General features: G+C 46.1%; 23 protein-coding genes, 1 long non-coding RNA gene and 4 pseudogenes across 62 annotated transcripts; 15 read left to right on the top strand and 13 right to left on the bottom strand.

The window, feature by feature from the left end:
* Window positions 1-93,418: 93,418 nt before the first annotated feature.
* On the bottom strand, window positions 93,419-100,725 carry LOC308627506. The gene is made up of 3 exons (XR_014017409.1): window positions 98,942-100,725; window positions 94,290-94,681; window positions 93,419-93,545 (listed from the first exon to the last, which is right to left on the bottom strand). It is a non-coding gene; the product is annotated as an uncharacterized lncRNA (long non-coding RNA).
* Window positions 100,726-102,235: 1,510 nt separating this feature from the next.
* SEMA4F (ssemaphorin 4F) lies at window positions 102,236-127,067 on the bottom strand. Of its 6 annotated transcripts, XM_081254649.1 has the most exons (15): window positions 126,861-126,933; window positions 125,195-125,249; window positions 124,463-124,614; window positions 123,774-123,833; window positions 123,469-123,567; window positions 118,734-118,827; window positions 108,826-108,945; window positions 108,568-108,719; window positions 107,857-108,035; window positions 107,479-107,626; window positions 107,129-107,351; window positions 106,879-106,988; window positions 106,608-106,768; window positions 105,424-105,482; window positions 102,236-105,186 (listed from the first exon to the last, which is right to left on the bottom strand). In XM_081254649.1, exons 3-15 carry the CDS (start codon window positions 124,532-124,534, stop codon window positions 104,576-104,578), a joined length of 2,088 nt encoding a protein of 695 aa, XP_081110775.1. In that variant the 5' UTR covers window positions 124,535-124,614; window positions 125,195-125,249; window positions 126,861-126,933; the 3' UTR covers window positions 102,236-104,575. The 6 variants fall into 6 exon arrangements, with proteins under 6 accessions (XP_081110775.1, XP_081110771.1, XP_081110770.1 ...); XM_081254645.1 differs by lacking the exon at window positions 125,195-125,249 and having other exon boundaries at window positions 107,860-108,035; window positions 126,861-127,067; XM_081254644.1 differs by lacking the exon at window positions 125,195-125,249 and having other exon boundaries at window positions 126,861-127,067.
* M1AP (meiosis 1 associated protein) lies at window positions 125,595-220,603 on the top strand. Of its 4 annotated transcripts, XM_081254653.1 has the most exons (10): window positions 140,918-141,178; window positions 145,516-145,807; window positions 164,606-164,791; window positions 165,727-165,895; window positions 195,801-195,974; window positions 199,770-199,932; window positions 200,878-201,019; window positions 216,623-216,829; window positions 217,939-218,079; window positions 219,413-220,603. In XM_081254653.1, the coding sequence occupies exons 1-10, from the start codon at window positions 141,099-141,101 to the stop codon at window positions 219,602-219,604; spliced, it is 1,746 nt and encodes a 581-aa protein (XP_081110779.1). In that variant the 5' UTR covers window positions 140,918-141,098; the 3' UTR covers window positions 219,605-220,603. The 4 variants fall into 4 exon arrangements, with proteins under 4 accessions (XP_081110776.1, XP_081110778.1, XP_081110779.1 ...); XM_081254650.1 differs by lacking the exons at window positions 140,918-141,178; window positions 217,939-218,079; window positions 219,413-220,603 and adding an exon at window positions 125,595-126,493 and having other exon boundaries at window positions 216,623-217,122; XM_081254652.1 differs by lacking the exons at window positions 140,918-141,178; window positions 217,939-218,079; window positions 219,413-220,603 and adding an exon at window positions 140,532-140,577 and having other exon boundaries at window positions 216,623-217,122.
* LOC308628002 (polyadenylate-binding protein 2-like) lies at window positions 214,806-215,436 on the top strand (annotated as a pseudogene). The gene has a single exon. The product of its transcript is annotated as a polyadenylate-binding protein 2-like (transcript).
* A 78-nt stretch (window positions 220,604-220,681) lies between the features above and the next one.
* On the bottom strand, window positions 220,682-223,806 carry DOK1 (docking protein 1). 2 transcript variants are annotated; one of them, XM_081254654.1, is made up of 5 exons: window positions 223,420-223,806; window positions 222,770-223,069; window positions 222,508-222,601; window positions 222,154-222,338; window positions 220,682-221,920 (listed from the first exon to the last, which is right to left on the bottom strand). In XM_081254654.1, the coding sequence occupies exons 1-5, from the start codon at window positions 223,477-223,479 to the stop codon at window positions 221,108-221,110; spliced, it is 1,452 nt and encodes a 483-aa protein (XP_081110780.1). In that variant the 5' UTR covers window positions 223,480-223,806; the 3' UTR covers window positions 220,682-221,107. The 2 variants fall into 2 exon arrangements, with proteins under 2 accessions (XP_081110780.1, XP_081110781.1); XM_081254655.1 differs by lacking the exon at window positions 223,420-223,806 and having other exon boundaries at window positions 222,508-222,597; window positions 222,770-222,906.
* Window positions 223,807-224,277: 471 nt separating this feature from the next.
* On the top strand, window positions 224,278-241,878 carry LOXL3 (lysyl oxidase like 3). 2 transcript variants are annotated; one of them, XM_081255027.1, is made up of 15 exons: window positions 224,278-224,408; window positions 225,821-226,151; window positions 227,882-228,045; window positions 228,700-228,914; window positions 236,165-236,224; window positions 238,437-238,653; window positions 238,873-239,053; window positions 239,188-239,342; window positions 239,573-239,740; window positions 239,866-240,028; window positions 240,273-240,516; window positions 240,610-240,725; window positions 240,806-240,942; window positions 241,050-241,161; window positions 241,323-241,878. In XM_081255027.1, exons 2-15 carry the CDS (start codon window positions 225,833-225,835, stop codon window positions 241,394-241,396), a joined length of 2,325 nt encoding a protein of 774 aa, XP_081111153.1. In that variant the 5' UTR covers window positions 224,278-224,408; window positions 225,821-225,832; the 3' UTR covers window positions 241,397-241,878. The 2 variants fall into 2 exon arrangements, with proteins under 2 accessions (XP_081111153.1, XP_081111154.1); XM_081255028.1 differs by lacking the exon at window positions 236,165-236,224.
* HTRA2 (HtrA serine peptidase 2) lies at window positions 241,816-245,156 on the bottom strand. Its single transcript, XM_081255029.1, has 8 exons — window positions 244,506-245,156; window positions 244,184-244,388; window positions 243,900-244,094; window positions 243,630-243,662; window positions 243,293-243,398; window positions 243,080-243,149; window positions 242,297-242,392; window positions 241,816-242,189 (listed from the first exon to the last, which is right to left on the bottom strand). The coding sequence occupies exons 1-8, from the start codon at window positions 245,009-245,011 to the stop codon at window positions 242,024-242,026; spliced, it is 1,377 nt and encodes a 458-aa protein (XP_081111155.1). The 5' UTR covers window positions 245,012-245,156; the 3' UTR covers window positions 241,816-242,023.
* Window positions 245,157-245,286: 130 nt separating this feature from the next.
* Window positions 245,287-248,319, top strand: AUP1 (AUP1 lipid droplet regulating VLDL assembly factor). 2 transcript variants are annotated; one of them, XM_081255030.1, is made up of 12 exons: window positions 245,287-245,442; window positions 245,524-245,661; window positions 245,741-245,891; window positions 246,092-246,276; window positions 246,536-246,608; window positions 246,700-246,773; window positions 247,002-247,068; window positions 247,164-247,266; window positions 247,401-247,520; window positions 247,635-247,750; window positions 247,938-248,056; window positions 248,142-248,319. In XM_081255030.1, the coding sequence occupies exons 1-12, from the start codon at window positions 245,393-245,395 to the stop codon at window positions 248,176-248,178; spliced, it is 1,233 nt and encodes a 410-aa protein (XP_081111156.1). In that variant the 5' UTR covers window positions 245,287-245,392; the 3' UTR covers window positions 248,179-248,319. The 2 variants fall into 2 exon arrangements, with proteins under 2 accessions (XP_081111156.1, XP_081111157.1); XM_081255031.1 differs by lacking the exon at window positions 248,142-248,319 and having other exon boundaries at window positions 247,876-247,963.
* Window positions 248,320-249,468: 1,149 nt separating this feature from the next.
* Window positions 249,469-255,962, top strand: DQX1 (DEAQ-box RNA dependent ATPase 1). Its single transcript, XM_081255032.1, has 11 exons — window positions 249,469-249,726; window positions 249,987-250,180; window positions 250,596-250,980; window positions 251,330-251,563; window positions 251,655-251,753; window positions 251,824-251,998; window positions 252,076-252,267; window positions 254,082-254,201; window positions 254,377-254,567; window positions 255,105-255,295; window positions 255,511-255,962. The coding sequence occupies exons 1-11, from the start codon at window positions 249,490-249,492 to the stop codon at window positions 255,665-255,667; spliced, it is 2,175 nt and encodes a 724-aa protein (XP_081111158.1). The 5' UTR covers window positions 249,469-249,489; the 3' UTR covers window positions 255,668-255,962.
* A 1,682-nt stretch (window positions 255,963-257,644) lies between these two features.
* On the bottom strand, window positions 257,645-259,047 carry TLX2 (T cell leukemia homeobox 2; the record flags this gene model as incomplete). The annotated part of the gene is made up of 3 exons (XM_081254298.1): window positions 257,645-257,861; window positions 257,964-258,201; window positions 258,648-259,047. 3 exons carry the CDS (start codon window positions 259,045-259,047, stop codon window positions 257,645-257,647), a joined length of 855 nt encoding a protein of 284 aa, XP_081110424.1.
* A 5,439-nt stretch (window positions 259,048-264,486) lies between these two features.
* PCGF1 (polycomb group ring finger 1) lies at window positions 264,487-267,198 on the top strand. 3 transcript variants are annotated; one of them, XM_081254424.1, is made up of 9 exons: window positions 264,881-265,044; window positions 265,464-265,569; window positions 265,727-265,879; window positions 266,034-266,105; window positions 266,231-266,336; window positions 266,519-266,552; window positions 266,651-266,737; window positions 266,869-266,949; window positions 267,053-267,198. In XM_081254424.1, the coding sequence occupies exons 1-9, from the start codon at window positions 264,952-264,954 to the stop codon at window positions 267,098-267,100; spliced, it is 780 nt and encodes a 259-aa protein (XP_081110550.1). In that variant the 5' UTR covers window positions 264,881-264,951; the 3' UTR covers window positions 267,101-267,198. The 3 variants fall into 3 exon arrangements, with proteins under 3 accessions (XP_081110549.1, XP_081110550.1, XP_081110551.1); XM_081254425.1 differs by lacking the exon at window positions 264,881-265,044 and adding an exon at window positions 265,190-265,360; XM_081254423.1 differs by lacking the exon at window positions 267,053-267,198 and having other exon boundaries at window positions 264,487-265,044; window positions 266,869-267,045.
* Window positions 267,199-272,878: 5,680 nt separating this feature from the next.
* LBX2 (ladybird homeobox 2) lies at window positions 272,879-274,508 on the top strand (the record flags this gene model as incomplete). The annotated part of the gene is made up of 2 exons (XM_081253673.1): window positions 272,879-273,083; window positions 274,123-274,508. 2 exons carry the CDS (start codon window positions 272,879-272,881, stop codon window positions 274,506-274,508), a joined length of 591 nt encoding a protein of 196 aa, XP_081109799.1.
* A 2,894-nt stretch (window positions 274,509-277,402) lies between these two features.
* On the bottom strand, window positions 277,403-285,148 carry TTC31 (tetratricopeptide repeat domain 31). The gene is given in 13 exon segments (XM_081254587.1): window positions 277,403-277,933; window positions 279,064-279,210; window positions 279,213-279,255; window positions 279,470-279,611; window positions 279,683-279,862; window positions 280,073-280,299; window positions 280,303-280,440; window positions 280,548-280,986; window positions 281,203-281,306; window positions 281,446-281,674; window positions 281,789-281,898; window positions 284,691-284,863; window positions 284,934-285,148. Coding segments are annotated over 13 exon segments (2,400 nt in total). The 5' UTR covers window positions 285,055-285,148; the 3' UTR covers window positions 277,403-277,586.
* On the top strand, window positions 285,128-291,327 carry CCDC142 (coiled-coil domain containing 142). The gene is made up of 8 exons (XM_081254202.1): window positions 285,128-286,291; window positions 286,577-286,663; window positions 286,743-286,892; window positions 287,030-287,346; window positions 290,058-290,172; window positions 290,389-290,566; window positions 290,691-290,890; window positions 291,051-291,327. Exons 1-8 carry the CDS (start codon window positions 285,229-285,231, stop codon window positions 291,305-291,307), a joined length of 2,367 nt encoding a protein of 788 aa, XP_081110328.1. The 5' UTR covers window positions 285,128-285,228; the 3' UTR covers window positions 291,308-291,327.
* Window positions 291,328-292,336: 1,009 nt separating this feature from the next.
* On the top strand, window positions 292,337-295,385 carry MRPL53 (mitochondrial ribosomal protein L53). Its single transcript, XM_081254203.1, has 3 exons — window positions 292,337-292,439; window positions 292,539-292,651; window positions 292,744-295,385. The coding sequence occupies exons 1-3, from the start codon at window positions 292,348-292,350 to the stop codon at window positions 292,875-292,877; spliced, it is 339 nt and encodes a 112-aa protein (XP_081110329.1). The 5' UTR covers window positions 292,337-292,347; the 3' UTR covers window positions 292,878-295,385.
* Window positions 295,386-296,682: 1,297 nt separating this feature from the next.
* Window positions 296,683-300,411, top strand: MOGS (mannosyl-oligosaccharide glucosidase). Its single transcript, XM_081254322.1, has 4 exons — window positions 296,683-297,158; window positions 297,346-297,572; window positions 298,062-298,258; window positions 298,464-300,411. The coding sequence occupies exons 1-4, from the start codon at window positions 296,807-296,809 to the stop codon at window positions 300,205-300,207; spliced, it is 2,520 nt and encodes an 839-aa protein (XP_081110448.1). The 5' UTR covers window positions 296,683-296,806; the 3' UTR covers window positions 300,208-300,411.
* Window positions 300,412-300,565: 154 nt separating this feature from the next.
* Window positions 300,566-303,140, bottom strand: WBP1 (WW domain binding protein 1). The gene is made up of 4 exons (XM_081254323.1): window positions 302,791-303,140; window positions 301,711-301,813; window positions 301,415-301,591; window positions 300,566-301,242 (listed from the first exon to the last, which is right to left on the bottom strand). The coding sequence occupies exons 1-4, from the start codon at window positions 302,857-302,859 to the stop codon at window positions 300,857-300,859; spliced, it is 735 nt and encodes a 244-aa protein (XP_081110449.1). The 5' UTR covers window positions 302,860-303,140; the 3' UTR covers window positions 300,566-300,856.
* A 373-nt stretch (window positions 303,141-303,513) lies between these two features.
* INO80B (INO80 complex subunit B) lies at window positions 303,514-306,300 on the bottom strand. Its single transcript, XM_081254011.1, has 5 exons — window positions 306,194-306,300; window positions 305,770-305,962; window positions 305,435-305,553; window positions 305,094-305,263; window positions 303,514-304,134 (listed from the first exon to the last, which is right to left on the bottom strand). The coding sequence occupies exons 1-5, from the start codon at window positions 306,249-306,251 to the stop codon at window positions 303,604-303,606; spliced, it is 1,071 nt and encodes a 356-aa protein (XP_081110137.1). The 5' UTR covers window positions 306,252-306,300; the 3' UTR covers window positions 303,514-303,603.
* Window positions 306,301-315,909: 9,609 nt separating this feature from the next.
* On the top strand, window positions 315,910-330,655 carry RTKN (rhotekin). 8 transcript variants are annotated; one of them, XM_081253689.1, is made up of 13 exons: window positions 316,216-316,234; window positions 317,847-318,273; window positions 323,992-324,191; window positions 325,993-326,054; window positions 326,152-326,205; window positions 326,303-326,420; window positions 326,649-326,858; window positions 327,562-327,656; window positions 327,761-327,867; window positions 328,111-328,239; window positions 328,980-329,148; window positions 329,316-329,420; window positions 329,963-330,655. In XM_081253689.1, exons 2-13 carry the CDS (start codon window positions 318,202-318,204, stop codon window positions 330,295-330,297), a joined length of 1,656 nt encoding a protein of 551 aa, XP_081109815.1. In that variant the 5' UTR covers window positions 316,216-316,234; window positions 317,847-318,201; the 3' UTR covers window positions 330,298-330,655. The 8 variants fall into 8 exon arrangements, with proteins under 8 accessions (XP_081109820.1, XP_081109815.1, XP_081109821.1 ...); XM_081253695.1 differs by having other exon boundaries at window positions 317,847-317,995; XM_081253690.1 differs by lacking the exon at window positions 316,216-316,234 and adding an exon at window positions 317,297-317,314.
* A 128-nt stretch (window positions 330,656-330,783) lies between these two features.
* Window positions 330,784-334,428, bottom strand: WDR54 (WD repeat domain 54). Of its 4 annotated transcripts, none has more exons than XM_081254426.1 (11): window positions 334,370-334,428; window positions 333,790-334,078; window positions 333,560-333,622; window positions 333,151-333,217; window positions 333,011-333,064; window positions 332,556-332,683; window positions 332,102-332,128; window positions 331,574-331,674; window positions 331,312-331,474; window positions 331,046-331,120; window positions 330,784-330,972 (listed from the first exon to the last, which is right to left on the bottom strand). In XM_081254426.1, the coding sequence occupies exons 2-11, from the start codon at window positions 334,009-334,011 to the stop codon at window positions 330,841-330,843; spliced, it is 1,032 nt and encodes a 343-aa protein (XP_081110552.1). In that variant the 5' UTR covers window positions 334,012-334,078; window positions 334,370-334,428; the 3' UTR covers window positions 330,784-330,840. The 4 variants fall into 4 exon arrangements, with proteins under 4 accessions (XP_081110552.1, XP_081110555.1, XP_081110553.1 ...); XM_081254429.1 differs by having other exon boundaries at window positions 330,784-330,988; XM_081254427.1 differs by having other exon boundaries at window positions 333,790-334,012; window positions 334,370-334,419.
* A 151-nt stretch (window positions 334,429-334,579) lies between these two features.
* On the top strand, window positions 334,580-339,809 carry LOC308627722 (uncharacterized protein C2orf81 homolog). Its single transcript, XM_081254076.1, is given in 4 exon segments — window positions 334,580-334,642; window positions 337,702-337,923; window positions 338,010-338,351; window positions 338,354-339,809. Coding segments are annotated over 4 exon segments (1,899 nt in total). The 5' UTR covers window positions 334,580-334,624; the 3' UTR covers window positions 339,671-339,809.
* Window positions 339,810-340,476: 667 nt separating this feature from the next.
* On the top strand, window positions 340,477-345,746 carry LOC308628232 (retinol dehydrogenase 12-like; the record flags this gene model as incomplete). The annotated part of the gene is made up of 6 exons (XM_081255021.1): window positions 340,477-340,654; window positions 340,836-341,075; window positions 341,369-341,458; window positions 343,963-344,151; window positions 344,642-344,748; window positions 344,824-345,746. The coding sequence occupies 6 exons, from the start codon at window positions 340,477-340,479 to the stop codon at window positions 345,010-345,012; spliced, it is 993 nt and encodes a 330-aa protein (XP_081111147.1). The 3' UTR covers window positions 345,013-345,746.
* Window positions 345,747-356,161: 10,415 nt separating this feature from the next.
* Window positions 356,162-358,605, bottom strand: LOC308628031 (annotated as a pseudogene). Its single transcript has 3 exons — window positions 358,583-358,605; window positions 358,148-358,438; window positions 356,162-356,801 (listed from the first exon to the last, which is right to left on the bottom strand). The product of its transcript is annotated as an uncharacterized misc_RNA (transcript).
* Window positions 357,950-387,999, top strand: DCTN1 (dynactin subunit 1). 11 transcript variants are annotated; one of them, XM_081254213.1, is made up of 31 exons: window positions 357,950-358,107; window positions 370,869-371,114; window positions 371,398-371,476; window positions 371,676-371,710; window positions 374,747-374,764; window positions 376,154-376,174; window positions 377,431-377,622; window positions 377,970-378,167; window positions 378,318-378,522; window positions 378,599-378,677; window positions 378,792-378,951; window positions 379,063-379,167; window positions 379,349-379,540; window positions 379,630-379,746; window positions 379,993-380,145; window positions 380,739-380,899; window positions 381,005-381,173; window positions 381,441-381,509; window positions 381,745-381,807; window positions 381,919-382,068; window positions 382,230-382,391; window positions 382,479-382,610; window positions 382,843-382,968; window positions 383,209-383,351; window positions 383,624-383,790; window positions 385,508-385,522; window positions 385,715-385,848; window positions 385,963-386,155; window positions 386,398-386,477; window positions 387,024-387,113; window positions 387,522-387,999. In XM_081254213.1, the coding sequence occupies exons 2-31, from the start codon at window positions 370,887-370,889 to the stop codon at window positions 387,657-387,659; spliced, it is 3,774 nt and encodes a 1,257-aa protein (XP_081110339.1). In that variant the 5' UTR covers window positions 357,950-358,107; window positions 370,869-370,886; the 3' UTR covers window positions 387,660-387,999. The 11 variants fall into 11 exon arrangements, with proteins under 11 accessions (XP_081110339.1, XP_081110331.1, XP_081110340.1 ...); XM_081254205.1 differs by lacking the exon at window positions 357,950-358,107 and adding an exon at window positions 358,193-358,215; XM_081254214.1 differs by lacking the exon at window positions 357,950-358,107 and adding an exon at window positions 358,491-358,513.
* An 8,849-nt stretch (window positions 388,000-396,848) lies between these two features.
* On the bottom strand, window positions 396,849-397,634 carry LOC308628032 (adaptin ear-binding coat-associated protein 1-like; annotated as a pseudogene). Its single transcript has 2 exons — window positions 397,604-397,634; window positions 396,849-397,482 (listed from the first exon to the last, which is right to left on the bottom strand). The product of its transcript is annotated as an adaptin ear-binding coat-associated protein 1-like (transcript).
* Window positions 397,635-421,702: 24,068 nt separating this feature from the next.
* LOC308627755 (chromobox protein homolog 1-like) lies at window positions 421,703-422,874 on the bottom strand (annotated as a pseudogene). Its single transcript has 2 exons — window positions 422,529-422,874; window positions 421,703-422,044 (listed from the first exon to the last, which is right to left on the bottom strand). The product of its transcript is annotated as a chromobox protein homolog 1-like (transcript).
* Window positions 422,875-440,478: 17,604 nt separating this feature from the next.
* On the top strand, window positions 440,479-535,626 carry SLC4A5 (solute carrier family 4 member 5). Of its 2 annotated transcripts, XM_081254325.1 has the most exons (26): window positions 440,479-440,620; window positions 445,659-445,829; window positions 459,581-459,710; window positions 490,060-490,220; window positions 491,099-491,254; window positions 491,957-492,052; window positions 494,457-494,512; window positions 497,801-497,958; window positions 498,393-498,480; window positions 499,675-499,829; window positions 500,196-500,384; window positions 502,043-502,217; window positions 504,060-504,193; window positions 504,881-505,152; window positions 509,416-509,474; window positions 511,282-511,482; window positions 514,962-515,075; window positions 516,500-516,661; window positions 517,476-517,654; window positions 518,946-519,018; window positions 527,026-527,094; window positions 527,573-527,746; window positions 530,019-530,168; window positions 533,014-533,081; window positions 535,034-535,219; window positions 535,305-535,626. In XM_081254325.1, the coding sequence occupies exons 1-25, from the start codon at window positions 440,542-440,544 to the stop codon at window positions 535,197-535,199; spliced, it is 3,435 nt and encodes a 1,144-aa protein (XP_081110451.1). In that variant the 5' UTR covers window positions 440,479-440,541; the 3' UTR covers window positions 535,200-535,219; window positions 535,305-535,626. The 2 variants fall into 2 exon arrangements, with proteins under 2 accessions (XP_081110451.1, XP_081110450.1); XM_081254324.1 differs by having other exon boundaries at window positions 535,034-535,626.
* A 2,392-nt stretch (window positions 535,627-538,018) lies between these two features.
* MTHFD2 (methylenetetrahydrofolate dehydrogenase (NADP+ dependent) 2, methenyltetrahydrofolate cyclohydrolase) lies at window positions 538,019-561,376 on the bottom strand. The gene is made up of 8 exons (XM_081254326.1): window positions 561,240-561,376; window positions 546,616-546,800; window positions 545,067-545,189; window positions 544,290-544,442; window positions 543,764-543,871; window positions 542,825-542,917; window positions 540,465-540,590; window positions 538,019-539,278 (listed from the first exon to the last, which is right to left on the bottom strand). The coding sequence occupies exons 1-8, from the start codon at window positions 561,338-561,340 to the stop codon at window positions 539,115-539,117; spliced, it is 1,053 nt and encodes a 350-aa protein (XP_081110452.1). The 5' UTR covers window positions 561,341-561,376; the 3' UTR covers window positions 538,019-539,114.
* Between the last annotated feature and the right edge of the window lie 6,900 nt (window positions 561,377-568,276).

Genomic DNA, 568,276 nt, shown 5'->3' on the forward strand with positions numbered 1-568,276 from the left:
GTCCCTCTACTTGTAGTTCATTTCTTTTCATTTTCATTTTTTTAATTCTTCAACCCTGATAGCTGCACCTTTTTCCTCCCCAACACTTATCATAGACGAACGCTCTAGTATGTTTGCTATAGGTCATTAAACATGCATGCATTCAACCTTGTAAGATGAGTTGTGTATGCTTATGTTTTTAAACTATATAAATGATGTGCAATTTACAAAGACAAAAACATGAGACCTTCCTATGAGGTCTTGTTGTGGGCTTCCTCTGATGAGGTGGCTGAGATTCATGACCCCCTTATTTATATAGCAAGAGAATGTGCCACTTATTTTTTGAACCAACCCAAGAGAGTCTCTATTTCTTGCAACCAAAATAACTCAAGGAACACACTACATCATAGGGTGGTTGTGAGCTCAGCTGAGAGCAAGATGTGGTGTCTAGACATCCCCGGCCCGTTGCTCCTAAAGTGTCAGACCCTCTTGTGTTGTAGCTGGCAAAGGACTGGATGATGAGTGATTTAGGCCAGGATTAAGAGTTCAGTCTCCATATGGCCCAGTTAGCTTTGCTAGATACCAACAGCACCCCTAACGCTAACCTAAAATACTGTTGTAACCCCTTTGACATAATGATAGAAGTTAAAGAGTTTAAATCATGATTAGACAGACCAGAGACAGACCCAGAGACAGACCCAGAGACATATAGGGGTTTAGTATATGCTAAAAGTGGTTTTTCAAGTCAGTGAAGAAAAGATGGATTAACTAATAAATAGTGTTGGAGCATCAGGGTGATGATCGGTGAAGAAAAATTAATTTGGATTATTATCTTACTGCTTACAACAAAATAAATTCCAGATGAAACAAAGATTTACATGTTAAAAAATTAATTATTAGAAAAAATCATGGGAAAATTTTTGCAGTAACCTCCAATTAAAGCTTTTCTAAGCATCACACAAAAACCCAGATTCCTGGGCTTCCCTGGTGGCACAGTGGTTGAGAGTCCGCCTGCCGATGCAGGGGACACGGGTTCGTGCCCCGGTCCGGGAAGATCCCACATGCCGCGGAGCGGCTGGGCCCGTGAGCCATGGCCGCTGAGTCTGCGCGTCCGGGGCCTGTGCTCCGCAACAGGAGAGGCCACAACAGTGAGAGGCCCTCAAAAAAAAAAAAAAAAAAACCCAGATTCCTTAAAAGAAAGATGAATTTAGCTACATTAAAAAAATTTTATCAAAACAAACCTACCATAAACAACCTTCCTTAAAATATAATTACTTACAATTCAATAAGAAAAAGACCATTATCCTATTTGAAAAAATGGGCAAGAATATGAAGAGATCATAGAAAAGCAAATATAAATGCTCTAAACATATGAAAATATACTTGAGTTCACTTATAATAGGAAAAATGCAAATTAGAGTTACAATAGTGATACACTTTTTCAGCTCACATATTGACAACTTTGAAAGATTTTAGAAACTACACTGACAAAAATGTATGGGAATAGACACTCCTGTAAGTTACTCCAGACAGCAATTTGACAATATATCAGATTAAAAATAAACATACCTTTTGACTTCTAGGAATATATTCACAGATATACCTGAATATGTGTGAAATTACACATCATTTTATTAATGCAAATTATAAATTTGCCTAAATAATGGAATACTATATGCAGCTATAAAAAGTTGTAAAGCTTTTGGATTATTGAAGCAGAACATGTTCAAAGGAAAGAGAAGGCTGCAGAACAATGTAAGAGTGGGAGGAGGGGAAGGAGAGTGAAAATATATGCATGTTTGTAACTACATAGAAGATCTCCAGAAGGTTATGCAAGAAAGTTACAGCGGGGAAGTGGGGGCAGTGTGGGCAGGGGAGAGAGACAACATTTCATGTTTACCTTTTCATACCTGCTGAATTTTATAGCATGTGCATCATTATAAAATATAATGAAATTTTAAACAATTAATAAATATATCTAAGGCAGTTTTTTCCAGCAGAACTCTGGTGTCCATTAAGTTATGCTTCTAATTTCTATTGACTGTAGATACAAACAAACAAAAAAGGAAGTAGAAAGAGACTCTAGAGAGGGTCTGTTTTTATTCTGGGGTTTGGTTTCTCTAGGCATTTAGTGATGAAGTTATGCCTGCTTTCTTAAACCACAAGAGCATGAGGAACAGCTCTCCCTCCCTCATGAGAGACAGCTACAGTGTAGCCTCAGAGAGTGGGTGTCAGGTCACAAAGCTAACCTACTGGTGGTGAGAGCGAGTGCTTGCTGGTGGGGGCAGGCAGGAGGTGGAGGCTCTCTAGCCAAGGCAGTTGGCAAGCCCAGAGGGAAGGACGCAAGCACCATGTTGATTCAGCAGTCACCCCCAAGGCAAGGGCCAGAATGTCGGAGACCCCTCTGCAATGCAGGGCCCAAAAAGAGAGGGCAGCCTTCTGGGCGTGGAGAATGGAGCACCAAAAAGATAAATAAGTAGCAGAGGCAGAACACAGCAGCTTGAAGGGGCAAAGAATATCAGGGTATGGAATGGGGGTGTAAGAGGAGGGAGAAAGGCAGAGGTTCAGCCTGGCTGAGGCAGAGAATACCCATCTCTCTTCATTTTGTGTCTGGTGAACATCTCAAGAGATAAGGCCTAGAACTGTGCAGGCTGAGTTCGCATTCAGGGTAATAATAGTGTGTTGATATTTATTCCCACTTAGAGAACGATCAGCACACAGTTCTAAGAGCTTTGACAGATGGGACTCTCAGAGAAGCACCCAGCATGTCACGCCCTCATGCTTCAAGTTCTCTCAGTATTGGTGCCATGTTGCTGCTTAATTCATCTTTACTCAGCCTGTAAGACCCTGTTCCCTTGCCCTGTAGGCTTTCATTCATTCATCCATTTATTCAACAGGAATTTATTGAGTACCTGTTATACCAAGCACTGTATTAAACTCGGACAGACAGTGGTTAACATAAGAAATATGCTTTTTACCTTCATGGAGCTTACGGCATTTTCAAGACAGTTAAAAAGTAAAAACCCAAATAAATATATAATACAAATTATGATACAAGCTAGGAGGGGAGAGTGTGGTGCTCTGAGAGTGTGAAGCCAGCAGCCCATTTTGAATTGTGTGATCAGGAAAGAGGGCTGCCTTGATACGGAGCCTCAGTGGACACTACATGATGTGCATGGTATCCCAGATGCCAGCCAGGCAGAGTGGGGCCAAAAAGCCTTCCAGGGGAGGGAAGAGTATGCTCAAAGGCAACAGAATAGGAAACAGTTTGGCAAGGACAAGTCACTGTGGGAAGTACATGAAGGAAGGGGTGTGAGATGAGGCTCAGATTCATGGAGAAGCTAGAGGGCTACGAGAGGAACTTTATGTTCTAGAGGGTACTAAACAGGTGAGCGACACAATTCACTGTCTAAATAGTTTAAAGCCACTCTGACTACTGTCTGGAGCATGGATTGGAAGAGAGTAGGTAACCAGTAAGAGGCCCTTGAGTCAGCCAGCAAAAGATGAAGGATGCAGCAAGGGGTGATGGCTGCAGAGGGGAAGAACAGTGCGGAGTCAAGACATGTTTGGAGATAGAACCACCAACATTCGCTGGTAGATTGGATGGGAGAGGTGAAGAATGACTCCAGGTTTCTGGCTTAAGCAAATGGATAGCACCATTTTTTGAGGGGAATATGGGGAAGAATGGACTCAGCAGGTAGATCCAGGGTACCATCTTGGACATGCTAAGTTGAAATGCTTGTGTTAATCTAAGTGGAGATGACAAGTAGACAGCTGGTTCTATGACTTTTTTCATATCAGAGATCTGGCTGGAGATAAAACATGGGAGTTGTCCCGCATAAGACTGTATTTACAGTCATGGGAAAGGATGAGATCCCCTAGTGATGGAGTGTGGACAAAGAAGCTTTAGTTTCTAACGTGTTTGAAATTTTTGTCTCCCATTCATTAGCAATCATGCCACATAAACTTTTTCCGAAGCACCTAGGAGCAAGTCTCTACCTTTGTATTAGCAGTATGGACAGGTGAAACTAATTTCTTTTCTTACCAGCAGATGTTTGACCAACTCAGTGTTTATGATGTCCTAGACTGAGAATCCTTGATTTATTCTCTACTTCTTTACCTCTGATTCTGGGTCTATTCACACTTTGATTAAAAGGTCTTTTAATCAGTTAGGGCATAATAATATTACTCTATAAGATTTCAAGGATGGGTTAGAAACAGAGGTGAGATACTAGAGAATCTGTTTGTATGGGTTTCAGTGGATCCAGAAGTTGGATGACCAGCAGGCCTCAAGGAGAACTCAAACACTGCAGCTTTGCTTACCAGGGGTCTGCCAATGTCTCTCTGTGGATCTAAAATTTATTTTTTTTAAACTTATTTATTTTTTTGGATCTAACATTTATATTCCTCAATAAGGAGTATTTGGTTGCACTTGTTTGGCCCATTCAATATAGGTCCCTTTTACTGAGCTAAGTTTTTCTTCAAGCCACCTCACAATGGGTTGAGCTCCATGATGTTCAGTCTCTACCTAGTTGCCTTTGGTATGGATAACAATCCCTGATTCAGTAAGTCATTGTCCTGGAAACAAGCTTAGTCTCATTCAATGTACAGGCCTGGGTCACTGCAACAGATGCAGCTTCCACTTCAGCCCTCTAGCCTCAGAAGAGGCAGAGGATACACCCTCCTTGAGAACATTGGCCTGAAGGAACTACAGTTCCTAGTCCCACCTTTAGGGCTGTTGCTATAACTCATCCTCATGTGAAGGTGTCAGAAGGTGAATCTCCAACCCAGTGAGAATATAAAGTAAGTAGACTGGTGGCTTAGAAGGACTTCCCAGGGGTGGAAGCTTACTCTCTTCAACTACCTCATAAAATCTTTCACCAGGGTGTATTACTGCTCTATTTTACAACACTTATCTGCAAAGATCTATATGCATTTTATTTCTCTCAAACTTCAGAAAATTCTTTCGGAGAGTTTTTGAACATTCCTTATACACCTCTTAATTATAAGTTCAGGATGTGGGTCCAAATAAATAAAATTGATCAAGTTTTACAAAATTTCAAGCTAGAAAGGGACCTGAGAGATTTGAGGTAAAAAGAATCAAAGTAGCTTGAAGACCTGATCAGTGAAGGATCATTAAACTGTGTATAGACAAGTGGAACTTCCCTTTAAGGGAGAACTTCAGGTACATAATGGTCAGATCTTTGAGACATTTTAAAGAATGCCAGTGTAATAGAAGATTTGACATTTTAGGTCAACTGGAAAATTCACCTGTGTATTATAGGTCCAATGGGAGAAAGAGGTAGGAAGTGAAGGAAATTAATCACCCCATTGGCTCATCATTATTAGAGCCTTGCCACGTTAAGGGACAATTCTCCAGAGTTCTCTGGCATTTCTGCATATCTTGGGATCAGCGCTCTGCCTGCCTTTTTTCCAGACTATGTTTTCAGGAATATCTATACAGCAAACCACCTTGAAGACAGAGATGGTGTCTTCCTCCAGAGTATGAGACAAATTTGTTTACTGTCCAGTATGATAAAGATAGTGTCTCCCTAAAGGGAACCCTCGTACACTGTTAGTGGGAATGTAAATTGGTGCAGCCACTATGAAAAACAGTATGGAGGTTCCTTAAAAAAAACTAAAAATAGAGCTACCATTTGATCCAGCAATCCCACTATTGGGTGTACATCTGGAAAAAAAGGAAAACTCTAATTTGAAAAGATACGTGCACCCCAATGTTCATGGAAACACTATTTACAGTAGCCAAGACATGGAAACAGCCCAAGTGACCATCAACAGAAAATTGACTTAAGATGTGGTATACACACACACACACACACACACACACACGTGTGTGTGTATACATATATACACACACACACATATATATATACACACAAATATATACATGTATATATATACACAAATATATACATATACATATATATATATATATATATATATAATGGAATATTACCCAGTCTTAAAAAAGAATGAAGTATTGCCATTTGCAGCAACATGGATGGACCTAGAGAAGTAAGTGAAGTACTTCACTTAGGGAAGTAAACCAGACAGAGAAAGACAAATGATATCACTTATATGTGGGATCTAAAAATATACAAATGAATCTATATACAAAACAGAAACAGGCTCACAGACACAGAAAACAACTTATGGCTACCAAAGGGGAGAGGGAGGGAGGGACAAATTAGGAATACGGGATTAACAGATACAAACTACTATACATAAAATAGATAAGCAACAAGGATTTACTGTATAGTACAGGGATTATATTCAATATCTTGCAATAACATATAACAGAATAATCTGAAAAAAATAACTGACTCACTTTGCTATGCACCTGAAAATAACACAACATTATAAATCAACTATACTTCTATAAAAATTTTTTTAATTTAAAAAATAAAAAAGATAGTGTCTCCCTTCAGGACAAAGTTCAGGTAGGCTTACTATCCATCATAAAAGATCTGAGTTCCCTAAAATTGGGGTTCCTCTCTTAAAATGTAACCCACTACATGTGCAGGCATTACTTGGCTCTTTCATGTCACCCTGTAGAAATTGGGGTTTGATGAAACAATGCAAAAATGGTGTTACTCTAGCTACTACTATTGCTGTGAGTAATAAGCTGTCCTTTGTCTCTGGCCCAGGAATCTTGTGTCTTCTGCCAGCATCCATGAGGCAGTCTTGTAGCTTTCAAGTCAGATAAAATCTCAAACCCTTCACAATTCTTGACTGTTTGGCACCTGTGAAGGTAATTTTAGCACAGGACTTAACAGCAGTGTTAAGGATATCAAGAACCATGTTGGATCTTTCAAATAAAACTTCCCTGGCACCCAAATGGAGGAGTTCTTTTATTTCTTCAGACTGTCAGACTGCATGAACAAATACATAGTACTGCATTTTTCATGAGACTCTAAATTCGAAAGCTTCTTTCAGAAGTTCTTCCAAAAAGTCTCAGCACTGAATGAAGTTTGAGGGACAAGAAATAATGATCATCTGTAACAGTGGTCACACAACTGGACCAGATGTTTTTAAGTTCTCCTCACTGATGGTAGCCAAGATCCTCACCCCTCCACCACACCAAGAGCTCTCCTTCCTCCCTCCTGACTAAAGCTGGACTCTGCTTCCTCACCACTTCTTCTGCTTTTCTCTCTAAAATTCTTCAAATCCACCTGCTTCTTTCATCTCTGCTGCCTCCTCCAAAATCCGGACTCTCATCTCTTTCTAAGCTTCCTCTCAGCTTTCACCCTCTCCCCTTCCAACCCAGATCTTACATGGCCATCAGAGTTTACAACTTCCTCGGATCCACATCACATTCATCAGGGGCTTTCAAACCAGGAAAACCTGATAGACAGCTGCTTGTATCTGTCTGATATATTGGACTTCTGTTAAGATTATTTTGAGGAAAAAAAAAAAAAGAGTTCCACTGCTTTAAAACTTTTTGAAAAATGCTAGCCTGAAAGATAAACTTCAAGCCTTTAGCTTATCATTCAAAGCCTTTCATAATATTGCCATGTCTCCTAACCCTCCCTCCACCTTCAGAAGCCCTACGCTTTAGTAATTGTGTCTACATCCATATCACCTAAAGTTGTTTGGGTTTGGGTGTTTTCTTTTTGTTTTTTGTTTTTTTTACCACCCTGCTGCTTTGATCAAGCCTCATTGCACATGGTGTCAAGTCCAAACCACTTAAGTTCGTAATCATCACTCTCCCTGTCCTACTCTCCTCCCTGGCACAAACTCTCCCCTCTGGCAAGCTTGGTCTCTTCTTAGTGGAAAATGGGCTCCTATGAGCCTCCTTTGAACCTTTGTTTACATTATGGCTGCACCTTTTCTCTCTGCTGTCCTTCCCTTCCACCTAGGAGTGCCCCTCCTCCACCGCCCCCAATACAAGATACGTATAACTACAGTGGCCAAAGCCACCTCTGATCACTCCAGCCCATGGAGAACCCATAGTGGGGGGTTTGTGTGTGTGTGTGTCCCCAACCTATGCTTTAACTCCATAGAGGTAGAAACATTTCAACGCACCCCACACTGCATCCTCTCTCCCCCAACCCTCATACACATACTTGTATCTGGCAATAGCAGATTCCCAGTAAACAGATGTTGTTTCTTGGAACTCAAGAATCTTTCCTTCTGCTTTCCCCACCTTTCCACTCGAGTAACACAAATTCCTGATGCACCACATTATCTCTGATTCTTGACTCAAGCTATGTGCTCCCTTATCGCCCTACTTCCCAACTTGAAATGCCCTGTCCTCTTCTACCTTCAGTACCTACCCAATCCCTACTTATTCTCCAAGATGCAGTTCAGTCACCACCATTTTATCTAGCCCAAGTTCTGTGTCATCCTATATGACAACTTCAACTATGAGGTTGATTCATTCTATGTCTGGATTCAAAGTTTCATGATCTTATCATTGACTTAATAGATCCATATCAAATTTTGTATCCTACTAACAGATATTACCTCTAATACATTTTTCATCATAGCACTTATCACCTTGTATCACAAATGTCTGCTTCTGTGTCTGCCTCACGCTAAGAGATGATAAATTCCTTTGGGAGAAAAGGACTGTGTTTTTTATCCATCTTTGTGTTTTCATCACACAGCATATTCTATGTGTTCAACAAATATTTGTTAAATGAAAATGTGTGTTTTTGCAGCTACTTAGCTGTGATACTTAGCTTTATGTGTCAATTTGATTAGGCTCTGGTGCTCTGATGTTTGGTCAAACTATCTTTTAAATGTAATTACATTTAAATCAGTAGACTTTGAGTAAAGCAGATTACTCTCCATAGTCATCCAATTAATTGAAGTCCTTAAGAGAAAAATACTGACATACCCCAGAGGAAGAAGGAATTCTGCCTCTCTGGAGAACCCTAATACATCAATTGTGGTTATAAAAGTGAAGGTAACAGTTAGCTAGGATGGTCCAAAGTTGGCAATTGGCAAGGCAGTTGGAGCAAAAGGACAAAGGAAAGGGAATTGAAAGTTTGGGCATAAGAGTGACTGAAATAATGGGTTGTGGAAGCTTAAGCTGGGTGGGAAGGACAAAGGAGTCAACCAGAAGAGGCTCAATGGATGGTGAGAAAATCGAAGGATGACAAGACCAGAGATCTCAATGAGACTGAAGAAACAGGTGTGTAGACACAGGTCTAAAAGTCAGAGAAGCGTGCCATCTGAGGTGCTAAATGGGTACAAGATTTCTGAGATGGTACTGGTTCTGATCATGACACCATCCAGATGTGGTTCATAGAAATGGACAAGTGAAGAAAAGTGTAGAACCTTCTATTAGTAAGGGTTCTACAGAGAAACAGGACCTATAGGATGTGTGTGGATAAAGAGAGGAGTTTATTTTAAGGAACTGGTTTATGTGATTGGGGGGACTGGCAAATTTGAAATCTGCAGGACAGACCAGCAGGCTGGAGGCTCAGGGAAGGGTTTATGTTACATTCCATATACCTTATATTCCATAAACGTCATTTCAAAATTTTACTATTATAAGAAGTATTGAAATAAACATACTTGTATAAAATAGGGTCAATTTTTCTAAGTATTCCATGTATGTACAACTTTATACCTTAAGAAAACACACTGTCTTTTTCCAAAACATATATCTCTGAACTGTGGATCAAACAAATGAGTGTTGAAATTGCACAGCATGATGCCAAGTGGAGAGGAACCATATGGGCCATGATCTTAAATCTATAAAGCTTTTTTTCTTCCATGTTTTCTCTCTTGACTTGCCATGATGTTGGGGTTTTTTAAATTTATTTATTTTATTTATTTATTTTTGGCTGCATTGGGTCTTCCTTGCTGTACATGGGCTTTCTCAGGTTGCGGTGAGAGGAGGTTACTCTTTGTTGTGGTTCACGGTCTTCTCAATGCGGTGGCTTCTCTTGTTGTGGAGCACAGGCTCTAGGCAACCGGGCTTCAGTAGTTGTGGCACACGGGCTTAGTTGCTCTGCAGCACGTGGGATCTTCCCAGACCAGGGCTAGAACCCGTGTCCCCTGCATTGGTGGGCAGATTCTTAACCACTGCACCACCAGGGAAGCCCTACCATGATGTTTTTCTTTTTCTTTTTTAAAATTATTATTTATTTTATTTTATTTTATTTTATTTATTTATGGCTGCATTGAGTCTTCATTGCTGTGCGCAGGCTTTCTCTAGTTGTGGTGAGCAGGAGCTACTCTTCCTTGCCGTGTGCAGGCTTCTCATTTTGGTGGCTTCTCTTGTTGTGGAGCAAAGGCTTTAGGCACTTTAGGCACGTGGGCTTCAGTAGTTGTGTCACGTGGGCTCAGTAGTTGTGGCTCATGGGCTCTAGAATGCAGGCTCAGTAGTTGTGGCGCATGGGCTTAGTTGCACCGCAACATGTGGGATCTTCGCAGACCAGGGCTCAAACCCATGTCTCCTGCATTGACAGGCAGATTCTTAACCACTGCACCACCAGGGAAGTCCCCATGATGTTTTTCATTTGCTATTTAATGTCATTCTGAGTACAGAAAAAATTAAAAATTTAAATTATTAGTATGAAGTATACTGTTCATCTTTATGTGGAATGCCAGTTTTATATGCAAATGCAAGAGCATTTAAATCATATAACTCATATGCAGAATCACTAAAGTCACAGAATCTGTATTTTTTAATGGGTACATGCTACAAAGTGAGTATTTCTTTTTTTTTTTTTTTTTTTTTTTTTGCGGTACGCGGGCCTCTCACTGTCGTGGCCTCTCCCGTTGCGGAGCACAGGCTCCGGACGCGCAGGCTCAGCGACCATGGCCCACGGGCCCAGACGCTCCGCGGCACGCGGGATCTTCCCGGACAGGGGCACGAACCCGCGTCTCCTGCATTGGCAGGCGGACTCTCAACCACTGCGCCACCAGGGAAGCCCGAGTATTTCATTTTTATCAGAACAAAACTAACTCACCTGTTTTAACTTCACTTCTTAATGTATACAATTCTACCTACCTTAGGCTTACTGATGAGTAAGGAAGGACTGAAAGGAGAAGGAACGTTGCTTTCTATATGTCATCATTTTCAGAGTAAGCGGTTGGCTGATGCAGTAAGAAAGGATATGACATGTTCCTCAACTGTTTCTGTTTCTTAAAATGCCTTCTTTTCTGCATGTGAAGCAAGTCCTAGTTGAAATGGAAAATGTGGCTTCTGGGGCTATAAAATAGAATTCTGTGCCCATCAGGCATCCTGAATGCCATATGGATGGGCAGCAAGGACTAGCAGACACATGTTGTAAGTATCTCCTCTGTTCATGTTCATCCTCCATTGTCTCATTGGACTTCACTTACTAAACACAAGTTCAAAGATAAAATTATTAAGAATTTCGAGATGGCAACAGCAGATCATTCAGCCAAGTGTGGGGCCCTTCTGAGCATGGAGCCCTGATGTAGCTACACAGGTCACATGCCCATGAACCATCAATGTCAGTGATGGGACAAAGTGACACGGTTCTCAAAAGACTGGTTTCTGAAGAACAAAGGAGACAGCAGAGGAGCGATGTGATGGGAAAGACTTTCGAGAGCAGTGATAACCTTTGCTTCCTGCTAAATATCCCAGGAATGCTGGAAAATACGATATATTCTCTGTTTATAGGATACAAAAATTTAATATAGATCTATGAAAGAAATCATGAGATCAGGAAATTTTGAATCCAGATATAGGTGGATTGACCTCATGGTTACAATGGCCCAAGATGGCACAGAACTTGAGCTGGGCAAAAACACAATAATCTGGGACACTAGAACCTCAAGGACTAGGAAGAAGAGCCACAGGGCACACTGGCAAGACAGGCGGGTACTGTCCCAAAGGAGAAAGGGTTTTAGAAGAAGGAGAAGGAAAATGTTTCAGGAAGAGCAAAAAAATGCTAGAAGAATTCTGACAACCCGCCCCCCACTCCCTACATGGTAACTGATGAATGAACAGCCCAGTGCTTCCCAGAGAGAACCAGATTTCCAAAAGGCAGGGGAAGGTTGTGTTTGTTCGTTTTTGTTTATTTTAAAGAGATTCAGGCTACAAGGAGGTTTCTGGGAAGACCTTAAAGATGGCTGAGGAATAAGATGTGGAGATCACCTTCCTCCCCACAAATACATCAGCAATACATCTACATGTGAAACAACTCCTACAGAACACCTACTTAATGCTGACAGAAGACTGCAGACTTCCCAAAAGCCATGTGGCTGACAGGGTCTTGGTGCTCCGGCTGGGTGTCAGGCCTGTGCCTCTGAGGTGAGGGACCCGAGTTCAGGACATTGACCCACAAAAGAACTCCCAGCTCCACGTATTATCAGATGGTGAAAGCTCTCCCAGAGTTCTCCATCTCAACGCTAATACCCAGCTCCACGCAACAACCAGCAACCTAGAGTGCTTGACACCCCATGCCAAACAACTAGCAAGGCAGGAACACAACCCCAACCATTAGAAGAGAGGCTGCCTAATAGCATAATAAGGCCACACTCCGAAAACACACCACCAGACATGGTCCTGCCCACCAGAAAGACAAGACCCAGCCTCATCCACCAGAACTCAGGCACCAGTTCCCTCCACCAGGAAGCCTACACAACCTACTGAACCAACCTTAGCCACTGGGGACAGACACCAAAAACAACGGGAACTACAAACCTGCATCCTGTAAAAAGGAGACACCAAACACAGTAAGTTAAGCAAAAGGAGAAGACAGAGAAACACATAGTAAATGAAGGATCAAGGTAAAAACCCACCAGACCAAAAAAATGAAGAGGAAATAGGCAGTTTACCTGAAAAAGAATTCAGAGTAATGATTGTAAAGATGATCCAAAATCTTGGAAATAGAATGGAGAAAATACAAGAAACGTTTAACAAGGAACTAGAAGAACAAAAGAGCAAACAAACAAAGATGAACAACACGGTGAATGAAATTAAAAATTCTCTAGAAGGAATCAATAGCAGAATAACTGAGGCAGAAGAACGGATAAGTGACCTGGAAGGTAAAATAGCGGAAATAACTAATGCAGAGCAGAATAAAGAAAAAAGAATGAAAAGAATTGAGGACAGTCTCAGAGACCTCTGGGACAACATTAAACGCACCAACATTCAAATTATAGGGGTTCCAGAAGAAGAAGAGAAAAAGAAAGGGACTGAGAAAATATTTGAAGAGATTATAGTTGAACACTTCCCAAATATGGAAAAGGAAAGAGTCAGTCAAGTCCAGGAAGTGCAGAGAGTCCCATACAGGATAAATCCAAGGAGAATCATGCAAAGACACATATTAATCAAACTATGAACAATTAAATACAAAGAAAAGATATTAAAAACAGCAAGGGAAAAACAACAAATGACATACAAGGGGATCCCCATAAGGTTAACAGCTGATTCGCAGCAGAAACTCTACAAGCCAGAAGGGAGTGGCACAATATATTTAAAGTGATGAAAGGGAAAAAGCTACAATCAAGATTACTCTACCGAGCAAGGATCTCATTCAGATTTGATGGAGAAATGAAACCTTTACAGGCAAGCAAAAGCTAAGAGAATTCAGCACCACTAAACCAGCTCTACAACAAATGCTAAGGGAGCTGGGCAAAAACACAATAATCCTTTAGCTCTAAAACAAATGCTAAAGGAACTTTTCTAAGTGAGAAACACAAGAGAAGAAAAGGACCTACAAAAACAAACCCAAAACAATTAAGAAAATGGTAATAGGAACATACGTATTGATAACTACCTTAAATATAAATAGATTAAATGCTCCAATCAAAAGACATAGACTGGCTGAATGCATACAAAAACAAGACCCATATATATGCTTTCTACAAGAGACCCACTTCAGAACTAGGGACACATACAGACTGAAAGTGAGGGGATGGAAAAAGATATTCCATGCAAATTGAAATCAAAAGAAAGCTGGGGTAACAATTCTCATATAAGACAGAATAGACTTTAAAATAAAGACTATCACAAGAGACAAAGAAGGACACTACATAATTATCAAAGGATCAACCCAAAAAGAAGATATAACAATTGTAAATATACATGCACTCAACATAGGAGCACCTCAATACATAAGGCAAATGCTAACAAACATAAAAGGGAAAATCAACAGTAACACAATCATAGTTGGGGACATTTTAACACCTCACTTTCAGCAGTAGACAGATCATCCAAAATAAAAATAAATAAGGAAACACAAGCTTTAAATGATACATTAGACAAGATGGACTTAATTGATATATATAAGACATTCCATCCAAAAACAAGAGAATACGCTTTCTTCTCAAGTGCTCATGGAACATTCTCCAGGATAGATCATATCTTGGGTCACAAATCAAGCCTTGGCAAATTTAAGAAAATTGAAATCGTATCAAGTATCTTTTCAGATCACAACACTATGACACTAGATATCAATTACAGAAAAAATCTGTAAAAAATACAAACACAAGGAGGCTAAACAATACACTACTAAATAACCAAGAGATCACTGAAGAAATCAAAAAGGAAATCAAAAAACACTTAGAAACAAACAACAATGAAAACACAATGACCCAAAATCTATGGGATGCAGCAAAAGGAGTTCTAAGAGGGAAGTTTATAGCAATACAATCCTACCTCAAGAAACAAGAAACAGGGCTTCCCTGGTGGCACAGTGGTTGAGAGTCCACCTGCCAATGCAGGGGACACGGGTTCGTGCCCCGGTCCAGGAAGATCCCACAGGCCGCAGAGCGGCTGGGTCCGTGAGCCATGGCCGCTGAGCCTGCACATCTGGAGCCTGTGCTCTGCAACAGGAGAGGCCACAGCAGTGAGAGGCCCGCATACCACAAAAAAAAAAAAAAAGAAACATCTCAAATAAGCAACCTAACCTTACAACTAAAGCAATTAGAGAAAGAACAAAAAAACCCCAAAGTTAGCAGAAGGAAAGAAATAAAGATCAGCTCAGAAATAAATGAAAAAGAAATGAAGAAAACAATAGCAAACATCAACACAACTGAAAGCTGGTTCTTTGAGAAGATAAACAAAATTGATAAACTATTAGCCTGACTCATCAAGAAAAAAAAGAGAGAAGACTCAGACCAATAGAATTAGAAATGAAAAAGGAGAAGTAACAACTGACACTACAGAAATACAAAGGATCATGAGAGATTACTACAAGCAACTATATGCCAATAAAATGGATAACCTGGAAGAAATGGGCAAATCCTTAAAAAAGCACAACGTTCTGAGACTGAACCAGGAAGAAATAGAAAATATAAACGGACCAATCACAAGCACTGAAATTGAGACTGTGATTTAAAATCTTCCAACAAACAAGATCCCAGGACCAGATGACTTCAAGGAGAATTCCATCAAATATTTAGAGAAGAGCTAACACCTATCCTTCTCAAACTCTTCCAAAATATAGCAGAGGAAGAATACTCCCAAACTCATTCTACGAGGCCACCATCACCCTGATACTAAAACCAGACAAAGATGTCACAAATAAAGAAAACTATAGGCCAATTTCACTGATGAACATAGATGCAAAAATCCTCAACAAAATACTAGCAAACAGAATCCAACAGCACATTAAAAGGGTCATACACCATGATCAAATGGGGTTTATCCCAGGAATGCAAGGATTCTTCAATATACACAAATCTATCAATGTGATAAACTGTATTAACAAATTGAAGGAGAAAAACCATATGGTCACCTCAATAGATGCAGAAAAAGCTTTTGACAAAATTCAACACCCATTTATGATAAAAATCCTCCAGAAGGTAAGCATAGAGGGAACTTACCTCAACATAATAAAGGCCATATATGACAAACCCACAGCCAACCTCATTCTCAATGGTGGAAAACTGAAACCATTTCCCCTAAGATCAGGATCAAGAAAAGGTTGTCCACTTTCACCACTATTATTCAACATAGTTTTGGAAGTTTTAGCCACAGCAATCAGAGAAGAAAAAGAAATGAAAGGAATCCAAATTGGAAAAGAAGAAGTAAAGCTGTCACTGTTTGCAGAGGACATGATACTATACATAGAGAATCCTAAAGATGCTACCAGAAAACGACTAGAGCTAATCAATGGATTTGGCAAAGTAGCAGGATACAAAATTAATGCACAGAAATCTCTGGCATTCCTATACACTAATGATGAAAAATCTGAAAGAGAAATTCAGGAAACATTCCCATCTACCACTGCAACAAAAAGAATGAAATACCTAGGAATAAACCTAACTAAGGAGACAAAAGACCTGCATGCAGAAAACTATAAGACAGTGATGAAAGAAATTAAAGATAATACAAACAGATGAAGAGATATATCGTGTTCTTGGATTGGAAGAATCAACATTGTGAAAATGACTATACTACCCAAAGCAATCTACAGATTAAATGCAATCCCTATCAAACTACCACTGGCATTTTTCACAGAACTAGAACAAAAAGTTTCACAGTTTGATGGAAACAGAAATAGCAAAAGTTTGTATGGGAACACCGAATAGCCAAAGCAATCTTGAGAAAGAATAATGGAGCTGGAGGAATCAGGCTCCCAGACTTCAGAATATACAAGAAAGCTACAGTAATAAAGACAGTATGGTACTGGCACAAAAACATAAGTACACATCAATTGAACACGATAGAAAGCCCAGAGATAAACCCACGCACCTATGGTCACCTTATTTTGTATAAAGGAGGCAAGACTATACAGTGGAGAAAAGACAGCCTCTTCAATAAGTGGTGTGGGAAAACTGGACAGCTACATGTTAAAGAATGAAATTAAAACACTCCCTAGCACTGTATACAAAAATAAACTCAAAATGGATTAAAAACCCAAATGTGAGACCAGACACCATCAAACTCTTAGAGGAAAACATAAGCAGAACACTCTATGACATAAATCACAGCAAGATCCTTTTTGACCCACCTCCTAGAGAAATGGAAATAAAAACAGAAATAAACAATTGGGGCCTAATGATACTTAAAAGCTTTTGCACAGCAAAGAAAAACATAAACAAGATGAAAAGCCAACCCTCAGAATGGGTGAAAATATTTTCAAATGAAGCAAGTGACAAAGGATTAATCTCCAAAATTTATAAGCAGCTCGTTCAGCTCAATAGCAAAAGAACAAACAACCCAATCCAAAAATGGGCAGAAGACCTAAATAGACATTTCTCCAAAGAAGATATACAGATTGCCAACAAACACCTGAAAGGATGCTGAACATCACTAATCATTAGAGAAATGCAAATCAAAACTGCAATGAGGTATCACCTCACACCAGTTAGAATGGCCATCATCAAAAAATCTACAAACAATAAATGCTGTTGAGGGTGTGAAGAAAAGGGAACCCTCTTGCACAGCTGGTGGGAATGTAAATTGATACAGCCATTATGGAGAACAGTATGGAGGTTCCTTAAAAAAACTAAAAATAGAACTACCGTATGACCCAGCAATCCCACTACTGGGCATATACCCTGAGAAAACCATAATTCAAAAAGAGACGTGTACCACAACGTTCACTGCAGCTCTATTTACAATAGCCAGGACATGGAAGCAACTTAAGTGTCCATCAACATATGAATGAATAAAGAAGATGTGGCAAATATGTATAATGGAATATTACTCAGTCATAAAAAGGAATGAAATAGAGTTATTTGTAGTGAGGTGGATGGACATAGAGTCTGTCATACAGAGTGAAGTAAGTCAGAAAGAGATAAACAAATACCGTATGCTAACACATATATATGGAATCTAAAGAAAAAAAATGGTTCTGAAGAACCTAGTGTCAGGAAGGGAATAAAGATGCAGAGGTAGAGAATGGACTTGAGGACCCAGGGAGGAGGAAGAGTAAGCTGGGACGAAGTGAGCGAGTGGCATGGACACATGTACACTACCAAATGTAAAATAGATAGCTAGTGGGAAACACCCACATAGCACAGGGAGATCAGCTCTGTGCTTAGTGACCACCTAGAGGGGTGGGATAGGGAAGGTGGGAGGGAGACGCAAGTGGGAGGAAATATGGGGATATATGTATATGTATAGCGATTCACTTTGTTATACAGCAGAAACTAACACACAATTGTAAAGCAACTATGCTCCAATAAAGATGTTTAAAAAAAATTTTTAATAAATAAATAAAATAAGGAGGTTTGTTTATGATAACCAATGGTTCCAGAGACATATTGCAATGAAACTTGAATTCTGAGTGTAAAAGACATTTGAAGCTAGGTGGGAGTAGCGGGGCTGAAGTCCAGAAGGAAGTCTTATCTTTCTAAAGTTATTATCTTTCTAAAATTCAACTGCTAATCGTTTTGCATGGCTCCCAAACTCCTCTCAAGGCGGTCTCCCATCTTTCGCTCAAGCCCTTAGTGCTTAGCACTGACCACCAATATAACAAGATATTCATCAATGTTAGCTCTAGGTAGCAGAAGCATGGATGATTTTATTCTTCTTCTTTTTAGTGTCCCTGTAGTGAGTTGCGTAATGTCCCCTCCCCCCGCCAATTCCTCCAATCCATGTCCAGTCAGAACCCCAGAATGTGACCTTATTTGTAAAAAGAATAATTAGTAAAGGATCTCAAGATGAAATAATCCTGGATTTAGGGTGGGTCCTAACTCCAATGCTTCGTGTCCTTATAAGAAAGGAAAAGACAAAGATACAGAGTAGAAGGTAATGTGAAGAGGGAGGTGAAGACTGGATTGATGCATCTACAGGCCAAAGAATGCCTGGGATTGCTGGCAACCAGGAAACCAGGAAAAGCTAGGAGAGGCATCAGCTTTCCCCCTCAGAGACTCCAGAAGGTATCAACCTGCCAAGAACTTGACCTTTGGACTTCTGGCCTCCTGAACTATGAAAGAAGAAACTTCTGTGGCTTTAGGCCACCCAATTTGTGATAATTTGTTACAGCAGCCCTAGGAAACTAATACAGTCCCATATTTCAATTTTTTTGTATTGATTATATATTACTATATCCTTTAACTTAAATCAAAGTTTTATGGCTCTACTTTTGCCTATCTTTTAAATATTATATTCTTGTCTGTCTTTCTAGCCTCCCCTCCTACGCCTCTTCATCTCAGAGCTTCCTCTTACTCTTTTCTTACAATGGACCATCTTGCAGTTTCACTATATGCCATGTCTTTACATATTCTGTCCCACAGGACCAGCTTCATGGACACATGACCAGGGCAGTCATACAGGGCTCCAAATTAGAGGGCTCTCTGGGTGGTTGCTGTCTTGAAATTCTTAATAATTATGTCTTTGAATTTGTAAGTGAAGTCCAATGGGGTAATGGAGCATGCACAAAGGCTCAGAGCCTCGGCTCCTGTGTGATCCCCCTTCCACCGCCGACGTGGGATGAGTTTTTGGCCATCTGCTCCTTGCCCTGGAGCCCACTGTCCCCCTTCCCACTTCATAACAACTGCTGCCCTCTGCCTGTGTGACAACTGGGTCATTGCCCAGGTCATTGCCTCCATTGTCCTCCAGCCCCAGGGCAATGAGTGCCTGAGTGAGGAGGGTCAAGGTGAGGTGTGCCTCCTGGAGGAGGTGGTGGTGACCATCCCTGCCCTGATCTGGCAGTGCTCTGGTGATGATTTTTGGCAGGTGACTCAGTAACGACCCCTTTCCCACCCCTGACACAGGTTCTCAGCATGTCCCTGCACAGAGGTTGAAGTCTCTTGGGGGAAACCCATCAGACCTGAGTTGGGGCAGTGAGCCCGTGGGAAGGGGAGAATGATTTCTCAGCCCTCTGGCCAGGCTTCACTTTGCAATGGGCCCTACAAACCATACAGCCGACCCTGCTGTTTCCTCTTACTGGGGTGCCCTTCACCCCTTCTCTCCCTGTTTAACACAAAATAATAATAACCATAGTAGTAACTATTATTTACTGAACTCTTCACTATATAGTAAACACTTTAGACTGTAAGGAAGATAAGACCTACAGGGGTGGTTGTATTTCTAAGTAGGGTTTCAGAGTAAAGTAAATGCAGGTAAAGCAGAGACGGTTTCCAGGTGAGGGATCTGAGAGTCCGAGGTGCTGGAGCTGGTGGCCGTGAGGGACGCACCCCTGACCTCCTTGTTCTGTGGGGAGGCCCGGGTGGGAGGCGCTGTCCTTGGATAATGGGAACAAGCAGGGAGCAACTGCAGAGTCTTGAGAACCAGCAAGGAGCACACTGTAACACCCTAGAACCAGATGACCCAGTGCCTTCTGAGGACCTCTTTTGGGTTACTTCCAGATCTTTTTTTTTTTTTTTTTTTAATTTATGGCCGCATTGGGTCTTTGTTGCTGCGCATGGGCTTTCTCTGGTTGCAGCGAGTGGGAGTGCATGAGCTTCTCATTGGGTGGCTTTTCTTGTTGCAGAGCACAAGCCCTAGGCGTGCGGGCTTCAGTAGTTGTGGCACATGGGCCCTAGAGCATGCGTGCTTCAGTAGTTGTGGTACATGGGCTCAGTAGTTGTTGTGCATGGGTTTAGTTGCTCCATGGCTTGTGGGATCTTCCCGGACCAGGGATCGAACCCATGTGCCTTGCACTGGCAGGTAGATTCTTAACCACTGCGCCACCAGGGAAGTCCCAGATCTTTTTTAACCCAAAGTGAGAAGCAACTAAATTTGAGCAAGCACTGTGAAGTTTGTCCCTCCCAGATGCTTCTCTGACTGTAAATAAAATCCCAACTAATCACTCAACTGCAAGACCTCATCTCACTGCCATTATGTCAGAGAAGAGGACCTATCTAGGGCTTAAAGAACCAACCCAGGGAACCCCACACAAACGGTGGGCTAATAGATGATTGAGGCAACTGGTTCTTTTTTGCCAGCTCACCAGGAGCAAGGAGCACTGTCCCAGCTTAGGCATGCTTTAAAGCAGTGGTTTTCAGGTTTCAACATGCAGGCTAATTAAAACAGAGCTGGGCTCTAGCCCCAGAGTTTCAGCTGCAATACATCTGGGATGGGGCCTAAGAATTTGCATTTCTAACAAGTTTCCAGGCAAGGGCAGTGCTGCTGGTCTAAGGACCACATTTTGAGGGCCACAGCTTTAAACCCAGAGCAGAGTAGGCTAATGGCCTTTGAAAAGAGGACTCCACAAGCACAGTCCCCAGCACGGCTGTCATCAAGCTCCCATCCCATCTCCTCCCACAAATATTCCAACTTCCAAACGCACCTGACCTCCTGTAGTTATCCAAAACCTCCCCACTATTTCACATGCCTATGCCTTTGTTTTCTTAAATGCGGAACCATATAAAAATAAAATAAGAATCAGCTCTAATTCTGCTACCCAAGAGATAACTGACACTGACATTCGGCTGTGCCTGGTTAGAAAGAATTGAGTGAGTTGCCAGCAAGTTACTTTGGAGCAAAGATTGCAAATAAATCTTTCAAGTGCTGGCTTTTAAATGCTCAGGTGTAAAGCAGCAGCATCCTTGCCTCAGGAAAGGTGGTATAAGACATTCTTTCATGTCACAAGGATTGCTCTTCTAATGAAGGTTTGCCAGTTTTTGAAATAATATCTCCTTGTGTAGCATTTTACAAAACGCATTGGAATATGTTGTCTTATTTGGGTTAACCGTTTGCTGAAAGAGGGTTTGTGACTTGTTCAAGGTTTAGTAAACATAAGTCAAGACAGAAATCCTTATCTCTGGGCTCCGGGCTCTGCTCTTCCCACGTGGTGAGGTTTTCTACCAAGGTCTCATAGTTGTGACTATGTTGTGGCATGTTGTCCACTTCCTGAGGTGGTCTTCTGACAATTATAGTTACATTGTTTGCCACTTCTAGCAGCTTTTTCTCTTATAGAGGTGTACCCTCCCCAACTCTGTCCCCCACTGTCCCCAGCCAAATGCCCTGGGACAGAAACTGTAGGGAGCTCAAAACCATCATCTCCTGGTCATTCTCTCCTGGTCACCTCTGTACCCTGTTGCCAGGCCCCCTCTCCCCACCGCCCCATTTTTCCCCTCACTCTGATTGGTGGTCACAAAGGGAATATTCAGAATTAAACTCTTGGATGGTGAGGGGTAGTGGGAAATTATGGAAACCATCTGACCCAGGAGACCCTGGAGCTGGAAGCCTGGAAGCTGTCCACTTACTCACTGGGTAAACTGGGACAAGAAACTTTTTTCTTTGTAAAAGGTGGATGATAATAGGATGTAACAGTGAGGAACTGAGGAACAGATTTAAGCAACTTTCATTAACAGCTGATGAAAACAATGATAAGGTCCCTAAAGCTCAAGGAGAAGGGATGAGCCTCTGATGGGGGAGAGGCTTTGGAGTCACAGGGAAAAAGTGGTCGAGAAGGTAGCTGGAGCCAAAGATAATGTTTATCAACAGGCTCTTAGCTCTCCCAATGTAGTTTGGGCACAGATTATCTAAGGGTATTAAAATCTCATAGGTTGCCTTCCCCGTTCTACTTGCACTTATATACTTGCTCCCTCCCCCTCAGCCTCCTTCCTACAAACAGACAGATACTCTCCCTCTCTCTCTCTCTCTCTCTCTCTCACACACACACACACACACACACACACACACACACAGAGATAGCACCTCCTGTGTGCACACATACATTACTGCTAAAGACCCTTCTTTTAAACTAGTGGTTTTCAAACTTTAATATGCATTAAAATCACTTCCCTGCTCTTCAGCTACATCGTGGAAAAAGACATTGTCACAGCTGCCTGTGAGTGATCCTGATGTCTCCTCCACTGACAAGGACAGCTGGGGGTTCAGTGCTCCACCATTGTGGTAGAGTGACCTGTATAGAAGTAGCCATCAGGACTCAAGGCACAGGGACTGTGTCTATCCCGAGTCATAGCTTAGATATCCTCTCCCCATGTCCAGGTAGTATGGAGTCTTATTGTTCTAAATCAGCTTTACAAGGTATGATTCACACACATTTAAATTTACCAATTTTAAATGTATAATTTAATGAATTTTGACAAATATATACAGTCATGTAAGGACCACCACAATTATATGGTATTATATATCACCTCTCCAAAATTCACCCGGGCAACTGGTGTGCCCCCAGCAACCACCAGTCTATTTATATCCCTATAGTTTTGCCTTTTCAAAAAGTCATGGAACATGCAGTATATAGCCTTTGTTTTCTGGTTTCTTTCCATAGCATAATGCTTTTGAGAGTCATCCATTTTCTTGCTTATATTGATAGTTCATTCCTTTTCATTTCTGAGTAGTATTCCATTGTGTGGATGTGACACAGTTTGTTCATCTGCTCACCAGTCGAGAGACATTGGGTTGTTTCCAGCTTGAGATAGTACGAATAAAGCTGCTATAAATATTCCCACACAGGTCTTTCAGTAAAACATTTTTATTTCTCTTGGTTTAATACTTAAGAGTAAGATTGCTGGGTCATATGGTAAGAGTATGTTTAAACCTTCTAAAAATCTACAAAACTGTTGTCCCAAGTGGCTGTATCATTTTGCATTCCCACCAGCAGTGTATGAGGTGTCTATTGCTCTGAATTCCTGTAAACACTTGGTATTGTCAGGTTTTTTAAAGCCACTCTAGTAGGTAGGTACATAGTGATGGCTCATTATGGCTTTAATTTGCATGTTCTTAGTTACTAATGATGTTGATCATCATTTTGTGTGATTATTTGTCATCTGTACCTCATCTAATGTGAAGTATCTGTTCAAATCTTTTGCCCATGTCTTACTTAGGTGGTTTATGTATTCTGGATACAAGCCTCTATCAGGTATGTGTTTTACAAATTGTTCCTCCCAGTCTGTGGCTTTTCTTTTCCTTTTTTAAACAGTGTTTTTTAAAGAGCAAAGATTGTTTTAAGTGTTCATTCTTGGGATGTAGGTGAGGTTACTTCAGGAAGATCCTGCCAACTACTTTTCTGACACAACTTCCTTTTCTGGCAAGAATCATGAACTGAGGCATCAGGAGGAGAGTCTGCATCTGGATTTCAGGAAGACATTTTAAATTTGTATCAGTTTGCTAGGTCTGCCACAACTCAATACTATAGACTAGGTGGCTTAACAACAATTTATTTCTGAAAGTTCTGGAAGGTGGAAGTCCAAGATCAAGGTGTTGGCAGGGTTGGTTTCTCCTGAGGCCTCTCTCCTTGGGTTGCAGGTGGCTACCTTCTCACTGTGTCTTCACATGGTCTTTTCTCTGTGTGCATAGATCCCTGGTGTCTATTCATTTGTTCAAATTTCCTCTTCTTATAAAGACAGCAGTCAGAATGGATTAAGGCCCACCCTAACAGGCTCATTTTAACTTAATCACCCTTTTAAAGGTCCTATATTCAAATATGGCCACATTCTGAGGTACTAGGGGTTAGGGCTTCAACACAGGAATTTTAGGGGCCAAAATTCAGCCCATAACAGAATTATATGCTCGCTTATGTGGGACCAGCCAACAAGGCCCTTAGAATTTAAAGACTCACTCTGATATACTAACTAATTTTCATTTCCATTCTTGCCCCCACAAAACTATTTTCAAAACAGCAGCCATAATTACTCTTAAAATATATGTCAAGTTTTGTCACTTCTCTAATGGCTTCCTGTAGTAGGGTGAATAGCGGGCCCCCAAAGATGTCACATCCTAATTCCCAGAACCTGCAAATATATTACCTTACATGGTAAAAGGGATGTTGTAGATGTACTTCAGTTCATAATCTTGAGATGGATAGAAGTCTTGGATTATCCAGGTGGACCCAATGTAATCACAAGTGTTATAAGAAGGAGGCAGGAGTGTCAGAGTCAGAGAAGGATAAGACGACAATAGAAGCAAAGTTTGGAGTGATGTGGCCATGAGCCAAGGAATGCCACCCCAAAGTTTCTTTTTTTCTTCTTCTTTCTTTCTTTCTTTTTTTTTTTTTTTTCCAGCTGTGCTGCGCTGCTTCAGGATCTTAGTACCCTGACCAGGGATTGAACCCGGGCCCCGCAGTGGAAACAAAGAGTCCTAACCACTAGACTGCCAGGGAATTCCCACCCCCAAGTTTCTGATTCAGTAAGTGTGAGCAGGACCTTTGGTTCTGCATTGTTAACAACCTCCCAGTAATATAGATGCTGCCAATCCCAAAACCACACTGTAAGTAACAAGTGTCTAGAACAGGAAGCTAGAGGTTACAGAGTGCCAGGGTCCTAAATCCCACTTTACTGTTACTACCTGACATCAGCCTGTTGCCAATTCAGGTCATCTTTCATCTCTCTCCCTCCAGAATTTGTTCACTCTGACCCGACTTAGATTTCTGCTTGAATTTTCCCTGATATGGCCTGAATAGACCAGGAGGGCATCGAGTAGTAATGATCAGGTCCTGCTTTTGTCCTAGCTGAGCTGGGCCCCAGATGTTCTGAGCACTGGATCTCTGCCACCAGCCTCTTTTACACCCTCAGCTACACTCCTAATTCATCCCTTTCTCCCTTCCTTCTTTTCTTCCCTCCCCTACCCACTGCTTTTTAGTCACTGGAGTCCTGCATTCACCATATACATGGATTTGCCCATCAGGCTCTCCCTCTGAGTCCATGGCTAGTTCAAGTCCAAAAAACAAGCAAAGTTCACTGGTTTCAAACAGCAGCAGTGGTCTCCACCACAGCCCCACTAAAGAACCAGGAGGCTGGAGAAAGGCTGATGGGACAGTGCCTTCCCAGTGCCCAACATAAACAGAATCTTGAAGGTTCTGGGGTAGAAGAAGCAAGGAGTAGATGGAAGCACGCCCAAGGAGAGAACTGAATAAAGAGTTTGTGATGGGAACCAGTGGTATAAGAAGGTTATAGGAGAAATGAAGGGATCGTATACAGCAGAGGATTTGAAAGCTGTTAGAACACTACTTAGCACCACACACAAAAATAAACTCCAAATGGATTAAAGACATAAATATAAGACCAGACACTATAAAACTCTTAGAGGAAAACATAGGAAAAACACTCTTTGGCATAAACCACACTAAGTTCTTTTTTAACCCACCTCCTAGAGTAATGGAAATAAAAACAAAAATAAACAAATGGGACTTAAGTAAACTTAAAAGCTTTTGCACAGCAAAGGAAACCATAAACAAGACAAAAAGACAACCCTCAGAACTGGAGAAAATATTTGCAAATGAAACAACAGACAAAGCATTAATCTCCAAAATATACAAACAGTTCATGGAGCTCAGTATCACAAGAACAAACAATCCAGTTAAAAAATGGGCAGAACTAAATAGACATTTCACCAAGGAAGACATACAGATGGTCAAGAGGCACATGAAAAATGCTCAACATCACTAATTATTAGAGAAATTCAAATCAAAACTACAATGAGGTAACACCTCACACTGGTCAGAATGGCCATTGTCAAAAAATCTAGAAACAGTAAATGCTGGAAAGGGTGTGGTGAAAAGGTAACCCTCCTGCACTGCTGGTGGGAATGTGAATTGGTACAGCCACTGTGGAGAACAGTATGAAGGTTCCTTAAAAAACTAAAAATAGAACTACCATATGACCCAGCAATCCCACTACTGGGCATATACCCTGAGAAAACCATAATTCAAAAAGAGACGTGTACCACAATGTTCACTGCAGCTCTATTTACAATAACCAGGACATGGAACCAACCTAAATGTCCATCGACAGATGAATGGATAAAGAAGATGTGGCACATATATACAATGGAATATTACTCAGCCATAAAAAGAAATGAAATTGAGTTATTTGTAGTAAGGCGGATGGACCTAGAGACTGTCATATAGAGTGAAGTAAGTCAGAAAGAGAAAAACAAATACCATATGCTTACGGATATATACAGAATCTGAAAAAAAATGGTACTGATGAACCTAGTTGCAGGGCAGGAATAAAGAGGTAGACATAGAGAATGGACTTGAGGACATGAGGGTGGGAGGGGGAAGCTGGGGCGAAAGTGTAGCATCGACATATACACACTACCGAATGTAAATATTTGGCTGATGGAAAGCAGCAGCATAGCACAGGAAGATAACCTAGAGAGGTAGGATAGGGAGGATGGGAGGGAGGCTCAAGAGGGAGGGGATATGGGGACATGTGTATGCATATGGCTGAATTGCTTTGTTGTGAAACAGAAACTAACACAGTATTGTGAAGCAATTATACTCCAATAAAGATCTGTTTAAAAAAAAAGAAAAGAAAGGTATTATCAACTAAAAAAGACTAGCAATCTAGATCTCTAAATCTTGCCAGTTACAAATGATCTTGTGAGGGACACCAAATGTTCAGGGCCAAGAATAGAGATTATCTATTCCAGACCCATTCCTGATATCTTCTTATCTTGACCTCTCCAACTGCTTGGTTCAGAGAGGCAGCCCTCTCTCTTGAATTCCTGCACAGCTGACATGCACAAGATTCAGGTCTTATTACAGAATTTACACTGGCTGCCCTTTGACATTTGTGGTTTGGTGATTGTAGCCTTTAATTCTGCACAATCTTATTTTATATCCATTGTTTGTTTTTTCAGGTAGAGTGTAAAGTTTTTGAAGGTTGGACCACCTATTACATGGTGGTCCAAATAGCAAATACTAATTTAGAAACTGAGCTGACTTTTGAACCTAATAATAGCAATGATAATGACAAAGCTAACTTATCTCGTTAATGCTTACAGCAGCAAATGAATCCTTTAATGAGATTTAAGCTATGAAAACTTAATGTTAGAATAGGAAAATTGAAGTGTTTATGGATGAACTGTAAACATGCCTGTGATATGCTTTAAAATACAGAAAGAAAGAAAAGAAAGAAAGAAAAGAAAGAAAGAAAGAAAGAAAGAAAGAAAGAAAGAAAGAAAGAAAGAAAAGAAAGGGAGAAAGAGAAAGAAAGGAAAGTTAGAGGGCTAAATAAACAAGAACAGCAAAAGTTGATGGTTGTTAAAGCTGGGTCCTGGATTCAAAGGGGGTTCATTGTTCAATTCTATCCACTTTTTAAGTGTATTTTTAAATTTTCACAATAAAAAGTTCAATAAGAGAAAGTTCAGAATGTAATAAATCCTGCAGACAAGCAAGAACTCTTTGAAATTGACCACCTATCCTCCTTTTGGAGGTTAAAGAGAATTATTTAAATGTCCCACATCCACATATATATAGATTTGCCTTTTAGCACAACCTCTAGTCCAGCTCAGTGGTTCTTTTTTGGGAGGGGCGGGAGGTGGTAACATATATATAACATAAAATATATCATTTTTGAGTGTACAATTCAGGAGCATTCATTACATCTACAAGGTTGTACCACCATCATTAATGGCTCTTAAGTGTTAAATGTCAGTGTGCAAACAAATTCCTAAGCAGAGTAGGATATGCTTATCCTGAACATTGGACTTCATGGGCAGATGCAGGTCATTGAAGGGAATTTTGACAATAGGAAAGTTTTACTTTTTTTTTTTTTTTTTTTTTTTTTTTTTTGCGGTACGCGGGCCTCTCACTGTTGTGGCCTCTCCCGCCGCGGAGCACAGGCTCCGGACGCGCAGGCCCAGCGGCCATGGCCCACGGGCCCAGCCGCTCCGCGGCATATGGGATCCCCCCGGACCGGGGCACGAACCCGTATCCCCTGCATTGGCAGGCGGACTCTCAACCACTGCGCCACCAGGGAGGCCCAGGAAAGTTTTACTTTAAGCACCAAAGTCACTCACACTCCCCCCCAAGAGACTCCACTCCTCCCCCAGAGTGTCTAGCTCTAAGCTGAGGCCTTGAGCTCACCTCCCCCCAACACACACACACACACACACACACACACACACACACACACACACTCACCTCTCACAATTAGAAGAAGGTCCTGAAGTGGAAATTGCATTATTCATTTTGCCTACTAGGATCTGCCCTCCTGGGGCTTGTCCCCTCTGGGCCCTCCCTCTCAGCAAGTTCAGTCTCAGCCCACATCGCCACTAAAACAACAGCCTCCCCATCCCTGTATAGGAAGTCCTTGGTTCATAAAGCCCCTGCTTTTTACTTCATTTGGCAGCGTCTGGCTTTGGAGCTGGCTGAGGTGTAAGCCACGCACAACTTGTAGCCACAACGTGCACATCTGTCAGTCCATCAGAGCCAGTGGGAGACTCTAAAACAGCACCCGTCCCTGGACCTACTGAAGCCAAATCTCCAGAGGTCAGAGGAATGTTTAAAAGCCAAAGTTTGGTGAGCCGGGGGAAGAGTGCGGCAAGATGAGCTTCGATTTAGTTAGGGGCTGGATCACTCAGGGTCTTGAAGGCCATGTTAAAGAGTCTGGGTTGTATTCTGCTCTAATTTCCTCTTTAATGAGCTACAAGGGAGGGAGATATTCTATACTATAAGCTTGCATAGCTTTAATGCAAGCCACTCTGCAAATGCCCATTGTTATACAGTAGTAATAATAATAGCAATAATAATGACAAAGCTAACTAACAATTTGTTGTTTGTTTCAGCCATGAGGCTAAGTGCATTCTCCATCACACTGTAGAGCCTGTGTTCAGAAACAGATTCAGTTTTCAGGCTTCATTGATTATATCTTGGCCTTGGAGACTGCAGCCAGAAAATAGTAAAGGTCAGGGGCTCTGAGCAGTATTCGTGTATTTGAAACCTGTAATTTAGAGCCACCTCCAGGGCTAGGGTTGGTAGGAACAACCTGGCAGATCAGAGAATAGTTTTTAAACTAATAAGTTAATTAAGTTAATTCTGGCACATTTTAGCAGCAATCCCGTATCCTTACATGAAACCACTTTGGGATATGTAGCTAAATGCCCTCCTAATACTGAGAACTGAAAGGGATGTATTGAAGGCAGCTATTTTTGTCTATGCTGCTGATCGACTGTCATCTTTTACCAAGAGAGGACTTAGCCTAATTCCTAATCACTGTCAGAAAGCCTGACCAAAGACAAATCTCTAGAATCAACATTGTCATTTATATTCACACCTGCAACATTTAGTTGGCTCATTTTCAACAATTTTATTCACTAAGTTCTATCATTTAGTCACACAGTGGTTCTCAACTCATGGCAGTTTTGCCCCCCAGGGACACTTGGCAATGTCCAGGGACATTTTTGGTTGTCACAACCAAGGAAGCATGGCAAAGGATGCCATTGGCATCCAGTGTGTAGAAGCCAGGGAAGCTACTAATACCCTATAATGCACAGGTCACCCCCCACAACAAAGAAGTATCTGGCCCAGAAAGTAAAGAATGCCAAAGCTGAGAATCCTTAAGTTACCTGGAAATACATTTTAAGATAACTGTATTTTGGAAGGTTCAACAGGAGATTATATCACTTAATCTTATAAGTTCCCTGAGTTCTTTGTTGATGATTTTTTATGGCCATATTGGATCATTGTTACAACTCTTTGAAGCTTTTCCAGACAAAATATGTTATAGTCATGTTTTTGTGTGAAGAATGTTGAGACTTCCACCACCTACATATTAGAGTTTGTATTGAGCACACCCAGAGTGGTTTTCAGAGGGAAGTCTTGGCTCTCCATGTACTTCAGGCATGTGGTGTGGTCAGGAGCTTTAACTTTCATAGAAGAATGTCCTCTTTACACTCAGCTTGGTTCACAGAACCATGCTTAATCAGCATCACTATCAACCCTCAAGTTCTTGTCCAAGAATGTCACTGTAGCAGGGCAGCTAGCAACCCGGCAGATATACACTCTCTTCCACAGGGGAGCATCATTACCAGACATGGCCAGCTACTGTCTTTCTCAGCATTCCCGCCACCCAACCCTTTGCATCTAAACATGGCCCAGTTGTATGTGCCACTTCTGGGCTGATATGGTTGAGAAGCAGACCCACCGTCACCTTGTCTCCCCCCGTCTGCTGACTGGGAGCGGAGCCAGAAGGTAGATGGAGCCCAGGTTGCTGAGTCACCCATTGGAGGAAAGCTGCCCACCCATTAGGAACACCTGACATAAGCAGAAATACATTCATGGTAAGCCACTGAGATTTTGAGGTTTGTCTGTAACAGTAGCTAATGTTACCCAAACCCTTCACCTCCTGATTTCTTAATCAGTTATAAAAATTACTCATTATGGAGGAACATCTGAAGCAGAGGTCAGCAAACCATGGCACATGGACCAAATCAGCCTGTTGCCTGTTTTTGAATAGCTACAGTCCACAAGCTAAGAATGGTTTTTACACATTTAAATGGTTGGAGAAAACAAAACCTCCAAAAAACATTTTGTGACATATGGAAATTATAAGAAATGCAAATTTTAGTATCCCAAAATAAAGTCTTATTAGAACTCAGCCACACTCATTTGTTTACAGATTCTCTATGGCTGCCTTTACCCTATGACAGTATTGAGCAGTTGTAATAGAGACCTAATGGCCCTAAAGTCTAAACTATTTACTATCTGGCCCTTTACAGAAAAAGTTTGTCAGCCCCTGGCTTGAAGGATATGCAAACCGCCTATTCGTCTAGATATAATGCTTAGAAGTTGTCTTCTGCCTCTATTCTGGCAGGAGAGTCTGGATGGGACCAAGAGAGCCTGGAGTTCATGAGGGTCTACTTTGCTTTAACCCCTCTTAGTACAGCTTTCATTGAATAGTTCCAAGGCATATTACAGGACTATTTCTGAGAACCCCAGGAGATACTTCTCTTAGATCTTGGGACCAGGAAAATCTGTGCCACTTCCTTTGTGACAGTCCATGTCTGTGTTCATGCCTGATGTCCTGTTCAGTCTCCCAGTTTCCCTGGACAAAGCACCACCCTAGTCATGCCCTAGAACCCTGAGGCTGAGTCCACATGACCACTGATGGAGTCATGGAATATATACCTACCTGTCTAGTTTTTACCTGCTTATCAGGATATTCATCTCTTCCAAGCTCTTTGGACTTTCTGGATACTGATTGACCTCCAATCTGAACTTCTCATCACCAACTCTGAGATTTTTCCTGCCAGGGCCACCTTCTTTTCCTCACTGTATCCAATGTGCTGGTCATGGCCAGCCTTGTTCTGCTCCATACTTCTGCCAATAAATGCCATTTTATGTCTGTATAAAACTGAGCTTTGAAGAATGCCCATACTTAGAGGCGGAGAAGGGCAAGAAGATATTTGGGTTCAGCCTGGGTTGAGAACCCCTCTAGGTCCTATAACACCTTCATAGCCCTCATGACATCATATTATATTTGATCCTGTCCTTCATTGTCTCGCCAGTGCCCAGCACAGAGCCTAGGTGCACATATGCATTCAATCAATATTTGCTGAATAAATAAATGAAAAAGGTCTTTCCCTTAGGAAAGACTCAGAGGGAACTGACTTACTAAAGTGAAGGAAAGAAAGTTTCAAGAAGGTATTAGGAGTTCTATTCTTTGCCCCTCACCTCTTGCAGCACTGGTGTGGCAGTTGGTGGATGACAGTCACCCAGGAGAGGCTGGATGAGCGCCCATCCATTTCTGATGCTAAAGTACACACTTGAAGCTATGCCTTCCTAAGGGGGTTTCAGTGATGGTCATTTTTTCTTGTACTAAGAGACACTACAGAATGAGGTAATTGGCATCACTGCCATAAAGGCCTGGGACCAGTCAGCTAACATTCTCTTAGTATACTCTCTGCAATTATCTGAGTATCCTTGACATTTACCTCTGTGATTCAAAGTCCTGGTTGTGACTGTTCTCAAGGTGTCTCTATCTCAAGTGTATCAACAGACTCTGCAAGTGATTTGAATTTGCATTCATCTTAATACAGATTCCCAGGGCCCACCCCAGACATATTTAATAGGAATTCCTGGAGTTGAGCCTAGAAATCTGCATTTCTTAATAAAGATTCTCAGACGGGTCTGGTAACACACTTTGGAGTCCTTGCTCTCCAGTCCTCTCATTTTCCAAATGAGCAAACAGCCAGGAAGGATGGAAATGACTTAACATTGTCACACTAGGCCAGGATTAGGGCCAGAATGCAGGCCTCCTGACTCCAGCTCCAGTGCTCTCTCAACTAGACTGTTCTGCCTTAGAGGCCCCAGACCCTTGTGCCTGGCTTCTGGGAAACTGAGCGAGGCTTAATCATAGCAATCCTGCTCTGCCTGGTCTTGCTCCTAAATGCCATGCAGCCTGTGGCGGCAGGGAGAGGGGCGGGCAGTTGGTGTGATGTGACGTGATCAGCTCTGAGGGGCTCCTCCAGCCACAGTGGCAGAGCTGTAAGCCTGGTGCGAGCCACTGCCCCGCTGGTGTGCTGGGAGCACCGCCACGGCCCCCGCCCCGCAGCCGTCTTCCTACCCAGGCTCCACTCACCCTCTCCCCATACCACTTGCCGACAGCTCCTCCTCAATTGTGTAGCTTCCCAGAGATGAGAAAAAGGAGGAAAGACAGCTGTGCACGTGTCTCCCTGGAATAAATGGCTACAAAGAAAGGAACCTAGAGGTTGCGAGAGGAAAGGCTGCCCCGGCAGTTCCCATAGCAACGCCTCCACTCTGCCCTAGCAGCTCCGTGCTGCCTGGCACGTGCACTTTGCCGGGTCCCTAGAGGGCACTGCTGTCTCTCACTCGCTGATGGTTCAGGGGTGAGTTTCTAAGAATGGTATTCAAATAATCCACAGAATAACATCTAAAGGCATTTGTGGGCCCTTGCACCATCTGGAGCACGTGTCTGCAGGCCACCTCGGCAGTGGCCAGGATTTGGGCACCTCTGCCTTTCGACGCCTACCACAGGGCTGGCACGCAGCAGCTGCTTAAAGACTGTTGGATGAATGGCTGAACAAACGAGAGTTTCTCCGAGGCCACAGTCAGCTCTTCTGCTCGTGGAGGTGAGAGAAAACCAGAGGCTGGAAGAGAGGAAGCTTGGCCCCCTGCAGTTACGGAAGACACATATTGATCTCCAAATCCCTTCTAAGAGCCTCCCCTCTTCACTCCTCACAAACTGAGTGCTTGCTGGCCCCTCCGAGCTGCAAGCCACCTACACCAAGGAGCCAGTACCAAAGTGCCTCCCCGTCACAGGGGCGAATGCTCCCCTCCCTCTGCAGAACCCTCCTCCCATACCACCCCCCCGCAAACACACACACACACACTTTGGGAGAGAGGTAGGCAGCAGTGCATCATTAAAGAGGGAATATTAAGTACAGTGATGAAAATGTTTTTAGCAAAGACGAGGGGATGCCTAGAATCCTCCCAATCATTTGTCACTGTAATCATAGCCTGGAGCATATTTAAAAACATAGATCTTCAATATCTTTGGATTTCATATTTGTTTTTTCCTTTTTAATTTTTATTCTTTTTTTAACAAATTTTTTGGCCGCATTGGGTCTTCATTGCTGCGCGCAGTCTTTCTCTAGTTGCGGCAAGCGGGGACTACTCTTCATTGCAGTTCGCAGGCTTCTTGTTGCGGTTGCGTCTCTTGTTGTGGAGCACTGGCTCTAGGCGTGCGGGCTTCAGTAGTTGTGGCACGGGGGCTCAATAGGTGTGCCTCGCAGGCTCTAGAGTGCAGGCTCAGTAGTTGTGGTGCCTGGGCTTAGTTGCTCCGCCACATGTGGGATCTTCCCGGACCAAGGCTCGAACCCGTGTCTCCTGCCTTGGCAGGGGGATTCTTAACCACTGCGACACCAGGGAAGTTCCGGTTTTCACATTTGAAAATAGCAAACAACTCTGGTGAACAAATTAGGTAAATAAGCTGGATAATGCCAGCTTATTTTAATGTGATAAAAGACTCCTTACAACAGGAATAAAGACACAGACCTACTAGAAAATGGACTTGAGGATATGGGGAGGGGGAAGGGTAAGCTGGGACGAAGAGAGAGAGTGGCATGGACATATCTACACTACCAAACGTAAAATAGATAACTAGTGGGAAGCAACCACATAGCACAGGGAGATCAGCTCGGTGCTTTGTGACCACCTAGAGGGGTGGGTTAGGGAGGGTTGGAGGGAGGGAGACGCAAGAGGGAAGAGATATGGGGACATGTGTATATGTATAACTGACTCACTTTGTTATAAAGCAGAAACTAACACACCATTGCAAAGCAATTAGACTCCAATAAGATGTTAAAGAAAAAGACTCCTTACAGCTTTAATAAAGTGAAAGACTTGGATTTTATTTGTTTTTACTTTTGCAATTTCAATGAATAATTCAGAAAACATTCCGTGGGTGTGTCTCATGATTAGGCACCCTATCAGACCCTGGGGACCCTGAAAAGTGGTCCTGGGATGGGATGGGGCTCCCTGCCCTGAGGGTAAAAAGTGGTCCCAGCCCACTGGGGAGACAAACAGGACAAACAACTCACTCGCTCCCCACCTGGCCTCAGACCTCATCCACTCTGACACGTCATATCTGCCCAGCCCCTTACTCTTCACCCTCTGCTGGCCCTGTGCCCCAGTGACCCAGGCTGCTGAAAACTGCTGGAGAAAACTCAGCCTCACAGACTGCCATCACTGAAGGTCTATGAGGCCCTCAAAGCTGTCCAGTATTACTTTCTGAGTCTCCTCAATGCTTCCTCGCTTTACAAGCTGCTTTAAATTTTAACCACTCTCCTCATGCCCCTGGGCCACCAGCTCCTCCCTCAGCAGCAGAAGATAACTTATCTCATATTTTCCAGGGAAAATAGAGACTTGGAGTCTGGAGCTCCTTCAAGCTCACCCCCACGCACCCAGTTTCATCCCAGTTTCATCTGTTTAGGGACCAATCCTCCCCTTATCTCACCCAAGTCAGGGGAGGAGGTGTGTCTGCTCCTGCCCAAAGCTAAGGCCTCCTGCCTAATCCTGAGTTCACTCCCCAGATACCTGGCTCTGGAGCCTTTCCTTTCTACTGATGGTATCCCTGCATCACATGAACATACCCAGGTCTTCCCCAGCTGTTTAAAAACAGGCAGACAATGACAAATCCTAGACCCTTTGTCATTTTAGATGCTACTTTATATTGCTCTTTCCCTCCCCCAGTGAAGCTTTATTTAAAGAAAAAAAGTTAAATATTCATAGGGGTATTTTTTAATCAATATTTTAAAAAGCACACAATGTCTTCTTTATGTCCCAGTCCTCTTTCCAGAGGCTACTATTTTTTTTAACCATTTTCTTACATACATAGAATTATGTCTATCTTTACCCTCTCTCGTGCTGTTTTCACATAATGACAAATCATTCCATATTAGCATGTAAAGATCTACCTTATTTTTCTAACATCCCACAGAGTACTCCAAAGTACACAAAATAGACTTACCAAAATTTATTTGACAAGTCTTCTATTGATAGGTGTTTGGATTTATCTTTTGCTATTTCAAATAATATTGCAGTTAATAACTTTATACTTATGTCATTTTGTATATGAATATTTTTGTAATATAAATTCCTAGATGTGAAATTATGGGATCAAATTTTATGCACATTGGGGATTTCAATAGATGTTGCCAAATAGGCCCACCATAGAAAATGTACAAATTTATACTCTCACCAGCAAGGAATAAGAATGACTGTTTCCTAAGGTCCTTACGCACAATTGAGTTATCCAACATTTTTGTCTTTCTCAGTCTAAGTGAAAATGATATTTTAGTGTAGTTTTAATTTTATTTTCTCTTACAATTAGTGAGAATGGTCTTTTTTCGTGTGTTTAAGAATCTTTTGTATTTTCTTTTCTGTAAACTGTCTGTTGTGCCTATGATGACTTCTTCTCTTTTTTTATAAATTTATTTTATTTATTTCGGCTGCATTGGGTGTTAGTTGCTTGCGTGTGGGCTTTCTATAGTTGCGGTGAGCTAGGGCTACTCTTCATTGTGCGGGCGTCTCATTGCGGTGGCTTCTCTTGTTGCGGAGCATGGGCTCTAGGCGCGCGGGCTTCAGTAGTTGTGGTCCACGGGCTCTAGAGCACAGGCTCAGTAGTTGTGGCACACGGGCTTAGTTGCTCCACGGCATGTGGGATTTTCCCAGACCAGGGCTCGAACCCATGCCCCCAGCATTGGCAGGCAGATTATTAACCACTGTGCCACCAGGGAAGTCCTATGATTTTTTTTTCTAATGCAATTTTTTATTGTGTAAATGTTTATGCAACCTGAAATTTATCATTTCAACTATGTTTAAGTGTACAGTTCAATAGCGTTAAGTGCATTCACGTTGCTGTGCAACTGTCCTCACTATTCATCTCCAGAACTTTGCATCTTACCAAACTGAAACTCCATACCCATTAAACAGTAACTCCTCACTACTGAATTTATCACTTTTTCTTTTGAACTTTTGAGTTTTATATAATACATAGAAAAGCTTTCTCTTTTCCCAGAGTTTTTTTTTAATCTACAGTTTTTCTTTTGGTCAATGCTTCTCAGCCCTGGCTGCATACCAATTACCAGGGGAGCTTTAAAAATATGAATGCCTAGGCCTTACCTCTAGACCGGTACTGGTCCTTGGCCCGTTAGGAACAGGGCTGCACAGCAGGAAGTGAGCGGCAGGCCAGCGAGTGAAGCTTCATCTGTATTTACAGCCGCTCCCCATCGCTTGCATTACCACCTGAGCTCCACCTCGTCAGATCAGCAGGGGCATTAGATTCTCATAGGAGCTCAAACCCTACTGTGAACTGCACATGCGAGGGATCTAGGTTGCACGCTCCTCCTGAGAATCTAATGCCTGATGATCTGAGGTGGAGCTGAGGCAGTGATGTTAGCGCTGGGGAGTGGCTGCAAATACAGATCATCATTAGCAGAGAGGTTTGAGCATAATAACAGTGAGCATAATAAATCAATTGCTTGCAGACTCATATCAAAACCCTATCAGTGAGTGGCAAGTGACAATTAAGCTGCATCTGGTGGAAGGCTTTATAGTGGCAAGTGAGTTGATGTACTTCAGCTGTACAGCTGTATCTGATGACAGGCTTTAAGTCAGAATCCGACACTTATTTTAGTCTGCTCATGGCCCACCCATTATGTTATTTACCACTTCCATCTGCCCCTCTTTCCTGCACTGCACACTTGAATCAGTCAGTTTTGGTAAGCCCACAAGCTAACCCTATAGCCAAAATAAGTAAAAAACAAACGTCAGTGGAGAGCTTCTGTGAAAAGGGGGAAAGACACAACGATGAGACCGCAGAAGACTCTAAGACTGCCAACAACAAAAAAGCTGCATTTAAAAGAAAATACCGGGCTTCCCTAGTGGCACAATGGTTGAGAGTCCGCCTGCCGATGCAGGGGACACGGGTTCGTGCCCCGGTCCGGGAAGATCCCACATGCCGCGGAGCGGCTGGGCCCATGAGCCATGGCCGCTGAGCCTGCGCGTCCGGAGCCTGTGCTCCACAACGGGAGAGGCCACAACAGTGAGAGGCCCTCATACCACAAGAAAAAGAGAGAAAGAAAAAAAAAAAAAAGAAAATACCAAGAGTCTTACTTAAATTATGGGTTCCTTTGCAACAGGTGATTCATATTCTCCAAGACCGCTTTGTAGAATATGTGGCGACTGGCTATCCAACGAAGCCGTGAAACCTTCGAAACTGCTTTGCCACATGGAGCCCAAGCACCCTGCATTAAAAGACAAGCCTTTGGAGTTTTACAAAAGAAAAAAATGTGAACATGAAGAACAGAAGCAATTATTGAGGGCCACCACTTCATCAAATACATCTGCACTGAGAGCATCATTCTCAGTGCCCAACCACATTGCTAGAGCTAAGAAGCTCTTTACTACTGTGAAGAGTTGACCCTGCCTGCTGCTAAGGACACTTGTCATGAACTTTTAGGAGAGGCTGCAGTTCAAAATGTAGCATGTGTTCCTCTTTTGTCTAGCGCCATAACTAACTAGACGAATTGATGAAATAGCAGAGGATACTGAGGCACAATTTTTAGAGACGATTATTGTGTCACCGTGGTACAGAATCCAGGTTGACAAGTCTACCAATGTTGACAACAAGGCAACAATGCTTGTTTTTGTGTGATATATTTTTCAGGAGGACGTGCATGAGAATATGGTACGTGCACTTTTGTTGTCAACCAACACCACAGCTGCAGAACTATTCAAGTCTTTGAATGATTACATATCAGGAAGCCTGAATTGTTCATTTTGTGTCGGTATATGCACGGACTGAGTGGCTGCCGTGACTGGATGGCTTTCTGGTTTCACTATTCTGGTCAAAGAGGTCGCTTCTGAATGTAGGTCTACGCACTGTGTCATCCATGGAGAAATGCTGGCTAGCCGAAAAATGTCACCTGAACTTAACAACGTTTTGCAGGATGTGATTAAAATTATCAACAACATTAAAGTACACGCCCTTAACTCACGTCTGTTCACGCAGCTCTGTGAGGAGATGGACGCAGAACACACACATCTTCTCTCATACACGGAAGTGAGGTGGCTTTCTAAAGGCAGATCACTGGCCTGAGTTTCTGCGTTATGAGAGCCGCTCTAGAGATTTCTTTTAGAAAAACAGTCACCACTGGCAGCACATTTCAGTGACACACAGTGGGTCATAAAACTTGCTTCCTTGTGTGACGTGTTCCACCTGCTCAAGGAACTCAACCTGTCACTTCAGGGGAGAACGACAACTGTGTTCAAGTCGGCAGATAAAGTGGTTGCATTCAAAGCCAAACTGGAATTATGGGGGTGATGGGTTAATATTGGGATTTTTGGCATGTTTCAAACATGAACAGAGATTCTGAAAGGGACTGAGCCAGGGCCTTCTTTCTCCCAGCTGGTGCACGATCACCTATCTCAGCTTTCAAAAGAGTTTGGGCATTACTTCCCAACCACAAAAGACCCCTGAACTGGGAAGGAATGGATCCGCGACCCCTTCATGAGTAAACCAGGTGAATCGACTTTGTCCCTGCTAGAAGAGGATCAACTGCTTGAGATCGCAAGTGACGGTGGCCTTAGAAGTGTGTTTGAGACAACTTCAAATCTCCATAGGTTCTGGAGTAAAGTCAAGGGGGAATATCCTGAGATTGCCACAAAAGCACTGAAAAGCCTGCTTCCATTTCCAACATCCTATCCTTGTGAAGCAGTGTTTTCTGTAGTGACAGCAACCAAAAAGAGATCACGGAGGAGACTGGACATAAGCAACACACTTCGAGTGTCACTGTCTCCCATCATCCCCAGATGGGGCCATCTAGTTGCAGGAAAACAAGCTCAGGGCTCCCACTGATTCTGCATTACGGTGAGTTGCATAATTATTTCATTATATATTACAATGTAATAATAATAGAAATAAAGTGCACAATAAATGTAATGCACTTGAATCATCCCAAAACCATCCCCACCCCAGTCTGTGGAAAAATTGTCTTCCATGCAACCTGTCCCTGGTGCCAGAAAGGTTGGAGACCCCTGCTGTATAATATATCCTTGTAGCGTATTTTATGCCCGATAGTTTGTATCTCTTACTTCCCTACCCCTTTCTTGCTCCTCCCGCACACTTCTCTCCGCTGGTGACCACAATTTGTTCTCTGTGTCGTGAGTCTGCTTCTTTTTTGTTGTATTCACCAGTTTGTTGTATTTTTAAGATCGCACCTATTAGTGATATCATACAGTATTTTTCTTTCTTTGTCTGACTTACTTCATTTAGCATAATGCCTTCCAAGTTCATCCATTTTGCAAATGGCAAAATTGTGTACATTTTTTATGGTAATTCTTAAATTCCTGAGTTGGTTCTAAAGTTCAGTCAGCATTGAGAACTACTGTTTTTGCATGTTTACAACTTCATCTACTATATTTAAATCTTTGGTTCATATGGAATTTATACTAAGGTAAAGTGTAATGTGAAAGCCAACCTAGTTTTTTTCTAGATGGTTATTCAGTTATTCCAATACCATTTAATAAATGTGGACTATCAAAACTTCAGAACTTCAGAAGAAAGAGAAATTCCTGCCTCTGCCACTTAGTATTTGGTTGATTTGGGGCAAGTGAAACTCTTTATGCCTCACTTTCTTCAGCTGTAAAATGGGGATAATAATACCTCATAGAGTTGCTTTGAAGATTTAAAAAGTTCATAACTTTAAAGCACTTAGAACAGACTCTGGGCCTTAGTGAATTACCATATTAATATGGTACTATTAACATTGCTATTATTTGTTTCAATTCAACAAATGAATACATGGAGAGCCAACACAAATATAATGTAGTGTTACATAATCATTACAAATTATACCTTAAAAGAGTTTAGTTTAAGTGAAAAGAGGTTATAAAATTAACTTATCTAGCTAAAAATACATATACATTAAGTTCTGCAAAGAAATACAGCAACATATTAGCCATGGTTATGTTACCTGAAAACTGGATTCCCCTCTAAGCCAAAGATCAGGAGAATTTATTACTTGCAGCAAATAAGGAGAACACCAGGATATTCCCAAAGCAGCATCTCCCTGCACAGCAAATTTGGGGAAGTTTTTTTGTTTGTTTGTTTGTTTGTTTTTAATTTCTTTTTTTTCCTTTGGGGGAAGTTTATGGGGACATACATATTCATGAAGGGGCTTGGGCGGGGCAGAGTCTAAGCTTTAGCTGATGGAAGTCACAAGGGTCAGAGAAGGTCAACATCATCCTCCCTTAGGTTCCAGTTGCTCTGGTGGTTGAGTACTTCAGGCTAATCTTTATCATTGAAACAGAACTGGGAGTCTTTACACCTGATATATTATCTTTGCTATTGTTACTTCTCTTGCCATAACAGTTTCTGTGTTCTTTTGTTCCCTTAAGATCTTTAATTACTGAGACCTGTTCAAGGGCAAGCATTGTGGCCAGGCTTAGATCACAAAATGGCTTAGGCCAAAAGTGGCTTCTCTTACGTCAAGAAAGCTATGACTGGTTCTCTTTCTCTGGGAAACCCCTACCTTATCTGTTTACAGTTATATTTGAGTGAGAGGAGATCATGAATTCTTTTTATTTTCTTCCTTAGTCTTTCTTATATTTCTCAGACTGCCTACAATGAGCAGGTATTGCTTATATGGGGGGAGCAGGGGAAGGTTTTAAAGATTGATAAGAAAGGTCTGTCGATCTGGATTCCATCCTTCAGCACATATGCTGCCCTGCCCAATGCAGTTCAAAGGGCCTATTCTCTATATTGCACCCACGTCATGGAGAGCTTCCTGGGAGGTTGTGGCCCAGCATCAGGACTCTGCCTCCAGACTGGTATGAATGGCATATTCTGGGCTATTCTAACCCAGCTAGTTGCCCTTGCATCCAGCCCGCATTGTGCTTTATCAACTAGGTCATAAAAGACTTCATCAAAAACCTCCATTTGTTCAATCAACAGATATGGATTGAGTCTCTATTCTGCTCCAGGCCTAGTGTATATTTCCTTAATAGATGAGCCTAGAAACAATATTAAAGAAAGAAAAAGTTCAGACTGACATATTCTGTTTTTAAAAATCTCAAGCTGAGCGCCAGTGATTGTCACTTTCCCATAAGTCTCATGAACTTTTATTATTATTGTTGTTATTATTGTTATTACTATGATTATGATTATGATAAATAATGTAGCCTAGAATCTTCTCTGGGACTGAAGCCAAACACAGCCAGTGGTAGATGAGCGAGACGTGTTCCCTCCCTTGGCCATGCAAATGACTTTTATTTAGCTCTTTTCTTCTAGGCCTCTGTCATTGCCCTTAAATGGCTCAAAGAGCACCACTGGAGCCATTCCTCTATCCTGAAAACCTTCCAGGAACTGGGATATAATTTATTTGCACCCAGAGTCTAGAACTCAGCGAAACCAGCAAAATCCTGGAAACGCTTACTTTATCGCGGCATTAGTGTCGCAGAAGCCCAAGGGGACTCCAGAGACTTTTAAAGTGCTAGAGAAAATTTCTCCAGTTTCACTCAAATTCTTTGCAAGCTTCCCAACACCACTGAAAATACTTATTTTTAAAATAAAACCTAAAAATAAAAGCAGATCTGTTCTTTCCTAATGCATAAAAGATTGCTCTAAACTGATAGATGATAAATCAACACTTCAAAGAGCTGAATGGTGATTAATTGAATGGATGGCAAATGAATAAATGAGTGAGTACTCTATAGTAACACAGAGTAGGTCTATCTAACACAAACTCCATATGATAGGTGCCAACAATGGGAAAGTACTTTCCACTTTCAAATTTAGAAGGGAATTAGATATCTGAACCAAAGTTCTTTTTTAAAGTGCTAGATCCCTGCTCAGGGAACCAGATCCCACATGCATGCCACAACTAAGAGTTTGCATGCCACAACTAAGAAGTCCACGTGCTTCAACTAAGGAGTTGGCGAGCTGCAACTAAGGAGCCCGCGACCCGCATCTAAGACCTGGTGCAACCAGCTAAATAATAAATAAATATTTAAAAATTAATAAATAAATAAACTTAAAATGAAGTGTTACAGAAACATTTAAAATAATGCTGTCTTCAATATGGTGTCTCAGTGCAGCAAGTAGAAAATTTTTCTAGGGGTTCGTTATTTTTGGCAGCATCTATTTTACATATATAACCCAGGACTTCTGAGAGCTTAGATAACAAGAGCTTCTTAAGCAAGTGATTCTAGAAGTTTGATCTCTAACAGGGGTTCTCAAATTTTAGCATGCCTCGGAATCCTCTGGAAGTCTTGTTAAAATACAGAGTAAGTTGGGTCCCTACCCCAGACTTTCTGACTAAGCAGGTCTGGGATGAAAAAAAAAAATCTAGAGGCTAAGGAAAAGAAAGAAAAGGGTGAGAGACACTCTTGTTGGAGGACTTGATTCTTCTGTCTCTAGCTGCAGAAAGAGCAAAGGGGGAAAGCGTGACAATGACAGCTAACACTTGTGAGCAAGGCCACTGTGCTCTACTTGCCTATGCATCGACTCAGTTATTCTTCCATCAATCTGAGGACATGTGTATCATTGTCATTGTCAACATCATCGTCATCATCATCTGCCTTTAACAGATGAGGAAACTGATGCACAAACTAGTGTTTGGAAAAGACAGATTTTAGACCCAAAAGTTTCAACTTCCATTTACCATGCTTAACCCCACATTACAAACCTTTCTGAGGAATGTCTGACCACTTGGCCATCCTTCACTAGAGTAGATCTTGGATAGTATCTTTCCCCCACACCCTCTCATATAAATGTCTTATGGATAGTTACAGGGTCACTGATAAATTGAGCCCTCCTGTCACTCACCACAGGCAGTGAGGTTGGAGACCCTGACCCCATGAGCACAGGACAATTCAGAGAAAAACACTCCTAGGCTGAGTGAAACTTCTTGGCAGACTGAGGACAAGGTCATATAATCAACAAACATTTACTACAGGCCTCATTGCCACAGGCATTTTACGTACATTATCTCTAAGACCCAACACCTTCCAAGGTAAGTTTTTATCATTTTCCCCATTTCATAGATGAAGAAAATGTAGCTCTGAAAGAGTTAAGTTCATTTAAAGCATTATCATGCCTTGGGCATGTAGTCAGTGGACTGAGGCCTTTATTTCAGGTGCTCGCTGGGCTTCCTAGGTCCTACTAAGGCCCAACACTCATTTACGGCTGTGGCTTCAAATCTGAGGTTCTAGGAATCCCTAGGGAATCTGCTGGGGGTACAGTGGAAGAAGGGAGTGTAGGGAACAAAGGAGGAAATTAGCTTCAAAGAAAACTCTCTTTTGAAGAGAGTTTCATTAATTTTTTGTTTGTTTTATTTTCAATTTGAAAATTACTGACTTGCAGCATTGTTTCTATGAGGGAAAATGTGCTTCAAGTTCCAGACTACACGCTTAGGACACAACGTGCTCCTACTGCAGGTAACAGAATGACATAACCAATGAGCCAGTGTCACAATGCTGCAAGAGGCAGTAAAAGAGAACCTGGCCTCTCAACCCAGATGTCAAAAGCATTCTAAGCTCAAGAGTAGCTAAAGTTATGGCTCCTTTCCTCCTCTTTTAACTCAACACATTTATTCATTCACCAATGATTTATCCAGCCCCCAATATAAGCCAGCAACAAAGGCCAGCATTGAAGGTACCAAGATGAATGAACTCTGGACCCAGCCTTCCATGAGTGGTTAGCCTCCTGGGGGAGATAGATGGGGAATACATGAGCTCTCCCAAGTGGGGCAAGAGTGCAAAGAGACAAAGGGTGTTTCCAAGTGGAATGGTCAAGATTCACAGGGAAGGTAAATCTGGATTGACATTTAAAAGGGACAGCAGCATGTGGGCCCTGGGTTCCAGAGGGTGGGGGAGGGGGGTGGATCAGGGGAGTAAGAGGAAAAAGACAGCATACTCTATAGTCTCTTATTTCATGCAAACACCCACCTGGGCGAGCACCTGTGGATGCTGTTCCCAGTCAGCCCTGAGGTGTGCTCACCCCTCCTCTTGCCATGGTCAGTCTCCAAAAACTGGTTGCCCAATCACGTGGCCATGAGTCAGGGCCCTGCCAGGCTGAGCAGGACATGGGTATGGGTGGGAGCGGGGAGACTTGCACAACCCTGAACCACTGAGGTCACCGGAGAAAGCCCAGCCACGAGAGGAGACCCAGAGTGACGCCTCTAAAGCCTTGGAGAGGGGGGACACTGGGCAACAGGATTTCTGGCTTCTCACCTGGGTTGGACCTCTTATGTGGCCTGTCACTTCCCAGACCAGAGCATTAACAGGGATAAAGAGTTTTTTCTGTCTACCCCTGTGGGTAAAGGGAGGGCCTAGGAGCTGTTAGAGCCAACACCCCTGACATCCCCAAGCTTGACTTTCTGTTCCAGTGACTGGCCCTGGGCACTCCTGAGTTGGAGACTGGGGTCATCACATCTCAGGGGGGTTCCCCCCAGCCTCTGGCAGGGTGGAATGGGGCACCCTTCTGAAGACCACTGCCCTTGGGTTCCTCGGCCAGCTTGGGTCTGAGGGGAGGAAGATGAGGAATGTTGGGTCTCCAATCCAGTTCTGCTCAATGTTGGGGGCTTAAGAGGCAGCCCAAGCTTGTGACAAGTTTGGGGTACAAAACCTCAGTCCCCCATAACCATCTGCTGAGTGAAGGCAGGGAGCCAGGCTAACAGGAATAAAAGCGTATACTACTGGAGATGGTACAGAAAGCAGAAAGTTGGAAACAGAGGAACCTACCACTTCTCATATCTAGAGCTTGTCACCTCTGAGCTAAAGTCAACAAAGAAACTGCAGTGCAGTGATTCCAAGGGGACATGGCTTTAAGAGGGTACGGGGGGGGGGCGTTTGTGATTCTCAGTAGGAGGAGGGGAGAATTTTTACATTCCCTCCAACCACCACCACACCCACCTGCAGAAATTCTGAAACATCTTCCAGGTAAGAATGGCTACAGTATTGGCAGCCAAAAAGGTTCAGTAACTATTGACTGAGCACCTCCTGTGTGTTGATGCCATGTGTGGATTCCTCAGGGCACTGGGAAGACACAGGTAAAGAACCACTGCTCCACTGGATCATCACTCTGGACTTGTCTGAGCGTGACACTTTATTTACTCATAGGACAGTCCAGGAGGGAAGGTCTGAACCAGCGGAACTTCACCATTGGGGTGGGATGGGTACTGCAGGAAATGACCCTCAGACCCAACTTGATCCCACATGCTCAGCCAGGCAGGCGAGGTTGGGTGTCACTGTCTTGGGTAGTCTCCAGCTCTGGTGGAAGCAGACTGTGAATTGTGTGAGACAAAGCAGGGGTTAACCTCACAGGTGGGCGGATACACGCAATATCAACAGAGCCACATTTGGAAGTCTGGTCAGACAGGTTATACACAGTCACGAATCTGTGGCTGAGCTTCGGATTTAGGAGAATTTTTCAGTCTTGGGGCTGGGTAACTGGAAGGTATAGGCAGGGAGGCAGGAGTCCTAGGAGGTTACCAGAAAAGGAACCCAGGAACAGAGGACAAAGGTGAGGAAAATGGGGTTACGACCTTGGATCTCGGGAGCTGGCCCTGGATCTCCTTGTCTTGCATCAGATGGGAGAAGGCAGGAGATGGGGAGTCATAAGAGAATATGTATGGGGTGAGCCTTTCAGGGAGGGAACCCATGGGCCCAGAGAAGGAGGAGAATTGGAAGCTGGAGATAGGGGTTGAGCCCCTGGGCGGCAAAGGAATCTGTCATCTGTCTTTTTAAGGTACACAACCAGGACCCCCTCTAGACCACATGGGGTCCTCATATGAACTGAAAATGATGCCTCTCTGGGAAGACCAGTTGGGTAGACACATCAGAGGCACTCAGATGGCACCTTTGCATGAAGAGAAAAACACGGCTCCCTCCTCCAGGTGCAGCCCACAACGGGACTCACAACTTGTGAACAAAACATGAGTTGGATTTCAGTGCCCACTTACTCCCTTGGTCGGCATCTGTGTGCAGTCCACCAGCTGCATGGCTTGTAAGTGGATGCCTTGGGAACTGCTTAGGGAGAGGGCGGCGAGCCCTCCAGTTCTCCCTGGCACTGGTTGAGCTTGGACCTCCCAACAGAGCAGTGTCTGTAGGTGGGCTTACCTCCGTGGTGGGAGGAGGGAATGTTGAAATTAACTAGTCTGTGCCTTTGAAAACAGGCTCCACACCTCAGCTACAACCCTGCTGGGTCTCCTCTGATTGATTCCTTTTCCACGCCATGTTGGAATGTCAAGAATCAGGGCTAATGACACTCCCTCCCTATCTAGAGGCCACAGAGTCATAGCTGGAGAGAGACTGACAAGCTGGTGGCCTCAGTCACAGGCTGATGGCTTGACTCCTGACCTGCAAGTTATAGTAATTACTAGTAACAACTAACATTTATAGAGCATGTTGCAATTTACCAAGTGCTTTCTCACACATGATCTCATTTGCTCCCTGTGAGGCCGGGATGACTGGCAGGCCTCTCACGAATGAGAAGACAGACATGGAGAAGCCTGAGGTGGCTAGGGCAGATGGGAACAGGGTGGGTGGGAGGATGCTCTCTGGGGTCTGACCGCCAGGGCTCCCATCCCAGCTCTGCTATTTTCTGGACACAGAGCAAGTTGCTTCACCTTTTTGTGCCTCAGTTTCTCCATGCGTGAGAGGGGGATATTAGTAGCTACATCACGCAGGAGGTGGTTGTGGCAGTTAAAATATTTAGAGCAGTGTCTGGCATGGAACAAGTGATCCCAGCATAGAGGGCCTGCATTCATAGTCATCTCTAGAAAATAAGATGCACCAATATGTACAAAATCTCACATCTTTCAGCAGCTCATTTGTGGTACAACTAATACTGGGTCAGATTGCTGTCACGTTTGGGAAATTTATTTGCCCATAAGTTTGTTGATCATGACTTAACTCCCATACAGATGGACACAGTGGGCTGAGTACTTGGGTAAGGCGCCCACAAATGCAGGTGACAGGGAAGAGGGAAGCACGTGGAGCAGGCCCTGGGCTGGGCTGGACTGAACAGTGTGGCCCCCTTTTGCATTGGGCAAAAGGTGGCCAAGTAGGAACACAGGGTTAATGCCCCTTCGCATCTTTCAACAGAAGCCCAGAACACTGACTTTTGATGTGAAATTTCCCGATTTTCAATTTTAGCAACTATTCTGAATTTCTTTAAAACACTGTGTGGGCCAGACCAGAGCCAGCTGCAGGCGCCCCACGTGTGCTGGCTCTCCAGGCCGTCCTCTCTGCCTGCGGGCCCTGGAGCCTTCAGCGCTGCTCACCACACACTTCTCTCCAGGCCTGGCCTTGCCTGTCCCCTTGACGGACACCGCCTATGTGTTTTGCTCCTTGAGGCCCGTAGGTGGGTAAAATGTCTGCCGTGAAAGCAACAGGGGTTCTGCCTCAAGTTGCGTAAAGATTCATTACTCCATTACCATGTAATATGAAAAAAACTGTGCTATGTAAAATGAGCTGAAATGCACTTCCAAATTCAGAAGAGCAATGGAAAATGTTAATGAAGCTCCACACATACGTAAGATACTGTGTGCTCACAGTAATGTTTTAATAATCCTCATCTCAGAGGACAGTTCAACACCACATGAAAAACCCTCACTGAAGAAAGCAACCACAAAGTCATCTCCGCCAACCTCTCATATAAGATGGAGAAACTAGGAGGAACCTGCCTAAGATCCCAGAGCTGGCTCCCAGCCTCTCAGCACCGACGTGCCGCTCCCCCTGTGCTCACTAAGCCTACTCTTCCAGGTGTAATGCTCAATTCCTGCTTCCCAGGGCCTGTGATCCCCCTCCTCAGGGGACTTCCACATACAGGTCACCCCAAGAATGTTTACTGGGAGCCTTCTTCATAGGCAGGGTAGCCCTTGTAGGGCGCCTTACGTGGTCATACAAGGACCTTCGTGTGTTCCTCTACTTTTCTGAGAGGGGCATAAAGCGTGCAGGAAGCTACCTGGGCTCAGGGTGGGGCAGATCGCATATGACAACTCATGAGCCAAGTGACTGTGAAGCATTTGGCCTCACTGACCCTCTTATTTCCTCTCTCTGGATATGCATGGACACCACTTCCACTTAGTATTGGTATAATTATTATGAGATTCCCCCAGGGGAACCACAAGGTCCCTGAATACAAGAGAGAGTTACACACAGAGAGACACACCGAGCACACACAAGCACAAATGTGCATGCACTGCCGAGTGCCCACAGTCAGAGGGCTGCTGAGGAGGTGGCCCTTGAGAACCCACCCCTGGCCCCCAAGCCAGACATTAGGTCACTCAGGCTTTCCTGGCACCAAGGGCCAGCAAATGCCTTGCGTGGCTGGGTCTGGTGGCCCCTGTACCTGGCTGACCACTGGCACTGGGTTGCCTTCTCCTTGACTTCTGAATCCATTCGGCAATCCCAGGGCACACTGAGACCAGACTGTTTTAGCAGTGAATTACAGAGGCAGTGTTCTCAGCAAGACTAAGGCAACAGGATTAGAACTGAACAGCGCCCATACTCACACTTGAGCAGATAAAGTCACTTGAGCTAGTAGTGTCTACATTTGAAGAGACTGATATTCAGGGTAGAAAAGATTTTCCAGAGAAGAACAGCCAGGTACTGATGAAGAGCAAAGGTTGAGAGACTACATGGGCAAGGAGAGAAGAGCCTGTGACCCAGGCAAGAGGAATCAGGGGCTTATTCTAAATTCTATCATTGAGATCCTAATTAGCTTAAGAAAACAGCTTAGTCTTCTTGGTTATTGTCTTCTCCACTTATAAAAGGGGTAAAATACCTAGTTGTCAACATGTAGTAAATGCACACATGCCAAGCGCTGCGTTAAGCACTTTTCGTGTGTGTCTCATTTAATCTTCACAATAAAGTAGGTTCCATCATCATTCCCATTGTCCAGAAGCAGAAACTTAAGCTTATGGAAGTTTATTTACTACCAAAAAGGAGTGATAAATTATCACAGGAGTAGCAGGGAGAGGCTTCACAGAAGAGGTGATGTTGGAACTGTCTTAAATAATGAGTAGATGTTTGTTGAGTGGGCAACGTGAGGAAGAGGAGACCACAGTATATTCTATTTTTTATGGAATAAAGTTTTATTCCATAAAAAAAGAACCTTTACAGAGATTTATTAATTTGTTAAAATGTTTTGCCCAAAGTCTTTCATTTTGTAATACATGATTAAGAAAACATAAAATCTCTTTTTAAATAATTCACCATTTGAAGTAAATGGAAATAAAGCAGAGAGTTGAAATTTACTTCACAATGTAGTTTCCAGAAGGTTATTTGTCAAGTTTCATTCTACTATGTTGTATTTGTTTTGTGATTTTAAACAGCAGATGGTCCAGGGAGAATTTGAGCCCTGGTAAGGAAAGATACGCACATACTCTGTGTTATGGTCCATACATAGAAATGCTCATCCTCAGAGACAGTTTTATTTTTTGTTTGCATATGTTCAGCTTTATTAGATACTTACAAACAATTTACCAAAATAATTGTACCAATTTACACTTCTATCAGCAGTTTAGGAGAATTCACTTTGCTCCATATTCTCACTAGGCTTGATTTGGAACTTTCCATCTTCTTTTTCACCATTTTCGTGGGTGTGCAGTGGTACATGTGGCTATAATTTACATTTCCTTGATGATTAATGAAGTTTAGTATGGTTGGTTTAGGGTTGCTTTTTGTTTTCTGTTTGTTGAGCACAGTATATTCTAAGCAGAGGAATCAGCTTGGACCAAGGCCCAGAGATAGTAAATAAGCTGGAAAAGCAAACTGGTGTCCAAGTATGAAAGGCTAAGCTAAGGAGTTGGGCATCAATGGGTCATCAAGGACTTTCTGAGGTGAAAAGTAACATAATCAGATTTGTTGGGTGGACTAATTACCTTATAGTGCCTTTTGGTTAACGTGTTGCATTCTTCATTTATTAGGGCTACAATTTACCCTTCCCCACCACTTCCATCTCATTCCCTTTTTTGCTAGTCTAGGGAGTGTATATTTCTGTAACATGTTTAAATCCTTTTTGGAAGAAGACAGGCACTCAGTACCTGCCTACTTACAAATATATGTGTAGGTACACATATAGGTGGTGTCCATGCCGGGGAAGAGAGGCTGGCCGGAGAGACAGAGAAGGAGGTGATTGTTTCTGAGGCATAGAAGGAGCAGTAAAGAGACTGGTCTCAGAAGCCAAGAGGAGAGAGAGCTGGAAGAAGCAGCAGCTGGCTGGCATGTCACATGTTGCCAAGAGATTAAATGGGATGAGGCTAAAAAAAGGTCTTGGGATTGAGTGACGAGAAGGTCACGGGGGACCGTGAGGGCAGCTCACTGTACTGTTGAGCCGGACACAAATGGAAGATGAAGACGTGAAGGCAGCAAGGAGAGACTCATGCATTCGAGAAATCTGAAAGAGGGAAGGCAGAGACACAGTGATGGTTAAGTGAGGGAGGAGACTCCTATGTGCTTCTTTGTTTGGTTTCTTATAGTTTGTAGGGAGTGGATGAAGAAGGTGAGCTTCAGACAGGGGAAGGGACACAAGGAGAAATAAACCCAGAGGTAAAATGAATCTTTGACCACAAAGATGTCAGGCAATGGAGATGGGGAGAAAGCTAAAATCCAAGCTACAGCCTTCCCTTGAAATGACAGCTGAGGTTGAAATGTGCAATCTGATTGGAAGCATCTAAGAAGAAATACTGTTGAGGTCATTGCCCCAGCTGCACCATTCTGGCCCCTACTCCTCTCCATCCACACACACATGCTTACTCACTTCTTGTCCCCAGGGACAGTCACTTCTTGGGGCCTCCTGAGGCTCCTGGTGGGGTTGGAGCTACCTTGGGTGGTCCGGGAGGGAAGGTGGACCACACAGGTGAGAGGGAGGGAGGGAGGCAAGGAGAGCAGCAGAGCAGCAAACCAGGGCTAGGCGACGCAGGCTCAAGGCTCAGGGATTTCACATTCTAGTTCCAGCTTTGCTTTCAGGGCTGGGTTCCGTTCATTGATGGGCAATTCCTCTTCCGCCTGTTGCACAGTAATGCTTTTATTTCCATTCCAAAGATGAACTCAAAGAAGCTTGTATCCAAAAGAAGGATAAAAAAATTAGTGTTGAACATGATGGGAGAGATCTGGGGCTGCCAGCATATATGTACTGCCACCTGTTCCCGGGTACTTATGTAATCATAGTGCAACACTGAGTCACAGCCACCAGCAGAGCTGAAACACGAGTCAGTCTGTACAACCCCTCAGCCTGAAGCATAGCAGGGGCGTATTTCTTTTTGTTTTTTGGGGTTTTTTAAGATTTTTAGAAATTTCATGTAATGTCTGAAACATTTATATTAACATATTTCCATACAAATAACCCAAAGTAATAGTTGTAGTAATAGTTGTTTTTGTTTGTTTATATTGAAGGTTCTTATTAGTCATCCACTTTATACACATCAGTGTATACATGTCAATCCCAATCGCCCAATTCAGCACACCACCATCCCCAACCCACTGCGGTTTTCTCCCCTTGGTGTCCATACATTTGTTCTCTACATCTGTGTCTCAACTTCTGCCCTGCAAACTAGTTCATCTGTACCATTTTTCTAGGTTCCACATATATCCGTTAATATATGATATTTGTTTTTCTCTTTCTGACTTACTTCACTCTGTAGGACAGTCTCTAGATACATCCACGTCTCAACAAATGACACAATTTCGTTCCTTTTTATGGCTGAGTAATATTCCATTGTATATACGTACCACAACTTCTTTATCCATTCATCTGTCAATGGGCATTTAGGTTGCTTCCATGACCTGACTATTGTAAATAGTGCTGCAATGAACATTGGGGTGCATGTGTAGTTCTGAATTATGGTTTTCTCTGGGTATATGCCCAGTAGTGGGATTGCTTGGTTGTATGGTAGTTCTATTTTTAGTTTTTTAAGGAACCACCGTACTGTTCTCCAGAGTGGCTGTATCAATTTACATTCCCACCAACAGTACAAGAGGGCTCCCACCAACAGTACAAGAGGGTTCCCTTTTCTCCACACGCTCTCCAGGGTTTGTTGTTTGTAGATTTTCTGATGATGCCCATTCTAACCGGTGTGAGGTGATACCTCATTGTAGTTTTGACTTGCATTTCTCTAATAATTAGTGATGCTGAGCAGCTTTTCATGTGCCTCTTGGCCATCTGTATGTCTTCTTTGGAGAAATGTATATTTAGATCTTCTGCCCATTGTTGGATTGGGTTGTTCGTTTCTTTAATATTGAGCTGCATGTGCTGTTTATATGCGCTGTTTATATACTTTGGAGATTAATCCTTTGTCCATTGATCCATTTGTAAATATTTTCCCCCAGTCCGAGGGTTGTCTTTTCGTCTTTTTTATGGTTTCCTTTGCTGTGCAAAAGCTTTGAAGTTTCATTGGGTCCCATTTGTTTATTTTTGTTTTTATTTCCATTACTCTAGGAGGTGGATCAAAAAAGATCTTGCTGTGATTTATGTCAAAGAGTGTTCTTCCTATGTTTTCCTCTAAGAGTTTTATAGTGTCCAGTCTTACATTTAGGTCTCAAATCCATTTTGAGTTTATTTTTGTGTATGGTGTTAGGCAGTGTACTAATTTCATTCTTTGACATGTAGCTGTCCAGTTTTCCCAGCACCACTTATTGAAGAGACTCTCTTTTCTCCATTGTGTACCTTTGCCTCTTTTGTCATAGATTAGTTGACCATAGGTGCGTGGGTTTATCTCTGGGCTTTCTACCTTGTTCCATTGATCTATGTTTCTGTTTTTCTGCCAGTACCATATTGTCTTGATTACTGTGCCTTTGTAGTATAGTCTGAAGTCAGGGAGTCTGATTCCTCCAGCTCCGTTTTTTTCCCTCAAGACTGCTTTGGCTTTTCGGGGTCTTTTGTGTCTCCATACAAATTTTAAGATGATTTGTTCTAGTTCCATAAAAACTGCCATTGATAATTTGATAGGGATTGCATTGAATCTGTAGATTTCTTTGGGTAGTATAGTCATTTTCACGATGTTGATTCTTCCAATCCAAGAACACGATATATCTCTCCATCTGTTGGTATCATCTTTAATTTCTTTCATCAGTGTCTTATAGTTTCCTGCATACAGGTCTTCTGTCTCCCTAGGTAGGTTTATTCCTAGGTATTTTATTCTTTTTGTTGCAATGGTAAATGGGAGTTTTTCCATAATTTCTCTTTCAGATTTTTCATCATTAGTGTATAGGAATGGAAGAGATTTCTGTGCATTAAGTTTGTATCCTACAAATTTACCAAATTCATTGATTAGCTCTATTAGTTTTCTGGTGGTATTTTGAGGATTCTCTATATATAGTATCATGTCATCTGCAAACAGTGACAGCTTTACTTCTTCTTTTCCAATTTGTATTCCTTTTATTTCTTTTTCTCCTCTGATTGCCATGGCTAGGACTTCCAAAACTATGTTGAATAATAGTGGTGAGAGTGGACATCCTTGTCTCGCTCCTGATTTTAGAGGAAATGCTTTCAGTTTTTCACCATTGAGAATGATGTTTGCTGTGGGTTTCTTGTATATGACTTTTATTATATTGAGGTAGGTTCCCTTTATGCCCACTTTCTGGAGAGTTTTTATCATAAATTGGTGCTGAATTTTGTCAAAAGTTTCTTCTGCATCTATTGAGATGATCATATAGATTTATTCTTCAATTTGTTAATATGGTGTATCACATTGATTGATTTGCATATATTGAAGAATCCTTATGTCCCTGGGATAAATCCCACTTGATCATGGTGTATGATCCTTTTAATGTGTTGGTGAATTCTGTTTGCTACTATTTTGTTGAGGATTTTTGCATCTATATTCATCAGTGGTATTGGTCTGTAATTTTCTTTTATTGCAGTATCTTTGTCTGGTTTTGGTATCAGGGTGATAGTGGCCTCATAGAATGAGTTTGGGAGTGTTCCTCTCTCTGCAATTTTTTACAAGAGTTTGAGAAGAATGGGTGTTAGCTCTTCTCTAAATATTTGATAGAATTCATCTGTGAAGCTATCTGGTCCTAGACTTTTGTTTGTTGGAAGATTTTTAATCACAGTTTCAATTTCATTACTTGGGATTGGTCTGCTCATATTTTCTGTTTCTTCCTGGTTCAGTCTTGGAAGGTTATACCTTTCTAAGAATTTGTCCATTTCTTCTAGGTTGTCCATTTTATTGGCATAGAGTTGCTTGTAGTAGTCTTTTAGGATGCTTTGTATTTCTGTGGTGTCTGTTGTAACTTCTCCTTTTTCATTTCTAATTTTATTGATTTGAGTCCTCTCCCTCTTTTTCGTGATGAGTCTGGCTAATGGCTTATCAATTTTGTTTATCTTCTCAAGGAACCAGCTTTTAGTTTTATTGATCTTTGTTATTGTTTTCTTTGTTTCTATTTCACTTATGTCTGCTCTGATCTTCAGGATTTCTTTCCTTCTGCTAACTTTGGGTTTTGTTTGTTCTTCTTCCTCTAGTTCCTTTAGGTGTAAGGTTAGATTGTTTACTTGAGATTTTTCTTGTTTCCTGAGGTAGGCTTGTATAGCTATAATCTTCCCTCTTAGAACTGCTTTTGCTGCATCCCATAGGTTTTGGATCATCGTGTTTTCATTGTCATTTGTCTCTAGGTATTTTTTGATTTCCTCTTTGATTCTTCAGTGATCTCTTGGTTATTTGGTAACATATTGTTTAGCTTCCATGTGTTTGTGTTGTTTACATTTTTTTCCTGTAATTCATTTCTAATCTCATAGCGTTGTTGTCAGAAAAGATGCTTGATATGATTTCAATTTTCTTAAATTTACTGAGGCTTCATTTGTGACCCAAGATGTGATCTATCCTGGAGAATGTTCAGTGTGCACTTGAGAAGAAAGTGTAATCTGCTGTTTTTGGATGGAATGTCCTATAAATATCAATTAAATCTACCTGGTCTATTGTGTCATTTAAAGCTTCTGTTTCCTTATTTATTTTCATTTTGGATGATCTGTGCATTGGTGTAAGTGAGGTGTTAAAGTCCCCCACTATTAATGTGTTACTGTCGATTTCCTCTTTTATAGCTGTTAACGGTTGCCTTATGTATTGAGGTGCTCCTATGTTAGGTGCATTTATAATTGTTATATCTTCTTCTTGGTTTGATCCCTTGATCGTTATGTAGTGTCCTTCCTTGTCTCTTGTAACATTCTTTATTTTAAAGTCTATTTTATCTGATATGAGTATAGCTACTCCAGCTTTCTTTTGATTTCCATTTGCATGGAATATCTTTTTCCATCCCCTCACTTTCAGTCTGTACGTCTCCCTAGGTCTGAAGTGGGTCTCTTGTAGACAGCATATACATGGGTCTTGTTTTTGTATCTATTCAGCAAACCTGTGTCTTTTGGTTGGGGCATTTAATCCATTCATGTTTAAGGTAATTATCGATATGTATGTTCCTATGACCATTTTCTTAATTGTTTTGGGTTTGTTTTTGTAGGTCCTTTTCTTCTCTTGTGTTTCCCACTTAGAGAAGTTCCTTTAGCATTTCTTGTAGGGCTGGTTTGGTGGTGCTGAATTCTCTTAGCTTTTGCTTGTCTGTAAAGCTTTTGATTTCTCCATCGAATCTGGATAAGATCCTTGCCGGGTAGAATAATCTTGGTTGTAGGTTTTTCCCTTTCATCACTTTAAGCATATCATGCCACTCCCTTCTGGCTTGTAGAGTTTCTGCTGATAAATCAGCTGTTACCCTTATGGGAGTTCCCTTGTATGTTATTTGTCGTTTTCCCTTGCTGCTTTCAATAATTTTTCTTTGTCTTTAATTTTTGCCAATTTGATTCCTATGTGTCTCGGCGTGTTCCTCCTTGGGTTTATCCTGTATGGGACTCGCTGCACTTCCTGGACTTGGGTGGCTATTTCCTTTCCCATGTTAGGGAAGTTTTCGACTATAATCTCCTCAAATATTTTCTCTGATCCTTTCTCTCTCTCTTCTCTTTCTGGGACCCCTATAATGGGAATGTTGTTGCATTTAATGTTGTCCCAGAGGTCTCTTAGGCTGTCTTCATTTCTTTTTTCTTTTTTCTTTAGTCTGTTCCACAGCAGTGAATTCCACCATTTTTTCTTCCAGGTCACTTATCTGTTCTTCTGCCTCAGTTATTCTGTTATTGATTCCTTCTAGTATAGTTTTCATTTCAATTATTGTATTGTTCATCTCTTTTTGTTGTCCTTTAATTCTTCTTGGTCTTTGTTAAACATTTCTTGCATCTTCTCGATCTTCGCCTCCATTGTTTTTCCAAGGTCCTGGATCATCTTCACTATCATTATTCTGAATTCTTTTTCTGGAAGGTTGCCTATATCCACTTCATTTAGTTGTTTTTCTGGGGCTTTATCTTGTTCCTTCATCTGGCTTATAGCCCTCTGCCTTTTCATTTTGTCTATGTTTCTGTGAATGTGGTTTTTGTTCCACAGGCTTCAGGATTGTAGTTCTTCTTGCTTCTGCTGTCTGCCCTCAGGTGCATGAGGCTATCTCCAGGGTGTATTTCTTTACCTTTCTGTTGCCATGGCCTAGCACAGGAGAGGCCTGTCCTTGGGTAGACAGCAACTCAAGATGCTCACGTCCAGTGCATTGGGCAAGGACCCATGACCTGCAAAATACTTCTCTGAGACAGTGGTAAAAGGCCTTTTACTCCACGTCATAAATACGTCCGGGAGAGGTAACACATGGAATCCCAGCAGTTTAAAGTTGAGCGAACTGTAGACCTGTCTAGTCAAATCTTTCCCCTTAACAGATTAAGACATTGCGGTCCAGTGTCAGTGTGCAGTAAGAGATTAGCCACCACTCAAGGCTACACAGTGAGATCGTAACAGACTGGAGACTTGAACCTGGGTTGCCTGATAGCGAGCCCATGACACTGTAGATACACTAATTTAGTGAGGATATCGCCCTTTTGTATCTCAGGCTGGGAGACAATTGCTTCCCGCCTCACTGTTGTCCCTGTGTGCCTGCTTTCCTCATACAGCCCTAGCGAGGATGACCCCAAAGTGTTTTCCCTTAATCCCAAGTTCTGCTTAAAATCCTCACAGCTAGTTTTTTTTTTTTTTAACATCTTTATTGGAGTATAATTGCTTTACAATGGTGTGTTAGTTTCTGCTTTATAACAAAGTGAATCAGTTATACATATACATATGTTCCCATATCTCTTCCTTCTTGCGTCTCCCTCCCTCCCACCCTCCCTAACCCACCCCTCTAGGTGGTCACAAACCACCGAGCTGATCTCCCTGTGCTATGCGGCTGCTTCCCACTAGCTATCTATTTTACTTTTGGTAGTGTATATATGTCCATGCCACTCTCTCACTTTGTCACAGCTTACCCTTCCCCCTTCCCATATCCTCAAGTCCATTCTCTAGTAGGTCTGTGTCTTTATTCCTGTCTTACCCTTAGGTTCTTCATGATGTTTTTTTTCACAGCTAGTTTTTAAATGGATAGTATTTGGATTTCAGGTGGAATCTCCAACTCTGGAGCCTCTCTGTCTGTCTGGATGTAGTTCTGTCTCAGACACTCCTAGCTTAGTGACTTTGGGCATGTTATGTAACTTATTTGAATCTCAGTAGCCTCATCTGTGAAAGGGGGATAAAAACAACAGAATTGTTGTGAAATCACTGAAATAATTTATGAAAAGTGCCTAGCACAGAATAAGTGCTCACCAAATGATAGCTACTAGTTAAATGGCAGAAACACTGCTGCCTTCACAAAGAATGAGGAGTTCCAGCCGGGACCACCCAGGGAATGTTGACTTCATGCTGACACTAAATCCTCATGAAAATCTCTGTCCAGAGCCTTTCTGTAAAGTCCTCAAGTCTCCACCAGCAATATAAGCACCGTGTGACCTGGATTCTTTCCAGGTCCCTGCTCTAAAGTTGCTGAAGTCCAAATGTAAGAACATCTAAATTGCCACACCCCTCCTGGTTTTCTCTGGCAGAGGCAGCAAGGGATTGTTTGCAGGAGAATGGGTTGTCTTCTCAGCATCCTTCAAAAAAGGTTAAGATGCCACCCACCTGCCCCCGATGTTTGTCCTGCTCTCACTTAATAACCAATTGATTCTGTCATCAGAGTTATCTAAATAAATTATTGCCAGAACATCTTTTGTTTTTCATAATTTTAACTGTTTAAAGCACATATTTTAGGGGAAGGGGACCGTAAATATTAACAGAAGTGAGAGAGGCATCTGATTGGGGACAGCAGGCAGAGCAGAAGGTGGGGTGAGGAGGTGGTAAAGCTCTCTGCCTAGTGAGTAACACAGACAAGAAGATATAGGAGGTCAAGAAAGGGGAGGTAACAGTAAGACAGAGTCATATGGAGACGTTAAAGAAAAGGTGGGACTTGAGAAGGACTAGAGCAGGTTGGAGAAGTAGGCTGGGAGGGAGAACCTCCTCAGGTGGTATAACATGAAGATATATTAGGGCAGGATTGTGAGCACTTTTCGAGCCCGGTAAATAGACAAAGGATTCTAGAGGATTGTGAGGTTGGAGAGTAAACTTCAGTCAGATTGTGAAGAATTTGAATCTCTTCTCTAAATCAGTCAATCTGATGATTAAAATTATCTGGAGATCTTTTTAAAAATGCCAGATCTTATAAATCAGAATGTTAGAGAGTCGATCCCAAGAACTTGTATTTCTTTAAACTTGCCACATGACTCTGCCAAACTGGAAAGTTTTGGAACCACTTTCTTAGGCAATGGACCATGGATAGTCTCTAATCAGGAATCACGATAAAAGTGAGAATTCTAGAAAGCTGAATTGGACAACCGTATGCAAGGTGGGCAGGAGTTGAGGGACAGGAGACAAGGAATCATGAGAAACAATTTCAGTACCCCAGGCAGTGGGTCATGAGGACCTACAGGAGGGAGGTGGCTAGGGAGAGAGAAAAAAGGGAGTGTTCCAATCCACCTATTATGGTTTGAATTGTGCCCCCCCACCAATTCACAAGTTGATGTCCTAAGCCCTGGTACCTCAGAATGTGACCTCATTTGGAAAAGCATCATTGCAGATGTAATTAGTTAAGTTAGGACAAGGTTATTAGGATGGGTCCTAATCTGATGTGACTGGTGTCTTTATAAAAAGGGGAAATTTGGTCACTGGTACAGACACACATATAGGGAAGACGGCGTGAAGAGAAATAGGGAAAAGATGGCCATCAACAGACCAAGGAGAGAGGCCTAGAACAGATTCTTCCCTCACAGCCCTCATAAGGAACCAATCCTGTCAACACCTTGATCTTGGGTTTTTAGCCTCCAAAACTGTGAGACAATAAATTTCTGTTTAAGCCACCCAACTTGTACTTGGTTATGGCAACTCTAGCAAAGTAAAATACACCATCTTTTTGGAACCATGTTCCTGAATTCAAGTTACTTCTTCACTTTTTTATGAGGAATGATTCCCCAAAGCCACCTCCTGAGAGGACTAGAAGCAATGGTCGCATGTGTAGGATGCTCTTCTACCTGAGGAGTGAGTAGAGGTGGCTTTTCTGGGTCATTGGTCAGTTGTTCCCAGAACCCACCTGAAAAGTCAAAGAACCAAACTTAGTGATTGAAAATTGCTGGGCAGAAATGCCCATTCTCCCCACCTGAGGAAGTAATCAGTGCCAAGAATCTCAGACAGTGGGTAAAGCCACAGAGGAGATGGGAGACTCATCTTTGTGGAGCCATTAACACTCACTGGTGGCTCATCCAGAAAGAACAGAGATGCAAAGGTGGAACAACCTACAAAAGAAGGTAAACCCTGGCTCTGTAATTTTATGACCTGGCCTTTCCTGAAATAACTGTACCCCTTGGCTAGATGAAGAATTTCCAAGAACTCTATATATCAAGGTCAGTGGCATGATGACCAGGGACAGGCAAGTCTACCACAGAGATCTTGGCCTCCAGCCATTCAGTGCTGCCCTTGCTAACATCGTTGGCCCCCTCGGCCCTTTTACCTGCCAATGCTCTCAACACCAACCCATACTCCAGGTCACTGGCCACCTGCTCACTCTAGAGCTGCCAAGTTTTGCTAGAGAAAGTATCACAACTATTCCACAGGATCTGCTAAGTATTACCACTCCCCAACCACATCTGGGCCCTCCCTGCTTTCACAGTTTTCCACCTGAAATTGGCTTCCTGTTGCTTCTTTCTCAGCCCCTGCAAAGAACTTTCTAGGTTCCACAAGTCTCCAGTTTATCCCCATGTCTCTCAGTTTCATCTGAGAATGTCATTTTCATTCTCCTGTGAAGTAAAAATCTTCAGGTATATGCTATCTCAATTCTGTTTCTCTCCTAGAATTTCTCTCTGTCCACAACCATCTTCTCCTAAATTTCTCCTATTTCAGAGGAAGAGAGGATTTTATTTCCTTGTCCAGGCAAACCCTTCTCTGCTCTAGATCCTATCCCTCATTTTAACATCAATTATCTGATTTATTAAAAAATACTTCTATTACAGAAAAGTCAGACAAATACAAATGATCTGATTTACTTTTTGTGTCTTCAAACTCTTCAGGCTTTCTTGCCTGCAAGCTCAGGTCTCCTCAAGCCTGAAAAACAAAATTTTAAAATTTTGTTTCATAATCTTGCTACCCCCTTGAGCTACTTCCTAATTTCTTTACATTTTTTAATGGCCAGATGTTGCCAGTGAGCTCTTTCCTTTCTTCCCTTTATTTAACTCCCTATAATCTAGCTTCAATCTCTATTTCTCCACTGAAAATGCCTCTTTCGATGTTTTAACTTTGTTATTTTGAAAGAAATTCAGGCTTAAGAAAAAGTTGCAAAAATTGTGAAAAATGTTTCCATACACACTTTAACCATCTTCTCCAAATGTAACATTTTATATAAACATAGTCCACTTATCAAAACCAAGAAATTAGTGTTGAGGTAATTAACAAACAACAGACTTTATTAAAATTTCACCATTGTTTCACCAACATCTAATTCCATCCTTTTAAGAAAGCTTTTTACTAAAGCCACCTTAAAGAACATTTTTTTAACTTCCTAAGTTCTGAATATAAAAGTTAGGAGTGGTGAGTAGAAAACTTGGAAAAATGTGGAAAGATATAAAGAAGAAAATACAAACCACCCAGATAAAACTATTAATTTACATGGTATACAAGGGACAGAAGGACACAGTAAATGCTACCACCATGGGGATATCATCAGCAAACTCCATACTGTAGATTTCTTCAAGAAAAACAAAATTCAAAGAACAATAGAAGAAGTGAAGGGGGAACCTGTAGTTTAAAAAAGATTTATGAGCTAGAGTAAGCAGTGGCAATGTGTGAACTATGGATCCCAATTTAAATAAACGAAAAAAAATTTTATAAGACAATTGAGAAACTGTGAACTCTGAATATTTGGTAATCTAAGGAATTATTGGTGGTTTCTAAGTATGATAATGTTTTTGTTTATGTTTGAAGAACATGTATTTTAGAGATACCTGTTGAAATATTTATAGATGATATGACTGCTTCAAAGTAATGGAGTGGGAGAAGCATGTGGGGGTACAGGTGAAACACATTGGCCATGTACTAATAATTGTTGAAGCTGAGTGATGGGTGAATCAGGTTCATTAAAGTATTTTCTCTACTTTTGTGAATGTTTGGAAATTTTCCATCATTAACTTTTTTTTTAGAAAAGAAGATTAATCTATACAACATCCAAAAAGTCATTAAAAATTAATTTTGGGACTTCCCCGGAGGTCCAGTGGTTAAGACTCTGCCTTCCAATGCAGGAGGCACGGGTTCAATCCCTGGTCGGGGAACTAAGATCCTACATGCCGTGGGGTGCAGCCAAAAACTTAAAAAAAAAAATTAAAGAAATTATACTCCAATAAAGATGTTAATAAAAATAAATAAAAATAAAAATATCAGCAACTGGCAAAAAAATGAATTTCAATTTTTGCTTCAGTTTTTCAAATAAACTACACAAGGAATCACATTGTTTAAGACATGGCAAACATCAGCACAAAAATCTGAAGACCTCTATGTCTCCTCCAAGTCTCACTAACTCAAGCCATGTCTCTCTTCTCTGACTCACTCTCAAGCTCTTTGCCCTACCTGGACTCACCTGCCTTCGTCACCACCCTTTCACTCTTGCCTCTTCTTGCCCTCTTCCTGATCTTCACTGATCCTTCATGCAAGTAGCTCCAAGCCCTTCCCAATACCAAGCAATCCAGTCTTTTGAACTCCTTCCAATTCTCAGCTCTGCCTACAACCCTGCTTAGCTCAACAAGAGCAGAAGAGCCTGGCAGAAAACAGAGCAAAACACTCCAGTATATGTTAATATTCTGTTCATGTAAAAAAGGTATAAAGACTAAATGAATTTAGGATCATGTTATATATAGTTTGTGGCCTTTCTCTCAATCATTTTATTTATTTATTTATTGTTTAACATTATATTATAAGCACTTTGCCAAATCCTTTAATATTCTTAGAAAACCTGGGTTTTTTCATGTCCACAGAATATTCCACCATATGCATGTGCCATAATGTATTTATCTCTTTCTCTAGTGTTAGACAGAGTGACCCACTTAGTTGCCAAAGCACTCAATCCTCTTTCTCTCTCTTTTTTTTTTTTTTTTTTTGCGGTACGCAGGTCTCTCACTGTTGTGTTCTCTCCCGTTGCGGAGCACAGGCTCCGGACGCACAGGCCCAGCAGCCACGGCTCACGGGCCCAGCCTCTCCGCGGCACATGGGATCCTCCCAGACCGGGGCACGAACCCACGCCCCCCGCATCAGCAGGCGGACTCCCAACCACTGCGCCACCAGGGAAGCCCTCCTCTTTCTCTTTGATTTTCCACAGTACATGACACTATTGACCGTCCTTCTGCCTTATAAATTTCCTCCATTGGCTTTTTAATGTCCCCTCAGTCTCCCTTCTCCCTGATGCCCTACTTCTGTGACTTGTTTTCCTCCAGTTCCTCCCAAAGGTTCTATCTAGGTACCCTCTTGGCCCCCTCTTTTCCTCTCTTTCCTCTCTCTCCATGAGCGGGCTCTTTCTTGGCTTTACTGTGAAGGATTCCCAAATCTATACCCTCAGCCCTAACCTCATTCCAGTGTTCCAGACCAGCACCTCCCCTGTCTATTGTGCATGACCACCGAAATATAGTCCAGTATAGTCTCACCAACTCCACTGACCAACCTAAGGGAGCCACCTTTAAGTAGCTCCTCTTGCCTCCTTGTGCTTGTCCATGTTGCTGCCACCTCCTCAGGACTCAGCTTGATGCCTTGGAGTCACTGTCCACTCTTTCCTTAACTCTGCACTTCACCAAGTGACCAAGCCTTACAGAAATCTACTTCTGAAATATCTCCCACAACAATTTCTTATGTCCCATTCTCACTGCTTCACTCTATGTTTGAATTTTCATCCCCTACTTGCATGCACCCCCCTACATGGTCTTTCTTCTTCTGTTTCTGTTCTCTCCAGTCTATCTCATCTCCAACCACCATACTAATCTTCCTAAATGTTGGCTTTAATTGGGTGGCTTACCTGTTCAATAATCTTCAGCAGCTCCACATTACTTACCAAATTGAGTTTTGACATTTAAGGCTCAATTTAATATGACCTGCCAAATAACATCCCCAATCTTATTTCTCACTTCCTCCCACATATATCTTGGAGGGGGAATAGTATGGCTCCAGAGTCAGAGTCCAACCTAGTAGTGCTTTGGCCTTGGGTAAATTATCTGAGCCTCTGCTTTCCCATCTATAAAATGAGAATATTAGCTGTACCTACCTCATGTGTTGTTGTGAGGATAGGATGAGATAAAATACATAAAGCATAAAACCAGGTATTGTTACTATTGTGACATCACTGCAATCAAACTGAATCTCTTGGTTTCCCCATGCAAGTTTTAGGATTTATTTCCCATCCCCCTACTCTTGCTCATAATGTTCCTTCTGCCTGCAGCTTTTACCCACCATCTTCACCTTCTGAAATCCTATACTCAGAGACCCTGCTCTTTCTCTGAATTTTTCCTCAACCACCAGCCACAAAAGCTCTCTCCTTGCCCCTCTCGACTTTGCTTCCAACACTTCTAAGGCATTTACACTGCTTTCTGGTGAGCTCTATGAATGCTTTATCTTCCCACAAATCAAGACAGGACCATGTCTTCCTAATATTTAATACCCTCTACACAGCCCAGCACAGGGTCTGGCACAGAGCTGAAACTCAGGAAATTTTAATCAAAAGATTAAGTGGATGATAGTTCCTATTTCTCAACATTAAAGTTTCATCTTGATACCTGTCTATTAAACAAATATTTATTAAGCATCCTATTGATCTTATTAATACATCTTATTAAGACTAGGATTCATGAATATGGTTCTTGCCTTCTCAAAACTTACAGCCTACTTCGGAAGATAATGCTTTCAGAAGGAAAACTGAGAATGAGCTGGAGGAATATTCAACAATGTGTTTAATCAACTATAATCAAATTTCATAGCACATAATCCAGACAGTTTCCTGGGTTGTCAAGCTAGGGAGGAGTTTTTGGAGGAGTTAGAAGGTGAGGAAGGGAGGGACAAAGAAATCTTCACTAGAAGGTTGAGCTCATGAAAGGCAGATGAATTTAGGCAGGGAAAGTAGAAGGAGGAGTAATTTTACAGCAGAATAATCATTATACCTGCTTTCATGGGGAGAAGGGGGAGATAAGCTAATTAGAATGTGCTACCTACTAAGTTAATGATTCTTTGCACTGGACTATATCAGTAGATGACAATGGATGCCAGCTACACTGTTCACATAATTATCACATAATTATCATAACTATAAACACCAGGGATTAACATTTACCTGTCAGAAGTCCATGTGAGTGATGGGTATCTCCCAAACCTGTAGCTGAATAAAAGCAACTGCAATTTCTGGAAAGTCAGCTTTGATTATGGAAGTTTCTTAGTTTTATGCCTTTTCTATTTTGAAGCTCTAAGTTGCTATTCAGATGAATAAGGTCACCCATATTTCATCGAAGAGAAGTTTTGCCAGTAAGTCACTTTCCTCTCGGCCACATACATATGGCCGTAAGGAAGGCTTGAGCCGATTTCGAGTTAGGAGATGCAACGTGAGGAATCCTAGAAAGAAAACTACTGCCCCCAAAGTTCTCCCCCGAAAGCCTGTCCACACGCCTGAAATGGCACTATTATATATCATGCAGTTGTATCCACTTCCTTTCTTACAAACGTAAGTACTCCTGAGGAAGGCCACATTTAATCTCCAGTCTTTTGGGTTTGAATGTGATTAGCATTCATTTGAGGGGAGGAGAGAAGGCATAGAAAGGGACGGAGCATGAGTCCCTGCCAGGAAAAGTGGGGGACAAAATAACTGGTCTGATCTAAAGGGAAAAGCCTCCTGTCCCGAGACTGCTGAGCGAGGACCAATCCCTCCGCTTCTGCGGGCTCCTCCAGTAAGCGGGAAGGCAGCGCAGTGGAGCCCGCAGGCGCCCAGCCCTCGGACGTGCGGAGCTGCAGGCCTCGCCCGTGCCCTGGGGGGAGAGCACGTGGGAGGGCGGCTGACCCGCCCCATCCGCGGTGGCAGGGGATGCATTTCTGTCAGGTCTTAGGAAATGCGAGGGGCCGGCCCTGGCGCTGCAGTTTGGCCGCGAAGGGACTGAGATCCACGCAGGATATTGCTCAGGGGACCGCCCCGCACTGGGCCCACAAGGCCTGCTCATGGGGAGTTTCAAGTTCAGCTAGACTGGAGGGGTTTGAATGAATGACGTGTTTTATCCGAAGTCGGAGTTCATGGGTCTTATTTCTGTATCTAACCCCGTTCTTATCTTCTGTTCCCCATTTTCTCTCTCAGGGACTCAACAGCCCCGAGCGTCCTCACCAGACAGCGATCGGTGCTCGTGCTGCCACCTTCAGGTGAAAGGAGAAATTGAGCGCACTGTGGTTGGGTGACCCGTGACTGGAAGGAGGATTTCAGGACAGGATAGACTATATTCCAGATTACTGGAATTACTATATTACCAGAATTACTGAATCACTGCCGTTTAAATATATTAATTCTAAAGAGCACAACAATTGACAAAAGACTTGGTCTAGCCTCCACAGGTCCTCTGGAGGTTTCCCTTTGGTTTGTCTTTCCATTTTGTGGATTTGGAAGGGGATTGATGATATATATTTGCACAAATGCAGTTTAGTGCTATAAAACAAACGTTCACCACCAAAGCATGTAATTGATCCACACGGGTCAGAACTGGTGTGTTACCAGTGCCACCTCCCTGATGTCACTGTGATTTCCATCACGGTTGCCTCTGCCCTATGCCTAAATTGCTCAGGGTGGTCCCTGTGACATACCAGTGGTCATCATCTGGGTCGCTCACAGCCCAGTGGGTTACCTCATTACCCTGTATTCTGTGCCACAGTGACTCTTTCTGCAGGCATTCCAATACCATGATTTTGAAAGTGAATGATTATTTTTAAAATAATTTTAGAACAATTCCATCAGAGTGATGGTTAAGAGTATAGACCCTGAGATTGAGCTGCCTGGTTTAAATCCTGACTCAAACTTTTTAACTTTGTGGCCTTGAGAAAGTCACTTATTCTCTCTATGCCTTACTTTCCTCGTCTACTAAATGGAAGTGATAATACAGTTCCCATAGGACTGTTGTGCATTTTAGGTGAGATAATGCACATGAGTGCATGCAGTGTAAAAAAGAGGATGTGCTCTGAGCTCAAAGCACCCATGTGTGTATTCAGGCTTTGATACTTGCTAGTTTGGGGGATATGAGATGAGTTACTTCACTTCTCTGTGCCTTGGGTTTATCATCTATAAAATGGATATAAGAGCATTATCTCACAGGTTATTTATGAAAATTAAATGAAATAGGTCTACTATGCTTAGACACAGTAAGTACTCAAATATTACTCTTTTAAACCTGAACTAGATTTTGCTATATTCAGCATTTTGTTGCTTGGAAGATTCTGGTTTTTAAACTCCTGTTTGTTCATCATTTTACAGTTATCTTGAGTACAATTGTATGAAATCCTTCCATTGCCTTGGGAGGTAGATGTCCTCATCCCCATTTTATAGATGAATAAACTGAGGCTCAGGGTGGTTTAGTGACTTACCCTATGTCATACAGCAAGTAGACCAGAATGCACACCCACCTCTTCTCTCCCCAAGACCAGGGCTCTTCTTACTATATCGCTGTTGCCTTTATAATTCTTTTAAATGTGATGAGTACACATTTTACAACCTTTTGTCAAAAATCTATGCAGCACCTGCAATTTTTCAAGTTTTAGCAACTTCCTAAAACCAGACCTCCAAATTTCAAGGGAATAGAGAGAAATACACTTAGAGCCTTTTCTTCTTCGTAACAAAACTTTTCTTCATGACTTATTAATAATTGAGCCCGAGCCCCTCACACTCCTCTTTGAAATGCTCCCCCACAGACTGAAATTACTTCTTTCTTCCTCTTTATTCCCTGCAGACAGAGAGCTCTGTGAAACTCAAGACTGAACATGTCAGTTCTCTAAAAGTTCTTTCAATTTCTTTTCTGTAGAAAAGAAATTCAGAGAAGAAACACTTTTTACTGAAAGGAGTCAGGAAACAAGATGACATTTCTTTAAACTCTTGATAGCAGGTCCATCCCAATCTATAGGGAAAGAGATTAAGGATAGATTTGATCATTTGGGCCAAATATCTCATTGAAGATCTTTCTTTCCTGATTAGTAATAGCAATAATAACAACTAACATTTATCAAATGTCAACCATGAGCAGACACTAAACTAAGCATGTTACACACATGACCTCCATTCAAGTTCTGCAGTAACCATACATACGGGTGCTTTAGTCATCCTCATTTTACTGATAAAGAAGCAATCTGAGAAAGAACTTGGGTTTGCCAGCATCACACGACTAGTAAGTAAAGTAGCAGAATTGGGACTTGAACCCAGGTCTGTCTAACACTGAGAGAGGAGGCCCTCCCCCTGCCTAGCCTGCCCCCCAGGAGTGGCAGGGCAGCTGCTGCTGGCCTTGCGCAGGGAGGGTGCCTGATGCAGAGCAACAGATGGGGTGAATGAGTGCACACTTCCTACCCTAACCATCTTGATTCCTTCTCTTTGCTTTATTTTCCACCCCAAGCGGCCAGGGTTTATACAAGGGTCATCTTCTTTGGCTCCTTCCCTGACTGTGCCTGGCATTCCTGGCCCTGTCTCGGGCCCCAGATAGCTCTCTCCCCTGGTTCCTGGCAGCAGGGGAAGGGGAAATATCCAGTGTCAGAGATCAGCAAAACCCTTCACGTGACAGATGGCCACTCGCCTTCCCAATGAACTGCACCCACGCCTCCAGCGAGCGGTTTCGATTACGTCAGCTAGCTGAGACCTTGTCTGTCCCTCTGCAAGTCCCAAGTGCCCAGTTCCCAGGGAGCAGTTGCTCCTGGCCTACTGGCCAAACATTTCTACTCGGTTCATGCAGTCCTGAACCTCCCCATTCTCTTCCCATGTCCCTGTTTGTCCCTACCCATCAGAATCTCCCAGGGCCAGATATTTTTATGACTGAGGGGCACAGCCAATTTGTTTCTGGGATTTGATTTCTGAATATTCATCAGCTCCAGTAATTTTAAGAATAACTGCACAGGTAGCCCCAGACAATTCGTGGCTTCTGTTCCCAAGATATTTTTTTAACTTTTCAAAGGTTGTTTAGAGTTCCAAGCTCATTTTCCTGTCATATCTGGTTCTAGTCATTAGGTCCTGTGGCAGACTCTAGAAACCAACTATCACATACTGAACATCTGTAGTGGAAGACAATGGAAAACCGAACACCTCTACGCCACTTGAGGAAGGAGGGAAAGTAGGTGAAGATTCTTAAAGGCCATTCTGAGCAACTTCAGTCGCATAGAACAAGAGCTTCCCAACTCCCAGATGCAGAGGGACATGGAGAGACCTTGTTAAAAGGCAGATTCCAGGGTGCCTCCCCCAGAGATTCTGATTCCTCAGGTCTGATATGGAGCCCAGAACTTTCAGGGTCAACAGGAGCTCTTCCAATGCAGGAGGTCCATGGATAACACTCAGAGAAAGGCTGCCTGAGGGACAAAGAACACCTGAGAGAGGGAGCTTTCATCCTTCAGGGAGGAGGACTCATGGAGCATGGATAGAGAGAAGGGTTTCCTGAGGAAAGTGTTCAGAAGGGTGGACAAGCAGAAAGGAGGAGAGGGGGGGAGTGTGGTACAGATGAGAATGAGGTCGGACACCCCCAGAGGCCACATCCTGAAGGGACCTAAAATTTAGGCTCTTTATACAACTCATAAATCCCACATTTCTAGAGACAGTTAGCAAGCTCTCTTAAACAAGCACAAGATTGGAAATGCACTGTTAATTCTTCTTAGAATTATTTTTATTCTATTGAACCAAAATCTATCTATTTCCGATCTAATTTTCCATTTGTTTGTTTTTTATATCTTTTTTTTTTTTTTTTTGGTCATGCCGTGCGGCATGCGGGATCTTAGTTCTCCAACCAGGGATCAAACCTGTGCCCCCTGCAGTGGAAGCACGGAGTCCTAACCACTGGACTGCCAGGGAATTCACAGGTTCTTTTTTATATCTTCTGTTTCTTTGCTGAGGCATTCTATTTTTCATTTGTTTTACTCATGTTTATAACTGCTTATTGAAGAATTTTTATAACAGCTTCTTCAAAATCACGATGTTGGCATCTGCTGATTGTCATTTCTCATTCAAGTTGAGATTTTCCTAGTCTCTTGACATGGTGAGTGATTTCCTATTATATCCTGGATATTCGGGGACTTGTAAGACTCTAGATCTTATTTAAATGTTCTGTTTAACAGGCTACTTCTGACACTAGGCCATCAGGGAAAGAGAGTTGCCGCCTCATTACGGAGAGGGAGGAAGGAAGTCCACGTTCTCCACCTGGCCTTCACTGACACCCCAGTGTGGGAGGCGCATCTTGTTACTGTTGGGGGTGGGGGCGATGAGAATTCCACCTCCCTGCATGGCCTTCACAGACATCATGGCAGGGGTCATTATGGGGGACACCACCCCTGCTGGGAAGAGATGGGATTCCTCACTGCAGCTAGATGAGGGTAGAAGTTTAGATTCTTCCTACTTGGCCTTTGCCGACAGGCATGGGGCCACCGTTTTTTATATGTGTCATATTTTTCTGTTTCTTTGCATACTTGGTAATTTTGGATTGGATACTAGACATTATAAGCTTCACCTTGTTGGTTGTTAGATATTTTTGTATTCCTATAAATATTCTTGAGCTTAGTTCCAGGATACATTTATTTGGAAATAGTTTGATCCTTTCGGGTTGTGATATTTTAGGGGAGTCCTGAGAAGTGCTCAGTCTAAGGCTACTTGCTCCCCACGACTGAAGCAAGGCCGTTCCGTGTCCACTACCTAGTGCTCCGTGTACGCCACTCAATTCTCTATGAATCATTCCCAATCTGGCTGAGAATGGGCACCATTCCCTGCCCTGCATGAGCACTAAATGCTGTTACTTGTAATTCTCTCAGGTATTTTCTTCACATGCATATGCTGATCACTATTCAGCTGAATTCTTGAGAAGAGCTCTCTGCAGATCTCCAGAGTTCTCTCTTTTGCAGCTCTCTCCTCTCCAATACTCTGCTCTGCAAACTCTAGTCGCTTTGGTCTCTGTTTCTTCAACTCAAAGAGTTTGCCAGGCTCCACTTGGGTGCCCCTCCCTGTGCTGTAGCCTGGAAACTCCTTCAAGGCAGTGAGCTGGAACAGTTGTAGGCCTCACCTCATTTGCTTCTCACATTCTCCCTGTCCTTCATTGCCTGATGTCCAAGTCCTGAAAACCATTGTTCCACATATTTTTTACTTTTCTTTTGTTTTTTTACTTTTGTTGTTGTTGTTTCGGGAAGGCGGGTAAATCTGGACCGGTTATTCCATCTTGGCCAGATCAGAAGTCTTCTAGAGAAATTTTCAACTTTTTATTTCAAAAAAATTCAGACTTTCATAAAAGTTGTGAGAATAGTACAATGAGTGCTTAAGTACACTTTTACTTAGATCCATCAATTGCTAATATTTTGCCTCATTTATTTTACTCTCTCTGGATAGATAGATATATACATGCATGCATACATCATTTTTTTTCCTGAACCCTTTGAGAATAGGTTGCAGATATCATGCCCCTTAACCCCTAATATTTCAGCATCTATCTTCTAAGAACAAGGACATTCTCTTATATACCACAATACAATTTTCTAAATAGGAAAGTTTAACACTGATAACAAACTATTATAAAATATATAGTCTGCATTCAAATTTGCCCAGTCCTTTGTAACAACTTTTTTCCAATCCAGAATTCAATCCAGGATCATGAATTGTATTTATTTTTCAAAGACATATTTAAAAATATAACCCAAATGAATCCCTACTTGACCCAATGCCTGGTAGTAGAAGAGGTGAGATGCCAGACTTGCCCTGCTAGGCCTGGCCTAGGATTCTGCCCCCAAAGTCCAGTCCCTTTCCCCAGTCTCTACCTCTGCCTTCTGCTCCTCTCCTTTTTCTTCCTATCTAGTGCTTCCAGTCCTGGGGGCTTCCAGGTGGTAGAAAAGAGGGAGTCATATACCAGGGACCACGCCTGGCCACTGCCTCTAGAAACCTCTACCTGGTCCCTGCAGACTAGATGTCTTCCCTGCTCATCTGGCTCTTTGATGAGTGTGAAGTGGAAACCCTCAAAGTACTCAATGGGCATAAAGGCTAATCAAAGGGAAATGAAGAGATTTCAAACAAATAGACAAACCCAGGAGTGAAAATCAATGAGACAAAATCTGCCCTGATAGAAAATAAATGATACAAAGGGATCAACCATGAAATATAGTCAGCAAACCTCATCCAGACAACCTTAGACCAGTACTGCTTGTGTCAGAAGCCTCCCCTTGTCTAGTCCAGACTCTCCATCTGCTCCTACCTGGCCCTCATTGCCATTGCACCCATATGCTTTGGCCTTGTGGAAAGGTCTTTGTCCCAGTTGTTGATTACTGAAATCTGACACCAAGTCCACACCAGATCTCCCTCCCTGATCACAGCAGTCAGAAGGACTCCTCTCTCTGCATCTGCATGGCCCTCTGTTGTGTCACGCTTGTGCCACTGATCTGGGTCTGCCTAGACCTTGGGTTCCAAGCCCCTTCCAGACTTCAGGCTTCTATGGTGTCATGGAAAATTTTTAAATGTGTGTATATAACAATATGTACTTTGGAGTCAGACTTGTTTCAAATCCCAACAAATGTATGATCTTGGGCTGGTTTCTAACTTTCTGTGAACCTCAGTTATAAGCTGAGACCATCACATCTCATGAAATTATGGTGAAAAGTAAATGAAATAAATTATGCAAAGGCCTTAGTTCAGTGTCTGGCACATTTAAAATTTTCATCAAATGTGAGTTTTCTTCCTTTTACTCACTCTGGAATCCCCAAAGCCTAAAATGTGTTGCCAGTAATTTTTATGCAAATTATATGACACTCATTTTTTATGCTTATAATTATATGACACTCATTCACACTCATTCAGAAAATATAGAAAACATAGGTCAATCAGAAAATATACGGAAGCAAAAAGAAAATAGAAAATTTTCTGTAATTTTCAAATCCAAAGATACTAGTATATAAATTGGTATATGTCTTTTGAAGCTTTAAAAAGATATAAGTAGTCATCATAACACACTGTACATGTTGCTTTCTAATCTGCTTTTTAATATGATAACATGTGACAAACATCTTTCATTGTTCATAAATAGATTTATACAACATTATCCATAATGACTACAGAGTGATCTCGTACAAGGATGTCTCAACTTAGCCAATCCCCTACTCTTGAACATTTAGGTCATTTGCATTTTTTTCACTATATCTAAGCAATTGCTGTAATGAACAAGCTTGTAAATCTTTGCTCTCATTGTCAATTAAATTCCTTGGAGTGAAATTGCTAAGATCAAGAGTATGTGAAAATATTAATACTTTCAATACACATTGCCAAATTACTCTCCAGAAAGATTATATCAATTTATATTCCTCACCTACTCAAGGTATATAGTCATTCTTTCCTTGTCTTTGACAAAGAGAAAATGGCACCGAATTGATATTTTAATTTCTGTTAAAAAATATGTCACTTGTGGGCTTCCCTGGTGGCACAGTGGTTGAGAGTCCGCCTGCCAATGCAGGGGACGCGGGTTCGTGCCCCGGTCCGGGAAGATCCCACATGCCGCGGAACGGCTAGGCCCGTGAGCCATGGCCACTGAGCCTGCACGTCCGGAGCCCGTGCTCCGCAACAGGAGAGGCCACAACAGTGAGAGGCCTGCGTACCCCCCCCAAAAAAAATTGTCACTTGTGATTGAATGTTGAACTGAATGAATGTACTTCTCCTTTCATACTGACCCTCAAACTAAATTCACCCACACATTTGCAAGCTTTGCTCATCTAGGCTGAGTGCTCATGAAGAGAAAATGATCATAATTTGAATGAAGCAAATTGAAGAACCAGAGGATAAAACAACAAGGAAATCCAACAAGGAAATCCAGGGATTTCCCTGGTAGTCCAGTGGGTAAGACTCCATGCTCCCAGTGCAGGCAGCCTGGGTTCTATCCCTGGTCGGGGAACTAGATCCCACATGCATGCCACAACTAAGAGTCCGCATGCCACAACTAAAGATCCCACGTGCTGCGACTGAGGATCCCACATGCCACAACAAGGATCCCGCGTGCCACAACTGAGACCTGGATCAGCCAAAATAAATGGATAAATAAATATTTTTTTAAAAAAAAGAACAAGGACATCTGCAGTGTTGGGAGGAACTGAAGAGAAGAGAATCTTGTCCTTCAGGAATGAAGGTAAGGCCTGTGGGCTGGGTTTGAAGAAGGAGAGAGGATGGGATGGGACAAACCTGGCGACCACTGTAAAGGCAGTTGGGGCTCTGCTACTTGGGAGCATTGCTGGAAATGTCAGTTAAGTGTGAATCCAGCCCACATTAGTAGACAAGTTATAATTTTTATTCACTTATGCCAGCTCATTATATAATATTTGTCCCTTAACAATCATTTTCTCTCATCCTCAATTGGCTAAGTAATAATAATAAAATAACTAACATTTGTTGAGCATTTTCCACATGCCAGGTGCTATATTCTACTTTCATTATCTAATTTGACTGTTACAATGATCCCATGAAGTTTGTGCTATCATGATACCCATTTTACAGATAAGGAAGCTGATGCTTAGAGAGATGGAGAGACTTGCTCAAGGCTACAGAGCTAGTAATAGAGGGGGCCAGGATGAGAACACAGGCATGTCTTTCGTTAAAGCTTAAGTTTTTAATCACGACATTCTACAAGGGCCCCCAGCAAATGAGTTGTACTAGATATTGGTTCAAGGTGAAGGTCAAACAGCCATGAAAAAATAAAGGTTAGGACTCCAATGGCAGAGAGACCTTCAAGATGGTGGAGGAGTAAGACGTGGAGATCACCTTCCTCCCCACAAATACATCTGAAATACATCTACATGTGGAACAACTCCTACAGAACACCTACTGAACACTGGCAGAAGACCTCAGACCTCCCAAAACGCAAGAAACTCCCCACGTACCTGGGTCGGGCAAAAGAAGACAGAATAAACAGAGATAAAAGGATAGGGCTGGGACCTGCACCAGTGGGAGGGAGCCGTGAAGGAGGAAAGGTTTCCACACACTAGGAGCCCCTTCGCGGGCGGAGACTGCGGGTGGCGGAGGGGGAAAGCTTCGGAGCCGCGGAGGAGAGCGCAGCCACAGGGGTGCGGAGGGCAAAGCGGAGAGATTCCCGCACAGAGGATCGGTGCCCACCAGCACTCACCAGCCCGAGAGGCTTGTCTGCTCCCCCGCCGGGGCGGGCGGGGCCGGGAGCTGAGGCTCGGGCTCCAGAGGTCAGATCCCAGGGAGAGGACTGGGGTTGACTCCGTGAACACAGCCTGAAGGGGACTAGTGTGCCATAGCTAGCCGGCAGGGAATCCAGGGAAAAGTCTGGAACTGTCTAAGAGGCAAGAGACCATTGTTTCAGGGTGTGTGAGGAGAGGGGATCCAGAGCAGCGACTAAATGAGCTCCAGAGAAGGGTGCAAGCCACAGCTATCAGCGCGGACACCAGAGACAGGCATGAAACACTAAGGCTGCTGCTGCAGCCTCCAAGAAGCCTGTGTGCAAGCGCAGGTCACTATCCACACCTCCCCTCCCGGGAGCCTGTGCAGCCCGCCACTGCCAGGGTCCTGCGATCCAGGGACAACTTCCCCAGGAGAAAACACGGCTGGCTTCAGGCTGTTGCATTGTCACACTGGCCTCTGCCTCCATAGGCTCCCCCACATTCCATACCCTGCCGCCCCCTCGGCCTGAGTGAGCTGGAGCCCCCTGATCAGCTGCTCCTTTAACCACGTCCTGTCTTGACGGGGAACAGATGGCCTCAGGCAACCTACGCACAGAGGCGGGGCCAAATCCAAAGCTGAACCCCAGGAGCTGTGCAAACAAAGAAGAGAAAGGGAAATCTCTCCCAGCAGCCTCAGGAGCAGCAGATTAAATCTCCACAATCAACTTGATGTACCTGCATCTCTGGAATACCTGAATAGACAACGAATCATCCCAAAATTCAGGCGGTGGACTTTGGGATCAACTGTAGACTTCGGGTTTACTTTCTGCATCTAATTTGTTTCTGGTTTTCTGTTTATCTTAGTTTAGTATTTAGAGTTTATTATCACTGGTAGATTTGTTTATTGATTTGGTTGCTCTCTTCCTTTTTCTTATTATATATATGATATATATTTTTTCCTTTTTCTCCTTTTGTGAATGGGTATGTGTATGCTTCTCTGTGCAATTTTGTCTGTATAGCTTTGCTTTTACCATTTGTCCTAGGGTTCTGTCTGTCCATTTTCTTTTTTTTTTTTGCGGTACGCAGGCCTCTCACCGCTATGGTCTCTCCCGTTGCGGAGCACAGGCTCCGGAGGCGCAGGCTCAGCGGCCATGGCTCATGGGCCCAGCTGCTCCGCTGCATGTGGGATCTTCCCGGACCGGGGCACGAACCCATGTCCCCTGCATCGGCAGGCGGACTCTCAACCACTGCGCCACCAGGGAAGGCCCCCCCCCCCCGCTTGGCTTTTCATGCTACAAAGGTTTGGAATCACTTCAAGACAGAGTTTGGTTCCTACTGAGTCCAAAGCCTGGCCTTAACATAAATGTTATGTTCTCCCTCCAGCCGATTCTGACCAGCCACATGGGGATCCACTGAAGCCACTGTGATGGTTTTCTGTTCCTGTTAGTGTCTTCTCATCACAGCATCTTCCTGGAAAAGTCCAAGATTAGCATTTCATTTCAACGCATTGCAACACAAGCTGCTTCCTAGCAACTAATGGGAGGGTTGAGAGGGTGAAAGGAAAACTTGCTTCACTATTTCCCAGCTAAATTCCACTTCTTTCATGAGACTTTTCCAGACCACTCCTTCCAACAAGTCCTTGGGCTGCATCCCTCCCCTGCTCTCCAGCTCTCTAGGCTTCTAGAACATTGCTTGTCTCCATTAGTCATTTATATAATGCCTTGTTTGTTTCATCACCAATTGACATGTGAATGCTGCCTGGTTTCCTTAACCAGATTGGGAGGGCTGGAACTATATTTTAAGATATTTTTATATCTTCCACCAGCTCAGAACATGGTGCTATGCACCTTCCCTGATCACCTTATTTAAAACTTCAAATGAATCACGCCTCCCTTCCAACCTGGAATATAACTTATTTATTTTGTTTAATATCTGACCCCAATTCGAAGGTAAACTCCAGAAAGACAGGGATTTTTGTCTGTTTTGTTCACTGATTTTTTCCTCAGCATTTAGAACAGTGCCCCATAGTAAACATTCAATAAATGTGTGTTGGATTAATGGATGAATTAAGGGATAAATAATGCAAAAAACTATGAAGTGAAATACCAATATTTATGGGAAGATGATCTTTTTTCCATTTCAGCTCTTCAGTGAGTATTTTATGTGTTGCTCTTTATGAATTTCAGGAGGATTTCTTTAGGCTCTCTTATATATTTCATTTATTTCTAGCTCAGGAAATCCTAAGAATAACCACCAGTACTTAACTGAGTTTTCACTATGCACCAGTAACTATATATATTCTCATTTAATCAACACTTCTCTTCCTTAGGTTGATATTGTTAAAATTAATCACTTTACTGATGAGAATCTGAATCTTCTAGAAGGCAAATAACTTGCCTGGTCTCACAGCTAGTAAGTGGTGAAGTCAGGACTTGAACCCAGCCCATTGTGGTTGATCACTGTTTTGCTTTCCTGCCTTAACAGAATTCAAACTTCCAGGATGACCCTTGAGCTTCCTTCCCTAAGATGGCCAGCCCAGCCCAGTCTTCTCATCCAGGATGAGAGACCAAATTTTTGGGATGCTCAGGAAGGGGTGAAAGCCAGCTACCACCCAAGAGAACTAAAGTAGGGTAAGTTTGTGATAGGAAACACAACTGAAGAAAAAAAAAAAAAAACAGTTCATGATCACCAAGATTTCTTCATTAGATGCTGATGAGCAATTTTAGCTGCTCCATAAACATTAACTGAGGTGGAGATGACTATAGATAAAGTGGGTTTCAGGCAGAGGAAGGAGTTAAGTTTTGGTCATCTTGAACTTGAGATACCTTTTCAGTTCTCAAGAGCAGATGTTGCATAAACAGTTACATACACAAGTTTGAAATTCAAGCATTAGAGATATGAATTAGGGAGCCAACTATATCATGGAACTTTGTCTAAAGCAAATGCCTCAGGGCTGTCAAACTTGCTTCTTAACTGTCAGAGTCCCAGTCCTGAAGATTCTTTGCTCCCTGCTGCTGCATTACAAAGTTCAAGTTTGCCATATTTCACTTCTCATTAGAGTCCCACTGGGACTCTAGTGTGTGTGTGTGTGTGTGTGTGTGTGTGTGTGTGTGTGTGTGTTCAATTGCAATTGTTCAAGGACTGAAATGGTTAACCCCTAGAGATTGCCTCTGAGACTCCCTTTTCCCTGGGCTTCCATGGTTGAACAAGGCACTTGTAAATGAACACATGTTAAAACCATAATCCAGGCCTGGGATCCAACTTGTCTCTTTTCAGTGACTTTGCATACCTCTGATATGAAGCACAGGCGCCATAGTGTGATTTGAGGACCTTCTAATTTCCTTTCTTCTCATATTCTGGGCATAACCTGTATCACCCCCACTAACTACTCAGTCAAAATGCATCCCACCCCTTCCCCCTGCCATGAAGATGGAGATTACAGAGAATGAGGGGCAAGGGGGCTCAAGGAGCATGGCCAGAGCTCAGAGCTGTTGGCTTGAGGTATCTGAAAAGTACTGACAGAGGGAGGAATAAAAAGAATTTTTAGCAACATTGAGAAACCAGCTGAAGTTGGAAATCATAAATTTGTTCTGGAATCAGTCAGCCTGGTTGTGGAATTTTCTCTAGCTGAACTCCAGCAGAGAAAACAAATAGTAGGATACTTTCAGGGCTGGGGAATGGCCTGACAGGTGCACAGGGAAAGCAAGCGGTGGGTTGTTGATGAGAATGTAGCTGAAACAATTGCCAGTGCGTCCCAGGCTGGAGAAAGGAGGAAGGTAAAGCTGGAAGGAACGGATGCCCAGAGTGTCACAGCTAGACAGGCTGTGGGTGAACCTGTGACGAGCTCAAAGGGATGAAGCATGGGGGACCAGGAAAGACAAGTTGAGGACAGAGGAAACTAATGCAAGTGACACTCCATTGCCCAGTCTGGCTCAGTAAACTCCGCGGCCCCATCTCCTCTCACAAGCAAGGCAGCAGAAATCCTACACAATCCCCTGTGGCCATGCCATACCCTCCCCATCAGAGATCCCCAGATATCAGGGCTAAGTGAAGCCTTAGCCTCCCAGGAACAACTCAGCCCCTCCAGCTGAATCTCTCCAGTGTCACCTTTTATTATGACACTGGGGTATCTCACAGCATCAAAAGCATAGCTGAAGAATTAAGTTTAAGGAAAACAGCAACCAGGAAAGCCTGGGCCTCAAGGACTAGAACCAGGGACTCAAAACTATTTAGACCCTTCTCTCTTTAGATTCTTTCTCTCCTTTGCTCTGCAAGTTATCTTCATTCTTTCTCACTGAAGAAACTTAAGAGCTTGGGCTCTGGAACCAGCTACCTGATATTCTAACCCTAATGCTGTTCATCCATTTCCCAGCTGAATGACCTTAAGCAAGTTACTTGCCCTCCACGTGCCTCAGTTTCCTCATGGAGATAATAATAGTGCCTACCTCATAGTGTTGCTTGAGGAGTAAATAATTTAACACTCTTAAAGCCCTTGGAAGAGGCCCTGACCCTCCAGGTTCTTTCTCATCCAAGAGAAGGGTTTGGACACCAAGGAGTTAATCAGATATTTGCCTTCAAGATTGAAGGTAATAAACCGGGGTCCCATTCAAGCCAATAGTGGGATCCACAGGGATCCAATCTTGTGGATGGGGTGGAGGGGCATCAGGAGCTGTGGTGCTACTCAGAGCCAGGCAGGAGACATACCATTTTGTTAGGAGCAGGGCAATATATTCCAAACCTTGGTAATTACTCTCAGATTCCCTACTCCACCATTGCTCCCTTTGATCATCAGTAGATGACCATACCTACTATGCCAAGTCCCCTATATTCAGATTTATCTGCTTTGAAACCCAACGCCATTGTCTTTCCTCCATCTCTGTGAATGAGGTGTCCATTCCTATCCAAGAAGAATCCCTCCTAATGTCTTTTAATATCCCCACAGTCTTCCTCAGGACCGTTGTTCCATCAGCCATCCTCTGTCTCCCCACCCCCCACATATCTTCCATCTCTCACTCTCTCCCAGCCCCTTCCCATTAGCAATGAAACAAGCTCAGGTCTGTCCCACTCTAAAAATAAATAGATTTTCCTAGACTCCCCCTTCCTTAGATCTCCACTTCCCCTCCCAGCCTAGCATCTCAAAAAGTCATCTCCACTCACTTGACTCTACTTCCTCCCCTCCCATTCTCAATTCTGTTTTCTAGCTCTCACTTCTCCTAAGAAACTGACATCTCCCCCAACTACGAAAAGCCTGGGCCTCTCTGCTACATTAGGCATCATTGTTACCCCTACTTTAAACTTTCTCTTCCCTGGGTTTCTATAGTACACTCTCTCTGGTCATTCCCCTGCCTCTCCAACCACTCTTTCTCCATGTCCTTCATGTGTTCTTCCCTCCTTGTCCACCCATCCTTGAACAATCCATTCTCTCTTCATCTCACAGCCTCCCTGAGTGAGCTTATCTATTCTCAAAGTTTCAATCACCCCTTACACAAGCTAATGATTCTCAAATCTATATCCATTAACTTAGTTCTTTCGCCTAAATGTCAGATTATCCATCCAAAAGCCACTGCAGCATCTTCACTTGGGGGTCCTCTGAAACATTACATACTCAGTATGTGGGTTTAGGGGACAGTTCCTAAAACTACATCATATGGAAAATAGTTGAAGACACTAGAGGTGTCTAATCCACAGAGGTGACTCAGATAGATTACAGTGATAAACTGGTCCATGGTGGTCAACTGGGAAAGGAACTGGAGATATTCTGTATGGACCCCAAGGGGTAAGATTCAGACTAGTGATTGGAAAATTGGAGAAGATAGATTTCAGCTAAACCTAAAGAAGACCTTTGGAAGTCAGTGACTCAAATGTGGACTTCGCTACCTTACAAGGTTGTAGGAACTTGGTTACTAACAGCATTCAAGCACCAGGCTTTAAATTCCTTCCAACTCCAGGAATCTATAATTTTGTGAGAAAGCAAAACAGCTTATGAAGATTTGACCAAATGAAGTAAAACCTGGTAACACTGGTGCTGGTGCCAATTGGGCATTGGCTTGCTGGCTGGATTCTCTAATCACCTGAAATGGAAATAATAGTAGGGACGTTTTAGGATAGCTGAAGAGACAAAAGAATTTGGATAAACTCTCAAGGGCGGAAGGACTGATAGTCAAAGAAAACTCACCATGGCGTGACTTTCTTGGAGGTTTTTGTGCTTAGTTATATTTTTATGGAACCACTCAGTGGATTGAGATTTTGCATTACCCATATTGCAGAGGGACCTTTGAGCTAAAGTTCTGTTTCAACAAACCTAACCACACATTGCTTGAAGCAGAAGCCTTTGAATCTGGGTGGAACACGATGGCCTGACAACCAGGCTGGAGAGGACTTTTGTCCCTGAGTCTACAGACATCTCCGCCTTCTGAGTAGAGGACAGAAGGCTTGAATTACTGTCTGAAAAAGAATGGTTCCCACTTACAGCCAGCTCCATGTACCTTCATGTGACAAGATACCCCAGCTCGAGGGCAGTTCCCTCCCTGCCCATCCCTGGGCCATCCTGTTCCATAACATGTATTGTACTTGTGCTTTCCTGTTTCCTGGGCTTCTACAACCTCTGCCTCCCTTCTGCCTCTTTAAACCCTTTTACTATGAATAGATTTCACTGACTTCCATCTGGCTTTTCATACCTGGATTGTCCAGCTCAACCTGATGCCTTCAGATTGATAATTTGACTGGATTCTTTCCCATAGTACCTCCCATAAGCCCTATATTTTAGAGGGTTCTGCTCTGGCAAGGAACCTATGGGCCCAAAGGGATGTGCTCACCTGGAGTCTTAACCTCCCTCTAGGCCATCCTCCAGGTAACTGAGACGATGGAATTCCCTGTCCATACAGCCCCAAGCCTGCTTCTAGGGCCTGCACAGGCCTCCTCCTTGGGTCTGGAGGGTGGATCTTACTGCCTGTGTTTGAACTTCTAGGCCTGAGGGGGTGGCTGAGGCCAGTGCACAGGGCTCCTTGGGAATCAGGGGTGGAGCCAGGGCAAGGATGAGAAGGGGCAGTTGGAGGCTGACATCTTCCTCTTGTACTCTTGCCCTGGGCCCTGTATATCCTAGAGGTGCCAGGTATGGAGGCGGAGTAGGCCCAGTCCCTGGTCCCAAGGAACACCAAGGATGCAAGCAAACTAGGTTTCAATGTAGTACTTGAACTAAAGAGTGTTTCTTTCTTCTCTCTTAAGCCTGGAGCCTAGAGCCATCCTTCAACGTGCTACCCTCTGCTCCCTCTGCATGACCTGCATCTCCTCAGCAGGAGACAGCCCCAGCTCAAAATGCCCCCATCTCAAATCCAAGACCTCAATCTTACATCTGAGCCCCACCCTAGGAGAGGAGCAGGCAGTAAGAGAGTGCTATCTCACCCCTGTGTCCCTCAGTTTCTTCATCTGTCAAGTGGAAATTGTAATAACTACTCCTCACATCCCACAAGGTCACTTTGAGGATAAAATTAGAATTGCTCACATGATTGCCCAACATCCAAGGTTATTCTGAGCAAAGGCCTCTCAAAGAGAAGTACAGGGAAGAGCTTATTTGGGGCAAGAAACACTGACACTCACGAGACTACATATTATGTATTAGCTATGCCAAGTTTTTAAGTCTAAGCTGGTTCCAACTTAGGAACTTAGGTTATCCAATATGTCTCAGGACTAATGCCCCTCAATTGATGTCAACTGCTACTTACTCAAAAGATGAAACAAAATTCTATATTAGTTCAAGCAGAATATAACTTGGGAAGACAGATCTCCAGCAAGGACCAACTCTGGCTGTGGGGAAACAGGCATATTTCTACTCTGCTAATTGGAACGCAAAATGGTGCAGGCCTCATGGAAGGCAGTTTGGCAATCTATCAAAACTACACATGCAGTTATCCTTTGACCTCGTAAACCCACTTCTGGGAATTATTCTACAGATACACCTACATTCCTACAAGATGACATATGTACAAAATTATTTATGGCAGCACAGGTTGTAAAAGCAAAAGATTAGAAATAACCTAAGGGTCCATAAATAGAGACTAGTTAAATATAATATGGTACATCCTTACAGTTCAATATCTTAAACAAGGGAGCTTTCTATGCATTGCTGTGGAAAGATCTCCTTGACACATTGTGTTAGAAAGAGTGGGAAATAAGAAAGCATTTTAATATTTTTAGATTTGCTTGTATTTTCACAAAGAGACACTAGAAGGATGCATAAGAAATTAATAAAAGAGTTGAGAGGGAGGCTTTTCAATGTACATCTTTTCATAATTTTTCATTTCTAAATGATGTGAATATTTTAACTTTGCAAAACAGAAATTAATAAAGGGGAAAAAACCCTCTAGAAAGCAAAGGACAAAGAGTACTGGACTAAGCAGCAGAAGATCAGATTTGATTCTGGCTGGGCCTCTGGCCGCCCTGAATTTTCTCAGCTGAAAGACAAGACGGGGTGGCCCTGTCTGCTCTCTGTCCTTCCAGCCCCACTGTTCCATAAATAAGATCCTTTCCTGGATCATGCCCCGTTTTTTATGATGGCTACCTTCTGTGCCCTTCCACTTGTACAGACAATTGCAAGTTAACTGAGTACGTTTAGCACCATTTTCCAGAGAATTCCAGAATCTTACAATCCATATTTGGTTATTCCTCATTCTTGGATTATATTTGTCAGTTGTCCATGTCTCTCTGCTTCTCTCTTAAGCTTTATTCAGAGGCTTTTAAATTTGCACTTTAACTTGGATTAATCCTTCTAGAAAGCAATTTGGTGAATATAGCATCCTGTTTCTCGGGTAATTACCCTCTATACCAGGGGTCCCCAACCCCAGGGTCGTGGACCAGTACTGGCCCACGGCCTGTTAGGAACCGGGCCGCACAGCAGGAGGTGAGCAGTGGGCTGGCGGGCAAAGTTTTACCTGCCGCTCGCCATCTCTCCCACTTCACTCGCGTTGCCACCTGAACCATCTCCCCACACACCCCCACCCCCAGTCCGTGGAAAAACTGTCTTCCATGAAACCAGTCCCTGGTGCCAAAAGGGTTGGGGACCACTGCTCTATATGACAAAGTCCAGTTCTGTTTTGTTCATTCATTTGGAGTTACTTCTGTTAAGGGTTACGGGAATGAGGAAGGAGGAGCTGGACAGGGGAGTGCGGGGTACCCAGGGGCTCTCGGAGCTGCATGCAGGACACAGCACCAACGTGAGCTGAGCGCTGTGCTAGGGAGATGCCCTGCACGAGGCTCAGGGAGAGGGGCGAGGCTATAGGCTGATGGAGGAGCGGCACTCTGTGAATGTAAGGCCTCAGCTCCAAAATTGGTTCTGGGCCCAGCTACAGAGGAGGCGGCTCCACTGTCCCAGCTGGACAACTGCCTAATGTTGGTGTAGACAGTGTTGGTATAACCCACTGAGATGCCCAGAGAGCCCAGCACCACAATTTTCTTTTTTTTTTTTTCCTTTAAAAATCATTTTTGAGGGGCTTCCCTGGTGGCGCAGTGGTTGAGAGTCCGCCTGCCGATGCAGGGCACACGGGTTCATGCCCCGGTCTGGGAAGAGCCCACATGCCGCAGAGCGGCTAGGCCCGGGAGCCATGGCTGCTGAGCCTGTGCGTCCGGAGCCTGTGCTCCGCAACGGGAGAGGCCACAACAGTGAGAGGCCCGCGTACCGAAAAAAAAAAAAATCATTTTTGACCAGAAACTTTAAATTTTTAAATTTTAAAAATCCTGATTACCTTCCTCCGAACACAATTCTTTTGATTTCTCCATGTTTGCTTCCCAACCCTGATCATAAGAACTTAATTTTCCAGAAGTGGAATAATTATGTAGGTAAGTTTCTGCTGTTTTCGTTTAACTTTACTCTGTTAGCCTGTGGCCTCAAAGTCTTCACAATGTGATTATTTTAATGACTAAATGATATTCCACTGCATAGATACACTATGGTTTGGTTAACCACTTCCCTGTTATGGTGGAGCTCCTTGTACATTTAGACTCCCCATCCATAGAACATGTTCCTTAGAATAAATTCTCAGGAAGAGGAAACTAGGTTAAAGGATATGAACGTGTTGGACATTTTCACTACTTCCTTTTTTCCCCTTCCTTGACTTTATCCTATCTCCGGCCAAGGAGTTTACTAATACAATCAGGCAGATTATCTGTTTATGTTTGTTGCCAGGATTTGAAGGTGAGGTATTGTTTGTTTTGTTTGTTGGTTTTGCGGTATGTGGCCCTCTCACTGTCGTGGCCTCTCCCGTTGCGGAGCACAGGTTCCGGACGTGCAGGCTCAGCGGCCATGGCTCACGGGTCCAGCTGCTCTGTGGCATGTGGGATCTTCCCGGACCGGGTCATGAACCTGCGTCCCCTGCATCGGCAGGCGGACTCTCAACCACTGCGCCACCAGAGAAGCCCGAGGTATTGTTTTTTTATGTATTTGAATAAGCTTTTTTAAACCTGGGGTTTAAGTTACTGAAACCATTATTTTTATTTTAAAAGTAATGCTTGCTCATTGTAAAACTTTGAATGTCTTTTATAAATTTTTGTATAATCTATCATATTGACCCATATAATCTTTTTTTTAAATTTTTATTGGCGTATAGTTGATTCACAATGTTGTATTAGTTTCAGGTGTACAGCAAAGTGAATCAATTATACATATAGATATAGCCACTCTTTTTTAGATTCTTTTCCCATATAGGTCATTACAGAGTAGTGAGAAGAGTTCCCTGTGTTATACAGTAGGTGCTTATTAGTTACCTATTTGATATATACTAGTGTGTATATGACCCATATAATCTTATTGTATTCTTAAACTCTTTCTAAAATTCTCCACTGTTATGTATCATTCTTTCATTTTTTTCTGTAGCATCAATTCCTATACGGCTATTCCTCCACAATAGAAATGAATACTCTAGTCTTTGCTAGCTTTTCCATGACTTGAGTTAGATTTTTTCATAAGCTTATAGACCTGGAGTTGACATTGGTGTGTGGTGTGAGGGTCCCAAAAAGGAGCAGATCGGTCTGATTGCATATATTTTGTAACATACACAGTCTCACTCCTAGAAAGTCAGTTTGACAATATTACATGGTAGAGTAGTTTAAGGTTAACCAGTCAACCTACTTACATATTGCTTTTCAAGACTGGACTTAAATTTGTCCAGAAATGTCTTGATTTACGCTTCAATATTTCCTACAGCACCTAGCCTTATGCCTTCCCACATGGTAAATGGTCCATAAACATTTGTTAATTTGACCTGATTCAACAACAACAAAAAAATAGAGCTAGCAGCACAGAGCTGTTATCTAAAAGAATAATCCAGGCACTTCCCTGGTGGTCCAGTGGCTAAGACTCCATGCTTCCGATGCAGGGGGCCCGGGTTCGATCCCTAGTCAGGGAACTAGATCCCACATGCCACAACTAAGAAGTCTGCATGCCGAAATTAAGACCCAATGCAGTCAAATAAATAGTAAAAAAAATTTTAAATAAATAAATAAAATAATAATCCAGAAGCTGAAGGGTACTGTTTTTAATTACCAGGACATATCCCCACCAGTCAGCCTTTCCCAGCGGAACATGGGCATGGGCAAGGTTAACAGGGCATGACTGAGGAGCAGACACACTTGGCTTCAAATCCTGCCTCTACAACTTCCCAGCTGGGGGCTTTGAGCAAACTGAGCTCTGCTTTCATTTGTAAAAAAGGCACAGAAGAGCTCCTGGTATGGCTGAAAGAAGGACTAGAAATAAGCCTGGCTCTGGAAAGGTGCTCAGTGAATGTTAATGATTACCACCTTCCTTACCTCCGTCGTGTCTTAGAAAATCTAAGTGCTGAAGGATGTGCACAGCTATGGGAAAGCTTGAGTATCAAGCAAGAAATGTGAAAGGTTTCCAACAACCACTTCCCCTCACCTCCACCTCGCCCCACACACACATATACATGCGAGAGTTCCAGCCCCAACTGTCTTTGCTAGGACTGTTTTATCAAACCTAGAATAGACTGTTGCCAAGTTATCTAAACTCTGTTTAACTGAGTCAGATTTTATTGATCTAGTTATCTATCACTAAAAGGCTGAATGCTTCCCAACTCATTCTAACACACACACAGCAGTCTGTGAAAAGAGTGGGTTTTGCACAGGGCTTGAAGCATGCTGCCTTTTTGTGAGATTTCCAAGAGCAGCCACTTCCCCTTCCCAGGTTGCAAAATCACTAACACAGGATTCATTCCAAGAAACCAAGGCAGACTCAGCACCAGGACATTTGCAGGCTAAAGGGGAAAATCTGTACCATCATCTTAATGGATGCTAGAAAGGTGTTTGACCCAATTCAACATCCATCCTGATTCTCTTAAAAGAAAAATACAAAGCCCTGTTAGTGTTTGAGATATAGAAGGAAGACTCCCTTAATACTATAAGTGTATTAGAAACCAACAGGAAGCATGAAAAAACAGTGGTGAAATCTTAAAGGCACTGCGACTGGGCTTCCCTCGTGGCGCAGTGGTTGAGAGTCCGCCTGCCGATGCAGGGGACACGGGTTCGTGCCCCGGTCTGGGATGATCCCACATGCCGCGGAGTGGCTGGGCCCGTGAGCCATGGCCGCTGAGCCTAAGCTTCCGGAGCCTGTGCTCCACAACGGGAGAGGCCACAACAGTGAGAGGCCCACATACAGCAAAAAAAAAAAAAAAAAAAAAAAAAAAAGGCACTGCTATTAAAATTAGGTTCAGGTCAAGAATGAGCTGTATCTGAGCTTGTTCTGGAAGTTCTAGTCAATATGCTGAAATAAGAAAAAGAAAAACAAATTTATCATTATCCTCAGATGATATGATGTTGTTACTCAATAGAGGACTCATTAAAACAAGAAATATCAGGCAAAAGAATCTTATGCAGCTATCAAAAATAATGATGTAGAACTACATATGTTATTGTGGAAAAGTGTCCCAGATATAGTATCTAGTGGAAGAAACAGGCTACAAAATACTATTGATTTAATTTAAATATATATTTATATACTTATGTTGAATATGTGTGTGTGTGTGTGTGTGTGTATAAAGAGAAGTCTGGAAGGAAATTCACCAAAATATATTTAGAGATTATATCTCTGGCCTGTGGGGTTCCAGGTGATTCTTCTTTTTTATACTTTTCTGTATTTTCTGAATGTTTTATAATAAGCATATTTATATAATGGGGAAAAAACCAATAAATCTCCTTTTCTTCTTTTCCCCACAAACATGTGCCCATTGGGCATGCATATAAAACTAATTTCAAGATCATTAGGGTGAGCTGTTTTTATCCTAAAGTGATTAGTGTTTGTGACCTAAGGCCACTTCCCAGCTCACCCTCACCTCCCTGAAAAACTAGATTGGTCTGTTCTGTCTGGTCTCTTCCCCTCGGAAGGAGAGCCCCCGATCCATGAGTTCCAGAAAGGCCTAGTCCTGGGCCTGATTCCCCAGGTGACTATGGCCCCTGGTATCAGCACCTACACATAGTCCTAGCCCCATCCTAGCTCTTTGCAAAGAATTCCCGACCCTCTAAGTCTGCTCATCTTGCCCAAAGTTGACAGTGCTCTTCCCTGCAGTCATCCAGCAGAAGTCTTTGCCTCCTCAGTAGGTGGATTTGGAAATCATTCTGGCAATCTCAATATCTCCATATACCAGGCTCTTTGCCCCACTTCTGGGCTGAAGGTCATGGGCAGAGCATGCCAGGTCCAGTAACTTCATCCCAGGTTTCTTGGGTACCTTAAATGTTCCTCAACTGTGCCCCAGCCTTGTACCTCAGATAGCTGGTTGGGTCCATTCTGCTACCTCATTCCTACTGGCCACAATTTTGTGTCTGAACCCTGCATCTGCCATTGGCCACCTCATCATACATAGATACATTGCCTGGCATAGGTTGCTGCTATATGTGGTGCATCTGGTCCTCTTCCCAAGTCTCCACTCTGTGCCCTGGAGGTTGTACGAAGGCCCCTACTGGGTCTCAATGCCTGCTAGAAAGAGGACTGGATTTGCCAACTCCCTGTTTCAACTTGAGTCATAATCTAGCAGCCCCTCCCTTGAGCCTCTTCTTTTACCTCATACTCACCCCACACTCCACCAGCTTTCCTCTTGATCCAGAACCCACCATGCCATCAGAGGTGGTCAGGCCAGCTCTATAAGGCTGGACATCCTCACCCCAGTCTGGAGCATACCCTTCAAATTGTTACAACACTGGAGTGAATGACCAAGTCCCAGGGTGCCTCAGTAGACTGACATCAAGACTGGTGTTGATTATCTTGGGATTTTGAAAAAGATTGACATAGTCAATCCTCATCTCTCCAGACCAGCTCCCTATCAGTCTGAACCAGGAAGTAACATACAAATGCCTTCAAATAGATTTGCTTTGAACTTGGTTAACTTTACTTTATAGTCATTTCTACCTAGCTTGGGTATTTGATTTCTAACTCCATAAATTTGAGCAAAAGCGACTAGAAAAGGGGAAAGCAGCAACTACAAGGCAGGCATCAGGAAGTGATAACTGGATAATGATCACATGTAAGGGTTGGAAAAATGTGAAACCTCAGAAGGAAGAAGCAAAAAACCCTATGAATCTGGTATTACCACAAAGCACAATAACGGATGTTTATAACATAACTCCTAGTCACACACAAACATGAATCACATTCAGCATGCTCCCCAAGGATGCCTAGGTGTTTGCAAAGAACTCTCAGACTTCTGAAAGCTGCCCACCTGCCCAAATTTCAGGGCTCCTCTTTGCAGTGCATCCATCAGGAGCTTTTGCACAACCACCCTGCACAAGCAACATGGGTCAATTTTCATCATTCGGATGGCAGTTTTAAGAAACTTATTCAAATCTATTTTTTACTGTTGATACATTTATATACTGATACACTTAAGGCAAATATAGTGTTGTTTTGCTGTATATGTGCAAGTTTCTAGAACTAGCCAATGGAGGGGAAAGAAAGCTGAACCAATGAACTGTTAATGACTTCAGTTTTCTGGTTAACTTTACTTTCCTCATCTGTACAATGGAGTATGTAATACCTGCCTGAAGTACTTCACAAGATTACTGTGAAGATAGGATAGGTACGTGAAAATTCTATCTATGGAAAGGAATATGGAGTGTGCTTTACTGTAGTAATTTATCTTATCGAGATTGAGTCATGGATTAAAATGACAAGAGGAAGGAAAATTACAAGTACATAATACTCAAAGTTAGAGATTAGGTATATCTGGCAGACAGATAATTGGTTTAGAATTGGGCACTGCTCCGAGAGGACTTCATTAGCAATACGCAGTTCCCTGGGAAATAGCGACACCTACTGTACCCTGCCTGGTACTGCAACTGACCTGGAATACCGGAAGCCTTCAAACTTTAGTCATGACGTGTATAATTTTAGTCAGGCACAAGATACCATTGCAAAAATAAACATTTTTCATAACAGCACTATTTACAATAGCCAAGATATGGAAGCAACCCAAGCGTCCATCAACAAGTGAATGGATAAAGAAGATGTGGAGTACACACACACACACACACACACACACACACACAGAATATTACTCAACCATAAAAAAGAACGAAATAATGCCATTTGAAGCAACATGGATGGACCTAGAGATTATCATACTAAGTGAAGCAAGTCATATCGATAGAGACAAATATCATATGATATCAGTTACATGTGGAATCTAAAAAATGATATAAATGAACTTAATTGCAAAACAGAAATAGACTCACAGACATAGGAAACAAACTTATGGTTATCAAAGGGGATAGCGGGTAGAGAGGGATAAATTAGGAATTTGGTATTAACATATACATACTGCTATATATAAAATAGATAAACAACAAGGACCATAAACAACAAGGGACCCATATTCAATATCCTGTAATAAACTATAATGGAAAAGAATCCAAATATATATATACATGTATGTATACGTATAACGGAGTCACTTTGCTGTATACCTGAAACTAACACAACATTGTAAATTAAATATACTTCAATTTTTTTTAATTATTTAAAAATTTTTAAATGACCATATAGTATTTTCTGTGGAAAAATCACAATTTTCTTCCATTCAAAAGTAACTTCTATAATTTTTCACTCAAATGCAATACGTATTAATTGTAGAAATTTTAAAGAATAAAGATAGTCCAATAGCACCATTATCAACACTTAATACTTCATTTGGAGCCACTGCCATCACATCGTCATCATTCTCTCCTCATTCTTCTCCTTCTTCTTTCCTTTCTCCCCTTCCCCCCTCCAAAAACAATAGTAAATCAAAAGTAAAATCCCTCACCAGGTTACCACTGCCAACAGCTTGGTGTGTATTATTCCATACATTTTTGTGACAATGGAAGTAAGTATCTATTACAGACAATAATGGACTGAACTGATTGTCATTGATCCCCAGCCAAAGACCACCACGAACGCAGCTGTATCTAGGTTTATCATTCTACAGTGAGGGAGAATGCACAGCACAGGGAACTGTGGGGTGTTTCAGTAAGAGACTGTTAGGAAGAACTTACAGCATTCACGCTTGTGCTAAGTGGCTTGCAGGAGGGTTTAAGGAAGCAGGGCTTTGCTCTAGATTGGGTGTGGCCAGGAAACAGCATAATTCTATGCTTGGGTACCTTTATAAATCTCAGCCAGAAGGAGAGATGACTGGAGCTAGGCTAAAGCTGGTGAAGAACAGGTAAAGAAGTAGCAGTCACTTCTATTAGCAGGGACAGGTAGATGCTTGGTCATATTTGTGGTTTGCACAATATTCCAGTTTTGTCTGTGTGCAGACACGATTACAGAGTGGTCTTGTTTTTGTCCCATCCATCACATTGCTGAGTGGCCTTACTTGATGTTGGTGTTCTATGAAACAGGAGAACTCCAGGTCCCCACAGTGATGTCAGGCCAGCTCCTGGCTGTCAGGGGCTGCTCCTCTCTTCCTTATGGCTTTCTCTTTGTTTTAACTTAACAATGTTGTGGACCTTTTTTCAAGTCAATATTGGGTCTAATTTAACCAAATTTCTCTTATTGAAGAATCGGATTTTTCTAACATTTTAGGCAGATAAAATACTAAAATGAAAACCTTTAGAAATATGTCTTTGCACACTTATGCCATTATTTCCTAAAAATAATCAATATCCAAAAGTGTAATTATTAGGTCAAACGATACATACATTTTTATGTTTTTAAAAGATATTGCCAGGGCTTCCCTGGTGGCGCAGTGGTTGAGAGTCCGCCTGCCGATGCAGGGGACACGGGTTCGTGCCCCGGTCCGGGAAGATCCCACATGCCGTGGAGCGGCTGGGCCCGTGAGCCATGGCCGCTGAGCCTGCGCGTCCGGAGCCTGTGCTCCACAACGGGAGAGGCCACAACAGTGAGAGGCTTGCGTACCGCAAAAAAAAAAAAAAAAAAAAAGATATTGCCAGAATGCCTTCCATAGAATCTGTACTAATTTCACATCCAACAATAGGATAGGAGAATGCCCAATTCCCCACAAACCCTTGTCAGCGCAAAGTATCATCCACCTTTTTTTAAATCTTTGCTAGTTTCGCAGACAGAAAAACATCTTGTTTTTATTAAAGTTTTATTATGTAAAACTGGATACACAAAAAAGACCATATAAGGCATATATATGTCTAGACTGTCTCAGTATCTTCAGGGGAGTCCACTTAGAGGTACAAAGTTTTTGTTGGTGTCTCAAGTCTGTTTGTCTAGCTGCCAGTTAAGAAGAGATGTAACAGGAGATTAGCTCAAGATAGTGGAGTAGAAGGACGTGAGTTCACCCCCTTCTTACGAAAACACCAAAATCACAACTAACTGCTGAACAACCACTGACAAAAATACGCTGGAACGTACAAAAAAAGATACCCTACATCCAAAGACAGAGAAGAAGCCACTGGGCTTCCCTGGTGGCGCAGTGGTTGAGAGCCCACCTGCCGATGCAGGGGACACGAGTTCATGCCCCGGTCTGGTAAGATCCCACATGCTGCGGAGCGGCTAGGCCCGTGAGCCATGGCCGCTGAGCCTGCATGTTCGGAGCCTGTGCTCCACAACAGGAGAGGCCACAACAGTGAGAGGCCCATGTACCGCAAAAAAAAAAAAGAAGAAGAAGCCACAACGAGCCCGGTAGGCGGGGCACAATCGTGAATCGTGATAAGATCGAATCCCATACCCACCAGGTGGGCAACACACAAACTGGAAAACAATTATACCACAGAAGTTCTCCCATAGGAGTGAAAGTTCTGAGCCCCACGTCATGCTTCCCTGCCTGGGGGTCTGGCAACAGAAGGAGGAGTCCCCAGAGAATCTGGCTTTGAAGGCCAACGGGGTTTGATTGCAGGACTTCCAAAGGACTGGGAGAAAGAGAAACTCCACTCTTGGATGGCACACAAAGTCTCAGGCACACCAGGACCCAGGGGTAAAAAGCAGTGACCTCATAAGAGACAGGGCCAGACCTACCTGCTAGTATGGGAGGGTCTCCTGCAGAGATGGGGAGCAGCTGTGCCTCACTGCGGGGACAAAGACACAGGCAGAAGCAGTTCTGGGAAGTACTCATTGGCGTGAGTCCTCCCAGAGACTGCCATTAGCCCCACCAAACAGCCTGTAGGCTCCAACGCTGGTATGCCTCAGGCCAAACAACCAACAGGGCAGGAACACAGCCCCACCCATCAGTAGAAAAGTGGCTTAAAATCTCCCCGAGAACAGCCCTGCCCACCAGAGGGACAAGTCCCAGCTCCACCCACTACTGAGAAGGAACCAGACCCTCCCATCAGGAAGCCTGCACAAACCTCTTAAGACAGCCTCATCCATCAGAGGGCAGACAGCAGAAGCAAGAATGACAATCCTGCAGCCTGCAGAACAAAAATCACAATCACAGAAAGTCAGTCAAAATGAGAAGGCAGAGGAATTTGCCCCAGATGAAGGAACGCGATGAAACCCCAGAATAACAACTACGTGAAGCGGAGCTAGCCAACCTACCAGAAAGAGTTCAGAATAATGATAGTGAACATGATCCAAGATCTCAGAAAAAGAATGGAGGCAAGGATCAAGAAGATGCAAGAAATGTTTAACAAAGACCTAGGAGAACTAAAGAACAAACAGAGATGAACAATACAATAACTGAAAGGAAAAATACACTAGAAGGAATCAATAGCAGAAGAAGTGAGGCAGAAGAACGGATAAGTGAGCTGGAAGACAGAATGGTGGAAATCACCACTACAGAACAGAATAAAGAAAAAAGAAGAAATGAAGACAGTCTAAGAGACTTCTGGGGCAGCATTAAATGCACCAACATTTGCATTATAGGGGTCCCAGAAGAAGAAGAAGAAGAGAGAGAGAAAGGACCTGAGAAAATATTTGAAGAGATAATAGCTGAAAACTTCCCCAATGTGGGAAAGAAAAGTCCAGGAAGTGCAGAGAATCCCAGGCAGGAGAAATCCAAGGAGGAGCACACCAAGACACATAGTAATCAAACTGACAAAAATTAAAGACAAAGAAAAAATATTAAAAGCAACAATGGAAAAATGACAAATAATATACAAGGGAACTCCCAAAATGTTGTCAGCTTATTTCTCAGCAGAACCTCTACAGGCCAGCAGGGAGCAGCACAGTATATTTAAAGTGATGAAAGGGAAGAACCTACAACAAAGAATACTCTACACAGCAAGGATCTCATTCAGATTCGACAGAGAAATCAAAAGCTTTACAGAGAAGCAAAAGCTAAGAGAATTCAGCACCACCAGAGCAGCTTTGCAACAAACCCTAAAGGAACTTCTCTAGGCAGGAAAGAGACCAGCAACTTAAAACAACCTTGTACATATATAGACTGCTATAACAAAACCTCATGGGAACAGCAAACCCCAAAACTACAATACACACACACACACAAAAAGAAAAAGCAACCCAAACACAACACTAAAGATGGTCATCAAACTACAAGAGAAGAGAACAAGAGAGGAAGGGAGGAAAAAAGACCTACGAAAACAAACCCAAAACAATTAACAAAATGGCAATAGGAACATACATATCAATAATTACCTTAAAAGTAAATGGATTAAATGCTCCAACCAAAAGACACAGACTGAATGGATACAAAAACAAGACCTGTATATATGCTGTCTACAAGAGACCCACTTCAGACCTAGGGATACATACAGACTGAAAGTGAGGGGATGGAAAAAGGTATTCCACACAAATGGAAATCAAAAGAAAGCTGGAGTAGCAATTCTCATATCAGACAAAATAGACTTTAAAATAAAGACTGTTATAAGAGACAAAGAAGGACACTATATAATGATCAAGGGATCAATCCAAGAAGAAGATATGACAATTGTAAATATATATGCACCCAACATAGGAGCACCTCAATATATAAGGCAAATACTAAGAGCCATAAAGGGAGAAATCGACAGCTACACGATAATAATGGGGCACTTTAACACCCCACTTTCATCAATGGACAGATCATCCAGAAGGAAAATCAATAAGGAAACACACGCCTTAAATGACACATCAGACCAGATGTAATTTTCTTTTTTTGTAGTATATTTGTCTGGTTTTGGTATCAGGGTAATGGTGGCCTCATAGAATGAGTTTGGGAGTTTTCCTTCCTCTGCAATTTTTTGGAACAGTTTCAGAAGGATAGGTGTTAACTCTTCTCTAAATGTTTGATAGAATTGGCCTGTGAAGCCATCTGGTCCTGGACTTTTGTTTGTTGGGGGTTTTTAAATCACAGTTAAAATTTCAGGCCAACATCACTGGTGGACATACACACAAAAATCCTCAACAAAATACTAGCAATCCAAATCCAACAATACATTAAAAGGATCATATACTATGATCAAGTGAGATTTATCCCAGGGATGCAAGGATTTTTCAATATCCGTAAATCAATCAGTGTGATACACTACATCAACAAATTGAAGAATAAAAACCATATGATCACCTCAATAGATGCAGGAAAAGCTTTTGACAAAATTCAACACCACTTATGATAAAAACTCTCCAGAAAGTGGGCATAGAGAGAACATACCTCAACATAATAAAGGCCACATATGACAAACCTACAGCTAACATTATACTCAACAGTGAAAAGCTGAAAGCATTTCCTCTAAAACCAGGATCAAGACAAGGATGTCTACTCTTGCCACTTTTATTCAACATAGTTTTGAAAGTCCTAGCTATGGAAATCAGAGAAGAGAAAGAAATAAAAGGAATCCAAATTGGAAAATAAGAAGTTAAACTGTCACTGTTTGCAGATGACATGATACTATACGTAGAAAATCCTAAAGACACTACCAGAAAACTACTAGAGCTCATCAGTGAATTCGGTAAGGTTGCAGGTCACAAAATTAATACACAGAAATCTGTCGCATTTCTATACACTAAAAATGAAAGATCAAAAAGAGAAATTCAAGAAACAATCTCATTTACCATTGCATTAAAAAGAATAAAATACCTAGGAATAAACCTACCTAAGGAGACAAAAGACCTGCCTGTACTCCAAAAACTATAAGACGCTGATGAAAGAAATCAAAGATGACACACACAGATGGAAAGATACACCATGTTCTTGGATTGGAAGAAACAATAATGTCAAAATGATTATACTACCCAAGGCAATCTACAGATTCAATGCAATCCCTATCAAATTACCCATGGCATTTTTCACAGAACGAGAACAAAAAATCTTAAAATTTCCATGGAGACAGAAAAGACCCCAAATAGCCAAAGAAATCTTGAGAAAGCAAAATGGAGCTAGAGGAATTAGGCTCCCTGACTTCAGACTATACTACAAAGCTACAGTCATCAAAAGAGTATGGTAGTGGCACAAAGACAGAAATACAGCTCGATGGAACAGGATAGAAAGCCGAGAAATAAGCCCACACACCTACGGTCAATTAATCTATGACAAAGGAGGCAAGACTATACAATGGAGGAAAGACAGCCTCTTCAATAAGTGGTGCTGGGAAAACTGGACAGCTACATGTAGAAAATGAAATTAGAGCACTCCTTAACACCACACACAAAAATAAACTGAAAATGGATTAAAGACCTAAATGTAAGACCGGACACTATAAAACTCTTAGAGGAAAACACAGGCAGAACAGTCTCTGACATACATCGCAGTAAGATCTTTTTTGACCCACCTCCTAGAGAAATGGAAATAAAAACCAAAACAAACAAATGGGGCCTAATGAAACTCCAAAGCTTTTGCACAGCAAAGGAAACCATGAACAAGACGAAAAGACCACCCTCAGGACGGGAGAAAATATTTGCCAACAATGTGACAGAGAAGGGATGCGTCTCCAACATTTACAAAGAGCTCATGCAGCTCAGAATCGAGCAAACACACAACCCGATCCAAACACGGGCAGGAGACCTGCAGATGGCCAAGAGGCACATGAAAAGCTGCTCGATGTAGCTAATCAGAGACATGCAACTCCAAGCTACCATGAGGCATCACCTCACACCAGTCAGAACGGCCATCACCAAAAAGTCTGCAAACAGTAAACGCTGGGGAGGGTGTGGAGAAACGGGAACCCTCCTGCACTGCTGGTGGGAGTGTGAATTGGTGCAGCCACTGTGGAGAACAGTATGCAGGTTCCTTAAAAAGACTACAAATAGAGCTACCATATGACCCAGCAATCCCCCTCCTGGACATATATCTGGAGAAAACCATGCTCCAAAAGGATACATGCACCCAATGTTCACTGCAGCTCCGTTTACAATAGCGAAGACATGGAAGCAACCTAAACGTCCATCCACAGAGGAGTGGATACAGAAGATGTGGCACATATATACAAGAGAATAGTACTCAGCCATTAAAAAGAATGAAATAATGCCACTTGCAGCAACAGGGATGGACCTAGAGATTGTCATACTGAGTGAAGTAAGCCAGACAAAGACAAATATCGTATGATATCGCTTATACGTGGAATCTAAAAAAATGATACAAATGAACTTATTTACAAAACAGAAACAGACTCACAGACTTAGAGAACAAACTTATGGTTAGTAGGGGTGACTGGTGGGGGGAGGGATAGTTAGGGAGTTTGGGATTGACATATACACACTGCTATGTTTAAAACGGATAGCCAACAAGGACCTACTGTATAGCACAGGGAACTCTGCTCAACACTGTGTAACAACCTAAATGGGAAAAGAATTTGAAAAAGAATAGACACATGTATATGTGTAACTGAATCAGTTTGCTGTATACTTGAAACTAACACATTGTTAATCAACTATACTCCGATATAAAATAAAAAGTTTTAAAAAAAGAGAGATGTAAGATGAATGAGGTGTCCATAGGTTGCTTGGGATTGGGACATACCTTCACAATAGTGCTTTTCATAGTGTATATCTGCCTCCCCACTGAATTAAGAGCTTCAAAGGGGCAGAGACTGTGTCTTATTCATTTTTTCCAATTTTTAAAGTTGTGGTAAAATCACATAAAACTTTCCATCCTAACCATTTTTAAGTGTACAGTTCAGAGGTATTAAATACTTTCATAATATTGTACAACCATCACCACCATCCATCTCCAGACCTCTTTCCACCTTGTAAAACTGAAGCCCTATACGCATTAAACAATAACCCCCATTCCTCTGAGCCCCAGCCCGTGGCCACCACCATTCTACTTGCTATCTCTGTGAATCTGATTACTCTAAGTACCTCATATAAGTGGAATCATACAGTATTTTTGTGACTGGTTTATTTCACTTATCATAATGTCCTCAAGATTCATCCATGTTGTAGTATATGTCAGAACTTCCTTCCTTTCTAAGTAGTATAAGAAACATGTTGCTTTAAACCACTAAGAATATGGGGTTGTATGTTATTGTGTCATAACAAAGCCTGTCCTGACTAGTACAGCAATAAATACCCAAAAGAATAAGAACTTATCTAGCAACTGTTCCAAGGACAGCTTTGTCATAAACCTTTGTAGTGGTAGCATGTGGACACCTTGGTTTGTCAACTAGGAGCAGGTTCACGCTCCCTTCTTTCTAAGGATGTTTACTTGGGAATTACAAGGTGCTCACGATACAATGAGCTATAGTATTATGACGAGACCACAGACAAATTGCCAAAATCCAGGAAATCTGAGAGGTGATGGGTTTTGAGTCTGATAAAAAATTAATTTGGTGGATATGTATGCAGACAAGCTACACTAGGGGGAATAGCTCCTGCAAAGGGCTGGAAGAAGGCCCTCATCCTCATTTCAGACAACTAGTGGTCACTCAGCTCTCATCTGTCTACAGTCCGTTCTGCTCTCTCAATCTATAGGACAGTTCATAATGCAGGCACTCTGGACTCAGCTAGTTTTAGAAATGCTCGTATTAGTTATAGTGCTCATGGATTTTTCTCCACAACTTATAGGTACAAAAAATATTACTTTATTTCTATAAATCAAATTAACCTGGTTCTGAACTCCCAGGCACTTCAGGGGGAAAATATTCTATCTCAGCCATCTTGGGGATGGTCACCCTCCTCCCTAGAACTGAACAAGAATTCAGGGGACTTGTGTGGCTCCCAGCAAAGGGAAGAAGAGCCTCTGGTTCCTGGTTGCTGCCGAGCAGCTCATCATCCGACCTCACACAAAGGATAGGCAGATCCATCCTTCCACACCAAAGCATGGGGACACCTCCCCATAACCCTCAAGGCCTGTCTCCAGCATCCACACCTTCTATCCCACCAGAGCGCTGGAGAAGCTGCATGGAAGCAGGACACAGTTCTACATCACTTAAAGGACAAAACATCCATCTCCATCCTCACCTCAGGGAAGGGTCACTTCTGCTTCCTCACTTCTTATAAAGGAAGGAATAGCTTACCTACCACACACAATTTGGCGTATCTTGAAAGGAGAGCGTCAAGAGCGTGTGCCAAGTCTGTGCACTCGTGGGCTCGCAGGAGAGAATTTCAGTGAATCCACCTGAGGCTGATTAGAACCCCTTACCTGACAGATGTGAAGTACGCCTACAAAGGCCTGAAGGCTGAACTTTTCCCATGAGTTCTCTTCCTCAGCCTCTGATCAGAGAGGTCTGATCAGCCTTCGCGACACATAACCTTCAGAGAGTCCCTGGAGTGAACCTCAGCCCTGGGAGGACTGTACTCCCAGCGTCTCAACCCAAAGGACTTGCTTGAAGCTGAGGGCGTGATGTTGGTCTTTGGATCCAGCGTCAGTTGATAACTTCTCCTGTCTCAACCATGGCTCCAGCTGCAGGTGGTGAAAGCCTTTAGCCTGTGGTTCAGCACTGCCAAGCCCTGGAGTCCATGAGATGGGTGCCATACCCACCTGCAGGCAGCAGATTCATCCGTAGCCCTAAACCCTAGGCCCAGTGTGTCTAGGGAAAAGCTAGTCCCATGGACTGGGAACCCTTGGAAAAAAGAGAGGAAGACAGTTCCTGGCTTGCATTTATTTCTCCACAGGACCTGAAGCGGCCCTCTGAAACTGACCCCTCATCTTGGCTCTTCCAAACACCCCTGACTCCACCTAACATCCTCAGGGAGCTAGGTCATTCTCTCTGTCGCTTGCCCCTCCCTACCTCAACCAGGACCTGGTATTTTACATCATTCCAGATGGACCTCTCTGGGACCACACCTTCTCTCTACTGGTCATACAAATTGCCATGTCACAGCAAGGTCTGTCCCTGGGACCCATCAGACAGAATTTTAAAATTGTAGAAATATCTCTTACTGCTTTGATTGCTAGTTTTTCCTCCAGTTGGTGAAAATGATCTTTAAAAATTCCAACCTTGGCTCTACTACAACCAAAAAGGCAAGTTCAATCCCCGCACCTGTGAGATAGGATCTCTGTGCAGTTGACCAAGAACAGTCTGTTGTAGCCATGACCGCCCCCCTCTGACAGGGGCAGAGTAGCCAGGAGGGACAAGGCCCTGCCAATACCTAAAGGAGCCCTCTCCTGCCATCACTTGTGGGGCTACTGGGGAAAGGTAGGGAGCCAGGAGGCTCCTGGGAAAAGATGTGAGTCTGCCTCCTGTTGGGTTAGGGCCAGCGGTATGCTGGAGTTCACTTGGTTCATGAGAGTGAACAGGGAGCATCTCTTTCTGGCTCTACTTTCAGTAAGGTCACGTGGGTAGCAGCAGGCCACTGGTTAGGGGTGACAAGCTGAGAGTCACAGTGTATGGACCAGGGACCAGAACCAAAAACAGAGGGGAATTTCAGAGTGAAGGCCAGAAAGTGGGCAGTCTTTAGAGTTAGCAGGTAAACACAAACCCAAGCCCCATCCCCAACCCTCTCCCTGGCTGCTTTTATGCGCAAAAGCCAGTCGGGTCTCTGGTTGCCAGAACCCTCACAATTCTACCTGCAGGAACCCTGCACCCTTCTTCATCTCCCTTAGCACTGGATCCTCCCCCATCCCACACCCCCACAGTCCAAAGATAATGCAATCAGTTATTCACACTGTCTCTTTGGGAGCTGGTTCCACATTTCCACGCTGTCACTCACTCCTGGGGCTTGAACTGTCCACAGCCTAAGCCGCAGCTCTCCTCCCTTCAGGCCTGTTTCCATCCTTCCTCAGTTTTCCTACATTCCTCCTCCCATCTTCCTCCACCCAGAGCCACTACCCAAGGACCAAATGCCCCCAATCCACTGTGATCTGGTTCCCCCTCCTTGGGAAACTCTTCTCCCCTCTTCACAGAGATCCCAGGTCCTACTGAAATCTCCCATTTCCCTTCATTCCTCGAAATGCAACTAATCCATAACCTCAAGAGAGCAGAGTGAGTGAGGATAAACCACAGAATGCAGAGCCCCCCTCCATTCCCACATAGGAAGACCAGTAAGGTCGCCAAGACATCTGAAGGTTACGAAAATGACAGCCCCTGCCTCCCAAAACCTAGACACTGGCAGCCAAGATCTCACCAGAGATGCCCCAGGACAGGATGTCTGTGTGAGGCAATGACTCTCCTCCCACCAAATGAGGCTTAAAGTGACTGCACGTGTCATGCTTACCAGATGGTTAAGCTATATATGATTATGGCAGAAGAGGCCAATTTTTACAATAACAACCTCTACTGGTATAGAGAGTGCTTTATTGTTTACGTGTTCTCTCATTTAATCCCTGCAGCAACCCTGAGGTAGGTATTATTATCCCCACTTTGCAGATGAGTAAGCCATAGTTCCAAGGTTAGATTACTTGCTGAGGAACATACACTTATTAATGGCAAAACCATTGAGAAGTCAAAACCCAAGGGGACTCTTGAGTAGTTCACAGGCTGCTGCCAAGGAAAGTAGAGCTGAAAACTTCAACTGGGAAAGGCCGGACCATTCACTGGAGCTCAAGGGAGCCCCTCAGCAGGGATGCATGAGGCACATTCACAGGCCAAGACAGGAACTGAGCAGGAGACGCCTAGGGCCTCTGAGGGTTGTGAAGCAGGAAGAGGTCTTTACATTTGGTGAGAGTTGACAGTGTCTCCAAATACGCACAGAGCCCACCTTCCAGGAAATGGAGCAACAAGAAGGTATCCAGCGGCTGCCAGTCCAGGGTCCGGCCAAAGGGCAGGAAGAGCTGCCGCTGCCTGGCACCACCTCAGCTTGGCCAAATGTGGTGACCTCGGGGCAGCGGTCCTTGAACTTTGTTAAGGCTTGAAAATCTAATGAGAGTCACAAACCAAGCCCCACCACCACCACAAAAATACAGACACACATACACAGACAGCATCTTGCATGTGATTTCAGGGAGGCCATGGACCCCAGGTGAACTCCTGCTTTAGAGCAACGGTATCAACCTGAGTAAAGTCATAAAGTCACTGATACAAACCTATCTTGGTGCGGCTTGTATTTCCAATGATTGTTCCACTTTTTTCATCCCCTGATATTTAGAATGTCGTGAAGCTTTAATAGAAGCCAAGGAAAGGGTTCTAGCCAGAGAAAGAGCAGCTGTGCATGGCAGTGGTGGCAGCCAGGAGGCAAAACCAAAGAGAAAGATGGGGTCAGATGTACCATTGCCTTTCCCACCCAGAAGGTCACTTTGGGAGTTTTTCTCTACTCAACAGAAGGGCTGTGAGAGGTGATGGACACAGGGAAGTGGTTTTCTCCTTTTAGAAAGGAGAGCCATTCCCTCACTGGCTACAGGGTCTAAAGTCCTGTAGGTATCGCCCTCATTCCAACCTGACCCTCTCAACCTCCCACGAATACACCAGAGCACCGGCCTAGTCATCCATGCACATGTGTTCAGGTCACCTATGAACATCCATGTATTTACACATGCTCTTGCATGGAAGGAGGAAAACTGGGATGGGGTGGATCTCAGGGCAGAGATGCATGTTGCAGGTTAGGAATCATGCACTCTCCACAGAGAATCGGATAAACTGGGAGAACCAGCAAAAGGAGTCAGTGCACATTAGCCCCCTAGCACTTGCACGGCTCCTCCTTCGGGCCAGGGCCCAACCGGAAAGCAAAGTCACAGCGATGTCCTGGGGCCTAGCCCCAAACTAATGGGCCCAAGACAGTGGGCTGAAGGGGTCATAGGGGTTGAGAGGGCAGGGGCAGGAAAAGCCCTGATTCACTGCAAGAGCAATTCTGATCTCTTATGGGAATCGGGCAAAGCCCTGGCCCTGAGCCCATCCAGGCCCAGAAAAGGCAGACAGGGAATTCGAAGTGATCATTCAAAAGCCAAAGAAAACTCAGAGGCCATGACGATCTTCCATGACCATCGACCCCCAGCGTCCCAATGGTCATTCCATCCAGTGGTCACTCATGCACTAGTGGTTATTTGCCCAGCCCTAGATGGATGTTTCATCACACGTGGCTAGAGGAGCCCCAGTTAACCGAATGTGGGGTGGGCTCGGGCAAGGATCAAGCAGAAAGGGTGGAGGGAAGCCACCAAAGCCACTGCCCCTCTTGGCCAGGGCCAGGGGCAGCCGCTCATCTTCAGGAGAGGGAGAGGGAGGGTCCTGGCTGTAGCTTGTGGTCCCAGATGGTAGCACCCCCAGGTCCAAGCCCACCTTGTCCCTAGCCAGAAGTTCCCTCTGTCGTTGTCGCTGCTGACGCCGCCCAATCAGGAGGAGGGTCAGGGATGCTGCAAAAACTCCCAGGAAGAAGCCTGCCAGTCCAGCCCCCACTATGTGAGCCCGGCTTGGAGCACCCCGCTGGCTGCCCCATACCAAGCTGTAAGCAGCTACCACACGAGCTGCCCCACCTTCCTGACATTCACAGGCATAAGCACCCATGGCCCCTGGGGATATCACCACTTCTAGCCCATCCCGCCGGGGGGTGAGTGCAGTCACTCCGCTGGGCTGGTGCCACACACAGGATGCCCAGGCTGAGCTCGGGGAACATGGTAAGACCACATGTGCAGCTGTAGCCACAGGAACTTCAACCACCACTGGGTGTTCTGCAGAGACAGCAAAAGCACAAAAGGTGGTGAGGCTGTAGGTTGGAGGTGTTAGAGAGAAATGTGGGGTGATACAAGATATGAGAAGGGGCCATGGTACACCAAGCTAAAAAGGGGATTCCCAAAGAGAGTAAGGCTGCCATAACTTCCAGGATACAAGTTTTAAACTAAGTCCAAAAACATAACTTTCTAGGCCCTTTACATCCACTCTACCCACATTCCCTAAACCATACAGACCTCCAGGCTCTTTAGGACACAAAGAAGAGACATCCGCTGACTCTATGTCTTGAACCAGCCTGTAAAGAAGAGAATACTTGATAAATCCAGTGTCAACACCCCCTCTACCCCTCCTCAGTACTGAACATTCACTCGCCAATTGCACCTCCCATCGTCTCATAAATCACCTCTAGAATTATCAGTCAACATTCTCTTCATCACTAAATTTTTCCCCAATATTTCTTATACTCATGACATTTGCCATGTCAAATTCTACAAATATTTCTAGCAGACTACAGAGAATTAAATTTGCACTAGGTCTGTCAGAAAGATGTTTGGTGGGGTACTTTGAAAGAAACACAGGAACCTTCTAAGAAGTATAGCTGGTGGTCCACAACCACAAGATTTCTCTGGAAATCTCTGTTAAAAGATTTCTCTGTTAAGAGAAAGAGAAAACTTCTTTTCTATCAAAGCTAATCAAAATTCTGTGAGGGTCAGTGAGATGACTTTCTGTTTCACAAAATACCTCAGCTAAAGATACATCTGTGGTTGTCACCAGCACTCCGTTGGTACTGAATACAATGAGAATGAAATCACCTAGAGAGTGCAGGAAAGTGTAAAGAGAAGGACTGAACCCTGAGGAATATCAACATTCAGAAGCTGGATGGAAAAGGAACCAGCAAGGGAGACAGACTGGAGAGTGAGGTAGGGAGAAAAACCAGGAGAATGCAGAGCCATAGAAGGCAACGGGATAGAGTTTTTCAAGGAACGGAGGAGGGGAGTTGTCAACTGTGAAAACACTTCTAAGAGCACTTGTAAAATGAAAACTGAGGGACTTCCCTGGCAGTCCAGTGGTTAAGACTCCACGCTTCCAATGCAGGGGGTGCGGGTTCGATCCCTGGTCGGGGAACTAAGATCCCACATGCCGTGTGGTGCGGCCAAAAAAAAAAAAAAAATGAAAATGAAAACTGAGAAGCGTATGGCAACATGGAAATCAACCACACAGTCAGGGCAGGTCCAGCAGGGAGGCAGGGACACTGATGAGGACAGAGAGGTGGCTAGTACGGACTGACAGATGGACACACAGGTGACACTAAGAAACACAGAGGGCGGGGGCAGCGCTAACCCATGAGAAACAGACACAGACATATGGATAGGCCAGAGCCTGGGGACATCAGGCAAGGAGCCAGTGCCATCACCCTCACCCTTCATGCTCTCCAGTGTGGGCCACACATGCAGCTAGCCGAACGCTCCAGGCACAGACAGGGTCTCGGGCCAGAACGCACTCTGAGCAGCTCTGTAGACGGCCACAGTTGGTTGTGTTTACTTGTGTCACCTCAGTACGGGAGCCAACCAGGAGCCAGCTCTACAGAAAGGGAGGAAGAGAAACACGCTGTATCTCCCAGACTTCAATGTCACAGATTGGCTCTGGACTCAGATATCTCCCCACCAGACTCGCCAAAATCTACAACTCACTTGATACAATTTCATATTCTCAACTGGCTGTGGCTCTGGGAATAAGGCCAGATCCTCAAGAACACTGAGCTGGGCTCCAATTTGCACTGCTCGGTGGAGGTGTCCATCCTCTAGGAAGCAAGCAAGGGGCAAGACATAATAACATAACTGTACCTGTGCCTGGGACTCTGACCCCTGTATGCATGGGACCCTCTCTATGGTGACAACCTGTGTGCACTGGACGGGCAACTTGCTTGGCTATTAAACATACCTGTCCCCAGATAGAGCACATCATATTCTTTCCCTGAGAGGCTGGGCACCCTGTGGGCCACAACTCTGAGGTAGGTTGTATCTGTAGTGACCAGCAGGGGCTGGCCATCAGCTGGAAACACTGGCCTGTCCATGAGTGGGTGGTCCCGGATGAAGGTGAGCACACGGTCAGGCAGGAAGAGTGACGAGCCAAACTGTTGGAGCTTCATGTTGTTGGTGATGCACTAAAGGAAACACAGGATGAGTGACAAAGCTTCCCAGGGGCCAGGAAGTGTCTGTGATGCCTAGCTGGGCTTTTGTCCTAACGGAGCAATTCAGGTGTGAGGTGAAGAACTGCCCCAGCCCCCTCACCTTTCCAGGTCTGGGCTGGGGTACATCACTGTCCACAACAGGCAATCCCCTGTTGCAGTCATGTTTAAGCTCTCTGAAGGGACCATTCAGCACTGTCCGAATGTCTTGTGGTTGGAAGGAACAGACAGCAGAGATGGCAGCCCCTTCCCTGGAAGAGTCACAGGTTGGAGCGGGATATTTAGAGGGAACTAGGGGAGGCAGCTCATCCCGTCACATGAGATGACCCGTGAGAAACGCACAGGGAGCCATGCGGCCTGCTTCACGGCAGGAGGAGCAGGGCTCCACGGAGAGCCCACCCCCTCTGGAGGAGACCACACTGACCTGCACCAACCCCAGGTATCTCCCACCCTGCAACTCTCCACATCAGGACCCCCTCACCACTGGGAGGAAAAGATGCCATAAAAGATGGGCGTCCCCGCTCCATGCTCAGGTCGAAGAATGACCATGTCCTGCAGGACACTGGAGGCCCGGCCATGCTCAGGCCCTGGACACAGCAGGTCAGCCTTCAGAAAGGTCGTCCACCTCTGCTGGAGGGTCTTCCGGCCCCCAAGGTCCCCCTGGGGTGACAAGCACATAGGAAGTTCTCTTTAGAAGACCAACATTAGGGGACGACTGTGGAGACCAATACAAGTTTCCCCCAGACACAGACAGATAGGGAGACAGATGCATAGAAATGCAAGGACAGAGATACAGAGTAACTGACAAGGCCCATGAGGTGTGGGGTGGGCAGGCTCACAACAGTGATGTTTGTTGTGTTTATAAAGTTCTGCACTACATGCTCTCCATAAGTTACCTTGTTTAGTCCTCAAATCGACACCGCCAGAGTCACACAGGCAGTAAGCAGTGTAGCAGGGACTTGAACCCAGGTCTGTCGACAGTTCCTGCCTTTAACCTCTACACTACAGTGTCACACGGGATAATAAGCTGGTAAAAGAGGCCAGAGCCCTTTCGCCACATTCCTCAAGCTCCCAGAAAAGTAGTCACTGCCCATCAAAAAAGGAGAAAGAGGAGAAACACAGAGACCAGAGGAAAAGACAGGAGGACAGGCAGAGTAGAAAACAAGACAGACAGCTGGGATCAGGGTCTTACCGCACACACACGGGCCACCCTCGGGACCTTAACGTGTTCGTATGAATCAAAAGCTCCGGAAATCTCCGTGAAGAAGAAGTAGATTTCATCGTCTCCGTCTTCATCCCCCCACTCGGCTGGGCTCAAGGCCACTGCTGCAACAAAGGCTGGGGCTGGGGAGACCCGAGGCCTCAGATCCCACAGATGTAGCCTGGGGCCACCCAGCCTCCACCCACTCTGTCCCCAGAGCAGCACCACCCCCCTCTGCCCTCTCCCCACCGTTAAGCCAGGATGGCAAAGTCTCTGTCCGAATCCAGTCCTCAGCACGACCCACAGCCCGGGAGATAATCGGCTCCGTCCCCAGGTAGTTTTTCACAGTGGCGACGTAGAGGATGCCCCCTGCAGGGCGACAGGGAGGAGGTGGACTGTCAGACTCACTGAGGAAGCTTTCAGAAAGGGTCACAGGCAGAGCAGGGAGCAAAGCAGGGGCAAGAACCCTCAGGGGCTGAGCACACATTAAGTGCCAGGCAATGCGAAGCACGACAGGCATTACCTCACTTAAAATAAACAGAAATAAAGTGCTCCGGGGCAGTAACAGGAACCAGTGTTACGGAAAAACTGCTGGAATGTTCATGTATATGAAGGAAGAATAGAAGCTATCCCTGTGGAAAGCAAGATTTTTTTTGTTGGTCTGTTTCTTGCTGTTGTCGTTTTTAAGGACTTTTCTACCCTATAATTACATGGTAACTTTCCAGGAAGAGGTTTGCTTTGCAGCATGTTCCCATCTTACTTAACTTCTCCCACTATGGTAAATGTCTGAGGGCACTACTGTTCTTTCTGAGTATTAGGGGGTGTATACTGCCCTGGAACAAGTCACAACTTCAGGGTATACTAGCATCATTTAGGGAATTGATCAAAATGCAGATTCCTGGGCCTCGGGCCCAGCAATTCTCACTCAGTAGGGTTGGGGGTTGGCCCAAGAACTACGTTTCAAACAAGCAGTCAGAGTTACTCTGATGTGGGTGATTCAAGAGCTCACTTTGAGAAACACCAACGTAGGGGATTTCTGGATATTTCACAGCCAGCCAGAGGAAACAACGAGGAATCAGATCCTCCCTCCTGGCTCCGTGGAGGTGCACAGGTGCTCTAGGGATGGTGGGGATGGAGAAGAGAGGAATCAGAGGCGTTCTGGGAAGGCAGGCGAGGTGCAGTTCTGCGGGCTGGATGCGAAAGAACTATAACCACGCTGAGCAACACCGCCGAGGGCTCGCACACGAGTGGAGACAATGGCTCGGGGAACAAGGAGGTCACAAACCCCCGGGGGAGTCCTGAGTATCACAGGGACTCTGGAGAGAACAGAGGAGAACAGGGAAGCATTCCCTCACCACCTACTACGTAAGAGGCACTGCGCTGGGTGCTAAGCACATCGCCGTCCCCCCCCAAGAGTTCCCATTTGAGTCCAGAAGACAAACGTAATCAGATACCAGAGGCGTGGACTCGCAGACGTGTGTAGGAGCCCAGAGGAGGACCCAGCCACATCTAACCGGGGGAGCAGCAACTCAGAGGTCACATCGCAGCTGGCTCTGAAGAACGAGCAATCTGCCAGGTAGAAGGACTTCGGGGGGAAGACAGGCAAGTGGGGAAGGGGGGAGCCATGTTCAGGCATGTGGGGCACTCCCCATGGCTGGCACTCCAGCGGGGCACAGGGGCTGCTGGGCAAGTGAGCAGAGATGAGTTAGAGGGGCAGAGACAGGCACCCAATTGTGATGAATCTGCTCTTCCACGCCAGGAAAATGTGGACTTCATCCTAAAGGTGAGGGCAAAACTGCAGAGATTTTCTTGAGGAGGCATGACATAATTCGTTTTGTTTTTTAGGAAGAAAATGCTAGTTAAAAGGGCCTTCACACAGTCCTGGCAGGACTAAGGCACTGGTAGAGGAAAGAAAGGGGCGGGATGTGGGAGAGATTTCTGGGGTAGAGCCCGTTAACGAGATTTGAACATCAGTTGAATATGAGACGTGAAAGAATGGAGTAAAATAATGTCTCTAAGGTTTCCGCTTATAAGATGGATAATAGAAGATTATGATATTATGAACCAAGCAAAGAAATGACATAAGGCTCATAAAGGAGGTGGCTGGAGAGGAGGTGAGTTCAGTTGTTGGACCCACTAAAGTTGACGCGCCTTTGGGGCATCTGGTTGGAATCAATCGAACAGAAGCGTGTGGACAATAGGACCACAGTCAGGCAACCTAGGAGTCATACTTAAGTTACCACAGGAATGTGAAAGCCAGGGAGAAAAGGAAAGCGAGAGAGAGCCCTGGGGCACCATCATTTGAAGGCAACTCAGAAAAGCACTGACTCAGAAGAGTCAGAGAGGCTGGAGAAGCAAGGAGTGCTGGAGAAGCTGGGGTGCTGGAGGCTGGTGCCCAGAAACCCCAGCAAGAGCCGCAGGGTCGTGTGCACTGAGGGAAGCAGCAGAGGGCAGGGCCACCTTGAGGGAAGCACTGCGTCCTGGGCTCAGAGATGCTCCTGTGAAGCTGCATGTCTCAGGCACTGAAATGATGACCACTAACACTTAAAAACACTTAATGCAGAGCAAGAAAAGGGTCGGGAGCCCTCTGAGGGCAACAGTAAAGAATTAGAAAGCCCCGTCCTTACTGGGTGGGAGGGAAGACTATACTATCACTCGAGTTTGTGAAAAGAATCCAAGCACTTTGGAGTCAGGAAGGTTTTGGTTTGAACTCTGAATATTTAGTAGTAGTACGATCTTAGGCAATTACCCTTCCTAAGCCTCAGGTTCCTCAAATGTAGAATGGGGATAATACCACCTTCCACCCAGAGCAGTGCTGAGGGTTAAATGAGATAAAAAGTGAGCCCCAGGTAGGGTCTGGCGCACGGCTGGCATTCAATATGTGTTAGGTGCAGCTGCTTAGGAACCTCAGGGGGGCATATGCTTGATTTGTTGCCATAAGGTAGGGGGGCCACAACTATAAAATGGCATCCCATTCCCTTCCAGAGTATTTCATGAGGGAGAAAATCAGATTTGGGGCAAAGGTTCTGGCAGCTAATGGAGCAGCAAATAAGCCAATCCTCAGTAGTTCCAGGGGGAAAAACATGACACAGAAGTCAGAACTGGAATAAAAATTTTCCTAAAAGCATCATACACAAAACACTCTAAAACCGAAACTATTGACAGAAGCTGTGTCATGGATACCCTGAGAATGGGGGAGATGTGGTGGAAGAGACAGTTATGAATATTTTGGAAGCATGACTTGATGTGTTTGAGGGGGAACACTCATAAATATTCTGGAAACGGTAAAGGACCGCAGACAACAATGCAAGGACCCAGTGGTGGAAGGAGGTCAAGTCCCAAACTTTCTAAGGGGTTAAATGGGGGCAGTCAGCAACTCTGGAGCCTAGGATTGCTGAAGAGCACACTCACCCAGCGGAGAGAGCAGAGGGTCACAAAGGGATAGCAGGAGGGATCGGACACTTTGGGAGGGAGCAGCAGGGCTTCAGGTGTTCCACGAGTACTAAGGGGCTCACAACACAATCTTCACACACACACAGAGGAAAAGGAACAACAGCCATCACAGTCACAAGGGCAGAAGTCCACGGGAGGACACAAGATCACCACATGCCCTGAATTTTCCAGAACAGTCAATTTCAAATATTCTGTTGCACTGTTCATACAATAAAATATCCCTGTATGTGCAGTTGTTTGGCAAGTTATTACTGACTAGATCAAGCTAGCAAACATGAAAACGTACATCTGCTATTGGCAAAAGATGATACGCCAAAGAGAGCGATGCCCACGGTGTTGAGTTTAGTGAACAAGGTGGTTAGAAAAAAACACATGGCATAATTCAACCCTATTTTTAAAAAATATATATATATGTCTGTAGGCACAGGAAAGATTGGAGGAGCTACAACTGGACAGTGTTACTGATGTTTGTTTCTGACTAATGAAATTACAAGTAATTTTTATTTTCTCCTCTCTACTTTACTGTATTCACTGAACGTTTTTTGTAGTTAGCACCTTTTACTTTTATAATCCCCAAAATTAAGATACTGTCATCTTGGAAATATGAAGAAAAACAAGATTGAAAGCCACAAAGATGAAGAATCACAGCCAAAGAAAAATGACAATTATGTGCAGAAATAGATCCCTACTTGCTCAGATGTAAAGCCTGTGAACATAGACCTCCCAGATATGTTAGCAACCCAACACTGACAGACGATATAAGCCATGGCAGTGAATATTTCACTACACCCTGAAGGGGTTCAAATTTTCACTCTGGTATCAAAATGCTCACTTTTAAAGAAGGTTTATAATAGGAATTATCCCTCATTATCTTTAAAAAGAGGGTTTTAAACATGCCCTGGCCTGCCTTCTTCCACTCTCTTTTCTTCTCATGGTCAGAGCTTTGCAGGATAGACAGCTCCTGACCTAATATTCTCTATTTCCTTATCTAAGGTTTATGCCAGCTGGATACTTTTTTTCTTTTTTTTTTTGAACAGCCTATTATCAGGACATAATTACAGATCATTGGAGATGCAGTGTTTACTATACCTTTTCCTCTCCTGGCATATAGGATTTCTGTAACTGTCTTGTTTCGAAATGTGAATGCTGTCTTGGGGTACACACTCACGGATTTAAGAGATAAGCTTGACCCCAAAATGCTGTCAGCACCCAGTGCACCTGGAACACATACAGGGCTCCTTGGCAGACGCAGTAATCACAAGATGCAGTGAGACCAAAAGGAGACAAGAAAAACACAAGATGGCTTCCCAAAGAGAAAGCAAAGGCTCCCTTCTTCTGCTCTTCTTTATAAGAGCCCTATTTATTATTGAATGTGATAGGGAGGACCAAAGATGACGAATCACTGCCTCTAGCTTGGGTACCTTGGTGGGTAATGGCACTATGCACTCAGAGAAGGGGACACTGGTGGAGGAGAAGGTTTCGGGGAGGTGAGTGACGATGATGAGCTCAGTTTGGGACATGCTGACTTTGAGATTCCTGTGGGATATCTAAGTGGAGATGTCTGGAAGGCAGATGGATATGTGGTCTGTAGCTCCAGATAATGTATGGGAGGCATCACAATCTAGTAGAAGCAGAATCCATGGGGCTAGTTTGGGGAGATCTGGAAGGCATCAGATTGGGAGACATCAGAATGCAGTGGAAACAGAATCCACGGGGCTGGCTGAGATCACAATTACCAAGAATGCAAGAGAAGAGGATCTTAGGTGGAAGTCTCAGGAATACTTAAAGGATGAGCGGAAGACAAAGATGCTGCAAAGAAGACTGAGAAGGAATTGCGGATGTTCTTAGGCTAATGTGAACATTACTGTCAAAACATTTGCATTTTTCCAAATTGGAATAGTGCAAATAGAGACACTGAGATCATTTTTGTTAATTTTATCTCAGTGGAGTACAGATAAATGTCAAATTTGAAGACAAGATATCTGAGACCTTTTCCTAAAGAAATACAAGTACCAATAAACACATGAAAAGCTGTTCGACCTCACTAATAGAAATGTAAATCAAAAACATCAAATTGGACTCTGGAGAAAGTCCCTGTTTTATGTTTATTAACTATATTTTTGGGGCTAACTGGCTGTAATGAAACAGACCCTCTCATCACTGCTGGTAAGACTCACTGGAGAGAAATTTGGCCAAATCCATCAAGTACTATAAAAATCTTTTATATCCTTTGGCCCAGCAATCCTACTTTTTGGATTGACTCATACGATTAATTAGATTCATGTAAAGGATTTACATAAAAATTTATGTAAAAGGATTCCTTATGCAGCATTATTTATAAAAGCAATAATTTATTTTAAAATCTGAATGCATAATTATATGGGAATAATTAAATAAGTGTGCTACATTCATATGATGAAAAAGTATACAATCACTAAAAATCAAGTTTTGAATAATTAAACAAATTCTATGATGAGAAAATGTTCAGTATACAATAAGTGAAATATGCATGACAATTCCAATTTATTATAAATGTGCACATGCACACACACACACACACACACACACAGAGTATGAGAAAATACTCCGAAATAATAATAGTGGTTACCTGGTGATGACTGAATTACAATAAACTTTTCACTTTCTTCTTTGGACATTTCTATATTTTCTCAATTTTCCACAATGCAAATTGCAATTTTTATAATTTAAAATAAGAAATACTCCTGCCATTATATTCTAATATTTTCATTACTAAAAGCTCTTTTCTTTCAAAATATGTCTATTATCCTTAAGGACATTTGTATAGCTCCTAACTGGGAATTTTGGTTCTAATTCTTAAATAATATTGCCACTATCTTCTATACTGCTATTTTCAAAACAAAGGGCCAGTAGGACACAATGGATCAACATTAAAAGTTCCAACTAGGGCTTCCCTGGTGACGCAGTGGTTGAGAGTCCACCTGCCGATGCAGGGGACACGGGTTTGTACCCCGGTCCGGGAAGATCCCACATGCTGCGGAGCGGCTGGGCCCGTGAGCCATGGCCGCTAAGCCTGGGCGTCCAGAGCCTGTGCTCCACAACGGGAGAGGCCACAACAGTGAGAGGCCCGCGTACTGCAAAAAAAAATACTAATAATAAGTTCCAACTAAATATTGGCATTATGTCAGACCAAGAAAAAATTTAAATTATAGCCCTATAAAGAACTTCAGAGGAAAACTTATAATATTGATATTGACTATGACTTGGACCTGAGACAGAAAAAGCCATGGAGGTACTAGGTCTTGAGCTAGCCATTCTAAACTGTTAGAAAGTGATTTCTGACACCTCCATCAATTATCAGCTGAAAGGCAACACTAAATTTCATTACCTGGGGGAAAAAAAGACTTAACCTGTTTGAAAATGTTCTTTGTTATACAATTATCTTATCTATGAAATTTGCATTCTTAAACTACATGCTGTGTTCCACTTGCTGAGTAGAACACAGAGAAATTACACACAGATGGTTAAATGTACTTAAAGATGCTGCTTGAAACAAAGTATTTTAATTATTTCAGATTGTTGCAATTGAGAAGTCATTTTGTTGATAAACAACTATGTAGAATCAAGAGACATTCATAACTGCTAAACCTATGAAATCTTTCTTAATGAACTTAATGACTGGCTCAGCGTTTTGCCAAGGATGCTTGATATAAAGCTAAGAAAAATAAACTATTGACTAAACTTTTATTCAAATATGTATGTGCATAAACAAGGTCTCACTGACTTCAACTGTAGATGAATGATAAAAATGACAACTCAAATATCGTATTTACTCGATATATACTTTATGTTCATTTTCAAAAACTTTTGTTATTTCATTACGTTTCAGAAAAGGTAAATCATTAACTGAATGACTAAGAGTGACTTTTTAATATATAAATTTATTTATTTTTTATTTATTTTTGGCTGCATTGGGTCTTCGTTGCTGCGTGAGGGCTTTTTCTAGTTGCGGCAAGCGGGGGCTGCTCTTCGTTGTGGTGTGTGGGCTTCTTATTGCGGTGGCTTCTCTTGTTGAGGAGCACAGGCTCTAAGTGCACAGGCTTCAGCAGTTGTGGATCGTGGGCTCTAGGGCTCAGTAGTTGTGGCGCACAGGCTTAGTTGCTCCGCAGCATGTGGGATCTTCCCAGACCAGGGCTTGAACCCACGTCCCCTGCATTGGCAGGCAGATTCTTGACCACTGCGCCACCAGGGAAGCCCAAGAGTGATTTAATTTATGCAGCTTTTAAGACTTTTCCTACAAATAAAATCGTGCATAAGAAAAGAGTTTAGCGTCCAGTGGTTGAGGCTTTGTCTTCCAATGCAGGGGGTGCGGTTCGATCCCTGGTCAGGGAGCTAGGATCCCACATGCCTCGTGGCCAAAAGGCCAAAGCATAAGACTGAAAGCAATACTGTAACAAATTCAATAAAGACTTAGAAATGGTCCATAACAACAACAACAAATTTTAAGGTTAGATCTTATATCCCAATTTTTGTATTTCATAAAATATTGTGCAATATTTAAATTAAAATTGTCCAATATTTTATAATAAGGTTTGCAGCAACTTTAGTGAAGGAAGAAAAAAACAGTGTGATAAATGATGCTAAGTCAACTGATTGGTTAGTTGGGAAAAATCAATTTTGACTGCCTTCTCATGCCATTTGTCAAAATAAGTTTCAAATAAATCAGAGTTAAAATGTTTGGGAAAAAATATTTAAGAAGGAAAATTTTATCTGCTCTCTAACTGAAGAAGGATTTAGCTTAAAAAATATAATCACAAAGGAAAAGGTGTAGATTGGAATACTAATATCCTACCTGATAATTGGCCCAAGAACATAAGCAGAGGATTGACCAAAGCAGAAATAAAAATAAGTACTAAAACATGAAAAATGTTCAACTTCACTAATATTCAAAAAAATACAAATTAAAACAAGGTGCTGGGACTTCCCTGGTGATCCACTGGTTAAGAATCCGCCTTCCAATGCAGGGGAAGCGGGTTCGATCCCTGGTCGGGGAATGAAGATCCCACGTGCCACGGGGCAACTAAGCCCGCGCGCTGCAACTACTGAGTCCATGCACTGTAGAGCCTGTGTGTCACAAGTAGAGAGAAGCCTGCAGCCACAATGAAGAGCCTGCATGACACAACTAAGACCTGACACAGCCAAATAAATAAATATTTTTTAAAAGGTGCTATTTTTAGCCTTGAATTAGCACACACACACACAAAAATGTTTAATGACAACAAAACAGTGTGGTGAAATTTATGTGAAAAAACTCTCATCTACTGCTGATTTAGGGTGTAAATTGGTATACCCTTTCTAAAAACTCAATTAGCAACAGATAATGAGCTGTAAAATATTCGCATACTTTAATATAATAATCCATTTCCAGGAGTCTTAAGGAGACAATCTAAAATGAGGATAAAAATTTATGTGCAAAAATGTTCATTACAGTATTAGAGACAATAGCAAAAACTTTGAAGTGAACTAAATAAATGAAAATAAATTTACATAGATAATTTGGAATTCTTTAATTAAATTATGATATGCTCACAGGTTGAGTAGCATAATGTCATTAACATTTTTCTTCACAAAGAATTTTTAAATTATATAGAAATGCCTATGGTATAAAGTCACATGACAATATTCAAAATTATATCCATGTAGCATGACATTTAGAAGTTTCATAAAACACACACTCATAAAATTTCTGTTCACCTGCTTGTTTTATACTCTCATGAGAAAAATCGTTGGGCTCTCACTGAATTTGGAGGGTGCATGTGGAGTAAAATACAGGCTAACCTAAAATCCAGGCTATGTCACACACGAACAGTTCACTTTGTGGCTACCAAGAATTAGTCAATCATTCTCCAGAGAAGATTTAGGCATAATCTGTGATAGAACCATTGAACACTTGAGCAACTCTATATGTATATATAGTTTGTTTGAAGGAAGTAACAGAAGGAATTTCTTTAATAGTCATTACTGATTTTTCTGAGCAACAAAGGACTGGCCAGCCAAATATATGTGCATGAGTATATAGGCATGTGGACACACACATTAAAAAGGCTACAAGGAAATATCCTAAAATACAGCAGTGGTTTTCAGAGTAGGAATACTCTAAAACTGTGCTAATATGGTAGTCACTAGGTAAGAATGGCTCTTTATATTTAACTTAAAATTACATGAAATTCAATATTCTCCCCTTCAGTCGCACTAGTCACATTTCAAGGGCTCAATAGCCACATGTAACCAGTGGCTACCGTATTACACAGTGAAGATACAGAACAATTCCACCATCACACAAAGTTCTTTTGGACTGTGCTGTTCTAAAAGATTTCTTCTGTTCTTCTTTATACTTTTTGCCAATTTATTATAATATGCATTGTAGTAGATTCCTCTTACAAACAGGGAAAAATGACTAAAAGAGATGAGGCTAACAGAGGAAACGTTCACAGTGTACTGTGAACAGTGACGTATTCTCTGGAGAAAAGCAAGAGAAATGATACTCTGTGGGTAAAAGCAGGAGAACACAAGCACTCTGGGAAGAATAGGAAAGGCCAGAAAGAGATGTGGGAATAATAGACATTCTGATGAAAGAAAAGAAAGGACGCAGAACTTCCAACAGCAGGGCGGGGAAGGAGGCAATTACAGCAAGAAGTCACAGGTTCTTATCTCTCCCCACTCACCAGCCATTACAGCTGCTGACCGCTGAGCTGGCTCAAAAGGACATTTCCCCCGGCCACTCTCAGGTCTTTCAACCTGCTGGAAACTGGACACATCCTACAGACCAGAAGGGGGCAATTGGTTTAGAGGTCATGGGGAAGTTCGTGGTGAGAATTACAAAGATGGTCAGATGAAGAAAAAACCCAATTCCCATTCATCTCCCATTCCCCCACTACCATCCCCATATTCCCAGTCTGCTATTCCTGATTCCACCACCCATTCCTGCATTTCCTCCCTCTGCCATCCCTCTTTTCACCAGTTTATTCCTCTTCCCTCAATTCCCCTAGTACCCAACACCCACATGCTCTGATGAAGGAACACCTAGGATGGCACTGGAAGACACCAAGAGCTGAAAGGCAGATCTCTCCTCTGAAATGCTGCTGAACTGCCAGCTTTGCAACTGGCTGGAGAATGTGCTACAGGATGAGGAGGACCAGGGAAGAAAGCAGGCCTCCTGAGGGCTGGAGCACTTAGGAGGGGTAAAGAAAAGTACAGGCTGATATAGGACCATCTGAAGCCCAGGGATCTAGAGAGAAGGGCCATCCTTCACCTAATCCCACCCCATGAATAAAAGACTGAACCAGAGTCAAGGATACACAGAAGGAGGGAAGGGAATCTACAAAGTCAGTGAAGACCTGAAGCTGAGGTCAGAATCTGAGAATTTGGCAAGTGTCTTCCTCATCCAGGGACTCCAGAGAGACTAACCCAGGGTGCAGGGGTGGGCAAGAGGTGTAAGAGTCCCACAGAGCCAGCCAGACATTACCTTAGCTGAGCATCCAGCACTAAGAGAGGCTTCAAGATCACATCTAAAAATGAAAATCACAGATGATTTCAACCTGGACTGACAGGGAAGTTAACTATGGCCAGTTAGGAATCAGTTATAACATGAAGTACCAGGCATGACGTCTCTAGTTCACAAACTAGGATGGACATATGGTGCTGCTGGAGCCTTATTGCTGTGATGGTAATTGGAGAAACAACACAGATCTACGTCCCCTGAGCATAAGTGTACCACTGGCCCGTTCTGACTGCTCGCTTATTTGCTGTAGTTGGCAAACAGGGTTTCATTTTACTGAGAGAGCCTTGAAGAAGGCCTGTTAAAATGAGATGTGATCTGATGTCCCCTCAAAGGGAACACTGGGTCAAGAATCTTCCAGAATGGAGGACCCCACAGAAACACAATCATCTGCCCTGTATGGTGGTGGGCACATTGTGGCCAGAGGAAAAAGATGACGGTTCAGTGAGAGATTACCAAGATGTTTGGGCACTCTGAACGTGGGGTTATTACCTGCTGCTGTGGCCTGTTTTATCGCCTCCTTTTTTCCACACTGCCTCGCCTTGCCCCCAATTTACTCTCTATACCCACCCCACATTAATATTCGTAGACTATTAGTCACTGACTTAATAAATGTTTGAGCCACAGAATGACAAAAATGGCTCACCATTGCCTCTTTATCCCAAACTACTACTTCTTCTAACCAAACCTGGATCACCTGTTATTCCTAGAAAACAAATTATGCCTGAAACTATTCCGTTACACTTCACCAAGGACTTATAAAGGATGAGCCTTTTCTCAGTTCGCATTCTCTTTGATCTTTTTGCACCATTGGATACTTTTGATTCACTCCCCTCCTTGAAATAGTCTACTTCTTGACTCTTGAAATTCTACCCTCCTGGAGCCCCTCCTCCCATCTGTTGGTTCTCTATCTCCTTTGGTTTCCAGCCTCTAACCATGTAACCTTAGTCTTTTTCACATATACTTTAAAGATCTCATTAATTTTCACATTTCTGCCCAGACTTTCTATGCAAATCATTCCCCAAACTCTCTAAAGCCTGATGTCTTCCAAACTCTAGTCCATGTTTGCACTTGACTGCTGGACTTCCTTTCCTCACAGAGATGATCTACTAAAACTGAACATGTTGAAACTCGTCCTCTTCCAGTTTCCCCAGATGGCATCATCACGTTATCTAGGTTTATAGCCTTTGAGCAAGGGAGCCGATTAACTACATAGGTTATGATTACTGTACGGTCAAAGTGACATTTAATTAGGGTCTGAAAGGATAAGACCACACACCACATTATCTGAATGTTGAGATTCTTCATTATATCATCATTGTGTCAGCACAATCCTATCAGCATGAGTTGTAGTGAAGGCAAGTCCCTCAAGTTGAAAGCCAGAGCTACGTAGGCAGGCTCTCACTGAGCTGTGGGGTTAGAAGCCATCCTTTGACTTTGGCCAAGAAGACTGCAAGGCATATAAAGGACCTTTCCTAAGAGGTTGGGGTGAGGGGTAGGGGGAGACGGTCCTTGTTAACATGAAACAAATCAAATGTCACAAGAAACTGAAGCCAGCTAAGGTCTTCTTCCAGGGTGCAGGCTGGACTAGAGGGACAAGGTAGCAGAGCAGAGCCAGACAAACCTGGGTTTGAATCTCAGCTCGGCCTCGGCCAGCTATATATCTCAGACGTTTACCTAACGTTTCAGAACTTCTGTTTCATTCATGTAAATTGGAAATAAATACTATCATGATGTGTCATCACTATCATAATAAATAAATATCATGATATGGTGATAAGAATTAAACTCAATTGTGAATGTAAAGTATCAAGCACCAAGCCTGCGACAGAGTAGACACTCAATTGAATGGAAACTCTTCTCGTTGTTGTTGTTGCTGTTGGTATAAGTCTGACATTTTTTCTGTTAACTGCTGGAGCTCCCTCAGAAAAACGAATTAAAATATTTTCCCCCAGTGTCTGATGAGCTGTCACTGAAGGACAACACTCCCCGTTGTTGGAACTGGGAGGTCCTGTGCTTAGACTTCCTTTTGTGAGAACCTTCATTTCTCTGAGCAATCAACTCTGAGCAAGTTGTTATATCTGGATCAGCTAGTCAAAGTTCTCAGATTGTTACACACAGTCTCAAAGGCATCAGTCTGGGACATGAGAAGCTCAGCACTAAGGATAAGGCGAGGACTTGCTCAAGCAGATGGGGATTGCCAGGTAGCAGGATAAGACAAAGGCAGAAAAGAACATTCAGGAAGTCCAGAGAGCAGTCTCAGGATGCTGAAAGGGTTAACACAGTTGTTAGCTGTACCTTATATTCTCCTACAAACAAGCCTTGATCAAAGGATGGTCCTTCATTTCATGAGCCTGCAAGATAGGAGGGTTCAGAAAAAGAGCTAAAAGTCGTAGGAGTGCAGTACACAGGCCCCTGGCTTCGTTCTTGTTTGCTGATATTCCTCAAAAATGGGTAGGGGTCCAAGTCACACCATTCCTGACAGGTACGTCCAGAACATTTTCTGTCTAGATGCTTATCTAACAACCATTAGGGTCCCACCTCAGAGAGCCAAAGAAGAATAGAAGGCCCTGGGGAACTAACTTGGAGTAATCACATCGTCTGTAAACCATGGCTCTGGTATTCACACCCATGGGCTCCCTGATCCTATGTATACTAGGAAAGGACAAACATGTCAATATGCTACTTCTGTGAGCTTTGTGAGAACTGTAGGGAAACTAGGCCCTCAGCATTAGCTGAAGGGATATAGAGATTTTCAACACCACCCTGAACTGGGAAACCTTCCCAGGATGAGGGAGCTAGTCACACCTCAAAAGGGAGTCTATCACCAGCATTATGAAAATAACTCAACATAAACGCAACTAACTCCAAGGAGAGCCCAGAGGGACTGACTAAGGCAATCAAGCATATACAATTATAGCATTCTTAAGTCAGAAATATAAGGATGATGTTTAACAAAGAGGTTTGGAGCTACACACTGACTAGATCCATGCGGCAAGGACTACTGCAGGCTGCAGAAGGATCACGTCAAGATCTACCATTAAGGATCAGGGTCAGGAAAGGGAGTTGTTGCACTCCCTCCTACCCCTAGAAGAAAGGGATAAAAAGTGTCCAGTGATATGAAGGACATGTGACTCATCCCAGGGCCTGGTCACACATGTGTGCAGCCAGAGGAACAGTAATTGACTACTGGATAACTGATGAGAAAAGGTGAGGAGTCAAAACATTAACACCCTTCCTAAGATGTCACCAATCCCAGGGACTTTTGAGGTCATGACCACCCTAGATGTGATTAGGAGTATCCATGTCCCAAGCCTGCCTGGGTGTGAGGTTGGAGATGTCCAGGGCTTTAGCAGCAATGAACAGGACCAAGAAGAAAACATGGCCGACAGAGTGCCCACCTTGAAGGCAAGACCCAGAGCATGGGGCCAACAGGTACGACCTTAGCGCGCAGGGACCTCAGAGGCTGTGAGAGCAAAGCCCACACAGGATGCTGACAGCGGAGGTGGGGAAGGTGGTAGAAGACAATCACATGCCACGGGAGGAAGAAACAGGTATGGACAGTGCTGATTAAGAAATGGACCCAGGCTCCCTGGACAAAGCATACACAGGACAAGGAAAACATGAGCTGCTGGCCTCTGAAGTTCCTCCCCGCAGGCCAGCTGGCATCCTCACTTCCTTCACCATCCCACTGCGTCCCTCTGTTCACTTTGTATTCCTTACCTTCTACAGACAACCTCCCTCCCCCGCCCTTTCATACCCTCCTTCAGTAGACAAAGCCTCTACCCTATGAGGACATCCCTCACCCCAATGCTTATCACGCACAAGGGTTGCCTTAGGCATGACCCCTGTCACAGCCGCTCACAGAAGACCCCTCCCGTCCTTCCACCCCCGTCACTCACAATAACCCCGCACTTCGGATCAAAAGCGAAGGTGCCACAAATGAGGAGGTGAGAGGCATTGGCAATGGTGAGAATCTGGACAAAATTGTGACATTCTTCCTAAGGGTCAGAGATGGTTAGAGAGAATCAGAAGCAGCAGGTACAAGGAAAAGTACTGTTAGGACAGTTATATGCAGCTCTGGGTATGTTGTTAGAGTCCCTGCCTGGGCCCATTGGGATGGGAGCATTGCAGGGGACTGACACAGAGTCAGGGCTGGGCCAAGGCCTCAACTGACATTCAGGCCACGGCCCGGATGTATACCTACCTCCTTCTTGCCTTTCTTCCTACAGTTCTGTCTGTGGGCCTCTGGCACCATCCAGTCAATCTAAGAAAGGAAGAGTGACCATTTCTCTCAGATTCTCACCCAAATTCCTTCCAAGTCAGGCTAGGTGACACAGTTCTACAACCTCCATCCATTTGGAAACTTCAGAGACAACCCCCCCGACCACAGAGCACTGTTTTTCATACTGGAGGTCGCTACCCATTAATGAGTAATGAAATCAATTGTGAAATCTCAACCAACATTATTTTTAATGAAATAGAATATATCAGAATGTATCACATATAGGAGAGTAGATATTGTTTCAAGAAAGTTTCCTTTCAGTACATACTTGGCGTACTATGTCAAAACGTACCATATATTTCTTACTCAGGGGTGGTCAAAAAAGTTTGAAAGTTATTGCCCTAGAGTCATGTGATTTTAATGATTCCACTGCCACCTGAACCCTGGTCACTGTGGCCTCCTCCCCATAATCATGAACCTCCCTCAGAGCCTCCCCAGTCACCATGACCCACCCCCATCACCCTCAGCTGAGACAGTGAGGTTGACGATCTACCCTTATTCCTTTTCACCAACATTCCCCCCCACCACAACACCCCCCTTCATATGCCATAAAACCAAGGATCTAATCACATGCTCTAGAATCTGAGGTCCTCCCCACTCTCATCTCTCACCCTGCGAGGTCTCTCCCCTGAAAAGGGCAGGGATAAAGCGAAGATGGTGTCCCGGGCGCCGACATAAAGCATATGGGAAGCAGGATCCACAAGGAGAACGGAGTAATTGTATGTCTGAGGGATGGCGAACCGGGTGAGATAGGAGTCAGCCTCTGGCAGGAAGAGAGGGTGAAAGTGAAAAGTGATATCAGCCATCATTTCATAAGGGTTGGGTCCACAAGGGCAAAGCCAAAGGGGCCCATTTTTGTTTTCTTCCAAGTACCATTTATTTAGCAGCCTTAAGGGCAAAAACAAAGCCTTGACAGGCCAACCATTTAACTTCCCCAGGGAAAGATAACTGATAAGGCCGAGTATTTAGCACACAATAAAGCATGATTTTTCTATAAAAATAGAACACTTCATTAAAATAGCATAAATATTAAGTCTATTTAATAGTTATTTCTATTCATAGCAACATGATACATAATTTGAAAACACCTGTAAAAGGTACAAGTACTTTTCTCTCTAAATTTCCTTTTTTTTTAAATCACTACTTAATAGTAACTCCTTTTTCCTTAGAAGGGAAATGTCTCACTCTTCTCACCGACACATCCGGAGATCACCTCCTCTCTCTCCCACCACCCTTGATCTCACCCTAATTCTACCCGAAGAGGTAAGAGAGTTGAGGGAGCAAGAAGAGTACGTGCTTTGGAAATGGACCAGCCCAGGTTTAAACGTGGCTCCTCCACTTACCAGACGTACGATCTTGAGTTAGTTACTTGCCCTCTCTGAGCACCGCTTTCCTCATCTGTAAACACCACCATCCAGGGTTGTTGAGAATTAAATGAGATAACATATGTGGAAGCATCTGACACATACTACGTATTTCACAGATGGTTCCTTTCTTCCATCTTTAAGCATGTGCTCTGTTTGGGCCAAATCTTAACCCAAATCAGCATTCAAAATTCTGATCTATTTAGAGATTGTAACAAATAAGTTAGGATGAATTTTTACCTTCCTAGCTCAGTCTCTGGCTCTGGGGACCTGAATGAATACAGCTCTGTCTACCTGCTTCCTCTGCTCAGCTACCTTCAGGACTAGTAGAATGACCATGCATTCTTAGATGTGCTGATGTATGGAGCCCCACCCACCCAATCCTCCCACACCCATACTCATGTCTGTGCTGTATCCTGACTACTATCCCATGCTTAGTATAAGCCCCGGATCACCCAACCACCCTTCCTATCCCCACCGCTGCCTCGCCTTGTCATATAGACCTCTCTGGACTCCTGGATATGAACCCAGACTGGCAACCTCAACCCCATGTTGTGGCTATTGCTCCAACACAAACTGAAACCCAGGCTCTGACCACAGCTCTGTCTTCTGGATTCATAGCATCCCTATATGTCACCGGTCTGAAATGACAGAAGGCATTTAGAAGACTCTAAGTTACTATTACCCGGTTGTGAGTTTTTCCCCACAGGATGTACTCTCGGCTTCACTGGTTCTGTCTGCCCAAGGTGCCAGCGCTCACCGCCCACTGAGGAAAACACACGGTTCATAGCTACACTCATGGCCGCCTCAACAAAGAGCCTTTGAAGTGTGAGTCACTCCAATGATCACTTTTAACCTTGTGGCTTCCCCTGGCTTCTTTCACATCGTTTGAAAGGAGCCTCCCTCCTCCTTTTTTCCTTCTGAAGACTTTGAAAATCATTTAAACAGAATTTTAAATCAACTCATTGCACCGTTTCCCAGCTGCTCAATATAGGAAATGGGTAGAGGGAACGTTGAGGAGGTTAGGAGGGTTACGGGGGATCGGAACATGGGAGCTGGTGTCAGACACGAGAGGACTGTACGTGGGTTAGGGAAATTCGGGCTGTGAACGGGGCAAGAGGCCCGGAGGAGGTTAGAGCTGATGAGAACCAAATGGATTTGAGAAGTGGGCGGATGGAAATGCCGAGCTGGTAATCGGAAGGATGGGTGCTTGGAGTCGTATGCAAGACCCATGGGTCTGAGAGCAGGACGGGCGTCAGGCTGGCGTGACGGACACAGGTGCGTGTGAGGGAAGAGCGGAGTGAGGGAGAGGAGACTTCGAAATAGAGGGTTTGCGACAGCCCCCATTCCCCTCCCTGGGCCTCAGGGTCCGCGTCTGCACGGTGAGGGGCGGTTGCCTTTATAAGGGGCCGCGGCAGCCTCCTGGGCTGGTCGTAGTAGCCGAGTCGCCCGGCTCGCTGGAGCAGCACCAAGTGGGGGTCCCGCCCGCAACCGGCCGGGGCTTGGGCGGCGCGGGACGCAGCGGGCTGAGCTGTGGGGGCCCGGGTGCGGCTTCCCGGGTGGGGAGGGCAGGTGGGTTCGGGTACCTGCAGGCGGGGTCTGGGCGCGGCGCGAAGGAATGAGGGCGAGGGCGCACGCGCCTTACCGGAGATCGGAAGCGAGATCCTGGGCACCGAAGGGGGGACGCGGCCACACACCGGGCCGCTCAGCACCTCCAGCAGCAGCAGCAGCAGGGGTAAGGGCGAGGCCGGGGACGGCCCCGGGCGCGGGCGGGGCCGCGCAGCAGAGGCCGGCATTTTTGCCACCGCCCGGCCGCCGGGGTGTGGCGCGCCCCGCAGCCTCGTCAGAGCCTCGGCGCCGCCAGCTTCGGCCCCACTCTGCTCTCGGTGCGGCTGCGCCTGCGGCGGCGGGTTAGAGCACAACCTGGCTCCGCCCCTTCAAGAAGGAACCAATGATGGGGCTGATTTTCTCCTCAGCCGTAGGGGTTGCGTGGAGGTCGGACTAAGGAGAGAAAAAGCCCAGGCCAGAGAGAGAGGGAGCTAGACCCAGGGGTAGGCGGGGCGTTCTGCCTCGAAAATGGGCTGCACGTGTCACTCCCGGACCCCGAGCCACAGGTTTGCAAAGGTCGCTCCAAAAACTCCAATTTGCATGTCTTGGCTATTGTAGACAGTGCTATGAACATTGGGGTGCATTATCTTTTCAAGTTAGAGTTTTTTTCTGGATCTATACCCAAGAGTGTGATTGCAGGATCATATATGGTAGGTGTATTTTTAGATTTTTAAGGAACCTCCATACTATTCTCTATAGTGGCTGCACCAACTTACATTCTAACCAACAGTGCAAGACGGTTCTCTTTTCTCCAAACTCTCTCCAGCATTTATTGTTTGTGGATTTTTTGATGATGGCCATTCTGACTGGTGTGAGGTGATACCTCATTGTAGTTATTTGCATTTCTCTAATAATTAGTGGTGTTGAGCATCTTGTCACGTGCCTGTTGGCCATCTGTATGTCTTCTTTGGAGAAATGTCTGTTTAGGTCTTCTGCCCATTTTTTTATTGGGTGTTTTCTTGATATTGAACTGCTTGTATATTTGGGAAATTAAGCCCTTGTCGCTTGCATTGTTAGCAAACATTTTCTCCTATTCCGTAGATTGTCTCTTCATTTTGTTTATGGTCTCCTTCACTGTGCAAAAGCTTATAAGTATGATTAGACTTTAGTGGGGTCTTCAAGGAATCAAGTCATACTCCCCCATGTATGGAACAGTCCTTGGCACATTTTCCAATGAATGCTACTTCAGATGGATAAAACAACTTATAGAGAGACATAGAGACATTTATTGTAACTAGGAGCAATGGATGGTGTGGAGTTAGTAAGCATATTGTTGGAGGTGGTGTCAGTTATAATAGACCTTGTAACCAAAAAGGAAACACAAACAGTTTTTAAGTCAAAGGATGGCATGACCAAATATATTTTTTAAAAGATATTTCCAACATAAGTGTCTAATCTGGAGATTAGAGACAAGAATATAAATTTGGACTATGTATGAAAGAAGACCTGTTGAGAAGCTATCCTTTATACTGAAACACAGGAAGTCTGTTGGACATTAGATTACAATACCTGGGACACCTGTGTTAAATATTTCTGGTTTTACAATGAGGAGCAGTTGAGGGGAGAAAAGTGGTTATGAGACTAGAACATAAGCAAGTAACTCTTTTCCTATTGGTTCTAACCTATCCTGGACCACTCATGGGTAAGCTGACCTCCTCTTCCCCAACCTGCAACTCAAACAAATAACTTGAGAGGAGTAAAGAAACAATAATCAAGACGGAAACAGGAGAAAGTGCTTGCCCAGTTCTGGTTTGGCCCTAGCATTATCTTTTCCTCTCCTGTGGGCTAATTCAGAGAAGAATTCTCATTCAACCAGATAGAGTTGAAGAGCCAGACCAGACAACTGGTGAGGACCATGAGGCTCCTATCCCTACTGGATTTTGTCAGAGGTACTATAGGAATCAACAGCAAGTAAATGAAAATTAGTGTGAGTAGAGGAGGGGCAGATCCTCTTGGAATGTAGAGTCTGAAGAAAGACTTAAAAGAGCTTTCTGAGGGCAGACTCTAACTCCCATGAAGGCAAGGACCATTGTTTGTGTGTCCACTATATCCCAGTCCTAGCACAGTGCCTGACACATAGTGCCCTCAACAGATATTTATTGAATAACAGAGTGACTGACTTATACTAGGGGAGTGGCAAAGATGGTGGAGTAGGAAGACCCTGAGCTCACCTTCTCCCCTGGGCACACCAAGATTACAGCTATTTACAGAGCAACTATTGATGAGAAAGACCAGAAGACTAGTGGAAAAGCTGTTCTACAGCTAAAGATATAAAGAAGGAACCACAAAAAGACATGTAGAAGGGGCGGAGATGCAGTATAGTCAAGACCCATATTCCTGGGCAGGTGACCCACAAACAGGAGGATAATTACAATAGCAGAGGTTCTCAGATCCTGCCCAAGTAGCAAGTGGTCCAAGCCCCGCATCAGGCTCACCAGCCCGGGGGTCCTACACTGGGAAGATGAGCCCCCAAAACATTTGGCTTTGAAGGCTAGCAGGGCTTACTTTCAGGAGAGCCAGAGGGCTGTGGGAAATAGAGACTCTATTCTTAAAGGATGCACACAAAATCTCACGTGCTCTGGGACCCAGGGCAGAAGCAGTAACTTGAAAGTATGCTGGGACTTCCCTGGTGGCACAGTGGTTAAGAATCCGCCTGCCAATGCAGGGGACACAGGTTCGAGGCCTGGTCTGGGAAGATCCCACATGCCATGGAACAACGAAGCCCATGCACTGAAACTACTGAGCCTGCGCTCTAGAGCCTGCATGCCACAACTACTGAAGTGCTCATGCCTAGAACCCGTGCTCTGCAACAAAGAGTAGCCCCTGCTCGCTACAACTAAAGAAAGCCCACACACAGCAATGAAGACCCAATGCAGCCATAAATAAATAAATAAATAAATAAATTTTTTTAAAAAAGAAAGTATCCTGAGTCAGACCCACCTGCTGATCTTGGAGAGCCTCCCTGAGATGCTGGAGGCAACTGGAGACATAGACACTGGCAGCAGCCACTTTGGGGAGCTCATTCTACCATGTGGACACTGGTGCTGGCAAGTGCCATTTTGGAATCTGCCCTCCAATTTATTAGCACCAAGATCCTGCCCCACACACCAGCCTTTTGGCACCAGTACTAGGTTGTGTCAGGCCAAGCAATTAGCCAGGTGGAGACACAGCCCTACCCACCAGCAGGCCTGCTGCCTTAAGACCCTTTGAGCCTGCAGCCACCCCTGGACACGGTTCTGTCCACTAGAGGGCCCAGGACCAGGCCCTGAACACAAGTGTGCAGGCACTAGCCCCAGAACCCCCCAAGGACCTGCAGCCAGAGACCCTGGGACATGGCTCTGTCTATCAGTAGGCTGCCACTAGCCCGACAGCCAGCCTCACCCACCAGTGGGTAGGCACCAACCCCAGGACCCCTTGGCCTTGGCCCTGCGCACCAGTGGGCTGATACCAATTCCAGGACCCAAAGCCCTGAACGCAGAGACCCCAGGACCTGGCTCCACCCACCACAGTGCAGGAACTCAGCCTCTCAGCCTGCCATATCAGGACCCAGCCCATGCACCAGTAGGCAGGCACCAGCCCCAGGACTCTGAACTCGAGCCCTGCCCATCAGCAGCCCAACACCAGCTCTGGGACCCCCCCCCCCACAGGGCCCTGCAGTCAGAGACCCAGGAAACTGGTTCCACCAACCAGTGACCCAGCACTAGACCTGGGACCCCCTGAGGCCCAGCCCCACCCACCAGCATGCCGACACTAGATCCAGGAACCCCCCCCTCCCAGCCCTGCAACCACCCACTCTAGAACCTGGCCTCACCCACCAGTGGCCAGCAGCCTCTGCACAATGCAAGCCTGGCAACCAACTAGAGTGGGGGCCAGCCACACCTACCAGAATGCCCACAATAGTCTGCCCAACAGAAGGACCCATGAAGCACAAATAGGGGGCAACCCAGAGCATAACTCTGGTGACCAGAGGGCAGTTGCAGCTGGGATGCATAGCATGTCTCTACAAAAAGTCACTTCTCCAATGTTGGGAAATATAACCAACCTACCACATACACAGAAATAAAGACAGCAACCTAGGCAGAATGAGGTGACAGAGGAATATGTTCCAAACAAAGGAACAAGATAAAACCCCAGAAGAGGAACTAAGTGAAGTGAAGACAGACAATCTACCCAATAAATAGTTCAAGGTAATGATCATAAAGATGTTCAAAGAACTCAGGAAAGGATTGAATGAACGGAATGAGAAGTTAAAAGTTTTAAACAAAGGGTTAGCAAATATAAAGAACAACCAAATATACATGAAGAATACAATAACTGAATGAAAAATACACTAGAAGTAATCAACAGTAGATTAGGTGATACAGAAGAATGGATCAGTGAGCTGGAAGACAGAGTAGTAGAAATCACTGAGGCTGAACAGAAAAAAAGAATAAAAATAAGCCAGGACAGTTTTAGAGACATCTAAGACAACAACAAGGATAGTAACATTCACATTATAGGGGTCTCAGAAGGAGAAGAGAGGGAGAAAAGGGCAGATAACATATCCGAAGACCTAATAGCTGAAAATTTCCCTTCCTGGGAAAGGAAACAGACATCTAGGTCCAGGAAGCACAAAGAATCCCAAACAGGATCAGCTCAGAGAGGATCACACCAAGAAGCATTGTAATTAAAATGGCAAAAATTAAAGATAAACAGAGAATATTAAAAGCAGCAAGGGAGGGACTTACCTTGTGGTCCAGTTGTTAAGACTTTGCCTTCCAATGCAGGGGATGTGGGTTCAATCCCTGGTTGGGGAGCTAGATCCCAAGTGCCTTGGGGCCAAAAAACCAAAACACAGAAGCAATGTTGTAACAAATTCAATAAATACTTTAAAAATGGTCCACATCAAAAAAAGTCTTTAAAAAAAAAGCAGCAAGGGAAAAGTACCAAGTTACATATGAGGGAACACCCATAAGGGTATCAGTTTATGTCACTGTTTGCAGACGACATGATAATATACATAGTGAATCCTAAAGATACTACCAGAAAACTACTAGAGCTAATCAATGAATTTGGTAATAGCAGGATACAAAATTAATGCACAGAAATCTCTTGCATTCCTATACACTAATAATGAATAATCTGAAAGAGAAATTCATGAAACACTCCCATTTACCACTGCAACAAAAAGAAGAAAATACCTAGGAATAAGCCTACCTAAGGAGACAGAAGACCTGTATGCAAAAAATGATAAGGCACTGATGAAAGAAATTAAAGATGATACAAACAGATGGAGAGATATACCATGTTCTTGGATTGGAAGAATCAACATTGTGAAAATGACTATACTAGCCAAAGCAATCTACAGATTCAATGCAATCCCTATCAAACGACCAAGGTCATTTTTCACACAACTAGAACAAAAAATTTCACAATTTGTATGGAAACACAAAAGGCCCCGAATAGCCGAAGCTATCTTGAGAAAGAAAAACAGAGCTGGAGGAATCAGGCTCCCAGACTTCAGACTATACTACACAGCTACAGTAATCAAGACAGTATGGTACTAGCACAAAAACAGAAATACAGATCAATGGTACAGGATAGAAAGCCCAGAGATAAACCCACACCCATATGGTTGCCTTATTTTTGATAAAGGAGGCAAGAATATACAATGGAGAAAAGACAGCCTCTTCAGTAAGTGGTGCTGGGAAAACTGGACAGCTACATATAAAAGAATGAAATTAGAACACTCCCTAACACCATACACAAAAATAAACTCAAAATGGATTAAAGACTTAAATGTAAGGCCAGACACTATAAAACTCTTAGAGGAAAACATAGTCAGAACACTCTATGACATAAATCACAGCAAGATCCTTTTTGACCCACCTCCTAGAGAAATGGAAATAAAAACAAAGATAAACAAATGGGACCTAATGAAACTTCAAAGCTTTTGCACAGCAAAGGAAACCATAAACAAGACCAAAAGACAGCCCTCAGAATGGGAGAAAATATTTGCAAATGAAGCGACTGACAAAGGATTAATATCCAAAATTTACAAGTAGCTCATGCAGCTCAATATAAAAAAAAAAACCCAATCCAAAAATGGACAGAAGACTTAAATAGACATTTCTCCAAAGAAGATATACAGATTGCCAACAAACACATGAAAGGATGCGCAACATTGCTAATCATTAGAGAAATGCAAATCAAAAGTACAATGAGGTATCACCTCACACCAGTCAGAATGGCCATCATCAAAAAAACCTACAACAATAAATGCTGGAGAGGGTGTGGAGAAAAGGGAAACCTCTTGCACTGTTGGTGGGAATGTAAATTGATACAGCCACTCTGGAGAACAGTATGGAGTTTCCTTAAAAAACTAAAAATAGAACTACCATACAACCCAGAAATCCCACTACTGGGCATATACCCTGAGAAAACCATAATTCAAAAAGAGTCATGTACCACAATGTCCATTGCAGGTCTATTTAATATAGCCAGGACATGGAAGCAACCTAAGTGTCCACTGACAGATGAATAGATAAAGAAGATGTGCCACATATATACAATGGAATATTACTCAGCCATATAAAGAAATGAAATTGAGTTATTTGTAGTGAGGTGGATGGACCTAGAGTCTGTCATACATAGTGAAGTAAGTCAGAAAGAGAAAGACAAATACCATATTCTAACACATATATATGGAATCTAAAAGAAAAAAAAATGGTCCTGAAGAACCTACGGGCAGGATAGGAATAAAGACGCAGACATAGAGAATGGACTTGAGGACATGGGGAAGGGGGAGGGTAAGCTGGGACAAAGTGAGAGAGGGGCATGATCATATATACACTACCAAATGTAAAATAGATAGCTAGTGGGAAGCAGCCACATAGCACAGGGAGATCAGCTCGGTGCTTTGTGACCACCTAGAGGGGTGGGATATGGAGGGTAGGAGGGAAATGCAAGAGAGAGGAGATATGGGTATATATGTATATGTATTGCTGATTCACTTTGTTATAAAGCAGAAACTAACACAACATTGTAAAGCAATTATACTCCAATAAAGATTTTTTTTAAAAAACTAAAAATGTGTTAGACAATTTATATACATCTTTAATAGTAAAACATGGGGAAAAATATTTTTTTAGAAAAATGTTTTAAATGAGTTTGTATTATATGAAGAGGGGAAATGGCAATTTTCAAATACCTTTTCCATTTGAAAGTCCTATTTCTTCATTTTCTTCTTTTTGGCCTATTGTTTAAAAATAATTTTCATATACAGAATTCTTAAATTTTGGTCTCCTAAGTGAAAATTTTCAAAGAACCAAGTTGTTTGGCCTCTACCTTAATAAAATTCTTTACTGGTCAAAAAAAAGTTTGGGGAGGGTATCAGCTGATTTTTCAACAGAAACTCTGCAGGCGAAAAGGGAGTGGCATGATATATTTAAAGTGATGAAAGAGGAAAACCTACAGCCAAGAATACTCTACCCAAAAAGGCTTTCATTTAGATTCAATGGAGAGATCAAAAGTTTTACCGACAAGCAAAAGCTAAACAGTTCAGCACCACGAAACCAGCTTTATAAGAAATGCTAAAGGAACTTCTCTAAGAGAAAAAGAAAAGGCCACAAATAGAAACTTGAAAGTTATGAAAGGAAAAATCTCATTGATAAAGGCATATATACAGTAAAGGTAGTAAATCAGTCACATATAAAGCTAGTAGGAAGGTTAAATGACAAAAATAGTAAAGTCATCTATATCCACAATAAGTAGTTAAGGGATACATGAAACAAAAAGATGTAAAATATGATATCAAAAACTGTAAAACATGGAGGGAGAAGTAAAAATGCAGGGTTGTTAAAATGTGTTTGACCTTAAGAGATCAGCAACTTAAAATGATTTTATATATATATATATGTGTGTGTGTGTGTGTGTGTGTGTGTGTGAGTATACACACACACACACACACACACACACACAGTAACCACAAACCAAAACCCTATAATAGACGCACACCTGGAAAGAAGAAAAAAATCCAAACACAACACTAAAGATAGTTATCAAATCACAAGAGAACAAAAGAAGAAGAAAGGAACTAATAAGAACTACAAAAACAATGAACAAAATGGCAATAAATACATACTTATCAGTAATTACCTTAAATGTAAATGAACTAAATGCTCCAATCAACAAACACAGTGCCTGAATGGATACAAAAACAAGACCCATATATATGCTGCCTACAAAACACTCACTTTAGATCTAAAGACACACAGAGACTGAAAGTAAGGAGACAGGAAAATGTATTCCATGAAAATGGAAATTAAAGGGAAGCCAGGGTAGTGCTCACTTTGGCAGCACATATACTAAAATTAGAACAATACAGAGAAGATTAACATGGCCCCTGTGCAAGGATGACACACAAATTCATGAAGTGTTCCATATCTTTCTGGGAATTGGGGGTTGGTAGATGCAAACTATTACATTTAGAATGGATAAACAACAAGGTTCTACTGTATAGCACAGGGAACTATATCCAATCTCCTGGGTAAACCATAATGGAAAAGAATATTTTAAAAAGAATATATATATGTCTATAACTGAGTCACTTTGCTGTACAGCAGAGATTGGCATAACACTGTAAATCAAATATACTTCAATAAAAAAAAAGAAAGAAAGTCAGGATAGCAATACTTATTTCAAACAAAACCAACTTTAAAACAGATTGTAACAAGAGACAAGAAAGACATTACATAATCATCAAGGGATCAATCCAAGAAGATATAAAAATTGTAAATATATATCCACCCAACATAGGAGAACCTAAATCCATAAAGCAAACATTAACAGACATAAAGGGAGAAATTGACAGTAACACAATAATAGTAGGGGACTTTAACGCCTCAGTTACATAAATGGACAGATCATCCAGACCCCCCAAAAAAAAATCAATAAGGAAACACTGGCCTTAAGTGACACATTATATCAGATGCACTTAATTGATATATATAGAGCATTCCATCCAAAAGCAGCAAAATACACATTCTTTTCAAGTACACAGGGAACATTCTCCAGGGTATATCACATGCTAAGACACAAAACAAACCTCAGTAAATTTAAGAAAATTGAAATCATATCAAGCGTCTTTTCTGACCACAACTCTATGAGACAAGAAAAAAATGCAAACACATGAAAGCTAAACAATATGCTACAAAACAATCAATGGATCACTGAAGAAATTTTTTTTAAAACTTGGAGACAAATGTAAATAAAAGCACAACAATACAAAATCTATGAGATGCAGCAAAAGCAGTTCCAAGTGGGAAGTTTACAGTGATACAAACTTACCTCAGGAAACAAAAAAAGCTCAAACAAACAACCTAACCTAACACCTAAAGGAGCTAGAAAAAGAAGTATAAACAAAGACCAAAGTTAATAGAAGGAAATCATAAAGATAGAGCAGAAATAAATGCAATAGAAACTAAAAAAAAAAAAGAAAAAAATTAGTGAAACTAAGATCTGGCTCTTTGAAAAGATAAACAAAATTGGTAAACATTTAGCCAGACTTGTCAAGAAAAAAAGAGAGAAGGCCCAAATCAATAAAATCTGAAATGAAAAAGGAGAAGGTATAACTGACACCACATAAACACAAAGAATCATAAGCAATTACAACAAACAATTATACACCAATAAAATGGACAACCTAGAAGAAATGGACAAATTCCTAGAAATGTACAATCTCCCAAGAGTAAACCAGGAAGAAATAGAAAATATGAACAGGCTAATTACCAGTAATGAAATTGAATCAGTAACAAAACAACTACCCCCCAAAATAAGTCCAGGACCAAATGGCTTCACAGGAGAATTCTACCAAACATTTAGAGAAGAGTTAACACCTATCCTTCTCAAACTAGTCGAAAAAATTGCAGAGGAAGAAATGCTTCCAAACTCATTCTACAAAGCAGGCATCACACTGATACCAAAACTAGACAAAGATATCACACAAAAAAGAGAAAATTACAGGCCAATATCACTGATGAACATAGATTCAAAAATCCTCAATGAAATAATAGGAAACTGAATTCAGCAATACTGTAAAAGGATCATACACCATGATCAAGTGGGATTTTTCCAGGGATGCAAGGATAACTCAATACTCACAACTTAATCAATGTGATACACCAAATTCATAACTTGAAGAATAAAAATCATATGATAACCTCAATATATGCAGAAAAAGTTTGACAAAAGTAAACATCTATTCATGATAAAAAAACTCTCATTGAAAAATAATAAATTAATTAATTAAGAAAATAAATAAAATAAACTGAAAAACAAATTATAAAAAAACTCTGATCAAAGTGCATATAAAGGGAACATATCTCAACATAATAAAGGCCACACATGATAAGCCCACAACTAACATCATTCTCAATTGTGATAAGATGAAAGCGTTTGCTCTAAGATCAGGAACAAGACAAGGATGTCCACTTTTGCCACTTTTATTCAACATAGTATTGGAAACGTTAGCAATAGCAATCAGGCAAGAAAAGGAAATTAAAGTAATCCAAATTGGAAAGGAAGAAGTAAAACTGTCACTGTTTGCAGATAACATGCTGCTATATATAGAACATCCTCAAGATGCCAACAAAAAACTACTAGAGCTCATCACTGTTGCACTAAAGTTTCAGGATACAAGATTAATATACAGAAATCAGTTGCATGTCCGTACACTAAGAACAAACTACTGTATCAGAAAGATTAAGAAAAAAATCACATTTACAACTACATCAAAAAGGATAAAATACCTAGGAATAAATCTAACTAAGGAAGTAAAAGACCTGTACTTGGAAAACTATTATACAGTGATGAAAGAAATTGAAGACTACACAAACAGATGGAAAGATATACCATGTTCACGGATTGGAAGAATTAATATTGTTAAAATGACCACACTACCCAAGGCAAGCTACAGATTCAATGCAATCCCTACCAATATAATTCTAAAATTTGTCTGGAAGCACAGAAGACCCTGAAGAGCCAAAACAATCTTGAGAAAAAAGAGCAAAGCTGGAGATATCATGATCCCTGATTTCAAACTATACTACAAAGCTACAGTCATCAAAACAGTATGGTACTGGCAGAAAAACAATCTCATAGGTCAATGGAACAGAATAGAGAGCCCAGAAATGAAGTCATACTTATATGGGCAATTAATCTATGACAAAGAAAGCAAGAATATACGATGGGGAAAAGACAGTCTCTTCAACAAATGGTGCTGGGAAAACTGGATAGCTACATGCAAAAGAATCACACTGGATTACTTTCTCACACCATGCACAAAAGTAATTTCAAAATAGATCAAAGACTTAACTGTAAGATATGAAACCATAAAACTTCTAGAAGAAAACACAGGCAGTATGCTCTTTGACATCAATCTCAGAAATTTTTTTGTATATGTCTCCTCAGGCAAGGGAAACAAAAGCAAAAATAAACAAATGGGACTACAGCAAACTGAAAACCTTTTACAGTAAACTGAGAAGCTTTTGTAGAGCAAAGAAAAGTATTAACAAAACAGAAAGGGCACCTACTAAATGGGAGATATTTGGAAATGATATATCTGATAAGGGAAAAATATTCAAAATATACAAATCAATATCAAAAAAACAGTCCAGCTAAAAAATGGGCAGAGAAAAAAAATAGCAGAGGACCTAAATAGACATTCTTCCAAAGAAGACTTACATATGGGCAACAGGCACATGAAAAGATGCTCAAGATTATTAATATTGGGCTTCCCTGGTGGTGCAGTGGTTAAGAATCCGCCTGCCAATGCAGGAGACACGGGTTGGAGCCCAGGTCCAGGAAGATCCCACATGCCGCAGAGCAACTAAGCCCGTGCACCACAACTATTGAGCCTGTGCTCTAAAACCTTCGAGCCACAGCTACTGAAGCCCATGCACCTAGATCCCATGCTCTGCAACTAGAGAAGCCACCACAATGAGAAGCCCACACACCACAACAAAGAGTAGTTCCCGCTCACCACAACTAGAGAAAGCCCGCACACAGCAACGAAGACCCAATGCAGCCAAAAATAAATAAATAAATAAATAAAATTGTTAAAAAGATTATTAATATCAGGGATATGCAAATCGGAATCACAACGAGATGTCACCTGACACCTATCAATATGGCTATTATCAAAAAGACAACAAATAACAAGTGTTGGCAAGGATGTGGAGAAAAGAGAACCTCTATACACTGTTGGTGGGAATGTAAATTGGTGCAGGCACTATGGAAAACAGTATGGAGATTCCTCAACAAGTAAAAAATAAAACTACCATACAATCCAGCAATTCCACTCCTGAGTATTTGTCTGAAGAAAATGAAAACACTAAGTAGAAAAGATATATGCATCTCTATGTTCATTGTAGCATTATTTACAATAGCCAAGATATGGCAGCAACCCAAGAGCCCATCAATAGATGAATGGATAAAGAAGATGCCATATATAGATATAGATAGATAGATAGATATAGATATATATACACACACATATATACAATGGAATATTACTCAGCCATAAAAAGGAATGAAACCTTGCCACTTGCAACAACATGGATGCACCTAGAGTGTATTAGGCTAAGTGAAATATTGTCAGACAGAGAATTACAAATATTTTATGATTTCACTTATATGTGGAACCTAAAAAACAAAACCAATGAACAACCAACCATAACACAACAGAAACAGAGTTATAGATACAGAGAACAAACAGGTGGTTGCCAGAGGTGAGGGGGGTGGGGGGGACATGGAAAGAAATTGGTGAGGAAGAGTAACAGGTACAAACTTCCAGTTGCAAAATAAATGAGTTACAAGTATGAAATGCACAGTGTGGGGAATACTCAATAACTATGTAATACCTTTCTACAGTGAGAGATGGTAACTAGATGTATTGTGGTGTTCAGTTTGAAATGTATAGAAATACCAAATCACTATGTTGTGTAACAGGAACTAACATAGTGTTGAAGGTCAATTATACTTCCAAAACACAGAAACACACTCATAGAGAAGAGCTCAGATTAGTGGTTACCAGAGCTGAAGGCAGGTGGGGGTGGGCAGTGGTGGATAAAGGCAGTCAAAAGGTACAAACTTCCAGTTATAAGATAAATAAGTGCTAGGGATGTAATGTACAATATAAATAACACTGCTGTATGTTATATATGAAAGTTGTTAAGAGAGTAAATCCTAAGAGCTCTCATCACAAGAAAAAATGTTTTTATGTCTTTAATTTCACATCTATGTGAGATGATGGATGTTCAGTAAACTTACTGTGGTAAAACTTTCATGGTGTATATAAGTCAAAGCTTTATGCTGTGCACCTTAAACGTATACAGTACTGTATGTCAATTATATTTCAATAAAGTTGGAAGAAAAAAAAGTGACTGCCTGAATGAGTGAAGGAATGATGTGGAAGAGACAGGTTCAGCCCAGGAACATGACGGGGGCACCACTGGAATGCCTCATGGGGCAGGGGTAGCTTGACGGAATGTCAGGTTTAGCATAATATTCTCAACAGAAATCCAAAACTCTACCTTAGCACCAAGGAAGGGTTGTTCCCCTGGCGCCCAGGCCTTGAAGAAAGCGGGCCTGAGGTGCAGCCTGAGGCGGCGCCCGCAATGAGCCGCCCGGCCTGAGGGGGGCGCCCTCGCACTGCAGACGGACGTGGAGAGCCAGAAGGGCCACGTAGCCGCGTCTTTGCCTTCGCGAAGGAAGGGGTAGGAGCAGGGCTGAGGGCCGCAGGCGGGGAGGACGGCCGCGGGCAGCGCCTCGCAGGAAGGACTCGGGCCGGCCCTCAAGCGGCTGCTGGCGGGGAGGGTGCTGGCGAGCAGACACGGGCAGCTGCCGGGGAGGCCTGACGGCCGGAGGCCCGGGTTCGCCGCGTCGGAGCGCGCCCTCCGCAAGCGGTTCTGAGGACCGGAGCCGAGTCTCCTCCGCCGACTCTGCCGGGCCTGGGGGCTGGGTGGCCGATCCGTCAGGCGGCGTAGGCGGCGTGCTGAGGGCGCACGACGCTTTGGGCGGGGGGGGGGGGGCATGAAGTAGATTAACTTGTAAAGACAAAAGAAAACAGTGAAACCTTAGGGCTGAAGAAAGGGGGTTTTGTTTTCTGTTTTTCCTTACGTGAGGGGGGCGGAAATGAAATTGGAGCGCCCACGAAAATCTGTTCTGCTCTTCCACAGCAAGAGGCCAGCTGCCTTTGTGGAGCTGAAGGGCGCGCCAGGGGCTACGAGGGTGGACGATGGGAGGGGGTGGCCGGCTAGGGCATGGCATGAGGATGGAGAGTTGGGAAGGAGACACATGCAGAATTCCGGAGCCAGGGTAGGGATTTCAGATTTTGTTCCAAGTGTAATTGGAAGCCATTGAAGGGTTTTGGTAAGGGAGTGACTTGAGGGCTTTTGATGGTTCAAGGCCGAGATTTAACCAGTTTGCAGGGGGACACCAATAAGTGGGCGTTCTTGTCAAAAGCGGAGAGCATAGGATCACAAGTAGTCAGGTGCTGCTTGGGACTATGCCCAGACACATCAGGTGCATTAATTGACCATGTTTGACAGTATAAGGAAGAGAGCTGCCTTTTACCCATTTAAAGAACAGTGTTGGAATTGCACACAGTGTGGGATCTAAAAATGACTGTGGAAGCTGAAACCATTCAAAGTGATCCTAATAATCAATGGGAACAATTACATTTGTTCCGGGATCTCAGAATTGTTGTCAAAACATTAGAAATTCTCTTACTGTCAGTTATAAATGTACAGAGAATTGAAAAATAATAAAACTAGAATCTGTTTAGCACACTGTCATTGAAAACATTAGAAACATTGAGAAAGTTTTTTTCTTTGTAAAAAAACGTATCAGGAATAGTTTGAATAGTGCTTGTGCTTGTCTTCTTCTCAAGCATCTCAAGCAAGCATCTCTTATACGCCTTACCAAAATGCTATATTCCTTTCTAAGTTTGGACGAGCTGCCAACATTTTATCCTTTGCACTTTCAATTTTGTAAAATATCTCCAAGAGTTCCTTTTATATGAAGTTTTTTGCCAATGGCACTTTTTCTGAGACATCTTCATGCTTTTTGTCATAACCACTTTCCTCAGTTATGTTAAGCTCACCTCACTAAATTCCTCTCTCTGCCTGTCTAGAGTCTATTCAACAACGGCATTGTCAATATTCTCACACTCAGCTCTTTCTTCTGTTCATTTATGTTCAACTCTCACTTTCAGCCTTACCACTTATTGTTTCTTGGCTACACTTTCATCTTTTTTGGCCAATTCCCTCTTTCAATTATCTGTTTTTGTAAGATGTCAATGTGTTTATCACTAGGAAACAAGGAAGTAAAACTACCCTCTGCTGTCTGTACTTAACCTGAATAAGAGATCTGCAGTGACCAGTCACCAACAGAATTTGAAAGAAGTAACATAATTGATCACTGATCATGATGTGTATCTGTTATTTATGTAGTGATTTGTGGGCTAAAGAGCTAGCTGTGGTTTTTACTTTTATGTAATTATAGTTAATATTCCATGGTAACTGAAATTAGAACCATGTTGATGGGGTATTGACTTTAATTAAGTAAATTGTAGTAACCGAGATTTGTGTATATTGGAACCATGCAAAATAAGAAGTGCCTATACTCTAAAATGACAAGAGTTTCAGATGTGAGGGAAGGTGGACAGGGGACATAGAAGCTCATTCTGCATCAAATAAGGCCTTTGTCTGGGTGCTTGTTTGTCTGTGAATCTGTCTGTGTGTCAGCCTGAAATTCAGCATTGCATTGGTCTCAGGTACTTGATTTAAAAGTATAGTTAAGAGATACTTACGATATGTACCTTCTTGGTAAATATATTACTCATTGATTTGAATTTCTAGTTCAAGGTTACTCTCAATAGATTAGCATATTCATTTATTTATTTGTTCAGCAGTACAGAGCACACAACTGGAACTCAATAAAAAATTGTTGAATGAACAAATGCTGACTTCCTCTATCCAAAAAGGAAAGTTTGAAGGGGAATAACTTCACAGATACATTTTGAGAAAAACATCTATCTATGCACTCTTGGATCACTTATAAAAATCCTAAATTCCAAAGTGTTTCTGAAAATTATCATAAATATTGACATCTTTCTCTTAGACCCAGGGGAAATCAAAGACGCTTTTATTTTCCCTGCATTCTTTAGCTAAAACACAATAGTACAGAATCATTTCAGTTCCCAGAGGTGGAGACATATTTTTTTTAATCTAAAAAATATATTCTTTTATGATTGTCCTAATGTTCTTTTTGAAATATTTTTATTATTAAATATAACGATTTAGAGAAAATTTCATAAGATATGAATATATACTTTAATAATTATAAAGTGGACACCCATGTAACCACAATAAAGGTCAAGAAATAGAACATTGCCAACACTCCAGAACCTCCCCTTTTGTCCCTTCTAATAAAGCCCTCCTTCCTTTCTAGAGAAAATCACTACCTAAATTTTTGTGGTAATCATTTCCTTGTTTTTTAAAAATAGTTTTAGCATAATGTACACATTCCTAAACAATATATTTTTGCTTGTCTTTAAAACCTATGTAGATGGAATCATACTATATGTATTCTTTGTGTCTTGCTCTTTTATTCAGTATTATGTTCCTTAGAGCCATCCATGTCGTTGCTCGTAACTCTAGTCCATTCATTTTCATTGTTGTGTGAATATAGCAGAATTTATCTATTCTAATATTGATTGAAATTTGTGTTGTTTGCAATCTGGGGTAATTGTGAATAAGACTATTATGAATAGTCTTTTTGCTGCTATGATCTGACTTCGTTCATGTATCCTGGTGCATGTCGTTATTCACAGATTAATGATTGTAAACAAAAAGGATCTACAGATAAATTATTATAACTAGTAAGAGAGTGCAGCAGTGTTGTGAAATACAAAATCATTATACAAAAATCAATTTTATTTCTATATATTAGCAACAAAACAAAAAATGGAATTTAAGAAGATGTCATTATAAATTAACATTTAAAAAAACAGATCTCTAAGAATAAAATTTTAAAAAGATGAGACCTTTGGGGAAAAGTATGAAATTATAAAGTCTGTAGATTCTTTTAGATTTTCTATATAAACAATCAGTCATATCATCTGCAAATAATGACAGTTTTATTTCTTCCATTGCAATGCCTTTTATTTATTTGTCTTGCCTTATTGCTACCTTCACTACTGTGTTGAATAGAAGTGATGATAGCAGTCTCCTTGTCTTGGATGGAAAACTTTCAGCCTCACCATTAAGAATGATATTTGCTCTAGATTTCTGTAAACATATTTTATCAGATTATTCCTATCGTCTATTCCTAGTTTACTAAGACTGATTCTTTATCATGTATGAATTGTTTTTCTGCATCTATTGAGATGATCATATAATTTTTCTCATTTAATATTTTAACATGATGAATTACAGTGACTTTTTCTAATGCTATGTCAATCTTATGTTCTTGAGATAAACCCAACTTGGTCATGATGTGACATTCCTTTTATATATTGCTGTTTTTCAATTTGCTTATATTTTGCTTAGGATTTTTACATCTAAGTTCATGGATGAGATTGTTCTATAATAATTTTTCTTAAAAAATTATTTGATTTTAGTATCAAAGGTTATGCTAACCTAGTAAAATTAAATGAGTAGTGTTCCTCTCCTATTCTCTGCAAGAATTTGTTTAAGACTGAAATTCTTGGTCTTTGAGAGTAATATGGAACTCATCAGTGGAATCATGTGGCCCTGTAGTCTACTTGTAGGAACATATTTGACTACCAATTAAATTTTTTCAGTGGTTATAGATTATTCAGGTTTTTAAAGTTTCTTTTTGATTTAGTATTGGTTAAATATGGTTTTCTAGGAATTTGTCCATTTTATTAAACTTACTGGTATAAAGTTGTTCATTATATCCTCTTGTAACCTTTTCCATGTTTGAGGGTTTATAATGATGTTCCCTTCTCGTTCCTGATGTTTGTTCCAAGTTCTCATTTGTTCTCCTTTCCAAATCTGAGCCCTGGGGATAAGTGTAAGTAGCAAGTAAAGAAAGAAGGCAAAGATGTTGGAGGTAGAGAAAACAGCAAGAGCAAATGCACTGAAGTGAATGGTATATTTGGTTTTATTTCAGTAAAAAACTTGAGGCAAACAAAGCCTCTAATAAGGCTGAAGTTCAAGTCATAAAGGGTCTTGAGTGGGTTTTGAAGGGGAAAATGTGGTTATATTTTCATTTTTAAGAATTACTATGTACCAAATAAACACTTTGCTAACCTTTGATAAATAGAGTTGACAAGACAGGTTCTCTGTCCTTGGAAAGCTCACAATACATTATGAGAGGCAATCATAGAAACAAATTATAATATAGTACAATGCCAATCAAGAAACAAAGTCATGAGGGCAGATAGCTTACTTTGAGACTGAAGTTTGACTTTTTGATTAGTTCCACTCAACATCTCTAAGCATTCTCAGCCTTACATTATAGGCAAACATTTAGATCCCTTGGCAGCTGTTAAGATGGGATAGCCTAGAGAAGCTTGAGTTAGTACCTAGTTTGCCTCTTTTCTGGACTTAGTCCCCTAGACCTGTGTTCATTGTTTCAACTTTCAGTTTTATGAAAGCCAATGATTTCTCTTTTCTTCCCTATAGGTGTAGAGAATATCTAAGTGGTGGCTACAGTTCCACTCCTGGTCTGGCTGCCATGTATCATGGACAAACTACTAGTAAAGGGCCGTCTAATTCCACGCAGATTTACCAGCAACCTCCAAGGCTTCTCATTGTGCATATCGCTCTACCATCCTGGGCTGACCTCTGCTCCAACCTCTGTGAGGCTCTGCAGAATTTTTTCTGTCTAGCCTGCAGCTTGATGGGCCCCAGCCGCATGTCCCTCTTCAGCTTATACGTTGTACAAAATCAGCACGAGTGCATCCTCCCCTTTGTGGTGAGTATATCTATATTTGTTCATTTTATCCTGAAAGCAGATGTGAGGTTTCTGGAGCAGAGATCACAGTTTTATTCTTACAGTAATAACTGTGCCCATTCCCCATACCCAATACCCCACAGGCAACAGAAAGAGCCCGATGTCATCCTACACATGGGGGATTTGTACTGCAGAAGAGGAACCCCAAAATTATTAATATGGGAGTATATATAGGCCACATCTTACCCCCCACCTCCACTCCTGAGAGAGAGAGAGAGAAAATTTGGCATTTACAGTCCTTTGGAATGTAAGCAACAGACCTCTTTCATCCCTCTTTGAAATGTAGACACAGGGAAGTAAATCTCTAAATTTCTTTTGAGGTCTCTGGCTACTCTATCTCCCTTTAAGTTTCTAAGACTTGTCCTTTAACCCAGGTTCCAGGTTTTTTTGCTCAGAAAGCCCCAACTGTGCAGAAATATGAAAATATTTTTTCTCTATACTTCCATATAGGACTTAGGTGAAACTCCCCCTAGGGTTTCAGAAGGCAAAGGCTGGGCTAAGGGCAATGTTTTTACAAAGCTCTCTCACACGTAGACAACTATCTCTTTTCCTCCTCAAACAAATTCAGATCTTCACTTTCTCCCCTTTACAAAGTTCAGAATCTCAGGGGTGGGAAAGACTTCAGAGGTTCTAGTAAATCCTCTTCCTAAGGCAGCCATGCTGTTGGGATAGTCAGAAAAGACCTCATGGAGAGCCAGGACTTTGATTCCTACCTGGTGTGAATAAGACCTCCTCCCACATAGTGTCCATGGAAGCCATGTGGGAGCCTGGACTCCCTCCAACCCATCCAACATTAACAAGGTTTCTATCTCTCCCCCTCCCTATTGAGGTGGTGTCAGAGGAGGCCATGTGGGAAGTGGCAGTGAGGCATCTTTTTATCTCCAAGGCAGGATGGTGTCAGTGAAGGCCTAGTGGGAAGCCAGGACTTTTAGGACATCTTTCCTAGTGGAAAGCTTAATGGTAATGAAGCTTACCTACCCCCAGCATGTCAGTGGGGGGGTATATGAGGAAGATGAACTTCCACCCCCACCCAGAGGTAACAAGGCACCCTCCCTTCTGGGATGTAGTTAGAGGCCAAATAGAGTCACACCCCAACCTGACAGTAATTATGTGGAAACCTCACTTCCCCCATTGGTGCAGTGTCAAAATAGGCCTACTAAAGCAGAAGACTTAAACAAGATCCAGAGTCTTACAGCATAATACCCCAAATGTCCAGAATACAAAAACAAAAAAACAAAAAAAAAACACTCATGATTATCAAGAACCAGGAAAATCCCAACTTGAATGAGAAGACAACAGACACCAATACTGAGATGACACAGGTGTTAGAATTATCTGAAAATGCTTTTGAAGCAGCCATAATAAAAATATTCCAACAAGCAGTTATGAACGTGCTTGCACAAATGGAAAAATATAAAGTCTCACCAAAGAAATAGAAGTATAAAGAAAAACCAAATAGAAATTTTAGGCTGAAAAATGCAATACCCATAATTTTAAAAACAAAAATCTACTATGGATGGGCAAAATGGAGAGGACAGAGGAACTTGAAAACAGAATAGAAATTACCCAATCTCAGCAACAGAGAGAAAAGAGACTTGAAAAAAAAAATTAGCAAAGCCACAGGGATCTGTGAGACTATAACAAAGAGCTAACATTTATGTCATCACGGTCCAAGAAGAAAGGGACAGGAGGGTGGAGCTGGACAAATATTTAAAGAAATAATCACTGAAAGATTTCCAAATTTGGCAAAAGTTATAAACCTAAAGATTCAAGAGGCTGGTGGAGCCCCAAACAGAATAAACATAAAGAAATCCATTCTAAGACACATCATAATCAAAATTCTAAAAACTAAAGACAAAGAAAGACTCTTGAGAGTGGGACACTGACACCTTACCTATAAGGGAGAAACAATAAAGTAATGATAGATTCTTTTCATTAGAAACCATGAAGGCCAGAGGAAGTGTCACATTTTTCAAATGCTGAAAGAAAAGAACTGTTAACCTAGAACTCTGTATCCAGTGAAAATATCCTTAAGGAATGAATCAGAAATCAAGATATTCTCAGATGAAGGAAAACTAAGAGAATTCGTCACCAACAGACCTACCTTAACAGAATGGCTAAAGGAAGTTCTTGAATCAGAAAGGAAATTATAAAAGAAAGACTCTAGGAATATCCAGAATGAAGGAAGAAGAGTGGAAAGAATAAAATATGAATAAAGATAATAGACTTTCTCTAGAGTCTTCTAAATTATATTTGACAATTGAGGCAAAAATTATAACATTGTCTGATATGGTTGTTAGTGCTAGTGTATTTAGAGGAACTATTTAGGATAATTACATTATAAATGGGAGGATAAAAGGACTTAAAGAAAATTAAGGTTTTTACACTTCATTCAAAAAGGTAAAATATTGACACCAGTATACTGTGATAAGGATGTATATGTATAATGCAATACTTAAAACAACCACTTAAAAATCTATATAAAGAGATACACTCAGAAACACTATAGATAAATCAAAATGAAATTCTAAGAAAATATTCAATTAACCCACAGGAAGATAGGTAAAAGAAAACAGAGAAATGAAAAACTGAGGGAACAAACAGAAAGCAACAAATAAATCAACAGGCTGACATACCAATAATTACATTAAATGTAAATTGTTTTATGGGCTTCCCTGGTGGCACCTATCCCTGGTCTAGGAAGATCCCACATGCCACGGAGCAACTAAGTCCATGCACCACAATACTGAGCCTGTGCTCTAGAGCCCGCGAGCCACAACTACTGAGCCTGCGTGCTGCAACTACTGAAGCCCATGCACCTGGAGCCCATGCTGTGCAACAAGAGAAGCCACCACAGTAAGAAGCCCATGCACTGCGACGAAGAGTAGCCCCCACTCGCCGCAACTAGAGAAAGCCCACATGCAGCAACGAAGACCCAAAACAGCTATAAATAAATAAGTAAAATAAATAAATTTATTTTTAAAATGTAAATGGTTTTAATACACCAATTAAAAGAAAGAGGGAATTCCCTGTGGTCCAGTGGTTAGGACTCTGTGCTCCCACTGACAGGGGCCCAGGTTCAATCCCTGGTTGGGGAAATAAGATCCCACAAGTTGCACGGTGTGGCAATAAATAAATAAAAGAGATTGGTGGAGGTGGGGGCATGACCCAACTATATCCTATCTACAGGAAACTAACTTCAAACACAATAAAAGTAGGTTGAAAGTAAAAGGATGGAAAAAGATATACCATGATAACAATCAAAACGTTATTAATATATCAAATTATGTAGACATAATGATAAAAAGAGTCACAGAACAAGAACAAATAGTCCTAAAATTTATATGGAATCCCAAAGACCTAGAATTGCCGAAGCAATCCTGAAGCAAAAGAACAAAGCTGGAGGCATAACCACCGCCCCCCCCACTCCCTCCAGACTTCAGACAATACTACAAAGCTACAGTAATCAAAACAGCCTGGGAACTTCCCTGGCGGTCCAGTGGTTAAGACTCCACACTCCCACAGTAGGGGACACGGGTTCAATCCCTGGCCAGGGAACTAAGATCCTGCATGCCGTGTGGTGCAGCCACAAAAAAAAAAAAAAAAAAAAAAAAAAACCTGTGATATTGGCACAAAAACAGACATACGGGTCAATGGAACAGAATAGAGAGCCGAGGAATAAGCCCACACACCTACAGTCAATTAATCTTCAACAAAGGAAGCAAGAATATACGATGGAGAAGACAGTCTCTTCAGCAAGTGGTACTGGAAAAGCTGGACAGCAACATGTAAATCAGTGAAGTTAGAGCACTCCCTTATGCCATACATAAAAATAAACTCAAAATGGCTTAAAGACTTAAATATAAAGCATGACAGCATAAAACTCCTAGAAAAGAACATAGGCAAAATATTCTCTGACCTAAATTGTAGCCATCTTTTCTTAGGTCATTCTCCCAAGGCAAAAGAAATAAAAGCAAATATAAACAAATGGGACCTAATCAAACTAAGAAACATAAACAAAATGAAAAGACAACCTACAGAATGGGAGAAACTATTTGCAAATGATGTGACCAACAAGGGCTTAATTTCCAAAATATACAAACATCTCATACAGTTCAATATTAAAAATAAATAAATAAATTTTAAAAATGGGCAGAAGACCTAAATAGACATTTCTCCAAAGAAGGCATACAGATGGCCAACAGGCACATGAAAAGATGCTCAACACTGCTAATTATTAGAGAAATGCAAATAACTGCAATGAGGTATCACCTCACACCAGTCAGAATGGCCATCAAAAAAAGTCTACAAGTAATAAATGCTGGAGAGGTTGTGGAGAAAAGGGAACCTCCTGCACTGTTGGTGGGAATGTAAATTGGTGCAGCCACTATAGAGAATAGTATGGGGGTTCCTTAAAAAACTAAAAATAGAGTTACCATTTGATCCAGCTATCCCATTCCTGGGCATATATATCTGGAGGAAACCCTAATTTGAAAAGATACATGCACCCCAGTGTTCATAGCAGCACTGTTTACAATAGCCAAGACATGGAAGCAACCTAAGTGTCCATCGACAGATGAATGGATAAAGAAGATGTGGTATATATATACAATTTTACTCAGCCATAAAAAAGAATGAAATAATGCCATTTGCAGCAACATGGAGGGACCTAGAGATGATCATTCTAAGTGAAGTAAGTCAGACAAAGACAAATACCGTATGATACCACTTACGTGTGGAATCTAAACAAATGATACAAAATGAATTTGCAAAACAGAAACAGACCCACAGACAGAGAACACAAACTTATGGTTACCAAAGGGGGAAAGGGAGGAGGGATAAATTAGAGGAGTTTGGGATTAACAGATACACACTACTATATATACAATAGATAAACAAAAAGGGCCTACTGTATAGCACAGGGAATTATATTCAATATCTTGTAATAACCTATAATGGAAAAGAATATGAAAAAGAATATATATGTGTGTGTATACATATATATGTATCTGAATCACTTTGCTGTACACCTGAAACTAACACAACAGTATCTGAATCACTTTGCTGTACACCTGAAACTAACACAATGTTGTATATCAAGTATAATTTTTTAAAAAATTTTTCCAAAAGAAAAAAAAAGAGTCAATCCAACAAAAGATAGCAATCTTAAATGTGTACCCACTAAACAACAGAGCTGCAAATGTCTGTTAACTGGTCAATGGATAAACACAATGTATAACTCTCACTCCATAAAACTGGAGTTTTCTGCAAGTACACCGAGGACAGAGTGAAGGTGATAGTGATGTTTACCACCACACAGCAAGTGTGTTCCTCTGTTGTGCCATCTTCCTCGTGCATGTCTGTCCCATGACCACATTTGGCTGTGATATCTATCTTCTGTCAGGCAATAGGGGTAAAGAAAAGTTGAGAGTGATCTGGAAGGGCAAATGAAGATATTCAGCATAGGAGGCTTTTTGGGAGATGAGCTCATGTCCCAAACAAAGGCAAAAGGATTTCATTACCTTCTTCAATTCACTATGTTCTATGCCTCTGGTACTCCCCAGTACATCTGGCCTTAGATGAATCCCTGATCCCTTATCCACTCCATTAGGAAAGACAGACAGTTCTAGACTAAAAACAGCCTCTGGTAACTCAGGAAAAATTGCAAGCCAAAATTTCCATCCAAACGAACAGTAAGTTCAACCACGGTCAAAAGCTCAAGAAAATCACTGAAACAATGCCATTACCTTATGTATAGAACAGTCCAATCTTTGTTTAAAGAAAAAAATGTTACCTTAAATCCATTTTCTCTGACCTATATAAGTATCTGACGTTTTCCATCTGCAGAGTTAGCTCAAAATGTAAGTGGAGGAAGACAGCAGGTAGGAAATCTTGCCTAAGTTGAACACCTCAATTTATCTCCTCATATTTAATTTATGAGTATAATAAAATAATTCTGAACTTTTTATGAGAAATCTTGACAAAGGAATTATAATTAAAATGTTAGAATTCCTTTTATATCTACTGTGCCCTTAATATAAATAAATTTGACCAAAATGATTAATCTCTCAAAGCAGAGTTTCAGAAGAATTCCATTACTGTGAAGATTTTACCAATTCTTTTACCTTTTCATGAGAACAAAGAAGTTACTTAAATCATATATGATCTACAATGGTATTTGAGGACCAGTAGTGGTCTAATTTGCCTATTACATTTATTTTCTTATCCTTACTTTCTGATCTTCAATAGAATCATTTAAAACCGGCAAATAATAAGAATATATTATATTGAATAGTGTTCAGGTAAACTCCAATAAAGATAATAAACTGTAATTGAGTGCTTCAGGAGGGTGGGGAGAGTAAGAAAAGGAAATATACAAATTTTATTATTGTATAGTGGAGATTTTCATCTCTCATTAATGGATATTGTTAAAGAAATAACTTAGAGGAATTATATAAACATGGAATTATAAAGATAACCCCTAAAACAAATACAAACCTTTCTAATTATGACAAGGGAAACATATATAGGGCAAACAAAGTTACACAGTATAGTGATTTTTCAAAAGCTATGAAAACAGTGTATACCTTAAAATAATATAACTAAAAATAACTAAACTTACCTATTAAAGTACTTTAAAAACAGATTTGATTGAAGAACAAAATTCTACTGTATTCAAGAGACTACAACAAAGTGATTCAGAAAGGTTGAAAATAAAAGGAAGGACAAAGGTATACTAGGCAAGTGCACCCCTGTAATAAAAAAACAAAAAACATGATTTTAATATCAGACATCATTGAATTTAGAGCAAAAAGCACTAAACACGACTAAGAATGGCACTTGAATGCTAGGACACAAAGCAGAGAAGAGTAGAGCATTATCAAGAGGAGCATAAGAAATATATTCAGTAAGAGAGCTTGTTGGAGGGAGAGTCTATTGAAAGTATATCAGTTTTGAATACCAGTGTACCAAATAACATAGTATCAAAAATTTTTAAAGAAATGTAATGATATGTATGAAAGAAGTCTGCACCTTCCTGAAGTGCTCATGGAATAGTCACAAAAGTTGACCATAGGTTAAGCCACAAATAAACTCCAAAACTTTGATGAATTCCAAAAAGTACAAGTAGATCAGTCAACATTCTCTGAATACAATGCAATAAAACTAGAAATAAATAGCAAATACAGAACCAAAAGTCACTACCTCCTGGAAATTTTTAAGCTATTTAATAGCTTTTGAATCAAAGAGGAAATTAGGCAAAAATTGCAGTATATCTAGAAAATAATAATGAAGCACTGCATATCAGAACCTATGTGATAAAAAAAAGTTAATGCTGAGAAAAATTCATATCTTTAAAATATAAATTTCATTATTTTAAATTATATTAGTAAACCAGGAAAACTGAAAATAAATGAAGCAAGCAACTCAAGAAGAAAAGAAAAAACAAGCTTAAGGAAAGCTAAAGGAAGGAAATAATAAAAATAAAAACAAACAGTAGTGAATATGAAAATAGAAAATGGTAGAACAAATGAATAAATCCAAATTTGTTCTTTGGGGAAAAAATAGGAAATAGATCAGCCATTAGTTAACTTAGTTTTTGGAAAAGACCAGGGGGAGAAGGCACATATACCCAAAATAAGATAAGGAGAAAGTAACCACACTTACGTGAAATGCATAATTCTCCATGAAAATATAATTACCGAAAGTGAATTCAGAAGTGATAGAAACCTGCCATTTCCCATAAAAGGAATAGGGAAAGTTACGAAAGAAGTACCCTCCCCCAAAATAAAGTACTGGAACCAAATGGTTTTGCAGGGGAATAATTCCAAACTTTTAAGGAACAGATTGTTAAAGTTTTTTAACCATTTTATACCACAGAAAGAAAAAAAATCCTTCCAAATTCTTTTTGTGAAGATAATGTAATATTGATCCTAAAATCCAGCAAACATTACACAGAAAGAAAAACTACAGACCAGTCTCACTTATGACTATCTATTAAACATCCCAAATAAAGTATTAGCAATAGGATCCAGCTCATATTAAAAAATCATCTACAGGAATGCAGAAATGGTGCAGTATTGAAATATATTAATATAGTTTACTATGTTACTATATCTAAGAAAAATATGATCGTGTTTATTTCCATACATAGTTTAAAAATGGTGTTTAATAAAGTGCAACATCCAATCTTCTTTTTAAAAACCTTAAAAAATTAGGAACAGGTGGCTATTCCCATAGTGTATGTCTGTGACAACTCAAAAACCAGATCTTACTTAATGAAAAGACACTGAATATATTCCTGTGTAAGACAAGTAAGTTTACTATCATCACTGTTATCTAACAGTATTTTAGAGATTTTCACTAATATAATTGCACACATAAAAAAGAAGTTAGAATATAGAAACAAGGAAAGGAGGGACTTCCCTGGCGGTCCAGTGGTTAAAAACACTCTGCGCTTCTGCTGCAGGGGGGCGCGGATTTGATCTGGGAACTAAGATCCCACATGCCCTAAGGCATGGCCAAAAAAAAAAAGAAATAAGGAAGAAAAAGATAAAATGATCGTTATTTGCAGATTAATGGTAATATATCTAGAAAACCCAAAAGAATCAACTAGAAAATTACTTAAAACAACAAAAGAATTCATGACAATGGTCAGGTACAAATATTAATACAGATATAAGTACGCTTTAGGGCTTCCCTGGTGGTGCAGTGGTTAAGAATCCGCCTGCCAATTCAGGGGACAAGGGTTCGAGCCCTGGTCCGGGAAGATCCCACATGCCGCGGAGCAACTAAGCCTGTGCACCACAACTACTGAGCCTGTGCTCTGGAGCCCGTGAGCCACAACTACTGAGCCCACATGCCACAACTACTGAAGCTCGTGTGCCTAGAGCACATGCTCTGCAACATGAGAAGCCACTGCAATAAGAAGACCGTGCACCACAACGAAGAGTAGCCCCGCATGCCGCAACTAGAGAAAGACCACGCAGCTACGAAGACCAAGCACAGCCAAAAATAAATAAATAAATAAATAAATAAATAAATAAATAAATAAATAAATAAAATTTATTTAAAAAAATAATAATAATAAGTACCCTTTATATTATTCCAGGACAACAAACCAGAAGTTAAAATGGCAGAAAAGTTCTCATCACAATAATAAAAATGATCAAATAAATGCTTATGAATGAAAATAATAATAAATTCGCAAGATTTATATGAATTAAAATGCTATTGAGAAACACAAAAGAAGACTTGAACAAATGAAAAGTCTTTAGTTCTTGGGAGGACTCAGACCAGAAAGATGTCAGTTATCTCTAAATTAATCTATAAATGTAATCCAATTCCCAGTAAAATTTCTAACAGAAGAACTAGGCATCTTGATAATAAAGTTAAAATTAGAAACAAAAAACAAACAAGGATAGCTAGAGACTCTTCCTCTCAAATATTAAACATATTCACAGTGTGATACTGGAAATTGAAAAAACAGAGCAATAGAATACAATTTAAAGTCCAGAAATAGACCCAAATACATGGGGGGATTTAGTGTATAATAATGATGCTATTTAACATTAGTTGGAAAAATTATTCAACAAACTAGATAGCCATGTGGGAAGAAATTAGGTTAGAGTCATACACACAGCTTACACCAGTATAAATTCCAAAAAAAAATTTTTTTTAATAAATTTATTTATTTATTTATTTATTTATTTATGGCTGCGTTGGGTCTTCGTTGCTGCGCGCCGGCTTTCTCTAGTTGCAGAGAGTGGGGGCTACTCTTTGTTGCAGTGCACAGTCTTCTCATTGTGGTGGCTTCTCGTTGCGGAGCATGGGCTCTAGGTGTGCAGGCTTCAGTAGTTGTGGCTCGCGGGCCCTAGAGTGCAGGCTCAGTAGTTGCAGATGGATCAAAGATTTAAATGTAAAAATTGAAAATACCTAAGTACTAGAACAGACTGTATCGGTCTGGGTCCAATCAGGAAACGGAAACCACAGTGATTTAAACAAGGAAAAAGTATATAGAGTATTTTAACATAGTTTAACATATTAAACTATGATAATATAGCAATTATAAGATATAAGAGAGCTTTTTGTGGTACCCTAGGGCTGAGGGAGAGATCTCAAAGAAGGACAAACTTGGAAAGGGGACCCCTTTCCCAAGGCTGGGGTTTAGACCCAGCTGGAGAATATATGGTTGCAGCTCACTGGATGCAAAGAAGTTCACTGGTTTGCTCAAACCAGAGCTGATCCATGGCTACTGGGAAAGCAGGAAGCAACCCTCCAGGTGTAGGCACAGTGGCTGATGCGTAGGCATGCAGAGAGTGGAGAAGCCAATGTGGGCAGGAGGCCTGGAGTAAGCAGTGTCCGTGTTGGAAGAACAGCAGCATTTGGAGGACCACAGGAGACAAAACTTCTGAGGGGAGGGACAGGTGAGCAAAGGGAATCAGGCATCAGTGCAGGCAGGAGGCCTGAAGCATGCAGTGTCCGTGCTGAGTGGACAGCTGACAGGTGATCAGGTTAGGGCTGAGAAGTTCCCAATGTCTTAGTCAGCTCGGGCTGTGACTGGCTGGTTTAAACAATAGACATTTATTTTCTCAAGGTTTAGAAGGCTGAAAGTCCAAGATTAGGGTGCCAGCCTGGTCAGGCTCTGGTGAGAGTCCTCTTCCATCTTGCAGACAGCGGCTTTCTCGCTATGTGCTCACATGGCCTTTCCTCAGTGCATGTACATGAAGAGAGAGCTCTGGTGTCTATTCCTCTTCTAAGAGCATCAGTCCCATCATGGAGGCCCCACTCTCATGACCTCATCTAAAGCTAATAACGTCTCAGAGGCCTTGCCTCTAAATACCATCACACTGGGAGTTAGGGCTTCAATTTATGAATTTTAAGGGGACACAAACATTCAGTCCATAACACCAAGGGCCTACAAGTTCTGGGCATGTGGGTGGAGTACTACCAGGTAACTTCATACCCCACTGGTTTCAGCAGGAGTGCACCTTCCTCCTGCAATGTCCCTCCAGTACACTCTACTCAGAAAACTTAACATCACGATTACTGTAAAGGAGAAAGGCTTAAAGTAGAATTCTGTCTATTATTGCAGAGATATACTGAAGGGTGAATTTTTAGCTGAGAGGCAATAAGTCAACAATTAACATACAGACCATGGGGGAAATATAGCAGTAAGAAAGGCCTTTCTAATCATAACACAAAACCCAAAATTCCGAAAATAAAAGATTAATAAATTCAGCTGATAAATATAGAAAATAGAAAATATACACTTGGCCAAAAAAAAATACTGTGTGTAAAATCTAAAGACAACTGACAATATGAGGAAAAATATTTGCTTCTGTATCACATAGGGTTAATTTCCCTAACCACGTAAAGATTTCCTTAAAATCAATAAAGATGGGCTTCCCTGGTGGCGCAGTGGTTGAGAGTCCGCCTGCCGATGCAGGGGACACGGGTTCGTGCCCCGGTCCGGGAGGATCCCACATGCCGCGGAGCGGCTGGGCCCGTGAGCCATGGCTGCTGTGCCTGCGCGTCCGCAGCCTGTGCTCCGCAACGGGAGAGGCCACAGCAATGAGAGGCCTGCGTACTGGAAAAAAAAAAAAAAATCAATAAAGATAATAACGAACAATCAATAGAAAATGAGAAATTATATACACAGTTTTCATTAAAGGAAATACACATGATGCTGAAACATTGAATATGTTCAGTCTCACTTATAAAAGAAATGCAAGTTAAAACTACATTGAGATGCTATTTTTCACTTATTTGGCTGGCAAAGATTTTTTTTTTAAGTTTAATGACATACTGTTTATGAGAATATAAAGAAGCAGACACCCTTATATGCCATTTATGGGCATATATTTTAACACAATTTCTGTAGTGGGCAATTTGGTATCACAATTTACATACCCTTTAACCTAGCAAGTCTGTTTTTAATAGGTTTTGTTTTGTTTTGGCTGCACTGGGTCTTCGTTGCTGCACGTGGGCTTCTCAAGTTGTGGCACATGGACTCTAGAGTGCATGGGCTTAGTTGCAGTGTGTGGGATCTTAGTTCCCCAACCAGGGATCGAACCCGGGCCCCCTGCATTGGGAGCACAGAGTCTTAACCACTGGACCACCAGGGAAGTCTCACAAGTCTGTTTTTAGAAACTTATCCTACAGGTATGTTTTCATATGTGCAAAAATGATTTGAGTATAAGATTATTCATTTCAGCATTGTTTGCAGTAGCAAAAGATTGGAAACAACCTAATGTTAATTAATAGGGAATTGGTTAAAGTTATGGTCCATCCATTAATGGAATACTATGTAGCCATAAAAATTAAAACACTCTTTATATATTGAATGTAACGATTACCCAAATTTACTCTGCAACAAAATCAAGATACGAAAGAGTATCATAATCTCTTCTATTTTGGTAAGAAGAAAGATCAAGTTTATCATTTATATTTTCTTCCATGTAAAGAAATATCTCTGGAAAGATACCCAATAAGCTAGTAATATTGACTGCCTCCAGTAAAGTACTGGTTAGCTAAAGAACAAGAGTAGGAAGATGACTTTTTCTACATATTTTTTGTAACCTTTGAATCTTGAATGCTTGTTGAATGCGAGAAGAAAAATTGCAACAAAATTTTGGAAACTATTACACATGTGAAAAGTGATAATTGACTTAGCAGTCCCATGAGAGCTAAATCTTAAGCCAGTAGTGGGAGACCCAAGGAAGAAAGCATTTTAAACCACCAAGTTCTCCAAAGCCTTAGGAATTGGTAAAATCCAGTACTTCTGGAGGTAAGAATGAAGGTAGGGATAAAAGTAGAAAGATGTTGAACATCTGTTTAAAAAGCAGTTTGACGTTTAGATGCTCTCTTCTACTCCAAAAGCAACAAACTTATTCGTCACCTTAGATGGGGCATCGCAACATGCCCCATACCAATGGACCCCTAGGAATTTCACTGAGGTAGAAGGCCCCTGAATTTTAGTCGAATTTATTTCCTACCCTCTGGCGTACAAATGTCTTACCAATAAGTTAGAGTAGGTGCTACTTCTTGCTCACTAGGTCCACTCAGCATAATGTCATTAATGTAATGGGCCAGTGTGATAGCTTGTGGAAGGGAATGGCAGTCAAAAATCCCTGTGAACTAAATTATGACATAGGGCTGGAGAATTGATATACCCCTTAGGTAGGACAGTGAAGGTGTATTGCTGGCCTTGTCAGCTGAAAGCAAAGTGCTTCTGTGGGACCTTATAGACAGGAGTGGAGAGAAGGCATTTGCCAGATCAATAGCTGCATACCAGGTACCAGGAGATGTGTTAATTTGCTCAAGCAATGAAACCACATCTAGTACAGCAACTGCCGTTGGAGTCACCACCTGGTTAAGTTTATGATAATCCACTATCATTCTCCAAGACCCGTCTGTCTTCTGTACAGGCCATATTGGCAAGTTGAATGGAGATATGCTAGAAATCACCATGCCGGCGTCTTTCAAGTCCTTGATGGTGGCACTAATTTCTGCAATTCCTCCAGAAATTCAGTATTACTTTTATTATTTTCCTAAGTAGAGGCAGTTCTAGAGGCTTCCACTTGGCCTTTCCCACCATAATTGCCCTCACTCCACAGGTCAGGGAACTAATGAGGGGATTCTGCCAGATGTTAGGTATGTCTATTCCAATTATGCTTTCTAAAACTGAGGAAGTAGCCACAGGTTGCATTTGGGGACCCACTGGACCTGATATAAAATTTCGTTGACCACCTGACCTCCACAAGACCCTACTCTGACTAGTGGGCAACAATGATGTTTGGGATCTCCTAGAATTAGTGTCAGTTCATAGCCAGTGTCCAGTAGACCCTGAAATGTCTGATTATCCCCTTTACTTCAGTGTACAGTTACCCTGGTAATGTTCAAATCTTTCTGGTCCTTTTTTGATAGTTTTTTAATTCTCTGTTCATGGTGTTGAATCCCTCTTTTATTTCTTTAAACATCTTAAAGGTACTTAAATATATTTGATAATTCTAATATCTGAAGTTGTTGGTATTCTAATTCTCCTGTTGTTTCTGCAGACTCTCTCTCATGATGTTTGTTTCCTCACTGATTTTGTAATTTTGGATTATGAGCTTACCTTAAGCTAATCTTAATGTGTGAGAATTCTGTGAGGCCTGAGTTTAGGGTGTATACTTCTAGAAAGGATTTATGTTTGCTTGTGTCAGGTGCCCTGAGGTGCTATCAACCCAGGACCACTTTAAGTTATGTTTTAAACTTAGGGTTTCCTAGACCCTGCAGATAAAGACAAATTCCAAACCCACATGAGGGGAGATATGGGGTTTCTAGGTCCCAGCAGTGATTTCTTTCTCATTGCTACTCAGAGCTCACATAAGTCAACAAGTTTCATTGTCACCTCCCTTGACCAGCGAGTAGATTCTTTCTAGCCCACCTTTTCACTGAGAAAATAACCTTTTGAATGATCTTAACTTTGAGCCAGGATGGCAGTTCCAACTCTTCTCCTTATGAGGGCCTAAGCCCTTGTCTCCTTCTCCTTTACAACACAAAGCCCTAGGTTCCCAAGATCAAGAAGTAAAGCCAAGGCTTTTATACCTATCTCACACTGTAGTTTCCTGTTGTCCCCACTTTGGTACCAGGGGATTTCCCTTAATTTCTTATGAATTCAACTATGCATATAAAAGATATTTGTGTTTTATCTAGTATGTATACTGTTAGGTGGTGGAAGAGTGTGTTTCAGATATCTAGTTTATTTATTTGTAGGTGCTTTTTACATATTAAGAATATTAATGCCATGCTAATCATATACATTGCAAATATTTACCCAGTTTGTTTTTTGTCTTTAACTTTATTCACATTCTCCTTTACTTAACAGAAAATTTTAATTTTTATGTGGTCAGATCTCTTCATTTTTCCCTTTATGGTTTCCTACCTTTGTTGTCATGTTTCCAAAGGCCTTCCCTACCAGAAGATAGTGTCCTTTTTTTCCTACTAGTTTCCTAGTTTATTTTTTCAATAAATTTCTCATTACTGAATAATTTTAGATTCATCAAAAAGTTGCAAAGGCGGGCTTCCCTGGTGGCGCAGTGGTTGAGAGTCCGCCTGCCGATGCAGGGGACACGGGTTCGTGCCCCGGTCTGGGAGGATCCCACATGCCGCGGAGCGGTTGGGCCCGTGAGCCATGGCCGTTGGGCCTGCGCGTCCGGAGCCTGTGCTCCGCAACGGGAGAGGCCACAACAGTGAGAGGCCCGCATACAGCAAAAAAAAAAAAAAAAAAAAAAAAGTTGCAAAGGCAGTACAGAGAATGCCTATATTTTCTAACTTATATTTTTCTTCCCCCTGAAATTTATTATATCTGCATCCATTTACCATTTATTCAAAAATAATTTGTTTAATAAAACTGTGTTCCAGGTACTGTTCTAGGCCCTCCAGACCTGGCAATGAAGAGATAGATCAGATTCCTCCTTTAGTATATTATTATATTGAGCTTATATTCTAGTGAGATAGACAGACAATAACTTGTCAACATACTTTGGAAAATGTCATTCTAGTGTGACTCTTATCCCTTTCTATTCTGAGGCTATTTATCTCACTTGTTTGTAAAGTTAGTAGAAAGTGGGAATTATGTCTTTTTTTAGGTACCTAGTACATCATAAGCACATAATAATAAATGTTTTTTTAAATGGATGACTGAATGGACCTATGTCATTTACATAGATACTATTTTTTTCTACTTATTTTTGTCAGTTGTAGAATAGGGCCATTAAGCCAATACAAACCCCTTCTGTTTAATCAGCAATGTTTTAAGTGCTTTTAGGGTTTGATAGTGATAAAAAATAATAACCACAGCTAACACTGAGTACATACTGTGTGACGTGAACTAAGTCATTTAATAGTTAGTCTGTAAGATAAGTATTTCCATTGTCCCCAATTTCTAATTGAATACATTTTAGCTTAAGGACTCATAGTCAATAAGAGGAAGAGATAGGTTTGGAACTCAAGTCTATTTGGATCTAAAACCTGAACCAAGACTAGGACTTCTTTAACTAAAGTGCCCACTACTCTTCAACAAACATCCTCTACTCTTGTCAGGCACATTTCCTCTTCCTCTCTGACACATTATATTCACTTTCAACCTCCATAGATGCTTGTATTGAACTTCCAGCCTCTCTACCAATCCCCCAACACACACACATAAACACTTAAAATATTGTATTCATTTTACAAATCTCACCCTTTCAATTCTCAGCCCAATCTCACCCCCTTTCCAACAACACTTACCTTTCTTTTTCTAAATCTCTAAAGTATCAATAGTCTATAACAGTCTCTTTCAACTGGGATACACATACCACTAGGGCTATAAGACTTCCCAGAGTACACAGGAATATATAATTTTAAAGAATTGATATATAGATCCTCAATTTCCACTAGTATTCTTTTCTAAAATTTCTCTGACTAATTATGCCTATGATGAGGGTGTCAGGCTACTTTGTCATTCCCACCATCCCTTTCACAATTACCCTTCTTCCACTTCACAAAGAAAATCCAAAATAAAAAGGAAGAGGTGAGAGGTACAAATCTTTCACCCACTGTGAATTTTACTGTGATGAATTGCCATGTGGTTTTAAAACTTGCAGGGGCACCAAACAAGGAATAATTCAAAATATTGGCATCAATGTAAGAAAGTAAATGACTTATGATTGGGTTAAAAATCTTTTGCAACCAGGTGATTTCCAATTTTAACAAAATTTAAGGAAGACTAAATTGAGGGACTTCCCTGGCAGTCCAGTGGTTAAGACTTCACCTTCCAATGCAGGGGGTGCAGGTTCGATCCCTGGTCGGGGAACTAAGATCCCACATGCCTCCTGGCCAAAAAGCAAAACAAAAAAAAACAGAACCAATATTGTAACAAATTCAATGAAGACTTTAAAAAATGGTCCACATCAAAAAAAATCTTTAAAAAAAAGACTAAACTGAGTAGCAGCTGATAGATCATTAAAATAATTTTATTAGTATTTATATCCCTATATAATTTTTGGCATATAGCTCAGAATTAATTTGACAATTTGATTGACATCTATGTTTATCAGGACGATGGTTCTCAACACTAGAAATCTCCTAGAAAATAGGAATAGGATTAATACTGAATGTTGGTGCCATTCAATCAGTAATTTATTTATTCACACATACCTTAACTAATTGAAAAAAGAACGTAACATGTTCATGCCATTAAGAGATGCATTTGTAATTAAAGTTTATGCTTAATGCCAATAATTATCAAAATAGGTAATATATATGTTGTTTGATCAATTGTAAATGAACAATAATTTTAATAATAGCTCAGTCTAGATTATTAATTAGAGCCTATAGTCATAGGAAATTTTAAAATCTTACAACATGTAAATATTTTTGACACAGAGAAGTATGATAAGGTGATCAATAAAAAGCTGCCAATCAAAAAATTCTATTACATTATGATAAAACTCTATGAGAAAGTGAAATGGAAATATGAATTCAAGGAGAAAAATGGGTAGTATTAATTTCCATCTGTTAAAAAGAAAGAAGAGCTTGCTCATGTACTTTTTAAATTGAATAATGCAAGTATCAAACCCCTATGATATTTAGATTCTATTGGATTATGTTTTAAAGAGTAGTGGTATAGTTTTATTTTGAAATATTGATATTTAAATATGCTGGAAGTTATATCCTTAACAACTACGTACTTACTTAAAATCTAGATGTCAACTTAAAAACGTATAAAGGAGTATATCATTTTTCATATTCTTTTAGGGAGTACATGAAAAGAAATGCTCAAAGGCTACTAGTCTGTACTTGAGTAGGTTTCTTATCTTCCTATCTAGATTACAAGTTCTCTTTGTGTAAGAGTTATATACTATTTCTTGTGTTTTTCCCAGAGATTCAGGGAGAGGAGCATGTAAGCAAAGTAACATGCTCATGAATTTTATGTGCATTTTGCAAATATTGCTCAATTCTGCTCTTTGATCAGGAGAGTTTCCTTACCCCAAATATAATTCCTCCTCACCCCACCCCCACCTGGTATGGATGCTTGGAATTCCTTCAAATAGTGTCACAAATTTTAATTCCACATTTATTCAAAATGCATATATTCTTAGGAGACGTAACATCCATCTAGAGTCAGATTAGATTAGATTACTTCCTGAGAACAAGTTTTTGTGAAGGAAAGTGAGGAGAGCCAGGAGATTTACGTGTTGACTCCTTGACCTGACTGCAGACTAAGCCAAGCATCTCTGCTTAAAGTGATCCTGAGGGGCAGATTAGGTAGGACCTTATCAGTTCTAAAATGATCAAAATCCTCATTTATGATAAAACATCACTCTTGAATAGAGAAGCTCGCTGTGCCTAGACTGACTGAGAAATGAAGATAATGTCTAACAGTGACGCTGCTAGGCCTCCAATTTGCAGACCACCCCAAAGTAAAACTAAGCAGTCACAACTGAACCTTCCTTTGGGTGAGTGAATGAGTTAAAACACGTTCTTTCCTGTTTCTAGTAATTCCACATAATCAAAGTCCTTTGGCTGCAGATTTTCCTTCCTCTGGTCTAGGGAAGATGTTAGTGCAGTGCCTAGAACATAATAGGCATTCCATAGATCTTGGTCAAATAAACAGATTTTCAGGTAGGGAAAAGTACTCTTGAGGAGTAATTGATAATGAGATTAGACTGCCAGTTAATCTGAAACCTAAGTCACTGAAGATTTTCATCTTTGATTCATTTTTCTCTGCAGCAAGTGAAAGGGAACTTTGCTAGGCTGCAGGCCTGCATCTCAGAACTCCGCATATTGCAAAGAGAAGGTTGTTTCAGACCACAAGCCACTTCCCTGCAGCTGGCAATAAAGGATGGGCTCCAGCAGTTCAAACAGTACAGTGGACACATGACCACAAGTGCAGCTCTGGCCTACACTTCCCTGGAGGTAAAAGATGGCTTAGGACACTAAGTCATCTTCCCATTTCAGTCCATCTAGATCCTTCATTGTTTGTCATCCTTCTGTTGTTCTCTGTTTCATTCACATTGAAAGTCATGACTAGGTACTCCATTGGGTACATGAGTGACTGTGAGTTAAAACACATTCAGTCTCTAGTAACATCAGGCATCAGACAAATGAGTTTAAAAATAATTATGCTTTCATCTGCATGCTTATTCATCAATTAAAAATGTCTAAGTACAAAAGAGAATTGCATGTATTTAATACTTGCCTTCCAGAGTTTCAAGTTCAACCCAGATTCAGATTGAGCAAGGAGAGAAATCTACATGGAAGTACCACTGTGAGAAAAGAGCATATAAGCTCTCCGATCTTTAGTACACATTTAATGAGTGGAATTTAAGGATTCTATTTCCTTTGTATCCTCAAGAAATCAAAGCACTTTGAGCACGAGGGATACTGCCAATGATTCAAGCAATCTTAAAAACTGAAACACAGTGGGAGACTTCCCTGGCAGTCCAGTGGTTGAGACTCCGCGCTCCCAATGCAGGGTGTGCGGGTTCAATCCCTTAGTGGGGAACCCTAGTTGGGGAACTAAGATCCCACATGCTGCACGCAGTATGACCAAAAGAAAAACAAAAACTAAAACTAAAACACAGGGATGGCTTCTCATTGGTCACTTTCTGGGGTAGGTTCAGCCTGTTTGGAAGGGTCCTGTGATGATCTGTCCCACCAGACCTCTCCCACCAGAATCTGTCAAATGAAATTTGATTTACAAATTACATATAAATCTTTTTCTTTGCCCTAAAGACAATAGCCACTACCACAGATTTCTGTGGTGTTTAATCCTTCAGATCTAACCTGTTACATTCTAACCTCTGTACCTCAGGGAAGGTAGACACGTTGATTCTTCTATTTATTTCCAGATTACTGTTCTGACTTCACAGCCTGGAAAAGAGGTGGTCAAACAATTGGAGGAAGGATTGAAAGATACAGACATAGTCAGGGTCAGGAGGCTTCAGGTGGTTGAGATCACAAAGGGAGTCCTAGAATGTACGGACTCAGCATCCCCTGTTGAAGAGGCCAGCAACGACGGTAAGAATTAAAAGAAAAGGTTAAAAGAATGGTAAGATTTTAATAAGTAGTATTTTACAGATCAGGAAGATTATTTTCCATGGTCTTTTTTTTTGTAAAAAGATTTTTTTGATGTGGACCATTTTTAAAGTCTTTATTGAATTTGTTACAATATTGCTTCTGTTTTATGTTTCGGTTTTATGACTGCGAGGCATGTGGAATCTTAGCTCCCTGACCAGGGATCGAACCACCTGCTTTACAAAGGGAAGTCTTAACCACTGGACCACCAGGGAAGCCTCTTCCATGGTCTTTTTATGTTCTTAAATGAAATGAAGCCAGCAGATTTCACTGTGGTTCAGACAGGTGTTTCTAGGTGTTAGAGTTTAATTTTTTAATCATATTTTTAATTTTAGAAACAATATATGTTAATGTAAAACCTGAAATATAGGTATAGAAAGTAAAAATTCCTTCCTCCTCAAGAGATTGGGGTATCCCTCTTAATGCTCCATTAGATAGATAGATAGACAGATAGATAGATAGATAGATAATAGGAAGAAATATTTTATATTTCAATGGGATCATGACATACATAATATTCTGTAATCCTCTTTGCATGTTGTACAGCTATCTATGTTAGTATCTATAGACATGCCTCATTTTTTACTGGATACATGATTTTTTTTACTTTGTGGTTGGACCATAGTTTGTTTAATTGCTTATTAATAAATAATTTGGTTTATTACATTTTGCTATTATAACCAATGCTGTATGAAGAGACTTATATGCACGCCTGGCTTCATTGGCCTATGACCAGTGCGGTCACACAAGGCCCTGCGTTCATAAAGCCCCTATGCTTAGGATTTAATGCTTTAGGGTTGCGGTCTTGAAATTCTTAATCAGTGTTTTGTAAGTGAAGTTTGATGGAACAATGGAACATGTGCCAGGGGATTATAGTCTCGGTTCATATGTGCCCTGCCTACCTCCCACCTCCCCAGGATGGGTTTTGAGTCACTAGCTTCCCAGCCCTGATGTCCCCAGCCCGCCTGCCCCAACCCAGTGACTACTGGCACTCAGATCCCTGCTAATAAATCCCACATAAGTCGCCAGTAATTGTACACTTCCTAGAAGAGAAAATATTCAAACTGAGTCTTAAAGGACAAATAGGAATTAACCAAGCAGAGGAAGAGGAAAGGGGGACTCAAAAAGGAGACCCAGGGACATGAGAAAGCAAGATAAAGCAACTTTCAGAGATGAGCCCATGGTTCCTTATGTCTGGAGCCTGTCAGGCAGACAGGAGTAAGGCTCTAAAGGCAGGCAAGGGTTAGATCAAGAAAGGCCATATATGCCCTAAACCCATTCTAAGACATTTGGATTTCATGCTAAAGCAATGGAAATTTATGAGAAGATTTTTGTCAGGAGATCAAGTAGATACTCTCAGATTACAGCATTTAAAAGGTTTTTAACTGGTTTTAATTTATCCAACACTCAAGTTACAGTTCACCCTCTGTCAGTTCTTTCTGGTTATATTGGTCTTCTCCAAGGTTATACACACCTGGAGGTGTCCACTGTTCTGATACCATTGATCTCTTCCTGGTTCCACATAAATGACCTCACTCTTCCCTTCACGCCCTAATTAGGTTAGGGGGTTGGTAACTAAGGATGTGTTTCCCATCAAATTCTGACACATGTGGATCCTTCCAGCATCATGGACCATTGACATTGCTCTGGTTGGGGCGGGAGGGTGACTAGCCTTGCTGTGTGGTGTATGAGCTCTCAGCCATACACACCCTCTGCTTTTCTCAAGCCAGCCTCCTCACTGACTGTCCTCCTATCTCCATCCCTCCACTTGTAGTCATCTTTTCCTCTGAATTCCTCCCCTTATCCTCTTCCAACCGAATCCCCCCCATCCTTTAAGGCCTAATTCAGGCTCATGACTACTGAATTCATTTTCACTCCTTAGAACAACCACATAGCCTGTGGTCTACACAACACAATTTAGCATTTAATTATATACCACATAGAATTGTTTACCATTGCTTTATTTATTTTTAACATCTTTATTGGAGTATAATTGCTTTACAATGGTGTATTAGTTTCTGCTGTATAACAAAGTGAATCAGCTATATGTATACATCTATGTATACATATATACATACACTCGGAGTTGTAAGCAATGTTGAATCTTTAATAAAATGTTTTTCTTTAATTTAGAAAAGCTTATTTAGTTATGTTAAGGCTTATAAGAATGGTCTTAGATTGTATTATCCATCCTGTAACCCCATAGGAATTGTTTTAAAATTTACTCAAGTAAATGCTTGCTTTAAAGAACCATTTCTTACCCTTGCAAGTGTGGAAATAAGTCATCTGTATACACTTGAAAAGAAATTTAGCTGAAATATCCTGCCTAGCTGTCTCTGTGGTAGCTTTTGTCCAGTTATTTTTTAATTTTTTATTACAAGTAAACATTCCCTATACAGAAGTATAATATAAACAGTTTAAAATGACCCAAAATTCTACCCTCCAGAGATAATTGCTATCAGCAGTGTAGGACACATTCTACTGGATTGCTTTCCTTACACATATAGGGACATGAACATACATGTAATGTTATTAGGGTTTTTGATATCATCCACTTTTACAAAAATGGAAATATATAATACCCACTGATCTGCATTTTTTTATTTAGCTATTTATCCAATAATTTTTTCATATTGGCATATAGAGATCTAACCCATTCCTTTTAGTAGCTGTGAGGTATTCTAGTGTATAAATTCATCACCATTTATTTAACCATCCAACTGAATTTTTATTTGAACTCTGTGACCTTGAACAAGTTACTTAAACTCTTCATCCCACAATTTTCTCATTTGTAAAATAAGGCTAATAATAGTAGCTATCCTATAGGGTTTTTGCAAGGATTAAATATAACTTGCATGTAAAGTACTTAAAACAGTACCTGGCACATGTGAGCAATGCATAAATGTTTTCTGTTGATATTAATAGTAGTAGTAAGAGTTTGTGAGAGGTGGTGTCCTCGCACAAACTTTTCTTTTTTTTTTTTTTGCATTACGCGGGCCTCTCACTACTGTGGCCTCTCCCGTTGCGGAGCACAGGCTCCGGACGCATAGGCTTAACGGCCATGGCTCACGGGCCAAGCCGCTCCGCGGCCTGTGGGTTCTTCCCGGACCGGGGCACGAACCCGTGTCCCCTGCATCGGCAGGTGGACTCTCAACCACTGCGCCACCAGAGAAGCCCTCACACAAACTTTTTACTGAGAAAATTTATATATGCCTTTTTATTGAGAAAATTTCAGGTTCTAATATTTTTTTTTGAAAAGAAGATGTGACTATAGAATAATTTTTAATTCAAAATCATTCACAATTCCACTACCCCATTACACTGATTTTGTTTTTGCACATTACCTCTCAGTTGTCCACAATCATTTTTAGGTTTCAGAGTTATAATTTATGTATGTAATTTTTTTGTAATTACTATGTTGTACACCTGAAACTAATATAACATTGTAAATCAACTGTACTTCAATAAAAAAGAAAGAAATGTATAAATATAATTTACCACATCAACAGATAAAGGTAAAAATTATGTTATCTTAATAGATACAGAAAAACATATGATAAAATTAACATCCATTCATTATTTAAGAAAAAAATCTTGGTAAACTAGGGATAGAAAATAACTTCTGTAACTTGACAAAATGTTTCTATCAAAAATCTACAATACGGTTCTTACTGGTGAAAGATTACCTTCAGGCCTTTACATGCAGCACCATATGAGCAAGTGAAACTAGACTAAGCACAAAGGAAAAAAAAAAAAAAAAAAAAGGAGAGTGGCCAAGATGGCAGAGTAGAAAGACCCTGAGCTCACCTCCTCTTGCAAGCACACCAGAATCACAACTATCTGTAGAATAGCCATCAATGAAAAAGACCAGAACCTACCAGAAAAGATTTTCTACGACTAAAGACATAAAGAAGGGACCACAACAAGATTGGTAGGAGGGGCAGACTCACAATATAATCAAGTCCCACACGCCCTGGGTGGGCAACCCTCAAAACAGAGAATAATTATATTGTAGAGGTTCTCCCACAGGAATGAGAGTTCTGAGTCCCATATTGGGCTCCCCAGCCCAGGGTCCTGCACCAGAAAGATGAGCCCCAGAGCATTTGGCTTTGCAGGCTTAATTTCAGGAATCCCAAAGGTCTGGGGGAAATAGAGACTTCATTCTTAAAGGACACACAAAAAATCTTGCACACACTGGGACCCAGGGCAAAAGCAGTAATTTGATAGAAGCCTGGGCCAGACCTAGCTGCTTGTCTTGGAGAGTCTCCCAGAGAGATGGGGGGCAGCTGCAGCTCACCCTGGGGACATAGGCACTGGCAGCAGCCATATTTGGGAGCTTTCTATCATATGGACACTGGTGCAGGCAGGCACCATCATGGGATCTTCCCTCTAGCTCATTAGCACCAAGACCTGGCCCCACCCAACAACCTGTAGGCACCAATGCTGGGACACCTCAGACCAAACAACTAACTGAGCAGAGACATAGCCCCACCCATCAGCAGACAGGCTGCCTAAAGACTACCTGAGCCCACAGCCACCTCCAGATATGCCTTTAGACACAACCCTGCCCACCAGAAGGCCAAGACCCAGCTCCCGCCCTGCCCTCTGGGAAGCTTGCAGTAACCTCTAGACCAGCCTCACCCACCAGGGGCCAGACACTAAATGAGAAAACCACAATCCTGCAGCCTGCAGACCCAGCCCACTGACAACAGGCCAGACCCTACCCTAGGATCAGCTGGGCCCCAGCCCTGCCTACTAGCAGGTCAACACAAGCTTTGTGACACCCCAGACCCCATACCCAACTGTGACAGGAATTGCCCTCCGCCCCCCCACCCCCCAGCAATCTGATACCAGCTCTGGGATCCCTGGGCCTTACAGCTAGACTCCAGGACCTGGATCTGCCTGCCAATAGACTTGCACTAGCCCCAGGACCTGGCTTCACCCACCAGTGGGCAGGCAACAGACCTAGAGTCTTCTGGACCCTGACTCTGTCCACCAGTGAGCCAGCACTAGCCCCGGGGCCACGTGAGGTTCTATAATTAGCCACCCTGTGACCAGGACCCACTAATCAGCAACTAGTAGCATCCACACAAGGCAGGGCCTGGCAACCAACCTGGCTAGGGGCCAACAAAGCCTACCAGACTGCCCACATAACCCACCACAACAGAAGCACCCACACGGCCCTCGTGGGGGGAACCTCTAGAGCATATAACTTGGGTGACAAGAGGAATGTGTGCTGAGGGGATGCATAGGACATCTCCTACAGAAGGCCACTTCTCCAAGGTCAAGAAAAGTAACCTAACATATACATAGAAATACAAATAGCAACTTAGACAAAATGAGGCAACAGAGGAACATGTTCCAGACAAAGGGACAAGATAAAACCCCAGAAGAACTAAGTGAAGTGAAGATAGGCAATCTACCCAAGAGAGTTCAGAGTAATGATTGTAAAGATGATCAGAGAAGAATGGATGTACAAGTGAGAAGTTAGAAGTTTTTAACAAAGAGTTAGAAAATATAAAGAACAACCAAACAGAGATGAAGAATACAATAACTGAAATGAAAAATACACTAGAAGGAATCAACAGTAAACTAAATGCTACAGAGGAACGAACCAGTGATCTGGAAGACAGGGTAGTGGAAATCACTGCCGCTGAACAGAAAAAAGAAAAAAATGAAAAGAAATGAGGACAGTTTGAGAGACCTCTGGGACAAAATCAAGTGCACTAATATTCCCATTATAGGGGTCTCAGAAGGAGAAGAGAGAGAAAGGGGCGGAGAACATATTTGAAAACATAATAGCTGAAAACTTCCCTAACCTGGGAAAGGAACAGTCACCCAAGTCCAGGAAGTGCAGAGAGTCCCATACAGGATTAACCCAAAGAGGAACACACCAAGACACATTGTAATTAAAATGACAAAAATTAAAGATAAAGAGAGAATATTAAAAAGCAGCAAGGGAAAGGCAACAAATACCATACAAGGAAACTCCCATAAGGCTATCAGCTGATTTTTCAGCAGAAACTCTTCAGGTCAGAAGGGAGTGGCACAATATATTTAAAGTGGTGAAAGGGAATAACCTATAACCAAGAATACCCAGAAAGATTGCCTTCAAAAATCAGGAATAATACATGGATGCCCCATCTCCACTTTGATTCAACATAGTTTTCCTAGCCTAGTAAGATAAGAAAAATACTAAACGGTATGAAGATTGAAAAGAAAGAAACAAAACTGTTTTTATTTGAAACATATTTAATTGACTACATTAATAACCAAATTAGTAAGAGTTTAACAAGTTGGCTGGATATAAGATAAACATACAAAAGTCAATAGCATTTCCTCGAAATTGAGTTATCTGTAGTGAGGTGGATGGACCTAGAGTCTGTCACACAGAGTGAAGTAAGTCATAAAGAGAAAAACAAACACTGTATGCTAACGCATATATATGGAATCTAGAAAACAAACAAAAAAATGGTTCTGAAGAACCTAAGGGCAGGACAGGAATAAAGACACAGATGTAGAGAATGGACTTGAGGATGTGGGGAGGGGGAAGAGTAAGCTGGGACGAAGTGAGAGAGTGGCATGGACATATATACACTACCAAACGTAAAACAGATAGCTAGTGGGAAGCAACCACATAGCACAGGGAGATCAGCTCCATGCTTTGTGACCACCTTGAGGGGTGGGATGGGGAGTGTGGGAGGGAGACACAAGAGGGAGGGGATATATGTATACGTATAACTGATTCACTTTGTTATACAGCAGAAACTAACACAACATTGTAAAGCAATTATACTCCAATAAATATGTTTTTTTAAAAGTCAATAGCATTTCTATAATTAGAAACAAACTCTTAGAAACTTCAATTTTTAAAGAAATACCTTTTACAATAATAAAAAAGTAAAGTATTTAGAAATAAATTTTAACAAAAGATGCATAGAATAGTTATTGGGAATAGTTTAAAGCTTTACTGATGCACCTTAAAGAAGATATAATTAAGTGGAGCATGTTAATGGATAGAAACATTCAATATCATAAGGATTCAGTTCTCCCCAAATTGATCTATCAATGTAATTCCAATCAAAATGCTATCAGTTTTTTAATGAACCTGACAAGCTGATCTTAATACATATATTAGATGCTAAGATATATATTAAGGCTAAAGGTTTGCCTTGCCTGATATTAAGATGATGAAAGGGCTATTATAATTAAGACAGTGTTGTATTGACACAGGGAAAGGCAAATTGTCCAGTCTAGAACAGATGAGAGAGCCCAGAAACAGACAGCCACATTATATGAAAACTTGATATGTGGCTGAGTTGACATGGCAAAGCAATAGGAAAGGATGGATCTAGTCATTAAATCATACTGGAACTATCAGTATTCTGTATGGGAAAAATGAAATTTGATCCCTTCTGCATGCCATTTACAATACTATATTTTAAATGTATTAAAGATTTAAATATGAAAGTTAAAACTTTAAAACTTTTGCAGGAAAATATAGAAGAAAATTTTATCACCAAAGGTAAGAAGGAGGAGGAATAAAGTTTGCTAACCATAAAGTAAAAGATTGATAAGTATGGTTACTTCAAAATTAAGAATGTCTGTCCATCAGAGACACCATGAAGAAAGTGATGACAAATCATAACTATATTTACAACTTATATGACCAATAATGAGTTGGTATCCAGAATAAGGAATGCCTGAAACTCAATATTTTTAAAAAAGACAATCTAATTTTTAAATAAACAAAAACTCTGAACAGGTATTTCACAAAAGAGGAAATCTCAAAATAAACATAAGAAAAATTCTCACCCTCATTAGTAATCAGGGAAACACAAAACAATGATATCCCATTTTATGCCCACTAGTTTGCAAAAAATTAAGAAGTCTCACCATAGTGTTGGCAATAGCAGAGCATGGAAACTCTTATAGACTGACAGAAAGAATGTAATTTGGTTCACAACTTGTCATTTTGTTGTAAAGTAACAGTCACAATACCCTACAACCTAGCAGTTCCATTCCTAGGAGAATGTCTCTAGAAAAACTTTTACAAATGTGCACTTGGAGACATGTACAAGAATGTGAATATTGACATTATTTAAAAGGCCAGAAATTAGACTACTCAAATGTCCATTGAATGAGGCATGAATAAGTATTACAAGGTTTATTCACAAAGTGGAAATGAGTGAACCATAGCTACCTACAACAATGTAGATAAATCTTTTCAATATTGAGAAAAAAAGCAGATAACCAAGGATATAGACAATAAGATATCTCTTTATAAGTTGAATAAAGGCTTCATGAGTGTTCATTTTGCTGTTATGCTTCATAGCTTAAATATATGTTGCATGTGTTCATTTGCATATAAAAAATTTATAATGGCTTTCCAAAGAATGACTAAGTAATACATATGACAAAACTAAAACGGCCACTGTGATCAATGCATTTTGGCATCCTGAGGGCATCTGTCCAGGTTGACAGCAGTCGGTACTCATTGGGTATGTACGTCTTTCAACCATTTACAAATCATCTTAATGACGCTGTCAACCAGCCTCCATTTCTCAGCCTTGGTACACAAGGATATCAGGTTCCCTTTCTAAGTGCTCACAAACCATCTGTTTAATATTTCCTCCTAGCCTTTGCTAGGGATTGATGTCAAGCTCTTTTGGAAAGGTACTTTATCCATATGTGTTCTCAGGAAACACCAAATGTTAACAACCCAAACATAGAAGATAAAGATTCATTGCTTCCTAAAGGGTTTCAGAAAAAAAAATTTTTTTTCTACGATTCATGCTTCAGTACAGTTGTCAGGCTCCACTTATTGATTTTTTCTCGTTTCAGTGTCTTCAAAAATAGACCAGAAAATGCAGCTATTCATTGAGTTTGTCTTCAAAAACTACATTAAAGTCATTTCCCTGTGGCTTTAAGACTAAATTAGGACCACTGTTTTATTTACCACCTAAATACTTTTAACACAGAGAGACGTTTATTAACAGAAACCGTGGTCTCAGAAAAATGGCAAAAATTGAATTGAAGAATTTTTTTAGAGTTCCATAGAAAATCTAAAGTTATTTGAATATTAGGTCCTTTAAATTTTTTCCTCACCTCTTTTGAGGAATAATTTGCATACTGTAAGTTGCATCCAAAGTATACAATTCAATGAGTTTTGACAGTTGTATATGCCCATCACCACAATCAAGATACAGAACACTTCCATCAATCCCAAAAGATTCCTCTTGCCCCTTTACACTCAATCCCTCTCTCCATCCTTGGCATACACCACTGATGTTTTTTGTCTGTAGATTAGTTTGTATTTTATATAAATGGGATCATATAAATGGTATATACTTCTTTTGTGTCTGGCTTTTTTCATTTAGATTTTGAGATTCATCCATGTTGTTTATATCAACAAGTAGTTGTTAGCTTCTTTTTATTTCTGAGTAGTAGTATATTGTATGACTATGCCACATATTGTTTAACCATTCTGCTGTTAATGGATGTTTCCGTTGTGTCTAGTTTTTGACTGTAGTGTCTAAAGTTCCTACAAATATCTGTACACAAATCTCTGTATGGACATATGTTTTTATTTTTCATGGGCCTTACTGTGTTTATGGTTAATCTTCTTCCATCCACTTATTTTCAACGCATTTGTGTCTTTATACTTAAAGTGTATCTCTTATAGACAGCATAAAATTGGGTCTTGCTTTTTATCCATTATGCTATTCTCTGCTTTTTTTTGGAGTATATACTCCAATAACATTTACCATAAGTATTGATGTGGTTGGATTTAGGTCAGTCATTTTATTTTTTGTTTGTCCTCTCTGATTTTTCTTCATCTTTTCCCTGCTTTCCTGCTTTCTTTGGATTATTAAACATTTTCAGAATTCTATTTTATCTATTGTCGTTAGCTAATTTTCTTGCATTACTTTTAGTGGTTTCTATAGGGATTACATTATGCATTCTTAACTTTTCAAAGTCTACTTAGAGTCAATATAGTAAACTTCACATAAAATGTAGAAACCTCAAGATTACAGTACTTCACATAAAATATAGAAACCTTGTAGGGATTAAAATATATTTTTAAACTTGTTTATAGCCTACTTGTTTATAGCCTATTAACATAGTACCATGTCATGGAAAATATACAAACTTTGCAACTATGTAGGTCCATTTATCCCCTACACACACACACACACACACACACACACACACACACATTGTCTTTCTGTTGTAGTTGTTGTGTGTATTACATCCACATTATAAACTTCACAAGGCAATATTATAAATTTTTGCTTTAAACAATCATGTGTATTTTAAAGAAACTAAGAGAAAAATAGTTTTTATATTTACTCTTTCCAGTGTTCTTCATTCATTCCTAAAGATCCAGCTTTCCCTTGGGTATCATTTCCTTCAGCTCAAAGAACTTTAGTATTTCTTGTAGTTTGGTCCTGGTAACGACAAATTCTCTTAGCTGTTATTTTCTGAAAATGTATATTTCACTTTCATTCTTGAAGGAGGTTTTTCTTATATATAGACTTATGGGTTGACAGGATTCTCTTCTTTCAGCACATTAAAGATGTTGCTCCACTGTCTTCTGGCCTTCCATGGTTGCTCAATAAAAGTCACAGTCCTTAAATCACTTTCCCCTTTATGTAAAGGATCGTTTTTCTGGCTGCTTTCAAGAATTTTCTCTTTATGTTTGTTTTTAAGCAGGTTTACAATGCTGTGACTAGGCACAGATTTCTTGTTTGGGTTCACTGAGCTTCTTTAATCTGTAAATTTATATCCTTAACCCAATTTGGGAAATTTGCTGCCATTATTTCTTCAAATTTTTTTCTGTCTCATTCCCTCTCTTCACTCCTCTGGGACTCAAATTACCACATGTTAAACCTTTTAAAATTGTTCCACAGTTCCCCAAGGCTCTGTGGTATTCTGCTTGTTTGTTTTTTCCAAACTTTTTTCTCTCTCTTCTTCAGATCAGATGATCTCTATTGACCTACCTTTAAATTCACTGACTCTCATCTCTCATCTCCAGTCTGCTGTTAAGCTCACGTGGTGAATTTTTTGTTCCGGTGTTGTACTTTTTAGTTCTAAAATTTCCATTTGGTACTTTTTAATATTTTCTATTTCTCTGTTGATATTTCCTATCTTTTCATTCATTATGAACATATTTTCCATTGCTTATGACCATAATTTTAATTATGCTGCTTTAAAGTCCTTGTCTGTTAACTATAACATCTTTGTCATCTTGGGGTTTGCATCTGTGGACTGTATTTTTCCTCTGAAATTGGGCCATATTTTCTGACTCTGTATGCCAAAAACATTTGGATTGTATTTTCTGAATATTATGTTGTATAGACTCTGGAATCTATTGTATTACTCTGAAAAGTATTTGTTTTAGCAGACAATTAACTTTGTTAGACTCAAACTGCAACATTTCATGGCCTGTAGTAGGCCCCTCACTCAAATCTCAGTTCCATTCTTTAAGCCTAAACTATGAACTGCTTTCAGTTTGTCCCACCTAGATTCAGCTAGTTGCCTGGACTGAGTTTAAATACATAATTTAAGGCTCTCTGGCTCTGGCTTTCTCCTTCCTTGGATTTATTCCTCGCTCTTCAGGGGCTCTGGTTGCCCCAGGCTGCCTCCCCTGGTAATGCCAGTGAAAGACAGAGGGCTTTCTGTTGAAGCTTTTGTTGTCCCCACACTGCTGTGATCGAGGCTACCCTCAGGGCAAAGGTGAAAAAAATGGGGAACTCATTCCCTGCTGGTCACTTACTCCAAGTTTCAACTCCTCTCACAAACCTATCTTTGTTCAGTCTCAAGAGCCCTCGGGTAATTATTTTGTTTTGTTTTGTTTTGTTTTTTAATACTATCCAGAGTTTGTCTGTTATTTACAGGAAGATCAGTTTGTTAGGTACTGGAACCTAACCAGATTGGAAGGCCCTATTCACTCTTGATCAGTTTCGTTCTTTCTTTTTACCTCTTCTTCCGTCTTCTGTTCAGGTTAATAAGGTCAAGTTTTTCATCATTTCTCTCTGTGTCTTTAGGAGATTATGACTTAAAAGAAGTTCTTCTGATTAAATCCCAACTCTTCATTTCTCCTCTTCTTTCCCCCTCATCTCCTGACACTCAGAAACAAACACACCCCTGCTTTACTTGGCAGATGACTTATATTGCTCCCCACCCAACCTTAGGACAATCTGGCTGCTTCTCTATCTGAAATCATGCCTATCATATACCTAGCACTAGAGCACTAGTTAGCACAATACAAATATTGATTGTGGCCAAAAACAGACACAAGTACATATATAAATTTAGTGTAGAATGAAGGTGATGAATCACTAGAGCAAAGATGATTCAAAAATGGTCTGGGTCAAGTGGTTAGCCATCTAGAAAATATTCTAAATGGACCAGGGATATAAATGTAAAGAATGATATTTTTAAAGTAGTTAAAGAAAACCTTGGTGAATTTTTTTATAATCTCAGCATAGAGAACGGTTTTCTACCTATGACTCAAAATCCAGGTGCAATAATTTATTTAACTACAAAAAATTCATTATGTAAAAATAAAAATCTTAGGCATGGCAAAGATCACCATAAACAAAGTCAAAAGACACCTGAAAAACTAGGAGAAAGTGTTTGCAATTTATATCTCAGGGGGAAAAAAGACAAATATCTCTAATATATAAAGAATACTTAAAAATCAAGGGGAGAGGGCTTCCCTGGTGGCAAAGTGGTTGAGAGTCTGCCTGCCGATGCGGGGGACACGGGTTCGTGCCCCAGTCTGGGAAGATCCCACATGCCACAGAGCTGGGCTGGGCCCATGAGCCATGGCCACTGAGCCTGCGCATCCGGAGCCTGTGCTCCACAACGGGAGAGGCCACAACAGTGAGAGGGTCACGTACCACAAAAAAAAAAAAAAAAAAAAAACAAGGGGAGAGACGGGAGGAACCCCCAAGCAAACTGGTAGGACGTGAGGGAACTGAAGGGGGAGGATAAGTGGAGGCTGGACAGGATCGGCACCCCTGAGGTCGGGGAGATCAGGAGAGGCAGGCGGGAGGGGCCCTCCGGGGGGAGCAGGAGAAGAGCTGAGGGCGTTTGCCCCGCCCACTTGGGCCGGGGCAGCCTGCTGAGCTCCCAGGCCAGTCCCCTGCCCTCCAAGGCTCCCCCCTCCTGCCAGCCACATTGGTCCTGGGGGCATAGGAAGGAGGCCCAGGGGAGAACAGGAGAGGCAGGTGGGAGGAGCAGGAGAGGAAAGGAGGACATTTGCCCTGCCCACTCGAGCCCACGAAGCCTGCTGGGCTCCCAGGTGAGGTCCCCTGCCCTCTGAGACCAGGTGTCCCAGGGGGGCATGCCTGGGGCCCTTCTGTTCAGCTGAGCCTAAGCCCCACCCCCACAGCCCCCAGGGCCTTTTCTAGCCCTGAGGGTCCTAAGCATAGGCCCTGGCTGCTGCCCAAACCTCATCCTTGCTTAGGCTCCGCCCTCCACAGCCAAGGCCTTTCCCCCCACTTTTTTTTTCTTTTCCCTCCTCCTCTTTTTTACTATTGCAGCACTGTTGTACCTTCCGGTTGTTGTTTTCATCTATATTTTTATTTTTATATTATTACTAACATCTGTTAGTTTCCCAGTCTAATTTTATTTTTTACTTTGTTATTCTTTTTTTTTTCTTTTTGCTGCCCCACATGGCTTATGGGATCTTGGTTCACGAGCCAGGGGTCAGGCCGAAGCTCCTGCAGTGGGAGCTCCAAGTCCAAACCACTGGACTAACAGAGAACCTCAGACCCCACGGAATATTCATCAGAGTGAGATCTCATGGAGGTCCGCATCTCACCAGCCTACAAACTCCAGTTTTGGAAGTCTCAGGCCAAACAACCAGTAAGACAGGAACACAATCCCACTCATAAAAAAAAAAAAAAAATGAGACAGCAAAAAAATATGTCACAGATGAAGGAGCAAGGTAAAAACCTACAAGACTAAATAAATGAAGAGAAAATAGGCAATCTACCTGAAAAAGAATTCAGAGTAATGATAGTAAAGATGATCCAGAATCTTGGTAATAGAATGGAGGCATGGATTGAGAAAATACAAGAAATGTTTAACAAAGATCTGGAAGAACTAAAGAACAAACAAACAGAGATGAATAACACAATAACTGAAATGAAAAATACACTAGAAGGAATCAATAACAGAATAACTGAGGCAGAAGAATGAATAAGTGAGCTGGAAAACAAAATGGTTGAAATAACTGCCTAAGAGCAGAATAAAGAAAAAAGAATGAAAAGAATTGAAGACAATCTCAGAGACCTCTGGGACAACACTAAATGCACCAACATTCGAATTACAGGGGTCCCAGAAGAAGAAGAGAAAAAAAGTCTGAGAAAATATTTGAAGAGATTATAGTCAAAAATTTCCCAAACATGGGAAAGGAAATAGTCACCCAAGTCCAAGAAGCACAGAGAGTCCCATACAGGATACACCCTAGGAAAAACACAACAAGACACATATTAATCAAACTAACAAAAATTAAATTCAAAGAAAAAATATTAAAAGCAGCAAGGGAAAAACAAAGAGTACAAAAGAATCCACAAAGGTTATCAGCTGATTTCTCAGCAGAAACTCTGTAGGCCAGAAGAGAGTGGCAGGATATACTTAAAGTGATGAAAGAGAAAAACCTACAACCAAGATTACTCTATCCAGCAAGGATCTCATTCAGATCTGACGGAGAACTCAAAAGCTTTTCAGAAAAGCAAAAGCTAAGAGAATTCAGCACTGCCAAACCAGCTTTACAACAAATGCTAAAGGAACTTCTCTAGGTGGGAAACACAAGAGAAGGAAAAGACCCACAAAAACAAACCCAAAACAATTAAGAAAATGGTAGTAGGAACATACATATCGATAATAACCTTGAATTTAAATGGATTAAATGTCCCAACCAGAAGACACAGACTGGCTGAATGGGTCCAAAAATAAGACCCATATATATGTGGTCTACAGGAGACCCACTTCAGACCTAGGGACACATACAGACTGAAAGTCAAGGGATGGAAAAAGATATTCCATGCAAATGGAAATCAAAAGAAAGCTAGAGTAGCAATTCTCGTATCAGATAAAATATACTTTAAAATAAAAACTGTTAAAAGAGATAAGGAGGGACACTACATAATGATCAAGGGATCAATCCAAGAAGAAGATATAACATTGTAAATGTTTATGCACCCAACATAGGAGCACCTCAATACGTAAGGCAAATGCTAACAACCATGAATGGAGAAATTGACAGTAACACAATAATAGTAGGGGACTTTAACACCCCACTTACACCAATGGACAGATCACCCAAACAGAAAATAAATAAGGAAACACAAGTCTTAAATGACACAATAGACCAGATAGATTTAATTGATATTTATAGAACATTCCACCTGAATGTGGCAGAATACACTTTCTTCTCAAGTGCACACGGAACATTCTCCAGGATAGATCACATCTTGGGTCACAAATCAAGCCTTGGAAAAATTTTTAAAATTGAAATTGGGGCTTCCCTGGTGGCATAGTTGTTGAGAGTCTGCCTGCCGATGCAGGGGACAGGGGTTCATTCCCCGGTCCGGGAAGATCCCACATGCCGTGGAGCGGCCGGGCCTGTGAGCCATGGCCATTGAGCCTGCACGTCTGGAGCCTGTGCTCCGCAATGGGAGAGGCCACAACAGTGAGAGGCCCACATTCCGCAAAAAAAAAAAAAAAAAAAATTGAAATCATATCAAGCATATTTTCTGACCACAATGCTATAAGATTGGAAATCAATTACAGGAAAAAAACTGTAAAAACCACAAATACATGGAAGCTAAACAGTGAACTACTAAATAACAAAGAGATCACTGAAGAAATCAAAGAGGAAATAAAAAAATACATAGAAACAAATGACAATGAAAACACGATGACCCAAAACCTATGGGACACAGCAAAAGCAGTTCTAAGAGGGAATTTTATAGCAATTCAATCTCACCCCAAGAAAAATCTCAAACAATCTGACCCTACACTCAAAACAAATAGAGAAAGAAGAACAAAGAAAACCCAAAGTCGGTAGAAGGAAAGAAATCATAAAGATCAGAGCAGATATAAATAGAAATGAAGAAAACAATAGCAAAGATCAATAAAACTAAAAGCTTGTTCTTTGAGAAGATAAACAAAATTGATAAACCCTTAGCCAGACTCATCAAGAAAAAAAGTGAGAGGACTCAAATCAATAAAATTAGAAATGAAAAAAGAGAAATCACAACTGACACCACAGAAATACAAAGGATTATAAGTGACTACTACAAACAACTATATGCCAATAAAATGGACAACTACAAAGAAATGGACAAATTCTTGGAAAGGTACAATTTTCCAAGACTGAACCAGGAAGAATTAGAAAATATAAACAGACCTATCACAAGTAATGAAATTGAAACTGTAATTAAAAATCTTCCAACAAACAAAAGTCCAGGACCAGATGGCTTCACAGGCAAATTCTATCAAACATTTAGAGAAGAGCTAACACCAATCCTTCTCAAACTCTTCCAAAAAATTGCAGAGGGAGAAACACTCCCAAATTCATTCTACAAAGCCACCATTACCCTGATACCAAAATCAGAAAAAGACATCACAAAAAAAGAAAATTATACACCAATATCACTGATGAACACAGATGCAAAAATCCTGAACAAAATACTAGCAGACAGAATCCAACAACACATTAAAAGGATCATACACCATGATCAAGTGGGATTTATCCCAGGGATGTAAGGATTCTTCAGTATACGCAAATCAATCAATGTGATACACCACATTAACAAATTAAGGAATAAGAACCATATGATCATCTCAATAGACGTAGAAAAAACTTTTGACAAAATTCAACACCCATTTATGATAAAAACTCTCCAGAAAATGGGCATAGAGGGAACCTACCTCAACATAATAAAGGCCATATATGACAAACCCACAGCAGACATCATACTGAATGGTAAAAAACTGAAAGCATTTCCACTAAGGTCAGGAACAAGACAAGGATATCCACTCTTGCCACTCTTATTCAACATAGTTTTGGAAGTCCTAGCACGGCAATCAGAGAAGAAAAAGGAATACAAATTGGAAAAGAAGAAGTAAAACTGTCACTGTTTGCAGATGGCATGATACTATACATAGAAAATCCTAAAGATGCCACCAGAAAACTACTAGAACTAATCAATGAATTTGGTAAAGTTGCAGGATACAAAATTAATGCACAGAAATCTCTTGCATTCCTATACACTAACAATGAAAAATCAGAAAGAGAAATTAAGGAAACAATCACATTTACCATTGCAACTAAAAGAATAAAATACCTAGGAATAAACCTGCCTAAAGAGGTGAAAGACTTGTACTCAGAAAACTATAAAACACTGATGAAAGAAATCAAAGATGACATAAACAGATGGAGAAATATACCATGTTCTTGGATTGGAAGAATAAATATTGTGAAAAAGACTATACTACCCAAAGCAATCTACAGATTCAATGCAATCCCTATCAAACTACCAATGGCATTCTTCACAGAATTAGAACAAAAAATTTTACAATTCATATGGAAACACAAAAGACCCCGAATAGCCAAACAATCTTGAGAAAGAAAAACAGAGCTGGAGGAATCAGGCTCCCGACTTCAAACTATACCACAAAGCTACAGTAATCAAGACAGTATGGTACTGGCACAAAAACAGAAATACAGATCAATGGTACAGGATAGAATGCCCAGAGATAAACCCACACACATATCACCTAATTTACAACAAAGGAGGCAAGAACATACAATGGAGAAAAGACGGCCTCTTCAATAAGTGGTGCTGGGAAAACTGGACAGCTACATGTAAATGAATGAAATTAGAACACTACCTAATACCATACACAAAAATAAACTCCAAATGGATTAAAGTCCTAAATATAAGACCAGACACTATAAAACTCTTAGAGGAAAACATAGGAAAAACACTCTTTGACATAAACCACAGCAAGATCCTTTTTCACCCACCTCCTAGAGTAATGGAAATTAAAAGAAAAATAATCAAAATGGGACTTAATTAAACTTAAAACCTTTTGCACAGCAAAGGAAAGAATAAACGAGTCAAAAAGACAACCCTCAGAATGGGAGAAAATATTTGCAAATGAAACAACGAACAAAGGATTAATCTCCAAAATATACAAACATCACATGGAGCTCAATATCAAAAAAAAGCAAACAATCCAATTAAAAATTGGGTGGGGCTTCCCTGGTGGCTCAGTGGTTGAGAGTCCGCCTGCTGATGCAGGGGATACGGGTTCGTGCCCCGGTCCGGGAAGATCCCACATGCCGCAGAGCAACTGGGCCTGTGAGCCATGGCCGCTGAGCCTGTGTATCCAGAGCCTGTGCTCCGCAACGGGAGAGGCCACAACAGTGAGAGGCCCGCATACCACAAAAAAAAAAAAAAAAAAAAAAATTGGGTGGAAGACCTAAATAGACATTTCACCAAGAAAGACATACAGATAGCTAATAGGCACATGAAAATATGCTCAACATTACTAGTTATTAGAGAAATGCAAATCAAAACTACAATGAGGTATCACCTCACACTGGTCAGAATGGCCATTATCAAAAAATCTAGAAACAGTAAATGCTGGAAAGGGTGTGGTGAAAAGGGAACCCTCCTGCTAACGTATATATATATATGGAATCTAAAAAAAAAAGAAAAAGAAAAAAAAATGGTACTGATGAACCTAGTTCCAGGGCAGGAATAAAGACATAGGCATAGAGAATGGACTTGAGGACACGGGGTGGGAGGGGGAAGCTGGGGCGAAGTGAGAGAGTGGCATGGACATATATACACGACCGAATGTAAAATAGTTAGCTAGTGGGAAGCAGCAGCATAGCACAGGGAGATCAGCTCCGTGCTTTGCAATGACCTAGAGGGGTGGGATAGGGAGGATGGGAGGGAGGCTCAAGAGGGAGGGGATATTGGGACATATGTATGCATATGGCTCATTCACTTTGGTGTACAACAGAAACTAACACAGTATTGTGAAGCAGTTATACTCCAATAAAGATCTATTTTTTTTAAATCAAGGGGGGAAAAAAGACCAAAAACCCTATAGAAAAATGGACAAAAGACATAAACAGATAATTCAAAAAATATTTTTAAATGGTCCTTAAACATATAAAAATATGCTCAACTTCACTCATAATTAGAAAAATGAAAACTAAGACTACACCAACATGCCATCTCCCACCTTTAGATCAACAAAAGTTAAAAAGTATGACAACACATTCTGTTGGTGAGGCTACGTTTCCATTCATTGCCGGTAGAACGCACAGTGGTACAACACATTTGGAGGTGAATTTGGCAGTATCTAACAAAACTACTTAGGCATTTACTTTTGACTCACCATTCCCACTTCTAAGAATCCAATACCCTGAAGATATACCTCTAACAATATAAAAATGCAAACATATATACAGGATTACAAAGCTATTATACAGTCTTTCTAGATTTTTACTTTTGTTGTTTAGGATATATTTTAGGGCTTTCTTCAGTTTCTGTGCCTTTTTTTAAAAAAAATATTTCCTTACTCTGCCTAACTCCCCAGTAAGTCTTATATTCTTTCTTGGTTCCTCCTACTTTTGTTTTCACCTCAGAGTAGATCTCTCAGCTCGCTTGGGCATTAAAGAGGCAAAATTCCTTGGTCTAGTTCTCAGGGCCTCACCAACAGATTTAATGCCTTCCTAGCCCCACTTCCTCCTTTTCCTAAATAACCATTTCCCTACTCTCCTTCCCCACCTCAGTGCCTATCAAAACACTTCTTCCCAGTCCACTTTTCTAATTTGCATTGCAATCTACATTAAATGCTTTTTGTTTATAGAATATGTAAATTAGTTGTGCAGGAAAAGAAGGCTTTTAAAATACCTTCTATGTCTAGTGTTTCCCAGGTCAAACTATGCTTTAGATTTTGGTAAATCTCAATCAGTAGTGATCAAACCCTTTTGAAGGTGGGTTGCATTTTTTCCTCAGTAAAATGAAAATAGAGCTAATTGAGACCCATAGATAAAATATTTTTTCTTACACCTTGAATCATATACTTTATTTAAGAGAAAAATGTCACCAAAAAAGGAAGAAAGAAAGAAATGGCACTGGCATTTAGTAACTAAAACGTTCGTGTGTAGACAGCTGGGAGGGAGCTTTCTAATCTTTCATCCATTATAGTTGCATGATGCTTTAAAGTCTACAAAGTGCTTTCAGGTGTCATCATTTCCTACTCAAATGAACACTAAGCCTAGGTATTATTATCATTCCCACTTTACAGATGAAGAAATTGAACTTAGAGAGATGAAGTGACTGGTCTAAGGTCACAGAGCAAGTTAGGAGCAGAATGGCTAAGATTAGTTTCTTCTGTGCAGTGCAGCATTTACTGAGCTCCTGTTGTATTCCAGACACTGTGCTAGTGCTGAGGGTGCAGAGGTGGATAAGGTGCTACATCTGGTATCCACGGGCATAGAGACACCCTTCCATAACCAGGACCCTCTTTACTGCACCTGCAGGATCTCCTTTCTATTTGCGCTAGCCAGGGCAGGGCAAGTCAGGCATCTCAAAGCAGGATTGGATGGGAATTCCCTGGTGGTCCAGTGGTTAGGACTCTGCACTTCCACTGCAGGGGGCCTGGGTTGAATCACTGGTCAGGCACTAAGAAGCCATGCAGCTCGGCCAAACAAAAAAAAAAGCAAGATTGGATGGCAGGGAATATTGTCGACTCCTTGTCACAGGGTGTTGCTCCCACGGCTCCAGATGTGTGGGGATGCAGTGCAGCTTCTCCCTTAGAGAAGTCCCTACCACCAATCACAGGCTCCTTCACCCTTAGAAACACACAGGCCTGAGAAAAAGCAATTCTGAGAAGATTACTTTCCCAGCCAAAGCAATTGCTCTGGAAACATTTTCTTTCCTGATTCATCTTCTTACTAAGGGCTGAAATATTTGGAATTAGGTTAGGACATGTCTCAGAGCTAGAGGTGCCCACAGGTCCCTATTTTGTCTCTAATAATGTAAATCATCCATTGTGAATCATTAGTATTTCATTCTTTAGTTAACAGTCAATACTTTTTTTTTTTAGCCCACCTTAGGCTGCACCAGCTTGACCCTCCATCATAAAACTCTCTGGGTAGCTGACTAAGGCTGGAAAAGAGGCATGTCCACTACAAGCTGAGGGATCTCTGCTTGTGTTCTGCTCTTGGGACTCCCAGATTCCTCTCCCGTCTTTCCACCACTGCCCACTACCACCACAGAACAGGAAAGCGTGTGTGGGAGGCCTGGGCTGAGATGTGGGCATCCCACACAAGCTAATAGTTCGGCACACCTTCAAACAAATATTTTTAAAATATTAATTCGACAATTGTTTAGGAGCCAAAGGCTACAAAGAGGAAGAGAAAGGAAAGGAGTGCTGGTTCCGTTCTGCTCAGTCTTGCACACTTCCCTCAGCAGAGCCAAAGCCTTGCAGTAATGGAGCCCACCCTTCTTAGAAATAGGTGTAGTGACTACCTGTTGTTACACGAGTGTGTTCCTTTGTGGGGGTCTCACCCTTCACCCCAGCAGTTTGTGCCAGTCCTCACTTCCTCCCTTCTGCTTTAGCCTTCTTGCTATTCCTCCAATATACCAAGCTCATTCTCACTTCAAGACCTTTGACCTTGCTGATTCCTTTATAAGGAACAGTCTTTCCACAGATGTTTTCATGATTCAGTCCTTCACTTGGTTCAAGTCTCTGCTCAACTATTACCTTCTTAGAGCATACTTCTTCCCTGGCCAGCCAAGATAAAGGTTCACACACACACACACACACACACACACACACACTTATCCTGATTTATTTTTCTTCATAGTTACCTATTATTATCTGTAATTGTTTTCTGTTTTATTTATTTTCTGTTCTCCCACTAGAATGGTAAACCATGAAAGCAGAGAATTTGTCTTTTTCTTTGTTGACACCAAGCAGCGCCTAGCTCATAGAAGGCACTAAATAAATAATTATTTGAATGACAAACTAAATGAATGAATAAGTGAATGAATGCATGAATGGCCACAGTACTCTCCCTGGGAGAGTATAGTTCTGGGAAATAAATTTTCTCTATCTCATTACACTTGTACTAATGTTTTAACCCCTCTTATAGACTGGGGCCCTAGGAAGGTGATCACCACTTGGTCAGTCCTGTGCTCACTTCTCTGCAGAGGACACGCTGCCTTAACCCCCACTACCCCTGCCACCTCCTTTCAGAGGGCTTCTCCTTTTTCCCAGGGTCCAATCATTACCACCACAAATGAGGCATATGAGCTCAGAAAGACAAGCTAGACTGCCCCTAACATTTTGAGCTGCCAGAGACTATCCCCTTGCAGTTATTGATTTTAAGACAGTGGTTGAATGACTCTGCACAGTTGTTCCTGAGCACACTCTGTCTGCTCTGATTACTTGTCCTAGTTGTTACCATCCTGAAGCCACTCCTGTGCTCACAGAGTAGACAGCAGTGATTGTAAGCTGGCCCAGGAAGGCTACGGTGCCAATTGATTATGTAGTTTCTGTAGTGGTGCTTGACATTTGGGGGTCACAGAGCTCTTCTGAGAACCTGATAAAAGCTAAGGTCCTATCCCCCTCCTCCACCCCTCCAAAATACACCTATACACATATAGACAAAATTGTATATAACTTCAGGGGTTCCCAGAACCCCTGAAGCCCATCCATAACACTCAAGGGCGGGTGACATGATGGTCATTTAGAAAGAAATAGGTTTGGCCTATAGGTCAGGGCCTTTGTGGGACTGGGGAGGATGTGCAGGACTGGCCAGGAGCATCGTTTTCCTGGGCTTCTACTTTAGACATTCTATGTCAAGAGAGAAATATAGCCACTATATATGTAAGTATGTGTTAAAGTGTTAAATTCTCCTATTTTAAACACATTTCAATGTTGTAACACTATTTTAGGGTTGACTTCGAGAAGGATTGCTGCAGGCATCACCTTACTACCTTTAGGCTTTCTTAGACTTTCCCATTATTGTGCCTCTTCCAGAAAAGCTTAGCTCAGTGAAGGATGTCACTGCTTATGGCCACAGGGAGGCAGGGTAAGTCCAGAAGCTGAATGTGAATGCCGGCTGCAGCTAGACTGCAACAGGCTCGGCCTTCCTCTCTTGTCAGGGACACCCAGACACTCAGAGCCGCCACCTTCACTCCAGTGACCTTTCTAGGTCATAGCAGTGTGACCAGTCCCTGCTAGCCAGTCAATATGGAAGCTGTTCTTCAACATCTGAGAAGTCTCCTTCCCATTCCCCAGGTTTAGTACATTTAGTTATATTTGTGAGGAACACAGGACCGGGGGTTGATGTTCTGACGTATGTTGGTGGCAGGGAGAAAGTCACCGAGATAAGTGATTGGAAAAAAAAGAATTTTAAAAAAGGAAAGCACATTCTTTTCCTGTAAGAGCAAATCATTTTGTTGATGAGAGAAAAGGAAGAAAATGCCATTTGTTAGACCTACTGCATGCCATTCATGCAGGTAATCATCTCACTTCTTATGCCTCCTATAACTACGAAATAAGTTGCGCTATCCTAACTTTGCCCAAAGTCACATAGCTAACAACTTTCAAGCCACAATTCAAACCCTGGTCTTTCCACTACATTCCACCACCTTTCATAAACTCAAAAAAAGTTAAGGAAACCTTCAGGAGAAGGTTCAGGAGAAACAAAGTAACAAGTATAATTAGTATTGCCCGTATGGAGTCCACAGATACCCAGGAGGTACTGATTAGAACCAATAGGGAGGATATAATTAAGCATAACTTCTTGGACAAAGTCAGTTCTGAGCTGGAACCTGGAGGAGCTGCGGGCCATGGATTGACAAGAGTAACAAAAGCACTAAGGAAGGAAGTCACGTGGCAGGGAGACTAGCTCAGTTGAAGCAGAAGAGTTACAGGAAAAAGTAATGAGAGCTGAGGAGGAGGGAGCAGTTGTTTAACTCAACAGGCATTTGCTAATCTTCAGCTCTCTGCAAGCTGCTGAGCTGGGGGATGGGGGGGTGGGGGTGTTGATAGGTTCTCAACAGGTAGAGAAGAGGAGGAATGTATTGATATGAGCCATACAGAGTAAGGGAAGAATGGGGGTATTTGAGGAATAATGAGTAGTAACAAGTGGTACAGAATGAGTGGAGGGAATGAAGATGACAGCAGGAAGGCAGTATGTGCTCTTTAGGAAAGGAAGGGTCTGACGAAACTATGTCTTAGAAAAATTAACTGGTAGTAAGAAGTACCAGAGGAGAAAGAATGGAGTTTGATGGGACAGCTAAGAGGCTACTACCATAATCCAGGCACAAGGAAATGACTGCCTGGACCAGTGACAGAGAATACGGAAAAGAAGTTCTCTCTCCAAAGTGTTCTGGTTTACACATTAGTCTTTAGCTTGGATAATGTGACTTTCTGAGAAGGTCCCCTCAAATCTGAAGCATAGCACCTCTATGGCGATTACCTGAGAACTTTTTCAAAGGAAGAAGCTCTGCTCTGTGGTTCTTCCAAGAACCTGTAGGTTAAGAAGTTGGAAAGAACTCTCATACCATATACAAAAATAAACTCAAAATGGATTAAAGGCTTAAATGTAAGACCTGAGACCGTAAAACTTCCAGAAGAAAATATAGGCAGTAAGCTCTTTGGCATCAATCTTAGCAATATTTTTTTTTGAATATGTCTCCTCAGGCAAGGGAAACAAAGCAAAAATAACCAAACGGGACTACGACAAACTGAAAAGCTTTTGCACAGTGAAGGGAACTATCGACAAAATGAAAAGCCAGCCCACTGAATGGGAGAAGATATTTGCAAACGATATATCTGAAAAAGGGTTAATATCCAAAATATACAATGAACCTATACAACTCAACATCAAAAAACGAACAACCCGGGGCTTCCCTGGTGGCGCAGTGGTTAAGAATCCGTCTGCCAATGCAGGGGACACGGGCTCGAGCCCTGGTCCGGGAAGATCCCACGTGCCATAGAGCAACTAACCACGTGCACCAAAACTGAGCCTGCACTCCAGAGCCTGCGAGCCACAACTACTGAAGCCCATGCGCCTAGAGCCCATGCTCCGCAACAAGAGAAGCCACCTAGGTGAGAAGCCCATGCACCGCAACGAAGAGTAGCCCCCGCTCGCCACAACTAGAGAAAGCCCGTGCACAGCACTGAAGACCCAACACAGCCAAAAATAAATAAATTAAATAAATAAAATTTTTTAAAAAATGAACAACCCAATTTAAAAATGGGTAAGGAACCTAGATAGACATTTTTCCAAAGAAGACAGACAGAAGGTCAACAGGCACATGAAAAGCTGCTCAACATCACTAATCATCAGAGAAATGCAAATCAACATCACAATCACTTCACACCTGTCAGAAGGCTATTACCAAAAAGACAGCAAATAATAAATGTTGACAAGGATGTGGCAAAAAGGGAACCCTCATGCACTGTTAGTGGGAATGTAAATTGGTGCAGCTACTATGGAAAACAGTATGGAGTTTCCTCAAAAAATTAAAAATAGAACTACCATATGATCTATCAGTTCCACTCCTGAGTGCTTATTCAAAGAAAAAACACTAATTTGAAAAGATATATGCACCCCTATGTTCATTGTAGCACTATTTACAGTAGCCTAGATATGGAAGAAACCTAAGTGCCCATGCATAGATGAATGGATAAAGAAGATGTGGTATATATACACAATGGAATATTACTCAGCCATAGGAAAAAAAAGAATGATATCTTGCCATTTGCAGCAACATGGATGAACCTAGAGGGTATTATTCTAAGTGAAATAAGTCAGACAGAGAAAGACAAATACTGTCAGATTTCACTTATATGTGGAATCTAAAAAACAAAACAAATGAACAAACATAACTAAACAGAAACAGAGTCATAGATACAGAGAACAAACAGGTGGCTGCTAGAGGGGAGGAGAGTAGGGAGAGCAGAGCCATAGCTGAGGGAGGGTAAGAGGTACAGACTTTCAATTACAAAATAAATGAGTCACAGGTATGAGATGTACAGTGTGGGGAATATAGGCAATAATTACGTAATATCTTTGTATGATGACAGATGGTGACTAGACTTACCATGATGTTCATTTGGGGATGTATAGAAATATCAAATCACTATGTTGTGTAGCAGTACCTGACATAGGGTTGTAAGTCAATTTCACTTCAAAAACCAACAAACTCATAGAAAAAGAGATCAGGTTTGTGGTTACCAGAGGCAGGGAGTGGGGGAGGGTGAATTGAATTAAGGTGGTCAAAAGGTACAAAATTCCACTTATAAGATAAATAAGTACTAGGGATGTAAGGTACAACATAATAAATATAATTAACACTGCTGTACATTATATATGGAAGCTGTTATAGAGTAAATCCTAAGAGTTCTCATTACAAGAAAACAATTTTTTGTATTTCTTTAATTTTATATCTATGAGATGATAGATGTTCACTAAACTTATCGTGCTAATCATTTCATGATGTGCATAAGCCAAGTCATTATACTGTACACTTTAATCTTACACAGTGCTATATGTCGATGATATCTCAGTAAAACTGGAAGAGAAAAAAGAAGTTGGAACGAACTTTAGCAACATTGATGGAGTGTCTGCAGGGAAGACTGGCATTTTCCTTCACAGAGGCAACATGTTTCAGGCCTGGTTCTTCAGCTTTACAGAATCAGAAAGTTGATTTTATCAACATCCTCTCAGAGACAGAGTCATCTTATCAAGCTCAAGACTAAAGTATTAGCCAGAATATTTTAGAGGAAGAACCATAACCACTGTAATCACCAAGAAGAGCAGAAACTTGACAAACACATCCTGCCATCAGGATGCCTCACAGAGCCAGCACGCGGTCTCCTCTGAGCCATGCTTGGATGATGGCTACCAGCATCTGCCGCTGTTGCTCCTGTCCTCTGTGCTCCATTTCTGGCCAACCCTCTCCCCTTCTAATGGACACATTCATTCTTTGGATAAGCCAGTACCATCCATAGGCTCTAGCCAAATCTTGCTCTGGTCTGTAAGCCATTCTCCTTTTTTTTAATTTATTTATTCTTTATATGGTTTTTTTTAATTTATTTAATTTATTTTTGGCTGCGTTGGGTCTTCGTTGCTGTGCTCGGGCTTTCTCTCCAGTTGTGGCAAGCTGGGACTACTCCTCCTTGCAGTACGTGGGCTTTAGGCACGTGGGCTTCAGTAGTTGTGGCTCACGGGCCCAGTTGCTCCACAGCATGTGGGATCTTCCCAGACCAGGGCGCAAACCCATGTTCCCAGCATTGGCAGGCAGATTCTTAACCACTGTGCTACCAGGGAAATCCCCATTCTCCTTTTGTAAGGTGACTGTTTTTCATAGACCTCATCACTCTGTGTTGATTTTATTGTTTAATTATTTGAGGAAACACCTATTGTTCTTATTCCCAGAGTCTCAGCTTTGCTGTTGTCCCCATGTACTGCCCATGGTAGGAATTTCTAATCTTCACCACTTTCCCTGGGGAGAAAAAAAACACTTATTTGTCTTATCCAAAATTCTGTTGTTTGAACTTGAAGCAATATTATCCTCTCTACTTTTTAAGATCCTTTGTTCAATTTCATTTATTTAGTTCTATATCTGCCTCCTTATGCTTTTTTTGGGGGGGCCTCTCACTGTTGTGGCCTCTCCCGTTGTGGAGCACAGGCTCCGGATGCGCAGGCTCCGGACTCACAGGCTCAGCGGCCATGGCTCACGGGCCCAGCTGCTCCGCTGCATGTGGGATCTTTCCGGACCGGGGCACGAACCCGCGTCCCCTGCATCTGCAGGCGGACTCTCAACCACTGCGCCACCAGGGAAGCCCTGCCTCCTTATGCTTTAATAACCATTTTGCCTCTCTGAAGAGAAGCTGTTCAGTCATGTCCATACTTCTTACCCAAGTTGAAGTCCAGGCTCAGAAAAATTACTTCTTGTTTTGCCTATGACACAGTAAGTTTCATATTATTAAAAAGAACGTTTCTCTTCACTCATGAGGAACGTTTCTTTGACAATGACTTCATATTTATCACTGTAGTACCTGAAAACATAGTAGAGCAGACGAGATTTTAAGGAGAAATGGTCAAGAATAATGTTGCTTTATAAACTCCTTAAGGCAAAGAACATCATATACCTTTGTATATTATTTCATCTTCTAGGTAGTACATAATTAATATTATTGCTTGATGCAATGAATGAAATAGCTAGTAAGCTAATGAACCCTCATAACTATCCACAGAAGATGGTAGAGGTTTTTTTTTTTTTAAGTGAAAGCGAGTTTATTTAGAGAGATACACATTCCATAGGCAGAATGTGGTCCGTCACAGAGGGCGAGAGCAGCCGATGGTACAGTTTTAATTATACTGGTCAAAGAGAAATGCATTTGGTGTCCCTTTTCAGCCACAGAATAAGTCGATAAATATAATATGAAGTCACTTAAGTCTCACCACACTTTCCCTGCTTGGGTGCCAATACGTTGGACTGAAGCCCTTTGTTTCCTGTGGAGAGTCTACCACCTCTGCAGTCTTGTCCTCAGGAATGTCGTTCTAGAAATAAACCAGCTTTCTCCTTGGGGTCCATGAGTCATACATAGAAGTTAATTCATTGGAGCAACTGGCTTTTCTTAGGCCCTTTGTAAAAGTATTTCAGAGAGTCCCTCATGGTGAGGCAAAAAAAAGTCAGGTTCCTCTTCAGTTTCTTTCCAGCTCTTGTCTCATTTCCTATCTCAGTGCTTCCTCCATCACCTTATACTTGGTTTTTACTGACAAACTTTACCTCCAGACCTAGATCCCAATTCCTGAGCTAGTGTTGCCTAAAGAAGGAAGTAGACCATCAAAGCCTCATTACCCCACCTACCTAGTCTCATTCATTCAGATTTGGAGTCAAATCACTCCACCAGACCATCCCTGTCTTCTTGGCTGCTAATCACACTTGTGAGATATAGTATGTCAATGGCAAACTTGTATAATCTGTGTCAGAAGGTGGAACTCAGGAATTCATCTTTTTTTCTTTTGGTCTTTTTTAAATTTATTTTTTTTATAACAGAGATAATAACTGAATACATTTTCACTGTGAAACAACAACATAAAACTGAAGTCCCCCTTGTTAACTAAGTATTTAACTTGCATTGGTATATTATTTTTGGCTGTTCTTGTATTCTAGAGTTTTTAAAAATATTCAATATAAGAAATACATGAATACAATAAAATACAAACAGTATAGAAGTATGAATAATAAAAAGTGAATGTATCTCAGAACTCTGCCCCATTTCCTGTCCACTATTAACAGTTTGATAATAGCCTTCCAGAACTTTGTAAGAAGCATTTCCATACATATGTATGCATTTAGGCTAATAGTTTTATTTTTATATAAATGGGTCCATACCATACATCTGTTCTAGAACTTCCTTTATTCACTTACTATCTCCTAGCTTTCCATGTCAGTACATTTAGCTTTACTTTGTTAACAGCTGTATAATACTCCACAGTCTGTGCCATAATTTATTTAAACGTTCTCCTATTGATGGGCATTTGAATTGCTTCCTGTTTGGGTTTTTGATTATTTGTTATCACACAGTGCTGTACTGAACATCTTTGCATATGTTTCTTTGTGTACTGTCCAAGAACGTCTCTAGGCTACATTTCTAGAGGTGGAATTGATGGATCCAAAAATGGGTTCATTTAATATTTTATATTTTTCAAAATTTGTAATAAAAGAATTAAACACTTTAACCACTGTTTCCCTTTCTTCTGCAGAGACTTCTATCCTGGGAACTGATATTGACCTTCAGACTATAGACAATGATATTGTCAGCATGGAGATTTTCTTCAAAGCCTGGCTGCATAACAGTGGAACAGACCAAGAACATGTCCACCTTCTTCTTCCTTCACGGAGTTTCAGCAACATTTCCAGAGCCAGAGATAATCCAAGTACACACCCCCCAAAAGACATATTATATAGATAATAATTATCCTAGTCTAGGATTAGGACTCTAGATTGGAAAGTCATCAGAATACAGAGTAGCTGAGGTTTAGGGATTGGAGGAGGCTTGGATGAGGCTCTCCATGTAAACATGAGGAGTAAGAAAAGAATTTCTAAAAAGTAACCATCACAGTTAGAAAATTGAGCCTGATTAAGCCCAGGCAGCAAGGGCCAGTTAGTTTCAGTGTAAAGACTTAAACACCTCAATAATAGGGCATCAGCTACACTACATAAGAGCACAATGAATCATATGTTTTCTCAAGTTTTCATTTTTGATGCAGCAGATATTATTGACATTATAATTTCAGGTAAGCTGGTACCTTGACAATATCAATAGGGCCTGTGAGGAGAGGAAAAGAACCAAAATTAAATGATTAAATAGAGGTCTTCTCAATAGGGAGACACCAAACTGAGGGGAACTAAAGCAACTACAGAGGCAAGCCCCAGGGAGTACAACTAGTGGCCCTAGACCATGTTCACAAAGTATGTTCTGGCAATTGTGGAAACCAAGAGGTCAAACCAGTGTTCCAGGCATGTCAGCAAGGTCCTGGATATTGTTCTGGCTGGCAGTGTTACTTAATTCAGGTCCCACTAGATGGTAGGGATAAAGCCGTTTCTAGTCTCCATCCCCTTTGAAACTTGGCCTAGGACCGGGGTGGCAGGGCCTGCAAATGGACCCATCAGTATAGTCAGCCACAGCTCCAAAGGGAACAGACTAAATTTTGTCTTCCCCTTTAGGGGTGGGAGCTCAATGAGAAAAATGGGTACAGACTTCCTGGGGAAGGGGAGGACACACGTTGGTCCTTTCTTTCTGGGGATAGCCACTGGGTTCTTAATCTCCCTACCCCTCCCGCACATTTCAATCTAGGGCCTGGGATGCCTTTAACAACTTACCTTGATTTTACTGTCTTTCTTTTGTGTGTAAAATTTTCTTCCCAAGACCTCCATTCCCCGCACTTTGTCCCAGACTAACAGTACCAATTGCTCACTTCTTATCTATTTTCCCCAAGCACTATGTTAACTCCTTTCATTGCATTGTCCCCTTTCACCTTCATAGCAACAACATGGTGCAGGTACTATTATCATATGTCATTGAATCTAAGATGCTGTCCATTATAAGATACACCATTATGTTATATACCACTGAGAAAGAAAAACAATGCCAATTAAATGTGACACATTGCTTTTTCATCACTTAGAAATATTATTTTATTCTTACTAAGAGAGTTCTTTTAGATTAGAATAGTAAGTAAGGGTTAAGAGTACCTGTCTGATCGATGGTGATTGCAAGACATATATAGATATGTATAACTGATTCATTTAGTTATAAAGCAGAAACTAATAATAAAAGAAAGACATATATAGAGCTGTTAGTGAGAAAAAATGTGTCTTAAAATGAATAAATATAATATTATCCCTGTTTTACAGATGAGAAAACTGAGACAGAGAAATTAAACATTTCTGCACAGAAAATTAATAGTCAAGCCAGAATTTGAAGCCAGGCAACTCCATATCCCATTGTTAACCCTTAGGATTAGAAATCTATGTTTTATACATTTGACTACTCTCAGCCTAGAGGACATTCGTCAAACTCGGGTCTATCACTTCCAGAGCTTGGGCCCTTACCTACTATGCAACCTGCCTCATGCTGGGCACATCTCTTATTAGGAGGGCTGGGGCCATCCAAAGCCAGGAGCTCCTACAACCAGCCTTCCTTCTACTGTTGCATGGCATTTGCCCATGGTAGTGTTGAGAATTTCTCTGCTTTGCCCTCCCTTGTTCCATGGCTTTCAGCACCAGGGTCAGAGCCAGAATGTTTATCTCCATCTGCAATTATTTTTTGGAAACCACAGGTCTTCAGGATGGGTGGTAGAACTTAGATCCAGACTCTTCTGCTGAGGATGTCTTCACTGGAATCCAGATGCTCAGGCATAAGTTGGAATGAGGTCCAGAGAAAGTAGGCCTCCTCTGGGGTGGGTGTGACCCACATGAGAGTTTAAACAAGCACAATAAAAACCATATCGTAGTTATCCATTATTTACAAAACTGGTGCATTGCCCCATATGTAGATTTCTGGAAATGTGGTTCCCCACAAAAAAATAAAACAAGACAAAAACACTGAGCTCTCCTACTATAGAATCTTTTGAGGACTGCTCCTCAGATGTTCACTTTGACTGCTCCTTACAAGGTTCTCCACCCAACACCACCAGCTTCTATAGCTGCCCCGGGCCCTTCACCCACTCTCTAGGTGCTTCCCTCAGAGGCCTCTTTCTCACAGTGCATAATCTACCTCAGCTGAGTGTCTTTTCCCATATCTTGGGTTTGGGGGTCTGCCACCTCTGCACTCGAGTCTGAGTGGTGAGAAGCATACCTGGTTCTAGACCCTAGCCCTGGTAAAACATTTTTCCCAGCTTTGGAACATTGCTGAGACTACAAGTCCAGTAGTTCTCATCCCTGGCTACAGTAAGAATCACATGAGGAACTTTTTAAAATACCAATATCAGCTCCATCCCCAGAGATCCCAATTTCATTGGTGTGAGGTAGGGGCCAGACATCATTTGCAAGTTCACTAGGTGATTCTTACTGCAACCAGAGTTGAGAACCTAAGCCAGATAAGCACAGCCATCTAGTCCTAAAGCTCCGGGACCCAACAATGGAGCAGTCAGGCACAGAGGAAACGAGGGGAAGCTGGAGTCCTAGGCAAAGTCCCTCCTACACTTCCTGGGCTCTAGGACACACCTGGCCAAGAGCTGTCTCACCCAGAACTGATGTCTAGGTCTGATTGCTAGGCCCAGGAGGGCCAGCTAGATCTGACATGTATTCTGGCATCCTATTTTTTCTACATTATTTCTACTTTCATTTTTACCTCATGTTGCAGTTACTACAGTCATTTCATAAATCACTGACATCAACTACTAGCCTTCTCACGAGTACGCAGCACTCATATATTCATAGTTTGTTAACAGTTTTTAAACCTGATATACATTTTATTTAAAACCTTCATAATATCAAGGATTCAAATCTAGTGCAACAGAACATTGTACACTGTGACATGTGAATGTACCTGCTGGAGCAAAAGCTTAACACAGAAGCAGATGAATAACCCGTACACAGTTAGTTGAGGGCCCCCCAGAACTGTTGTCTGGTGCCGCAATCATGTTCCAAGGCCCAAAGATTCTATTCACTTGGGGAATTAAAAAATAAACTATTTCAGGAACTTATTCCTCTCCCTCCCTCGAATGTCCCTAGAAGAGCTCACAGAGAAGCAGTAGCTGTCAGCTGACTGCCTGACTTCTGCTTTCCTGTTCTTCCTTCATCTGACCTGCAGTCTTGCCAAAGCTTAGCCACAGGGAAGCAGGAGGGGCCAAGTTTCCTTCTGTGATCGCCAAAAGGCCCTGCATATTTCAGTGTTAGCCGCCTCCTCCGCAGAGGACACACGTTCCTCTCAGACTCGATCTCAAGCCAGAAATCTCACTACGAGACAACTGCTCAGCCAGCCCAGAAGTAAAATAAGAAAAAAATCATGCCACACCCAGAAAATAAGCGACCTGTTGTGTAGAGCAACACTGTTCCAGACGTGCTCTCCCTTCCCAATGTACTTTCCTCTGTCCAGTCCCTGGCCTCCTCCCAGCCCTTACTTGCTGGGTGGAAGTGGAATTGGGTGGCAGATGTTCTCTCTTAATCGTATAACCTGAAGTAACTTGTGACAAACAATCCCTCTCCCAATGCCGTTTTTACTGTAGTGTGCCTGAAATGTGATCTCCAAGAGCGACTTCTCAGCCCGTCCCTGCTCCCTGGAACAGCTGATGGCTCCTTGAGAATGGATGACCCCAAAGGAGACTTCAGTACCCTCTACCAGATGGTTTCCCAATCATCAGCGTCTTGTTACAAGCTCCGGGTGATCAAGTATGGCTCAAGAGAACCTCTCCCAACCATGCAAATATTTATTCTTATTGGTTCCACAGCTAGGAAGAACAGAGGTAAAGGGCATCCCCAAGTGTGAGGCAGCAGGGAGTCAGTTCCAAAGCAGCAACTACAGGTATGGACATGAAGGAGTAAGGTCAGGCTGCTTAGTATGTGGAGATGAATGAGGAGACTGTGGAAGATGTGCCTCAGTAGGGTATTCTGAAGTCTGGATGAGGACTGGAAATCCAGATAGTCTCTGAGAATGCAGAGGGGAAAAAAAGAGCAGCAGAATGATGTTTATCCATTCAGTAAATGTTTATTGAATACCATCGTGACAGAGATCTGACCTTCAAGGAGCAAGTGACACATAGGGTCTACCCCACCTTCCCATTTCTTTAAGTACTAGAATTCCTGTTTCCAGAAGGATCGGTTCCAGGGTGGAATTAGCAATGATGGCAAAGACCATGTTTACTGCTTCCCAGTTCCTGTCACAGTACCATGTGCAGTTATCTGAGTAAGCTTGTCCATGGATCTGCGACCATGGATGCTGCTGGGGACCTTCTTAAATGCACCCTCTTCTTACATGTCTTCTGTCAGCACCTTGCCCCGGAAGAACTAGGCCTGGGATGCAGATGTTTAGCAACTATTGCATGATGTGGTCGCTGCAGCAGGAATGAATGGGACAGAATGAGCTCAGGAGAGGGAATATCCAGCAGAGTCTTGAGGCCTCGTGAGGGCCGCTCCATTCATTGATTAACAGGCTTTGAGCCTCTGCTGTGTGCCACATACCCTGATAGGTGCTAGCCTTACTAAGGTGAATAATTCACAGGCCCTAACCTAAAGGATTTCACAATAGGGTCTTATACTTAAGCTAAATTTAAGTGGATCTGCGTCGAGGCTCTGGATATCTCTGAGGAGACTTTCACTGCCATTGTCTCTTCCCAGGGCTCTAAAATCCACTGGGGTCTGTGAGTCACTGACATATGGACTCCCCTTCATCCTCAGACCCACAAGCTGTTGGCAGCTGGAATGGGATGAGCTGGAAACAAATCAGCAGCATTTCCATGCTTTGTGTCACAGCCTACTGGTGAGTACCCATGTCACCCAGTGAAGAAGAGGAAGAGTGTTAAAGTACCCAACACAGAGAAGCAGCTAATTAATCCTGCCCTGATCCCAAACCTGTCCCAGTCTTCCAGAGGACAGGGAAAAACTGGACCTACTCTGAAATGTGGATTAAATATGACTTGCCTTTGTTGGTTTCACGCTATAGAGAATAATTCCTGAATTCAGTTATATGACACTAAACTTGAAAATCCCTGATTTTGTACATTTAAATGGCAACAGGGAATTTTCCTTAAGTAACTATATTTGAAACCCTATTTTCTTCCTGTCACTGTGCTGGACATTATGGTTTATTTCAATGAAGAGCACTTAGTCTGTGCCAGACATTGTGCTAAGCCCTAGATATTCAGTCTATTATGATAGACATTATCTATGGTCTCAAGAAACTTTCTAATGGAAGAGACAGAATTAAATATGTATATTCTTAACTGTGAGAAGTTTATGAGGGAAAATAAGAGGTTGCTGTAAGAGAGCCTCTCTGTGAAAGTGACAGTTAAACAGATCTGCCACATGAATGGGAATTAGCTAGGTGAAGGGTGGCAGGAAGAGCATTCCAGGTGCAGGGAAAGGCATGTGCAAAGGCCCAAAGGCCGGAAAGAGCTGATCCTCAAGTCAAGCGTGGAATGACCACTGTGACTGAAACAAAAAGAGCAAGGACCAAGAGAGGCAAAAGGGGAGCAGCCAAACGTGAGCAGGGGTCAAATCATACAAAGATTTGTAGTCCACAAACGACCTGGGACTTTACGTACAAAAAGAAATCATTAGAAATGACATCATCTATTTAAGTTTTTAAACAATTAATTGTGCCAAAATTTGGAAATGAACTTTCAGAAGAAAAATGAAAACAAGAAAATGAGGTAGGAGGGCACTGCAGTAGTCTAGGCAAGAGATGATTGTGGCTTGGACTTGGATGTCGGAAGTCAAGATGAGAAAAGTAAACCAATTAAAGAAGTATTTTAGAGAAAGAGAGCACGTGAAGGATTGGATGTAGGGAGTGAGGAATAGCGAAGTATCAAATAACTGCCTGGTTTCTGATTTACCATTTCCTGAAAGGAAAAAACTAAAAGAGCATATACATGAAACAGTAATACAACACCAAGAAAGCAAAATAAAACAATTGTAAATACAATTCAAGGACGTGTATAACTGCTAAGTGGATATAGAATAACAGTTTGACCCAGTAGGATATGAGAGATCAAGACAGCACAGTAATGTGTCCCTTTCACTGTCAGAAGCAGACTTCTTTTTTCCTGTTTCAAAGCCCACACTCCCTTTGAGGTCCACCCACTGAGTTCCTGTTTCCTATCTGAAGAACACCCATCTCCTGTCTTTGCAGAGCAGAGACAACAGATACCTCCTAACTGTTAAAGCCCAAGAGCTCCATTTACTATATTCTACCCAGTTCCTCAGGATCTTGGAGCTATACTCAGGAGAAATTGCTCTCATGGGGCTTCAGTACCTTCTTATAGCACATGATATTTTAAACAGACAGTTGCATTTTAATACACTGCTAGAGGGAGTGTAAATTTTCTGGAAAGTGGTACCCTTCAACACTTCAATTCCACTACTGGGAATATAGCCCAAGAAAACAATGAGAAAAGGAAGCAAAGATATAGGTACCAGCATGTTTATCTCAGTGTTATTTACAATGGTAAGAAACTGGAAACAACTTAAATGTCCTAAATAGAGGAATGGTTAAATTGAAATAGGGGAAAAGTTAGAGGAACAATAATTCAGCCAAACAATGAACCATAATAGTTTACAGTATGTACTATAAACTATTATGGCAATATATTATGTAGCCATAATAGTTTATAGTAAGGATGGGAAAGAGTATTCTCTTCCATCCTGGCTTATATTATATGAGATCAGAGTCTCTGTGCCTCTGAACCTGGGGTTTGAGAATCTGTATTTATTTATTTATTCAACAAAAATTTATTGAGCACTACATGCCAGGTACAGCTGTAGGGGCCAAAGAGACCTCTTCTTTATCACTCCTCTCCCTTGGAAACTCACAAGTATGTGGTTGACCCATGTCTAATAAGATACCCATTTTCAGTAGCACTTACTAAGAGCTAGTCACTTAACCAAGTGCTTTGCATACTTTACCTCATTTAATTCTCACAATAATTCTGTGAGATAGATTGTTGTCCCCATTTTTACAGATGGAGAAGACTGAAGTCTAAAGAGATCAAAGGTCTTACAGTCTAAAGTCTTACCAAAGGTCACACAGCCACTGAAGTGGCCAAGTCAGAATGTAGTTGAATGTAGTTCTGTTGACTATATATCTCATACTTTTAACTCCTTGGCTAAATTCCTACTCCAGGTGTAGCCAGATAAACACAGATCACAACACTGAGGCTACTTCTTCTCCCTTCACTTAGCACCCCAAGCTTCTGTACATCGCTGGACTTGAATTCACTTAAACTAGTACTAGGTACTTGTAGTAGCTCCTTACCCATCTTGTGCTTCTTGTGTTTCACCTCAACCAGATCAAAGACCACTCTCCTTTCCTAGAAAAGGAAGAAGCAAAACTGTGTTTGAATGGCTCTTCCTTCTTGCTTCTCACTTGACATCTCCAAGCAGCAAAAAGCCTGAAAGGTGGTGTGTTATGGAGGGAAGAATTCTTCACAAGCTTCAGCTCATTCATTCAACAACAAATATTTTTGGAGTCCCTACTATGTGACCAGACTTATTTAGCGTTTTAACCTTCCAGATCCTATTTTTACAAGTTTTCAGCACGTCTTTAAGTCCATCCTTGGTTTTATATTCTTTCTTACACCTCTTTCACATGTTCTTTGAAAATCTGATGTAATCAGTTGACTCTTGACTTCTGTTTCTCATTGTCCTGTTTCCCCTCCAGCTAACCTCTCATTCTAACTTCTGTCTTTCTGTTAATAGCAGCACCACCACTGTCTACTCACCCAGGCTTGTAACCTCAGTCACTTTCAGCCTTCTCTCCCTTTACACCCACTTCATGACTAAGTCGTATCAAATTTTTTCTCATAAGTTGTAACTGTCCTTGCCTTCCCATTCCTGCTGCTTGTTCTCACCAAGACTTCTTCAGTAAACTCCTAATTAGCTTCCCTACCTCCAATCTCTCCCTCTTCTAATTTGCCCTGTTCATTAGACCAGATTAATCTTCTTGAAGCATTCCCCTAACTATCACATGTTGTTCACCCAATGACTTAAGTCTTGCCTGCTCTAACCCCATAGCATCTACTGTATGTATTTTTTCTGCCCTTTCCTTTAATTTATATTTCCCTCATTTTCCCTCTTTCCTTTAATATTGCAATAATCTCTTAAGTTTTCTGAATGCTTTTAGTGTTTCTCCTTCCCAATCCATTTTCCAATCTGCCACCAGATTAATATTCTTGAAACACAGCAATGGTCCTGCCACTCTTCAGCTTAAATCTCTTTTGTGGCTTACTATTAATCCTACTTAAAGTGTATATTCCTAAGCCAGGTATTCAAACTCCATCCTTGTCTCCCATTATTCCCCTTCCTGTACATACAGTGCAACCAAATTAATATACAAACTTTAACTTGCCCTACCTTTGAACTTTTTTCGTGTTGTCCCTTCTCCTATCTCCATCTGTTCAAATCCTACCTCATTCTGAAGGACCCAGCTCAAATGGTGCTTCTGCAATGAGGCCTTTCTGGATGCCTGTATTTATCACTAGACCTTCGTGTGTTCTATTTCTTTTTGGAGACAAGCATATTTCAATTAGTTTTTAAATATATGATCCTATGATTTTGGTTAAAGTCTATGATATAAATTTGCCTACCCAGAATCCAGGAAAACGTGGTTGCCTTTTCCTGAAGTTTCTACCACTTCCCCATTTTACCAACTAATTCCTCAGGCTTAGTCAAATTTAGGTTTAGAGTAGAAATTCTCCCTTTGTTATCTCTCTTTGCTGGGAGTCAAGGCCAGGCAGTTTTCTAATCTGTTGTGGTAAAGTGTAATTCGTATTGTCTGTGAAAAGCATGGGCTTTGGGCTCGTATGGTCCTAGATTCCTGACAGCTTCATTATTTCCCAATTGGGTGAAGTCAGGCCATAAACTTAACCTCTCTAAGCCTCAGTGTATTTATCTATTTGTAACCCTAACAAATCTAGTGGTCCCATGTGGTTTTGTCTCTATATAAATGGCATGTAAAGAAGCACTACCCAGAGGACAAAAAGTAATTTTAAAATTAACTTATGTGTGCTTTCAAAGAACGCCAAAGAGGAAATAGTTCATTACCCACAATGACATGTTTCAAATTTTCTTCCTCTACCCCTCAATCATATCTAACCTGGAGATGTTCCAAGAGCCTTTCACACACACGCACACCCAAAAACTAAAACTCTGTCTGTATCCCCAGTCCCTGTTCCTCTATCTTCTTCCTCTCTCAGATATATATATATATATATTCTATAGATTAACTTAGCCTCTCTGACATAATCCCCTCCCTCTTAGGTCCTATCTCTCTCCACCTATTTAAACTATCCAGGAATAGAACCCACACAGCTTCTCCTTCCATGAGTAGAAGTGGAGTGGGAGAGAAGGAAAAAAGGGAGAAGGTGCATGACAAACATATTAGTAACCCTTGTCCCTTTCACATGTAAAACAGATACACCTCACGTGAAATATACCTGGTCTTTAAGATGATTAAGTCATACTACATGTGTAAAGCACGTAGCATACATCTGGCATATGATTTGTACATAATGGTTGGTTAGTAGTTCTACAAATTCCATTTGTTTATTTTTTATGGATTCTAATTCTCTGGAGAAATTCTCCGTATTTTCACCTATTTTCGTGAACAAGCTAATCACAGTTATTTTAAGGTACTTTGCTAACCTCAGCACTTGGATCACCTGTCGCCTTGTTGCTGTTGTCTCTTTCTTCATTTGGTTTTCAGACATGTGGTCCTGTCTTTTGGTAAACCCGGTAATATTTTGATGAAAGATACTCATTGTGTCTAAATAAATTGTAGAGGCTCCAGTTGGTGTTGGCCTCTTCTGAGAGGGTTCATCCTGCCCTGCACTAAGCAGATAGCGTGTTGGCAAATCATCCTTTTCCACTCAGGAGCTATGCTGAGTCAAGGTTGGACTGCAGTCCTGCTAAGTCTCAATCTACCCTGGTTTGCTCCTTGCCCTCTAGGATTTACCACTGAAAACCTGGTCTGTAATGTGTATCCCCTCCCCTTGGACGATCCCAACTCTAATCACTCCTTCCCAAGTCTGCTAAGATGCTCTACTTCTAGAGGCTTTCTTTCTCCTTGGGTGTTTTTGTCTGCTCCATGCAGCCCCAGTATTTGGCAAATGTGCTGAGTGAGAAGTTGGCTTGAGCACCCATCTTACCCCTTCCAAGTCTCCACCAGAAAGTTCTGGTAGTTTCTCTGTTCCCTTACAAGTGCCTCAGGAGGTACAAATCCTAGATTCTCAGCTCCCACCCCCACTCCCTCCAACTCAGAATAGACATATGCCCTCAGGATAAAAGCAATTGCAATACCTCCCTCACCTCTCTGAATTCTTCCTTCTCCAGAGACGGAGCCACCGCTCACTTTTATTGTCTCAGCATCTTCTCACTGCCTTCAGACAAATGGTTTCTGTATATTTTTCAGCTTTGCTAGTTATACTAGGCAGGAAAGCCAGTCTGCCTCTGGCCATTCCAACCCACTCAGATTGTAGAGGTTGATGGTTATTAAATGTTCATTTATTCCCTTTTGCATCCTTTATCTGGCTAGACAGCCTATAATACATTTTTCTGGTTTACCCTCAGTTAGTTGGCTGGTTCCACCATGTTCTCATTTTCAGGTTCCTGGTTTTTCTTACAAGTATGTATAAGCATAGCTTCTGGCAAAAATGGGTGGTTTGCATTTTTATGATCTTATCTAATCTTGGCTCTATTATCACCCTACCCTTATTTTTCCTTTGCCTAATACCCCTAATTGTTTATTTTATATTTTTTGTTGTTGCCTTTTTCTAAACTTGGATAACTACTTTGTGGAATGTGGTAGGGAATTATATATATATTTTTTCCAAGTATTTACTAGATGTATTTTTTCATCACCAGGAAAACATCATTTCAATTACGAAATCCTACTACATAGTCCCAGTTATGTAGCTAGTGACTCACTTTTCACATCCTCATTTCTCTTACAAAGTCATGTCTGTCTGAACTAGGAAAAGAAATGAAAATACCACGTAGATCTTTCAGTTTCATAGTTAAAATGTCAGAGTTTCTGGAGACACGTTCCAGAGTTTTACGGGCCATGTCTGCCCTAATTGGCCACAGGAGTGACAGGATTCAAGCCAAGGTATGCCCAGCAGGAGTCTAATTACATAGGCAATGACCTGGTTGGGCTGTAAATGGGTGGGGAAATGGAAATTTCTTGGTTATATTAGGCGAAGAGTCAAGCAAGAATCCAAGCTGAGTGGGGTGATGGCAGGTCAGGAGCCATTTTTTTTTTTTTTTTTTTTTTTTTGCGGTACGCGGGCCTCTCACTGTTGTGGCCTCTCCCGTTGCGGAGCACAGGCTCCGGACGCGCAGGCTCAGCGGCCATGGGTCACGGGCCCAGCCGCTCCGCGGCATGTGGGATCTTCCCGGACCGGGGCACGAACCCGTGTCCCCTGCATCGGCAGGCGGACTCTCAACCACTGCACCACCAGGGAAGCCCCCAGGAGCCATTTTTTTAAAATAAATGTATTTATTTATTTATGACTGCATTGGGTCTTAGTTACTGCATGCGGGCTTTCTCTAGTTGTGGCAAGCGGGGGCTACTCTTCGTTGCGGTGCACAGGCTTATCATTGCAGTTGCTTCTCTTTGCAGTTGCTTCTCTTGTTGCGGAGCACAGGCTCTAGGCGTGTGGGCTTCAGTAGTTGCAGCATGCAGGCTCAGTAGTTGTGGCTCACAGGCTCTAGAGCACAGGCTCAGTAGTTGTGGAGTACAGGCTTAGTTGCTCTGCAGCATGTGTTATCTTCCTGGACCAGGGGTTGTACCCGTGTCCCCTGCATTGGCAGGCAGATTCTTAACCACTGCGCCACCAGGGAAGTCCCAGGAGCTATTTTTTTAAAAATGATCAGAATGAAGTTAGCGTATACAGCCTCCAGGGGATACAGAGAGGGGCTAGAATAGCAGGATAGCACTACGTCAGTGAGCTTCTTGTGACCCAGCTTGTCTGTTTCTCTTGCTTCATCTTTCACCATGCCCCTTCTATCCTCCACTCCAGCCACACTAATAAATTACTAAATGTCCCCCAAAGATGCTAAACTGCTTCACACAGCCACACCCTTTTTCATGCTGAGCCCTTCCCCTTGCCTCTATGAACCTGACAAATTTTTAATTTTTTCCCAGATTCTGCTTAAATACTTTCAATCTGAAGCTTTTCCTGCCCCCCACCATAACCTGCACCCACTCATCCTTTTTGACCCTTCCCCACCCATGTACCTATTGCCACATCTATTTTGAACTTCACAGAACTGATAAACGGTAGGAATATGCACCTTAGCTCTCTGATGTGAGAAATGTCACATTATTATATTTTTCTAAATCAAATTTTAAAAATATTAGTCCCCAAGTGCTAGGATGCTGACACACTCAATATCTTTATGAGTGCCTCTCCCCCTCCCTACGGTCATCCTCATAATCCTAGGGGGGCTAACAGTCCAGAAAATGTGGAAAATGTCCCTTTGGTCTTCAATACACCTCCAGTATTGTTGAATAGAAGTGACAAGGGCAGACATCTTTGTCTTGCTCCTAATCTTAGGGGCAAGGCACCCAGTCTTTCACCACTACTTATGATGTTAGCTGTAGGTTTTTTGTAGAGGCCTTTGTTAGGGTGAAGAAGTTCCATCCTGTTGAATGTTTTTATCATGAATTTTATCAAATGCTCTTTCTGCATCTATTGAGATGATTATGTAGTTTCGTCCATTAGTCTATTACCATGATATATTATTACATTGTTTGACTTTTGGATATGAAGCTAACCTTGTATTCCTAGAATAAATCCCTCTTGTTATGTATAATCCTTTTTATATATTACTGGATTTGGTTGGCTGGTATGTTGTTGAGGATTTTTGCATCTATATTCATAAGGGATATTTGTCTGTAATTTTCTTGTGATGTCTTTTTCTAGTTTTAGTATCAGGGTAATACTAGCCTTACAGATGAGTTGCAAAGTGTTCCTTCATCTTCTGTTTTTTTGGAAGAATTTCTAAAGGATTAATGTTATGTCTTTAAAGGTTTGGTACAATTCACCAGTGGAGCCACCTGGGCCTTGACTTTTTTGTGGAAAATTTTCTGATTGCTAATTCTATATCTTTACTTGTTATAGGTTGTACAAAAAAGTTAATATAGCAGACCTGAAATTCCTTTCCTTAGAAAGTCCTGCTTGCAAGATTGACCCTTGGCTGGCATCTGGGAACTTGGATTTAGGGAATGTTTCCACCATCTCCTAAATAATAAGAGTGGCTTACTGTGCCTAAGCTGTGCAAAAGTATATGCTGACATCTGCTTTTCTTCTAGGAGTCTAGAATTTTGGTATGTGCTAGGTACAGAGTGCCTATGTGACCAGCCTCCAAAAAAATGTTGGACGCTGACTCTCTAATGACTTCTCCTGGTAGGCAACATTTTACACATGTTGTCACAATTCAACACTAGAGGAATTAAGTACATTCTGTGTGACTCCATAGGTAGAGGACTCTTAAAAGCTTGCACCTTGTTTCCTCTGGACTTCATCCCATGAGATTTTCTCCATGCTGATTTTCCTTTGTATTCTCTGGATGTAATAAGTAATATTTATGAGTATGACTATATGCTAAGTCCTGTGAGTCTTCTTAGTGAATCACTGAACCTGGGAGTGGTCTTGGGGACCCCGACACAGATTTATTCAGATTTTCTATTTCCTTTTTTTTTTTTTTTTGCGGTACATGGGCCTCTCACTGTTGTGGCCTCTCCCATTGTGGAGCACAGGCTCCGGATGCGCAGGCTCAGCAGCCATGGCTCACGGGCCCAGCCGCTCCGCGGCATGCGGGATCTTCCTGGACCAGGGCACGAACCCGTGTCCCCTGCATCGGCAGGTGAACTCTCAACCACTGTGCCACCAGGGAAGCCCTCTATTTCCTTTTGAGTCAATCTCAGCAGTTTGTGTCTTTCTAGGAATCTGTCCTTTTCATCTAGGTTATCTAATTTGTTGTCATATAATTGTTTACAATATTCTCTTGTAATCCTTTTCATTTCTGTAAGGTGAGTAGTGATTCCACCTCTTTTTTTTTTATTTTAGTAACTTAGATATTTTCTCTTTTTTCCATTGATCAATCTAGCTAACAGGTTTTTTGTTTGTTTGTTTGTTTGTTTTTGTTTTGTTTTGTTTGATCTTTTCAAAGAATCAACTTTGGTTCCATGATTTTCTCTATTGTTTTTATATTCTCTATTTCATTTCTTTCTACTCCCGTATTTTTTAATTTCCTTCCTTCTACTTGCTTTAGGTTTGGTTTGGTCTTCTCTTTCTAGTTTCTTAAGGTGGAAGGTTAAGTTATTGATTTGAGATCTTTCTTCTTTTTACTTTAATAGAGGAGTTTTCAGCTATAAATGTCCCTCTAAGCACTGCTTTAGCTGTATTTCATAAGTTTTGGTATGTTGTGTTTTTACTTAAACTCATATCAAATTATTTTCTAATTTCCCTGGTGATTTCTTCTTTGATTCACTGATTACTTAGGAGTATGTTATTTAATTTTCACATACTTATGAATTTCCCAAATTTCTTTTCATTATTGATTTCTAATTGCATTCCACCATGGTCAGAGAAGATACTTTGGATGATATGATTTTTTTTTAAGTTCTTCAGATACAATCCAATATCTTTTTTTAAAATTTTATTTATTTATTTAGTTTTGGCTGTGTTGGGTCTTCATTGTGGTATGCGGGCTTCTCATTGAGGTGGCTTCTCTTGGTGCGGAGCTCGGGCTCTAGGCGCACGAGCTCAGTTAGTTGTGGCAGGTGGGCTCAGTAGTTGTGGCTCAGGGGCTTAGTTGCTCCACAGCATGTGGGATCTTCCCAAACCAGGGCTCGAACCCATGTCCCCTGCATTGGCAGGTGGATTCCCAACCACTGCAGCACCAGGGAAGCCCTGGATGATTTTAATCTTTTAAAATGTATTGTAGTTTGTTTTATGGCCTATTCTGGAGAATGTTCCATGTTCACTTGAGAAGAATGTATAATCTGCTGTTTGGGGGTTTGAAACCTCTTTTACCATCTTCCCCCGGTCTCCTTTTTGGAAGCCAGTGTGAGAGTAGCCGAGTAGTGGATACTGTATCTTCTTTTTCTTCCCCTCCTGGGTCCTGCCTTCTGGAGTCAGAGAATAAGCAAATAATGCCAAATTAACAACCTCTTGCTGATGTCCTTCCAGATTCCCAAAACCCCCAGGTATGCATGGCTTTTCTGTAACTAGCTGTGACTTCTCTTCCTAGATGCATCGTGACAATAAAATGTTTCTCTTCCCACAAGCACTACAAAATGAGTGCTCCTGCTCTCCCCTACTCTCAGGAACACTCCCACTCAGGAGTTGGTCAACGCTTCTTTAATGGTTGGATTTGGTCCCACATCATCGTACTGATGGCAAACCAAGGGAGCGCTGGTTTGGTGAGATTAGAGCTTTTACCTGATATAATAAACCCCCATCTGCCTGCCCTTCTGACAGTGCCATTAAAATTGTCCCTTCTACTCCTGTTTCCCCATATACCCAGAAGTGAGTAACCACATCCTCTTCCTTTTCTTTGAAATCTGTAAAGGATCCATTTGTCTGTAACTAACAGAAAACCAATCCAACTCTACTTTGAGTAATTAAGAGTTTATTTTTCTCATGTAACAAGAAGTGCAGGGACAGACAATTCTGGGGCTGACGCAGTTGATCAACACCATCAAGGACCCAGACTTTTTCCATCTTCCCACTGCAGCATCCACAGCAGGTGTACTTTTCATCCTTATGCCTGCTGCCTCATGGCCACAAGATGGCTGCTGCACCTTAAGACCAAGTCTTGTCCTAGGGAGGAAGAAGGGGTAGGGTGTGGAGGCAAAAAGCCTGCCAGAGTATTACAGAGCTTTTCCAGAAGCCCCACCCAGCAACTTCTGCTGATGTCTCATTATGTAAGTATAGGTCACATATCACCCCACACCAGTCACTGAAAGACTGAAAAATGGGTAAAGACAAGGGAGAGGGCAAGGGAGAGAGGAGCAGTGGCCGGGAAACCAACAATGGCTGCCACGCCTTCCTTCACAGCTTTAGTAGTTAGAAGTGGGAGAGGATGACTTTAATCAGGCTGAGCTTGGAGTATGACATTGCATTCAATTCTGTCCCTGTCACACCTGTTCTAATAAGAATCTATCCCCACTTCCTAAAATCTAAACTTCCTGGCACCTTCTGTAGCAAAGTCCCTAAGCACAACATAAATATAGACACATTTTCACCTGCCTTCTGGTAAATTCAGCATCCAACTCATGCTCCTTTTTTTAGAATTAGCAAAAACATATTCTAAAGTACTCAGCAGTCATCCACAGTCATTAAGCATTGTTCAATTTGAGGACTCCAAAGGTTAGTCTTCTGGGACATCACCATGCCACTCTCTTTTCTCAGCCCAGATACCTGGTTTGTCAGTTAACCATTTCCATCACAGGTACAATGTCTGTACAAACAAGTCAACCCATGACCTGGTTCAAGCTTGGGTCCTGGACTTCAAGTAATCACTGTCCAGGAAGAGGTTAGAAATTCAAAGTCAAAATAGAAGACTTAAAGTTCAATTTCCCTATCTCTCACTTTCTCAGGAAAGTGAAAATGCAGATAAATTAATATCTTTATCAAACTCTAATAAGTACATTTGCCTGTCTTCCTTCCAGAGCCTTCCATCAACCTCTCTGTAAATCAGCCCAGAAGTTTTAAAGCATTCTGTAAAATCCTTTCAAATCAGCCTCTTCCCAGTCCTCTGATAGTTCACACATCAGGAGTTACTTTTGAAAGACCTCACATATTTCTGCATACAGTTCTCTAACAGAATCTTAGCTATTGTCTCAAAGTCAATAGACTCAAATTCTAAAGATCATAATTTTTTTGTGTGCCACATTCAAAGTTTCTTAGTAATCCTAGGGTGTAGTGGTTTTGAATTTATTTCATAACTCTGAGGTGCAAGAAATGTCATATTGCCATAGTTTTAGCCCCCAGGGACTTGCCACCGTGGCAAGATATTCTATTCTCCATGGAGTCTTGGAAAGGTAACCAATTGCCCCAGTTTGCCCAGGACTGAAGTGTTTTCTGGGACACAGGACTTTCAGTGCTAAAGATGGGCAAACTGAAACAGTTGGTCATCCTAAATCTTGGACAAACATTAGTTTACAAACCTTCTGCTTACTATATTACAAGCTCTAAGAGGGCAACGAACATGTCTAATGAATTTCTATATACCCATGCCTAGTGCTTGGGACATAATAGGCATTCAATAAATTCTTAAAAAATAAACAAACTAATCTACAAACAAATTCATGAAACAGCATGAAAAAAAGAAGATTAAAATAATGATAATAATTCAAAGCCTGAGCCACATTGGAAGTTACTTGAGCCAAATGAAATGGAGTGCCCTGCAATTTCCTAATATCCCTTCCAGAGAACATCCCTTCCAGGCTTAAAAAGGCCATGTCCATATACCCTGAGAAAACCATAATTCAAAAAGAGTCATGTACCACAATGTTCATTGCAGCTCTATTTACAATAGCCAGGACATGGAAGCCACCTAAGTGTCCATCGACAGATGGATGGATAAAGAAGATGTGGCACATATATACAATGGAATGTTACTCAACCATAAAAAGAAATGAAATTGAGTTATTAGTAGTGAGGTGGGTGGACCTAGAGACTGTCATACAGAGTGAAGTAAGTCAGAAAGAGAAAAACAAATACTGTATGCTAACACATATATATGGAATCTAAAAAAAAAAAAAAAAAAAAGGTTCTGAAGAACCCAAGGGCAGGATAGGAATAAAGACACAGATGTAGAGAATGGACCTGAGGACACAGGGAGGGGGAAGGGTAAGCTGGGACAAAGTGAGAGAGTGGCATGGACATATATACGCTACCAAATGTAAAACAGATAGCTAGTGGGAAGCAGCCGCATAGCACAGGGAGATCAGCTCGGTGCTTTGCGTCCACCTAGAGGGGTGGGATAGGGAGGGTGGGAGGGAGACACAAGAGGGAGGGGATATGGGGATATATGTATGTGTATAGCTGATTCACTTTGTTATACAGCAGAAACTAACACACCATTGTAAAGCAATTATACTCCAATAAAGATGTTTAAAAAAAAAGGCCATGTCCTCAGAGCAGGAGCAAATTCTCCCCATGCACACATACACCATGATTTCCATATCATTTATTTCCAGTCTGATGGACTTGGGAGGCATCAGGTAGACTTTCCATACATTTTGTATCTGTTCTTCAGGAAGACAGCACATCTCCAGATATAAGCAAAATGTTAAGAAAGCATGAACTTCTGAAGGCACCTACCACCTGCCTGACTTACCAGACCCCCTCAGAGTTCTGTGCTGTACAGAATGATGACACTGCTTTAAACTGTGTAGAACTGGGTGAGAGGAGGGCGAGCAAGCGGGCCAGCGACCGACTGGCCGGTGGGGTGGGGTTGCGGAGAATAACGTGATACAGCCTCGACCACCAGAAGGGGCCCAGCAGGGTTGATGTGTTGTCCTAGAGAAGGAACTGGAAGCAATCAAAGCTTGAGTCGGGAGATGGAAGAAGAAGCTGAGAAGCTAAAGGAGCTGCAGAATGAAGTACAGAAGCAAATGAATATGAGTCCACCTCCAGCAATGCCGGCCCACTGACCGTGTCCCTTGAGGAGAAGATGGAGGCCGACGCCCGTTCCACCTATGCTGGCAAAGTGGACTGTGGTGCAACCGCGGAAGAGCTGGAGGCACACTTTCATGGCTGCGGTTCAGTCAACCACGTTACCATCCTCTGTGACAAATTTAGTGGCCATCCCAAAGAGTTTGCATATATAGGGTTCTCAGACAAACAGTCAGCGAGGGCTTCCCTGGCCTTAGATGACTCCCTATTTAGAGGAAGACAAATCAAGGTGATCCCAAAGCGAGCCAACAGACCAGGCATCAGCACAGCAGACCAGGGTCTCCCACAAGTCCGATTCCGAGCCCGGACCCCCGACTACAACAGTTCCCCCTCTTAATTCTACAGTGGTTTTAACAGCAGGCCCTGGGGTCATGTCTACAGGGGCTGGGCTAGAGAGACATCATGGTATTCCCCTTACTTTAAAAAAGTGTGTAGTGGCGGGGGGGGGGGGAAGAGGAAAGAAGGGAGACAAAAGAATTTTTTTTTTTAAAGAAAAACAGGAAAAAAGACGTTTCTAGAACTCCAGCCCCACCCCCCCACCCCAGCACATTTGCTCTGGGGTATAATTCTAATGCCACAGCAGGTTTTTACTGCTTCACTGTGTCACTTTCCACTTGTCTTCCACAAGACACTGATAATTCCTCTATCCCCTTAAAATCTTTTTTCTCCTTTTTGCCTTTCCTCTTGTATTATTTCTTCCAACTTTTCATATATGTTAGAGTGGGTAGAGCTAGTGTGCTTTCTTTCATCTTATGTAGCAAGGAGACTGTTATGTACCTGTTATGATGATCACCTCAAGGAAGAGAACACAATTTAAAGATTTAAAGATGATTGTAACAGTCCCGACTCCGTGGTTCCTGGAGTTGTGGTTTTCCTTGAAAAACTACCACAGAAAATTGTCTCATTTCCATGCCTGGTTTAAAACGGTACATGCAGAACATCTGCTAATATGTCTGCTTGTCTCTTCTTCTTACCCATATGCTAACTTATTTAATCTCCATGGCAGATGACAAAGTGTCACCCCTCTGTTCTGCAGTACCCTTCACTCAAAGAGTTGCCACCCCCAGAATTTTGACCCTTCTTTTTGTCCTGTGATGGCGTGAGTTGATATCAAGGGCCCTGTCCCCACCCACCTCCTTGTACCAAAGCTTTCCTCTCCCTGATCTCTCCTCCTCCTCTCTCTTCCCAGGTGACTTTGACCACCTTTTTTTTAAGCCCTCTCTGGACATTCCAGGGACATTCCCCAATCAGCCCACTCTAACCCCAGTTGTGCATCACAAGCAAAATTATCACCCTCAAAATGAGACCTGAATTTTCACAGCATCCCACAGAAGTCTCTGTTTTAAGGCTCTGTTTTTAAGGATTTCAGTTCTTGAAACTCCACATTTATCATTGAGTAATATATTAGCCCCCTGTAAGGTGAACACCTACTTCATCTCTGAACTTGTCTCTGCATTGATAACCCTTTGTGTATGTCCCTAATCAGGGGAAAAGAGTAGTACCTTGGGGCACTGGTGATTCAGGCAGAAAGTCCCTCCCTCCCCAGGGCCAGGGTGAAATGGCTCAGCCCGCCCTGACACCCCCAGAGGAACTTGGGGAAGCCTCAATTGGGACTAATCCTCCAAACACGCCAAAGACTGAAGATGAACCAGCGTTTATGTATGTCTTTGTTTCAGAAAAGAGAATGGCTGCTATTGGCCAAAGGGGAGCCCCTGAGCCAAGGACACAGACTGAGAGAGCCCGCCAGCACCTTCTACGTGATCCTGCCGTCTCGCTCTCCCACTCTGCTGGTGAAGGCAGTGGCCACTCGGGAACTGATGCTGCCCAGCCCTTTCCCCCTGCTACCTGAGGACGTGCCTGATGACAGCTGTAAGACTGTGGAGGCAAGTGAGCCCAGATCTCATGGGATAGATAGAGCGGAGAAAAGAGAATAGAGTTCAAGAAAGGGATGAGGGAAAGGAGTGAGCCCCTGAAGGAAAGGACAGGGGAGCGGAGGCAGAGGTGGTTCCAAGGGTGTGGCAAGAGGAGCAGAGAAGAAAGCAAGGAACCGAGGCCAGACAGAAGGACGTAAGCAAGCGTCTGCGAGCCGGTGTATTCCCACGGGGCTTGCTCTGCAATGTGTGTATGCATGTGTGTGTACCTGTGTTTGTGTGCATCTATTTCTGAGAAAGAGAGGAAAAGGCAGCCAATGTAGGCACCGAGAATAGGAAGAGCTTTAAAATAAGACTCTGATGCAAAGGAGGGAACAGCTCTGAAGGCCACTTTCTCCTCCCCCTCCTCTCATCTTGGATCTGGATTCTGGATTTCCTGTCAGCCTCCCCAGGCTGAGGCGGGGGGGTGGGGGTGGGGCTCTGGGTACAGAGAACTGGAACCACATCGTTGCTGCTAGGTTGCTGACTTACGTGCAGAGAGCACAGAGCCTGGGATTGTACTCTTGGCTTGGCGGCCACGGGGATGCAGAGAGGTGGGCACAAGTGGCCATGGCTCACTCAGTGTCTCACTTCAGGGCCAGTGGTTCCTGGCACAGGATGCTGTGGCCGGAAAACCTGACTGCTCAGGAATGCTCTGCTGGTATGTCCTCTGGTTATACTTACCTCAGAGGCCGCCGAGAACTCCGTGTACTTGCTGTGCAGACTGTGAGCACCGCAGCCGGGACACACCCTCCCTCACAGCTTCGCACACTGGATCCCCTGTAACCTTCATAGCTCTCTGGCCCCCTCAGAATCCTGTGACATTGTTCTCAGGGCCAGAGTGTTCAGTGTCCCTAACCACTCAGTGGCTGCTACTTCTGGTACCCCTGCCTGACGCTTACCTCACAAGCACTCGGACCTGGGACAGAACCCCCTGCAGGACACGCATCTATTCCACATCTTTCAGTGAAGCCCTGGGTCATCATACCTCCTCCAGCTTCTCACACTCAGGTCTCTGCCTGACACCTCGGGTTCTATGGCCTCAAGACCCCCAGCTGAGGCTCCTCCTCTCTCTTCCTCAGAGCATGCTGGATGACCTGGAGCTAGAACCCACCTACAACCCCCTGCAGGTTCGCAGCCACCTGTACTCACACCTGAGCAGCACCTTTGCCAAGCCTCAGGGCCCGCTCCACCCAAGGTGGGAGAGCCGGGCTCTGAGAAAGGTACTTCCCTCCCTGCGCTTTACGCCCAGAATCCCAGAGTCCTCTTCCCCTGTGCCCAGCTCCCCCCATCCAAGGGAGGAGCCTCCCTGGATCTCCTGTGGCAGAAAGGTGGCATACAGGGGAGGAAGAAAAACAGCAGGCTTTTGCCCTAGACAAAGAAAATTACACCCCTACCCAGGAAGGAGGCTTTGGTTTTGCTTGGGCATTTACATATAATGTTTAGGTATCTTAATTGCAGTGTTTGTGATAAATCATTAGTCATTTAACAGACCATTGTCCCACTAAGCAAACTGGCTGCACTGGAACTACAACCACAAGCCTCTGTGGAAAGAAAAGGCTTAAGGGAAGGTGGGAAAAGAAATGCCCAAGGGAAGGGAAATGAGCATTTACTGAGCAGCAGGCACTTGCCAGGTTCTGTGACACGTGCTCTCACACCTATTCTTCTCATTTAATCCTCACAGCTTCCCCGCAAGGTAAGTGTTCTGCTTATTTTACAGATGAGTAAAGGGAGGCTGGTCAAGGTTAGGAGCTTAGAGACAGGGCTCTAGTGACAAGCAGAGAGAGAAGAGTAATTGAAGGGGGGATTTATCTTTTTGTTTTTTTAAGATTTATTTTATTATTTATTTATTTTTGGCTGTGTTGGGTCTTAGTTGTGGCATGCGGGATCTTCACTGAGGCACCGTGGGATCTTTCATTGTGGCGGGCAGGCTTCTCTCTAGTTGTGGCCTGTGGGTTTTCTCTCTCTAGTTGTGGCGCGTGGGCTCTGGAGAACGTGGGCTCTGTAGTTTGCAGCACACAGGCTCTCTGGTTGAGGAGTGCAAGCTCAGTAACTGTGGCACGCGGGCTTAGTTGCCCTGCGGCATGTGGGATCTTAGTTCCCTGACCAGGGATTGAACCTGTGTCCCCTGCATTCTAAGGCGGATTCTTTACCGCTGGACCACCAGGAGAGTCCCAGGGGGTGTTTATTTTTATGAAACCCATGTTCTATAGTATTTGGGCTTCCTTTTGTGCCCTTATTCATCTTTTCCTTGTTTCTCAATATCAGAGCCTATAGGGAAACCCCTGCTTTGTCTTACCTGAAGTTACAAAAGAAAGACGTTTCCAAAGTACAGTCAGTCTAGAGGTGGGAACAGAACCGACCACAAGTTAGCTGGTGGACGAGCAAACAGAGGAGGACACTTAGCCAGGAGACAGGCACTGTGGAGGCTGGAGCCTAGGGGACTCCACTGCCCTGGGCCTTGAGGCTGTCACTCACAGGACACATGAAGGAGTCAGGACAGAAGATGGGGAACTGTCTGGTCTTCACAGAAAGCTCTTCTCGCTTTCTTTGCAGGCTGGGCCACTGCAAACAAATCGAGCTCGAGCCACAGTGGCCCCTTTGCCTATGACTCCCGCCCCTGGCAGAGCCCCCAAGATGCCAGCAGCCAGCAAAGCTTCCTCGGATGTCTTCTTTCAGCCTTCCATGGAGGAGGAGGAGGAGGAGGAGGAGGAGGAGGCAGACGAGGAGTATCCCTCAGGGCCCTAAGTCACCAGCACCACAGCCCAGCTGCCCTGTGCAAGCACACCCACGCCAAGGCGCACACAATGGCTTTCTGCGGACAGACCGGCCTCCTACCCACGTGAGCCCCTGCGAGCCCCAGGCGGCTGATGGGAAACGAGCCTCCCCTCCTCTGTCTCCATGCTGCCACTGCCCCACGCTTCAGGCTGGGAAGAGACACTGAACTTCGCCCAGCAGGGACTCATTTTTCTTTTGGATCGCTTGATACTGTTCACACAAATGAAGATTAAAGAACCAGTAAGGCTCCACCATTGTCAGGAGCATTCCCAGGCCCGACTTTCTCCTTGTAGCTCTGTGTAAGTAGGTGAAATCAGGTCACCATCAGGAAACTGAACCTCAGGAGACAAGGATGCGGTTTTCAGAGCTCATGAAAAACAAGTAGCATTGAAATCGGAACCGCATTCCAAAGCCCAGGCCCCTCCCACTACACCCACCACACTGCAATTCCCTTCAGCCTCCAAACAGATACGTGGTTGATGCTTGGTACCTACATGCAAAGTGTGCGCACGCGCGTGCGTGTGCTTGTGTGTGTGTGTGTGTGTGTGTGTGTCAGTGTGTGAGACAAGGGGGAGGGAAGGCATCCTAGAGCTGAGGACAGGGGAGAGGGTGGTGAGAAAAAGACCTATTCCCCTCTCCTCACACCTGCCCATCAGCTTTCTCCATCCACAGAATAATAACCACCATTTATACAATGCTTACTCTGCACTTGAAATCACATTAAGTACTTGAGAAATGTAACTCCTTTCATAAAAACCCTGTGAGGTTGTACGTGTAATTAAGCTTCCCCATTTTGCACAGGGGCAGTGGGGGAAAGTGAGGGTTACAGATGTTACACACAGAGTCACAGAGATAGGGTCAAGCCCAGGTGGGCCTGACTGGACCACCCAGGCTCTGAACGACCACACTGCTTCACCCCCCTGCCCGAGGCCCTTTCCTCCTTCAGTGGCCCCCAACAGCTTCCTGCTTCTCCTCCCGATTCCCTCCACAGCTACCCAGCACAGCCTGCCACTCTGTCCTCTGTGACTACTCACACACGTAGACCTCTTAAACCCAAACTGACTTTAATGAGGATACAACTTAAAAAAAAATCTCTCTCTCTGGCAAAGAACAACGCAGGGGGAAGGATCAAGACACAGCCCAGTGCCTCCCTATAGCCTCCATACAGGCCCCTCACACTGTACCTAGTCTGACCAAACACCCCTTTCTATAGCACTGCTCCAGCAGCTAGCCCTTCCTTTGGTGGGGATGACTTAGAGGCGCTGGCCTCCCCCAGATCCAACCCCTGAGCCCCTGCCAACTGTCCCACTTCCATGACCTCTTGGGACAGATCATCCTTCCCTTGACTCCCCGTGTACCCTGGTCTCTACACGCAGACCCGTCTGGTTCCTGCTGGTTCTAACAGGTTTCTTTGCTCCCCAGTGCCGCCTCCCCATGGTCCTCCTATCAGCAACCCCAGCCTTGCCCTTCTTCTCAGGTGGAGCCCTCTGACTTGGCCCCAGTCCTGTCAGTCCCTGCTCCAGAGAGCCCACAGTCCCAGCTACCTGAGGCCCCACTCTTCTGGACCTGGCTGTACAGGGCAGTGTCTGAGCTATGGCCTTTGCTGCCACTGCCAGCCGCAGCACCGGATTCAGAGAAGGCCAGGCCCTGGGGCTTGGGAGCTGGGAAAGGCTTTGTGCTCCGCGGGGGTGGCACGGCGTAGTCATCAGTAGCAGGGTTGTAGGGGAGCTCATAGCCCTCCTCCTTCACCCGAGCCTGGCACCACCAGGCATCCTTGGGCTCCTGAGGCAGATCATAAAGGCCCCGGAGAGCAGCTGGGGCCAGGCCCTCAGGTTCATCATAGATGGGGTCTTCTTTGGGGTCTGTCAACTTGGCCTTTATCAGCTGCTGCTGCACATGCTCACACAAGTCCCAATAGAGAGGTTTCTTTAACTGTAACCCCTCCCCCGCCTGAGCAGGGGTGCTGTCCAGGGGGTCTGAGTATACGGAATCTTGGGAAGGGCCTGGAAGAACGCGCAGGGAGTCTAAGGGTTCAGCATACAGGGCTGGAGGGCTGCCCGCGAGCTCCTGGGGGCCCCGGGGGGGAGCCACCTTCCCTTCTGCCATTTCTCCGTCATGGGAATCAGCTCTAGGGACATCCTGCCCCTGGCTGGCCTTCCCCTGGGCCTTCTGTCGGTGGATAGCAGTCTCAACTGCCTGAAAGATGTCATTTCCCTGTGCCGTCTGGAAGGTGAAGGTTCCAGGGCCAGAGGGGCAGCGGCGGCCAGCCTCAAAAGAGAACATGACCTGAAGAGGGAGTGGAGGGAAACGCATCATCAGGGGCATCAGAGGAGGTGAGTCACGGGGCTGAACTAGTTAGGGGACCAACAAAGAAGAGACCACCTGGGAAGGGAGGCGGGGCCATGGGCTAGGCAAGAAAGGGTCATCCAAAAGGCAGAGTTTCCCACCTCCCGGGTCCTGCCCCACCCCTCCCACAGCTGCCCAACCCAGGGAGCCAGTCCTTCCTAACAGCACTGCACCTTGTCTCGGCCATAGCGACGCAACAGAGTGTAAGGCCAGGAAAGGAGTGGTTCCTGTATCTGACTCTGGGCCCCCACGCCCAGGAGAGTCAGCCTCTCAGCCTCCACTCTCAGCATATAGGAGCCATGCAGGCCACAACGCTCAGCGGCTTCAGTCCTTTGCACGGTTACCCAGAACTGGGATCCTGGAAGGAATACACAGTTAGACTGGCACCTGGCCAGGACTGGGGTGGGGGGAGGGAGCAGGTTGTCCAAGCATACACTTGAAAGCCAGCTCTCAGGAGCATTCTACTTCCCCTTGTAGGACACCCTTTCTTTCCACGCCATCCCTGCTGGGGCTTTTCAGGCATCTACCTTCCCAGGCGGGGCTATACAGTGAATTCTCCAGCATCTCCAGGGCAGAAAGCTTGGGTGGGTTCTCGGCAGGCGCCAGGGCCCAGCTGCCTTTCTGGGGTAAAGAGAAAGAGTATGAAGGAGACTGTAATTCCCTCACCGCGGTTCCCAGGGTCCGAGCCAGCCCAGTTCCTCTGCCGCTGTAACTGCGCCCACCCCGCATGGACTCTTGGGCCCAGTGCAGCTCGCCCCAGCCCCTCACCGGCAGCCCCGGCCCCCTCACCGGAAAGGCGTTTCGGCACAGCGTTTGCACCCAGGCGGCGCTGGACGGCGCGTCGGCCGCCAGCAGGTGGGAACGCTGTGCGGTGTCCAGGCGGAAAGCTGCGGCGCCAGGCTCAGGGGGGCTCTCCACGGCCACGGGGGCCACGCTCACACACTCAGCCAGACGGATCACCTTGCAGTCCAGGCGGCGCGAGCTTCCTCGGCCCCCTCCAGAGCTCGACCCCTTGTGGTCAAAGAACTCGAGCCGCGCGACACCGTGGGGGCTGGCCGGGTAGAGCACCGCCCAGGTCTTCCTCCACCTCTGGGGAAAGAGCGGAGAGACACTGGGGAGGGAGCCGGCAAACACCGGCGGCCCGGGCCCCGACGGGGAGGGAAGGACCTGCGCGGGCCAATTTCCGGTCGGAGGCTTCCCGACGGCAGGCGAAGCTTCCCAAGGAGGATGCCGCTCCGTCTCCCCCAGGGCCAGAGAGGCGAACCCGGAGGCCGGCGGACGCTTCTTCCGAGTGTGTGCAAAGCAATTTAGCCGGAAATTCACAAGGCTCTCCGGCTCGGGGCGCCGCGCTCCAACCCGCTGCCGGTCCCCTCCCTCCATCTAGGCTCAGCTGCCCACCCCTAGCTCTGATGGGGTTCGGCAGCCCCTACCCACACTACCTTGGTACCGAAACGCTGGCTCTGCAAAAACAGCGGCCCTTCCATCACGGCCCCGTCCATGGCCCCCGGCGGTTCCTTCCGCCCTTCCTGGCCCAGTGGGCCGGAGGCGGGGCGAGGCGGGGAGGAGGGCGGGGCGGGGCGGGGCGGGGCTCGCGCGGGAGGCGTTCCCGACCCCCCCAACCTGCCCGGACCGCGAAAGGGGAGGAAGAAGACAAGCCAGAAGGAAGGGGAGGGGGTACCCAGATAAGCTGGCTGGTGCACCACCTCCGCCCCCCACCCCAACCCTGGGTCGCGCACAAGTGGCTCCACCGAAGGAAACCTCGTGGTTTCGGTCAGAGGACTCCGGCGCCTAGGCTTGGGGGCTGCGTACTGCGTCAGATGCTCAAAGTGACATCAGAGTGAAAGCCGTGACATCATCTCGAAAATGCCGACGGGCACCCTGGGGCATTGGAGGGACCTTACGTGCCCTCGCGGCTTCAATTCCCCAGACCCGCCCCGCCCCCTGCTCGGCCGGAGTTGGGCTATTTAAGATCCGCGGAGCAGGGGACGTGGGGGAAGGGCTAGGGACTGAAGACTGTCCGGAGCTCGGAGCCGAGTCGCTGCACGGGACGCAGCCCGGGACGGTCTGCGGCCCCGTGGCCTCTTCTGTGTCCAGCTCTCTGGCCGCAGCTACCCTGCTCCCAACCCGCGAGAAAAGAAAATTTTATTAAGCAGGCTGGGAGGCGGGGAGGGGGGCGGGAGGGGGGTGGAGCGGCGACTGCGGCCTGCTGCAAAGAGGAGGGGAGGAGGAGAGGAGGGAACTGGCCTGGGAGGGGTCGTGGGAGGAGGCGGAGTGTGGGAGGGCTCCAGGGGACGTGGGAGGAACGAAAGGGGTGGGGGAGAAAGGGGGGGCAGTCTCCCCTGGACAAGCACTTTTTTTGTAAGTCCTAGGACTGAACTCCAGGACCAGGACTCTTCTCCCAGCCGCTGCGGCCCCCGCTCAGCCACAGGTAGGGGGAGTCACGCTGCCCGTGGGAGGAAGGAGAGTTGTGGATGGAGGATGGTGGGGGGACCTGGGAAAAGGGGTGAATGTGGGATAGAGTCAAAGGGAAGTCAGGCTACTGAGGGCTTTATTATTGTCAAAGAAGAGTGAAACACAAGAGGAGTGGAGAAATGAAGCAGATATGGGGGGGTTGGGGCTGCAGGGTGTTCCAAATAGGGCAGCCGGGAGGGCCCTAAGGCTGGGGGTTCCTCTGTGAGGCCCTCTCCCTGGGTCCCCAAGCCAAAATGTCCCCAAACAAAGCTGCCCTGTTGGGTTGTTTGAGTTGGGGGAAGCATGTAGGGGGGGTGAGGGGGGAGCTCGCTGTAGAGGGGCTGTTCTCCGCCCCAGACAGAGGGAAGGCCTTGGCGGAGAAGCCGATTGGTGCTCTCGTCTCCGCTTGCCCGGGACAGAGATGGCGGTGTTGGCAGGAGGCTTGGAAAACCTCACCCCATCCCCCCTCCACCTTGGGGCCTGGCCCTCCTGGGCCCCTTTGACCCTGCAGGGCATGTAGGATGTGCAAGAGTTCTCCAGGGCATTCTGGTTCTCTGCCTTCTCTGCCTGGAATCTGCCCAGAGAGGACTCTCGGCTTGGCTCCCGTCCAGGGGCCCTGAGATCCGAGGGTCTCCTAAGCCCCTCCTTGCCTGCCTCTGTCCACCGTCAGTAGCCATCTGTCCTCTGTCTGACTGGCTGAACAGGATCATCTGGGTCCCTCCTGCCTCTGCTCCTTGGCCCTTGTCAGTTCCCCTCCTCCTCACCTACTGCCTGCCTTTCTCAGTTGCCCCCCAGTTCTGTGTGCCAGGCTCTCTCCGGATCCCTCTCTATCCATCCTCAACATTGTCTCTCTCTCTACTGTCTCTGTTTGGTCCCCTTTCATTCCCACAGTTTCCCTTCCTCTCACATTCTCTCTGTCTGGGTCTCCCTCTCCGTGTCTCTTGCTCAGTCTCTTCCTCTTTATCTGGACCATTCTCTGATCTTGGTCTCTAACCTCTGTCTTTTGATCACTGGGTCTCCTTGACCCGTGAGTTGGGGTATGGAGGTGATGATATAGCAGAACTGGGGAAAGGACATTGTGAGACATAACAACTAATAGTGAGAGTTTCATTCTTCACAAAAGGGAGGGAGAGCCTCTCTCTCCCTCCCCCGTCCCCCAGTCTGGGTCTCTCAGTCTGTGTGCCTCTTTGACTCTGTGTTTCTGCTCTTATTTAGCATGTGTTCCTTTCTCACTGTCTCTCTTAGTCCGTGGGTCCCTCTCTTTCTCTCGCGCTGTCTCTCTGTCTCTGGTCTTAACCAGTGTCTCTTTTCCTCTCGTGACCTCACTCTCAGACCTGGGCCTGGCTCAGTTTCAGCTTCTCTCACATATTCTCTCTCTGGGGCACCCAGGCCTTCCTTGCCATGCGACCTGTCAGTGTCTGGCAGTGGAGCCTGTGGGGGCTGCTGCTGTGCCTGCTGTGCAGCTCGTGCCTGGGATCTCCATCTCCATCCCCATCCACGGCCCCTGAGAAGAGGGCTGGGAGCCAGGGGCTACGGTTCCGGCTGGCCGGCTTCCCCAGGAAGCCGTTCGAGGGCCGCGTGGAGATCCAGCGGGCTGGCGAATGGGGCACCATCTGCGATGACGACTTCACACTGCAGGCTGCCCATGTCCTATGCCGGGAGCTGGGCTTCACAGAGGCCACAGGCTGGACCCACAGTGCCAAATACGGCCCTGGAACAGGTGAGCAATGCTCCAGGCACAGCCTAGGTATTGCCAAAGTGCAACCTAAATGTAGGGAGAGGGAACACCAGGATGGCACAGCCATAGGGACACAGAATACCAAGAAAAGCCAGTGTCAAGTACACCCATGGGGGACAAACCAACCAGCAGTCCCTTCTCAGAGCTGTGTGAACTTAGGCTGGTCAGTGCCTTCTCTGAGCCTCAGATGCCCCATGTGCAAAATGACTAGGTGAACTCACATAAGTTCCTTTCTGCTGCAAAAGTATGATTCTACAAAGCCACGTGCAAAGACAGCCCTGACACAGGTGAGCCCTGTATGATTAAAGTACAACTGGTTTCGTGGGAAGCTGAAAGCAGGTAAATGATGTCTGGATGTCCCAAAGCCAGAAGGAATCGCAGATACTGCAGCCAACAGAATCAGATTATAGACCAGAGCTGAAACCAACAAGCTGGAACTTACCAAAGACAAGTATAAACTCTAGGACAAGTATGAATGTGGGTAGTAGGGGATCAGGAACAATTCTGAGACCTGGGGGCGCTTACACTGTATGAGCTCATAGTGAGACTGATAGACAGAAACTGGTGCAGTCTGCAGCTAATCCCCCAGTTTCCACTAGCTAGATCACTTCTGGAATGAAGTGTCACTTTAGATGCCACATTTCCAGAGAGAAAATGGAAGTACTGGGAATTCCCTGGTGGTCCAGGATTAGGACTCCGCGCTTTCACCGCCAAGGGTGCAGGTTCAATCCCTGGTCAGGGAACTAAGATCCTAAAAATGGAAGTACATTCAGAGGAGAGCTGGCCAGATGTGAAAGATTGGAAGCCAAGTTTCAAGGAATAGCTGAAGAAGCCAGGGATATTTGGTATGAAAGGAAAAAGCTTTGGATAACACTTACATGATGGTTGTCTTCAAATGTGAGGACAGTCATTTGGCTGAGGGATTTTTCTGGATGGCATCAAAGGATTGAATCAGACCTGGAGGGGGGGAAGTCATAAAAGAGTCTCAAGGACTTTGTGAGGGTTCCAACAGCCTGCTGGGGCAGGAGGTAGGTATCCCAGCAGAAGCCGGGTAAGTCCTGTCAGGATATGCATGAGGGGTCCCTGCACATTAGCTGGGACCAACCTTTGAGGGGCCACCCAATTCTGAGAGAAAGTCGGTGATATTCATTTCAGTTTGGTCCAGGCAGAGAGAAGAACGCAGGGCAACGTGGCAACGCAGATGGGGTGCACATGGGAAAATGTAAGGCTGAGGTGAAAGGATTTTACATTTCCAAATCTCACAAATGGCTCAAATCCCTAAGCCCCCATGTATTGGCTGTGGTCTTAGTCAAGTTACTTAACTTCTCTGAACTCCAATTTCTTTATACAAAATGGTGATAATACCTTCTGGCAGCTCTAAGGATGCTCACATATGTACATACCTTGGCAGATTGCCTCACGTACAGTAGGTACTTGATTAATTGTAGCTGTCATTGAATGGGTAAGGACTGATCAGAACTTCAGTGTTGACTCTTGGTTTTCTTATTCGCCCTACCAAATTCTTGGGTATCCCCAGATCACTATCAACCCTCCACCACCCCTATGCTCCCTTTCCTATTCCTTTCCGGGGTCCCCTGTCCCTTCCCCACCCATTACCTTACCAGGTATGAGGCTTCCACGCTCATTCTCACCAACATCCCCATACTACCTCTCCAAGCCCCTCTGTCGCCTTATCTCCCGCTCCTCCACAGGCCGCATCTGGCTGGACAACCTGAGCTGCAGTGGGACTGAGTGGAGTGTGACTGAATGTGCCTCCCGGGGCTGGGGGAACAGTGACTGTACCCACGATGAGGATGCCGGGGTCATCTGCAAGGACGAGCGCCTCCCCGGCTTCTCGGATTCCAATGTCATTGAGGTCTGTAGTTCATAAACACACACACACACACCCCACCCAGGGTGGCGAGACACAGAGGGCTGTGGAGTGGTTATATGCACAGATACTAGAAGGTAGAGGATGCCATATGCCCAAGGGGGTAATTTGGGTTGGTGGGGGACTTGTGGGGGGGGCACAAAATGATAGGGCTCCGAGACACTGTATAGTCCAGGCTTGTTTTCGCATTAGCATTCAGGTTGCTAAGCCTGGCATGAGCCTCTCCAGCTTCACCCCTGGTCCTCAGGGCACTGTACTCCCCTCACCTCACATGTTCCTCCTCTCCTGGGACGTCTCCTTCTTACTTTCTCCTCCTCCTTCAATGCCACTTCCTCTGTGAAGCGCTCCCTCAGGCTCCAGGCAGAGTTAGATGCTCCCTCCCCAGCTCCTTCTGGACCCTTAGTCATTTCTCAGAGCGTAGCATGTCCTTGCACGCATGTCCTTGCACTCCGGTGGCTGCAGGAGAGTCAACACACCCACACACCCCAGTCAGTACCTCGTGGAGCGCAGTCCGGCCTCTCAGCCCCGTCTCGCCCTTGGGTTTACAGCAAGCACACTCAGTCAGGGTTCCTTGAGGGTGGCCGGACATCTGGAAGGTGTCACTGGGATTCCTTCCTCTACTTGTGGTCCCATCCCCAGGTAGAGCATCACCTGCAAGTGGAAGAGGTACGACTTCGACCAGCCGTTGGGCGGGGCAGGCGGCCCCTGCCCGTGACCGAGGGACTGGTCGAAGTCAGGCTTCCAGGCGGCTGGTCGCAAGTGTGTGACAAAGGATGGAGCGCCCACAACAGCCACGTGGTCTGCGGGATGCTGGGCTTCCCTAGCGAAAAGAGGGTCAACGTGGCCTTCTACAGGTGAAGGGACGAGGGCGCTTGTTAGGAATGGTGTTGAGAGACCCCCGAGGGGGCTGGGGCACTGGGGAAATGTGCAGGCCTCTGCTGAACGGGAGAGTTGAGAAAGCTTGCGGGACCATGAAGCGGTCCCCGAGGCGAGGCTGCCACGGGACCGGCGAGGCTGAGCGGCCCGAGCCGGCGCGGGGTGAGCGGCGGCTGTGGCGTCGGGGCCCGTGACGCCATCGGTCGGCAGGCGGCGTCTCCGCGACCCGGGGGCGAGCGCCGGGTCTCGCGAGGCCATGCCCAGCGGCCCGCAGGCCCGCGGGCCGTGGCGGTTACGGTGCCGGCGCTGGCGCGGCCCGGGAGCCCGCGGGTCCGAGTTAGGGGGTGGGGGCGCGGCCATGCCCTGCAGAGGCGGAACCGGGGCGGGGCCGGACGCCGGGAGTCTGACGGTGACAGGCCCGGAGCATCCCCGGGGCGGCGGGTCCCCGCCAGAGCGCCAATCCCTGAAGGCCGGAGGGCGCCGGGAGAGGCTGGGCCCCTCCCTGGGTCCCGGCGGCCCACGAGGCGTCTGTGAGCGCGCGAGCCCTCAGGGCTCCTAGGCAAGTTTTCCCGAATATGCTTCGGCCCAGAAGCCCGGCCCGCTTCACCTGCTCTGGAGCCCTGGTGTACGCGCCGGCCTCTGGGAAACGGATCACGCTGGTGACCGGCTCTGTGCTTAACAGCGTCTCGCTTCCCTGGAGCATCTAATTTGGCATTTTGAGAAACTTAGAAAGCTCTCTGTAATTTAAATGATTGTTTTCTTCATCTCTTCCTTAGATCAGTTTTGCAGCAAGACCTCTTAACATCTGGGTGACCTTCCACTGGGCACACTACTTCAGATGTGGTCTGATCAGGGCAGGGTACAGCAGCAATGCTCACTTTTAATTAAAGCATGTGTAGATCTTGCACTGCCTTTCTGCTGAGGCCGCGTCCCACCGCTCATGTCGACCCTGTAATCACCTAAATGGGGTCTTCCCTCATCCTTGATAGAGCAGCTAAATCTGTTGAGTTTACCCTATTAGTTTATACATCATTTAAAAACCATTGAAAAGCCATGATGATCCCATGAGATTATCTTGAATCTTGACATTATTTTCCACTTGTCATCCCTCCCTGCCTCCTCTGTTCAACAGATATGAAAGCTATGCTGCCTGACTTCATCAAAGTGACTGTTAAAATTGTTGAAACCTTTAAAACCAAAGTCGAATTCTTCTTATGAATCCTCCAGCAGATTTACATCAAACCTTTAATCATTAGTTGTAACATGTTTTTTCAGCCAGTTGGGAACAAACTGAACACTACAATGATGTAGCCAACATTATACCATCTTATCTATAATGAAATCATGGGAGATTTTGTTAGTCTTTGCTAAAATCCAGCTATACTATGTTCACAGCCATTCTGCAGCCTTCCAATTTAGTAATCTTACCAAGAAAGGAAATCATGGTGGTTTGACTGAGCTAATTTTTACTGAAATCCTTTTAGATTTCTAAGGATCACCATATTTTTTCCTCAGTGTTCACAAACTTTCTATTTAATAACTTATTCTAGGATATTAATTATCTGTAGATTGAGGAATTCTCTTCCTTCTTTTCAAGAACCAGTACCTTATCCAACCTCCAGTCTTTTCCATACTTGCTCAAATTTTCTTTGCCTTGGCTCTGAGACACATCTTTCAGCCCCAAGGAGTATACTTTATCTGGCATAGAGACTCATACGGTTTAAAACGTCTATGTGCTGTGCTCCTTTGTTATTATCTACCTTGGGGCTATATTTCTTTCCCTGTGCTCGTTCTTTACCTTTCCTAATCCAAGCACCAGGTTCTGAAAGATTAGTATGATTTAAGTAGCAGGTATTTCAGGTGAAGAGGGTAGCATGAACAAAAGTGTAGAGAGTCATTCATTCAACATTTATTTAATGAGTGCCTACTGTGTGCCAGGGACTGTTGTAGATACTAGGGATTCAATAATGAACAAAACAGACAAAAATCCCTCATCTCATGGACTAGGGAAGAACCAGAAAACAAGTAAAATTACAAAATGTAAGGATGGCAAAGGGCATAATAGATAAAAATAAAGCAGGGAAAGGGTTAGGAAGTGGGACTGGGATTGCAGTTTTAAATAGGTCAGAGGAGGCATCATTTGAGAAAATATTTAAAGGAGGCGAAGGCACAAGCTATGCAAAAACCTAGATGAGCATCTCCAGGAGGAAGCATCATAAATGAGAAGATCCTGGGGAGTGTGGTGGTGTGTATCATGATGTGGGGGATGGGGGAATCTTGTCATGCTCCAGGAGACCCCTGGGGCTGGAGCTGAGTGAACAAGGGAGAAAATGATAGGACATGTGATGCAGGAGGAGATAGGGAAAGAATGGGGAGCCAGATCATGTAGGGCCATTTGAGAGTCTTTGGTTTCCACTGTGTGTGAGAGAAGGTTTGGGGCAGAGGTGTGACATCTGACTTCCACTTTTTAGGTATTATTTGGGCTGCTTTGTTAAGAATTGACTGTAAGGGATGTGGCAGAATCAAGCGTCAGGGAGATAAGGCCAAGATAAGGCAAAGTGCAAAGAGGGGACTTCCCTGGCAGTCCAGTGGTTAAGACTCCATGCTCCCAATGCAGGGGGTACGGGTTCGATCCCTGGTCAGGAAACTAAGATCCCGCGTGCTGTATGGCGTGGCGCGGCTTGGCCAAAAACAAAAAACAAAAAACAAAAATGCAAACATGGAGGTGAGGTAGAAAGAAAAGCAGGTGAGTGTGGAGGCCTAGAAGCCAAGTAAAGTGCTTCAAGGAAGAGTGATCACGTGTGTCAGTGCCGCTGATGGGTCTAAAAACATGAGGACTGAGAAATGAATACTGGATTTAGCAACACGGAAGTTATTGCTGACCCTGACAAAGATGAAAATGAATAGGATATTTTGAAAGACAGTTGACAAGAGTAGAAGATTTATACTGAGAAATAGTGGAAGAAAGATCCGAATGGATAGAGTACGGCTAGAAAATGGAACACTCTTAATGCCAGAGTGGAGAGTTTCACCTTTATCTTATGGAAAATTAAAAAATAAAAGTACTTGTACGGGACAGTGACAAAATAAGGCCAATGATTTTAAAAGTTTGATAGTAGTGAATTGGAAGAGGAAGTTCTGGATGCAGTAAGGTTAGTCAGGAGTTATAAAAATGAAGCTGACTAGGAGGACGACAACGAGGAGAGAGGGGAATGAATAGATGTAGGATGACTGATAGAATAGAGAAAATAAGAGAATAACTAAAAAATGATGCTGAAGCTGCTCAAGAGACGGATGGTATCCATCAGGCATCTCTGGGCTTCCAGTTAATATGAACTAACTTTAGACGTGGGCCATCCCGGGGAATTTTGAGGCCCAGGAATTGTCCCCACGTATATACAGCCTCAAGTAAGTTTTGGAAATCAGGGATATTTTTGTACATATTGGGATCTCTTACTGAGTCTGGGATATGAAGGCTGGCGAAGGAAATATACTTAGTACAGTGGTCATTCTTAGTGGGGAAAGAGATTACAGGGGTCCTGGGAGATTCTGTGATGAGGATATGGTATAGATATTCCTTCACAGGTCAAGTCGGACAGAGGGAGAATCCTCATAGGTAATGCAATTATAAAGGCTAGGCAAGACAGTTATAAACAACTCTACCTTCCTTAGAGAAAGAAGATGCATCTGCTAGCTTTTAGAGGAAGTCAGTAAGATTTAGAGAATAAGAAAATCAGGATGTGATATATTTATCATTTTTAAACTTGGTTTGGTAGTTCTACTCTAGAACATGTGAAAGTTGTAGAATTTTAGAAGAGGAAAACAAGGTACAGATAATTGAACCCTTTACTGCCCTTTTTCAGACAAAGAAGTTGAGGTTCTAAGAGCTTAAGTGCTGTTTAAGAAGTCACTCTTCTAGTTCATTTCAGTTTGATAGATATTTATTGAACTCCTGCTATTTGCCAAGAACTGGGAAAGGTGCTCAGAATACAGAGGTGGTGAGAGAGTTAGTTAGGCACCAAATCATAGAAGACCTTATAGGCTATGTTAAGGGTTTGGATCTTTATGATAAAAGTAATGGGAAATCATTGAAGTTTTTTAATGGAGAGGGCTGTGAGAGGACATGATCAGGTTTGTGACTCCGAGAGCTTACTTTTGACTGCATTTCTGAGAATGGTTTAGAGAAGAGCAAGAGCCAATGGATTAGAGAGTCGTTTAGGACAGAATACTGACAGGACTTGGTTACGGATTGACTTTGGGAGCCAAAGAAAAGAGAAGAGTCAAGGTTGACTCCTAGGTTTCCGGCGTAGATTTTGCTGGAAGAATTATGTTTATTTTTTAGACCCACATTAAATGTTAGATAACTTTGAGATATCTAAGTAGGAACATCAAGAAGGCAATGGAATATACAAGATTAGGTGTGAACGAGAACATATAAAGAGAGGATGTGGAGTGAGAAGAATGCCTTGGAGCATTATTATCTTAATGCCTTAGAGCTCTAAAAATTTAAATGACTATATAGAGGAGGAGCCTGCGAAGAAGACCAAGAGCGAGCAACCAGAATTAGGACTCAAACGAGGCCAGTAGTGTTGTGACAGCCAAGGAGGGAAAGAGAGAACAGCAGTGTCAGATGCTACCAAGAGTCAATGGGATGAAGACTAAAAAAGAAGAAAACAAAATCGTCTGGATTTATTATCGCAGAGTGATGGGTGGGGAAAACCAGAAGGGTGGGTTAAGGAGTGGGTGGGAGGAAAGATGGTGAGTGTTGACAACCACTGAAAAGCTTTTCTACAAAGAGGGAGAAGGATGTGGGGTGGAGGGTGTGTGTGTGTGTGTACGTGAGGCGGGGGGAGCTGAACATGTTGAAAAGGATTCAATTGGGAAGGAGAGAAAGGAACGGAGGGGAAGGAATTCAGAAACTCTTGGGGGCAGGGGCCTTAGAGAAGAGAGACAGTTGGAATGAGAAAAGGATGTGCAGATGCAGGTAGCTTTTTATGTTTGATGGTTGAAGGAACAAATGATAGGGAAAACAAGCACATTTGTGAATGAAGAAATATAAATCAAGACAAATACCAGTACTCGTCCTAAACAAGTACCAGGTCCTTCATGTAACCTGTATTTGCCTTATAATGTATATTATTATATCTACCATAGAATAGATAATATAAAGACCTTATATAGTCCTTAAATAACTTAGAGAAGAAGTACTTCTAAATTTCTAGGTAATACTACATTTTTCTGAACACAACGCTGGAGATCAGAATGATCTCTCTGGGTTACTGGTGAAAGAAAGTGCCAAGTATATTTCATTTCAGACATGTTTGAGAAAAACACATCTGGAGAAAAAGTTTCACACACTATATATATGATGAAAGGTTCTAAACTCTTAGTAGCGTCTCAGGAAAGGGACCCGAGAGTTATTGTAGACTCTTTGCTAGGAATGTTGGACATATTGAACGTTTTGGCAAAAAGACCAACTAAGTACATCCTCAGTAAGAAGCCAGGGCAGGAGGTACCAAGCAGATTCAGCCCTGTTAAAATCTGTTTATTAAAATCCTAGCACATCTGCACATAGTATACCACATCCAAAGGTGACTCCTCCAGAGAAACAGCAGAGCAGGAACATGTTCAAAGAGATGATAACTAACAGGATAACAGGGAATTCCATAAATTTTGTAAGGACAGACAAGACCTGCATTCATTATACATAGTTGGACAGGACAAAGGGGGCAAAGTGAAAGTCTTTGAAATCAAAGGGAGAATGAGTGGAGAAACAGATCTAGTTTCCATGCATTAGACTTAAGGCAACTTCTTGAAGAATAAAATAGGTCAAATATTTAGGCCCATCAAGAAGAAATAAGGTTTTAGAACTTAATCCCTGGAAGTAAGTTTGGGAAATGAGCTCAGTTTGTGAATGACTAAAGCATATGGGATTTAACTAAAGCAGGAAGGGTTCTGTCATCCTAAGCAGCCTGGCCTCATGCTCCCCAGTCAGACCGTTAATGTCCCTTACTATCCAGTCTTGGTCCTTGGTCCTTGGTCCTGCTTCACTGACCTCAGGCCTGGACATGCCAGAAGCCAGAGAGCATCCAAGAAAAAAATCCATAGCTTCTCTAAGGTGTGACCAGGCCAGTTCTCTCTCCTTGCCTAGTCACTCTGGCAATCCTAACAATCTAACACCTTTCTACTTACACCCGTTCCCCTAGCCCTCCCCCCAGGTTTAGATCAGCCCTAATATCAACCCAAGAGTCCTTATTCCCTGTCTGCCTTAACCTAATTTCTGTGGGTCCTGGTATAGGGTCTTTATCAGCCCCGAGTCCATGTCCTTCACTGCTGCTCACCTGTCTGGTTATGTGCTCATGAGGCCAAACAGCTGTGAAGGGTTGAACTTTGGAGGTACCTGATGTTATATGGTCCTGCCACCAGGAGCCCTCTAACTGTTGGAAAAGCAATCTTGCCCCGGGTCCCAGTTGCACTAGCTTTTCCCACTTAGTTCTAGACTGATCCTGACTCTGCTGTTGTCTTATCCTCACAGAAAGTTGAGGAAGCGAGCGGCCAAAGCCTCGGCCCGACGCTCCAAGCCCCTTGGAAGGTAATGGGGCAAGAGCCCCGGGACCTCCTGCTCATCCCTGTGACCCCAGGAGGTGGATGGATGGAAGGCAGCCTATCCATGTCCATCCCAGAACCCAAGCTGATGAATCAGGGATACGCCTGGAAAATGGCCATTGCAGCGGGGAGGGGAGGGGAGGCAGGCATGGGGATGGGCAAGCTTTGATCTTAGGAAGCACAAGGAGGAGACAGTGCAGGAATGGCTGAGGAAACGCCTCTGCATCTTTGTACCTCCCCCAGATAGCTTGGACTCCAACCTCAGGCTCCTGCACGCTTCCTCCCCTGCCCCAACTCCTAACCTCCCTTGATTCATCTGCGTTCCCATTCTCTCTTCCCCCTTTCCCAGTCCTCTTATCTCCTCTCCCCTCACCACCTGGGGTGACATAACTAGTTTTCTCATAACGGTTGCTGAATCCAGAGAGCAGCATGTATTCCAAAAGTAGTTCAGTGGTACGTGCAGCAGTATATGTGGAGAACCTGACTGCCTTTGCTTTGCCCCTCCCCGTGCTCTGCATGAAGGGTCCTTCCTAGAAACAGAAAATCATCATCATCATCATCCTTTACTCCTCCCTGGCAACGTACCTGACCACTACCTCCACTAACTTCTTTCTTTTTTCAGACCAATCATCAAGCTTAAAGCCAAACCCAAACCCCGAGTGGGCAGGGGGCCCATCAAGAGGTAAATAAAGTTCAGGCTAAGTGCAGAGGAGAGGGAGTGCCGCGTGACAAGGCAGGGGCGTCGGGCTGTGGTCAGGAAGGGGTCCGAGAGAAGCCTCCACCGAGAGGTGGACGAGCAGCAGCAACTGTTACAAGCCACCTTCCAGATGAGTCACTGAGACGTAAAATAAGACTGGCCCTTATGCGGTTCTCTGAGGAATTATGCTTGTCACAGGATTTTTGAAAATCTCAGTAGAAGTTCACCCACTGACTACCCTTGTTCCACATGCGTATTTACCTTCCCCCAGCAGGTTTCGGTAGACACTCGGGCACTCCTGTCCTTCAGATGCCACGCTTGCCTCGCCCCCAGGAAGTTAAGTTTGCCTAAGGGATCCGTGTTCCCATACTACCTTTATTTAATTGTTAAAGATAAGTGCTACCAGCTTAGAAGTGAGACTGAGGATCCCCTCTGGAAACTTTATCAGGGATGGAGTCACATGAAAGTCCTGATCTCTGGCCCAGTTTACACAGTTAGGCTCCCAGTTCCATCATTTTCCTCCTGGGTTCCTTCAGGACCCCAGGGAATGGAACGCTTCCAATCCCAATGATTGTGTCTCACTTGGTTTCTAAAGGCAGTTTGTGCATGAACAGTCTCTCTGATGGCTCCTCCAGCAGTAGTTGAGGTATAGAGAATTCATCCCTTTCTATTGTCTCCTCTCCTCACAGCATTTCGAGATCACCCAGTGGGCCCTGGTACCCCTCATTCCCCAGCTCCTCCCTCTGGCGCCTTCAAAGGGGCTTGGAATTTGGGGGTGTTCTCGTAGTGCCCTTCCAGCTTAGGGTCATCTTGCCCAACATGGCCATACTCTGGCCTTCCCTGACCCCCACATTAAAATGCACGCTGGTGTTTTTATTTTGTTAGTTATGGGGGAAAAAGGAGGAGAGAGTTTAGAAGAGAGATGTCTTTTTCCTCTGATGGCCTCGTTGACTTTTATTTTCAGCCAGACAGGACTTTGGGAGAACACCTGGTCTCTTTGAATCTACTTATCTTGAGCTCGCAAAGGTATTCTGTAAAGTCTCCAGGCTTCCTTTGTCTGATTTGTTTATAACTTGTCCATCTCTCTGTGTCTTCCCAGCCAATGGCTTCAAATCGTCATATTCCTTCCTTCCTCTGACATCAAGCAATGGAGCACATTACTGCAACAATTCACGGCCAAACCAGCCTCACAGGCCCACTCCACCAGCACCAGGCCTCATCTGGTTCCTTTCCTCTCTGGGTTCAAACCAGCTGTTCTGGGAAGAAAGTACTTCTCTCATCACATGGCTCACTGCCGTATCTCATTCCGTTGGTGTCAATAAGCAGGTCTCCTCATTCTCTCTAGCAACTCTCTGCTATGTTTCCAAGTTTTAACATCTCTAATTTAGTCCCATTTTCCCACTTGAGTGGCTATGGAACATTCTTTCTGTTTCATTTAAACTGCAGAAGCATGGACTACCTCATTAAAGACTCATACAGTTCAGCTCAGGTCTGGGGATGTCTTCACCCTTCTGTGGTTCGTATTCACTCTCCTTCTGTGGTCACGTGGCCCCTCTTTGTCTGTCTTGCACTTGTACATCTTCGTTCCTGTATATACCAGCTCCAGTCTTTTCTGTGTTCACCATCTGTCTGTTCTTGCGTAACTGCCCATCATCCTCTGGCCTGGAGACCCCTCTGGCCTCTAAGAAGCCACGTAGACCCAAGACGTACTCACTCCTTTGCATCCTGACTCATTTAGTTATTTCAGTCACAACGTAACAGGAGGATCTGCTCACTCTGGCTATTGAGGCTTCCTGTTTGTGTCAGCTGCTCCCTCCTCCCCATCTCTTCCGGCTGGGCAGTCCTGGCTTCCTATTGTCTTTGCACAGTGGCATCAGCCTCAGCCTCCGTTAGGGCCAGCACCCTGAAACCCTACAGAACAGGGTTTCTGTCAGGCAAGTCAAGACGAGCCTTTCTTCCCATAGGGTTCTTCTGCTGCAGAAGGTCCCCAAGGACCAGCCCCCGTCCAGGTAATCTAGGCTCTTTCAGCCTAGACACTCGCCATTCCCTTTGTCTCTCTGTCTCTGTGTTTTTGCAGAGAAGAGGGGAAGCAGAGGGGCTAATGCGGCCGTGGGTGGAGGCACGGATGGGGGGAGGGGTGTGGGCAAAGGCGCAGGAGCACTGCTTTACCCGACTGCTCCCACTCCTGTCCCCCCAGGCTGCTGGCCCAGCGGCAGCAACACTCCTTTGGTCTGCATGGGGTGGCGTGCGTGGGCACGGAGGCCCACCTCTCTCTCTGCTCCTTGGAGTTCTATCGTGCCAATGACACCACCAGGTGCCCTGGGGGGGCCCCCGCGGTGGTGAGCTGTGTGCCAAGCCCTCTCTACGCAGCGTCCAGTGGCCAGAAGAAGCAACAGTCGAAGCCTCAGGGGGAGGTGTGTGAGACAGTGACTATGTCCTTCCCCACCCCAGGCGGAGAAGCCCCTAGCCTGGCCACCCCCTGATTAAGCACAGCCTCGACTTTTGAGGCCAGAGAGGAACCTCCTACCTCCCATGCTCCCTCCCACCAGAATCTCATTCATCTCCCAGGTCTACTCAGCCCTCTCTGCGCTGATGTTTCCATTCAAGGCTGGGCACCTCTCTCTCCTTTACAGGCCCGAGTGCGATTAAAGGGTGGAGCCCACCCAGGAGAGGGCCGGGTAGAAGTCCTGAAGGCTGGCACGTGGGGCACAGTCTGTGACCGCAAGTGGGACCTGCAGGCAGCCAGCGTGGTGTGTCGGGAGCTGGGCTTCGGGAGTGCTCGAGAGGCTCTGAGCGGTGCCCGCATGGGGCAGGGTGAGGGGGGTGCAGGTGGGAGGGAGAGGGAAGGAGGAGGTGCACACTCCTGGGGGAGGGTACATTGCTTAGGAAGGAGACCCCTGGACAGATAAGGAAGTTAGGACCTCCTGATCTCTGCCCTCTGACCCTAGGCATGGGTGCCATCCACTTGAGTGAAGTTCGATGCTCTGGCCGGGAGCCCTCCCTCTGGAAGTGCCCCCACAGGAACATCACAGCTGAGGACTGCTCCCATAGCCAGGATGCTGGGGTCCGATGCAACCTGCCCTACACTGGGGTGGAGACCAAGGTCAGTCATTTCCACCTTGATTCAGGTATCTCACATCCTATCCAGTTCTGGTCATGATCTGCAGTCTGATGCCCACTGCCCCATGCCCCTGCCATCCTGCAGCTCCCACCTGATGCCACCACTTGCTAGCCCTTTAAGTGCCTCTGAATCACCATTCAGCCCTAGGCCTGCTAGACTCCCACTACTCCACCCCCAGAAGCTTCCCCAGAACTTCCGTTGTGTCACTACAGATCCGACTCAGTGGGGGCCGCAGCCGACATGAAGGGCGAGTCGAGGTGCAAACAGGAGGACCTGGGTCTCCTCGCTGGGGCCTCATCTGCGGGGATGACTGGGGGACACTGGAGGCCATGGTTGCCTGCAGGCAACTCGGACTGGGCTATGCCAACCATGGCCTGCAGGTGAGTGGGAAGGAGAGGAACCAAGGCTGTTGCCTCCAAAGGCTGTGTTTAGGGCAGAGGACCGTCAGCCCCTTGGCCTGGGAGGCTGGACGGTGCCCTCACCAAACACGTCTGTATGTCCCCAGGAGACCTGGTACTGGGACTCAGGGAATGTAACGGAGGTGGTGATGAGCGGCGTGCACTGCACGGGGACTGAGCTGTCCCTGGACCAATGTGCTCACCATGGCACCCATGTCGCCTGCAAGAGGACAGGAAGCCACTTCACTGCTGGAGTCATTTGTTCTGAGAGTGAGCGAAGGGTCTGGTGACTCAAGCCAGGGGAGGGAGGCTCTGGGCCACCCCTTTGCAGGGAGAGAGAGGGCTGCGGTCTGGAGGGGTCCGCCTTCCCTGCGGAAAACCAGTCTCACCTGACTTTCTGGGGGTGGGGGGAAGGGGATGCGGGGCGGGGGGTGGGGCGGAGAACGGACGCACTCCCGTCTGTCCCTGCCCCTCAGCAGCGAGTTCTAACCCCCTCCTTCCCTCCTTGGTGCAGCCGCGTCAGACCTGCTGCTGCACTCGGCACTGGTGCAGGAGACCGCGTACATTGAGGACAGGCCCCTGCACATGCTGTACTGCGCTGCCGAAGAGAACTGCCTGGCCAGCTCGGCCCGCTCAGCCAACTGGCCTTACGGCCACCGGCGTCTGCTCCGATTCTCCTCCCAGATCCACAACCTGGGACGCGCTGACTTCAGGCCCAAAGCTGGGCGCCACTCCTGGGTGTGGCATGAGTGTCATGGGTGAGAGGGTCAAGTAGAAGGGGCAAGGCCACTGGGGACGGGGCAAGCCTGCTGTGGGCAGGGAAGGAAACAGGGGTCCCCTTGTCCCCACAGGCATTATCACAGTATGGACATCTTCACTCACTATGATATCCTGACCCCCAACGGCACCAAGGTGGCTGAGGGCCACAAAGCTAGTTTCTGTCTAGAAGACACCGAGTGTCAGGAGGGTGAGTTGGGGCCTAGAGTAGACGACAGTTTCCTCATCCCCACAGCCTTGCCTCACACTGACATGTGCTCATCTCTTCAGATGTCTCCAAGAGGTATGAGTGTGCCAACTTCGGAGAGCAGGGCATTACTGTGGGCTGCTGGGATCTCTACCGGCATGACATTGACTGCCAGTGGATCGACATCACAGATGTGAAGCCAGGAAACTACATTCTGCAGGTGCTGGGATCTAAGATTTCCAGCTATTGAGTGGGAGGAGTGCTTATTAAAGACACATGTGGATTTGAGGACTGCAGCTGGTTAAGCTGGCATTTTCCCACTCACAGGTGGTCATCAACCCCAATTTTGAAGTAGCAGAAAGTGACTTCACCAACAATGCAATGAAATGTAACTGCAAATATGATGGACATCGCATCTGGGTGCACAACTGCCACATTGGTATTTGGTGGGAAGAGAAGGCAGAAAGACTGGGGGATGGGAGGGAAAGGCCTCCATTCTCGTCTCCCTATAGGTTGTTTCTATGTCTTCCCACCCACTTCTGCCCACCCGTCCCCACAACGGGTCTATCTTCCTGCCCAAACCGCCTGTTCACCTTGCAGGTGATGCCTTCAGTGAAGAGGCCAACAGGAGGTTCGAACGCTACCCTGGCCAGACCAGCAACCAGATCATCTAAGGTGCCACCACCCTCCTCTGCAGACCACAACTGGCCCCTAATGGCAGGGGTCTGAGGCTGCCATTACCTCAGGAGCTTACCAAGGAATCCTTGACGTCAGCAGGCCCACAGCGCTCATCCACTGTGCACTGTGGGTGTAGAACTGTCAAGCAGAAGTTACTGCCCTCCTTCTTACGCCAGCTGTCTGGATCTGTGGCCAGGCATGGGGAATTTTGCTCCCAGGCCCAGCACGAAACTAAGCACGCCACAAAGAGGCGCACCTGATTGACTGCCCAGAAAAAAAGACAGCAACAGCTCGTTTTCTTGAATAGGGAGGTCAGAATGGTCAACTCCAGTAACTCCTCTCAGTTCAGGGAGATACGGCTTTACCTCTAGCCTTTTTGTGGGGGCGAAAGAGCAGTGCGCCACCCTTCCCCTCATTTTTGAGTATAACATGTTGCTAGGTATAATTTTATTTTATATAAAAAGTGTTTTTGTGATTCCTCAGGGCCCAGGGATTGGTGCTGGTAGTTGGAGGGACCTGCCCCCAACTGGTTCATTTGATCCTCCACCCAGGTGCCACGAGAACCCAAGCCAGGAAAGCAAGGTAGAAATCAGAGCAGGAGCCTCCTACTCTTGCTGATCCATTCATTCTGTGACTTCAGGGGTCACATATAAGGTCAATGTTTCCGGTCCCCGCCGGATCCGCACTGCCAGCTGGGATTGGGTTCGAACGGCTTCATAAATATCTTCAGCATTTTGTACCAGCCGCTCCCCAATGGCCAAGATCACATCACCAGGCCGTAGACCAGCCCTATGGCAAAAAGTGGACAGAGAGATAAAGGAGGGAAGAGATGGCCCAGTTCAAGGGCACATAAACACCTCACCCGTCTCCACCTCCCAGTGCAGTCTCTCCCTCACCGGTGTGCAGGGGAGTCCAGGATGACTTTATGGATGAGCACACCATGCTGAACGTCAGGAAAGCCTGGTTCTCGAAGCTGCAGTTCTGCAAGGATGCTGCAAGGACACAGATCCCTTTGGTAACCACACCACGGCACGCTCCCCAGTCTGGGCTCGCCTCAAATCTCCCATCAACACACTGATAAGTTAGGGATCGGGCACGCACTGGATCCTCTGGAGACAAAAACAATTCACTTCCTGCCTTCTAGCAGCTAGGAAGTGAGACGTGTACATAAAAGGTGACTAATTCCAAATGACACAGTATTAAATCAGTAGCACTAATGTCATTCTAAAATCCTAAGAGAAGCTATAAGGAGGTGGTCTAACTTTAGCTGAACCTAGAAGGATCGGTCTGATATTTCTATAAAATGAGAACAACATAAACAAAAACATGGGATTAGGAAATCAGGTTGGACGGAACAGAATATACTCATAGGGAAGCCATGTCTGGAAGGTTGAGTTGAAGACATGGAAAATGGGCCCTAAACACCAGGCTAATGGATTGGAGGTTGTAAATCAAAGCAATAACTGGATGAAATCAATCAGGTGGGAGGTATGCAAAGTGGAGTGGGGTGAGAAGGTCAAGATAATGAGAAAGGACAGCTCTTCTGATAGTTCCAAGTATGAGGCAACTCAGATAAAGACAGAATTGAGAATGAAGCTCAACAGAAGTGCCAGGTGTGAAGTGAAGTGCCAGGTGCCCATCACTGGTTACACTGATGGCCCTACCCCTATAGCTCATACCTGGGAGTCAGGGTTAGCATCATCACTCCAATGTAGCGGCGCTGGGACCCACTGCTTCCAAACCAGGAATCTGTGACAGAGGGACAAATGAGCCCCACCCAGCTCCATCCTTCCTTCCCCCTCCTGCTCCTCCTAACAGACCCCTCTCCAACAAGCCCCCACCTCCACCCCCCACTACTTAAAGGAAACCCTTTACCCCCAAGCCAGGCTTACTCTTCTTTTCTCCACGATGCAGAAACTCTCGAAGGCGATCAGCAGGGATGGCAAAGGAGATTCCAGCTGTGACCTTCATGGTATTCACCCCAATCACCTCCCCATCCTGTTGGGACACAGCCCACTATTCTCTAGCCCAAACAAATAGTAGGAGATGGGGGTACCTGAGCAAGAGTAGCAGGGAGTGTTGGGGAGTCGGGGAGATCTGGTTGGATTCCAGGAGACAGCCAACAAGAAACTGCCCAGAAACTTGACCAAACATCACTGAATTAGGGAAAACCCACCCCTTCCCACACTGACCTGGGGCAGGGATTCTCGGAAAGGATGTCCCACTCACCAGGTTAACCAGGGGACCGCCAGAGTTTCCAAACTGCAGGACAAGGAGAAAATATGGAAGAGATCCAGGGACTCTATGCCTGGGGGCAAAACCAGGATGGAGGCACTTTCTCCAAATTCTTTCCTTTACCAGCCCACGGAGTGGGCACGGTTTTTGCCACCCAACCTCTGTGTGCAGGCGAATCCACCATCTATCACGGTTGGTTCTTGCACCACACACCTCTACCCCTCCCCCAACCTAGTCTGTCATTTCTCTCGTATCAGGACGCACATCAATAGCTGCATCAGTCTGGATGTATTCCACATTGGTTTGGGGAAGGCCCAGGTCTCTGGCTGGACGCTGAGCAGAGCTGACAATGCCGGATGTGATCGTGTTCTGCAGTGCAAAGGGACTTCCCATGGCAACAACAAACTCCCCTTGCCGGACATCGGCTGAACGTCCCAGGGGCAGCGTGGGGAGAGGCTCCTAAGGGAGAATGGGTACAAGAGACCTGTCATCCGGAGATGTAAGCAAATTCAGAGCCCCAGCCAGACATGGCCTGCCCAGACCCCCACCTTGGTCTGAATCCTCAGCGTGGCGATATCTGCCACGGGGTCCACAGCTGTGACCACGGCCTCATACGTATCGCCGCTAGGCAGCCTGACACGGACTCGGCGCCGATCAGCCACCACATGAGCGTTGGTAACGATGAGCCCGTCGGCAGCCACCACGAATCCTGAGCCATTCGAGATAGGGACTTCGCGGCCCGAAAAAGGGTGCCTGGGATGAGGCGGGGGAGGGGGTTGGGGAAGCACGGATGTGAGGAGGCTCGGACCCCTCCTTCTCGCCCGCCCTCTACCCGCGGCTTCGGTTTCTCCGGGTCTACCCCACCGTTACCGGCCCAAGATCTCGATATAAACCACGGCAGGGGCCGTCTTCTCCACCACGTCCGCGATGAAGTTGTACTGGCTCCGGGGAGAGGGAGGCGGCGAGCCAACGACCGAGGCGAGGACGGCCGGGGGACCCCGACCCCCGCCCCACAACAACAAGAGCACTGCCCCCCCAGCGCCCAGCGCCACCGCCAGCCACAGGCGCGGACGGGTTCCAGGGGTCCCTGAGTCTTCCCGGATCCGGGGATCTGGGGTCCCCTGGATCAGCCGTGCTCGGGGATCCGAAGTCCCCGACGTCAGATATGTTCGTGGTTCAGGGACTCCCACAGACAACCGGGCCCCGAAACTGGGGGTCCCATAAGTCACTCGGGCCCGAGGGTCAGGAGTTCCTGACGTCAGCAAGGCCCGGAGGTCAGGGGTCAACAGGGGTCCCTTTCCCCAGCGACCCCCCACCAAAGCCCGCCATCCCCGGAGGCTCCAGACTGCACCCTGCCCCGCCCTCAGTGCAGCCATCAGCTCCGCCTCGGACGCCTCGTCGCCCGCCCTGCACAGAGGAGGCGCCCTGGACGCGAGCGGGCGGACAGCGGGACGCGGAGCACGCCGGTACCTGAAGTCTCCAGAAGCGCACGCCGGAACCAGGGATTCCGGAAGGCCGACTCCGCCCCCGCCCCGCGAATGCCGGGAATTGTGGTCCCAGTGGGACGCGAGTTATGAGGTGGCCTAAGGGCCCGCGAGGCATGCTGGGACCGCTAGCCCTTCCGGGGCGCCTCAGGATTTCGGGTCCCGGCACCCTGGGCGGATGCCCGAAGACTCCGCCTTCCCAAGAGCCCCTGCGGCGGGGTGCGAAGATGGCGGCGGCGGCGGCGGCGGCCCGGAACCCCTAAAGCGGCGGCAATGGAGCCTCCCCCGTCGCCGGGGCCGGAGCGGCTCTTTGATTCGCACCGGTAAGAGCCCCGGAGGGAAGAGACCGGCTCCCGCGACCACTTGGCCTTCGGCACCCGATCACCCCGCCTCTCGCCCCCCAGGCTCCCGGGTGACGGCTTCCTGCTTCTCGCGCTGCTGCTCTACGCTCCAGTCGGGTTCTGCCTCCTCGTCCTGCGCGTCTTTCTTGGGATCCACGTCTTCCTGGTCAGCTGCGCGCTGCCAGACAGCGTCCTTCGCAGGTTCCGACCCGGGCGCTCGGGGAGGGTCGGGGCCGGGCCTGGCCGGAGGCCGCGCAGTCACCACTGCTGGCGTTCCCAGGTTCGTGGTGCGGACCATGTGTGCAGTGCTGGGGCTCGTGGCCCGGCAGGAGGACTCCGGACTCCGAGATCACCGCGTCAGGGTCCTCATTTCCAACCACGTGACACCTTTCGACCACAACATAGTCAACCTGCTCACCAGCTGTAGCACCGTGAGTTAGGGACGAAGCCGAGAGTGCCACGGGGCGGTTCCCTGGGGCCCAGCTCAAGGCTCCCCTCTCCATGTCCGGGTTTCCTTTGGGGACCACAAGATACTGACCCTTACCGCTGACCCCGCTGTTCTACCCATTTGTCAGTTTTTCTCATTTCCCAACATTCTTTTCTTCTTGCTTTCTCTCCTTCCCATTCCCAGCCTCTACTCAATAGTCCCCCCAGCTTTGTGTGCTGGTCTCGGGGCTTCATGGAGATGGATGGGCGGGGGGAGTTGGTGGAGTCACTCAAGAGATTCTGTGCTTCAACGAGGCTTCCCCCCACCCCTCTGCTGCTATTCCCCGAGGAAGAGGCCACCAATGGCCGGGAGGGGCTCCTGCGCTTCAGGTGGGTGAGCACAGTTATCTGTCTCCAACTGTGTAGGTGGTCAGGCCTGGGAGCCCTTGGGTTTTCACAGCCTTTTCCAGCCCTGCCCCCTCCCTTCCTAGTTCATTTACTTTCTGTCCACTTTTAGTTCTTTCCCCTGAATCCCTTTATTCCCCATAGTTCTACTTGTACAGTTTGACAGTTACCCATTTTTAAGTCGGGTATGAGCTGCTGACTGGGTTGGCTGGGATCCCATCCTACTACCTCTTTCCTCTTCTAGTTCCTGGCCATTTTCTATCCAGGATGTGGTACAGCCTCTTACCCTGCGAGTCCAGAGACCTCTAGTTTCTGTGGTGAGTGTGTTCAACAGGGAAGCTCTGGGTTTGGAGGGGAAGTTTCCCACTCCTGGCCCTGGCTTAGACCTCACTCATGCCCTCCCCTCAGACGGTGTCAGATGCCTCCTGGGTCTCAGAACTGCTGTGGTCACTTTTCGTCCCTTTCACGGTGTATCAAGTAAGGTATTAACTGTCCTTACTTTTTGGTGGCTGGGAGAAACTCGTCTCAAGGTCAAGGAAGTAGCTGCCTCTGCCCTGTCCATTTGCAGATCTTTTAATATCAGGGTCCTACCACAGAGGCAATATAAAGTATTTACTGTCTCCCCTATCCTCACCACCACTGTTCCAGGAAAAGAGGTATCAGAGTGGAGAGTGGGTGCCCCCAACATGGTCCTGGGTTGTCTTTTGCAGGTGGCTTCGTCCTGTTCATCGACAGCTGGGGGAGGGGAGTGAGGAGTTCTCCCTCCGTGTACAACAGGTGGTAGGGGACACAGGCAGGGGGGAGGTGGGTCCTTTCCTTATGGGGAAGGAGAGGAAGGCTTAGGAAACTTCCAATCTTCCAATTCTCCCTAGCTGGTGGCCAAAGAGTTGGGCCAGACAGGGACACAGCTCACTCCAGCAGACAAAGCAGAGCACATGAAGCGACAGAGACACCCCAGATTGCGCCCCCAGTCAGGTGTGTGGTCTCCGGACACAGCGCTCTTTAGCTTTGTTTCCGCCTGTTGTGCTCTCTTCCTTAACGCCTGTACTAGCCAGCCTCTCCGTCCTCCTAGTTCTCCCCTCACCTTATTTCGGGTTTCTTTTTTGCAGCCCAGTCTTCCTTCCCTCCCTCCCCTGGCCCTCCTCCTGATGTGCAGTTGGCAACTCTGGCCCAGAGAGTGAAGGAGGTTTTGCCCCATGTGCCACTGGGTGTCATCCAGAGAGACCTGGGTATGAGAAAGGGTAGCCTCACGTAAGGAGACAGGCATAGAGAGGGAGAGTGGGTGGCGAAGGGAGAAGGTGAACAGGGAAGCACACTCCTGTCCTCTCTTCCCTCCTGCCCAGCCAGGACTGGCTGTGTAGACTTGACTATCACTAATCTGCTTGAGGGAGCTGTAACTTTCATGCCTGAAGACATCACGGAGAGGACCCAGGCCCTTCCCACAGCCTCCACGCCCAAGGTGAGACCCGGGAAATGGGCAGGTCCGAGACCTGGGGTGGGATGGGACAGGCTGCATACCCCCTGTCCCTGCCGTCTGTGTTGTTGATCCTGAGACCCTGGCACAGTGCCTCTCTTGCAAAGTAGGCGTTCGATGCGCGTTTAATGATGATGACTTCGCAAGCCCTCTGACACTGTGATCACCTCAGTTCCCCAGCTCTGGCCCGGCGACCCCTCAGCCCACAGCCCTAACATTTGCCAAGTCCTCCTGGGCCCGGCAGGAGAGTCTGCAGGAGCGCAAGCAGGCGCTGTATGAATACGCAAGAAGGTGAGGGGCTTAGAGAACAGCGGGTAGGGAGGGGCAGATTGTATACGGCAAAGCCCATGCAATGTCTTCTCCTTACGTCCCACAGGAGATTCACAGAGAGGCTGGCCCAGGAGGCTGACTGAGTACAGGATGGCACCCAGAGCCGCAGGACGGAGACTGGGGGCAGCCCTCACCCAACTCACAACAGGCCGGATGGGTGGGTGGTAAAAAGGGAGGGATGGGGCTCCCCCCAATATCACATTAAATTCAGGGTTTTCACTCAAGGTCTCTGTTGCCTCTCTGGGTCTCAGAAGGCCCATAGCAAGTTCCCTTTCCCTTGGTTGTAGGGATCAGGGATGAGGGCTTCCTTGTGGGTTTGTGGGGGTCAGAATGGAGCTGTGTGCAGTCACCCCCTCACGTCAAGAGGTGCGTGATATTAAGGACATGTAACTGAGCTGAAGGCCCAGAAGCAGCTGGACCCTAGCTTGGGTGTTCAGCCCAGGTATGTGAGGAAAAAGCTGCAAAACTGCAAGTCCCAGGATGCCTTCCACTAAGGAGCACTGTACACAAAGTCTGCAGAGTGCACACATGCTCAGTGTGGTGGCTTGAGCCTATTTTCCATAGGGCACTGACCAGATTAAATGAGGTGGAGCACACGGCCCCACCCCAAAACAGTCTTCAGGACTGTTGAGGCACACCCCAGGGTGGAGCCGGAATTTACCTTTGTACTTCACAGCAGCTCAGGGTTATTGGTGACTTGCTGTGTGGGTCTGGAACTGGCTGCCATCCTGACACGTCTCAGAGCTGCAAGCAGGTTTGAATCCAGGATCCTTGTGGCCCTGCTCCCTGATTCTTCCCCCGCTCCTCCTCTGATTCTTCCCCCGCTCCTCCTCTGATTCTTCATTCTGTTCCCTTGGGGACCTTCCCACAGATTACCATGTCTCATAGAATTCCTGCTGCCCCTGAGGACCCCTGTGTTAGTCAAAGGATTTTTACTATCTGACTACAGGGTAATAGTCCACTTTTTTTTTTTTTTTTTTTTTTTTTTTTTGCGGTACGCGGGCCTCTCACTGTTGTGGCCTCTCCCGTTGCGGAGCACAGGCTCCGGACGCACAGGCTCAGCGGCCATGGCTCACAGGCCCAGCCGCTCCGCGGCATGTGGTATCTTCCCGGACCGGGGCACGAACCCGTGTCCCCTGCATCGGCAGACGGACTCTCAACCACTGCGCCACCAGGGAAGCCCAATAGTCCACTTTGGATAGTCCCTTACTTGGAGACTCAACTCTCCACTGTTTCCTGGCAGGCAAGAAATACTGGGAAGGGTGGACCCCAGGGCATTATCACTTGAGGGTACAGGTTAGGGATCAGGGCTGAGGTGGGCAGATGGTGTCAGTCACCAAATACGAGGCCTTGATGTCTGCCCTGCCTTCTGTAGGTCCTGCTAGACAGCCACCATGGCCTCTCAGGTTCTCGGGCTGGAAGAAGAGTCTGGCCCAAACCCTGGGGATTCTGAACTGGCTGTGAACCCCTTTGACGGGCTCCCTTTCTCTTCCCGCTACTACGAGCTGCTTGAGCAGCGCCGATCCTTGCCTATCTGGGCTGCTCGCTTTATCTTCTTGGAACAGTTGGAGAGTAGCCCCAGTGGAGTGGTGCTGGTGTCTGGAGAGCCTGGCTCTGGCAAGAGCACCCAGGTTGGGGAAGGTTCTGGGAGTGGACAAACGGGGCGGCTAGGGAACTGGCTCTTCCCGGGACAAGGTGTGGGGGGGGGGGGGGCGGAGCTGTGTGGAGTAATAAGGGAGGTGGGTAAAAGGAGACAAGCTGGCCCCAGGGTAGCTGGTGAAGGACCAGGGGACTCCCCAAATAAGAGATTAAACTGGCCACAGCTCCCCCAGCACTTTTGACTGGAGTTCTGTATCTCGCTGACTGATTGTCCTTCCCTACCCTACCCCAGATCCCACAGTGGTGTGCAGAGTTTGTGCTGGCCAGGGGTTTCCAGAAGGGCCGGGTAACTGTGACTCAGCCCTACCCTCTGGCAGCCCTGAGCTTGGCCCTGCAAGTTGCTGATGAAATGGACCTGACCCTGGGTCATGAGGTTGGATACAGCATCCCCCAAGAGGACTGCACTGGGCCTGACACCCTGCTCAGGTGTGGCCCCCTGCAGGCCTGACCCCAGATCTCCTTCCCCTCATCTAGTAGAAACAAGCCTAGTCTTCTGATATCTCACCATTCCCTCCCTCAGCCTAGCTCACCCTTTAAATCATGCATGATGCAACTGCTGAATTCAGCCCTTTAACCCCAGCCAGGGACCTCAGACATTCAACCTCACCCTCATCATGAAAGTCTCACTTTCGTAACTGGAGTACAGCTTGTGAACAGTGTCACCAGTGACCAGTGGGGTTGTGGGTCACAGGTAAAGGTCCATGGGCTCAGGAAGTCAGTCACAGGGTCTTTTTCTGATCTTTACTATCAGAATCTAGGCCCCCTGGGGAGAAGCTCCTCTGGACTTCCGGGGCTGGTCAGTGTCTACACTGACTCCTCTGCCCACTACCAATGTCAACAGGTTCTGCTGGGACAGGCTGCTTCTGCAGGAGATGGCCTCGACCCGGGGCACTGGAGCGTGGGGTGTGCTGGTGCTGGATGAGGCTCAGGAGCGGTCAGTGGCCTCAGATTTGCTCCAGGGGCTCCTGCGAGATGCCAGGCTGGGAAACCTGCCAGGGGACCCCAGAGTGGTTGTAGTTACTGACCCAGCCCTCGAACCTAAGCTCCAGGCCTTCTGGGACAATCCTCCTACTGTACATGTACTTGGAGAGACTGGCAGGTGTCCCACTCCCGTCTACAGGGACACTGTCCCTGCTGATAGAGTGGAAGCTGCCTGCCAAGCTGTGCTTGAGTTGTGTCGGAAGGAGGCTCCAGGGGACGTGCTCGTGTACCTGCCCAGTGAGGAGGTAACACCGGGGACGCCAAAGGCGGAACTCGCGTCCCATGTCCGTCCCTTCCTGTCCCGGGGGGTGTGAGCAATGCTTGTTAGGAACAGTGGAGTTCTAGTACTTACTCTCCATTGGAGTCCTGAGGAGAAACTCGGGGGTTTCGGGGTGAAAAGGTCTACCACACTCTCTTTGATTCCATACGATGCGGGGGCTTGTGGTTCAGTGAGCTCCTGAAATGATAACACCCCAACTTTCTGAGCATGTGCCTGTTTTCAGAGTGAAGGGCCATAGTGTTTCCTCAGCGTTTCAAAGGGGTCTGTGACCCACACAGGTGAGAACTGCCCTAATACCCCACCCCTCTCCTCAGGAGATTTCCCTGTGCTGTGCGTCCTTGTCCAGGGACGGGGGGTCCTTGGAGAACCACGGGCCTCCACCACGGGTGCTGCCCCTCCACCCGGGCTGTGGACAGGCTGCTCAGGCTGTGTATGAGGACGTAGAATCGGGGGCCCGAAAGGTTGTGGTCACTCACTGGCTGGCCGACTTCTCCTTCTCCCTCCCTTCCGTCCGACATGTCATTGACTCAGGACTGGAGCTTCGAAGTGTGAGTGAAAGAGAGGTGAGGGGACGTGGGGGCTAAAGATAGAAATAGCCCTCTCTCATGTGTCTTGGCCTTGGTTGGGGGGCGGTGACAGGTTTACAGTCCTCAGGTCCGAGCAGAATCCCAAGTGTTGAGACCGATCAGCAAGTGTCAGGCAGAGGCCAGACGACTGCGGGCAGCAGGGATCCTGCCAGGTAAGAGCCTTTGCCCTCAATGAGCACAGACATGAGCCCTGAGAAGTCTGCAGTGGTCTTCTTTCCCAGGTCCTTCTCCCCTCAGGATCCTGCCTCTGCCTGTACCCTAAGTCCTTCCTAGAACTAGAGGCTCCCCTGCTGCCCCAGCCCAGGGTGTGTGAGGAGAATCTGAGCCCCCTGATATTACTACTAAAGAGGAGACAGATTGCAGAGCCAGGGGAGTGTCACTTCCTGGACCGGCCTGGTGAGCTCCCCTCCTGCCCAAGTCCTGCTGTCCAGGCTCTGAGACCCCCTGCCCTGTAAGCCTTGTTCCCTCTCCAGCTCCAGAAGCACTGATGCAGGCCCTGGAAGATTTAGACTATCTGGCAGCCCTGGATGATAATGGGGACCTGTCAGACCTGGGAGTCATCCTATCCGAATTTCCCCTGGCCCCTGATCTGGCCAAAGCCCTGCTGGCCTCGTGCGAGTTTGACTGTGTGGATGAGATGCTCACCCTGGCCGCCATGCTCACTGGTATAAATCGCTCTTCTCTCTGGCTCTTACGGCCACTTCAGCCTTCCCTCTGGTGTTCTGGTGCTCCTAAAGCCAGCCCGTCCCCCTTTGCTCTGGTTCCCAGCGCTCCCAGGGCCCGAGGAGCTAGGCTTCATCACTTCTCCCCCTCCGATCTCGCTGTTGTCTCTCGCCCCTCAATATGTTTAAATCTCTCCTACCTTGTGTTACTAAAACTGCACCCCTCTTCCTCAGCCCTACACTCGCCTTCGGCTACACAGAATAATCTCTCTCCTGTTCAGTCTAGGGTATTCCTCGCCCGCTGCATTCCAGCTTCAGGCCCACCACAACACTGACACAGCCTTCAGCTCACCAGTGGCCTCCTAGAGACCTAATGCAATGAACACGTTTGACACTTGAGCACACCAACCCTTCCCACCTGAAAAGGGCCCCTCCCTGCGCCTCTGTGGCCCCTCTGGCCGCTCCCTAATCTCGCACTTGAGCTCTTCCTCCTCCGCTCCTCCGCGGTTACCTCAGGCTTCTGTCCTTGCCTCTTGTCTGCCCGTTCCCTGAACTCTCTGAGCAAGTTCATTCACCCCCATCGTCTGAAATGCCGCAATATCATTCTTCTGAATCTTGGATTTATTTATACATCTAACTCCTGATGGACGTTTCTATCAGAATTGTCCATAATACTTCAACCCAGAACTGAACTCAAGCGCTTTTGTTGTCGTTGTTTTTGTTGAGCCTGAGCACTTTTTCTTTTAAATAAATTGATTTTACTTATTTATTTATTGGCTGTGTCAGGTCTTGGTTGCTGCGCGCGGGCTTCGTCACGGTGCGTGGGCTTCTCATTGCGGTGGCTTCTCGTTGCGGAGCATGGGCTCTAGGCGTGCGGGCTTCAGTAGTTGTGGCACGCGGGCTCAGTAGTTGTGGCTCACAGGCTCCAGAGCGCAGGCTTAGTAGCTGTGGCGCACGGGCTTAGCTGCTCCGTGGCATGTGGGATCTTCCCAGACCAGGGCTTGAACCCATGTCTCCTGCATTGGCAGGCGGATTCTTAACCACTGCGCCACCAGGGAAGCCCAAGCCTGAGCACTTTTTTAAGCTACCCCCTCACCACCACCACCACCACCACCACAAAATCATACAATCATCTCTGCAGCTCCACTATCATCCTTCTAGACTAAACTTTCTCCAGGTTTTTTCATTTTTATTTTTCACTTTTCCTAATTTTTAAACAAGTTACCTGTTCGGCTCCACACTCACAGTCAGTGCCAGCGTTACCTCATCACTACTCAGCTGGATTCCTTTCGTAGCCTCCTAACTAACCATGTGAACTCCTTCCAAACACGTGGACTCTTAAAAACTCGTCTTCATCAGCTATTCTCCACCTTCCACACAGAGTGTAAACTCGTTTGCACAGCACATCCGGCCTCTCGTAACCTAGCCCACACCGACCTCTCCAGCTTACTCCCCTGCCACCCCCCGCCACACGCCGTCCCCCCCACTCGTATACTAGGTGCTTACAGTTCTCCGACATGCGATTCCCGTGGTCTAGAATACCCACTCCGCCCCTTCTCCACGGAACTGATTCCTACTCAGACTTCAGGTACTGGCCTGCACACCGATTGGACTTAGCAAGTTTGCCTACTTGTCGGTCTCTCCCAAGCTTGTTGAGGGCAGGGACTGCTTCTCGTTTATTTATCTTCAATGTCTAATAAACTGCATCGCCTCTAGAAGTCTTTTGAATAAAGTTCCCAAAGTGACACTTCTCCCTCATCAGTGCACTGCTGTCCTTCCTCATTCCCCAAAATGAACTTCCTCTCTTCTGCCTCCAGCTGCCCCTGGGTTTACTCGTCCTCCGCTCTGTGCAGAAGAAGCTGCCCTGCGTCGGGCACTAGAACACGTGGATGGTGATCACAGCTCTCTGATCCAGGTGTATGAAGCCTTTATACAGAGTGAGTGGTCCAATCTGCATCCTCTTACAGAATCCAGATTTTCCAAAGAGAGGAAGTGGTGTACAACCAGCTGACAGATCTCTATTCCCAAGGAAAGGAAGCCCTTTGGCCAAGGGTTGGGTTCTTCTGGGGGTCTCAAGGGCTTTAGCTATAGCTGGTCCCTTTCTATTCCTAGGTGGAGCAGACAAGGCTTGGTGCCAGGCTCGGGGTCTAAACTGGGCAGCATTGTGCCAAGCCCATAAACTTCGGGGAGAACTCCTAGAACTCATGCAACGGATTGAACTTCCCTTGTCTCAACCAGCCTTTGGCTCTGAGCAGAATCGCAGAGACCTTCAGAAAGCACTGGTGTCAGGATACTTCCTGAAGGTTAGGGGAAAGAGTTGGGGTGAGGGTCATAAAAGGAGCAGAAAGTAGAGGAAGCAAAGATTGGTGTATGTCACCTCTGAAATTGGGGTCCAGGTGGCCATACAAAGGATTCTTTAGAACCAGGAGAAACTTTTCCTTTGAGGTTTTGGATACAAGGGGCTATGGAGATGCCATACAGTGTGGTAGTATGGTAGGGCTATAACACCTAGAGGTATGCTCTACCGGTACACGGGCCTCTCACTGTTGTGGCCTCTCCCGTTGCGGAGCACAGGCTCCGGACGCGCAGGCTCAGCGGCCATGGCTCACGGGCCCAGCCGCTCCGCGGCACGTGGGATCTTCCCGGACCGGGGCACGAACCCGTGTCCCCTGCATCGGCAGGCGGACTCTCAACCACTGCGCCACCAGGGAAGCCCTATGCTTTACTTTTAATACTCTCACCACCCTTGCTAATAATTCTTTCTCAACCCCCTTTTCTTTCTTCTACTGACTGACACTTCACTCTCACTTATTCCTTCAATATCTTTGTCTTTCCGTGAGGTGGCCCGAGACACAGATGGAACTGGAAATTACCTGCTCCTAACCCATAAGCATGTGGCCCAGCTCTCCCCATACTGCTGCTACAGAAGCCGCAGGGCTCCTGCCAGACCACCACCCTGGGTGCTTTACCACAATTTCTCCATTTCCAAAGACAACTGCCTTTCCATTGTTTCTGAGATTCAACCACAGATGTGAGTTCCCTGACAGCCCTCTTACACTACCCATTCCTCTTCCTGGGGCCAAAATTAAAGCTAGGGATTTAGAGACCCTAAGAAGAGGAGGGGGTCTTAGTGGTTTGTAGTAATATATGATGTGAGGAGACAGGGTTTGTGGGAGGGGTAGTAAGAAGTTTCACAACTTATAAAAGAGGATACAGAAATCATCTAATTATGACTGTCTCTGTCAGGCTGGTGGAATTGGCCCCTCCATACTTCCTGAGTAACCTGCCCCCTAGTGAGAGCAGAGACTTCCTGAACCAGCTGAGGGAAGAAATGGCAGATTCTTCAACAGGGAGTGAATCTTCCTCCACCCAAGAGCTTGGAGTTGCCTGTGTCCTGCAGTGACCTGCCTGCGGAGTGAAGCTGAGCTCATCTCATCATATTAGACCTTCCCTCAGGCTAGCACCTAGGCAGCCAGCCAGATTTAGAAGCCCAAAGTTAAGGGTCAAATACTGGAACCTGAGTCCCAAGAAATGGTGGGCTGGGAGTGGAGCGAATTGGGTAAGGCACAGTCTAAACAGAGTAGGACCCTTTCCTTAGCTTTCTTCTATTTATTGAAGAGGAACTAACATGCCTTTCATATACCCAACTTATGCCAAACCCATCCTTGTGTTCCCTTTTGGTCTATAAAAGTTTTTATATGGTGTCTAATTTGAGTTTGGTTCTGCGGCAGCATTTGCAATATCCATGAGTTAGAGATGAGTTAGTATGAAAGAATCAGAGTCAACTCCAACAGTGATATCCTCTTGCCGGGTTCCCACCTCTAGTCAAGACTTGTACTGTGACTAACCTAGCTGTCTCTAACATGGAACATGAGTAGTTTGGCTACAGTTGGCCTCTAACCCTGCCTAAAGCTTACCTCCCTCTATCACACTGCTCTGGCCTCCAGGGGAGAAAGAAAGGCGGTGCTGTAAGAATCCGACAAAGTCTTCCCTTTTGTTCTCATACCACTTAAATCCTGCTCCTTCTTAAACCTCAAGGCTACTGCAGCCAAACCCACACTCTTAACTTTCCATCAATAAGCTTCCCAGCAGCCCCTAGCCCACTCACAAGTCTTTCCAACAACTTCAGGGACATCATGCTTTTCTCTTTCCAGCTGGTACTACGTTCCCTTTTCTTCCTTTGGACTATTAATTTTGATATCCTCAATCATCTTGCACATTGTAAATGTATTTATAGAAATTGATGGAAAGGAACCTTTAATCCTTAGAACTTTGCTTTTCGCCTCAGAGTTTCCTCCCTTGGAGATTCTGTCTGTTCTCATCATTCCATCTATTTCCTACCTCTGTGTGGATGTCTACTGACCTCCCCCAAAAGGCATTTTTCCAGAATTTATTCTCTCTAGGTCTAGCATTTAGTTTTGCCTGCAGAGTTAATCTTGGTTCTATCTTCCCAATTTCCCTTCCATCATCCACAACACCATTGATTTCTTGAGCCTTTACATTTCCAACCTGGGAATTATCTTTGATTATTTTTAGGCCTATCACTTCCTAATTATTTGCCAAATTCTGCTCACCCGAACTCCATTGGGCCCATTAACTTCGTCCATTGCTTCCTCCTCTTCCCTCTCTGTCCCCGAGGGACACCAGAGCCAGATTTTCTCTTCCAGCGAGTGTGTAAGTATCCGTCTCGCCTGCCACCCACTTGTGAGGCTCAAGTGAGAGGATGTAGTCAGCAGGTTAAACACACAGACAACATGGGGCTCAAAGTCCTTAGCGATTATTTTACAGTTGAAGGATGAGACGCCCAGCGTAGATAACCCTCTGGCTCCCGTCGCGGTCAGTCGGACTCGCTTTCCAGCACCTCCTCCATTACTCCTCTGTCGTTGACGTCTTCCTTCCTTCCTTCACACCTTTGCTACAGACCCAGCCCGTGCCGGCTGCAGCCTCCTGATTCCAGCCAGGTCTGTAAACCTACTCCAGCCACACAGAACCCCAGCTCTAACACACCCACGGAAGAATCCGGAGTCCCTCAAGAGAGCAGCCATTGGCCAGCCCGCCCCCCTCCCCGCACCACATTGGCTATCCTACTGCAGGTCCCGCCCCCTCAGCGCCTCGGGTTCCAGCCGCGGTGCAACTGTCTAAGTGAAAAATGGCGGGAAAGGTCACGATTAAGCGCGCAGGTCAACAGCACAACGCTGGCCTGGGAGCCGGCAGTGGCCGAGGAGCCCTCGACGATAGCCTCAAGGCCACCTCCTCCTCGCACGCTCCACTGCTACGGAACCACGGGGTGGGCGGCCGTGCGCTCCAAGGCCCCGGGCCCGGGGCTCCACGCGGCGCCTCGGTCCGGAAAAGAGCGCTCGGCCGGTCGGGCAGGCGTCGCTCACACCACTGAGGCGAGCCCGGACACGGAAGCCACCTTGTTGTCCTCGGCCCAGGGCTGCAGGTTCTGCAGCGCGAAGAGCGACGAGTTGTGCAGGCAGAGCGGGTCCGGGGGCAGCGGCGGCCGTAGCGGCCGCGGTAGTGCGTCCTGCTGGAGGTGCAGAAGCAGTCGGCCCGCACGGTGCCGCTCTGCCTCGCGCTCCTCGGCCGTCTGGCGCCTGGGCGGGCGGAGACGCGGGGTCAGCGAGGCCGGCCCTCGCCCGCCCCACGCCTCACCGCCACTTGGCCCGGCCCGGTCCCTCGCCCGCCCCGCGCCTCACCGCCACTTGGTGCGCCGGTTCTGGAACCACGTCTTGACCTGCGCGTCGGTCATGCGCAGGGCCTTGGCCAGCGCCGCCCTCTCGGCCGAGGCCAGGTACTTCTGGCGCAGGAAGCGCCGCTCCAGCTCCAGCACCTGCGAGCGGGAGAAGGATGTGCGCGGCTTCTTCCGCTTTGGGGGGGTCCGGTTTTGGTAGGGGTGACCTATACGGCGCGTCCCGGAGAAGGGCGAGAGCGCCGCTACAGGGAGGAAGAAAGAGCAAGGCAGGGTTTTCGGGGCGGCCCGAGGTGTCACTGAGAAGGGAGCGCGGCTGCCGATGCTGCAGAGCTCCCGCGCCCGGTCCCTGCGGTGCCCCAAGCTCGACCCCGCACCAGTAGAGGCTTCTAGACAAGAAAAGGCCTCGGAAATGGCCCTCCCACTCGGGTGAGGGAGAGGCGTCCCCCGTAGCTTCACCCTGCCCTTCCCGCGGTGTGGACAGTGAACTGCAGAGGAGGGCGCGGGCATCGACGGCAGCTACCTCCCCAGCGCCTCTCAGCAGCGGGACCAAGAGATACAATTGAGGGAGGATCCCCTGGGATTAGGGGCGGAGGGTACGAAAGGGGACCTTGAGTTGGAGCAGAAGGAGCAAAGATGAGGAAACCGGGTCAGTGTGGGGCATGACGCTGGAGGGATGGGGCAACCTCACCAGTGAGCCGGTCCTTGGCATAGCGGCGGCCGCTGTCCATCCAAGGGAAGGTGAGTCCCGCTAGGCTCCCGGCGCCGCCCAAACCCGAGGGTCCAGGAACAGCAGGCGCGCCTGCCGCGGGCGGCTGCACTGGCAGCGGGCGGTGCGCCGGGACGCGGATCACACCGCCCGGGCCCACACCAGAGCTGCCTGGTAGCGGGGCCAGCGAGCCCGCGGGGCCGTAGCTTGAGGCTCCGTGAAATCCACCCGAGAACGCCACACTCTCCCCATGGCCCTGGCCCGCTCGACCCGGGCCTAGGCCGCTCCCGGGGGGTTCCGGGCAGCTCAGGATCTGATCGATTCCGAAGCTGATTGGCTCGTGGTGCGGGAGGCTGTGCGAGGCCAGCACCGCCGGCTCCATGGGTCCGGGTCGGGGAGGACCGCAGGAGGCTTGGCAGTTGGGGAGCGCGCCCCAAACAGCTCTGGGAGCCCAGCAGCGGAGCGTTTGGGGCGGTGGCCTCAGGGGCCTGCGGGGCTGGCCATGGAGAGGCGCCGGGCCCCCCAGGACATCTTCATCCCTGTGTACGGGGAGTAACCGCGCCCGTGCCGGCCTCTGCCGGGCGTCGGCGCAGGGACTCGCATCCCGGGGGAGCACGACCGACTGGGGCCCCAGGAGCGCCCCTGCTGACTCTGAAGAGCAGATGGACGCTGGACTGCCGGGGCCTCTGCCCGCCCGAGTCCGGGGTGGAGAGGGCTGGCCGGCTCGGGCTGGGGCAGTGACTGACAGATCAGCCTCGGGTGGGCAGTGGGGGCTGGGGGTAGGGCAGGGGCGGGGCCGGGCCTGTTAAAGGGGAAGAGACGCCTGTTTGCTCTGAGCGCGGGGAAGACTGGCCGGCGGGAATGGTGGGGGTGTTGGAGGGGGGAAGGCGGCGAGGGTGTTATGAACTTGCACGGGAGGGGCCGGTGCTTGGGCCGCTGCGCGCTGAGTCAGCCGAGATGCGCAAGGCAACTCCATCCTCGCTGGCCTCCGCCTTTGGGGTTTCCTCGGCCTCGCCGGCTTCCTGGCAGGTGCCTCCTCCCACAGCCCCTACTCTTCGCCTCCCGATGGGTCCTGCCTGACGACTCCCGAATTCGTTGTGGCCCCCGCCTAAATGCTCTCGAAGACCAGATCTCGTTGTGGCTTTCTGGCTGAGCTGGGAAGCGGCTGGGGAACGGGGCCGGCGAGTCGGAGGCCCGGGAAGAGGACAGGTGTGGGAAGGCGGTGGCAGGGTGTCCGGTGGGCTAGGGCGGGGAACAACTACTCTGGGCCAGTGATCCTGGTGCTCCTCCCGGCCTCTCCCATAGGGGCCCTAGCTGCATTCGGGAGCGCCCGTAATGGGTGCCCAGTGTTGCTTAGAATTTTGATTTCCTGAAATCGGTGTAAAGCGGACCCGTGGTTCCACCCGAGCTAACTCAGGTCGGTGGGGACTTGGGGCTGGCGTTCTGCCCCCGACAGGGAACCACCAACGCGGGACTGTGCGCCTCCACTCTGCGCCTAGGAAGTCTATTCTCACACACTCCCGCCCACCCCACCCCCCAAAGGCGGGAGGACGAAATCGCCACAGGCGACACTTGGGACCTCACAGAAGTCTTCGGAGGATCCTAACCGCCTCATTTCGCATAGCTGCTTCACTCCACCCAAGCCCAGGAAACTGTGCCTGGAGCGTGTCAGAGAAGGGAGGTGGGGAAAGACAGAAGCCGCTCGGTGACCTTGTGACCTCTTGCCGAGGACCCAGGAGCTGGGAGCGTGTGAACTCTGCATCCTTCCCCGGGATGGGACCCGGGGCCGGCCGGGCCCCTGGGCCTTAGACCCGCCCCTGCCGCCACCCAGCCCGGTGCAGGCCGCCATAATCGGGTTAGCTGGGTCGGAATTACATTACCTTCCCCGGCCCGCCCCGGACCCCGGGGTTGGGGGGGCTGGTTCCTGGCGCCTCTGAGCCGGTGAGACTGGGCGCCTGGAGGGGGATGTTCTTACCGTCCCTCGGAGGGTGGGCACCGACGAGCAGCTTGGCCTGCCTCGGCACGTGGTGGCCAAAGTACCCCGCCCCACTGTGCCTGCCCTAACCCCTCCACTGCAGCCCACTCCGGTGCTCCCCTGCAGGCTGCCAGTTACCCGTGTGAGCCGAAATGCCTTCTAAGTCTAGTAGGTGGGTCTCCCTGGGAGCGCGGATCTTCCAGTTGATCCTCCAGGATCTCCTGGGGAAAACTCTGCCCCTCCTTTCTCCCTAGCAGATGGGCTGGCAGCCTGGCGCCTAGGGCAGGGTAAGGGGTCTTTTCTCTCCAGGGAACCAGGAATGATATTTGGGCATCTGGGCAGGAAGATAAGGAAGAGAAAAAGGGAGTAGGCTTTCTCCTCACACAAAGCCACCAGCCCCTCAGTGTTCTCAGAAAACCTCAATCTGAAGGGGGTGAACGATGGGGGAGGGAGGCAGTGGGCATCAATAATATGTGACATCCTCCCCCAGTCTTGTCCACCTCCATCATCCATTTCTCCAGCTATTCCCCAACTCTGCCAACAATCCCTTCTGAAAGGGTTGCCAGGGCTGGGGGGTGGGGTGGGGTACTGCTACTTTGGCAGCTGTTTTTGTCTTGGTGAAGGAGACAGACATCACCACCTCCCCTAAGCCTTCTCAGAACTCCAAGCATCTTTTCTCAGCAGTAGAGGGGTTGGGGCTCCTATAGAGCATGAAACCTCTACTGTTCAGGCAAACCCTTCAGAGATAGCAACGGGCTGGATTTCCCTGGATGAGAACACAGAGCCTAGGGAGACGGTAAAGTAAATAAAGTCTCTCAAGGGGACTGGCCTGCAGGTTAGGAGTTTGTCAGTCCCCTTTCCCACTCCAGGGGTGGGCCTCAGGAGACAGTGAGCACTAGTGTGTCTCCAATCAAGCAGAATAAATCCTTCTTGAATGAATCAATGAGTGAATCAATGCAAGTGAAAAAGGTAGCATCGTGCAGACCTGTATACCTGCTTACTCTACATCCTGGATTTTTTTTTTTTACATCCTGCCTTTTGAGGTCAGCACAGATGGCACGGCCACCCAGAGATTACCCAACTGATCCCTGGAGGAGACTGGTCACAAACCTGGTAGTATATACACATCTTCTGAGGATTAAAAAAAAAAAAAAATTTCAGTGCTCGGCTTCAAGAACCAACGGCATCGAATTCTGTCAGCCACAGTCCTAGGAATTTCTCGGCTTGCCTCCACCTTGCTAGTTCCCTGATTCTCTAGCAGGATGGTTCCTGCTAGTTTCTGTTGAAGAGAGGTTCTGGAGTCAGCACCCCCGCCTCTCATACACACTTCCTTGGGTCCATCTCACCATATTTTACATGCGTGTGACTGCCCAACTCTTCAAGTGTTCAGGCCTTCAAACCTGCAGCTTCAAAGGGAGAGGCCACATTCCCAGCCCATCCTCCTGCATCTTGTCTTCCGTCCTGCTGTTGGTGCCATGTCCCCACTCCTGTATCATCATTTTTCTTACCAATTTAGTCCTTCCTACCCCCAACTGTCTTAGGTCTCTACTATCTGGACAAAGTCTTTGCCCAACTCCTCAAGAGAAAGTATGTGTTTCTTTTCCCCTTTTACTGCCCATACCCATTGCCTCCATTTCCCCATTATTTATTCTTTTAACCCACCGCAAGCTGGCTTCACTACATGGACCCTTTCTCAGAAAGCTCCCGTGTCCAGTGTCTGTTATCCAGGACTTCTCTGACATGTTTTACTTTGTTGACCATCAACTATTTCTTGAAATGTCCATTCTTTTGGCTTCCATAATATCATATTATTCTACATCTTTGGAACATTCACAGTCACTGCTTATGTTTTTCCTCCACTGACTTTTCTTCTTCCACCAAAGACTGTGAGCATTCTTCAGAGCTCAGACTTCAGCTTTGCCCATCTCTACCTCTGCTCAGGTTTCATCCATTCCAATAGTTCCATCTATTACAGCTACCCAGAAAACTCTGAGACCTCAGTCCCTGGTTCTGACACTTGCTGTGTTCCACCCCACCATTCTAGTTTTCCGGCAAGCTCCACCTGCTTTCACTCTAGCCACCTTAAGTCCAACAGGCTGGAGGAAATTCTTCCCCTCAAGCTCCTTATCCACTTCCTCCTATTATTCTTTTCTTTGAAGTGTTTCATACACAGTCCTTCCTTTCCATTTCCACAGATAAAAGCCTAGTCTAGGCCATCATCACCACCACGTACATTCACGTGTTCATCCAGAAAATTTTGATCCTGGCACTGGAAATATAGTTGTAAATACAACAAAAATTCCTGCCATTGAGCAGCTTACATTCTAGTGGGGAAGACAGGTGAAAAGGGAAATATATACAATAAACTTAATAATAACAATGCTAAGAAGAAAAATAAAGCAAGGAAGGCGGAAGAAGAAGTGTAAGAGTGGGGGATTATGATTTATCTAGATTGATCACAGAAGACCTCATGGAGTAAAGACCCGAAGGAAGGAAAGGGCCGTTTGGATAGCTGAGCATTTCAAGCTGGGGAGACAAGAGTACATCCTGGTGTATCTGTGGAACAAACAGTGAGGGGGTCCAGTGTGTCTGGAGAGACTGAGGGACTGAGGAAGACCATGCAAGGCCTTGAAGGCCATTGTAAGACTTGTACTTTTATTCTAATTGAAAAGAGAAGCTATTGGAAGGTTTTAAACAGAAAAGTAAGAAACCTCATTTTAAAATTTTATTTTAAGCAACTTTCTTAAGGCAAAACTGACATACAATAAATTGTACATATTTAAAGTGTACAATTTGATACACTGACATATGTATACACACATGAAACCATCAACACAATCAAGATAACAAACATCAACTCAAAAAAACTTTCCATGTATTCTTTTTTATTCATGTTTTACCGGAATCACTGTGAGCTGCTCTGTTTAGAATAGGCTAAAGAGGGGTAAAGGTAAAAGCAAGGAAAGCAGGCAAAAAGCCACTGCAATCATCCAGAGAAGAGATAATGGCATCTTGGAACAGAGAGGTAAGCAGTGGCTGTAGCGAAAAGTAGTTGATTAAAATATCACTAATCTCATAACTCCTTACCGCTAATTCACTCTGAAGATAAATGAACAAATACGTTTCTTTCATAGGATAACTCCCTCTCTTCCAAAACGTCTTTTAGCTCCCTATTGCCCTCAGGCTAAAGTCCCAACCCCACAAGGCTCTGCTTCTTCTATCACTACTCTCAGGTCTACACCTGGGCCTCAGTCCAGTCCCTCTCCGTTCACTCCCCTCCCCTTTGCCTTTCTTTTCTATTTCCACCACACTCCTTTCCCCACCCCCACCCCCAGTCTCTAACTTGTGCCCACACAAAGACCCAATTCCTCCAGAAAGTCTTTCGGGGTCTCCACTGGTATCTCTCCCTTCTTGAGTCTCCGATTGCACCTGATGTTAATATTCCACAGTAATTTTATCTTTATTTTTTTTTAAATCCCACTTTTTAAAAAGTACCTAGGGACGTCGGTGTACCAGCTCTAGGGCCCCTGCGTCCTCCCCAAGTACGGAACTGGGCCTGTGCTACCGCAGGAGTTCGCTGCCTCAGCGTGTCCGTGTGTGGTAGTGTCCTAGCCGTCCTCCCCTCCTTCTTGGGCATCTGCTCTGCATTAGTCTGTCCCAGGCCTCCGCAGGCGCCGATGATTGAATCATCATCATTAACCAGGGCCTGCTCCCCCATCCTCGGCGGCAGGGGGGAGTGTGGGGGCGGGGGTACGATCACTACCACGTCCCTGGGGGTCCCTCCTTCCCTTCCACCCTCTACGAGATTCCGCAAAGCTCCGAGAAACCCCCGCTGTGGAGCCGGGACAAGGCCCACCATCGGGATGAAGCTCCGTAATGCGGACGAGTCAGCCGCGGAGGGCGACACAAGTAGAGGGCCCTGGAGGGGCTTCTTTAGCAGGGACATCATCACAGGAGATCGACGACCCTGAGCGGTGGCGGGAGGAGACGGCCGGGCCTTTGGGAGTTGAAGGCGGCCGTCTTTTGCAGGCTCCAAAAGTTAGTCCCGAGGTCGTGTAGGGTCTATTATGATGATTACTACAGGAGCTCAAAGAGATAGGACCCCTTCCCAGGCACCCCCCGACTCCCTAATTACAGATTGAGGAGGGGGAGGGGCCAGTGGGGCTCAGGTGAGCACACGGGGAGAAAGGGACATGGGCGGGGCCTTACAGAGGGTCAGCGAATCCGAAAAGACCTAAGCCTTCGTTGCGAGGCGACAAGTCCCGCCCCGCAGGCGGCACCGGAAGTGGCCGGCCGGGATCAGCCTTTAAGATGGCGTCTCCTCAGGGGGGCCAGATTGCGATCGCGATGAGGCTTCGGAACCAGCTCCAGTCAGTGTACAAGATGGACCCGCTACGGAACGAGGTGCAAGGGCGGCAAGGTTACCACTGTGGTCGGCTAGCGGTGCGAACTGCGGCCGGCTACAGGACGGGCGGTGGCTGGCCGGGCGCCAGTGCGCCTGCGCAGAGACAGGGTGCCCAATGCGCCTGCGCGGTTGCGGTCGGGTTGCCAAACTCCAGGCTAGGACGCCTGCGCATTGTGCCGCTCCCGCTTTGTAGTCTCCCTTGGGAAAGGAAGGTGGGGCGAGTTGGCTTGGAGGGAGACCCCGCTGTGCGCGGAGCCCTCTGCTGGGCGGAGGGAGAGTGTCAATCCCCGGGAGCTAATCGGCTGACGGCGCAGGGTGCGGTGTTGGCCTTGGGGTCTGATGAGAGGCGACTTCCAAGTTGTGAAGGCACATGGGTTGGGGTTGGGAGAGTGGTCGTTGACGGAGGGTGTGTCCGCAGGAGGAGGTCCGAGTAAAGATCAAAGACTTGAATGAGCACATCGTCTGTTGCCTGTGCGCAGGGTACTTCGTGGATGCCACCACCATAACAGAGTGTCTTCATACGTGTGAGTGCCCAGGACCCTGGCTGTTTCTTCCAGGCCCCACTTCCCACTAAGCCGGCTGCCAGCCTCTAGGCTGCTTGCCCCAACCACCCAGGCGACCCACCCAGCCCGTGAACCCGATTTCCAGAGGGCCCGAGAGTTTGCTTTTCTCTTCTTGCAGTCTGCAAGAGTTGTATTGTGAAGTACCTCCAAACCAGCAAGTACTGCCCCATGTGCAACATCAAGATCCACGAGACGCAGCCACTGCTCAACCTCAAACTGGACCGGGTCATGCAGGACATCGTGTACAAGCTAGTGCCAGGCTTGCAAGACAGTGAGTAACCAACCTGACTTTGAGGGGCCTCTAGAGGACTGATGCTGGGTGACAGCTTGAGATGACAAGGGCTTTGGGAAAGAGGTTGACAGCTAGAGGGACAAAGAATGAGGGAGGGCTTATATTTGACTTCCTGTACGCCACTCCCTTCTAGGTGAAGAGAAACGGATCCGAGAATTCTACCAGTCCCGAGGCTTGGACCGGGTCACCCAGCCCAGCGGGGAAGGTATGTCTCTTGGTAGCAGGAGGGTAAGGGAAAACCCCCAGAGCGTTCCTCCTGCCCAGCTTTGCTCCCCGGGGAAAAGGCGTCTGGAACCTGTGCCACTCTCCTCATCACTCTGTCTTTCTCAGAGCCAGCCCTGAGCAACCTTGGCCTCCCCTTCAGCAGCTTCGACCACTCAAAAGCCCACTACTATCGCTATGATGAGCAGCTGAGCCTATGCCTGGAGCGGCTGAGGTGAAGGACAGGTCATGGGCTGTCTGAAGTGACAGTGACAATGACCCAGAGGCAGGGAGGGGCTCAGGGAGGGGGCGAGCAGTAAGGGAGTGTCTGTTCACTTGAAGAGAGTGTATCATGGCTCTGGGCAGGGGACGGGGGGAAAGACAGAGCTCCCTAACCCGTGTCTGCTTCCCCCCCAGTTCTGGCAAAGACAAGAATAAAAGCGTCCTGCAGGTGAGAGGGGCTGAGGGGAGGGCCTCTTTAAGGAGACTCACCTCCCCATGGCCCTTCCCTCACACACCTGTTCTCTTCCTTGCCCTCCCCACCCCCAGAACAAATATGTCCGATGTTCTGTTAGAGCTGAAGTTCGCCATCTCCGGAGGGTTCTCTGTCACCGCTTGATGCTAAATCCCCAGCATGTGAGTATGCCATAGTAAGCTTTTTTGGGGGGGTGGCTAAGAAAGGAGGAACAGGGTATAGGGTAGACCAGGGTAGTTCTTGACCTGTGCAAGAGGATAGTTCTTAAAACCGTGCCCCATCTCCCTCCTAGGTGCAGCTCCTTTTTGACAATGAAGTTCTCCCTGATCACATGACCATGAAGCAGATATGGCTCTCCCGCTGGTTCGGCAAGGTGAGCCAGTGCCCAGGCAGCCTCCAGGGCGGGGGCAGGCCGAGGGGGCCTCTTGGGTAAGAATGTTCCCACTGACCACTTCTTCCCTTGGTTCTCTCCTCAGCCATCCCCTTTGCTCTTACAATACAGTGTGAAAGAGAAGAGGAGGTAGGGGCCAAGCCCCCACCTGTCCCTCGGCCCTTCCCGCCCCAGATATTTATGTGAAATTAACCTTGGCTTTATTTTTTGAAATAAAAACTTTAAAAAAAAGCATCTTTTTCCCTTTTTTCCTGCCACACACTCATGCTTTGTCCTGTGTCCTGCTTCCCTCTTGAGTTTCATCAGGAAGGAGGGCCTCTCTATGTTGGTGTTCCCTCAGTGAATTGCCAGAGGAAAGCCGTAGAGGACCCTACATAGGTAAAACTCTGAAGGTGACCTAAGTGAAGCCAGGCCATTCATAGTAGCTCTTTTTGGTGAAGGGACGGGGAGCTCTCACCGTCCTTGAATGTTGCCACATGTAATGCAGGCCTGAGTTGGAGGTATCCTCATTCAGTAGTGGTGAGAATGGGGCTAGGGTTTGACAGTGGCCACTGCAGGACTGAAGAAGAGTGACATTTGAAAGAAAATACAAAGAATTGCACTATGGGAGGAGCCTTAAAAAAATCGGGATGCAAGAACACATGGGGATAGCCACAGCTGGAAACCTCGCTGTCCACAGGAGATTCAGTGGGCCTTCAGGTACCTGGGCTAGGTGAAGCCAGGGTGTGGAGAGGGTAGTTGAAAAGAGGGAACTGGTGCTCAGAAGAGGCACCTTTTAGGAACAAGAGGGAAGCAACAAGGCGAGGACTCCACTGAATAATTCAGCAAGCATTCCTTGTCTGTTTGAGCCAGACAGTAACAGAGGAGGGAACTGGAGGCCAAAGCAAGGAGTTCCTGAAGGAAGCTAATGGGCTGCTGTGGAGTCTGAGACAAACTGGATGGCATAGGCAGCATAAATGTTAAACCTGATTTTAAAGCTTAAATCTGGCGCTGGCCAGTCTGACTCCATGAATTCAAGGGGCCTATTGGGTATAGCTTGTGAGGGCTGAAGGTGCCTGAGCTTCCCCAGATGGAGATTGGGTGGCAGAGGGCCCAGGGGAGGGCCATAGTGAAGGTGGCCTGAACTGGCTAAAAGAGCCAGAGCCTCAGGAGCAAAAACCTGAGCTTGCTCCCAGGGCACAGTAGGCGTGGGCTTCCCTCCCCATGGATGAAGCTTGTAGGCCAAGAGGAAGGCACATGTGGAGACACTGCAGACAGCAAGGCAGAGCCCTTGGTGAACTCTGGGCACGCAGCAGGGACCAGCGTAGGGACACTGCAGGGCCACCGGCCCAGGCCCAGTGCCTTCCTGGCACCACCTCCAAGGTTCCCGAGCCTCACATGTTTCAGGCCTCAGGCCTGGAACGCGCCCCCCCCCCCACCGCCCCCACCAGCTGTCCTTGAAAGCCTCAGTGTCACCTCCTCCAGAAAACCTTCCCTCAGCCAGAATCAGGGCTTTCTTCAGTGTCTTTGGCCTGCCTCTATATCAGCATATCTCTGGAGGGTTTTGATGAATTATATCTATCCCAGGATTCCCCATTCTCTTCACCCTGAATTTAAGCTGGGGTACTCCCAGGCCCACTCAAGTACGCAGCACTTAGACTGTTATCAAGGCATTTGTGTGTGAAAGGGCATTTCCGGGGGCGGGGGCGCGCGGTAGTGGAGGTAAGGAGAAAGGAAACGCCCCTGCAGAGCAGTCCAGTAGGGGCTTGGCGGCAGCTTGACATCTAGCAGGCCCGGTCAGAAGATAAGGCTGCTGGAGACGGGAGACCTGAGAACCGAGCCTCGGGATGAGGCCTTTGATGACACATGCCTTGCGGCCAAGAAGCAGCGGAAGGTGCTCAGGCCTGGATCTGGGTTGGAGCGGCTCCCCGCCTCGCCCCCAGCTCAGTGGAGCCTTTTTCTGTGTGTCTGTCAGCCGGGGTGGCAGTGGTGGCGGTAGCTGCCGTGCGTCTGCCGAAGTGGCCGATGCAGACCAGCTGCGGGCGACCGCGCCGTTCTCCCTCCATCTGTGGGTCCATTACTTCCTTCCCTGGCCTGCCCCACGCAGATCCTGACCCTCGGGGTCACTCGGGTCTCGATCTGCGCCACAGCGGGCAAATCAAGCCCACGGTTCTCTTGGGCTTGGCGACCTAGAACGCCCGCGCTGCGCTCCGAGAAGCGGCCGCAGGGCCTTCCCAGCACGCAGCCCTCCCTCCGGCGCGCGGGACCTCGCGGGGCGCCCGGGTGGAGGCGTCGGTCCTCACCTGCAGGGCCAAGCTCGCCCTTGCCCCCGATGCCCTTTCTCACCAAACCCCTTTCATGGTCCACACTCACCTGAGGGAGGGGCACCACGATTTGCCCTGGCCTTTGGCACGGAGGAGGACCGTCTCTCTCAGCCTGGCCGGTCTCTCCCAGGACTTGGGGGTGGGCGGGGGTGAGGAGAGAGGGAAAAGGGACTTCCCTGCAACAAGGAGGCCCAAGGGGTACACCAGTGTAGGGGTGTGGGGGAGTGTCTGAGCGTCCCGCCGCTCCCCCACCCCAGCCTGCACACCCCTGCTTGGCGGCAATTGCGCAGGGCTTTTTGTGAACCAGCGTAAAGACCTGAAAGAACTCACAGACCTGAGGCCCTGGAGGTGAGGAAACTAAAATTTATGTCTGAATCGGTTATATCTGCACTAATGTTCTCTGAAAGAGAAAACCATCCCAGAAATGTGTGAGATGTCTGGGTCCCCACCGCAGCTCCTCTGCCTGGAGTTTCTTCCCGAAAATGCCCACTTCCCTCTCACTCTGGTTAAGGCATTTCCCCTGGTGGGGGCGGGGGGAGGACAAGCACACCTCTTGGGACTGTCCGCGGCCGTCCACCAACCCAAGGAGGTTATTCTGGGGATTCCGCCCCCCTTTACACTCACAGAATTCAGAGAAATGCGTGGGGTGCAAAGTCCAGGGGACTAAAGGTCATTTATTGAGCAGATATGGATGCCAAGAAGAGGGGTACATCTGGGGCAGGCCTGGGTAGAGGGGCCTGGGGCAAGCTGAGAGGCTGAGGAGGGCAAGGCGGGTCAGAGGTGCAGCGTCAGGGAATGAGAAATAAGATGGGGGCGCTGAGGAAAGGGAATTGTGAAAGAGGGTGTTGCGGGTGGCTGAGAAGGCACCCTTAAGTGGGAATGGAGGTGCCTTCTGGAGGGAAAGTGAGAAAGGGGATCTCTGCTAGAGGAGCGAGCAGAGGACCCCCAAGTGTCTGCAGGGACGATGGGGAGAGTCTGTTGCAGAAGCGGGGGTGGCAGGCAGCAATGTAGGCTCACGTCGTTGGATGGCCCTGGGGAGGACCCAAGGCACAGAGGGCTGGACCACGGGGGTGGGAGGTATGGTGGGAAGAGGTGCACTGGAGAGCAGCAGCGCTGCCAAGCTGGGGCCGGGGGAAGCCTGTGAGACAGCTAAGCGCCCCCCTCCTCAGCCCAGAACCCGGGTTTAATCTCTTCATCTCCCTCATTAATCATTCCCTTCCTCCTACCCCCCTCGGAGGATCTGGTTTCTCCCCAGCTCAGGTTCCAGGGGCTTTGCTGGGAAAAGTCCCCTCCTGTGGCCCCACAATTGTCTGGACAAGTCCCTGGCTGCTGAGATGACCTTAGCTGGGCTCTGCTGTAAGTGGCCTCTTCCATTTACTGGTCTCTCCTTCCCTCTCCTCCCCCAAACCCACATCTGGGGACTGCCCAACCCCATTGTCCAACCCCGTTCCTAAGCCCGGTTGCAAGGGGGGAAATGTTGGAGAGACAGAGGGGAGGAAAGCAAAGGCCCTTCAGGAGAGCCCCACACCGACACACAGGAGTAATGACAGCAGAAGAGATGACATAAAAGCTACGTAAGGAGCTGCATGAGTGAAGGCTGGAGGGTCTGTTTGGTGACAGGCCTGGGACACAGGCTAGGCAGTTCCTGCAGCCTCCTGAGACCTTCTTTAACTGCAGATTAAGTGAACCCCCCAGGATGGTTCAGGGGGCTGAGGCCTCCAGCTAAGAGGGTCTCTCCTGGCCCTCCTCCACCTGCCACCATTAATAACCAATGAACAAGGTCCTGGCATCTCAGCTTTCCACTGTCTGCTCTCTGATCCAACAGTGGCCCACTGGGCTGAGTTTATTGCTTAGGCTGCCTTGAAGGTACTATGTGAGTGTCTGTGTGAGTCTTAGGGGATGGGGGGGTGCCTTGGGAGGGAGCCCTTTACCAAGAACACCCTTTGTTGGGTGTGGGCTATGTCACTGCCTCAGGTTACGTGAGGTTCCCTGACCCCCGTTATCAAAGTGTTTTCCTGTCCTTGTCAAGGGTCTTTGACCCAGGTGTCTTGGATCTCCCAAGCTCTGTTCAGGGCACCCCAACTGCAGGCTTCACTTGCCCCAGAGAACAGACAGGTGGACTCAGAGGATCACTGCACAAATGGTGGGAGGTACAGAAGTCTACAGAGAAGGTGACATAATGGACAATCCAGGAGGGACTGGTCCACTTCCTCATGGCACTGTTCGAAAAAAATAGAAGAAATCACAGCAGCGAGTCCCTTAGGAGTGGTGAGTTCCTCAGGAGTGGTGGGGCTTCTCTGCCTCTGGGATGTGATACGTGAACAAAACCCTTGCCCTGTTGGGCCTCCACTGGTGAGCAGCGCTGTCCCAGAGCTGTCTTCTTCCTACAAAGGAGGGCTGTGGTATAAGCCCAGGACTAGCTGTGGGAGAGAAGTGAGAAAGACAGAACCCAGATAAAACAGGAATGAATATCCCAGGTCTTAGAATTTGCCCCTGGGTTGGCAGGGGTTCTGTCCCCGGATCTGGTTGAGTCGATGAAGTCTGCGCTTCAAGTCACTCTCCTATAGCGAGTGACCCTGATGCTCCTGGGCAGTGACCAGCGGCCGCCTCCACTGTTGTAGACGCTGCTGGGTGGTTTCTGGGCCTCTCCAGGCTGAAGGACCTCTACTCCAACGACAGCAGCTTAATGAGAAGACAAAGACAGACAGATCGACGGATAGATGGGAAGAGTAACCAGGAAGCCCAGGCTTCACTGGCAAAGACCCCCCCTGGGCGGTAACACTAGCTCTGGTTTGCTGGGTCCTCTCTCCTGAGGCCCAGGTCTCCGGCCCCTTCTCCATGTGTTTTGACTTCCTCAGGGCCTCTGAGCCCCAGCGGGACAGCCTCGGGTCCAGCCAGAGAGCCGGCAGAGTCCCCTCACCTGCACTTGCTTCCCCACGGCATCCCCAGCATTCCCGGTTACAGTCGCTCCGCCCGGCCAGGTCCTTCCAAGTTGCGAGTCCCCCAGCCCCCAGCACCGCGCTAATAACTTCCAGCCGCCCGACCTCTTTAAGAGCGTTCCGCAGGGATGCGGCGGAACGAGGGGCCAGGTCAGGAGACAGAGGTCCCTACTGGGTGAGGCTGCGTATCCTGCCACTGCCAGCTGTGCTCTCCCTTTTCGGAATTTTGCGACTCCCCAGCCGCTGGGGCCAGGGAAAGCAATTTTATTGCCGACGAGTTTATGAGCCAGAGCTGCGGCTAGGCGGGGAGTCTGTGGTATACAGAATCTGGGGGGCCGCCCAGGAAGGGTCCAGCCCGAGTGTGCACTGCGCCGCGTCCGGCAGCGCAGAGCAGCCCTGCGGCCCGGCCTGGCGGGTTGTTCCTCCGGTTTCTCTCCACACCTCCCCACCCTGTAGAAATACCGCTGCCGGGACGTCTACCAGCTCCAGACCCACCGCCGACCCGGCCGGGTTGGGGGGTGGGGGCGCAGGAGGAGGGGCACTCGAGGCTCGGGCCCAGCGCGGGGGGCGGGTCCGAGGCTGGGGGCCCAGATCGGGAGCCGCGCTGGGGCCCAGGCAGCTGCGGAGCCGAGCGCGGCGGGCGGCGGGACCGCCACAGCCCGGCTGGCCATGAGCTCGGGATCCGAGCCCCGGACACCCCGGACACCCTTCGGCATCGCAGACATCCTAGGCCCGCACATGGTTCCCCGAGGACCCTCTGCGTCGCAGCTTCCAGAGTCGAACCAAGGTCCCACGTCGCCGCTGTGCGCGCTGGAGGAGCTGACCAGTAAAGCTTTCCGCGTACTGGACGGGCACGCTCCGCAGCCCCCTGAAGGTACAGCGCCGGCGAGGCCGCTCACTGTGACTTGGCCTTCTCCCCATTTCTTTCCTCCAGGTTCCCGGTCTCGAACCTTCGTTCACCCTGGCCGCTACCCTAATCCGCACCCTGCCCTCAGCCCACGTGCCGGGCCTTGCCTCTCCCTCCTCTCCCTCCTCTCCCCTCCCCTCCGTCAGTTCCCAGGCTCCGCGCCCGCTCCTGGAGGCTGCCAGCGCCGAGGGGAAGGGCCAGTCTGTCGAGAACTGCGCGGGGCAATCGCGACAGAGAAAGGCCAGAGCGGAGACAAAGGGCCTGGCCCGGAGGCTGCAGATGAGCGCGCCAGGGCACGGGCGGCGCAGGAAGCGCGGGCAGGCGAGGCTCGGCCTCTCCGGTGACCGAGCTCCGCTCCAAGCCGCTCTCCTCTCGAGAGGGCGCAAGGAGCAGAAGTTCCTCGGAGCCTCTGGGGCCGCGGGACTCTGGACTCTGCCTCTCCTCACCCTTTGCACCCCCACTCTCTCCCTTCTGGGCTCGAGGTGGGGGCGCCCGTGTCACCCAAACAGAATAAGCCGAGAGTGCCCGACACCCACGAGTCTAAAGAAGGGCACGGTGCAGGCTCTCTTACACTCGCCATTCCGGCTGGCTGCCCCTACTCTGACCATGGTCGGCCGCTGCCTCTGGTGCTGGCCCAGACCTGCAAGCCCGCTCCACCAGGGGCTCCGGAAGGCCTCAAAGGCCCCGCCCTAGACCGCCTGACCGTGCACCAGTTCTCGGGCTTGTCCCGCCCTCCTCCCACTCCCCAGTCCCCGCAAGATACCCTCAGCCTCCTGCCTCCAGTACCCCAGTGGCCGGTTCCACTTTGTGCCCCACCCCCGGGCTGAAATACCACCCTCCCCCCTCGCAAAGTTCGGGAAGGGGCGGCGGTTCTGGCTCCCGTCCGTCTTTTCGCTCCGCACCAACGCCCCCCTCGCTGGCTTGACCCCACCCCCGCTTTTCCTCCCGGACCGAAGCCTGATTCCCGCAAGCTGGAAGAAGGCTGACCCCCGCCCTGTCCCCGCAGGCCGCGCGGACCCAGGCGCGCTGGGCCCTGGCCGGGCCGGCCGCAGGCGGCGGAAGTCACGCACGGCGTTCACCGCGCAGCAGGTGCTGGAGCTGGAGCGGCGCTTTGTCTTCCAGAAGTACCTGGCACCGTCCGAGCGCGACGGGCTGGCGGCGAGGCTCGGCTTGGCCAACGCGCAGGTCGTCACGTGGTTCCAGAACCGGCGAGCCAAGCTCAAGCGCGACGTGGAGGAGCTGCGCGCCGACCTGGCCTCGCTGCGCTCGCTGTCCCCCGAAATCCAGTGCCGCCCCGCGCTGCCTGACGGCGCCCCAGGCCTCTGCCCTGGCCCCGCCCGGCCTGACTCTGGGTCCCAATTGTCAGATGAAGAGATACAGGTGGAAGATTGAAGGCAAAGCCATCTCCAGGGCTCTGGGGCCCAGGACTCCGCGCCTCCGCGTCCTGTCTGGGCTCCGGGGTAAAGGGAGGGGTGTCGACCCGGGCCCCTTCGGCTCACAGTCCAGACGCCCACCTTTCCCAGTTGTTGAGAATAAAGTTGAGACTCCGCCGCAGCACGCCTCAATCCTGGCGCTCCCAGCAGTAAGAGCAAAATCTGCTGATTATTGCGAAGATTCCGTGCTTGGCACCGTGCCGAGCGCTTTAAATCCGATGTTTCCTTTAACCCTCACGCAACCCTATAAGGTAGGTGATATAATTTTGCCCATTTTATAAAAGAACAACCCCTAGGTCAGGATGTGGACCCAGGCATCCAACCAGCCTTCAGAGCTGGTGCTTGTCAGCTTTATGCTCTGGAGACTGCGGGATGAGGGAAGAGCACGGGACTCTGGTAGCTGCGGGCGCGTACGCCTCCTCTCCTGGCCGCCTTAGTTCCAGGTCTCCACCCGGCGTTTGATCAGCTGCCACCTGGGAGACCTTGCACCTAACTAACAGACTGGCCCCAGAGTGACAGCGTCCTGCCTGACTCTCCTTTTTCCCCACCCTGAGGTCATTTGTTAATAGAGTCCTGACCCCCCTCCTCGCCCCCACAGAGAGAATCCTACGCTGAGACACAGGCAAAGTGATGAGCTCTGGGAGAGGGGACATACCCCTCTCCATCCCACCCCACACTTGGGCGGAAAATGTCACCACCAGGATGATGGTGGTGGCGGGAGGGTGGGAAGGATTGGTCCTACTTGCTGCGGCAGAGCTTAGAGTAGCCGCTTGCAGGGTAGAGAGCCCAGCCCACCGCCTCCAGCAGACATTTCTGAGATTCATTTCTAACGCTGGTAATTAATCATCCTCCTGCATGTGATGGGGAGGGAAAAGGAACACTCCCCGTGATGCAGGTCTTCCCCCACGCCCGGTCATCCCTGTTCATCTTTAGGAGTCCCTCCTCAGCAGTCCTTCCTCCCTCCTCAGACCTTCCCATGCTCAGGTGCCACAATCCCACTCTCAGGATGCCCTGGGAATAATCCAGCCAGCGCTGGGGGTGGGGGAGGGGTGTGTGTCAGCTAAGGCCTCAGCTGCAGGTAGAAGTCCCAGAAAAGGATATTTCAGGGAAGTGAACAAGGCTGGAAGGCAGAAAGGAACCTGGCATTTTCAGACACAGTTCCAAATGCTTTGCATGGATTAATCTTTACAATAAATCCCATGAGATGAGACTTCAATTTCATTTTAAGGATAAGGAGAATGAAATCACAGAAGCCCATGATCATGTCATGAAGCTTGTAAGTGGGGGCTGGCACTACTAACCGAAAGAAGTGTTCACAGAGCAGAGAGAGGGAAGCGCCCAAGGTAGGAATTTAGGCGTTGTACTGTAGACAGAGCATGTCATGGCTCTTGGAGGCTTTAGGGGGGAGGTATAAGAGCAGTGTTTAGGGCACGCTCATCGGCTGCATGTGCAGGGTGCCTGGCACAGACCTGATGAAGGAGTGTAGCTCTGGCCACTGCAAAAAGTAAGAGCAGAGAGAATTCAGGGCCAGACTTGGAGTGGGGAGGAAGGTTGTTATGAAACAGGAATCAGTGTAATTTCTCCAGTGACCAAAGACTGGAGGAGTCAAAGACAACCTGGAAACCCTGGGCAACTGGAAGGAAAATGACATCATTGACAGGAACAGATAATGACTACTAGTACAGAGCTAAGAACCTGTCACCTATTATATACAAAAAGTATTCTTTGCACCTGTGTTGCCTCTACAGTACACATATACGACATGCACGTACCTCCCCTGGTTCCTGTTCAGGGCTCCATCTGTATTCCCTTCATCCCCTCCAAAGACTACCTCTCTGGAACCTTTAGATGGGGGTGACCAATTCATTCCTGTTCGCCCAGGGCTTTCCCAGTTTTACCACTGAAAGCTCTTGGAAATCCCTCAGTCCCAGGAAAACCAGGATGTTTGGTCATTCTGCTTTCCAGCCCTGGGGACTCAGAACTCAGGCTGCTGGGTCAGAACCCTACCAGTTAGCAGTGTGAGTGTGGGACAAAGTGGAGGCAAGGTGTCAGGAGTCCTATGGCTCTTGGGAAAGATTCAAGTCCAGGACAGTCTAAGAGGTACTGGGGCGGGGACATTTCTTTGAGGGGCTGGAAGAGCAAGGAGCAGCTCAGCCTGAAAGCAAAGATGCCATACAGTAGTGGTGGGTGGCCCTTCTTTGAGGGGCCAGGAGCCCTAGTGGAGTCCCCAAAGCATGTAAGTCCCACCTTCCTAGCCCCAGTCCAGAACAAGGGCCACATGAGCAGGCCTGCTATGGAGGCACTGTGATATAATCACCCCTTAAACAAACACAACTACCTCTCCCGAACCCCACCCCCCTGCCAGCCAGGCATGAGCAAAGAACTCCCAGGGCACATAATTCTAGTCAGGAAGGCAGGATTCAGGCAAGTTACCTGGCTCTGAGCCGTAAGCCGCTGCTACTTGGGGCTTCCTAAATTCCAGCCCAGCGCTACCACCTCTGATAATCAAGGCTTGGATAAACGAAACTCAAACCTGTCCCACCAAAATGGCCTCCTGGATGGGTGTCTCCTCCGCCAGGCCCTAGAGCTGAGCTTCCCAAACGTCAGGTGCCTCAGGATCACCGGGAGGGCTTATTGAAACACGAGCCGTTGGGCCCACTCTGTCAGTTTCTGATTTAGAAGAGGGGGCCTGAGGATGTGTATTTGTAAAAAATTCCCAGGTGACACTGATGCTGGGGGCCCAGGGACCACGCTTTGAGAACCACAGTCCCACAAACTCTGTACTTTGTGAAATAAGCAGCAATTCACTCACACGCCTCTTCCCAGTGTTGGAATCGTGAATACGTAGGACAATTGCAGATAAAAATCAGTTTATTTCACACCCACTGTGTACCAGGCTTTCGGCAGGTAGGTTCTCACACTTTCAGGCCTCACAACAGCCCTGTGAGGTAGGGATTGCCCACGTTTTACAGATGAGGAAACTGAAGCACAGGTGTTAAGAAATCTGACCCAACTAGTAATGGCAGACTTCAATCTGTCATACAGTATTTAAGGGGCCTGAAACCGTAAACAGCAAAAGAATTTGGGACAGCCTTAAATAAAGAGGTGCTTCAGCATCTCCTATCTCTAGGTGCAAATGGTGTTGAATAAGACCCATAAGGCAGCAAGAGTCATTCATCCTGATGAATGGTTCCTCTAGGAAAGGCGTTCTGGAGGCCTGAAGGTCCCCTGCAGATCCACATTTAAATGAGCTGAGAGCCCCAGGCAGAGCTAGGGAGGAACCAGCCAGGAGTAGCTGCCAGGATCTTCGAGGAGAAGCCAGAAGGAGGTCATGATTCTTATGCAGAAAGTAGAGGATTTTAGCCTTCTTCAGGGGCAGTGACCCTGGGTGGAAAAAATTAAGTCAATTCACATGGGGGAAAGGCTGGTTACAATGCCCAGTGCTGGAGTGGAGAAAGACCATGACCAAAGTAGCAGAAGCCTGGGTACCTGCTAAGGCCCCATCAGTGGGAGAGTCAGCAGTGCAGGTACCTGGAGATGTATGGGCTCTGCCAGCTCCAGGCAGGAGCTGGTAAGCTGGTAAATACAAACCCTTGGTGAATCTTCTAGCAGTGGGAGGAGGTGAGCATCAGACCATTGGGCAAAGGAGAGGTCAGAATATGCATGGAAGGGTGGACAGGAAACAGGGCATGAGGAGCTCAGGCTTGAGAAAACAGGGCAAGAACTGGGATTAGGAAGACGTGAGCATCTGTCAAGCTGAAGGGCGAGACTTGGGCCTTATTCATTACCGTGACCCCATCCTGAGCACAGAGCTCTGGCCGGTGAGTGAGTCCCCCAGGGCCAAGAAGCAGGGCAAGCCTCAAATGCCCCCACTGCCAGGTCTGTTATAGTCTGAAAACCTGAACTTTTGTACAGATCCCTTCTTGAGCCTTGGGGGATTTTATTTTTCCTTACTGCTCCCAGAAGAAGCCATCTGCTTAAGAACCAAAGAAAGCCTATTTCAGAGGATGTAGGGCTCCTTTCTCTCATCAGAAGGTCTCTGTGGCAAGAGGCATGACTGCCAGGGATGTTCCCAACCATGCACACATGGCCTTGCCTTATTAGGGACAGGTCCTCCTTCATCTGGTGTGAGGTAGGTGCTGGGGCCCAAGTCCCAGCATGCCCCAGCCCTCTGAGGAGTCCTGGAAATGGAGAGGACAGGGTCTTCTGCTCTGAGTATGGGGGAGGGACCAGCTGGAGTGGCTCAGGTGATGTGGGGGATAACGCAAGCGTGGAGACAGAAGGCCAGGGGCCCTCGGAGCAGCGCTTCCAGGGCAACTGAGGGGGAGGAGGCCTGAAGGCCCCAGCTCAACATGGGGCAATGCACAGGGGAGTCCAGTTGACAGGGGCAGCCCAGGGCTTCCTCCTCGCTGGTCCTGCTGAGAAAGAAGAGGGAGGGGCACCTGCTACTCCTTCCAGCAGCGCTGCCTGTGCGCCCCTCATCCCATGCATTCCTGCCCATCCCCCTTACTTGCCTGAGGCAGAAAGCAGCACCACTTGGTGTTGCAGTCCCAGCCAGTTCTCTCTGTTTCCCCCGCAGCATGAGAGTGGGTCTGGTCCCCTCAGCAGAGCGAGCTGTAGAAGGCAGGGGTGGGGCCCGCAGGCTGCGTCAGGCTGGGATCGCCTCTCAGCGTCTCTTGGAACACGGCAGCTGCCTCTTTGAAACGCTTCGGTCCCAGAGGAACGAGAAAGAGGAAAGTTTAGGTGTCAGTGGGGTCAGGGAACTGAAAACTGCCCCCTTTCCCAAACTGGCTCCAGTTCCCAGTACCACTAACGTTGTGACATTGTGGTAGTAGCTTAACTAGAAAATGTCAGTGTAGACCTGATCCCCACCCGATCCCACTCAAATTCCTCTTCTGCTTCCAACCTCAGACCCATTACCTGCAGTCCCATCAAGCCTTTGCCCAGGTGGAAGAGGCCCCGGGGCCAGCCAGGCCGCAAAGTAAGGGCTACCTGGGCATCAGCCAGGGCCCACACCGGCTGACCTGGCCGTTCACGGCAGAATGAGCGATTTCCAGATAACCTGATAAAGACAAAGTGGCCACAAGTCCAGGTTCTCCCTCGGCGCCCGGCCTTGCCCTGACGTCCCAGCACAGGGGCCAACCCCCCACCTCCCGGTGGTCCCGGGGGTCGAGCTTCGAGGCCTGGGTGAAGAGGACCACGGTCTTGTGATGGAAACCATTTTGGGCAAAGCTGGTACCAAACTCTGGGGAGGAGAGAGGGTAGGAAGGTTCAGATGGGGCTACCGCAGGGAGGGATGGGTGAGGAAGGGGAGAGAAAGAATCTCACTCTTGGCCCTGCTGTACGGCAGCTGCCAGCAACCCTAGAGATGCCTGGGAATGGGAAGCAAAGTCAAGCAGGACTCAAGGCCTCAGCCTTCCCCAATCCATCTCCTTTGTTTAAACAGTTTGTATCAGGCAACTCATGTAATCCTCGTGACAGGTCTGCAAGATGGCATCAGCCCTACCTTCTTGCAGAGGAAGCTACCCCGGGTCAGGGTGACAGTGATGGAGCTTGATCCCAGGTCTCTTAAGCCTAGGGCCAGAGAACTCCTTCTGCTGGTCACTGCCCTCTACCCTTAGACTGCGTAACTTCCCAGAGCCCTCTGGCGCCCCTCCCACTGGTTCCAGCTGAGCTTCTTCTGCCCTCCTTCTCACCTCTGCACTATGACTCTGCCTGGGGCTCTCTTCTTTTGGAGTGCTTCCTTCCCCCTAACTCACCTTCTCTTGGGGACCCAAGCTCCTGCCTTGGGGCTCCTGACTCAGTCCCTTTTCTCTGCAGCCACTGGGGGGCCAATCCCCAACCTTGCACAAAGCCAGAGACACAAAAGTACTAGATAGATCCAGTGAGTCCTGTGAGCAGAAAGGCAAGTTAAGGAGGCGCAGGGCTGAGGCATGTCCTAGAGAAGTGGGGGGAGGGGGTGGGCAGGGACCACAGAGGGAAGGAAGGGGGCCCTGACCTCTCCCAGGCGACACTGTCCCTGAGCTGGGCTCCCAGAGCTGGACGGGGGGCTCCCATCCCCATCTGCAGTGCCTCGGCCTGGAGGGGAGGTGAACAGGTGCAGTGCTGGGATCGCCTGCCTCTCCAGCCCCCACCTCCTGGTACCTGGTGCTCTTAGTACCTGCCTGTGGACATTCGCGTTGGACTCCCCGCCATCCTGCTCCAACGCTCCCTTCGCTTCCGATCCTTTTGTCATGACGCTGTAATGACAGTGACACGGAAGAGGAAGATGTAGTTTGAGCACTATACTTAAACACCCCCCCACACACACACCATTTGTATCCTGAGACCAATTCTTCACGTGGACAATATATATTACATGCCATGGTACCGTACTAGGAGCTTTGCATACACTATCACATTTAACCCTTGCAGCTCTATGAGGTAGGTTTTGTTGTCATCCTCATTTTACAGGTGAAAAAGCAGATAAGACAGTCACCAGGCAGAGGGCTCATAGTAAGGAGGCAGATTCCAGCCCAGACAGCATAGTGTGACTCCAGAACCACTGCACCAAATGGCCTCCAGGAGACCCTCCAGTCCCTGAGCCCCGAGGGACCCCCTGGCCACCTAGAGTTCTCCCCTCTTCCCTCCCCCAAGTCCCTCTGGGCCCCCACTCCTTCTGCCCTCCAGCTGCCTTCTCTTTGAGTCGTTTCTTCTCTGCTTTCTGTTTCATGCGCTCCTGCTCAGACACCAGCTCCTCAGCCAGACGGCTGGCTTCCTGGAGGAGGAAGGGCACGTGGCAGGAAAAGAGAAAGAAAGTGAAAGGGAGGTGAGCAGTATGAACGAATCTTGAAAGATCCAGATTAGGAGAGAATACAGACATGGGAATCTGGGGACTGGGAGAACCAGAGTCTCACCTGTTCCGACAGCAGGAGCCTCTGCGGCATGGCCACCTGAAGCAGGTTGTCTGAGTCACTGAGGCAGGATGCTGCGGCAGAAGGGCTTTGAGGGCAGGGCTCAGACCCTCGCGGAGGGTATAGGAAGGACTCTTGGAGACCACGGTAGGCGCCCAGGCTCTCAGCCTCCTTGGCCTTGTCATCCTGTCCAGTAGTTTCCCCCTCATAACAGAAATGGTCCGGAGGGAGTCTGTCAGGAGGGAGAAAGAGAAGAGAAAGAAAGAACATGAGAGAGAGGAGCATCTGAAAGCCAGCTCCCACCCCCCAGGGTACCAGCCTTAATCCCTGGGCCCGGCCCCTGCACTCCCCACCGCGGTGCCACAGCCACAGCCGCCTGCCGCTCCCACCCACACGGATCCGACGCAGGCCCTGGGGATCATTCTCCACAAGCCGTCGGAAAAAATCCACTATGTCTTGGGAGGGGGCGGGGAGGGGAGATTAGGTTGGTGTTGTGGGGAACTCTGGGAGACAGCAAGGAGCTTGGCTGGGTTGACCGCTCCACCACGGCAACCACTAACCAGCCACCCAACCTGGAAAACCTTACTGGCCGACCTCTCCCTGCTCAGCACCTCAAAACACGCTGCTCCCGACTTTCACGTGTATCACCTGCCTTCACTAACTCTCCTGCCTTCCCAAGAGCTGAGGGTGGCATTCAGTCCAGGCTTCTCTGACACCCTGCCATTAGGTCAGCCACACGGATGCCCCTGACATGGAGCCCTCTTACCTGCTCTTCCAGCCGTGTCCCCTGCCATATCCTTGAATATGAACACCCCCATATAATCCACCCTGGAGCTACCTCAACGCCTAAATGAGTGCCACAGTTCCTGGCTGGCCTCTCCCCTGCACTTTATCTGTTTCTCCCCCAAACCAAGCTCTCAGCAATTACTCCCCTACTCAGAATTTTCCAGTAATCCCCTACTGCCAGGGCCACAGGCAGGACTGAGTCTAGCCTGGGATTCGGAGCCTTCCAAAAAGCTCCCTGGCTGACCTTTCCAGTCTTCCCTTGAAAGCCTCTCCTACTTAGCTGCCGTCCTCCCTCTGCCACCAGGCTCCTTCCAGCCTTGGGGTCTTCCCCCAGCTGTCCTCAAATCCCTCCTGGCTCTGAGCTTCTCTCTCACCACAAGAGTTCAAATTCCATCTCCCCACAAAGCCTTCCCAGACCCTTTCATTTCCAGTTATCTCTGCCCTCACTCAACCAAGGTGCATTAACATAGCCTATGTTATATAATTTAAAACCTTCTTATTCATTGCTTTTTATTGCTCTCTTAATTAGCCAGGGAGCATAGAACCGGAGGGAACACTGTGCTGGAGCACAGCTGCTTGCATCTTCGTTCTGGCTCTGCCACTACTGGGCTGTTTGATCCTGGACAAGTCATTTAACCTTTCTGGACCTCAGCTTCCTCATTCACAAAATGAGGCAAGATCTTCACGGCTTGGCCTGTACATTCTGTGGTTCTAATGAGGATTGTTTCCCTAGTTAGTGTAAAACCATCTTTAAAAACAAACAAAGAAAGGACTGCCTTGACCTTCTCTCTCTCCCCAAAACACAGTCTATACTACTCTCTTAATTCACTACCTGGCCACACATGATCTGGCCACCAAATCTCTTCATGAAATCATCTCCTACCCTCTCGCCCTCCTCCAACTGCAGTGGTCTCCTCTGAAGTTCCTACGATACGCCAAGGGTGCTCCCATTTCAGGGCTTTTGTGTTTGTTATTTCCTCTGCCTAGAATGCTCTTCCCCCAGTGAGTGGCTCACTCCTTCACCCCTTCAGATCCCTGCTTAAATCTTCTGCGGGAGGACTTCTCTGACCACTCCCTTCAAAAAGCAAAACCTCTCAGTTCCAGTCAGTGTTCCCTATCCTCCTCCTGGCTTTACTTTTCTCTGCACTTCTCATATTTGACATACTATATCGTTTATTTGTTGACTGGCTGCCCCCACTAGACACTGCTAATTCACTGACTATAGGGATTTGTGTCTGTTTGGTTTACTGCTTTCTTCCCAGTGCCTAAAACAGTGTTCAGTACATAGTTGGTGCTCAGTAAGTGTGTGCTGAATGAGCAAAGGCAGACAGGTGGGTGAGGAGGCTACTGTGATAGAGACGCAGCCGGGAGCTGTGCCGGAAGAACATTGTGTGATCCAGCGAGTCTGCACTTTGTCCTGTTAGTGGTGGAAGTGGATCTAATCTGGGAAGCGAAATGCTCAGATGAAATTGCACTGGGGAAAGAGATGAGTCTAGGGGTGAAATGTTTAGTTGGCAGGTCATTAGAACTGTTCAGGCCAGAAAGAATGAGTTCTTGAACTAAGGTAGTGGCAGCAGAAGTAGGAATGGAAATAATGGATTTGACAGAAGAGACACTTCAGAAGTAGATTTGGTGACTGGCTACACAGGTGAGGTAAAGAGAAGGGGAGGAACGTGTAGAATGATTCTCAGACTTCTGAATTACGCAACTGGATGGAAGTTTGTGTTATTAACCAAGATCAAGATGAGACGAAAAGCAAAGAATCTGCAAAGATGATGAATTAACTTCTGGACTTGTTGAGTTGGTGGTAGCGGTTGGAAGTATAGCTTTTCAGTGCTCCCAAATCTGATCCTCTCTCTCCCTCTATAACCCAACCACCTCCTTCAGGACATCCAAACCCCTGTGCCAGACCAGGACTTTCAAACCGCTTGCTGCCCTCTTGCTCGCCTCTTCTCTCAAACCCATAACGAAGGTCTCACTTCAGTGACGTTCTCTTAACGCTTCCTTGCTTTAGTGTCTTTGCTCACACTGTTCCCTCTGTTCGTAATTTCTTTCCCCAAGCAACTCCTACCCGCTCCCCAATCCTCAGCTAAGAGACCCTCGTCTGCCCGATCCTGCCCACGTCAAGCATTTATCGCCGTTGAGTCGTCCCCGCCCCCTCCACTTGCGTTGCGTTTCTTGGCAGTAGGGCCCACAGTTACGCCTCTCCAAAGCCCTGGCGGAGCCCCGCGCGGCGGCGGGCCGGGGCAGGGCTCAACACACAAGGTTGAAAAGAGGCGTGACCGTAAAGGGAACGGGCCGAAGAGCAGCTAAGAGTTATGTTTTGCTTTGCTTTTTTGGCCGCGCCGCGAGGCTTGCGGGATCTTGGTTCCCAAACCAGGTACTGATCCCTGGCCTTGGCAGTGAAAGCGCGGAGTCCTAACCCCTGGATCACCAAGAAATTCTCAAGGAGTCCTTTTTACCTCGTCGCCGTAGTCCTCAGGACCGAATTCCTTGCAGAGTTTGGGGAAAGCAGCGACGCCCAGCGGGCATCCGGGCCGCAGAGGACAGTCTATAGGAAAGGAAGGCGGCGGCGCGTCCGGGGGCCTCGGGGTAGGTGAGCTGGAGCCCTCTGCCCATCGCGCACAAAATCCTGCTGAAAACAGGTCTAATTGGGGCTGCCCCAGTCCTCCTGGGCCCCCTCCGGTCTTGTCTCACCTGCTCGCCTAGCTTGACCAGCCCCACAGTCTTCGGAATCGGCTCCATCCCCGTCAACAGTGACCCGAAAGTGAAAGTCTGGCATTCGACACCGGCCGAAGGGCCGAGCAGGACAGAGTAGGCAGCCATCTTTGTTGGGGGCAGAAGCCTCCGCTTACGGAGCGCGCGAGAGTGCACGACGGTCCCGGCGGCTCCCGGGCCAGAGATGACGGCTCCGGGGACGGGGCGGAGCCGCGGCTGTGGCAGGCGTTGGGCAGTACGGGGAGGTGGGAATCGTTAGCCTCGTTCCGGACAAGCTGCCCCATGGCCCAAGCGTCTCGCTCTGGTGGCCTTCTGCCTCCGCTGGCTACCGTGCCGCCGTTACGGGCGCAGCCCGGGGGCGCTGAGGAGGAGCAGTGGCAGAAAAAGCGGGCAGGCGCTCTCCGCCGGGACGTTCGGGGCTGGCTGCGGCTGCCGGTTGCCCGAAGCATCCCCTGCCTGGACCCACGGCCCGGCGGAGCCCCGAGAGGGCAGCCGTGGTGGGCGGTGGCGGCGGACGCAGGAGAGCACCGTGAGGCTGGCGCTGTGGACTGGGGGCGGGAGCCGGCAGCTGGCGGCCCGACCCCTCCAGCGCTGCAGCGCCTCCGGGCGGTGTTGCTGCGGCTGCACCACGAGCGGCAGGAGCTCCTCCACGCCCAGGACTGCGCCCGCCACCTACAGGCGACCGTGCGCCTCCTGAGGATCCTGAGCCCCGGCGCTCCATACCCTGGCCACTTGCCTCAGCTGTGCCGCGACCTGCTGGGGCACCCTTCCGGAGGCGCGGTCCTGCGAAGCGGCCTTCAGAAGACACCCGAGCCGCTACTCCTGGCACGATCCGTCGGGCTAGCCGCCCAGCGCCTGGATGCTACTATCGAGATGCAGCTTCGGGCTCTGGGCCAGGCGCCCGCCAGCCCGGGCCTATCGTCCCAAATCGCCGACCTGCTGCTGGTACTTCCCGCCTACCACCAGCTTCGGGGAAAAGCCTTGAGCTACGTTGCAGGGGCAGCGCGCCCTTATCCCCCGGCCCGTGTGCTCCGCCTCCTGACGGGGGAGCGGGGTTGCCAGGTGGCAGGTTGGCTGGATGAGGCGCTCAGGGGGTCTGACTTGAGGGACCAGCTCCGCAGGCGGTGCCAAGAGGAGTGGGAGCTGCTGCCAGGGCTACTGGGCCTGATGGGGGGCGTGACGGGTTCAGCCAGCAGTGGACTGGGGCTTGGAGGGGCTGGGGCCCTGTGGAGCCAGTACTGGGCCATGCTGTGGGCAGCCTGTGCTCAGAGTCTGGACCTAAGTCTAGGACCCTGGAGGGACCCCAGGGCAGCGGCACAACAGCTGAGTCAGGCACTGGGTCAGGGTGAGTGATGGGCCTGGGTGGGTGTTCGGGAAGGCCGGGATCTCTTCTGTATTCACCTCACTCACTTGCCACGTGACTACAAAAACAGGCTCTTTAGAATGAACATACCCCACCCCACCCCCGGGGATTCAGGCCATAGCTTCTGGGCTTTCAAGGCAAAGTCTTGCTTTCCATGCCAGCCTTGAGTCTTGGGGGAAGCCTCCCCTCTTCCCCCATCATTGAGTGGGGGCAGGGTTGGGCAAAAGAGGGACCCTGTTTTCAGGCTCCAGTCATTTCTCCCACTAGCATCACTGCCTCAGGAGTGTAAGAAGGAGCTGGCTTCTTTGTGTCACAACCTAATTCATCAGTCTCTTATCTGGAGCTGGGATCAAGGTGAGAAGGAAGGGGCAATGGCAGTGACACAAGCCCCAGACTGCTCCTTCCTTATCCCACCATACCCCCTCATCTTCAGGCTTCTGCCAGGCCTTGGCATCTGCTAGTGGAAGTCAGAGCAGCCTTCCCTCGTCCTCTCGTACCGCCGAACTTCTGCAACAGCTCTTCCCTCCTCTCCTGGATGCCCTTCGAGAACCCAGGTCACGACTGCCCCTCTGCCGGCCTCCAGGTGAGACGAGGTATGGGGGACGGGGGAATAGGAGAACAGCTGAGGGTATCTCCTGTACTCCTTACTCGGTTCTGAAGCCTGCCTCCTCCCAAAGGTGTTCCGTGGCCCTTCACATACGCTGACCCTCCTCTCCCCAGGTCCTGCCCCCCTTGCCCTGGGGCTCTGTACCCTGCAGACCACATTGCTCTGGTTTTGGGGCAGAACTCAGCAGCATCTGGCAGCGTGGGCCCCAGGTTCCTTCCTGCTCCTGGTCCAGAAGGATTTACCTGTGAGTAGCTGGGGAATGGGCAGGGGAGCATCCTGGGCTGGGCTCGGATCTCACTCCCTGTTTCTGCCAAAGCCTCTGTTATATGAGGCAGAAGCTTTGTCTAGCCTGGCCTCAGAGGAAAGCTTGGCCCTGGAGGTGGAGCAGCAGCTGGGCCTGGAGATCCAGAAGCTGACTGCACAGATCCAGGTAAGGAGAGCAGGCGACCTGACAGGGGCCAGCTTTGGGGTCGGTGGGGAGGTTGTGGTGGTGGTAGATTCAGTGCCTTGGAATCGCCGCTCAATTTGTCTTTTCTTGCTCTTCACTTCTTGTCCTCTCTTCATTGTGGAAAATTTCAGAACAATACAAAAGTAGAGAGAAGAGTATAATGGACCCCCATCTTCCTACCACTGAGGCTTTAATACTCATCAACTCATGGTCAATTTTACCTCACGTATATATCCCGCCCCCAACTCCCATGTCAGGCTCTCATGCTGTGATGTTAACAGCCACTGATGATTGATGATCATTGTCTGTATCCCTTATTTCATTAGAGGGTGCAAGGTGGTGACATCCCAATTCTATCATTCCTTCTTCATTATTAGTTGGATTACTCTTATCAAGTGAAACTTGCCCTCATAAATTACTTGGTTACTTTGAGGTATAATTTGTAGAGAAAAAGCAAGATAAATGATTGACTTTTCCTTTTATTTACTAGTTTTTGATACGTTTCTCCTGTTTTCTAAAAGTATAATTTGTATTTTTATTAAAACTGAAATAAAATATTATTTTAGAAGGCTTCTAATGAAAACATAGCACTTTAACTGCCCCTCCCCAACTTCGAGTTCTGATCCTTGTTCCACAGTGGTAACTTTCATGCACGCTTGGCTGTTTCTTCTAATATTTTCTTATTTTCTTCTACATTTATGAATTAAACTATTATACGTCTAACTTTCCCCCATTTTACACAGTACCGGTTCCTACCACGGACGATGTCTCTCTGCTTTGTGTTCTCTTCCTGCCCACATGTCTGCTCTTTGCTCTGGACAGGGGCGTGGCTGTGGAGGTCAGGCCCTGTCCCCCTGCTCCTGTTCTCTCTGCCTTCCACAGCGCCTTGGGGCTGTGGACCCCCCACCCGCCCAGGTTAGCCCTGATCCACCATCTGCATCTGCCTGTTGGGCATTTATACCTCAAATTAGTGGTGCCTCTTTCAACTCAACGTGTCCCAGGACAGGCTTTTCATGAGTGACGGTTGTGGGAGCTCTGGGCAGGGAAGGCCTTGGTGGACACATGGTAACAGAAGCTCCTTACAGGGTCTATGGCTCAAGCTGGTGGCTGGGCAGCCTCAGAGGAGCAGCAGGGGTTACTGGATGTGGGTAGTTCATAGCTCGTTGGGGGAGTACTGGCGAGAGGGTCTGACCAAAGCAGAAGCTGTGTGTGTGTGTGTGTGTGTGTGTGTGTGTGCGTGCGTGCATACACTTGCCCTCGCATGTGCATCTCCAGGGTGGGGGTGGAGGATTGTGCAGCAGTAGGTTGTCATCAAGTTGTGGAGGGCACTGAACACCCGCCCACAGATTCTGGACTTTATCTCATAAGTGATAGGGAGCCGTTGTAAGAGCAGGAGGGGAACAGTGAAGACGGTGATAGAGTCTGATCCAGCTACAGTGGTCAGGATAGAAGGGAGGTGGGGAGACATAATATGAGAAGGGTCCAGCTCCTGGTAGTTGCCGTGAGAACAGAGCAAAAGGGGCAGGGACAGTGTGCTCATCATGTGCACCAAACACTGTCCAAAGCAGTTTCATGCCTCGCTTCTCTGCCTGGTGACTGCGCTACTGGGCATCTGCTCTGGGCATTCTACCACATACAGCACTGGGATGAAAAAGAAGAATCAGATGTGAGTTTTCTCCTCAGCAGGACTGTAACGTCCCACAGAAAAAACTGTCCCATAGTGTGACCCTGTATTTTCCGAGTGTTGAGTGCAGAATTTCCTAACAAATGTCAGTTGACAAAAGGGTAATTTCTTTGTTATATATAAGGAAGAAGCGGGTTCTGGTGTTTGGGATAAGAGAAGAAGAGTTTAGATTTAGACTTGGTGGGAGAGAGCCCAGGTATCAGGAGCCACATGGGCTCTCTCCCACCAAGACCGGCCCCCGCCAGGTCCTTTCCTCTTCAGGTTCTCAGGCATACAGTCACCTTTTCCTTAGACCTGCCACTACACAGCCCTCTTCTTGGGTTCTTCTCTTAGATGGGCTGTAGAGACCCCTCCTTTTTGCTGTCTTCTCCCCCTCCAAAAACAAAACCTATCAAACCAAAGAAACCAAACCAGCACACGGGCCCTTTCTTGCTTTGTGGGTTACAATGCTCTGGAGAAATGGAAGTGGCTATAAAGAATATTCAGTGTGAGGACATTTCAAAGGTTCCTGAATCTTAGAAAGTTATATTCATTGCTCCTGGTCTACACACAGTTCTTGCCTTCCTTTTATAGATGACAGACAGAAGATCGTACAATTCCCTTTTCTTTCTTCAGCCTCTGCCTGTCTGCAGATCATGCAGACCTCTCTCTGGAATCTGCTTTTGAACACTGGTGGTGGTGAGGGTGTCTCCCTTTTTTTTTTTTTCCTATTAACGTTCCTATGGAACAAAATTAACATGGAGGATTTCCATCCTCTGAACCAAGCTGAGGAGAGGAGGGTAATCTTAGGGCAACTGTCCATAATCTTTTCTCGGTCCAGACCTCTTGGAAAATCCAATAAAAGCTATAGTATCTCTCCTCAGAAAATGCCCAAGCCCATACGATTATGCATACAATTCTGTTCTGGGGCTTTATGGATGCCAGGTTAAACACCTCAGATTTAGAAGAGCATATAACTTGACAAGTGCCTCAGAGATAAGCCCCTTTTACTTTCTCCTTATCCCCACAGCTCCTGCCTGAAGAGTCACTAAGTCTCTTTTTTCAAGAATGTCACAAACGAGCCACACAGGACTTCGAACTCCACATGCCACGGGGTCGGTACTGGCGGCATCGCCTCTGTCCTGGTAAGTCCTCATCACAGCGTTCCCTTTCAGGGCTTCTCAGGGGGTAACAGTGCCCTGGCCCCTCCAAACCCGGGCTCCACTCCTCTGTCTCCATCCTGTCCTCACCTTCTGTGTCCCCTCACCCTGAAATCCTACCCTCTTCCCCCAAATGCTCCATTAGGGGCTTGATGGATCTCCCTAGCCTCATATCCTGTCCTTTCTCTTCTCTCACTCCAGAACTTCCCAGCATTCCTAGTGACTATGCTGGGTTGGTGGTCCGCAGGGTACTGGAGCCTGTGTTGCAAGGACTGCAAGGACTGCCACACCAAGCCCAGGCCCCTGCCCTCAGCCAGGCGCTGACTGCCATCCTGGGTGCCTGGCTTGACCACATCCTCACCCACAGGATCCGGTTCAGGTGGGGAGAAAAGGAGGCCATGGCAGGGGGATGAATGGAACTGAAAAAAGGGAGGGGATGGGTGGGGCGGAGCCGTTCCGAGAGGCGGGAGGGTCGGGTGGCCACACTGTACCTTGGCCTTCAGCCTGCAGGGGGCGCTGCAGCTCAGACAGGACTTCGGAGTGGTCAGGGAGCTGCTGGAGGAGGAGCAGTGGGGCCTGTCCCCAGAACTTCGCCAGACTCTGTTCACGCTCAGCATCTTCCAGCGGCTGGACGGGGCCCTGCTGTGTCTGTTGCAGCAGCCCCTGCCCAAGACTCAAGTCCACAGGGGGCCTCCCTGTTGCTGTGAGTCACTCTCCCTCCCCAACTCGTGGCTCTCTTTGCCCCCAGCTCATAACTTTATGTGCCGCATCCCCCATCCTCATCACTGATCTGGCTTCTGCGTGTGCCCCCCTCCCCCCCCCACACACCGCCAGCCACCTGCCTTCCACTCCTGCCTTACCAGGTGCATGTAATGAGGTCCAGACCACGGAATCGCCCAGCAGCAGCCTCAACAGCCTGGAGAGCTTGGAGCCCCCTCTTCGACCTGGAGCACTCCCAGCCCAGACGGCTCAGCCGCTAAGCGCACTGTGGGGAGAAGGACCTAGCCCTGAGGCTTCCCTGGCAGGAAGTCAGCAGGCCTGGCTTGCCCTGAGGCAGCACCGGCCTCCCCGCAGGCACTTCCCGTTTCTTTCCTGCCTGAGGACCAGTTCTGGATCCTAAGGACCCTCATCAGAGCCCGTCAGAACCCCCTCTCTCTGTCTGAAAAAGCCCAGACATTTAGAAACGCATATTAAAAAAGCCTAATTGGGAGCTTGGAAGAAAGCATACCTGAGAACCACAAGCTACACAGAGCCTGGACTTAGAAACCTGGCGGTCCGCATCCTTGGGAGGCTTGGGCTTAGTTCCCCGTCAGTGAAGACATCTCAGAGCTAGACACTAGCAGTAAGGGGCTAGATGCTGGGAGTAAGGCTTTAGGGTTGGATCCCAGGGGAACGGGAAAGAGAAAAAGCAACAGAAAGCAGGGAGCCTAGATGCCGCTTCCTCTTAAGCCCCAGGAGCCACAGGCCAAACACTGGAAGTCCGGGACACTACTACAAAGTCAATTCCTCAGGAACCACGGAGGTGGAATAGGAATTTCTACACCTAAACCAGTCCCACGGCGTATGCTATATAATAGTACCCTGCACTCCCCTCCCCATCACTATTTTTAGTCATTTAAGACTCAAATGGGGCTGTAGGACCTTCACGTGTAAGCTTCGCTACTCCAGAGTTCCACGTGTTTAATCTTGAACTACCCGAGTGGAGTTTACCCCCTGGTAGGTTTATAATCCCTGACGTGGTGGTGCCCTCGCCTTGGAAGGGACCAGCACTTAAGACGGTGTTAACGTAGATCTGGCACAGCAGGGTACAGAGGAGTGAAGGCTGCAAAAGACGTGGTATCGGAGCCAGGTGCAAACGGCTTTTGCACTATTTATTGTCTTCACCGTGGTGAAGGGGGCTTTTAATGACAGGTAGTGTTTGCTGACCGCGTACTTCGGGCGCCCCATACCCTGTGCCGAAATCATCTGGCTCCCTCCTGGCCTTCCTCCTCTTCTCGGCTGGGGAGCCCAGGGCGGCGGCCTGGCGACCAGCACCACCGACCGTGGCACAGAAGCCGCACGAGGCGGAGGTCGGGGGACTGCGGAAGCGCGTAGCAGTCCACAGCGTCTCGCACTAGCGACACTTCCGCCCGCACGAGTCCTTCCGGGGTGGGGGTCACCATGGCAGCGGCCTTGGCTCGGCTCGGACTCCGCTCTGTCAAGCAGGTTCGGGTTCAATTCTGCCCTTTCGAGAAGAACGTGGAGTCGACAAGGTACGAGGGGGAAGGAGTGCGGACGCGGAGGGGCGCGCCTTCCTCCCGCCGGGGGTCTAGCCCCCTCTGCCGGGCGCTCACGCCGTTTTCTCACCGCAGGACCTTCCTCCAGGCTGTGAGCAGCGAGAAAGTTCGCAGCACCAACCTCAACTGCTCGGTGATAGCGGACGTGAGACACGACGGCTCCGAGCCCTGCGTGGACGTGCTGTTCGGTGGGTCTGGTTGGGAGTCGGGAGGGAGTCGCTAGCCCTCGGCGCCGGCCCCGCCGTCCTCCCGGTGCCTGACTCGTTGGTTTCTTCCCCAGGAGACGGGCATCGCCTGATGATGCGCGGCGCGCACCTCACCGCCCAGGAAATGCTCACCGCCTTCGCCTCCCACATCCAGGCCAGGGGTGCGGCGGGGAGCGGGGACAAGCCGGGCGCCAGTACCGGGCGCTGACAGCGCGGAAGAGACCAACAAGCAGGTTTCACCTAAGACTGCTAAGGACACACCTAAGAAGAGCTTGACTTAATTACTCAAATCACTACCTAGAAGACCACAGAGCGCAAAAGAGAAAAGAAAGAGCCCCGTGACCACAAATCCAACCGGTGTTTCTGGGACGAGACAAGATGGGGAGGGGTCTGGACAAATTTGAATTTATTTCACTTTCTTACCATCACTCCACGCTTAACCCTTTGAATTTGGCTTCTTCCAGCACGACTCAAGGTGCCTCTTACTCTCATTAGAAGGGCTGTTTTCTCAGTCCTCATTTTCCCATTTCAGTAGCACCTGCCACGCTTAATTCCCTCCCTTGTGTAACTTCTTTTCCGCTCAGGTCCGTTTTCTTCTTTTAACCATAAAGACATACTACGCTCCTTCTCTCTCTTCTCTCTTTTATTTGTGGGGCATCTCATATTCTGTCATGACTTGAACTACCCTCTTGGGTTAAACCCTACATTTTTGTTTGGCTCCAGTCTCAAATTCTGTGCTATGGTCAGGGTACTTACTACCAATTTTCTCCAAATCCCACCAACACTCTTTGTCTAACCCTAACCCGGTAATCTTACATACTCTCTAAAGTTGACCCTTGAACAACGCAGGTTTGAGCTGCAGAGGTCGTCTTACATGCCTGCTTTTCAAATAAATACATAGTACAAGTACTACACGATCCGTGGTTGTTTGAATCTGCGGTTGTGGAACTGTGGGTGCTGACTGTAAAGTTATCCCCCGTTCTCAACTCCGTGGAGCGGTTGGGCCCCGAACTCCCATCCCCACCCCCACTGTTTAAGGGTCAGCTGTACTTGCCTCCTCCCCTGACTTCCTCTTCCTTTAAAAGGCACATCACCTGCTCCGCCTCTTGAGCTGGAAACCGCAGCATTATCTCTGGTTCTGCTCGCTCCCTGCAGATCCAGTCAGTAAGTGCATGATATTCTGTCTTAAACCAAAGCTCCTGAAATGTTCTCTACATTTCCATTCACTCTCCTGTGTTATTGTTGCATTCTCCCACCTGGTCTCCTTTTTGCTAACCGTTTTTGCTGCTGCTTACTTTATCTTTCCAAATCATTGGTTTTATTGTCACAACTTGTTTCAGAGAACAGTACCTAAAGTACTTTTTAGGCACCCTGCCTAAAGTGTTCTTGGTTTTTTTTGTTGTTGGTGGTGGTGGGTTTTTTTGCGGTACGCGGGCCTCTCACCGTTGTGGCCTCTCCCGTTGCGGAGCACAGGCTCCGGACGTGCAGGCTCAGCGGCCATGGCTTACGGGCCCAGCCGCTCCACGGCATGCGGGATCTTCCCGGACCGGGGCACGAACCCGTGTCCCCTGCATCGGCAGGCGGACTCTCAACCACTGCGCCACCAGGGAAGCCCTAAAGTGTTTTTCATACGAGGTTACCACCCATTAATGTGGATCATGAAGTCATTTTAGGGGGTTAAATCAGCCTTTAAAAAACAAAGTAAAATAGAATAAAAAGTATCAGTAGATGGCACATGGACTGGGAAGTATTCTTAAGAAACGTAAGTTTTAAGCACATAATCATGAATGTAGATACAGGTATTATATAAAGTATGTGTATGTGTGTCTATCTGCATGTACTTGGTTGCAGTATAGAATTACTTCTTACCGCAGGTTGTAGGAAAAAATGCTTGATAACCACTGGTTTAGAGAAAAACTTCAGAATGTTCAGCTAGGCAATCAAGAATCTCTGGACACTGGCTGCTGTGTACTTCGCCAAATATATTTCCTCCTACCCCATTACTACTTCTCTCTTAAAACGGTGATATCTTCAAAGGACTGGTTTTCCCCCCTCTCCCTTAAAAGAAAGAAAACTATCAGGAGACAGTATAGTGTAGTAAAAAGCCAGAAAGCCTGGGATTGATAATCCTAGCTTTTCCCTTAAGTACCTATGTAACTTTGGACACATTACTTAGTCTCTCAGTGCCTGTTTCTTCATTCGTAAAATGGGGATAATAGTACCTACCTCATAGAACTGTTGAGAGATTAAATGAATTGATATCTGGGACTTCCCTGGTGGTCCAGTGGTTAAGACTCTGCTTTTCCACTGCACGGGGCACGGGTTCAGTACCTGGTCAGAGAACTAAGATCCCTGCATGCAGCGTGGCCAAAGATCAATCAATCAATAAATAAATTGATATCTGTAAACTGCCTAGAATATTGAGTGAGCATAGCATAGTATCTAAGAGGCCGTATGTTATAGGCCTCTTCAGTGACGAAAGGATACAACCTAGATTTGAGTTCTTCAGGTCCATGGTTAACTGGCTATTATCCTTGGCCAGATTAACTACTCTCATCTGTAAAAACAGGGATGGTTCAAACACTGCTGTAAACACGGATTGAGTGCTGGCACTGTGCTTATAGATTGTGAACTTGAGGTTGGGGCTGTTTTCTCTGTGTCCCCCGCACCTTGCATAGTGCCTGATACAGAGTGTGCAATAAACTTTTGTTGAATTTACCAATATTTAGCATCAACCTTGTGACTTCAACTGATTAGTACTGAGATACAAAGATGAATGGTGAAACTCACGTGTGTGTACTAAGTGCTACAATATATTGAATAGGTGTGGACCAGGTGCAGTGAGAGCAAGAAAGGACCGACCATTGGGTTCGGTCAGAAGGTGATTGTTAAATGAGTAAAAAGTCTACCAGTGGAGGGTGGGGCCAGAAGTCAGAATATAGTGAAAGACGAAGTGGGTGTGCAGCATAAAGTAGTAGTTTTATATAATTAGAGTTTGGATGGGAGGTGTGATAATAGCTAGAATAGCACAAGTGTGTGGAGTAGGGTTTTTTTAGAGGATGATAGAGATTTGTACTTTATGAAAACACCTTTTATGCTGAGCTGTTGGAGAGAAGTAACTGAATCTAAGTTGCATTTTTTTTTTTTTTTTTTTGTGGTACGCGGGCCTCTCACTGTTGTGGCCTCTCCCGTTGCGGAGCACAGGCTCCGGACGCGCAGGCTCAGCGGCCATGGCTCACGGGCCCAGCCGCTCCGCGGCATGTGGGATCTTCCCGGACCGGGGCACGAACCCGCGTCCCCTGCATCGGCAGGCGGACTCAACCACTGCGCCACCAGGGAAGCCCTAAGTTGCATTTCTGAACCATCATCAAATGTAATCTTGGCTCTTCTAGGACAGCATCAGGTGCAGATGCTACCTCTTTCCTACAGCCTTCCCTGACCTGGACATAAGCAATCTTTCCCCTAAGCGCCTTTGCTTCCTGGGTTGTAGAAAAGGAAAAAAAAAAAGTACAGCCACCACCATTATGGTCCTTTTAGGGTTTATCTAGATAAGGAATCCTAGACTGAGTGGAAGTATGACATCTAAAATCACAGATCCTCTTGGATCCACTCCATTTCACTAGGAAAGAAGGCATAGGTGTGGACGATATGATTCAGATACACCTGGGTTCCAAGGTAGCTGCTTCCTGGCTCTGTAGCCAGGGCCAAGTTACTTGAACTTTCTAGGCCACGGTTCTCAGGCACCTGATTGGGGCAATATGGGGAGCGGTTAAATGTAAAACACTTAGGACAGCGTCTCATGCTCTTAATATATAGTAGTTATTAAAGAAAAAGACAAATGTGATTGGTTTTTCCTACTAGCCTGTCAACTGCGTGAGAACGCGAAATAAACGCCGATCCAGTGGACGCGGCCCAGAGGGCCAACCCCAGGGACCAGCCCTACTTCACGCCGCGCTGTGATGCTCTGGGGCTTAACCGGACGTGGAGGGGCGGGACTTCCGGCGGAAGCGGAGGGGGAGGCACGGGCCAGTGGGTGCGGCTGACACATCAGTGGTGTTCCAGGTGCTGCGCGCGAGCAGGGACCCGGGCTCTGTTGCCATCTCTCCGGGTCCCCGCGACGCCGACTTCCGTGCAAGGATGGCTCGGGGCGAGCGGCGGCGCCGCGGAGCGCCGGCAGACGGAGCGCGGACCGCTGAGAGGGCGGCTCGGGGTGGCCCCGCGCGACGGGAAGGCCGGGGCGGCCGGGCCCGGGGCGCGGCGGCGGGAGCCGCTCTGGCCGTCGTGGTCCTGTCTCTGGCCCTGGGCCTGTCGGGTTGCTGGCTGCTGGCTTGGCACCGTGCGCGGCGGGCTGTCACGCTGCACTCCGCGCCCCCGGCGCTGCCTCCCGACTCTTCCAGCCCCGCCGTGGCCCCGGACCTCTTCTGGGGCACCTACCGCCCTCACGTTTACTTCGGCATGAAGACCCGCAGTCCGCAGCCCCTCCTCACCGGTAACCTGGACGCGGGGCGGGCAGGCAGGCGGGCACTTAATCTGGGCGCCCCAGCTTCGCGCCAGATCAAGGGTGGTGAGGAGTGGATCAGGAGAGTTATTAAGAGGGATGACCCTGAAGTTCTCGGCGACCCAGAGGGACAGGTCCCCTGCTCTCTCTTTGACTTACCTGGCCATTCTACCCCCAGGACTGATGTGGGCGCAGCAAGGCACCACCCCGGGGACCCCTAAGCTCAGGCACACGTGTGAGCAGGGAGACGGCGTGGGTCCCTATGGCTGGGAGTTCCACGACGGTCTCTCCTTCGGGCGGCAACACATCCAGGATGGGGCCATAAGGCTCACCACTGAGTTCGTCAAGAGGCCTGGGGGTCAACACGGAGGGAACTGGAGCTGGAGAGTGACTGTAGAGCCTCAGGTCAGGGCCCTCAGGACACCCTTCCCCTAGCCCAGACTTCCTCCACCCTTCCTTTGCTGCGTGCAAATGCAGGATAAAGTGGGGTTAAGAGCAGGGACTCTGAGCCTGGCTGCCTGGTTTGAATCTGCTGCCTGCCTTAAACACTTGCCTGTATGACCATCTCTTTTTTACTATCTCTAAGCCTTGGTGTTCTTGTCTGTAAAATGGAAATTAAAAAGTACCTAACTCAGAATTGTAAGAATTAAAGGAAATAATATGTAGAGTTCTTAGCATAGTACATGGGACAAAAGTCCTATTATTTCCCAGAGAACCCTGTGCAGAGCTCTTTATCTCATCCCACTGGTGCTTACTTTCAGCGACCCTCAGCACTGCTAGATGTGTGGTGTTCACTACGTTGCTCTCACCTGGTGTCCCTTTCCCTAAGGCTGGTTCTCAGGGGAGAGGCTGCTGACCTAACGCTGTGCTTTTATGTCCTCATTGGTCTCCCAGGCCTCAGGTACCTCTGCTCTCCCTTTGGTGTCCTTGTTCTTCTATGTGGTAACAGATGGCACAGAAGTCCTAGTGCCAGAGGTTGGGGCTAAGGGGCAGTTGAAGTTCATCAGTGGACACACCAGTGAACTTGGTGACTTCCGCTTTACACTTATGCCACCAACCAGTCCAGGAGATGCAGCCCCCAAGTATGGCAGGTAACTGGGGGAAGAGCGTGTGGGGTGGTGGTATGGATGCTGACTTAGCCTGAGTTCCATCTCCCCCATTCTACCCTCTTTTCACCATGTTCCCTGCATTGCCAAGACTCTCCCATCCTGACTCCTGACCACCTCATGTTTTCGCTTTAGAATCCCCACCACTTCCTCCTGAGTAATATTTCCTGTTTATCTTTTTCCTTTCAAGCTACAATGTCTTCTGGTCCTCCAACCCAGGACTTCCCTTGCTGACGGAGATGGTGAAGAGCCGCCTAAATAACTGGTTTCAGCATCGGCCCCCAGGGGCTCCCCCTGAACGCTACCTCGGCTTGCCAGGATCTCTGAAGTGGGAGGACAGAGGCCCAAGTGGGCAAGGACAGGGACAAGGGCAGTTTTTGGTACAACAGGTGACACTGAAAGTCCCCTTTTCTGTGGAGTTGGTGTTTGAATCAGGCAGTGCCCAGGCAGGAGGAAGCCAAGCCCTAGAGCAGCTGGCAGGCAGTCTGCTGACCCAGGCCCTGGAAAGCCATGCTGAAGCCTTTAGAGCGCGCTTTGAGAAGACCTTCCGGCTGCAGGAGAAGGGCCTGAGCCCTGAGGAGCAGGCTTTGGGTCAGGTTGCCCTCAGTGGGCTTCTTGGTGGTGTTGGCTACTTCTATGGACAGGGTCTGGTGTTGCCAGACATGGAGGTTGAGGGGTCTAAGCAGAAGGTGGACCCAGTCCTCTTTCCACCTGTCCCTCTTTTCACAGCAGTGCCCTCCCGGTCATTCTTCCCTCGAGGTTTCCTGTGGGACGAGGGCTTTCACCAGCTGGTGATCCAGCGGTGGGATCCCCGGCTCACCCGGGAGGCCATAGGCCACTGGCTGGGGCTGCTAAATGCTGACGGCTGGATTGGGCGGGAGCAGGTGCTGGGGGATGAGGCCCGAGCCCGGGTGCCCTCAGAGTTCCTGGTGCAACGGACAGCCCACGCCAACCCGCCAACTCTGCTTTTGCCTGTAGCCCACATGCTAGAGGGTGGTGACCCTGCCGACTATGCCTTCCTCCGCAGGGCCTTCCCCCGCCTGCGTGCCTGGTTCTCCTGGCTTCATCAGAGCCAGGCAGGGCCAGTGCCACTATCTTACCGCTGGCGGGGCCGGGACCCAGCCTTGCCAACCCTCCTGAACCCCAAGACGCTGCCTTCAGGGTTGGATGACTATCCCCGGGCTTCACACCCTTCACCCGCTGAGCGGCACCTGGACCTGCGGTGCTGGGTGGCACTGGGTGCCCGTGTGCTGATGCGGCTAGCGGAGCGGCTGGGAGCGGCTGAGGCAGCTGCAGAGCTGGGCCCACTGGCTGCCTCCCTGGAAGCAGAGGACAGCCTGGATGAGCTGCATTGGGCCCCAGAGCTAGGAGTCTTCGCAGACTTTGGGAATCACACAAAAGCAGTGCAGCTGAAGCCTAGACCCCCTCAGGGGCTGGTGCGAGTGGTGGGCCGGCCCAACCCTCGCTTACAGTATGTGGATGCCTTGGGCTATGTCAGTCTTTTCCCCTTCCTGCTGAGGCTGCTGGACCCCAACTCATCCCGCCTTGGACCCCTGCTGGATGTTCTAGCTGATAGCCGCCAGCTCTGGAGCCCCTTTGGTTTGCGCTCCCTTGCAGCAACCAGCCCCTTTTACAGCCAGCGCAATTCAGAGCATGATCCTCCCTACTGGCGAGGTGCTGTGTGGCTCAATGTCAACTACCTGGCACTGGGGGCTCTTCACTACTATGGGCACCTGGAGGGTCCCTACCAGGCCAGCGCTGCCAAGCTCCACAGAGACCTCCGTTCCAACCTGGTGAGCAATGTGTGGCGGCAGTATCAGGCCACGGGCTTCCTGTGGGAGCAGTACAGTGACCAGGACGGGCGAGGCATGGGCTGCCGCCCTTTCCAGGGCTGGACCAGCCTAGTCCTACTGGCCATGGCTGAAGACTATTGAAGGGGGAACTTGGGAGGGGAGCCAGGCCCCTGATGCCACTCTGGAGCCGAGGGACAAGGTCTCTCACTTCTGCCCCCAGCCCTCAGGTACCCGTGCTTCAAACCCTCCTCAGCTCATCTCAGGTGTCTCCTTGCTGACATCCCACATAGCCCTGGAGTGAATGTGAATTCAGAGTCTATTTTTCTAAATAAATGGGAAAACCATGCCAAACTCTATTGCTTTTGCCAACTTTGCCTCACCAAGAGGTCTTAGCTCGGTCCAGGCCTTAGGGCTGCCTGCTGTCCTTCAGAGGAGGTGGAAAAAGTGGCCATTGACTGTTCCCTCCAATCAAGAGCAATGCAGTAAGTTGAGCACCAGTCCACCCAAATCCACAAGCAGCTGGTTCACATCTCTTTAATGAGATCAGAGGCTCCTGTGTATGTCTTAGGAGATGGAGCTACCACAGTCCCCCAAACACTGCCTTTCTCCTCAGGACTCCAGCCCTTTCAGACCGATTCTAGGAGGGCAGGGAGAGGCCGAGGAGAACTCGGGGAGTTGGGAGCAGGGCTGTTTCTGGTGGGCGAGTAAGCCACCCACCCTCCCCAAACTGCTTATGGGACGTCCCCTTCATTGGAAGCCAGCCCCACAGGAGAGACCTGGGGCACAGGACTTAGGGGCCGTGCACAGGGGACTGGCCCTCCGCGTCTGGTGGGGCGGCACCAGCCCTAGCCTCCTTGACCGGCTCCCCCTCACCGGAGTCAGGACAAGGGGAGAGCTCAATACCTGAGTCCCCCGTCAGGCGGCGACAGCGGCGGAAGGGGGGTGTGGGGGCAGGGCTCACCCCTGGCCCAGGCTCACCCTCCCGATGAGGGGGGTTGCCCTGGTGGGAGGAAACGTCTGCCGCATCTGTTCCCTCTTGGTGGGCCGAGGAGCAGCAGGTGCACTCGCTGGAGGCAGGCGAGGGGCAGCCTGAGGCTGCGGCGTAAGGAGGCGGCGGCGTGCCTGGGCGGTGAACCACGTCCTCATAGGCTGGGGGTTTGAAGGTGCTGAGGAGGCCTGCAGGAGAGAATGGCATGGTTGGTGGAAGGCAACAAGGGGTGGGGCGGTGGTCTCTTTCCTATTAGCAAAAAGTGTGCTTTGAAATGTTTGAAAAGGGAGTGTGGGATGAATCGGGGTCCTGTTGTGGGAGGGACCACTGGTAGTGAGCCCAGAGCCTCAAGTCACTCACGAAGATCAAGCAGTGAACCGGGAGGGACAGGGCCAGCTCCATGGCATGCCCCGTGGTAGGCCAACAAGTTGATCTCACGCTGCCGCTGCTGTTGCTGCAGCCGGAGTTTAGCTCGTCGATGGCGGAAGGCGCAACAGCAGCTAAAGAGAATGAGGACAGTCCAGAGCAGCCAGAACCCTGCAGGAAGTGAGGAGGGAGAGTCTTAGATACCTCCCAGGCAGAGAAGGGTCCTTGAAGGCGGAGGTCCAAAGGCAGGTGGGCAGAAGGACCCCAGAAGAGCCCTCTTGAAGACTCACACCAGAGCTCATAGTAGTAGGTGCAGCAGCCCGTCTCCCCGCAGCAGTGACCACTCTCACAGAGGTAAGGCTGGTTGTTCACTCCTGGGCACAGCTCTCGAAGCTGGGAGCAAGGAGGCACTTAGAACCAAGGGGGGTTCCAGCCCAAGGCACTGTCGATCCCCAGCCCCTGCATACACATACACAATCCCACCCTGTGAACCAAGTTTAGCTCACAGAAATCTGTGGGAGAGGGAAGAGTGATGCTGAGAGGAGTGTTCAAATATCTGAAGGGCTGCCAGCATGGAAGAGGGTTTGGAATCGCAAGAACCAGTCTAGAGACCAAGATTAAGATGCAAGGTGTGGACGTACAAAGAGGCAGATCTCAGCTCTGCATATAAGAGACTGCTCTCATACTCAGGTCTGGCTCCCCAGGCTGTTTTCTGTTAAGGGAGTATTTTGGCAGAAGCCAGAAGACAGTCTGAGCTATCTCAAAGTCTCAGACAATGGGTAGGGAGTTCAAGGTAATTTCCAAAGCTGTTTTCATCATCATTCCCCATGGTCTGCCAATCCCCACTCCCAAGCTGGATCTTTCCACCCCTGGGTCTCAGGCTTCCTAGGGTAGAGGAGGGTCAGTGTGAGACCCAGAGCAGGGCTCCCAACCAGATGGGATTGCTGCGGATGCTAAAGGATGGCATCCAAGGCGCGAGTCTGGGTTCCAGCTCTTCTCCAAATTGCTCCCTCAAGAGAAGACGCTGCCAGACTCGGTTGTGATAATAGGCACATAGAAAAACATCACAAATAACAGTTGCAAAACAGAGGGAGCCTCCCTGGGGCCTCGCTATGCCTCTGGTCACTGGAGAGCCACTGCAAGCTTCCACTGCAGCCACGGGATGGGGGCCTATGAAGCTGCAGGCAAAAGTCAACTGCATCTACAGTACATTACAAAGTTTAGACAAAGAGTGCAAGGAACATATCTAGGAACTTTGCAGTACCTTTGTCTCCGTGAGTTCCTCCCCCACCCCTCAAAAGGCAGGGACAAGGAAAGGGGAACGAGAAATAAATGGCTGTCGTGATAGGCTTTTGGAGCTGTTGGGATACCTGCTGTTGCGGCACCCGAAGTGCCCCCCAGTCCTCCTCGCTGCCGTTCCCGCCGCTGGCCCGAGCCATGCCTCCGCCTACAGCCCCCTGAAGACCACAGTCTCCTCTACCGCCAGCCACCCCGCCCCTGCCACCTCTGCCGCCACCGCCATGGTCCCTGCCCGGCCCATCTTCGCTGCCTCCACCATCACTTCGCGACCGGACCTTCCATCCAGCCAGAGCTCTGCCAACTAGCACCCAGGTTGTTCCGTCCCACCAATCCACATCACCCTCCGACAGATGGGCCAATAGGAAAGATCACAGGCTTCTCCCTGTGACCAATCTACAGCAGCGCCTCCGCCACTCTCCCAGACAACAAGAGCTTGCCCAGACAAAGAGTGGGGTAAGGTTCGACCCATGGCCCTGACTGACAGCGACAACAGCCAATACGGACAACAGAACAGGCTTTGCGTTACCAACCAATGAACGGCCGTCCAGAACAGCAAAGTTCCCGCTGATTGGCTTGAGCCCTATTTTCCAGATGACGCCAAACGCTTAACCACGCCAGGTAATCCCCCTGCAAGAGGCAGGGTCACGAATGTCGGCTGGAGTCTGGGCGCGGGCTGGCTACTGTTCTTGGGCGCGGTGGACGTTTCCCTGGCGTCGACGCAAGCTCCGGTGGGGGCAAGATGTGTGTACGCGGCACTGGCCTACCCATACCCCGTTACCCCAATTCTGTACGAGTCAAGGCACTGGATGAAATTTAATAGGGTGGGGAAGACACTGAAACCCGGGCCAGAGCAGACGGCACGGAGTCCAGATTGGGTGAGGGCCTCAGGAAGCCAGGAGTGGGGACCCGGGGCCCTCGGGCCCACGCAGCCGCATCTGCAGGTTGACGCGGTAGCACCGCAGGCTGCAGAGCGCCTGGCCTGTGCGGGAGCAGGCATAGCGGCGCGGGTGGGGACAGCCGGGGACGGAGCACCGCGGGACAGGGGCAGGCGGGGACGGCCGCTGCGACACAGGCGCGGGGGCGGGGACGCCAGCCGGGAAGGAGAGGGTGGAGCCCTGTGCCCCGCTGCTGTAGCGCACCATGGGGGCCGGGGCCGCGGCCCGCCCTCCCCGCCTCTCGCCCCGCGCGGCCCCTCGGCCTCCCCGCCCGCTGGGCGCCACGGTCTTGGTGAGGCGCTCGATAGTCTGGTTCTTGTGCTCCTCCGCCCGCCGAGCCGCCTGCAGCCGCCTCTTCCGTGCCCGCTCCTCACGCTTCAACAGCATCTCCTCGGTGAGAGCGGGGGCCGGGCAGCCCCCAGCCACAGGTAGTGACAGAATCGGGGAAGGCTGACTTCGAGCCTTCTGCAGCAGAGCTCGCTAGGGAGAGACGGGAGAGACGTCAAAAGAGAGAAGTGAGGTCTGCCTGAACGGGGGAGGGGGAACAGGGGACATGGAAAGCAGGGTCTTGAGGAGAACAGGCCTGGGAGAAGGGGTGAAATGAGCACCCTCTCCAGGAGCCCTTAATACTGCCTCCTCTCAGGTCTCCAGACTTCCAGCTTTGGATCCTTGACTCTCAAGGGGAAAAGTATTGGTAATGTTACCTTCCTGCCTTGTGTACCGAAACTCTGTACCAGCTCTCTGGAGGCTTTTCTGTTGTTGTTTTAAATCTTTTAATCTCAATGGACAGCATCAACTGGATAACTGCTCAAGCCAAAAACTAACGGCTATCTTTGATTCCTCTCCTTCCCCCAACAAGTGTCTGTTTCCTAAATATATCCAGAATCCATCTGATTTTCTCCATCTCTACCATTTCACCTTGGTTCAAGCCAACACCATCTCTGACCTACTTCAACAGCTTCCTACCTGGTCTTGCGTCTATCCCTTACCACCACTAAGAGACCAAAGAAATCTACTGAAATATAAATCAAATACATCACTTCTCTGTAAACAACCCTTTTGGGGTAGTCACACTTATTCTTCTCCTTGACCATGATTAGGCATGTTCCGCTCTCAGGGTCTTTGCCCCTGCTGGTCTCTCTGCCGGGAAAGCTCCTCTGGTATTGTAAATGTTACCTCTTTAGAGAGGTCTTTCCAGACTACCCTAACTAATGTTGTTTCTTTTCTACTTCTTTCTATTTCATCACCCTATTTTTGTTATAAACCTTACGGTTTTTCGAGATTATTTATTTACTGCACAAGAATACCAGCTCCATAAGAACAGAAACCTTGTCTGTCTTTTCTCCACTGCTGATAGCCCTGCTGCCTAGCACAGTTCTTGGGACGTGGAAAGTTCTCAATATAAATTTGGCAAGCAAGTAAAGAACGAACTAACTCACCTGTCGAGCAGTGAGCAGCCGTTCATTGATCTCCTTCTTGAGATCTCCGTTGTCATCCAGCTCCCCCTTCTCCAAGGCATCCAGCCACCTTTGTTCTTCCTCTTCCTCCTGACCCCCTAAGGCCCCGGACAAGTCTCGCAGTGGGGAGGGGGACAGATTACTGTCTTCATCTGGAAAGGAAAGTTGGGAGAGCTAAAAGTGGAATTGTTCAGATGGGGAACCCTAATTTGGCCAAGTTAATACTGGGACATGCAAAATTCTCACCTTCCTCAGAACGAACCCTCTTCCCTTAACCAGGTATAATGAGAAACCCAGTTTCCCCACCTCCAGACCCTTCTCACCCAGCCAGGCACGGTACTGCTCAAGGGGGACTCCTTCCACGGGTTCCTCTTCATTGTCCACAACCATAAGGGGAGAGGGTGAGCGAGGACCCTCAGGGATCACAGTGAAGGTAGGAACACTGCAGAGAAGCAACCACTCTGTAAGCTGAGCAACTGTCTCCTCCTGCTCAGTACATCCAGCCTTCCCTCACCCTCTTGGGTTCTTGCTGCATTAACCTGGGCCCTGAAGTCACAGCGTCCATTCTCTGACTTCTGAAAAGCGCAGCCAGCTTCTGCTTCTATCTCTACCTGCTCCTGAAGTCCCCCAAGTAAAACCTCGGCTCTCTTGGCCTCACCTTTTGGTGCCCAGGACCTGCCCGCCCAACTTGATTTTGAGTTTGAGCTGGGGCTTGGCAGGAGACGGCTGCGTGGGCCCAGCCTCCTCTTCCTGGTAGTGTTTCTTCTTGTGTTTCTTCTTGTGCTTCTTGTGCTTTTTCTTGTGCACTCCGTGGCCGTGGGCACCCGCCAAACTCAACTCCAGGGCTTCCCCTGCAGAAGGAGAGCCTGTCAACGGTGTACATCAGGAGCGGCTCAGGGAAATCCCAGAAGAACCCAATACCCCTGAGGGGTCCTACTCTTCCCGCGGTATTCGCTGTTACCATAACAACAGCCCCGCCTTTGTCTTTCCCACCTGTGGCGAAGTACCCAGGAAGCTCGTAGGAGCAAGAAAGGGACTCCTTTTCTGCGAAGGCCTAAGTTGCTTTATCGATCCGCGCTTACCCGGCTCAGGGGCCTCCATAGCCCCAGAGGTGCTCCCGCGCCGCCACAGCTTACTCATGGGGTCCTGCAAGGAAAAGGGACTGAAAATAATCGGAACACAAGCAGACATACCTTTTCCGCCCCACGGAACAACTTATCCCAGCAAATAACCGGGTACTTCCGGTGCGTAGCAACCATGCTTGTGCGGGGCAAGCTTTGCAGTTTAAAAATCCTCCGGAAGAAACAATGCTCCTTCCAACAAGGGTTCCGGGCTCTTTGAGACCGGGAGCGGTCCGAGGGCCACGGCTTTCTGCTGGCTCCGCATCCACACAATCGAGATCAGAACTCAGCGCGGGCGATTCAATTATTACTACACTCAAGCATGATGAACGTATATTGCAGACCAAATTTGGGGCTAGGCTATGAGAATACAAAGATGAATATGAACACTTCTCTCTGCCTTTGAGGAGCTTACAGTTTGGTGGAGTACGTAAGAAACTGTATTGCCGGCAAAATGGCAGAAGGGCTTAACAGCACAAGTGCCCTACCAGCAGGGCAAATGATATTTAAGCCTAAATTCTATATCACTAGAGAAATGGATAAATGAATTATGGTGCATCTATCCAATCTGGAACACAAAAGCTAAGAGCTGATAAGTAATTGATAAGATTGACATGGAATTTATATCCAAGTGGGTAATAGCATTGGAAACAATCTAAGTGTGCCTCTAAAGAAAAACCAAACTAATTTGGTACAGGGATTTGATACATCCATACAGTGGGAAGCTATGCTGCCGTTAAAAGAAATGAGGCCCCAGAAGGCTACCCAAGAAACTGGTGACATCAATTCCAATGGATAGTTGGGAGAACGAGGGTGAAGGGAGACTTATTCTTCATAATATACCCTTTTGTGCCTATTGTACTTTGTCTAAAACATGTATGTTTTACCTAATTTTAAAAAAAGGAACCAGGTAGATCTGTATGTGCTCACATATGAAATAAGAAAGGCAGGTTTCAAGATGAGGTGATCCCATTTATTTTTTAGGTTTTAAAAATTAATTAATTGGTTTATTTTTGGCTGCACTGGGTCTTCGTTGCTGCCCAAGGGCTTTCCCTAGTTGCGGAGCATGGACTCTAGGCACACGGGCTTCAGTAGTTGTGGCATGCAGGCTCAGTAGTTGTGGCGCCCCAGCTTAGTTGCTCTGAAGCATGTGGGATCTTCTGGGACCAGGAGTCAGACCTGTGTCCCCTGTATTGGAAGGCGGATTCTTAACCACTGCGCCACCAAGGAAGTCCTGTGGTGATCCCATTTAAAAAGGTATAATATGCTACTACATTCACAGAAAAAACATTAAGGAATGTATACCGTTAACGGTGATTATCTTTGGAAGCTGGGGTTGGGGAACTTTCACTATCTAGATCTGTAGTGAATTTCCTTTCCTTTCCTTTCCTTTCCTTTTCTCTCTCTCTCTCTCTCTCTCTCTCTCTTTCTTTTTCATTTAAAAATATTGCTTAGTATTTTTTGTAATGAATTTTCTTACAGCCTATATATCACATTTATAATTAGAAAAAAGCCCTGTATATAATATATATGGGATACATGTCTGAACAAGGTAGCAATAGTGAACATAGTAAGGGAAGAACTGATTCAAGAGACATTTCATTGATGAAATTTAAAGGAATTGATGAACAATTACATATGAGAATTCAGGAAGAAGTCAATGTAGTATAGTGATTAAGATTAAGAGAATGAACTTTGGAGTCAGAGAAGCCTATTATCAAATTCCAGTTTACTGGCTATGTAACCTTAGGTTCACAGTTATTTAAGCTCTCTGAACCTCATATTCCAGCTCTGTAAAATGGAATGAAGTAGTGTCTCCTGTATAGGATTCTTTCAAGGAATAAAGCAAATCAAGAATGCAAAGTACCTAGGGTAGTATCTGGCACATAGTAGATGTTCAAAAAACAAACGGCAACAATAATAAATGACTTCTAGGGACTTCTTTGGTAGTCCAGCGGGTAAGACTCTGCCCTCCCAATGCAAGGGGCCCGGGTTCGATCCCTGGTCAGGGAACTAGATCCCACATGCAGCAACTAGGAGTTCACATGCCGCAACTAAGGTCCAGCACAGCCAAATAAATAAATAAATAAATATTTTTTTAAAAAAAGAGTCCACATGCCACAACTAGGACCCAGCTCAGCTAAAATAAATAAACAAACAAACAAATAAATAAATTAATAAATAAAAATTTTAAAATGACTTTTATATTTCTAGCCCAAGTATTAGAGAGAACGTAGTGTTTTGTTTTTTGTTTTTTTTTTAATAAATTTATTTATTTATTTTTGGCTGCGTTGGTTCTTTGTTGCTGTGCACGGGCTTTCTCTAGTTGCGGTGAGCGGCGGCTACTCTTTGTTGTGGTGCGCGGGCTTCTCATTGTGGTGGCTTCTCTTGTTGCGGAGCACGGGCTCTAGGCACGCGGGCTTCAGTAGTTGTGGCACACAGGCTCAGTAGTTGTGGCTCGTGCACCATGGCATGTGGGATCTTCCCGGACCAGGGCTCAAACCCGTGTCCCCTGCGTTGGCAGGCAGATTCTTAACCACTGCACCACCAGGGAAGTCCCCATAGTGTTTTAAGTAAAGATTAGAACATAGGAAGAGAAGCAAGTAAGAAGAATATCATTTAGTGTTACCCAAGGTGAATTTAAAGTGCATGTGGGAAATCAGAACTACAATGAGGTATCACCTCACACCTGTCAGAATGGCCATCATCAAAAAATCTACAAACAGTAAATGCTGGAAGGGGTGTGGAGAAAAGGGAACCCTCTTTCACAATTGGTGGCAATGTAAATTGGTACAGCCACTATGGAGAACAATATGGAGGTTCCTTAAAAAACTAAAAATAGAGCTACGATATGATCCAGCAATCTTACTCCTGGGCGTATATCTGGAGAAAACCAGAATTTGAAAGGATGCATGCACCCTGATACTCATTGCAGCACTATTTACAATAGCCAGGATATGAGAGCAACCTAAATGTCCATCGACAGAAGAATGGATAAAGAAGATGTGGTACATATATACAATGGAATATTGCTCATCCATAAAAAGGAATGAAACAATGCCATTTGCAGAGATGTGGATGGACCTAGAGATTATCACACAGAGTGAGGTAAGTCAGAAAGAGAAAAACAAATATCGTATAACATTGCTTATATGTGGAATCTAGAAAAAATAATACAGATGAACTTTGCAAAGCAGAAATAGAGTCACAGATGTAGAGAACAAACTTATGGTTACCAAGGGGGAAAGGGGGGGTGGGATAAATTAGGAGATTGGGATTGACATATATACACTACTATGTGTAAAATACATAAATAATGAGAACCTACTGTATAGCACAGGGAACTCTATTCAGTGCTCTGTGGTGACCTAAATGGGAAGAAAGTCTAAAAAAGAGTGGATATATATATATATATATATATATATATATGTATAACCGATTCACTTTGCTGCACAGCAGCAACTAACACAACATGGTAAAGCAACTATACTCTAATAAAAACTAATAAAAATAAAATAAAATAAAGTGCATGTGGGAATGCCCAGATGGAGATGGAATACTGAAGGAGAAGCCAATGCAGAAGGTATGATTTGGGGCATCATCATCAGCATAAAAATGGAGGTCCCCCTCAAGGGATGGGAATAGATGAGACATTCCAGAATGATCAAGCAGATGAAGAGGAAAGGACCAGGAACAAACCCAAGTGGACACCAGTCCTGAACAGGCAGGCAGAGGGGCAGGCAGGGTTGGGAAGAGATCAAAAGAGGCAATAAAGGTACCCAAGGGCAGAGATGATCAGCAGACGAAGGCTATGATGAACTGTGTACAGTTCTGCGAAGGCTAGGTTGAGCTCCAAGCAGAGTATGCGTTCTAGCAGGGAGTGAAGGCAACGGTTCTCTATCACCAGGAGTTAAAGTGAGGGATCACCTGCAGTTAGTATTTGTCAAACATATTAGAGTTTATAACCTGCTTTTCATATCCCTTCCGTCCCTTGATCCCCATGGCAACTCCATATGGAAGAGGCTACTGTTGCCTCATGAGGAAACTGAGGCTTAGAGAGGTTAAGTGATTTGGCCAAAGCCACACAGTTAGGGAGTGGCAGAGCCAGCATCAAACAGAGACTTCCTGACACTAGACCCAGTGGTGTTTCCTCAACATCCTGATGCCCAGCAGGGAGGCAGTGGTGACAGTAAGTAAGTAGCCATGGGCTTCATTTTTTTTTTTTTTTTTTGCCGTACGCGGGTCTCTCACTGTCTTGGTCTCTCCCGTTGCGGAGCACAGGCTCCGGACGCGCAGGCTCAGCGGCCATGGCTCACGGGCCCAGCCGCTCCGCGGCACATGGGATCTTCCCGGACCGGGGCACGAACCCGTGTCCCCTGCATCGGCAGGCGGACTCTCAACCACTGCGCCACCAGGGAAGCCCCATTATTTTGTTTTGTTTTTAGTTTTGCTTTGTTTAGTGTCAGAGAGGTTTGAGCAGGTTTGTAACCTGAAAGGAAGAATTTTGTCCTTCTGAAACAGTTCTTAGCTTATTTTTTAAATATAATTTTTGAGGAAATAATTTCAAACTTACAGAAAAGTTGCAAGAAGAGTACATAGAGCTCTCTTAGCTCCTTAAATCAGAGTCTACAATTACTAACATTTACTATTTCCTCCCCTTCCTCTCCATTATCATTATTCCTATTCTGATCATTCTGAGAGCAAGTTGCAGACATGATGCCACTTCACCCCTAAAGAGTTCACTGCGTATTTCCTCAAAAACAAGTACACGGGCTTCCCGGGTGGCGCAGTGGTTGAGAGTCCGCCTGCCGATGCAGGGGGCGCGGGTTCGTGCCCCGGTCCGGGAAGATCCCACATGCCGCGGAGCGGCTGGGCCCGTGAGCCGTGGCCGCTGAGCTTGCGTGTCCGGAGCCTGTGCTCCGCAACGGGAGTGGCCACAACAGTGAGAGGCCCGCGTACCGCAAAAAAAAACAAAAACAAAACAAAACAAAAAACAAGTACACAATTCTATAACCTTTGTGCAACCCTCCCAATCAGGAAATTAACACTAATACAATACTATCATCCTATCCACAGATCCCATTCAAATTTCACCCACTTCCCAATGTCTCCCTTTCCTTTCTAGGCCAGGATTCAAATCCAGGATCATGCATTACATTTCCTCATCATATCTCTTTGATTTGCTTTAATCTGCTAGAACACTTCCTCACTCTTTCCCTAACCTTTGTGACCTTTACAATTTTAAAAAGTATAGGCCCTTCGGGGCTTCCCTGGTGGCGCAGTGGTTAAGAGTCCGCCTGCCGATGCAGGGGACACGGGTTCGTGCCCCGGTCCGGGAAGATCCCACATGCCGCGGAGAGGCTAGACCTGTGAGCCATGGCCACTGAGCCTGCGCGTCCGGAGCCTGTGCTCCGCAACGGGAGAGGCCACAGCAGTGAGAGGCCCGGGTACCGCAAAAAAAAACAAGTATAGGCCTTTGATTCTGTAGTATGTCACTCAACCTGGATCCATCTGGGTTTTCTCCAAGTCAAGACTCTTAAGTTCTTGGCAGGAGTACTACTCAAAAAGTATTATGCTGTGTTCTTCTCACTGTATCACATCAGGGGGCACATGACGTCAGCTTATCCCACCACTGATGATGCTAACCTTGATCACCTGCTCAAGGTGGTGTCTGCCAGTTTGCTCCAGCGTAAAGTCACCATTTCTTTTTTCTAATTTGTTTTTTAATTTTTTAATGTGGCCATGTTGTGTGGCTTTCAGGATCTTAGTTCCCCAACCAGGGATCAAACTCAGGCCCCAGCAATGAAAGCGCCAAGTCCTAACCACTAGACAAAATCACCATTTTCAACTTTGTAGTTAATGAGTATTTTCTGGAGAAATACTCTGAAACTACTCTGATATCCTGTCCCCTATATGAAACTTCCACCCACCAGGCATAATAGCCATTGATGAATATTGTATGAATCAGTTCTACCTTAATAATTGCCAAGTGGTATTCTACTCCCGTTATTCCATCTACACGTGTTAGTTGGCATTCTGTGGTGAAGTGGACCTTTCTTTTCTCCTTACATTCAGTTTCATATGTATTTATTTGTATCGGTATAGATGCCTGTTTCATTCAATGAGTTGTAGTCTATTATTTATTTTGATGCTTAAATTTGTCCTAGATTTGGTCAGTGGGCATTTCTTTAAGATGACTTCTGTGTCCTTCTGACACATCTCCATCATTCCTTTAGCACTTTTTTACTTCCCAGCACTACAAAATGTTTCGGGTTCACCTTGTATTCTCCCTGGATAAGGGGTGGGAACCCTTGGGAGACCAAGCATTAGGGACATATGGCTGAGGTTATGCTGAGGCCACACCAAAGTCTCACCACAGGAACCTGCTGATGAGGATTTCCCTGCTAGCAGACCCAACCACTCCTCATGAATTATCCCTGTGTCTTGTTCTCACTCTTTCAAGATTCAAAGTCCAGTTGGTAGCATTCCAGTTGGTTGCCTTAGGCCAACTGCCTACCCCTGGACTGTGAAGAAGTGGGAGGAAGGATGAATGTCCTTCTCCAGCTGCCCAAAAGAGGGTAGAGCCTCAGCCTACCAGAGTTGTCCACAGTAGGGGTCTGTGTAGCAATAGAAAGATAATTTGAATACTGGGTGGCTAATAAGCCCTTCCCAAATATCTACTTCATAGTTGGGGAGATGGAGATACAGATGTAAGAAAAGGAAAAATTTGGAAATATTATGCAGTGAACAAGTGGTATGTGGGTAAATACTTAACGAAATCTCCCCAGGGGAAACAAAGTAGCCCTGGTTTACAGTGTTCGCCTGTTTCTGTTGTGTAAAACTCCCACCATGGCCAATTTTATTACTGAGCACAGAGTTGGCAAGACACGTAGTAGCACACCATGACATAGCATTTCAACCATACGGACACTATAGATGTAAACAACCTCAAGGGATAATGGGAAAATGCAGTAAAATAATTAGGAAGTGATGAATTTTGAGTTTTATCACCTTTGCTTTAATATAATTTATTTAGTTGCGAGTTTTTATGATTCAATTATTAATTAAAGCTGTGTTTAACAGCTGGAATGCACAATTCCAGAAAATTCAGCAGTTGTCTCTCACGAGCCAATATAAGGCGTCAGCATGCCATGGCGCCAGGCTGTGTCTCAGTGTTTTTCTCTGATGGTGGGGAAAGTGTGCTTTTGTTCATTTATTCTTTACTTTGTATTATTTTTTAAGTGGTAGAATAAGGATTGTTTTAAAAAACTGTATGTGTGTTTTCAAATAAGAATTTAATTAAAAAATAATAACTCCACAGAAACTTTGGCCTTTGTTTCTCTACCATTGGTTGAGAACAGTGTAAGCTGGCTTCCCAAACTCCAGTCACAGCCTCCTCCAAATGATTTATGCAAATGGATGCCAGACTATGATCTCTAAAATATAACTTTGGTTGTGTCATTCCTTTCCCAAAATCTTCAGTCACATCGAGTGCAAATTCTCTGGCAAGATTTGAGCTCTATCTACTTCCTTTCCAAATGCCTTCCATTCCTCCAGCTCTTGTCAGGGGTTTTTAAACCCTTCTTTAGGGCCCATGTCCCACAGCTGTGTGTGTGTGTGTGTGTGTGTGTGTGTGTGTGTGTGTGTGTGTGTGTGTCCGCGTGCAGCTGAGGGCCTCTGGAGAGGACAAGATGTGGGGCTCCAGCCCCTGCTTTTATCACAGCAGCTCTGATTATATTTCACACGTTGCAGGTGAGATTTCATTTGGAGAAAAAAGCATTCCGCTGCTAAAAGCCAAACATTTGAAATGAACAGTTTTAGTCCAACAGCATGGCTCATCCCAGTCAAGCACTCTCAAATCTGTATGCTTTCTTTAGGCATCTCATTTGTTCACTTACTTCAAGTGATGGTTTATTGAGTACTTCCTATGTGCCAGGCACTGAGCATAAAGCAGTGGACAAGACAGACTCTCCCTCCCTGGGGAGCTTACAGTTTAGAGGAGTGACAATAGATATTTGAAGAAATTCAGAAACAATGCCTTTCCTTTCCCCTCACTCCTCTTTGAGGTTTATCTCAGAGGCCACGGATTTATAAAATCTTTTGATCTTCCTTTCCTACGACAGAAGAACTCCCTTCTCCATGTACACTTTTGTATGTCAAGGATGTTTGTTGCTTTTCCTGTCCAGCGTCCATTCCCTCACCTTCTGGTGGTAGTACCTGGAACAGTCTTTCAGAAAACACATCTCCCTCCCCCATCTCTCTCCCAGCTCACTGGGTTCCATTTGGTTTCCAGGAGTGGGAAGTGACCTAGGCCTGGCCAACTGGCAAAAAAAATCCTCCTTAGCCACAGTGATTGGTTCAGGTCTGGCCACCCCTCTGCCTACAGTGATTGGTTTGAGATGGATAAATCATCCCAAATGGCCCATAGTGAATCCCAGACATGTGTAGGAGCTTCAGGGAACAGATGCTCCCTTTTCTGCTGAATTTAAGTCTGAAAATATGATAGACCCAGAATTTTTGGCAACAATCTTGTTATGCTGTGGAGAGTGAAGCTAACATGGAGGAAACTAGAGCCAGATGAAGGAGAGGGACGGAATCCTTGTGATGCTGAATGCCTGGGTCAAGCCACAACTAAAGCCTGACCCCTGGACATTATTGTTCCTTAAGTCATAAATTTCCCCTTTTGCCAAAGTAATTTTAAGTCAGGTTTTCTAAAAGAATGTTGAGCATTTTGTCATAGCAGAGCAGTTCTAACCTGGGCTCTCTAAAACTATAAGCTGGTATTTCTCTGGCTCTGGCTGTGAAGGAGCCCCACTGTCTCGCGCGTTCTCCCCAGTAAGTTCATAAGTCCCCAGAAAACTCCTCGTGTGTGGTCAGCAAGCTAATCCTCTGCCATTTCCTTCTGTCCCGGAGGCTGGGGGTGGCCCCTTTTTCTGCAGAAGCTGTGAGTCCTAACCCTGTTTCAGCCACCCAGCAAAACAGCTGAGAGCCCATTTGAGGTCACAGATATCCTCACCCTCTTAAGGCACTTAAAGTCTGGGTCCAGGGAGCTGAGGTCGCTGGTGCCCCATCCAAGGGCACAAAGGTGCTGCACCTGATCATTTTTCTTCACAGTTGCACTTACAGGGTGCTTGTCTTGTGCCAGGAACTATGCTGGGCATTTTACACTCATTCTCATATGTAATCCTCATAGCGACCCGAGGAGTGGAGGTAATTACTGTATCCCCATTGCACAAGTAAGAAAACTGAAGCTCAGAAAGTTCAGTGACTAAGCCAAGGATCCACGGTTAGTAAGTAACAGAACAGGGTTACCAGACACGTGAATTGCGGCCACTAGGGACGGAGGGGAGCTTTAGTGGGACATTTGGGACAGTAGGAAGTTGAAACAGTCGCCTCAGAAGCTGCTTAGAGGTGAGGTTGGGCGCCATCCCAAGGCCGGGCTGTGTGCCTCTCGGCGATCCCTGGGCCTCGGGATTTTCCGCGCGCAGGGAGTCTGGCTAGCCGAGTGGTGGCGGCAGGGGGGCGGGGCTTCTCTGGGCTCGGCCCTTGCTCAGGTGAGGCGCTGGCTACCCGGGCAGGAAGGGACGACGCGCCCCCTCAGTGCTCGCGAGGTGTAGGCTGCCCCGGCTGTCGGGCCAGGCCTGCTTGGGGGCCGGGACTGGCCCGGCGGGCAGGGCCTTTGGCGGGGGCGGGGGGCTGGAGTGGAGGGAGAGCGTGCCGCGCCCTGCCCGGCCCAGGTGTCGTCTCCGGGGGCGGAGTTTGGGAACCGGGCCGTGGGAGATTCCCGGCCGGACTAGCTGGCGGCAGTCGAGGGACAGAAGCCTACGAGACAAGGCCGGGCCGGGCGGCGCGGGGCGTGCAGAGGGCAGGCAAAGGCGTGGGACCGCCAGCATGTTCTCCCGAAACCACCGGAGCCGGGTCACCGTGGCCAGGGGCTCCGCCCTGGAGATGGAGTTCAAACGCGGCCGCTTCCGACTCAGCCTCTTCTGCGACCCACCGGAGGTGAGAGACCCGCGTCCCTGCCTTCCCCTCCCCGGGCTCCCGCAGCCCGGGCCGCCTGGGCCTCCCGCCCCGCCCGCGCGCGCCGAGGGGCGGAGACGCCGCGGGTCTGGTACAAAGTAGTGGTTGTTGACTTAAAAAGTCAGGCGCGGACCGTCTGCACGTTAATCGGACCGTGCCACCCCAGACGTTACCTGGCCCAGTTGGAATGACTTGCCTCCGCCTGGAAAAACCTCAGGTTGGCTTCAATTTAAGGGGCCCTAGGCTCGATTCCCAAAATGTGCCTTACCCCGGTCCTTGCCGGCATCCCGGGGCAAAGGGCGGTGTGCGCCCAGGCGGGCTCTAACAGGCTCCTTCCGCGCCCCACAGCCTGTCTCAGCCGTCTGGGACAGCCTGCACCATCAATCCTGACTTCTCCGCCAGGTCTGCCCCCTTCGCTGAAACCCTCCCCAGCTGCTCCGCTGTGGCTGGGACAGTCGGGAGTGAGGGGGCTCCTTATGAAAGACTTGGGATTATTTCCCAACTTTCAGCCTCCTTCCCTGGGGCCTAAGAGGAGTCCAGCCTCTACAGTTGGCTCCTCGGCCCACCACTCCACACGTTCCTCAGGCCTGAGCCTTACCTGTAACTCCCTAAAGAGGCTCAGGAGGGTCTGAACGATGTCGGGCTGAGCTAGGACTGAGAGGGCGAGTAGCCACAGCAGAGGCTATCTCCAGGGTCAGCGCTCCTTCCCTGCTTGGCCTGGAAAGGGTTAAGTGAGAGGGCCTTCCTCACCCCTCCCTGCCGGGATTCCAGGCCTGGCTTCTGCACTTTACCCTACAGCCTGCCCAGAACAAAGGCTCTTTCACACCGGTGACCCAGCGTCCCGGGCCTTCGCTGACTTAGAAGCTAGTGGGCCTCGGGGAGAGGACCTCTGTCGAGTCCAGCATAAGCAACGCCGCGTGGGGCCAGTGTGGGGGAGTGAGGGGCGAGGCCCAGGGACCCGGAGGAGGGGCCTGTGAGCTGGGGCCGCCCCCGGGATAAGCCCGGCCTTTCGGGGGCCGTAGCGGAGGAGCCGGGGCGGAGCCGCTGGGACCCGGCGGAGCGGTGTGTGACTCCGTGGGCCTGGGGTGGAGGGGGGTGGCAAAGCTGCAGCTGGCTGGGAATCGGGGCTGGTTTCCTGTCTGGAAGGGAAGGGGCCCGCAGAGGGGAGCGGGGGCCGCAGCAGCTAGGCACACCCCCGCCTTTCTCCCTCCGTCTCCTCCCTTCTGCTGGAAAAGCGAGGTAACTGTGAACCCAGGGTGGGGCGGGCTGGATGGGGGCCCCAAGCTGGAAGAGGTGGCCCTGGGGGTTGGGCCGCATTTACCCCTGTGTCCCACTCCCTGGGCTCACTCACTCAGGTCCTCACCGTTATCCTTCTTCTTCCTCAGACTAAGCCAGAACCCCTTTCAGAAAGCAACCTCCTGACAAAGCCCACGACTCTGTAGAACCTGCATGCAGTGTCCCCTCCCTGCCCCCTTCCAGTTGTGCCTCCCCTCACACCCTACCGCACACAGACTCTCTGTCCACCAGGCCAGGGATGTGGGCGGGGGCGGGGGAGGGGCCAGAGTGGGAATGAAAGAGCCTTTTTCTTCCACAGCTGGGAGAACAGCTGCCACCAAAGCAAGACTGGACACTCTGTGCCCAGAGTCCCCTCTGCAGCTGGCCTCCTCTCCGGGGACCCTGCTCATCCTCACCTCGCTTTCCTTTCCCTCCATGCCTGGCTCCCATCAGGGCCCTGGAACAGCGGTAGGCAAGGGAAGTTTGTCACAGCAGCCAGAGGGGTCTAACGGGAGCGCAAGAGGGAGAGGGGCTGCCTCTGCCCTCTGTCCAAGGACTGCCCACCTCTTTCAAGACCAGGGGAGCAGCGGGAGGAATTGTGGGGCAGCGTGGTGCTTGCTCGCCCCACCCTTCTGAGGGGTCAACAAGGGAAGGGGCACCTGGGGGGCACAGAGATGCAGGACAGATTGCACATCCTGGAGGACCTGAATATGCTCTACATCCGGCAGATGGCGCTCAGCCTGGAGGTAACGCCCCCACCCCTGGAGTGCACCTCCTCCACAGCGTCCCGGCCCATCTCTGCTCTGCCCTTTCCTGCTGGGGCCGAGCGGGGAGAGCGGAGCCCGCTCCAAGTGGGGAGACGGACAGGTGGTTCTGTAAGCCCTTCGTTGGGTGCTACGTGTGGCCCCAGGTTCAGTTCTGCCAATTAGAGTACTGTGTTGGCAACAGGGTCTTCACACCTGTTTCTGGAAGCTCTGTGGTTTGGTGTGGCTGTGTGTTCTGGGGCTGAGGGCTCCTTTTAGGTATGGGAAGAGGAGGGGGGTTCAATGTGAGAGGTCTGCAGGAAGGAGATGGCCTTACCAGAGACGGGGAAGGGGACTCTAGGGCAGGATTCTGTGGCCCCGAAGATGGCAGGGAGCTGTTTATTCTTTTTTTTTAAATAGATTTATTTTATTTTTAAAAAATTAGTTAATTAATTAATTAATTAATTTTTGGCTGCATTGGGTCTTCGTTGCTGCTCGCTGTCTTTCTCTAATTGCGGCGAGTTGGGGGTTACTCAGCATTGCAGTGCACAGGATTTTCTCATTGCTGTGGCTTCTCTTGCTGTGGAGCACAGGCTCTAGGCACGCAGGCTTCAGTAGCTGTGGCACGCAGGCTCCAGAGCACAGGCTCAGTAGTTGTGGCACACGGGCTTAGTTGCTCTGTGGCATGTGGGATCTTCCCAGACCAGGGGTTGAACCCGTGTCCCCTGCATTGGCAGGAGGATTCTTAACTACTGTGCCAACTGGGAAGTCCTTTTTTTTTTTTTTTTTTTTTTTAGTTTTTGGCCGCACCCCACAGCATGTGCGATCTTAGTTCCCCGACCAGGGATCGAACCCACACCTCCTGCATTGGAAGGCAGAGTCTTAACCACTGGACTGCCGGGGATGTCCCTCATCTATTTATTCTTAATCACATTTATTGAACACCTACTATATGTCAGCTTCTTTCTAGATCTTGGGATACCTCAGTGAACAAAACAGGAAAGGTCCATTCTACTGGGGGAACAGACAAGAAGCGTGCAAACAAATAATCTCACATAGTGAAATTATGATGAAAACGGGGGGGGGTGTAATAAAAATCGGGTGGGGGGGCAGCATTAGATGTAGGAGTCAGGGAAGGCCTCTGTGAGCTCTTTGAGCTGTGACCAGAAGGATATGAAGATATGTAAAGATGGGTGGGAGGGCTTTCCAGACAGAGGGCACAGTAAGGGCAAAAGGCTCTTAAATGAGGATGATGGTGATATGTTTGCGGAAGAAGGAGAGCCAGTGGGGCTGGAACATCATAGCTGGGGTCGAGCTGATGGGGGGAGCCAGATTATTCAGGGCTTTGTAGGCCATGACAAGGCATTTAGATTTTACTCTAAGTGTGATGTTGGCTCATGGAAGGGTTTTAAGCAGGGGGACAACTTATCTAATGTTTTACAATGATGGCTGTTGTGTTTGAAAGGAATAGGCTAGGCAGGGGTGCAGGGTGGGAGGGAGAAGGATTGGCCAGACGAATAGCAGAAGACCACCAGCTAGGAGGTCGTTATAGCCTTAGGGGAGTGAACCTGGTGGTATGGATTAAATGCTCATGGTGGAGATAGGGAGACGGGGGTGGATTTCAGATGATGGTGGTAGATCTGACAGGGCTTGCTGACGTACTGGACATGTGGGTGCAGCCAAGAGAGGGCTCCAGGATGATCCTCAGGTGTGTGGCTAAGGAACTGGGCGATGTGGTCATTTACTGAGGTGGGGAAGAGAGAGGCAGCTGTGGAAGTGACCACCTGAACCAGGCAGGGGGTCGCTGCTAAGCGAGGTCAGGGGCAGGACAGTGGCGAGTCCAGCTCAGGAGGGGAGTTTACTGCACAGGTGTCTGTACCTCAGCCGGGTCCCCACTCCCTACATCATGGCAGACATTACGGGTCAATCATGGCAGTCTTCACCAACAAATCCACGCGTGGCCTCACAGTCTTTCTCAGCTCAACCTTGGCATAAATTATGCAGGTTGTGTCCTTCATAAGGGCACTGCATAGTGGCGGTGTGAGGAGGGGACACCTTTATCTAATTTGTTTGCCTGGAGAGGATCATCTTTTTCTAAAATGGAGAAAGGTGCCCAAGGCTCCCATCGGGACTCTGACACTACATGTTGCCCTGTCCTGGCATATGAGATAAAACCTATTTGCCATCCCCAGTCCTCTGCACTGACCATGTTACTAGTTACCTGTGGCTATTTAAGTTTAAAATTTAGTTAATTAAAATGAAATAAAATTAAAAATTTAGTTCCTTAATTACTCGAGCCACATTTCATGTGCTAGATGGCTACTGAACATTTCCATCATTGCAGAAGATCTCATTGGCCATGGCTGGTCTAGGTATTTAAATGTTCGAATTCTGCGTACCTCCCCCTCCATGTAATTTTTCTTCATAGGAGCTCTGCCCAAGCTCTGGGGACGAGGAGGGGGCTTAGATTTCCCTTTGGTCATCTCTCATTCAGTCTTGGGTTGGTTGAGGGTGCTGTGTTCTTTCTCCAGGAAGCTCAGCAGTTCCCCAACCCCCATACCATTGATGTTTCAGGGATTAGCAAGAGAGGTAGTCCTGGAAGTGTAAATTCAAGAAGACTTTCTGGAGGAGGCAACTTAAGCTGAAATTAAAGAGAAGGTGGGAGGGCTGGGCCCAGGTAGGGGTTAGACTTTCCCATTTAATCCTCAAACAGTAGGAGGTGGAATTACCACGCCCTCCCACCCCCAGTTTACAAACAGAGGCTCCAGAGGTTAAGTTCTCATGGCTAGTCAAGTTCCTAAGCCAGGATTTGAACTTAGCCCTGGTGGAGACTCTAAAGGGAACATAAGGTGATGAGAAGCGGAGAGGGAAGTCAGAGACAGAAGGGAGTGGGAGGAACTGGAAAGGCTGTCCAGAGAGCGCCTACTGTGTGCTGTCCCTGATGTCCTACTGTGTGCTGGGGCTTCTGCCCATGACTCCTCCTCCTTCAGCCCCTTGCGCCCTGAGCGGAGTCCAGTTTAGGGTTCTTTCCCAGGGGAGTCTGGTGAAAGTACTGCCGGCTTGGGAAAAGAGGGTGTGTGGGTGGGGAGGGGGGCGACTTGGAGCTATACCTGAGGTACGGAAATGGGGGTGAAGCTCCGGGATCCAGAGCCTGCGTCAGGATTCCCGAGATGCCCGGCCTGAAGGGTGGGAGATTTCTGTGGCACTCTCCACCGAGGGCCGTGGGAGAATGGATTCGGACCCGAGTGCATGGGGGGAGAGTGGTAGCCAGGGTGTCTGCACCCCCAGTCCGACTCATCCAGGCTGGATACAGCGACTTCTCTGCAGCCCCAGTTATTCCGATGTATACACTATCCCCCTCCCGCATGCACCCGGGCCAGGAGTCACCTTGGAAGGCAACTGCAACCCGGAGGGGCCCCCTGGCTTCCGGCAGCTCCGGAGCCTGGAGCCCTTTCTAGAGTGAGGCCGGTGCTCCCGGAGATACCGTCCCTCCGCGACTAGGTCTCTGTGGTTAGCACCACCCGGAGCCTAACCGGGCCAAGCGCACAGAGGGACTGAGGGACCGCCTGCGTTCCGGAGCCCCTCGGCCGCTCTCGCGGCAGCTGGTAGATGATGTCATCGGCGCTCGCTGCGGGCGGGGCGGCTCCCCGGACCGGGCCCAATGCCCGCGTTGCGCCGCACGTGCAATGGACAGGGCTAGGGAAGAATCCGTGCGTGCTGGAGCCGGGACCAAAAGGCTAGTCAGGAGGGGGCCTGCGGACGCTGCTAGGCCCCACCCCCCTCACCTGTTTGGGGGTGTTTGTGGTAGAAGCTAGATGCAGAATGGGGTGGGGGTTGGCAAGCAGCAAACCGTAGCAGAGGCGGGACCCTGGTGCAGGCAGTCATGGTGGGGGTGGGGGCAGCTGTGTAGTCTGAGAGGGCTTCCTGGTGGAGGCGGCGTAGGTACCCGGTTGGCCTATTTCTGAAGGGTCAGGAAGGGAAATGTGGATAGTGAGGGTGATGAGATGAGGTGAGACGTGATGAAAGTCTGTCCCAGCCCAAGTAGGGAAGGAAGAATCAGCAGGGAGGCTGGACAAGGCAATTCCCGGAAGCAGGAATTTAGGGTGTTGAGGTCTTGGAGACTTGAAGCCTGGAGTCATCAGGAAAGAAGCAAGGGCACAGAGTGTGGAAAAGAGCTGGTGTGAGGGAGGAGAGCCGGTGTGAGGAGGAGAGCCGGTGTGAGGGAGAGCCGGGTTTCGGTTCTGTGCAGCCACATTCACCCTGCTCTTCCAGTCCTGTCACTCCACTTGGCTTGCCTTCCGCTTTGTACGCTGTAACAGGGCTAGTCTTCCACCTCTTCTCTGAAGCCTTCCCCATCACCTCAGCCAGAGGCAAATAGCGTCTGTTTCCTGTGAGCGTGTTTGTCCCATGACATGGCACTTATGGAGCAGCCATTAATGTCTGCACCTCTCACCTCCCAGCTGGATTTCAAATATGGAGCTTTAGACAGCACAGGGATGCTCCGGTGTTATTGGGTGAAAGCTACTGGGCTGAAGTAGCATCATTAAAATAAGCACCCGCCCCCACGCATACCGTACGCTGTGCACTGGGCATTGTGCTCAGTGCCTACTCACTCCTGACCTGCTCCACCTGTCTTCCCATCCCCATTCCTTGCCTCTGGCCTTACCTCTGAGACTCAGAGGGCCAGCAGGTGGCAGGTTCCCAAAGTTGGGGTGTATACTGCATTCTCTGCAGCATGGATGAACACTGTAGGCGGTACGCTCCTTCTCCACTGACCCCTTGCCAACTAAATGTCCTCTCTCATCACTTGAGTCTTTGGGGTAAGCCAGGATGGCCTTTACTATCTGTGGCCATTCCCTTTAGGTGGCAGTTCTCAGCCTGGGCCGCACCTCAGAGTCACTTGGGGAATTTTCCAAAAAATGCACATGCCCCACTCTTAGAGATTCTTATTCTGCTACTCTGAGGTGGGGTCTCGTGATTTATTATTATTTTTTAACTCAGAAGATTTAATTTTTTAAAAGGTAACACAATTTCCAATAGGACAGTAGTAAAGGAGCATATATATAAAGTATCATAAATTGATTTTCCATTCCTGGCTCCCAGCCCCACAGCCACTACTATTTTATGCATGTCTATGGATATGTATATGCATATATATATATATATGGTGCACAAATGGTAGCATGCTGTAATACTGTTCTTTCTTTTCTCACTTCATATATTTTGAAGATTGCTTCATTTTTGCACACATGTCTACCTTACTCTTTTATGTCTGCAATAGTCCATATTCCATGGTATAGATGTGCTATAACTTATTTAACCAATGCCCTATTGAAGGACTTTTAATCTTGGTGTTTTAGAATGATGCTGCAATGAATATGGCTCTGCCCACAAGTGTAACTATATCTGTAGGATAAACTCCTAGATGTTGGATAGCTGGATCAGAGGATATGTGAATTTGTAGTTTTTACAGATTTTTCCAAGTTGCGCTCAAAAGAGGCTGAAAAAAAGTATACTCCCAGAGGGAGTAGAAATTTTAACAAGGTCTCTCTGGTTACATGTGGGCTGCTGAGGTTGAGACTCAACCCTTGCCCTTTAGTTGCCTGAAACATAAGTTTCTTGTCAGTTTCTTGTGGACCACAGTCCACTTGGGAATGAAGGGTGCTTCAACCCGTCCCCCAACTGACATTTCCTTCTCATCCTTATCCCCACTCCGGCTAGGACACAGAGTTGCAAAGAAAGCTAGACCATGAGATCCGGATGAGGGAAGGGGCCTGCAAGCTGCTGGCGGCCTGCTCCCAGCGAGAGCAGGCTCTGGAGGCCACCAAGAGCCTGCTGGTGTGCAACAGCCGCATCCTCAGCTACATGGGCGAGCTGCAGCGGCGCAAGGAGGCACAGGTGCTGAGCAAGACAGGCCGGCGGTGAGCAAGGGGGAAGCAAGGCTTTATGGGAGTAGTGGCGCAGTGTGTGTGTTTATGGAGTATGGAGTATGGAGCACCCTGAAGATGACTTCCTGGTGAAGACTTACCAGGGTCCTAGAAGACACCTTGGTGTTTTACCACCGCAGTGTGCTGCCCAGAGGTGCACTAGTGAGTTGTAAGACACTGGCTCAGGAAAGCCAGCGTATCTGGTGAAAGGCTGGCAGTCTGAGGAGTAGTAATGCAAAAGTGCTAATTTGCTAAGCCCTGCCTGTGATCTGATGAGTCTGGCTGGCTGGCTTCTGGAAAGCTAATTTTCTCATAGCTGGTTCACCAAATGGCCAATTTGCTAAATGACCAATTTACTGTAACTGACAATAGTTCCTTGTACCTGGGGTTTGCCTCATTAGAGTCAGGGATTGGGAAAAGAAATAATAATAAAAAAAAATTTAAGGGAAAGCCTTAAATTTACCTTAAATTAAGCCTTAAATTACCCATTCACGTAAATTAGATTGTGCACTAAAAGGACTCAACCCTTGGATGTGAAACACAGCGTACGCTGGCATTAGACTCTGCTGATCTGACAAATCTGTAGTGAAATGGTTGAGGCGATGTTCTGGTAAAACTACAATGTGGGCAAAAATATTTGGCAAATTGATCATTCTGAGAACTGACCATTTTTGGTGAACTGGTCATTTGGAAAGTTGGCTTCTGGCAAAGTAACCTGCTTGATCCCGCAAGGCTGAGTGGGGAGGAGGTCCAGGCCCCTCACCGACATAGTGTCATCCCAGCTCATCCATGAAGGCTGCCACAAGGAGAGGCTGCCAGGAGGCCTCCAGAGTGCACCCATGAAGACACCAGGGGAAGGCTGCTCCGTAAAGTTAAACGAAGAGCAAGCAGGCATGGGGACACCTTCTACTGTGAGTTTGCTGTCTCTTAAGAGGCGGCCATTGACAGGCTCTGCCCTGCCCAAGTCCCCACACAGCCCACACAGTGTGATCTGAGGTGCACCCCAAGTCCCTGGCAGCTAAGCACATTGCCATCAATGCCACATCATCTAGTTTAAGGCTAAGCCACTAATTTCATTATAATGAATTATAAATTAGTATGGATAAGCTGGCCATCACCTTAGGAGAGGGACACATGCTCGGTGAGTCCTAATGATGGGCGGGGAGGGGAGCAAGGCCGGACGTCCCCCCTGCGGTGGGGGGACTGGGGAACTTGGGGCACTGGGAAGGTTCAGCGCATCTAGCCAGAGGGGTAGAGGAGAAGTCAAAGCTGAGGGGCGGAGGGAGAGAGATTTGCAGTAAATGGAACACAAGTGTTCCCTACTTGGGTTCCTGAGTTTCTGACTGATCCAGTACCCTCCTTTACTGCAGTGATGAGATGGTGGAGACAAGCAGCCTCCTTTGTTGTTAAACAGAAAGCCTGCAAACTCCTCCAAGCCTGGGGGTTGATGGAGAAGAGTCCTTAAAAGGGAGTCTTTCCCTGTGGGCGCCTGTGTCCTCAAGCCCCACTTCTCCCTGGCAGGAGTCTGGGGAGGTGGTCAGGAAGGGTGCTTGCGCGGGGGGCGGCCTGAGCTTGTACTGTGTGTGTGAGCTAAGAGCCTCTAACGTTCCCAAGCCCAGCAACCTCCTGGGTTCAACTGACAACTCTCCCTAACAGTCCTTCAGCCCTGCCATGTCAGCCTGGCTGGGACCTGGCAGCTGGGTCCTGGGCCAGGGGGGTCCTAGAGCCCTTGGGAACCAGAGCCAGGGGGAATAGTGTCAAGAGGCCGGGCTAGGACGTTGTGATTTGCCCACAGGCCTTCTGACAGTGGGCCGCCCGCCGAGCGCTCCCCCTGCCGCGGCCAGGTCTGCATTTCCGGTAAGAAGCACCACTACCCCCGCTGTTGGCATTCTCGGCCCAATGATGGGATCTCCTGCTCCATCGCAACATCTGTTCCTACCCCTCTGCCCCTCAGATCTCCGGATTCCACTCATGTGGAAGGACACAGAATATTTCAAGAACAAAGGCGGTGAGTTCCACACACGTGGGACAGATTTAAGGGAGTGACCCTGAGATTGGAGGTCCCTGTGGGGCACGTCTTTACCAGTTTTGCTCTCTGTCCCCAGACCTGCACCGCTGGGCTGTGTTCTTGCTGCTGCAGATAGGGGAACACATTCAGGACACGGAGATGGTCCTGGTGGACAGGACCCTCACAGACATCTCCTTCCAGAACAACGTGCTCTTGTGAGTACGAGTACCTCATCCCTGTGGCTCCCTCCTTTCTCTACTCTGCTCGAATCCTCGAATGCGGTAGCCACAGGGGAGGGGAGGAAGAGGAGAGGGAGGAAGGGAGACGGGCCTTCCCTGTGGAGCTGTCCTGTACTTGCATGGCATCCCTCCTCCGCCACAGCGCCGCTCCCTGGACTTCCCCAGACCACCCTCCTGTCCTCCCTTCCTCCCATATTCCTACAGTGCCGAGGTAGGGCCAGACTTTGAACTGCGGCTGGAGCTGTATGGGGCCTGCGTGGAAGAGGAGGCGGCCCTGGCTGGAGCCCCCAAAAGGCTTGCCACCAAACTCAGCAGCTCCCTGGGCCGCTCCTCGGGGAGGCGTGTGCGGGCATCGCTGGAGACAGCTGGGGGCTCAGGGAGCAGTCCCATCTTGCTCCCCACCCCGGCTGTTGGGTAAGGCCCTGTATTCCCCCACTGCCCTCAGCTGGCCACAGGTGACCTCTGAGCTGTGTTGAGCATGCAGAACCTACTGTGCACTGCTGCCGGGACATGCAGACAGATATGAATAAGCGGTGGTCACATAGCTGGGAGGCACTCTGGCCTGTACCTCGGGGCTTGTACCCCGAGCCAACTGAGAAGACCAATAGGAATGCAGGAAGAGCTAGGCTCTGGGGCCATCACTTTTTGGCAGCAGCAAATACATCTCATGTGGATAGAACAGAGTGCCCCTGGTTGAAGCAGGGTGGCCTGGGTCCTGTGGTGCTGCCTACAGGCGCCTGGAGGCACCTAGTGGAACCACTGGGTCTCTGAGCAGCAGTTTGAAAACCTTCCAGGTAATGAAGAGAATGCTCATTTTGGAGACAGACATAGATTCAAATTCCAACTCTACCGCCTAAGCTATATTTATGGGCAGATATCTTAACCTCTTTAAGCCTCAGGCTGCCTCAGGGCTGTTGTGGGACCACAGTGGGATAACATATTTAAAGCACAGGCCCCGGCACTTAGCAGGAGTGCAGTACATGTCCCAACCCCTGTGGGGGAGGCAGGCTAGTTTTCTGCGGGGCAGCCTGAACAATGCGGCAGACCTGCTCAGCTTACAGCCCCTGCCGTCCGACGCGCCCCTCACGCGGCTGCCGCCCACTTCTCTGTCCCGCAGTGGTCCCCGTTACCGCCTCCTGGCTCACACCACGCTCACCCTGGCAGCAGTGCAAGACGGGTTCCGCACACACGACCTGACCCTCACCAGTCACGGTGAGTATGTGTGTACGTGGGGGACGCTGGGTGGTGAGAAGAGGGGCCGTTGGCTGGCCCCCTTCACACTCCCCACCCTCACCCTGCACCTCCTCCTCCCCCAGAGGAGAACCCCGCCTGGCTGCCCCTTTATGGTAGCGTGTGTTGCCGTCTGGTGGCTCAGCCTTTCTGCATGACCCAGCCTACTGCAAGTGGTGTCCTCAGGGTGCAGGTGAGGGGCCCTGAGGAGTGGAAGGGAACAGGGAGAGGGCAGAGGGGAGCCAGATGACCCAGGAACCAGAGAACTATTGAAAAAGCGAGATCTGGGTGGAGGAAGGAGGAGCGTGGCAAGGCGAGGGGAGGGTCAGACAGGAGGGCGGAGGGCGGGCAGAAAGGAGCAGGTTCTCTGTGGGGGGCTGGGAGGAAGGGTGTTGGGGGTGTGATTCCCCTAGGAAACCTTGAGTCATTTATGCAGCAAGCTGGGGAGCTGCAGGACTGGGTGCGAGTGCATGGAGTCTTGAAAGGCACAAACCTCTTCTGTTACCGGCAACCTGAAGACACAGACACTGCGGAGGAGCCGCTGTTTACTATCGCGATCAACAAGGTGATGAATCCCTGGTGGTGAAGCCACCCAGGCGGCAGGGCTCGGGAGCCTCCCCATCAGGCCCCGGGAGGGTGGGCACAGACCTCAAGGAGATCAAAGCTAGCCTCCTGTTCCAAACAGCACCACACCCAGCTTCAGGGCCAGGGTTGTTGGGACCATATTCTCCCCAGCCAGCATCACTGGAAAATGATCGTCCCTTCTACTCACCAACCTTAGCCCCTGCCAAGCCTCAGAGAAGGTTCTAGAGCCAGTTTAGGCCTTTTCATCCTCCTTCCACCTTTCCCCTCAGACTCGATCTGCATCTCCCTCACCGTTCCCTGGTTTTCTCTCCCAACCCATGTCCAAGGACCCTCTTTGTTTCCTAGCCCTTTTGCTAGCATTCCTGCCGACTTTCATAAAAGTACTGAGGGACCTCCGGCCTCGGCGCTCCTGCTCCCGCCTGCCTCCTTGCCTGTAGGGACCTCCGGCCTCGGCGCTCCTGCTCCCGCCTGCCTCGCGCAGCCCCTCCTTCCCCATATCCGTCTGCTCCTCTTTTCCTGACTAAGGACGACCTGTCTCATCCCCTTCCTTTCCTGCTCTTTCTTTCCGCTCTGGTCAGTAGGAGGCAAATGAGAGGGCTTCGTGAAAGCCCCACAGGCTCCTCCTTCTAGGGCAGGGATGACCAAGCCTGCCTGATGTCACTGCTGACTTCTGTGACCAAGGTGAAGGTGGTGGAAGCAGATCCTGTCTTTCTCCTACAGGAGACTCGAGTCCGGGCAGGGGAGCGGGACCAGGCAGTGGGCCGGCCCTTCACCCTGAGCATCAGTAACCAGCATGCGGAGGATGAGGTGACACACACCCTTCAGGCAGAGAGTCGGGGAGCCCTGCAGAGCTGGATGGAAGCTCTGTGGCAGCTTTTCTTTGACATGAGTAAGAGGAGGGGGCTGGATTGAACCTTCGGGAGGGACTGTGGATCGTTACTTTTACCAAAGGCCTCTATTTCAAGAACGTGTGTCAAGGGATGTAGCAGGGGAGAGGGTAGCCTGGCCCTCTCACAGTCCTCCCCCTACCCACCCCAACCAACGCCCTCCCTGCAGGCCAGTGGAAGCAGTGCTGCGATGAAATAATGAAAATTGAAACCCCTGCTCCTCGGAAACCACCCCAAGTACTGGCCAAGCAGGGGTCCTTGTACCATGAGATGGGTGAGTGAAAGTGCACTGTGGGATCCTGATGGGAATTTGGGTTGGCGGCTTCAAGGGAACCAGATAATGGAGACGGAGAGAAAGCACACTTTGGGCTAAGGCAGAGCTCCCTTCTCCAACCCTTCCTAAAACCACCTCCACCGAAGTTCACAACAAAACCCATAGAACCAGATTCATTTCATGGATTTTTTTTTCCCGTAATTTCTTTTTTCCTGTTTCCCTTTCTGCATGCGGATTCCTGTCTCTTCCGGACCCTTCACTTGCCGGCACTGCTTTCATTTTCCTCCTCTTTCTTGGCTTCTTCACCTGCTTCTGTCCACCCTCCTCTCCCTGTCCACCCTGTCGCCCCATATCCCAGTCTTGTCAGAACCTGTGACTCCGGGGGGCCCGAGGGAGGGGCTGCTCCTGCAGGATAACGCGATCTCAGCTGAGATCCAGGCTTCGCTTTCCTCCTACAGTGACAGGCGATGCTCAGGGCTGAGTAGGTCTGGGGCCCAAGCTCTGACTAGCCCCCTCCCCTCAATCCCTTCCCGGTGCCACAGCTATTGAGCCGCTGGATGACATCGCAGCGGTGACAGACATCCTGGCCCAGCGGGAGGGCACGAGGCTGGAGACGCCCCCACCCTGGCTAGCAGTGTTTACAGACCAGCCTGCCCTGCCTGACCCCTGCTTGCCTGCTTCAGTGGCCCCAACCCCAGCCCAGACCCATTCCCTGCCCCGGGGGAGACCCCGAACGTTCTCCCTGGATGCTGCCCCCCCAGACCACTCCCCTGGGGCTCCTCACTCGGTTGCCCCTCTACCCCCGAAGCGGTCCCCACAGTCCAGAGGCCTCTGCAGCAAAGGCCCACCCCACACTTGGCTCCAGTCCCCAGTGTGAGACGGTGTGCTGGCACAGGATCTGGTCAGAAGAGCAGATGATCTGTGTGCCGCTGGGCTCTGGATTCGGCGCTGTTTGTAGCAGGTTGGCCAGCTTGGCCTCCCCGTCCCCTGCTGGACCGGGGACAGGCTGGGGCGGGGGAGCAGAAGCCCCTTTTAAGCTGTGGTTGCCATGGTGCTGAGGGACTCATTCCCAGGGCTGGCTGGGACCCCCTAAACCCTTCCTGGGAGAAAACTGGAACCAACCCTGCCCCTACCTCCCTGCACTAACCAGCTTTGAGGATGGCACTGAAGAGCCCTGGGAGGGAACGCGCCTCCCTTGTGACTCCCACATGGACCATTAAAGTTATTTAACATCAGCCTTCACCTGGTTCTTGAGGACAGGTTGCCTCTTGGCTTGGTCTGGACCTGCCACATCCCCTCACCCCTGGAGCTTAGTTCACTAGTTGTGAAGTATGACTATGATACTGAGTAATCAGACAAGGGCTGGGTGGAGGCGGGCACTTTATAAATACCACAGGGGAAACGGAGGGCTGCTTTTCTCTCACATGCCGCCGAATCTCAGGATCTCAGCGAGGTCATAGCCAGTCACAGCAAAGGAGCTGCCCGAGGGATCACAGAACCGGGCACCACACACCTGGGTGTCGGGTACACACTCTCCATGACAGTGCTCCACCTGGGGGCGAGGAGAGCTGCTCAGGGCCCGCCGCATGCTTGGGTCCTCATCCCACTCCCCTTACAAGACACACCTCAAGGTAGCCACCCTCTGGGCTTCTGCTTAGCTTCCAGATGTGTACAAAGGTGTCCTCAGCCGCAGAGAGTAGCTATAAAAAAAAAGCCAGGGAGGACCAGTGGGAGTCAGAACGTGCTGACAGGGGACTGGTATAGGCTGTAGAGCCCAGTCCTGGTGCCTGAGGAGGGCGCGACACTGAGTGGCAGAGAGAAGCCCGTGGAGCTCCTCTCAACATCCCAGCACCAGGAACAAGGGTGTGTACGGACGGAGGAGGAGACTGACCTTGCCCACCTCAGGAGCCAGATCCAGGGCACAGATGGCCCGGGCGTGGGCGTCGATCTGGACGTGTAGAGTTCCTGTACTGGCTTCATACAGACGCAGTTGCCCGTCCCCATAGCCTGCTGCTATGGTCCCCTGCCACAGCTGCACAGAAGGGCACGGGACCCTGCAAGGGTGATACCCTACTTTGATTTCCCAGACCCAAGCCTACTCCCCACCCGGAAGCTACCTCAGGAAGGCCTCAGCCCGCTTCCGCCTCGCCTACCCGAATCCTGGAATTCGGGTCACTAATTTGAATTCGGGCCCTGACCGCCAGACACACAGCAAGCCCGAGTCATCTGCTGTTACCACGTCGGCCACGCAGTCCTGAGGGGAGAGGCAGGGTCAGCCCTGCCCTTCCTCCCCCGCTGGGCCCTGTATACAGGGCAGCAGGGGAAGGGAGGCAGGATTTGCACCTTGGCCTCTCCAGGGAAAGGGCAGGATGTGAAGCCATCACCGGCCGCACGGGTCCCCTGGAGGCATAAAATGCTTTCCTTGTATTCTTTATAGTCTTACTCCCTACCCTGACCCCAACACACACGCCATGGGTTAGGGTATATAATTGTCCTCGTTGGACGGATGATGAAACTGAGGCCATAGTGTTAGGACCTTCTGGAGGTCTTGCAGTGAGCCAGTCACAGTCATGACTAGACTCTGGGCCTCTTGACAACCCCTAAACCCAGGCAGCCAACATAGCCCATGGGCCCAGCTCTGTGCCGGGCGCAGTGTAACATAGGAATCAGAAGATACATACCCTGTTTTCAAGAGGTTTACAATCCAGCTGGGGAGACAAGAGTTGTCTGAGGGCAGTATCAATTCAGGGCTCAGCTAAGGGAGATCAGTGGGAGCTGGAACAGGGGGAAGGCTTCCTGGAGAGGGCAGCACTGGAGGTGGGCCTGAACTTGCCCAAGTTCAGAGAAGGAAGCCACACATGTCAGAGCTGGAAAGTATCTCAGAACCATCTGTCCCAACTCTTCCATTCTCCCCAGTATCGTAAAGTGGGAGTGAACTATTAAATGCCACGTAAATGTAAAGTATCTCAGGCTTCATCACTGGAGCTGAGGTTGCTAAAGCCTAGGAAAGGGCAGCAATTTGCCCAAAGTCATCTGGCTGCTTAGTGGCAGAGCCACGGCTGGAACCCAGGTCCCCTGCCTCCCAAGGTGGGGAGGCCCCCGGATTCACTGGAACAGTAGGGGGAATCCACTCACCTGTCCCTGGGCAGGCTCGCTGGCAATGTCTGTGACTGGTGCCTGGTGCCCAGCCAGCTCTTCACTCAGTACAACGTTGGGACCCTTGGCTGGGATGTCAAAAACCAGTACCCGGCCTGACCACATTCCTGCAGAAGCAGTGCTCCACTGATGGCTTCCTGATCCTCCCAGATCTCCACCACACTCAGCACTCCCTCCCTCCATCCCAGAAAGCTTAGTAACAAACCCACCTCTCACTGCTCCCCCAGCCCCACCCCTACATTCACTACCCTTTTCCTGTCCCACCCCGCCCCTATGAACCCCGCCATGGCTTTTTGGAGTCTCTCAGACCCCCGTTCACCCCCACCCTTCCCTCTAACACTCCACAATTTCCTCAGACCTTTGGCATCCTCCTGGCCAAAGGCTACACCCCCATACCTCAGCACCCCCCAGTGCCCTGCCCTTGGCCCCCTCACCCACACAGATGAAGTGGCCACTGGCAGCAATTCCTCGGGCGAACACAGCCTGCACTGAGAGGGGAAAATGATTAGAAATAGCATCTCCCGTAGCCCCAGCAAACACTCCCTACCCCCAAGGCACTCAGTCCTGCAGGTACCTAGAGAGGCATCTCCAGCATCCAGTGCATGCCAGTAGACCATGACGGAGCCATCAGACTCATACATCTGGAAGGCCAAGGCAAGGACGGGGTCATGACGCAGCTGACCTTCGCTGAGCTCTGTGCTGACTCCTCCACATACTCATGTTAGCCTCAGCCCACCTAATCCTCAAAACCACCCCGGGAGGTAGGCGCTACTTTTATCTCCATTTAACAGAGGAGGACACTGGGCTCTGAGAAGTTAACTAAATTGCCCAAGGTCATACAACTGATAAAAGGGAAGATATCGGAGATGGCACCTGAGAACTGGAAAACAAGGAAGGAAGATGAGAAATAAGGAAGGTCTAGGGGCCTTGGAGAGAAGCTGAGAAGACCCTAGTGGGGGAGGGCAGGAAGGTCCTCTTCTTACTTGTATTCCTCGATGTGACGTGAGTACCAGCAATACTCGGAAAGGGAGGACACACCAGTGCACCTAGAGGGAGATGAATCAGAGTAGGAAGAAGTGGTCAGAGCAGGGGAATGAGGACTCAACAGTGTGGAAATCCAGATGGTTAGGGAAGGCCTATTCCTTGAGGTTTGGAGAGGAAGGACTGGTTTAGGGTTGGGCTCGGCAACACCACTGCTAACTCCGCGCCTCACCTGGGTGATAAGTGGGGGGCTCACTCCAGCGCCCTCCTTAGCTTGGAGCTGGCGCTGGGCCAAGGGCACACCCTCGGGAGCAGCGCTGAGAAGCTGCGCGCTGGGTCCATGGACCACTCCAAAATGTGTGAGGCTGCGGACGGGCAGCTGCAGCACGCTGAGGTTGTTGCACAGGGCGGCGGCTGAGCCTCGAAGGGGGATGGAGCGCTGCCGGCGGAACATCCTTGGGGAGAGACGTCCGGATCACAGGCGCGCGGAAGACAGACGACAGCGGAGATACCTGTGGGGGCTGGGAGGTGGGAGTGGGTGCTGTCTCGAGGCACTGGGAGAGACCCCTGCGACTGGGCAGTGATGGTGATGGGGGATCCCATGGCGTGGGAAGGGTATTGTGGAGCAGGCGAGGGGAACCCTAGGGCTGAGGCATGAGGCGACAGGGGTTCCCAGAGGAGGAATTGCGCTGGCCCAGGACTCAGTGGCCCCCAAGAGCCCGAGCCAAGGCGGGATGAAGCAGGGTGGCCCCCAGGCCCTTCCTCCCTCGCCCTGGCTCCCCGAAGCCCCCGGACCAGGTCAGAGTTCACACCAGCAGCTTGCCGGACACGAGAAGCGTTCCGTCCCTCCGAATCCGCCGCTCCCATAGAGACGACGCACGTACGCACGGCCGTTGGGCGGGGCGAGCAACCCAAACGCGCAGCGCGCAGCGCTGCTGCCCGGTCAACTGTAGGCGGGGCGAGCCCGCCTGCGGCGTGGTTGCCGAGGCGACCGATAGGCGGCAGCAGCAGCGGCGGCGGGACGGGAAAGCAGCTGGATCCCCGGGGCTGGAGCTACAGCTGCGGCGATGGCGCACGAAGGCCCGGTGAGCTTTAGCGCAGCTGAGGGTGACCCAGAGCGGGGATAGACCGTTAAGATCGGTGTCCGGAACCGTGGGCCAGCTCTGTGCCACCCGGCGCCCGCCCTCCATGCGGGCGTTCAAGATGACCAAGGAAGCCATGTCGGTTCACTAGGGCAGAACATCTACACCTGCACCACGCCCACTCACAAGCACTGTCACACTTGGAACCTGAGGGAAAGGGGTTAAATGGGTGGGGGCAGAGCTCAAGAACAAGAAGTGACTTTGGAAACAGTTAATGCATGTATAATACTGTTTCTTATACTGAGGTACCCATTTGAATGGATAAACCAGAACTAGTCAGGCATTGGGGAGAGGTGTTGCTAGATATGACGCATTTCGAGAATTTCAGGAGGAAGAAATGGATTAAACAATAACTCTGAGGCTGCACTTGAAAGTCAATTGTTTAAAAGGTAGGAAACTTTAAAATAAACAGATTTGAAGAGAATTCGTGCGACAATCTGGCCCCCCTGCTCCGGCCACGTATAGGTACAGCCATTATCACGGGTGTCACGTGAGACGCTGGGTGGGGAAGTCTAAGGAACCAACTCTCCTCTCCCAGCCCTACCTGCTCTGCTCTGGCCAAGCCTGGACTGGGCCGTGGGCCATTCCCTGGGCTTGCCAACGGGACTGTTCTCTCTAGCAGACAGAGGAAATGAGACTTAAGGGATTTTGAGTTCAGCGTGAGGTTTAGGAAACACCAGAGTTGGGGGAGAATGAACTTGGGGGAACACCATGTATGAGGCAATAAGGGTGGGGATGGGGAGGCAAAGGTTTGGGAAGATTACGTTGGGAGGTAAATTTTAGAAGGAATCAGGTTCGGGGAGACTGTTGTGGGGAAATGAGAAAGCTCCCAAGAATCTACTACTAAATTCCTATGTCCTTAATATGGATTTGGGGGGGACTGGATTTTTCTTTTTCAGTGGATTTTCTTGATTATAAAAGGACACAAAGTCACTGTAGAGAACTTATAAAATCGAGAAGAGTGTAGGAAAGAAACACATCCAGTGTTACAATTTCTGTGCTTTCCTTTTCTTCAACACATTGGTTTACATATCTGAGATCATACTTGATGTGTAATTTTGTATCCTGTTTCTTTCGGTTAACATTACATCATGGGACTTCCCTGGTGGCGCAGTGGTTGAGAATCCGCCTGCCAGTGCAGGGGACATGGGTTTGAGCCCTGGTCTGGGAAGATCCCACATGCCGCGGAGCAACTAAGCCCGTGTGCCACAACTACCGAGGTTGCGCTCTAGAGCCACAAGCTACAACTACTGAGCCCGTGTGCCACAGCTACTGAGCCCGCGTGCTGCAACTACTGAAGCTCACGCCCCTAGAGCCCACGCTCCACAATAAGAGAAGCCACCGCAATGAGAGCACATGCACCACCACAAAGAGTAGCCCCCACTCGCCGCAAATAGAGAAAGCCCGTGCACAGCAACAAAGACCCAATGTAGCCAAAAATAAATAAATATATTTTAAAAAATTACATCATAAGTATTTTCTTATGCTATTGTAAATTCTTCCTAAAGACTGCCTTTAATCATTGCATAATAGTCCATCATACAGGTAGCACACAATTAGCCACCTATTCTCTTTTTGTTAGATGTATGTTTTCAATGTTCTGCTATTATAAATGACATCACAGGGACTATTTTAGAGAATATGTTTTTATTTTCATTTCAGAATATGCCTTTGTGTGTGTTCATAAAACTGGAATTGGTACTTTTGAAGGTTGGACAGCTTTTCAAAAGTTTATTAGTCATCAGCAGTTCCAGTTTTGTGAAATATTATGTCCTTTGCTTATTATCCTTGGAGGTCTTATGATTTTTTAAAAATTTTATGCATTTTTAATGTATTTGGGGATATTTATCCTTTTTTAAAATTTGTTGCTCATTTTTTGTTTAGGAAGCAGGATAAAGTCAAACTCTGGAGTCAGACAGACCGGCATATGAAATATGACTCCACTACTTCCTTGCTCTGTTGTCCTGGGCAAATTCTGTAAAATGGGGATAAAAATAGTATGTAGTCTAAAAAATGTAGGAATTGAATCCATGTATGTGACTGATATACTTTAAGTGCCAGTAAATGAAAACTACTATTATCACCTTCTAATTAGGAATGTTTTTTAAAATAAGCAGAGGATAATTTGACATATATATGTATATATATATATATATATATATATATATATATATATATATACACACACACATAGACTTATCTACCCATTTCTTTATTATTTCTTACATTACTTTTATGCTTAGGCAGCTGTTTCTCACCCAGAGATTATATGACAGTTTAAACTATCTTCCCCTACATTTTAAAATTAATTTTATTTATTTTTGGCTGTGTTGGGTCTTCACTGCTGCGTGTGGGCTCTTCTCTAGTTGCAGCGAGCAGGGGCTACTCTTCGTTGTGGTGCGTGGGCTTCTCATTGTGGTGGCTTCTCTTGTTGCAGGGCATGGGCTCTAGGCGTATGGGCCTCAGTAGTTGCAGCACATGGGCTCAGTAGTTGCAGCGTGTGGGCTCTAGTTGTGGCTCGTGGGATTAGTTGCTCCTCAGCATGGGGGATATTCCCCACGTGGGATGGAATCCATGTCCCCTGTATTGGCTGGTGGATTCTTAACCACTGCACCACCAGGGAAGTCCTGTTGACTTTTCTGTCTCAAGTTATTGAACTTGCAAGAGTTTTGAACACTTTGAACTAGTGCAAATAGCAAGGACTGTGCAGTTCGAGCTATATATAGCCTGGGTTCACTGTGTAATCGCAAGCAAGTGGAGGTAAACTGCTGCCAGGTTTCAGTTTCTTTGTCTGTAAAATGGGCTTAGTGAGCTGTTACGAAAATTAAATTAGCTAGGTCACACACCTGAAAAGCATCTGTCACATAGTAGTCTCTTAGTAAATTATCCCTCTCTAAAGGCTTTCTTTCCTACTAGACAACTTGAGGAAGCTTCCTCCTAGCCCATAACTGCTTCTCCACTCCTCGGTTTCCCGCCCTGATTGCCCTGTTCCTTTCCCACAGAGGCAGGTCCGAGACCGCGGGGTGACCCGATCCAAGGCGGAAAAGGCGCGGCCGCCTACGGTTCCGGTGCCGCAGGTGGACGTCGTGCCTGGGCGGCTCACTGAGGCCGAGTGGATGGCGCTCACGGCTCTCGAAGAAGGCGAGGAAGTGGTGGGGGACATCTTGGCTGATCTGCTGGCCCGAGTCATGGACTCTGCCTTTAAAGTCTACCTGACCCAACAGGTGGGCCTGGATCCTTGTTCTCCAGACCCACCTCCCCTCTCCCTGACCCCTCCCTGCTGGGCTGAGACCCTTTCTCGCCTCTGCAGTGCATTCCATTCACCATCAGCCAGGCACGGGCAGCCATGCTGCAGATCACCGGGTGGCGCTTCCTGGCCAGGGACGAGGGAGAATCTGCAGTGGCAGAGGACCCCACATGGGGCGAGGACGAGGAACCCTTGCCTTGCACGACGGACGCCTGGGCTCAGGGATCCGTGCCCGTGCTGCACGCGCTGACCTCGGTGGGGCTGGAGGAGACCTTCCAAGGCGAAGTAAGCTCAACCCCCAGCTACCTCCCAGCTGTCACCGCCGCCCCCGCCGCGTCTTCGATCTCCTCAGGGCCTCACGGGACTGCTCCAACCTCCTCTCTACCCTTTCTGACGTCTCCCCACTCACCCCTCACGTCCACCTTGGTGCATTTCCCCAGGACCAAGAGAACGTGGACCAGATCCCTTTAGGAAGATTGTGGATGGATACAGGCTCTCAGGAGCGGATGGACTCTTGGGAGCGTCCTCCTGAACTGAGAGTCACCCCGGGCCCCCTACCCACCCCGGTCCTGTTTCAGGAGACAGGGCCCAGGGGTCCTTTAGAGAAACTGGACGACCAGGCGAGGGGCCACCTGTTTGCAGTCGGATCCTTGAACGCGAGCAGCCAACCGTCGGGAGAGATGGCGCCCGCCGTCAGTCCGCACCCTTCTCTGGAGCTGTCCTTGGTAGCCAGCCCTCAGGCCTCTGTCGAGAGGGCACAGCCCCTCAGCTCTCAGTTCTCGCTCGAGGACCTCTACTATTCCCCGCCGCAGCCGCAAGCGGCTGGAGACCGGCCGGAGCTCAAGGAGGAGAAGGTGCCCCGCACCCCCTCGGTCGTGTCGGTGTCCGGCCCCTCTGCGGGCGGCCCCACCACGCTCAGCCCCTCCGGGGGGTTCCAGCCGCGGCAGCCCGGGCGCGCCGATGCGCGGCCCAGCGCGCTGCACTACAGAATGGGCCGCAAGGCGGCGATGGCGCGCCTGGACCCAGCGCGGCGGCCGCGCCGCTGGGTGCGCCCTCTGGCGGAGGTTCTGGTCCCAGACTCCGAGGCGTGCCCCCTGGAAGCCTACCGCGGGCGCCAGCGGGGCGAGGAGACCGAGGCCCCAGCCGGACCGCAAGCCTCCGCCCCCAGCGTCCGCGTCTCCCCGTCAGTGTTCTTCCCTATCCCGCCTGGCGTTCCTTTCCGAGCCTTGGGCCCCGGCCCCAGCCTCCAATTCCCTGCTCTAAGTTTAGGCCTACCGTCGCCAGGTTTTGGTTCAAAGGGGCCCTTCGCCAGTCCCGGGCTCCGTTTTCTCGCCACACACCCGGCGCGCCCCGACGTGGCCCGCAGCCCCAGCCCCAGACTATGGCCGGGTGCCAAGTGGCCCAGCGGCTGGGAGGGGGGGGCCGAGTTGCTGGGTGAGCTGTGGGCTGGCCGCACCCGCGTACCTCTTCAGGGCCTGGACCCTGGGGACAGGGAGAGCCAGGATCCTCACAAGTGGCTTCATCCCGCGCCCCGAGTTCTCGAGGCCACGTCCCAGGTGATGTGGAAGCCCGTGTTGCTGCCGGAAGCACTGAAGCTGGCTCCTGGTGTGAGCATGTTGAACCCAGCCCCCCAGGTGCTGCTCAGCTCTGCTGACCCTCGAAAGGAGGACAAAGAAGGTGGCACCTCTCCTCCATCCACACAGGCGCCCCAAAGCCCCGGGTGACCGTGGCACAGCTAATGAAGAGCTCAACCCCCCAAATGTGTTCGCTCCCCTCCAAGCACCTGCCCCATTCTGAGCCCTGAACCTCAGGCAGTGTGAAACCCACCTTCCTTCTGTCTGCTTGCCAGAAATAAACACCTGAGTTGCCTTAAGTATTGGCCTGATGTCTGTCAGTTTCTTCCAAGTGTGTGCTGTGGTGAACTGGAGTGGTCTAGAAGAATACAGAACACTGGCTCCAGGGAGTAATCCCATTACACCCTTAGGAGACCCTGCTTTAGGGCCAAGGTGGCTCCCCAGCAGAGGCATTCTGGAGAACCATCCCCATCCCCACGAAGGAGCAGACATAAGGGTTCCAAGTGGAGTCTGCCTCAGTTTGGAGAACTTATAAGAGTCTCCTTCCAGTAGGGAAAGAAGGGGATGGCCCCACTTAAGCGCAGAGTGACCTGAGACATGAGGAGTTTAATTTCCAGTCCCTGGAGCCCTGTCAGTTCATCTTAGAGTGCAAATCCAAGTTTCACTTGGAGACACATTTGAGCCTATGCAGGGTTTAGGGAAACCTGGACTCTCTTGATCTTTGACTTGGACCAGCAATGGGGTGAGGCAATCAGATAGCCAGGGAAAACAGTTAAAGGAGGAATTCACTCTCCGTTTCAAACGGGATGCTCAAGCACACCCACGAGTGAGTGCCTCCTTAAATTTTGCGCCTTATGCTCCACACCAACCTCGTGCCTAGTCCTATTCAGCTTTGACTAGTCCCTCCCCGCCCTCCCATGGGCAGCACTTCCAGCGGCAGACCAGACTTCTCTGCTATGTCACTGTGGTCTCTACTCAGCAGCCCAGGCTGGGGTCCTGGCTCTGTGTTCCTCATTCTGGTCCTCCTGCTTAGACTAAGTGTGCAGGCCTGGCATAAGTTGTATCCTTGGGACCTCCGACGCTGCTCCACGGATTTGACTGGGAAGATAGCAGTGGTGACTGGGGCCAACAGTGGTGAGTTCTCCTCCTGCCCTGCCACTTCGCTAAGGGCCTCAGCCTCCAACAGCCCCAACAGGGAGGGCAGGGCGGAGGACCAGCACCCACTGTCAGAACACTTGTCTCCCCCTGCACCCCCCCCCACATTGCCCTTTAGTCACTCGCCAGACTGGCATACTCTGAAGCTGCCGTCCCACAGGCATCGGGAAGGCCGTGTCCCAGGAGCTGGCCCGCCGCGGGGCACGTGTGATCCTGGCCTGCCGTAGCCGAGTGCGTGGACAGCGAGCCCTGGCCGAGATACAAGCAGCGTCAAAGAGCAACCGCCTCCTGCTTGGTGAGGTGGACCTGAGCTCTATGAACTCCATCCGAAGCTTTGCTCAGTGGCTTCTGCAGGAGTATCCTAAGATACATCTACTGGTTAACAACGCTGCAGTCTGTGGTATGTGCCTTGATTGCTTCCCCTAAGCACATTTCAGGAACCTCCTTTCTAGCTCAGGGACCCCAAAACAGGCATCCTCCAAGCCTAACCTGTACATACCATGGAAACGCTATAATTCAGACACTATCCTAAGAAGCCTACCTTAAGTTATAGCCTCAGACTTCATTGCCCCCATCTCAACACATCCATGCTCCTGTGGCATTTCTACTGAACCCAATATGTCCTCCGCAGACTTTGTCTCCCTCAGGGTCCTCACTCCATCACCCACCACCTATATTTTCATCTCCTCCCAGGATTCCCCACCACTCTTACCCCAGAGGGCCTTGATCTCACCTTTGCCACCAACTACACTGGGCCCTTTCTGCTCACAAATCTGCTCCAAGGTAAGGAAGGATGGGTGCTTACCTTCTGTGCCACCTCCACTTTTCCATTCCCCTGGCATTTTTGTGCTTACTGTCTCCCTTGGTCATCTCCTTTCCCTTGGCACCCAGATGCTTGCTGAGCAATGACCCAGTATATTTTTGCTGTACACAGCAGGGAACCCACCTGGCAACAGTCAGGATTAGGAGGCTGGTAATGGAATCAGTCATCCCCAAATACAACCAGCAAGAGGATGTAAGATCTACATCCCACCTCTCTTTCCCCCAACTCTGAGTTCTAGCCAGACTACTAGTAGAGTCAGTCATCTCAACAAAAGCTTCTTGAGGGTGGCATTAGGCCACGAGAATTAAGGAGGTTTGTATTCTTCCTAGGGAGGGGAGGGACTGGGTGACAGGCACATTCTCCCTAACATTTTCTTTGGCTTGTCTAATAGCCTCTTTAAAAGAAAATTAATTTTTCGGTCAGGTAATACATGTCCAAAGTACAAAAGGGTATGCAGTAGAAAAAAAAAAAAAAGACAGATAGAAAGAAAGAAAAAGTCTCCTCCTCTCCTGGAAAATCAGCTACCCAGTCCCCTCCGGGGGGGCAACTACTATTGCCAGGTCTCATGTGCCCTTTAGGGGGTGATTAAATTAGCCCCAACTGGAAAGTGGACAAGAAGCAAGGCCAAAGCCTATGCATTTGTAAGTATAAATATTTCCCCCCTTTCCAAAAATTATAACATGCTACAACACCCTGTCTGTACCTTGCTTAGTAACAGTCTCTTACACTGCCTCTCTCCCATCTTCCCTCCTCTAATATATTCTCCCTTCTGCCACTTCTAAGAAATCACCTTTCATCATGTCACTTTCTTGCTTCAAATCCTTTGAAGGAACTCTGTACTTTATATAATAAACTAAGCTGCTTCTCTCCACTTAGAAGACCCTCTGCAGGCTGAGAGTCTCACCTTTGCCTTTCCCAAACCCACACCCTGTCTCCAGCCAGACAATCTGTATCTCTTGGGCCACACTCTGTTTTTTAATTCTGGCTGTGCTTTTGCACATGTACTTCCCTCTATCTGGAATATCCTTTCCCATCTCGTTAGCCTGTCTAACTTAATTCAGCTGCCAACACACAGCACAGATATCACTCGTGCTGTGGGTCCTGCCCTGACACCTCTGCCTCCCCCAGCCGTCCCCATTTACAGGACTCCCTTAGCCCCTGTACGCATCTCTGTTCCCACACTGATGCTGCTGCATGAAGATCAGTCTCCAACTAGGTTGTGAGCCCCTTTGGTCTTCATGTCACTACGTCTGCAAGTTTGGAGTTTGCTGTCCTCTTTAAGAATAATCTTCTCTCCAACAAATTTTGGCTAAATACCTCCTGCTCTAGTTTGCATTTGTGATTCTTCATTTAAATGGAGGGCTCAAAATAGTTTTAGCATTTTGAAACAATAAGTAAACTCATATGTGACAACTACAATTTTTTTTCAATAATTTTATTTAGTTATTTATTTTGGCTGCATTGGGTCTTCGTTGCTACGCACAGGCTTTCTCTAGTTGTGGTGAGAGGGGGCTACTCTTCGTTGCAATGCATGGTCTTCTCAGTGCGGTGGCTTCTCTTTGTTGTGGAGCACTGGCTCTAGGTGCGCGGGCTTCAGTAGTTGTGGCACACAGACTCAGTAGTTGTGGCTCACGGGCTCTAGAGCACAGGCTCAGTAGTTGTGGCGCATGGGCTTAGTTGCTCCGCAGCATGTGGGATCTTCCTCGACCAGGGCTCAAACGCGTGTCCCCTGCATTGGCAGGCGGATTCTTAACCACTGCGCCACCAGGGAAGTCCTACAACTTTTGATACTTTATATAATCCAGACTTATTTTCGGATAGTTAGGAACTCTTTTTTATTTTAAGATTTACTTGTACCTGTTCTATTGATAGTAATTTTACTTTCACTCTTTTGGAAGATAGTTAAAATTAAAAACAAAACAACACACCTTCCCAACTATTTCTGCACACATTTCTTTTCCCCTAAACCTAGCACCCATATGTCCTTAGCACCTAGCGTGGTGTCTGCCGTAATACAGGGGCCTAGTGGATATCTGTGGAATGAATAAGTAGAAGAATGAATGTATGAATGTGTGAAAGACAGTTTTCACAGCAATGTCCAGCCTCTCCTTCCCCTTCTTAGCCATCAGCAAGATAGAAATATAAACAAGGATTAATTAAATTAGCTCCAGCTGTCAAGTGAAAGAAAAGGCAAAACTCCACTTTTACTTTAGGCAAAAAGAAAAAACCCACTAAAATAAAACAAGAGGAAGAGCATTAGGAAAGCAGCTAATAAAAATGAAGTCTCAGTTCACATTACGCTGTGCCTCGCCTGGGCGCCTGCATGGGGACCCACTGACTCTCTCCTGAAAGCCTGGGATGGTCCCTGTCCTCCTGGAGTCTCATGGAGAAGCAGGTTGGGCAGTGGGCATGGGAATTTACTCTAGGACTTGGATTGAAGGTGTGTGGTCCTCTCTCTACCCAGGGGCCCTTCGACGGGCAGGGTCAGCCCGGGTAGTGAATGTGTCTTCCTTCCGGCAAGCACATGGGTACATTGATGAGGAACATCTGATAGGGGCTGGTAGACCTTTGGCCTTCAACCAGAACTATGACTGCAGCAAACTTCTTTTGGCCTCATTCACTGGGAAGCTTGCCCAGAGACTGCAAGGCACAGGTAACTGCCTCTGACACCCCCTCCTCCTCCACTCCCAACACTACCTCGCAACACTTCCCATCTCGTTCCACTATATTCTGGCCATATAACACGCCCAACAGCCCCCAAGCCAGCTGTTAGCATCCTCCAGTTACCATCTGTGCACGCTGTGTTTCTCTCAACCCCATCTTCATATCTCCTTTCGTCCTTTTCCAACTCTCCCATCACCTACGACTTCCCTCTCCTCCAACATCATCCATCATGTTCCCCCGCAAGATCACCCAACACTTTCAAATACTTATGTCTCCTTACTGGCTCAGGTATCACCGTTCATGTAAGGTACTAAACGCTGACTTCCCTGGCACCACCCCCAGGTCTCTTGTCACCTCTGCCCGACAGATCTGGAAGGACCCCCCTCCCCTCACTGCACATTGCAGGACCACACTTGACCCTTTCTTCCCACCATCCTCCTCTCACTTCCCTTTGTACTACACGTGTCTCGCCCTCTCAGGTGTGACTGTGAACTCTGTGGACCCAGGTGTTGTATCCACGAAGATCATGAGGCACTTCTCTTGGCCGTATCTCGTCCTCTTCTGGCTCCTCAGCTTCTTCTTTAAGGTGGGTAGTGGACGGTGGGCCAGGGCTCTGCTGCTGAGGGCCCTTTGCTCCTTGTCTTCCCCCGTGTCTCTACAGGATAGCAAACAAGGTGCAATCCCAGTCCTCTACCTGTGCTTGGCAAAGGAGCTGGATGGCATTTCTGGAAAACATTTTAACAGTTCCTGTGTGATAACTCTTCCCCCTGAAGCTGCTCGGGATTGTCATGTGGCCCAAAGCCTCTGGAATACCTCAGTCCGACTAACAAACCTAGACAAGGTGGACTGAACTTCTGTGACTCCTGCCCTAACTAGCCACCCTCTCCTTGACTCCCAGCCCTCACTCTGATTATGCCTTCTGTTTGCTGGCTCCAAGGATCAATCTCTTTGTCCAGTATAGTGACCACTTCCTCTTTCTGTTGGTTCAGGGGCGTGAGAACTCAGATCAGCCAGAGGACAGTTTCAGCTTCTACTTTACTGCTAGTACTTTGATAGAAGTATTCATGTCTTGGGCACTAGGATCTCCAAACCTACCGATCCCATGTTGTGGTGATGGGGAGTAAGACTCCTTTCGGTGGGTATTAGATGTACCAGTAAGAGGGGAAACTTCTACCTGTACCTCCTGGTTCCTGGCCTTGGGGGAGACGGTACCACATAGTGTCCTCTGGATTAAGGCATATGCCACATCCTGTAGGACAGCATCCCAACTTCATAGGGTGTTGTCTCCCAGCTGGTACTGTAACTGAGCCTACAGCTAACCATTCCACCTTTCTATCAACCAGCTGCTCCTGGGTGCTGAGTCATGCAATAAGGTCAGTGAATTCTGAGAGTGAGAGTGCATTGCTTCTTTTAAATCTACATAAAGTTTGGAATCAGCTTTTCAAATTTCACATACACAAACCTTGTTGGGATTGCTCTACATCTACTTGGGGGATTGAAGTTTTTATGATAATGAGTCCTAAACATGAGCAAAGTGTACTTTTGTCTATTTAAATCTTCTTAATATCTTTATAAAATTTTGAATAATTTTACCCATAAAGATCTTGCACAAGATTTATTATATTTAATTCCAGATACCTTACTTTTTATGCTATTGCAAATGGTATTTTAAAATTTGTGTATTAATCATACATCAAGCAACTTTATTAAGTTATCTAATTCTGACAAGTTATCTGTAGACTTTTGGTTTTTCCACATAGAAAATCACACCATCTGGGAACAATAACATTTATTTCTTCTCTTTCAACTATTATAAATTTTATTTCTTTTCTTAGACCCTAATTGATTTTCTAGTATTAAACCAAACTTGCATTTAAACCAACTTTGTCAGAGAGTTAATTTTGTATACATGGCTAAATTTAGTATACTCATGTTTTTGCTTGGAACTGTTTATTCATAAATGAGATTGGCCTGTACTGTACTTTTCCTTATTTATATTGCCATTGTCTGGTTTTGCTGTCATGGATAGATTCATTTTATAAAATAAATTGGGAATTTGTGTTAGTCTAGGGACATTATACGAGAAACAGATGCCAATTAATCGAGGATTAAAGGTACAAGAAACTCGCTAGGGCAAATGGCTGTGAGAGAAAGTGGGGAAGAAGCAGCGAGATCCACCGGACTGTGATACAAGTCTGACCCTGAATAAAGGAGAGGAGGTTGGTTGGGAGCATCTTAGAGTGCAGTGGGATGATTTTTCCTTTATTTTGGCTGCGCTGTGCACAGGATCTTACTACTCCAACCAGGAATCAAACCTGCAGCCCCTACAGTGGAAGTGTGGAGTCTTAACCACTGGACACAGGGAAGTCCCGAGTTTTCCATTTTTAAACTCCCTCTCTAATATACAATCTACTTCTGTTCTTTAGTGGTTAGTCTAAAATTTTTAACCTGTATATATATATATATATTTTTTTTTGGCTGTGCTGGGTTTTTGTTGCAGCACATGGGCTTCTCTAGTTGTAGAGCACAGACTCTGTGGTTGCAGCGTGCGGGCTTAGTTGCCCTGTGTCGCGTGGGATCTTAGTTCCCCAACCAAGGATCGAACCCGTGTCTCCTGCATTGGAAAGCGGATTCTTAACCACTGGACTACCAGGGAAGTCCCTTAACCTGCATATTTATTTATTTTATTTTATTTTATTTTATTGGCCGTGCCACATGTGGGAGCCTGGGGTCTTAACCACTGGACCACCAAGGAAGTCCCTGCATATTTATTTAACAGCTTTAATCAATATCTTTATTCTTCTTTCAAACAATACATAGAGCTTAGAGTTCTTTAACATTACTCATTCTCTTTGAATTCATATGCTTTTGTAACCCAATAATTTAATTATATTGTTATTTCATTAATTTCACAAATCAGATATTTTGTTATTTTAAATAGTTGATATTTGTATGGATTTATGTTTAGTATGTAAATGTGTTCAGTTTAGTATTTTCTTTGTTTTAGTATTTTAGTATTTCCATATGTTTTAGTATTTTCGTATTTCCATATGTTTAGTATTTTCTTTGCTCACTCTTCTTTCTTGTGTCTCAGATCTTCCATCTGGGATTATTTTCCTTCTACCCTGAAGTACGTCCTTTAGAAGTTCCTTTCACGAGGATTTGTGGTAGACAGAATTCTAAGATGGCTCCCAAGATCCCTACCCACTTGTGTACACATTCTCTATAATCTCTTCCCCCTGGGTGTGAGCAGATCTCATGAACATGATAGAATTTTACTTCTGTGATTATGTTATATATTGGGTTAATGGGATTTGCTGATGTAATTAAAGTCTATAACCATTTGGCTTTGTGTGCACGTGACTGAACAATATTTATTCGTCTACCATACTTTTCTTCACATCTTTAAATTACATCTTTCTACATTTGAGTTCCTCAAAGCTTTCCACGGTCTGTGTCATTCATTAATTTTTTCATTAAATGATCTTAAATTTAATGAATTTAATTTATTAAATGAATAAATTAATGGAGTGTCAACTGATCTAGGCATTGTTCTACAGTGATGAGTAAAACAGATAAACATCCATGAATTCAAGAAGTGTATATTCTAGTGGAGTAAGAGAGATAAAAAACAAAAATATATGGTAAAATTACATAACACTCATATGAGTGCTATGGACACAAGTGAAGCAAGAAAGGAAAGAAGGAGTGCCATGATAAGGGGCCCAGTTTGAAATTTTAGATAGGTTGGCGAGTTAAAGACTCAAGTAACCGATTGGCTTTGAGATAATCAAAGGGGAGGTTATTTTGGGTGGATCTGGCCTAATCAGGCGAGCCCTTTAAAAGGGTTCAGGCCTTCTTAGCAGTCAGAGAGATTCTCCTGTTTATCATGAAGAAGCAAACTGCCACGTTGTGGAGAAGGCCACATGGACTCTAGTAGTTGAGGCTTCGGTTCTACAGTTGAAAGGAGCTGAATTTTGCCAATAACCAGTGAGCTTAGAAGAGGACCTGGAGCTCAGATGCGATTGCAGCCCTGGGTGACACCTTGATTTTGGCCTGGTGAGATCCTGAGCAGAGGACCCAGCTAATCTGTACCCAGACTCGTTACCCATAGAAGCTGTGAGATAATACATGTTTTCTTTTAAGCCAATGAGTTCGTAATAATTTTGTTATGCAGCAGTGGACTACTAATACAGGATTTAGTGATAGCAAACTTCTTCAGTGTTGTTTGAAATGTCTTTATTGTACCTTCACTGTTTTTAAACTTCAGTAGAAGTACAGTTGATTTAAAATGTTTCAGGTGTAAAGCAAAGTGATTCAGTTACATATATATATATATAATTTTTAAAATTCTTTACCATTATAGATTATTATAAGGTGTTGAATATATTTTCCTGTGCTATACAGTAGGTCCTTATTGTTTATCTATTTAATTACAATTTTTTTATCTTATATTGGGGTAAAGTTGATTTACAATGTTGTGTTAGTTTCAGGTGTACAACAAAGTGATTCAGCTCTACATATGCATATATCCATTCTTTTTCAGATTCTTTTCCCATAACATTTATTACAGAATATTGAGTAGAGTTCCCTGTGCTATACAGTAGGTCTTGCTTGATTATCTATTTTATATACAGTAGTGTGTATACGTTAATCCCAAACTCCTACTTTATCCCTCCCCCCAACCTTTCCCCTTTGGTAACCATAAATTTCTTTTTGAAGTCTGTGAGTCTGTTTCTGTTCTGTAAATAAGTTCATTTGTATCATTTTTTTTAGATTCCACATATAAGTGATATCATATGATATTTGTCGTCCTCTGTCTGACTTACTTCACTTAGTATGATAATCTCTGCATCCATCCAGGTTGGTGTGAATGGCATTATTTCATCCTTTTTATGGCTGGGTAATATTCTGTGGTATATATATATATACCACATTTTCTTTATCCGTTAATCTGTCAATGGACACTTAGGTTGCTTCCATGTCTTGCCTACTGTAAATAGTGCTGCAGTGAACATTGGAGTGCATGTACCTTTTCAAATTAGAGTTTTCATCTTTTCCAGATATATGCCCAGGAGTGGGACTGCTGGATATGGTAACTCTGTTTTCAGTTCTTTAAGAAACCTCCATACTGTTCTCCGTAGTGGCTACACCAGTTTACATTCCCACCAACAGTGTAGGGGGTTCCCTTTTCTCCACACCTTCCACAGCATTTATTTTTTAATTTTTTATTTTTTTGACACACCGTGTGGCTTGTGGGATCTTAGTTCCTCAGCCAGGGATCGAACCCATGCCCCCTGCAGTGGAAGTGTGGAGTCCTAACCACTGGACTGCCAGGGACTTCCCCCCAGCATTTATTATTTGTAGACATTTTGATGATGGCCGTTCTGACTGGTGTGAGGTGATACCTCACTCTAGTCTTGATTTGCATTTCTCTAATAATTAGTGATATTGTGTATCTCTTCATATGCCTGTTGGCTATGTCTTCTTTGGAGAAATGTCTACTTAGGTCTTCTGCCCATTTTTTGATTGGGTTGTTTGGTTTTTTTGATATTGAGCCATATAAGCTGTTTGTATATTTTGGGAATTAATCCATTGTTTGCAAATATTGTCTCCCATTCTGTAGGTTGTCTTTTAGTTTTGTTCACGGTTTCCTTTGCTGTGCAAAAGCTTTTAAGTTTAATTAGGTCCCATTTGTTTACTTTTGCTTTTGTTTCCATTACCAGTTACTAGGAGATATATCCAAAAAAATATTGCTTCAGTTTATGTGAAAGAGTGTTCTGCCTATGTTTCCCTCTAGGAGTTTTATAGTATCCAGTCTTACACCTGGGGTTTTGTTTTGTTTTGTTTTTGTTTTGCCACACCACTTGCAGGATCTCAGTTCCCCAACCATGGATCATCAAACCCAGGTCCACGGCAATGAAAGCCCGGAATCCTAACCACTAGGCCACTAGGGAACTCCCTACATTTACGTCTTTAATCCATTTTGAGTTTGTTTTGTATATGGTGTTAGAGAATGTTGTAATTTCATTCTTTTACATGTAGCTGTCCAGGTTTCAATATTCAATATCTTGTATTAACCTATAACAGAAAAGAATCCGAAAAAGAATATGTATATATGTATATATACATATATACATATATCTGAATCACTTTGCTGTACACCAGAAACTAATACAACGCTGTAAATCAACTATACTTCAAGTAAAAAAAAAAAAAACAAGTTTCAGAATAGTGTGTACACGAAGATGCTGTTTGCATCTAAAATGCTTACATTTTCAGAGACTAGCTCTGGAACCACAAACCAAAACCACTGGCATCGAGTTGCTTTGGTTAGGGATCTTGGGGATGGGATGAATGGACTATGTACTTATGTTTTTTAAAATGTGCTTATTTACAATAACCAAAAGCTAGAAACAACCCAAATGTCCATTACGGGTGAATGGCTAAACAAAATGTGGTATATACATACAATGGAATGTTATTCAGCTTTAAAAAGGAAAGAAATGATGATACATGATGATACATGGTACAACACGAATGAATTTTGAAGACATAAGCCAGACACAAAAGAACAAATATTGTATGATTCTATTTATATGAGGTACTTAGAATAGTCAGATTCATAGAGACAGAAAGTAGAATGATTGTTACCAGGGACTAGGGTGAGGGGAGAAAAGGGGGTTAGTGTTTAAAGGATACAGAGTTTCCATATGGGAAGATGAGAAAATTCTGGAGATGGATACTGGTGATGGTTGCACAATAATGTAAATATACTTAGTGTCACTGAACAGTACACTTAAAAATGGTTAAAATGGTAAATTTTATGTTATGCTATGTATGTTTTACCACAATAAAAAATGTGTCTACACAGTGCCTTTAAAAGCCTTTAAATTGGTTTTCCCTGGTGGCACAGTGGTTAAAAATCCGCCTGCCAATGCAGGGGACACAGGTTCAAGCCCTGGTCTGGGAAGATCCCACATGCCGCGGAGCAACTAAGCCCGTGCGCCACAACTACGCAGCCTGTGCTCTAGAGCCCGTGAGCCACAACTACTGAGCCCGCGAGCTGCAACTACTGAAGCCCACACGCCTAGAGCCTGTGCTCCGCAACAAGAGAAGCCACCGCAATGAGAAGCCCGTGCACCGCAACAAAGAGTAGCCCCCACTCACCGCAACTAGAGAAAGCCCGCGCACAGCAACGAAGACCCAACACAGCCATAAATAAATAAATAAATAAATAAATAAATAAATAAATAAATAAATAAATAGTGAACTGGGACATACCTTTGATGTTGGTACATCTCAAATTCCATTTTCCCCTCACCTTTCCCCAAATAACCAGTTAAGGAATTTAGCGTTTTTCTATGTATGGGAAGATGCAAGACTCTGGGCTCACTGAAATCATCCCTTTGATCTGCACTACACCTATCTGTAGCCTGTATCCTGTATTTTCACATCCTGAGTGTCCTCAGGGCTCACCATAGGGAGTGGCTGCAGTCTGATGGCTGCCAAATGGCAGGTATTCTTCTCCTTCCTGAGTTTCCTCAGGGTTCACTAGCTCAAGTTGGAGGGCTGCAATCGCCGATGGCTGAACCTCTCCTCTTGGTCAGGAATCTGACCAATATTTGGGAGACATTTCTCTATCAAATTTTGTCCCACGGTGCAGGGAGGCTCATCCCAGGTCAGGCAAAGATTCTTGATATGCCATTCCAGGTGCTAATTTTTGGATTAGGCCCTACTGATAATTAAAGATTCTCTGGATCCTCTAATTATGATCCAGGAGACATTTTCCCTTGTTGCTTCTTCCCATACCCAGAATCATATTATTACAATTATTTTATGTTATAAAAGTGATCTATTTTCTTAAGACGTTTAGCCATAGAAGTTTTGTTTGGAGGCCTGGTTACACACTGGGTACTGCAAGAGACAACAATCTTATAAAATAGGATATAAGTAATGCAGCTAGTAGCATTGACAAACACATAGTGCTGCAGGGAGAAACAAAGCACAAACAATTTGGAAATAAAGAACAAATTCAAACAATGATTAACATAATATCAAGTCCACAGGAGAGCCAGCTGGAGACAAAAAATTCTGGCAGGATCACATAGAGAGAAAAAGATAAATGTTTCGTCTTTGTTTACAAAGGCATACTTTATCAACTTGTTGTAGGTCATCGCATAAGAGAAAAGGTTTTTCTGAAAAACAAAGATTAAAGTCAGTATATTTCCCAAAGTCATAAATCATATTTATCATTTTTTCAGTCTCATGTAATTAATTCCCATTGATCTGGATGAAATAATCAGGTTTCCCATTAGTTTTGTCATATGTTACCCAGTCCAGTGATATTATCTAAAGGCTATCAGAAACTTATATTTCTTAAAAAGTTCCTTTTTATCAGTCTTCTTGAAAATCTTCATTTTGTAAAAGCATCAGGACAAAACTTAAAATAGCATGGTTAAAGATTTGAGTACAAGGTGATTAGCAGGAAACTTGGATATAACATCTTAGGATAACTAGTATTACGATTGATAACATATCAGGACATAGCAGATGTTAGGGATTCCATATAAATTTTGGAATATCTATAAAAATGACATTTATCCATACACCATAACCTAAGGTTCATCTCCAATCACTTGACAATGTTTTTGAAGTAATTTAACATACCAAATAAAATTAGTTTCACATCTCTCTCTGAGATGTCTCAGAGATGTTCTTTTGAAGTATCTCAGAGTCACTTGGAGGCTAAAAAGCTTTATTCAGATTTTGATATTTAGGAAGTTTGTTAAAAATATCAAAAAGGTTTTAAAACACAACAGGATCATAGGTCACTGAGAAACAGTACTTATTCATTCAACCAAAGTCACAAAACGATTAAAAGAAAACAAATACGGATTACCTAATGGCACAGAAACTTATATAATCTGTTATCAAAAGGAGCACTTCTAACAGAGAGAGAGAGATCAAATTCCAGTCTTGTATTAGCTTACTTAACGAAATCCACTTAGGTAACTTCAATCGAAATTTAGTTAATCCTGGCCATGTATAAAACTTTCTCAGTAAAATGTAATTCCATTCCTCATACCTTCTTAACTGAAAACACACATTCTACCATGCTGAAATGTTTTATTATTTTCAGTAGCTTTAATTATATATTTAAGTTAGAATCCCCGACTCTTAAAAACCTTAATTTCCAGTGACAACCAAGAGGCAAGTAATAGTTACCAAAATCTGGAGAAACTATTTTAGATGATTTTTAAGACATAATTATTCTTATAGCTTACCTAAAAGATCTTATTTCATTTATATTTACTTTAATTTAATCATATCAAGTTATTTTTCTTGCTGACAAACTTGCAACAGATGTAACAAGATTTCATTTAACTTTTATTAAACCTAGGTGCAGTGAAAGTACTATACATAATGCTGATGGCTCTAACGACATGTCTGTATTAATTAGATCAACAAACTTAAACATTAATACCAGGTATTAATTTCATACTAAATATTTCCCAGTTCACGTGAACCTGAAATTCATTTAGCTTAATTTCTCTTGTATTTAGAATTGTTTGGTTTGTAAGCACTTACTTTTCTTTATGCCAGTTAAATAGGGCTCATTTACAGGTTAACCTCAGCAGTGTTATCCAAAGACAAAAACACATACAAACACAAAAACAGAGAGACATCATAGTTCTCATTTCAAAAGTTCAGCCCTGAGTCAGGTACAGCAATGTAAAACCCATCGGTTTACAAAAGAGGTTGCATTAAAGTTGGGTTTCTGGCAGACGGAACAAATCAAGCTCACTTGTCTAGCTGGCTAAACCCTTTCTACTAATATTTATGGAAAACAAGTCAAGTTCTAAATTACTGTACCCTCTTTTTCAAAATTTGCACTTTAAGAAGATGGCAGAGATAAGGGTTTTTGAGAAAACCAGACAGGACATTTGTATATAGGCAAGATACAGGCAAGTTTCTCCTAGGATGAGTTTGTTTCCCCTTTGTTTAATATTTACAAGCCTCTTAAGATCACCCGTATTTATTAGAAAATCTATCAACTTGTTCCCCACTGTCAATGTTACCTGGGGCTCCTGTGGGGAAATCAGAATTGCAAGCCTCAAATCCAAGGGAGTGTCCTGGCCTCTTACAAGATATTGGGACAAGGGAAATTGCCCTGCTGCAGAAGTGGCTCCCAGTCCAAATTGGGTGCCCTGTCGGGTCTTAGATGGTGATACTAAACCAGGTCCCTGTGTCCCGGGTGTTACCATAGAAACTTCTGTTTGATCCCCTTGGGTAGGGGAAACAGGAGGCAGTGAATATGTTGGTGGCATGGTGGGGGGGCAGTTGGAACAACTGCTGGTTCAGCCTGCTTGGCCACTGGGGGAGCTGGATAGGCTGGACGGGGGTTTAAGTTTTGAAATAACATGTCCCCACTCTCATTCTTTTCTCTTCCCTTACAGAACAGGTTTTCCCTTGGGTTTTCTTTCAGACTGCTGCACCATAAGGTGGCAGCCCTGACTCCTTTTCCTCCTGATGCAATAGCATAAATGCTCCTACATATAGAATCTCATCTCTTTTCCCTGCTCTTTTGCAGAACATTTCTAGCTGCGAGATTGTATAATAATTGAGTGAGCCATTCAGGGGCCATTGTTCTTCTGATCCTAACATATATTGGGTCCACACCCTATTACAATAGTACATGACGTCTTTCTTAGTCATAGGCTCATGGCTATGTTTTGCCCATTTATATAATATATTCCCCAAACAGATGGATAGATGGAGTATTTTCCACTTTTAAAAGTTTGGTGACACCAAGACACAGAAGATGCCAACAAATTCCAACATAAAAGGCACAAATTCCAGCATCGATGCACACAAAACCAAGACAAAACCAATGAACTAGTTCCCAGATCGGGTAGACTTACCCTACAAAACCAATGAACTAGTTCCCAGGGAACCAGTTCCCAGAATCGGGCAGAGTCCAACAACAATTCCCCCCTCCAGCAGGGTACCCCAACCAGATTGGCTTGTCCTGTAAAGGAAAAGCCCAGATGGAGGGGGGAATATGTTCCTGGCGTGCACGCCGGAGCGACTTACCCTCCAAATCGAATCGAGTCCATTGACTCGTAGCACCAAATTGAAGTTTGTCGGTTCCTTGCTTCAATTGCCAAGTGCTGGGATAGCCAGTGCCGCTTCAGGGAGTTTTGAAGGGAAGATCCTCAGGACAAACGGTCCTGGCAGCTGCTAGGCCCTTGCCTCAATATTCCCTGACCAGGGCTGGCTAGACACGAGCAAGGCTCCTGGTTGGCTCGCTAAATTTGTTGCCGAGTCCAAGCTCGCTCGGCTCTCCGCACGACAGGCCAATGAATCGGAGATGAGGTGTTGAGGTAAGGAATACGACTTTATCCGAGAAGATGGCAGACTAGTGTCTCTGATAAACCATCTTATCTGGGTCTGGATGCCAGTTTCTTTTATAGAATCAGAGAGGGAGAGGCGGTGAGGAAGTAAAGTAAAAGGGCCATCGGTCTTGCAAAACAGCTCCTGGAATGACCAGCCTCAGTGAGGGGATGTGTTAGTTTCTTTTTTCGTGCAGCCATTCACAGGTGGGCAGGGTGTCCTGAGGCAGGCCATTATGTACGATTATAGTAACAAAAGCAACGAAAATCAAAGGTTAAAGTCAAAGAAACAGATCCAATGTGGAGTCCGATTTAGCTCTTACCTGTCACACACTTAAAAAATGAGATGAAGTGGGATTCCCTCCTTTTTTTTTTTTTTTTTTTTGTAAGAGCATTTGTGTTTAAACTTCTTTGGTGTTCTTTTATTAATTAATTTATTTATTTTTGCTGTGTTGGGTCTTCGTTTCTGTGCGAGGGCTTTCTCTAGTTGTGGCAAGCGGGGGCCACTCTTCATTGCGGTGCGCGGGCCTCTCACTATCGCGGCCTCTCCTGTTGCGGTGCACAGGCTCCAGACGCGCAGGCTCAGTAGCTGTGGCTCAGGGTCCTAGCTGCTCCGTGGCATATGGGATCCTCCCAGACCAGGGCTCGAACCTGTGTCCCCTGCATTAGCGGGCAGACTCTCAACCACTGCGCCACCAGGGAAGCCCCTGCCTCCTTTTTAAAAATGTTTTTAGAGCTACTTAAAAACTTGCATTTACACAATAGTTGATAAAAATATTCCTCTGGATTGTACAAGAAGGGAGACAGGGACCACTGATAGGACCGGGTGTTTGATATTAATCAGACTTGGCTTCTTTCTTTCCTGCTTCATCAGAGGCTGGCCTCTCCTCATTTTTATTTTCTCTGTTTTCTGCAGGTAAGCCTTCTTTAGTCTCTTGGTGAGCCACTTAGCCTGTTTTCCCTTTGCTCCCTTTTCCCCTTTGTTTGCACTTTTTTTGCCTGAAGATTTATCCTTTCCTTCCACCTTTTTGGCTTCGTTTCCACTTTTGCAGAAGTTGTTTTAGCCAACAACATCGCTGGTCTCCTCTTGGGTTCCTCCTTCTCCGCCCCCTCGGCAGAGCTGACCTTCCTCTTGGGCACCTTGGCAGCGGGGCGGGCGCGTGCTGGGTGCCTGCGGGCCACAGCATGCCACGAATCTTCGTGAAGCTGGGTTGCCTGGCCATGATGCCAAAATCTTGGTTTTCTGTGCACCAATGCCAAAAAGAAATACGGAGACGGAGTTTTGGAGGAAGGAGGAAAGTAGCTTTATTCTTTGCTAGGCAAAAGGGGGAACACAGCAGGCTAGAGCGAGCCTCAAGACCTGTCCCCCCCCTACCCCCACAGAGAAAGGTTTTTATAGCTTGGGGCTCGTGGTCTGGGGTAGGTGATAAGGCTCAAAGTAATTAAGGTCTTGCATTTCTTTTCTTCTGCAAATTCATGGCCAAAGCTGGCGTCGGGCAGCTCAGCAACCGGGTCTGGTGCCCCTGAAGTTATCAGCTGTGACCTTCTTTCTGAAATGAAGTGCTGCAAGGGTGTGTAGGAGACTTTGCTAAGGACAAGCCTAGCTACACGTGTTTATGAGTAGTAACAGCTAAAGAATAACCAAGATTGTTTAACACTTTCAGGCCTGGTTATGCTGTTTCCCCAACCTGTTCATTGTTTACTTTTTTTCCTTGTTTATCCAAAAAGAAAAGTCTCATTTCTATTTTTACTGCAACAAATACCCCACTGCTAGTTCATTCCCTCCACATCAATGAAGGAAGGGAAATGGGCCTTGCATTCTGGTCTGGCTGAGGATAAACTTCAGTTTTGCTCCATTTGACAAGCACCAGCTGTCCAGTCCAGGGGCCCATCTATCTCCTACTTCAGCCGCTGCCACTCCTACCACCCGTGTTTTCTTTTTCTTTTAACTAAGGAATGCCAAAGTCCATTACGTAAATTTGCATAAGGGCATGAGAATGCCTGAATCCCCATAGGATGGATAATACTGAAAGGCAGCAAACTTTAATTTTTTCCTCAAGCTACCTGACGAAAGATGGTTTACTAGTATTGTTTTAATTAACAGCTTAGCACTCAAAAGCGTAGCCACCCTCTGGGGGAGCCCTGTGCCCAACGCAGAGGAATCCTCGGGCTCCTCTCTGGGCTGTCTACCCTCTGCCTGCAGAGGTCGCTGGCCACCGCTCGCCTCTCTCCTGTGGGCCTAATCGGCTTCCCGTGCACAGTGCGCACGCGCAGATTTCGCTCCAGGTGTCCAGCTTTGTGCCTGATTGAACTCTTCTCGGCCGCGCTCAGCGCGCGGTGTTTAACCCGGACTGGTCTTCGGGGAAGAGTAGCGTGTTCCCCCGACCCAGAGCGCCTCTGGGCCTCAGCGGCTAGAGGGCCTGGGACGGGCCTACAGGGGTCGGGCGGCACGGCGGGCAGCCCATGAGGGCGGGGCGGGCCCCTGCTAGGGCTTGGGCGTCGGTCGTCGGTAGGGCCCGGAGCCGGGCGCGGAGCCCCTGACAGGACAGGTACGGAGGCGGCGACCCTGGAAACTGCCTCCTCCCCCACCGTGTTCGCGAGGCTCCTGGCTGTGCTCTGGGGGCTCGGCGCTCGCCTAGGGCGCGGCCGGGAGCCGGGTGTGCGGGGCGGGGCGGGGGTCGGCAGGGGCGGGCCGCGGCGGGGGTGGGCGCCCCCCGGGTCTGGGCTGGTCCGACCCCCCTGAGCTCTTCATCCTGCCGGTGTGGTGTTCTCCCGGGGTCGAGTGATGGCGTCTCCGAATTCCTCCAGAACTGCAAGGGTTCCCGTCCTTTCCTGGGAGCATCCGAGGCACACCTGAACCCACTCCGAGCTACAGGTTTCCTGTGGGGCACACGGTGGAGAAGTTGTGTCAAACAGAAAAACAAACAAACAAACAAAAAACCAAGCGGACTCAAGGTGGGGGCCTGGATGTGCGGTTGGTGTCAGTCTCCCATTCCTGGCGTCCGCCTTAACTGGCAGGCTCACCCTGGAGCAGTCATCTTGCGCATCCCCGCAGCTAAATCACACGGATGACGAACTCCGCTGTTTTTAAGAGGCGGTGATTTAGAAACGTACCCTCACTTATTACAGTGTGGAGAGCAGCACGCCCGTCGCGACCACTTACTAATCCAGCATGCGTAAGGTGCTGAGAGTCAGGGAGCTCTGCGGCGGAGATGGAAGTTCTTTAGCTAATGGATGGGCGAAGCCCAAGGCCCGGGGGTGTTAGCGATAGTAGTTAAGGATAACTTTTTTTCAAAGACGTTTTGTGCTCAAATATGTTCAGAAACTTCATGGTTAAAGTTTTCTCTCCTACAGAATATTTTGGAACTTTTAAGTATGCTCCTGATATTTTTATCACGAATTTCCTACTGGAAGTGTAGTATGGAGAGTTTCCCAAATCTGAATGGAAAATACCGTTTTTCTTGGGTGTTACCTCCGTGTAACATATGAAACAGTTTGGGAAATGGAGTTCCAGAATTAGAAACTCAAGGTTTGGAAGGGGCAGTGTAGGTCAGTGCTTTTTGAACTTTAATGCTACATACACAAACTCTGTTAAAGTACAGATTTCGGTTAGTTCTGTATTTTTAACAAGTTCCCGGGTGATGCCGATGCTGCCGGTCCATGGACCACACACACTTCGAGGAGCAAGGGTTTTCACTGGATTGAAAGACACCATGTTCTTCTGTTGCCTGCTCTCCAGAGCAAGCTGTGCTGCCTTGAATGATCACTTCCCCTGTCCAGACCTACAAAATAGGAGACTGGACTAGAAGATCTCTCAGGTTTCCTTCAGACCTAAAATGTTGTGATTCTACTCCAGTTACCCTTGTGATAGTTGAATTACATCTAAAATATCCTTGCCCTATGGCCAGTTTGAGCTTGAACATTTCTAGTAATGGGGAATTTACTGCATGTAAGGCATCCCATTTCATCGTGGGATAGCTCAATAAGGAAGTTTTTCATAGTGCTAAAACACATCTCTATAATTTCCATCCTGTTGGTCCTAGGTTATCTCTTAGAATCAAACAGAAAAAAAAGTATAATCCCTCTTTAAAAGATGACTCTTGGGAATTCCCTGGCAGTCCAGTGGTTAGGACTTGGTGCTTTCACTGCCAGGCCCTGGGTTCAATCCCTGGTCAGGGAACTCAGATCCCACAAGCTGCGTGGCATGGTGGAAAAAAAAAAAGAAAAAAAGACTCTTAAAGTGTGTGATGACAGTGTTTCTACCAAGTTTTCCCCAAACTGAATTACCCTTTATTCTTCCAGGACATTGTTTCAAATCTGTCTCTTCAATGTAGTCCTTCTGTGTGGAGTGTAGTGGGGTTGTAGCTGGACTTTGAAGGATGGGCGGGGCTTGCAAAACTAGGGGAAGCGTCCTAAGCAGCTGACAGTGGTCCAGAGATGACACTGCGTACGTCAGATCCAGAGTTGTTTGATTCTGGAGAATCAGAAGAAATTTCATAAGAAATGGTATGTCAGTGAAAGGTTTTGGGCAAAGCAGTGTTTTAGAGTGTGTAGTTGTCTTACTGTGGTGTATAATGTGGTTGGAAATGGGGAAGCAGAGAGGCAGGGAGCCAGATATGCTTCACATATCAGTACAGAGGGCTTAGGTTGATGATAATAGTAATGCCTTCTATTTACGTATAACATTTAACAGATGACAGAACCTTTCACAGACAACCTTTCCTGTGAGGTAGGCAGAGCAGCTGTTACCCAGTTTTAGAGATGAGGCACCAAAGAGAGTAAATGATTTGCCTTGATTCTCAAAGCTGTTACATGGCAAACCAAAGCGATGGCAGTGGTAATGGAAGAGAAAGGAAGAATGCAGGAGGCAATACTGAGGAAGAATTGATAAGTTGGGCCTGGATGCACATGAGGGTACAAAGGAAAAGAAGTTGTCAGGGAGGAGTCGGAATAGTTGGGAAAATCATAACACACGATCGACAACTGCCATAGGTTGTACTTGCTCAGATGTGTCATCGTCAGTGGCTGTTTGGAGTGTTAGGTCGGGAGGGATTGTGTCAGAGGATTCCTAGGTTGTTTAGCCTGTCCGTTGGTACTGGGTGGTGTGTGGGCCTTGGGTTAGCTGTCCTATACCAAGGGAATTGAGAACTGGATCCTCAGTGTCCCCTGAGAAGGTAGATGCTGAGCAATTGACTGATTCAAATCTATCTTAGGGTCCTTGCCCTCCAGGAGTCTCTGAATTTTGTTTTATATAATTTTTCTTTTGAAGTTCCAGCTAATATTAGTTGTACTTGGCTGATGGACAAATTGGCTAGCCAGTCTGACCTCCCCAAGCTCCCACATATCCACTGAGGGTTTCACTGAAGCAGAGACTGGACCCTTGTCACTCCCGAAGCCACGCTAAAGCTATTTTCCCAGAAGATCTGCACTTCCCCTAGAGCCTAGAGGTGTCTCCCTCTCCCTCTCTCCCTCTCCCTCTCCCTCTCTCCCTCTCCCTCCCCCTCCCTCCCCCTCCCTCCCCCTCCCTCTCCCTCCCCCTCCCCCTCCCCCTCTCCCTCTCTCTCGTCCTTTTACCCTGGAAGCATATGAGGTTGAAATTTAGTATCACTACCAAATTCCATTGGACCTGGAGCTGTCCCTGCACTTTTACTTTCTTAGGCTCCTATCTGGTGAGCAAAGAGCTACATACATCTCTTGGGGTGTATGTGCGCCTGACTGTTGTACTTCCCCCATGGTGTCTCTGGGAAACGTGTCAGAACCAACTTATATCCCTAGAGCCTGGTGTTGGTATAGGCTTCTATTCAACATTGAGTGTCTTCTGTGTTCAGTGCTTAGGATACTGAGATGATTAAAAATTCTGTGCCCTGGAGGAATTCACGATGGGATAAGGGAGATATTGTAAGTGAAATGCGATCTTGTAATAGAGTTATTTCCACAGTGTTGTGTGAGGGCAGAGGAGGGAATGGCTAGCTCCACATGGAGACATCAGGGGAACATTCAGGAAAGAGGTGACAAGTAGAGTCTTGAAGACGAAGAGAGAGACTTGGTGACGTTTGCAACATTTGCAGAGGCGTAAGATAGATAGATCCAAGTGGCTGGAATCTAAGAGAACTTTGGGATCAAAGGAGAGGTGATTGATGAGATTAGATTCATAATGAGGCCAGGCTTTTAATGGCCTGTAGTTTTGTTCTAAGATTCAATTTTGTGGGAGGAAAGCCACTGGAGGTTTTTAGGCAGGGAGGTGATGTGGTTATATTTTGGAAAGCTAATTGTGGAAATAGACTGAAAGGGGAGAATCTGGATCCAGGACATCAGGAGACTCTTGTAGTAACGTGGGCTTGGCTTCAGGCTGAATTAAGTGTTAGTGGGGATGGGAAGGAGGGGATAGATTGGAGATTGTAGAGACAGAGTTCACCTGACGTAATGACTAAGTAATTGGTTGTTGAGAACAAGAGAGAGAGGGAGTTGTTGAGGATGACTCAGTTTTCTATTTTGGATTGATGGTGGTACCAGTAGTAAAGGGGGAGTATAGACGAGGAACATTTGCTGGGGGAAGCTTCCGTGTGTTTTGGGTCATGTTGAATTTGGGCGTCTGTGGCGCTTAGCAGATAGGTGGAAATGTGGGTCTGGAGTTCAGAAGAGAGTCTGTGTCTAGGGGTGGTAGACGTAAGTGGTAGTTGATGCTGTTGGAATGGATGAGCCTAGCCATGCTTGTAGAAGACCGAAGATAACAGAGGAGATGACAGGGATTGGTGGGCAAGGTGAGAGAGAATGTCGTCCAGGGAGCTGCAGAGGAAAACGTTGCAGGAAGAGAATCAGCAGCCTCTGTTGCTACAGCGAGGTCAAGTAGGAGGAGCTTGGAAAGTGTACTTTGAGACTGGGCAGGTAGGAGATTGTGGTCACCAGGGCTCTTTTATTTTTTTAGTGTGAGCGGCTGGATGGGAGCCAGGTGGGTTGAAGAGTGGATGGGAAGTGAGGATAGGGAGGATGCACTCACTTTGGGTAGTTTGGGAAGGAAGATGGTGGCAGCTTGTGGAGGAGTAGCAGAGACTAGAGACAGATTTGATGTGTAAGAGCCCGTAGAGAGGTTGCATTTGAAGGCACAAGGGAAATGATGATTGCACAGGAGGGTGGAGGGCTGTCTCTGAGAAGGAGACATCATTTCTTTTGAAGAGGAATGACAGAAGAAAGGAAAAGGATGTAGGAAGAAAGAGGCAATGATGGACACAGCTAAACTTGCAAAGGAATTCTTATCTAATGGGTTCAATTTCCTTTCTCAGCAAGGTTATCCGCTGAGGGGTGGGGGTCCTGGTGTGGGCTCGGATAGGAGCAGGGACTGGACAGTGGTAAGGGAAACCTGAAACTGTCCAGAGGGGAAGGGAAAGGCAGCAGAGTTGAGATGCGCTCCCAGAACATGGAGTGCCCTCCGAGCTTGAGTCCTTCACTGGAGGCCTCTCTTTCCTCTTCTTCATAATAATTATGGCTGACTTTTATTGAGTGCTTCATACCAGGCACTCTTCTAAGTGCTTTTCGGGCATTCTCACGTGATTCTGACAACAGCCCTGTTAGAAAGGTATTGTTAGTATCTATGTTTTACAGAAGGAGAAATTGAGGCATGGAGTATTACTTAGACACTTAGTACAACTTATATCTGATGAATCTCTTACCTCTGCAGAAATGGCATTCCTTCCTTGAAGCATCAGAGAAAGGCAGAAATTTAATCCCAACTCCCAGTTTCTGGTCCTTGAGGGGCTGGAGTTTAGGGCTGCTAAGGAGGGCCAGTCTGTGGGTATGATAGCGGCCTGGGTGAGCAGGGTGGTGGGGTCAGTGTTGCTGCTGTATTTTTACAACTACATACAGAATTCTGAAATCCTGGTGTGATTTCCCAGCAACCTGACTAGAAAGACAAGTGACTGATAATGATTTGTTAGGTACTGCAGGCTGAGACCATGTCAATTGAGATGGTGAATAAGAAAAGAGATCTTGTCTCAGTCAGCCAGGAAAAGAATTTTTACTGCCAGTTATGGGACTAGGCAGACCTATGACCTTACGTAATCGCATAGATTATTAACACTCACCTTTGTTTTCCCCGTTGGTGGGATAGATAGAATTTGTAGGTCAGGGGCGCACCTGACTTGAGTGAAAGGGGAGAGTGATGAGATGGCATGGGTGGAAGAGAAATGGACTTACCTTTTCCTGCTGCAGCCACTGGAGCATCATTTCTGTGTCCTTCCTCTTGATGTTGCCATGGATACGCCTTTGCGTCGTGACTTGAGGAGACTGATTCCCATTATGATCAGATGATGACGTGGGTTTAAAAAGAGAAAGGACAGAATGCTCTGCTTTTGGGGAGTGGCCGGTGAGCTGCCCAAAAGGCAGAGCCCAGCACAGCCGAGGTGGCTGTGGCTTTGTTGGCTGCTTTGGCTTTTGCTGAAGTTGTGAAATGGTGCATCTCTCTCTTTAGAGCGCAGGCTCAGGGTTCCCTGTCTGCAGGGTCCTAGTGCCAGGGACTTGCTGGTTGATCATGGGGAGAAAGCAGCAGGAACTTCGAGTAGGCTCTTAAGTGGGACTGCTGCTAGCTCTGGGAGGGTTGCAATTCTGTTTCTTTTCAAAGAACATTGATTGATTGATTGATTGATTGGCTGCTTTGGGTCTTTGTTGCTGCCCGTGGGCTTTCTCTAGTTGCAGCGAGTGGGGGCTACTGTTCCGTTGTGCGGGCTTCTCATTGCGGTGGCTTCTCTCGTTGCGGAGCACAGGCTCTAGATGTGCAGGCTTCAGTAGTTGTGGCAACGGGCTTAGTTGCTCCACAGCATGTGGGATCTTCCTAGACCAGGGATCAAACCTGTGTCCCCTGCGTTGGCAGGTGGATTCTTAACCACTGCACCACCAGGGAACTCCCAGCTTGCAATTCTTGAGTACCAGGCTGCACTCAAGTGCTTGTTGCCTTCCTGCAGAAGTGCCTTCATTGAGGATAAGTGAGGCATATTGTGTAGCTTTCCTTCCTGGCTCTTGGACGTCTGGGCCCTTTGGAGGTGGGCCTGGTAGTCACTGGGTATTCCTAGGGGAGGGGGATATCCTGGGAGGGGGTAGACCTGTATTCAGTTTGAGAGTGGGCTACAGAAATTTCTGGGGATAATGAAGAGCTGGAGAGGTAAAAACAAATTCTATTTAGGGTCTAGGTCCTATCTGTGTGAGATCTGCAAGGCAGATACTGGAGTAGGACCTAGGAACACAAGGCTCTGTTTATCTTCTTTCTGGGTTCCTGTGCATATCTGGAATCCGGCCTTCCAAGCTTCCAGTAGCTGAGCTTCTATTCCCCTCTCCTTTCCTGACTCCTGAGGGACTTATATCCACACATATCCCTCCCCTTCTAGTGCTTTTGGAGATGTACAGCTTCACCTTAGTTATAAGAAAATCTGTATCTTGCTGATTACCTTTATGTTTCATTTTATCTCTTTGCAACCAAATCGAAATACCCCATGCCTAATGCAGTTCAGTTCAAGTGTGTGGACCCTGCTGTCAGACTGCCTGGATTTCAAACCTCTACAAGTGGGATCAGAGAAAGCAAACAGTTGGGTTAGCCCAGGATCAAGGTTTGGTGAGGTGAGACAAGAGGAGGTCAGGGGCATAAAGGCTGCTGGGGTACCAGTAAAAGCAAGGTCGACATGGTGCAGGCTGGGTGCCAAGGAGGCTTTTCCTCCTGAATTCCTAACAATCCACTTCTTTTCCTGTCATTTCTGAATGTTCTCTAAGACCACTGGTGATCTATTATCAGACACAGATTTCTTTCCCTCCTCTCTTTGCATTTTCCTAGACTTTTTATTAGGATTTAATATCATTGGGGAGGAAAATGGATTAGAAATCAGGGAGTATTTGTCTTCTGGCTGAGGTAGCATGTACCTCAGAGCTGTCCTGTGTGACATGGGGTGAGGCCCAATGGTGCTGTTGAAGGACCACCTACCTGTACAGCTGGTCAGATGTGCCCCACTTCCTACTCACATGGGCCCCGCTGGCTATGAGACTTAGGTGAGTTGTTGGACTTCTGAGACTCAATTCTGTCACCTGTAGAATGGAGATCGTGGAATCCGTGTTGTCTGCATCACAGGTTCGTTTTGGAAGGAGATCGTGAAGTACACGTGTTAGTGGTCACAGTTAAATTGGCCTCTGAGAAGGCCCTGTGACTTATTTTCTCTCTCTTAACATGTTCAGTTTCCCGTCCCAATTCTGTTGTTATCAGTCATCACTCTCCCATTATTCCTGCTTGAAAACTCCCAAGTTTATTCATTCCTTTACTTATCCATGCATTCATTCATCCCCCCATTTATTCATGCTAGGTTTGAGTTCCTACCGTGTGCAGTTGTCATTGATGTACCCTCTCGGTAATGATGAAGACAATATCTACAATTTGTTGAACACACATTCTGTGCTCAGCACTGTACCAAATGCTTTACTTCAGTCTTATTTAATCCTCACAACATCCCTGTGAGGTAGGTATTATTTCCCCCTTTTTTCAGTTGAGGTAACCAGGGCTCTGAAAATATCTTACCTCATACACATGAGGAAATAGGAGAACCAAAGCTGTACCCAGGTCTGTCCATCTCCAGAGCCCATACAGGCCTGCTGCTTCTTTCCCCATGTCTGATCTCTCATAGGACCTTCTCGGAGCTTTCTTGTACTGTCTCTGAATTGGTCCATTTCCTCTTCCCTCTCTTTTTCTCTCATGAGCCTGGCTCAGACCCCCTCACCCCTTGCTCATTACTGCCGTAGCCTCCTTGCTGTGTTCCCTGTCTTTATCACGTTGCTCCTGCCTGCACTCCATTCTGCTGTCTGCCACCTGTTTGATCTTCCTAAAATAGTTTGCATTATGCCAGTTTCCTGCTCAGGAAGAGACTGGCTTCCTGTTGTTATTGGATCCAATTCATCTATCTCTACATGATGTTAAATTCCCTGACTATCCATATTTACCTTCTAATACATCTCAAGATCAGTGTCAATTCATTCAATAAATATTTGACTTCATGAGCTAAGATGGGATCATAAAGAGGAAAAGCTGAGGAGTCTGCTTTAAAAGGCTTGTAGTTTGATAGGAGAACTCATCAGAATTCACTAGTTCAGCCAAGCTAGTCATCTTTAACTTTCCCAGTCAAGCAAAATTATTTCTGTCTCTACTCATACTGTACTCACAAATTACAATGTTTGTAGGCTTTTCCTCTCCACATATCCAAACGAAAACCTCATGATTCAAGGGATGATCAAGTATCCCTTTTCTTTTTAGCTACCTTTTTCCTCTCCGTAATTCCTTATAATATTTGTCGTCTAGACATTTTAGTTTAATACCCACACAGCTTCTGCATTTGTTTGCAGAGCACGTTTATGTGCTTTATCTTATTTGAGCATTAATGTAGCTATGGCAGGTGATCGTCCCATGTTATAGAAAAAACAGCATCTAAGAAGTGAGGTGACTATAGACACTTGTGTGGCTGGTGAGCTGTGATGTTCCTGGATGTGCGCCCTTTTGAGTCTTTGAAGGTTGTGTGGTCCAGAGGAAGAGCACGGCTTTGGAAGCCTAGAAATATGTGTGGTATCAGTGAGGAGAGTAAAAAGTGCAGAGGGTTCTGGTTCAGGCTTGGGTTCCAGTTACGGCTCCACTCCTTGTCTTCTGTGTGACTTCAGGGAAGTCGCTCAGTTCTCTAAGCCCTGTTTCCTTGTCAGCATTGTTCCTGGCTTGCCTCTTATGGGGTTCTTTTGATGTCCAAATATGATGATAACTAAGTTATTAGCTAACTTTGTTGAGTACTTACTAAATACCAGGCAATGTCCTAAGTGTTTTACATGGATTATCTCAGCTAATCCTCACAACAGCTCTCAGAGATGTTCTTTGTTCCCAGTTGATAGATGAGGAAGTTGAGGCACAGAGATGTGAAGTAACTGGACCAAGTTTATGTAGCTACCAAGTGGTGAAGCCAGGGATTAAATGTAAGCAGCCTGAGTCTAGAACCGGTATTCTTAACCATGGTACTATACAGTTGTTTTTCAAGGTGTTGTGTAGACTGTAAAGTGTTCCGAACGTGCCGAAGTCCAGGCTGCAAGGAGCTGCATGGCCCTGCCCACCTGTGTAATGGTGAATAGGGAAGGGAGGGGGCAACGTGGAGGTTTTGCAGAGGAGGAGAGAAATGGTTTCCTGGGGGGTCTGGCCAGGACTGGAGATGTGGAGAGGTGTTTGGGGGCCACACATCTGGCTGTTGGCTGTCATTCTCCTATTAGGCTATCTGGCCTGCCTCAGAAAGAGGGTGGAATGGAGGAAGACCCTGTGCAGCCAGTGAAGCCCAGTGCAGACAAGACAGGTATCCCTCGGCCCAGGGTATCTACATCCACACTGTACCCGGTAGAGCCGTAGATCAGACCCCAGGACAACCTTGTTAGCTACTTAGGGGCGGGGACTGTTGCTTTCTAGCCCATGAGATGGATAAATGAATGAAGTGGTTACATAGCCCTCTTGAGACCTCTCACTAGAATGCATAATCTTATGAAATTAAACGTTTTAAATTATAAAAGTAATGTGGTTATTAAAGAAATTTTGTGAAAAATAGAACACAAACCATCTCCTTGTTTCTCTTAAGGAGATGCCTAGGAGGCAAGGCCAAGAGTACAGGGCACAGGTGGCTGAGGTGGACTGGGCACCGCCCCCACGTGTAGGGGGCAAGGGGGACTCTCTGTTCCTGACCACCACCCTCACTCATCCGTTTGAACCTGATACTCTTAGGGTTCAGAGCCTGGCCCTTTATAACAACTAGAAGGGAGGAAGAATGACCATGGCCACCTTTGCCAGTGCTGAGGGAGCTGGGGTACTTGACTTGCTTTGCTCTGTGTGTGTGTGTGTGTGTGTGTGTGTGTGTGTGTGTGTGTGTGTGTGAAGTTGCCTCCAGTGCGGCCGTTCCTTTGCTGTGTAGTGGGCAGGGGGCCTGGCTGCTCCGGCCCAGGGTGAGAGTGCAATGCAGACCCTGATCGCGTGGGTTTGGACCTGACTCCAGAGTTTAGAAAGGGCAGGGAGGAGGGAGGGCACCAGACAGGGGGACGAGAGACCCTCACTTTGGCTGTGGGAATGTGTCACCTGATGCTGTGGGTCTGCTGAGGCCTCACGTCCTGGGGCTGGGAGGGGTGACAGTGACGGTGAGGGGGTGCAGGTTAGGAGGGTCAGCAGGGCTGTGCGCTCCGCCGTAGGGCGGCGCGCTCTAGAGGTGAGTGTGGAGGGTCTTCGGCCTGGGCCTCGTCCCTTACACGCTGTCCCTCTTGACTGGCCCAGGGGAAGCAAGGGGGCACTAGGACCCAGAGGCTAGCTCGATTCCTGACAAGTCTAGAGCAGCACTAGCGCAGAGTGAGACTCATCAGCTGGCAAGCAGGCTTCGGTGTCTCTGGGTTCAGGAATCCTCCAGCAGCAGAGGGGACTTGCTCCTCAGCGCCCATCTCTGTCCCCAGCCCTACCCCAGTAGGCCACCCAGGGAGGTCCATGGACTGGGGAGGGCCACGCTCGCTGGCTTCTGTGTTTGTCCATGAGGGCCTGGAGCCCTGACCCTCCTGCCTAGGTTTCTGCCTTTTCTCTCTGTCTTTGGCCAGCTGGGGGAGGGGTACAGGCTGGCTGAGCAACATGGCCCAGAGCAAGAGGCACGTGTACAGCCGGGTAAGTGGTCCTGACCTGGGATGGCCACGGGAGGGCTTCTGGAGAAGGCCTTGGGTGGCCGTGGACGTTGCTGTGGGGGGTGGGGAGGCAGGCGGGAGCTAGGCTGGGGCCACTCGCGGCCCTGGCCGTGTGGGACTGCACAGGCTTCCCTTCCCAGAGTTGGGCCCTCTCTGGGTACTGGTGAGGCCTGACCTTTGACTCCAAGTGGACCTCAGGCCAGAGGTTCCTGAGGGGGCCAGACTATCCTGGGGATTACGGATGGGGTTGGTGGGTTGGAATGGCCTTTCAGTGAAGTCTTTCTTTAGAGCTGCTTTGTTGTTTGTCACTTGCTTTCTTGCTCTTCTGACTGAGATTGAATCTGTAGCCACTGTTGTGTCCACCTGATTCTGAGAGGCTTATAGGGTTAGGAGGTTGGAGAGCGTCTCTGAGTTTGGGGCCCTGATGTCACTGCCAGTTCCTTTTATTGTCAGGTCCGTGAGAGCCACTCGGTGTCCCAGGTATGATTTGGCCTCTCGGAGCCCCTGGGAACGGTATCCTCAGCTTCTTGGAGGAGCTCTTTGGGGAAGAGAGTTAGGGAGTCCCTGGCTCTGGCAGAGCTCTCTTAGGAAGCCAAGTGGGGGCGTCAGAGGGGCCCTGTGGAGTCCTCCAGGCCATGCTCTCACTACCTCAGCTTCCTTCTCTGGTTGTTGCAAGGCCCCTGGTTCATAGAGCTGCTGTTGCTAAGAGTGGCTTAGGTGTGATTTTCTTCTAAGCCGTGGGCCTATCTGGAGCCTAATTTCATGTTGTCCTGTCATCACGGGTACGTCAGAAGACGAGAGCTTCCCAAGGACAATGTTTCGTCTGTTCCCTTGCCTTGTCCATTATCACCATGGATAGGGTGATAAGCCATCCATTTGAACCACTGGGCAGAGTCTGGGGGACAGATGGGGGACAGATCTGAGGTACCCGATTTACCTGGCCTTTATTTTTCTGTTTATAGCGACATAGCATGAGTGAAGGATCTCCAGAACTTGTGGGTAGAGCGTTGATAGAACAGGGCTCAGGCCAGGAAGAAGGGAGTAAATCGTTGGATGGGCTTGGTGAGGCATCTAGGAGTGTGCTGGGGGGGGAGTCAGGTCAGGAAGGAGTGGTAGTGACTGAAGGGCCGGAAGGAGGGCAGGCAGCAGTAGGGAGGGAACAGGATTCTGTGGGGTCACTCGCTGACTCACCTGTCTTCCCAGCTCAGGCTTTTGAGTCAGGCACTGTGTTGTGGGGAGCCTGGTCTAAACTGAGTTATTTGTTTGAGCTTCATTCCCCTCCTAGGGGGCACTGCTCCTTGAGAAAGCAGCTGTGTGGGGTGACATTCACAGATCTAGCAATGAATTCTGATTTATTAAATTTAAGTATAATCTCTTAAAAATTCTGGCAGATTCCAGAGGTGTTTGGAGAAGTTTTAGAACACAGACAGTACTGACATTTTTTCAAAAGGGAATTTGGTGGCGGGGGGGACACTTTACCTTGAGAATGGGGTTCAGGTAAGTGACTTTTGATCCTTTTTCAGGCCAGGATCCTGATTGGGGCCTTTCTTATATTTTAGGATGACACCGTTGACCTGAGGCTTTTTAACTATGTATGTTTGCATGTGTCTTTCAGACTCCCAGCGGCAGCAGAATGAGTGCGGAGACAAGTGCCCGGCCTCTGCGAGTGGGCTCCCGCGTGGAGGTGATTGGGAAAGGCTACCGTGGCACTGTGGCCTATGTTGGAGCCACGCTGTTTGCCACTGGCAAGTGGGTAGGTGTGATCCTGGATGAAGCAAAGGGCAAGAATGATGGGACTGTGCAAGGCAGGAAGTACTTCACGTGTGACGACGGGCACGGCATCTTCGTGCGCCAGTCCCAGGTACGCACCTCCTGCTGCTGTGTGTGTGTGTGTGTGTGTGTGTGTGTGTGTGTGTGCGTGCGTGCGTGCTCTGTTGCGTGTGCGGCTGCTGTGTTGGTGCTCCTTTTTCCTGGGCATGACCATAAGTCTCTGGTTGGTAGAGTGGGAGGTAATGGGGGAGGGACGATTAAGAGCTGTACTTAAGGAAGCTGCCCTGTACCCCAGGCTTGCTTAAGGCCTGGGGAGGGGCCCATATTACATCCAGCCTTGATCTAGCTATATTGAATCTATTCTGTGTCCTCAGATCCAGGTTTTTGAAGATGGAGCAGATACTACTTCCCCAGAGACACCTGATTCTTCTGCCTCAAAGGTCCTCAGAAGAGGTAACAACCACCCTCTTAAGTTGCCTCCTCACATCCAGGAGTCCCCAGGACTTCTCCCCAGAACAAGGGGCCACAGTGGATCCTGAGAGTTTCCATCACCACCATATTCCCTTGTTATATCTTGCCTAACCTGCCGTGCTGTTCTCTGCCTCTACCCCTCTACACAAACACACACTTTGTTTCTGTTTGCATCCTACAGAGGGAACTGACTCAAATGCAAAGACCAGCAAACTGGTAAGTGGTTACGGGTGGGGGTGGGAGTAGTAGAGGGAAGAGGGAAAGGAGAAAGAGAGGAGGGAGACTCAATACCAGGCAGGTAGAAGCAATAGATGAGTAAATTGAGTTAGCCTTCCAGTCTCCATCCGCCCTGAGAAGGAAGCTTTCTGGGTATGCATTGCTGCTTTAGGTGTAAGGGTGGTATCAGGGAAAAAGCTATTAAGGCCCAGAAGTTCTGGATCAATTGGAACAGAGGCTGGGGGTGAAAGGGAGGACAGGTCTGACCCCAGTAGTGTTGTTGCCAACTTCCTACCTTTTGGTATCCAAGGCTGCCAACATCTGATGGCTGTAGGGTAGGGGTAAGGTAAGAACTGGAGAGAGAAGGTGCTTTCTTCTTCACAAGTGGGTGGAGAGGAGCTGGACCCTCTGCCCCCTGTTTCAGGCTGTATGCAGAGGGCCTGCTGGAGCCTCCCTCCGCTGCGCTGCGCAGGGTGTGTGAGGTGGGGCTCCAGATTCTCCAGCTCCTCTGGGTCAGGGTGTGGACCTCCTGGAAGCTGATCCTTAAGGGAGCCCTCGTCTCACTTACCCTGGATTTGACAGTGACCTGGCTCCCCCCATACCTGGGTATGCCTGAGTTGGTCTTAATAGCTACACCCAAGATATCTGGCCAGCTAGCGCACTGTGGTGTTTAACTCTGTTCTCTAACTCTGCCCTTTCCTACTCCTCATGCAGCGGGGCCTGAAGCCTAAGAAGGTGGTGTGTTTACTATTTGTGCCTGGGTGGGTTAGGGCCATGAGCCCCCTCCCCAGCTGTCCTGCATGTCCTTGGGCTGCATGCATGTGTGTGTGACCTTGGGGCTGGGATGGCCAGAGGACATGGCAGCCTTGGCTTTCAGAGTTCCTTTGAGGGGTGCAAGGACATCAGGATCAGGTAGTACTCATTAGGGATGATCCTCACCCCTTCCCACACTCCTGCCCGTCGCCTCAGGACGTCTAGTCAGAGACTCCAAGCATTTGACTGTAAACAGTAGCAGCATGGAATAGAGCATTTACTGGGTTACGGTGGATTCTCACTTAGCTTCAGCTTGGGGGGCAGTGGGAGGAGAGACTGGGGGTCTGGAGGTGAGGAAAGTACCAAGTGAGGTGGTTAGGTAAGGGGGTGGGAGGTCAGGGAACAGAGCACAGGAAGAACAGTCCTGAGTTGAAAAGCCTGTGTCGTTGCTGTCTCGGTGGGTGCTGCCATGGATGCCCACCCTCACTGTGCTCTGTCAGTCTTTCACTGCCTCTTCCTTCCTCTGGTGGTGTGCCTGAGGCCCACCTCCCACACCTCCCACACCCCTGAAACTCTTTTAGTCTTAAGTTGCTGTCATGACCACTTCCTCACACCAGCCCACGCCTTGGGGCTATGCCCAAGCTGTCTCCGACCTGCATGTGCCTGTCAGACCTGTATGTGCTGTGCTGTTTGTACGATTCTGTGATTTCCTTGTCACCAGCCTGTTTCAGGCCCTTGTGACCTTGCATGGAGAGCTACTAGATTGGGGCAGTGGAGGGGAGAGTAAAACATCTTTTTTTTGACTTCTGGTTGGTGGTGGGTCCTCACTTTGGAGTTTTGCCTTGGAAGAGACAACATGATGGTACTTGCTTTGGGGTCCTGGCTTGGGAGGGAATGGGGATATAAAAAGGAAAATAATTCTCAAAAGGATGCCGGACCCATTCCAGACACTTGGCTTCTTCCCTTGATTATTGGCTCCAGGTTGGGGTTCCCATCTCCCATCAGACCCCTGAATAGAGAAGAGGATGCACCTGCAGTCTGATATCTGTGGAGGAGCTCTGGCTGCAGTCTGACTTGACCCTGAGAAGGGACCTGAGCCGCGCCCAAATCTTGGGGATTTGGCGGCTGCCTAGGGCAATGTGGCAGAGCCTAGCCTGGCTGCCTGTGCTGGGATATGGCACCTTCTTGGCTCATGACACAGCGTGTCAGTCAAGTAGTCAAGTCCTCCCTGGGCCTCCGTCTCCAGTGCTTCTGTCACAGGACGTCACTTAGCCCGGGGAACAGGGAGCGAACACCAGAACAAAAGACGGAGCTTGGAGGAGGGGGGTGGAGGAGAGAACCCAGATGTCTCTGCAAGGTGCCCAGTCCTTTCTGGAAGCCCTTTAGAGACGGGTTTTCACATGACTACAACAAGGGTAGAGTTGGGCGAGGAGCCAAACACTGTCATGAGAGCTGCTGCAGCCCAGATGGAATGTTCCCCAGGTTCCTTAGTGTGTGCCCTGCAGAGCTGATGCAGCGGGAGTGCCGTGGGTACATGTGCCTGATGAGCCACCGTAAGGGTATTGTCCATGTGTTTGATACAGCAGTAGAGTTGATGGGGTTGTGGACAGAGGGGAGTGTGAGTGTGAGAGAGGCCTGATGAAGCGGTGAGGCCCTGTGTCCCTGTGCAGTGACACCCTGGTCCCAGAGGGGTCGTCCCAGAAACGGGATGGCCCCTAGCCCAATTTCTTGGAGCAAATTCTTGGGGCTGGGGGAGAGGGAAGGAGAGGGAGGAGCCAGAACCCGTTCTTTGGGGGAGGAAGCAGGGCGGGCTCAGCAGAGGACTTTGTCCAATCGTGAGGAGGAGGACGGGCCGTCAGAGCCTGGTGGTTGCTAGGTGACTGAGGAGCTGTGTCTCCACCCCTAGCGGAGCAGGGGAGGGTGGGTGCATGACGTCAGGTGGAGCTGCTGCCGCGGCCACTGAGGCTGCCATCAGCCTGAGCTGGCGAACTAGGCCGGGTACCTCTCCGGTGCCTGCCGGAGCCCGGCTGTCCCCACTGCGCCCCTGTGGGGGCTTCTGCATCTGAGCTGCAGCCATTTGCCAGCTGGGAAGCTGCTGGCCTGGGAAGCTGAGGCTGCATTGTTGGGATTTGATGCACTAATCTCCTGTCTCCGCCGCCTTTCCCTCTGTTCGGTCTCTTCCCCCCCACCTCCGTCTGTCCTTCCTCGGTGTTTGTCCGTCTTCCTCTGTCCTTCCTTCTCTCCTCTCCTGGCTTTCTTTGGTTTTCTGCAATGATGAGACAGGCACCGACAGCCCGAAAGGTACTCTTGCTTGCTCTGGGCCTGCTGCTGGGTTGCCAGCGTGATGGTGGCAGCGGGCTGCTGGGGTGGGGGTGGGGGCTGAGTGACTTCGTCTGTCTCCCTGGGTGGGGGAAGAGGATGGTGATGAAGGCGGGGGGCGGGGAGAGGTGTGTGTCGCTGCCATGCCCCACACCCTGGGCATTTGCTCCCTGGCCTGCCTGCTTTTGCCTTTGAATCTGTGTTCTGGGCCTCGCACCCAGTGGCCTCACAGGCTTGGGCTTCAGGCAGCTCTTGCTGCAAACTGGCTCCGGATGCATTTCCTATGCGAGAATCTTGGGAAGCAGGTCCAGATGTCTTTGTGCCTCTAGCAGGCCTACCTCACCCAACCTTTGCTAGAATGACTCTTGGTTGTAATCCCAGCATCCCTGGCCCACTGGGGTTTGTGTCAGGGGTCTTTCCCTAGAATAGTTTTTGATGCACAGCTATGGAGGCTTAGCCCAGGGTAGCAGAGGTGGGCGTTGGTCTCCTTGGGAGGCCTAGAAGCAGGGCCCAGGCCACATCGTGCCTTTGCCAGGCCGTGAGACGCCGGGTGTCAGGAACGTTATTTGGAGGTGAGGTTGATCATCTTCGGCACCTCGCAGTACCCTGAGGGGTTTCTGGGTTTGGTTTAGGGCAGCAGTGTCCCTGTGCTGCTTCCCACCCTCGCCCCTTCCCTTGCAGCTGGGTGGGGTTGCTTTGCTGAGCTCTGGGCTTCTGGCTCATGCAGTATTCACGGGCCTGACACCTGAGCCCTCTGCCCTGGGGCAGGGAATCGCTACCGGAACTGGTCCGGGGAAGGGGGTGGGGGTGGGGTATACAGTAGCGCTGTTCTGCCTTGGGGGCCTGATCTCCCTCTGCTGGGTTCATATCGCTCACTTCGGGCTCCTATCATCATTCTTGTCACATGGTATTTCTAGGGAGTCCTGTGTGGAGTCTAGCACGTGAGGGAAGGGGCTGACCTGGAAAGTCCTTGGGAGTGGTGGGTGGGCGGGGCTCTGGGCTGGAGCGGGAGAGGTTGTTGCAGAAGGAGTGGTCTCCTCCACCAGCTGCCGAGTTTGGTCTCCTGTGGTTCAGCCTAGGAGACAGGGACTTCCAGGATTTCCAGGGTGTCTGAAGGGGTGAGGTCTGCAAGGGCAGGACAAAAGTGGGAGAGGGAACCAACGGGAAATAGGAGTCCTGAGTTCCTGGAATGGGAACGAGGTGGTTCACTGGATGAAGGGGACGGGGTGGGGATGGGGGAGGAGTGGTGGGACCGCTAACCGCAGCCTCGGTTCTGTTGCTTCTGCTCTCATTGCTGTCCCTTTTGCTGTCTTTCTGTCATTATCCTTTCTTTCCTGACTACTCCTCCTCTGGCTCCTGTTGCCTGTCCAGACTACAACCCGGCGGCCCAAGGTGAGGAAAAACAGGCCTCTGTACAAGCTACTGCTGAGTGTACACACACTCAGTTTAGGCATGTGCATGTATGTGGGCATGTGTATGAGCAAGTGTACGTTGGTCACGGTGTATCCTGGGTTCTCTTAAGGGGAGTGAGGGGACTGAGGGTAATGACAGGCCCCTCCGGGGAAAGTGACTTCCGGCTCTTTGGAGGGTGTCAGCCAGTAGCTTCAGTGCAGAAGAGAAACTAGAGTAATTGTAGTTAATCAAGGTAGGCTTTCTTGAAGAAGGGCACTTAGACCAGGTGTGTGTGTGTGTGTGTTGTGTGTGTGTGTGTGTGTGTGTGTGTGTTGGGGGAGGGGCGGGAATTGGAGGAAAGGTGAAAAAGAACTTGGCAGTGTAAATGTCAGGAGATAAGGAGGTGGGTGTATCTGTGAAAGGCTTTGAGCATGTAGTCTCTGAGTGTCAGCCCATCGGGAGAGCTTCAGGGCTCAGCCCTGCAGGGAGGAGCACTGGGCAGGCCTGTGCTCCAGGGCCTCAGCTCCACAGGGGCCTGGGTAGTGTCATCTGATTAGAGCCCCTCTGTCTTGGAGGGCGGGAGGTGTCAGATGGGTTGGCTGTACTGACCTTGTTTCAGAGGGGAGCCAAGGATTACAACTTTCACCCTGGCTCTTTTACCTGCAGGGTCCCCTGAAGTAGATCAAGGGAAGGAGAATCAGCTTGATTTAAAGAGCTGGGGGGCCTAGTGCCCCCACTTTTAGCCCAGCCTTCTCTGGGAACATGAAAGTTAGAGATCAATCTGTTCTTTTTCTCTGGGAGTGACACTGAGGCACTTTCTCCCTCTTGGGGAGGAAGACACAGGCCCAGAGCAACAATGGGATTGGGAGTATTAAGAAATTGCTAGAATGATCACAAGTGGGTCACAAAAGGAATGGTCTGGGGAGTCAGGGATTCTGCTCTGAAGGGTTAGTGCCAGAGCTTGGAGGAATGTGGGGTCGGTGCCAAGGGAGGAGCATTGTAATCTCATGTCTTTTTCCATCCCTTCCTCCCCGGCCATCCTCTCACCCCCGCTCTGCCCCGGTCCTTTGTCACTGCCTCTGACTGTGTCACCTCCTTCTGCCCATCACTGTTTCTCTGTCCGCATTGTGCTTTGATACTCTCTGCCGTGTTCCTTCTCTGTGACTTCCCTCACCGCATTCTCATATTGTCTTACTCTCTTTCACCACCCCTGTCCCCTACACTTTTTCTGGTCTGCCCCTATCCTGTCTGAATAGCCCACCCGCCCAGCCAGCACTGGGGTAGCTGGGGCCAGTAGTTCCCTGGGCCCCTCTGGCTCAGCATCAGCAGGTGAGCTGAGCAGCAGTGAGCCCAGCACCCCAGCTCAGACTCCGCTGGCGGCACCCATCATCCCTACGCCAGCCCTCACCTCTCCTGGAGCAGCCCCACCGCTTCCTTCCCCGTCTAAGGTAAGGTCTGGGGTTGGAGTGAAGAAGATCCAAGACACGAAAGGGCCTATGACCCCTGGCAGGGTCTTCGAAGTTTCCCAGGGTTGGGGGAGACCCAGCACTTGGATTAGAAGAGTGGGGGACCCAGCATACAGGTGTCGCATCACTGACTAAGCTGCCTTGTACTCTCTGCCCTTCCACACTTTCCCCTTATGTATCAGGCTCTTCTCAGATGTTTGTGTGCCACTTGCTTTGGCCCTGGGCCTGGAATGATGTCTGCACACATTCCTGTCCTCTCCACTCCAGCTCAGTCTTGATGGGGAAAACGGGGGAGGCTGTGCACAGACTGAAGGGTCTCTCCTTTGCAGGAGGAGGAGGGGCTGAGGGCCCAAGTGCGGGACCTGGAGGAGAAACTGGAGACCCTGCGACTGAAACGTGCAGAAGACAAGGCAAAGCTAAAAGAGCTGGAGAAACACAAGATTCAGCTGGAGCAGGTGCAGGAATGGAAAAGCAAAATGCAGGAGCAGCAGGCAGACCTGCAACGGCGCCTCAAGGAGGCTCGGAAGGTGGGACTTGGGATGAAGAGGGTGTCTGGGGAGGCACGGGACCCAAGGAAGTGTACTGGAAGCTGAAACTGGAGCCTGGAGTGTCCTGTGAGAAAGGGTGCATAAGGCAGCTCTGTGCTTGTACCCCAACCGACCTCCACTCCTCTTCAGGAAGCCAAGGAGGCCCTAGAGGCAAAGGAACGCTACATGGAGGAGATGGCTGACACTGCCGATGCCATCGAGATGGCCACTTTGGATAAGGAGATGGCCGAAGAGCGGGCTGAGTCCCTACAGCAAGAGGTGGAGGCGCTGAAGGAACGTGTGGACGAGCTCACCACTGACTTGGAGATCCTCAAGGCTGAGATTGAAGAGAAGGGTAAGGGGCCAGGAGCTGCTGGGGGCCAAATGGTGGGGTTGGAACTTTGTCTGAAAGTATTAATGGTTTTCCCCAGGCTCAGATGGCGCTGCGTCCAGTTATCAGCTCAAGCAGCTTGAGGAGCAGAACGCCCGCCTAAAGGATGCCCTAGTGAGGTAGGGTCCTCTCGCGGCGCGGCTCCCTCTCCTGTCTCCAGATGTGTTAGAGCGCCCACCACCCGCTGACTCCGACGCACGCACTCTCTCTTCTCTCTCCCCATTTTCCCACAGAATGCGGGATCTTTCTTCCTCCGAGAAGCAGGAGCACGTGAAACTCCAGAAGCTCATGGAAAAGAAGAACCAAGAGCTGGAGGTTGTGAGGCAACAGCGGGAGCGTCTGCAGGAGGAGCTGAGCCAGGCAGAGAGCACCATTGATGAGCTCAAGGAGCAGGTCTGGGGAGCCCAGCGCCTTGCCCAGAGCACCTCCACTGACTCGCTTTTTGGTGCCTTCTGTTTCTAGGCACCTTTCAGCCCTTCTCCTTGTTCCCTCTCTGTAACGCAGGTGGATGCTGCTCTGGGTGCTGAGGAGATGGTGGAGATGCTGACAGACCGGAACCTGAATCTGGAAGAGAAAGTGCGGGAATTGAGAGAAACCGTGGGGGACTTGGTAAGAGAAGAGCAGACTCTGACTCATGACCCTGATGGAGGGTATTTGGAAGGGACTTGCTGAGAGAAGGGCTGACATGTGACCCCTGACCTTTGAGTAGGAGGCGTGGTGAGTGAACCCACCCTGGCCTGCTCCCCTGACTCTGCCTTTCCTTTGCCTCAACTCCCCTGTGGCCTCCCAGGAAGCCATGAATGAAATGAACGATGAGCTGCAGGAGAACGCCCGTGAGACAGAACTGGAGCTGCGGGAGCAGCTGGATATGGCGGGTGCTCGGGTGCGAGAGGCCCAGAAGCGTGTGGAGGCGGCCCAGGAGACGGTGGCAGACTATCAGCAAACCATCAAGAAGTATCGCCAGCTGACCGCCCACCTGCAGGTGCCTGCACACCCGCTACTCTCTGCCCACCATCTCCCCGGGGCTCCCTGAGGACCCAGCTGTGCCTCACTGTCCGTCCCTGTTCCCAGGATGTGAACCGGGAACTGACAAACCAGCAGGAAGCCAGTGTGGAGAGGCAGCAGCAGCCGCCCCCTGAGACCTTCGACTTCAAGATCAAGTTTGCTGAGACTAAGGCCCACGCCAAGGTCCGCAAAGTGGGTGGGTCGCACGGGGCTGAGCGCTGGGGACCCCAGCCTGGGTGTGGCGGTGGGCTGATCTGGTGTGGGGTGCTGGGCTTCAGCTTCCCGGATGGGGGGGTGCTTTGTGTGGTGGTTTGGAAGACTTCTGGCCTGGGCCTGTCCTAGAAGCGGGGGACGTGGGGGAGCGTGGCATGGTGGTTATGAGGCTCTCTGCAGCCGGGCTGAGAGCCCACCTCCCTGTCTACCTCACAGGCAATTGAGATGGAACTGAGGCAGATGGAGGTGGCACAGGCCAACCGGCACATGTCCCTGCTGACAGCCTTCATGCCTGACAGCTTCCTTCGGCCAGGCGGGGACCATGACTGCGTCCTGGTGCTGCTGCTCATGCCTCGTCTCATTTGCAAGGTATGATCTATCAATCACGTGCCCAACAGGAATCTGCTGAACTTGCTGTGAACCAGGCATTGAGGAGGCCAAGTGAAGAGAGCAGTCACTCTCCCTGCTCACAGGGTTTATGATGCAGTGGAGGAACACGGTCCACAGCGCCACAGATGGATGTGTGTTACAGATGGCGTGTTCTGAAGGGGAGGTGGCGTTTTTGAGAGCACGGTCAGAGAGCTGATTCAGACGGAGGGGTGTCACTGAGGGCGTGACATTTGAGGCGAGACTTAGAAGATGACCAGGAGTTCGTGGGGAGGTAGTTGTCAGGGTAGCCTTCTAGGTAGAGGGGCAGCAGGAGCAGCAGCTTTAAGGCGGGAAAGAGCTTGGTCCCGCCGGTCCTGCCACCCTTCCATGCCCACGTCCCAAATCTTCATAACCACCAGTGATCACATCATTACCCTGTCCCCATGTGATAGTCCCTGCCCACCTAAGAGCTGTTTCTGCTTTCTCCCCATGTATCCATGCCCCCTGCATAGTTGCTCAGCTCGCTATATTCCTGAGTCTGCGTTCTCCATCCTCTGCTCTGAGCCCCAGCTCTCTGGTGCTTCTCCCCACAGGCGGAGCTAATCCGGAAGCAGGCCCAGGAGAAATTTGAACTAAGTGAGAACTGTTCAGAGCGGCCAGGACTTCGAGGAGCTGTGGGGGAGCAGCTCAGCTTTGCTGCTGGGCTGGTGTATTCGCTGAGTTTGCTGCAGGCCACACTCCACCGTTATGAGCAGTAAGTAACCCCTGACCTCTACTCCAGGGCCACGGGTCCCAGATTGGCTGGAACTGAGATTGCCTGGTAGACCCTGGCCTCACAGGGCCCTTCTCTGGTCTCTAGTGCCCTCTCTCAGTGCAGCGTGGACATGTATAAGAAGGTGGGCAGCCTCTACCCTGAGATGAGTGCCCACGAACGCTCCTTGGATTTTCTCATTGAGCTGCTGCACAAGGATCAGCTGGATGAGACTGTCAACGTAGAGCCTCTCACCAAAGCCATCAAGTACTACCAGGTCTGGGGCGAGAATTCAGCCTTGGCACAGGAGGGAGGGAGGGTTTTTTCTGCTGGAGGCTGTTGCCAGTGTAGCCAAGGTTGTATGTCCCAGGCCGATGGCTTGAGGCTCGTAGATGGGCTCACCTTAGGATGCGGCTCCTTGAGGGTTTTGGATGCTCTCATACCTCTGGAGTCCTGTGATGACAGGGTCGAACTGCAGTTTGGGAAGAATTCTCCCTTCTTCCGAGGCCTGAAGACTGTCTGTTTCTTTGCCGTCCCTCCTCAGCACCTGTACAGCATCCACCTCTCTGAACAACCGGAGGACAGTACCATACAGCTGGCTGACCACATTAAGGTGAGGTGTCTGGGCCAGCGGTTGAACCCCTTACAGAGATCAGAAACGGAAGACAGCAGATCACACCTCAAGGGGTGTCACATAAGACTGGAACAGGGTCACTAAGGGCAGATCAGGGAAGCCAGAGGACCCACTTACGGATGGGGGCCAGCCGAGGGCGGAGACTTCTTAGAGATGGCGATGGGGCGAAGGGCTCCTGTCGGGGGCTGACAACCACCTGCTTCTGTCCTCACAGTTCACGCAGAGTGCCCTGGACTGCATGAGTGTGGAGGTGGGCCGGCTGCGGGCCTTCCTGCAGGTGAGGGCACAGCTAGGTCCATTGGAGCTCCTCTTCCTTTTGCGTCCCCACCTCCTCGCCCCAGCCCTAGTGCTGACTTGCCTCTCCATCTGTTTCCTATTCCCTGAGTAGGGTGGGCAGGAGGCTTCAGATATTGCCCTCCTGCTCCGGGACCTGGAAACTTCGTGCAGTGATATCCGCCAGTTCTGCAAGAAGATCCGGAGGCGAATGCCAGGGACAGATGCTCCTGGGATCCCAGCTGCACTGGCCTTTGGACCACAGGTTTGGGCTGTGAGGGGGGGTGGGAAGGAAGCCAAGTAGAACCAGGAGGGGCCCGGCACGTCAGGATCTGGATGTGGTCGGGGGACAAGAATGGTCCTGAGGTAGCTGGGAGCTGTGGTGCTGGGCCCAGAGTGGGCTCCTGACTCTGGCCTGTTGCACAGGTATCCGACACACTCCTAGACTGCAGGAAACACCTGACGTGGGTGGTGGCTGTGCTGCAGGAGGTGGCCGCTGCTGCTGCCCAGCTCATTGCCCCGCTGGCAGAGAATGAAGGCCTGCCTGTGGCTGCCCTGGAGGAGCTGGCTTCCAAAGCAGGCGAGCAGGTGGGCTGGGAAGGCTGGGCAGAAGGTGGTAATGGGGCAGTCAGGTGACCAGTGTGGGGTTTTCACTACTGCCCTTGGCACCTGCAGATCTACGGAACCCCCTCCAGCAGCCCCTATGAGTGTCTCCGCCAGTCATGCAACATCTTGATCAGTACCATGAACAAGTTGGCCACAGCCATGCAGGAGGGAGAGTATGATGCAGAACGGCCCCCCAGCAAGGTGGGTGGGGTCGCTCCTTGGAGAGGGGCTCCAGGGGCCTGAAGGAGCAGGACTTGGAGAGCTGCTGGTAATTGTGGGAGGGGGGCTGGGCGGCAGCAGGAAGGAGTCTGGGGAGCACCATCCTGCCTAGAAGGCAAGGAGAAGATTTTCCCTTTGGCTGCATCTCTGAAAGGAGTGCCTTGACGACCTCCTCTCCCTATCCCTGCCCTCTGTCCCCTGTCCCTGCCCTTAGCCTCCCCCAGTTGAGCTGCGGGCTGCAGCCCTCCGTGCAGAGATCACAGATGCTGAAGGCCTGGGCTTGAAGCTTGAAGATCGAGAGACAGTTATTAAGGAGTTGAAGAAGTCACTCAAGATCAAGGTGAGGATAGGGAAGGCTCTGGATCTGGGGGGCCAGGAGATAGCATGGGGCACAGGGAAGCAGTGAGTGTTGGTGATCATACCGGAGGGGGGCTGGGGGTTGAGTGGGGACAAGTGGCAGCTGTGATCAGTGCGAGTTCTCATGGGCCCTCACGAAGCTTTCTATCTCGTGGTCTATCCCAGGTCTCTGGGGGGCCATGGGAGGGGGTAAGGGCACTAGACGCTCTCTGCCCTCGTCCAGGGGGAAGAGCTCAGTGAGGCCAACGTGCGGCTGAGCCTCCTGGAGAAGAAGCTGGACAGTGCAGCCAAGGATGCAGATGAGCGCATCGAGAAGGTCCAGACTCGGCTGGAGGAGACCCAGGCGCTGCTGCGGAAGAAGGAGAAGTCAGGCAGCTTCCCAGGCCCCTGCTCGCTCCACCCCTCCCTCCTGCCAGCAGCTCCCTGCCGCCTAGCCCGGGGCCTCTTGTAGTGAGACTCCCCAGGGGGACAGACACGCTCCTCCTTCCCAACTGACATCCCCGTCATCTCGTCCCAACCTGAGCCTCTTTTGCCCCTGGCTCCTCAGCAGTAGGGCTACTCCAAGGACCAGTTAGGACTGAGAAGGGGGGCTGGGGCCACGGGGAAGGGACCCTGTCCAAGCCCAGATTCTTTCACAGAGATTTCGAGGAGACGATGGATGCACTTCAGGCTGACATCGACCAGCTGGAGGCAGAGAAAGCAGAGTTAAAGCAGCGATTGAACAGCCAGTCCAAGCGCACGATCGAGGGGCTCCGGGCTCCCCCTCCCTCGGGTATTGCTACCCTGGTGTCTGGCATTGCCGGTGGTGAGTGCAGTAGGACAGGCAGCACTAGCCCAGAGGAGGTCAGATGGCCCCCCTCCTGCCCTTGGCTTCAGTTTGACCTCTGCCCCCCCTTTTACCCCTGGATATTCGACCAGGAACATGCTTGCCCAGTTTCACTCTGTGGCAACTTTTTTTTTTTTTAATGAATTTATTTATTTATTTCTGGCTGCATTGGGTCTCCCATGCTGCGCGCGGGCTTCTCATAGCGGTGGCTTCTCTTGTGGAGCACGGGCTCTAGGCACGTGGGCTTCAGTAGTTGTGGCTCCTGGGCTCTAGAGCACAGGCTCAGTAGTTGTGGCGCGTGGGCTTAGTTGTTCCGTGGCATGTGGGATCCTCTTGGACCAGGGCTCAAACCTGTGTCCCCTGCACTGGCAGGTGGATTCTTAACCACTGCGCCACCAAGGAAGCCCTCTGGCAACTTTCACCAAGTTTTTACTTCTCCTTGAAGATATGTGCAGAGTTCTGACCAAGGTGGGGCAGTGGGGCCTTACCCAGTTGTTGGTGAAGCTCAGAATTACAGTGCCAGTTGGACTCTAGTAGATGTCCCTGCTGGGTCTGCAGTCTGGCTCTTCTGTCCCAGCCCTGTATTCCAGAGGGTCCGCAGCCTGCAGCGGGCTGCGCTAACTGCTGTGGTGTCCACAGCAGGGGATGGTGCTTGCCCTTGATTACTCCTCTGCTTGGGCACTGCATTTTTTCTTCCCCACTGAGTTCACGTGGCTTCACCCTATAGAGTGGTTGTCTCTTCCATTGCTGAATTCTCCTAGTTTCACTTGGGGCTTGTGTTCTGACCTTTGCCTGGTCTCTTAGTGTGGTCAGGGCTCCTTACCTGGAGTTTTTCTGGCTTCCAGGCCTAGTCTCCTTAGTTTCCTGACCAAGGAGGCGGCCACCACCATGTTAGTTCTCATCTACCATGTAGTTTGGTTTTTGTTCTCTCTTCAGTTTCTTCCTTACCCTTCTCACCTCCAGAAGACAAACTCCTTGTAATGGAATTAAACCCTCGGGATCTCTAGATCTCCCCTGCTGCGCTTGCCTCGTCAGCCGGCCTCACCTAGGGTCTTGTCGTCATCAAAGGCCCCGTCACTGGTGCCGCTTGACCCTGAAAATGACCGAGCGTCTTCTTGACTTTAGACTCTTGTGGTGCAGACGGCTCCATGTTCCTTGGGAGGGGAGTCTCCAGAGTTACAGCATTGCATTGTTTTAGCATAGGCTCTTTAAACAAATATTGGTTCTTAGTTCATGAAACTTCACACCAAAAAAAGGGTGACTTTTGTCTCAGCACTGGCGCACCTGAGGAACATGGGAATGTGTCTACATCCTCCACTTAAGTTTTGCTGCTGGGGAGCACTAAGGGTGCAGACATAGCAGGGTTTCAGGAGCGTTCCGTCTGCCCTTCTGGGAGCTGGGGTCCGAGGCAGGGAGGCAGGAACGGCCTCAAGCGCTGCCCCCCGCGCGCACTCCCGCTGCCACTCTTGCTCACGTGTTGCACCCTGTATCGTGGCCTGGCTCCCCTTTTCTGTCTTTCTCACATATTTGCTCTTTCCCCAAAAGTAGTGGCAGGGTCTTGTTAGAGAAGGTCTGGTGATTAGGAAAGCAGTCTTCCTGCATGCCCAGGATTCCTGTGGCATGTCCCCGTCACTCCCAGATCATCTAATTCCTCTCTCCTCTTTTCCTGCTCCCCCATGGGCTATCCTGAGCACAGAAGAACAGCAGCGAGGTAGAGACCCATCCTGGTGGGGGGTTAACAGGGCTGGTGGGAATTGGGGCTGGGGGAGCAGGGTGAGACTACCCCCTTGGGAGCAAGCAAGACTGGAGGTAGGAGGGGATAAGGAAAGGGGATGAGTAGGGGTGGAGCCCATCGTCAGCCTCCTGCACCTGGGGCTTGTGACATTTGTTATGGTGCCCATAGCAGGTGCCCCTGGGCAGGCTCCGGGATCTGTGCCAGGCCCCGGGCTGGTGAAGGACTCACCACTGCTGCTTCAGCAGATCTCTGCCATGAGGCTGCACATCTCCCAGCTCCAGCATGAGAACAGCATCCTCAAGGTGAGGAGGTCGCAGGGAGGATGGGTAGAGGTGGAGTGTCACTGCCTCGTTGATGACACATGGCAGGGCCTTCTCTCACTTGTTACCACGACCCTTCCTCCCCCTTCCCCGCAGGGAGCCCAGATGAAGGCATCCTTAGCAGCCCTGCCCCCTCTGCACGTGGCAAAGCCCTCTCTCCTACCCCGTGAGGGCCCTGGCAGTGACCTAGCTGCCGGGGTGCTGTATCGTAAGACTAACCAGCTGCTGGAGACGTTGAATCAGCTGAGCGCACACACCCACGTCGTGGACATCACCCGCACCAGCCCTGGTACGGACCAGCCAAGTCCTGAGATGAAAAGCACACCCCTTCCCCATACCCCAGGCAATTCCCACGCCCGAGAGGCTCTTCCTAGCACTGCACTTTGGCCTCAGTGTTTAATTTGCTTGATTCACCTAATCTCTTACATGTCTACTCCATGAGCCGGTCCAGTATCCGCACTAATGACCCTTAATCCAGTACAGCTGCCTGCCTGGGCCTTGGTGGACCTCACTAGCCTTCTCTCCCCACAGCTGCCAAGAGCCCATCGGCCCAGCTCCTGGAGCAAGTGGCTCAGCTCAAGTCCCTAAGCGACACCATCGAGAAGCTCAAGGTTAGTTTAGACCCTGCCCTTTCTCACCCGACAGTGCCCACTTCAGAGCATTCCGTGGTGGAGCCCCTAGCATGGTCATTTCCACAAGGACTCCCAGGGTTCCTGGGGGCCCAGCCCTGTGCTAGGTGACACACTGGGGAGGGGATGGAACGGGAGGCGGGATTCCTGCCTTGGGAGCCTGCCCTCACTCCCAAACAGATTCTCATCAACAGAAAACAGATTCTTATCAACAGAATGGGTTGAGCTAGGATCCTCTTTAGAGTGTGTGGTTTCAGGCACAGCTTCTGTCAGAGCTGATATCACTGCAGAGTAGAATGGTTGGAAATGGCCTCCTAGAAGCCATAGAATCTGAGTTGAGTCTTAAAAGGGTGAGTATCTGTAAAGTAAGGCTGTTGGGTAGGGATGGGATTGGAGCTGAGAGCAGAAGTATTAGATAAAGAGGGTTGGTCCCTGCTTCTGTGGTGTTAGTGTCCTTCCTGTGGAACCAGGGAGGTACTGGGCTAGCCTGTGGGCGTCCCCTAAGTGAATCCTTTTCCCCTCTGCCAGGATGAGGTCCTTAAGGAGACTGTGTCTCAGCGCCCTGGAGCCACGGTCCCCACTGACTTTGCCACCTTCCCTTCATCAGCCTTCCTCAGGGTAAGAGGGAGCGGGGGAGGGTGATGGGCAGTATGGAGGGCTCAGGTGGGTCCTTCCCCTCTCCTCCAGAATTTGAAGAGGCTTCTAGGGTCTCAGGTCCAACAACTGAACATCCTGAGAAATCTGGCCAAGTCTTACTTGCAAGTATCTTAAGAGCGCTTGCATTGCTTCCTGAAATTCCAGTATTTTAGCAGTTAAACATCTTCTTTGACTTTTGACATCAGAAGGGGCTCAAAACTCCCTTGTCAGGCTGTACACCTCAATTCTGATTTGGAAAATGTGGTCATTACAGCCTAGCGGCCTCAAAGCCTCAGCCACCCAGGGTCTCGGTGCTCGGGGACCCTGTCCGTGGCTCACAGCTCAAGTGGGCCCCTGACCCGGGGGCCTCTTCCCCTTCCCAACTCCCAGGCCAAGGAGGAGCAGCAGGACGACACTGTATACATGGGCAAAGTGACCTTCTCGTGTGCTGCTGGCCTTGGACAGCGACACCGGCTGGTGCTCACCCAGGAGCAGCTGCACCAGCTCCATGGTCGCCTCATCTCCTAAGTGCTCCTTCCCTCGCTGTCTTCTACACTCAGCCCTCCTGGTGCCACTCTGCCTGATGCATAGCCGCCGGGTAGCCCCCAGGTAGAGCCGCCTGTGTAAAGCTGTTCCTGCCCCTTTCAGCTTCACTCCCACCTGTCGGTGCCCTGCCCCTGCCCCTTGACCTGGTTCCCCTATTTCCATTCCCTGACCTCTGCTGGAACTTGCTGTTCAATTGCTCCCTCCTTCCTGAGGAGCCCCAGGGGCCGTGGTGGGTAGGTAGGCTGAGACCCCACCACCAAAGGTCAAGTGAGGTCTCCCTGACTGAGGACTTCACCCCTTGATTAAAGTCACTTCTGCTTCAGTGTTCTCTGTGTGGTGTTGGGAGTGGGACTTGGGCCATTTGGCTCAGAGCAGGAGCGGAGAAGGGATGCTGAGGAGGCTTTGGCTGGGTCATATTTGAAGGTCTCCCTCTGTAGTGACCAGTAGAATGCTGTGTTCCTCAAATTTGTGTGCAGTAAGTTTCTCGAAGCAAGGGGAAAAGGGCTAGACCACGGGCTCAGCTCCTGAGTTCATTGATGGAATTAGGAGGCCAGGAGTATGTAGTCTCTGCCAGCAGGCCTGCCTCTGCTTTCTGGATCTTCCACTGCTCTTCAGGCCAGCGTTTGGAGCTGGGCTAATGGTATGATCATCACCCCAGCCAACTTCCTGATGCACTGGCACAGTCTCCCCATAAGATCTGGGGCCTCTCGGGGAACATTTACTAAGCAAGGGAAGACCAAAGCAACAGACCGGTAAGAAAAGATAGAAGTTGCGAAAGCTGCTCCCAAGTCCCACTACAAATTAGTATCACCTGGGGAGCTCCTTTGAAAAAAATTTGCACATTTCTGGGCCTTGGCCCACCCCTACTGAAATCACTTCTAGATTTGGGGCCCGTTAGGCCAATGAGCAGTGTCCTGGCATTTTAGAGCTTAACCCCAGTTTAGTTCAGTTGGCTGACTCCTTGATACTGTGTCTCTCTCTCTCTCTCTTTTTTTTTTTTTTTTTTGTCTGCGCCGTTTACCCGCGCCCCTTGCGGTGGAAGTGTGGCATCCTAACCACTGGACTGCCAGGGAATTCCCTTGATACTCTCTTTTATTCCCTCCTTGGGGAAATCCTACGCAGGCTGCCAGAGGTCTCTGATCCAATTGGAGGGAGAGACCCCTAGTGCTTAGGAGCAGCTCCAGCTAGGTCAGGTCCTCTGCTTGCGGGAAAGGAGCAAACAGGACAAGGAGGTTCCAGGTGGGGAGCCCAGGGCACACGTTAGCGCTGGGCGCATTCCCAACGGGTGCACCCTCTGGGAAGGTCAGTGGATTGTGGTGTTTTGATACCTGCTCTGCACTTTAGCCTTTTTCACCTGGGGTTCCAAGAGAAAATGATTTGTGTGACTTTCCTCCATACTCTCAAGGATTACACATAGCTGATACCATTCTAGATGCATAGGATACAATTCTTTATATACTTAAGGGATACCTTAGGGTATTAGGGCTTAATTCTTCCAGAATTGGTTGAGGAGGGTGGCTGTGTCTTGATATCAGACAGTCTTTACCTCACCTCTCCAAATTGGCCTCTAGTGCTGAGGAAGTTGCAGACCACACTGTTCTTTCCCTGGGATTGGATTGTGTTCCTGTCCTTTCTGCCTAAGCTGCTGACCTCCCTTCCCATTGGTGGTTAAGGTACCAAGGGCCGAGACTGGGCAACTCCCGGGGGAACGAGAAGAGGACAGGGCTTTCTTGTTCTGTTCTTGCCTTGGTAGTGGTTTCTCACCATTACCGCTTTCCGAATACCATACTTATTTATTCAATTGCCCGTTGGTATCTATCTCAAAGTCAGCATGTCTAAAACGGAAAGCATCTTTTCCACGTCCTGTATATGACAAGCCACAAACCAGGGTATCTGATGGCTTCTCCACTCTCCTTAGCTAATTTAGTTACCCAGTCTTGTTCAGTTTTTCCTTCATTACTGTCTCTCACACCTGTTCACTTTTTTCCACTCCCTCCACTGCTAACTTTGTGTATAATTTCTTGCTCTGGGTATTTCAGCAGTTGTTGAAATGGTCATCCTACCTCTGTTGCCTCTCTCACCCAATTCTCATGGATGCCTGAGAGACCTTTCCAAAATGCACACTGGGCTGTGTCATTCTCTGTTTAAATTCTGAAATGGTTCTTTCAAGTAGAATTTAAAAGTTAAACAAAATCCTGAAATGGTTCCTCCAAGTGTCTAGAATTTAAAATTGAAATTCACTAGAATGGTGCATGAGGCCATCCATGATTTGGATCCTGCCCACCTCTCCAGCCTCTCTTGTGCCTTATGGTCTAGGCTTAGTGAACCCCTGCAGTTTCTTTGCCACCATGTGATTGCTCAGGCCTCTTCCCACTGCCAAGAATTCCAGTTACCTCCTTCCTTCCTTTCTACCTCTCTGCCCCCACCCCACCCCACCCCATCTTAGCCGACAGCCTGTTCATTTATTAAGACAGTTCTGGCACCGCTACCTTTGGAAATCTCCAATCCTCTTCTGGAGCAGCAAAGAGTATGAACCTTTTTTTTTTTCAGGTGTGCTTGGATTTAGTTGCTTTGTGACCTTGGCGAGGTTTCTAATTTCTGGTCTGCTTTCTCAACTGCAAAATAGGCATAATGATACCTTACGGGGCTGTGGTAAAGGCTAAATGAGAGAACGCATGCAAGCCTGGCCCACAGCAGCCTTTCTTCTCTTCTTCAGTACATGCCCTTGTGGCATCGCTTTATACCAGTAAGTGTCTCTTTCCATTGTAATTGTGAGTTCACCCATCTGTCTCCTTCTGTAGCCAGACTGAGAGTTCATCTCTGCCTCCCCCAAAACACAGGAGAAGGGCACACGTTTGGGGAGCAGCACTATGAGTTTCATTTTAGAAATGAGTTTGAGGTGCCTGTGAGAATGTCCAAGTGGACATGTCCATTGGCAGTTGGAACCAACCGGGTATACAGCTCAGCAGAGAAGTCTGGATTGGAGATCAACTTCGGGGAATGAGTTGGGAGTGTGTCAGTGGTGGTTGAAGACATGATTGGGATGAGGTGTATTAATTCAGGTTACTTAGAAAACTGAACCTGAGGCACAGCTGCAGTGCTAGTGCTTTATTGGTAGATACAATCCCCAAGCAGTGAGGGTGAGGAAAGCTAGGCAGGAAAAGAGAAGAAAACACAAGGTTTGTTTTCATGCGTGGGCCACTGCTTCACAAATACACCACCGGCCACTTGTCCACGTGAGACGTCTCTGGATAGACTCTACAGAAATGCTAGTTTGGCTTGATGGGGGGATGGAGACGGCAGATTCACCTCCTCTCTCTCCTGTCTGCTGTCCTTTGTTGCTCCAAGTGTGCCCTGTTGGGTGTTTGCTCCGCTTCACTTGCTGGGACTGTGTTAGTTGACCACCAGAAAAGCCAGATCCCACACCCTGCAGCTGGGCACATCATACAAGTCCTGAAGGGTGAGGTGCACAGACGGGCACTGGCCTATAGGACTTGGTCAGGACGGAATAAGCGGCTGGAGGCCTGGGAATCGGGTGAGCCTGCAGGTCACCTGAGGAGAGGGTGTAGGGCAGGAGGAGGGCGGAGCCCTGGGCGGTTCTCAGAGGCAAAGGACCCACAGCAGAGCCCGGCAGAGACCCCCGGAGGAGGGGCCACAGGGCCGAGGAGGAGAGAGAGGTGGGGGAGGCAGTCGAGAGTGCCTTGTATTGCTCAGTGGTCAAAGGGGCTTGAGTTCAGAAAGAAAGTGGCATGATTCTGAGATGCCTGCCGAGCTGGTCAGAGCTCCCTCTGCTGGTGGAATAGAGGGAAAAGAAACTGGGTCGTGGTGGCGAGAAGTGGGAGAGGGCAGCACGTGTGCACCACTGTTCCCCGATAGTCAGTGGTGGAAGCTGGGTGGCCCGGGCATGGCAGATGGCTGACGCAGGCCTCATTGCCTGTAGATGATGATGGGGGCTGCTCGTGGAGCCCAGGAGATTCCTGGAAACGGACAGGATGTGGTGGGGAGGGAGGCCTAGTGAGGCACTATGTGTACCAAGGATGGTGCATAGCATGGGAACAGTCTCCTTTGATCCATCTACACCCAGAACTGCCAGTTGTGATACAAGAACACAGTCTCAATTTTGTCTCCTATGAGCCCCTCTCTTTTTGGGGTTCTTGGGCAGATTTCCAGGGTCAACATCACCTTCCCCAACCTGGAGACAACTTTGTGAAGTAAGTATAAGGCTTATATCCCAGCCCTTACACTTATAAGCTGTATGAACTTAAGGGAAGTGGCTTAACTTCTCAACCTCAGTTTCTGTGTCTATAATGTGAGGCTAATAGCACCTTCCTCAGGTGGTACTTTTTCCTCAGGTAATCTTCAGGGAAAGGTTAAATGAGAAAGCATGTTTGACACAGGTACTCAATAAGAAATGATACTGGGGGAGGAGGGTATTGAACAAATGAAAAGGAAATAAAATGCAAGCAGCCACATTCCCAAGATGTACACTGGGGACACAAATCATACTTTGGCTCCAAAGGACAGGCAGTCCTCAGTGCCCCAGTTTCTGGCTTGTTTTCATGGGTGGTTACCATCCTATTTTTCTACCATCCAGGCACTGTTTCCTCCTACTGTTAGCAGGCCAAGGCTGAGGAGGAGTCAAATGTTCGTGGCACTCCTACCTCAGCCCAGTTTGAATTTACCTTCGTGGTTCCCATTTTCTGTGCTGTCGCGGAGTGGGAAGAGGAGTGGGTGCAACACAGAGACCGAGTCTCTGCTGGCTAATCCCAGGAAATGTGCAAGGCCCCAGAGCCAATTCTGCCCTACTCAGCCTTGGAGCTGAAGGTGAGCCAGGAGCCTGTGTGGTCTACCACTCCACGTGCCCGACTGGGGAAGCTTCATAGCACCAAGTACCTTGAACCCTGTCAGGGAGGCCCAGAACACCTAGAGAACTTGGAATCTGAGGGTGAGCAGCCTCTCCTGCCTCCCTGTGGCTGTTAAACTCCATGTAGCCCTCTCCTCCTCTATGTATATCGAGAAGCATGTCCATTCACCCAGGCTTCCTTCGTCTCTACCACATGTGACAACGGAAACAGGCAGTGCTGCTCCCAGGGACAGACAGCCTCTGTTGCTGAGGTACTCGGGGTAGCCTGGGATGTTTGGCCTCCATTTCTCTCCAGAAGGCTGGGGAGTTCGGGGGTGAGACCTGGACTCATCTCGCTCAAATAACTGGTGTCAGAGTAAATATGTGTCTGTCACCCTGTGTTTTGTTACTTCTTATTGTGGGAAATTTTAACATACAAATGAAGAGAGTAGAGTGTAGTGAATCTCCATGTGCCCATATTCATTGTTTCATGATCCACCGTGTTTCCTCTGTGTAGCTCTTCTTCACTTCCCTCTACCCCCAGATTATTTTGAAGCAAGTCCCAGACATCATTTCATCCAAAAGTATTTTAGTAGCCCTAAAAGAGCACTTAAGAAAACTACAATACCATTATGGCACCTAAAAAAAAATTCATCAAATATCCCGTGTTCAAATTTCCCTGATTGTCTTATAAATGTTTTGTGTTATAGTGTGTGTATTCGGGTAAGGTTCAAGAAAAAGATATATACTACAAATAGTTGTCTTTTGAGTTCCATATTCTAAATTACCATTAGTGCACCAATACAACATATACTTTATATGCATATATCTTAAACTTCATTTTCAGTGTGTCAGCAATTCAAATATAGCTTATGTTATCCTGAGAATACAAAGAACACAACGTGGAGGAAGACTGAGAACAGGGGTTCCCAGTACGTAGTCACTAGTGATTGTAGAGATTTTCCTTTTAGTGTTTCTTTGTAAAACACGAATTTAAAGATGTCCTGCCATGGCTCTGCAAGAATAGATTTGCCAGAGGGGGAGTACAATGAAAAAAAAAATGGACCCAGAGTCGTTAGGAGATAAAAGATGGAAGTCGAGGAGAGAGAATATATTTTGAAACTAAATATAAGGATTTCCTTCATTCAGAATGTAAGCATCTGTCTTAGCTTGGGCTGCTATAACAAAACACCATAAACTGGGTCACTTATCAACAACCAAAATTGATTTCTCAGTTCTGGAGGCTGGAAGTCTGAGATCAGGGTGTCAGCACAGTCAGCTTCTGGAGAGAGTGCCCTTTTGGTTGCAGGCAGCTGACTCCTTCATATCCTCACATGGCAGAAAGAGAATAAGCTAGTTCTCTGGCCTATTATGAGGATATTAATCCCATTCGTGAGGGCTCCACCTTTCTGACCTAATTACCTCCCAAAGCTTTTACTTGGAAAAATACATCACATTGGGGATTAGATTTCAGCATATGAATTTTGGGGGACACAGACATTCAGTCCATAATAGCATCCAAATTGATGTTGAGGAAAGAAATTATATCCTCTTGCTTTTGCCTCAGATTACCCATTAATATACCAAATATATAGTGCCCGTCACCCGAGAAGGAGCATTCTCCTCCCAGCATTGTATATGGAAAGGCTGGGCAGTAGGAAAAGAAAGTGATGGGAGGGCAATTTGCTTCTGAGATACTCTAGGTGATGGGTATCAAACCCTTCACTTTGGGAAGTCTTTCAAGTAGCTGAAGCAGTGACTCTCCAACTTTACAGATGACGGTAGGTGTAACAAATTTTTACTGAAGATTTGAAAGGATTGAAAAAATGTTTATGGAAAGGGGTCAGATAGATACCCAGGCAGTAAGGGAACGTGTGTATTGAACAAGACTTATGTGCTTTCAACCTCTGCTCCACAGGTCAGGTTCAAAATTCTAAACCCTTTGACTTTAAATATGGGGCAAATACCAAGTAAAGCTTTTCTTCAAATGCAGCAACTGGGTGGAGCTATAAGAAAATAAACACTTCCATAGAATGTAACTTAGAACAGCCCTTTGAACTTCCTTCATTCAAGCCACACCAAACTGGCCAAAGATGTTGCACTTTTCAACAAACGGAATAGTGGAGGTGCCACAGACAACCCTTTTATCACAGGAAGAGACATGTAAACGCGCAAGAGAGTGATGGAGCTGCAGTCAGCACTGGATGCAGTGAGGAAGAGTATAGCACAGTGACCAGAAAAGATGACTTTCTCCATCCCTATCCCTGTCGAAATTCTGGATTTATACACACTGAGGCCAGTCTATCCCTTTTCAGAGAATTGGCTTAGTGGAGAAGGAAGTGACAAGATTTCTTTGTCCCCTGAAATTGCTAAATAGGACTTTACAAAGAGGCACATGAGGGTCATGAGATGACTCTGAAATAAGTTGAGGAACTTGAAAGGTGAATTTTACAGACGTTAGAGGTCACTTCTCCCTGGCTTGCTGAGCCCTTCAGAGTCAGCCATGAGTGTGGTATGACCCACTATTCCCATCTTGTTAATCTTGGCTGCACAACAACAAAGGGAATGGCATAAACCAGCTTCCCCGTGAAATGGGGAGGCTAAGAGAAAGATTGCCCAGTAATTTTAGTTCTGAGGGAGGGAGGTATTTCCAACTTCTCAAAGATTTGTGCCCCCAGGAGAATTTGTTTTCTGTTTAATTTTTCATATTTTATTCCTGCTATTAATAGGTTAAGAAAGTAGAACTTCCCCAAGTACTGATTGATAGATAATATTTATAAGCAGCACACAAAATGTTCAGTTTCACAAATAATAACATTCATTGATCCCTTTAAATGCAATTTCAAAATCTATGTATCCTGAACGGCAGTAAGTTGAGCAAGTGATTTCTATAGCTATATTTGATTTTAGTCAAGGACACTTTTCCACAATGAACAAATGCTAACAAATATTAATAAAACACTATGCCAAATGCTTATTGGGCTGTCAGCTTTTTAAGCAATGCCGTTCCAGCTACTACTGAAAGCATCTATTTTAGAAGCTTTAATCTGATCTGGGAAAATGGGTTCTCCTCCAACTTGACAAATAGTATGTATAAGCCCCAAAGCTTTTAAATTAAAAGAAGCCTTCCAACCCTGAAGCATTCATGTGAAACTTAGTTTCTCAAAAAAAAAAAAAAAATCACTCGCTATCTGAAGAAAATATTAAAACAAGTTATCTTTTGAGACAGATAAACATTCTTACAAAAGAGAAACACAAGTTAATTCACTATCCTTAATAATCTGTTAGATTTCTGTTGTCTAGAAATGAGAATACATGAAACACATTTTCACTTATCATAGGGTCCAAGGTGACATTTATATTTCACATATTAAATAGTCATAGCATAGCTTACAATGGCACAAAGACACGTAATACTTAATTCAGATAATCAAAAGTCAGAAGGAGCTACATGGTTTGCAAGATACTTTAGCCTTTGTGTGGTCATTAAAACCCAATAAGTAATTTGAGTATGGTATTATAAAGGCAGGCAATTAAAATCTCAAATATCACTCTAAAATCAAAGACATGAAAATCTTGTGTTTCTTTATCTTTTATTTACATGGTTAGGTATCAGGACCTTACTGTAGAGAATATTGTTACCATTTATGGTTGCCCCCGAAAATAATGAAGCTTCAGAAATTTAAAATTATAAAAGAAGCTTCAGTTCTTCATTCATAATAAGCAAGACTTTAACCTCAGCAAACTTCCTGGGATCCTTTCAAATGAAGAAGATATCTGGGACTTCCCTCGTGGTCCAGTGGGTAAGACTCCGCTGCTCCCAATGCAGGGGGCCCGGATTCAATCCCTGATCAGGGAACTAGATCCCGCATGCATGCCGCAACTAAGAGTCCACATGCTGCAACTAAGAGTCCGCAGGCCACAACTAAAGATCCCACACGTGGCAATGAAGATCCCACATGCCTCAACTAAGACCCGGAGCAGCCTAAATAAATAAATAAATATTTTTAAAAAAGATATCTTCAATTTGTACTTGACCTTGTCTTCCAATTGATGTTCCCTTGACTCATTTCAGTGATGAACTCTATGACAAAGTCTTCAGGAATATCCACTGGCTTAGTATAAGGATTCTAATCATCCCCAAACCCATACATCATTCTTGTAATTCTTTAGAAAAATGTTTCTTTTACCAGGTCTACCTTCCGCACCTCCTCCTCTTTCTTCATTTTCTTCCTCAAAGGTGGGGTTTTCTTCCCTATCTTCTCAAGGACATTTTTATTCTTCAAGTATGTCCTTGATGTCCTGCCGGTGCTATTTCAGACTTGGATTCAGTTGGATGGCTGGGGTGCCAGGTTTGGAACAGAGCTGGGTGCAGTGCCAAGGTCTCCCCAAGTCATTACTCAATGACTGGAGCTGGTGTCACGACAGCAGCAGGAGAATCCCACCCTAAAGGGAAATCTGCATCACTGCTTCCATGGTTGGATTTGGATGGTGGTGGGGTGACATGATTGCTGATGTCAGTCTTGGAGGATGGAGGGAGAATAGTGACTTTGCTTCTAGGTGGGGTTGGGAGTAAACTTAGGCCTCCAGTCTCTGTAGTCCCGGGAAACGTCATCTTTTGGTCATAATGTTCCCATTATTTAACTTGATGATCTGTCCTACCTTGAAGCCCATATTCAACTTGGGATGAGCAGCCATTTCCTGAGATTCTTAGGATATCTCAGATAGCTGCTTTACCCACCTGAAGTGATTTTTGCAAAGGGATATTAAAGTCAAAGACATCACCCTGATCTATGAAGCAAATGCCAATGAAAGCACTATGTACAGTGTCATCCTGGAGCTAGATTGCAAAATAGAACCTGGAATCTGTCACTGTCTCCTCAGCCAGGATATTGTTCTACTGGTGCCTGAGCAAAGAGTTCCCCTGATATTTTATACTCGAGTTGATATAGGCAGTCTTTCCTTTTAAAGTGAACAGTCTAAGCAGACTGACCTGAATTCCAGCCTGTAGCCACCATTGGAGGCCTGGGGCAGAATCTGGTAGACATTGACATCCAGCTTCATGTGCAGGATGGGCTTGTACTTTGGGCCACTGTCTTGGCCCTGCTCTCCATGCCTATTGTTTCCTTTAATCCCTAGATTCTTTTTTGCTTGCTTTTTCCTTATAATTTATTTGTTGAAGGAACAATTTCTCTGAGTCTGTGTTTTTAATGCATCCTCATGGTGTTAATAGGTTCCTCTACCTTTCATATTTCCTATAAATTATTAGTTAGATTTAGAGCAGTGATTCTCCAAGTATGGCCCCCTGGCCAACATTAGCATCACCTGGAGACTTGTAGGAGATGCTAAATCCCACCTACCCAGAGAGGCTGGCCGTCAAGGTCACCATCTTGGTGAGGCCTAGCATCCCATTTTTGTGAGGTCACCCACTGAAGTAGAAAGGAGTGGGAAGGGGTGAAAGGGGTGGGCAAGGTAGTGGCTGGTCTACCACTAGGTAGGTATTTCTAGGCTGTTTTTCTAACAATGACAATTTTGATTTTTTTTTTTTTTTGCATAATGTCAGAGCAAATGGAATGGAATGGTGGGCTTATGGTTAAACAGTTAATTTAGCTGATTTAATGTACTTTGAAAACTATATGATTACTGGTTCAATGTTCCCTGTCTTTCTTGGAGAAGTGAGGGGACAAGTATTCACTCTCCCTCAATGCTTATGCCATCAAATCTTGACACTTTCTAGAAGACAAGGTAGCTCAGATATGGCAGACCCTCCTCTGGAGTTTTAGGTCACCTTTGTACTTGGCAGCCAGGGGCACCTGGTTTTGAAAGATCCTTGGCTGGATCCTTCATCTGCAGCAACAGCTTGTCAATTTCCTATAGAGAGCAAAAGCCAGTCCTGTTTTGTCAGGAGCGATCCTTCTGATCTTAGTGGAAAGGGTCAGCCCAGGACTGGCCATCCTGGCAGGCAATCAGTACCTACTTAAACAGTTGAGGAAGGACCAATAGGTGGAACTGCACTTTAATGAACTCAACCTGCCTACTAAGTTGTAAAGTCAAACTTTGTTTTCCAAAGCCCCAGTGAACAGTATCTAAGAAAAATTACTTTAAACCCATCTTGATACTCCTTTGTAAAAAAAAACAAAAACAAAGGATAAGCTGTATGCATTAAACACTCATAGACTTGAACCCCAAAGGAGAATGGATTTTACTGTATATAAATTTTATTTTATTTTATTATTTCTAACATATGCTATTTTATTTACTTATTATTGAAGTATAGTCCATTTACAATATTAGTTTCAAGTGTACAACATGATTCAATACTTTTATAGATTATTCTCCATTTAACGTGCATACATTTTTAAAAGTTAGTTTATTATTATTATTTTTTTAAATCTATTTTATTTTTGGCTGTGTTGAGTCTTCGTTACTGTGCGCGGGCTTTCTCTAGTTGGGGCGATTGGGGGCTATTCTTTGTTGCTGTGCGTGGGCTCATTGCGGTGGCTTCCCTTGTTGAGGAGCATGAGCTCTAGGAACGCGGGCTTCAGTAGTTGTGGTGCACGGGCTCAGTAGTTGTGGCTCACAGGCTCTAGAGCGCAGGCTCAGTAGTTGTGGTGCACGAGCTTAGTTGCTTTGCAACATGTGGGATCTTCCCAGACCAGGGCTCGAATCCACGTCCCTTGCATTGGCCGGCGGATTCTTAACCACTGCGCCACCAGGGAAGCCCTAAAGTTAATTTAAAAAGAAAAGGAGCACTTAGGTTAACAGAATGATAAAACATGACCACAGCTTGTTAAAGAGAATTTTCCTACATATTAATACAATGATATTGGAAATTCAGTTTTCAGTGGAAAAATATCCTAACTTTCTATTTTGGAAGTAGGTAGTTGGGCTCCTGTTTTACATGAAGATACGTCTGAAAAAGAAACATACCCACTGACCTAGGGTCAGTGGGGGGACAGAGTGAAGAAGGGTGCTGAGACTGGAACATACTTACGCATTCTACTCTTGATAGGCATTTGGGTTGCCTCCATGTTTGAGCACCTACAAACAATGCTATGTAAACATCCTTGTTCATGTGCCCTGGTACACACATACTCAAGTGAAATTGCTTGGTCATTCAGTATGTGTATTTTCATCTTTATTAAACATTGCCCCATTGTTTTTGCAGAGTGCCTGTATTGGTTTACACCCTCAGCAGCAGGGTGAGTTCCCTTGGTTGGATTCAAGTGCACCCCCTTTGGGAGTGAGGGGAGATAAGTCTTGGAAAAAATGAGGAAGCCAGGCAGGGGAGGGCTTTGGGTGCCAATCCAAGGCGTTCAGACTTTATTTGACTCTCCTGTGAATCCACTATTGATTTTGGAACAGGGAACAAAATACAAAAATGAGGTTTTAGGAAGATGAGTCTTTAAAGCTCTCAACTGGTTTGTGTTTCGGCAGAGAGTGGTGATGGTGGTGGAGTTGGCTTAGGCCAGCAGCAGGATGCAAGTTCACAGGAGAGAGGAGAAAATTTGTGGGGAGAAGATAAAAGAGGGGAACTGAGCAAATGCCAGGGGGCAGAGACCCAGAGTGTCCCAGATCTACCAACTTTGTCTTTAATGTAATTAGACTATGGCACACTGCTACAACGCCTCTGGAAGACACTGTGGTGTTATTTAGCAAAGATGAAGATGCACATACCCAATGACCAAGAAGTCCCCCAAATTTACCGAAACAAACAGGCAAACAAAATCACCCCAAAAGAAGGGATTTCAAGAAGGAAAGAATTGCCAACAATGTCAAATGTACAGAGAGATCCATCAAGAAAAGACCTGAAAAGCATCCACAGGCTTTTGCAATTAGGAGTCTGATGATGAGCTTTGCTAGAGAAATGTTTGTGGCACCATGGGGACAGCAGTCAGAACACAGTGGCTTGAGAGGAGAGTAGGTAGTAGCAAAAGGAGACAGAGTATAGAATATGCTCTCAGGATGGTTGGATGAGCACAGACTCAGCACACGGAAACATTTAGTATGTGAGAAAGGTAGTATTTTGAACCAGTGGGTACAGGGTACAAAGTTTGACAAATGGTGATGTAACACTTGGGAAAAATAATAAAGTTAAATCCTTATCTTATAGCATATACCAAATTAAAGTCCAGAAAAAACAAAACCAGAAAAGAACTAGAAGAAAACATAGGTGTACATAAACTTGGGGATAGTTAAAGCATTTCTGAGATTGACAACAAACCTAGAAACCTTAAAGAAAAATATGGATAAATTTGACTTCCTTAAAATTCACACACACACACACACACGAACTAAACACTTCTGTAAGGAAAAGAAGAAAAAGACCATAAACAAGAATGAATGACAAATGACAAACAGAAAAATATTTACAATATATGGTAAAGAATTCCTATAAATAAATAAGGAAAGGGAAATACACCAATATAAACATGGATATGAATGTCAATTCACAAAAAAATGCAGTTGCGTTAGGGCTGGACAGAGAGAGGCACAGGCAGTGCTCCGGCCATCTCTCAGTGGACACTGGACACGAGGAGGAAAGCACTTTGCTGCCAGCGCAGTTCCCTTCCTATGTCCTCCATCATCAGGAAGGAGCCTCAGCCTGCAAACCTGTTCCCTTTGTGCACCCTGGAGGGAAAGCTACCTATCCCATATCTTCTCGTTCCCTCCCCAATCCAGGATAAAGCTCACCCTCAAATACCTCTATGATGTCAAAAACAAAAACAAAAATTAGAAGCTAAAATAATCTGAAGTAAATGTCCACATGGTTTAGACAAAACCTGGGTGTGTAGAAACCAAAGGGTTTCACTTGAATGCTTGACAGTAATGTCCCCATTGGTCTTCCCACCTGTGCTACAGTCTACTCTGATGCCAATTACTCCATTCTTGTACAAAGTCCCATTCCACATTCCTTTGAGTTAGACACATTTGCTGATGTTTATTCCTCTCTCTAGAATGACGCAGCCTATCTTACAGGCCCAAACCTTTTTCTCCCCAAATTTGCCCTGTGCCAGGGAAACCACGTCCATGTTCCCAGGATATACTGTGTTCTTCCACCTCTCAGTTCTTCATTTATGTGGCTCCTTGCCTCTGCCTCAAATGCTCTTAGAAGGCAAGAAATGACCATTTGTGGAACGAATTAATTCTCCAAACACACGTAGTTTCTCTTTTACTGAATGCCTTCCTCCCCTTGTGCTTCTTTAGGGGCCTCACACTCTTCTGCTTGTGAATTTGTCTAATCTCTGGCCTGCTGCAAACTCCCTGAGGCAAAAGTCTGTATCTCTTCTGGCTTAGGCTGTCCTGGTCTGCCTGAGCCTGAGGGGTTTCCTTGGTCACTGGACTTTTCAGTGCTTAAACCAGGAAAGTCTCAGGCAAACTGGGATGAGTTGGTCATTGTAGTCTTGCTAGTCTTTCATTCCTTGGATTGTGAAGAGCACTAGGATGTACGGGTAATGCGATGGCTCAGCCATGGCCTCCAGATCATTTTCCACTGTCTCCTGCAGGCAGGACTATGTCCAAGAGTGTGGCTTTTCCATTGAGGGAAAACTCCACATGATCTAGGAATAAAGTAAGACTTTAAACCAGGAGATAAATTTCCTACGTGAAAGGGAAGTAAACCCTGAAATACAGGTCTGAAGACACAGAAAATCCACAGAAGGGCCTGTGGAATAGAGGAGTGGGGTTCATTTTTCAATGGAGCTTCCAGCCCCTCCTCTTCCTCCTATTTCTATGAGTCCATGGGCAAGTATTGTATTCTCTGAACCTGAGTTTCTATGTCTACAAGGTTGGGGATGAAAATGCTGTCCTGGCAGAACCATTGAGGAAGTTAAATAAGGGGAGGTATGTGTAGTACCAAGCCCAGTGCTTGGTTCCTGGAGATGCCGAAACTGCCAGAGACTTCCCAGCATGCTTCCTGCCTCCTCCCTGCACTGGTGCCTGGCCTCCCACTCCCACTTGCTGCTTTTCTTTTCACTTCCCATTCACTGTCTCTCCTTTCTCTCCTCTCTCCAAACTTCCTATTTTCCACTTATTGCTCCCTCATCTTATGTTTCCTACTTATGAAGAAGGAAGTAATAAAATGAGGGCAAAAATCAGCATAAAACCTAGAAAAATCAGAAAGTATGCAACATTTTTCTTGCAGGGTTTGGTTTGTTCTTTGGTCTTCCTTTTCTGTATCCTTCTCTGAAAAGCCAGGAATTGGGGTTTGCAGAGCTGGAGCGGCAGTGGGATGTGGAACATTCTCCTTAGTCTCAGGCTTCTGGAGAGAAGAGGCAAAAGGTCTGACATCCTTCCCGAGGATCGCCTATTTTAAGAAGCTGATTCTCCTTGAGTAAATGCCTCGGCTGGCCCTGTTGTGCTTGGACAAGCTAAACCAGCAAATAATAAGCCTCCCTAGGACATGCTGATTAGATAAGCCAATGAGAATCGTGGAAGACACAGATAGTAGATTAAAAAACATAAAATGAATGTTACTTTTACAGTGTCTATGAATAGACAAAGACCTTTTGATTCTAAAATAGATGGTTGGTGAAGCAATAGTGGAGGGGCTATCTTAATAGCAAAGGTGGAAAAAGAAGTGACGGGTGGGTTCCAAAGGCAAGGCCCACCTTAAAGAGATTGGATTCAAGGACCCAGGAGCAACAGGCCGCTGCACTGGGGGTGAGTAGAGTGAATTTTAAATATATGGAGTTACCGCTTGGTTGTATGTTTTGGTTTGGGGATGTGAGTGAGAGAACTGAGTAGTATAGGTACGAATCCCCAGCCCACCGAGGGTCATGTGAGAACATTATTGCTTTTTGCTAAAGGTCTGTGCAAGACTTAGAGAGCAAAGATAAGAGACAATCTAATTGTTTAAATTAATCTATAACTATTACAACACGGTAACGGACAAGTAAGAGAATGACCAGTTTGTCCTATAGTAGTGTTGCTTTTCTGTGCTCCCATCTCTGCCTTCAGAGAAGGGATCATGCATGCGTGTGTGCATCTGTGCAGCGTCAGAGTTCTACAGTGAGGGGCTGAGAATAGTTATATTCTCTGCATGGAGGTCTAACTACCCCTCTTAAATCCATGCTTTTCAGCCATGGAAGTCACAGAGGTTGGTCCTGTGCCAACTTCATGCTTCTTCCAGTTCAGTAATGATTATTTATAGCATCTTTTTGGAGGCTCCTAAAAATCCAGGAAACATGGGACTTGTACAAAAATCCCCACTTCAGCTAAGCTTTCAGGCCTGAGGGAGGCGCCCTTTTATGAAGGACCCGCTTCTGGGGCTCTTGAGGGAGTAAGAGGGAGGGATGCATGAGAGGTTGGTGGGGGGGCGAGTCCACATCTGTCTCCCTAGATGGAGCAGGCTGCATAGTTCTTGTGTATCAGGACCCCTGGAGATCAGATGGCTTTCTAAAGAAAGTGTCACCCAGCCCTTGATGAAATTCTGACTCAGAAACCCAGAGCCCTTGGCTCTGTGGGCTTTTGTCCCTGAGAAAGTGTGTTTTACTGTCTCTCTAAGCAGACATCCTGGAATTTGGAACTGAGCTGTAAGCTCATGACCTGTGGGATTACCTAAGGAGTTCCCTAAAGACCCACCAACTATGGTCTTTCTCCCTCTCACCCCCCCAACTTATTTTGGATGGACCAGTCTAAGAAGAGACATCTTTCCCCATCAATTGCAGGCATTCAGTAAGTGGTTTATTGCTTGACTGAATGCTTGCCCACTCTCCTTTCAGCCAAGTTCATTTTCCCAGAGAGGCAGTAATCAAGTACTTAAACTTAGTAATGGAGCCACTCAAACATCCCTTTTACCTCCCAACAAGGGTGGAGGCCATGCCAGAAAAGGAGTTAACTTCAGCATGAGTGATGTCATGGCAAGGATCACACAGTAGACTGTGTTCTCCAATGTTATCACTCCCCAAACCAGAATCAACTGGTCTTGGGTTTCCTTTTCTCAACCTTCATTGTAGAAAAGATTGCTCCTTGAGCTACTTGAGATATACTTCCCTATCTAAAGAATTGGTCTCTGTGCTTCTATTGATTTATTATCTCAAAAGTACATGATTGGGATGATTTTATATAACCTTGAGGACAGGAGCCCTTTAAGGTTCTCTTAATAAAAAATGAATTCAGCTTGGTTTGAGGCCTAATAAGGCACTGCAATACTCACTTCTGGTATAACAGGTTGTAAACTAGGTCTGACTCACCCTCCTCTTGTGTTTTAGCCTTCCTCTCCTTAATCCAGTACAAGAACAGCCCTAACAGAGAAATAGAAAATGACCATCCACACCTCCTTCATCTCTGCCTCTTTTGTTTTTTTTTTTTTTGCTGTATGCGGGCCTCTCACTGTTGTGGCCTCTCCCGTTGAGGAGCACAGGCTCCGGACACGCAGGCTCAGCGGCCATGGCTCACGGGTACAGCCGCTTCGTGGCATGTGGGATCCTCCCGGACCGGGGCACGAACCCATGTCCCCTGCATCGGCAGGCGGACTCTCAACCACTGTGCCACCAGGGAAGCCCTCATCTCTGCCTCTTTTACTTTAAGTCTGGGCAACCTGCAACGTCATTTTATTTTATTTTATTTTTTTAACATCTTTATCGGAGTATAGTTGCTTCACAATGGTGTGTTAGTTTCTGCTGTATAACAAAGTGAATCAGTTATACATATACATATGTTCCCATATCTCTTCCCTCTTGCATCTCCCACCCTCCCACCCTCCCTATCGCACCCCTCCAGGTGGTCACAAAGCACCGAGCTGATCTCCCTCTGCTATGCGGCTGCTTCCCACTAGCTATCTACCTTACGTTTGGTAGTGTATATATGTCCATGCCACTCTCTCACTTTGTCCCAGCTTACCCTTCCTCCTCCCCATATCCTCAAGTCCATTCTCTAGTAGGTCTGCATCTTTAGTCCCATCTTGCCCCTAGGTTCTTCATGACCATTTTTTTAGATTCCATATATATGTGTTAGCATACGGTATTTGTTTTTCTCTTTCTGACTTACTTCACTCTTTATGACAGACACTAGGTCCATCCACCTCACTACAAATAGCTCAATTTCGTTTCTTTTTATGGCTGAGTAATATTCCGTTGTATATATGTGCCACATCTTCTTTATCCATTCATCTGTTGATGGACACTTAGGTTGCTTCCATGTCCTGGCTATTGTAAATAGAGCTGCAATGAACATTTTGGTACATGACTCTTTTTGAATTATGGTTTTCTCAGGGTATATGCCCAGTAGTGGGATTGCTGGGTCATATGGTAGTTCTATTTGTAGTTTTTTAAGGAACCTCCATACTGTTCTCCATAGTGGCTGTATCAATTTACATTCCCACCAGCAGTGCAAGAGTGTTCCCTTTTCTCCACACTCTCTCCAGCATTTATTGTTTGTAGATTTTTTGATGATGGCCATTCTGACTGGTATGAGAGCAGCATCATTTTATATCAGACTTCCTAGAACACAAGCCCTCTTTTTAGGAAGAGTCATTTCAACTCAACCAGGCCTTGTTGCTCACCTGCTCTGCGCTAGGTACTGTATAAGCACACTAATGGCCCGGTGCTGCTTCCCATGGGGTAAGCCCTCTTGGTCAGCAGCCATTTCAGTGCCCACTGTGTACATACAAGGCACTTTGCTAGACTGTGGGGGCAGTATGAGGATAAATAGCACATGGGACCTGCCTTCAGGGAACTTACAATCTAGGGGGAGATGCAAGATACATGCATTTCAATTAACAACTGAAAATAATACTGTGTAACGATTCCATTGAATAAGCATGACTCATCACATCAGATAAAGTCAGAAAGTAACCTGATTTCTGCCTCTTGTTGCTTTTTTTTTAATTAATTAATTTTTGGCTGTGTTGGGTCTTCATTGCAGCACGTGGGCTTTCTCTAGTTACAGCGAGAGGGGGCTACTCTTCGTTGCAGTGTGCGGGCTTCTCATTGCGGAAGCTTCTCTCGTTGTGGAGCACGGACTCTAGGCACGCGGGTTTCAGGAGTTGCGGCACGTGGGCTCAGTAGTTGTGACGCACGGGCTTAATTGTTCTGTGGCATGTGGGATCTTCCCAGACCAGGGATCGAACCCGTGTCCCCTGCATTGGCAGGCGGATTCTCAACCCCTGTGCCACCAGGGAAGCCCCTCTTGTTGCTTTTTAAAATTCATTCTGTAGGTCTAGATCTTGCTCTGCCACTGGATGAAATTTAGACAAGTCACATGATTGTTTTGGTCACCCTTGGTCTCAGTCTTATTTCAGTCATGATAACGTCCATCCCAATAATACCCCAAACTTCAGTTTCAACTTAAACCTGAGGCCTCTTCCCAGTCCCAGCTTGGTGTTGTTGAGGAAGGGAAGCCTATGGTAGTCGGTGGTCTGGATGGGGAGTCTCTGCTCTTCCTCACTTATTTAGCTACCAGGGGTCTGCAACCCCTTCAGTGTTGTTGCCTGGGGGAGGAGAAGAGGCAAGAGGAGAGGAAATTCTCTCTACACATGTGTGATCTCCGGCCTCACCAGGCTCCTCAGAGGAAAGTGGTGGTTCTTTTACACATCCCTGGTCTGGCCCCTTTGTAATTCCCCTCAAAGACCAAGCTTTCCCAGCCCCCTCAAAATCTACCCCCAACATTCCTCATGGAGAAAGTCTATGTGGTCTGGCAGGAATTTCCTCTACTTTTGCCCCACCCGCCACCTCTTCCCTTCCATTTTCCTCCCTGTCTTGGATGAAGCTGCCCTCCTCCCATGGTCCTGGCTCAGCCTGTCACCTCTGCTCTGTACCATGAATCCCCCAAGAGCCAGTCAGCAGAACAGGAGAAACTGGCATGGAAAAATGCCAGGATTTGGAGACCGAGTCCTTTTTTCGATAGGACCCTTCTTTGTTGTGGCTCATTCGATACAGCTCCTCATAATTAATCTCTGCATTTAACATAACTCCGATCAAAATTTTTAAAATGACTATTTTTATTATTAAAATTATTTAATTGTTTTTTGTGATAAAATGTACATAATATAAACTTTACCATTTTAACCATTTTTGAGTGTACAATTCAGTGGCATTAAGTAAATTCACTCTTTTTTTTTTTTTTTTTTGCGTTACACGGGCCTCTCACTGCTGTGGCCTCTCCCGTTGCGGAGCACAGGCTCCGGACGCGCAGGCTCAGCGGCCATGGCTCACGGGCCCAGCCGCTCCATGGCATGTGGGATCTTCCCGGACCGGGGCACGAACCCGTGTCCCCTGCATCGGCAGGCGGACTCTCAACCATTGCGGCACCAGGGAAACCCTAAGTAAATCCACTTTGTTGCACAATCATTACCACCATCCATCTCCAGAACTTTCTCATCATCTCCGGCAGAAACTCTGTGCCCATTAAACACTAACTCCCCATTTCTCCTTCCTTCTAGCCTCAGGTAATCACTATTCTGCTTTCTGTTTCTATGAATTTGGCTATTCTAGGTATCTCATATAAGTGGAATCATACAAGTATTTGTCCTTTTGTGACTGGCTTATTTCACTTAACTTAATGTCTTCAAGTTTCATCCATGTTTCAGCATGTGTCAGACTCTCCTTCCTTTTTAAGGCTGAATAGTATTCCATTGTATGGATAAGCCACACTTTGTTTATACATTCACCTATCAATAAACATTTGGGTTGTCTCCACCTTTTGGTCACTGTGAATAATGCTGCTACAAACAATGGCATACAAGTATCTATTTGAGTCCCTACTTTCAACTTTTTGGACATATACCCCAATTTGTTTAATTGTTTTTGACTAGAGAATACATCCCTATGATGGACAATATAAAAGGTACAAGAGGTTATACAGTAGCCCTTGAGCTCCTGCCTCTCACTTTCCCTCCCAGGAATCATCACTGTTACCAGTTTCTTGTGACTTCATCCCTGGAGAGACTGTGCACCTATAGGCACACCCCACACACAAATGGGGACAAACCACAAGCATTCTTCTACACTTTGTTTTTTTTCCATTTAAAACATTTCTAAAAGATCATTCCATAGCACTGTTTAAAGACTATCCTCATTGTATTTAAAATCTTTGTGATTTTTCAATGTAAGACAAAACTTATTTTATCAGTCCCCTATTGATAGACAGTCATGTTGTTTCCAATGTTTTGCTGTCATGAACAATGCTGTAATAATAACAGCCGGCATTTACTGAGCACTTACTATGTGCCAGGCTCTCTTTAACATCCTTTCCATGCGTTATATCATTTAATTCCCCTGATAACCCTCTGACATAAGTACAGGAAGGTGAGTAACTGCCTCAAACCACATATGTGTCTTTGTCCACAGGTCGGAGTGTATATGTAAGATAACTTTCTACACAGGAATAGCTGCTACCCAAAGGTATGTGCATTTTCAGGTTTTATGTATATTGCCGAAGTGGTGCCGTAGAGCCTGTACCCATCTGCCATCTGTCCAACTGCTGTGTGGACGAGGACCCATTTCTTTCCACTCTTGCTGTTGTGAAACCTTTTGATATTTGCCAATCTGAAGGTGAAAAATGATGTTTCATTGTGGCTCTAATTTGCCTATTTTTCTTTTTTTTAAGTGAGTAAGGTTGAGCATCTTTTCAAATGTTTAAAGGCAAATTGTTTTACTGGTGGGGCTTTAAAAACTTGATAAAATGATTCCACTGTTGACCTAGAAGCCTGGAGTCCTTTATATTTTAATTTTATTTATGTATTTTTGAAAAGGTAATATAGTAAAACGATTCAAAATTCAATAGGAGCAAAAAGGTATAGAGTAGCCAGTCCTGCTTCCATGTCTCTTGTTAGTTGCCCAATTCCTATCCCCAAATGCAATGAGGTTCCATTTCTCCCACCTGCTCCTGTGGTCATAACTCAGACCATGCCATTACCCTGCGCTACTCCGTGTCTGAAATATTAAGTTCAAACATCCCGCTCTGACCCCCACCACTGTCCTCTCAACTCCACACAGCACCTGACCTTCAACCTCACCACAACTCCTCTCATCATGTAACACGTGTCCCTTCCTTTCTTGTCCGGGTGAGATTCTCAGCCCCTCCAGAGCTTCATTGTTCCTCAGCCTCCAGCCACCCCTGCCTGGAAATCCTTACTTTCTATTTCATAACACCTCACTCAGAGTTGGTCAGTCCATGGGATCACTCATTTAAAAATCTTGAGCAGAGTAACCATATAACTTACTGCCCAGACTGCATCTCTTTTGAGAATGAAAGAGGGCACTGCTGATAATGAAGCCAAGACAACAGGGCACCTGGAGATTGTCCAAGGCAACCCGGGTTGCAAGTTCAACCCCAGTATTAAGGGACAATCACATTTGATTTCAGAGCAGAGATAAATGTGCTGAGTCCAACAAACAATTAGATTTCTGCCTTTGTCTGCTGTCCAGACTTCTCCTCTTAGTGTAATTTTTGAAATAGTGCATTTCCTCAACACTATTTTCTTAAAAAATATCTATCCTTTGGAATACCAGTTTTGGTCCCTGCACTCAAGGTTGTAAGAAACATGAGTTTCTAAAACTCTTCATCTATATTTTGAACCCTCATTTTTATTTTATTTTATTTTTTATTAGTTTCTGCTTTATAACAAAGTGAATCAGTTATACATATACATCTGTTCCCATATCCCTTCCCTCTGCATCTCTCTCCTTCCCACCCTCCCTATCGCACCCCTCCAGGCGGTCACAAAGCACCGAGCTGATCTCCCTGTGCTATGCGGCTGCTTCCCACTAGCTATCTACCTTACGTTTGGTAGTGTATATATGTCCATGCCTCTCTCTGGCTTTGTCACAGCTTACCCTTCCCCCTCCCCATATCCTCAAGTCCATTCTCTAGTAGGTCTGCATCTTTAGTCCCATCTTGCCCCTAGGTTCTTCATGACCATTTTTTTAGATTCCATATATATGTGTTAGCATACGGTATTTGTTTTTCTCTTTCTGACTTACTTCACTCTTTATGACAGACACTAGGTCCATCCACCTCACTACAAATAACTCAATTTTGCTTCTTTTTATGGCTGAGTAATATTCCATTGTATATATGTACCACATCTTCTTTATCCATTCATCTGTTGATGGACACTTAGGTTGCTTCCATGTCCTGGCTATTGTAAATAGAGCTGCAATGAACATTTTGGTACGTGACTCTTTTTGAATTATGGTTTTCTCAGGGTATATGCCCAGTAGTGGGATTGCTGGGTCATATGGTAGTTCTATTTGTAGTTTTTTAAGGAACCTCCATACTGTTCTCCATAGTGGCTGTACCAATTCACATTCCCACCAGCAGTGCAAGAGTGTTCCCTTTTCTCCACACCCTCTCCAGCATTTATTGTTTCTAGGTTTTTTGATGATGGCCATTCTGACTGGTGTGAGATGATATCTCATCGTAGTTTTGATTTGCATTTCTCTAATGATTAATGATGTTGAGCATTCTTTCATGTGTTTGTTGGCAGTCTGTATATCTTCTTTGGAGAAATGTCTAAACCCTCATTTTAAAAAGGTGCTGACATTTAATCCCTGTCTGTTCTGAGTGTCCCTCGTGGTTTCCATTTTGGGATCGGAGTGGGGTGCACTGCAGGGTTCTAGACTCTTAGGGACCTACATAGGTCTCTACACTTGATGTCATTTGTTCTTGTTCCATATAGTCCTTGTTCATTGGTGCCTGCAGGTCACTGTGGAGCTCAGAGTCCCCTCCATGTTTCCATGCAGCCTTGAATGAGGGGTAGGGAACAGCCTTTCTCATGAACATCCTCTCCTACACTTCAGTCTGGGTTAGCCAGGAGTCTTGTCTCTTCCTCTAAGGGAAGAGGCTCATTTTGTCTCTGCTTTCTGCTTTCATACACACTCCCTGAGGCAAAACATGGAATAGTCTGACTATTTCGGGGAAAGAAAAGGAGGCAAAGAAAATATCAGGCTGGAGGAGGCATTGGCTCATCTGAGGAGTGGCTTTACAGGGTGTCTCAGGTTGGCCCAGGTGGCCAGAGCATTGTCCCCTGGCTCAGGAAGTACAGCCTGGGGGAGGGGAGGGGTGGCCTTTCTCTTGGGATCTGAGAGATGAATTCCTAGGTACCCACAGTTCTTCTGTGGTCTCAATGATTTCCAATCATGTTTGCCAAATCATGGCTCCACTGGGGGTTTTGTCAAGGGCCGAACTTAAGTAAGGGGGCTGCCATCCAGTAAAGCCTCATTCTTCTCTAGGAAATACATCATCCGCAGAGTCCCTAACATGGTTAGCTTTCACCAGTGTCCAACCAGGACCTCCAGAGGGCAACAGAGAGCAGGTGCAGAGGAGAGAAAAGGACTCTGGTTGAGAGCCTGCAGGGGGATCTTGGCTCCTGGAGTAACAAAGTAACAATGACTGCTTCATTCCTGCAAGCTGCCAGGAATGCCACTCCCCACTCCTCAGAATACACAGGTCGTGAGCTTCCTGAGAGTATAATAATTATAATAATATTCATAGTTAATACTAATTATTTCCTGTGGCCCAGACATTGATCTAAGTTTTTTTTTTTAATTACTTTTATTTATTTATTTTTGCCTGCGTTCGGTCTTCGTTGCTGCGTGCGGGCTTTCTCTCATTGCGGTGAGTGGGGGCTACACTTCGTTGCGGTGAGTGGGCTTCCCATTGTGGTGGCTTCTCTTGTTGCTGAGCACGGGCTCTAGGAGCACGGGCTTCAGTAGTCGTGGCTCGTGGGCTCTAGCGTGTGGGCTCAGTAGATGTGGCACACGGGCTTAGTTGCTCTGCAGCATGTGGAATCTTCCTGGACCAGGGCTCGAACCCCTGTCTGTTGCATTGGCAGGTGGATTCTTAACCACTGCGCCACCTGGGAAGACCTGACCTAAGGTTTTATATACATTGATTCAATCAGTTCTCATAACAACCCTTGAGGCAGATATAATTCTTATTCTCATTTTTCAGCTGAGGAATATGAAGGAGAAAAAAACGATAGGTAAGTTGCCCAAGATCCCACAGTTAGTGGAGCCAGGACTTGAACCCAACCATTTATGAGCCTCTATTCTAGACATCAGGGATAAATCCATGAACAAGACAAAATCCCTGCCATATTAAAGGATCAGACAATAAATGAATAAACAAACAAACACAAAATATGATTTTGGGTAGAAATGTCATATAGACAAGGAAGGCAGAATTAAGGACTAGAGAGGGGCATTTTAGATGGGCTGGTCAGGGAGACCCCTCTTGGGTAGATGGCATTTGGTCAGAGAGCTGAATACACAAGGGAGCAAGTCATGCTGAAGGTTAGGGGAACAGTAAGTGCAAAGGTTCCGAGTAGGAATGAGCTTGGGGTGTTAGAGGAACAGCAGGACATGCAGTGTGGCTAGTGGAGAGTGAGCTAAGGTCTCTGATGTTGCTGGCCACAGGCCACAGCAGTGATCAGGGGGTAGATGGAGATGTGCAAGGCCAGGACCCAGCCACTGCCTAACCTGAGCCTGGCCTTTTGGGTATCTCAGCTTCCCTTTAAGATACCATCTTGTTTTTTTTTCCCTCCTGTGCAGACTTGACACCATCACAGTATGTTCCCTCCTTGACCCTGGATACAGTTCAAAAGCAGCTAAAGTTGACAAGAATCTGGGGCAGCCAGTCTTGTACCACCTGCCAAAGCTTGGCACAAACAATCTGAGAGCCAAATAATATACATACTGGAGTGAGTCTTGCCCAGCTCATGGAGAATTTCTTACAGATAAAAGTTCTAGATAGGCCTGCTGGGACCTTGAAATGTGTCCTTATTCCCACCAACACAAGGACCTGAACCTTGCAGACCTCTCCAGGGTGGGAGGCTTGTTCTCTCTTCATACTATGCCCCCATGCCAGGACCCTGTGTCAAACCTGCTTAAACCCTGCCATACGTTAAACTCAGGTGGAGTTCAGATGGTATCTGGCCAGGAGATGGAAGGGATCTGTCCCTGTGAGTAGCCACCTCTCTCCACCAGGTCTCTAAAGGAGATGGAAGCACAGAGGTGAGAAACTGCGAATTACTAAGAATCTTTGCCCCTCCTTCTTCCTTGTAGAGCCCAGACCAAGATGGGCCCATGTGGAATGCTCTTTTGGCCTGGGTTAGAGACAGCCTAGAGCCTAGACCAGAGGGGGCTGAGCTGTCTGATCCAGGACTTCTCGAACTCAGCACCATCGCCAGTTGGGGCCGGCTAATTCTTTCTTGTGGGGGGTGTCTCATGTAGGATGTTAGCAGCACCCATGGCCTCTACCCGCTAGAGGCCAGAAATACTCTCCTCTCAGTGTGACAACCAAAAATGTCTCCAGATATTGCCAAATGTCCCCTGGGTGGGGGACACCTCTGACTGAGAACCACTGGGTCCAACTTTTCCCTTTCCCCTAAGTGTGGATCTCCGCTGTTACCACTCTGGTGATAAGGAAGGACTGAAAGCCTCCCATTTATCCCAGAGCTTAAAGCCAGCTGGGTGAACCAGTGTCCTTGGAAGTAACATGGAGAGAGGCCAGCGGGAAGGGGGAGGAGGGAAAGGGGACGGGTAGATCTTCTCTTAACGGTTTTTGGCTCACAAAACCCAATCATGGGGAAGGGCAGGGATAGTGTTGGCCACAGGCATCAGGGGGCTAGGCCTCCCTCCCCCTCCCCATCCTGTCTGTCTGTCTGTCTCTCCCTCTCACACATACCCACCCCCCCCACACTCACCCACACACACACCCACACCCACACCCACACACACACACTCACCCACACACACACCCCTCTGCCACTCTGTGTATTGGCTTTGTTCTCTCCCCCTGAAGACAGGCTTTCTTCAGAGATGAAAGGGAATTCAGTGCTGGAGGAGAAGGTTGATGGGTGGGCTGATCTAGAACAAGAGATGGCAGGGCAGGAGCCAGAGGTTATGGGTATCACTGATGGAGAAGTGAAGGGATCCATCATGGGGTCCAGACCAGAGCAGGGAGTAAATGCAGCCACGAGGGGCTGGTGGAGAGGGGAGGAGAGGAAGATGTTTGAAGGTTTGAGGTCTTCTTTGTATTGAGAGGCAGGAAGGAGGAGAGTCAGAGATTAAGAAGTTGTTTGCTAAGCGTTTGTTTTTTTTTCCAGAGAAATAGACTCATAGAATCACAGGATGTTAGACCTTGAAGGAAACTTAGAGACCGTTTAGTCCAATCAACTCCATGCTGGTTCTCTCATTAATTCACCAACACTGGAATTTGAGAGTGATCCTTGTTCCCAGTCTTTCTCTCTATGCTTGGAATCAAATGAGACATAAGATACAGGGGTCAAACCACTAGAGATTAAAATAACTTCATAACAGATAAAGCTGATTGGAGGGTTTGGTTTAGAAAGTACAACCACAATCAGGCTTCCTAACTCTTTCTCCAAGAACCAAACTTATCTTTCCAGCACTGAAAGACTCCGTACCTGCAGGACAAGAACCTGCCCTGGGACATTTACTGAGAAGAGAGGAGGAGAGGAGGGCAGCTTGGGCCTTCTCTGGTGCAGGCAGTTCTCAGAAGGAGCTGAGTCATGGCACGTGCCCATTTTATTCTCCCAAATCCATCAAGCACATGAGCCACTGCTCATCCACTAAGCAGCAGTAAGTAAGAGAGGTGAGAGGAGAGTACTTTTCTCAAAGCTTCAGGAAGGACAGAAGCTCCTACTTTGTAGGGAAGAGTAAAGTGCTTGGAGGGAGAAAGATGAGTTCCCCTACACAAGCCACCATTTATTAAGTGCCAGTTCTGCTTCAAGGATACTGAAGCCCAAAGAGGTGAAGTATGTTCTCAAGGTCACACAGCTTTGGGGACTCCCAGATTCCTAATGCCAAGCCTTCGCCATTTCACACTTCTAATCACAGAAAGTCAGATTCATCCAGGGTCATCAGCATAATAGTAAAAATAATCTCCTACTCTGTCCTTTAGGAGGTCTTCTCACCCGTTCCTCCATCACCACCACTGCCTCCACCGCCTCCATCTACATCTTTTCCACCTCCGTCTATATGTCCACCACCTCCATCTATATGTCCAACACCTCCTTTTATGTCCAGCTATCATATTGCCGCTTCTACCACTTCCACCTCTACCATTTCCTCCGTTCTTATTAACACCTCCCCCATTGTTTTAGCAGGCAGCCAGCACAAACCATTTGGGTGGAGTGGCAGATGTGAACTAGAAGTTTACCCATACAGCTCTGGTCTCCAGAAGTCTTCAAGATCTTTGAGATCAAAGATCTCCCCAGCTCATGACATCCTCTGATCCCAAAAAGATCATCTTGGAATATTTTATGAAGATTGTGATAGAGATACATAAACATAAGTACACATGTCTATACAAAAACTCATTGACCACAAGTACAAATTGCTGTAATTTCTAAGCCATGCCCTAATCTGATAGCTGCAGATTTAGGTACCTGAAGTGTGACAAGATCCATTTAACTGGCATCTCAGCAGTCCTCAAAGCTCTAATGACCTAACGGTTGAAGATATTCAAGTGAGCTGTAACATTGGGGCCAGCCAGTCCTGGCCACTCCAGTATGCATTCAAACCCAGGCCTCTGCAGGCTCCTAGAATTGCTGCTAACTGACTATAAAATGGGTGGCCCTGGGGCAGGACTGGATCATCTCTAAGGTCCCTTTGACCTTTACCTCTAAGAGTCCTCTAAGACAGAATTCAAAAGGATCTGGGATAAAAACCATGCAGGGAGATAAACCAGCATTTCAGAATCCAGGCTGAAACAACACTGCCATGTAAAATCACCAAGTTAAAATCTAAGAAGAAACTTAAAGATGTCTGCCTATGATCCTGGGCAGCTCTGTTCAGACCCTGCACAACCCTGGTCTGTCAGCCAACCAGGCATCAGTCCCTCACCCTGCAGGAGTGTCCCTTCCCCCATCCTGGTCACATGGCTGGCCGCCACTGAGCCCACAAGTCAATCTCCAATGCCCCAAATACTGTTCAGCCTGGAAATCACAGAGCGTCCTTCTCACCACCCAAGAGCAGCAGAACGAGTGGCTCCGGCCTCCCTGAGATTTGGATTGTGGTTTCCAACACTTAGAGCTTGAAGGTAAGTTTGCAGCTTGGAGCTTCAGAGATAGTAGACAGAGCTAGGCAGATAAGGGAAAATGTGCTTTACAGTATGAGCACAGAGTATTTAAGAGTGAGCTTTACACACAGAGAGAAGGAGAATAGCATGAAAGCTGAGTAAATCCTCCAAATGAGCCTTGAATATTTGCCTTTCCTTAAAAAAATTATAGTGTGTCATCTTGGTGCCTTGAGTTCATTGGTTTGGAACTCACACCAAATGGGCAGAAATGACAGGAGACTCATTCTCTCTGACGCCCTGGTGAGTTCTTTTTTGTCGTCCTCTGATGGAACTGAGACTCCTTCTTCCAGGCAAATAAGCTTCTATTGTCTTTGCCAAAGTTACAAGGCTGACTGAAGTATTTATGAAGTACGCAAAAGCCCTGAGACTTGGCTCTTCCCCAGAAAACTATGGGAAGATAGATGATATCTGTTAATGTAACATCTCAGAATTGAAACTGAATAATGGCTAGCCTCCTTTTATTAGACCTTTCTGTTGTCAGGTTTTGGATATGGTACCTCGTTTTGTTACTGAAAGTTTGCTTAGGGATATTTTGTTTGCTTGTTTTTCTTTCCTCTCCTGGGGCAAGCATGTTAGGGGTCTGCTAAGCCCAGAGGCAATGGATAAACTATCGGTTGTGAAGGTGGCCTTTCTCTGGCTTCTAGCTTAGCTTTTTTAAAGCCCAGTATGACCCCATGTCATTCTTGTCAATTCAGTTCACAAAATAAACCCAGAGGAGCCCTTGGGGAGGTCCTTTTCTCAAATACTTTGGGCTATGAGAAGAGTTCACTGGATACCATGTTGGGCTAGTCCCGTGTTCTTAGATAGTATAATAAGGTCAAATGGCTTAAAAGATGGGGTGGGAGGAAAAGCTCCCAAAAGGCTGACTTTTGATGAATGTGGCACGACGTCTTTTCTAGTTTTCCCCAGAGATATGAATGTCTAACCTGCAGGAGTTTTTACCATTGTTTGCCCTTCTTCCCTAGTAAACTATTTTGTTCTCCTTGTTGGCAGTGTCCAGTGCAAATATCTGGAACAAAGTGAACTTGTTGGACTGAATTGATGTGCCCTTGTGGAAGGGAGGTCGGGGTGGGGGGAGTGTTTAAATGGCAGGTGATTCAATTACCAGGGTTTTGATGGTCAAAACACACTGTCTGCCCATAAGACTGGCTGTATCACCACCTCCTTGCTGCAGTGGACACGAAGCCTACTTGTTCAGGAGCCCTGAGTGTTCACTGGTGTGGCACTCTGGTCCTTAGCCTTACAGGCTTAAGGCATTGATTTTTGTCAGTAGGGTTTGGATTCGCAGGGTTACCAGATGTGATTTTGCACTGGTGGCAGGGGCAGTAAAGTGGAATGGGGCCCTTAAGTGACTTGGGACAGAAGAGAATTTGGTCTGATCCCTCACTGTAAAGCCATGCTCATCCCCAAGACACCCTATGATCTAAAGATGGATGGGGGGATAATGGTGAGCTAGTTGGGCAGTGGAGGGGCTGGTATGGGTAAAACTGCCATTGCAAGTTCCTTCATTTGCTACGTGCTGGGGCTGCTGTGTTCTAATGCAGTTCCTTTGGCAACATATTGAGTGGATAGCTGTCCTGGTTATTACTCTTTGGATGCAAGTAACTCAAATCAACTGAAGCCAGCTGAAGAGAAAGTGGGGTTTAGTATAAGGCCATGGGGAGGGCTTATGGCTGGGACCTAAGGCAGGGTCTGGAATCCAGAAGTGGAAGGCTTCCTCCAGACCTCCTCTGTCTCTTGTTTCTTTGCTCTTCTTCCTTCGTCCTTCCCTCTCTCCCTCCCTGTCTTCCTTCCTTCCTTGGGTCCCAGAATCAGAGAATCCAGTATGACTCTTGGCTCCACCATGCCTGGCTCTGTGACTCAGGAAAAATTACTTAATTTTCTGAATCTCCATTTCCACATCTATAATGTGGAGATCAAAATTATGCACCTCCCTGGGGCTTCCCTGGTGGCGCAGTGGTTGAGAGTCCGCCTGCCGATGCAGGGGACACGGGTTCGTGCCCCTATCCCGGAAGATCCCACATGCCGCGCAGCGGCTGGGCCCGCGAGCCATGGCCGCGGAGCCTGTGTGTCCGGAGCCTGTGCTCCGCAACGGGAGAGGCCACAGCAGTGAGAGGCCCGCGTACAGCAAAAAACAACAACAACAACAAAAAAAAACAAAAAAAAAAATTATGCACCTCCCTGAATTTTAGTCAGGATTAAATGAGATTATGAAACAAATATTTGACAGCCAATTAATATATATTATATGAAATGGTGGAGATAGAGCTTCTGTTTCAAAGTTTAGGTCATGATTGGGAATTTTTATGATGGGCCATGTAGCTGCCAATCAGAGCAGTAATTAATCTAAACACTTTCCATATGGTCAACACTCTGCTTGAGTTGTTTTAAATGGATGGCTTCCTTTGAAGATGAATCTGGGGGCAGCCTGGGTTCCTCTACTTCTGCATACTCCTGGAAGGGAGCTTTTCTCAAATTGTGAGGACGTGGGACCCAGCACAGAGGAGGTGAGGAGGGAACGGTCTCAGCTAGTGCAGAATTGGAAGTTATGCGTCTACCTGAATACGAGCTACATTATAGCTCCATACTTCTGTAGCCCCGGAGAGTTTTCATCTCTACTTACATCCGTATTGTCATTTTGTATTCATTTTTGCTTGGTTTCCAATCTGAAAAATCCATAGAACTTCAAACATGAAAAAACACATTTTTAAAACATGTTGGAAAACTCTTACTTCATTTGTATTATTCAGGAACTATTGACTCCAAGTGTCAGAAACCCAACTCAAACATGAGAAAAAGTAAAGTGAATTTATCAGCTCAACACAACTGAGAAGGCCAGTCGGAATTAACTGACTCAGGGAGTTACAGTGTTATCAGAACTGTTTCTCTACTTGCTTTGGATGCATCCTTCCACAGGGCAGGCGAGATAGTAGCCCCCAAGCTTATAAGCTTCACAATGCCAGAACCGGAGCAAGAGCCAGAACAAGGCAATGTTTTTGGATGGTTCAAGTGGAAATGTCCTGGGAAGAATTCTGATTGGTCCAGCTCTGGCCATGGGGTCATCTCTGAATCAATCTCTGACTGGGGACTAGGGAATGTTTTATTGGCCAGCCTAGGTCACATGGCCTTTCCCTTTTGTGGTTGGAGGTGGTCTTTGTGAGAAAGAGGATTTGTTACTCAGCTTCTCTTTACTCCTCATGCTATGCCTGAGGGGGTAATTTTCAAAAAATCACCAACCTATTGGAGGTAGCAGTGTGTTCTCACTAAGCTTACCCGTTCACAATGCCCAGTTTGAATGAAAAGATGTGATATTGTTATGTATGTAAACCTCATGTGAAGCAAACTCCATGTATGGTGATTCAATTTATTAGAAAATATACATTAGGAGCTATTTCCTTAAAACCATGGTTCTCAAAGTGTGGTCCCTGGATCAGCAGCAGCAGCATCAAGTGGAAGCTTGCTGGGAATGCAGACTCTCAGGCTCCACCCCGGATCTGCTGACTTAGAAACTCTGGGGTAGGGCTGAGCAATCCAGGTTTTAATCAGCCCCACAGATGACTCTGATGCCCACTTAAGTTTGAGAACCACCGTCTTAAATGTTCTTTTTTTGTAGGTCTCCTGAATATCATGATTCAGTTTGAACAAACAGATTTAACCAGGGATTTTCAGGGAATACAATTATCACATAAAGTGAGAGCACATATTAAATTATTTGTGTTAAAATGTTTAAAGTAAAAATGATATATAATCATAATTTTAAAATCAAGTAACACATGTAAGAGCTTATAATAAAAAGCAACAGAACTCCATCTCAGCTTTCTGCACACCCCACAGTTCTAATTCCCAAAGACAGTCACTTGGAATTTTTTTTTTTGGATTATAAATCTATAGTTTTATTAAGACAAAAACTGACAGTGTTGGTATGAAGCTTAACACTTAAACAAAATTTTCACAGAAACCTAACACATGCCTAAAAATGTTTTACAATGGAGTTCTAGATGCAGGTCTAGATGATGTCAGAACTGATGGATCTCATGACTCAAGACAGAGTTTTGGGTTTTGGTTAATTCTTAGAATTAAAAAAAACTTGTTTTGTTTTAAAGTGAGCCACTGCCCCAGTATGAAATTTTAATCTTCTCCTGAGACCAGGGCTTCTGAAATCATTCAGCTCTTGAAGTGATTCAGTGAACTTGTGCTGTCAGTGACTGAACCCTGCCACCAATGGTTTCAGAGTTCAAAAAACAGAGGCTCCAAGAGTTTTCCACCCTAAGAGCACCAGCCCTTGCCTTTCCCTACTCTCCCACCTCCTATACTACCCTCTGCCCTTCCCCAAATACTTCAGCCAGTGGCTTGGGTGGAGAAGCTGATATTTATAACTTCATAATTGGAAAAGAAAGGGTCTTCTTGTCAATTTCAAGAATTATCACCTCTTTATCAGGTGATATGACCTGCCTGCATATACACTCCAATAAGACTTTTCCTCCTCAACCAGTTTCCATCCCACAGACGACAGCTTTGGTAACTTCTTAACTGGCTTAGTCCTTTGTTGGGAATAGCGTTAAGCTCAGGCAGGGAACACCTTGGCTTCTAAGTTTCAGGCATTCACAGCTTTTGAACAGTCTCTCACAGTCCTCATTTAGGTTGCCAATGACATTTTTTGAAAGGAAGAAATATTCTGCACACGGAACCAAATCATCGTTAGCTGTTCTTTCCTTTGTTTCACCACTTCCCCCATCAGGCCCCAAATTTTAACAAAAATGATCCTAACCCATCTCCCTTCTTTCCCACCCCATCCCTCCCACCCCAAATAATACACCAGTAATAGCCAAAATCTACATACATGCTATGCTGTAAAAATGCAGAGTTAACACTATTGGGAAGAAGGCTGTGGGTTGTGGAGATGCTCTTTGAAGATCTATAATATCTTCTGCTCTCCCACATCCCATTCTTCAAGTTTTGTCCTTTATAGAAAGTCCTTTGCTTTTCTCAGCAAAGTTCAGAATGGGTTGCCTTGAAACACCGACCCTCCTTCCCCTCCACCAGAATGGGTGTGCAAACTATACAGCATGGAATGGCTTTAAAGCACTTGGGCTGCTGTAGGGCATGGAAACTATACTGGCTCTTCAACGGACATCTTCTCAAGCCCCCTCTACGGTGTCAAGACAAGTAGAACTCCTCCTTTCCCCACCTGAAACCCACAGTCAGATGTGACAGGGGCTGGTACTCAGGAGAGTTCATTCTTGTCATCTTTTTTGTCATCATCCTCCGAGGGGTAGGAATGCCTCGTCAGCCTTTCCTCATAGGAGGATATGACAACCTGTGGGCATGTTGACATTGGCTCCCTTGGCAGGGACCAGGTCAGCCTCATCAGAGTTTTTCCACTTCATCAGGAACATGAGTTCTCCACTGGAGTCTATAGCTCCAATAATCCACTCGGGTTCCAAACCCCGAGCAAAGCCTTGTGGCTTTTCTGACTCTTTTTTTTTTTTCTTTTTTCATTCCAATTTTAATGAAATATAATTGATATACAGCACTGTGTAAATTTAAGGTGTACAGCATGATCTGACTTACATATATCATGAAATGATGACCACAATAAGTTCAGTGAACATCTATTATCTCATATAGATACAACATTAAAGAAAAAAAAATTTTTTCCGTGTTGAGAACTCCCAGGATCCACTCTGTTAACAACTTTCATATATAATGTACAGCAGTGTTAACTATATTTATCATGTTGTACAATACATTCCTAGTACTTATTTTCTTATAATTGGAAGTTTCTAACTTTAGATTATATTCATCCAATTTCCCTTCCCCTCCCTGCTTCTAGTAACCACAAAGGTGACCTCTTTTTCTATGAGTCTGTTTGCTTGTTTATTTTTGAAGTACAATTAATCTGATACTCAATTATAAGTATAAGATTAGTTCCTGGTGCACAAAATAGTGATTCAATAGACTCTTCTTTCTTCTTCTTGGTTTGCTCTCCTCCCCCTTATCTTCCGAATCCGAATCAGCTTTGCGCTTGCCTCCCTCTGATTTATCTGTCTCGTGTGCCGTTTTCTGTGACTGCAGGAACTCGGCGATGAGGTCGGGGCGATCCAGGTTTTCTTCCGGCTGCCGTGTGCTGTCCTCATCTGGGAGCCCCTTCCACTTTAGGAGGAACTCCACTGGGCCCTTCACCACTCGACGGTGGAGAACTTTTTCCACCACATATTCTTCTTCCTCTTCTTCTAGCACCTCCTCCACTTTCTTCTTGGTTTGTCTTTTCCCCATGGTGCCCGCCAGCTTTCTGGTATAAAGGGTGACGCTGCTCAGAGCAGTGCCCGCGAACCCGAGAGGAATCAGTGCCGCGCTACTCGTGCGTCTTGTCCAGCCGGCCAGGCGAGTGGGGACCAGAAAAGCAACAATCCGGTTGCCCGCGGTCGAACCCCTCACTGAAGCGGCGTTCCGCAGGTGCCGGCCAACCGCCCTTCCCTCGGCCAAACAAAAGAGCCTGGCACTCTGCACTGCCGCCACCAGCATCTGGAATTATTTTTTTAAATTGAGGTAGAGGACTTCCTTGGTGGAGCAGTGGTTAAGAATCTGCCTGCTAATGCAGGGGACATGGGTTCGAGCCCTGGTTTGGGAAGATCCCACATGCCGCGGAGCAACTAAGCCTGTGCGGCACAATTACTGAGCCTGCACTCTAGAGCCGGCGAGCCACAACTACTGAGCCCGCGTGTCACAGTTTCTAAAGCCTGCGTGCCTAGAGCCCATGCTCCACAACAAGAGAAGCCACCTCAATGAGAAGCCCGAGCACTGCAATGAGGAGTAGCCCCTGCTCGCCGCAACTAGAGAAAGCCCGCGTGCCGCAACGAAGACCCAACACAGCCAAAGATAAAGGAAATAAATAAAATTTTAAAAATTGAGGTAGAGTTGATTTATAATGTTATATTAATTTCAGGTGTACCACATAGTGATTTGATAGTTCTAAAGATTATACTCCATTTAAAAAATTTTTTTAAATAGATCTATTTATTTATTTACTTTGGCTGTGTTGGGTCTTTGTTGTTGCTCACGGGCTTTCTCTAGTTGCGGCGAGTGGGGGCTACTCTTCATTGTGGTGCACAGGCTTCTCACTGTGGTGGCTTCTCTTGTTGTGGAGCACGGGCTCTAGGCATGCGGGCTTCAGTAGTTGTGGCTTGCAGGCTCTAGAGCACAGGCTCAGTAGTTGTGGCGCAAGGGCTTTGTTTCTCCACGGCATGTGAGATCTTCCTGGCCCAGGGCTCAAACCCGTGTCCCCTGCATTGGCAGGCGGATTCTTAACCACTGTGCCATCAGGGAAGCCCACTCCATTTAAAGTTATTATAAACTATTGTGTATATTCCCTATGCTGTACATTACATCCTTGTATCTTATTTATTTTATAACAAGTTATTTTTACCTCTTAATTCTCTTCCTCGATCTTGCCCCTCCCCCACCCTTCTCTCCACTGGTAACCACTAGTTTGTTCTCTGTATCTATGAGTCTATTTCTGTTTTATATTCACTGGTTTGTTTTATTTCTTAGATTCCACATATAAAGAGAGAACATACAGTATTTGTTTTTGTCTGACTTACTTCAGTAAATATAATACCCTCCAGGTAATTCCATGTTATTGCAAATGGCAAATTTTCATTCTTTTTTATGGCTGAATAATATTCCATTGTGTGTGCGCACGCACGCGCGTGTGTGTACACGCGTGTGTGTGTATTGCATCTTTTTTATCCATTTGCCTGTTGAAGGACACATGGGTTGCTTCCATATCTTGGCTATCATAAATACTGCTGCTATGAACACTGGGGCGCATGTATCATTTTGGATTAATGTTTTTGTTTTCTGCAGATATACACCCAGGAGTGGAACTTCTGGATCATATGGCAGTTTTATTTTTAATTGTTTTAGGAAACTTCAGACTGCACCAATAGTGGCTGCACAAATTTACATTCCCACCAACAGTGCACTAGAGTTCCCTTTTCTCAGCATCCTTGCCAACATTTATTACTTGTTGTCTTTTCGACAACAGCCATTCTGACGGGTGTGAGGTCATATCTCCTTGTGGTTTGATTTGCATTTTCCTGATGCTTAGTGATATCAAGCACATCCTCACATACTGATTGGCCATCTGTATATTTTCTTTGGAAAAATGTCTACTCATATCCTCTGCTCATTCTGTAATTGGGTGGTTTGTGTGTTTGATATTGACTTGTATGAGCTCTTATATATTGTGGATATTAACTCCTTATCAGACATATCACTTGCAAATATCTTCTCCTATTCAGTAGGGGTCCTCTGTGGTTCCATACGAGGTTTAGGATTAGTTGTTCTAGTTCTGTGAAAAATGTCATGAGTATTATGATAGGGATTGCATTAAATCTATAGGTTGCTTTGGGTAGTATGGACATTTTAACAATATTAATTTTTCCAATCCATGAACAGGGTTATCTTTCCATTTATTTGTATCATATTCAATTTCCTTCATCAATGTCTTACAGTTTTCAGAGTACAGGTCTTTCACCTCCTTGGTTAAGTTTATTCCTAGGTATTTTTTTCTTTTTGATGCAATTGTAAATGGGATTTTCTTTCTTTCTCCTTCTGATATTATTAGTGTATAGAAAAACAACAGATCTGTATACTAATCTTGTATCCTTCAACTTTACTGAATTTATTTATTAGTTCTAATAGTTTTTTTGGTGGAGACTTTAGGTTTTTCTATACATAGTATCATGTCATCTGCAAATAGTGACAGTTTTACTTCTTCCCTTCCAGTTTGGATGCCTTTTATTTCTTTTTCTTGCCTGATTGCTGGGGCTAGGATTTCTAATACTATGTTAAATAGAAATGGTGAGAGTGGGCATCCTTGTCTTGTTCCTCATTTTAGAGGAAAAGCTTTTGGTTTTTCATCATTGAGTATGATATTAGCTGTGGGTTTGTCATAAGTGGTTTTTATTATATTGTGATCTATTCCCTTTGTTGAGAGTTTTGTCATGAATGGGTGTTGAATTTTATCAAATGCTTTTTCTGCATCTATGGAGATGATCATGTGATTTTTATCATTCTTTTTGTTAATGTGGTGTATCACATTGATTGATTTGTGGATGTTGAGCCATTCTTATATCCATGCAATAAATCCCACTTGATCATGGTGCATGATCATTTTTATATATTGTTGAATTCAATTTGCTAATATTATGTTGAGGATTTTTGAATCTATATTCATTAGGAATATTGGTTTTTTTGTAGTATTTTTGTCTGATTTTGGTATCAGGGTAATTTTGGCCTCAGAATGAATTTAGGAGTATTCCTTCCTCTTCAATTTTTTGTAATAGTTTGAGAAGGATACATATTAACTCTTTATATGTTTGGTAGAATTCCCCTCTGAAGCCATCCAGTCCTGGACTTTTGTTTCTTGGGAGTTTTTTTTTGTTGTTGTTGTTGTTTTGTTTTGTTTTTTGTGGTACGTGGGCCTCTCACTGTTGTGGTCTCTCCCGTTGTGGAGCACAGGCTCCGGATGCGCAGGCTCAGCGGCCATGGCTCATGGGTCTAGCTGCTCCGCGGCATGTGGGATCTTCCCAGACCCAGGCACGAACCCGTGTCCCTTGCATCGGCAGGTGGACTCTCAACCACTGTGCCACCAGGGAAGCCCTCTCGTGAGTTTTTTGATTACTGATTCCACTTCTTTTTTTTGGCCATGCCACGCAGCATGTGTGATTTTAGTTCCCTGACCAGGGATCGAATCCATGCCCCCTGCAACATAAGCACAGAGCCCTAACCACTGGACTGCCAGGGAATACCCACTGAGTCCATTTCAATACTAGTAACCAGTCTATTCAGACTATCTATTTCTTCCTGATTCAGTCTTGGAAGATTGTATGTTTCTAGTATTTTATTCATTTCTTCTAGGTTGTCCAGTTTGTTGACATTTAACTGTCCCTAGTACTCTCTTATGATTGTATTTCTGTGATATTGGTTGTAATTTCTTGTCTTTTATTTCTTATTTGGTTTCTGTCTCTCTTTTTTCTTAATGAGGCTGGCTAAAAGGCTCATCAATTTTGTTTATCTTTTCACAAAACCAGCTCTTGGTTTCATTGATTCTTTCTTTCTTTCTTTCTCTCTTTCTTTCTTTCTTCTTTTGGGGGTGGGTCTCTATTTTATTTATTTTCTTTCTGATCTTTATTATTTTCTTCCTTCTTCTGACTTGGGGCTCTGTTTGTTCTTCTTTTTCTAATCTCTTTTGATGGTAGGTTAAGTTGTTTGAGATCTTTCTTGTTTCTTGAGGTATGCCTGTATCACTATAAGCTTCCCTCTTAGAACTGCTTTTGCTGCATCCCATAAATTTCAGAAAGTTGTGTTTTTTATTTTCATTTATTACAAGGCATTTTCTGATTTCCCCTTTGATTTCTCTTTTGATCCATTGGGGTTTTAATAGCATGCTGTTTAGTCTCCATGTGTTTGTGTTTTTCCCATTTTTCTTCCTGTAATTGATTTCTAGTTTCATACTGTTGTGGTCAGAAAATATTCTTCATATAATTTCTATCCTTTTATTTTTTAAAATTGGAATATAATTGCTTTACAATATTGTGTTAGTTTCTGCTGTACAATGAAGTGAATCAGCTATATGTGTACATATATCTCCTCCATATTGGACCTCCCTCCCACCCAGCTCCATCCCACCCATCTAGGTTATCACAGGGCACCAAGCTGAGCCCCCTGTGCTATACAGCAGGTTCTTACTAGCTATCTATTTTACACATGGTGGTGTATATCTGTCAATTTAAATCTCCCAATTCATCCCACACCCCCTTCCCCAATGTGTCCACACACCCATTCTCTAGGTCTGCGTCTCTATTCCTGCCCTGAAAATAGGTTCATCTGTACCATTTTTCTAGATTCCACATATATGTGTTAATATACGATATTTGTTTTTCTCTTTCTGACTTACTTCACTCTGTATGACAGACTCTAGGCCCATCCACATCTCTACAAATGACCCAATTTCATTCCTTTTTATGGATGAGTAATATTCCATAGTATATATGTACCACACCTTCTTTATCCATTCATCTGTTGATGGACATTTAGGTTGTTTCCATGACCTGGCTAATGTAAATAGTGCTGCAATGAACATTGGGGTATATGTGTCTTTTTGAATTATGGTTTTCTCAGGGTATATGTACAGTAATGGGATTGCTGGGCCATATGGTAATTCTATTTTTAGTTTTTTAAGGAACCTCCATACTGTTCTCCAGAGTGGCTGTATCAAGTTACATTCCCACCAACACTGAAAAAGGGTTCCCTTTTCTCCACACCCTCTCTAGAATTTATTGTTTGTAGATTTTTTGATGATGGCCATTCTGACAGGTGTGAGGTGATACCTCATTGTAGTTTTTTTTTTTTTTTTCTTTTTGCGGTATGCGGGCCTCTCACTGTTGTGGCCTCTCCCGTTGTGGAGCACAGGCTCCGGACGCGCAGGCCCAGAGGCCATGGCTCACGGGCCCAGCCGCTCCGCGGCATATGGGATCCTCCCAAACCGGGGCACGAACCCGTATCCCCTGCATCGGCAGGCGGACTCTCAACCACTGCGCCACCAGGGAGGCCCTCATTGTAGTTTTGATTTGCATTTCTCTAATAATTAGTGATGCTGAGCATCTTTTCATGTGTTTGTTTGCCATCTGTATGTCTTCTTTGGAGAAATGTCTGTTTAGGTCTTCCACCCATTTTTTGATTGGACTGTTTGTTTTTTTGATGTTGAGGTGCATGAGATGTTTGTATATTTTGGAGATTAATCCTTTGTCAGTTGCTTCACTTGAAAATATTTTCTCCCATTCTGAGGGTTGTCTTTTCATCTTGTTTATGGTTTACTTTGCTGTGAAAAAGCTTTTAAGTTTAATTAGATCCCATTCATATATTTTTGTTTTTATTTTCATTACTCTAGGAGGTGGCTCAAAAGAGATCTTGCTGTAATTTATATCAGACCATTTCTCCTATGTTTTCCTCTAAGAATTTTATAGCTTCTGGTCTTACATTTAGATCTTTAATTCATTTTGAGTTTATTTTTGTGTATGGTGTTAAGGAGTGTTCTAATTTCATTCTTTTACATGTAGCTGTCTAGTTTTCCCAGCACCACTTAATGAAGAGACTGTCTTTTCTGCACCGTATATTCTTGTCTCCTTTGTCATAGGTTAGGTGACCATAGGTGTGTGGATTTATCTCTGGGATTTCTATCCTATACCATTGATCTATATTTATTTTTTTGTGCCAGTACCATACTGCCTTGATGACTGTAGCTTTGTAATATAGTCTGAAGCCAGGGAGCCTGATTTCTCCAGCTCCATTTTTCTTTCTCAAGATTGCTTTGACTATTCAGGGTCTTCTGTGTTTCCATACAAACTGTAAAATTTTTTCTTCTAATTCTGTGAAAAATGCCATTGGTAATTTGATAGGGATTGCACTGAATCTGTAGATTGCTTTGGGTAGCATAGTCATTTTCACAATACTGATTCTTCCAGTCCAAGAACATGGTATATCTCTTCATCTGTTTGTGTCATCTTTGATTTCTTTCATCAGTGTTTTAGTTTTCTGAGTACAGGTTTTTGCCTTCTTAGGTACGTTTATTCCTAGGTATTTTATTCTTTTTGTTGCAGTGGTAAATGGGATTGTTTCTTTAGTTTCTCTTTCTGATCTTTTGTTGTTAGTATATAGGAATGCAAGAGATTTCTGTGCTTTAATCTATCCTTTTAAATTTGCTGAGATATGTTTTGTGATCTAGTATGTGATCTATCCAGGAGAACGTTTCATGTGCACTTGAAAAGAATGTTTATTCTGCTCTTTTGGGATGGAATGTCCTGTAGATATCTATTAAGTGCAACTGGTCTAATGTGTCATTTAAGGCCACTGTTTCCTTATTGATTTTCTGTCTGGATGATCTGTTCATTGATGTAATGTGTGGTAAAGTTCCTACTATTATTGTATCACTGTCAATTTCTCCCTTTATGTCTGCTCATATTTGCTTTATATATTTAGTTCTCCTATATTAGGTGCATATATTTACAAATGTTATATCCTCTTCTTGTATGGATCCCTTTATCTTTATATAATGCTATTCTTTGTCTTTTATCATAGACTTTTTTTTAGGGTCTACTTTGTCTGACATAAGTATTTCTACCCCAGCTCTCTTTTCATTACTGTTTGCATGGAATATCTTTTTCCATCCCCTCACTTTCAGTCTGTGTGTGTCTTTAGCTTTGAGGTGAGTCTCTTGTAGGCAGCATATAGATGGGTCTTTCTTTTTAAATCCAATCAACTACCCTACGTCTTTTGATTGAAGCTTTTAGTCCATTGACATTTAAAGTAGTTATTAATAGGTGTGTATTTATTGCCATTTTGTTACTTGTTTTCTGGTTGTTTTTGTAGTTCTTCTCCATTCTTTTCTTCTTCTTTTAGTCTTATCCCTTGTGGTTTAACGATTTTCTTTGGTGTTATGTTTGTGTTCCTTTCTCTCTAGTTTTTATCTATTATAGGTTTTTTTCTATTATAGGTTTTTGATTTGTGGTTACCATGGGGTTCATATATGTTGACCTATAACTATATCTACTTGTTTTAACCTGGTAATCATTTCACTTTAAACACACTCTAAAAGATCTACATTTTTCTACTCCCCCACCATGTTTTGTGTTTTGGGTGTCATATTTTACATCTTCATGTCTATGCCTTAACTGTTTATTATGGTTATAGTTGATTTTTACAATTTTTGTCTTTTAACCTTCATGGTAGGTTATTTAAATTATTGATCCTCAGCCTTTACTGTATAGTTGCCTTTACCAGTGGGATTTTTCCCTTCCTGTAATTTCTTATTTCTTGTTGTAGCCTTTTCTTTTCTACTTGGAAAAGACTCTTTAACATATCTTTTAAGGTCAGTTTAGTATTGATGAACTCTTTTAGTTTTTGCTTGTCTGATAAGCTCTTTATCTTCCTTCAATTCTGAATGATAACCTTGCTGGGTAGAGTGTCCTAGGTTGTAGGGTTTTTTTCCTTTCAGAACTTAAACTATATCATGCCACTCCCTTCTGGCCTGTAAACTTTCTGTTGAAAATCAGCTGATAGCCTTCTGGGGTTTCTCTTGTATGCGACTCCTTTTTTTCTTGTGGACTTTAGAAGCCCCTCTTTAAATTTTTGCCATTTTAATGATAATATGTCTTGGTGTGGGTCTATTTGGGTTTATCTTCTTTGGGACTCTCTGTGATTCTGTACCTGGGTATCTGTTTCCTTCCTCAGGTTCAGGAAGTTTTCAGCCATAATTTCATGAAAACATGTTCTACCTTTTTCTCTTTCTCTTCTTCTGGGACCCCTAAAACATGAATATTAGTATGCTCAATGCTGTTCCAGAGGTCCTTTAAACTATTCTCATTTTTAAAAATTTGTTTTCCTTTTTGCTCCTCTGATTGGGTGATTTCCATTATTTTATCTTCCAGATCACTTTTATGTGTTTTTCTATATCACCTAATCAGCTATTAATTCCCTTTAGTGGCTTTTTCATTTCAGTTATTGCATTCTTCAGCTCTCCCTGTTTCTTTTATTTATTTATTTATTTATTTATTTATTTATTTATTTATTTATTTATTTATTTTATTATTTTTTTTGCGGTATGTGGGCCTCTCACTATTGTGGCCTCTCCCGTTGTGGAGCACAGGCTCCGGACGCGCAGGCTCAACAGCCATGGCTCATGGGCCCAGCCGCTCCGCGGCATGTGGGATCTTCCCAGACCAGGGCACGAACCCGTGTCCCCTGCATCGGCAGGCAGACTCTCAACCACTTCGCCACCAGGGAAGCCCTCCCTGGTTCTTTTTTATATTTTCTAGTTCTTTGTTAAAATGCTCACTGTGTTCATCTATTTTTTCCCCAGTTCATTTAGCATTTTTATTCTTATTGTTTTGAACTCTTTATCAGTAAATTATTTAGTTCTGTTTCATTAGGGTTTTTTCCTGTTTTTTTTTCTTATTCTTTCATTTGAAACATAATCTCCTGTCTTCTGATATTATTTATCTTTCTCTGTCTTTATGAAATTAGGTGAACAGTTACTTATCCTGGTCTTGAAGGCATGCCCTTGTGTAGGAGCTCCCTGTGCAGCCTGTGTGTGCCCAGTGGCTTTGGTGGGAGAACTGGATCTGAAGTAAGCATGGGCAGTATCTTCCCAGGGTGTGCTGGCAACCACAGCCTTGGTGGGAGGTAGGGATGGAGTTGGAGGGGCTAGAGCCAGAGTCTGGTTGAAGCCATGGCTTATCCTATGCTCAAGCAGGAACCCTGAGGGAGTTGTTTATCTCATGTGTGGTGGCCTTTACTGAAGGCATGCCTGGGATCTGAGGGCTTGGGGCTGCACTTCTGTGCTGGTTTCATTCTTTCCCCAGTGTGCACACCTTGGTTATAGGCTGGGTTGGGGCTGGTGGGGTTGGTGCCACACCACAGGGATGGCCCTGCACCCTCTCAAGTGTGCACAGAGATGTGTGCCTCAGCAATAGTTGTCTCTGCCCTGGAGCTAGCTTCACCCCTTCCAGGTGTGCAGATCCTGAGCAGATTGCTTCTCCTCCCTTCCTACCAGACTCCATGTGGATCTTTCTTTACAACTGTGTTGTAGAAGAGCTGTTTTGCTAGTCCACAGGTCAAGTTCAGTGAGATTCACTCTATATATAGTTGCAGGGTTTTTTTGTTTTGTTTTTGGCTGCACTGTGCAGCATGCAGGATCTTAGTCCCCCGACCAGGGATCGAACCTGTGCTTCCTGCAGTGGAAGCATGGAGTCTAACCACTGGACCATTAGGGAAGTCCCTATATAGTTGTAGTTTTTTTTCCCCCCAACTGAGGAAACATTTTAATGTAATAAAGATTCTGAAGGCTGTTCATTTGTTCATTTGTTTGTTCATAAAGTTAGTAAATGTTTCTTTTTTTTCTTGAATTTTATTTTATGTATTTTTTTATACAGCAGGTTCTTATTAGTTATCCATTTTATACATAATAGTGTATATATGTCAATCCCAATCTCCTAATTCATCACACCACCACCACCCCCTGCCACTTTCCCCCCTTAGTGTCCATATGTTTGTTCTCTACATCTGTGTCTCTATTTCTTAGTTGTAGTTTTGATGTGTTCATGGGAGGAGGTGAGCCCAGTGTCTTCCTGCCTGCCATCTTGATCTCTCACTTAGAATTCTTTTAGGTTTTTTTGTTGGTTACCTATACCCTGCTAAAATAATAATAATAATAATAATAGTAATAATAATAATAATAAATCTCCTGCTAGTTATCAAAGTTAGATATCAGTCACCTACAGATGACTATTTAACTATCATACACAATACCCATCTCCTCTTCTTTATACTTCCAATGTAGATATATCATTGCTGTTTTTAGTTAAAAGTCAGTGTTTATGCTCTTATGATTATGTATATACCATAATCACATTTTATTTCTTACAGTTTTAATTTTCCCTGGTGTTTCTAATTGCCTTTCTTTTTCTTTGCACTTTCTTTTTTTTAATTTTTCATTTTTAAATTTTATTTATTTATTTTTTGGCTGCTTTGGGTCTTCATTGCCGTGCGCAGGCTTTCTATAGTTGCAGCGAGTGGGGGTTACTCTTTGTGCGGTGTGTGGGCTTCTCATTGTGGTGGTTTCTCTTGTTGTGAAGCACAGGCTCTAGGCATGTGGGCTTCAGTAGTTGTGGCATGCGGGCTCAGTAGTGTGGCTTGCAGGCTCTAGAGTGCAGGCTCAGTAGTTGTGGCACACGGGCTTAGTTGCTCTGTGGCATGTGGGATCTTCCTGGACAAGGGATTGAACCTGTGTCCCTTGTATTGGCAGGTGGATTCTTAACCACTGCGCCACCAGGGATGTTCCTCTTTGCACTTTCTGTCTTTATCACTTCCTTAAGTTGTTCCAAATTCTCAAGGAGTGTATAAAGTCTCCTGAATTTCATCTTTTCCTTGGTGGTTCCTTCTGAAACCTCGTTTTTAGCTATTTTGAGGACTGACTGCTCTCTAGGGCTATATCACAGTTGTTGTCCAGGGACCTTCCTTCATTATTCTTCTGTTTCAAACCCTCTCTCCTGGATCCCATTGTCTTCCCCTTCTTTGTTAATGGAGGTAATATATATTATACATACATAACTTCCTAAGAAGATATGAGAGAGAAGTGAAATTATGTGTTGCATATCCTAAACTGTCTTCTACCCTCACTCTTGACTGGTGGTTTGGCTGAATAGAGAATGCTAGGCTGGAAGCTATTCTCCCACAGCTTTTTGAAGGCATTGGTCCAGCATCTTCTCTTGTCTACGTTCCTAAAGAGCAGTCTTCTGAGAGTCTGATTTTTGTTCATTTATAGGTGACCTGCTCCTGTTTCTTTAAAAGTTTTTAGGATTTTTCTTTTCTTCACACTTAATATTCTAAAATTTCATAATGACATATCAAAGTGTGAGGATTTTTCTTCTCAATCATTCTTTGTGTAGACTACTCAGTTGGCCCATTTCATTTGAGACTAGTATGTCATAGTGTTAGGGAATTATCTTATTTATTTAAAAAATTAAAATTTTAATAATAAAATATTTCAAGCCTGTAGAATGATAGTTATATGTCATTGTCCAGAATTAGCAGATGTTAACATTTTATCATATTTGCTTCATATCTATATCTATCAAAAATATCAAAGATACAGCTGAAACATCACCATTAAACCTTACCTGTCCCCAGAAGTAACCTGAAGTTAGTGTGTCTCATTCTCCTGCATGATTTTATGCTTCTATTACTTATAAATGTAGCAATAACTAACATTGGCAGTGTTTTGTGCATTTTAAAGTTTTATATAAATAATGCCATTTTGTTTGTATCTTTTTACAAGTTGCTTTTTTTATTGATTATGTTACTGAGATTTCTACACGTGATACATAGAGATCTAGTTCATTCATTTAAACTCACTGTAGCTTTCCATTATGTATCAGTTAGAAAGACCTTCAGCTAAACGCAACAGAAAACTTGGCTAGTAGTTTAAATATACTAGGTAGAGTTTTTCTTTTCACATAACAGGAAGACCAGAGATAAACGGTCTAGAGCTCAGTGACTTTATCAGGAGCCCAAGTTTATTCTAGCCTCTTCTGCTTTGTCCTTAGCCTGCGCCTGTGGTTTTCATACCTGTCACATCATTGTTGCAAGATGACTGCTTCATCTAGAAGTCTCATGCCCAGAGTCTGTGCAGGAAAAAGGGGAAGGTAGAGGGCAAAACATGCATTCTAACTGTGTCTGTCACTTTTTATTAGGAAGATAAAAGTTTTCCTGGAAACCCTACTCAGTAAACTTCCATTAAATCTCATTGGCTCGGTAGGGTAGGGTCACATGACTACTCCTAAGATCGTTTACTGGCCAAGGGCCATAAGATTACAATGAATGGTTTAGTCAGATCACAATTTATGTCTGGGGTTGGGGAAGGTATGTATGACCATCAAGGGCCCTGTGTCTCTACCTGAGCAAAATGGGGTTCTACAAACAGGCAAGGAGAGGAAGGAACGAATGTTGGAAAGTGTAGCAGACACTTCTAGATGAGCGCCCAGTGCCCATTCTCCCTGTTCCTTACTAGCAGACCCCAATCTTATTTGCCCAGACTCTTAATTCAGGTGTGGTCTTTTTTTTCTTTAAATTATTTATTTATTTTTGGCTGCGTTGAGTCTTCGCCGCCGTGCGCGGGCCCTCCCCAGTTGTGGCGAGCGGGGGCCACTCCTCGTCGCGGCGCGTGGACTTCCCATTGTGGTGGCCTCTCCCGTTGTGGAGCACGGGCTCCAGGCGCGCGGGCCTCAGCAGCCGCGGCACACAGGCTCAGCAGCCGTGGCTCGTGGGCTGTAGAGCGCAGGCTCAGCAGCTGTAGGGCACGGGCCCAGTTGCTCCACGGCACGTGGGATCCTCCCGGACCAGTGATCGAACCCGTGTCCCCCGCACCGGCAGGCGGACTCTCAACCTCTGCACCACCAGTGAAGTCCCTCAGGTGTGGTCTTGAGTAACAGAAAAGTTAACTATAAGTTTAGTGGTTTAATTTTTCACCATTAAAAGAAGTCCAAGTGTGCGCTGTCCAGTGCTGGTAGAGTAGTTCACTGAAGATGTTAAGGACACAGGCTCCTTCTCCCATGTATCCATAGTTAGCATATGGACTTCACTCCCATGATGACAAGATGGCTGCTGCGCTTCCAGGCATCATGTTCCAGGCTCTAGATATAAGGATGAAATATAATTTGCCAGATATAATACGGTTTACCAGATAAAATACAGTTTGCCCAGTTAAATTTGAATTTCAGACGAACAGTGAATAGTTTTTTAGTATAAGTATGTCTCAAATAGTGCATAGGGGGACTTCCCTGGTGGTGTGGTGGTTAAGAATCTGCCTGCCAATGCAGGGGACACGGGTTCGAGCCTTGGTCGGGGAAGATCCCACATGCCACAGAGCAACTAAACCCATGCACCACAACTACTGAAGCCCGCACGCCTAGAGCCCATGCTCTACGACAAGAGAAGCCACCGCAATGAGCATCCTGCTCACCACAACAAAGAGTAGCCCGCCATCGCTGCAACTAGAGAAAGCCTGCGTGCAGCAACAAAGACCCAATGCAGCCATAAATAAATAAATAAATAAATAAATAGAGCATAGGGTATACTTATACTAAAAATTATTTACTGTGTATGTGAAGTTCATATTTAACCTGGAGAAACTGTATTTTTGTTTGCTAAATCTAGCAACTCTATTCAGGGAGGGAGGGAGAAGAAGGAAAAATGAAGGGGGTTTCTTTTGGAGAGGCTTTATCCAGGAAGGGAATCTTTCTCCAGGTTCTTTCCCCTATATCTCTTTAGAGAGGGATTGCTGAAGGGCATTTGGGGGAAATGGTTATTTTCAGTTGGCCACATTGCTGCCCTGAATAAAATAAGAACAGAAGAGGGGACAGACATCAGGCAGGTAGCTAGCAGTGTCCTCCACACGTGCCTCCATGCACACAGCCCCACTTTGTTTCCCCATCATCCCCAAATAGTTATATCCAGTGGGGACATTCAAAATATTTCACAACCAATATGGCACCAACACTAATCAATCAGAATGAATGCCCAACTGTTAAGAATGGATACCAGCCACAAACAGAAGCCATACTGGTGCATATTGGAAAACCAACTTTGCTTATATCATAATTTTTGGTAAAATTAACATTTATTTTTATTTATTATGACTGTATAAATTTTCTCACAGCTGACTTGCATAGTGTACCATGATTACTTTTCCTTTCTACAATTCTTCTTTATTCTTGGTAGAATCTCGGTACCCTCTTGAAATAGTCAAATTCATCCAGATAATTGATCAGTTCTAGGCTCTCCTTGGAGACATCCTGTCCAGAGCCTGATCTAAGAGGCACTGTTGCTCCCTGGACTGCTGCACAGCTCCCCTTCTAGGACCTACCTGTGCCAATCTCTTGTGGTGAATCCCATTTCCCAGATGCCATATTCCTTTCTTTGATGTTCCTTCATCTTACTTCAATCACTTCCTGAGAAAAATTTTGAGACATTTCATGTCTGAAAACCCTTATTCTACTCTCACATTTGATTGATAGCTTAATTAGCACTGAAATTCTAGGTTGGAAATAATTTTTCCTCAGTTTTGAAGGCATGAATCCCTTGTCTTATAGCTTCCACTGTGGCTATTCAGAAATCAATGCCAGTTTTCATGGTGGATTCTCTGTAGGTGAATTATATTCTTATTATGGAAGCTTTTAAGGTCTTCTCTTTATATGTAATATTCTAAAACTTCATGGTGATGTGAGTTGGAGTGGATTTTTTGTATGTATGTATGTAATTTTGGCTGTGTTTGGTCTTCTTTGTTGCTGCGCATGGGCTTTCTCTAGTTGTAGAGAGTGGGGGCTACTCTATTGCAGTGCACGGGCTTATTGTGGTGGCTTCTCTTTGTTGCAGAGCACAGGCTCTAGGCGCATGGACTTCAGTAGTTGTGGCTCACGGGCTCTAGAGTGCAAGCTCAGTAGTTGTAGCTCACCGGCTCTAGAGCACAGGCTCAGTAGTTGTGGCTCATGGGCTTAGTTGCTCCATGGCATGTGGGATCTTCCCCGACCAAGGCTCCAACCTGTGTCCCCTGCATTGGCAGGAGGATTCTTAACCACTGAGCCACCAGGGAAGTCCTGGAGTGGATTTTTTAAAAAAATTATTTTTCTGAGCTCTCAGCAGCCCCTTTCAATCAGGAGATTCAAATCCTTCAGTTCTGGGAAGTGTTCTTATGTCATTTTCTTAATAATTTCCTCTCTACCATTTTTCCTGATTTCTCTTTCAGAAACTCCTACTACTTTGATTTTGGAACCCGTGGATTGATCCCCTGATTCCTTGTCTTTTTCCTAAAATTTTTCTTTGTATTTGTGCTCTATTATCTGATGTATTTTTTCAACTTCATGTTCCAACTCTTGTATTGAAATTTTTTCTCTAACGTCTCTTTAATTTCCAAGAGTTCTTTCTTATTCTTTAAAAGTTCCAGGTTTATAGCATTCTGCTTTTCTTTTTTTGTCATGGATACAATGTTTTTTTTCTAGTCCACTTGAAGATGTTAATTATATGGTTTTTAAGTGGTTCTTTGGCTGCTTGCAGTGCTCCTGTTTTCTTGGACTTTGTCTTTTCCTGTTTGCTTTGGTCTGTGTCATTCTGGTGATTCTGCTGGCCATCATAATTTGGAGTGGAGCTGCTAAACAGCTCTTTGACAGCCTGGACTTCTTGAACGATAGACTCAAGGTGGGCAATTGGGTGGAGCCTTAACCATGTTGTTAGAGATCTCCAAAATGTCAGAATCTTTAAGTCCTCCAGTCTCCTGCCTGGAGTGTGTAAGCTTCATTACTGTTCTAGGAGAGGGCTGAGTGGCTCACTATCTTTAATTAAATCCTTTTTTCCCCCAGTGAAATGACATCTTCTTGCTCTCAACTATCCAAGGGCCATCTGAGTTAACTTTTCCATCTTCTGGGATAGGGGAGCCATTCTAGGAGACTGAACCTAGGAGCGAGATCTGAGGGTTTAACTTAGTCCTTATGAAGATTTTCAACCAACTCTCCTGTTTTTGGCCCCATCCTCTATCCTGGTGTTCAGGTGTAAAGGCTACCTCCAACTCCCTTTTCTCTACTTTTGAGCACAATTTTGTATAAGTTGGAGACTATATATACTTGAAGGTTCAGATGAAACATTAAAAAGAAAAACTCTATGCTTCTGGTGTTTATTTTTCTTTTCATTACAGAAAATTTTCAAACTTAATAAAAATAGAAAAAATAATATGATGATCCTTTTGTCCCTACAAAGCAGCTTCAATAATTATCAATGTATGACTGGTTGTGATGACTTTCCCGTAACCATTTCAGTTATTGGTTAATTCGGAGTTTCTAATTCTTTAAAGTTATTTGATCATTTCTATTACTTTTCTAATCAACTATCTGTTTATTAGCCTTGTGACTAAGAGCTATAGTTCCAGAAACAGGCAGTCTGGGTCTGAATTGCTGTTCCCCCCTTTGAGCAGTCAGTTATGCCTTCTGTACCTCAGTTTCATCATCTGTAAACTGGGAACAACAATGTTACTTATAGCGAAGATTCAAGTAAGTCATACATGCAGAGCAGAGCATTTAAAATAATGCCTGGCACATTGCAACAGTAGCTGTTATTATTATCTAAGTTAAAACGTATTGGCGTGAATTTTCTCATGGCATTCACTTATAATTTTTAAATTCTCTACTATATTTTTAGTTACATCCCTTTTTCATTCCAAATGTTGTTTATGTATGAATATCCTCTTTTCTTGTTGATTAGTCTTGCATAGTTTGCCTCTTTTAATAATCTTTTCAAATAATTGCCTTTAGATTTATTAACCATCTCTATGCTCAGTTGTTTTCTACTTCATTATTTGTTGCTTTCATCTTTTATATTTATGTTCTTCTACTTTCTTTTCTCTCGTTTTTTTCTAGGTTCTTTAGTTAAATGCTTATCACATTTATTTTCCTTCTACTTTCCTCTCTCCCTCCCTCTTTCTTTCCTTTCTCCCTTTTTTCTCAAAGTATATTGTATCCCACAAGTTTCAAGTTGTAATTCAAGTCTAAATATGTAATAAGTTCCACTGTGATTTCCTGTTAAGCCCATCATTAGAAATGATTTTTAGTTTCCAAATATATGTATATATAATATATTTATTATACACACATATATAAATATATATTTATATATTTATTTTTATATAGTCATTCCTTGGTATCTGTGGGGGATTTGTTCCAGGACTGCCCACTCCATACCAAAATCTGCGATGCTTAAATCCCTTATATGAAATGGCATAGTATTTGCGTATAAACCAAGGTACCTCTTCCTGTATGCTTTAAATCATCTCTAGATTACTTATAATACCTAACAATGTAAATACTATGTAAAAAGTTGTAAATACAATGTAATGTTATGTAAATGGTTGTTGGTGTGTGGCAGATTCAAGTTTTTCTTTTTGGAACTTTCTGGAATATTTTTTTAAAATATTTTTGGTTCATGGTTGGTGGAATTCATGGATGCAGAACCAACAGATAATCTGTATAGTTTGGGGGCTTTTTTGTTTTTAGTTTTTTTTACTGTAAAAGTATGATACAGATTCGTTAAAATTTACTAATGCTTTCCTGAAACCTAGTATATGTGCTTTGTAAACGTTCCATTTGTACTTGAAAAAGAAGTGTGTTCTCTTATATATATATATATATATCTCCCCAACATATATATATTTGAGCTTCCTCAATTTGTTTATATGTTCTTTTGTCTTAATTTTTTTCATCTGCGCAAAGGTCTTCTGCTATGAGTATGAATTTGACCATTTCTCCTTGAAATTTTACCTTTTTGTGTCATATACATTTTGAGGCTGTGTTCATCTTTTACTTTATAGTTATGAAGGTGGAGGAGGAAAAGGCTGGGATAGGGAAGCTGGACCCCACTAACTACAGGAGGCGATGTCAGGATCAGGAAGGTAAGGTCACCTTGAGAGCTTGATGCAAATTCTTGGAGGTTCTGGGAATTCCTTGGATATCCTTATAACAGCCCTTCCAGCTGGGGAAACTAGAGAGTTGGTCCCTTTCCCTGACCCATCCACAGTGTCTCCTCTAGATCTGGTGGGACCAGCCTTAACCATGTCTTAAAGGGACCATGTGGTCAGGTTGGAGGCAGGTAACTGGTACTAGGATTACGGCATAGCTTCTCCAACACAAAGTTAAACTCACTTATTTTACAAGCTCTACAAATCATACTAAATGCCAAATATCAACTTTTTATAGATTCTAAAAATGGCAGCTCAGGTAAAACCAGTGAAAGAGGATATTGAGTGGGGATATTTTTTTTTTGCTCCAGAATTGCTCACTCAGAGACCCTAAGTATCCTACATGCTACAGAAAAGCAGCCACAGAGTTTATGAAGAGGCACTACCCCAGCCCTTTTGGAGGGAGACAGTAATCTTCCTGTCCAGCTGGATGCTTCCTGAGCTGAGGAACGTGTAGAGTCACTCTGGGGCTGTTGATGAAGAAGAATGCAGTGAGGAGCTGGCACTGTCCTGAGTCAAACTACAAGATTTTTCACAGTGAGAAGAGAGGTCCTGCAGAGCAAAGAAACAACCTGGGGGTGGGCTAGTGATTCCCTACAATTCACCAGCTAAACAGCCACACTCTGATGGTTAGAGTGGAGAAAATGAGACAAGTTAGATCCAGGGCAGAAAGAAAATATTTCCCTGACAACCATCCCCTGATTTTTTTTAAAAAGGGTGCTCTTTGTTTGTATAACCCCTCACAATTCTCAAAATCATGTCCCCATTCACCATTCCATTCTATCTTCTCAAGAACCATGCCTAGCCAGTAGAGAAAGAATTTTTACTCCTGCACTATCGGTGAGAACACTGAGTCCCAGAGAGGCAGATGTTCATGGCCATACAGCAGGTGAAGAACAAGCCAGGGAGCACCCAGGGCAGCTAACTCTTGGTAGAGGCCTTTCTGATACATCTGCTGCTTCTCATTTCCATTCCTGGCCTCAAGGGTGGAGAATAGGAACTCATCATTGAAAGAAACAAATATGCTAAACCTTTAGAGTAGAACTACTTATCTCTAAATATTGGTGACCATGGCTTACCTCAAATTACAGCTTGCTCAGGCTCAGTGTAGGAGAGAGAAAGAAGGAGATGCACCAGTCATTCTGATACTGGTTCACTAGGAAGTGAGGCTGTGCTTCATAAAGATATCTACCTCCAATTTCTCATTACACCCGTGAGAGATTGAGGGTCCAGAAGAGCAAGCAGTAGGATAAGGTGGGGGTGAGCTGGGGTTCTAAAGAGATTTGGACACTGACATCCATGTAACCTTACTCTCCAGTGCTTAGTAATGCACCAGCCAGCGTAGACTAACACAGAATCTGCTCACCAGAGTGGACATTCAACATGTCTCTAAAAGGCCTAGACATGCTTCTTCAAGGTTCAGCTTCATGTGGTTTCAGTGTGATATGTGCAGTCAGTGATGCCGAGGCCTCTAGTACATCAGTTTCAGGAGTTTGAGCCAACAGGCAGCCCTCTCCTCCAAGGGAAAACAAACAAACAAAAACAAAACAACCCCCCCAAAAAAAACCCTCACAAAGTTAGTGTAGATCTTGATGTAAGAACGTAAAGTCCAATTTCCCACTCTGCCACAGACTCTCAAATTTTAGCTGCTATTCTTGTGCTTCAGAAATAGTCATAATGATCAATAGCTATTGACCAGCCCTAGGGAAAATTTTTTTACCACAAATCAATCCATGTGATACACCACATTAATGAAATGAAGAATAAAAATTATATGATCATCTCAATAGATGCAGGAAAAGCATTTGACAAAATTCAACATCCATTCATGATTAAAAAAAACCAAACACTCAACAAACTGGCTATAGAGGGAATGTTCCTCAATATAATAAAGGCCATATATGACAAGCCCATAGCTAACATCATACTCAATGATGAAAAGCTGAAAGCTCTTCTCTAAGATCAGGAGCAAAACAAAGATGCCCACTCTTGCCACTTTTATTCAAAATAGTACTGGAAGTCCTAGCCAGAGCAATTAGGCAAGAAAAAGAAATAAAAGGCAAGAAGAAGAAATTTTTAAATTGGAAAGGGAAAAGTAAAACTGTCTCTATTTGCAGATGGCATGATATTATAAATAGAAAATGATAAAAAATTCCACCAAAAAACTGTTAGAACTAAAAAAATTTTTTTAATTAAAATTTCAGGATACAAAATCAATATACAAAAACCAGTTGCATTTCTATACACTAACAATGAACTTTCAGAAAGAGAAGTTAAGAGAACAATTCCATTTACAATTGTATCAGAAAGAATGAAATACCTAGAAAAAAATTTAACTGAGGAGATTAAAGAACTGTGCACTGAAAACTGAAAGACACTGATGGAAGAAATTGAAGACAACACAAACGCATGGAAAGATATTCCATGTTCATGGACTGGAAGAATTAATGTTGTTAAAATGTCCATATTAGCCAAAACAATCTACAGACTCAATGGAATCGCAATCAAAATTTCAATGATGTTTTTTTCACAGAAATATAAAACACAATCCAGAAATTCATTTGAAACCACAAAGGACTCTGAATAACCAAAGCAATCTTGAGAAAGAAGAACACAGCTTGAAGATCACACTTCCTGATTTCAAACTATATTACAAACTACTGTATTCAAAACAGTATAGTATTGGCATAAAAACAGACATAGAGATCAGTGGAACAGAATAGAGAGCCTAGAAATAAACCCACACATATACAGTCAATTAATTTATAACAAAGGAGCCAAAATGTACAATGGGGAAAGGATAGTTTCTTCAATAAATGATATTGGGAAAACTTGACAGCCACATGCAAAAGAATGAAACTAGACCCCTATCTTACACCATACAGAAAAATCAACTCAAAATGGATTGAAGACTTGCACGTAGGACCTGAAACCATGAAACTCTTAGAAGAAAACACAAGGGGTAAGCTCCTTGACATCAGTCTTGGCAATTATTTTTTTTAATTTGACATCAAAAGCAAAGGCAACAACAACAACAAAAAAGTTGAACTACATCAAGCTAAAAAGCTTCTGCACAGCAAAGGAAATTATCAACAAAATGAAAAGGTAACCTACAGAATAGGAGAAAATATTTGCAAATCACATATCTGATAAGAGGTTAATACCCAAAATATATAAAGAATTCATACAATTCAATAGAAAAACAAAACAAAACAGAAATACAATTTTAAAATGGAAGAGAAACTGAATAGAAAATTTTCCAAAAAAAACATACAAATGGATAACAGGCACTTGAAAATGTGCTCAACATCATTAAATCATCAGGGAAATTCCAATTAAAACCACAATGAGATATCACTTCACAACTGTTAGAATGGCTATCTTCTAAGACAAGGGATAACAAATGCTGGCAAGGATGTGGAGAAAAGGAAACCATTGTGCACTGTTGGTGGGAATGCAAATTGGTGCAGACACTGTGGAAAACAGTATGGAGAGTCCTCAAAAATTAGTAACAGAACTACTGTATGATCCAGCAATTCCACTTTTGGGTATATACCCAAAAGAAATGAAATCATTATCTTGAAAATATATCTGTACTCTCATGTTCATTGCAGCATTATTTATAATAGTCAAGACATGGGAACAACCTAAGTGTCCATCAGTGGTTGAATGGTTAAAGAAAATGTGATATACATATGAATATTATTCAGTCATAAAAAAGAAAGAAATCTTGTCATTTGCAACATGAATGGACCTTGAAGACATTATGCTAAGTGTCTTAGACAGAGAGACAAATACTGTATGATCTCACTTATACATGGAATCTAAAAATCCAAACTCATGGAAACAGGGAATAGGTTGGATGTTACCAGAGGCTGGGGGTGGGAGGTGAGGAATTGGGTGAAGGTGGTCAAAAGGCACAAACTTTCAGTTATAAGATAAATTAGTCATGGGGATGTGATGTACTGTATGGTGACTGTAGTTAACAATAGTGTATTGTATGCTTGAAAGTTGCTAAGAGACTAAATCTTGAAAGTTCTCATCACAAGAAAAAAATTTGTAACTATGTGTGGTGATGGATGTTAACTGAACTTATTGTGGTAGTCATTTTGCAGATATACATATATCAAATCATTATGTTGTACACCTTAAATTAATACAATATTATATGTCAATCACAACCCAAGTTAAAAAAATAATAGGGGAAACTGGAGGTGGCATATGGTAGGGTACATGGAACTTCATGTATTATCTGCTCAATTATTCTGTACATCTAAAATTGTACTAAAAAGACTATTAATTATTTTTAAAATTGTTGACCAACTCAAGACAATACGGATGAGAAACTGGTGGCAGAATGTCCTTCCTGAGGTCTGAGGGAATTCTAGCTGCCTCTTTGTGCACAGAGTTAGTGGGGGATTTACATAGCAGCCGGGCTTCTTAGTGGAATTCTGAATTAGGGTTCTTGGTAGCTCTAGTTCTTGAAAATTCTAGTTTACAAAACCAGCTTTGAGAAATCCTTAATAACTCACTTCTCTGATGAGTAGTAGTTCACATAGTCCTTGGTTGTTAGTAAAAATGGCCCTTGATGGAAATGCATATGGCTTTCCCATAACAATTGAAGCTGGGGCTTGGCATTTTGAACTAACTCTGTGACCCACCGAGGGCCTCTCTCCTGGACCATGTGTCATAAACCATATGTGTTTATTGCTGCTCTGGACTAGCAAGAATGGGGAGATGGGAGTTCTGCTCATTCTGACAGAATTCTAACTATAGGGCCAAGGGTCTCCCTTCCAGCAACTGGGGAGTTGGTTCAGAATTGGAATTCTATCAAGCCCAGTGGCCCCGTCCAGGAATCCTATGTCTTCTGATCTTCTTCAGTGGCCTCAGCTCTTTGTAACTGGAAAATATTAAGGAGAAATGCCAATTTTCAGTAACTCTACCTACCCTCTCTTTTATTCTGTGCCCACAGACTGCCGTTCCATCCACATTGGACTTTCAGTCCCCAGTTACCCTCCCAGGAAAAGAGACCCGAAGGGACATCTTTCAGACCTGCAAAAGGTCCGCTGGGGCTTGCGGCCAGAGAAGCCGCAGCAGGGTCTGGCCAGTGCCAGCAGCACTGTGGATCATGTCATCAGGACACGTGAGTTCTTCAGGGGACCATTCTGGGGAGCCATCTGCTGGGTGGTCCAGATGGGGCAGGGCAGGGCAGGGCAGGGGGATTCTCTGGAGGATGTGAGGACCGCCCCATGTTGCTCAGGCCTCTCAGTCCCCTCTGCTCTGCTGCCATGGCAGACCAGCCTCTCTGCTCAGGGACGCCTTTAGTCAGGCTGAGCCCCTGTCCCTCTCTGGTCACTTTGAGACCTGCTCTGATCCATTCTGCCTTGATTTCACAGTTTAATTGTCAGAATTATTTCCTGTTTCCAAATTCCTAGGGGCCACACAGCCGTTGCCCGAAGAGCCAATAACAAACATGAGTGTCTGGCGTGAGGTGTTGTGCTCAGTAAACTGAATTCCTTATTGCATTCCCTCCACTCTCGCTCTTCACCTGAGCTTGAAGGAATGGTCTGGAATTGTCTGGGCACCCTGCTCCTCAGCTTGCAGAATCCTGGAGGCTTTCTCCCGGGTCAGCAGAGCCCCCGAGGCCTTCCTCTGCTGTGGAGGAAATCAGCTCTGGGCTGGTTAAAAATCAGTCTTCTGTTCTTTCCCGCGGAAAGAAAAGTGTCAATCTTAAGAGGAGTGAAAGGATTAGAGCACAGCTGTGACATTTTATCCTTTTGAGCCTTCCCTGTTTCTAGGGACATGATTTCACCTGCAGCATATCCCAAATCTGCGTAATAAATGGTACCTAACTGGTTTCTACTATATAGTTCCACTGTCTTGAGCAAGGCAAAATGAGTTATTTTACCATCTGAACCTTCAAAAGAATGTCAGAGGCAGTAACAGCCTCTTAACATTCCTGTAGGAGACCTGACATACACGCTTGCGAAGGCCATCTGAGTCACCCCCAACCCTGCACTGCCCTGAACAACTGCTGTCATTGGCACCAAGTCTACCAAGGCCTGTGACTTTTCCAAAGGAAATGTGCCTGTGTGGGAGAGGGGTTAATGGGGAGTCCTTTGGAGGTGTCTAGTTTAAGAGATAAGCTTTGATTAAAATATTCATGTGCACACATACACACAAACATGCACACACAGGCTTGTGCACACATACATGTTCAGGGGTAGACGTATCAGAGACCCAAAGGAGGGCAAGCCTGGTGGGAAGGCCTGTTCCCCATGTTGGATGTGGATGCCTCCCACTCACTCTCTGGGGCATTCTCCTGTCACCCCACCACATTCAGAGATGAAGTCACCCTTTCAAAGTTGAGTCTGCTGGATCCTTCCTGAGTCAGGGAAGAGGAAAGTGGGTTAGAGCTGGTGTTCTCTGATCGGAGGGCTTGGAGGGGGTCTAATAAGTGGTATTTGTTGATGCAACATGGTGCATCACAGAAGTGGTCATGAGTGGTGGATTTTATGTTGTTTCGGTGGTTTCTGGTTAAGGGGACACTGGTTTTAACTGGAAACCAAAGGGGAGGGAATGGAGAATACTTTGGTACATTTGCACATTCAGTTCATTCTCTTCACAGCCTGCTATTCCCATGCATGTCACATGGCATGGCTGTGGAACAGGGGAGAGAATGGGAGGGCCTAGGAGGATAGGAAATTTCAGGCCATGTCTTTCAAGCTGGGGTAAAGCAAGAACCCCTTTTAAAGGGAAAAGGGGTTGTGGACCCATGAAAATGCATTTGTACATTTGTAGAGCCCCAGGGGACCATGAAAATCCCAGTTTGAGAAATAATATCTTAATTAAGGTTTTATTCCATAGAAGTATCTTACATTTTTGAATTATAACAACAGAAAAGTTTTGCCCTTATATCTAATGAAAGAAATCTTTTTAAGATTATCATCAAAATGGAAACATGAAATTAAAAAATTCTAATAGATCCCACCTGCCCCTACGAATACTTTCCAGACCACAGTTCCAGACGTGCTGACTTAAGGGGGCCACAAAGCCTGCTAGCAAAGTCAACAGCCACCGCGAGTTTTCTGTAGCCCATGGGGGCTGAGCTTGTTCCGGCCATTCTCTTAAGGGTGGTAGAGGTTCACCCCTCAGTCCTTCACTTCTTTAAAACCAAACAGGGCATTGTGTGTATGATGCAAATATAAGCCCTGCTCCACCACATCCCAGGGTCAGTAACAATGACCCGAGGAAGGGAAAACAAAACAGTGCCCAAGTAATTTTATGGCATCATCTAGATAATGCCTGAATCTGCCACTTTTCTTTGCTGTAGGACAACTGACCACATGTGTTTTCCCTCTCTGAGTGTCCTGTCTATTCTATGAATCCATTCAGACAGCCCAGGCAGGCGGTCTAGCTGGCCACAAAGTCCAAGTGGGACCTACCTCTACAGAAGAGGAGAATCATGCAGAATGGAGGGCGTGGGTGCTGGCCAGGCAGGTGGCTAGACATAGCTAGGCCTGAGAGTAAAGGAGGCTGTGCAGATGAAGGATTGACAGGTGACTCCTTTGGTTTCTGCCTCACAAAACAATGACAAGAATTTGTACCATGAAATGGTATTTCATTGTAATTTTGTTAACTAAATGTATAGTGTTAATAAAAAGGAGATATTATTATCCCCATCTTCAGGTTGGGAAATCAAGGTTTGAAGAGATGTAGTGTGATACAGCGGTAATCAGTGAAACTAGAATTTGAAAACAAGTCTGTAGACTCTAAAACCTGTGTGTGCCCCTTCCACTACACTACTGTCCTTTGTAAGTTATCACTGGTCAGTCACCATGTTGGATATGGGCTGAGAATTGTATCTTTTTAAGCAGCCGAATTGCCTTATGATGACAGGGATAGGTAGGTAGTAGTTACACCATAACATGATACACCATAGCAGTTGGATTACCACCCTTTCCTCCAATATGAATATAATTTAGGAAGTCAGTACTTAGTAGCCAATCAATTTTGACTCCAGCAGATTATATATAGGGAATAGAACCATCAAGCTGTGGTGAGAATCAGCAAGCACCATGCTTCCTTCTCTGGAAAGAATGCATTTTCTGGCTCTGAGAACCTCTTGAGAGCTATTAGGAGCAAGAGGGTAAAGAGCAGCTGTAGAAATATGGCTGCCCTTTGGCGTTTCTTGGCTGGTGCTAAAAACCAGAGCCAAGATCTAAGAGGAACGAGACTGGCCAAGCCCAACCTGGTGTGTAGGCACTAGGGTCTCAGCGCCTTCATCAGTAGAGTGAAAGATTGTTGTAGGGTGACCAACTGTTTCAGTCTAACTGGGCTGGAGGGCTTTCCCAGGACATGGGACGTGGGACTGTCAGTGCTAAAACCGGTCAGTCCGAAGCAAACTGGGATGTTTGTCACACTAAGTTGTGAGTTCCTAGATGAAATATAAACAGACATGAAGTATTTCGCATGGTGCACAGTGCATGACAGGCACTTGACATATGTTACCTCAACTGATCTATGTTAACCCAATTTAAAAGCACTCCTTGGGCTTCCCTGGTGGCGCAGTGGTTAAGACTCTGCCTGCCAATGCAGAGGACACGGGTTCGAGCCCTGGTCCAGGAAGATCCCACATGCTGCAGAGCAACTAAGCCTGTGCACCACAACTACTGAGCCTGCACTCTAGAGCCCACGAGCCACAACTACTGAGCCCACGCACCACATCTACTGAAGCCTGCGCACCTAGAGCCTGTGCTCTGCAACAAGAGAAGCCACCACAATGAGAAGCCTGTGCACCACAATGAAGAGTAGCCCCCGCTCGCCGCAACTAGAGAAAGCCTGTGCGCAGCAACGAAGACCCAACACAACCAAAAATAATAAATAAATAAAAAATAAAAGCACTCCTTTACGAGTGGACATCTGGTTTGGCTGCTGTCACTGGTACTGAGAAGCTTATGAGATCCTTCTGGTGGGAGGGGTGTGAAAAAGTGTTAAGGTCTTCTTCTACTTGCCAAATGTTGACCAACTCTAGGGTCACTAAAAGATCAAAACCACCCCAAGATGACCAGTAAGGGAGAGAAAGTCTATTTTTTAGCCAGGTGTCTGAGCCTCATATGGTTCCAAAGGCTTTAGATTTCATGGGGTCTTTCTTTCCCATTTCTTTTTATTTATCTATTTGTTTGTTTGTTTGTTTATGGCTGCGTTGGGTTTTCGCTGCTGCACATGCTGCTGCTAGTTGCGGCGAGCAGGGGCTACTCTTCATTGCAGTGTGCGGACTTCTCATTGCAGCGGCTTCTCTTGTTGCGGAGCACAGGCTCTAGGCACGCGGGTTTCAGTAGTTTCAGCGCATGGGCTTAGTTGCTCCACGGCATGTGGGATCTTCATGGACCAGGGCTTGAACCCGTGTCCCCTGCATTCGCAGGCGGATTCTTAACCACTGCGCCACCAGGGAAGTTCCTCTTTCCCATTTCTGATGAGAAGGAGCAAGCGTTGGGACAGAAGACAGATCTACCTCTAAAGCATCTGCTCCACGAAGGAGCTCCTGAGACAGGCTGTGTTTGCAACATAGGAGCAAAGACAATCGGATTTCTCTTCGAGTTCGAAGCTTTAAAATGAGGTGGTTTCCTCTGTCTGCTTTACCAACTTGTTTCTGGGAAGGAGTGGTAAAGAGAGGAGCAGAGACAAAGGGGAGCAGGAGGGAGGAAAGGGGGAGAGTGTCATCCTAGGCCTTTTAGACACGCCCCACCCCGGTGTGTGTGTGGAGGGGGGCTGGGCAGACGGGAAGGCAAATTCAAAATTCCCGAAGGAAGCCTGTATTTGCTCTTCTCTCTCCTCTTGCCCTTGACATCTTAAAACCTGGATTTCCTGGAATTATCAACATAGACAGCATTCAAACAAACAAAAGCACAAACAAACAAAAACCCCTATTGGAAGAGAATCCTGAGTTAGTGACCTTAAGACCTTAAGGGGAAATTAGGGTTGAAAGCTCAGTTTGCAAGTGAACCAATGAAAGTTCTAATAAATACAAAGTTATTATAACCCATATGTTAGCTGGATTTACCTTATTCCTTGAGAGTTAGTGTCTTCACCTCTGCCTAAATTTCTGTGAATTTCCAGTGGCTTCCATTCTCAGTATCACTGTAGCTCCAAGTCCTGCCTGCTGGGCTCACAGTCTCGCTGTGTCTCACCTCCTGCACCTGTTCTCTGCCCTCACCTCCAGCTCCAGCCAGGCATGGGCTTCAGTCCTCCTTTGGTCTCCGCCAGATTGGTCACATGCCACATACAAGTGAGCAGCAGGCTTTCTTGAAGTTCAGAACCCTGGAGCAGTTTTACCTTGCAGAGATACACAATTTTTAAAGTGAGATAACTAGATATCCCCTTTCTTTAAAATCCCCTGGTCACAGGAAATTTCCTATTGGCCACTCTTCTCTGAAGTTTCAGCCTCCTACCATATTGGCAACTCCCACCTCACCCCCACTCCCCCTCGCCAGTTCCGTCATATCTCCTGCTTCTCAGTTTTCAGCCAACCCCCAGCTTCTCCTGTCCCTCCAACACATACGCTCACTCACTCCTTTTCAGTCACATCAATTTCCCTCTGCCCACCTTAGCTCAACACCCATTTTTGCACAGCTAAAGACACACAATGTGTTGAGCTAAACACAAAGACCGTCGCCTCTAAGTCTAGCCCTTTAGCTAGACTTAACATTCTTTTATAACATTTACACTTGCAGTTGTTTTTTTTTTAAATAAATTTATTTATTTATTTTTGGCTGTGTTGGGTCTTCATTTCTGTGCGAGGGCTTTCTCCAGTTGTGGCGAGTGGGGGCCACTCTTCATCGCGGTGCGCGGGCCTCTCACTGTCGCGGCCTCTCTTGTTGCCCAGCACAGGATCCAGACGCGCAGGCTCAGTAGTTGTGGCTCACGGGCCCAGCTGCTCCGCAGCATGTGGGATCCTCCCAGACCAGGGCGCGAACCCGTGTCCCCTGCATTGGCAGGCAGATTCTCAACCACTGTGTCACCAAGGAAGCCCTCCACTTGCAGTTTTTGAGAAGGTCTACAGAAGAAAATCTCCCTACCCTAGAATTTCATATAAGGGAGACTCATGATTAAGATGGTAATTTGATCACAAGTATCAGAAACCTACTTGAGCTGTCTTGAACAAGGAGGGAGTGAGGGGGTGGGGGGAGAGAGAGTTAGTTTATATTGTAAGAGCACAGGAGTTTCTCACAGTCCCCAAAGAACAAGCCACCAGGCTCGGCAGGAGGATGAGCACCCTCTCAGTCCCCTCTCTGGGACTCATGGCCTTCCCCCTGCTTCTCCGGTAAGTCTGCTTTATTCCTCTCTCTCTGTAGCTTTTTCTGCCTCTCTGTGCCCTCAGCTTCCAGTTTACATGCTCCTTCTCTACCGTCAGGAAACGCCCAGCTATCTCAGAAACCAAATTCAGAATTTCCAGGCTTGAGTCAGGTGTCTGATCAACTGTTCCTGGTCCAATTAACCACGGCGAAGGGACACAGGTCAAGCATTCCACAAACACGACCACCCGCGAGTCATCCTTTGGGTGGGGCACTGTATGGGCTGGCAGACAACCCCAAAGCTACTGACGGCAGGATGGATTCCCAGAAACACTGCAAGTCCGCAGATTCTCTCCTCTTCCTTCCCAGAGAGCATATTTAAGTTTATGGACTGCTTTCTAGAAAAAAAGCCTTACTGACCATGAAACTATGACTTGGAGTCTTCCAGTCCCCTCTTGAAGACCACCTCAAGTGACTGCAAGCATAACTTTGGAGCCCTCAGTTTCTGTCTCTCCCGCTCCGCAGTACTCGGGGGCCTTGGGCTTGGTCCCCTACCCAGCTCCGTTTCCTTGTTGTTGCTGAGGCTAGTCCCAGCCGCTGTACTCATGAGTGTTAAGCAGTGAAATTCACCTAGCAAATATTTAGCGTGTCCATGCTGTGAGCTGAGAGACAGCACCTCTGAAAGGACTCAGAGCTGAGGACCCCAGGTCCAAGTCCTCATGCTGACTTCCTGGTGGTGCTAAGCGCCTCCTGGCTCTTCTAGGAGTTGAAGACTTGCAGGTTGCAGTCCACACGGTGATTTTGTGCTTTGCTCAGCTAATGACTGGACAGGTGCCCCCCTCCCTGACCCCAGTAAAAGCACGATTCTGTTTGCTTCTTTTCATGTGTTTCCTGAAGCTTGCTCCTGCCGAGGTTAGGTTGAGTTGAGTTGCTGCTGGTTGAGTCCATACCTCCAGTTGGGCCATCGCTATGGGATTCTTGCTGTGAGCTATCATGGGGCTATTATCTGTGGCCTTTCTCATTTGCAGATTAACTTGCGTGAAGGGCCCGCAGTGCATTAGAGATGCACTGAGACCCTGATGTAGGAACCCAGCTCATAGAGCTAGGCTTCTGTGGGCCTGAGGGAAGGGAGGGGCCTCAGGGTGGAGTGGGAGGGGTAGAAGAGGTATTTAGAAGCTGAAAAGGATTGAGCCCTTGTAATGTTTAAAAGGGACTTTATTAGGGAGGAAAGTGTCAGACCTGTTGGCAACATCAATCATAGCGATATTTACTGGGTAACTGGCATATGCCAAGCACCGTGCCAACCACATCACATATATCATCTCACTTAATGGCCACCACAATCCAGTAAAGCAGGTGTGATTATTCCCACTTTATAGATGGAGAAGCTAAACCTAAGATTGCTTAATGCCTTGCCAAAATCCCACTGCTAGTAATTACCAGAGTCGGGAGTTGAACCTAGGTCTGGTCTCTTAAAGCACCACACGAGTAAAGAGAATCCTCTGGCGTCCTTGGTGATCTCTCTCTGGGTGTCCCTCTGGGATTTCGAGGTCACCCACAGCCCCTGACTCGGTGTAGCGTGCAGGGTCTGCCCCGTGGCACTCAGGAAGAAATGGGCCAACTTCAGCCACAGTGCGGTACGAACTGTAGAGCCTGGGACCTTTAGAGCGGCCCATCTACTCACTGCCCTGCCCTGCTAAGGAACCCACCAAAGCAGGAAGTCCTTGGTGGTGGCATTTGCTTGGGGCCCCGCACCTAAATACACAGCCCTGACCCTCTGCTGCTATGTTCTCAGCTTTAAAGTGGGCACACTTGATCCTTGAGCCTCAGGCATGAAGACATGGTAAGGGAGCACAGGGCAGTGCAGGGTGAGGGCATTAGCAGACTGTTGTCCTAACCTGGGGCCTGGTGAGGCCTTCTGTGCTGTAAAGTAGGCCTCAGATTTCTCATCCTCTCATCCTCTCATCCATCGCTAAGCTCTCTCCCAGCTCTGAGACTTAGTGAATTCAGGGTTCAGAGCTCCTTGGAGCAGCAGCCACTCATGACCTCTAATCAACCTTGGCACATTGTAAGTATTCAGTAAGCACTTGTTGAACCAAACCCAGGAGATTAGGAGTTTCTTAGCAGAGCGAAATAATTCCCCAGGAGGGTTCACCACGCACCCTGAAGTGACCAGTTCTCACTGTCCATGGGCTCTCAGAAAATACCCACTGAGTGATAGCTGGCATTTTGTCTTAGAAGCAGACTAAGAGGGAAAGGATCAGGAGTTTGGGTTTAAAGTTGGGGAAGGAGAGAAACCAGCTGCATGGAATATTACTGACCAAGGGTGGTTGCTGTGGAACGTGAGGCCCCACAGCACCTCTCCCCCTACAGCTCCACCTCCACCCTGGGGCTGTGCGGCTGAGAGAATCCACGGGCCAGGACAGCTGCAGCCAAGGCCCTTTAGGAGGCCCCGGGGAGTCTCAAGGAAAATCCTACCTTTGCCTCTATAAAGGGGCCTGAGGAGAGGTGCCTGGGCTCCCCTTGGGCCCCCAGGCTTGGCAGGAAGGCCCCATGGGGGAGGGGGAAGGGGGCAGTTCGGCCAGTCCTCTCAGGGCCTGCAGCTGTGGAGACGCAGCTGCCTGCGGGAGGTTCTGGCCCGGCCTCAGAGCCCTTCTCTCTGCGCCACACCTGAGGACCTGAGAGCTCTCTCTCACTCTCCCCCCGCCTTTCTCTCTCTCTCTCTCTCACACACACACACACACACACACACAATTCTCTTATACTCACAGTATCTGTAATTCGCTCTCAATACTTTCCCTCTCATGCTCACTACATCTCCCCACACACAACCCTCTGTCCACTGCCCCCGTCTCTCACACATTCCTTTTCTCCCCCCCACCCCCTCCCCCCTCCCTCTCTTTCCCTCTCCCGCTTCTCCTCTCCCCACACCCCCCCTGGTGCTTAACTGGAAACAAAAGTGAGTTTGTTGTGCTCTGCTGGTGGGGAAGAGGACGTGTGAAGGCAGCAGCCAGGGTAGCAGCAGCTGAAACAGGCTGGGGCCAGAGGCGGCGTCCACAGCCGGAGACCCCAGCGCTCAGCCACTCCAGGGAGCAGGTAACGCCCCAGACAGGGCTGGGTCAGGCTTCACCCTCTCTGTCGGGTCTCATCATTTCATGACTGTCCCATTTATTTGCCTTCTTATTTGGCCTTGAAGGCAGAAGGGGATTGCAGATTTAGGGAATGGTAGGCACAGAAGGTCCAAGGAGTGATGTGCTCTCCTCTCCAGAGAACTGTGTGTGGTCTGATGTGGCTGGGGTCCAGGGCATGGGGGGTCAAGAGTGGCTGGGGTCTACAGTGTCTGGGCTTAAGGATGGCTGGTGTCCAGGGTGGCTGGGGTCCAGGGTAACTTCGGTCCAGAGTATCTGGGGTCCGGGGTGGCTGGAGTCTGGGGTGTCTGGAGGAGGAACATGACAGAACCTACCAGGGCAGGTTAGGGCCAGATCATGAGGGATGTTTTGAGCCATGTCATAGACCCTAGGCTTTAGGTAATAGAGAGCTATTGAATGTTTTTCACCTGGAGAGTAACATGACCAAATCTACATTTTAAAAGAGTAGTTCTTGAACTCTGATCTCATGGAGAATTGGTGTACCCTCTCAGAATCAAGCAGTCATAGTCTTCTCCCAATTTAAGGAAAAAATAAGGTTATTTGTTCAATTGTTAAATTTTCTTCTATAAAATTTCCCTAAACCTTTGACGTCTGCTAGCAAGTGTCAATAATCAATAAGTCAATAAAAAGGACTAAGTTTAAAGTAGTAGAAAAATTCAGAAATAAAAATTCATTTAAATAAATGCAGTCCATTGAGCTATATACAGATAAATTGGTAGTATTTTCTGCTAGCAAAATTATTTCTAACTCATATGCACAATATTTTATGGTGCTGCTCAAAGAACACCATGACTCCTAGGAGCTTGCCATGTGAACATGTTTGAAATGTCTTAAAGCAAACTCAGGTGCTACACAGGGAATGGGATGGATGGGGCAAGCAGAGGCAGTGGGAGCAGTAGGTGGCTCTTGCGATGATAGGAATAGGAGATAATGAGAACCTGAACAAAGGTGGTGGCAATGGTGGGAAAAAGGGAGAGAGCTAAAACATAGTCAGGAAGTGAGTGGAAGACGTTAGTGTCTGATTGGGCGTGGATGATGAGAGAGAAGGAGGCTTCAGGAGTGAGCCCAACATTTCTCCTCTGGATGGCTGGGTAGCCAGGAGCACTATTAATCAAACCAGAGGAGGGCAAGGTTGGGGTGTTGGAAGACGGGAGGCAGGGCTGCTTTGAATATGTTGAGGTTGACTCGAGAAGGCTGGAGAACTCCCAGATGGAGCCGTCCAGATGGCAGCTGGAAATGCTCAGTAAGTCAGGACCTAGAGACACGGGTGACCTCGGCTCTAGGGTGACACCAAAAAGAACATGAGGTGGTCCAGTAGGGGTGTAGAAAGAGAGCAGACAAGAAGGCCAAGGAGGAATCCTGGGGAAGATCAAGATTTAAGTGAGACATGCAAGAAGGGCCAGGGAAGGACACTGAGAAGGAGTCCTCAAAGAGATAGGAAGAAATATCAAGAAAGTGCTACCTTGTAAGAACCAAGAGCATTTCAGCTCAGAGGGAGCAGTCAGCACCAGTCATGTCCCAGAGAGATAAGCCCGACCACAGCTGCACAGTGCTGTAGGTTTGATTGAGTTTATGGACGTATTGATCTGAGAATAAAACGAGAGAGCTCTGAGAGCAGGGTTGTAACCTTGGGTGCGTAGCATAAATGAGATTAGCAGGGTATAATAGGGAGTAGTGGGGACTGTGGCAAACTAAAACGCATATTCTTATCCATCGCTCAGCTCTAATTGATTGTCGTCAGGTAGGAATATGGGCACTGTCATCAGAGTATCTGAATTTTCAAGAAAAGTCAGAAATCTAGATTTTTATATGCAATCTCATAATTCTTTATATTAGCAACAACTCCAAAAACTTTTATACTCTATGAGGGCTGAATTAAACACATCTTTGAGTTGCCAGTTTAAAATCTCTGCCTTGGTCAATGTCCTTAGTGCGGTGGGGATGAATCAGTTGCAGCAGGTTGGGAAGTGATTAGGTAAGGAGGAAGTGGAGACAGCGAGTGTAGACCTCCCCCTTCAATAAGTTGAGGAGAGAGAAGGGAAAAGGAGAGCAGCAGAGCTTAGAAGGCAGGATCAGGGGAAGGGGTTTCATGGTAGGATGAGCTGTTTATAGGTTGAGAGAAAGAGGGTGGAGGGAGAGAAGTTGAAGACCCAGGTAAGGAAAGGCTGGTTGACGAAATAAGGATCCAGTGGAAGGGAATAGATGGGGCCAGAGATAGGCTAGAGGAAGAACTCTTGTTCAGAGATAGACTGCAGCAGTGGTAAGGACCCAGAAGGACTGGAGAGGAGGAAGTTGATGGAGTTCCTGCCTGGAGGTCTTATTTTCTTGGTGGTGTGGGATAAGAGATAGATCAAGAGGCTTGCAGAGAGGAGCAAAGGTTAGTGGTGGCATCGAGGAACATGGGAAAGGGCGTGCAAGGATGAGTGGAAGTGGCTGTACTTCTGAGACCTGTTAACAGTGGAAACCCCCCATTTGTACAGCTGGGTGGTTTTCTCCAGAGGGACTCATGAGCCTGAGTGCTAAGCTTGGTAGCAACGGGGATTGGCACCTGTTATATTCCAGGCCCTGTGTCACCTGTGTCATTCTCCTTACCTGATTTACTGGGACAATAACCCTGTTCACTCAGACTGAATTCACTCATGAGTAAGTAGCAACTCTGAGATTCATACCCACGTCTAGCTGGATTGAAAGCCTAGCGTGTGCCTTGCATCACCATACCACACTGCCTCTCCCTGCACCCCAGGACACATTTGAAGAGGTGGAGATTGGGCCAGTGAATTCTTGTTTGGGCATCAGCTGCCTGGTTTTATTGGGAAGTCAAGGAGTAAGAGACTGGAGACTGTGATGAGAAGGGTAGTTGAAATTATTGACCATTGGGAGTCCATGGAGAAATAAGTGAAGGCCAAAGGGATGATAAACTGAGGGGATAGAGAGGCTTGGAGGAAGAGGAAGACTTGATGAAGCCTAAAGGCAGTCAGTGAGAGACTGAACCAGGGCAGGGGCAATGGGATTGGTGAGGAAGGAGAGAATTCTCAAAAACTTTTAATGTGGGAGTGGAGGTGAGAGAAAGAGGTGAGGTGAGAATGATGCCAGCGTGTCTAGCCTGTGCGGTTGGGTGGACAGTTATGCCTCTAACCAAGGCATTCAATGTTGTGTGATACCTCTCTCTCTCCAGCCCACCATGCCCTAGACACACTAACCAGCACACCCCACCTCAGGTCTTTGGCACACCTGCAGCACTCTTCTTCCAGATATGCAGAAGTGGCCCATTCTCATTTTTCAAGTTCCAATTCAAATGTGCCCTCCTCAGAGAGGCCTTTCTTGACCATGCTATCTAATATAGCTCCGTGGTCTTTTTTTTTTTTTCGTAACACTTATTACTACTTATCACTGAACTGATTTTTTATGGATTTGTTTACTTGTTTATTATCTGTATCTGCCACTGGAGAGGCTCAAGAGATCAAGAATATATGGGCCTCCTTCACAGCTTTGTTCCCCTACACCTAGACCAATGCCTGGCACATAGTAGGCATTCATTAAATATTGAGTGAGAGAAAGAAGGAAGAGAGGGAGGGAGGGAGGAGGGAGGGAGGAAGAAAGGGAGGCGGGGAGGGAAGGCAGGAGAAGCATGTTTGGGGAAGAGTATGTGTTCCGCGTCAGAATGCTGACTTGGGGTGCCTTAGAGACACCCAGAAGGCGACAGCCCCTGGGCAGTTGGAAAGCAGACTGGGAGCTCAGGGATAGACTGTTAGACTGTGCCTGAAGAAAGTGGGCCCACGTGCCACACTGGTACAAACACATCCTTTCACATGTCTGATTGGCCCTTCGGGGCCAATGCTGGGAGTTGAGTGTGTGGAGTCCAGTGGAAAAGGGGTCCCTCTGGGCATGTTATGCTCAAGTTGGGACTGAGTTTTTCTCCCCTCACTTATTTGTTCTGTTCCCTGCCCTTGCTGCTGCCCTGGCTTTGGCCATTTTCCATCCTTCTTCAGTGTCAGCTGCAAGACCCAGGAGTCTGAATACAGACTAAATCCTTTCATGTCTTTTATCTCGAAGAATATCCCACCCACATCCAATCCACAGAAACTTGAGTCTAGCTTTGCCCACAGGGTGGACTTCGTTTTACTGAATTAGGAAATACTTTTTTTTTCTTTTTTTGCGGTACGCGGGCCTCTCACTGTTGTGGCCTCTCCCGTTGCGGAGCACAGGCTCCGGACGCGCAGGCTCAACGGCCATGGCTCACGGGCCCAGCCGCTCAGCGGCATGTGGGATCTTCCCGGACCGGGGCACGAACCCGCATCCCCTGCATCGACAGGCGGACTCTCAACCACTGCGCCACCAGGGAAGCCCTGAATCGGGGAATACTTTGCCCTTGCACTTGGCTCCTGCTCCATCTCGGCTGGCCTCTCCCTCCCGTGGGGCCCTCAGTAGAACCTGCTGCCCTCCTTTTGCAGGGTCTCCAGCTGCTGAGCAGCTCCAGGACATCCTGGGGGAGGAAGATGAGGCGCCCAACCCCACCCTCTTCACAGAGATGGACACTCTGCAGCACGACGGAGACCAGATGGAGTGGAAGGAGTCGGCCAGGTGAGGCGGCGCCCTGGAGGCAGGTAGAGGGGGCTTTCCACTGCAGTCTGCCCGGGCCCAGGCTGAGCTGACCAGCGGCATCTCATACCTTGAGTTCTACTAGTGCGCTTCCTGGCCCCCAAAGACCCACCTACTTGCCTTCCTTGGTGTCCAGAACTGGGGTGGATGCGAAGGAGCAAACAGAAACTTATGGCTTTGTCTCATCCTCAGAGAAATGAAAATCCTGGTGGGAAAGTAGAACAGACACCCATGAAACCATGAGAGAATAACACAAGGGCATATATCCTTTCACGTCAAGTGGTTCAAACTAAATGTTGTAGAAGGGAAAGCACCAAGCAGGCTAGGGCAGACAGGAGTGCTTCCTGGAGGAAGAAGAACGCGTGCCAGGAAAAACCCACTTGGGGAGCTCCAGTGAGCACTGAAGCAAAGGGATTTGGCAGAGTCTGGGGCAGGACAAGCAGAACGTAGCCCTGGAGGCACACGTGGGGAGCAGAGAGAGCTGTGTATATAGGGGCAGTAGAAGGAAGAGAAGAGCCAAAAGGCTGGAGGAGAGCCACACGGTGAAGTCACGGGAGCCAAGGGAGAATCAGGGTAAAGAGTAGCGCTGGCCATACCCAGTGCCTGGGGCAGCGCAGCCTCTAAGTTGAGCTGGACTGATCAGGAGCATCAAATGCTGCCCAGAGCTCAGGGAGAAGGCAGAACACAGTAGGGGCAGCAGGAGGGGCTGCTGAGAGGAGGAGGGACCCCGGGACAGGAGTTGAGAGCCTGCAAGCAGAGCATACCAGTGTTTCTCAACCTTGTTTTGTATTAACGTCCCCCCCCCAATTTTTAAATTTAAATTAACTTTGTTAAAATAGAATTAAATTTATTTCTAATGAGAGAAATGAAATGCTAAGAAATTAAATTTTGTCAGGTAGGTTTGAGCTTTGGAGTGCCACAAACCATTGTAATATCTTAAACTTTTTTGCTCTCCTAAGAACCAATTCTTGCCCCCTCGGGGCTGATATTGCCCCCGTTGAGAATGCCTGAACTAACTGCCAGCTGTGCCCAAGGTGTCTTTGCCTGGGGGCCACCATGACACCCCGGACCTGGCAGCTGCCCCAATCACAGCCTGGGCCCCTTTCTTACCTACCAACCTCACTCACCTCAGCAGCTATTCTGTAGAACGAGGTGCGGATTTAACATTCCCAAGCTTCCCCCTCCAATCTCTCCTGGATAAAGAAAAAAAGAAAAAGAAAAAATGCCATTGAGTGACTAGCAAATTCCTGCAGGCCTCAGAAGGAATGAATTCCTAGCCTCATGGCTGGGCCCAATCCCTGTCTGGAAGCTGTGGAGCCTCTTCTTATCAGCCCATTCAATGAGCCCTTACTACATGCTAAACAATTCGCAGGCTCATCTCATTCAAGCTGCACAATGACCCCGAGGAGGCAGGAAATATTATTATCCTCATTTTATAGATGAGGATAGTGAGGTTTAGAGGGTCAAATAGATGCAAGGGTCAGAGCCTGCAGGTAGCTGAGTCTGGATGCTAGCCCAGGGCTCTCTGACTCTCCAACTTGAGTGCTTATGAACTTTGTCATGTTTTCCCCATTTTCTCAGCCACTTCTCTCCCCTTCCTTGAACTTCCAGGGACTCTGTTTTGATTTCCATGGGAGGACATAATTCTGGAGGGAATTCAGCTGGTGTGAGAGATAAATGGTGACAGCCACAGAGCCCAGGACATCCATCCAGGGCTGATAAGAGAGGGGAGGACATTTCAAATGACCAGGGCCCAGTCTGGGCTACTGTGGCTTAATGCCTCTGAGGGGCTTGTACCTCCCTGGGCAAATGACTTTCTTGTCCAAGGTGGGCATATAGAGAGAAGGAAAGTTGAGAAAGACCTTCTCCAAGGCCCAGTAGGGAGAGGGTGACTTCTCCCCACCCTGGGTAAGGTGTGCATTCAGAATCCCTGGCAATAATTGCCAGGACCAGACTTTCCATGAGGGCCTATCATACGCACCCACAGAGCCCTTGCTGAGAAGGCCCCAGGGCTCTCAGAGACATGATTGTTGCCATAGGCGAAATACCCAGTTTCTCTCTGAGTGTTGATCCATAGAGCCTTGCTCACTATAGACCCTGCAATGAAAGTGATAAACTGTAGATAATGATGCTTCTGGAAGAAGGCTCCTTTAAAATATAAAGGGGCCTGGGGTTACCATCTGCAAACCATGGTGTTTCCCCACAAGGCAGGCTTTCCAAGGACAGCATTTGAGGAGACCTGGGAAGGGTCCCAGTGTAACCCAAGTGGACCTCAAACCCATAGCGAGAGGGAAGTGGAAGCTGGAAGAAGTTAAACGGCTGAACCCAATTCCAGGTTGATAGAGAGAGGAGCATCTTGAGGGCCAGCTTTGGGGCAGGAAGCAGTGGGGGGAGAGCCGCTCAGGGCTCCTCATCTCGAGCTCCTTTCTCCAGCCCAGCCTCCTTTAATCTTCTCTCCAGCTCCCCCCGGCTGGTTTGCAGCTCATTGTTGGAGGTCTGAGCAGTAGGCCTCTGCAGAGGTCAGAGACAGGATTTGGTTATCGGTAAGCAAGTCCACCTTGGCCTGGACAGCTGTGCTGGGGGGCTCCTCCTGGCGAACTGCATCAGTAGAGATGCTCCGGGCCAGGCCTGTTTGGGGCCTGTCACCCCACCAAAAAATGGGAAGAATTTCCCTCAGCTGACAGGCTGTGCCATTGACTCAGGGAAGACAGAGGTCTCGGGAGTTTCCAGAATCCAAGAATCAGCAAATCCTAGTGGGTTCTGGGCCTTCTTGGAATAACAGGAGAAAATGATAGGAGGCAGGAACAGGCCCTCATGTGGACACTCAGGCCCTGAGAGGGTTGCAGGTTTGTACCCACATGAAAGAGATTGGGGGAGGGCACCTTTTAATAAAAGTATTTAATTTGTTGCGGGAGTGTTTGCTTTATTGAGTTAGGAGATTAACAGAGTGAAAATCTCAAATCCGCAAGGAATTTTCCCCGGCAGTGCTTTTCTGGGGGTTATTAGTTTGGGGGATGTTTTGGGCCCTTGGGGAAAGAATCACCACTGGACAGATTTAACTGGTTTTCTGAGCTCCACTGAGCCTGGCCCTTTGTGCATGATGGGGATTGTGTGTGTGGGCATCATTTCTAATGTGATCAATGCTGGTAGGTCAGGCTGTTAATAAGATAGATTTTTATTAAATTTGTCTCTTGCATTCCCGGGAGGGGAGTGCAGCTAGCTGTTTGCTGATACTGACCTTGCCTGAAGGGAGGCTTGGGTTGGATGGGGCGGGGTGGACCCCCTCACTGTGAGCAAACAATTTACCCATAATTCCATTGTGTCTCAAGCTTGAATCTGCTTGGCTGCAGGGGACGAAGGGAAGGAGAATGATCTGGGCTGGAAGCCAGCCAAGTGTGGAGGGGCATTTGGGGTTACTCAGAAATAGAGCTTTGAGCCTTCCATGAATTCTGAAAGCAAACTCCAAATCCAAGCTGCCTCTGATCTCAACTCAGAGCAGACCAAAAGCGTGAACTTGCCGGGATGTTCTTATAAGACACATATGCTCTGAAAAGATTCCTGCCGTGGCCAGGAAAGGGCAGAAAGAGGGGCAGGAGAAGTAGGTCAGCTTAGTTGGGTCAGACCAGATCAGTACATTTTCAAAAGCCATCCACACATAGGCGGGGATGCTTTCTCACTCTGTACATGATGGAAGAAGAAGCCTGAACTTTGTCTCAACCCTGAAACTGTTCCTGCTTCCTACCTTGAAGCATGTTCTCCTACCATCCTTTTACTTCTTAGTCTGGAACAGAAGATGCCCCAGCCCTCTGGTCTCACCACTCACCTGGGATCACCCTTATGGCACCACAGCTGCCCTCTCTATGTAGAAAGCAGAGTGGGGAGCTGAGAGTTCTTAGTGTAGACATCAACAAACCTCACTCATTCATTCAACTACTATTTACCAAATGTTTACTGTCTGTAAGCCTTGAGCCAGGTGCTTAGAGATACAAAAAACATGGCAGATGCCATCCCTGCTCGCTCAGGCTCTCAGTCTAATGGGGCACAGAGGTAAATAGCTAGATACTTGGTGATGAGGTTCTAAGAAAGCGCAGTGTAGGGGCACTTAACCCAGACAGGAGGGATCAAGGCAGGTGTGCAGGAAGAAGGGTTGTTCACATAGACACCTGAGGGATGGGTCAGGGTTAGCCAGGAGAGGGTATGGAAGGGGGACGAGGCCTCTGGAACAGGGGAGACAGAGACAGTGGAGGCGGCAGAGGTTCCCTGTAGCTGGACTAGAGAGGGAGTGGCCAACGATGCAGGTCCTATGCAGACCACGTTGTGGAGTTTGAACTTGATGCTGAGAGCTTTGGAGGACCACTGAGGGGTTTGGGGTGGGAGAGGGACCGGATTGTCTGTTTGAGGGAGATCACTCAGGCTTCAATGTGAAGAATGTATAAAAGAAGGTAAGACTGGGCCAGTTAGGAGGCTGGTCCAGGTGAGAGGTGATGAGATTCTGAACCAAGATGTTGACAGTGGGAATATAGAGAAGGTGTGGATTTGAGACATATTTTTTGAGTGTATAATTATATATATATATATAATGTATAGTGTATCTGTATTTCCTTTTAAATATACTTTATTATTTAGAGCAGTTTTAGATTCACAGCAAAACTGAGCAAAATGTACAGAGTTCCCATGTGCCCCCTGGCCCTATACAGGCACAGCCTCCCCCATTATCAACATCCTCCACCAGAGTGGTACATTTGTCACTACTGATGAACCTACATTGACATCATTATCACCCAAAGTCCATAGTTTACGCTGGGGTTCATATTTGGTATTGTACTTTCTATGGGTTTAGATAAATGGATAATGACATGTATCCGCCATTACAGCATCACATGGAATGGTTTCACTGCCCTAAAAAGTGCCTGTGCTCCGCCTATTCATCACTCTTTCCGTCCTAATTTCTGGCAACCACTGGTCTTTTTACTGGATTTGAGACACACCTTAACGGGACTTAATGACAGATGGCATGTGGGAGAGAAGGATAGTCAAGGAGATGCCCAGGTTTCCAGCTTGAGCAAGTGGGTACCTTGTGGTATCAATTTAGGAAACACAAGAGGAATAGTAAAGTTTTGTTGTGTTGGGTATTTTGCTTTGTTTTCTTTGGGGGAGGTTGATGATGAGTTTTGGACATGTTATGTTTGAGGAAACTCCAAGTGGAGATATCCAGCAGATCACCATGTAGACATAGAGACCCGGAGTTCAGTGGAGAAGCATAGATTTGTGAGCCATTCACATCTAGATGGAAATGAAACCCAAAGAAAAGGATAAGGTTGCCCCCAAGATCTGTGAAATGAGGAGAGCACCCAGGTCAGAGCCCCCTAGAGCACTGACATTTGAGGGATGTGCAAAGGAAGCAGAACCCACAATGGAGACTGAAAGGGGCAGCCAGAGAGGTAGGAGGGGATGAGAAGAGCGCTGTGTCCAGGAAAGAGGGGCAAGATGGGGAGGGGCCGAACAGTGGGGAAGAACTGAAGAGTCTCCACAGGACGGAGGGACACAGCGGTCTCGGGGGCGGGAAGGGGACAGAGGGTGGAGAAGAGAGTCAGGAGGGCCGGGGGGGGTTCCTTTGGACAGTTCTTCTAATGTGCTTGTCTGTGAGGGGCAGGAGTCTCTCAAGGCGAACGTGGGGTCAAGGGAGGCTTTGGTTTTCTCGAGAAAGATGAGAGCGTATTGAGTGCTGATGGAAAGGGGCCAGACGAAAGAGAATGGTTTAGAGACGCAAGAGGGAGAGAGGGCCTGCTGGATGGAGGGTGCAGGGCCCTGGGCACAGTTTGGGGGCTCCCCCAGCCAGGAAGGCCCACACCTGTGCCCTGTGACAGGCCCGAGGGGGCAGGGGGCAGGGAAGTTGCAGCAAGGTCTGGGGGCTCTGAGCGGGAGTTGAGAGTTCAGAGCTGATAATTCCCATACTATGTCTCATTTGAAGAGAGCGCCGAGTGGAAGAGCTGACTGGAGGAGGTGCAGATTGCCAAGTGGTTCTGAGGCAGGTAAGCCGCTGCAGACCTTGGCCATAGTGGAGCCGTGCATGGAGATTTATGGTCAGAGGAAAGATTTTACGGTTGTCTGACTCGGCCCTGATGCCTCTCTCCTGGCTCGAATAATCATACTGTTCCTCATTGTCGACTTACTTTCACATCCAGCATCGAGCCCGGGGTCTGTCCTTCTCTCTCCTCTAGTCAAATACCGACGTCTGACACGCAGCGCTGAAGGAGGTGAACGTGCAGAGCATTACGCTTCCACTTACACACATCAGGAAATGATGACCGCAGGAAGTGTAGGGGGCACCCTTCATTTCATACAAAATTAAAGAAATCGAAGGACAGTTGTGTTCCTTGTGATGGGAACTCGGGATTGACTCCTTCACAGCTCTCCTGCATAACGCACAGCCGTGTTCATTATATTTAGCATGTGTACATCACAGCCTTCGGACTTATTTATCTTTTAACTGGGACTTTATACTTTTGACCACTTTCATCCAATTCTCCCTAGCCCCACCGCCATCTCTGGTAACCAAAAATTTGATCGCTTTTACTATAAGTTTGTTTGTTGGATTTTGAAGTATGACTGACCTACAACGCTATGTTAGTTCCTGTTACACAACATAGTGATTCCATATTTCTCTACATTTCAAAATGATGACCACAACAAGTCTGGTTACCATCTGGCACCATACAGAGTTATTACATAGCTTCTGACTATATCCCGCACACTGTACGTTTCATATCTGTGACTCATGTACTTTGCAACTGGAAGGTTGACCCTGCGTCTCTCTCACCTATTTGTCTCCTTCCCTCAGCCCCCTCCCCTCTGGAAACCACCTGTTTGTTCTCTGTATCTATGACTCTGCATCTGTTTCATTATGTCTGTTCTTTTGTTTTCTTTTTCAGATTCCATATATAAATAAAATCATACAGTATTTGTCTTTCTCTGACTTATTTCACTTAGCATAAAAGCCTCTAGGTCCGTCCACGTCACAAACGGCAAGATTTCATTTTTTATGGCTAATATTCCATATATAATGGAATATATATGTGTGTACATATATATATTTTATCCATTCACCTGCTGATGGACACTTCCATAACTTGGCTATTGTAAATAATGCTGTAATGACCACAAGGGTGCGTATATCTTTTCTAATTAGTGTTTTCATTTCTTCGGATAAATACCAGGAGGGAAAAAGTGATTTTATATGAATCAGAAATTGGACCAAGTCCCAGGTAGAAGTGGGCATGGTTCCCCCAGGCCTCAAAGTCCCCGATTCTAGCCAGCACTCTCACCTGTGAGTTGTGTGAACACAGGATGGGGACTGTGCTAGGGTCATTCATCCCCCAGGGACTTAGTGATCACTTACAGTTAGCACAGCCAGGGCAGGTCTGCATGAGGCCTAGCAGACCAGAAGGGGTCACCTTCAAAGGGTCTGCAGTCAGGTTGGGGAAGCACCAGTCAACATCCATAGTGACAGCCAGGCAGTGATGCAAGGCCTCACACAGTGGACTGAGGATGGTAAGGTTAGATTAGCTGGCCAGACAGTGTGATAGTAAGGCTAATTCAATGAGGAGAGCTCCTTTGGCAGGAGCTCTTTATGCTAAAGTCGCTAAAGTCAAGAGCCCCTCCCACCCCCATCTCATATGTCTAGCTCTGCAACTGCAGCCCAAGCTCAAGTGAGCTGTCAGAACCTGTGCATGATGCCCAAGGGGAAGAGAAATGCCACTGTCATTGTCAGGATATTTTAGGCTGCAAGTAACAGAAGCCCATTCAAGCTAACTTATGCAAAAAGAGGGAGCATCAGCAGAACACGGGGTGACTTCATGGTACCCAGGCACAGTCAGATCTCTCAAGGGCTGGGCCTGGGAAGCCAAGCTGTTCTCTTTTTCTGCTTCTGGTCTCTGCCTCTCTCTGGGCATCTTTTTTACCCTTCTGCAGCCAGCTTCTTCCACTTGTCCCTGCCCTAGGCCATTCCTCAGCCTCTGTGCTTACATCTACTCTACTCAAGGGACCATCCCAGAATGTGTTCCTCAATCCACCAATTTCTAATTCTTCAGAGATAAACTAATTTGCCCAACTTTGGTTGTCCCATCATTGTGCCCCAGATCAGAGTTCCGGAGAAGTATGGAAGGGCCGGCCATAGCCTGGAGACTACATCGGTATGGATGGCAGCAGAGCAGACACTGCAAACATATCTTTTACACATATGTAACAGTAAAACTATGCACTTTATTCATTGGCCGCAGTTGTGCTTCTCATGCCAACCAGAGCTTTTAGAATTCTTCAAGTTGCCCATGAGAGTATAGGTGGTGGAGTTTTGCAAAACCATCCCCCTCCTGGACAGGCACCTCAGAGGTCATGCCCTGTCTTTGTAATGGACACCAGCGGATGTCACTACAGCACCACACCAATCCCTAGCGTAGTGGAAAAGGGGAATCTGTGGATCTAGGAGAACTTTGTAAAGTTTGTCTTATCCACCACGCCTTTCTTCTTTCATTCTAAAAACATTTTAGGGGATGTTGTGTTAGGTCCTGTGGGAGAATTAAAAGGAGTAAAGTACGAATCTGTTCTCAGAATGCTTATCGTCTGGTGCAGATGTCAACAAACGTATCTGTTAAGGGCCAAATGGACAGTGTTTCAGGCTTTTTGCTCATATACGATCTCTTCTTCCTCTGCTTTCTTCTTTTCCTTTTTTTCTCAACTTTTTAAACATTTAAAAGCCATTCTTAGCTAGCTGGCCATATAAAAACAGGCTGTGGTGTGCTTTTAACCTGTAGGGCATGGTTTTCCCACCCCAATCTAGTGTAAAAGGCAGGCGTGTGCTCATACACACAGATAACTAAAAGCCAGGGCAGTACGTGTGAAGTGGTGCGAACATGGCTCTCTGTCAAAAGACTTGCCCTCAAACCCTGTCTCTTATAAGCTGCTTGATCTTGGGCAGGCTCCTCATCCTCAAAGGCTCTCCTTACCTACACAGTGAGAATAGCGACAGACCTACCTCGGCGATAGATTTGCGGATTGAAGCATATAATATATGTAAAGTGCTTAGCATAGCGTCTGGCACATAGAAGGTACTCAGTAAGCTTTAACCATTGTCAGTATTACTGTGCATGTGACAAAGTGCATGGGAGTCAGAGGAAGGAGTGGTCTCTGCAAGCTGGGCCCCTGGGAAGCTTTCTCATGAAGGAGGTAGCTTTTGAATTAGGCCCTGAACAGCAGAGGTGGAAGAAAGAACATCCAGGTGTAGGAGGGGGTATCTCCTGAGGGGCAGTGAGGAGAAGGTGCTGGCAGACTCTGAGGGAGACTGACAAGTCTATAAATGACAGACCCATTAGGTACTTACAAATGCCCTCTGGACACACAGACAAGTAGCCCATAGAGAAGTTTGGCTCCAGAAGTCTTCCCTGAAGGAGCCAGTTCAGAATTTGCCCGTAGCTTTGTCTGATGTCATTCACTTAGCCGTGGGCTCCTCCTTACCCCTGAGTGAAGACATAATGTGTGTTCACCAAATGCATGAGCTGGGGGCAAGCCCTCCCCACCCCATTCAATTCCCCACAGCTCTGGGCATGCCACACCCCTGCCCCATCCTTGCCAGCTGCACTACTGGGTACACTTTTTGGGAAGAAGTGGTTCTCCAGTAAGGCCCAAATCGCACTGCATAACTAAAGGTCCTTAGAGGAGACTCCTAGGTTAGCAAGAGGAAAGACTTTCAATCACAGGGAGTTAGCCATGGAAGCTCATGGGTTCTTTCCAGAACAATCTAAGAGGTCTCCACCCCTCTAGTCCCAGGCCCAGGCAAATCTCATTTGCAGGGATGGAGGATTCCAGACATCTTATTCTGAGTCTATTAAACATTTGAGTCACTTTGCTAATGTGCCTCATTCTGATTCTATGATTTTCTGATGATAATTTGACTTTCCATGTATGGCTGCTTATAAGGAGAGAATGCAAGGGCTAGAAGATGAGAATAACTAACTCTTATAACTGTTGTAAATCTCATTGTAAATTAAATAAATTGGCCTTTGGGTTTATACATCAACCCTTGTGAACTTGGTTAGTGTTAGTCAATATATCTGGACCTAATCATCTCTAGGACAATAAAAAGACAAATTTCTGAGTCTAGTCTGGAGTGGCTACCCCAAGAGGCCCGTGGGGCCTTTCTGGTTCCATCAGCCCCTCTTTGTACCTTCTAAACTCCTGCATATGGATGCTGACCCTTGACCCATGCCTGCTTGCTCAGTCTTACATATTTAACAGTCTTTTAAATTCACTGTCAAGTTTGGTTTGTGAACATATTACTGAACTCAGATTTGGCTGCTCACCACTTGAAAGCCAATACTCAAGAATCAAGTGCTGGTAGGAACAGAAGGTTTGCTTTAGTCAGGAGGCCAGCAACCTGGGGAGATGGCAGACTCCTGTCCAAAAGCCAGCTCCAAAGATTCTGCTCAACCATGAAAGTTTTTTCTTTGTTTGTTTTTGTTTTGACCATGAAAGGTGTTTTTTTTGTGTGTGTGTGTGATACACGGGCCCCTCACTGCTGTGTACTCTCCCGTCACGGAGCACAGGCTCCAGACACGCAGGCTCAGCAGCCATGGCTCACAGGCCCAGCTGCTCTGTGGCATGTGGGATCTTCCCAGATCAGGGCACGAACCCGTGTCCCCTGCATTGGCAGGCGTACTCCCAGCCGCTGCACCACCAGGGAAGCCCGACCATGAAAGTTTTTAAAGGGAGAATCATTTGGGGAGGATGTCAGTCTTCATTATCTTCCACTGTGTGCTGACCTTCTTTTGATTGGTTGGTGGTAAGGTAACAGGGCAGTGTTCCAGGAATCTTGTGCTCAGCCTGAAGTTACCATCCTCCACCTGGGTGGCAGGCGGCTTTAGTTCCTGCAGAAGAACTCAAAGATATTGTTACGTATATTCTTTGAGGAGGAGCTAGGACCCTGCCCCATGGCTGCACTTATTGTTTCTTGACTGATTCTCCTTTGTTTCTGCATTCTTTCCCTTCCCTTGTAAACAATTGTTTGAGTCTGCTCTTCAGAACTCTGGGAAGGTCAAGGAGGCTGAATGAAGCTTATTTCCTTCAGACAAGAAATGGGGGACACAGAAAGAATTTGTACCCAGGAAGGCCCCACAGGGTCCTGCTCCCTTTCAAACATACACACCATACGTGTAGTTTTAATCAGTTGTATAAATAACTTTTTACATTATTTCACATACATATTTTAATGCATGTGTTTGTCATCGTGTACTATGAATTTGCCAAATAAATTGTAGGAATGGGCAAGAATTTGCTTAGGAGTTCGTCTTTTGAAAAACTTTCCACCTGTAAATCATCTCTTGGTGCCTCTGTCAAAGACTGAATCTAGGGAGTATCTGATGGTTCCCTGGTATCTCTAGGACAGTTCTTCATTGCCCCATAAGAGAATTAACACTGGCCTTTGGTTTCTGCTGGAAAATTCAGGGCACTGATATGACTCAGTGTGGAGTTAGAGAGCTTTGCTGGATAATGGGGATAAACTGACTTTCACATTACTTTTAAGAAATGAATCTGTTAGAATCACAAAATTTATTACAAACAAGCCTCAGGCAAAAAGTGAAAACACTGTCTTGATGCTTTGTAACTCATACATGGAAGTCAAGTCTTAGGATGATGGATGATGGGGCGGGCATGGAAGAGTAACAGAATAAAAGTCAATGAGCCCACATAGATAGAGAATTAACATAGTGTGGGTATGTACGTTACAACTTTTAGGTGAGTAAACTTAACTTCATCTGAGAAATAAATTCATACAGTTCTAAGTCTTAAAACAAGTGTTTAGAGGCAACATAAACTTATCATTAAAGGTTGCACTGTATAAGAAACTAAATTTTTTAAAAATATTTAAATCAGGGTGTCCTAAGGGTAATTTTTGCAAAGAAATTAGCCATATATAATTTAATGATATTGACATGCAAAATAAGTGCAGAAGGAAGGGACCTTCACTCTAATTGCCATAGATATAGATTTAGATATAGATATATAGATATAGATTTAGATTTAGATATAGATATAGATTTAGATATAGATTTAGACATAGATATATAGATTCCAGGTTTTACTCTTATCTAACCACACATAATGGTCCGCTCATTGCTTTGTTTTCTCAAAGACCTGTGTCTTCCTTTTAAAAAGTGTTGTTTCTCAGGCCCCTAGATTCTTTTTTTTTTTTTAACACCTTTATTAGAGTATAGTTGTTTTACAGTGGTGTGTCAGTTTCTGCTTTATAACAAAACAAAGTGAATCAGTTATACATATACATATGTCCCCATATCTCTTCCTTCTTGCATCTCCCCCCCTTCCACCCTCCCTATCCCACCCCTCTAGGTGGTCACAAAGCACCGAGCTGATCTCTCTGTGCTATGTGGCCGCTTCCCACTAGCTATCTATTTTATGTTTGGTAGTGAATATATGTCCATGCCACTCTCTCACTTTGTCCCAGCTTACCCTTCCCCCTCCCCATATGCTCAAGTCCATTCTCTAGTAGGTCTGTGTCTTTATTCCCGTCTTTCCCCTAGATTATTCTGACCATTTTCTTTTTTTTTTTTTAGATTACATAAATGTGTGTTAGCAGATGGTATTTGTTTTTCTCTTTCTGACTTACTTCACTCTGTATGACAGACTCTACGTTCATCCACCTCACTACAAATAATTCAGTTTCGTTCCTTTATGTGGCTGAGTAATATTCCATTGTATATATGTGCCACATCTTCTTTATCCATTCATCTATTGATGGATACTTAGGTTGCTTCCATGTCCTGGCTATTGTAAATAGAGCTGCAATGAACATTTTGGTACATGACTCTTTTTGAATTATGGTTTTCTCAGGGTATATGCCCCGTAGTGGGATTGCTGGGTCATATGGTAGTTCTATTTGTAGTTTTTTAAGGAACTTCCATACTGTTCTCCATAGTGGCTGTATCAATTTACATTCCCACCAATAATGCAAGAGGGTTCCCTTTCCTCCACACCCTCCCCAGCATTGATTGTTTCTAGATTTTTTGATGATGGCCATTCTGACTGGTGTGAGATGATATCTCATTGTAGTTTTGATTTGCATTTCTCTAATGATTAATGACATTGAGAATTCTTTCATGTGTTTGTTGGCAATCTATATATCTTCTTTGGAGAAATGTCTCTTTAGGTCTTCTGCCCATTTTTGGATTGGGTTGTTTGTTCTTTCGATATTAGGCTGCATGAGTTGCTTGTATGTTTTGGAGATTAATCCTTTGTCAGTTGCTTCATTTGAAAATATTTTCTCCCGTTCTGAGGGTTGTCTTTTTGTCTTGTTTATGCTTTCCTTTGCTGTGCAAAAGCTTTGAAGTTTCATTAGGTCCCACTTGCTTATTTTTGTTTTTATTTCCATTTCTCTAGGAGGTGGGTCAAAAAGGATCTTGCTGTGATTTATGTCATAGACTGTTCTGGCTATGTTTTCCTCTAAGAGTTTGATGTTGTCTGGCCTTACATTTAGGTCTTTAATCCACTTTGAGTTTATTTTTGTGTATGGTGTTAGGGAGTGTTCTAATTTCACTCTTTTACATGTAGCTGTCCAGTTTTCCCAGCACCACTTACTGAAGAGGCTGTCTTTTCTCCACTGTATATCCTTGTCTCCTTTATCAAAGATAAGGTGACCATATGTGTGTGGGTTTATCCCTGGGCTTTCTATCCTGCTCCCTTGACTATATTTCTGTTTTTGTGCCAGTAGCATACTGTCTTGATTACTGTAGCTTTGTTATATAGTCTGAAGTCTGGGAACCTGATTCCTCCAGCTCCGTTTTTCTTTCTCAAGATTGCTTCGCTTTCAGGGTATTTTGTGTTTCCATACAAATTATGCAATTTTTTGTTCTAGTTCTGTGAAAAATGCCAGTGGTAGTTTGATAGGGATTGCATTGAATCTGTAGGTTGCTTTGGCTAGCAGAGTCATTTTCACAATGTTGATTCTTCCAATCCAAAAACATGGTATATCTCTCCATCTATTAATTTCTTTCATCAGTGTCTTATAATTTTCTGCATACAGGTCTTTTGTGTCCTTAGGTAGGTTTATTCCTGGATATTTTATTCTTTTTGTTGCAATGGTAAATGGGAGTGTTTTCTTAATTTCACTTTCAGATTTTTCATCACTAGTGTATAAGAATGCCAGAGACTTCTGTGCATTAATTTTGTATCCTGCTACTTTACCAAAGTCATTGATTAGCTCTAGTAGTTTTCTGGTAGCATCTTTAGGATTCTGTATGTATAGTATCATGTCATCTGCAAACAGTGACAGGTTTACTTCTTCTTTTCCAATTTGTATTCCTTTTATTTCTTTTTCTTCTCTGATTGCTGTGGCTAAAACTTCCAAAACTATGTGGAATAATAGTGGTGAGAGTGGACAACCTTGTCTTGTTCCTGATCTTAGTGGAAATGGCTTCAGTTTTTCAACATTGAGGACAATGTTGGCTGTGGGTTTGTCACATATGGCCTTTATTATGTTGAGGAAAGTTCCCTCCATGCCTACTTTCTGGAGGGTTTTTATCATAAATGGGTGTTGAATTTTGTCGACAGCTTTCTCTGCATCTATTCAGAGGGTCATATGGTTTTTCTCCTTCAGTTGGTTAATATGGTTTATCATGTTGATTGATTTGTGTATATTGAAGAATCCTTTCATTCCTGGGATAAACCCCACTTGATCATAATGTATGGTCCTTTTAATGTGATGTTGGATTCTGTTTGCTAGTATTTCTTTGAGGATTTTTGCACCTATGTTAATCAGAGATATTGGCCTGTAGTTTTCTTTCTTTGTGATATCTTGGTCTGGTTTTGGTATCAGAGTGATGGTGGCCTCGTAGAATGAGTTTGGGAGTGTTCTTACCTCTGCTATATTTTGGAAGAGTTTGTGAAGGATAGGTGTTAGCTCTTCCCTAAATGTTTGATAGAATTCGCCTGTGAAGCCATCTGGTCCCGGGCTTTTGTTTGTTGGAATATATATATATATATATTTTTTGCGGTACACTGGCCTCTCACTGCTGTGGCCTCTCCCGCTGCGGAGCACAGGCTCTGGACACGCAGGCCCAGCGGCCATGGCTCACGGGCCCCGCTGCTCCGCGGCATGTGGGATCTTCCCAGACTGGGGCACGAACCTGTGTCCCCTGCATCAGCAGGTGGACTCTCAACCACTGTGCCACCAGGGAAGCCCTGTTGGAATATTTTTAATCACAGTTTCAATTTCAGTGCTTGTGATTGGTCTGTTCATATTTCCTATTTCTTCCTGGTTCAGTCATGGAAGGTTATGCATTTCTAAGAATTTGTCCATTTCTTCCAGGTTGTCCATTTTATTGGCATAAAGTTGCTTGTAGTAATCTCTGATGATCCTTTGTATTTCTTCATTTATTTCTGATCTGATCTTTATGATTTCTTTCCTTCTGCTAAATTTGGGGGGTTTTTTGTTCTTCTTTCTCTAATTGCTTTAGGTGTGAGGTTAGGTTGTTTATTTGAGAGTTTCTTGCTTCTTAAAGTAGGCTTGTATAGCTATAAACTTCCCTCTTAGAACTGCTTTTGCTGCATCCCATAGGTTTTGGGTTGTCTTTTCATTGTCATTTGTGTCTAGGTATTTTTTAATTTCCTCCTTGATTTCTTCAGTGATCTCTTGGTTATTAAGTAGTGTATTGTTTAGCCTCCTTGTGTTTGTATTTCTTACAGATTTTTCCCTGTAATTGATATCTAGTCTCATAGCGTTGTGTTCGGAAAAGATACTTGATACGATTTCAATTTTCTTAAATTTACCAAGGCTTGATTTGTGACCCAAGATATGATCTATCCTGGAGAATGTTCCATGAGCACTTGAGAAGAAAGTGTATTCTGTTGTTTTTGGATGGAATGTCCTATAAATATCAATTAAGTCCATCTTGTTTAATGTATCATTTAAAGCTTGTGTTTCCTTATTTATTTTCATTTTGGATGATCTGTCCATTGGTGAAAGTGGGGTGTTAAAGTCCCCTACTATGATTGTGTTACTGTTGATTTCCCCTTTTATTGCTGTTAGTATTTGCCTTACGTATTGAGGTGCTCCTATGTTGGGTGCATAAATATTTACAATTATTATATCTTCTTCTTGGATTGATCCCTTGATCATTATGTAGTGTCCTTCTTTGTCTCTTGTAACAGTCTTCATTTTAAAGTCTATTTTGTCTGATATGAGAATTGCTGCTCCAGCTTTCTTTTGATTTCCATTTGCATGGAATATCTTTTTCCATCCCCTCAGTTTCAATCTGTGTGTGTCCCTAGGTCTGAAGTGGTCTCCTGTAGACAGCATATATATGGGTCTTGTTTTTGTATCCATTCAGCCAGTCTATGTCTTTTGGTTGGAGCATTTAATCCATTTACATTTAAGGTAATTATCGATATGTATGTTCCTATTACTATTTTCTTAATTGTTTTGGGTTGATTATTGTAGGCCTTTTCCTCCTCTTGTGCTTCCTGCCTAGACAAGTTACTTTAACATTTGTTGTAAAGCTGGTTTGGTGGTGCTGAATTCTCTTAGCTTTTGCTTGTCTGTAAAGCTTTTAATTTCTCCATCAAATCTGAATGAGATCCTTGCTGGGTAGAGTAATCTTGGTTGTAGGTTTTTCTCTTTCACCATTTTAAATATGTCCAGCCACTCCCTTCTGGCTTGCAGAGTTTCTGCTGAAAGGTCAGCTGTTAACCTTATGGGGATTCTTTTATGTGTTACTTGTTGCTTTTAATATTTGTTCTTTGTATTTAATTTTTGATAGTTTGATTAATATGTGTCTTGGTGTGTTTCTCCTTGGATTTATCCTGTATGGGACTCTCTGTGCTTCCTGGACTTGATTAACTAGTTCCTGTCCCATATTAGGGAAGTTTTCAACTATAATCTCTTCAAATATTTTCTCAGTCCCTTTCTTTTTCTCTTCTTCTTCTGGGACCCCTATAATTCGAATGTTGGTGCACTTAATCTTGTCCCAGAGGTCTCTGAGACTGTCTGCAATTCTGTCTGCAATTCTGTCTACAATTCTTTTCATTCATTTTTCTTTATTCTGCTCTGCAGTTGCTATTTCCACTACTTTATATTCCAGGTCACTTATCTGTTCTTCTGCCTCAGTTACTCTGCTATTGATCCCTTCTAGAGAATTTTTAATTTCATTTATTGTCTTGTTCATCTCTGTTTGTTTTCTCTTTAGTTCTTCTAGGTCCTTGTTAAACGTTTCTTGTATTTTCTCCATTCTATTTCCAAGATTTTGGATCATCTTTACTATCAGTATTCTGAATTCTTTTTCAGGTAGACTGCCTATTTCCTCTTCATTTGTTAGGTCTGGTGGGTTTTTGCCTTGCTCCTTCATCTGCTGTGTCTGCTCTGTCTTCTCAGTTTGCTTAACTTACTGTGTTTGGGGTCTTCTTTTTGCAGGCTGCAGGTTTGTAGTTTTCGTTGTTTTTGGTGTCTGTCCCCAGTGGCTAAGGTTGGTTCAATGGGTTGTGTAGGCTTCCTGGTGGAGGGGACTAGTGCCTGTGTTCTGGTGAATGAGGCTGGATCTTGTCTTTCTGGTGGGCAAGTCAACATCTGGTGGTGTGTTTTGGGGTGTCTGTGGCCTTATTATGATTTTTAGGCAGCCTCTGTGGTAATGGATGGGATTGTGTTCCTGTCTTGCTAGTTGTTTGCCATAGGGTGTCCTGCACTGTAGCTTGCTTGTCGTTGAGTGGAGCTGGGTGTTGGTGTTGAGATGGAGATCTCTGGGAGATTTTTGCCTTTTGATATTATGTGGAGCTGGGAGGTCTCTTGTGGACCCGTGTCCTGAACTTGGCTCTCCCACCTCAGTGGCACAGCACTGACTCCTGGCTGCATCACCAAGAGCCTTTCATCCACACGGCTCAGAATAAAAGGGGGGAAAAAAGAAGAAGATAACATAAAATAAAGTTATTAAAATAAAAAATAATTATTAAGAAAAAATTTTTTTAAGTAATAATAAAAAAAGGACAGACAGATCCCTAGGACAAATGGTAAAAGCAAAGCTATACAGACAAAATCACACACAGAAGCATACACATACACACTCACAAAAAGAGAAAAATGGGAAATATATATATATATATATATATCCTTGCTCCCAAAGTCCACCTCCTCAATTTGGGATGATTCGTTGTCTATTCAGGTATTCCACAGATGCAGGGTACATCAAGTTGATTGCGGAGCTTTAATCCGCTGCTCCTGCGGCTGCTGGGAGAGATTTCCCTTTCTCTTCTTTGTTCGCACAGCTTCCGGGGTTCAGCTTTGGATTTCGACCCGCCTCTGCATGTAGGTCGCCTGAGGGCATCTCTTCTTCGCTCAGACAGGACGGGGTCAAAGGAGCCGCTGATTCGGGGGCTCTGGCTCACTCAGGCCGGGGGGAGGGAGGGGCACGGATGTGGGGCGAGTCTGCGGCGGCAGAGGCCGGAGTGACGTTGCACCAGCCGGAGGCGTGCCGTGCGTTCTCCCGGGGAAGTTGTCCCTGGATCCCGGGACCCTGGCAGTGGCGGGCTGCACAGGCTCCCGGGAGGGGAGGTGTGGAGAGTGACCTGCGCTCGCACACAGGCTTCTTGGTGGCGGCAGCAGCAGCCCCAGCGTCCCACGCCCGTCTCTGGGGTGCGCCTCGCGCCCGTCTCTGGAGCCTCCTTTCAGCAGCGCTCTGAATCCCCTCTCCTCGCGCACCAGGAAACCAAGAGGGAAGAAAAAGTCTCTTGCCTCTTCGGCAGCTCCAGACTTTTCCCCGGACTCCCTCCCGGCCGGCCGTGGCGCACTAACCCCCTTCAGGCTGTGTTCACGCCGCCAGCGCGCTCTGACTGAAGCCCGAGCCTCAGCTCCCAGCCCCGCCCGCCCCGGCGGGTGAGGAGACAAGCCTCTCGGGCTGGTGAGTGGCGGTCGGCACCGGTCCTCTGTGTGGGAATCTCTCCGCTTTGCCCTCCGCACCCCTGTGGCTGTGGTCTCCTCCACGGCTCCGAAGCTTTCCCCCTCCGCCACCCGCAGTCTCCGCCCGCGAAGGGGCTCCTAGTGTGTGGAAACCTTTCCTCCTTCACGGCTCCCTCCCACTGGTACAGGTCCCATCCCTATCCTTTTGTCTCTGTTTATTCTGTCTTCTTTTGCCCGACCCAGGTACGTGGGGAGTTTCTTGCCTTTGGGGAGGTCTGAGGTCTTCTGCCAGCGTTCAGTAGGTGTTCTGTAGGAATTGTTCCACGTGTAGATGTATTTCTGGTGTATCTGTGGGGAGGAAGGTGATCTCCACGTCTTACTCTCCGCCATCTTGAAGCTCCTCCGCCAGGCCCCTAGATTCTGATGTCAGTCTGGAGTCAGCCTGGAGGTTGGAATTTGTTGAAAGTTCCCAGATGATCCTTGCAGCTAAGGTGAGAGCCACTGATATACATGCTAGCCAGGGCAGGGCCAGTGGGGGTTATAATTTATTTCCATCTGAGGATGGAACTAGAGTTCAGGTCTCTCAGTTTTCAGCCCTTTCCAGATCCTAAAAGGAGACCCTCCCATCTAGTGGTTTGGCGGTTCCTAGTAACTTGCCCCATGATGATTTCGACCACCCTTGGTATTAACTGAAAAGCAACTTCCTCTAATCGTATAGTGACCAAGTTACTAGTCACAGAAAAGGCCTCAGTTCTGGACACCCTTTGCGTGACTGAGAACAGCTTTCTGTGACATGTGACCCTTCGAGCTTCCATTCAGCTCCGTCCCAGTTGGGAGGGACACTTGGCACCTGCCCCTGGTCTGGACAAAATCCCTGAGAGTTCTTTTGCAGCCCAGCGATTTTCTTTCCATTTGACCTGCTTCTCCAACTCTAATTCCCCACTTTTGAAGCCAACTGTGGTATAAAGCTCACTTTGCAATGAGTTGCTTGGGATTACACATTAACCACTTTATCAGGCTTCCAAAAGTTTTTAAGCCTGGCTTTGGCCAGAAGCTTTTCAAAGAGCCCATTCCTTTATTCATCCTGAAAAGTGGTTAAATGTTGTATTATGGAAATTTATACAAAAATTGTATATACATTTGTATACAAATTTATGCAAAAGTGGTATGTAGTAGAATGACTTCCCTCAACATAACCATCACCCAGCTTCAATGGTTACCAGCTAACTCATGGCCAATTTCGTGCCTCTATTTCTACCCACTACCCCAGACACACACACTGGATCATGCTGACACAAATCCCACACCCCATATCAATCCATCTGTAAATATTTCAGTAGGTGACTCTAAAAGATAAGCCCTCTTAGATCTTTCTTCCCCCATTTTTTTATTGTGGTAAAATATACTTAAATATAAAATGTACCATCTTAACTGCCTTTAAGTGTATAGTTTAGTGGTATTTAATACATTCACAATGGTGTGCAGCCATCACCACCATCCATCTCCATAGTTCTTTTCATCTTGTAAAACAGAAACTCAGTACCCATTAAACAATAACTCTCCATTCCCTTCCCCCCAGCCCCAGATACCACCATTCTACTTTCTGTCTCTATGATTTTTAGCTACTCTAAATGCCTCATGTTAAGTGGAATCATATAGTATTTGTCTTTGCATGACTGGCTTATTGCATAATGTCCTTATCCATTCATCCACCGGTGGACAGCTGGGTTGCTTCCACATTTTAGTCACTGTGAACAGTACTGCTGGGGACATCGTTGTACAAATATATCTTCAAGACACTGCTCTCAATTCTTTTGGGTAAAGGTGGTGCTGAAACCTTGGCCTCTGTGCACTGGTGCCGAATTGAATCTCAGAGACAGAGTTTTGGGTGAAGTAGAAAAGAAAAAAAAAGCTTTATTACTTTGCCAGGCAAAGGGGGACCCAGGGGGCTCATGCTCTCAAAACTGTGTCCCAACCCAGGGGAATTTGGTGAGGAGTTTTATAGCAGTGGTTCAAGGGTGGGGTTACTGGTGAGGATCAGGGTGTTTGCAGGCCTGCATTCCTTTAATCTGGCCTCAGGTGGTCTCCTAATTAGCTTCTGTGGATCTAGAGGTTATCAAACTGTGACCTTCTCTCTGGAATGAAGAGCTCTGCAGAAGAGCTCAAAGATATTGTTATGTGTATCCCTTGAGGTGGAACCAGGACCCTGCCCCAAGGCTGCACTACTGTTTCTTGACTGCTCCTCCCTTGTCTCTGCATCCTCTCTCTTCCCTGATTAGCAACTGTTTGAACCTGCCCTTTGGAATGCAGGGAAGGTCATGGAGGCTGAAACCTATTCCCTACAAACAAGAAACGGGGGACACCGAAAGGCCTCTGTGCCCAGGAATCCTACAGGGCCCTTCTTGGTTTCAAAGGCCTCTTTCTTTTTAACACAACCACAATACTACTTTTTTCCAGATACCTGGAAAAAAGTAAACAGTAATTTTGAAAAAAATTACTGGAAAAAATGACAGTAATTCTTTATTTTCATTGAATTATCCATGCAGTATTCATATTTATTTCCCAGATCACCTCATATATTTTTTAATGTGATGGTCCACACATTGCATTTGGGAGATATGTCTCCTACATCGTTTTTAATCTACATGTTCCTCCTCCTTTATTTTTCCCTTGCAGTTGCCATTATTGCTAAAGAAATTGCATTTTTTGTCCTATATGGTTTTCCACATACTGGATTTTGTTAACTGCATCCCTGTGCTGGTGTTTAACATCTTCCTCTGCCCCTGTCTTTCCTGTAAAATGGTAGTTGGGTCCACACTCATTTGATTCCTGTCTGGCTTTTCCACAAGATTATTTCATAGGTGGTGGTCTCTGCTTCCATCAAAAGGCAGCTCCTGCCCAGCTGGTCTTTGTGTGTATATTTGTGATGTTGCTAGACTCTGATGATCATTGCTTAGGTCATTCTGAGTGTTTTAAAACACATTTAAACCCACGATTGTTGAGCTCTCTTTTTCCCAGTCATCTTCTCATAGTGATTCTCACAGTGATTACCCAAAGTAATCACTGAGGCCTCACTACTCTCAAGCAAGAAGGAGCAAGCATTTGATGAGCACTACTCTGGGCAGGAGATCAGAAGGGACACCAGAGAGGAAACAAGGTCCCTGTCCTCAAGAAGCTTGATGTCTATTTGGGGGGACAGGTATATACCAAAACAATTAGGAAATATGATTGACTACAAATTAATTGTCATTTTAGCCTCTGAGCCCCAGAAGTCAGGAACTTTACTTAGAACAATCTGTAGCAGAGTTGCCTGGATCCCACCCAGATATTCTGATACAAATTGGTCTAGGATATGACCTAAACATCAAGATTTTAGAAGTATCTGAAGTAGTTTTATATGTACCCAAGTTTAAGAATCATCATCCTAGGGTGGATTGATGGTGGGGGGTGGCCATGTGGCGCGGGGGGATCGGCTCAGTGCTTTGTGGCCGCCTGGAGGGGTGGGATGGGGAGGGTGGGAGGGAGGGAGACGCAGGAGGGAGGGGATGTGGGAACAGATGTATATGTATGACTGATTCACTTTGTTGTAAAGCAGAGACTAAAAAAAAAAAAAAAAGAATCATCATCCTAGGATAGGGGATCTTCAAGCGTAGAATATTACTCAGCCATAAAAAAAGAATGAAATAATGCCATTTGCAGCAACATGGATGGACCTAGAGATTATCATACTAAGTGAAGTAAGTCAGACAAAGACAAATATCATATGATATCACTTTATATGTGGAATCTTAAAAAAATGATACAAATGAACTAATTTACAAAACAAAAATAGACTCACAGACATAGAAAACAAAGGGGTTATGGTTACCAAAGGGGAAAGGGGGTGGGGGAGGGATATATTAGAAGTTTGGGATTAACAGATACACACTACCATATATAAACTAGATAAACACCAAGGACCTGCTATATAGCACAGAGAACCATATTCAAAATCTTGTAATAACCTATAATGGAAAATAATTTAAAAAAAGAATATATATAACTGAATCACTTTGCTATACACCTGAAACTGACACAACATTGTAAATCAACTATACTTCAGTAAAAAATTTTAGGAAAAGAAATGCAGGGACTTCCCTGGTGGCACAGTGGTTAAGAATCCGCTTGCCAGTGCAGGGAGACATGGGTTCAATCCCTGGTCTGGGAAGATCCCACGTACCGCAGAGCAACTAAGCCCGTGCACCACTACTACTGAAGCCCGCATGCCTTAGAGCCCACACGCCTCAACTACTAAGGCCATTTGCTGCAACTACTGAAGCCTGCACACTCTAGGACCCACCTGCTGCAACTACTAAGCCCACGTGCTGCAACTACTGAAGCCCGCATGCCTAGAGCCTGTGCTCCACAACAAGAGAAGCCACGGCAATGAGAAGCCCATGCACCTCAACGAAGAGTAGCCCCGGCTCGCCACGACTAGAGAAAGCCCGCACACAGCAATGAAGACCCAACACAGCCAAAAAAAAAGAAAAAAGAAAAGAAAAGAAATGCAGTATCTTGGGCGCCATCCCAGACCTGCTGAATTAGAACCTGAATTTTAACAAGATCCCCAGGTGACTTGTATGCACATTAAAGTTTGAGACATGCTGGTGTAGAGGTATGTACTCTACTTAAAAAATCAGAGAAATGAAAGCATAGAATGGCCATGCTAGGAAGGAGGCTTCAGAGATCTACTCCACCTTTTCAACTGGTGTTCTCAGAGCCTTTCTAAGGGAAAGAGGCCATGTCCCCTCTTATACAAAAAGAATGGGACCTATGTGCCCAGAGTGTTTGCCTGCATGGGGACCCCAGACAAGTCCAACTATCCCTGAGCCACATGGCTCTATATGACTACAGGGCAGAGTCTCATCAACCCTCAGGGCAAAAATAACCTGGGAGCTTCCATGGCTAGGCCACCCTCCTGTTGGCATGACCATCCAGGCATCAGTATTTTTAAAAATTTCCTCAGGCAATTCTAACAGACAGCCAAAGTTGAAAACCACAGCAGCAGACTTTGGGTCCTCCACGTTTCTATGTTCTACTCAAGGTGAAAAGTGAGCTTAATTTCTAGCTGTAGCCATAAAAAACACAAAATTAAGTTCAGGCCTTGGGTTTACTGTTTCAATATCTGGATTCCCCAAATAGTTGCAAGGACAACTGAAGAGGTATCCCTAGTGAAGTTGTTGAGTATGCTGGACTTTTTAAAAATCAAATTCTCAAGAGACGGTGGTAGCAGGAGTCTAGTTTTGGCATTGCCCTGAACCTGGACACTGGTAGCTTTGCTTTTCTGCAAACTGTGCTCAGGTTGGTTGAGACCCTGTCTGTGTATAGAGCTAATGTTTTACGGGTGCCCATAACACAGTACAAATAGTTGAAGTCCTGGGAAGTGAAGAGGACCAATTGTTCTTGCTATGCAGCATTACTAAAAGGATGTTTCGAAGGGTTTCAACCCACCTTTCCAGATGGAATTGCATTTGTAGAGGCAGGAAGCTGAAGGATGGATGCATGGGAGAGAACTGCCCGAATGTCCACCCAGGATGTTTATGAGACAGTGTAGAAAGCAATCAACCCAAGTGGCCCCACTTACTGGGACACATCATACATTTGGGTGGATGGGGTAAGGCTGTAGAGTAGCAAAAGGGTCTTCAGTGGCAAGGAGACAGTGTAGTTTATCTCGTGTATTTTTGAGGTAAAAGGGGGCAATTTGAGTGATTAAATAGGAGAAGCACTCTCAGGGAGAAGAGTGAGCATCTCCTGACCAAAACATTTGGACCTGTCCTTTGATTTCTTCCTTGCAAACCATTATGTTAATACAAGTTTTAGAAAAACTTTGTATTGATATTATACAGACTTGGATCTACCATAATTTAAATAATGTTCTCCCAAACATATTTCCCCATTAAAAATGTCCACTACACCTTGGTGAGTCTCCGAGGCAAGTGTCTGAGTGGTCTCTGCTCCAGCGCCATGTCTTCACCCCACTAGCCCCCTCTAATCAAACCTCCCCATCTTTGGAGTTTGGGACTAGCAGATGCAAACTCATATATAGAATGGATAAACAACAGGGGCCTATTGTATAGCACGGGAATTATATTCAATATCCCTTAATAAACCATAATGGAAAAGAATATGAAAAAGTTTATATATATAACTGAATCACTTTGCTGCACACCAGAAACTAGCACAACTTTGTAAATCAACTATACTTCAATTAAAAAAGAATCATTTAAGGACTTCCCTCGTGGTCCAGTGGTTAAGAGTCTGTGCTCCCAATGCATGGGGTCTGGGTTCGATCCCTGGTCAGGGAACTAGATCCCACATGCCACAACTAAGAGCCTGCATGCTGCAACTAAAAAAGATCCCGCATGCCACAACTAAAGATCCCTCATGCCTCAACTAAAGATCCCGTGTGCCGCAACTGAGACCTGGCACAGCCAAATACATACATACATACATAAATATTTTTTTTAAAAAGAATCATTTACCTGTAATAATAGGTCCATAATAACACTAGTCAATAAACATGTGTATATTTAGAAAAAAACCCTCCCCATCCTGTGTCCATCCAAGCCCCCAAGGCCCCACCAGGCTCCAAGTTAACTGGTCTCAAATAAATGTATTGAATCAGGATATTAAACACTGATACTGAAAAGTGCTCACACAACTGTGTAAAGAAGAAATCTGACAAAGGAAAAGACGTTCAACCTCACATGTAGTCAAAAGAATGCAAATATGATATAATTTTTCAATTACCAAACGCACAAAAGTGAAAAGGAATGACAATACTAGAGTTTGAGAGACTTCAGAAAAATGTGAGGTCTCCTGTACATTGGTGGAAGTATGAATTGGCACAGCTTTCTGGAGAACAGTTTGACAGTGTACGTCATACATGTAAAAATGTGCAGACACAGCAGTTCCACTCCCGAGAGTTTATCGTAAGGAAATTATTGAACAGGGGTCAAGGAAATTCAAACCAGCCTTGTTTATAATAAAGAATAATTAGAAATAATCTAAATGTTGACCAAATGAGGATTATTCACATAAATTATGGTCTACTCATACAATGGAATGCTAAAGAGCCTTTAAAATGATATGAATATTTATAGACATTTATAGACATGAAAGGATACCCATTAGATACCACGCCCTTATGGTGTCATTAATGTAAAAGTGTGTGTGTGCATGCATGCACGTGTGCGTTCATGCACACAGAGATCTAATTGAAGGTCATCAGAATATCAACCATGGTGTCTTCTGGTTGGGAGAGCTTTGAATGCCTTTACTTTCTTATTTCCTTATTGTTTCTAAACTTTAAAAAGCAACGTTATTTATTTTCACATTAATAGCTAACACTAACAGAGTGCGCATTATGTGCCAGGCACTTCTCTAATTGCTATAAACTGTTAGTATTCCTAAAGAAAACAAAGGTGGTGAGAGATTGAGTAACTTGCCCAAAGTCCGTAGCTAGTAAATGTGAAGCTGGAATTCAAAACTTGGTTGTCGGGACTTCCCTTGTGGCGCAGTGGTTAGGAATCCGCCTGCCAATGCACGGGACACGGGTTTGAGCCCTGGTCCGGGAAGATCCCACATGCCGCGGAGCAACTAAGCCCATGCACCACAACCACTGAGCCTGCGCTCTAGAGCCCACGAGCCACAACTACTGAGCCCACGTGCCACAGCTACGGAAGCCCACACGCCTAGAGCCTGTGCTCCACAATGAGAGAAGCCACTGCAATGAGAAGCCCACGCACTGCAATGAAGAGTAGCCCCTGCTCACTGCAACTAGAGAAAGCCCGCACACAGCAATGAAGACCCAACGCAGCCAAAGATAAATAAAAAATAAAAGTTGGTTGTCTTGCTCCACAGGTTGCACTCTTACTACACTAATTAACCCCAATAGATTGAAAGTCTCTTAAATCCTCCCCCCACCAACAACCCCACACTTCCCTTCAGAAGTAACCATTTAACCACCTGACAGGCATCCTTTCAAAACTGCTGCTGGGCATGTTCAGACACATGTGTAAACACACACACACACGTGTGTGTGTTTTTCTTTTTTATAGAATGGGATGGTATTGTCCATCTTGTCAGTACGCATAGTTCACCCTCGTGCTTTTTATCTCTGAGTGTTATTCTTCAGCATGGATGTATGGAATTGATGTGATCATGTCTTTACTGAAAACTGGTGGTTTCCAGTTATTCACCCTACTGGACAAAGCTTCAGTAAGTGTCTCCTGGTATACATATTACTGTGTGTAGATGTGCAAAGATACTCCTGTGATAATTTCCTAGAAATAGAACTGCTCAGTCAAAAGACAAAAGAGACTCCCAGTTCCCCACCCCAAGAAGGCTATGTGGCTACACTATATATATATATATATATATATATATATATATACACACACATACACACACACACACATACTATATTCATACATACAGTTTGAGTGCCCACCCCCCATGTTTCCACCAACACAGGAAGTTGTCAATCTTTTAAATTTTTGCCAATATGAGAAGTGAAGGATGTTGTTTCATTTGCAACAATTTAAATGTTCTTGATTACTAGTAAAGTTGAACATCTTTTCATACATTTATTGGCCATTATTTCTTTTCAGAATTGTTCACTTTTCAGTTGGGTAATTTGAGTTTTTCTTATTGATGTGAAGAAGCTTTGTGGACTTCCCTGGTGGTCCAGTGGTTAAGACGCCACGCTTCCAAAGCAGGGGGTGCAGGTTTGATCCCTGGTCGGGGAACTAAGATCCCACATGCCGTCTGGTGCAGCCAAAAAAAAAAAAAAAAAAAAACTCCTTTGATGCCCTGTTTGTTGCAAATATTTTCTGAGTATGTTGCATTTATGTGAATTTCAGTTATGTCTTATTGTGTTATACAGAGGTTTTAGTTTATTTTTATGTAACAAAATGTACCCATTTATTTTCCCTTTATGGTTTTACATCTTGCTTAGGAAGTCTTTCTCCACAACAACAACAAGAATATTCTCCTATATTCTCTTCTAGTATATTTATATTTTTGTTTCTAGATTTTAACATGGTTATTTATTTATTCTAATTGTGGTAAAATATACATAACATAAACTTTACCATTTTATCCATCTTTAAGTGTACAGTTCAATAGCATTAAGTACATTCACATTGTTGTGTAACCATCACTACTATCCATCTCCTGAACTCCTTCATCTCACAAAACTGAAACTCTATACCACTTAAACAGTAATTCCCCTGCCTCTCTCCCCTCAGCCCCTGGTAACCACCATTTTACTTTCTGTCTCTATGAATTTGACTACTCTAGGTCCCTCATAGAAGTGGAATCTTACAGTATTTGTCCTTTAATGACTGGCTTATTTCACTTAGCATAATGTCTTCAAGTTTTATTCATGCTGTAGCATGCGTCAAAATTTCCTTTATTTTAAGGCTCAACAATATTCCATTATAGATTTATTTTTATGTCTAGCCTTTAATCCACATGGTAAGAATATCTTGGTAAGAAGTAGGGACTTTTTAATATTTAGGTTGGTCATCTTTTAAACGGCTCCTCCATCAAAACCCAAATTCCCATGGGGGCTCAGGTCTGCTTCCAGACTGTTGTTTTATTCATCCCTTTGTCTATACCTGGACTGGAATTACAATGCTTTAATTACTCAAGGTTTTCAGTAAGTTTTTATATCTGCTAAAAGCATGTCCCATCCCCATTCTTCTTTTTTAGACTTTCCCGAACCACTCTCAGACATTTACTTTTTCAGAGGAACTTTAGAATTAGATAGTCACAGTCCAAAAATACTCCCCTGGGATTTTTTTTTTTTTTTTAAGTTTATTTATTTATTTTTTTAATTAGTTTCTGCTTTATAACAAAGTGAACCAGTCATACATATACATCTGTTCCCACATCCCTTCCCTCATGCATCTCCCTCCCTCCCACCCTCCCCATCCCACTCCTCCAGGCGGTCACAAAGCACCGAGCTGATCTCCCTGTGCTCTGCGGCTGCTTCCCACTATCTATCTACCTTACGTTTGGTAGTGTATACACGTCCATGCCTCTCTTTCGCCTTGTCACAGCCCACCCTTCCCCCTCCCCATATCCTCAAGTCCATTCTCAAGTAGGTCTGCGTCTTCATTCCCGTTTTGCCCCTAGGTTCTTCATGACATTTTTTTTTTTAAATTCCGTATATATGTGTTAGCATACGGTATTTGTCTTTCTCTTTCTGACTAACTTCACTCTGTATGACAGACTCTAGGTCTATCCACCTCATTACAAATAGCTCAGTTTCGTTTCTTTTTATGGCTGAGTAATATTCCATTGTATATATGTGCCACATCTTCTTTATCCATTCATCCGATGATGGACACTTAGGTTGTTTCCAGCTCCGGGCTATTGTGAATAGAGCTGCAATGAACATTTTGGTACATGTCTCTTTTTGAATTATGGTTTTCTCAGGGTATATGCCCAGTAGTGGGATTGCTGGGTCATATGGTAGTTCTATTTGTAGTTTTTTGGTCCCCTGGGATTTTGATCGGCATAGCTTGACGCTACTCACTAACTTGAGGTCGACATCTAATAAAGCTGAGCCAGCAGGTCTCCGGCCAGACTTTGCTTCCCAGTGGCTCTCCAGGCTGTGTGGTGCTGCCCTCTGTGGGGAGCTACAGGCCAGTGCTACCAGCCTGCCCAAGGCTTTCCCACTTGGGCCCCGCCACCCCAGCCTATGCTTCCAAGGCTTCTAGAAAGGACAAACTCCTACGTACCCTTGGTTTAATTTCTTTCCTTCCTCAAATGACGTTTGGATTTTAACTTGAACTTTCAGAGCCAAAATACGAGTGGGACTCATGGAAACCTCAGGCCCTACACCAGAACTGTGGGGAAATACTTTCCTGCTCCCAGCAAACACCCCATAAGGCAGACACTGAACACATGTGTGACCAGTAGACGGGTAACTAGGGTCCAGTGGACGATTTTTTTAACAGCTCTATTATTAATGGATACCATAAAGTTCCCTTGTTTTAAGTGTATTAATTAAATGATTTTTAGTAAATGTACAGAGGTGTGTGACCATCACCAAATCCAATTTTAGAACATTTCCACCACCCTAAAAGTATCCTTCATGCCCATTTATGGTCATTCTCTGGTGCCACTTTGTCCTGAGCATTACTGCTTCAGGAGGAGTGGGGGACTGAGTGGGGATGTCCCCAGGAGATCCTCTGCCTGTGAGTCTAGGACCAATGCCCCAACAATGTGCATAGCATAACTCACAAGCCAACACCCCTCTCCTGAAGAGGCCCAGCTGTGGGCTCCTCCTGAGGGCAAAGGCCATGCTGAGCCCCATCCTTACTTTTCCAGGTGGATAAAGTTTGAAGAAAAGGTAGAGGAAGGAGGAGAGCGCTGGAGCAAGCCCCACGTGTCCACACTGTCCCTGCACAGCCTCTTTGAGCTCCGGACCTGCCTGCAGACGGGGACGGTGCTGCTGGATTTGGACAGCGTCTCCTTACCACAGATCATAGGTGAGGCAAGGACCACTGTGGCCCCCACCAAGCAGGGCAGCGTCCCCCTTCGCCTGCCCCATCTCATGCCCACCCTTGGTCTGCATGGCACACCCACCTCTGATGCCTGCCTAATTCTGCAGAGACCAGGCTTTGGGTCTGAGGCCCCCAAGCAGTGTCACAGCTGCTCCAAGTTTCAGATACACGTAGAGAGGGAAAGGTCAGCCTCTGAAACGCCGTTCAGCAATGTAACAAAAGGGAGAAGGGCTTCTTAGCATGGTTGGAGACACCTATTGCCATGGCAACCTGTTTCTTGTCAGGGTAAATAGATCACCATTCATCTTTAGGAAATTAACTCTCGTTTGATAGAGTGGCAAAGGGAGGGAGCAGCTTGCCTTATCATCCCTAAAACTTCTTGTGAATTTTGTTTTAGCACATTCAATTTTGCCAGAACTACATTGCCCAAAATACTTTTCTAAAAAGAATTCATGTTAGGACTAAAACCACTTAGCATTGTACCTTGTGCTTCTTAGGGTACTTTCATGTGTACAATTTCATTTATTTTCCACAATGTTATGGATAGAAAGAGCTGAGAATCCTATACCCACACATGCATGCACATGTGCACCCACACGGGCACACAATGCACCCCCATGCACACACACATGCATCCACATACACGAACTCCCACAGACATGCACACACCCTTTTACATATAAGGAGGCTGAGCGTTCATGACTGGTCCAAATTTTCAGTTTGTGGCAAAGGTGGGACTATTTCTACATTCCCTGCCTCCTTTAGGTCACTTTTAATCCCACTAATAACAGATGAAACTGAAGACCCCCACACCCCTGGTCATTCGGTGCCACGTGGACAAGGCATGTTTGTTTCCCACTTAGATGATGTCATTGAAAAGCAAATCGAGGACGGCCTCCTTCGGCCAGAGCTCCGAGAGAGGGTCAGCTACGTCCTACTGAGGAAACACCGTCACCAAACCAAGAAGCCCATCCACCGCTCCTTGGTTGACATTGGAAAGTCAGTCTCCTCCACCACCAGTGAGTCGGGCCATACGCTGGTGGCTTGTTCTATGCACACATCTCAAACCTGCAATCCTCCACTCTTGATATCCCAGAGTTGAGATGCCCAGACACTAGCCTTGCTGGACCTGTCAGATAAATGCAATAATCAGTACAAAGTTGATAACGCTGCTAACTAAAGAGACTTGAGGAATCTCCTTAGATGAATTATTTTAAATGGAAAATGTTTAGCCTACAGTGGGTACGTACTCAGCACTTACCTGTGTTCCAGGCACTGTCTGAGTACTCCACTTCATCCTCACACTAACCCCATGACTAGGTACTGTTCTCATCATCCCCAGTTTACAGATGAGGAGGCTGAGGCACGGAGAGGTTAAGTTACTTACCTAAGATCACATGGCCAGTAGGTTGTGGAATCAGGGGTGAACCTAGGTCACCTACAACACCTGGTGTCTATTTAATCAATTGTACATCTATTTCACTTTCAAAGGTACAAGTATTTTCTCTAATCATGTTCAGACTATTCACTTGCTTAAAAAAAATCCTGAAAAACAAGAACCAAAACCAAAACATCCTTTCTTCCTAGAAGGGGAAGAGACATGTCTTGCAGCCCAGCTTTGTTTAGGTGAAATGATTGTAAACGTGAATTGTGCTAACGGAAGAAGCTGCGCCACTCCAGCAAGTCTGCCGAAGTCAAATCTCTTCTGTCCCTCCTCCCAGATCGCAGCCCAGGCCGGAGCCCCGCGGCGGGCCCAAGCCTACACCACTCCACCGAGGACCTGAGGATGCGGCAAAGTGCAAATTACGGCCGCCTGTGTGAGTATCTTCTTTCTCTGCCACTGTGTGGCAGCTTTGTCCTGGCTGTGGCCACTCTGGAGTCAATTTTCATACTCTCATAGCAGAGGAGGTAAAGCCCAGGGTCTGTCTAGAACTCTCAGGCATCAGAAGAAATCTAACTTTCACCCTAAACCTGGGCTGCCCTCAGAGTCTAACTTACTACCGTAATTTTCTAAATAATTACTCCAAAAACTGCAGCTCTAATCAAGTCCTGTCATAATCAATACCCAATCCTGTGTGCTAGGCATTTTTAACTTAGTCTATGGCTTTATTTTCACCAAACTGATCATTAGCCCTGTTTTTGGTGAGAAGTCTTCCTAGAAACAATTAGAAGCAGGCTAAGTCCTTTGCCCCAGGACAGAGAATGTTCCCATCCCTGGATGACAGTCTTGGGCCCCAGACAATGAAATGCTGGTGGAGCTGCAGCCCCCGAGGGCTGTGACTGGGTGAGTGGGGCCTGTGAGGGGCATGTCACAGACCGGGCTTTGTCAGGCAATTCATCAGCGCTGAACAGACAGGTGAGCTGTGAGGCAAAGAAAAGAGGGAACTTGGGAAGTGAAAAGAAAAAGCAGTGTGAAGGAGTATTTTCCTTTAAACACTTTTACTAGAATGACAAGATACGAACAAGCACGTCCCAGGGCTGTGCCCCTGACCAGGCCAGAGGAATGCTTCAGGACAGTGACAGTGATGTGGCCTTTGCCACGGCAGGGGTTTGTCACGGTCTTTTCTCTCTGTTCTTAGTGACCCCAGGATGCTCTTAGTCTTCCTGGTCTTGGTTATTCCACAGAGGGATGCTGGCAGTCAGAGACGGTGAACGGCTTTGGGACGAGCTTTCTGCTCTGTTATTCACTATACATGAATTGCCAGCGTTGCTGTGGTGGGGACCTGGGTAAAAGACATGAATAAGTGACGACCGCTTTGTGTGCACACCTCCCCACCCCAAGGTGGCACCTGGGAAGGCTCAGAGAGGAGGCGACACTTGCCTGAGTCTTGGAGAATAAATAGAAGTTTCCCAGCAGTGTGGGGGAGGAAGAGGGTGTTCTTTAGAACAAAGGAAACAAAGAGCAGGTGAAGCGAAGGTGCTGTGAAGGGTGCCGCATATTCGGGGAAATAGGGTGATTCAGTTCACCAGGCTCTAAGGGAAAGAGGGTCCAATCAAAAGGGGCCTATGAATCCTGCAAGAGGCCCCAGCCTGTATTCTGAGGGTAATGGGGACTCCTGAGAAGTTTTATGCAGGGACATATCATGGTCAGATTTTTATTTGAGAAATAAACTAGAAGGGGCTGAACTATTGGGAGCAAGAGACGGGGGGCGCGTTCGGGCAGTGAGAGCGAGAACAGAGAGAAGGACCCCTCTGGGCTTCAGCGACTGGTGGGAAGTGGGAAATAAGGGAGAGGGAGGCGTCGAGGCTGGCTCCTGGTCCGCTCTGATTGCCAGTGGACAACGGGGAGGAAGCCCTGGCGGTGTGGGGTCTATGGGGGGAGACATTTGATGGAAGACAACGAGTTCCGTTTCAGGTGTGTTGAGTTTGAGGTGCCAGGTCAGGCTGCTCAGAGGAATCTGGAGCTCGGGACAGATCTGGACTGGAGCCCCACCCTGGGCATCCCCAGCACAAATGTGGATGGGGATGAAACAGGAGGGGATGGGACTGACCCAGGAGGACGGGGGTGAGGCCTCTGGAGGGTTTGGGTGCAAAGCAAGGCCCTGAGGAGGGGCCTTGAGGATCCTGGATGGAAATAAGAGAGGGGGGAGCCGAGGGAAAGCAGAGTCTGCAAGGGCCGGGACACCACAGACCACGGAAAGCCTGGAGGGCTCACTGCATGTGGCTGCTGGTGGGAAACGAGAGCTGAGCTTCTCCTGCCTTAACGGAGGAAGCAGCTGTTCGAATAGTTCACCACTGTTCTCACCACGGGGAGCCCCACCTTCCTCCCCGCTGCCGGCCCACGTCCCCAGCCGTCTTTAAAGACTTGCGTGGGTCTCGGAGGACAGAGGTGAAACTGCTGTTTTCTCTCCAACAAGGCCGAAGCTTAGAGACGCCCGGCTCGTTACCCAGTAGTGTGTCTGTGCCCCTCCCCACCTCAGGGCTGGCACAGAGCAACGTCTTAGTCTCCGCCCCAGAAGGCAGGGCGGGGGGCTGGGACCAGGGCGTAGCACACTGAGGGGTGAGAAGGAGCAGTAGAACCTGGGGCCCAGCAGTGCCTTTAATAAAGCTGCCCCTGAAAAGAAGAAAAGAGAGAGAACGCCTGCTGAAAGGGGCTGCAGGCTGAGGGGAGGGGTGCTTGCTTTGGTCGTGAAGGTGGGAAAAGCCCGTGTAGAGACCAAGAGACAAGGGCCTGCGAGAACCCGTCTTCCCCTGATGGACCTCCTTTTCCTTTTCTCCTAGGTCACGCCCAGAGCAGAAGCATGAATGATATTTCTCTCACCCCAAATACAGACCAGGTAGGTAGTAAAGCCCCTGCACCTGGCTGCTGTGGAGGGCCAGGGCAGGAAGAAGTCTTTGGCTTCAGGGGTAGGGAGCCCCTACAGGCAAAACTCGACTGACTCCCGTGAAAAAGCGGGAGTCCCCGGGAAGGGTGCGGGCGGGGCTCTGGGTTGCCTTGGTGACTCAGCCCAGTCCAACACTGGGGTGCTGGCTCTGTGCCAGGCCCTGGAAGGAGCAGGGGACGGAGAAGTGTGATCAGATGAGATGCCAGCTATCCCTGACCTTGGGGTTTATTGGAGAGAGAAGACTGCCACACAGAGCTTCACCTCCTCCGTGACCCGCAAACACTTTTAAGGATGAAGTGGGGGCTTGGGCTGGTAGAGAAAAGCAGTGGGGCCTCCCTGTGGGGACAATCATGATAGTGAATCCACTGGACTGCCCAGTAGTGTATCTTCTCCTTGGCTAGTGCTGGATAAAGTCAGTTCTTGTCTCCCACCAGCTTGGCTGAAACCTCCTTGATGAGATCAGAATCCCACAAACAAGTTGAGTCCAAGTTCCAAGCCCACAGCCCAGGACCCCCATGACTGTGCCCCCGAGGGAAGCCCAGAGGAGGCTGCCCTCAATTCCAAATATCCACATCTCAGGGGCAGAAGGTCCCAGGGTCTCCTTGCCTGTGCCCCCAGGAGTGGGAAGGAAGGTGAGGAGGGGAACCTGAACTGTGGCACCTACTCCTCAGGAGCCTGGGTGACCTCCAGGCCTCCAAGGCAGTCCCAAGTTTGGTGGAAGGCAAAACAGGAGTATTCCCTCATGTCAGTGTCTCCAGGGCCCTTTGGTGGCCAAAATAATAAAATAACAATAATAACGGCATCAACCAACATTGGAGGTCCACACATTGCATGCACTACGTTGTGCGGTGCGTTTTCTGTGCATCAGAAAGGTACTATATCATCTTCACTCTACAGATGAGAACATAAAAGCAGTTAAATAATGTGCCTAAGTTCATGCAGCTGAAAGGTGGCATACCCATGATTTGATCCAGGCAGTGTGACTCTAGAGCCCTTAATTTGGGAGTGACTTAGGAACGAATATTCTGGAATATTATTTAGAGAAGAACCCCACTTTACTATAGTCATGTGCACAGACAGTGGAGCCGTTATAAGAAAGCACTGCCTAGTAAAAGTTTTTCACAACCTAGTTTTCACTACCTAAGGGGTAAGAAGAATACTATCCACTACCTTCCCCCGGCAATGCTGCCTTTGATTTCGGGATTGGAACCCAACACCGGGCACCAGCGTCCAGCTCTCCTAACTGGTTGTGTAATGCTGCTTCTCAGTATCTGCAGCAGCACTGGCAGTTCTTTAGGTGCAACTTTCTTCACCACTCCACACTGGCCCTGAGTTCCAGTGAGTCCCCGGTGAGCAGAGTGTGGATTCAAACAGCATCGCTGTGTGCAGTGACTCAGCAGAGCTGGACCAGAGTCCCCTGGGCTCAGGCAGTGGGGTCAGCAGGACCCTGGTTAGACAAGCCCGTGGCCAGACCATCACCAAGCCAGGGTGGCCAGAACACCAGCATGGCCCATTTCTGGGATGCCACAACTCTGGCCTCCTTACTGGGGTGACAGCCTACAAGGGAGGACCAAGGCCCTGTTTTAACTCCTCTCTGCTCACGGTTACGAGCGTGTTGCATGGGCCACCCCAGAGCACTGTTGTTTTCAAAACCTTGTTCTCCAGGGCACTCCTGCCGCCCACCTGCTCCCTGCCTGATGCCCAGGGACATGGAGTTGGAGGGAGACAGTGGCTGCCCTGGCACACCCAGACCTCCATCCTGAAGAACCTGCTTATGAACCAGCTAACTGGTCCTGGGACAAAGGGACTCTTTGAGTTGTGGGGATCCTGGCCTTCCCATTAACTTCTTCTGTTGCTTATTCTCACTGCGTTAGGGCCCTGGGGGCTGTTGCCCAGGTGGTTGTGGAGAGTTTTATGTTTTGTAAGGGATTTAAAAGATTATAAGGGTGCAACCCTTGCTCACAAGCCTTTTCTAGTGCTGGTAGGTCCCCAGCCCAGTGTGTATCACGTCCCCCACGAGTCAAATCAGGAAATGGCTGTGGGCCCAAAGGGGCAAGACCTGTTGGCCATGCCCATGCCCATAACTGACCCCTCTCCAGGGACAGAAAGAAACTATCTTCACTGAACGTACGAGAAACAGACATTTCTGTGCCCACAAGAGAGACTCCCATCAAGGGGGAATAGGTGGCAAAGTGGTGGCGTCTGCAGAATCTCTCTGTGCCACTTGCCTCCACCTCCTGGGCCCTTTCTTCCTTTGTTGGCCACTGTGGACTCCCACCAGCCCGGTCCTCCCCAGACGCTCCTTCCCCACCTCTCTCTATGACACTCTCTCTGTCTCCCGTCTATCCCCTTGCTGCCCAGAGGGAAAGTGATCTGAAAAACGAATGTACCCTAAGATGTTAAAGACTAAGAAGAGTGCGTATGTGACCACCCCTGGGCATTTTCATCATAAGAGAGGGCTCCGGAGGAGCCGGCCTCTTATCCATAGGATGAAAGTCATGACCGCAGAGAGTGGGGCTGCTTTGAGGCAGAGGGCTTGTCTCCAGCACGTCTCACATCGGACCCCGCTCACTCTTCCTGTTTGACCTTCCTGCCCTGACTAGACACCAGTCTAGTCAATAGTCTCAGTTGGAAAGGCTCAGAAGCTACGAGTTTCCTGGGAGGTCCTCTAGGGGTGACTTGGGGGCACAGAAGTCTCCCACAGGCTTGGACCCACAGGTCCAGGGGTTCCTGTCAGCCAGGAAGCTGGTGGTAAAGAAAATACAAAGTGCGTCCACCCTGGCCATCAGGATGGTCTCATTCCTCCTACGGCCATCCAGGGTAAAGGCAAAGAGGGAGGGCTGGGCAGCTGGAGTATAAGGGCCAAGGCTCCCATCTGCTTGAGCTGCTGCTGGGGGAAGAGATCTGATGTCCAGCAAGCCCTGACTTTCTATTCTGACCCCTCAACTCACACTTCAGTAGAACAAGGTTTTCGCTTATCAAGGAACATCTGAGGGGGTCAAGTCATTGCCTGTTCATTCCCATCTACGAAAGGCTTAATTGGTCCCTGGGGTTAACCAACTTTGAGTCTCCTCATCTGCAGATTGTGGGAGAGTGTCGGCTTATTTCCTTCAGTGTCTTGAGAGACGCTGGGAGAATTTTGTAAGGTTAGGTCTCCACAGTAGTCTGAACGGGCTGAGTGAGAGCCGAAACCACTGCATGTGAGTATCATGGGTATCTTGTGTCCCCCTCACTGACCAGCGGAAAAACAAATTCATGAAGAAGATCCCCAAGGACTCAGAAGCCTCCAATGTGCTCGTGGGCGAGGTGGACTTCCTGGACCAGCCATTCATTGCCTTCGTGCGTCTCATCCAGTCAGCCATGCTGGGAGGAGTGACCGAGGTGCCCGTCCCCACCAGGTGAGAGCCACTGAAATGTGCCCACCATACCCACCCTCGGGTGGCCAGCTGTCCATGCAGTCAGCTAGCAGTGCAGTTGGAGACACCCCTAAATCGAAGAAGGAAAAGGAGGGAACTGTATGGGGAGGGCAGTCTGACTCAGGAAGAATTTGAGAGAATGTATTTAAAATAATCATAAACAAGAAGTAGCCAGCAGCTGGGGGAGGCGCTGCTGGGTGAGCTCTGGGATGCCAGGGCATGGCAAAGATGCTCAGGTGGGAGTGAAGAGGAATGTCTCTCCAAAGCAAATATGGGATACAGAGGAGGGAAAGGACATGTTTCTGCCCAGTTAAAAAAATTAAGAATGGATACTATTTAGGGCCAGAAAATCCTTCTCTCCACCTGCTTTTACTTTTCCTTCTCACTTTCCCCCTCCTCCTCCATCTTCTTTGCAGATTTCTGTTCATACTGCTGGGACCTCCTGGGAGAGCAAAATCCTACAACGAGATTGGCCGCGCCATTGCCACCCTCATGGTAGACGACGTAAGTGCCACAAGGAGCGTGCACTCTGGAACGTCATGGCTCCTGCGTCAAACACTGTGCCTGCATTCATTCACTTATCCCACAAGTCACGTTTGAGCACCTACTGTATGCCCGACCCTGTGCAGGGGGTGAGGATTATGAGAATGAGGGAATGAGGGTGCCCTTCAGGAGCACCAATCAAGTGGGAGAGACAGACCTATAGTCCTAGAGTGAGCCGCGTGCTAACCGCCCAGGCAGTCATTGGGCCCCTCACACACAAGGGGGCTTTAAAGCTAAGGATGAGCACCAGCCTAGGAGGCAGGCATTCCAGGCAAAGGGCCACGGCTCGGAGAGGGAGGGAGCTGGATGGAAGTGGTTTGATATAGGCTCAGTGTAAGAGCTTCAGGAGCAGGAGGTGACACCAGAGAGAGGAGCCACATGCTACACGGAGCCTTTAGGCGGAGCTGAGAGTGACGCTATGTGACAGGGAGCCTAGAGGAGTTTAAACACCAGCACAAGCCAATCAGGTCTGTAAAGTCAGAAAGAACCCTCTGGAGACAGCGTGGAATGATGCAGCCTGACCCTCCAAAGATGAAGGGCTGGGATGTTAAAACAGATTTGAGGGCTTCCCTGGTGGCACGGTGGTTGAGAGTCCGCCTGCCGATGCAGGGGACATGGGTTCGTGCCCCAGTCCGGGAAGATCCCACATGCCGCGGAGCGGCTGGGCCCGTGAGCCATGGCCGCTGAGCCTGCGCGTCCGGAGCCTGTGCTCCACAACGGGAGAGGCCACAGCAGTGACAGGCCCGCGTACCGCACAAACAAACAAACAAACAAACAAACAAAAAACAGATTTGAAATACCTGAGCTTCTCCGACTGGGCTCTGCACAGGTTTTCTGATGAGCTCTCTCTGTGGGAAACTGCGAGCAGAAAGGTTAAGTAAATAACTCAGCCCAGGTCGGACACCTGGAGTACAGAGACCTGGCCTTCAGGTCCAGGAAGAGCCGCCTTGCCCCATGTCCCACTGTCCCCACTGTGCTAAGTTTCAACTGCCCCGTTGTCCTCATCTCAGAAACTGATAGCAAATCGGCAGCTGGAGTAACGGTTCAAAGGGACTTTCTTTGAAAGTGTACGCGGTGTGCCCCCGGGGGGTGGGTGAGGTGGGGACCGCAGCAAGAGAGCGGCCCTTTCTCTTCCTCCGCCTCTTTCCCTGCCAGCTCTTCAGCGACGTGGCCTACAAGGCCAGGAATCGGGAGGATCTGATCGCGGGGATTGATGAGTTTCTAGACGAGGTCATCGTGCTCCCCCCTGGAGAGTGGGACCCAAATATCCGAATTGAGCCACCCAAGAAGGTGACTTCTGCCGACAAGAGGTGTGTATGAATGAAGCGGGGGCAAGCGGGGAGCCGGCTCACAGGGAGCTTTCCGTCTGTCCGTTTCTTTTTTGGATTTGAAAGAAAGATGTCAGCGTACATGGGTTTACACTTTTTTTTCAGTCTCACTTTATTTCTCTGGAAAAAAAAAATCAGAAGCAAATATACTGAATGTGACCATCTGTAAAAACCTGGGTGACCTGTGTGTGGGTGTTGCTAGATCAATCTCTGCATTTTTCTCCGTATTTTAAGATATTTGGTGATTTTAGTTGGAAAGGTAAAGGACTTGTGAGGACAGTCCTGGAGGTGCTGATCTCTCCCTCGGACTGGGAGCCCCACTGTCCCCTGTCGCGCTTCTCCTTCCAGGAAATCCGTGTTCTCCCTGACGGAGCTAGGTCACATGAACGGCTCTGTGACGGGAGGCGGCGGAGCGGCTGCAGGCGGCGGAGGGGCTGGAGGCGGCGGCGGTGGCGGGGCCGGTGGAGGGAGCAGCAGGGATGATGGAGAGATGCCGACCGTGCACGAGATCGGGGAGGAGCTCATCTGGACGGGAAGGTGCCCTCTCCAGGCCTGACAGCGACACCAGTTGCCTTAGATTTCTCTTCTCCTCACCCACCACTTAGGAACCTTCTCCACCGCTGTCAGCAGCACCCACGCCCGGCCTTGGGATCTGGCCAATGCACTCTTTTCCTCCCCAGCCCTCAAAGCCCCTCCTGGATCTGGCAGGAAAGGGGAAGCTAGTGGAGGAGCCCAGACTTTTCTCAGGACACCCCCTGTTACCTGTATTAGTTTCCTAGGGCTGCGGAAACAAAGTGTCACAGACTGGGTGGTTTAAACAATAGAAATTTATTCTCTCACAGTTCTAGAGTCTAGAATTCCCAAATCAAGGTGTCAGCAGGGCCATCCTCCCTCTGAGATTCCGGGTGGAGTCCTTCCTTGCCTCTCTGTAGCCTCTGGTGGTGGCCAGCAGTCCTTGGTTCTCCTTGGCTTGCAGGTGCACCATTCCCATCTCTCTCTGTGTCCTCAGATGGTGTTCGTCCTGTGTTTCTGTCTTCATAGAGCATTTTCCTCTTCTTATGAGGACACCAGTCATATTGGATTAGGGCCCACGCTAATGAATTCATCTTAACTTGATTACATGTACAAAATAAGGTCACATTTACAGGTTAGAATTTTGATATATCTTTTGGGGGGATATAATTCAATCCATAAGAGTACCTTTTGAATTTTTTTAACCTTTTGTTACCTAGTCAAAAAACTTGTTTGAAAAGAGAACAATAGAAAACTTTCCTGGCTTTCGTTTCTTTGCCAGCTCTTAGAATAACTTGGGTAGATCTGAATTTAGGAAAGGACACAGCCCTGCAAAGCTCTGTGTAAGTCATAACTTTGAGAACGAGTCATGTTTTTTATGCCCTTGGCTCTCTGCCCACCAGTGGCTCCCAACTTTACCTACTCCCCACTCCCATCCTCACCCAGGGGACATTGGCAACATTCAGAGACATTTTCGTTTGTCCCAGCTGGAGGGGAGATGCTACTGGTATCTAGTAGATAGAGACCAAGGATGCTGCTCAACATCCTTCAATGCACAGGACTGCCCTCCCCCCAACAAAGAATTATCCAGTCCAAAATGTCAACAGTACCAAGGTTGAGAAAACCTGCTCTATGCTAAGCACTGTGTTAGGGGCTATGGAGACTAGCATCCCCAGCAGACATTCTCCCTAAACCTAAAATTCCCCACTTGTTTGTTCCACAAAGCAAGGAAGCCAGTTATAAGGTTCAGAATCTGCCCTTGATGAACCTGTTATAAACCAGGATCTCTTCATCTCCTAAAGCTGGACACACCTATGTTTACCAAGCACAGGCACCCTGCAGATGATCAGGGACGTGAGGAGGATAGTCATCTCTGGACCCCAGGATTTCCATTCCCTGTGGAATGTTAAGTCTACCCCAATACGTATTCCCATAAGGCCTTCCCTCTCCCACCCAGGCTGTCTGTGACCACCCTTCCCAGTGGAGATGGTGCCAACCACAGACTCAGTCTAATGACAGAATTCTTCCCTGGTCTTAAATGTTCTGGTGGAAAGATCCCTGTCCCCATCCACCCCTAGTCAAGTTCCCCTCCTCACTGCAGACTCTGCAGGCTCCTGTAAATAGCCCTGCCCCTGCACTGGTGCTTGTGGCGGGAAAGCAGTACCTGAGCCTGTCTTGAGCAGGGTCTTCGGTGGCCTGTGTCTGGACGTCAAGAGGAAGCTGCCTTGGTTCCCAAGTGACTTCTACGATGGCTTCCACATTCAGTCCATCTCTGCCATCCTATTCATCTACCTCGGCTGCATTACCAACGCAATCACCTTTGGTGGGCTTCTGGGGGATGCCACTGACAATTATCAGGTGTGTGTGAGCTGGGGACATGCATGCAAACCTCAGAAAAATCTGCCACCAGGTACTGGTAAGGAGCTTACTCCCATAATCCCAAAACCAAGGTTTGGGTTTGACCTACCATCCAGGTTCAGACCATCACTTTTTGTAATCCTTTACCCTTGAGAAAAATAATAATAAGCTGGCACAATTAAAAGGTCTAAAGCTAAATCATATTACTAAAGACGAAATTTAAAGATAATGTAAATAGAGCAAATGTTTAAGGGGAAATCATCTGCTTTGTTCGTTGATACTTTTCCTACTGATGCTTTAATGGATTTAATGAGCACAGTTAATTGAGTGGCTAATCGTGACCTTCTTCCCATACTGTTTAAAAAAACTAACCTTAAATTCTTAGCTTGAAGTTAAGACATTTTTAGAAATGTCTACGATGACAACAACACAGGTATACCTGGGGAAAACCGTTCAGCAGAGACACTAGCCTGAGACCCAGACAAGGGTCTTCTCCACTGGGGGCCTTTGGGAGAGTATCACTGGAAAGCTCAGAGCACCAAGGTGAAGACGCATTTTCCCAGATAAATTAAGCTGAGTGCCTATCTCCAGCCCACAGCACTCTCCTGAGCAGCAGGTTCAATATCCAGCTGCCTCCTGGGCATGTCCATATAGCTGCCCTTTGGGATCCCCCAACTCACAGGGCCAACATTGCATCCATTATCTTCCCTCCAGACCTGCTGCTCCCCCCAGCCAATGAGCGACGCCATGGTTGACCCAGATATTCACACATCATCCTTGACTCGTAAATCCCAGCTTCCCCCAGTGGCCCTCATGACACGGTCCGACTTGCCTCTCAAGCCTCATCTCCCAGAATTCCCTTTCTCAGGTTCCTGTCCTCCTCACTCATCTGCATTCTGTTTTCCATCAATCCTGATCATCTTTCAGTTCTTCAAAGACAGGCTCCCTTTCAGCTCCAGCCTTTGTGAGTACTGTTGCTCTTCCCGGCACACTCTTTCTCATCCACTTACCCTATTCTCCTGGTCAATTCTCTGCTCATTTTTTGGTTCTCAGCTTCCGTGTATCTACCTCTTGGGAGGCTTTCCTGACCAACCCCTCACTCTTACTGTGTGCTCCTCCCTTATCACAGCTTATCATATTTCTTGCCAGTGGTTCTTAACAAGAGATGATTTTGACCCCTAGGAGACATAGGGTAGCATCTAGAGACAGTTTGGGTTTTTATAACTGGGAGGTGAAGTGCTACTGAGATGCTAATAAACATCCTACAATGCACAGGATAGCCCCCTAGAACAAAGAATTATCTAGCCTGAAATGTCAGTAGTGCTGAGGTTAAGAGACTCTGCTGTATGGAAATCGCCTAGTTTCTTGTGTGTATCTCCCACTAGACTGAAGATGCACTATCTTGTTTGTTCATGGGTCCTCAATGTCTAGCACAATGCCTGATACATAGTAGGCCCTTAATAGATTTTTGAATGAATGAATGAATGAATGGTCTGACCTCTAAAAGCACCTACTAGATCTTTGAATGAATAAATGACTGGGTGGATGAATGGACTGTCCTCTGGGAGTAGAATGGGCACAGGAACAAGCACGACCATTGGCAGCCCTGTTTTCTAGGCCCTAGGGTGCCAAAAGGAAGTCACATGGGACCTAGAATTAGAGAGTGATGCTTGGCAATTGTGAGAGGTTGTGGAGTCAGAGACGGGGAGCAGAATTTGAGGAGGAGAGGACCTGGGATAAAGGACGAGCATTGTGGCCCTCGCTGAGATAACTGGGTTCTAACCGGTCGGAGAGGCCCCTTTCTCACACCTCTACTGAGCCTCACACCCCTCATGCCCCCAGGGAGTGATGGAGAGTTTCCTGGGCACTGCCATGGCTGGCTCCTTGTTCTGCCTCTTCTCGGGACAGCCTCTCATCATCCTCAGCAGCACAGGGCCCATCCTCATCTTCGAGAAGCTCCTCTTCGACTTCAGCAAGTAGGTGCACCTGGTGGCCCTCAGTGCCTGCTCTCACACTTGGGACAGTATGCCAAGGTCGGGGTAGGGGATGAGCCCCAAGGGGGAGGGGAGGTGAGAAGGTACCAAAGCTGTCTTTACCTGTAGGAGGCACTGCCAAGTGGTCCCTCCTGACTCCCTCCGATATCTGCCTTTAAGCCACCTTAGTGCATATTAGCACAGCCCATGGGGAGAAATCCAGGCAAGACAAGAGGACAGAATTCACACTGCTCTGCTCATGAGCAATTATGACTTGAAAGTCAATGCAGTGTATAAAAAATTTCAAGCTCGAGGTCAGAAGGCTATACCCTGACTCACGCAGCTCTGGGCTCAGTTGCCTCACCTACAACATGAGCCCATTTCTGAGGTCTGCTCCAGCTGCGTCATTCTGAAATTCCCTGTTTTTCATTCACTCTGGTGTTTGTTACCAAATGTGTAAGAACTGAAGTGTGTGAGCACCTTTCTGCCACCCCCTGGGAGCCTTTCCCGGAATTCTCAAAGACCAGACAACCCCACCCGGGAACTGTCCCCATCCCCAGTCCTCTTGTACTTCCTAAGAGGGCATCTGTGCCACAGGAGGGGCAGATGAGGCACCCAGGGTGGGTCTGGGGAGCCAAGCACAGCCAAGAGCCTTGGGCTGGAGGCCCTTCGATTCCCTCTGCTTTCCAGAGGCAATGGCCTGGACTACATGGAGTTCCGCCTCTGGATTGGCCTACACTCAGCTGTCCAGTGCCTTATCCTGGTGGCCACAGATGCCAGCTTTATCATCAAGTATATCACCCGCTTCACTGAGGAGGGCTTCTCCACCCTCATCAGTTTCATCTTCATCTATGATGCCATTAAGAAGATGATTGGTGCCTTCACGTACTACCCCATCAACATGAACTTTAAGCCTGACTCTATCACCATCTACAAATGCGAGTGCGTCGCCCCCGACACAGGTGACCGGTAAACGCAGAGGTGCCCTAGGCCCCCACCCACTACCCACTCCCCTCTAACACCCACTCCCCCTCTGCCTCTCCCCTCCACCCCGTTGTCTACTCAAATGCAGGAGCATGAGCCTGCTTGGGAGGGGCTGTTCAGCCAAGGACTTTCTGTCCCAAAGGAGCAAATACAGGGTCTTAAACCAGCTTTTGGAAGGAAATCAAGGGGACAGGAACTCTAATGAGGATCACAATACCAGAGCCCAGGGTCATAGTCAGGAGGGAGCAGTGATAGTGATACCCCAGGAAGGGAAGAAGGCATGCTTGGCCTCAGTGTGGAGTAATGTGGAGGCCACACCAGTCAGAAATGCTACTCAGGCCGGAGGCCTGCTCTAGGCCAGAGGTAGACCTGATGGGGCCTAAAGTGCCCCCCAGCTCCATGAGCACATGACACCATGAGTTCTCCCTGACACATCACTGCCAGTGTGTTCACACCAGAGGGATGAACATCCCTACAGATGGGGACATGTCCAGGGTGGAGGACTAGTCGGGGTGGAGGAGGACCTGGCAACTATGTCATTAAAGAATGGTTAGAGAACCTGGGGTTATCCAGGCTTTTAGAGAGGTATGAGAGAAAGTCTGTCATGACACAGAGGGGCCAGATTCACCCTGTGTAACTATAAGATTCAGAATGAGGGCTGAAGAACAAAATCTCCAGGAGCCAAACGCTGGCTGAATTCAAGGTATATCTTAACAGTGGTGGCAGCCACCACCCTGAGAGGTATTGGCCCCCTCGGGTGGTAGCAAGCTCCTTGGACACTACCTGGTTATCCATCTGCCAGAAGTATTGTAAAAAAGATCCCTGTGCTCGGTGGGAGGCTGAATCAACCAACTGGTCAACCCATTCCTGTGAAGTCCCTTTCTGACCAAAAAAGTCATCTGTAAAGTTAGGACTTTCCTTAGCCGAACCACTGGCCCCTTTCACAGTCAGAATCATGCCCCTAAGATCTTTCAGTGGGACGTGCTCAGAGTGCCCAGGATGCTATACAGCAGAGGCTAGAGAGCCAGCCACATACCTCTTAGCACCACCAGGCTGCACTCACAGAGAAAACTGAGGTCCAGAGACACCCAAGGTCACACCAAATGTCAGTTTCCCTAGGGAATATCAATGCTGGCCCTTCCAGTCTCATGGAACGCTTGTGAGGTTTTCATATCTATACTCAGATTCAGTTGGCATTTCACATAAATAGTTACCATGTTGTTCAGCACCTTACTGCATACAACTGATACAAAATATTGATAAGTCAACCAAAAATATTTGTTGCACAATTATTGTGCACTCTACTTTAGACTAGGCCTTGTAAAGATAAAGTTGTTCTGACATCAGGGAACATAGTTTTGGTTGTACCCTCTCACCCTCTGTCACTGCTCTGAATTTGTAAAGATGTCGAGACAATTTTTTTCTCTTCTTTTTTTTCCTATAATTCATTTTGAGTTATTTCATTAAAACGCAGCAGTAGGTGAAGCTGTCTGTTGTCCTGAGCCAGGGCATGTTGCTTGCCCAGGGGAGTGAGGAGATCCTACCTGCAGGCTTTCGTCATCACACTGTAGAGCAAATCCCATCTCTGTGGACTAAGCCCCATCAGGGCGCTTTTGTTTTCTGCTCACACCCTCTGGACTACAGATCCATTGCACTGAATACAAATGTTCCCACAAACATGGCTTTTGGAAGTACACATCCTTAATTTCTTTCAGAAATGGTCCAAATTCTAGGGTCATATGTGGAACTTTGGCCATTCTGGGAATCATCTGTCCACAGGAGAAACCAAACATAGGGGTTCCCTAGGAACAGGGCACATCAGGTAGGAGTTGAGGACTGTAATAGAGTCCGCCTACCTCCAAACAGTGTCCCCTCTGGCCTTGCCCAGGTGCCTCATGTCACCTCATTCTTGTGGGTCATGCTATTGCCATGATTCTCAAAGTTGGTCCCTGGAAGCAGCATCAGAACTATCTGGGAACTTGTTAGAAATTCAAATTCTCAGGCCCCACCCCAGACCTGCTGAATCAGAAACTCTGGGATAGAGCCAGTTGTATATTAACAAGCCTTCTGGGTGATCCTCATGTATGCTTCAGTTTGAGAACTACTGCTCTATTAAACTGAGTCATTATTAGCAACTAGCCATCGTGAGATTAGGTTTTCAGTTTCTTCATGGAGAGTAAAGGAACTGGAAACAGGACAAGTTAGTTTTGATTAGGAGAATATGAAAGGGAAAATCCTAGATGTTTAGGAGACTGGGGAGGGGGGAGCTGACTAGGAGGGTTTCTTTCCCAGTCCATGGGCCACTCGTTTACTAGCTGTTCCATAATCCTAGTGTTACTGCAAAACCCAGTTTGACTGTGGCACACTGTCACTCTTTGTCACTCTGTATCAGTCAGAGCTCGTTTTGGCACGCTTTTCAATCTAATCTTGTTTCCATGGTAACTGATCTGTATTCTGTTTACGGATGCTGCACACACTGACGTGGCTGCTTTCAACCCCAAGTGAGTACCACTTTGTAAACACTAGAGTTTAAAGATATTTGATACTTGGACCCTTTCTAGGATTTTCCATGTTACGGTTCTTCCTTCTCCATCTCAAAGTAGCTTTCAGATAAACCTCACAAAGTTCTCGATATAAAAGAACGGCAAAGCCTAAGCAGAAGACATCAAAAGAATGTCTGAGCTGACAACCTTGGGCAATGGAAGCGCATCTACACTCACCAGGCTCGAGTGTTAGCTGGAGGTCCTGTAGCATGTGCGAGGGGACCCCTGCGTCAGCCTTCCTGCTTGCCTTCCCTGCTCCGTTGTTAACTGTGTATCACGTTCTTTTGGTCAGTAGTCTGAGGAAAGGCAGCAGATGTCCCTGACTTCTCTTAAGTGAAGCGTTCTTCAGAATAATTGTAACAAAACTCTGGGTTTGTAGAACTTCTCAGAATATTCTGCCCTAGGTCAAGACTGAATTCCTTAGCCACTCCCAGCCCCAACTGCCCCAGAAGTAGGCAACATAGAAGGGCCCTGTGATCACATCTACCCCATGACAGTTTGTTAGAGGTTGAAGGAAGCTTCGGGAATAACCTCTTATTCCCTCTGGGTCCTTAGCAGGAGCTCAATGGGGTTTACAATGCATTTAGATTATTGCTAGCAAACTGGCCGAGCCTCCTCCCTCCCTCCTTAAATCAGCTGCAGAGGAATTGCTGAGTCAGTCTCCCCTTGGAGGATGAAGGCGAGGAGAACCTGGCCCTTCTCCTCTATGCATGCGGTGCAGGAGCAAGAGAGAGCGTGACCTCCAAAGCTGCCTCTTTAATAAACGGCTGCACCCCTCAAGGAGGGTGTTACAGCTCCTCTCAACTCGTCCCATGCCCCCCGAAGGGAACCCTCCTCTGCTGCACTTAGGGACACTGAGGCTGGGGCAGGGGATTGTGGATAAGGGATGCAGAGCCAACAGCTGAGAGCAGCACCGCTGGGGTCCTGATTCTCCTTCAGGTCCTGGGCCCAAGTTTAATTCTCCTCAGCTAGCATTTAATGGGCAGATTAGGGAAGATACCCAACAAGTTCTTACAGGCCCAGCTGACCTGAAAAAAAAAACAAACCACATATGGACAAGGCAGGAGAGAAAGGAAGTGTGTGTGGAGGCGGGCAGGGCAGGGAAGGAAGCTCGTCGTGTAGAGCCGGGAGGTGCGCAGGCTCTGGGCCAGCCTGCCTGGGATGGATAACGGCTCCTCCAAGAGTGAGTTGCGTGACCTTGGGCAATGGGCAGGTTACTTAGTCTCTCTGGGCCTCAGTGACCTCATCTTTAAAATGTGGAGATTTCTTGGAGATTTAGGAACTCAGCAAGATGACGTATGTAAGGGTTTGGCACAGTGCGGGGCAAAGAGTAAGTTCTTTGGAAATGTCAAGTCTAAGAGCACGGACGTTGGTCAAGTGGGTGGTGGGGATGCACAGGGCACAGTATTTACCCACTTGTGTTAGCATCTTGTCTTGGCAGAAGTTTTTAAAGCCAGCCCTTCCATGTCAGACAGGAGCTATCCTAACCCGGCCCAGCTAGACTGTTGGAGCTGTGGCCCAGGCTCCCTCCCACCACCCTGCCCTCCCTGAGCAAAGTGAGGAGAGTGAAGGGTGCAGCTCCCAGTCCTCATCTCTAAGGAACTGGAAGGAAATGGGAAAGAGCGGGGCCTGGGGTGGGGTGCAGGATCCCCACCCAGCAATTGCTGACCCTTCCCCATGCCCTGTGCTCATCCACAGCGAATACAACCGCATTCAATGCTTCAGCCACGTCGCCACCAAACACCAACACTTCTCTGGTAAGTCCTTTCTTCATGTCAGACATTCAAGGGCTTATGTTTGTGGGGAGATTGAGAAGATTTGGGAAACTTAGACCAGACTTGCAGAGATTAACCCTGCTGCACACCCACACCAGGGTCACCCGCAGAGCTGTGAAAATGAGTATTTTTATTTTAAGTATATACTGTCAAAATCCTATTTTGTCTCATTTTATGAAATCCTTGTGCACAAACCTCCCCCTCCCCCCTCCCTCACACACACACACACACACACACACACACACACACACACACGACGGGGGGTGGGGGTGACGGTTGAGGTGAGGGCTGTGCAAGGCTGTAAACGTTCCCGCCCATCTTTCTACCTCCTTCCCTGCCTTTCTACCAAGGACTCCCAGTTCCTAACCAACAATGCTACCCTCCAGCCCCAGAAAGCTTATTAATGCTCCCTGCTCTCTGAATCTGATCTGTCCTTTGCACTCATGTGTCTCCGAGGGCCCCAGGTCTGGTCTGCCTTTCCCAATAATGATGAGCGGTGGCCGTCAGGAGAAGACCCCTAGCCTAAGTGGCACTAACAGTGGGAAGTAGAGAACCAGGAGAAGGGTAGCACCTGGTCGGTGCTGGGAGGAGGCTCTGGACTTTTAGCGTCCCCAAGCTTGCCCCTTAAGTTACCCCTGCACAGGCAGCTGACTGCTCAATGGCAATTTAACCTAAGGTTTTCTCAAATATCTGATTTTGAGGGAGGAAAACTGGAATCAGTCAGTGCCTATGTGTGAATACTTACTATGTGTAAGGCGCTGTGTGCGGGTGATATGATGGTTCGAAAAACATCTAAGAAACGAATGTGGTCCTTGCCCTCCAACCTGCTTATAATATGCATGTGGAGATTAACCTGGAAAAGCAGCGGGCAGCACAAGTAGAGCCTGCCAGCTCAGATTCAAAGGGGAATCACCTTTTGATGGGGGACCGCTGATGTCACACCACAAAGGAGTGTGGACACAGGGAGCCATGATCCATTGGGGACCGTTACTATATCAAACTACCACACTTCTCTTAATACAAACATACATTATGGCTAGTTGCAAACATCTGTTTACTTCATTATGTAGGTTCCTGAATATTTGCACATTTATTTTTCAAAATATAAATTAAATTTTATTATACATTACTCTCCTTCTATTACACTTAGAAACATATATATTAATATACATGTGTGAATATAGATATATGAATATATGTACCTATACATACTTAGGGACATAAATAAGAATATATATAGGAATGTGTATTTTATTTATATATATATAAATATATATAAATTGTTTTGTGTGCCCTGGATTTTAGGCATCTGGGACACCAAAGGTCAAGTGACGGAAGTGATTAACCCAAGAGAGGTCTGACAAGGGCGGGGTGTGAACACTTTCCTTCTTCTATGCACACAAAACGTGTGCGCATAGAAGAAGGAAAGGAGAGGATAAACGTGAGCCACTCCAGGAAGGAGCTGTGGGCAGGACCCACGGTTGACTGACTGAGATGGGAGCCAGTCCTGCACTTTTCCTCCTCATGCACAAAGCAGTACATCCTAGAACTCAATGAAGAAACACATGTCAGCTCCTAACCTTCCCAGGGAACCTCCTGCTTGTCATTCCTTGAAGCAGCCTGTCCCCAGGGCCATCACTCTGTTGCTGGGCCCTGTCATGGGGCAGGAGGGCTGGGGCCCCTTGGAGGGTGGGAAGGGTGCGTGGGCTGCCTGGTAACTGCAGTGGGGAGGAAACAGCTGACCTCCCAGGAAGGCCCTGACTATTTCTCTCCTGTCTTGGTCTCCAAGTACAACCCCCTTAACCTCACAGCGTTGGACTGGTCCCTGCTGAGCAAAAAGGAGTGTTTGAACTATGGTGGGCGCCTACTTGGGAATTCCTGCCAGTTCATCCCAGACTTGGCACTCATGTCCTTCATCCTTTTCTTCGGGACATACTCCATGACCCTGACCCTGAAGAAGTTCAAATTCAGCCGCTATTTCCCTACCAAGGTAACTTCACCCTACAGTCAGACAGTTCACATGGAAGCCACCACTGAGTCCCTGAGAGGGTTCTGGTCCAACTGATGGAATGGACACCACATCAGCACTTGCTCACTGAGGTTTTTTCAAGTTAAGAGCACAGACTTTGGATCAGAGAGAACTGGGTTCCCTTGTTGTCAAGCCCCATGACAACACTTGATATTGTCAGACTTTTATCTTTAGCCTAGTAGTATATTGTGGGTTTTTTCCATTTATTTCCCCAATGACTAATGAAGTTGAAAATTTTATCATGTGTTTAATGGACATATGGCCATTGACTTTCTTTTTTTTTTATACTGAGTTGTAATTTTAAAAGAAGTGACTTATAAAGAAGTCACTGTTATTTTTTTTAAAGATCTTTATTGGAGTATAATTGCTTTACAATGGTGTGTTAGTTTCTGCTTTATAACAAAGTGAATCAGCTATACATATACATATGTCCCCATATCTCTTCCCTCTTGTGTCTCCCTCCCTCCTACCCTCCCTCTCCCACCCCTCTAGGTGGTCACAACGCACTGAGATGATCTCCCTGTGCTATGAGGTTGCTTCCCACTAGCTAGCTATTTTACATTTGGTAGCGTATATATGTCCAAGCCACTCTCTCACTTTGTCCCAGCTTACCCTTCCCCCTCCTCGTGTCCTCAAGTCCATTCTCTAGTAAGTCTGCATCTCTATTCCTGTCCTGCCCCTAGGTTCTTCATGACCATTTCTTTTTTTATATATATATATTCCATATATATGTGTTAGCATACAGTATTTGTTTTTCTCTTTCTGACTGACTCTACTCTGTATGAGAGACTCTAGATGACCATTGACTTTCTTCTTGTAAGAGCCTGTTTAAATCTCTTGCACATTTTCATCCAGGTTGTCTGTCTTTTTCTTTCCAATTTGCAACGCTTTATATATTCTGGATAGAAACATTTTTGTGATCATATGTGTTGCAAATATCTTCTGCTCTATGACTGACCTTTTTACTTTCTTAATGGTATCTTTTGATTAATAGAAATTCTTAGCTTCACTGTAATCAAATATATCCAATTTTTCCTCAAGGAAAATATTGGATAGAAGATATTCTCCTATGGTATCTTCTAAAAGCTTCATTGTTTTTCCTTTCATGTTAAATCTATAATCTACCAGAATTGCTTTTGACATACAGTGTGAGAGAGTGTTTGTTTTTTATTTAGATAGCCAATTGTTCCAGCACTTTAAAATTTTATTTTATTTTTACAAACTAAAGAGGAAATTTTATTTACTTAGGTAACATTGGTTTATAACATTATATAAGTTTCATGTGTACATTATGTTTATACTTCTTTTTTTTTTGCATCTTTATTGGAGTATAATTGCTTTACAATGCTGTGTTAATTTCTGCTGTACAACAAAGTGAATCAGCTATATGCATACATATATCCCCTCCCTCTTGAGCCTCCCACCCACCCTCCCTATCCTACCGTCTAGGTCGTCACAAAGCACTGAGCTGATCTCCCTGCCAGCACTACATATTTTTAAAAAGACCATCCTTTTCCCACTACTCTACAGTGCTTCCCTTGCCATATATAAAATGTTCACATGTGATGGGATCTGTTTCAAGGTTCTTTATTCTGTTTCACTGATTTATTCGTATGACAATATCACAGTCTTCATTTCTAAAACCGATAATGTCTGTATATCTTACAGACCAAACATTCCCTCTTTGTCCTTCTTTTTCAATAATGCCTTGGCCCTTTGCATTTCCACATAAATTTTAGAATCTTAAATTTCACCAAAATAAAAACTTATTGGAATTTTGATAGAATTATATTGACTCTAAATGTCAATTTGGGGAGAATTTACACCTCTCAAATTCTGAGTCTTCTAATCCTTGAATATGGTATACCTTGCCATTTATTAAGGTCTTTTATTTATTTATTTTATTTATTTATCTTTGGCTGTGTTGTGTCTTCGTTGCTGCACACGACTTTCTCTAGTTGTGGCGAGCGGGAGCTACTCTTTGTTGCGGTGCGAGGGCTTCTCATTGCTGTGGCTTCTCTTGTTGTGGAGCATGGGCTCTAGGTGCGCGGGCTTCAGTATTTGTGGTGCACAGGCTCAGTAGTCATGGCTCGTGGGCTCTAGAGCGCAGGCTCAGTAATTGTGGCGCATGGGCTTAGTTGCTCCACAGCCATGTGGGATCTTCCTGAACCAGGGCTCGAACCCGTGTCCCCTGCATTGGCAGGTGAGTTTTTTTTTTTTTTTTTTTTTTTTTTTTGTGGTACGTGGGCCTCTCACTGTCGTGGCCTCTCCCGTTGCGGAGCACAGGCTCCGGATGCGCAGGCTCAGCGGCCATGGCTCACAGGCCCAGCCGCTCCGCGGCATGTGGGATCTTCCCGGACCGGGGCATGAGCCCGTGTCTCCTGCATCGGCAGGCGGACTCTCAACCACTGCGCCACCAGGGAAGCCCGGCAGGTGAGTTCTTAACCACTGTGCCACCAGGGAAGTCCCTATCAAGGTCTTTTTTTCTTCTCTCTCCATAATATTTTGTAGGTTTTGATCTTGAGGTCTTGCACATTTTTTATTAGATTTATTCCTAGGTACTTGATTTTTTTTTACCTATTGTAAATGCTAACTGCTATTTTAATTTCATTTTCTAACTGCTCTGTGGCTAGAATAAATCATTTATTAATCAAAACAGCACTTGCATATGTGAGCAACAGTTATGAAATGAGGAGGGGCACTGAGAAGATTTTTAGCAATGCTCTTCTAACAGAAACCCCATGAGCACTCTTCTAAAGCCATCTTAAATAAATTTTCTACTACTACTACTACCAATAATAATAATGATGATGATGAAAAATATCTTTGATATGAAAATTGAATTTTTGCCAATATTTTGTAAAGACTAAATAAAAGACTTTTTGGGAAGATTTACAAAATACAAACTGAGCAAAAAATAGTGTACCTGCAACACGGATGCCTCCTCAAGACAAATTCCCTCCCTTCCTTCCAACTTCCAACCAGATCATATCCTTAAGTTGCCTTTTATATAAAAATTCCAGAGCAGTGACTGCATCTGAGAATATCTGTTGCCTGAAGGATGAAATAAAATTCATGTTAGTGTCATATTCTTTTATCACCACCTTTTTTTCCCCTCAAATTAATACTTACAAAGTGCCATGTTGCCACCTGGAATTTAGTGTTGCAGAGAAGAATGAGATCATGCCATTTCACAGCCATCAATTTGGTAAAAACACAAAGGTCTTGGAAAACCAAGTATTGGAAATGAAAAGTGATGGGTGGGAGTGTCACCAGGTTCACCCAACTTAGAGAGTGACTGGCACTCGCTGAGACAGCTGAAGATGGGTCTTCTGACTCTGGAGCTCAAGCTCTCAGCAGCTCTCCTCTTCACTACTGGAGGACGGGGTCTGCCTGGAGTGGGCAGGAGCTTCTCTGACTTGCTCATCTCTTTTCTGCAGGTTCGGGCCCTAGTAGCTGACTTTTCCATCATTTTCTCCATCCTGCTGTTCTGTGGAATTGATGCCTGTTTTGGCCTGGCAACCCCCAAGCTGCTCGTGCCCAGCGTCATCAAGGTTTGCCCAGGGCCCCTGCTCTGTGCATTCTCTCCTCCTGCCCACCAGCTGCAGATCCTTTCCCCTCTATGCTGATCAAATTTGTATGTGTTCAGCCAAATGACCACGTGGGTTCTCTGTATGCTCCACCCTTCCCACACGGCCTGCTAGGGGCGGTCCTTTAAGATAGTGGTTTCCTCAAACCACATATATCCACGATGAACTCCTGCTGTGTAGCCACAGGATGGGGAAGGTGCTGGAATCTACTCTCCAGCCCAGCTGAAGCCCCTTGATTTCCACTTACAGGTTTACAATTCCCTCACTCATGGCAGTCTACAAGTTGGGCCATCTTCTGAAAATGATCCTTTAAAACAGTGATCCTCGGGAGTTCCCTGGTGGCCTAGTGGTTAGGATTCTGGGCGTTCACTGTCATGGTTCATTCCCTGGTCGGGGAACTGAGATCCCGCAAGCCACGTGGCGAGGCCAAAAACAAAAAACAGCAACAAAAAAACCAAAACAGTGATCCTCAAAGTGTGGTCCCCAGACCAGCATCTCGCCCTCATCTGGGAACTTGTTAGAAATGCAAATTATCAGCCCTACTCGAAACCCATGGAATCAGAAAGTCTGGGAGTGGGGTTCAGGGCTTTGAATTTAACAAGCCCTCCAGGAGATTCTGGGGCCTGCTTAAGTTTGGGAGCCACTGCTTCAGAATTTCCCATTAGTCTAGAGTTGGTGCCATTTGCTTGTAGCTCCGCTTGAGCCCAGCTCCCTCACAAGGAGCTCCACCCGTCTAAACTGGACCGGGAGGTATAGGTTCTAGAATTGACCCTCCCTGCCTTTGAGGGCTTGACCTTTGCAATATTATTTCAGCTTAAACATCTCATAAAACTCATGTTGGCCTTGAAATTTAAAGTCCTTCTTTCTCTGAAGTAAACAAAAGATAAACTTCAGCCCAGCTCCTGCACAGATAATCCTTTATTCTTAATACGCAAGTCTAAATTAATGTTTGGTGTTTTACAGACAATTCTGTGACCTCCCCAGACAGATGACTCAGAGAAGAGGCAGAAAGCACCAGGCACTGGGCCCATCATTTTCTTTTTTCTTGCTGTTGGGCCTCATTTCCATTTCTTGTTAACATCTTTTGCAATTAGTGACCACAAGCTCTCTACCAACGCCCCCTGACTTGGCACCTCCCTGTTTCCCAAACAAGCCCATGGCGGCTGCAACAAACCATCTCCTTTGTTCTGTAGACACCACACCCTTCCCAAGTCTGTGCCTCCGGGGTCTCTTTAAAGTTGCAGGTGCCTAATGCCTTTAAGGGGTAAGATTGCACTTGAAAAGTACCCCAGGGGTGGGAATAGTGGGAAGTTTGGGAGAGCGGGCTAGACAACAAGTGCACCCGGACAAGGGAGAGAGAAAAGGGCCTTCTCCTTTGCTCTGCTCAGCCCACGCGGCCTGATCGAGGCTGGTTCGTGGCCCCCTTCGGGAAGAACCCGTGGTGGGTGTACCTGGTAAGCATCCTGCCCGCCCTGCTGGTGACCATCCTGATCTTCATGGACCAGCAGATCACGGCCGTCATAGTCAACCGGAAGGAGAACAAGCTGAGGGTAAGGCTGCTGCTAGGAGGAGGGGCACAGTCTCTTTCTTTCCACAGAGTCAGAAGGAAGGAAGGAGGGAGGAGGTGTTTCTTTCAACATGTTGGGCCATTTGTGAAGCAAAATATGAGGGCAGAAGACTGGAGTTCTGGGGCTGGGGAGAATGTGACCTCCAGATGTGGGTAAGGCCAGAAGGGCCGGCGGGGAGGCTCCGAGGACCAGGACCAAGCCCAGGATGGGCCACTGGGCACGGCGCCTTGCTTCTCCCAAAGTGACCCTCCCGCTCTATCTCCTGACAGTGAACTTGGGAGTCTGAACAGATCCTAACAAGGGGATTTTGACCCAGAACCATAAGGCAGAGGAGCATCTGTAGCCTTCCTGGCCCCGCCAACTGTCCTCCCTGCCTCTGAGTCTGAGGAGACTCAGACTACTCTCTCCCCCATCCCAACCTGGGTCACTCTCGGCCTGCTCTAGGCCTGCCCCACCTGGGACCCCTCATGAGGGAATTATAGAGATACTGGGCTGCTGGGTAGGAGACCTTCTTCCCAAGGACCCAAACCCAGAGCCTCTCCAAGCCTGAAGACCCCTCTCCTCCCTTACCTGCATCAGTTCCCTGGTTCACCAAACCCTGGGGTTGGTTTGGTGAGGCTTGACCACCTCAGGGTGGCAGTCCTCTCCGGGTGCTGTATAGAAGCCCACGGGGAGCCCTCAAAACATGTTCCACAAAACGGCTGCCTTGGGAGAGTTCTGTCTCCCCCACCCAACCCCAACAGGTGGTTGGGAACAGGCTCCCTAGACAGCTTCCTCCCTCCCACTGCCCCTGCAGAAGGCTGCTGGCTACCATCTGGACCTGTTCTGGGTGGGCATCCTCATGGCTCTCTGCTCCTTCATGGGGCTCCCCTGGTACGTGGCTGCCACAGTCATCTCCATTGCCCACATCGACAGCCTCAAGATGGAGACGGAGACCAGCGCCCCTGGGGAGCAGCCGCAGTTCCTGGGGGTCAGGTAGGTGGTGGTCAGGGCCTGAGGACCACCTGGGCAGGAGTGGTCAGATTGGGGGCAGTGGGGAGAGAAAGCAGGTCTTTCTTACCATCAAGGTATTTGGGTGACTAGGGCCCCTTCTCTCACAACCCAGGAACCACAGGGACAGGAGTGATATCCCTGAGCGGGGGAAGAGGGAGACAAAACGTCAGTTTTAAGTGGTGCTTTGTTCTTAATAGATTCCAGTGAGTACAGCCCGGCCCCTATACATGCCCTCACCTCTCACCTGTACAGGCTGCTCAAGGGTCCCCACAGAGCCCCTTCGGACCTCACTCTTTGTCTCCTCTTCAAGACTCCCTAGCCATGCCGTCCCCCAAATCCCCCAAAGCAGGGTTCGGGTCCTGCTCAATCTCCATTCCTCCAGAAAGCCTTTCCAGGACCACTCCCACGCCCTGGGCTGTGGCCCATGGCCTGTCACTGCCGTTCCTTCACTCGCCCCTCCTCTCACGCGCATGTTTCAGGCAGGGAAGTGCATCGTCCACCCCTTCGGACCTCTGGGGTGAGCCCACATCAGACCCTGGCATTCTCATACACGGCTGTCCTAAGAGCTTCTCCTCACTACCTCGGAATTCCTGGGCTGCCCAGCCGGCCCTGAGCAAGGTTCCTATGGTCAGGCCAGGGTCCCCTCCCCAACCCCTGAGCCCCAGATGGCTGGGCCTGAGCAATCTGCCCCAGAGCCCCAAGCTCTGGACTTGTGCCTGGACTTGTGCCTGGGTGTGAGCACTCCAGAAAACATACCTGCCCTCCGGCCCCTGATACCTGCTCTGAGAGCAGCCGGGCCCCCTTCCCCTAAATCCTCATCTGTCGTGCCCTACAAGCGTGGGATCTTATTATAATCAAAGGGCAGGGATAATAAGCACTTCATATCCCACTTCATCCTCACAACAACCCCTGAGGTGCGTGCCATTAGTCATATTCTACTAATGCTGAAGACATTTGGGGCCTTGCCTGATGCCACACAGCTAGTAAGTGGCAGAGGCAGGATTCAACCCAAGTCGGTCTGGCTCAGGCACCCCCTGTTAGCCACTGCACCGGATAACCTCCTGAGCACCCCTACAAATGCCCTCACCTCAGTCGGATTCCCTCTCTTCCCATGTGCCGGGCAGCTGGTCCTCAGGTCACTGGTTTACTCTCTGGAATGGGGCAGCAAGGCAGAGGCCAGAGCCTCGGACACACCCTTCAGGTGCCCACAGAGGGCTGGAATGGTCATGGAGCATCTCCCAATCCACCCTGACCATGTGTTCTTTTCTGCCAGGGAACAGAGAGTGACCGGCACCATTGTCTTCATCCTGACAGGGATCTCTGTCTTCCTGGCTCCCATCCTGCAGGTGAGGCTCCGCACCCTCTGCTAGGGCCCTGTCCACCTGAGAAGGCACTGATCCGATGCCCCAGAGCGGGAAACAGCCTCCCCACAAGGCCCCTAAAAAGGCAGGATCCTATCAGGCCAGACATGTTTCACCATTCTTACTGTTTTCTGTAATGTTGCATCATTTATCATCAGCAGCAGGCCATCCTCACTGCTCCTTCCCGCCCCTCCCACGGCCCACCGTCACCTTTCCGAAGGACCCTTCCCACAGACATTTCTGCCAATTTCCATCCTTGCTTAAATCAGTAGCGTCTCAAGCTGGTTGTGTTTCCATGTTGTGGTTTATGGCTTCCTTGCTCACCTACTTTCTGAAGTTTAAGACTTGCACAGAGGAGGGAGGCTTCTGTCCTTGTTCTTGGGGCCTGTTTTCTGCTCCTCTGTTGCATGTCTTGGGTGCATAGGTGACTTTTTCCCACACTGTTTGAAGCCCCTCTTGCTCATGTCCTTCCAGATCAGCCGGAAGACATGATAGCAATGGGGTGTGAGCACGGGTCCCCCAGAAAGGCTTTCCAGTCCAGCCACTCACCTGTTGTTTTACGCCGCTCTGGGTGCCACAGCAAAAGGCCACAAGCTGGCTGGCTGGCTTACACAATAGACATTTATGTTCTACAAGTAGATCATGGTCTTTCCTCATGTGTGCATGTCTGTGTCCTATGTAATGTGTCCCGTGTCTCTTCTTATAAGAACCAGTTGTGTTGAATTAGGATTCATCCATATGACTTAATTCTACCTTAATTACCTCTTTAAAGGACCCATCTCCAAATTCAGTCACATTCTGAGGTACTAGAGGGTAAGACTTTAACATATGAAGTTGCCTGGGTGGGGGTGTGGGAGTTGGTTAAGGCGCAATGGCTCTTTGGCAGCCTCTCTGCAAAAGTAGACATTCCCTGGCCATTTAAAATACTCTTTTAAATAAACAAAATGCCTGCCCCCACCCTGTATGCAATCTGTTTCCTGCAAAATGGAAACATCCGTTAAAAAAATACCCAACTTCAAACCTGTTTGGTTGTGCCCAGCACCAGTTCTCAAGCCAGAAATATTTTCCATTGTAAACAAGTCAATTAACATCATGGTTCTTTAGTCTTTGTGAATTAGCTTGAAAAAAGATATTCAAAGGGAAAAATAGATGCAAAACATTGGGTGACTACAACTTACCTTAATTCGAGAAAGGAAAGCCTTCTGAAGGCATTAAGGGAAAGGGCCAATGACAGATCATGACACGGAGTCTTAACACTGTGCTACCAGGGAAGTCCCCTGCTGCAGTTTTCAGCACAAATGTTGTAGCTTCCAAGCTGTAGACTGTATTTCTGTATTAATTTATGCATCTTATAAAAACAAATGGCGGGGACTTCCCTGGTGGTGCAGTGGTTAAGAATCCACCTGCCAATGCAGGGGACACGTGTTCGAGCCCTGGTCTGCGAAGATCCCACATGCCGCGGAGCAACTAAGCCCGTGTGCCACAACTACTGAAGCCCGCATGCCTAGAGCCCATGCTCCACAGCAAGAGAAGCCACACCAATGAAAAGCCCAAGCACTGCAATGAGGAGTAGCCCCCACTCACCTCAACTAGAGAAAGCCCGCCTGCAGCAACGAAGACCCAAAGCAGCCAAAACTAAATAAATTATTCTTTTTTTAAATGGGGGAATTCCCTGTCAGTCCAGTGGTTAGTTAGGACTTGGCACTTTCACTGCAGTGGCCCCGGTTTGATCCCTGGTCAGGGAACTAAGATCCTGTAAGTCTCCCAGCACAGCCAAAAAAAACCTAAATGGGCTCTATAAATAGGATAATATGCCAGATATGGGGAAATATTCATTATTGCTTTGGCTGTAATGAAAAAGTTTTTATGGGGTTTATTATAGCTCCAAGTGCTCTGATACAACTTAATCCAGGTCTGAATTCTTAGATTTAATTCCAGAATTTATTTCCAATCAAGAAAATTTTCCATAAAACTTGTTTAACTTTTTTCAACTGTAAGTTTGCCTAGTTCTGTCAAATTAGGCATAGCCAAGTACTAGACTCATAGAGAACTTACATTAGAGAGCTGTCTACCCAAGACCATACTTTAGTTGAAATTTTTAATTCTTCTTTATGTAGCCAACAGAAGAGAGGTCCCCCTGATGCTACAAATTTAGGGGGTGCAAGTTGGATCCTAGTTACTAGTGGTTTTATTTTTATTAATTTTTCTATGTCACTTATTAACTTCACCTATTTTTGTACCAGTTCCGCCAGTAGAGTTCTATTCCAGGGCTTCTCAAATTTTAATGTGTATTCAGAACTAGAACAAAAAATTTTACAATTTGTATGGGAACACAAAAGACGCCGAATAGCCAAAGCAATCTTGAGAAAGAAAAGCAGAGCTGGAGGAATCAGGCTCCCGGACTTCAGACCATACTACAAAGCTACAGTAATCAAGACAGTATGGTACTGGCACAAAAACAGAAATATAGATCAATGGAACAGGATAGAAAGCCCAGAGATAAACCCACACACATATGGTCACCTTATCTTTGACAAAGGAGGCAAGAATATACAGTGGAGAAAAGACAGCCTCTTCAATAAGTGGTGCTGGGAAAACTGGACAGCTACATGTAAAAGAATGAAACACACAAAAATAAACTCAAAATGGATCAAAGACCTAAATGTAAGGCCAGACACTATCAAACCCTTAGAGGAAAACACAGGCAGAACACCCTATGACTTAAATCACAGCAAGATCCTTTTTGACCCACCTCCTAGAGAAATGGAAATAAAAACAAAATTTAAAAAATGGGACCTAATGAAACTTAAAAGCTTTTGCACAGCAAAGGAAACCATAAACAAGATGAAAAGACAACCCTCAGAATGGGAGAAAATATTTGCAAATGAAGCAACTGACAAAGGACTCATCTCCAAAATTTACAAGCGGCTCATGTAGCTCAATATCAAAAAAACCAAACAACCCAGTCCAAAAATGGGCAGAAGACCTAAATAGACATTTCTCCAAAGAAGATACACAGATTGCCAACAAACACATGAAAGAATGCTCAACATTGCTAATCATCAGAGAAATGCAAATCAAAACTACAATGAGATATCACCTCACACCAGTCAGAAGGGCAATCATCAAAAAAATCTACGAACAATAAATGCTGGAGAGGATGTGGAGAAAAGGGAAACCTCTTGCACTGTTGGTGGGAATGTAAATTGATACAGCCACTATGGAGAACAGTACGGAGGTTCCTTAGAAACTAAAAATAGCACTACCATATGACCCAGCAATCCCACTACTGGGCATATACCCTGAGAAAACCATAATTCAAAAAGAGTCATGTACCACGATGTTCATTGCAGCTCTATTTACAATAGCCAGGACATGGAAGCAACCTAAGTGTCCATCGACAGATGAATGGATAAAGAAGATGTGGCACATATATACAATGGAATATTACTCAGCGATAAAAAGAAATGAAATTGAGTTATTTGTAGTGAGGTGGATGGACCTAGAGTCTGCCATACAGAGTGAAGTCAGAAAGAGAAACACAAATACCGTATGCTAACACATATATATGGAATCTAAGAAAAAAAAAAGGTCATGAAGAACCCAGGGGCAAGACAGGAATAAAGACGCAGACCTACTAGAGAATGGACCTGAGGACACGGGGAGGGGGAAGGATAAGCTGGGACAAAGTGAGAGAGTGTAAAATAGAGAGCTAGTGGGAAGCAGTCACATAGCACTGGGAGATCAGCTCGGTGCTTTGTGACCTGCTAGAAGGGTGGGATAGGGAGGGTGGGAGGGAGACAAAAGAGGGAGGAGATATGGGGATATACGTGTATGTATAACTGATTCACTTTGTTATAAAGCAGAAACTAACACCATTGTAAAGCAATTATACTCCAATAAAAACGTTAAAAAAATTTAATGTGTATTAAAAATCACCTGGGAATCTTGTTAAATGAAGATACTGACTCAGTAGGTCTGGGGGGGGGCGCCAAATTCTGCATTAAAAAAAAAACATTAATTTATTTATTTGGCTGTGCCAGGTCTTAATTGCGGCACTCGGGATGTTTAGTTGAAGCACGCAGGATCTAGTTCCCTGACCAGGGATCAAACCTGGGCCCCCTGCATTGGGAGCATGCAGTCTTAACCATTGGACCACCAGGGAGGTCCCCCAAATTCTGCATTTTTAACAAACTCACCAATGGTACCAAATTATGCCGGTCCAAAGATCACACTTTGAGCAGCAAGGAACAAAATTACCCCCCCCTCCGTATCAATGGATGGTTAGACTGATATTAGATACAGTGATGTTTGTTAGAGGATCAGTGATAACGTTGCCGGAAGGGGGACCCCTTCCAGGGCCCAAGAGTGGGCTCTTGTCTAACACGCGGAGATGAATTGTCTGAGGAGACACACATGCTGACAAAACAAGAGACTTGATTGGGAAGGGGCGCCCGGGCCGAGAGCAGCGGGGGAACTGCTCTGCCACATAAAGTCTCGGGTTTTATGGCGATTGGGTTACTTTCCGGGTTCTCTCTGGCCAATCATTCTGACTCAGGGAACTTCTTGGTGGCGCGCCCATCACTCAGCCAAGATGATTCCAGTGAGGATTCTGGGAGATTGGTAGGACATAGGGATTGGTGTCTCCTCTCTCCTTTGAACTTTCCCGAATTCTTCCTGTTGGTGGTAGCTTATTAGTTCCTCGTTCCTTACCAGGACCTCCTGTCGTAAGATGACTCACGTGAGTGGATGCTATCTTGCCTGGCCAGGGCGGGCGGCTTCGCTCAGTGTTTCCCCTAACAATAGTCTTCAGTCCTTCCATCACCAATTTTCAAATATTTGGTTATCTTGCCAAACGAGGGCACTGAGGGATGCAGTGACCATGTATCTGATGGGCGGCATAAATGGCTGACACACTCAGTTCTGCAGATTCTCAGTTCATCCCAAGCCCCAAAGGTTTTTTGTTTCCTTTTTTTGCCTGCAACTCACCACAGCTCATTAAGACTGTGGGTTACTGTATTCTGCCTCAGAGGAAGTCCTGACCATGTGGAAGTGCCCCCTCTGGTCCCCATGTTGTTCTCATGATCTCAGCCTCAAATTATATGGGAAGGCTGTGATGTCCTTATGTTTGTAGGGCTGTGATCCTTGTTCATTGCTTTAGCAGGAGGTATAAAGCTGACACCAGAGGCACCTTTTTGCCACTTGACTGTGTCACTAATATTTGAAAAGGGCCTTTCCCTGGAGATCCAAGAAAGATTTGCACCAATTAATCTAGAATTCTAGATCACAGCACTATCACTTGTGATGTCATGGGCCATTAGGATTTTCTGAGAAAGCTGCTTCAGCCTGGAAATGACAAGACTGGAGACAATTTCCTAGGCTTGATAATGAAGAGACTTGATAATCAGTCACTGGTAACTATAAACTGAGACAACTCAGTTTGATGTGGTTTTCACACTCATTAGGGTAAAAGGGAGGTTTTAAGCCATCTTAAATTTGTGTTGTTACAGATTATAGCTTGGTCTTTTTTAAAAATTAATTAATTAATTAATTAATTTTTGGCTGCGTCGTGTCTTCGTTGCTGCGTGTGGGCTTTCTCTAGTTGTGGCGAGCAGGGGCTGCTCTGTTGCAGTGAGCAGGCTTCCGTAGTTGTGGCTCGTGGGCTCTAGAGTGCAGGCTCAGTAGTTGTGGCACAGGGGCTCAGTTGCTCTGCGGCATGTGGGATCTTCCCAGACCAGGGCTCGAACCCGCGTTCCCTACATTGGCAGGGATTGGATTCTTAACCACTGCGCCACCAGGGAAGCCCCTATAGCTTAGTCTTTTAAGATTTTATTTCTCTGTTAATTGCTCCCACGCTTTGAGGCTGATTAGTACAGATTTTTTTTCAGATAATTTTCCCATTATAGGTTATTACAAGATATCAAATATTGTTCCCTGTGTTATACTGTGAATCCTTGTTGTTTATTGCATATATAATAGTGCGTATCTGTGAATCCCATATTCCTAAGTTATTCCTCCCCCTCCCTCCCTCCTTTGGTAACCATAATTTCTTTTCTTTGTGAGTCTGTTTCTGTTTTGTTTTGCTTTTTTAAAAGTAGATTTATTTATTTACTTATTTATTTGGTTGCACCGGGTCTTAATCACAGCAGGCATGCTCTTTATTTTTATTTTTTGAATATGAATTTTTTAAAATAAATTTATTTATTTATTTATTTATGGCTGCGTTTGCTCTTCATTGTTGTGCGCGGGCTTTCTCTAGTCGTGGTGAGCGAGGGCTACTCTTTGTTGCAGTGCACCCGCTTCTCATTGTGGTGGCTTCTCTTGTTGCGGAGCATGGGCTCTAGGCTTGTGGGCTTCAGTAGTTGTGGCTCGCGAGCTCTAGAGCACAGGCTCAGTAGTTGTGGCATATGGGCTTAGTTGCTCCGTGGCATGTGGGATCTTCCAGGCCCAGGGCGCAAACATGTCCCCTGCATTGACAGGCGGATTCTTAACCACTGCGCCACCAGGGAAGTCCCAGGTGCTCTTTAGTTGCAGCTCACAGGCTCCTTAGTTGCAGCTCGCCAGCTCCTTATTTGTGGCTTGTGAACTCTTAGTTGCAGCATGCATGCAGGATCTAGTTCCCTGACCAGGGATCAAACCCGGGCCCCCTGCATTGGGAGCGTGGAGTCTTAACCACTGTACCACCAGGGAAGTCCCTGTTTCTATTTTGTATAAAGATTCATTTGTATGATTTTTTAGATAACACATATGTGATATCATAAAATATTTGTCTTTCTCTGTCTGACTTAGTATGATATTCTCTAGGTCCATCCATTTTGCTGCAAATGGCAATATTTCATTTTTTATGGCTGTGTAATAGAATAATATTCCATTTTGTATATACATATATATCTTATTAAAACAATAGTCTGTTGATGGATTGAAATTTTTACCTTATTTCATAATTAGGCAAAAAATTCATCAGCCATGTACAAATGGAATGACGCAATGGGCCCAGATGTCCTTTCTTTAAATTCAAGTGTTGTAGTTTAAGGTTTATAGCATATGGGTCCAAATCATGCTTTGTGTTTAAAAAATGAACACAGCCTAATTTATTTTAAACGACAGGTTATTGATTTGTTTGGATTTGCCAACATTCTTAAATGCCTTCTAAAAGTTGGACACAGTACGTTGTGTTCTCGCAAGTGTTCAGCACAGCTGCCCTGGGAGCAAGCAGAGCAGCCTTGCTCGCAGTGCTGAGCCACGGGTGCAGGTGAAGGGAAGGGTGAAAGAAGCAAAGACTCAGCTTGGAGAGACATTGCTCAGGCGTCTTCTAAGGAGTCACAGTATGAGCGACATGACCCAACTTTTGAAAAAGCCAACAAACTACCTGTGAGCATGATGGGAAGGAGAGATACCCACCAAACCATCAGCAGTTGGTTGTCAGCCAGTAGGGGTTACTTCATACACTTCTGTTGATTCTTTTTTACCTGATCGTATATGGTGCACGAGGTTTGTTCATCAGCAGGTGCTCCCCACTCATTAGTAGGTCAGCTCATCAAAGGTCCCCAGCCCCCTGCAAGCTGAGCAATGTAGTTTGCGGGGTGGGGGGTGGGCCCTTAGCTGGCACTGGAGGTGGGAAGGGGCTGGCAGGAATGAGCAGTCTGTGGGGAATTGCCATGTTCCAGAAGGTATATCTTCAGCCAGACCACATGGCTTCTGCAGGGCCTAAAGGGGGGTGGGGGTGGGGACCAGGCTGGGAGAGCAGCTGTCCACTGGGCTAGAGAAGAGGGCAGGAGTGCCCCAGAGACCATCTCCTTCCCCAGTGACACTCTGGCTCCATATCTGCTAACAGATGCTTCATTCCTCCAAACATCCAGCTCTTTCACCCCTTGGAGAAAGCCGAGGCTGGCCAGGCTGCTTCTGTGGCTCAGCAGTCACCCTGAACAGGGTGGCCCGTAGCCTGCCTTGGGCAGAGGCCCAGTCCAGAGCTCGGCTTCCCTCTCGTTTCAGTGCATCCCTTTGCCGGTGCTGTATGGAGTCTTCCTCTACATGGGTGTGGCCTCCCTGAATGGCATCCAGGTAAGCCTCTCCCCTTAGGTCCTCTAATCCTCATTTTACAGATGAGGAAACTGAGGCTCAGAATTCAAAACCCAGATCGAGCTGACTCCTATGAGCATTTCACTACACCTCTCTCTTCTCCAAGGCAATTTGCACAGAAGAAAACATTTTGTTTTGTTTTGTTCTTTATTTACCGTGATACACCAGATGTCTTGGATAGCTTGTGTTGCTGTTAAGTTGCATTTTCCTTGAATGTGGGCAATGTTTACTGGGGCCAGTGCCAGGGCTGAGCCCTCACCAAGGGCTCAGCACTCCCCCACCATAAGATCTCATTATACATCCTCCGAGACCTCCAGTCCCCTTCCTTTGCATCCTTAAGGCCTGACCAGGGGCTCCCCTCTATGAGACCCCACTGCAGCACCCATTTCACCAGACCCGAGCGCCCAGCGGGGCCACCAGGTCCCCATGGCCTGGCTGAGCCTTCCTCCGTCCTCACCAGTTCTGGGATCGCTGCAAACTCTTCCTGATGCCGGCCAAGCACCAGCCGGACCATGCCTTCCTGCGGCACGTGCCCCTGCGCCGGATCCACCTCTTCACCCTGGTGCAGATACTGTGCTTGGCTGTGCTCTGGATCCTCAAGTCTACGGTGGCCGCCATCATCTTCCCAGTCATGGTAAGATGAGTGCAGTCTTCCCCCTCGTGTTCAGCAGGTTCAGGTGGGGAAGGTGTCCAGGGGGAGACCCACCCTAGCCTTCTCCTCCACAGTGGCCTGATTCTCTCGGGGTCACAAAGGCAGACACAGATCAAGATTCGGGTTGTGACTCCAGGCCAAGTAGAGCTGGGGTGGGGGATGTGTGTGGTGGAATGGAGAGGAGAGACGGGGAGGGAAGTTGTATGTGGTGGGTGGATGCTGTAGTGACAGCCCACACGCCCGCCTCCACCCAGCTCAGGTCAGGGCGGCTCAGTGAGAATGCAAAAGCCAACCAACTTTCCCAACTCTGGGGTGCGATGGAGAAGCTGGGCAAATTCAACAAGGAGACTGAGTTCCCCACTGCCAAAATTCAAACCAAGTGCGGAAGCAGATCTACACTAAATATAATTTTTCACCCTTCAATATAACTGAATTTGAAAAGATAAATGGGGGGATGGGATGGGGAGAGCTAGAAATAGAGATTTAGAACTTCAGAGTCCAATGTCATTAACATGTCATTGTCTGGAGAAGCTGGAGCAAGTACGTGAGCATTCTTCGACTATTCTTGAAATTGTGGGTAAGTTTGAAAGTATTCCAAAATTAAAAGTGAAAAGAAGAAAAGCCAACAACATGTTGCATCTGACACCTGGATCGCCCATGGAGGGCAGTGGCCTCTGCCCCTGCTGGGGTGTGGGGAATGGGAGCGGGGACTGTGGGCTAATGTTTGGGGGAAGCCCTAGGTGGGCCCTAAAGCCTGCAGGGCTGGATTAGGGACCAAAGTGAGGACACGGAGTAGGATTTGAAATATCCTGGCAGGGTTCTGAGTCAGTGATTCTTGACCCTGGCTGCTCATAAGAGTCACTTGGGAGCTTTTTAAAAGCACATGCACCCAGGCCTCAGCCCAAATCAATGAACTCAGAATCTCTTAGAGAAACCCAGGGATTGGTATTTATAGTATGTCTACAGGTAAGCATAAATGTTCAGCCAAGGCTGAGAACCACCACTCCAGGGAAAGTGAAATGGACCCTCCCCAACAGTGCCCTCATGGGTTTCAGAGGTGAGGAGGGGAAAGGATCGTCACAATTGGCATGTGCTGAGCGCTATTTCCCTTAGTCCACACCTTTCCTAAAGAACTACCATTTTACAGACTGGAAAACTGAGGCTCAGAGAGCATGTGTGAGTGAGTCAAGTCACACAACCAGGAAGGTGCTGAGCCTAGATTCACACCTTCCCCATGTTGATATTTTTAATTTACGTGCAGGAAAAGTGACCCTGCTGTTCTGTGAGTTTTGAAAAAACACAGAGCAGCGATTCCGCCACCATAGTCATGATACAGAACAGCTCCATCACCGCTAAATTCTGTGTTGTCCCTATGTAGACAGCCCTTCTCCCTACCCCAGTCCCTAGCAACCATGCTCTGTTTTCAGAGCCAGGAATTTTAAAAACCAGGACTGACCAACTCCTGAGCTCTGCTTGCTCCCAAGACACAGGGTCAGTGAGGACCCAGTGTTAAATCCGGCTGGATGGTTTTCTCCCTGACCTCATCTAATGGCTGGTTCTTGGTGGTGAAAGGACAATATTCATAACTAGCTACTTGGACCCATTGCATCTATTAAAAGTCAGTGTTTAATCTTCTCCAAAGAGCACATGTTTTGCCTTTGTTTATCCTGAACAGAACAAACTTTCTAGACTTTGCTTTAAAAATTCTAGATATGCCGGTATACTTTATTCAGTTTGTTAGCAGAGAGATTGGCAGCTCTCAGAAATGGGGGCATGGGGACACTTGGTCTCAAAGTGTAATCCCTGAATCAGTGGCATCAACATCTCCTGGCAATCTTGTTACAGATGCAAATCTCAGGCCCCATCCCAGACCTTCTGAGTCAGAAACTTACCCAGCACCTAGCAGTGTGGGTATTAACAGCCTGCCAGGTGATCTGATCTAAGCTCAAGTCTGAGAACCACTAATTTAAAGAATAACTGTAGTTCTCCACCCATGGTCCCCATCTGGCTCCCCACCACAGCTGTCACAGGCTCTGTGCCTTTGGGTCGCTGGTAGGCATCGCCACTCAACTGAGGAGAGGCTGGATGACAGGAACCAAGATGGGTGGGAGGTGAACAATGGTTTGGGGGAGCTTTGAGAATGTTCCAAAGATACCAGAAAAAGTCCCTGAACATAGCTGACTGAGGGAGGGAAAAAAATTGTGCCCCAGTTTGGGGCCCTGAGCCCACGGTTTTCTCTGAACTCTCACCACAGATCCTGGGCCTCATCATCGTTCGAAGGCTTCTGGACCTCATCTTCTCCCAGCATGATTTGGCCTGGATTGACAACATCCTTCCAGAGAAGGAGAAAAAGGAGGCAGATAAGAAGAAAAGGAAAGGGGCCCATGAGCACAGTGACGAGGAGGTGGGGAGGATGTGAGGCCTGGGCTGATGGGAGGGATCAAGACACCCTCCCCCCACCTCTGCCAGGGCCGGGGTGGGGAGGCTTCTCAGGTAGCCAGGAGCGATTGCCTGGGCCCCGTGTCAGTCTGGTGTGCTGAGATCGTGTCTATTCATGTGAATACCCTCAGGGTAGGCCAGAGTGAAGAGCCCTCTCATCCAGGAAAAAGTCAGTTGGCCATGCCTATTTTCCCCCATTCCTGTGGGCTCTTGGGGCCATTACAGCAGCAGTGTAGGTCCCTGAGGGGACAGGGCAGAAGACTCAGCCCCGTCATGGAGGAGGCTATGAGGACTGACCTCCAAAGAACACAGCAGGCCCAGGGGGAGGGGCCTAGTAGGGACTCGTGAGTAGACTGGACTCCTGGGCAAGTGGGAGGACTGGGGACAAGCCTTGCTTGGGCCTGTCCACAGGGTCCTGGGCAGAGAGGTGGGGGAAGACGCACGTGGCCTCCTGAAAGGAGGGTGACTACATTCCCCAGATGCCTGGGGCCTCTCAGTCTCAGTTGCCCCATCTGCCCCTCTCCTCTCCCGTGCTTCCTCCCCGTCTCACCCCAAAACACTCAGGGAGTCAACAGACAAGAAGCCAGTCCAGAACTTACAGTAAATCACAAAATGTTCGTGAAAAAGATTGTCTAGTTCAAGTGTTCATGACAGATGATGAAACTGTCCCCCAAAAGGGAAGTGACTCACCCGAGATGGACGTACAGGCTACATGTCTAGGAGGGAACTGAGGAAACCATATTCCGACTGTGAATCCAATCATTTCCAACACGCTAAGCCGCCCATGCCCTTCCTAACAGCATGCCTGGCTCCCAGTCTCCCAGTTTGACCCAAACCCACATCCCTGCCTCCACCGTGAGCTCTTCTCCAAGCAATCTTGCCTTTTGCAGATCAAAGCTGCTCACAGGCAAGCCCTTGCTGACTGACTGGTGACGATTAAACCATCTTCTGATGGTAGTGATAGGCCAAAAGTCCCCTGGCCCTTAATTACTGTCCTCTTCCCAGAACGTAAGAGGCCCATCATCCCCATTCACATGTTTTTCATTGATGAGTTTTTTTGGCCGCGCTGCCACAGCTTGCAGGATCTCAGTTCCCTGACCAGGGAATTGAACCCGGGCCACAGCAGTGAAAGCCCAGAATCCTAACCATAAGGCCACCAGGGAACGCCCCCTTCTTGATGATTTAGATGATTTGCAAAGTTAGGTTCTGAGAACAAAGAAACTGAGAGTCTAAGTGCCTTTTAAAGACAAGTATTATTCTTTCACTGATTCATTCGATAAATATATGGGTGGCTACCACATGCCAGGAACTATTTCAGGGGTGGGAAAAAGCATCTCTGGTTTATATGATATATTTGATGGAAAAACCGGATTCAATTTACATAAACTCATTTTATACACGTCTTCAGCTATTGTGTGAGGTTCACTCCCAAGTGACTGGTTTCCCCGACAGTTGAGACTCTTCTGATGTGTAACATTCCTGCAAGAGTCTGTCCTTTCTAGTGTCCTCAGCGGGCCCCAGGGTAACTGCAGCACCCACTGTCTAGTCTGGATATGAGGAGGATGGTGGTTTGCACACTGTGGACGCATGTATTTTCCATCTTGGCAAGAAAGCCAACACTGTGGTATTGGTGGAATTTATCAGCTTTTCCCACCGTTTCTCTCCAGCCCCAGTTCCCTCCTCCCTCAGTTATAAAGATTCCCATGGAAAGTGTCCAATCAGATCCCCAAAACGGTATCCACTGCGTTGCCAGTAAGTAAAACACATGGTGTCTCTCCCTTCCTACTTACTACTAATCCTCCACCTCTTCCTCAAGGAACTTTCATCTCTAACTCAGATCTATTGGTCTTAGATACTAAAGGACTCCTGTGCTAGGCAGAGTTCAAAAAGACCTGGGCTACAAGAACTGGCACTCCAACCATATGGAAGCCCCAAATCAAACCATGTAGACTTCAGCGATCGATCTTCATTAGTTTAGGCAAAGCCCCTCTTTCCCTCCTTACCCCTAGTGCCCTCAGATGCCTGTGGCACCACCTTGCCCCCTCCTGCATGACCTGCTGAGCCTCTCGTGTCTGCCAGTGGTTGTTGAAATGATTGAGAGCTCAAAGCCAAGCTGAGTTGTCCCCTTTAGGAAAACAAGTAGCATCACACTGGGATTATAAATTAGTCAAGGTCCTAGTGGTTGGGCTGTGATTCTGTATGAATCACAAGCACCTTCCACATGTTGACAGGGAACCTGCCTGGGAAGGATCAGATGTGGCTTATGAAGATCTTGGGGGATTTTATTGCTGCCTTTACCCGCTTCCAGCCTCAGCTTCCTATTGGTGGATAGTCTTGTCATCAAGAGAACACAGTCTATCCTGGGAGTAGTCTGAAAGATGCCAACACGGGTCCTGACCCTGGTGCTCCTAAGGGCTTGCCACTTTCCCCAAAGGCCCATACTGGGGATCCTGCCAGCCCCAACAAGGGCCCTTCGAGGAAGGGCTTCCCATTACATTCTCCTCCAGAAGTACCTCTTCCTTTTGAATTTCTCACGCCCTTCCCCCTTCTCATGTGTATAACCTTCATCGCCTTTCTTCAGTCTTCCCTGGCCCTTGCCATGCCTCCCGCCCACCTCTGGGTGAAGGAATAATTGAACCAGGAGCCACCTATCTCTGTGAGGCCCCTGTACTCCTCTTGTGTAGTACTGGCCACGGGCTTAGAGAACAGAAAGGAGAAGACATGGGTGAGGGAGGCACTAGAGAAAGAGGGTATTCTCCAGAATAGCTCTCAAAGCTGCTCCACATCTGACACTTTAATTTTCCTGCCAGGACAAAGATCTTCCAGTTGGAGTTACTCACTCTGATTCTTCCTTCAGTGATTCAGAACTCGACCGAAGGTAACAGCCATGAGATAAGACTCTCTGAGTGTTAGATAAGAGCCTAAGCAATGGCTTTGAAAGCGGAGGGACTAGGATTTCCCGGGCTAACCAGTGTCTCAGTGAAAGGCCTTTGCTGGTCCACCACAGGACACAAAGGCACAGAGCTGATTACTGAGTGTCAAGTAACAAATCTGTCCTCTTATTGACATAACACGATTACAACACACAAAGGTACTGAACTTTAGAAAAGGAAATTATTACAAAATATTAAGTAGAAGGAAAATTGAAAGTAAATATTGAAAAAGGAAAACAGAAACTAGACGTGACTTAAGTATATATTATTAAAAGCCAGGATGGATGAACTCTAAAGATCAAAACACCAAGCACTCAAATACTCTGTGGAGTAAAATAACAGCATGGTTAATATGCAAAGGTCAGAAAGGGTATCAAGGAAAGCTAACTAAGTATCAGTGATCAAGTGGAGATAAAAACAGTCAAGAAAGGATTCAAGGCCCAGGTTCCAGGAACTCCCATGCCAACCATGTGTTTCCTTGCTGTTCTTAATGAGAAGCCACCCTCAAAAAAGGTGGGACTACTTGATGACTGAAAACAAGGGGGGATCAAAAACGGAAAAGAGGGATTCAGAGGCAAGAAAGTCTGCCTCAGCCATTACTAGGGAGGATGGTGGGGGCAGTCCCACTCCTACAGTGTGCCCTAAGCTGGACAAGAATCACTGAGCTACATCCGACAGTAAAAGCACGGGCTATCCCAAGACTAGAGGTAGCTGGCTCCAGACGGAGATGGGACTCACCTGAGAGATTTTAGGAAACATGTATAGGATCTTCTGAGTTATATGTCAAAGCTGTTATCACATTGCCAGGATGAGAAGAGATTTATCACCAGTATACTAAGCCTCCCTAAGCAGCAGGCCCAAGACTCCTGTGTCGCATGTCCAAATGACACCTCTGCTTGCCTTCTCATCCCACCTCCCCAGTCAGGGCTCCTATGCCCTTAATGCCACAGATCTTTATAAATAAATGTGTTAAGAGAAAAGCACTGTCTATATTATTTTCATTTTAAGGTAGCCTACACACAATTAAATCTCTAATTGCTCTAATTTCAGTTAATGGAGAGAGAATTTGGTCCAGGACAGGACACTTCCAAAAACCTGTTAAAGTACACAAAGCAGGGGACAAGGTCGGAAATGCAGAAAATTTCATAACTAGTGATGGCACCTCCCAACTATGCTGGTGTTTTACTGAATCTATGAAAGTACATAGAAGTAAAGACAACTAAATAGCAGGATTCCATTTCAGTGAGGAAAAAACTCAGCAACATGATCTAGTTTAACAAAGATTAAGCATCCATGATCTACCAGGCATGATGCTTAACCTCTGGGAATATAGAAAGACAGGCATGTGTACCACATGCCAAGAACGGAGCACACATAAGAGAAAGGACAGGTATCTAAGGGAGGAATCTGCCTTACCCAGAGAATCTGGGGACAATAAATAGGAGTCTTCCAAATGTACAGAGTAAAAGAAAAACGAGAGAAAAGAAGGCACTGCAGGTATTGAGAAAAGGCCTGAAATATCACACAGACACAGGGCAAAGAACCCAGGATGGACGGGGCAAAGAGCAAGCAGGCAGAAGTTTGAGCAAAGAAGGCCCTTGTCTCGCCAGGCTAAGGAGCTTGAATTCTCTCCTTTGAACAGTGGGGAACCACAGTCAGGTTCACGCTCCAAAAAGTTCACTTTGGCAGCAGTGTGATAAATGGGTTGGAAAAGGGTGAGGCCAGTCATTGTGACAACGGAAGGCCAAGCAGATAGGATACTGCTAGTTCCTGTGACGTGTTAAGAGCTCAAAAGCAAAGACAGAACTATTTGCACTAGCACCCCGTTCTGGGGGATAAGCGTTAAAGAACACCAGATCCCGGATAAAGCGTCTGCCCTCTTCTCTTTCTCATTCAGCATCACCCTGCACTTCAAAATCTCCTGTCCAGCTTCACCGGCCTTCAGCTACTCACAGAGCCCAGTCTTCATGGTGCCACAGGTGAAGATAGAGATGGAGCCAGACTGTGACTTCACAGACATGGAAAGACATGGAAGAGAAGTGGACAGCGAGACCACCCTCTAGGAGGACGGACGGGGCACAGAGTGAGGGCCTGGTTTAGTCTTCACTGTGAGGGTCTGGGCCAAAACCCTTCACTTTTCCAAACCCGTTTCCTTATTTGCCAAACAGAGGGAGTCATTCTGCTTGATAGAAAACTGGACAGCTGCTGATGAAAAGTACTACCTACGTGCAAAGTTCTCTACTTCCCTCTGTAGTTATGAAAATAACTAAAGCTAAATGTTACACCTTATTTTAAAATGCAGTCCAGCATAGAAATTATAACATTTCTCTTGAGATGAAAAAATGCTTTCTCTCAAAACTGTAGCTAAGATAAAGGGGCACTAGTCAATTTTTATTTAAAACAAATATCAGTTAAGTTTTTTTTTTAAGCTGAGATTTTAAATTATCTAGATGGTCTTAAAACAACTTAAAATGCTCATACTTTAATAGACCAAGGTTGGAAAATTTGTTTCGCAATTTTGCATATTAAAAAATGCTAAAAAGGACCTCTTATCTCTCCATCCAATTCAGTTTTCTAAGGGTCAAATGACAAGTTTGAACTATCTGCATTACGAGCCTTGTTCCAGCACAGAAGTGTGACTGGGCTTTTCCAGATTGAAAGCTATTTCTGAAAGTCTGGTCATGAAAGAACCAACATGTTGGAGTGGATATTTTAAAAACAAAATAGTTCCTGTTAAAATGAAATCTCAAATCACATGGCAAATCAACAAAATGATCCTTTAAATTAGTATCACTGGTTTTTCAAGCCCAGAATCACATTTCATTACGCATTTGGGTAGGTCTTTCCTGCAAGTTTTCAATGGCCTGATTCCCAAAGTCAAACTTGCATTCACATTAATATTGCATATTAGGCAGGGCTCATGTGAAATTTTGGAAGACTAAAACTCTGTAATACTAGTCAGACTAGTACTTTAAAGGAATAATTAGAAACAAATAGGGGAGATTTAAAACCCGTTAAGAGTGAAGCAAACTCTTTTCCTCATGAAACTTAAGATCAGCCTTCTTATCTTCAAGTCACATTTAACAAACACCAACCATGTTTATTTACCACCTACTGTGTGCCTGATAGCCACAATGCATCTGACATTTACCTTCTCCAAAACTGTGGATTTGAATCTGGAGTAAATCACTTCGGTTAAGGTTACCACATTTACTCAAGATGACAAATGCAGGTGCTTTTTCCTTATCCCTTTCTATTTTTTAAAGACAAATGACACTAGATCATTAACCACCTTGAGTACAGGGACAGTTCATTGCCTCGGTAATCCCCAGAGCCAGTACAGTGCCTGGTCCATAGAAAGCTCTCAGCGTTTATTAAATTAAATCTCAGAACTCCCTTCCAAGGATACTGCCATGAGGTCTAACGCTCCACCACTTCTACTGAGGGCAGCAGAATTACTTAGCTGCTCACTAATCCAGAACCATTGCCTGAGCTTAAGTATAAATTCTTTGTCTTCACCTGCACCAATTTGGGGAGAGCTAACAATCTACCCTTAACATTTCAGTTTTAAAAACTGGCTGATTTCCAATAGCATTTTGTCCAAATTGAATTGTAGAAATGTTGTGGATTCAGGAGTAAATATGCTTGGTTAATCAAACAAGCTGGAAAACTAGAATGTTAATTTTTTGTTGTTGTAAACTGATCACCGTAACTTTCACATTGCCTGTCATTTGCATTTTGTACACACACACGAACATTTTAATTTCCATAGCTTTTAATAGGTTGACATATTGGTACTTCTCCATGCAGTAACAATAACTTGTAACTACAGTTCAATAAAATTTAATCCTGTTTGCTCATCTCGCTCCATGTTTAATAATTTGGGTGAGTCAGCAGGCATGGCTTATGTACAGCAACTACACCCCACTTGCAAAAATATCTCTAGCAACTATCACCCCTCTTGATCTCCAGAAAACTATCAAAAGCATAAAGGCGACGGGCTTCCCTGGTGGCGCAGTAGTTGAGAGTCCGCTTGCCAATGCAGGGGACACGGGTTCGATCCCTGGTCTGGGAAGATCCCACATGCTGCGAAGCAACAAAGCCCGTGCACCCCAACTACTGAGCCTGTGCTCTAGAGCCCGCGCGCCACAACTACTGAAGCCCATAAGCCTAGAGCCCGTGCTCGACAACAAGAGAAGCCACCGCAATGAGAAGCCCACGCACTGCAATGAAGAGTAGCCCCCGCTCGCCGCAACTAGAGAAAGTGTGCGCAGCAACGAAGACCCAACACAGCCAAAAACAAATAAATAAAATAAATAAATGTATAAGAAAAAGCATAAAGGCGGCACATGAACAAGGGAGAGAGAAGGTCAGCTCTGCATTGTTCTCCTTCCTCTCTCTGCCTCAAGCTGCCTGGAGCAGGAGTTGCTTCTGCCTGCATGAAAGCCAAATACCCAGCCCTTGAGCAGAATACACCGGACCTATCCTCGCTGCAAATGTGCCACAGCAAATACCTTTCAATCTGTGCAATCAAACTAATGCTTTAAACACACACACACAGACACACGAAAAAAATTTATATATATATATGGGGGGGGGCTTGGCAAAGCACATCAAGAAGTCCTGTGTAAACTGAACATATGGTTTAGAAAATAATCAGAACAAGACTAACCACTTAAATGAATCTTACAGATTAAACTCCTGGCTTGGCACGACCTTTTGAGATGTAAGATTAAAAGGACTAGGCTGGTTTCTCCACAGCTCTTTAAACCAATTGTTTAAGGCATCGGATTGGGTATTACCAAATATAGGAATATTTAGGTTGATTACATCCAATGAGAAAAATTAGGTCACAACAAGTTAGTAGCAGAAAGATACAGTATTTCAGAAACTCATTCTATACCAGTCAGAAGTGTTTTATTTAAAAAAACAAAATGAAGCAAAAAAGTCCTTTAATCAGAAAGTCTGATTAAATTCAGTATTAACTCAAGTTCTCAAAAATCTATCAAGGAAAGCCAACAGGTGCATCAGAGAAAAGCCAGCAGCTGTTGACAGTTCTTTGGTGGAAAAGTAAGTTGCACACTTATACAAGCTGCCCTAATGATCATCAAGCCCAAGTTATGTTTTCCAAATACAGGTTTCAAGATACACTAAAGAAACCATACAGACACCCCCAACGGTATAAAAATTTGACAGTGAAGTTCAAGAATGTAGGAAAGCCAAATATGACAACACACGTGAATAATTTATAAAATAAGCCTTTCAATCCTAGAACACTAAAATGGGGAAACCTCAGGAATGGTAACAAACATAAAACGAGGGCTAATAGCAAATGAAACAACCCCAAACATTTTCCCAATGACTAAGCTACAAAATGACAGCTTAGGAGACGATTAGCATGTAGTTTTTCTTCTGGTTATCAATCAATACATATATTAACTTAGGGTAATTTTTTTCCGACTCAACTACCATCACTTGTTTCTTTTTTACCTTTTCCCTAATTTTCTCTTGCAACATTTTTCCTTTGGTTTGACCAGTTGAACTCAAAAGGTTTGGAACCTAAAGTGAGCATCAACTCATTATTGGAATAGCACTTGGGAAATGCAATCGTAGAAAAGACAAATCTGTGCAGCGTTGGTGGTATAGTGGTAAGCATAGCTGCCCTCCTAAAAAAGACAAATTTTAACTGAAGTGGTTGACAAAGTTAGGCAGCCATTCTCAATGTGACAGTGTCCCCTTGTTAATCCGTAGGTTAATGGCTTCTCTTGGCTGGATCCCATGACCCAGCACGACAGTGGCGTGCTCCCTGGTGGGTAACTGCAGGGCTATGTGTGCAAACACCCACCCATTTAAGCTTACAGATAAATAGAAAGCATTGTTTTAAACCATTTAAGTAGAATAAATATTGCATTTCTATTGGCCTGGTTTTCCTCGTGAACTAGCTTGGAGTGCTGTTCACGACACAGAAGACACAACAGTTAATTACTTGCTACTCCAAGCTCCTTAGACTTCAGCACTTCCCGCTCTTCAAGCCTCAGCACTTTTTTTGCAGCAATAATGGTATTCTTCATTAGCATTGCCACTGTCATGGGACCAACACCCCCAGGGACTGGAGTGATGTAACCGGCTTTCTTCCTGACTCCTACATAGAAATAAGACAGGCAGACTGCTTTAATTATGGCAAAGGAACTGTATGTACTTTATCATGGAAGAAGCATTCAAAGAAAAAGCAATAAAATACATAAGCATCTTCATAAGCCTCAAACTCATTTAAAAAATCACAGCTACATTACTCAAGAGTAAAGGCTTTTGAACATACTAATGTAAAATAACACACATATAGGGACTTCCCAGGCGGCCCAGTGGTTAGAACTCCGCTCTTCCGCTGCAGGGGGCGCGGGTTCGATCCCTGGTGGGGGAACTAAGATCCCACATGCTGTGCGGAGCAGCCAAAAATAAATAAATCAATAACACACATATAATAAGCAGAGCTGTTCAGTGAATATTTATATATCTAAATAACCTATAATTTACCAGCCATACTTTTCCTCCATATTAAATCAACTTAAAAAGAAACATCTCAGTAGGTTAACTGTATGGGAAGTGTAACTATAATAATAATAAGCATTACTTCAATTAATACCTGCCTACAATATTTTCTTAATTTTATCCTATTTATTTAACTATACTGTTTGCCCAAAGCATCAAGCAAAGTAATTTTCTGGAAAGTAAAAAGTAAGATTTTTTTAATTCCAATCTAAAGGGAAAAATACTTAGATACCTAGGCTTGGGTCTGGCTGCTTTAGAAGAAACAGAAAGCTAGAAATAGGATTATTGGCATAAAATTCAGATAAAATCAGAACTGAAAGGAGAACGCTACTAGCAAATTCCAAAATTTTAGCAATTGGGCTCTGCCGCATACTTTTAACAGGCCGGGTCGGTGATCTCTCCTCCCAGTAAGAAAATGAGAAATCTGTAACACTTTTTAGGAGACTCAGTAGTTTAGGAAAATCACTTCAGTAAATGTTCAGACTTGTTAAAAGTCTTGAAGTTGTTTTAATTATAAAATAGCCCTAAGCGGAAAAAAACAAAACAATTCTCTGAAAACTCTATATCTGTTCTCCATAATTTGATGATACAAACACCTAAAATAATTCTAGAATGACTGTAATTGTTAAAAAGATTTTTCTTAATTAATTCTCATGGAAAGCATTTTAAATGGTATTACCAAGGTAACATAAGTTTAAAAGTTAAAATAGCCTGCCCTAAATGTCCAATAACGATAGTATTTATTGACTTTTATATTTTTTAAAAATGATACCATTTACCTTCGAAATCCACATCTCCAACCAACTTGGGTTTAGCAGTTACGGGGTCTTGGATTCTATTTATTCCCACATCAATGACAGCTGCTCCTTCCTTAATCATATCTGCTGTGATCAGATTTGGAATGCCTGGAGATAGGAATGATCGGTTTAGTACTGAAAAGAAGATTCTTAGATAAGATTCTTTTCGACTTTCAATTTCAAGAGACCTGGAAGAACGAATTAGCTTGTTTTACAAAAACCTATAAAAACTATTTTTTTTTATTTTTTTATTTTTGGCTTTATAACAAATTTAATCAGTTATACATATACATATGTTCCCATATCCCCTCCCTTTTGCGTCTCCCTCCCACCCTCCCCATCCCACCCCTCCAGGCGGTCACAAAGCACCGAGCTGATCTCCCTGTGCTATGTGGCTGCTTCCCACTAGCTATCTACCTTACCTTTGGTAGTGTATATATGTCCATGCCGCTCTTTCACTTTGTCACAGCTTACCCTTCCCCCTCCCCATATCCTCAAGTCCATTCTCTAGTAGGTCTGTGTCTTTATTCCTGTCTTACCCCTATGTACTTCATGACATTTTTTTTTCTTAAATTCCATATATATGTGTCAGCATACAGTATTTGTCTTTCTCTTTCTGACTTACTTCACTCTGTATGACAGACTCTAGGTCCATCCACCTCATTACAAATAGCTCAATTTCATTTCTTTTTATGGCTGAGTAATATTCCATTGTATATATGTGCCACATCTTCTTTACCCATTCATCCGATGATGGACACTTAGGTTGTTTCCATCTCCGGGCTATTGTAAATAGGGCTGCTATGAACATTTTGGTACATGTCTCTTTTTGAATTATGGTTTTCTCAGGGTATATGCCCAGTAGTGGGATTGCTGGGTCATATGGTAGTCCTATTTGTAGTTTTTTAAGGAACCTCCATACCGTTCTCCATAGTGGCTGTACCAATTCACATTCCCACCAGCAGTGCAAGAGTGTTCCCTTTTTTCCACACCCTCTCCAGCATTTATTGTTTCTAGATTTTTTGATGATGGCCATTCTGACTGGTGTGAGATGATATCTCATTGTAGTTTTGATTTGCATTTCTCTAACGAGTAAAGATGTTGAGCATCCTTTCATGTGTTTGTTGGCAGTCTGTATATCTTCTGTGGAGAAATGTCTATTTAGGTCTTCTGCCCATTTTTGGATTGGGTTGTTTGTTTTTTTGTTATTGAGCTGCATGAGCTGCTTATAAATTTTGGAGATTAATCCTTTGTCAGTTGCTTCATTGGCAAATATTTTCTCCCATTCTGAGGGTTGTCTTTTGGTCTTGTTTATGGTTTCCTTTGCTGTGCAAAAGCTTTTAAGTTTCATTAGGTCCCATGTGTTTATTTTTGTCTTTATTTCCATTTCTCTAGGAGGTGGGTCAAAAAGGATCTTGCTGTGATTTAAGTCATAGGGTGTTCTGCCTATGTTTTCCTCTAAGAGTTTGATAGTGTCTGGCCTTACATTTAGGTCTTTAATCCATTCTGAGCTTATTTTTGTGTATGGTGTTAGGGAGTGATCTAATCTCATACTTTTACATGTCCCTATCCAGTTTTCCCAGCACCACTTATTGAAGAGACTGTCCTTTCTCCACTGTACATTCCTGCCTCCTTTATCAAAGATAAGGTGACCATATGTCCATGGGTTTATCTCTGGGCTTTCTATCCTGTTCCATTGATCTATCTTTCTGTTTTTGTGCCAGTACCATACTGTCTTGATTACTGTAGCTTTGTAGTATAGTCTGAAGTCAGGGAGCCTGATTCCTCCAGCTCCATTTTTCGTTCTCAAGATTGCTTTGGCTATTCGGGGTCTTTTGTGTTTCCATACAAATTGTGAAATTTTTTGCTCTAGTTCTGTGAAAAATGCCAGTGGTAGTTTGATAGGGATTGCATTGAATCTGTAGATTGCTTTGGGTAGTAGAGTCATTTTCACAATGTTGATTCTTCCAATCCAAGAACATGGTACATCTCTCCATCTATTTGTATCATCTGTAGTTTCTTTCATCAGTGTCTTATAATTTTCTGCATACAGGTCTTTTGTCTCCTTAGGTAGGTTTATTAAAAACTATTAACCAAGGAAACATTTAAACTTCATAGAGTAAACAGGCTGTAGAAAAAACATTCATCCATCAAATCTATAATGGAATGCCAGAAATCAGTATTCCAACCACAACTCTCTCCTCATCTTTGTAAGCAGCTCACATGATCAGTCCTAGGGGAATACCGAATGGAACAGCAGTGCAGCAGGCAAATTCGAAGACGAGAGTCCCATCTCCACCCTCTGAGGTGACGTGCTCCCGCCCCTTCCCTGGTGCCCTTACCTGCGGCGGAGACCACAATATCTGCAAGAGCCGTATGTTTCTTCAGCTGCTCCTTGGGAGTATATCGATGAGATATTGTGACGGTGGCATCACCTATAAGTTAAAAACTATTTCCGAATCAAAGCTGGGATTGGATGAGATCTCAACTAGGCAAACCATGCCAGAAATTCAACATCTCTGAAAAAATAACTGACAGTTCCTGTGCCATACTTTCTGGGCAGCCAATTGTCCTTTTTAAAAAAAAAACCAAATACTCAATTTCTTGTAACTTTTACCTGTTGGTTCTAGCTCCACCCTTTGGAGTCATACATCTTTAGATTTATTCCTTATCCTATTTAACAGCCTTTCTAAACAAACTATCGCTAGGATTACTCAAGGATTTTTCTTAAAAGCGTGCTGAAAGATACCTGGAAATATTTAGTTTTGACATTATTTCTGATATAATCATGTATAGTCATATTATGATAATCACATTAACTCTGATTTGAAGCTTTTTCTCAAATTAATAGAACTTGACACAATGATGACACATTACAGTAATATCCATTCAATCCTTTGCATTGGTCTAAGATTTTTTTCTACCAAATGGCACAGAACAGGACACTAACTTTGAATAAGTTCTACATCTTAGCTCCAACTATCAAAGCCATAACTGGCAATTCTAATTGTCTACAACCATGCTTATACTCAAAACTCAAATTTCTGAGGCATATCTATCTCTGAACTAGTTCCATACTAGTGAATATAAATGAACTTTCAAGTGACACTGAGTACAGCTTCTCCTACAAAGATTACTCCCCAAGTACCTATTAACAAAATTACAACAAAAACAAAGTTTCACAAAGTTAACACTTCTCAACATCCACAGGGCAGTCTCTCAAGCGTCTCTCGTCTCTCCTACGGGAGAAGCGGACTCACCCCTGGGAGCAAAACCCTTACCTCCGGGGCGTTCGTGCGCCCCGTCCGTGTGCAGCAGCACTGCAATGGGCATTCCAACGTTCTTGGACCTTCCAGCCACAAGCACATTCTTCCCCAGGGTTGGAATACCTATGAAAAATAAATATATTTGCATTTAAGATAGTGCCTGATTATCTTAGAAAGAGCACCTAAGGAAAAGGAAGGCTGATGGCCTAGGATGTGACTCTGATTGTGATAATGAAGGAATTCACTAAGCTTATTGCCTCATCAGTCAACTCGACTATCACTCACTACACATAGCGAAAGCTAAAAGGAAACATTTTACAAGCTGCAAAATGTTATGAGTGTGCACAGTCACCACTATGAAAGCTTAAGTTTCCCTCAGAGGTTTCTGGATTAAACAGCAAAAACAGTTGTAGGCAACTGCTAAAGGAGTTAGGCTCTGGGGAGCAGGACTAGAGGCTGTGGGGTGGGAGTTTCCACTCTTTGCATGAATTTTTACCATTTGTAAGTACTGCCTTGATAATACTGAGGGGGATATACCTACCAGTTCGCTTAATTATTTCCCACACACCCCATGGAGTAGCTGGTAACATGGAATTCTGGTCCAAACACATTCGCCCTACGTTAATTACATGAAAGCCATCAACATCTTTGTCTGGAGAAACAGCATTGCAGATCTTTCTCTCATCAATGTGCTCTGAAAAAGAAATCAGAGCGGTGGTCTTAAGTCACTGTTACGTAGTTAGCACTGCTTGACTCCAGCTTACCTGGTTTGCCACAAAAACCTATTCCGCCTTTACAGCTCTCCCCCATGACTTATTTCTTCATCTGCATATAAGGAACACACATCGAGCAAAGCCAAAGGCCAAGATCAAAGCCAGTGTCCTGTTGTATAACTGCTTCCTTCCAGGGTCCTTTGCTTTAAGATCTCAATACCAAATCAAGGAGTAATTGGTATTCTGAGTAGGTCTGTCCCATATCTAATAACATACTCACTCTCTTGAGTTTACCTCCCCTTTATGTCAAAGCCACACAAGGGGCCAGTTGTATAAAGTAAACAAGCCTCTCCATTCCTCAGAAATCATTTAAAATATTTATTTATTTGGCTGCACCGCGTCTTAGTTGCAGCATGCAGGATCTTCCCTGCAGCATGCGCGATCTTTAGTTGCGGCATGTGGGATCTTTGTTGCGGCATGCGGGATCTAGTTCCCTGACCAGGGATCGAACCCAGGTCCCCTGCATTGGGAGCACAGAACCTTACTCCCTGGACCACCAGGGAAATCCCCAGAAATCGTTTTAAATGGTGGTGTCCAAATCTCACCTGGAAGAGGCAGCTGAACAAGGAGGCCATCTACATTATCATCATTATTTAGTTTATTGATTAAATTCAACAGTTCTTCCTCTGAAATTGAAGCTGGTTTCACAATTGTCTCACTGTTGATTCCTATAAGAAAATTTCAAGGTAAAAACAAAAGAGGCATTTATTGAGACAATGCTACGTTGCCTGCCACGTACCCACCCTGGTAGCTGGAAAGCTTGAATCGGCTCACAAGTAAACTTAAGTAACTTCCCAAATACAAACACTAAAGAATACTAGCTTGATACTTTCTTTTCTTTTCTTTTCTTTTTTAACATCTTTATTGGAGTATAATTGCTTTACAGTGGTGTGTTAGTTTCTGCTTTATAACAAAGTGAATCAGTTATACATATACATATACCCCCATATCTCTTCCCTCTTTCATCTCCCTCCCTCCCACCCTCCCTATCTCACCCCTCTAGGTGGTCACAAAGCACAGAGCTGATCTCCCTGTGTTATGCAGCTGCTTCCCACTAGCTATCGGTTTTACGTTTGGTAGTGTCTATATGTCCATGCCACTCTCTCACTTTGTCCCAGCTTACCCTTCCCCCAGCTTGATACTTTCTATGTATTATACTACATAATCCTCATCAACCTCATTCGATAGACAAGGCTCAGTGAAATTGAAACACAAGCTGGCTGGTGACAAAGACAATCCTTCCAGTTCCAAAGTCCATGTTCTTTTCCACTGTATCACACTACCTCCCATGCCAATGTCTTAGAAAGCCATGGCTTACCATTTTCTAGAGGTTCTAAAGGTTTTTCAATGAAAAGGGCAGGAGGCTTCGATCCTCAGTGATAAAGAACAGAGTATACCAAGGGCTCACAGTCCAGTAACACTGGCCAGACCCGCCATGGTTTCACAGCCCTTCAGAACGGCAGGCACACAGTTCTCAGACCAGTGACCCACAGATAAGCTGGCAACGGCACAGCTGAGCCTACCCTCCTCTGGTGTGCGGCCACACAGAGTCTGCAGTACAGCGAGACCTAGAACACAACCCTCCCATCACTCAGACCTGTGCCTTCTGCACTCAAACCTCCAACCACTTCTAAACTGCTGATTTAATTGGCTTTGGAACCAACTGGTGGAGAAATCAAAGGCTATTTCAAAGAAGTCAGAGTCATTTCCTTCAAATCCATGACTGTGTTCTAGGCCACATCATTGAGGTCTCCTCAACCAAATGCTCCAACACCTCATTCAGACGCATTATTGCTCAAGGAAAGCAGATGTAAACTGTGTTCAAGGTCACCTGTCAAATGTTAGACTAGAACAGAATTTAGATTACATTCCAGAAGACACCAGGAATACCAACCATATTCCTCCTGTCCTAGTCTATAAGCCTCCCCAATAGACAGCCTGACTTCTTTATGACAAATATTTGGATACAGTTCAATCACATTAGCCTCCTCTGCCTGGGTTTTCTAATCAGAAAAAGGAATCATAAAGTGCAATAGAGTTTGCCCCAGATAAGTCTCAGTTTAACAGCAGTCGGGGTCTGAGAGTGACACATACCCACATCGGCAGCTGCTCTGGTTTTATTGAGGACATAGGAGTGACTTGCAGGATTCTTGCCAACCAGGACGACGCTCAGGTGCGGCCGTTTGTGACCTGCCGCCACCCACTCTTCCACCTCCTGCCGCACTTCCTGCTTGATCTGCTCAGCAAGTTTCCTTCCCGAAATGACAACAGCTTCATTTCTGCAGAAGGCGATAGAATCACAAAAACAAATAGCTTGAATCTTTGTAAAGAGTAAAGATCAGGCCACGAAAGTGTTATTAAAATACCCAAAACTTCAGGAGGTGGGGGAGGGGGAATTGTTAGAAGGGGGTCAAAGGGCATGGTGGGCCCTCCTATCTGCAGGGTCTGCATTTGAGAATTCATCAACCATGGGTCGAAAATATTGGGGAAAAAAATTCCAAAAAGTTCCAAAAAGCAAAACTTGAATTTGCCCTGAACCTGGCAACTATTTACATTGTATTTACATTATTTACCCAGCATTTACATGGTATTAGGTATAAATAACCTAGAGATGATCTAAAGTATACGGGAGGAGAGGTTATATACAAATACTATGCCATTTTGTATAAGGGACTTGACCATCTGGGAATTTTGGTATCCTGGGGGTTCCTGGAACTAAGTCCCTTCAGATACTGAGGGATGACTGTACAGACTTCTAGCTGTAAGATAAATAAGTACTAGGGACGTCATGTACGTCCCACTTTCCCAGTTAGTGAAGTGGCTTTTTTTTTTGTGTGGTACGCGGGCCTCTCACTGCTGTGGCCTCTCCCGTTGCGGAGCACAGGCTCCGAACACACAGGCCCAGCGGCCATGGCTCACGGGCCCAGCCGCTCCGCAGCATGTGGGATCTTCCCGGACCGGGGCACGAACCCGTGTCCCCCACATCGGCAGACGGACTCTCAACCACTGCGCCACCAGGGAAGCCCAGTGAATTGGCTTTTAATTTATACATGCTTTTAAATCATTTCCCAGTTAGTGAATTGGCTTTTAATTTATACATGCTTTTAAATCTATAAATTATGCTATGCAGTTAAACCAATAAGCAATATACTAGACAAACCTCAAACACCTACCACTCCCCACAACCCCTCCTGGAAAAAAGACTTTCCCAATGAAGAATAGGGATTGGAAGGGGGCTAAGGCGATTCCATCTCACAGGTGGCCGTGTGCTCCAACCCGAGACCCCAGTGCCCCATCCACAGCTGACACACCGGGAGTAAGTATCTGACGCCAAGAAGAACAATTTCTAGGCCGGCCAGCGGTGCAGCTGGTGCAGAAGTCTATTCACGGGGAGCGGTGGTCGTGGACTGGACCAGTAAGGGCGCCTCTCTGAACTACATTCACACGCTAGAACCACAGGGATGAGAAACTGCTTGCTGGGGGTGAGACAAGGAGAAAACTGAGATCTAGAAGAAACTTCAGTTCCCAGAAACACATTCAAACCTCTGAAAGCCTATCTCTCCCCAGTAAGAATTGGTGAGAACAATATAAGAACAGCTCTTCCCAGGCTCCAACGTGGAAGATGCCTGGTTCTCTTATTTCCACATATATGCTTAGGGTAAAGTTCCCATGACTTAAAGTAGGACAAGCATCTATTCCTTAAGAAAAAACACCCCCGGGACTTCCCTGGTGGTGCAGTGGTTAAGAATCCGCCTGCCAATGCAGGGGACACGGGTTCTAGCCCTGGTCCAGGAAGATCCCACATGCCGCAGAGCAACTAAGCCCGTGCGCTGAAACTACTGAGCCTGCGCTCTAGAGCCCGCGAGCCACAACTACTGAAGCCCGCGCGCCTAGAGCCCGTGCTCCGCAGCAAGAGAAGCCACTGCGATGAGAAGCCTGCGCACAGCATCTAGAGAGAAAGCCCGAGTGCAGCAACGAAGACCCAAAGCAGCCAAAAATTAATTAATTAATTAATTTTTTTAAAAAAGAAAAAGGAAAAACACCTCACTGAAAACAAGACTTTCCCGTTAGAATTCTGTCCCCAGTGTCGTAAGGAATGCTCCAACCTCAACACCAATGAGGAATACAATTGTTTGAAACATTGCAACAATCTATTTCCCCTTATAGCACATATTTAATTCTCAGGGGTAACATCAAGGTACTGGATATCTTGTACGGTCAGATATAATTAATTCTCAAGGCCACTGTTAATTAAAAACTTTAAAGCTTTAATGGTCTAAGCCTTCGATGCCTGCTTTTCAGTTGCATTGTGATTAAATACCTACTTTAAACCAAATCTCAATGTCTTAGATATAATGCAGTAATTTTATATCTAAACCTTATATTAAACATTAATTTGTATTTGTATCTTTTGAAGTATTAAGAAGATATCACACAGACACCCCTGAGTGGAAGTGTGGGTGAGCACTTCTCCTGTGGGGGTCCCAGGCGGACTTTATCAACCCCTCAGCGGAGGTAGTGGGTGAGCACCTTTCTCAGCAGGCTTACAAATCTCTCTTAGGAAGCATCATGGCTGTACACCTTCCCTCCTGTCCTGGATTTCTCTTATTATCCTCCTTCTCTCCTGACTTCTTGGACTGTCTACTGATCCTTGAGCCTCCCAGCTGGCTTTGCCAGCACGTTGGGTGTTGCCTCTTTTACTTCTGTGGAGAGGTAGCCCTCCTCAACATCAAAAGGACCATATCCAGAGGGGAGCTGTCGCCTTGTATTGTTATCACTGTCTTGTGGCCCTTCAGCCCTACCCTTCTATTTGTTTTTCTTTTGTTTAATTGATAAAATTAATCCATTTAGTTGGCTCAGGGCCTAGGTCTCCTCCCTCCCTCTCTGAAAGATTTAGGCCCTGGGACTCTGGTTGCTTTTTCTCCCACTGGGTCTTGTTCCTTTCCTTGACTAATCCAAAGGGCCTACTCAGGCTCACTGACCAGGCCAATTTCGGGTGCTCACAGGGACCCCACCGTTGACACTAGGAGAATGTCAGGACAAATAACTACCACCTGGCCGGACTACCATCTTATCAGGACATCCCAATAAAAAAATGGGGGCAACTACAAGCATCCCGAAGGACTCACTGCTAGGATGTGTTACCGAGTCCAAGCTCGCCCTGCTCACTGCATGACAGGCCAATAGATTGGAGATGAGGTACTGAGACAAGGAAGGCGACTTTATCCGGAAAGCCGGCAGACCGAGAAGGTGGCGGAGTAAAGCCTCAAAATAACCATCTTACCGTGGTTTGGATGCCAGTTTCTTTTATAGCACAGAGAAGGGAAGGAGATGAGGAAATAAAGTAAAAAGGCCAAAAGTGCTGCAAATATCACCTGGAATGGCCAGCCTTGGGGAGGGGACGTGTTAATTTCTTCTTCCTTGCATCCATCCACAGGTGGACAGGGTCAGGATGTTCCCCTGAACAAAGGCACTTTGGTTTAACATTCAGGCAGAGGGGCAGGGCTCCCCAAGGCAGGCCATTATGTACAGACAGTATCCTTTTAGTGAAAAAAAGCAGCAGAAAGCAAAGGTTAAAGTAAAAGAAACAGGACTTCCCTGGTGGCACAGTGGTTAAGAATCTGCCTGCCAATGCAGGGGACATGGGTTTGAGACCTGGTCCGGGAAGATCCCACATGCCGCAGAGCAGCTAAGCCCGTGCACCACAACTGCTGAGCCTGCGCTCTAGAGCCCTGAGCCACAACTACTGAGCCCGTGCACCTAGAGCCCGTGCTCCGCAACAAGAGAAGCCACTGCAATGAGAAGCACATGCACCGCAACGATGAGTAGCTCCTGCTCGCCGCAACTAGATAAAGCCCGCACGCAGCAACAAAGACCCAATGCAGCCAAAAAAAAAAAAAAAAAAAAAAGTAAAAATAAGCATCAAATAAATAAATAAAAAGATAAAGTAAATGAAACAGATCCAACATGTAGTCTGATTTGGCTCTTCCCTGTTACAGATGCATATTAACTAACTGGGGAAAATTTAGACAGGGTGCTTTAAGAAAACAATTACTTTTCTTTTGCAATACTGTATGGTCCCAATACAAACTAGGGGACGAAGTGATCTGGCCAAAAATAAACTGGGTCATTGAATTACAATACCATCTTGCAACTGGACCTATTTCGTAAAAGGAAAGGTAAATGGGGGGAAGTCCCATACATCTAAATGTTCATGACCCTATTCCATAATCCAGGTCTAAAGAACTGCCGGGTGTACCTGGCTCACACCCCTTTCAAAGTGCCTCTTCACAGGAGCGAAAGGTTTTACATGACCTGTTTATGAGTCCACCTCCCCGAGAGGTCTACCGTGAACTCCTACCTCCCCCAATTGTGAGGGGGACAGTCTTCCAGACCATTTACCCCTGATGCCGCATCCGGGGAGCTGGAGACACCAGACCCCCATAAATCAGCTCATGGATTTGGCCTTTGGAGGATTTAACAATAGAGAGGCAAAAAGGATTCAGGGACAACAGCAAAAGCACAACAACTGGCAGCAGCCCTAAGCCCTGCACCACCTCAGGGTTACCATCCCTTGCGAAGACCCATGGTGAGGACAGGATCCAGGAATGCTGGATCAGAGTCACTATCTTGCCAAAAAGCATCTGTTTTAAGTGTGAACAAGAGGGTCACTGGAAGCAGAACTGCTCCCAGTCCCAAAGGGGACTCGGGGCTCCCAAAGCAATGATGGCCAAGAGGATCAAAGACTGATGGGGCCCGGGACCGTCCCTGGCTCCCAAAGGACACCTGGTCATTTCTCCGGAGAAGCCTCAGGTAACCTTTGACATGGAAGGTAGGAAAGTTATTTTCTTATTAGATACCTGGGCCGCCTACTCTGTGCTGACTGATTTCCCTGGACCCGTGTCCTCCACAAGCTGTATAATAACAGGGCTTGATGCAAAGCCCCAGACCAGTGATTCACTCCTCCCCTCAACTGCTTGCTAGGACATTTTACCTTTGCACGTCAGTTTCTGCTCATGCCGGAGGGCTCCCTCCCCTTGTTGGGAAGGGACTTGCTCACTAAATTCCCGACAATAATCCAAGCTGGAGATCCTCACAGAGAGAGCACCCCCCAAGAAAAACAACTGCTCTTGGTCAGAGGAATCTACCTCAGTCCCAGCGAGAGGAGATCTCCATTCCACCCCATCTAAGTTTTTAAACTATGGGCTGTTAACGAGTTCATAGTTCTGGAACTAAAGGTCGCTTTCTTTTGCATTCCCCTGCACCCCGGGATCTCTTTGCCTTTGACTGGACGGATCCAGACACTGAAATGCCACGGATGCCTCCACGCTGTGTGCTTGTAAAATTCAAGCTGAGGGTGCTTACATGATAAGAATGGAATGGACCGAAAAAAAAAAAAAAAAAAAGAAAGAAAAAACGTGAGCTAGAAATTGTCCAGCTACCTCTAAAAATGCGATCACGTGAGGCCGTAGGCAAGCTGCCTCGATTAAAAGGCCTGACTGAGGGCCACAATTAAAAAATTTCTTAAACCCAGGGAGGATCACCAAAAGTGTTTGTAAATAGAGTACCAAAATGGGAGGCTACTGGTCTGACTAAGCTAACCATACCTAATAGAAATTTGGCGGAAGGACTTCTCCCCTAAGCTAAACGAGGAAAGTAAAACATTCCTCAACATAGGTAAATGGGTACAGCAGTCCTTCAGTATCATTGAGGTAGCCACCCAATTCTTTAAAAAGAAGAAAAAAAAAAAAAAAACCTGTCCTCTAATCTTTACAGGACCAGAGATGTAGCTCCAAAAAATGAATACAAAGCTCACAATCATTTTACCACTCCCCAAATCTTCCCTTTTTTTTTTTTTGCTGTACACGGGCCTCTCACTGTTCTGGCCTCTCCCGTTGCGGAGCACAGGATCCAGACGCGCAGGCTCAGCAGCCATGGCTCACAGGCCCAGCCGCTCTGAGGCATGTGGGATCTTCCCAGACCGGGGCACGAACCCGGTCCCAGTCCCCTGCTCCCCTGCATCGGCAGGCGGACTCTCAACCACTGTGCCACCAGGGAAGCCCAAACCTTCCCTGTTTATCTGAAGAGGCTTCTAAGTATTAAACAAAGGGGAAACAAAGTCATCCTAGGAGGAACTGACCTGTGCCTTTGAGATGCAAATATCCTACCGGTTTTTTTTCCAGGAACACTAATCTCTGCCATCTTTTTAAAATGCAAATTTTGAAAAAGGGGGTAAATAATTTGGAACTTGTCATGGACAAATAAAAATCTTAAGTATCTTTTTCATAAATATTAGTAAAAAGGGTTTAGCCATCTAGACAAGTGAGCTTGATTTGTTCCACCTGTCAGAAACCCAATTTTAATCCAGCCTCCTTTGTAGACTGATGCTGTACCTGACTCTTGGCTAAAATTTTGGAATGGGAACTATGAGGCCTCTGTGTTTGTTTGTATATTTGTATGTATCTATGTGTGTGCTGTAGATGTATGGTATTGCCAAAAATTAATTCATAAAAGAGCTCTATTTAGTTGACTTAAAGAAAATTAAGTGATTATACAAATACTTAGAAATAGAAAGTAATCTGGCCAGAATGAACTTCAGGTTCATGTTATCTGTAAAATATTCAGTACTAAACTGATATCTGGTATTTAAGGTGGCTTAAGCTTGTTGGTTTGATTAATATAGACATGTCTTTAGAGTCATCAATGTTAAGTATAATACTTCTGTTGTGGGCTTCCCTGGTGGTGCAGTGGTTAAGAATTCGCCTGCCAATGCAGGGCACACGGGTTTGAGCCCTGCTCTGGGAAGATCCCACATGCTGCAGAGCAACCAAGCCTGTGTGCCACAACTACTGAGTCTGCTCTCTAGAGCCCGTGAGACACAACTACTGAGCCCATGTGTCACAACTACTGAAGCCCGTGCGCCTAGAGTCCGTGCTCCACAACAAGAGAAGCCACGGCAGTGAGAAGCCTGCACACCGCAACGAAGAGTAGACCCCACTCGACGCAACTAGAGAAAGCCCATGCGCAGCAACAAAGACCCAACACAGCCAAAAATAAATAAATAAAAAATAAATAAATTAAAAAAAAACTTAAAGAAAAAATACTTCTGTTCTACCTAGATTTACTAGACCTTACTATATCTATTGCAAATTTGTTAGCAAATTTAGTTATGGGAGTAACTCAATGAGGAAAAAACTTTTAAGGAAGGTAAGATATGTGTTTTCAGTAAAAGAACGTGTGAGGAATGAAAACATACTGAAAAGTTATGCCGTTTTTGATAACAGATTGTGTGATTTCTTTGCCTTTAATCTGTATTCGCTTTTGAGATCTCTTGACACTTTGGTTAAGAAATAAGTATTGTCTCATAGTGACCAATGATTTTATTTGATCAAGTGTTTTAAAACTTTTTGACAAACTTCCCAAATGTCAAATTTTAATTAAAATTCTTCTGACTTTCAACTAACTTTGGGGTGCTTTAGAGGGCCCCTGAGGCATCTCAGAGAGAAATATTTAACTAGTATTATTTAGTATGTTAAATTACATAGACAGCATTATCACACGAGCAATAAAGCTATTTAAAAATATACTGTATGGATGAATGTTATTAATATAGACATTCTAAAAATTATGTAAAGGTTCTAAAATTTGGATATGTCCTGGCATAATGCTATAGTTCTAGTTGTTATCTTAAAATGTTCTATGTCACAACAGTAACCAAGCTTCTTTATCAATTACACTGTAATCAGATATTTAACCTTTTAAGTCTTTTGTCATTTACAGACAGTTACTATTGCACTCTGATGCTGTTCCAAAAGTGCTTCATCTTCAAGAAGATTCATAGGGAGGCTACAGAAGCAGTTCCACATCAAGATGATGGCTATGCAATGATTCCAGCTCATGTCAACTTAAAACAAGAAGCCGTCCTGCTCCTGGGGCCCCTAGATCAGGCATCCAGAGGTTTTTCACTCCCTGACAGGCAGGGTTGATGCCCCTACTCAGCCCTGAAGCAGCTACAGATGACAGACCACTGCCCCTCTGCTTCCCATAAGATTATGGGAGTAAAATCTGTGAGGGGGGAATGAGACAGGAAGGGGGCCGGGCACAACCTTTTAAAGAATAACATAGCCCAAGGACATGACATAAATTGGTTAGAACCAGCTAGGTCCCAGATGGCGGACAAGTTGTCTTCCACCAAACCTTGAGCCTCAGTATACGCTCACTGTAACACATCAGCACACTAAATGACACACCCATATGACAGTTCCAAGGCCGACCATAAAAGGTAAAAAGATGGGCAGTGGCTCAATTCCTGGAAATCCCCACCCCTTCCCCAAAATAGCTGGAATACTCCTTCCACTCATCAACCTATGAAATTACCCACTCCTATAAAAACTGACAACCCCATCCCTGGTGCCTCTTGCCTTCTGAGATGGCCCACCCTCTGTCTAGTGAGTGTGTTTCTCCCTGAATAAACCTTCTTTCACTTTAAAAAAAAAAAAAAGAAGAAGAAGATATCACAATTCTATAGCAAACCAAATGCATTTATCCGATTTTACATGATAATTCTAGCAGAGCACAAAATATATAATAGCATTTCATATATACTTATGATATATTAAGGAACTGAAAACATGTTAACATTTACAAATCCAATCCAGATTTAGGGTTGAGGAGGACTTCTTTAAAAGGGCTTTGCTCTTGTCACTGTTTGCAGAGGACATGACACTATACACAGAGAATCCTAAAGGTGCTACCAGAAAACTACTAGAGCTAGTCAATGAACTTGGTAAAGTAGCACGATACAAAATTAATGCACAGAAATCTCTTGCATTCCTATACACTAATGATGAAAAATCTGAAAGTGAAACTAAGAAAACACTCCCATTTACCATTGCAACAAAAAGAATAAAATATCTAGGAATAAACCTACCTAAGGAGACAAAAGACCTGTATGCAGAAAATTATAAGACACTGATGAAAGAAATTAAAGATGATACAAATAGATGGAGAGATATACCATGTTCTTGGATTGGAAGAATCAACATTGTGAAAATGACTCTACTACCCAAAGCAATCTACAGATTCAATGCAACCCCTATCAAACTACCACTGGCATTTTTCACAGAACTAGAACAAAAAATTGCATAATTTGTATGGAAACACAAAAGACTCCGAATAGCCAAAGCAATCTTGAGAAAGAAAAACGGACCTCGAGCAATCAGGCTCCCGGACTTCAGACGATACTACAAAGCTAAAGTAATCAAGACAGTGTGGTACTGGCACAAAAACAGAAATATAGATCAAGGGAACAGGATAGAAAGCCCAGACATAAACCCACACACATATGGTCACCTTATCTTTGATAAAGGAGGCAAGGATATACAGTGGAGAAAAGACAGCCTCTTCAATAAGTGGTGCTGGGAAAATTGGACAGCTACATGTAAAAGAATGAAATTAGAACACTCCCTAACACCATACACAAAAATAAACTCAAAGTGGATTAAAGACCTAAATGTAAGTCCAGGCACTATAAAACTCTTAGAGGAAAACATAGGCAGAACACCCTATGACATAAATCACAGCAAGATCCTTTTTGACCCACCTCCTAGAGAAATGGAAATAAAAACAAAAATAAGCAAATGGGACCTAATGAAACTTAAAAGCTTTTGCACAGCAAAGGAAACCATAAACAAGACGAAAAGACAACCCTCAGAACGGGAGAAAATATTTGCAAATGAAGCAACTGACAAAGGATTAATCTCCAAAATTTACAAGCAGCTCATGCAGCTCAGTATCAAAAAAACAAACAACCCAATCCTAAAATGGGCAGAAGACCTAAAGAGACATTTCTCCAAAGAAGATATACAGATTGCCAACAAACACATGAAAGAATGCTCAACATCATTAATCATTAGAGAAATGCAAATCAAAACTACAATGAGATATCATCTCACACTGGTCAGAATGGCCAACATCAAAAAATCTACAAACAGGGCTTCCCTGGTGGCGCAGTGGCTGAGAGTCCGCCTGCCGATGCAGGGGAAACGGGTTCGTGCCCCGGTCCGGGAAGATCCCACATGCCGCGGAGCGGCTGGGCCCGTGAGCCATGGCCGCTGAGCCTGCGCGTCCGGAGCCTGTGCTCCGCAACGGGAGAGGCCACAACAGCGAGAGGCCCGCGTACCGCCAAAAAAAAAGAAAAAAACTACAAACAATAAATGCTGGAGAGGGTGTGGAGAAAAGGGAACCCTCTTGCACTGTTGGTGGGAACGTAAATTGATACAGCCACTATGGAGAACAGTATGGAGGTTCCTTAAAAAACTAAAAATAGAACTACCATATGACCCAGCAATCCAACTACTGGGCATATACCCTGAGAAAACCATAATTCAAAAAGAGTCATGTACCAAAATGTTCATTGCAGCTCTATTTACAATAGCCAGGACATGGAAGCAACCTAAGTGTCCATCAGCAGATGAATGGATAAAGAAGATGTGGCACATATATACAATGGAATTTTACTCAGCCATAAAAATAAATGAAATTGAGTTATTTGTAGTGAGGTGGATGGATGTAGAGTCTGTCATACAGAGTGAAGTAAGTCAGAGAAAAACAAATACCGTGTGCTAACACATATATATGGAATCCAAAAAAAAAAAAGTGGTTATGAAGAACCTAGGGGTAAGACAGGAATAAAGACACAGCCCTACTAGAGAATAGACTTGAGGATACGGGGAGAGGGAAGGGTAAGCTGGGACAAAGTGAGAGAGTGGCATGGACACATGTACACTACCAAACGTAGAATAGATAGCTAGTGGGAAGAAGCCACATAGCACAGGGAGATCAGCTCCGTGCTTTGTGACCACCTAGAGGGGTGGGATAGGGAGGGTGGGAAGGAGGGAGATGCAAGAAGGAAGACATATGGGGATATATGTATATGTATAACTGATTCACTTTGTTATAAAGCAGAAACTGACACACCATTGTAAAGCAATTATACTCCAATAAAGATGTTAAAAAAAGATATCTGTAATAAAATCTTTAAAAAAAATAAAATAAAATAAAAGGGGTTTGCTGATACAAATACCCCTGGCAACATTCTTGATTTATAGTAATACCTGCCCCGTGCCAGAAATAGATTCTCAACCCTGGAATAGAATAGAGTGAAAGATTACTTTAAAAGGGCTTAGGACAGGAAATAACAAATAAAGTGCCAGGCATATGGGGACTTCCCTGGCAGTCCAGTGGTTAAGACTCCGAGCTTCCAATGCAGAGGGCAGGGGTTCGATCCCTGGTTGGGGAACTAAGATCCCACATGTCACGTGGCATGGCCAAAAATAGAAAATAAATAAATAAAGTCCCAGGCATATATATTCACTAAAAATTAATATCTAACTCTGTTGGCTAAATTTATACACACACACATCCTTAATATACAATAGATATATTTATCTATTTAAACACTCATAAGGATAGCTTTATAAAAATAATCAGTGAATAGGACTTATAATGCACTTCATTAAAAAGCTTATTTAAAAACATTTTTTTTAAGTTCCTTTTGAAATCAGTAAACTTAGAGAAAATGGTAGCAGCACATTTGGGCTAAGCATGATATAATAAAGTTAAGGACACAGGGTTCTGGGAGAATCCAGTGTTCCAAGTTCCAAAGGCAACTTCTGGATGTTATGCCAATTTGCTTAAAAAAAAAGAAGTCAAGGAGTAACAAGAACCAAAACAAAGCCACAATGCAATGAGTATCTTTTACAACATAACTGTGTTTTAGCCCTCGCCTGCATACCACAACTCTGCCAAATGTAAAACACAGTCCTGAGAGGGAGTCATTACCTAATTTCCCAACTTTTTTTTTTTTTTTTGCCAATGGGCAGATAAAGTTACAGCTACCCCAAAATAAATGGAAATGGAGACTGAGATCAGTCCTACGGGGAATCCCAAATGGATTAACCATATGAGCTAACACATTTAGGAGTGCTTTCACAGATGTGTTTAGAAAAATTTCCAATAAAATTATGCATCAATTATGCATACTGAAATCCAAGTCAGTAGCATCTTCACTTTCCTTCTAATTCAATAGTTTACAGTACTGTAATTTTCCATGAAACATTAATATCAGGTGCATTTTACAATTCATGATCAACTTATTTTGGAAAGAGTTGTTATCTACTAATTAATGGAATCAGTAATGAGTGAACAAAGACACAAAGGGGGATGGATCTAACGTCTCTTAAACACGAGATATTTTGCTTAGAGTTTTACATACATTACTCTCAGTTACCTTGGGACTATTATAATAAGCATGTTATACAGAACAAGAAACTGAGGACAGTAGAAACAAAATTCAAACACAAACTTCTGCCTCCAAAGTCCATTTTTTCCTTTCCCTCACTGTCGCCTTAGACTACAGTAGTATCTCTCTAACCATGAAAACTCTCACACTACCCCCCCCAAAAAGGAATACATGCAGACCCATATTTTTTTTTTCATTTCTGTTCAATTTTATTTTATTTTAACATCTTTATTAGAGTATAATTGCTTTACAATGGTGTGTCAGTTTCTGCTTTATAACAAAGTGAATCAGTTATACATATACATATGTCCCCATATGTCTTCCCTCTTGCATCTCCCTCCCTCCCACCCTCCCTATCCCACCCCTCTAGGTGGTCACAAAGCACCGAGCTGATCTCCCCCTGTGCTATGCCGTTGTTTCTCACCAGCTATCTACTTTACATTTGGTAGTGTATATATGTCCATGCCACTCTCTCACTTTGTCCCAGCTTACCCTTCCCTCTCCCCGTATCCTCAAGCCCATTCTCGAGTAGGTCTGCATCTTTATTCCCGTCTTGCCCTTAGACCCATATTTTTTAAAGGATGTTTTAATTTTACCAGCTAGCAGTAAGCAAAGCAATACATTAGAAACTTGAATACCAATGTACTTATTGCCTTCAGAGATGTGGAAACCTACATTTCATTCAGAAAAGGGAATGAAAAGAGGGCATTTGTTTTTTTGTTTTTTATAAATTTATTTATTTTGTTTATTTATTTTTGGCTGCATTGGGTCTTTGTTGCTGCGCGCGGGTTTTCTCTGGTTGCGACGAGCAGGGGCTACTCTTCATTGAGGAGCCTGGGCTTCTCATTGCGGTGGCTTCTCTTCTTGCAGAGCACAGGTTCTAGGCGCATGGGCTTCAGTAGTTGTGGCTCGTGGGCTCAATAGTTGTGACTCGCAGACACTACAGCACAGGCTCAGTAGTTGTGGTGCACGGGCTTAATTGTTCCGCAGCATGTGGGATCCTCCCGGGCCAGGGCTCGAACCCGTGTCCCCCTCATTGGCAGGTAGCTTCTTAAGCACTGCGCCACCAGGGAAGCCCCAAAAGCAGGGCATTTGTTACTGGCGAGTGTGAGCAAACTGTTCCAGTTCTTTAGGTAAGGAATTGGAGTATTTTTATAAATCTCTTCAATCATGAAAGCACATGTGGCCAGAACTCAGGAAGGGAGGAAGAGGGAAGAGAACAGACAGTAATGAAAGATGGGGCTGGAAAGGCAGGTCAGGGTCAGACTAAGGAAACCCTTAAATGTCCCCTCGGAAGACTTCTTTCAAGAACGCATTAATCCCCATTCTGTGCTCCAACAGCACCTTGGAAACGTCTCTAATAGCATTTTTACACTGATTGTAAATTACATTTTCTGCCACATGTACGTGTTCTGCCTCTTGACAGGTATGGAAGTTCCACTAAAGAAAACCGCTTTTACCATCTCTGAATTCGCACAGCCTAGCACAGTGCCTGGATAAAGGGGCTGCTGTTACAAGGCTTAGGTCTCTGCAGTGTAAAGGCTCTAAAGATTGACGGGAAAGAGGGTGCATAGCTTTAAGGAACGAAATCACAGCTCTCCCTCCACCTCCCCCCAAAAAAGATTCTTCAACCTAGGTTTAGAATAGGAATTTGAGGTCCAAAACCATCAGGACATATTTATTACCTCCCTAAGAAAACGCAGACAGAGCTTTCCCTCTTCTCTTCCCGGGCGTTTACCACCTCAAGTTACTCGGTCTGGCACTGACCGACTCCGGGTGGGCTGCAGTCAAAGTCCTGGTGACCACAACACATTTATTCTCTTGGGAGGGGAAGGGGCAGCTTGTAGAGCAGCGCGAGCCACACCCACGACCGGGAGGAGGAGGGAAGTGCTGGTACCCGGCGAGCAAGGCTCCGCCCCAACCCCCGCCGCCGCTAGCGTCCCGGGAAGGCACGGCTCACTGAAGGCTGCTCGCTCACAACTCTTCCCCGCGCTCGCCAAAACGTCTCCTCTGCTTTCCCGCTCTTGGTATCAGGGCCAAGGGCGGCCGGCAGGCTCTGGCCGGTGACCTCCGTACGCTCCCAGGTAAGTCGCGGGGTCCCAGGGCCCGCCAGCACCTCCGCTCCACGCCGTGGGCCCCGTTCAGCCGGCGGACTGGCCTTGAGACAGGGCGACGCCCGGAGCCTGCCGGAGGCCGGCTCCTCCGAAAGGCGGGCTCCCGATTCCAGCCCACACAGCCGAACGAGCGCCCTGGTGGTGGGCTGCGGCCACTCTGGGATGCCACGTCGCCCCGCCACACCCTTCTCGGTGGCCACCACCTCCCGGGACGGAGATGCTCATGAAGGGAGTCCCTGGGCGGGCCCCGCGCTCGGTTCACCTCGGATTTCCGCGCTGACCCAGCCCCCCGACCCTCTTACCGAACTGCCGAGAGGTGGAAGGGACGATGGTGGAGGCGGCAGCTCTGCGCCGGCCGGAGCAGCCGGGTGGCCAAAGTGGACAAGTGGGACACTGCAGCCATGGCCAGCGCCGGGAGGGCAACGCGCGCGGGCCCTGCAGTTATACCGCTGCCGCGTGGCAGGCCCCGCCTCCTGCCGGCACCCATTGGTCCCTGCGGCTCTCCACTTGCAGTCTGTTGGGCCGCTGGAGCTGAAGGAACCGATCGGTTGTCTTCCTTCAAACGCAGAGAAGCCTGGTAAAGCCATGCTCGTGATTGGAGCAAAAAGCGCCAAGAGCGAGGCCCTGGATGGTGCCGAAGGCTCCGTAGCTTGCCGAGACTGGCTGAGGAAGGCAAGCCCCTGGCAAACGTTGTCACGGACGCCCGGCCAACGCGTTCATTCACTGCCCAAATATCTGAGTGCCTACTGTGTGCCAGGCGCTTTAAGAGTGGATAAAAAGATAGGCAGATGGAATAGCAACTAATAAATGTAGAAGAATGGTGCAGTTAGAAAACGACTATTTGGCAAAATCATAGTAAAAATTGATTGAGAATCATCAATGGATGTCAAAACAACGGAGGGAAGTTGGATGCGGACCAAGTTATTTCCATATAGTGTTGCCAGACCTTGCAATAAAAATACAAGATGCCCAGTTAAATTTGGATTGGCAGGAGGGGTCGTACTTTACTAAAAAGGTATTCGTCTGTTACCTGAAATTCAAATTAAACTGGGCTACCTGTATTTTATCTGACTGGCCGCCCTATTTGCATAGTCTCAAAGTATCTCTCCCACAGGATATTTTTTTAATAGCAAAGCGGGGGACTTCCCTAGTGGCGCAGTGGTTAAAACACTCTGCTCCCAATGCAGGGGGCTGGGGTTTGATCCCCGGTCAGGGAACTAGGTCCTACATGCATGCCACAACTAAGAATTCAAATGCCACAACAGTGGAGCTGGCGAGCCGCAACTGAGGAGCCCGCCGGGCACAACCAAATTAAAAAAACAAAAATAGCAAAGGGAGAAACCTGACAGTCATTTGCAGTGGAGAAACCTGACAGTCATCACCTTAAACAAGTGATCAAAATTAACACCAGTAATAGGACAAAAACACATTATATGCCCCCAGATATGACGCATTGAGGAAGACACACCACTTCATAAATCTTAGCAAGTCTGAATATTGAATAAAGTGATTTTCCTAAACCATTGAATTCCCTAAAATTGTTACAGATTTCTTATTTACACAGTGAGAGGAGAGATCATAGACCTGGAATGTTAAAACAGTCCAGGAAAAAGGCACATTCCTGAAATTTTGCAATGTACTAGTAGATCTAATCACAAGGAAATATCAGATAAGCCAAAACTAAGAGATGTTCTACAAGAAAAGCAGCCTGTACTCTTCAAAAATGTCAAAGTCATGAAAGACAAAGAATGAGGAACTTTTCTAGATCAAAGGAGCTTGGGCATGACAATTCAATGTAATATGTGATCCCAGACACCCCACCCACCCCCCAATTATTTTCTTTCTTTTTCTTTCATTCTTCTTTTTTTTCCTGCCTCTTTTTTGCTATAAAGGGCATTATAGGACAACTGGCAAAATAATAATAAAGTCTGTAGATCAGTTAATAGCATTGTATCAATTTAAATTTCCTATAGCTAATCATATTGTGGTTATGTAAGAGAATGTACTTGTTAGGGCTACAATAAAATACCACAGACTGGGTGGCTTAAAAAAATTATTAGATCTATATGAGATGATGGCTGTTCGCTAAACTTATTGTGATGATCATTTCTTGATGTATGTAAGTCAAATCATTATGCTGTACACCTTAAAATTATACAGGGCTCTATGTCAATTATATATCAATAAAATTGGTAGAAAAAAAACAAAATTAATTTTCTTGCAGTTCTGGAGGCTGAAGTACAAGATCAAGGTGTTGGCAGGTTTGCCCTCTCTTGAGGCCTTTTTCCCTGACTTGCAGGTGGCTGCCTTCTCACTGTCCTCACGTGGCCTTTCATCCGTGGGAGCACCCCTCTGGCGCCTCTCTCTGTATGTCTTAATCTCCTCTTCTCATAAGGACGCCAGTCAGATTTAATTAGAACCCACTGTGACCACCTCATTTTAACTTTATTGCCTTTTTAAAGGCTCTCTTTCCAAATACAGTCACGTTCTAAGGTACTGAGGGTTAGGGCTTCTACATATGAATTTGGGGTGTGTGTGACACAATTCAGTCCATAAAGATGTATATACAAAAAGAGAAGCTGATAAAGCATATAGTGAATATAGCATATTAACAACTGGGGAATTGGGCGAAGAGTATGTAAGCATTCCTTGAACTTTTCCTGCAACCTTTCTGTGTGTCTGAAATTATTTCAAAAAAAATTTTAAATCAGATTTCTGCCCTCCTGGGGTTTGAGGGAAAGGTAGACATACAATAATCAAGAGAAGAGACTAAGAAAAAGACTGTGGTGCTGAGTACCCTCCAGAGAGTAGATGTGAAAGGTTGTACAGCTCAGAGCACGCCCTCAGGTTATATGCCTGGGTGTGATAACTCACAGAATCTATCCCCAGCAAGCCCTGGTGAGGAGGGCCTTACAGTTACTTGGACCTTGCAGGAGTGGCTTTGAAGAGGGAAAGGAACCAGACATGCCCAGATTTTAGGATACACAACCCTCTCACCGCTCTGCAAAATTCTGGAAATTCTCTTTTCCCAAAAAGAAAACTCTTGAGAGTGAAAGCATGAGAACATTATTATATATTTTTTACTATGCCTAATGAAAGAACTTCCCTCCATGCTCCCACAGTATTATATTGAAATACCACTTGTTTAACAAAAGTACTTCATGCTCTAATTTTTAGCCCCAGTCCTGTGGGGAGCTCAGGCCCCAAATAGCCTTTCTGCATGCTCTTTCCTTGCTCTCCCCTCCACTGAGCACATCCTGTACCTCTGCCTGCTGTTTGATTGACCTCCTCCATCTACTCCCCAGAACCGCTGCTACTCATCCCCAAGGCTGCACCCCCAGACTGCCTGACTTGCCCGTCTTGCCTATGGGCCTCCACGTTAAGTGGCCTCACATGTTTCATTGACACATAAGGAAGAATTGGGACCACACACAGGCAAAAGAGCATTTTTGCTCCAACATAACGCCGATAGGCAGAATTCATTGCCCTCTCTTTGGGGCTATCATAGAATATGAGAATAATCCTATGTCAGTCCTCAGAAGGACATCTTGATATTTGTGCATGTGTCTTATCTCTTCAAATATTGAAACCGTGCAACTCAGATTGGGACTTACATGCTGGGTCTTTTTTTTTTTTTTTTTTTTGGCCCCATGGCGCAGCATGTCGGACCTTAGTTCCCCGATCAGGGATCAGACCCGTGTTCCCTGCATTGGAAGCATGGAGTCTTAACCACTGGACCCCCAAGGAAGTCCCCCATGGTCTTTTAATTGAGACCACACACCTGGTCTCAGGACCTAATGAAGCTCAGGTTCTTGATGTCTCATCGCAGAAAGAATTCAGTGAGAGACAAAGTGATAGGTAAGAAGTGGATTTATTTAGAGAGAAACACACTCCACAGAGTATGGGCCATCTCAGAAGGTGAGAGGCCCCAAAATATGGCATGGTTAGTTTTTATGGGCTGGGTAATTTCATAGGCTAATGAGTGGATTATTCCCACTATTTTGGGGAAGGGGCAAGCATTTCCATGAATTGGGTCACCACCCACTTTTGGGCCTTTTATGGTTGGCCTCAGAACTGTCCTGGCACCTGTGGGTGTGTCATTTAGTATGCTAATATATTACAATGAGTGTACAATGAGGTTCAAGGTCCACTGGAAGTCATATCTTCTGCCATCGTGGACCTAGTTGATTCTAACCAGTTTTTGGCATGTCCTATGGTTATGTCATTCATTTAAAGGTTGTGCCCTGCCCCCTTCCGTCCTGTTTCAATATGATGTGAGCTTATTAAACCAAGACAATTCATATCTCATGATTCATTTCATTCATGCAAGCACAAAGCACATTTATAATCAAACGTCTATTAATAATCATTCTAATAATAGCTAAGCTTTATTGAACACTTACAATGTGTCAGGCACTGTTTTATGCCCTTTGCAAATATCATCCTATTTAATTTTCACAGTAAGCCCATGAAGTAAGTGCTATTATTATGTCCATTTACAGATGGGGAAAATGAGGCACAGGAGGTTTAAGGAACATGTCTAAGGTCAGGGTGCTAGTAAGGGGAGGGCAGAGACTGAAGCCAGACAGGCTGGCTCCAGAGTCCATGCTCTGCTATTAAGTACCATTTATTGAGCACTTATTCTGTGCCAGGCACTGGGTTCAGCACCATCTTCTATAATCCCAACAATCCTGTGAGGTACGTATTATGTTCTGCATTTCAGATGAGAAAACTGAGACTCAGAGAGATGACCACTTGCCTGAAGTCACTCACCAGCAAGATGAGGCCTGGCATGGAAGCCTTCCCTCTAGCCCTCCACTTTACGTGGGCCTGAATATTTAATAGATAGCTAAGGAGGAAACCAGACCACACACAGGCGAAATCACTTAAAACTATAAATGGGTGAGAGAGAACTGTTGGGCAGAGGAGGCCATGGTGGTGGGACCCACAGAATTGGCAGCTAAACTGTAACAGTGTTCCACGTCTAGAAGGAACCACAGAGCTTATGAACACCAACACATTCCACCACCCATCAAACCTCCAGTGTAACTGATTTACCTGAAGAAATCAAGGACTCATTATCATCCCAGAGCAATTTCTAAGTAAGGATTATGCTGGGCACCCTTCATGACCTAGAGCTCATAATGGCATCAGGATAGCCACTGCAGTTGTGAAAATATTGAAATGTTTCTGTACCGATTGGTAAAACCTGTTCTCCGAAGCCCTCTGATTATCTACCACACCCTAGTGCCCCTCCTTAGGGAAATTAATATCAACACCCGGACCATGATGCTGCTTGCACACTAGGCTAGTTTGGGCCATGCCTATCCATTTCATACTCCTGACTTTCATCTTAGAACATACTGTAGCACTAAGACAGGACAGCCCAGTCTCCGAAACACCCAACCAGAGAATTGTTCCTTTTTTCTTACTATGAAAGCAATTCATGTTCTTTGTTTAAAACACACACTGGAAAATACAAAAAAGATTAAGAAGCAGAGACAAAATGACACCCACTCCAGCACCAATCAGAAACACCCAGGATTAGGTAAATGGCACTGTTCTTGGAAGTAAGGATATTTTTAAAAAGTTGAATAAGATACAAACTTGTTCTAACTAGGTTTCTAGCTCAGTGAGGTGGAAGACAAATCATGTTAACAGTTGAGTAGATAAGTGAGAGAGGTGTGCCCATGGGTCTCTGGGAGCTGAGTGGAGGGACCCCTGACTCTTGGCAAAGTCCTGTCCTCACCTTTATACTGGAATCACCTTTATGGCCATAGTGAACGTGTGGACTCAGGGAAGCAGGCCAAGGAGTATGTTCAGCCTTTTTGACAGGGCCATAAGGCCGACAGAAAACAGGAGAGATGGGCTTCCCTGGTGGCGCAGTGGTTAAGAGTCCACCTACCGATGCAGGGGACACGGGTTCGTGTCCCGGTCCGGGAAGATCCCACGTACCGCGGAGTGGCTGGGCTCGTGAGCCATGGCCGCTGAGCCTGCGCGTCCAGAGCCTGTGCTCCGCAACGGGAGAGGCCACGACAGTGAGAGGCCCGCGTACCAAAAAAAAAAGAGAAAAGAAAACAGGAGAGCTCGTGGCTCACAAGCAGTCCATCCCAGCTCATAACAAGCTGGGAACTTTGTTCAGAAGACTGCACAGAAGCCTCCAGTGATTTACAGGGCCGCTGTGCGTATCTCCTTCATAAACCATTCTAGGGTGAAAGGCAGCAGGTTAAGGATCCAGTGGTTGGAGAATATCAGCCTCAGAATTTTCAGGATTTAGGTTCTTTCTTCAATTCTTCTCTTTCTTATATTTGAACTGGGGGTGGCTTCCGTTTAAAGGGTTCTGGATATTGGCGGAGTCCGTGTAGCACCCTGAGGAGATGCAGTTCAGTTTTCTTCTAATTTCAAGGAGAAGGAAGGGGACCTTACTTACTTGACAGGATAGGAAAGGGGGCAGGGAGTCAGACTGCGGAGAAAAGGGAACTAGTTTCATAGACCATTAACCACGTGCCAGGAAATATGCTAGATACTTCCCCTACGTTTACTCATATAATCCTAATGTTCCTGTGAGGTCAATATATTATTATATCTATTACAGAAGAAGCAACAAAGTTAAAGTAATTTGCCCATGACCACCAGCTAGTCATGGCAGTGCCAGGATTAAACATAGGTCTGTCTTCATTCAAAACCCATGTTCTTTCACAAAATATGTCTATCACAGTTGTGTGAGGTCAGAGTGAAGAGAGGGCATTTGGCAGCATGTAACGGCTGGAATGGAGCAAGTGGAACAGGAGGGTTGACAAGGTTATAGAACATTTAATGACATGATCCTCCCCAAAGGTTGTACTTTATTAGCCTGCCTGCCTGTCTCCTTCCTTTTCTTCTCCTCTTCTTTTTCCTCCTTTTTCTTCTTTTTGGCCTGCCAAAAAGAACTCTTACTAAATTTTTACCATTTACAAAAGTTCTGTATGATTTTTTTTTTTTTTGCAGTATGCGGGCCTCTCACTGTTGTGGCCTCTCCCGTTGCAGAGCACAGGCTCCGGACGCGCAGGCTCAGCGGCCGTGGCTCACGGGCCCAGCCGCTCCACGGCATGTGGGATCTTCCCGGACCGGGGCACGAACCCGTGTCCCCTGCATCGGCAGGAGGACTCCCAACCACTGCGCCACCAGGGAAGCCCTGTATGATTTTTTAAAGAAGAGCGATGATGTTTTGTGGTTAAAAATACATGTTTCTGACAGCAGCACCAAAAATTGTTGTGGAAAATATTGTTTATCTTCCAAACTTCAGTACTTAGATGCCAATCTATCATGTTCTTGCCTATTATCTCCTTAGAATTAATTA

Source organism: Mesoplodon bidens (genome assembly GCF_964165515.1).
Source record: "Mesoplodon bidens genome assembly, chromosome: 14".
Taxonomy (NCBI): Eukaryota; Metazoa; Chordata; class Mammalia; order Artiodactyla; family Ziphiidae; genus Mesoplodon; species Mesoplodon bidens.

Excerpts from the sequence above, each read along its gene's own strand:
- SEMA4F (XM_081254644.1), bottom strand. The coding sequence starts at position 127,011 with ATGCCGGCCTCTGCTGCGCGGCCCCGCCCGCGCCCGGGGCCGTCCCCG. Across the intron at positions 106,989-107,128 it reads TGTGCTCTATCTGGGGACAG|AGGATGGACACCTCCACCGA; the intron begins GTATGTTTAATA and ends CTTGCTTCCTAG. Across the intron at positions 106,769-106,878 it reads AGAATATGAAATTGTATCAA|AGCTGGCTCCTGGTTGGCTC; the intron begins GTGAGTTGTAGA and ends CCCTTTCTGTAG.
- M1AP (XM_081254653.1), top strand. The coding sequence starts at position 141,099 with ATGGGAGGGGGTGGCCGGCTAGGGCATGGCATGAGGATGGAGAGTTGG. Across the intron at positions 164,792-165,726 it reads TGGCCTACACTTCCCTGGAG|ATTACTGTTCTGACTTCACA; the intron begins GTAAAAGATGGC and ends ATTTATTTCCAG. Across the intron at positions 201,020-216,622 it reads CTTTGTGTCACAGCCTACTG|AAAAGAGAATGGCTGCTATT; the intron begins GTGAGTACCCAT and ends TCTTTGTTTCAG.
- DOK1 (XM_081254654.1), bottom strand. The coding sequence starts at position 223,479 with ATGGACGGGGCCGTGATGGAAGGGCCGCTGTTTTTGCAGAGCCAGCGT. Across the intron at positions 222,602-222,769 it reads TGTGCCGAAACGCCTTTCCG|AAAGGCAGCTGGGCCCTGGC; the intron begins GTGAGGGGGCCG and ends TCTTTACCCCAG. Across the intron at positions 221,921-222,153 it reads GTCGCTATGGCCGAGACAAG|GTCATGTTCTCTTTTGAGGC; the intron begins GTGCAGTGCTGT and ends CTCCCTCTTCAG.
- LOXL3 (XM_081255027.1), top strand. The coding sequence starts at position 225,833 with ATGCGACCTGTCAGTGTCTGGCAGTGGAGCCTGTGGGGGCTGCTGCTG. Across the intron at positions 239,343-239,572 it reads ACACTGGGGTGGAGACCAAG|ATCCGACTCAGTGGGGGCCG; the intron begins GTCAGTCATTTC and ends GTGTCACTACAG. Across the intron at positions 239,741-239,865 it reads ATGCCAACCATGGCCTGCAG|GAGACCTGGTACTGGGACTC; the intron begins GTGAGTGGGAAG and ends GTATGTCCCCAG.
- HTRA2 (XM_081255029.1), bottom strand. The coding sequence starts at position 245,011 with ATGGCTGCACTGAGGGCGGGGCAGGGTGCAGTCTGGAGCCTCCGGGGA. Across the intron at positions 243,663-243,899 it reads AGACTGATGCAGCTATTGAT|TTTGGAAACTCTGGCGGTCC; the intron begins GTGCGTCCTGAT and ends CTTGTCCTGCAG. Across the intron at positions 243,399-243,629 it reads GCGGTCCCCTGGTTAACCTG|GATGGGGAGGTGATTGGGGT; the intron begins GTGAGTGGGACA and ends GTGTCCCAACAG.
- AUP1 (XM_081255030.1), top strand. The coding sequence starts at position 245,393 with ATGGAGCCTCCCCCGTCGCCGGGGCCGGAGCGGCTCTTTGATTCGCAC. Across the intron at positions 245,662-245,740 it reads CCAGACAGCGTCCTTCGCAG|GTTCGTGGTGCGGACCATGT; the intron begins GTTCCGACCCGG and ends TGGCGTTCCCAG. Across the intron at positions 246,277-246,535 it reads GAGGGGCTCCTGCGCTTCAG|TTCCTGGCCATTTTCTATCC; the intron begins GTGGGTGAGCAC and ends TTCCTCTTCTAG.
- DQX1 (XM_081255032.1), top strand. The coding sequence starts at position 249,490 with ATGGCCTCTCAGGTTCTCGGGCTGGAAGAAGAGTCTGGCCCAAACCCT. Across the intron at positions 251,564-251,654 it reads CAGGACTGGAGCTTCGAAGT|GTTTACAGTCCTCAGGTCCG; the intron begins GTGAGTGAAAGA and ends GGGCGGTGACAG. Across the intron at positions 254,202-254,376 it reads GTATGAAGCCTTTATACAGA|GTGGAGCAGACAAGGCTTGG; the intron begins GTGAGTGGTCCA and ends TTCTATTCCTAG.
- PCGF1 (XM_081254423.1), top strand. The coding sequence starts at position 264,952 with ATGGCGTCTCCTCAGGGGGGCCAGATTGCGATCGCGATGAGGCTTCGG. Across the intron at positions 265,045-265,463 it reads TGGACCCGCTACGGAACGAG|GAGGAGGTCCGAGTAAAGAT; the intron begins GTGCAAGGGCGG and ends GTGTGTCCGCAG. Across the intron at positions 266,337-266,518 it reads CTATGCCTGGAGCGGCTGAG|TTCTGGCAAAGACAAGAATA; the intron begins GTGAAGGACAGG and ends CTTCCCCCCCAG.
- CCDC142 (XM_081254202.1), top strand. The coding sequence starts at position 285,229 with ATGGCCCAAGCGTCTCGCTCTGGTGGCCTTCTGCCTCCGCTGGCTACC. Across the intron at positions 286,292-286,576 it reads GAGTCAGGCACTGGGTCAGG|CATCACTGCCTCAGGAGTGT; the intron begins GTGAGTGATGGG and ends TTCTCCCACTAG. Across the intron at positions 290,173-290,388 it reads GCGGCATCGCCTCTGTCCTG|AACTTCCCAGCATTCCTAGT; the intron begins GTAAGTCCTCAT and ends CTCTCACTCCAG.
- MRPL53 (XM_081254203.1), top strand. The coding sequence starts at position 292,348 with ATGGCAGCGGCCTTGGCTCGGCTCGGACTCCGCTCTGTCAAGCAGGTT. Across the intron at positions 292,440-292,538 it reads AAGAACGTGGAGTCGACAAG|GACCTTCCTCCAGGCTGTGA; the intron begins GTACGAGGGGGA and ends TTCTCACCGCAG. Across the intron at positions 292,652-292,743 it reads CTGCGTGGACGTGCTGTTCG|GAGACGGGCATCGCCTGATG; the intron begins GTGGGTCTGGTT and ends TTTCTTCCCCAG.
- MOGS (XM_081254322.1), top strand. The coding sequence starts at position 296,807 with ATGGCTCGGGGCGAGCGGCGGCGCCGCGGAGCGCCGGCAGACGGAGCG. Across the intron at positions 297,573-298,061 it reads GAGTGACTGTAGAGCCTCAG|GCCTCAGGTACCTCTGCTCT; the intron begins GTCAGGGCCCTC and ends TTGGTCTCCCAG. Across the intron at positions 298,259-298,463 it reads GCAGCCCCCAAGTATGGCAG|CTACAATGTCTTCTGGTCCT; the intron begins GTAACTGGGGGA and ends TTTCCTTTCAAG.
- WBP1 (XM_081254323.1), bottom strand. The coding sequence starts at position 302,859 with ATGGCTCGGGCCAGCGGCGGGAACGGCAGCGAGGAGGACTGGGGGGCA. Across the intron at positions 301,592-301,710 it reads CTACTACTATGAGCTCTGGT|GGTTCTGGCTGCTCTGGACT; the intron begins GTGAGTCTTCAA and ends CACTTCCTGCAG. Across the intron at positions 301,243-301,414 it reads CGGTTCACTGCTTGATCTTC|GCCTCCTCAGCACCTTCAAA; the intron begins GTGAGTGACTTG and ends TCTCTCCTGCAG.
- INO80B (XM_081254011.1), bottom strand. The coding sequence starts at position 306,251 with ATGAGTAAGCTGTGGCGGCGCGGGAGCACCTCTGGGGCTATGGAGGCC. Across the intron at positions 305,963-306,193 it reads TATGGAGGCCCCTGAGCCGG|GGGAAGCCCTGGAGTTGAGT; the intron begins GTAAGCGCGGAT and ends CTCCTTCTGCAG. Across the intron at positions 305,264-305,434 it reads GCAGTACCGTGCCTGGCTGG|ATGAAGACAGTAATCTGTCC; the intron begins GTGAGAAGGGTC and ends TTTCCTTTCCAG.
- RTKN (XM_081253694.1), top strand. The coding sequence starts at position 316,124 with ATGTTCTCCCGAAACCACCGGAGCCGGGTCACCGTGGCCAGGGGCTCC. Across the intron at positions 326,206-326,302 it reads ATATTTCAAGAACAAAGGCG|ACCTGCACCGCTGGGCTGTG; the intron begins GTGAGTTCCACA and ends CTCTGTCCCCAG. Across the intron at positions 329,149-329,315 it reads GCAGCTTTTCTTTGACATGA|GCCAGTGGAAGCAGTGCTGC; the intron begins GTAAGAGGAGGG and ends CCCTCCCTGCAG.
- WDR54 (XM_081254426.1), bottom strand. The coding sequence starts at position 334,011 with ATGTTCCGCCGGCAGCGCTCCATCCCCCTTCGAGGCTCAGCCGCCGCC. Across the intron at positions 333,065-333,150 it reads TGCTGGAGATGCCTCTCTAG|TGCAGGCTGTGTTCGCCCGA; the intron begins GTACCTGCAGGA and ends TTCCCCTCTCAG. Across the intron at positions 331,475-331,573 it reads ACCCGAATTCCAGGATTCGG|GGTCCCGTGCCCTTCTGTGC; the intron begins GTAGGCGAGGCG and ends TCACCCTTGCAG.
- DCTN1 (XM_081254204.1), top strand. The coding sequence starts at position 369,204 with ATGGCCCAGAGCAAGAGGCACGTGTACAGCCGG. Across the intron at positions 381,174-381,440 it reads AAGCCATCAAGTACTACCAG|CACCTGTACAGCATCCACCT; the intron begins GTCTGGGGCGAG and ends GTCCCTCCTCAG. Across the intron at positions 383,352-383,623 it reads CTGCTGCGGAAGAAGGAGAA|AGATTTCGAGGAGACGATGG; the intron begins GTCAGGCAGCTT and ends ATTCTTTCACAG.
- SLC4A5 (XM_081254324.1), top strand. The coding sequence starts at position 440,542 with ATGAAGGTGGAGGAGGAAAAGGCTGGGATAGGGAAGCTGGACCCCACT. Across the intron at positions 494,513-497,800 it reads TCACCCCAAATACAGACCAG|CGGAAAAACAAATTCATGAA; the intron begins GTAGGTAGTAAA and ends CTCACTGACCAG. Across the intron at positions 500,385-502,042 it reads GAGCTCATCTGGACGGGAAG|GGTCTTCGGTGGCCTGTGTC; the intron begins GTGCCCTCTCCA and ends TGTCTTGAGCAG.
- MTHFD2 (XM_081254326.1), bottom strand. The coding sequence starts at position 561,340 with ATGGCTGCAGTGTCCCACTTGTCCACTTTGGCCACCCGGCTGCTCCGG. Across the intron at positions 545,190-546,615 it reads CAGAGCAGCTGCCGATGTGG|GAATCAACAGTGAGACAATT; the intron begins GTATGTGTCACT and ends ATTTTCTTATAG. Across the intron at positions 544,443-545,066 it reads TGTTCAGCTGCCTCTTCCAG|AGCACATTGATGAGAGAAAG; the intron begins GTGAGATTTGGA and ends TTTCTTTTTCAG.